Below are 548,081 nucleotides of genomic sequence, written 5' to 3'. Positions count from 1 at the left end.
TGTGAGCCAAAACCAAGAGTTGAGGGTTTAACCAATTTCCCCCCCGCAGACACCCCAACAATGGGAAAATTTTGAGGTGAGAGCTCAGGGGATTCAAGGAATTGCAAGGCAGCTGGTATGGCCACAAGGCTGTTGTGAGGGAAGGCTGGTAAAGCTGTAGGGGTTGAGGCTGGGTTTTTATTTTATGTTCAGTGGAGTGGTTTTGGAGTGATTTTTAAGTGTGCGTGTACGTGTGTGTGACATATTGTGTGGGGACCTGTGAAGAGATTCTTCACCAGAATTGGTAATGATGACCTCCTGATCCCTATCCCAATCTTTGAAGAAACTTGAACATGTCATTCGAGCACAAGTTTATCCATTGGCACAAGATTTATCCATTGGCACAAGATTGAAGATGAATTGCCAAAGTATTTCTCCTAGTTCCGGGACCCTGACATGACCAGAGGTGCCATATTGGGTGGCCTTTCCTGATTATCCACTTCTAGGTTCTCATCACAGTGCGTTTCCTCATAATGTCCCTTACTGATGCCTTTGTGTCACACACTGAGTCTTGCTGCTTTTACTCCCCTGCCTTCCTCCTTTCTTGCTCCCCTCTGCCTCTTCTTCTCTCCTTTCCTCCATGCTCTTCACCTCTGTTTTCCTTCTTTTTTTTTTTTTTTTTTCTCTTTTTTTTTTTTTTCTGTTTTCCTTCTATCTCTGTCTTTTCCATTAAGGGTCGGAGCTACTTGCCAAACCACAGCTCCTAGATTTCTATTTTCCCAAATTTTGTGACTCATCATTTCTGTTTTGTTTTTCTCCTCTCACACCATGCTAGGCCCTCCTCTGTTCTACTCACTTCTCCTAGAGGGGCTCGTCTCCATCCATACTCCCCTCCCTCAGTGGGCCTCACTCCCAGGTCATGAAGTTTAATCAATGTTATCAGGAAAAAACACTCTTGCTCTAGCCCTGTAAAAAGATGTGAAGGAACAGACCCCAGTGACATCAGTCTACAGCCATCAATACAGCTGAAGGCATTTCCTGAAAACCAGACAAAACAGAAGGTATCACTGTGCACCCTCCTTTCTGTGGCTCACTGTGCCCTCTGAGTCAGGATAATGAGAGAACATTCTTAAAACATGACTTAACCACTCTCAGTTCTCAAACAAATTCCTGGATGTGTGTAGAAGACGCTCTTCCAGCAAGCCTGAGCACAAATGTGCGGGCGGGCTTGTTAGCACTCTTCAGAGTTGCTACCTGTACAAAGCCACCTTCTGAGCCAGTTAGTTTGTATTAAAAAAATAAATAAATAAAACACCAGCCGGTTTGTCTGTACAGCAGACACACTCTAGGGCCACTCATGGTTGCATTTACATGGTCTCTGTGGTGTTGACTGGGTCTCTGCTTGGGGTATTTGTGGCCCCTTGACAACATCACTCTTTAGCAGGAAGAAGTTATATGGAAAATCCTGGTCAGATATGGAAAAAAGAAACAGGATGTCGGGGCAGCCTGGGTGGCTCAGCGGTTTAGCACCTGCCTTCAGCCCAGGGTGTGATCCTAGAGACCCAGGATCAAGTCCTGCGTTGAGCTCCTTGCATGGAGCCTGCTTCTCCCTCTGCCTGTATCTCTGCCTCTCTCTCTTTCTCTCATGAATAAATAAATAAAATATTAAAAAAAAAAAAAAAAGAAACAGGATATTGCCCATTTCCAGAGTAAAGTGGAGGTAAAAAGTCACAACACGAGTGTCATTTGTCTTTCATTTCACCTATACCTGGAGGGGTGTGTGTGTGTGTGTGTGTGTGTGTTTAACATAGGCGGCTTATCTGAGTGGATTTTAAGAAATTAATTTAACTGAAAAATGATTAAATTACAAAGAGGAAAAAGCATTCAGTTGGCATCATGCGGGGTCAGAGGCCATTGCTAATGCAATATTCCATCAATTGACTCATTGCTATTCTTTCATTGATGTGATTTAGTTTCTCAAATAGCTCTTACCGTGGCAGGCTCGCATTGGATACATGGTACAGATGCCTTATAATCATTGCAGCGTGTTTACTTAACATTTTTAAAAGCAATTAGGTGATTTAAAATGTATTCGTGTGTGTGTGTGTGTGTGTGTGTGTGTGTGTGTGTACACATCCGCGGAGAGATTTTATAAATGTTCGGACAAGGGTTCTCTGGGAACACTAGGGCAAGTGTTGAATTGATCCACTGTAGTGCCCTTCATGCATTTCAAAGAGCTCCATGCAGACTAATGTTAAGCTTTCTTCATACCCCTTGAATATACCACTATCTCTTTTGATACCCTGAAGAAACCAGAAGACAAAGAGTCTCCCTGTGTTCCTTATCCAAGGCCGCACAACTGTTGCTGGGACCTTGAGCTTCCTGAGTGCCGGCCACTTATTTGCAGCATATCCCAAGCGCTGGCAAAGGCGGTGGCTCAGTCTGTTGGAAAGTACAGTAATCTACTGTTGTGGGGGGAAGGTTTGGACATGCTCTGCTTTTTATGGATTTTGGTACAAAATAGAGCAAGACCAGTCCTCAGAATGGTTTTTCTCAGAGAAACCCCCCGAGGTGGGTGGGGGAACAGTAACACAGCCCATGGGAAAGGGCAGAGCAGCCCTGGCAGCCGTAAGCAGGTGCGTGCGCCCACGGCTGGCAGTCTCCTGACGCCGGGACCTGTCCTCCGCCCCTCCTCCTTCACCCTTGCTTCGGGACCTTGGGTCCAGGGTTTAGAGCGCAGGCGGAGCTCGATGCGGAGGCACGAGCCCGGCCGCAGGACTACAGGTGCTCCCGGTGGCGCCCTCCGCAGAAGCCCTTGAGCGCCAAGCGTCGTGCTGGGTGCTGGGGCCTCACGGAGGAGTAAGCAGGGCCTTTGTGCTTGTGGCGGAGGAAGGAAAACAAGACCATGAGTAAGTGCTACCGCAGCGGTGGGTGGGGGCCTGGGAGAGGGACACGAGCACACCTGTCGCCAGGTCCCCTCAGGCCGCGGTGGCCTTTCCCCTGCGCCAGACGCCGCCGCCCCGGGGGCTCCCAGCCTTCCGGGCGCTGCCCTCTTCCTGCCCCCCACGTCTTGCTGTCCCTCCCTGCCTGGAGGGGGCGCCCAGCCGTCCCCTGCGGATCTGCTCAGGGCGCCGCGCACAGGGAGCCCAGGTGACCTGAACGGCCCTCACACGCGCGCCGTCCGCGACCGGGGCGCGCCGGGCCTCAGAGGCCTGGGCTCAGAGCGGCGGCAGCTGAGGGGCTGAGGAGCGTGGGGGAGTGCTGCTGGCACCCGAACCCCCACACTCCGCACCGCTGCCTACTCTTCCCGCGCATCAAGCTGGCCGCGTTTCCCCACCCAGCCTTGCCGTTCCCCTCCCCGCCCTCTCTGTTGCGGCGGCCCAGAAGGCCCGGCCGGGGCTGCTAATCTGAGACCTTTTGGCTCAAAATCCCAGGAGACCGCGGACACCATCGGGCTGAAGCATTTGAGGCACCGCTGAGGGAGAAGAAAGGCGGGTGAGCGGATGCTCAGATGTTGTCCCCCTAAATGCTCTCGTTCACCGAGTTCACCCTTCACCGTGTGTCTGTTTCATGCACAGAGCGCGGGTGGGTCTGAGCGGGAAACCTCGAGAACAAGCAGCCGTGTTGAAGTCACATTTCTCACGTGAATTGGAAGGAAAGGGAAAAGACCAGGGACCACCCCATCGTTCTCCCCGCGGTGTTCCACTAGGGTTCTCCCAAGGGCCAGATTCGGGTGCACAAGAGTGTCCTGTTGGTGTAAAGTACTGCCTTTGATTTGTGTATTGCCATCCAGCTGAGGTTGGGTAGTTCCAGTCATTTCTATTAAGAATAGTCCCCTTGTAAAGAGCCTGTGTGGTAAAGACTAGTAATTAAATGTTTTTCAAACCCCAACTGAGCTCATTCCTAGGAGCTGTCTTTTTTTCTAAGATTTTATTTATGTATTTGAGAGAGAGACAGAGAGCATAAGCAAGGGGGAGGGGCAAAAGGCCAGAGAGAGAAGCAGATTCCCTGCTGAGCCAGGAGCCTCATGTGGGGCTCCTTCCCGGGACCCTGGGATCATGACCTGAGTTGAAGGCAGATGCTTAACCAACTGAGCCACCCAGGGCCCCTATTTTTTATTTTAGAGACACAGAGAGAAAGTGTGTGTGCAGCAGTATAGGGGGGAGGGAGAAAGAGTCCCAAGCAGACTCGCACAGAGCCCAAGGCAGGACTCCATCTCACCACCCTGAGATCATGACCTGAGCTGAAGACAAATGTCCTTTGCTTAATTGACTGTGCCACCAAGGTGACCTTGGGCCTGTCTTTTTTAAAACTCTATAAACTTCAGTTAAAGTTTCAGAAAATGGATGTCTCTTAGCACTGTCCAATAGAAATATAACGGGAGCCACCTAAGTAATGGAAAATTTCTAGTAATCATATTTGGAAAAGAAAAAAAAACAGGTGAAATTAATTTTAATATTATGTGAAACACATTCTATTAAAACATTATTATTTTGGGGATCCCTGGGTGGCTCAGCGGTTTAGTGCCTACCTTTGGCCCAGGGCACGATCCTGGAGTCCCGGGATCGAGTTCTGCATTGGGCTCCCGGCATGGAGCCTGCTTATCCCTCTCTCTATGTCTATCATAAATAAATAAATCTTAAAAAAATTATTTTAACATGTGATTGATATAAGAATTATTAATGAGATATTTTACTTCTTTTTGTACTGACTATGGAAAGCTGAGTGTATATTTTTCACTTCCAGTGTATCTCATTGGGGACTACTGACATTTCAGGTGTTCAGTGCAATGTGTGGTTAGTGGTTACCTTATTATATACTGGGAAGGTAATATGCCATCTTTCAAATGGCAACAGCATAGATACCTTGTCCAGATAAAGATATTTAAATCAGCGTGCCTTGGACAGTGATACCTGAATGTGGTTGTAGAGAGTGAATTTAAGGGAGTGGGTGTTTGAATTTGGATTTAATGGTTTAATGTAAATGAAAAGCTATGACCACATCTTCTTCATCTTTTTTTTTTTTTTTTTTTGTGTGAAATGAAGTTTTGACCGGCAATCTGACATAAATGAGAAATTAACAGAGCAAATAGCTATTTTCCTGACGCCACTATCAAGCCTTGAGACCATAAAATTGGGGGATCCCTGGGTGGCGCAGCGGTTTGGCGCCTGCCTTTGGCCCAGGGCGTGATCCTGGAGACCCGGGATCGAGTCCCACGTCAGGCTCCCGGTGCATGGAGCCTGCTTCTCCCTCTCCCTCTGCCTGTGTCTCTGCCTCTCTCTCTCTCTGTGTGTGTGTGTGACTGTCATAAATAAATAAAAAATTAAAAAAAAAAAAAGAGACCATGAAATTGGAGAATGGGAAGGAACCTTGGAGATCATGTCAAACAGATCATGTCTCTCCTTGGAAATCATGTGGTATTGTCTCCCTTTCTGTGCCTCAGAATCATAGAGAAGAACCTCAGGAAAATACTGATTCCTGGGCCCCCATATCAGAGAACCAGATTCAGTTGACCTTGGGTGGGGCCTAGGCATCAGTATTTTAAAAAGTTGCCCAGGTGATTCTAACGTATGGCCTGGGCTCTGAATGCAGAAACATTCCCTTCCTTTTATAGGTGAAAAACAGAGGCTGAGTTAAGTGAGTCAATTAAGGTCCCACAGCTGGGGGCATCCTTGGGTGGCTCAGTGGTTTAGCGCCTGCCTTTGACCCAGGGTGCAATCCTGGAGTCTCAGGATCGAGTCCCACGTCAAGCTCCCTGCATGGGGCCTGCTTCTCCCTCCTCCTGTGTCTCTGCCTCTCTCTCTATGGCTATTATAAATAAATAAATAAATAAATAAATAAATAAATAAATAAATAAATCTTAAAAAAAAAAGGTCCCACAGCTAGTTAGAGACAGTGTGGGTCCCAGAATCCAGGTATTCTTCTTTACCTCATCTCATATACAGAGAGACATTTTTTAAAAGTATACTCCTTGCTCAAACTCAAGTCCCAAGATCAAGAGTGTCATGCTCTACCCACTGAGTCAGCCAGGTGCCCCCCCTCCCAAGGAGACATTTCAGTAATACCTCCATCGTGGGTCTTTTTTTCTGTTTGATTTCAGAATTATTCTCATCTTGAATTGAGATACATTACCCAGCTCAACCTAGATTAGACATAACCTTCAATTAAAGACTCTGAATCCTTATTTCCCCAAAACTCTCCATTTCAGTGGTAAAACTCTAAGGTGATTCTAATCTGGGATGAGGGCCCTGAAAACCATCCTAAAATGGTCCATTTGGGTTCTGCAGCTGTACAGATAATATGGAGTTTTGTTGGAAGAGATAGGGAGGAACCCCAAAGGAGTAGACACCTGAACTTGATCTTGCCTTCATTACTCACAGCTGAAGCCAGAGCAACTGATTGACAACCACCTTCTACGTAAATATATCCATGCACCAAGCAGGAAATACACATGGGTCTAATGGACTAGGGAAGCTCTGGTAGGGTGGTCACCCTTGCCTAACCTCCCTCTGATGCCTTGACAGAACGACACAGGAACTCTGTTGCCAGACCTTCCATTTGTTCCAGGAGATAGAAATGCAGGTATGTCTTTGTTTCTGTGAGATATCCCAACCTGTGATGTTGACAATGAATTCAATTTTTAGAAAAGCACTCTAAGGGTCAAATGAAGCCCACACTTTCATAAGCTCTATTCCACCTGTAAGCCTTCTGAGTGAAACTTTTAGATAAGTCTAAGACTTCTTCATACTCAGAGTTGTATTGATTTACAAAATGTTGGTCTAATATCATCATGCTTACATTTGCCCTACACCCTGTGAAACTGATGAATGTGAGCATCAGTATCAGAAGGAAAAATAGTACCTCGGTTCCTTTTTAAATTTTATTCATTTTCTCCCTGACCACATTATTTCCTTTGGTTTTGGCACCTGTGACATGTCATAAATCTTTACAATGAAATTGAAAGTAAAGATCATGACAGTTCCGAAGATCTAGTATCATTTATTTTAAAATTCTTTTGGAACATAGAACGAGTCAGGCAATTACTAGCATTGCCATGGAGTAGACTTGTTCTGCTGCACACGTCTGTAGAAGGAAAATGTTTTCCTTCACTGTAAAACAAAATGGAAGGTTCCATTGTAGCACTAGGGCAACCTCTTAGCCAATGAGATGATAATCCAAATAAAAATCAAGATTACTCATAACCACATTTTTCATTTCAAGAAAAGAAAGAAAAAAAAAAAAAGAACACCCTGGATAAGTACCCAGCATTTACATGGAAAGCCTTTGATTTCAAATACTCTGAGGTGTTTATAACAGGTGAAGGCTTTTAACAATTTAGTTGATGCTAAATTACCCTTTGATCCAAAGTATTCATCCAGCAAAAATAAATATAAGTTATTCATGAAGTGTATTAGAGATTAACGTAAAGTATATGTCGTTTCTATCTTGGTTCTTCTCCCTACACCTAACCTTGAATTTTATCACAGTTCTTTTTTTAAACGTAACAACTTTAGAATATGGACTTGTAAGAATCTGTTTCAGGTATATTTCTGTGAACAGTTCCACTGTCCTCAGATAACCAGAGGTGGGTAACAGTTTCTGACAAAAGCTGAAGGGAACAGGATTAAACACGAATTAGGGCGATTATATTTTCTTTATCTAAAACCTTCACGTCTTTGGAAAGCTGCTTGGCTTCTATTTTGAGCCACGCTGCCCACATATCTTAACGACAGAAATGTTGCATAATTTTGCTTTTCCCCTTTTTATCTCTGTTTGGGTGTATTTATTATTTCATACGTGATGATGCAAAGCTCATTAAAAGGTCCATTTATATTCTTGTTATCTGGGTGAGGATCTAGCTATTTTTTCTCACTGTTTATAAAACCTCACTGTAATATTCAGATTTGCTGGCAATGGGCCCTTCCTAACACAGTATATAGTCCATTCCCCTGTGTGACTCTGTTGATGGGAGTCTGTGTGATTTACTCAAGGCTAACAAACACCGTGTAAAAGGATGGGTCATGGATTTATCCATCCGTGGAATTTTAGTACTTTCAGAGGGAGGTTTATCTTATGTTCTCTCTCTCTCTCTCTCTCTCTCTCTCTCTCTTTTCCAATTTAATTAAAACAACAACAAAAAAGCGTTAGTCCAAATGAGTGACAGTTGGCAGATCTGCATTATTCAACTGGAGGGACTCCAGAGCTTCAGATGCTTGGAAATGGACAAGTATTTACCTCCTGTCTGTGACTGTTTTCTACCAGGCTAAGCCCGATGTTTATTGTAAACTAGCTGCCATTAAAAGCTGTAATAGCAAGCCTTATGTTCCCACACCATAAATTTGACTTGCACTGTTTTTTTATTTACCTTCATGTTTTATTATATTCTTTGAAATGTTTCATTTTAAAGGAAGATAACAGAAGAATGAAAATTGAACATATTCCAAATTCACGCTTGAAAAAAGATACACTTAGCACACATACTTTCTGCATACGCCCGGACAGCCTGATGGCCATTTTCTGGATATTGGCAGCTTCTGTGTGTTAACTATTAGATGCAATTGCTATTAGTACATCACTTGCCAAATGAGCCAGAAAATAGCCTACAAATTAAAGTTTAACTAAACCACCTAGGCCCAGGGCAGTGGTTTTCAAACTTCTTTTGGTTTCAGAACCCCTTGATGCCCTCGAAAGAGCTTTTGTGCATGTGGATTTTATCTGTATTTCCTCTATACGAAATGAGAACTGAGACACTTTAAAAAATCATCATTTACTTAAAAATAATGTTAAAAATCCATTACATGTTGACATAAATAGCATTTCAAACGAAAAACAACTATTTAGTAAAAAAAAAAAAAAAAAGTTATATGAGAAAGGGATTTAGATTGGGTGACTTAACAGAGACAGGTGGGTTCTCATCTGCTTTTCCTGTCAATCTGTCATGATCTGTTGCTTTAGTGCAAGTATATGAAGCAAATCTGGCCCTACACAGATAATGTAGCTGGAAAAGGAAGCATTTTAACAGCTTTTTCAAATAATTATGGATGTTATTCTTGGATTGCAAACCTAAATTTGACAAGTGGTAGTTTCCTAAAGGTTAGTTACAATGAGGGATCTGAAAACCTATCAGTGGACCTTTTTTTCTTTTTTAGACAGAGTTTATTTATTAGATTTTTTTTAAGATTTTGTTTATTCATGAGAGACATACAGAGAGGTAGAGACACAGGCAGAGGGAGAAGCAGGCTCCCTCAAGGGAGCCTGAGGTGGGACTCGATCCCAGGACCCCAGGATCACGACCTGAGCTGAAGGCAGATGCTCAACCACTGAGCCACCCAGATGTCCCAGATTTTATTTATTTTTAAACTCTCTACCCACCGTGGGGTTTGAACCCATGACTCTGAGGCCAAGAGTCACATACCCCAACAGACTTTATTTTTTAGGGTGGTTTTAGGTTAACAGAAAATTGAGCAGATAGTACAGGTTTCCATATTATATCTATACCCCAACCCCCCACCAAAGTTTCCTCTGCGATTAATATATTGCATTAGTGTCGTCTAACCTGTGTTAGCCCATGAGCCAATATGGAGATCTTATTAACTAAAGCAGACATTTAAAGTAGGGTTCAGGGCAGTTGTGTGGCTCAGTGGTTGAGCCTCTGTCTTTGGCTCAGGTTGCGATCCCAGGGTTCTGGGATCAAGTCCCACATCAAGCTCCCCATGAGAGCCTCCTTCTCCCTCTGCCTGTGTGTCTGCCTCTTTCTCTCTGTGTCTCATGAATAAGTAAATCTTAAAAAAAAATAGGATTCACTCTTCATGATGTATATACAGTTCTGTGGATTTTGACAAATGCATGTCCTGCATCCACCATTACAGTATCATCCAGAAGAGTTTCACTGCCCTAAAAATCGTTGTGCTCAACCTATTCACCCCTTCTCCATTTCCTCTGAACCTCTGGTAACCATTGATCTTTTTACCATCTCTATAGTTTTGCCTTTTCCAGACTATCCTATAGTTAGAATCATCCAGTATATACCCTTTTCAGACTGGAGTCTTTAAGCAATATGCCTTTAATGTTCCTTTATGTCATTTCATGGCTTGATAGCTCTTTTCTCTTTATAGCTGGATAATATTCCACTGAGTATATAGCAATTTACTTCCCTTTTGAGGACATTTTGGTTGCTTTCAGCTTTTGGAAATTATGAATAAAGCCACTATAAACACTTGTGTGCAGGTTTGTGTGTGGACATACGTTTTCACCTCATTTGGATAAATACCAAAGAGTATGATTGCTGGATCCCCTAGTAAGACTATATTCAGCTTTGTAAGAGACTACCAGACTATCTTCCAAACGGGCTTTACCATTTTACAGTCCCACCAGTAATGAATAGTTACTACTGTTGTACATCTTCACCAGCATTTGACAGTAGGTTTTAAAAAAAATTAGCCATTTTAATATATAGTAGTACCCGATTCTTGTAATTTGCAGTTCCCTAATGACCGACCTATGATGTTGAGCATCTTTCCAATGCTGTGGTTCTTTTATTTTTTTTATTTTTTATTTTTTTTAGCTTTTATTTAAGTAATCTCTATACCTAACGTGGGGCTTGAACTCATGACCCTGAGATCAACAGTCCCATGCTCTTCTGACTGAGCCAGGCAGGGATCCTTCCAATGCTTATTTTCTTCTTTGTGTATCTTCTTTGGTGAGGTGTCTCTATTGAGATCTTTTGCCCATTTTTAAATTGTGTTGTTTATTATTGTTGAGTTTTTAAAGTTCTTTGTATATTTTAGATACTAGTCCTTTGTCAGATATGTGTTATGTAAATATTTTCTCCCAGTCTGTGGCCTGTCTTTCCATTCTCTTAAATCAATGGGCCTTTTATACTAGTATGGTTTCGTGCCACTGCCCTGATTTATGCTACAGCAGCAGCAGTTTTGCCCAGCATTGTTGTGTAATATCAGTGCAAATTTCAACACAGAGAAAAGGCAAATAATATTTTAGTAGTATTTTAAAGATAATATTGTGGACACCCCCAGAAAGGCCTCAGATCCCTGGGGCCCACAGACCACACTTTGAGAACCACTGCCCTAAAGCAAACCAGTACAACTCCTACAATTTAGTTCAAGCCTCAGAAAGACCAAATGGAATTGGAAATTAGGAGTTTTCCAAATGTGAAATGTTAACTTAGTTTTCTGCAAAAAGGATTTAGAAGGCACCAAAGAAATATTACGCACTGAAGTCACTGTTCTAATTCTTGGGCAGAGTCAAAACCAATTTTGTGTAGACGTTTTCCCCCCCAGTGATTCTTGGCACAATATTTTCTAAGAAATGCATCATACCTGTGTGTATAAAACAAACAAAAAACCGAAAACAACTAAAGTTTGTGAACCAATGTCTCCTAATAGCCAAAAATTGGTAGATGATGCCCAGTAATGGGCTTATAGTATATTTGTATATATAGACAATATGTGGAGCCCCCAACTTTTTTACTCCTCCAACAATGTCCAATCAGCATAGAAATTGGGAAAGAACTCTAGCTTTGCAAACCAGACAGATTTGAATTTTAATCTTGGCTGTGTAATCTGACATAATTTCTCCAAACCTTGTGTTCTCCATCTGTATAAGGGAACTGATATCATAGCCAAAGCTGTGATTATAGATGATATGTGAAGGGTCTGGAACCTCATGGATATCCCTCACATAACCAAAAGTCACCCATCATCACCAAATGTCATCCCCTCCATTTTTTAAAAAAAGTTTTATTATTAGAAAGTGTGTGTGTGGGGGGGGGGAGAGCGAGAGCGAGCGAGAGAGAGAGAGAGAGAGAGAGAAACTCAAAGCAGACCCTTCACTGAGCTTGGAGCCTGATGTGGGGCTTGATCTCATGACCGTCAGATCAGGACCTGAGCCAAAACCAAGAGTCAGATACCTAGCCAACTGTGCCACCCAGGTGCCTCATCACCTCCATTTTTTTTTTTAAGATTTTAATTATTTATTCATGAGAGCTACAGAGAGAGAGAGAGAGAGAGAGAGAGAGAGAGAGAGAGGCAGAAACACAGGCAGAGGGAGAAGCAGGCTCCATCCAGGGAGTCTGACGTGGGACTTGATCCCCAGTCTCCAAGATCACACCCTGGGCTGAAGGTGGCGCTAAACTGCTAAGCCACCAGGGCTGCCCTCATCACCTCCATTTTTAATAATTTCATAGTCTATTCTTACTTTCTGGCCCAGGAAAGTATGCCTTCATGTGCATTTACTGGAGAAAATACTAATCAGTCTTACTGTACCTCAATAGGAATACTAAGTTTAGACAGGGACTAAAGCAGATAAATCTCTAGTATTGTCAGTTCCTAGAACAGGGACTAAAAATATAAATGAAAATGAGAAGCAACTAGAACAGAACTGAAAGATAGGACCATAAAAGGTGTGACACACAACTGGTAAAGTGGCCAGGACCCATTCTAAAGGTAAAGGTCTAGTAATGGTCAAAAGCTCAAGATGAGGGGTACCTGGCTGGCTCAGTTAGTAGAGCATGTGATTCATGATCTTGGGCTTGGGAGCTCAAGCCCCATGTTGGGTATACAGAGTACTTAAAAAATAAAATCTTAAAAAAGTTCAAAATGAGAGCAAATCATGGGGTGTCCCAGAGGTAGGGGGAATGAAAAATCAGTGGCAAGGCACCAGGGAAATGTCACAGGGATGTACTTGCCCCCACAGAATTCCCATGGGCAAGATTAGTTGCATCTTCTCTCCATACGGAAACCCCTCAAGACTGCTTTGACAAGCATGACCTATCAAACAGCTGGAAGATTTTTAGAGTAGGAGGAGGCCTTTTTTGACGTCCTTAAAATTAAAAGTTTGGGTTCTGGGGACACCTGGGTGGCTCAGTGGTTGAGCATCTGCCTTTGGCTCAGGGTGTGATCCTGGAGTCCCAGGATCGAGTCCCACATCAGGCTCCCTGCATGGAGCCTGCTTCTCTCTCTGCCTGTGTCTCTGACTCTCTCTCTTTCTCTCTCTCTCTCTCTCTGTCTCACATGAATAAATAAAATCTTAAAAAAAAATAAATAAAAGTTTGGGTTCTGGAGCACACTTCCTGTGCTTTATGTTCTAGCTCCTTTGCTTGCTACTGTGTGACGGAGGGTAATCACATGAGGCAGTTCTGCCTCTATCTTCTCATCTGTAAAAGCATTAGGAGGACAATGCTCCATGGTAAGCATCCAGAACAGTACCTTATGTGAAGTATGGGCTCAGTAAATGTCAGCTTCTGTTATCATTAGCCTGCCACCCATGTAGCTTACTCGTCTGACCAGTGATGAGTACAGCTTTGTGCAACTTCTATGCAGTTTACCCGCAGGCCTGTCACAATGTTTTTATGAAGTGACACATCCCACTTATGCTTTCACTTATTTCCAAATTAATGCAGGGCGAGGATACCAGTTAATTGACAGACAGCATGATGTTTTTTTATGGAGACTCTAGACTCCCCCTCTCTGCCCCACCCCCATGACTACAGCTTTAGGTCACTGAGTATTAAAAACTCTTTGTCTACCCTTAGAATGATTTTTGTTTTGTTCTTTTCAGATAGAACATGGATATTTGTAAAAAACTTAGGACACTAAGAAATTTTAAACTACCCATAATCTGAGTTAACCCTGGGATTTTGATAAATTTCTTCTAATCCTATTTGCACCCTTACCTGGAAGGCTAAATTCTTTCCACCATAAAATGCAAATACTGATGGAGAAGGCATATCTCAGGTCTATATCAATTAATCTAATTTTTAGTCAATATCAGTTCTTACTGTTGAGGTTTTAAGTCTGCTCTTGATGTGGTGAGAGTCTTTGGAGCAATTAAGTGCACACTAGGTAAAGAAGGAAATAGCATGTTAGTCATGATGCATTTATTCATTCAGTAAACGTTTATTAGCTTGGCACTGCTGAGCCCTGGTGATACAGAAATGGAAAACAAGCAAATACCCAAACAATTGACTCTCTTGTTTATTGCAGCATTGTTTTTAGTAGGAAAAAAATTATATCTATTAACAATCTAAATGTTCATCAGTAATTTATGGCATAGCCCTCCAACAGTCTTTAAAAAAAATAAGTAGCAGGAGGGTAGATAAACTTTTTCCTATTCCTTACACTAAGTACAACTAAAAATTGTAGACATTATGTATGAAATAAGTTCTAGGTAGTTTCACTGCAAACATTTCACTGCTTAACTAATTTGCCATAAGGCAATTTTGCCATAAGAGATAAAATCATGAAAAATAAGAGGGCATCCATTAAAAAAAAGGACCTAATTAAACATGAGAAATGAAGAACAAGATTAGAAGACTTTATTGTGAAATACAGAATATTTGAATACATTTACAGTGTAGAGAGATCCATGGCAATACTATGCAAATAACTGATTTGGTGGATTGTACCAAAACTCCTGTCTTAGAAGTATTTCATTCAAAAAAAAAAAAAAAAAAAAAAAGAAAGAAAAAACCAAAACCACAAAACAGTATAATACTGTTTTTTTCCCTCTTGTTGATTTATCTCATTTGGCATTGCATGTTTTCTTTTTTTAGGAGAGGCATCCATTTCCAAATACTAGGATGCACATTTTTAACTGAGCTTTGTGTTGCATTTTTGAAAGCCTTCCACAGGGTTGTTTGTTCCTGGTGTATATTCACATGTCTGTTGATAGCTATTTCAAAGTTCTATGGCAAATGTTGATTCAAACCTCTGTGCCCACTGTAAGACTGTTATAAGGGCTAAGATTTATATAATAGAAAGATGAGAGTACTGCATCAATGGAGAAAGGAAAGCACACTCTCCAGCAGTTGCTGAAACTGAACTGCCAAATCAAACGATCAACTTTTTTTTCTTTTCCGACAAAATTGCCTTACAGTTAGTATCTTTGCCACAAGCATTTTTGCCATGTAACTTACAGTGAGAGTGCCAGACATGACAGAAAACATAAGAAGACTCTGAAAGGTAGAGAAAAGGCAGAATGGTTAAGGACGTTAGGACTTGAGGAACAATAAGGCAGCAAGTTCCTTGAGTTTTCTTTTTGCCTCTTACATCCCGTACTTGAAACTGAAGAAGCCAGCAACCTTGAAATGCCAACAGAAGTAGACAAAAAACACCCTAATAAAAGCCTACTGTCTCTAGCCAAAGGATTGGGAAAGGTGCACTCAGCAAGACCAAACTTCTAGATAATGCTATGGACTGAGTTGTGTGTCCCTCAAATTCATATACTGAACCTCTAACACCAATGTGATAATCTTTGAAGATAAGGCCTTTGGGAGGTAATTTGAGTTAGATATGGTCATGAAAGTGAGGCTCTCATAATGGGAGTTGTGGCTTATAAGAACAAAAAATGTGAGAGAGGCTCTCTCTGCCTTATGAGGACACAGCAAGAGGTGGCCATCAGCAACCAAAGAGAAAGCCCTCACTAGGCATGGACCCTGTTGCACATTGACCTTGAACTTTCAGTCTTGAGAACTGTGAGAAAAATGTTGCTTAAGTCACCCAATCTATGCTGTGCATTTTGTTAAAGCAGCCCAAGCAGACTAAGATTTTGGTACTGAGAAGTAGGAAGTTGTGACTTTGGGTAATGAGTAGAAGCTGGAAGAGTTTTGAGATGCATGCTAGAAATAAAAATGTAAGTGATTCTGGTGAGATCTCAGAAATGAGGAGCAGCTATCTTGACACTGAAGGAAAGATGATCCTTGCTGTAACATAGCAGAGAACTTGGCTGAACTATGTTCTAGTGTCATGCGTGGGGAAGGCAGAATGTGTAAATGATACAGATACTTAGCTGTGAGGACATTTTGTACAAAAAGTGTCAATGGAGAAACTTGGTTCCTCCTTAATTTTACTCAAAGTAAAATGTGAAAGAGGAAAGATGAACTGAAGGAGGAATTCTTTTTCTTTTTCTTTTTAAGATTTTATTTATTTATTCATGATAGACATAGAGAGAGGCAGAGACACAGGTGGAAGGAGAAGCAGGCTCCATGCCGGGAGCCCAACGCGGGACTCGATCCCGGGGTTCCAGGATCATGCCCTGGGCCAAAGGCAGGCGCCAAACCGCTGAGCCACCCAGGGATCCGGAAGGAGGAATTCTTAAGCAAAAAGGAACCACACCTTGAAGATTTGGAAAGTTCTTAGCCTATCCACATTGCAAAACATGAGAAATGTTGTTCCAAAGAGAACACTAAGAATGTGGCTGAACAACCATTTGATAAAGAGATTTGGGTGTGAATCCACCATTTCAACAGAAGGCAGGGAAAGAAATGGGATTATCAGCAATGACACTGCCAATGTGAATCAAAGGGAACATTTAAAAATGAGATGAAATGAAGGAAAGCTGTCAGATTTCTTAGTTCCTATAGGACTGGACCAGAGAGCTATTCAGCTGCAAACAGGTGCTTTTAAAAAAAAAAGGGGTGGGGGGGAGTGGAGGGAAAAAGAACCCTGAAGGCAATTTAGCCATCCAGGCAATTTAGCCATCCAGGCTACCATCTGGGTTTCAATAGGCCACATGGTCTGACTGAATTCAGCTAGGGGGATTGGACCCCTGAATCCTTGGGGGCATGATTCCTGCCTGGCTCCATCAGGTGGGACTGCTGTCCCAGTGGGTTCAGAAGGCAGAGCATCAAACCAAAGAGGATCATTCATTCTCAAGCCTTAGATCTAGTGGAATTTGCTTTGGTATTTTTGGGTTTTGCTTGAGATCTGTCACCCCATCCTTCTTTCCTCTTTCTCCCTTTTTTTTTTTAATTTTTATTTATTTATGATAGTCACAGAGAGAGAGAGAGAGAGAGAGAGAGGCAGAGACATAGGCAGAGGGAGAGGGAGAAGCAGGCTCCATGCACCAGGAGCCCGACGTGGGATTCGATCCCGGGTCTCCAGGATCACGCCCTGGGCCAAAGGCAGGCGCTAAACCGCTGCGCCACCCAGGGATCCCTCTTTCTCCCTTTTGGAATGGGAATGTCTATCCTGTGCCTTTCAGCACCCACAAAAAAATCCACAACACTAATACTCTAGTTAAATGGTAAAAGACTGAAATTTCCCTTTAAGATTAGGAAAAGGCAGGGCACCTGGCTGGCTCAGTTGGTGGAACATGTGACTCTTGATCTCAGGATCCTAAGTTCAAGCACCCTATTTGGCTTAGAGATTACTTAAAAAATAAAACTGAAAAAGGGAACAAGCCATGGGTGTCCACTGTTACCATTCTTAATGAACATAGGGGTGGAAGGTCTAGCCAGTGCAGGAAGGAAAGAAAAAGTATGGAAATTGGGAAGGAAAGAATAAAAATCTCTATTTGCAGATGACAGATTGTCCACATAGAAAATCTCAAGTTGCAAAAGGAAAAACCAAGAAACAAAAAGCCATGTGAAACTAATAAGTGAGTTCAACAGGATGTGTGATATAACAGATTTTTGCATGTAGATCTTATATAGTAGCAATGAACACATGGATACTAAAAACGATACTATTAAGAGCCTAGTATAAATCTAACAAGACAAATATAGGACTTGTATGTTGTAAACTATACAGCATGATGAAAGCTACCAAAGAAGATCTAAATAAATGGAGAGATAGTTGATGTTCATGGATTGAAGTCTCAGCATAGTAAAAATGTCTATTTTCCTCAAATGAATATAAAGGTTTAATGTAATTCTTACTAAAATCCCAGGAAGATTTTTTAATAGATATAGTCAAAGCTATTCTAAAATGCATGTGGAAAATAAAAAAGCTAAAACAATTTTGAAAAATGAGTAAACAGTCTACCTGATTTCAAGACTTACTATAAGGGTGTAGTAAGATTGCATAGTATTGGCAAAGATACACATTAGACACATCAAAGGAATAGAAAAAAAATCTAGAAAATGGACCCACACAAATGTGCCCAACTGATTTTTGACAAAGATGTAAAAGCAATCCAATGGAGGAAAGCCTTTTCAAGAGATGGTACTAGAGTAATTGGACATCTATTGGTGGGGGAAAAACAAAACCTTGACCTAAATCTCACACTATACAAAAATTAACTCAGTCACAAACTTCTATATGAAATGTAAAACTATAAGATTTTTAGAAAGAAAAGAACCTTTGAGATGTAGGGCTAGGCAGGGGGTTCATAAAAGGAAAAATTGATAAATTAGACCTCATCAGATTTTGCTCTGCAAAAGGTTTAAGAGGATTAAAAAAAAAACAAACTGGACACCTTTCTAGAGAGAAAGTATTTGTAAGCCTCCTATCTGACAAAGGACTAGTATCTATCATATATAAATCTCAGAACTCAACAGTAAAATAGGCAAAAATCCTATTAAGGGGTGGTCAAAAGACAGGAAGACCTTAAAGAGGGCAAATAAGCATGTGGGAGGATGTTTGGTATCATTAACCATTAGGGAAATCCAAATCAAAACCATGAGATGCTATTTCCCTGTCAAAATAGTGTCAATATCAGACAAGAATAGAAACTGAATCACTTATATATTGCTTGTGTGAACAAAATTGTGCACCCTCTCTGGAAATCAGTTTGGCAATTTCTTAAACATGTAACACCCCTACAACTCAGCCATTACACTCTTGGACATTTATTTCAGAAAAATGAAAATATGTGTTCAGCTCACACAAAACCCTGTACGCAAATGTTAATTGCAGTTTTATAGCTGAAAACTGGAAACAACCCAGATGTCTTTCAACACATGAATGGTTAAATAAAGTGTGGTGCATCCAAAATACTGTTGAACAATATAAAGAAATGAACTATTGATATACACAGCAACTCCTATATGACTCTCTAGAGGATTAGGCCTGACTGAATAAAGCCAATCCCCAAAGGTTATAAGCTACACGATTCCATTTATATGACATTCTTCCAATGATAAAATTCTAGGAATGGATTGGTGGTTGTCAGGGGTTAAGGAAGGGAGAAGGGTAAGAGAAGCAAATGTAGTAGTACAATGGCTAACCTGGGAGATCCTTGTGGTAAAGGAAATGTTCTGCATCTTGACTGTATCAATGTCAATATCTTGGTTATGATATTGGGCTATATATAGTTGTATAAGAAGTTACTGTTGGAGGGGCACCTAGGTGGTGCAGTTGGTTGAGTGTCTGACTCTTGGTTTCAACTCAGTTCATGGTCTCAGGGTCGTGAGATCAAGCCCACATTGAGCTCTGTGCTGAGCAGAGTCTGCTTAAGTTTTCCTCTCTCTCCCCGCCTTGCTTGCTTGTGCTTTCTCGCTCTCTCTCTTTTTTTTAAAGATTTTATTTAACACAGTGAATGAGCGAGGACAAGTACACAAGTAGCCAGAGCGGCAGGCAGAGGGAGAAGCAGGTTCCCTGCTGAGCAGAGAGCCTGATGGTGGGGCTTGATCCCAGGACCTGGGATCATGACCTGGGCTGAAGGCAGCTGTTTAACCAACTGAGCCACCCAGGTGCCCCACTAATGAATCTTAAAAAAAAAAAAAAAAAAAAGAAAAAAGTTACAATTGGATAAAGGGAATACAAGATGTCTCTGTATTACTTTTTATCACTGCATGTGCATCTACAATGATCCCAAAATAAAACATTTAATTAAAGAGAGTCAGATAATGTTTTTGGTGCTTGGGATATGACAGATGTCTTGAAGAGTCCTCCAACCCACCTCAGAACGACCAACTCCTCACCATCAGTGGTTTTCTGCTGACTCTATCTAGAATATTCCATTTAATGCTATTGCAACCCTATGAAGTGCCATTATTCCCAGTTCTCTGATGAGGAACCTGAAGTCAGTGAGGTCCATTGATTTGCCCCAGGCCACACAGGTGCAAAGCCAGTGTTCTCAGACTCTCAAGATCATGTTTTAAGTCACCCTCAAGATGCAGAAAATTGAAATTAAAGTAGGGTAAGAAGTGGAGAAGCAAAATAAAACACTTGAAGTGTTCAGAGAACTCAAATTAGGTAGTTACAAGCCCAGTTGTAGGTCTCCACTCATTCCATCCTGCTTTGATGGTCCTGCCCAAAGGCCACGCCCTCCAGAAGGCCTTTCTCGAATTTCCAACCCAGTAACATCTTGCCCTCTTCTCCCAGACTTGAGAGACTCTGGTTCAATGCAGTCCACACTGCTTGTTGGTCAACCTCAAGGAGATAGGTCTACTGAAGATGATAAACATGTATCCATGGAAAACATCCTGTGTGGCAATGCCAGAGCACTCCAGGAGCCCAGAGCAGCCAGGTGCCGGCCCAGGGGAGTGGGTAAAACAGGACAAAACCTCCAGGGGCAGTGATTCAAGGCTGTGGGTCTCCAGAACAACAGTTTGTCATCACACAGCTTAAGGGCAGAGGATGGGAGAATGAAGAGGTTGGCAGGGGCCAAGTGCACATTTTAATCACCTGGAGGGAGGTTTAAAAATAGCACCACTTGAGCACCACCTTCAGAGATCTAGAATACAGCTCCTCTGCAACCAGGGCACCCTGCTGGTTCTGACGTCCCAGATGGTGGGAGGCTGGCACACAGGCTGTTTGAGTTTCCTATGGCTTCCACATCCAGTTTTGTATGAAATTAACGGCTATGCTAACAAGAAAGTCATGGTTTAGAGATACAGAGGTATTTACAAATGAGACAGTTTCTGAGGAGTGAATTCTATGCTGAGGAGTTTGGTGTTTTTTGTTTTGTTTTTTTTAAGATTTTATTTATTTAGTGAGAGGGGGTGCCTGGGTGGCTTAGTCTGTTAAACATCTGCCTTGGGCTCAGGTCATGTTCCCAGGATTCTGGGATCGAGCCCCACATTAGGCTCCCTGCTCAGTGGGGAGTCTCTTCTCCCCCCTCCCCGCCCCCACCCAGCTCCCAGCTGTGCTCTCTTTCTTGCTCACTCTCACAAATAAGTAAATCTTTTTAAAAAAGAAATAGGGCACAAGGAGGGCAAGGGCAAAAGGAGAGGGAGACAGACTCTCAAGCAGACTCCCCACTGAGCCCAGAGCCCAACACGGGGCTCCACTCCACAACATGAGATCATGATCTGAACCAAAACCAGGAGTCAGATGCCTAACCAACTGAGCCACCCAGGCGCCCCTGGTTGTTTTGTTTTTTTTTTTAAAGATTTTATTTATTTATTCATGAGAGACACACACAGAGAGAGGCAGAGACACAGGCAGAGGGAGAAGCAGGCTCCATGCAGGGAGCCAGATGTGGGACTCAATCCCGGGACTCCCGAACAATGCCCCAGGCTGGAGGCAGGAGCTAAACTACTGAGCCACCTAGGGATCCCCACCTGGTTGGTATTTTGAAGGTAAAAGGTGTCTTTTGAAGTATTTTAAAGAGAAGTGGTTATAAGGTAGTGATTTTTGTAGTTTTTTAAGTTCTTTTAATTTATTCATTCATGAGAGACAGAGAGAGAGGCAGAGACATAGGCAGAAGGAGAAACAGGCTCCCCATAAGAAGCCTGACGCGGGACTCGATCCTGGACCACTGGATCACGCCCTGAGCTGAAGGCAGATGCTCAACTGCTGAGCCACCCAGGCATCCTGATTTTGTAATTTTCAAAGGTTATTGATATTTGTTCCAGTCATGTGTTTTATAGCAAAAGAAAGTCCCAGATCACAGGTTGCATCCTGTTGTTAGATCTCTATAGTTACCTTTAATTAGAAAAGCCTCATGGCTTTCATTGCCTTTTGTGAACTTGACATTTTTGAAGGGTCTGTCCAGTTATTTTGCAATATGTATCTTGAGATTTGGGCTTGTCTGATGTTTCCTCATGATTATATTCAGGTTATGCATTTTGACAGAAATATTCCAGAAGTAATGTGTGTGCTCCTAGTCCCTCACATCAGATGATGTCAATGGGTCCCATTCATTGTGATGCTAATTTAACTCACTTGGTTAAAGGGGTGCCTGTCAAGTATTTTTGATGGAAAGTTACTTTTCCCTTTGTAACTTATAAGATCATTCTCTCAGGGAAATAGATTTTGAGATGATTGTTAATATGCTCTTACTCCTCAAAAATTTCCCTTTAGTTCTAGTAAAAATGAATGATTCTTGCTTTGGTCTATTATTACCATGATGGTTGCTAAATGATAATTTTCTACTTCTATTATTCCTTCCATATTTATCAGTTGGCTTTATTCTGTAAGGCAGAAATTTCCCTCTTCCATTTGTTTATTTATACACACACAGAGACTGTATTCTTATTTTATTCAATGAATTTTTTGACTTTTAATCTTTCAGCATCATGTTTTAGGTGTTTCTAATCAGCATATAGCTGGGCCTTTTCTTCCCCTACCTCTGACTTTCTAACCTTTGAACTGTAGGTTTTATTTATTTATATAAATTGTGAAAATAGTATCATGGATTTATTTCTACAAAAAAAGAGAGCTATCTACATGAAGTGGTGTAGAAAGATGTCTAAGATGTAGTCTAAGGGAAAAAAAATTACAGGTAAGTGTGCATAATATGAGCCCATCTGTTGGAGGAAAGAGTATATGTACATATATTTCTATAGTCCTAAAAGTCTGGAAGGTTATACAAGAAGTAAGTTAACTTTGATTACTTCTAAGGAGCTGGAGTGGAGTCTACTCACAGTTTTATATTTAAATTCTAACATCTGTAAACAGTTTTGGGGTTTTGTTTTTTTTTAATAATTAAAAGGCCCAAAGTCTGCCTGCTAGAAGCTCACAGCACAGGACTGATGAGCACTTGCATCTCACATTACCTGAGGCCAGTGGAGAAAGGCCTGGGCAGGGTATGCAAGAGCAACCAACATGAGAATTCAGGGGAGGCCCCACCGGAGTAGACATCTGAATATAGCTTTAAAGAGAGACATCTTGACTTCATGGAAAGAATGTAGGCACTGGAAATCAGGCAGGCTTGGATCGAAGTCTCTTTTTACCTACTTATCCACTGTGTGATCTTCAGGAAAGTCTGCAAGTCCCATAGGGTTGTTGGGAGAATTAGAAATTAAAAAAAAAATTATTTATTTATTCCTGAGAGACAGAGAGAGAGGCAGAGACACAGGCGGAGGGAGAAGCAGGCTCCATGCAGGGAGCCCAACGTGGGACTCAATCCGGGGTCTCCAGAATTAGGCCCTGGGCTGAAGGCGGCGCTAAACCGCTGAGCCACCTGGGTTGCCCGAGGATTAGAAATTATAATATATGTATCTAATGCCAAAATAGTGCCAGCATAAACAGTCCACATATTTTTGAAGAATGAGGGGGCATTAAGGGAAGAAGGAAGAGGGTGGCCAAGAAGGTCTTGTTCAGAAGAATAGCAGGTGGTTTACTGGGCCTGAGCTCTGGGTGCCAGCTTGGGGGAGCAGAGGGCACACCAAAGACAGCTTATGAAGAGCACAGAATTCCAGGCTAAAGAGTTTGGTTTGCATTCTGAAGGCAAGTGGCATCTACTGAAGAATTTTAAGTAGAAATGGTTACAAAATCAGATTTGTAATTTGGAAAGGTCATTGGCAACTGATTGAAGGGAGAGTTGAAAGTGGAATTAGGAAGGCCAGTTCGATTTTTGTATTAACCCAGAAGGAAGATGAAGAAGGCCTGGACTAAAGTGCTTAACTGTGAGGGGGGCAGAATCATTAAGACCTTAACACCTATTGGCTCTGAGAGTCAAGAAGAAGGAAGAGGTCCTATTATCTTTGTCTTAAGCATTATGTTTGGTGGTGAGCACAGGTTGACAGAGGAGCAGATGTGAAGGAAAGAAGAGTCCAGTTTTGGCCTGCTGAGTTTAAGCTGCATCCTAGTGATTTAGGAAGCCCCCCGGAAATGTGAGGCTGGAATTTAGAAGGATGTCTGTGCACATGTTAAACTATTTCGTTTAGTGCAAGAGAGGATGAATGGCCAGAAAGACAATGGTCATTTTGGGTGATGATCAAGCATGATGGGGTATGGACTTGGTGGATTACTTGGTCTTAAAGTTCTAAAGAAAAGGCTGATGAGAAGTTTCTGTATCAATAACAAGACCTAAAAAAGTAGGAGAGGTTTAAGGATGATACCAAGAAGTCATTGCTGTTGAAATAATCAAATAATTTTGGATGTCTACAGCACAAACTCCAACTGTTTGTGCTTCCAAGGGGAGCCAGTACATATGACCACTGTTGAAACACATGTGGCAAGTGGTAAACTTCACCTGAAACTGACTGTTAAAAGTGTTTGTTCCAATTAGAGACTTAAACATCTAGTTTGGAGAGTCTCTGATAAAGGCTATTAAATCAGACAAGAATCCTGAGTGAAATACTTGAAAGTCCATGCTCAAAACTCTGGGTGTGCTTCATTGGCTCATCTGTGTGAGAGTACAAAAAATGATCAGAGCAGCATGAAAGAAGAATCCAGAGTTTTGCTTCCACACCCAACACTATATAACTGATTGGGAAACCTAGGGTCATTGCTGTGGGCTACTGCCTTCCCATGGAGGTTTTCAGCCTGGGTCCCTAGGAGAGGGACTCCACAGTTACAGAGAAGAAACGATTTGCAGAGTATTGGGCGAACATGGATATGTGCATTTGCCCGGGAGAAAACCACCTCCTGCCCCAACTCGCCAGCAAACTACTACTGTAGCCCATCCGTCTATCCTTCCTTTCTTCCTCCCTCCCTTGATTTTATTTATTTTAGAGAGAATGTGAGCAGGGGGCAAAGCAGAAGGAAGAGGGAGGAGTAAAGACTCTTGAGCAGACTCCTTCTGAGCACAGAGCCCAAGGTGGGGCTTGATCTCACCACCTGAACTGAAACCAAGAGTCAGATGCTCAACTGATTGAGCCACCCAAGTGCCCCTCAGGTGATTTTTTTTCTGTCTCTGACTTCACTCCTCTTTCTCCTTTTTACCTTGAGGAGGGAAAGGAGGCACAAACTGGGCTCTCCTGGTCGGTTGAGTTGTAGAGTATGATGTGAACAAAATGGATGCTTCAGGCCTAATTTCTTCATTTCGAGCAGCTCCAGGTTGCAGGTGGACTTCTCTCCAGAGTGAGCTATTTGTGTGAGAGCTGTAGAGTAGGAGAGCCACATGCAAATCCACCTGTGATGCTGGGGAAGAAGAACACAGACCCTGCAAAACACTGCATATGATTTCTCAATTATGGAAAAAAAAAAGTATCCTTTTGTATACATGTGTCTTCTGATGGCTACCAGATATTTAAGAAATCATTAGGAATTCATGTCAAAGTCCTGAGTCCCTGTCCCATCTTAACCCTTTATTGACTGCCTATAAATGAGTACACAGTTATCCTTACGCTCCTTCGTTGTCATTTTGGGACAAAGGAGGGGCCAACCAGATGATCTGGAAGGTTTTAAAGTAGTCATGGCTGATCCCTACCAATAGAAGTGCCGGACACACTTCCAGGGCATGGTGAAGCCATGTTGCCTGGCCACTTTCTTGTCTGGCCCTAGGTGAGGCCAGATCACCTGTCCAGCTCGTAGCAGTCAGGTTGTCTTGGGCAACCTGGATATTTTCTATTCCCCTGGGCTTGCTGCCCAGGTAAATGGCCTAGTTCCTATACTTCTACATTCAGTTTTGGATGAATTCTCTTACATATATTTTATTTATTTTTGGGAGAGAGGGAGCGAACATGAGGGAGGAAAAGGGCAGAGGGAGAAGCAGACTCCTCACTGAGCAGGGAGCCCAATGAAGGGCTCAATCCCAGGACCCTGGGATCATGACCTGAGCCAAAGGTAGACTCAACCCACTGAGCCACCCAGGCTTCCGAATTCTCTTATATACCTAACTAAGGTTCTCCAACCATCAGGGTTCAGCTCTGCAGCTGCCCTATGTAATGCTTCTCTCCCTCATGCTCCACTCCATCCTCTATCCAGGGATTTTTATCACCTGCCTGGACTTGCTCTGTCTACTTTCCTGCCACGTCCTCTCCCCTGCCTCTTTTCCTGCCCCCTTGCCGCCTCCCCAGGTAGATGTCCTCATCCCCTTGTAGGAGCATAAACTGCAGGGTCACTTGGAGAGGCCAACCCTTTATTCTAGCAATGATGGCATTGCCCAATAATTTATTTGTACATCTCTTCATGTATCACATTATTTTGAATATCTTTAGTGACTCTACTTCAGGGATTGACTTTTTTCAAATGGCCAGGCATTATTCAGGGTCATGCACAGTAACGAAGACTGTGATCAAACCCAACACATTATTTGTGTCGCTAAAGTAATAAAATTGATTTTCCTTTGCAATTTGTAATCTGGGCTCCAAAAGAAATTCTATTACACTGTAAGTGTGAGGGCAGGTGCTGTGTTTGTTCTGCTCATCACTTTATGCTCAGCTTGGAAAACTGTAGGTGCTTTCTTATTTATTTTTTTGAAGATTTTACTGATTTGGCAAAGAGAGAGAGCACAAGCTGGGGAAGAGGGAGAAGCAGGCTCCCCATGGAGCTTGGAGCCCAATACAGGGCTCGATCCCAGGACCCTGGGATCATGATCTGAGCTGAAGGCAGATGCTTAACCAACTGAGCCACCCAGGTGCCCCTTGTAGGTGCTTTATAAATAAGTTGAGTGAATGAGGAGGACTTCCAAGAATGTCTGGCATGGAAGCTGCATCACTTGAACAAGAAGATGACCTCTCAAGGTGACAGCCATGAGAGGACCCCACCAGCTTAGCACAGAAATCCTGATGTGCCTGGTTCCTCTCCTTTATGCTCATGTGGAAATACTTCTGACAAGTTGCAAGTCCAGAGAGTTAGGAACAATTACATCAGGAGTGTAAACCTTGGGATCATCTACATGTTGGAGCCATGTGTGCAGATGTTCTCAGGTGAACTGCTTGCTACAGGGGCTCACGGTCAGTACCATGTGTCTAAGTCTTTCCATTAGAAATCCTTATTACCAGAAATTTAAAATTTTCAAGTACAGCTCAGTGCTTTAGATAGATTTGTTTTTCTCTTCATGTGGTAGACTCACATCTGGACATTAGTTAGATATATTTCATCTAAAAATAGCATTTATCCAATTTACTGTCACTTGAGGAGGAAAATCTTTTTTTTTTCTTTGAGGCAGGGCTCCACTTACTCTCTGCAGTCTTTCCTGGCTCACTGCCATTTAATTTTTTTTTTTTTTCAAGTATCAGGTCGTGTGTATTGTGTGTGTGTGTGTGTATATGGAAGTACAATGAAATGTTTATTTTTATAGACTACAAAAATAGGACAACTGCATCTTCATTCTTTCTCGTCCTTTTTTTCTTTAAAGTTGTCACCAATCTTTCTGGTTATGTTGTTAAGCCCTCATCTCCGCATGGGTATGAACTTCATCAGACTTTCCTTAGTCATTATTTGGGGGCCATGGCAGATGAATTTGGGGATTCTTATCTGTTTTCTTTCAGACTGTCTTCTTTTTATTCTCTTTGATTGTGTCCTCTCATCAGTCTGTGGTTTGGAGTTTAGAAAGAAAGGGGAGAAATGAGCAAGGAGTCAAGAATGAGAGATGAAGCAGTGGGGTTAAGGTACCAGGCCCGTGGAGCCCTCTGGAGCAGTCTGCACACATTTAAGCCAGACACTGGAATTAAATCAGTATGTTGCTGCTTCATCCTAAGGCCCTGACATTAAGGAAGTCCGAGTTGGCTCTGGAAGGAGCTGGTTGTAAATAAGTGGGTCACTTACTAGTCAATCCCAATTTTACATGTTAAGGTCCTTGGTAGTTCTGGATAGTTTATCTTTGGGTACGGGAGTCAGACCTTTCTTGCTTTGTGACACTTGTCCGGTCTCCCTAAAGAGAACTCTGGCTTTTGCTCTTTTTCTCTGAAGGCACAGCCCTCTTCCCATGCCTTTCCACTTGCCAACTGGGATCATTATTTTTATTTATTGTATTTATTTAAAATATTTGAGAAAGTGAGTCAGGGGGAGGGGTATGGAGAGAGGGAGAGAACCCTAAGCAGACTCCCTGCTGAGCAAGGAGCCCAATGATGGTCTAATCCTGCAACCTTGAGATCATGGTCTGAGCTGAGATCAAGAGCTGGATGCTTAACCAACTGAGCCACCCAGGCACCCCAGCTGGGATCACTATTTTCATCATTGTGTTAGAGATGTTTGTTTTTTCCTTCATTCCTTCCAATCAGAGTTATAGGGTCTGGCCTGTTATTGTTAAAATCTGTTGTTCCTTGTGTGTTAAAGTGGCTTCCCTGGCCCTCAGTACAACCTGTACATGGCATTCCTTTCCATGCTGTGGGGAAGGGTTTACCTGACTTCATCCACATCCTCTGTCCTTCTCATTTGTCACCTCCCATGGAGGTGTATGAAATGTAAAATGGTGGAGAGGTGTTAGGGCTACAGCCTGACCTATTAAATTGAGCAACATTGGCTGAGCCATATGGCCATTCAATCCAGGCCCTGGGTCTCATCAGTACCATGTTTAAGCAAGTGTGCCAATAGCCGACATGTCCACCCAGATGAGTTTAAACACATCTGCTCAGAGAATTCTCTTCCAATCCATCAACACAGGGCCCTTCCAGTTCCTAAGCATATTCAGTCTGTAGAAACATTTGTAACATCAACCCTGAGACTAGACCTGTTGAACCATTTTCATTTTGTGAAGTATTTTTATAGATTTTTCTTTGGATATGTCTTGGCATAAATGAAACAACAGACTTAACATTTTAAGAGGAATTCTCATCTGACTGCAGTTATTTGCAACCTTCATTTCTCAACTATAAAAATTGAACAGATATGTGAGTATCATGGGTGGAATGAAATTAATTTTTACCACCCACAATAGTTCATTAGTGAAATAAAGAATGTATTTAATGGATCTGTGCTTGGTGTACCTAAAATTATTTCACCATAACAAAAGGTCTTGAAAGACTAAGAAAAAGTATGATGACAATTAAGTTGCTTCTCTGAACAGTATTCCTGTATGAAAGGAAAACAGTCTTAAAAATAGCTCACTGTAGAGTTGAAAGAGATGGAGAAATTCATAAAGGAAGCACAAAGGTGTTGCAAATGGAATGAAAATCATCTAAAAAAATACCAACAGGGTACTTGTTCCTTGCTTACAGGGTCCTCAATTTTCACAATCGTTCAGGCTTTCATTTCATTTTTCTGGGAGTGTGACTTGCTTCAGTTAGAAGCCTCAGCTAGCTCCCTCTCTCTGCTCTAAAAGACAAAACTTCATTCTTCCCAAATGTACAGGCAAGCTTTATATTCTTCATGTTTGAAACCTACTAATTAAGAATTTGACATTATAAAAAAAAAAAAAGCTAATAGGACAGGGAGACAGGAGGGAATAATTCCACAAACCTTGCCCAGTCCTTTCATAGCGCCCCCTATAGCAGGTCAGAGGTAGAGGGGATTTTAGCAGCCTCTAGTGGAGACCTTTTACAGACAAAGACCATGGAGCAGGGAGAGGGTAGGTTATTTGCTCCAGGGCACGCAACCAGTGAATGGCCAAATAAGAGAATGCAGCCTCGTGCCTTCCTCACTGCCGCTCCATGATCATTTGTTTAGTTGATAAAGGCTTTCGGGATTTCAGCACGAATACATTTTTATAGCTATGTGTCTATTAATACATCTAATGGAAAGAAATAAAATTCCTTCAAAATGTCCTTGAATGCAGACTTTGCAGAGATAACATTTCAAAGCTGTGTCCTCTGCTCTCCATCCTGAGCCCAGGTAAATGTGGTATGAAGATGTTTTCCTACAGATGCAGCTGCAAGCTAGTAGGGGTAGCAGCCTCTGGTGTCCTAGGTCAAAGAATGGTGATGCTGCTCAGATTGAGGTCTGGGTCTTCTTGGTCCCATGAGGCCTTTTGTCTAAATCTTCCTTCCCTCTGCTCCTCTTGACTCTGAAAGGAAAAAGCGAGGAATGAATCCCACATTTCTTTTTCATTATCTGGTAACACATGCTAGAAGAACTATTGTACTTTTCTGGTTTTCCAGCTGCTTGGGTTTTTATTGTCTAGACTTAGTAATTTTTTTAAGTGACAAATAGTTGTCTTGTGAAAGATCAAGAGAAAGGTGGGTATGAAATGTGGATTTGGTGTGTGTCCTGCCAAGTCATGCAGAGTTTATCTCTGTGCTTGGCATTTGGTGTGTGGAGGGAGGGCTAAAAAACAACAACAACAAAATGAGACCAGAGGGTCCCTACACTCAAAAAATTTTTAGGCTGAAAGAAACAAAAACAACAAACAACTAGAAATTATTGGTGGGTCACTGATAATAACCCTATGGCTGTCTCGGGGAAACTTTATAAAAGGGGCCGCATGTCGTCTCTTTTTTTCCTCATCGAGCAGCTCACCCAGATATAGAGAATGACAGGGCTGGAACCAGGGTGAGAGGCAAGTGAGTCATGTACCTTGGGTGTACAATTTAAGGGGACTCCCAAAATTCAGCCATCAAGATTAATATTTTAAAAATCCAAATTAATGCAAAAAAATCCATGATGACAAGATAGCAACATTTTAAATCAAGAGAAGACTAATATTAATGATTTTTCTTTCTTTTGCCTCAGGCTCTAATGTGGCTCAGCATGGCATTTGAGTTAATATCCAGAGATAAAGCAGAAGCGTGTGTGTATGCGTGCATGAGAGACAGACAGATGAATCATAAAGCTGGAGGAAATCTTAATCCCAAAAGTTTAGTCCAATCAATTCTATAGGTGAGGAAACTGAGAAATACTTTACCTCAAACTAATCACATAGATCTTGAAAAATACTAAAGCCCAAGTGTCTTGACCACCAGTCCTGTAGATACTTGCACAGTGGAGTGGCTTTCAAGGCAGGGGAAACTCACCTCCCCGAAAAGGAGGCACGCTTAATGAGTTGGTCAAATTAGGGCATTTTAATGGGCCGCAGATATTGAGAGCTTTTAAAATAGAGGTTCAGAGCACAGCATCATCTGTTTGGACTCTGTACCTATAAGGATTCCTCACAAATAAAGCATGGCCTGGAGACCCAGCCACTGCCTCTTTTTGGGTGCCAGGGCTTCCAGAGGGTAGAGGAATTATTGGGGGGGCGGGGTGAGGGAGTAGTGTCAGGCCCAAATGATACACCTAACACACTGGCTAGGAGACCTGCCTGGCTTGAGCCATTGGAGCAAATACTTTCTTGCTTTGTACCCCTACCTTGTTCTTTGGCTCTGTTCACCAGTGACTCTTCTGGCTTGGCTTTTCCTCACATTTCAATGGTTTGAGCTGAGATTTGGATTTTGTGCTTTGGTTCTGATTTAGCCAGAGGAATCCTTTTCACTGGAGTTTGACAAAGACCAGCTAGAATAAGTGTCTCTTTGCCCTCAGTGAGTCTGAATTCCCTTGTGACCTCGCAGGGAGGAATATAGGTGATGGAGGAAGAAAGGTTTGGGTGTTGCAGGTCCCTGGCCCCTTTCTTAACAGTCCCGTGTTTCTCAAACTACAAATAACTATCAACAGCCTGCATTGACAAGACTTAGAATGTAGTCCAGGTATGTGGTGATCGTGAAAATCTCTGTTCCTCCTTGCTCCTTCCCCATTGGAGTCTAGGGTGACGAAGCCTATCTTGTGTCCACACGAGGGTTCTGAATAAGGCAAATGACAGCTACAGCCTGCAGTTCCAGATCTAACTCTTTGTCGCCCATGGGTTTTGGCAAAGCTCTAGGGCCCATGGATGCTGGAGAGCTGGTCTGGGAGGATCAGTTCTAGGTAACTTGATCAACCTATTATCAGGTTGCTTGGGACTCTGCTGGTTTTAGCACTGAACCCAGGAAACTGGTACAACTGGCCAGCCTAACCCTAGTGACCAGAAGCCAGTAGAGGCGAGGCCACACAGCAATCTCTAATCATTATGGAGGTGGAGAATTTGACTTTTTCTTAAGAACAGAAAGGAAGCCCTAGTGTGTGGAGTAAAGGGGCAGGTGAACTCGCTTTTCAAGTTTAGGCATAGGAACTCTGGTAAAACCTGTCCTTCAGTCTCTGATAAGAATCAGTTGCGTTTGGCCAGGGTCTATGCTGAAAGCTGCCCTTTCACAGCAGTAAGAGTCAACCACTACCTCCATGGTGCTTAGGCTGCAGGCCAGAGACATCTGGTGAGGATCCTTGGGTAATAGGCAAGCACTGATGTGGCAACAAGCAGACTAGAAAGTCCTAGGCATCTGATCCTTCCACCATTAGAATCAAGGCAGAGGGAATGAAGGCAGGACCTCCTGTACTTAACCTCCAGGGACGAGGTTTCCAGGATACCACTTTGTGGTTGGCCTTGCAAGACACTGTGTCTTCACAGTCAGTAACCCACACTTTTCCTTGGTACTCAGGCTCTCTCCAAGAATGGGCTGATGAATATGTGTGAGTCAACACACGCATGATACGGAGCAGTCACTCACCTGGATTTTGAGAGGCTGCTGTGAACAGAAAGGTAAAAGAGAGAGAATGAGGGTTGGCAAACCCTTCAGAGTTCTCCTTTCCACTCGGATGTGCATACACGCATACTCCAGTCTGATCAAAGCATGAAGAACTCTTATGAGAGAAATCAGAAATGTGAAGTCCTGAATGAAGCCGGAAACAAGAGCCCAGCAAGTGAGTAGCAAAAGGGATCCAGTTACTGCACAGCTCACACAAATGTTCAGTGTTCAGGATCTCCCTGAGAGATCTGCACTATATCAGTTAATTTAAGCTATCTTAAAGGCCCCACTTAGCTTCCAGTCGTAACTCCCAACATAGTGGAATGAACAAACGCTGTAGAGGTTCCAGAGAGGCCACGTGCAATGGAAGATCTGCCAAGATGGGGCACAGAATGAGAGGATGAAGAGGGGGGTAGGTTTTAGACTAGAGATTGAGGGGAGGTATGGGGGATGGTTGTGGTCAAAGGCTCTAGTCACAGAGCTGGGGGAAAGGGGAGGCTTAAGAAGGCCTTCCAATGTAGCCAGTAACGATCTTTATTGCCTTATAGTTACTGGTATATACTTCTAATTGTGTCTAATTCTCCTTCCACATGGCCTCTCCACTTTCAAATTATAAGATCCCTAAAGACAGGGCTATGCTGTGCTCATCTCTGTACCCATATAAATGTTTAACATGGTGCCTTTAACATCATAGGTAGGTAGCCAGGAAACAATTCTGATAAAAACTGATTTGAAATTTAAGCACTGAAAATATACATGGTATGCTACCTTTTGTATAATAAAGGGAAGAAGTAGTAATATAAAAAAAATAAATTTATTGGAGTTTAGGGCATATATTTTGGGACAAAGAATGGCCACTATATATGTGGAAATAAACCTTGTGAAGCAAAGTGAAGTCCATGTCAGTTATAGTAAACATCAGAGTAGCCCAAACTACAAGTATGGATCCTATCACATATGTAAACCAAGTTATTAAAACTTTAACATTAAAGTATAAAAAGTACATGGGGGTGGATGCCTGGCTGGTTCAGTTGGAAGAGCATGTGACTCTTGATCTCAGGGGTCATGAGTTCAAAACTTATGTTGGGTATAGAGAGGACTTAAATAAAAACTTTTTAAAAAAGTACATGGACTTCATTAAGATCATGCATATCATTTCAATGAATGTAACTTTAACTCTTTAGATATAGCCCATAAAATCAGAATATAAATTTGACCCTATTCCATGTAAATCAGAATGACCAATTCGGTTACTTGGAAGGGCTTTGTGTTTGCAACCTCATGTGTTCTGCAAGCTGGTTCTCCATTGGGGATAGCCTATCTTCAGGGCCAGTGGGTGGCTGACTACTGGCTGAAACATTTGTTGAGGACATTCCTTCACTGCTCAGTTTATGCAGTCTTTTTCTCTTCAGTTCCTGTATTTGGCTGCTTGACCCCCCTTCTTTCCCTTGTTGCCTTCCTACCTTCGAGAGACTAATTGCCGGCATGCCTGCTCACTCGTAGGGGCATCTGCTTGCCCTTTGTCTACCACCTCACTCTCCTGCAACAACTGCTGCCTGTTCCCACTCTTCCTGAAGTTTCATCACTCAGCTTTCCTTGAGTCCAAGAGCACTTACAACCATCGCCCTCTTTCACGTGAGCTTGTCTAAGTAGATTTCTGTTCTTCAATCCAACAGGGCTTCAAACCCCTTCCTCTATTGTAGGTAGACCTGCCAGTCACACCCCGAGGTGTGTGACTGCTTAGCCTCTGTAGTGTCATCTGGGGCATAAAAGGGATACCACCCAACCTGGATGTTATGAAGGCTCAAAATATTTGGAGATGTGTAGACCGTTGAATTTTCTTTTCATTGAAATGTTTTAGTATCTCGTGGACAAGGCCCTTGAGCGACATTTAAGCACCTTGATAAGACCATCAAATGAATCTTGTTGGGCAAAACAAGGAGGGTTCCCGTTGATATTGCCACTAAGCCCTGTCTATATGGTTCATTTAGCTGCATGTAGGTGGTCAGGGATTTTGGCTATTTTTTTTTTTTTTTTTTTAAGAATGACAAACATTTAAAATTGGGAAATAAAGTGGACTTTATCTCTGTAAAAAGAGTGGCTGTAGAAGAGCAAAACCTTTTTCTATCTTCAGAAGGGAATTGTGGCAAGAGAATAGAAGCTTTATAAGGGAATTACTGGTATTATCAAAGGCTTTTCAAAATAGACTTGAAATGAATAGTTGTGTGCTGGTTTTATTACAGCTTTGCAAGTTTATATTTTGTTTTTGTGTGGTATTTTCCCCCCGCCCCCCATGAGATGGTTGCTAGGGCATGAGAGCATATAACCTTTATTGTGTTAAATTTGGGACTGAATACAATTATCTTATAATTTGGGTTCAGAGTGCCATTTTTGACAAGTTATATTATGAGCTTTTTGAGGGAAATTGAGCCCACATGCCGTAAGCTGCTTCCTATTCAGTTGCCCTCCAGAGTTATGGTGTATGCTCTCCCCTCCCCCATTGCTCTGACCAGATGCTGCTGGAGGCAAACCAGATGACCCAGTGCAGCCCCGCCAAGCTCCAGCACTGTGTCTTCTCAAAAGACCCTTGTCCCCCATCAGTGTTTTTCTGGATGACTCCACGGACATGCGTCTCAAGGGTGCTGCACTTGGTTATCCCTACAGGCATGCTGCATTTTTCTGGAGGAGAGGCGTAAGCAAACAAATTTTGCAAATCAAGTCAATGTTCCTAGTAACTCCAGGACCATTTCAGAGAGGCCTTGTCTCCATTTCTGACTGGTCTGTAGTTGGCAGCACTTCTTACCATAGCATTTCTGTAAAGGTAGGTGATGAGCTATAAAGAAACTCTTAAATGCACCATGGGAGCACATGATTACAGACATCCTCCTTTTGAAATACTATCATTTTTTTCTCCATTCCTTCCTATGGCCCTAGCAGAAGTTGCGGTTCCCCTAGTAGCAGGCCTTGAGATAGAAGGGTTTCTGTGCAAATGGCTTACTAGGGAGGTAATGCCAAGAAACACCAGCAGCGGGTTGGGAAGTAATCCATGGGAGGGGAGGAAGGCAATTTAGGATAGGACATGAAGGGCACGGGTGGGCAAGAGACGCTCAGTTGTGCTGGTAACCTCTGGGAGGCAGTGTAGAAGGCACACCTGAGGTGAGGGGGCCTAGGATGCTTCTACCTGGGCTCCCATTGTCATTAGGTGAGGGCTGCATTCAAAGAAGGAGGCATTAATTTCCCAGCCCTTCTACCTTCTACATGGGCAGGGGCTACCACATCCAAGAAAGCTTTTGGATCATAAGTGCTGGCAGCTGGAATCCAAGCCAAATGTAAATGGCTGAAATGTAACCAGCTCTGGGCAGGACACCAACACATCTGCTACGCTTAGCTCCTCAGAGCACGTGTGAGGAGATGGGGCTCTCCATAGCTCCTGAGAGCCACTAACTACCCACTCCTGGTGTCTTCTACGTGAGTTATCTGCCAATCAAAAAAGAATTTGGGGCTGTCGGCTGGTTTAGTTGGTAGAGCATGGGACTCTTGATTTTGGAGTTGTTGAGTTCAAGCCCCATGTTGGGTGTAGAGGTGTTTTCTTAAAAGGTTTTTAGAGATTCATTATTAGGAAAGTAAAGTATACCCCTTAAAATATCTGTGCAGAAATACCAGGAAATGTAACCAGCGGCCACCACCAACAGATTAATGTCAACTCTTTTCAAAATGTTCCCATCCATCACTTTCAGTGGGTGAAAGATATAGAAGCAAATATAGGCAGCCTTTATTCTCAAGATGATCTTTGATCTACCATTAGATTTCCAGGAGTAGCATATGCTTACTCCTTAGATGTTTTTCAGAAGGGCTCACCTATCCCTGGGTACCTTGTGGACCTGGTATGGGGGGCAGACTGTCTATAACTTGCCCAAGTGGGCAGAGGCTAAACAGAGCTATGTGACACTGTCCTTTATTCATGTTCCAGCTCCAAATATCAACGACTGAAAAGTATGATTAAACCCAGGCATCCTAACTCCGATGACGTTCTCTTGATGACCCTGGAATCTCAGGTCCTGCTGCTCTGTTTATCCCTAATGTCATTCTGGCAGGTGCCCCAGTTGGTATCTTGTTTTGAGAGTTGATAAGTCTAAGTTCTTCCCATAGCATCATAGAACTTGGTGAGAAACAGAATTACGCTCATGGAGTTTGTATTGCACACAGATGCCACAAATGAGTGGAGCTGGTCTTCCCTTGAGAAACATATTGATGGACTGGCATCTTGGCCAAATGAAATTCAGAACACTTCACTATCAAGTCTCCCAAAGTGGCAGCCAGTATCTGTATCAGATCCATTGACCATTTCGACTAATTCCAGTCCCTGATACGTAATTTGTGAGGTTTCAGAGCTAGAAAAGACTTTACAAATCATTTAGCCAACCTAACTGATAAGGGTGCTGCATTCCAGTGTGGTTAAGTAATTTGTCCAAAATCAAACAGCTAGTGAAGAGGTGTCCCTAAGGGGGAAGGGCCAGTCTTTTCCCTCTTCACTGTGAGGCTAATAAGACAGAATTTCTCATTGGATTCAGGAGAAAGAAATGTTTGGTTCCACAAATTTTCTTGAATTTTCCTCAAGACAGTGCAGGCATGGTGGGAGATTTGAAGAATGAGACATGGTGTCTTCGTGGCTCTTAGTAAAGCAGGTATAGAGAAATAACTATACAGTGTAGCAGAAGAGTTCTATTTTGATATGTGGATCCACATGATAAAATGAGGCAGTCACCTTGTACTTCATGTTTGATGAGGTTACTGTTACTGGCAAGGAATCCAACCTTCCCAATCTGTGCTTGACCCAGATGACTGGCAAGAAGATGCCCTGTCAACATTCACCTGCACTACTTCTTGACTGTACAACCTTGGGCAGGTACTTGATCCTAAAATTCAATTTCCCCATTTCTGAAATGCTGTAAATAACAGCATTTACAGTGTTGGCTGGCATGAAGACTAAGTGAGGTAATAGCACTCGATAAAGAGTATTGTCGGGATCCCTGGGTGGCGCAGCAGTTTGGCGCCTGCCTTTGGCCCAGGGCGCGATCCTGGAGACCCCGGATCGAATCCCACATCGGGCTCCCGGTGCATGGAGCCTGCTTCTCCCTCTGCCTGTGTCTCTGCCTCTCTCTCTCTCTCTCTCTCTATCATAAATAAATAAAAATTAAAAAAAAAAAAAAAAAAGAGTATTGTCAAAGTTATTTTGCCCAGTTGCTACCATTGCCCCAGCCCCATAATACCTCCCGCATTTTTCCACCTCTTCTGTACACCCTCCCACCCTCACCTTCTCTCCGGCACCATCTGCTTAAGCTCTTGGCTTCCTAGTTCTCTTTCCCTCCCTCTCTTTCTACATCCCTTTCCCTGGTCTTTATTCCTTCTTAACTCTTCCAGTTCATTCTCGATGCCACTTTCTTATAATTTGTGTCCATCATTTCAGCTTGCTTCTCCCACCCCTCTCTGTCCCCATTCTACCGGGTTCTCTTGCCCTTCTCTGCTACTATTTTATTTGCCTATCTACTCCCTTCAGCTTCCCCTAGCTGTCCCTTCCGGGACACCCCTCCTCTGCCTTCTCCCATGTTCCAGGCCTAATTAGGAGCCTGATCTCCAACCCCTGGTCTTTCCCATTCAGTTTGGATCCAGGAAGCATACTTGATTATTGTGGTAGGCAGCCTCAGAGAGGGCCACCAATGGTCCCTACTTTCTCGTATCCATGCTGTCATGGGATCCCCTCCTTTTCCATATGTGTTGGATCTAGTAACTTGATTCTAATGAATAAGATAAAAACGATGGGATAAGCTTAAGTTAAAAAAGACCCCTACTTCCATTTTTGGTGCTCTTTGGCTCAGAGGAAGCTGGCTGCCATGCTGTAAACTGCCCTGAGAGTCACACATACCAAGGAACTGGTCTCCAACCAGTGAGGACCAGTGAGGTCTACCAATAACTGTGTGAGTGATCCATGCCACTTAAGCCTCAAGATAACTGCAGCCTGTCTGACATCCTGATGTACTCTGTGAAGGTTCCCCGAAATCTGAGGCATCCACCCAAGATGTTCTGGATTCCAACCCACGGAAACTGGAAGACAATAAATATTTGCTGTTTCAAGCTGCTAAAGGGTAATTTATTATGCAGCAATATTAAAAATGCAGAGTTGTCCTTCGTAGATCACCCCTCAGCAATGTTTGTCTTCTATGACCTTGAGCAAATCACTGCTATTCTTTGGGTCCATCTCCTAAGAGACTTGGGGGTTAGTATTCAGTGTCTCAAGTCTCTTGTCATATGGCCCATGATGTTACAACAGGCCTATATGTTCTATGGTTGAGTGTAGGAAGCCCAGTTAAACCTGCCCTTCTTTGTATTTCAAGCTCCACATCTTTATATTTGCCTCGCATTTTTCACTCCTATTATCTGAAGTCTGTTTCTAATTTCTGACAGAATTGCAGTGGCCTATTGTGTGCCGTGCTCTGCATGACATGCCAATTTCATTTTGGAGTCACGGCTATTGTCTTTTTCCCTGCTAATCTCTCTTGTTTTGCAAAATTCCAATAGAACGTGTGAACATAGAGAGTTGCCCTTGTGCCTGATCTTGGCGCTGTGTGGCCCCCAACCAGGGGTGGATGATAGACAGACAGACAGCCTGTCTGCCACCCGAGGCATCTTTTCTTGCTTAAAAATTTGCTTTCCAGATTGCAGACTCCCTTCCAACTCGAGCAAAGACTGGAACATATTAAATAAAAGCAGAGCTGAAATTGGACAGAATGTCTCAGCCACTTAGAATCAGACCTCTCTTTCAGGGGAATGCGTGGGGAAGAGGCAGGGCCTCGGACGTGCCTGCATGGAGAATGCAGGGGAAGAAGGCTTCCATACCTTTCTCATACCATTCAAGCCTTAAGCAGGGGCGTTTTTTCTGAAGCAGGGCCTGTAACCCAGGATCCATCACTTATGTATGGTGTCCATGGCAACCAGGCAATGGTATGGGATCCCTTTCTCACTGGGGAATTCCTTTTATGGCTCATTTCCGAAACCAGCATGGCCAGTACAGGAGTCTGCAGTTTCCCAGTTGCTTAGCAACCAGCTTCAATGCTCTAGTCACTAGGAAAAGCAGACAGGTTTTTTTTGTTTGTTTGTTTGTCGTCAGAATCATATGTTACATTCTCTCTACTTTGTCTTTAGAATAAAATAATTAGTGTGTGATAAGGATGCGGGAAAGGGCAGCCGCTCCCCGTTGTTAATGCCTCCACTGCTCCTGGAGGGCTGTTGCAGGCAGGGAGAGGGATGGAAATGTTAGCATGCTTTCGGCTGGTAATTAAGCAGCGCGAGCCATCTGCACAGTGAAAGCTCTACATTTTTCACGTCTCGTGGGGGCATCAAATAAGTACAGGGCCAGCAATCTGCGGCGTTCCCTCCTCTGAACCAGAAAAGCCCAACCCCATCCACAGGTGTCATTGGACGACCTCACTTCAGCTTACACTGGGGTTGGGTTTTTGGTAGAAAGGTAAGGATATCTAGCTCCTTTGCCTTCTTCTGGTAGTGGTTTTCAACAAGGGGTGATCCCAGACACCATTTGGTTAAGGTCTGTGGACATTTTTGGTTGTCACAACTGGTGAGGGAGGGGGGTGTTACTGATATGTAGTGGATGATACTGCGTATGGTAGTCTAGAGACCGGGGATGTTGCTAAACATCCTACAATGCACAGGACAGCCCCCAACAACAAAAGAAGTATCCTGCTCACATATCCATATGCTGAGGTTGAAAAACCCTGAGCTAGAGCAATCAGAATATCCATCTGTCTTGTTAAAAACCAGCACTATAGCTGACTAGGAAAAATGTTGACAAGGTAAAGGGTGGGACTGATCACAATCTGTTCGAAACAATTCCAACCTGAATTTCTGTATAGCACAGAACTCCTCCACCCCCTACCAGCAGTGGACTTAGCAAAGGTGTAGAACAGACAGTCCTCCATGGTTTGTGATAATGGACGTAAGCTCTGAGGTTATAAGGAAAGAGGACAGAGATGGAATGATCTCTCCTTCCAGGGAGGCAACTTTGGGGCTAGACAGATTTAGTTCACTTACTGGATCTACTGCCTATGCACCATGGGCCCTTAGCCATGTTACATAGTCTGAGACCCAGTCTCCTTCATTCCAGAATGGAGATTCAAATGGGTGTTATGAGAATTACATGTCAGAATCCTATTATGCTCTCCTCTTCCCTTTGTCTCAGTGCTAGGACCCTAACTGGCCCCTCTTCCCCAGCAGGGTACTTGGATCTGTAGAGGTATGTGAACAAAAGTGCCAGCCCTATAATGAAAGGTCATTTTTTTTCTAGCAAAGAGCAAAAAACCATTGCTTTTGGGATTTGGGGTGGCAGTCTTAGACTAAATTCAAGCACAAGTACAGGAAAACATACATGTGTGAGAGGAGAGGCAGTACTGTCTTTAAGAGTATGCCTGGGCTTCCATGTCCCAGCTCCTAGGTACTAGGCATGTGACATTGAGTAGTTACTTAACCTGAGTAGGTACTAGGTATGTGACCCTGAGTAGTTACTTAATCTGAGTGGTTTCTCATCTATGAAATGGATAATTATTATCTCTTGCAGTATTATTCTAAGGATTAAAGATAAGGTATATACAAGTGCCTAGCATGATGCCTAATATTGGGTAGGCATCTGATAAGAGGACAATACTTTTAAAAAATAAGATTGGCAGGTATGGTCCAATCACTGAGGCTGAGGATAAGGACTGTATTTAGGAAGACACAGTGGCCTCCCTATTATTTATAACAATCAGATTTCCCTCAGTAACCTGGGATAGTTCCAGCGGCCACAGTGTGATGTAAGCAGCTTTGAAGCAGTTTCTATTTTCAACCTGTGCTACATCTTGGGGGGTAATGAGTTCCATACATTTAGTAACCTTTTCTTACTCCTTTGAGATGATCCGAGAATGCTTTCTAGTTCTAATAGGTGGGTTTTGGTTTATGTTCACCTTCATGCCTTTAAATTTTCTAGACTGGAGCATATCCCCTGTCAGGCTCCAGAAGCCCCTCCAGCCCCCTGATCACTTAAAATGCCTTGTGAACTCCATTATTTCTTTCTTTCTTGAAATGCATCAACCAGAACTGCACATTCTTTACAAAGGTAAGGGAATACCTTCTTTGTACTTTTGTTGATTATTCTTCCTAATAGTTTCCAAAAATTGGTAGGCTCTTTGGGGCCAGAGTCTTTGCTGCACACTCCTACAATGAATCCCAAGGCCTTTTCTGAGGTCACAACAGTTGGTTCATAGTGGTAGCCTTTCATCCTCTACAGTTTGTACTTGCCCTGCCTGTCATGCTCTTATTCCCAGCAAAGTTTTGGCCATTCACCGAGCTTCATTTAATCTCACCATCGTTGGCTTCTTGTTGAATGATACAGCCTGGCAATCTCTAAACACTTAAGAGATTTCACTCTCCCTTCTAGATTGTTTTGTGATCCCACCTGATTTTGTCCAATCAACAGAAGCTTCTTGGGAGTGTAGCTCTAAACCTGTCACTGCTGTGATTTTTTTCCCCCTCCACCTGGGATAATTAAATGATGTTAAATTTAGATGCTGCTTGTTCATCCCTTCAAAGCAGAATTAGGGAATCTCACCTGGAAGCCACCTTAACTGGGAAAAGTGGCAGAAGGGTATTTATTGGGCATGTATGAGCCTAGCCCCCTAGAATGTAGCACACAGGTGTCTTGTCTCCACAAGAGCTGGAGCCACAGTTACCCCAGAACTGTGAGCACCTGGAGACAGGCACCCCAGAACAGTGAGTGGCTGGAGCTGGGGCATCTCGAGGTTTACCAGAAGGACCAGAAGCACTCAAAGTATGTAGAGGTCAGGGCAGCAGTAAAGAAAGCATACAGGCAAGCTGAGGAGGGGTCAAGGGGCATCAGGCAGCCGAGGAAAGGGCAGGCAGCATGTTTGGGATCCAGGATGACAGATGGAAGATTCAGAACAGGGCACCATTAGAGCCCTGAAACAAGGCAAAATTTTATCAAGGCAGGAAAGAGAGCAACTGGGCCTGGCTAAAGTGGGCAGGGCAGCAGCTGAAGGCAGAACCTTCTAACTGTAAAGTAGCAGGGGAATCAGGGAGGGAGGGGGTTGATGCTGCTTTGGGGGCAAATTTTCTCCCTATTCCTGCAACAATATAGATTTCTAGAAGATCAGTCAGTTGGTCAATTGGCAGGGAACGTTGAATGTGTACTCTGCGTATCACACCACTCTATGGCCATTACCTTCATAGAGCTTCTGCAGAATGTTAATCTCATGAGGTGCTCCAAGAAAGACAAGTCTACTATCACTAAATTTGGGATTTTTGCAAAGTATAAGTTCCTTTTGGAAATTCATAGTGTACATTAGCATGTTAAAAGCTCTAAAACCTCTTGCATAGAAATTTGTTTTTAATTCAATGTTGCTCCAGCATCGTTCACAGCAGGATCCTTTAGTTACGTCAAAAGTATGAATGTCCTGTGGACACACCTTGAGAGACATTGTTCTTGAACATTCCTAATCTGGTGTTCCCAGGCCCTTTACAACCTAGGCCTGCCCTTATTTCTCAACTTGACCTTCCTTTTTTTCCTACAGTCCAGCCACATTGAACTTTTCCCTTGTATACACCACTGTTTCACATTTCCTTCTTCATTATGGCTGGTGATTCATCATCTGCCCAAAAGTAGGGGCGGGGGGAGGGGGGGAACCTGAGCCTTCCTCACTTCACCCCTGCCCCCCATTTCTATATATTCTTTAAGGCCTACCTCAGAAAGGACACTTGATCCATCTCTGCCCCAGCCTTCCTGTTACTATAAATAATCTGTTCTCTCTCCTGATCCCTTATGTCACGCTATCTATTACTTTTACAGCACTTAGCACTTTCGAGTTTATGTAGGGCCATTTATGCTTTTCTTTTTAGAAGACAGAATCCATATCTGATTCTTGTTCAAATCTCCACCCCAGAATACAGCACATTAATAGGATTTTTTTAGGGGGTGCAGAAAGTATGACCCCTAAGGTTGAAATAAATTTAACACTTAGGCCAGAGATGGCAAAAAATCTGGTTTATCTGCAGCCAGCCCACACTCACCTGTGGTGAAAAGACTCATCAATCACCATGTGACTTCCCCTGGGGCCCAGACAGTCCCCCGGAATACTTCTCAACACAGTGCTTTCAACAGTCATAATGACTGAGTTAGGGCTGGCATGACAGAGAAAATCTAATTGTCATCCCTGATTTGGATTTTTCCATGAAGTGAAAAGAGAATTTAGCAAGCCAAACATGAGAGCTGTTAATACTTCAGATCAGGAACTGTCCATAACAGAAAAGAGCAATTAGCAAAACTATTCATTATACTTTCATGTTCATGTCTAGTCTCACAGCTAATTATTTGTATAATTAACATGTTACCAAAAGCAAATAATTGATGAGCCTGATTTCTTGGAATGAAACACGAGTCTTGTGAAATGTAAATAGCTGTGAATTATCAACAGCTTTCCTTTACTTCAGCTTTCTAATAGGGCAATGCCTGTAAATTAAAGAAACAATGTAAGTATAATTCTCATTTATGTTTTAAAAAAACTGACTACATAAAAACAATATGATGTGTTTAAATGCATAGAGAAAACACAGGCTTTCACTCTCTAGCACTTTCCAGCTAGGTGACCTGAGCAAGTTACTTAGTTTCTGCAGTTAGAGAATGGGTCCTAGGGAGCCCCTAGTTCACAGGGTTGTTGTGAGAATTAAGTGAGTTAACTCATTTGTAAAGAGCACAGAGTAAAATATGAGCCCTTGTTTTCACTATTACACTTAGGCACTTACCTATGGTTTTTACCTATAGGTAAAAAAGAAAACTTATGCAGTCCAAGAAATACTGCAGGGAGAGGCATATAGATGTCTCTGCTGTCACATCATCTATTTGTTCCTGAAAAGCTCCCGTGGTCTACAGTGTGGGCTGATGGGGACAAACCTGGGTTGGGGCAGACCACTCAAAGCCCATGCAACTTTGTAACCAGAGCACTATCAAAAACTGTCAAAACTAACAAAATGGGGGCACCTGGGTGGCTCAGTGAAGTGTCTGCCTTCAACTCAGGTCATGATCTCTGGTCCTGGGGGCTTGCTCTTCCGGGAGCTTGCTTCTCTTGCTCTGCTGCTCCCCCAGTTTGTACTCTTTCTCAAATCTTTAAAAAACAAAAAACTAGCAAAATGTGAGCTCCACAAAACCTCAACTTGAACAAACATCTGTACATGGTATCCTGGCCTTGAACTGGGGGTTCCTGGTGGTACTTCTGAAATAAAAGTCCTGGAGGATGTTAGTTCCTCATGGGGACCAGTTGCATCACAATCCAACATTGGATTTAAGGAGTGGTGTTTATTTAAGGGAAATGTCTTCACAGTTTCATTTGTGTCCTCACTTCTTCAGAAAGTGTGCCAGGAGGATAACATGGGGATCTTAAAGTCACAACATCAGTCTTTTTCTGCAGGTAGAGAGGGCAGCTCTGTGTATTCTCAGCTTTTCTTAAAGGCCTTCTATAATGCTGAGTTTCTTATTAAAGAGGCCAGTTACTGTGAGAAGGCTGACTTTTGGTTGCCTCAAACGTTAAGATGTTAGGAAAAAGTTATATAGGAACCAACATGACTTCATGTTATACCAATTTCCTATTTACCTATGGTATGTGAGGTCATTCATGTTTAAGGGACATATGTTGTGGCAAAATAGCGTGTACTGAATATCTATCGCTTGCTGTGGTAGGAGCTAAATATAAACCATGTGATTTACTCTGCACATTAACCTAATGTGGTAGGTGTCCTTATCTCTGAGACTCAGGGACATTAACTTGCCTGAGATCACAAGTTTTTCAGTAGCAAAGCCAGGATTCCTAGCCAGCATCCAACTGACACCAGAACTCATGCTCTTTGAGACCACACTACTCCCTTAAGAGTGGAAGGAGGCAGGAATGAAGCAACCTCTCCACTCCCCACTGGTAATGACGGTAGGCCTGATTCCTAACCACAAGTCACTAACATTTAATCTCAGTTTTTAAAGACTTATTTGTTAGAGCAGGGAGAGGGCAGAGGGAGAGGGAGCAGACTCCCTGCTGAGCACAGAGCCAGACAAGGGGCTCCATCTCATGGCCCTGCGATCATGACCTGAGCCGAAATCAAGAGTTGGACACTCAACTGACTAAGCCACCCAGATGCCCCTTAATCTCATTAAAAAAAAAAAAAAAGGATTTTATTTTTTAGTAATCTTTATACCCACTGTGGGTCTTGAATTTATAACCCCGAGATCAAGAATCACATGCATCACGGGCTGAGCCAGCCAGGTGCCCACATTTCATCTCACTTAATCCTCACAACAACCTTGTTACTTTAGGGATTCATTCCACTACTTTATAAATGAGGAAAGTGAGGCTCAGAGGAGTCACACAGTTGGCTGGTCATGGAGCCAGAATTCAAACCTAGACCAGCTGTTTCCTAAACTGGGGTGTTGCTCCCTACTTCCTATTTCTTTTTATGTCTTCATGTTTAAAGACACCATTTCCTGAACATCTTGGTGAGTCTGCTAGTTTCCAAAAAGCTACGTGAGTTGGACATCCCCATTCCCCTATTTTCTCATGTGGCAAATTTCACCGTATAAGCACATGTATTCACACAACTGGCAATTCTCATGGGTAGAGCTTATCAAGCATGCTTCATAGCGAAGCCATAAATAGCCTCTTTTTTCAGTGTTTAGAATATTTTCTTTTTGCTATTTAAGTTTGCCTTTAAACATACCAGAAAAGAATTCATAACTAGAAAAATATTACCTACTTAGGATCCAAAATAAGTTTATCAGGTAGAATATTATTTATTGATTCTGTTAATATATTTTTCCTTTAATTTACTTTTAATTTTATTTATTTTTTTAATAAATTTCTTAGAACCTTTATTTTTATTTATTTTTAAAAGATTTTATTTATTTATTCATGAGAGAGAGAGAGGCAGAGACACAGGCAGAGGGAGAAGCAGGCTCCATGCAGGGAGCCTGATGTGGGACTCGATCCCGGGACTCCAGGATCATGCCCTGGGTGGAAGGCAGAAGCTAAACCGCTGAGCCACCCAGGGATCCCCATTTAGTTTACTTTTAAAGTGACAATGCATTTGATTTTTTTACCAAATTACAAAATTTCATTGCCATAATGCAGTTCTTCACGTGGAAAAATGTTATCTACTGAAATACAAGTAAATGAAATTAGAAAAACGATGCATGAGCAAAGAGTTTAAAGAAATAAAAAACGGGTTACCTGGGTGGTTCATTGGTTGAGAATCTGCCTTTGGTTCAGGTCCTGATCCCGGGGTCCAGGGATCAAGTCCCACATCAGGTTCCCCACGGGGAGCCTGCTTCTCCTTCTGCCTATGTCTTTGCCTCTCTTGCTCTATTTCTCATGATTAAATAAAATCTTTTCAAAAAATAAATAAAAACCATTGAAAAATCCCCATAGAAATTCTAAAACTGAAGATTTCAATAGAGTTTTATTTTTATTTTTTATAGATTTATTTATTTATTTATTTATTTATTTGAGAGAGAGAGAGAGAGAGAGAGAGAGGCAGAGATACAGGCAGAGGAAGAAGCAGGCTCCATGTGGGGAGCCCAATGTGGGACTCGATCCCAGACTCCAAGATCACACCCTGGGCTGAAGACAGGTGCTCAACCACTAAGCCACCCAGGGATCCCCAATAGAGAGCTTTAAAAACAGACAGAACAATGCAGACAAAGAATCTGTGATCTAGAACACAGAAAATGTGATATTATCCAGTCAGTGGAGCAAAGAGAAAGTGAAAAAGAATGAAAAAAAACCTACAGGAATTATGGGACACAACAGAAATAATACCTACATTATGGGAATGCCAGGAAGAGAAAAGAAAGAGAAAGGGGCAGAAAGTATATTTAAAGCAATAATGGCTGAAACTTCCCAACCCTGGAGAGAGAAATGGACATCAAGATTCATGAGGCCCAATGTCCCCAAGGAGGTTGAACTGAGTAGATTCACACCAAGATACATTAAATGGTCATGAGTCAAAGAAAGAATTTTGTTTTTGTTTTTGTTTTTTTTTTTAAAGAAAGAATTTTGAAAGCAGCAAGAGAAAAATGTTATATGCAAGTGTACCCTTATAAGTCTGTTGGAAGATTTCTCAACAGAAACATTTTAAGCCAGATGGGAATGGGATGATATATTCAAAATAGTGAAAGGAAAAAAAAAAACACTCTCAACCAAGAATTTTATATCTAGCAATAGTGTCCTTCAGAAATGAAGGGGAAAGAAAGACTTTCTGGAAAAATAAAAGTTGAGGGAGTTCATAATCACTAGAACAGCCTTACAAGAAATGCTAAAGCGGGTTCTTTGAGTGGAAGTAAACAGATGCTAATTAACATTATAAAAAAATAAGGTAGTTTAAACTCATTGGTAATGGTAAATATATATAGTCAAAGTTAGATTCTATAATATGATAATGGTGGTGTGTGATTAGCTTCCAACTGTAGTTTAAAAAAAGAACAAATGTACTAAAAATAACCATAACTACAATAATCTGCTATTGGCTATACAATATAAAAAATATGTAAACTGTTACATCAAAAACTAAAATGTGAGGGTGAGAGTATAAAAATTATACTATTATACTATTGAAATTATCACTTTAAAATAGGGTGTTATAATTTCAAGATATTTTATGTAAGCCTCATAATAACCAGAGAAAAACCTATAGTAATTCTACAAAAGAACATGATAAAAGAGGTCAAAACTTACTAATGACAAAATGCATCACAACATACAAAAAAGACAACTGAATGTGAAACAAGAAATAGAGCTAAAAAAGCCAGAAAACAACAAATTGCTAATAGTAAGTCCTGACCTATCATTAATTAAATGTAAATAGATTAAATTCTCCAATAAAAAAATATATAGAATTGCTGAATGGACTTAAAAAAACAAACAAACAAGATCTAATGAAAGCTACCTATAAGATTCACTTTGGCCTTAAAGATACACATAGACTGAGAGTGAAGGAATGGAAAAAAGATATTTCACATAAACTGTAATCCAGAAAAAGTCAGACTTTAAAAGTGGTAAAAAGAGGGATGCCTGGGTGGCTCAGTGGTTGAGCATCTGCCTTCAGCTCGGTGTGATCCTGGAGTCCCCGGATTGAGTCCCATATTGGGTTCCCTGTGAGGAGCCTGCTTCTCCCTCTGCCTGTGTCTTTGCTTCTCCATCTCTCATCAATAAATAAGTAAAATCTTTTTTAAAAATGGTAAAAAGAGACAAGGTCATTAAGTAATGATAAAAGGATGAATCAATCAAGAAGAAATAACAGTTGTACATCTTCATGCCATCAACACTAGAGGACCTACATATAAAAGCAAAATCTTAACAGAGCTAAAAAGAGAAATAAACAGCAACACAAGAATTGTTATTAGTATTTTACTCTCAACAATAGTTCGCTCTGCCACACAAAGAATAAGGGAACAGCAGATTTGAACAATACCATAGACCAAATGGACCTAACAAAAATATACAGAATGTTATATCTTTGTATTAGCAGAATACACATTCTTCTCAAGTACACATGAAGCATTTTCTACAACAAACCCTACATTAAGCCACAAAACCAGTCTTAGCATACTTAATAAGACTGAAATCATACCAAGTATCTTCTCTGACCACATGGTATGAAACTAGAAATGAGTAACTGGAAAAAAACTCGAAAACTTGCAAAAAAATATGGAAGTTGACACTCTCCTGAGCAACAATGATCAAAGAAAGGAAAAATGAAAAAGAATCTTGAGACGAATATGGAAAAACAACATACCAAAACTTATGGGATACAGCAAAAACAGTTCTCAGAGGGAATTTCATAGCAATACACACAAAGAAAAAAGAAAAATCTCAACCTAACAATGCCTTTAGAAACTAGAAAAAGAACAGGGGTGCCTGGGTGGCTCAGTTGATTAAGCATCTGACTCTTGATTTTGGCTCAAGTCATGATCTCAGGGTCATGTGATACACCCCTGAACCAGGCTCCACACTCAGCACAGAGTCTGCTTGTCCCTCTCCCTACCCCACTTGCACCTGTGCTCTTTTTCTCAAATATAAATCTTAAAAATTATTAGAATAAATGAATTCAGCAAAGTTGTAGGATACAAAATAAATATACAGAAACCTATTGCATTTCTATAGACTAATAATGAAGTATCAGAAAGAGAAATAAAGAAAACATTCCATTTACAATTATGCTAAAAAGAATAAAATACCTAGGAATAAACTAAACCAAGGTGGTGAGAGATGTGTACTCTGAATACTATAAAACATTGAAAGAAATTGATGACAACACAAACAAATGGAAAGACATACCATGCTCATGGATTGAAATAAATAATGTTAAAATATCCAGACTACCCAAAGCAATCTACAGATTAAATGTAACCCTTACCAAAATACCAGTAGTATTTTTCACAGAACTAGAATAAATAATCCTAAAATTTGTATGGAACCATAGAAAACTCTGGAATAGCCAAAACAATCTTAAGAACAACAAAGCTCGAGGTATCACAATCCCAGATTTGTTTTTTAAAATAATCTTAGATTTCAAAATATATTACACATGACTATAATTTTTAAAAAGTATGATACTGGGGGACCTGGGTGGCTCAGTAGGTTAAGTATCTTGGCTTTTTTAAAAGATTTTATTTATTTTGACGGAGATAAAGAGACAGAGACAGAATACACATGCACAAGCAGGGGGAGCAGCAGAGGGAGAGGGAGAAGTAGGCTCTCTGCTGAGCAGAGAGCTCCCAGGACTCTAGCATCATGACCTGAGTCAAAGGCAGTTGCTTAACCAACTGAGCCACCCAAGCACCCCAAGTGTCTGACTCTTGATTTCAGCTCAGGTCATGATCTTAGGGTTGTGTGAACTCTATCTGAGCCCATGATCAATCATGGACTCAATCTCATGGGGTTGTGGGATCAAGCCCTGTAGGTAGCTCTGTGCTCAGTCTGCTTCAGATTCTCTCTCCCTCTCCTCCTGTCCCTCCCCCACTATGTGCTCTCTAAATAAATAAAATCTTTTTTTTTTAATAAATAAAATCTTAAAAAAAAACAAACAAACCAAAATACCAGTATGGTAATGGCATAAAAACAGAAACATAGGTCAAAGGAACAGAACAGAGAGCCCAAAAATAAGCCCATCTGAATATGGTCAATCTATGACAAAAGAGATAACATCTATGGGGGAAAGACAGTCTCTTCAATAAATGGTGCTAGAAAAACAATATAGCTACATGCATAAGAGTGAAACTGGACACTTTCTTACACCATACACAAAAATAAACTCGAAATGGATTAAAGACCTAAATGTGAGACCTGAAGCCATAAAACTCCTAGAAGAAAACATTGGCAGTAATTTCTTTTTTTTTTTTTTAATTTTTATTTATTTATGATAGTCACCAAGAGAGAGGAGAGAGGCAGAGACACAGGCAGAGGGAGAAGCAGGCTCCATGCACCGGGAGCCCGACGTGGGACTCGATCCCGGGTCTCCAGGATCGCGCCCTGGGCCAAAGGCAGGCGCCAAACCGCTGCGCCACCCAGGGATCCCATGGCAGTAATTTCTTTGAAATCATCCTTAGCATATTCTCCTAGATAAATCTCTTCAGGCAAAGGAAACAAAAGCAAAAATAAACAATTGGGACTACAAAATAAAAAACTTGTACAGTGAAGGAACTTATCAACAAAACAAAAAGACAACCTTTGGAATGGTAGATGATATTTGCAAATGATATGTCCAATATGGGGTTAATGTCCAAAATATTTAAAGAACATCCTACAACACCAGGAAAACCCAAACAATCTGATTTAAAAATGGGCAGAGGACCTGAACAGATATTTTTCCAAACATGACATCCAGAGGGCCAACAGACATATGAAAAGATGCTCAGCATCACTAATCACCAGGGAAATGCAAATCAAAACCACAAAGAGATATCACCTTACACCTCTCAGAATGGCTAGTATCAAAGACAAGAAATAACAAGTGTTAGAATGTAAAGTAAAAGGAAACCTTGTGCACTGTTAATGGTAATGTAATTTGGTATAGCCACTGTGGAAAAACAGTATGGAGTTTTCTCAAAAAATTAAAAATAGAAATATCATATGATCCAATAATTCCAACACTGGGTATCTAACCCCCCAAACAAAAACACTAACTGGAAAAGATATACCCATCCTATGTTCATTGCAGCATTATTTACAATAGCCAAGATATGGAGGCAAGCCAAGCGTCATCAATAGATGAATGGAATATTATTCAGCCATATAAAAGAATGAGATCTCCCCATTTGCAACAACATGGAAGGACCTGGGGGGTATTATGCTAAGTGAAATAAGACAAAGACAAATACCATTACACTTATATGTGGAATCTGGAGAAAAAAACCAGTAACAGACCCATAATGAGAGAGAGAATAAAGTGGTGGTTGCCAAAGGGGAGGGAAGAGGGAGATGGGCAAAATGGGTGGAGGGAAATGGGAGATACAGGCTTCTAGTTACTGAATGAACACATCGCCAGGATGAAGGGTAGCAAAGGGAATATAGTCAATGGTATTGCAATAGCATTGTATGGTGACAGATGGTAGCTACACTTGTAGTAAGCATAGCATAATGTATAGAGTTGTTAAGTCATTATGTTGTCTACCTGAAACTATTTAACACTGTGTGTTAACTATACTTCAATTTTTAAAAGTCATTATTGATATGGGATTTGAATAGTCACTTTTTTTTAGATTTTATTTATTCATGAGAGACAGAGAGAGGCAAAGACATAGGCAGAGGGATAAGCAGACTCCCTGGGGGGAGTCTGATGCAGGACTCAATCCCAGGACCCCAGGATCATGACCTGAGCCAAAGGAAGAGACTCAACCACTGAGCCACCTAGGCACCCTGAATGGACACTTTCCAAAGGATATCCAGAAGGCCAATAAACATATAAAGTGTAAATCATCATAGTTAATCAGGGAAACACAAACCACAGTGAGATAGCTCTACATGTCTACTAGGATGGCTAAAATTGTGAACACTGATGACACAAAACTTTGGCAAGAATTTGGAGCAACTGGAACACTCATACATTGTTGATAGAAGCACAACATTCTAAAGCCACCCTGGAAAACAGTTTGTGGTTTCTCACAAATTTGAACTAATAGCTATCCTATGGTTTTGAGCATTCCACACCTAGGTATTTACCCAAGAGAAATGAAAGTATAGGTCCATAAAAAGTTTTGAATAAAAATATTTATAATAGAAAACTAACCAGTACAAACATCCATGAAAGATAGAACCTTTATAGTGGCGAAACTGAGCAAACACACCATCTAACCAAGTAATCACGTTTATGTATTGTTTTTTTTAATTTTTTAAAAATATTTTATTTATTCATGAGAGAGAGAGAGAGAGAGAGAGAGGCAGAGAGACAAGCAGAGGGAGAAGCAGGCTCCATGCAGGGAGCCCGACAGGGGACTCAACCCTAGTTCTCCAAGATCAGGCCCTGGGCTGAAGGCGGCGCTAAACCGCTGAGCCTATGTATTGTTTTTTAAAGATTTATTTGAGAGAAAGAGCATGAGTAGGAGGGGCAGAGGGTGCCCTATGTATTGTTTTTTAAAGATTTATTTGAGAGGCTGCCCTATGTATTGTTTTTTAAAGATTTATTTGAGAGAAAGAGCATGAGTAGGAGGGGCAGAGGGAGAGAGAGAATCTTAAGCAAACTGCTGACTGTGGAGTCCAATGCAGGGGTGGGGCTGATCCCACAACCCTGAGCCAAAACCAAAAGTTGGATGTGTAACTGACTGTGCCACCCAGGCACCCTCAAGTGATCATATGTAATATTGACATTGGGACAAACTTCTGTGACATTTCCAACTTATTCTCAAGTTGCTTTGGAAATTGGATACACACAGGAAAGAAAGTGAGGGAGGAAAGGAAAAAAAAGAGGAAAATCTAATTGGTAAACAGAGGTATAATGCAGTCCCTTGCACTATTCTTGGAACTTCTCTATGTTTTCACTTATATCAAAATCAGATGTTACCCCAAAACATTGGAAAAGATGCTGGGAGACAATTCTCCATATCTCCCATGTTTCTCCCTGTCTTGGGAGCAGATGTGCTGATATCCTTGAAAAACTAGTCTGGGACAAAAGCTATCTGTAGTTAAAGAGCCTTGGAAGATATAGATTGGGGTACCTTGGTGGCTCAGTCGGTTAAGTGTCTGCCTTCGGCTCAGGTCATGATTCCAGGGTTCTGGGATTGAGCTCCAGATCAGGCTCCCTGCTCAGTAGAGTCTGCTTCTCCCTTTCCCTCTACCTGCTGCTCCCCCTACTTGTAATCTCTCTGTCAGATAAATCTTAAAAAAAAAAAAAAAAAAAGAAGAAGAAGATAAAGACTATCCCCTTGTAGAGCAAAGGGCAGGTTTGTTTACTGTAAGGTATAATATAATGTTTCCCACCAGGGCAAAGATTGGGCAGGTTCACTTGTAGCCCATTTTTAAAGATTTGGATTCCCTAAACTCAGGGCCCTCAGCCTTGAAGCGAATCTATGTGCATAGCATCTACCTGAGCCTCTGTGTGTCACTAAGACTCTGGGAGCAAGAGTAACAGGTGGAATCATGAAGTTCATACAGCACAATCTGCCACGAGTAATAAAGTTTTTTGTCTCTGACCCAGTAGTCTTATGTCTTCTGTCAGCATTCATGATACCGTGATAGGCTAACTTAATTTGCACGTAGGGGGAAATCTCAGACCCTTCACCATTCTTGACAAAAGGAAATGTAAAAACAAGCCTGGTCAACTAATTTGATAAAAGTGGATATGTGTTGTTTTACATTACTGGGCATCCAATGGAAGTCATGGGGAGCTATATGTATTTGGGGAAAGTGTGGCTAGGAAGGAGTCTGGAGAGAACAGGGAAAGGAGGAGGGAACAAAGCAGAACAGTCATGGGGGAGCAATTATTAAGGTCAGAATTCTGAGATCTATAATATAGAAGCAAATGTCCAGCAGTAATAATGGTAAAAAAATTTCATTTTGGGGGGAGGCTTTGGTTGGGATTGTTTATTTAGTTCTCATCACTTATATATATATAAAATAGAGACTCAGGAGAAATTCATTTGAGCTTTAAGTTAATTGGGGTCAGAGACTGTGAATTATGTTCCTTTATTTTATCCCTAGTAGCGTAGTTTTTATTTATTTAAGTAATCTCTGTGCCTAACATGGGGCTCAAACTCATGACCTCAAGGACAAGAGTCACATGCTCCTCCAACTGAGCTAGTCACATACCGCTATACCACATCTTCTTTATGCATCCATCAGTTGGTGGACATTTGGACTCTTTCCATAATTTGAGTATTGTTAATAAATACTTTGTAATTGATCAATTCTATATGAAATAGCCCTATTGTGCTAGTAGTAGTGAAGAAAGAAAACAAATTTTCATGAATTCCCATCATACTATTTCACTAAAAAAAATGCTTTTTAAATCCTCATTATTAGAGTAGTAAATGTTTCTTATAATAAACACAGAAAGTTAAAAGAAAAAATTTAGATTGCCTTCATTCTACTATCTGGAGGAAAATTAGTTAATACTTTTGCTTATTTTTATTTGTACAAAATTAAAATTCTATTGTATATAATTATATATCGTGCTTTTTAACTTAATGTCATACTGAAATATGATTACATCATGAAAATTTTTTAAAGCATGACTTTCATGGCTACCTAATGTCTAATGAATCTGCCATCATATATTTATTATTTTTATATTGTTTCCAATTTTTTGCTTTTGCATGATAAACTGATTGTTTAGGATTAATTTTCATGGGTGGAATTACTGGATAAAGTCATTGTCAAATAGCTTTCTAGAAAAGTTCTGCAACTTTGCCATTCCATATAGAAACACACAAGTATGAATGTATTGCCTGATAAAACCTTAACCACTTGGAATAACCAAATTTAAGTTAAGGACATGTGTTTTAAATGTGATTATTAATTATTAGTGAGGATTATACTTTAAAATTTCATTAATAAAACATTATGTTCCTGGCATAAAAAAAGTTACATAGATTGGTGGAACAGAATAGAGCCAAAGAATAAACCCACTATATATAGTATGGCCAATTAATTAAAAAAAAAATTTTTTTAAAGATTTTATTTGAGAGAGAGAGAGTGTAAGTTGGGGGGCAGGGGGAAAGGGCAGGAGGGGAGCCAGAATCAGACTCCCCACTGAGCAAGGAGCTGGACATGGGGCTCAATCCCATGACTCCAGGATCATGGTCTGAGCTGAAGGCAGATACTCAACTAACTGACCCACCCAAGTGCCCCAGTAAATTAATTTATGACAAAGGAGCCAAGAATAGACAGTAGGGGAAAGAGTCTCTTCAATAAATGGTGCAGGGAAAACTGGACAGCCACATGTGAGAGAATGAAACTAGACCACTGATCTACAACACACACAAAAACCAACTCAAAATGGATTGAAGACTTGAACATAAGACCTGAAAACCTTAAAACTCCTAGAAGAGGAGCTCCTTGACATTGATCTTGGCAATAAAAAATTTTTGGATTTGATACCAGAAGTGAAGGCAACAAAAGCAAAAATCTAATGGGAACTACATCCAACTAAAAAGGTTCTGCACAGCAAGGAAACCATCAACAAGATGAAATCTTAAAGAAAAAAAGAAAAAACCTGAATAAGAGAAAATGTTTGCTAATCACATCTGTTAAGGAGTGAATATTCAAAATTTATAAAGAACTTGTAGTATGCAACAGCAAAAACACAATCTGGGGATGCCTGGATGGCTCAGCGATTGAGTATCTGCCTTTGCCTCAGGGCATGATCCTGGTGTCCCAGGATCGAGTCCCACATCGGGCTTCTTACATGGAGCCTGCTTCTCCCTCTGCCTATGTCTCTGCCTCTCTCGCTCTGTGTCTCTCATGAATAAATGAATAAACTCTTAAAAAAAAAAACCCTACAATCTTATTTTTATTTTTTTATTTTTATTTTTATTTTTTATTTATTTATGATAGTCACAGAGAGAGAGAGAGAGGCAGAGACACAGGCAGAGGGAGAAGCAGGCTCCATGCACTGGGAGCCCGACGTGGGATCCGATCCCGGGACTCCAGGATCGCGCCCTGGGCCAAAGGCAGGCGCTAAACCGCTGCGCCACCCAGGGATCCCCAATCTTATTTTTAAATGGGGGAAGATGTAATAGACATGTGTCCAAAAAAGACATACAGATGAATGTGAAGCACTGCTCAATATCACTTGTCATCAGGGAAATGCAAATCAAAACCACAATTAAATAGCAATTCACACTAACTTGTTAGAATGGCTTTTATCAAAAAGACAAGAAATAAGTGTGAGGAGAATGTGGAGAAAGAGAACCCTCTCAACAGGGTGGGAATGCAAACTGGCATAGCCCCTATGGAAAACAGTATGGAGCTTCCTCAAAAAATTAAAAATAGAACTACCATATGATCCAGCAATTCTACTTCCAAGTATTTATCCAAAGAAAATGAAAACACTAACTCAAGAAGGTATATGCACCATGTTCATAATAGCACTTTTTACCATAGCTAAGACATAGAGGCAACCTAAGTGTCCTTTGATGAATGAAGAAAATGTGTATATACACAATGGCATATTATTCAGCTATAAGAAAGGAAATCTTGCCACTTGTGACAATCTGGACAGATCTTGAGGGCATTATGCTAAGTGAAATAAGTCAGAGAAAGATAAATATGATCTTAGTTATATGTGAAATCTAAAAAAAATAAAAACCAAAAAAAAAAGCAAAACAAAACCTAAACTCATACATACATACAGAGAACAAGTTGGTGGTTGCCAGATGTCAGGGGTGGCAAGTGAGTGAAACAGGTGAAGGGTCAAAAGGCACAAAGTACCAGTTACAAAATAAGTAAGTCATGGGAGCATAATCATAGCATGGTGACTATAGTTAATACCGTACTTCACATTTAGAAGCTGCTAAGAGAATAGATCTTAAAAAGTTATCACAAGAAAAAAAAATTTTCTGGTAACTATGTATGGTGGCAGATATGCACTAGACTGTGTGCTATAATGGAATACAGAGGGAGGAGCTCAAGTTTAGGAGCCAGAAACCCTGAGGTTTAATAATTCTTCAGTGTTGTAAAAATTCAGTTAGATAACATTTATGAAATATATACTGTATGCAAAGTACCTAACATAATGTCTGCTACTCACTCAGAAAACTGTTGGTTTTCTTCTCCTATCTGGTTTTCTGGGACTGCAAAAAGGAAATTCTTTGATAGCAAACATGGATAGAACATTTTATTATTTTTTTAACTTTAGACAGGCAAAGGAATGAAAGAAATGTGCCTTTCTGTGGAAAGACTGACTGCCCAGATCCCAATTTAACTAAATTTCCAAAAGGTAAACTTGATCTTGTAACATTTTTAATCCAATTTTCTATGTACTTCACAAGAATTGTTTTGTTGCCTATACTTTATTGTCAAACTGTCAAAATAGTCACTTCTGACTTGTTATATTTATATAATCATATAAAATGCTTTTTATTACATTTACTTGTGGTTGAATTAGATGGAATCTTTTAGAGGAAATAAATCATTCTTATAGCAGTAAGGAAGTTGACCTTATGGGCACCTTCCTGAGAATGATGTTTCATTAGTGCTGGAGCAGCTTTTGGTAGTTGCAAGACAATCTGAGGTCTGGAGACATGTGCAGTACCTCTCACATCCAGACTTTATCAGGCTTTCTGCCTGGGTCCTACCTACCTTGAGAGTGGCTTACTTTGTTTTCATTCTTTGTGCTTGTTACATAGACTGAAGTATTTGAGACAAAACCAATAAGGAGGCAAGGAGCAGGAACTGTCTTCAATCTAAGCATCCCACATAAGGCAAGCCTTTCAAGATGGAAATGATAAAGAAGCTGTTTACTATGGTCCATTGTGAAAGAGGCCATTTGGCACACAGACGGAGAATAAAAAAATGGGAGTGGAGACGGGAGATCGAAGAGAGGGATGTTTATATGTAGAATTACCAGAATTGAGGTACCGTGGCTTCTCTGCCTGCAAATGCTGGCTGTGGTCAGATTTGGGTACACAGCTTTCCAGAGATTGCTGGGGAAGAAATCACCTGCCAGCTGTGTTCTGCTGGTTGGATTGGAAAGGAGTAGGTTTACCCAAGAACTCAATTTTTACTGCAGTTATATGTGCCAGCACCAGGGGAAATTGATGGTAACCAATTGTCTGTGTGTTTTCGTCAGTGCCTCTTTTCTGCTGGGCTGGGCTGCGTAATTACCCGAGCCCCTGAGAATGCTTATTGTCAATGCAAGTAATTTCACATCCTATCCATTTAGTGAAAAGATGTGAAAATTGATCTCAGTTCTGCGGTAAGATTGGAACCAGAGCGCAGGCTACAAATGCCTTGGAAATAAATATGTGCCCATCATTGTTTTCATTAGGTGTTGCTGTAGACCAGCCTCTAGGAAAATGAACTAGAGACGGGCTATCTTTCTGTAGAAGTTCAGATGTGTTCCCAATCTGGTGAAGTAGGCTGTCAGTTTCATTTATTGTTAAATTTTTGTATTGTCACGTAAGGGGTTGCCAGCCCTGGAGAACACAGTTCTTGGTTTTATCCACAGACAGGAGACAATGTAATTTGACACATACTGCCAAGGAGGAACCTGTCCTTCCAATTCAGCTTATTGTTGTTTTTTTTTTATTATTTTTTTATTTTTTTATTTTTATTTATTTATTTTTTTTACAGGCTCTGTATGATTTCAAAAGTCTCTTCAAAAGGGCAGCAAAATTAGCCTTTAATAGTATTTCTTGGATTGCTTTTAACAATGGCAGTAAGGCCAAAGTTTCTAGTATTGACAGAAATGGTTTCTTAACAACTTGTTTTTATCTTGTCAAAATAAGAAAAAACAAAAAAACCCTGTGAAAATATGTTTTCATTAAGGCTAAAGACCTTGTTTTAGCTGATATCTCTTGCAAGGAGAGAACAATCTGTGAATTTGTTTGTTACATCTCTCTCTAACTTTCTGCTTCTAAGGCAAAAAGTAGGGGGGTGTTGTTTGTGTTTTATAGAGGACTGGCCTTCACTTAGCACAATTAACATATCAACAAAAATTAACGTTGCCGAAAGTTCTGCATTTTGCTGCAAAGAATCTAACTTTTAAAGTGACATTCATTTACCAAGAGCTGTAATCAAGATAAAAATCTTGGGGCAGCCTGGGTGGCTCAGCGGTTTGGCACTGCTTTCAGTCCAGGGTGTGATCCTGGAGGCCCGGGATGGAGTCCCACATCAGGCTTCCTGCATGGAGCCTGCTTCTCTCTCTCTCTCTCTCTCTCTCTCTCTTTCTGTGTGTATGTGTGTCCTCATGAGTAAATAAATAAAATCTAAAAAAATAATAATTAAAATAAAATAAAAATCTTTAAAATTAAACTTGGAAATAAAAGGCGAATATAAACCATTTTGCAAGTCTTCTTCCCTCGCAGGTGACATTAGCCTAACTTTGATCTACAGACATGATATCATCTACCGGGTATACCCAGTGCCAAATGACTGCATTCTTTTGACCAAAACACTGGTTTTGTGCAGCCTTACAAGTCCGGCCTAAAGAGCTTCAGAGTTGGCCTGCATCTTCACAAACAGGTCAGAGCAGATTTGAATTACACAACTCCTTAAGACAGAGCCTATTCCCCATGGCCAGCTGGAGAGTTTACATTTGTCAATTACTTCCTTCAGGGCCTGGCTCAAGATTGATTTCCTCCAAGCCTCCCTCTTTTACGAACTGACTTCACTCAGCCATTCCCTTTACCACATCTGCTTATTACTCATCTAATACTCTTTGTTCTGCTCTGCCATGCACTGTTATGTTTTACCTCATGATCATTCTCTAAATTTTTACTTTATCCTTCAGCTAAATTAAAATTGCCTTGAAAGCAGGGCCTGTCTGCTACTTCTTTTGTGTACTCCTATGGCACTTAAGTATAGTGCTACACGTATAATCGTTTCTTCATCAAAGAGGAATGCTTTGTGTTTGTTGGGTTGGGGTTGGGATCCTGCCCTTGCCTTCTGTTCCTGAAAACCAAATTCACTGCTTCCACATCATGGGTTCTCCCATCATGGGTTCTCCCAAGTCTGTTCTAGCAATGGGATGTCACCTTCCTCTCTGCTCTGACCCCAGAAATTTCTCTAACATCTCATGGATTTGATATTTCAAAGGTTAGACTGTCCACAGTCAGGCAGGTAGGGGTGAGAAGGCAGAAGAACCATTAAGTGTACAGTATAGGATCCAAGAGGGCAGGGCAATAAACCTGTAAGTGGTAGAGGGAACTGGGGTAGAGGGTTGGGATCCATAGTTAGGATAGGACACAGCAAAGAGCTTGAGATCTTCCCAGGAGCCTCAGGTTGGGGAGGAACTGGGAAATTTTAGAGCAAAAGTGTTCAGAATCAATATTGATTTGAAGAATAGGCAGAGGTACAGTATGGCATCTCTGAAATAAAGATGTAGGGCCTCCCACATTCCTAGGGAACACGACAATGTGCTGGGGGAAATATGAAGCCACAGGATAAACAAGGCACTTGTTCTGCAATGTCTATTTTACTAAACAATTTAGGAACCTTCCAGTTGCAAATGGACTAGCCTAAGCAAACCCACTCTGTCCTTTTATGGAGGGGTTTCACTTGATTAGAAAGCCTATGAAGCTTTAGGTATGGTTGGATACAGTGCTCCAATTGTACTCCCAGAGCTCTAACGCTCTTGCTTTCTGCTTTGCTTGGCTTTATTCTGTGTGTATGCTTTCTCTAAATTGAATTTGTTAGCTGGCAACTCCAGATCCTTATTTACCTTGCTTAGCCACCCAGAAGAAGAAAAAAGACTTCTCTTGGGGCTTCTGGATGGCTCAATTAGTAGAGCATGTGACTTCTGATCTGGGGATTGTGAGTTCGAGCCCCACATTGGGTAGAGAGATTATTTAAAAATAAAATCTTTTAGGGCAGCCCGGGTGGCTCAGCGGTTTAGCGCCACCTTTGGCCCAGGGCATGATCCTGGAGACCTGGGATCAAGTCCCATGTCGGGCTCCCTGCATGGAGCCTGCTTCTCCCTCTGCCTTTGTCTCTGCCTCTCTCTCTCTCTCTGTGTGTGTGTCTCTCATGAATAAATAAAATCTTTAAAAAAAATAAAATCTTTTAAAAAGAAAAAAAGGAACTTCTCATATCCATACACCTATTAAAGAGATTGCTGTGGGGCCTTGTTGGAGATAGGTGCCAGTGGGGTACCATGGTCAGCCCTGCCTGTGTTAGCAGCTCAGCCCTGTGACAAGGATCAGTGGCATCATGAATGGGAGCTCAACAGCAATGATGCAGTGGGGGACTATGATTTCATCCAAGGAAAGGATGCTATCAGACAAAAACATGTTCATGACATGTCCACGTTCAGTAATCTAACACATTTTTATCCACTATGGGCTACCAGCAGGGGTGGGGTACATGGTTTACTTTTTTCTGCCGATAATAGAACTTTGATGAAAAGGTTTGAGGAACACTAATCAATATATGAGCCTTTTTAAACCCACAGCTACTGTGTGGAATTAGGTGTGACTGTACTTATCACACTGGATGGCTGTGCCTTTCAGAGGAAAGCCTGACACTGTTTGCAGATGTTATAAAATTAAAGGGTGTTAGAAATAAAACAGACGAACATAGTGGATGGAAAGGAAAAATAAAATAAGATGAAATCGGGGAGAGAGATAAACCACAAGAGGCTCTTTTTTTTTTTTTTTTTTTTTTTTTTGAGGCTCTTAATTCTAGGAAACAAACTGGGTTGCTGGAGGGGAGGGGGGAGTGGGTAACTGGGAGATGGGCATTAAGGAGGGCATGTGATGTGATGTAATGGGTAGTGAGGTGTTACATGCAAGTGATGAATCCCTAAACTCTACCTCTGAAGCTAATAATACAGTATATATTAATTAAATTTATTTTAAATTAATAAAATTAAAGGGTGTTTTTCAAATTTCATGGATAGCATCAATCTCCTTGCTCCTTGTATCAGACAGACCTGAATTGTGACTTGTGGGCAGTTGTGGTAAGAGCGAGTGACGGGTAGATTTTTGCCCTAGTGGAAAAGACACCCTAGAAAGTGACAGGAGGGTAGGAGTTAGGACTGGAGAAGCAACCAGAAAACAAAAACATGCAGAAGTATGAAGGACAATTGGTATGGAGGAACACATTGCTCTGGTCAGCATACAAGGTATCCCACTGCTCTGATCTGCTGAGCACCCAACCCACCATGGTTTTGTGCTCCCCAAATAAAGATAAAACCAGAAGAAAGGCATAGCAGGTGCTATCAGGCCCTACCTTTATCCCTTTGCCTCAGCAATTCTGACACAGGACTACCAGACTTCTAGTCTCCAGCACCTCCATTTCCTTGCCTGATGGTGCTCCCTGGCTACTGCTAGTGTGGTTGGCTAGAAGTGCCTGGGTATCATTTCTCCTGTGGCAGCCCTTAGCCAGTACCTGACTGGCAGGAGCTGAAGAAATACCCCATCTCCTCATCTTTTGGACGATATTCCTCTGAAGTGCATTCTATGTTGGCTCTCAGATTTGTCCAGTGGGATTAAGTTCCTGTTGCTCACAGTAGTAGCCAGCTTGATGACACATCTTTCATGGCCTGCTATCCCTTCTTCTTGCAACACCCCCTCCCAGCACTCCTATCAGTTAAATAAACCACTTGCACTTGAACCTTTATCTCAGCGTCAACTTGGGGAGGAACCCAAGCCAAGATAGAGCTTTCTGGTAAAGTCTTGGGATATTTCCTTAGACTAGGGAAGGCTTTCTATCATTTTGGATAGGAATGGTGGGCCTATCATGCAAATATTCACTAATATCTTTGTAGATTCATTTGGTTATTAACCCTTATGATATTAGGGCTATTCTGAGGTTATAGAACCACTGCAGAGCCGATGTGACCCCATAACACCTCTGTTGGTTAATTATTATTGAATAACAATAGTGATCCACCATAATAATAATCCCCTGTTATTACAGTTCATGCATCTAGGAATTGGTTGGGGTTGGCTGATCTAGACTGGGCTTGCTCATGCAGGCATAGTCCGTTGGGACGCTCTTATAGGCTGAGCTTAGCAGGGCAACTCTGCTCCACATATCTTTCCTCATACCCTAGGGCCAGTCAGCCAGCTTAGGCACATTCTTTTCTTGGCATTGACAGAGGAAGAACACTAACATGTCCATTTGAGTGAGTGCTTTTCTAAGCCTCTATTTGTATCATATACATGAGTGTTCCTTTGGCGAATGTAAATCAAATGGTCAGAGTCAAAAGGTAGGAAAATCTATCCTTTCCCTTTTGAGGGGGAATCGGCAAAGTCACATGGCAAAAGACATGAGAGAGAGAAGAATGAGGAATTGAGATCAAATCTACTCAGCGCCCAAACATTTGTCAGCATAAGTCCACTTTTCTCTTTGTCCCCAGGAAAGCTCTGCAGGAAACACTTGGCTCTCATCAACTTAAAAAAAAAAAAAAAAGACTTTATTTGAGAGAGAGAGAGCTCACGAGCAAGCACACAAGTGGGGGGGAGGGGAAGAGGGAGAAGCAGACTCCCCACTGAGCAGGAAGCCCAACCTAGGGCTCAATTCCAGGATCCCGGGATCATGACCTGTGCCGAAGGCAGACACTTAACCAATTGAGCCACCCAGGCGCCCCCTCATCAACTTTTATAACATGTAAATTATGTTCTGACTTGCCTCTTTTTCTTAAGAAAGGGCTGTTTTTTTTTTTTTTTTTTTTTTTTTTTTTTTTTTTTTTTTATGATAGTCATACAGAGAGAAAGAGAGGCAGAGAGGCAGAGACACAGGCAGAGGGAGAAGCAGGCTCCGTGCACCGGGAGCCCGATGTGGGATTCGATCCTGGGTCTCCAGGATCGCGCCCTGGGCCAAAGGCAGGCGCCAAACTGCTGCGCCACCCAGGGATCCCAAGAAAGGGCTTTTTATGTATTTTTCTCTTATGTAATAAACTGGTTTTTATAATTTAAAATGAATCCAATAAAGGTACCCATCTGAACTTGCCTTAGTACTGAACTAATGAATTTGAAATGATGTGTATAGGGATCCCTGGGTGGCGCAGCGGTTTGGCGCCTGCCTTTGGCCCAGGGCGCGATCCTGGAGACCCGGGATCGAATCCCACGTCGGGCTCCCGGTGCATGGAGCCTGCTTCTCCCTCTGCCTGTGTCTCTGCCTCTCTCTCTCTCACTGTGTGCCTATCATAAATAAATAAAAATTTAAAAAAAAAAAAAAAAATGAAATGATGTGTATATTTCAATAGCTGAAGCATGAAAGGAATAACCAATTAGCAACCAGGAGCACTGCTTCAAGACAACACACACATTTCCAGAAGTGTTTAATTGGAGGATTCCTTTTCATGATGAATCAGACAGCCTGACTTCTTAAACCTGACACAGACCACCTTCAGCCTTCCCCAGACATGCTGAAATGGCAGGAAAATGGAAACACCTATCATCAGTATTCATGCTAGTCCTTTTTTGTATGCTCTGTCCATCAGAAGAAGGGAAAAAAAAAAGTTTTATGACTCATTGTTTTTCAAGGATGCTTTCTCTGCAGTTTTTCAGGTTGTTTTTGGATAAGGTTTTCTCCTTGTTTATACACTGCCCACTGGAGTTCTTTTTATATCCCAGGTTTGTAGTTTAAGAGCCCATCAACAAACTTCGTAGTACTATTTTCTGCTCAATTGTCTTTGGTGCTTTGAAACTGACTTGATACGCAAAAGAGAAAGAAAACGTACCTAGATTCAGCCAATGCCATTAAAAACAAGCCTATTGTTTGACCCATCCCTTTGTTGATAACCTTTTAGGATAGTTCTGTTTCCTTAGATCTGCTTTTTTGGGGGATGGCCTTTGGCCATTTCTAAAATGGTAGGTTTCTGGCGTTCTCTAGGGAATTGTCCCATAATCTGTAGGAGCCCAGGAAGGAATTTTACAGTAATTCTGCTACAGTGAAACATTTGCCTCAAGGCCAGAATAAAAAATAGCAGCTGGAAGGACATTTGGAAAGAGGGGGGGTGCGGTGTGGGAGTGCAAGAGAGGTGGAGAAGGAGAGCTTTTCACATTTGGATTAAAAAAACACTAGCTTGAAGGCAAAACTGAGACAGGGCTGGCATCTTCGACCCTTTAAACTATCCCATCTCCTCAGGCTTGGCTCTCCAAGCCAGTGATTTCACCGCCGAGAGCGCTGACCGGGGTCAGTGCATTGCGCTTGGCAACGAACAATGAACACCACGATTCCTGGATGTTGACCAGCAGCACTGGCTTCTCTTCTACTGCACCAAGAAGCACAGAAAGACTGCTGCTCCTCCCACAGCAAGTTAGCGTCCAAAATGTAGACCAGTTTCCTGGAGTCACTAGAAATTGAAGGACTAATTTCAGCCCTCTGAAAACTTTGGGGGAAGAGATGCTCCAACTTTAACCAATAAGTGTCACTGCAATCAAGGACATAGATTATAGAAGGTTTGGGTTGGAGCCTAAGAGAAATAAAGAAAGGAATGCAAACCAGGGATAGACCCATCTATATAATCATGATAGAGGAGATGGTGGCAGCCAGTCTGCAGAGATGGCCTCCAGTGAACCATGTGTCTTTGTACTGGTAGTAATGCCCTTGTGAAATTTCCTCCCTTGAATCTAAGCTGCTTTGTGACTTGTGACTATGAGAATATGGCTGAAATGACATGTGGGACTTCTGAGTCTAGGTCATAAGCAGCCTTGCAGCTCTGCCTGGGTTTCTTAGGCAAAAGGTACTCCTTTGAGACACTGCCTCTCAAACCCAGTTACCAAGCTGTGAAAGTCCAAGCTACATGGAGAGTCCACAAGTAGGCATTCTAGTTGGCAGCCCAGCTGTACTCCCCCTTGACAGCCAGCATGAATGGTCATGTTAGAGGACTCCAGGTGCCACTTGATGGCAACCACATGAACTATCCCAAGGAAAACTGCTCAACTGAACCACTGAACACACTGAACATGAGATAATGTTGTTTTAAGCCATTCAACTCAATGGTTTGTAATCCAGCAATAGGTAACCAGAACAGAAGTTATACATTTACACACATGGACATATACACTTATGGATGGACATATCAATTGATGGATTAGTTGAATGGCTTTTTATTTACTCACTTATTCCTTTACTCAACAAATATCTATTGAACATACATATGCTAGGCTCTCAGAACTCAGTCTCTGAGAACTAAGTGATGAACAAAGTAATTGTGCTCCCTGCCTCCAAAGAGCTTATAGGGGGTTATGGGAATAGACAATAAATAGGTATATGCATAATTTTAAAATTATAAGTTATGTCAAGTTTTAGGATAAAAAAAGGCCTTGGTGATGTACCAGAACAAGAGAGGGAGACCCACCCTAGCCTGGGTGATCAGGTGATCATCTAAGGTGATGATTTTGAAGTGAATATCTGACATATATAAGGAGCTACCTCTCTTAGCGGTGGGGAGTGCAAAGAACTTTCTAGAATACGGGAATAATGAGGACCCTAAAGTAGGAAGGAACTTGAGGTATTGGAAGGACTGAGAAAAAGCCAGCATGGTTGGCCTGGAGGAATTCTCAGGGAGAGAGGCTGAGGAGGGAGACCTGGACCACAGTGTGTAGGCTTGTAGGCCGTGGGGAGTTTGGATTTTCTCTTAAACGCAATGGAAACAGTTAAAGGCTTTTAAACAGGAGTGACAAGATCCAATTTACATTTTAAAAAGGTCACACACAGGCAATCTTGTAGATAACGGATTAGAAGGGGGCAAGAGGGGAACAAGGGAGGATGTTGTGTGGGTGAGAGGATAGAGGCTTCCGACACTCCAGCTGGAGCCCTAAGAGGCACCACGTGTCATCTCCTTCCCACCCTGTCACTGGGGCCACTGCTGCTCAAATAGCCCCAGCAACATTTGTTCTAAGGCAGTTGCTCCATGGAGTGTACTACTGATTGATGACAAATGCCACAGGCCCATCAATTCTCATTCAGAGAATCTAAATTGTTTCAGCAATGCAAACAGTACCCTTGTTCTGGCTTGATAGATGAATAGCACTTATGGCCAATCCACCTCAGTGAGGCAGTGTCCCCAAGTCTGCCCTCCCTCACCCACCTCTCTGGAGCATGCCTTCATTTTACACAGGACACCGTGCCAGGGGTGGCTATGGGTGAGGGGCTCTAGGAACAGCACCACCACCACCCACAGCAAATCCTACATCTTGGGACTCTCATGGTCTGAAGTGCCAATCCATTTGGTAGATTTACTACCTGGATGAGGCCCTTTCCTGACCACCGTGGCCACTACTATCAGCAAATACTAGGTTCTGGTGCTGTTCCATTAGTTGTGAATAAAAGGGAACCCAAGTAACTAAAACCTACAATCCCCATAGGCTAGAGAAAACCTGTCAATAGTCATTATTCCCCAAAATTGTCATTGCAAAGATATTTAGCGCTGCATGTTCAGTTTCCCTCTGACTTTCTCAGGATTTGTAGACTGTTAGAAACTTCCTGTTATATTTCTGACCAAAAAAAAGCCCTTGTGTATGTCTAGCTACATGTGTATGGCACGCACTGAACTAAGCCTTCTGGGGAATAGATCCTGCTACTTCTTCCCAAGCCTCCCCTCGACTTTGCTTCCCCCAGGTCTCCCACCTCCCCCAGCACCATCTGCCCACTGTCTGCCAGAAGTCTGAGAGTCAACCTTGACCTTCTCCTTCCCTCTTCCTCCCTAGCACCACTCACAGACTACCCTTCCAAATCATTCACTTTGTTACCTCAGCCCAGGGAGTTAGTGATGCCTACAGTAGCAGCCTCTCCAGTCTCTGCATCCAGACTCCTCCCACCCAATTTCTGCAGCCTCTTAACTCCCCAGACCTCTCACCTCCTGCTCCCACTTCATCTTCTATGCAGGAGCCGTACTGATAAACTGTCAGTTTATCACAACAATGCTTTTTCCCAACCCTGGGCCTTCCCATATACCAAGGAGTCAGCAAACTAGGATCCATGGGCCTGCTGCCTCTTTTGTAAATAAAGTTCTTTTGGAACATATCCAGACCCGTTCGTTTATGGGTTGTCTACAATACAACATACAACACTCAGCACTCAACAGTAGAGTAGTGGCAACAGAGACTCCATGGCCTGCAAAGCCTCAAATATTTACTATCTGGCTCTTTATAGAAAAGCTTTGCTGTCCTTGCCATATACCATTCCCTCTGCCCAGAATTCTCTTATCTTTATGTTCTTTTGCCATATCCACTCCTTCCCTCCCTTCACCTGGTTAACACTCACTTATCCTTCAGTTCTTGGCCTAGTAATAACTTTCTCCAGGAAGTCCTCCCTGACCACACCCCATCCCCTCTACATGTTTTTCAGGCACCCTATTTTTGTGTTACAACAAAGACTACATCCACCCACCAGTATCTCCCACTAGACTGGAAGCCCCTTGAGGAGCTGGAGACAGTCTGTCTTTTAGGCCTGCTTCTCCATTTGTGTCCATGTTCTATTTGTTTAAATATTTAAGCATTATAGGGATGCCTGGGTGGCTCAGCAGTTGAGCATCTGCCTTTTGACTCCGGCATGATCCTGGGGTTCTGGAATCGAGTCCCACATTGGGCTTCCTACATGGAGCCTGCTTCTCCCTCTGCCTATGTCTCTGCCTCTCTCTGTCTTTCATGAATGAATAAATAAAAATCCTTAAAAATATTTAAGCATTATAAACTACATTATAAATTTCAAGCTAACACAAATATGTCTTTATGTTCTTACCCTGACAGGTATTCCTTTAAATGTGATGAAAAATACATGTAAAGCTATGATTCTGAGGGGATTAAAAGTTGGCAAAAATAGTAAAGACAATTATTATGACTGTCTGAGTGTTCTACTAATAGACCAGTCATGTTTAGATGAGTCATGAAAATGACACACAATTTAAGAACTAGCGTATATTTTATAAAATTTTTGTGTTCATTTCAGCGTAACCGCTAATTATGTTACTATAATCTGATTTTTACACAATGTGTGTGTTCAGTTGCTCATAATCTAGAGGATTAAAAATAAGAGTAATTGTATTGAAAGTACAAAATTTGGGTTATTTTCATAAAAAAAAAAAAGTAAATTGAAGTAGGGGCACCTGGCTGGCTCAGTCAGTAGAGTGCGTGACTCTTGATCTTGGCATTGGGAGTCTGACCCCCATGTTGGGTGTAGAGATTACTTAGACATAAAATCTTAAAAAAAAAAGTAAACTGAAGTAAAAATAAGCTAATTTTTAAAAAAGATTTTATTTATTCATGAGAGACACAGAGAGAAGCAGAGACATAGGCAGAGGGAGAAGCAGGCTCCCCATGGGGAACCCTATCTGGGACTCGATCCCAGGGCCCTGGGATCATGCCCTGAGCCAAAGGCAGATGCTCAACCACTGAGTCACCCAGACGTCCCCAAATAAGCTAATCTATATTATATGTGCTACTCTTGTCAATTATTGAAAACTAGATCTTGAAAGACAATAATTAATGAATCAAAATTATTTAGGACTATATTTCATAAAAATAATGAAATCTTAGTAAATACATAAAATAAACACATAAATAAAAGGATTTCAATTCTAGTGTGTAATAATGTCTACTATCTGACAATGTAAAGAATTGGTATCACTCTTCATAAACTATATCTAGACCTAGGCATGCACAATATGAATTAATATCATAAATATCATTACTATTTCATAATTACCTGTAGAACTATAAGTTAAAAGAATCTGAAGAGAAGCAAGGAAACAGATCTTCAGCCCCACTGGGGAATTATACTTTGTTTTGCAACAATTTACTGCATTCATGCTGAAAGGAAGTTCTGACAACTTATTTGCCTTTTCTCTTACCTAGGCTCTTGCACAGCTCAAATCCTCCCCACAAGCCAAGAAGTATCTTCCTCTGACATTAGTGGTGGCACAGCCCATATCTTTGTGGCACTGACACAGTCTTTAGTGTTTTCAGTCTTTTTTTTTTTTTTTTTTAAGATTTCATTTATTCATGAAAGACACAGAGAGATAGGCAGAGACATAGGCAGAGGGAGAAGCAGGCTCCCTGCGGGGAGTCTAACACGGGACTCTATCCCAGAACCCTGGGATTATGACCTGAGCCAAAGGCAGATGCTCAACCACTGAGCTGCCCAGGTGGCCTTTTTTTTTTTAGATTATTTATTTATTTGAGCTAGAGAGCAAGTGAGAGAGATAAGGAGCAGGGGGGAGGGAAGAAGGAGAAGCAGGCTCTCCACTGAACAGAGAAAGACCAATGCAGGACTCTGAGATCATAACCTGAGCCGGAGGCAGACGCTTAACCTACTGAGTCATCCGGGTGTCCCATAGTGTTTTCAGTCTTAAGAACATACTGTCAGGGATGTAGGAAAGAGTTTTCCCAGGGTCCAAATGGTACGAGCTGCAAGAATAGTTGTTCAGATATAAAAGTCATGCTGTGCCAGGCTGAGCGAGGGGTCCAAGTGATGGAAGCACCACATATTCTTTCATGTTTGTTTTTGTATGTATTTGTAACCTGCATAACCCTCTAAAGTGAAGGGGCCTCTGGGCTGAGTGTAAAGGTAATACAGCTTTTATCCACAGTCATATCCCTACTTCTTAACCAGAGTCTGGCACAAAGTAGGTACTCAGTAAGGGCTGACTTAGGTACACTGTGAAGAATTTTTATTCTTTTGGAGCAACGAGGCACTAATATATAAACGACGATCTCTGGCTCAACAACCATTAGTGGCAAAGGTAGTGGCAATCTATTAGAGCAGGGGCCGGCAAACCTTTTCCATAAGTGGCCAGTCAGTGAATAGTTTAGGTCCTGTGGGCTGTATCGCCTTTGTTGCAAATATTCAACTCTGCTGTTGTCATACAAAAGCAGCCACAGACAATATATATACAAGTAGGTGTGACCATACTCCAGTGTGACTTTGTAGAAACAGGTGGTGGGCCAGATTTGGCCGGTGGGTTGCAGTTTGCCAACCCTAATACTAGAGTATAGGAGGAAAGGGACAGTGCTGTTGGTGAGGAGGCAGAGTCGGAAACTATTTAGGAGGTGGGATTATTAGGAGCTGGTGACTGCTAAAGGCATGGCCAACCTACTCTGATGGCCTTAATTACCGTGGCATTGTAGTGAGAGTCTCCAGCTGGCTTTCCCTCATCTGGGCTGCTCTCTCTCTGCTTCCCTGGCTTGTCACCTTGACTGTTGGTCTTTCTGTAGGTATCTGTTTTCTGTCTAGCTCAGCACTTCTCCAGCCTGGCTGTGCATTAGAATTGCCCAGGGAGTTGATGAGAAAGACCTGTCTGGACTCTCCCAAGTGTGTTACTCTGCTTGGGCTGCTGTAACAAAATACTACAGACTGAGTGGCTTAAGCCACAGAAATTTGTTTTCTCACAGTCCAGGAGGCTAGGATTCCAAGATCAAGGTACTGTCAGGGTTGGTTTCTGATACAGCCTTTCTCTGGTTTGCAAATGGCCACCTTCTTGCTATGTCCTTACATGGCCTTTTTTCCCTGTGCAAACGCTGGCAGAGACAGAGCAGGCTCTAGTGTCCATTTCTTTTAAGGACACCAGTCCTATCAGATTGGGGCCTCACTCTTGTGACCTCATTTAACCTTAATTACCGCCTTTCAGGCCTTATCTCCAAATATAGCCACATTTGGAGTTAGAGCTTCAACATAGGAATGGGCGGGGGGCACAATTCAGTCTTGTGATATTGTGATTTATAAGAAATATATATTTGGCCCACTGTTCCTGGCACATAGCTCCTAAAACCCTAGCAAAGAGCCCCTTTGTAAGGGGGACCTTTTGTTATAATATTTAGTTTTTCCTGAAATAGCTTCAGAGCTGAAAGTGAGTGTCTTTTGTTATTCATAACAAGCCCCTTTCAACTACACTGAGTTTATGTTAATGAGGTGACTTTTGGAAAGCCCCTAAGGATGGGGGCTGGTTGCCAGGGGAACCAACCAAGATTAAAAGGTTGGAACTTTCAGCCTCCCATCTCTACCCCCCACACCGTTTCTGGGTAGGAAAGGGGGGCTAGAGATTGATTAGATCATTGGCCATTGGCAATTTAAAACAATCCTGCTGATGTAGTGAACCCTCCATAAAAATCCAAAAGGACGGGGTGGAGAGCTTCTGGGTTGGTGAATAAGCCTCCATCTGTGTGCTGGAAGGGTGACAAACTCTAGACTCCACTGGGACAGAGGCTCCTGTGCTCAGGAACTTTCTAGACCTTGCCCTATGTATCATTTCATTTGGCTGTTCTCATTTGTATCCTTTAATGTCCTTTGAAATAAACCAGTCATCTAGTAAGTAAACTGGTTTCCTGGGTTCTGTGAGCTGCCCTAGCAAATTAATCAAACCTGAAGAGATGAGTCTGAGAAGATCAGATTTATAATTGCTTGGTCAGAAGCACAGGTGACGATCTGGACTTGCAACTGGCATCTGAAATAGGGAGGAGGCAATCCTGTAGGCCTGAACCCTTAACCTGTGGTATATGACATTTTCTCCAGTGTCAGAATGAATTAGATTGTAGGACATGAAGCTAGTATTACAGAATTGCTTGATATGTGAAAACCTACGCATCTGGTGCCAAAAGTAGTGTTGTAGTATTCAAAGTAAGGACACATAGCCCAGCTCTGTCACCCTTCCAGGATAAATCCAGTTAAATAGCTCACCATTTCTGTGCTTGGGTGAGCTCTCTTGATTAGCCGTATATCAAGGGAAAGAGAATTGGACAGTATGTAGAAGGTGGCAGCAGGGTCATTTGCTTGGCCGAAACTCTAAGGAGGAATAGGTCTACAGAGAAAGGGGCAGTGTTTGGCTTCGTCATGCTGACTTTCAGATGCCCATGTGAGAGTCACATGCCATCTACAGGTCTGGAATTGAGAGGTCTCAGCTACAAATAAAGATTTTAAGTCCTCATTGGCAAAGAGGTAGGAATTAAGTATATGGGAGTGAAGGAGTGGGAAAAGAGGGTCAGAAATAGAAACCTAGAGAAATTTAGCACTTGAGAAAAGGAGAGAAAGTTTCCAGTGAACAAGATTAGCATGGAGCCATTTGAGTTAGTTGAAAAACTAGAGGAGGGGATATAAAGGAGAAGAAAATGATTAATTCCTGGATTTGATAGTTAGGCCTGGGTAAACTTCATGAGATATTTGGGGTTTGTGGATACCCTTGGTTTGTCCCTGCTTTGATCCCTTGGAGGCTGGCCTGTATGAGCAGCATCAGTGGATTTCCTGGCCCTCTGGCTTCAAGTAGGGGTTGGCCAATAGGAAATATTAATAAGAAATCAGAGGGAGAAAGGAGAGAAGGGTCAAGGTGTCCATCTTGTTCGTCTCCCTTGACATGGGTCAATGTGACCTGCCTGCATGCCTTCTGAAGGCCCCCACTCTTGTTGGGTGGTCCTCTCCATACAGTACTCTCTTAGCCTGTGCTCCTGTAAAGGTTCCTTCCCTTTTTCCTGCAGACCTAGGGTAATGACAGCTTCCCGCTGTTACCAGCCCCTGGGGTGTCACACTATTCTTCTGGCTTCAGTATCCTGTCAGCATCTTTGTAAATAGTCCCTATATTAAACTCTCCTCAAATTACCCCATTTGTGCCCTTTGTTTCCAGTTGGGATCCTGACTGATGTAGGACACAGTCCAGACTGCAGTGGATTGGGAAATGAGCAGGAGAGTATGGAATATACATTATTTAGAAAAGTACAGATGATAGAAAACTATGTGCTACCAGAACGAAAAAAATGTTATTTTGCTTCAGATGGAGGGGGTGGCGGGGAGGAGGAGGAGAAAGAGGAGGAAATAGGGGCACCTGGGTGGCTCAGTTGGTTAAGCATCTGACTCTCGGTTTGGGCTTAGCTTGTGATCTCAGGGTCATGAGATCGAGCCCCATTATGGGGCTCCACACTCGGCCTGGAGTCTGCTTGTCCATCTCCATCTGCCTCTCCCCTTACTCTCTTGCACACACTCTCTCAAATAAATAAAAAAAAATCTTTAAAAAAATAGAATTAAGATAAGTTCCTTTGGTTTTCCATCCCAATTCCTTTCTTCTCTCTTTTTTTTTTTTTTTTTTTTTTAATTTTTTTTTTTTTTTTTTTTTTTATTTATGATAGTTACAGAGAGAGAGAGAGGCAGAGACACAGGCAGAGGGAGAAGCAGGCTCCGTGCACCGGAAGCCTGATGTGGGATTCGATCCCAGGTCTCCAGGATCGCGCCCTGGGCCAAAGGCAGGCGCCAAACCGCTGGGCCACCCAGGGATCCCCCCTTTCTTCTCTCTTAACAGAGGTCACTGCTCTCATGAATTAGGTATGAAACCTTCTAACCCTTTAAAAAATATATACTTTATTATTAGTATGCCTGACTGAAATTTACCTAAATGCTGCCATACTATATATATCACTCAGCAGATCCTTTCTTTTCTCACTAGTACATCTTTGAAAATGAGCCATGTGGATATTTATAGAGCTAGGTCATTCGTTTTAACTTTTGCATAGTATTTCATTTTTTCTATTTATTCTTCTGTTAATGGACATTATTTAGGATTCCAGTTTTTCTACCTTTAAACAATAGTGTAATGAACATCTTGTACCTTTCCCCTGATAGGAAGGTTTCTCCAGGGTATATACATAGAAGGGAAATTGCTGATCATAGGGTTTATATATTTTTAACTTTAAGGGGCATTACCAAATTGACACCCTCCCCAAGCCCCCAAAAGTAGTTCCACAAACTCCTATAAGCAGTGGGTACAAGTTATTGTTTCTTCATTTCATGGTCAATATTTTAAGTCATCAAAGTTTGTGATTTTTAAAAATCTGATGACTATAAAATCAGTATACAAAAACCAGTATACAACCATTGCTATTAAATATAAATGTATTGGGGCACTTGGGTGGCTCAGTCAGTTAAGCATCCACCTTTAGCTCAGGTCATGATCCCAGGGGGATAAAGCTCCACTTGGGCTCCCTGCTCAGCAAGAAGTCTGCTTCTCCTTCTGCCCCTCCCTCTACACCTCCCCTGATCATGCTTTCTCTCAAATAAATAAAATCTTTTAGAGTGTGTGTGTGTGTGTGTGTGTGTGTGTATTCCGAGTGGGTAATACATGAACATGGTATGGAATTCATAAGGCACAAGAGCATATGGAGTGGAAAGTGACCTTTCCCCAATTCCTGTCTCTTAGCTAACAGAGGACCACCCAGTTATCAGCTTGTGTTCTTCAGATGCATTCTGTAGTTAAATGCATGTAACACTAAAATATTTGTATCTCACTCCTTTGGCTTTAGTAGATTCTACAGTTTTATAGACTCAATGTTAATTGTGTTTGTTTCACCTATTTCCTCAGATCCTGCAATTATAGGTTTGGGTGACAACTTCTGAAGAGCTCCCAATCCTGGACTCATCACCTCTAAAGATCCCATGACAACTGTTCTGAGGGGCTTCAAGAACCTCCATATTAAGTTCTAGTTGTCCTAGGGCTTCCAATAGAAGCTTGTGGACTAGGTTCTTTTATCTGTCATGGTTAAGTCACCACTGTATGTATTTCCAATAGGAAGGGGTTTAGCACAGGGAATTAGAGGCTTTCACAACTCTAAGAAAGCTGCAGGAAGGATAGAGTTTAGGAATCCTTTCAGAGAATCTGAAGTGCAGGGATCAAAAGGAAGTCACTATTTATTTTTTTACGATTTTATTTATTCATGAGAGACACAGAGAGAGAGGCAGAGACACAGGCAGAGAGAGAAGCGGGTTCCCCTCAAGGAAGCCCAATGTGGGACTCCATCCAGGGACTCCAAGATCACGCCCTGAGCCAAAGGCAGACACTCAACCTTTGAGGTACCAAGACATCTCAGGAAGCCACTATTATTGATCTCAGCTGCCTTTAAAACAGACTCTTAGATCACCTAGAAGCAAAAATCCCACACCGGCCATTCCTGCTGCTGCTGCCCACACTTCTGCCTATAATATCCCCTAGAAAACAAGCCCTTCTCCTTCTCTACCAAGTATCATACAAGTGCTTCTCATTAGTGGAGTCTAAGCAGACCATGCTCTCTTGTGGAAAAAGAGGAGCCAGTGCCCAGAAAGGCAGATAGAATACCAAGTATCCATAAATGGCACCCTGCAGGGTTCACAACAAACTCCCCTCTCTCCATTACCTTCTGTCCCTAGTGGGGACAGACACCATGAGAATTTGTGGGACAGCTGTAATTTAGGTCATAGGTTTTTATATAGGCCAACTAGGACTAAGCACCTATTTTACCTTCCAAATGGCCGAGTGTGTGAGAAGGATTTTGGGAAGAGTAACAGAAAAGGAAAGACAATACCCAGTTCCTGTCCTTAAGGAAACATCATTCATTCAATAAACTTTGAGAACCTAGGTGTTCATATCAGAAATCCTAGGAAAGGCAGCACTTGATAGGGACACATAAAAATGCAGTCAAATGATTAAAAAAACTGCATAGGAATAATAAACCCAAAATTCAAGATAGAGATTATTTATGGATGGGAGGGGACACGGCTACAGTTGTGCAAATACTATTTTAAACCAGATGGAGTATAGAAGTTTGTGTATTTATTTTTCCCTCCAGTTTTTTCTGTGTCTCTCATGAATAAATAAAATATTAAAAAAAAAAAAAAAAAAAAAAGCAGCGGCTTCCTTCTGATCCCTGCACTTCCAGATTCTCTGAAAGGATTCCTAAACTCCATCCTTCCTTCAGCTTTCTTAGAGTTGTGAAAGCCTCTAATTCCCTGTGCTAAACCCCTTCCTATTGGAAATACATAAGCGGTGACTTAATCATGACAGATAAAAGATAATGGATGTAGGGTGTAGCACTGGAAAAAGAAAGGGAAAGAAAAGAAGGTAGACATTAAAAATTCACTTGCAGTTAAGACTCCAGTTTAGAGGTCACAGAAAGTTAAAAGGATAAAACAGGTTCCCTGGCCTCAAAAAACTTAAGTATTTGCCCAAAGGCTAGGACTGCCTTGAATGGTATTAAATATGCTATGTGCTTTCCAAGGATGGGCTCAGTTAATTCACCCACTAACCCCATGAAGTGACCACTTCTAAGCTCATATTCAGATGAGGAAACTGAGTCACAGAGCAGTTCCATAACTTGCTCCCCTCCATCAAGAAGTGGAGCCAAGAGTTTGTTAGCCCCATTCTTAACTGGTGTCCCTTTCAGGCAAGAACAATTTTGGCAATGGAACTGATGAGGTCTTGAAAGATTTGTCTTTCAAATCTACCTCAGAAGGTAGATACATAACTTGTTCATTCTTCAGTCTCCTCCCAGGACCCATAGATTTATTGTCCGACTCTGTGCTATTTTAAGTTCCATTCCCTTATTCTCCTGCCCTAATCCCCGGTTCCTCCATGCTCATTTTCTCCGTGTCCCTCCCCTCTCCCAAAGCCTCTCCAAGGCAATACGTATATACCAGCCAGCCAGCAATGCTTTTAGGTTTTCCAAACTGGTCTTCATTCTTTGGGTCTTTGTTTGAAGGAGATGCAACAGGTAATTCTCTCGGGCTGTAATTTTTCCCTCTGTCCTGCATCATTCCCATCAGATTAGAATCATAGTTTAGTTCTCTTACCTAAAAAAAACAAAAAAGGAAAAGAAAGAGTGGTGCCTAAGTGGCTCAGCTGGTTAAGTGGCTGCCTTCTGCTCAGGTCATGATCCCTGGGTGCCGCTCAGCAGGGAGCTTGCTTCTCCCTCTCTCTTCTGTTCCTCCTGCTTGTGCTCTCTGGCTCTGTCAAATAAGTGAAAAAAAAATTTTTTTTTTTCAAAGGAACTCTTTTCTAAAAACCTGTCCTTTACTCCACATACTCTGGCAACCCTATTTTTCTATTCTCCACTTCCAGTGTCTTAGGAAAAGTTGTCTGTAGCCACTGTCTTCATTTCTTACCTCTCTTCAACCCACTTCATTGGCTCCTGTCCCACTCTCTATGCTGATAACTCCCAAATTTATATTTCCAGCCCCAACCTTCCTTCTTAACCAGCTGCCTACTTCACATCTAATTTGGATGTTTAATTTCCAAATTAACATGCCCCAAGGCAAACTCTTGTTTTCCCAGCCTAATCCACTCTTCACCCAGCTTTCCTTATCTGGCAAATAACTTTAACAGGAGCCCAATCTAGGAATATGGGGCTCATTCAACCCCCCCCTCATTAAATCCACCACCGAGTGCTATCTACTCTCTTCTACCTCCAGAATATCCCAAATGTGTCTGCTTCTATCCATCTTTATCCTCGTCCAAGCCACCATTATCTCTCACCGGAGTTACTGTTATAGCCACTTTATATAATCCATTCTTTACATGGTAGCCAGAGTAATATTTTAAAATGTAAGTCAGATAATATCATGCCTCTGCTTAAAACCCTTCGAGGTCTTTCCATTACATTTAGCATAAAATCTATCCTTCAAAACTATACATGATCAGGTTTCTGGTTCTCTGACTGGATCACCCCCTCCCCTGCTCTCTAAGCTCCCAGCTATACTTGCTGTCTTTCTGTTTGTTGAGCATATTAAGTTTTGGAACTTCTGTACTATTTTTTCCCTTTTCCTAGAATATGAATTCCCCTGATCTTCCATTGTTGGCTTCCTCCCACTATTTGGGTCTCAATTCAAATGTCACCTTCTCAGAATGGCCTTTCCTCATGACCCAGTTTAAAACACTCATTTGCTGTCATCCTGTCCTATTTTCACATTCACACTTGTTACTCCCTAATGTTCCATATTTGTGTGGGTCTAGTCACATTAGAGTGCAAGCTCTGTTAGAACTAGACCCGTGGGTTTCTTGCGTTTTGCCACATGCCCAGCACCTAGAATGGTGCCTAGCACATAGTAGGCACTCAAATATTAGTTTGATAGATTAGTGAAAGATAAGATCCTTGAAGGGTACCTAGATGGCTCAGTCGGTTAAGGATCTGCCTTCAGCTCAGGTCATTATCTCAGGGTCCTGGGATCGAGCCCCACATCAGTCTCCCTGCTCAGCAGAGTCTGCTTCTTCCTCTCCCTCTGCTCCTCCTCTTACTCGTGCGTGCACACATGCACTCTCTCTCAAATAGATAAATACAATTAAAAAAAAAAGATCCTTGAAACCTGGGACTCAAGGTTTTAATATTTATTATGATTCAAACTTTTTAAAAAAAGATTTATTTTTAGAGTGAGAACAAGAGAGTGAGCTCAAGAGCAAGTGGGGGCAGAGGGAGAGGGAGAGGGAGAATCTCAAGCAAACTCCCCACTGAGTGCAGAACCCAACCCAGGCTCCGTTCCAGGACCCTGAGATCATGACCTGAGATGTCATGGCTTAATGAAATCAAGAGTTGGATGCTTAACCGACTGAGCCAACCAGGTGCTCCATGACTGATAAACTTCTATATAATTTTTGCCAACTGCCAAATGACATTGCTGTATCTCTTAAGAGTTGTCAAAATAGGATGACAAAAATATACAACTCATCTACCTTAAAAATTCTAGTGGCTAAGGCAAACTGAAGACTTTAATGTTTTAACGAAGCTTTCCAATGAAAATTTGTTGTGATAAATGAAAATTATACTAGCTACTCTCCCCTGAACAAGAGAACTTTTTCTACATGTGGGGTTCAAGTCTTAGAACCAGAACAAGTCCCAAAGGCAAAGCACTCCCCAACTACCTTCATCTGTCACCCTTGGCCTCTTTTCTTCCTCTATACTGTGAACTATAGGAACAATGAGTATTTAAGAATTCTTCTCTTCCATCAAGAAACAGTGTCAGTAATTCCATGCCCTGGAGAATTTCAGGGTTTCAGAGTCCATATTATGAAACACTTTTTAAAAAGTGGGTTATGGGTACTTTTCTATCCACTCTGTATAACTCTCATAGATTGTGTAAGCCTTACGAAGGGCCTGGATGCTCACCACCCACATCTCCAGTCTAAAACTAGGTTATGAGTAAAATGAAAACTCTGCAAAAAAATAAAAACCTCCTGCTTCTCATAAAGTCCTCAGCTCAATTCATATCTTACAGCCATGGAAATCCAGAGCATGTAAAGAGGTCAAGAACCTAAATAATTATTCAGCTAATAGGGCAGCCCCGGTGGCTTAGTGGTTTAGCGCCACCTTCAGCCCCGGGGCATGATCCTGGAGACCTGGGATCGAGTCCGGCGTCGGGCTCCCTGCATGGAGCCTGCTTCTCTCTCTGCCCCCCCCCCCCCTCTCTAGTAAATAAATAAAATAAAAAAAAATATTCAGCTAATAATGAACAGTAGCAGACACTCCCTTTGAAATTGTGGAAATTCTCATTTCCACACTAAAGCCAAAGAGAACACAGCCATGATGACCAGCAGGCAAGAAGACTGAAGAAGTACTTTCCTTATTCACCTGGTAGCTCTTGCCCTACTTCATCCAGAACAAAGCCAGCCTGCCACACCTGAGGCTCAGGAAATTTTGGAGGGGAGGGGGTAGGATGGAACGGAGAGGTTTTATCTAGTTGAACTATGCATAGTCTGGGAAAGTGCCCACATGAAAACAATTGACTATCAAATCATTTTTTCCCACAAGGCTGGTAAGGGTCTCCAAAAACTCTTAAGCTTCAACTACTCTGTAAGCTCTAAGAAGAATTCTTTAAGGCCCTACTTTCTTCCCCCTTCTGGGGAGAGGTCTTCATTCCTCTTCTAGAGGTTAGCCTGGGAAGATATGGTTATCTTCAAACCACAACAAAGCCCCTTGTCCCCTCCTCCCATAGTTCCTGCGCTCCACCCTGAGTTTAGGAAACTGATAAGGCAGCTGTGAAAATAGAGTGTAAAATGTTCTCTTCCATTCAAGGCAGCTGGCACAGTATGCACTTTTTTAAAAAAGGGGCCAGGAGGTGGTTATTTTCCATTTTTTAAAAATGGTTATGGATCGAAGCACAACTCAGCAACCACACTTATATTGTAGAGTCAGTTTGTCTACTCATTAGTTCATATGGAGCTCATAGGTATATATATTCATTTAGAACTTTGTCTTATATTTTAAAATGTCCAATGTACTTGATAACCTAGCTTCAGCGATTTATCCACGTAAATCCATTCCATTTTAACGCTGTTACAACAAAACACAAAATTTTGTTATGAGAATGTGCCCATGTGTCTTATGGGCTATAACATTTAATTTGTTATGATACATAATAACTTCTTTAGAGTTTTGGGGCAAAAGAGTAAAACTTTAAAAATTCTGACTAATTGGCAATAATTCTGTCCAAACTATTGAGAAAACTGCATTATGCAATTTTTAAAGGCAGTTTTATCACTTCCAAGTTAAAGAGGATCATAAAAGCATTGGCAAAGAGAGGTCCTATCAGTTTTGCTTTAATGAACGCACACGCAAATGGTAACTGTAAAATTATTAATTATCTTTGCATGTAAATAGGTACTTCAAAGTAATGTAAGATGTATTAATCAGCTCACACTGTCACAGCAAAACAACACAGACTGAGTGGCTTAAACAACATAAATTAATTTTCTCACAGTTCTGCAGGCTGGAAGTCCGAAATCAGGTGCCATCGTGGTCAGGGTTCTGGTGAGAGTTCTCTTCTTGGCTTACAGCCACTTCTTGCTTGGTCCTCACAAGACCAGAGAGCAAGCCAAGCTCTCTGGTAAACCTTAACAGGGCACTAATCCCATCATGAGGGCTCCACCCTCAGGACCTCATCTAAACCTAATTGCCTCCAAAAGGCCCCACCTCCAAATACTAGCGCACTGCAGACTGGGGCTTCAACATATGAATTTGCAGCACAGGGAGGGGTGATGTATGCAATTCAGTCCACACCAAAAGACATGTTTTATTCCTTTATGTTTAACATCCTATTTCTTTGCAAATTATAATTATGTAGATATTACATATTTGCTGAGCACACTTTTTTTATTCATGGTGCAAATACAAACTTCAGACCACTTCATCACATCACAATTTCTGTATTAGGTAAATTTTATTGGATAGGTATACAATATATGAAATAACTATGCAGTCAGTACCTGCCAAGCTCTTATTCTTCTCTTTGCCCAGATATTTCCCCCTAAGTAAATTGATAGGGGACAAGAAGTAATAAGGAATGGGTAGGCTTTCTGAGTCTGGGCCTGAAGGTAGAGGGAGAGTAGGGAAGGCAGAGCAGTTTTCACAATGAATAGGCTGGTTTCAGGTTTATAGAGTCAATTATCAAAGCTTACCTAATACTCAAATGAATACTAAGAGTTTCTAAAAGTAACCTTGATTTAAATCTTGCTTGTGTTTTTCTAAAGTACAGTGTTTTTTTTTATTGACACAAGTTAGGATGCTTACCAGGAAACCCGATAAAAATCCAGGCTCTCAAAATTCCCCTTGAATTTTCAAGTAGGTAATTCATTCTGCTCCTGTCCTGTAGATGCCCAGCTACTGGTGGCTGAACTCTCCCACCCAGGTGACCCCACTGGAGGAGTGAGGGCATGGTTGCAGAGCACTGTTGAGAGCTCACCTTGGGATGAAAAGGCATCAATTCTCTTCATAATGCCTCTCTGACTGGAGATGAAAGTGCTTTGGGGATTTGGGGCCCAACCTTATGAATTAAGAGCAGGAAAAAAGGGTACTTTGTGACAGATATTTGAGTTGCCAACACCCTAAGCTAATTTAAGAATGATCTGTAACTGATCATAATAGAATTTTGTCTTGACATTTTCCCTGGAGCTGGAAATACTGAAAATCAGAATGCTTAGTTTGAGGTGTAGCAACAAATTAACGGGAATATTGCTCATTATGATATATATATCCTTATTATGATAAGTATGATAATGATAAACATATATCTCCTTATTATACCTAATAATATTATTGCTTGTGAGGCCTGGGAGTTTAGGAAGTTCTGAGTTCAAATGCTGACTCCAACATTGATTAGCCATGTGACCTCAGGCTAATTTCTAGGCCTCTTCATTTTTTTTGTTTGTTTTCATTTTTTAAATCTGTAAGACAGAGATAACAGTACATACTTTAATTAATTGGCTGTAAGGAATAAAAAATATACGTAAATAGCTTGGCATAGTATCTGGTATAGAGTAAGAGCCAAATACATGGTGGCTACTATTATTAGCTTAGCATAATTGAACTTTCAACAATTATAATTAACTAAAGTACAGTTGAAAGATTTGAGTAAAAGATTGCTTTACTTACTTATCTCAACAACCAGAAACACTTTCTCAGGGGAAGGGAGGGAGATTTTTTAAACTCTTCTTAGTGTTCACTTTGCATATCTTTGGAGTATTTTAAAAGATGGCAAGCAGTTTTTTTCTTTAGCACTTTATAGTATCCTTCTGGTTCATAGGATATTGGTAGCTTATTTGCCACTTACATAAGAAGCTGTGTCTTAAGTCTCACTTTGCAGGAAACAGTAGGAATATTCACCAAACACTTTTGTGAAATAAAAGGTAAGACATTCAGCCAGGGTTCTGGGGATACTTAAATAGTCAACAACATAAATAAAGGGTTTCAATGTAATATACAATCCAACTCAAAATAAGAGTTTATTCCCTGGTGGTATAGGAGTTGCCTGAGTGGGCTACTCTGTTGCAATCACAGTGAAAAGACCAGCTTGAGCTGATTGTAGCCCTGGGTGCACCCAATGAGATAGCCCAGCCTTGATATGCCTCTGTGTTTCATTTACGGTAAGGAAAGTAGTGTTTGCCTCCGAGAGTGTAAAATTCATCTACAGATTTCAAGGGGAAAGCTGGAGGCTGAAGACTACGTGAGAAGACACAAAGTCTTTCAGGAAAACATTGTGAAGTGGTAATATGAAAATGGTGCTCTTGGGATCCCTGGGTGGCACAGCGGTTTGGTGCCTGCCTTTGGCCCAGGGCACGATCCTGGAGACCCAGGATCGAATCCCACGTCGGGCTCCCGGTGCATGGAGCCTGCTTCTCTCTCTGCCTGTGTCTCAGCCTCTCTCCTCTCTCTGTGTGACCATCATAAATAAATAAAAATTAAAAAAAAAAAAATGAAAATGGTGCTCTTGAGTCCTATTTCCCTCAGTAAGGTACTTGAGAATAGTTGGTCTGATTAAAACAGAGAAAAAATATCCATGTGCCAGAAAACGAAAAGTGGATCTTGCCTTGTGGTCTCCTTGCTCACTACAAACACTCTTTTGTCTATTAAAAGCTAGGAAGGGGGGATCCCTGGGTGGCTCAGCGGTTTAGCGCCTGCCTTTGGCCCAGGGCGCGATCCTGGAGTCCCAGGATCGAGTCCTGCGTCGGGCTCTCAGCATGGAGCCTGCTTCTCCCTCCTCTTGTGTCTCTGCCTCTCTCTCTCTCTCTCTTTTCTCTCTATGTCTATCATAAATAAATAAATCTTAAAAAAAAAAAGAGCTAGGAAGGGGTAGTGCAAAATTCTGTATTTATGAATAGTGTAAATCAAGTTTTACTAATTGAATTCTAAAACAGGGGAGTGATTAGAAAATTGTGGAGTAAAATGTTTCATCAATGTGAAGCCTTGCCAGCTGCTGCAGTTAGTATTATAATATATCTCTGGGTACAGTTATGGCATACGAGTGCCAGGAGTGCTCTAGTTAATCTGGATATGATAGGATACTGATAATCACACATGATCAGTGGGCCTGGGACTGTGTGTTACAGGTGATGTGTTTAGGTTCCTTCATTCTGAAGGCTTTCACAGTGTTTCTCAATCTCAGGTAATGTAATGACCCCTTCTAAAGAGAAATGAAAATTCTCCATTGAGCCTTAACATTTGCTTAAATTACCCCTAGTATGTTATCTTAATGTACAAAAATAAAACCAGGTGCAAACTCCTAATAGATATACTTCTTATGAACCAAAGTCTTTTTTTTCAGATTAAATTTAAATCAAACTATCAAGCCAATGATATTTAAACTGACAATACTAATTTAATGAGATGGATGATATTTTGCTGAAACTGTAACTGATTACAAAGTAAACATGCTACTGATTGCCACAGGGCAGGTTCTTTTGATTTCAGTGCATTTATTAATGGCAATTTTTCTTTATTTGAACTATTAGATTACGTTCCTTAATGTAGTGGTAATGCATCATTCACATACTAAGGCCACCTCTGTTCTTTTCTCTTCTGCCTAGGACACCTGGAGAATGGTATATTGTACCAATCTGATCACACACAAAGCAAACGGGCAAAATTGAGGCAGTACTCAGTTATAAAGTGGTCATTTTATTTTTAATGAAAATGTTCTGTCTCTGCACTGTCCAATGCCATATGTGGCTATTGAGCACTTGAAGTGGATAAGAGTAACCCAGAGACAGGATTTTTAATTGATTTTCATTCAAATAGCCACATGTTGCTAGTGGCTACTGTTGGGCCAGTGCAGAATCCTAGTTCATGCATTTACTATATAGTTTTTTAGGTTATCAGTTAAAATGAAATCACTAGTTGTGTGAGCAGGGCACTGTATTTAACCTTTCTTTCTTTTCTCTTCTTTTAAGATTTTATTTATTTATTCATGAGAGGCACAGAGAGAGGGGCCGAGACACAGGCAGAGAAGGAGGCTCCCTGCGGGGAGCCCGTTATGGGACCTGATCCCAGGACCCTGGCCGGGATTATGCCCTGAGCCAAAGGCAGATAGAGGCTCAACCACTGAGTTACCCAGATGTCCCTGTATTTAAACTTTCTAAACCTCATTACCTTCATCTATAAATTGGGGATGAGATATAACACACTTAATCACGTAGTACAGTGCTAAGTGAAAAGAAACAACATTTAATCCCTAGGGATGCAAGTGGTGATAACCTGAGAGGACCTTTTTCATGGTCTCTGTCACTGCCCTCTCAAGCCACCCCTGGTTGTACTTCTTTGAAATATACATTAACATTTTCTCCATTTTATGTGAAGTGCCAATAAAGGCATCTTTAGACAACGTTGCTATTTTTATTACTCTGTAACAGGCAAAATAAAAACTGTGTTTATTATGCAAAGGTAGCTTTGATTAGTCACCTGCCTTCTATGTAGATCGTCCCCATGATGCCTGGGTGGTTTAGTGGTTAAGTGTCTGACCCTTAATTTTGGCTCATGTCATAATCTTAGGGTCCTGAGATTGAGAGCCTTGGGCTCTTTGCTCAGTAGGGAGTTGGCTTCAGATTCTCTCTCCCTTGCCCTTTGCCCCTCCCTCCCTAAAAAATAGTCTCCCTGAGCCCCTCCTATATTGAAGTTTTTGCAGCTGCCAGTGATCTTGAATAAATGTCACAGATGTACCAAATATAGCCAAGGTGTTTAGATCTCATTTTTATTTCTCTGGAAAACAGGAAGCCTAAACCCCCTTCAGGGTATAGTGGACCATTATGAAATTGGTTACATCACACTACTTACTGCCTCTGCTGCTGCTCCTGCAGGGGATGGCCCTACCATTCCCCAGGTCCCATATACCCCATTTGGACCTGGCAAACATCTGGCATCATTTTCCAGAATCTGCTCAAACTTCACCTCATCTATGGAACCTTCCCTGATCCTTCCAGGTAAAACTTACCTCTTTTATCACTGCCCTCACCTTGTACTTTTACAGAGACTTGCCTCATAGCAACCACAGTTCTCACATTGATTTTACATTTATTCTTACTTTATGTTACTGACTGAATTGTTTCTACTCCAAAAATATGTTGATGGGGATCCCTGGGTGGCGCAGCGGTTTGGCGCCTGCCTTTGGCCCAGGGCGCGGTCCTGGAGACCCGGGATCGAATCCCACGTCGGGCTCCCGGTGCATGGAGCCTGCTTCTCCCTCTGCCTGTGTCTCTGCCTCTCTCTCTCTCTCACTGTGTGCCTATCATAAATAAATAAAAATTAAAAAAAAAATATGTTGATGTCCTAACTTCTAGTACTTCAGATTATGACCTTATTTGAAAATAGGGTCATTGCCAGTAAAATCAGTCAGGTGAAGAGGAGATTATATTGGGGTAGGGTGGGCCCTGAATCTGTCATGACTGGTATCCTTATAAGAAGAGGACAAGAGAGACACACACAAAAGGAGAACATCATGTGACGACAGAGGCAGAAATTGAAGTGCTATAGCTATAAGCCAGGGAATGCTAAGGATGGCAAGCAACCCACCTAAAACTAAGAAAAGACAAGGAAGGATTCTCTACAGATTTCAGAGGCAGTACAGCCCTGTTGACACTTGATCTCAGACCTCTAGCCTCTAGAACTGTGAGACAGTAAATTTGTTTTTTTTTTAAGCCACTCAGTTTGTGGCTCTTCGTTAATATACCTTACTAAAATCATAAGCTCCTTGAGGACAGGGATCTTGCTTGATTTATTTATATGTCCTTTATAGTTGTCAGTATCTGAACCAATATGTTGGCTGGATAAATGAGAGAACACAATGCATATTCCTTTGCCTTAATCAGGTCTCAAATTGGAACTGGAGAAAAATCACTTTAAATAAATTCAGTGCTGCTGCATATGCCACACAGGCTAGGCACTGCGTGATTCCAGAGTTATGTGATGTGCTGACCTTCAATTATTTCTTATTGTATAACTTAATCTACATAAGGAAAGTCAATAGAACAGTGAGCCCCCATGCTATCTTGTTAGAAGAACTACTGCTATTGTGAGGTTCAGCGCCTACTTTGCCCAATAGCAGAAAACCATAAATAATCATCCTCAAGATCGGGGATTGGTAAAATACAGCCCTGAGCCACATCCAACCTGCTTTTGTAAATAAAGTTTTACTGGAACACAGCCACATTCATTGATTGACATTGTTTATGGCTGCTTAAATCCTATAATGTGAGTGATGAGTGACTGTGATACAGCCCACAAAGCCTAAAACAGTTACTGTCTGGCCCCTTACAGAAAAATTTGCAAAACCCTGCTCTAGATAATATAAATTGGTAGACATTGCCAGAATGTTTTATATTAAGTGGTAAAAATCCCACCTTGAAACTGAAGCAATTCATTTTATCACACTTTGGAAGATTCTATACTACTACTGTTAACGTCGGCATGCCAGAAAGAAAATTATGTGCAGAAAGTAATTTATTTCTTCCTCGAAATGGAAGGCAGGGATTAAGAAAAAAAGAATGTATGAGTTTATTTATGTGTATATGTGAATAGGGTGTGTGGGTAGAGTAAGTTCCAAGCAAATATAACATATGTAACATACACAATTAGGTGCTCTATACAGGAATTTTTTGGAACTGTGTCCAGCTCCTCAACTTGGAGAGAGGTGAGAAGTAGAGAAATGGATGGAGATCTATTACAAAGTCCAAGAGGAGAAATGCTATTCCAAAGTTTATGAGAACAGTTCTGCCTGCAGTTTTATTCTTTCTGGAAAGTATTGTGGAAAGTCTTAGGCCCCTTATGCATCAGGCCTGCCATGTGACCCCATCACCCTGGTTTCAGCTGATTGGGCCAATGCTGGATGCCTGATCCAAAGGTCAAAGGCTTAGGTAATGGCCTGGTACAAGGGCTCTGCCCACTTGGGGTGAATACTGGCCACACCAATCACGTGCTCTTTTGCAGAGGTGGGGGGCGGTTAAGAGACTTATGGAGACAATGAATCTATTTATCACGATTAGCAAAGCAGGAAGAGAGCATTCCTGTTACCACAATGACAGGGCGATTGTTACCTAAAGAGAAAATCTGCTTACAAAAGTAACACTGCATCCTGAGTGATGATGTCATTTCTAGAAGGCTGACTGTACCACTGGTATGGTCCTGCTCGTACAATTTTTGTGTTACTGTTAGAGGATAGGTTTAGTTCACAGTCAACTCAGATTCTTGATTTTGTCACTACACCCACTTTTTCCCCATCCTCTGCTCCCTTGCCTGGTTGTCCTTTATCTGCAACTGCCTTGCAAACTCTCTCTACCAACTCAACCACATACTTTTCTACTCTTCCATGTGGGCAGTTAGGGCTTACCCAGCCCTAAATATAGTACCTAGCCGCTGTGTTGGTGGGGTTATAAATGTATGGTTTCCAACTTCAGCTCGACTATCTCGAAGTTCCTTTATGTGTCCATATATGACTCACTCTCCTATTCCTTGCAGCTGATAACACAAACCTTCAACTCTTCCTGGGCTCCCATCTCCATTGCTCACCTGTATCCTATTGTCAGAGAAAACAGAGCTATCTGGCCTCAATTTCTAGACTCTTCCCAATGACTTTTATAAATTATCATCCTTCCTTTCTTGCTTTCCTGTTCCTAAGGAAGAGTTGAAACTCTCCTGTTAAAGCTGATCCTTTACCTAGGTTCCAAATTCCAGGATCTTCCATTCTTGATTCTATAGCCTTGTTCCTGTGTGATTGATCATTCCTTCTTATTTCCATATCTGCCATTTCTCCCTTGGCTTTTTTCTTCCTTGCCATTTCTCTATGGTTTCTTTCCTTGAGCATATATAAATGTTCATGTGTCCCCTTTTTATTTATTTATTTTTAAAAAAGATTTTATTTATTTATTCATAGAGACACACACACACACAGAGGCAGAGACACAGGCAGAGGGAGAAGCAGGCTCCATGCCGGGAGCCTGACATGGGACTCGATCCCAGGTCTCCAGGATCACAGCCCGGGCCGAAGGTGGCGCCAAACCGCTGCACCACTGGGGCTGCCCTGTATCCCCTTTTTAAAGCTGTTTCCTGACACTTCATAACTTGGTAGCTATCATCTTACTGAACTCGTTTTTTAAAAAAATGATTTTATTTATTTATTCACGAGAGACAGTGAGAGAGAGAGAGAGAGAGAGAGGCATAGACCTAGGCAGAGGGAGAAGCAAGCTCCTCACAGGGAGCCTAATGTAGGACTTGATCCTAGGACCCCAGGATTTCGCCCTGAGCTAAAGGCAGATGCTCAACCACTGAACCACCCAGGCATCCCTGAACTCATTTATTTTAAGGCTATTCACCTTAAAAGGGGCAGGAAATTCTGGTCAATATGGAGAACTGAGGTCACTTAAAAGAACTCCACCCCTAAGCCTAAGCACATTGAAATGCTTAAAATACAATAAGCTATGTTTCTCAAACTTTGTTCTGCAGCATCACATAACTCATCTTGAGTGATATAAAGAAAATGGCAAGCGGAGGCAAAAGACATCACTTTAAAGTACTAATGATGAGGATTTTCTAGAATTGAAAAAATAAAATTTTTCAGATTAAATGAGAATATTGAGTTCTGAGAAAGACAAAAACAAATCCACAATCACACACATACTAATAAAACTGAAGAACCTAAAAAGCATTCTTCATCTAGTTAAATCCTCATAGCAATCCCATTATATAATATCATTATTCCTATTTTATATGTGAAGAAGCCAAGCCTTAGTCAATGGCTACAAGGTAAGTAAGCTACAGAACTAGACTTGAAAAACAAATCCATCTTCTAAAACTCACTCTTTTTCAAATTTCATTTGAAATCTCACTTTCACTTTACAACACTCTTATTTTTACCACTTTAAGATGAGAAAACCGAGGCTCATAATGCTAGATGATATGTTCGAGCACAGAAAACTGGTGAATGGCAAGCTCAGGTTTGATCTCAAGTCTTGTTGGCTTTAAAGCCTAGACTCCTTTTCCTATATCATACTGCCTCTCATACTTTCTGTGAAATTTGGCTTACCTATTTTGACTATTAAATGTTTATAGATGCCTGGTGGCTCAGTTGGTTAAGCACCTGCCTTTGGCTCAGGTCATGATCTCAGGGTCCTAGAACTGAGTCCCTCATCTGGCTCCCTGCTCAGTGGGGGAGTCTGCTTCTCCTTCTACCCTTCCCCCTGCTCATGCTCTCTCTCTCTTATTAAAAAAACAAATTTTTACACATTCTCTCTCCAACCACAGTGGCCTTCCTCCTGCTCCATGAATACACCGTGTATGTTGCAGCCTTGAGGGTCTTTACATGGACAGTTCCCTCTGCCCGGAATGCTCTTTCCTTAGGCAGCATGATATACTCAGGTTTCAGTTCAAATTTTATAGTTAGAGGCCTTCCCGGGCCACACTCCTCCCTAATGTTCTATCCCCTTATTCTGTTTTATTTTCTTTGCAGTATGTATAGTTATCCAGCATTAGAAATCAACTAGTCAAAAAAAAAAAAAAAAAGAAAGAAAGAAAGAAAGAAAGAAAGAAAGAAAGAAGAAAGAAAGAAAGAAAGAAAGAAAGAAAGAAATCAACTAGTCTAGCGGTGCCTGGGTGGTTCAGTTGGTTAAGCATCTGACTCTTGATCTCAACTCAGGTCTTGATTTCAGGGTCATGAGTTCAAGCCTTGCATTGGGCTTCATGCTGGCTGTGGAGCCTACTTAAAAAAAAAAAAAGAAAAAAGAAATCAACTTGTTTATTGTCTGTCTCTCCATCTCTAATGAAAGCTCTTTAAGGGTGGGTTCTTTATATTTTTAAAAGATTTTTATTTATTTGAGAGAGAGAGAAAGATAGCAAGAGAGAGAGAGAGCATGAGTGGGGAGCGGGGGAGAGGGAGAAGCAGACTCCCTGCAGAGCCAAGGACCCCAGGACCACGGCCTGAGCTGAACGCAGACGCTTAACTGACTGAGCCACTCAGGCGCCCTGAGAGTGGGTTCTTTATTTTGTTCTACTTTCTCAGTGCCTAGAACAGTGCCTGGCACAATAAATATTTGTGGAATGAACAAATGAATCAGAGTGTCTATACTTAGCTGTACTGATCCTCATAAGAATAACATGAAATGTGATGGGAACATGGTAGGGAGCACAGTTTGTCATACATCAGGATGGGGTATCAGGCAGCCTAGAGGCAAGTGCAAGGTATTAACTACATCCCTGCCTTTGAATTTAAAGAATATCAAATGCTTTTTACTTTAAATTGACCTACACAGGATCATGTGAAGAGGTTTACTTACCTGCCCTTGACCACACAGCCTGACACCTTACCCCTTGTGCCTGAATATTCACTCATTGAGTCAGAAGTGCTTATTCCTACAAAAGAGCAAGTCTGCTGAGCATCTCACTCTCCACCATATGTGCTCCTTTCTTTTGTCCTTTTCTACTCTTCCATGTGGCAACAACCATGTGAGTTAGGATTATGACATCCCCTACCATTCCATTTCATAAATAAGGAATTCTCAGCTTAGAGGGGCTTATCCAAGACCCAAAGCTAGTAAGTGCCTGAGCTTGGATTTAAACTCAGACAAGATGGATGGTGTTATGGGTTGAAGTGTGTCTTTTCCAGAAAAGGTATGTTGAAATGCTGCCCCCTTAGTGCCTATATGATGGATGTCCTTATAAAAAGAATGCCATATGAAGAGACAGAGGGAGAACTCCATGTGATCATGCAGGATTAGAGTGATGTGTCTATAAGCCAAGGAAAACCAAAGATTGTAGGCGAGGGACCAGAAGCTAAGACCAGGCAAGGAAGGATTCACCAACAGGTTTCAGAGGAAGTGTGATTTCAGACTTCTGGCCTCCATAACTGTGAGACAATAACTTTCTCTTGTTCTAAGCCACCCAATTTGTGGTTCTTTGCTATAGCAACTAACCAACTAGGAAACTGATGCAGATAGCAAAGCCATCTTTCCTCTGTGCCATACCATCTTAGATATTTAGGGCAAGATTGACCTATAAGGAATGAGCAGAGAATGAATGTATGCTTAAAGAATGTATGCTTCATTTCAGCTGAAATCCCAAAAACAGAATCAGAAAGTACCTAAACCATTTTATTCACATTATGATATCCATGAATGTGAAGAAGCAGGTCCTCCAGTTGACCAAGTACAAGTTAGTTCACCAGGAGGGACGCCTGGGTGGCTCAGCGGTTGAGCATCTGCCTTCAGCTCAGTGCGTGATCCGGGGATCCAGGATAGAGTCCCACAACGGGCTCCCTGCAAGGAGTCTGCTTCTTCCTCTGCCTATGTCTCTGCCCCCCCCCCCCCCCCGTGTCTCTCATGAATAAATAAATAAATCTTAAAAAGAAAAGTTAGTTCACCAGGAAGAGGATGCCAGGAAATATTAGATGTCCCCCTGGGCATCCTTCCCAACATGTGTTTGTCATTACCCACCTCCTCAGCCCCAAATTCAGGATGACACCTGGGGACTTCCCTAATTACATCCAAGATAGTTTTCTGGGCAGCCCCGGTGGCTCAGCGGTTTAGCGCCGCCTTCAGTCCAGGGCCTGATCCTGGAGACCCGGGACCTAGTCCCACGTCGGGCTCCCTGCGTGGAGTGTGCTTCTCTCTCTGCCTCTTTCTCTCATGAATAAATGAATAAAATATATATATTTTTAAGATACTTTTCTCTTTTTCTCTTCTTTCTTGTCTTCACTCCCTAACTTCAACAACTACTGTTTTTTCCTTCAGCTTACTCGGGTTTTGCTTTAAATCTGGCAGTGACATCTAAAAGCATTTCTTTAATCCCATTGGAAGGAAACAGAGTACCAGAATATCTAATCCCTACTCTACCACTTCAATCAACATGTATTCTTTTGAATGATGTGATAAGTCTCTCTGGTGCTGCTGTCAAGACAGGGAATTGGGGGCAGAGAAGTCAGAGAGAGACAGAATCTGTGTAGCCAGGAGAGGAACAGAGAGGGTAAGAAGGGACATGAAAGTAGACATGGAGGTGGGTGATGCTTACATTAAGCATCACCCAACTTTCCTCCTAGAGTGGATGTTCTGACCCTTGGGAAATAAACATTTTCCAATGCTTCCTTGCCTTCTGCTCTAAATTTCTTATTCTGATTTTTAGAAGTGAAAAAAATATTTTGATTTAAGCCATATGGCTTTTTTTTCCTTACGCTGGAGCTGTAGAAAACTCAGAGGTGCAGATGTGGAAAGCAGTGGTGGGTGGGTACATAGGGTCTGTGTGTCTAGAGCTTGTGCAGTTCTGTAGCTATGGCAACCATGTGCAATGTCACTTGTGTAGCATCATAACATGGCCCTAGAGTTACCCCGGCTCCTCAACTATTCCTCTTCAATGTACTATCTGTGCTGTTGTTTCCTAGCTACCATAGCTCTGTTACATTTTTTTAAAGTATTGTTTCTGTCTGCTGTGCTGCTTGTCATTACACTTTAGTTTAGCTGGTAGCAAAACCAAAAACCCATCTCTTATAGATACTGTTAATTGTTAAAAATTGTCAGTACTTAAACACATTGAGTTATAAAGATTCTTGAGCCTGTGTCTGGACAAGATGACCACTTGAGACTGTTTCTAGTTCTAAAAGCCCATGCTGGACTCTATTAGAGCTAATGATAGTATCAATTGTCAGTATGCCTGCCTGCCTACTGACAATTTTCTTTTTTTGCCAGTTGTTACAATTTCCCAACTACAAAAGTAGTAAAATTAAAATTTACAACAGTAAAGGCAAATATATCTATGGAGCTTGTACACAAGAAATTTATGTATATGTACCCCATAAATGAAAACTTCATTGTGTTAATTCTGAGAATGTATACATGAATAATCTCTGTTATTTATTGTTAAGAACAATCCCCAAATCCTCAGAAATATTTCTGCTATAATTAAATTTAAATGCTTTTTAAAAAATTCATGTGGGTTGGCAATTTACTATGTTCGTATTTTTAGCTTCCTTATGTTTGGTCATTAATTGTGGTATCATAAACAGCTAAGATTTAAAGCCCTTAACCTTCCCAGGCCCAGCAGAAGCAAGATGTCAACACCCATAAGTTATGAGCAGGCTCCCAAAGGGACTGTAATACAAAATACACTTATAATTGAATTAACTCTGGAGAGAATTCTGGGAAGATGACAGCATCAGTAATTTTTCATTCTCTCTGAATCCTTATATAAAGACAGAGAGAAAACCTGAAGAGCAAAACCCCAAACCTGTGAAAAATATTTACAAAAGACCTAGGTAACAAGGTACCCCCACAAACTCCAGAATATAAGTGGAAACCACCATGAGCCATAAGACCTGCATGGTATCAGTGTCTGTGTGGGAGAAAGGATAAGGAAAATATATATGATGGATCTGAGAACACGAAAACCCCCAAATAGCCAATGGGCATTGGCTGGTAAGAGGGCAGGTCAATTTGAGAACAGCTGCTGAAACTGGGAGGGGTTTTGACCATATCAGTATTGAGCCCATGGGCAAAGGTTTGATGGGGCTCCTATGAACTCTCAAAATCAATCCCTTTGTAGGACAGAGACTCACACCAAAGAGAAAGTACTTAGGGTGAAATAAAAGTTTAGGAGATCCCTAGGTGGCTCAGCGGTTTAGTGCCTTTGGCCCAGGATGTGGTCCTGGAGTCCCGGGATGGAGTCCCACATCAGGCTCTCTGCATGGAGCCTGCTTCTCCCTCTGCCTGTGTCTCTGCCTCTCTCTCTGTATCTCTCATGAAAAAATAAATAAAATCTTAAAAAAAAATTTAACGGGATATGAACAGAGATGAGAGAAAAGCCCCAGACCAAAGTGCTGCAATATCATAGAGTAAGCTGCCTTATTTTTTAATACTTTCCAAAATCAACAGAGGAAGCTCTGTGAAGTGAGGAAAGCTTTCCTGAATGCTACCTTTTAACAAAAGTTCAGGAAAACTGAACTAGTGGTGAGGGGATGCCTGGGTGGCTCAGTGGTTGGGCACCTGCCTTTGGCTCAGGTCGTGATCCCAGGATTCAGTATCGAGTCCCACATCGGGCTCTCTTCAGGGAGCCTGCTTCTCACTCTGCCTATATCTCTGTCTCTCTCTCTCTCAGTCTGTGTCTCTCATGAATAAATAACTAAATCTTAAAAAAAAAAAAAAGAGCTGGTGGTAAGCATTAAGAATTACCAGTATAACTAAGACTACGTGGTGCCAAAAAGAGATTATCATATATAATGGCTGTATACTCTGATAATGTAGATATAGCCCAACTATAAAATATAGAAGCAGGGCACCCCTGGTGGCGCAGCGGTTTAGCACCGCCTGCAGCCCGGGGTCTGATCCTGGAGACCCAGGATCGAGTCCCACGTCGGGCTCCCTGCATGGAGCCCGCTTCTCCCTTTGCCTGTGTCTCTGCCTCTCAGTCTCTCTCTCTCTCTCTGAATAAATAAATTAAAAAAAATACTTATAAAAAATAATAAAATATAGAAGCAGAGCATATAAAAAAATTGGTGGTAGTATTATTACCCTAAGATTGCACTGGGGAGACAAAAGTCGGGCTTCAGGTCTCTATTAGGATTCTCCAGAGAAACAAAAACAACACCGGGATATATATAGAGATACGTATGAGAGGGGATTTATTATAGGAATTGGCTCAAGCAATTATAGAGGCCAAGAAATACCATGATCTGCCATCTGCAGGCTGGAGAGCCAGGAAAGCTGGCAAAATAATTTAGTTCAAGACTTAAGGCTGAGTACCAGAAGAACTGATGGTGTAACTCCCAGTCTGAGGCCAAAGGCCTAAGAAAGGAGGCCTGCTTGTGTAAGTCTCAGAGTCAGAAGGCCTGAGAACCTGAACTGCTGATGTCCAAGGGCAGGAGAGGATGAACATCCTAGCTCAAGGGGGGTGGGCAGAGAGAGAGAAAGAGAGAGAAGTCACCCTTCCTCCACCATTTTGTTCTATTCAGGCCCTCAACAGATTGAATGATGCCTGCTCACATTGGTGAGGGCACTCTTCCTTACTCAGGAAGGTGCAATCCTTAATGATTATTTTAGAGTTTTGAGTGAAAAATTGTTAAATTCATAAGTATTTATGAAATCATAAGCATTTCAAGTGTTTGGTGTGCACAAGTTTATATCACACATTCTACCTGGAATTAACAGATGATTTGGACATTCTTAAATGTCTGGCTAAGCCACATAACTCATTTGGGTGGTGAATTGGTCCATATTTCTCCAAATATGTAAGCATCATATAAAGAAAAATCTCTTCCACAAAAAAAACCTAAAACACAAATTCAAAAAGATACATACACACTTATGTTTACTGCAGCATTATTTATAATAACCAAGATACAGAAGCCATTCAAGTGTCCATTGATGGATGGATAAAGAATGTGGTACACACACACACACACACACAGACACACACACACAGGGGAATATTACTTAGCTATATAAAAGAATGAGATTTTGCCATTTGTTATAACATGGATGGACCTAGAGTTATTATGCTAAGTGAAATAAGTCAGACAAAGACAAATACCATATGATTTCACTAAATGTAGAATCCAAACAAACAAAAAGCAGAATCAGATCCATAGAAAATAAACAAATGGTTGTCATAGGTGAGAAGAGTCAGGGAGATGGGCCAAATGGGTAAATGGGAGTGGGAGATACAGGCCTCCAGTTAAGGAATAAATAAGTCATAAGGATAAAAGGTACAGCATAGGGAATATAGTCAATGGTATTGTAACAGTGTTGTATGGTGACAGATGGTAGCTACACTTGTAGAGAGAACAGTACAATGTATAGATTTGTCAAATCATTATGTTTTATACCTAAAACTAATATAACACTGTGTGTCAACTATACTTCAATTAAAAAAAAACCTGCAGGGGATCCCTGAGTGGCTCAATGGTTTAGCACCTGCCTTTGGCCCAGGGCGTGATCCTGGAGTCCTGAGATCGAGTCCCGCATCAGGCTCCCTTCATGGAGCCTGCTTCTCCCTCTGCCTGTGTCTCTGCCTCTCTTTCTCTCTCTGTGTGTCTCTCATGAATAAATAAATAAAATTATTTTTTTAAAAAAACCTGCAGATTAGTCAACTAGAAGATAGGTTGATAGAAAATATCCAGATTGAAGTATAGAGAAAACAACTATGGAATATAGAGAAAAGAATGTAAGAAACATATGGGACATTATGAAAGATTTTGTTATTATGATTGTCACTGGAGTCCCAGAAGGAGTAGAGACAAGAAATGTGTCAGGAGACATATTTGAAGAGACACTAGCCAAGAATTTCCCCAGTCAGAAAACATTAAGTCACAGAATCAAGAAGCTCTATAAATCTGAAGCAAGATAAATACAAGGAAAACTACACCTGGTCAAATCACTGAAAACTAAATGCTACTATTAAAATGTTCAAATCAGCCAGAGGGAAAAAAGGGTACATTATTTTCAAATGAACAACAATAAAACTGACAGCTAACCTTTCCAACATAACTGATGGATCAAAGTCAATGGAGTTACCTCCAGACAACAGAATGACCAGAAGACAATGGAATGGGGAAAAATTATGGCAAACATATAATTCTACATCTAGCAAAAATATTCTTCAAAAATTAAGGTAAAATAGACATTTTCATAAAAATAAGAATCAGTGTCAGCAGATGTGTACTAAGAGAAATAATAAAAGGAACTCTTCAATAAAAGTCAAAAGAATGAACAAGGAGTCCAGAAATTCAGGGAGGGACAAACAGCATCAGAAAGAGGACAACTAATTTAGTATTGGTCATTTGAAACAACAATAACGTTTTGTGGTGGTTAAAAACTTTTCACATACCTTTCATACAGATGAACCAAACACCCACTGTCACTCAAGCACAGCATGTATATTCTTGCCTCTGTGCCTCTGGTCTCTTCTTGCTCCTCCCTTGAAGCCAGATGTACATCATCACATCTTCAGGAAGAGTTCATTGGCTACTCCTTCATTTATGTCTCCTCCCCACCCCTCTAACTCAGTACCATGTTGTGTGTGTCCCTTATTCAGACTGAAAATGGAGACAACTTTTTGCTCTATTTTTTATTTCACTTTGTGTTTTTGGTTTCTCACATAGAATGTAAATTTAATGTCCTTTCAAAGTGCCTACTCTATGTTATCTATATAGTATGGCTGAATAGATGTCTGTTGAAGAAAAAAATGGTAATGAGTGGGTTAATCTTGTTGTTTTCTAAGATAGAATCTTCCATCTAGTAGTTATTATTCTGAGATTTGATAGAGGCATCTACTATAAACATCTCCAAGAAACGTTTTAGTAACTTCTTGGATGGAAGATCCATGAGGGATGGATTGGATATTCACACTATGTATGTAATTTTTTGAAATTGATTTTATGCCTGTTTTTCTTTTTCTTTTTTTCTTTTTCTCCTCTCCCCTCCAATTTTATGCCTGTTTAATAAAATCCTTCTTGGTATCATTGTCCAATGTATAAGGCTGGTTGCAGTCTTTCACAGGTATGGTATTTATTTCATTTCATTTGTTTATTTTAAAATTTTATTTATTTATTTGGGGGGGGCACATGCACATAGCTGGAAAGGATGGTGGGGAGAGGGAGAGAGAGAATCTCAAGCGGACTCCTTACTGACATGGAACCCGATACTGGGCTCAATCTTAAAACACTGAGATCATGACCCGAGCTGAAATCAAGAGTTGGAGGCTTAACTGACTGAACCACCCAGGCACCCCTTAATGTGAGTCATTCAAACTATTCCTGAATGCTAAAGATATAAAAGTCACAACTCTTGAGTTCCCCAGAGGATATAAATTCTAATTGGAGGCTAAAACATATATACATATATACAAAACAAGTTGAGATGAAATCTAAAGAAATATTTTAGTAACTGCAAGAAAATAAGGTATAGTGTAGACTAAAGCTACAAAAGATAAGAAAGCTAAAAATAGTAAGTGATCATACTCAAGATGTGATTACTAGGGAAGGTGGTGAAAAGAGGTAATGTTCTGGTTTTGAAGGTTAGATGGAAATACATAGAAGAGAAGAGGCACAGATTTTTTTCTAAGGAGAAGAACATGCAAAGCACAAAGGCAAAGTAGTAAGTCATGTTCAGGAAACTATATACAGACAAGCTTGAGGAATGGAGGGAATACGTGAAGCTAGAGAAAGGCAGAGGGGCAGAGGATAGAAGACATCAGATATGTTTATTTTTGAAATATTGTTGAATTTTAGTTTTCTTTTCAACAGGAATAATCTTCATGTCAACAGCCCAGTCAGAACCCTTAGCTGATATAATGATGATCCCAGCTTTCTAGGCTACTATTTGCAATAATTTTAGCCATATGAATGTAATGGGGAAAACACACTGCAAGTGAATTATTTTTGAAATGTATTGCATGTTGACATTTGGGAAATTAGATCCTGAACAAAATGCATCCTGATTATTTGAGGTGCCTTCCCATCATGAAAAGATAAACCCAGTCAAACAATTAAACAAATGAAAATCTGCATGTTAGATTAACTTAAATTTCTGTTCTTTGGCAAGGTTCTTCTGCAAGGTTCTTCTTTAAACTTTGGTTACTATTCAGATGAATAACCGTGGGCAGCGATTATTCCTTGCTTAAACAATCTGGTCTGAGGTGTCCAGATGCCCTCATTTAAACACATTTTAGGCCAGCGCCTGGCAGTAACTGCCAGCCTAGCCCCATCTTGTGAAGAATTCTGTTGTGCCCATTCTCTATGTACCCCATCAAATGTGACCCTGCTCAGCTACTTTCCTTTTCATTTTCTGGAAAAAGCATAGCCATACTCTCTTATGAAAAACAAGTCTTCAAAAAAAAAAAAAAAAAAAAAAAAAAGAAAAAAGAAAAACAAGTCTTCACTTCTCCATTCCCACTCAGAAAATTCCTCTGGCACCACTGGCCCATCTCATCATGAATATACATTTGCTTTAGCCCTTCCTCCTCCTCCAATAAGTTTTTGTGTTGATGGGTTTCTGGGCTGAGCCACAGTCAGTTCAGCAGCCCTAAATCCAGAAGCACAGATAAGGAGTGAGCTTGACAAAGGGCCTTCTGAGAGATACCATAAATGCTACTTCAAGGCAAAGCCTTCCTTGTTTACTGAATGAATCAAATTTGTGTGCTGAATAGAGCCATGTGACGAGAGGATAGGAAGATGGACAGGGAGAAAATTGGACTAACACGAAGAGTAGAGCATGAATCTGGAAATTAACTGGGAATGCTAAAGAGGAATAAGGATATAAATGGAATTGTGAAGGGTCCATAGTTTCCAAATTATTTTGATCATTGAACAAAGCATGCACCTAACCATGGTTTAACATATAAAATAATAGCTCCTGACCACGAGCCTATACTTTGGAGTCAGAGAGACCTGGGTTTGAATCCGGACTTTACTGCACACCAGATTAATGATTTTGATTCTGCTACTTAACCTAAGTCCTTGTTTCTTTATTTATAAAATGTGAATGCTAATAGTATCTCCCTCAATGGAATTATTGTGAAGATAAAAAGATAGTACTGGCAAAGAGCGTAGCACTTTGCCTAACATGAAGCAAGCACAAAATAAATGTTACTTTTTTTTGAAATTTATGTTAGTCTAATTTCTCTATGGCAAACTGGTTTATACTCACTAGGAGGAATGCCTAATTAAAAGAATCTTATGCTGAATCTTTGGGGGCAGCAAATTATTATGCTCTGACTGACCTTTTTTGGTGCTTCTGTATTTTCATTGAGTTGGCTTAAATCAAGTTGCACCTGTAAATATAGGTGTCCCTATGGTGCCATAGAGTAATCTTTCTTGTAGAACGCTAGGCATATGTTTAATAAATGGTTAATAGAGTTTGTAATTTCCACAAAGCAGATTTGATGAATACCTCTAATACTCAAATTCTCTTCTGATTTTACATATAAAAATATTTTATATTTTATTAGTATATTGCATATACTAATATACAATAAATAATAAAATATATTTATATTTTATTGTGTAAAATTGAAATATAAAATATAATATATAAAATATAAACATTATGAATTATTATAATATGTAAATACACATAAAATACATATATTTTATAGATCGGGAAACTGCATTAGAAAGAGATTAAAGTTACAGTGCTTGCTGGATATATCTGTTTGATCATTTTCCAGGTGATTTATACCTAAGTATTGTCCAAAACTGAACTCATTATTTTGGCCCACAAACTTCCTCTTCTTATATTCCATTTCTCAGTTAATGGTGCAGCCACCTACCCAGCAACCCAATCCAGAAATCTGTGAATCATCTCAGACTTCTCCCTCTCCCACACTCATCATCAATAACTATCAAGTTATTGAGTTTTAACTATTAAGTATTTTTTGAGTCTGATCTTCTCTCCTCCATACTTAGCACCACTGCTTTTATTCAAGCTTCCCACCACTTCTCAAGATGATATGCTAAAACACACTAATCATGTCAACTCCCATCTTAAAAACTCAGTGGTTCCCTACTTCCTCTAGAATGAAGTCCAGGTTTCTTATTATGGCCCTCATGATCCCAAAGCACACCTCTGTCTTAATCCCAACCAAGGGGATTTAAAATGGGTGTGTATATGATTGTCTCCCCTTTTGGACTCTGGGCTCTTTAAAGGTAGAGGCAAAGTCTTTTCAATCTCTGTATCTCAGCATCTGGCTGTGTCAATAAAAAATTGTTAAATTCAAATGAAATGGTGACATCAGGTTTGAAGTCAGGTGGATGAGGTCACACTTTTTTTTGAGGTCACACTTTTTAAACATGGTCTTTATTCTTTAAAAAATTGAGATTAAATCTAGCATTTTAGTATATTCAGTGGTTTTTTTTTTGTATATTCATAGTTGTATAAACATCATCACTGTTTGATTCCAAAATACTTTTTGTCACCTGAAAAAGAAACTGCTTACCTACTAACAGCTATTCTCTCTTATACCCTCTTCCTTCCTCTTCACCATCAAGAAAGTGGAAAGGTAATCCACAGAATGGGAGAAAATATTTGCAAACCATATATCTGATAGGGGACTATTGTCTAGAATATATAAAGAACTATTACAACTCAGTAATAAAAAGACAACCCAATTAAATAATGGGCAAATGATTTTGATACCTATTTTTCTAAAAGAAATATACAAATGGCCAATAAGCACAGGAAAATATGTTCAACATCATTAGTCATTAGGGAAATGCAAATCAAAACCACAATGAAATACTACTTTACACCCAGTAGGATAGGTATAATCAAAAGGACATACAACATGAAGTGTTGGCAAGGATGTGGAGAAATTGGAACCTGCATACATTGCTGGTGGGAATGTAAAATGGTACATACAGCTGCTCTGGAAAATAATTTGAGTTAAATATAGAGTTACCACACAACGCAGCAATTCTACACCCAGTATATATAACAAGAAAATTGAAAATGTATACCCACATAAAAATATGTACACCAATGTTCATAGCATCAATATTCATAATAGTCCCAAAGTGGAAACAACTCAAATACTCATAAACTGATGAATGGATAAATAAAATGTGATATAGCCATACAATGGAATATTATTCAGCTTTAGAAAAGAATAGGGCACTGACACATGCTACATTATGGATAAATCTCAAAAACATTATGCGAAGTGAAAGGAACCACATACAAAATACCACACACTGAATAATTTCATTTATAAAGTGTCCAGAATAAACAAATCTATAGAGACAGAAAGTAGATTAGTGGTTGCCTAGGGCTAGAAGGGTTGAGAAGAAATGGGAATGACTGCTAATGGGTAAAGGGTTTCTTTTTGGGGTGATGAAATGTTCTAAAATCTATTGTGGTGAAGGTTGCACTACTCTATGCATATACTAAAAACCACTGAATTATATACTTTATTTATTTTAAAGATTTTATTTATTTATTCATGAGAGACACAGAGAGATAGGCAGAGACACAGGCAGAGGAAGATGCAGGCTCCATGCAAGGAGCTGATGTGGGACTCGATCCCGGGACTCCAGGATCACACCCTGAGCCAAAGGCAGACATTCAACCACTGAGCCACCCAGGTGTCCCTGAATTATATAATTACAATGATGAATTTGATGGTATATGAATTACAACTCAAAATATTATAAAAGAAAACAGGCAAAAAAAGCGCAATGTATAAATATAAAACTGGCCATTTATACCTGAAAAGGAAAAAAGCAAAAAGAAAAAGATGGTTAGACTGCCTTTCCTGTCTTAAGTAGGGCTAAACTGAGGATCTGATCAGGTTGGCAGGAATTATCACTATAAGAGACCGTAGGGATTGAGGGTGGTAGAGAAGGAATTGTACATTTTCAGGTTCACCCCGAAACTCTGGTTTGAACAATTGTTTCCAATTTGGGCTGCTAAGCCACTCTTGGAAACAGATATCTAGTCCTGCTTATTCTGATCAAGATCTTGAAAGCATAACTGAAAAGTGCTGGCACAGTTTATCCCAGCCCAAGACCTGACTTCCATGCCAAATTTAGCCTTTGGCAACTTCTTTCTGTTGAGAGTCCCTGGGGACTTGTTTGACCTCCTTTTGGAGTGCTGCAAGGGAATTCACTTCTGGATGGTGGCCCGGCAAGCAGGGAGTGGCTCAGCAGGCTGCCTAATCCTCTATTAAATTAATGATAAAGTGTACCCGGTCACAATCCACTGAAAGGCCAATTCCCTATATGTGGGGTTTGGACCAGGAATTTTCCAGATAACCAAAGGTAATTCCCAGCATTTAATATTATAATCATCTTGAGAGGAAATCTTTCGGAATGCATTGTTTTTACTCCTGCCTTTTTGTACTTAGGCTTTTTCAATTGATAATGAAAGTATTATGTGGCTGCTATGGAAAACTTGGAAAATATAGTGCCATTTTCTTTGCATAAGATACACACACACATGCACACACACTTTTACCCGTAGCAGGCTTTTTTTTTTTAAAAAAAAGCTTTTTTTTTTAAACATAAATAGGATTATACTCTACCTCCTAATCTATCACTTGCTTTTCTACTTAACAACATATATGGGAGATCTTTCCATGACAGTACATATAAATCTACCTCATTCTTTTTTAGGCCTGTATATCCTTCTATGGTATGGATATACTATATTTAGTCACTCCCTAATGATGCATATTTCCTTTATTTCTAATTTTTCTTTATGATCAACAATGATGAAATTTATTTTTTTACTTTTTTAAATTTTTATTTATTTATGATAGTCACAGAGAGAGAGAGAGAGAGGCAGAGACACAGGCAGAGGGAGAAGCAGGCTCCATGCACCGGGAGCCCGACGTGGGATTCGATCCTGGGTCTCCAGGATCGCGCCTTGGGCCAAAGGCAGGTGCTAAACCGCTGCGCCACCCAGGGATCCCAACAATGATGAAATAAGAACTCTTACACAACATCTTTGTGTGTGTACATTGTGTACATACAAGGTATTTTGGGGGAATGTATTTGAAGAAGTATGATTATTTGCATTTTTGATACATCTGGAAATTATTTTTTAAAAGTTTATATTTTGAAATAATTTCAAATATACAGAAAAGTTGCAAGAGTAGCATAATAAACTGCCATATCCTCTTCAGCTCAATCCCCCAATTGTTATCATATACATACAATATTTGTTCTGATCCATCTGAGACATCTGGTCCATTGTGGGCAAAACCCTTACTTCTAAATACTTCAGTGTGTACTTCTTAAACACAAGGGCATCATGCTCTTATGTAACTTTAGCACAGGAATCTGAATCAGGACATAGAATTATAACTTTGAGTTCACACCAATTTCTCCAATCCAACATCACAGAGTTCTTTTTAGGCTTCTCATTTTCCACATTTATAACTCCCTTCTCCAACAGAGAACTGCTTTCACCATTCTTCATGTACTTCCTCATTTGTCCAATACCTCTGAATATGACAGATTTCCCTGCCATGCCAGTTGTCTCCTCTGCCCTACCCATACGGCCTGCTGCTTGCTTGGCTCCAGCTATGCCAATTCTAGCCATGCCAGCTTCTACCATGCTGGCTGCTGCCTTTCCAGGCCTTGGCCCTGACCATGCCAATTGCGAGGTAGGGGAAGTTAATTACTTTTGAATGAAGTGTTGTAAGATATACTTTTTTTTCTTTTTTTTTTTTTTTTTACTTTTTTTTCTTTAAATGAATTACCAGTATTCTCAATTATTTGAAATTCTTTCACATATGTTTGTGTCAGTAGCTGAGGATCTATCTTCTTTGATTAATTTATTCTATTTATGAGCCAATATGCTACTTTAGTTACTGCGATTGGATAATGTATTTTTTTTTTTTTTGGATAATGTATTTTGATATTGGGTAAGAAGACCCTCATGATACTTAAAGTCTAGCTATTCTTAAGTATTTACTCTTCCAGATAATTAAAATTCCTATCGTAATTTTGGTTGGAATTACATTGAATTCATAAATTATTTGGGTAAAAGAGCATGTTTACAATACTGAGTCTTCCCATCAGGGAACATGGTATGCTTCTTCATTTATGCATTTTTTCAGTTCCCTTCAGTGAATATTTATAGCTTTCTTTGTGTGAGTATTGAACATGTAGTTTGTTCCTAGGTTTGAAAAAATGGTGTGGGTGTGGAGGTGCAGAGTATTTTTTCATTTTCTTTCCAGATATTTTGTATGTTGTTGAGATGCTTCATATCCAATTCTATATCCTGTTTTTTAACTTAATATTTTGCCATACAAATTTCCTAATAAAAGTATAGTTTTTATGGTTGTATAATTATTCAACAAATATTTATGTGCCATAATTTATTTAACCATTCTTTAGGGTTGGTAAATTAAATTGCTTCTGATTTTTAAAATGCTAAATACTACTGTGATGAACATCTTTGTGCATAAATCTTTGTTCTGTTTTGGATTATTCCCTAAAATGTATTCCTATAAGTAACATCTATCTTATATATAACATAGATATTCCCTGAAAAGTCTTGTATAACACAAAAAAGGTTAGTTGAAATTATCTTCATACTTTTTAAAAGTTTTAATATTTTGCTCTTATTCAATTGCTTATTCTTACAAACTGGACCTGCATTTTTTCTAACTCTTAGTCACTTTTTGGACATGACTAGGAAGTAACAAATGTGGCATAAACAAATAGCAGTGCCATAACCCAAGCTGATGCATGAAAATCTATGTGGGAATAAAAGCATGCAAGACTGATCATGGAAGGTCATTATCTCCTTGTACCTGCAACTCTGCTCTTACATTCTTTCTTTGCAATGTTCATTTGCACACTTGACTTCTTTGCATTTCTCAATGTGATATAAAATCTCTTACATCTTCAAAATTTTATTATGTGCCTTATGGAGCTATTTACATAAAGCTGAGTGCTGCATAACTCAGGGAATGTCTTTATAGTGAATGTAATTTAATTTTCTTGATTCCTCAGGGTTAATATAGAATCAATTTTTAAAATTTCTTTCCCAAGGCCTGTGGAGGTATGGAGGACTGTTTTCTCTTATGCTAAAGGCACTAAATGGCTGTGTTTTTTGATCATGAAGTCAATTTTTATGTCTTTCTTCATCTCTGCCCTGTTTAAGATTTCCAGCTTTCTCTTCTCACTGCTATCTGCATGCCTGCATGCGATAGTTTCTCCTCTCTCTTCTACTTTACTGCTTTTAATTTTTTATGAGTTTGGAAACCAGATTGCCAGGTCTTTTAAAATCGAATCCAAGTAAAAATTAATAGCCTCTGAGAAAGGGCATCGATGAATCGAATCTCTAGCAGTAATGGGCATGGACTTTTGTGATTTCTGTTTTGTTTTTGGAGAGGTCTTTTTTCATCTCCTTTATTTCTCTGGGTCTTTGCTGTGCTCCAGATAGATGGGATTGTTAAATAACCAAGTTCCACATAAATGAAGTTCCATTCAATTATTATGTTGGTAACATTAAGATGCCTCTTCTTTTCCTCTACTGAGCTTTGATTCTTTCTTTTGTTCTTTCACATTATGTGTCAGGCTGGTTGACTAAATCTAGAGAAAATGTTAATTGGGCTTCAGATGTGTGAGATAAGGTCCAGTCGAAACCTTCACTTTCCCTATGTTTTCTTCCTTGCACTTTTTTATTAATTAAAACTTCTCTATATTTCACATCAACAAAACTACAATTCCCTTAGATTAAAAAAATTCATTTCTTATCTAAAGAGTCTTTTGATTAAAAAGAAGTGAAGTGTATTTCATTATATGATAGAAAGCAAAGACAACTTACACAACTCTATTATGTTCTTTTTTAAAAAAAATATTTTATTTATTTATTCATGAGAGATACAGAGAGAAGGCAGAGACATAGGCAGAGGGAGAAGGGAGCCTGATGTGGGATTTGATCCCAGAACTCCAGGATCACACCCTGAGCTGAAGGCAGAGGCTCAACCACTGAGCCACCTAGGCGTCCCACTCTACTACATTCTTATATTTACTTTTACTCATGGCTAATTGATAAGGGCTATGATACTAAACCAAGATTGTGTGGTCATTCTCTATAAAGGCCAATCATTCTTCCTTTGCTTCTAATTGCCCGCCTAATATTTATTAACTACCTTATCACTACTTAGGTGCTTTGAGTGAGGGAATATGGCAGGTTCAATAAAACTCATGCAATACCGGAGAATCAACTAAAACATCATGTCTTATTAATGGTGGGTCAGTGGCTTCATCTTTGTATTTGGGTACAATAAATACCCTTGATGATGATAATGTTTTTATGACTATTAGATTAAATTAAATCATGTAACATATGTGGGCGCCTGGGTAGCTCAGTGGGTTAAGTGTCTGACTCTTGGTTTTGGCTCAGGTCATGCATGATCTGAGCGTTGTGAGATTGAGCCCAGCATGGGGTTCCCCACTCAGCAGGGAATCTGCTTGGGATTATCTCTCTCCCTCTCCCCTACCCTCTAAAATAATAAATAAATAAATCTTAAAAAAAATAACATATGCAAAATGCCTATGCATAGGCCTATTATACTGAATGGTAATAGTCCATAGAGACTTGCTATGCATAGGCCAGGCATTTCTACATGTACCAACTTAAAATCTTCACATCAACCCTATAATATATAGTTTTTAATTTCCAATTCACAGATAAGTAACCTGAGATCTAGAAATGTAGAATAACTTTCTTGAGATCATACATTTAGTAAATAGTTAGGTTAGGATTTGAGTGCAGTCAGTCTGGGTCCAGGGTCCTTGCTCTTAAAGACCCGTGCTATCAATAGTCCCTCTGCATGAGTATTCATTTTCTTCCTTTTCTCACCTAACTTCAACCTGTTTACTGGTCTATTTCTACTTGGGTGACTTTCCATTATCTTAAATCAAGGATTCTTACCTGGATCCCATGGGTGGGTTTCAATTTATATTTTTAACCCTTGAATTAATCAGGACTCTCATATATAAATTGCAGAAATGCAGCTCAAACAAGCTTAACCATAGTGGAATTTCAATGAAGGACTAGGTTATCTCCTGGGATCCAAGGATAGAAATGTGGTGGATCTATGAACTCAACTGCCATTAAGGTATGTTCCCTCTCTTACTTCTGAGACTCTCTCTGCTCTCATTCTGCATTTAAGCACGTTCTCTTTCTCAGACTCATGTGTTAGGAAACAGATCAGCTAGCTAATAGTATCCATAGCTTCAGCTACTATGGAGAGACTGATTTGAACCTCTAGATATAATGTACAAAAATTCCAGAGAGAGCTCTGATGGGCCCAGCTTGGGTCAAGAGTTCCTAGCAGTTAACTCCAAGGGTATCCATTACAAATGCATAGCATGTATAAGCATGAATAATTTTTTTCCTAAAAGGGAGGATCCATTGGTTCCATCAGATTCTCAAGAAGTGATTTGTAATTCAAAAGCAATAAAAAACTACTATTAACACAAAATATGCTGACACCATCTCTTTCTGTCTTCCCTTTTTTTTTTTTTTTTTTTATTTACTTATGATAGTCACAGAGAGAGAGAGAGAGGCAGAGACACAGGCAGAGGGAGAAGCAGGCTCCATGCATCGGGAGCCTGATATGGGATTCGATCCCGGGTCTCCAGGATCGCGCCCTGGGCCAAAGGCAGGCGCCAAACCGCTGCGCCACCCAGGGATCCCTCTGTCTTCCCTTTCAAAGCAATCCTGCTGACTCTCCTGCTTCTGTCATAGGTAACATGGTCTTCTGGAGTCCTGTTACCTTGCTGTATTTTTATTTCTCACTCTTCTTTATCCTTTGCATTCAGTTATTCAGTAAGTTTTAATTCTTCCATTCAATAGCCATTGGAACTTTTCCTTTATATTCCCACTGCCACAATTCTTAACTATCAGCTGTCACTTTCTTTAGCTCATAAAATAGTAATATCTTCTTAACCAAGTCCTTATCCGTTGTCCTTCTATGCTGAAATCCATCCTATTAGATAGTTTTGAACACTGTCTTCTTATCATTCTGCTCAAAGACATCATGGTGTCCTCCTTTTCTGGACAGCACCCTCTTCAATTTGGTCCTGAACCACTTTTCCAACCTCTTATCAACCAGATATTGGTAAGATGTTACCAGATGCTTTATCTCTTGAGTAGTAAATTCTACTCATCTACACTTGTTGCTCACTGGTCTGTTTTTTAGATTTGTACCAAGTCTACTTGTAGTTCACACCAAAGCAACTCACTTCCAAAAGGGATTTATTCTTTGATGTGAGAATTGTTATGCTTGTTCCCTGCTTTAAATTTCTGTTGACTCTCTAGGGCCCTCCCTGGAATAGTCCTTCCTTTTTTCCATTTATATTTTTTCCTGTTCTACTTTCCTCAAGTAGTAGTCCCATACCATTCCAGGCAAACTTATCTCTCTCTCCCTTCTATGAATTATCACAAAGCCTACTGTTTTACTCATGTTTCAACACTTAATTCTATATTATATTAATATTTAAATGTTTGAAGAATTTTGTTTCCTAAATACATTATAAGGTTCTAGTAGGCAAGACATCTCTCAAATTAGTTAAATGTGCTCTGTGGTACTTACCACAGTTATAAGCATCAGTAGGCACAAATACTTGTTAAGCATTTATAAATGTCAATATAAATATATATGGAGTTTTGCTTCTTCATACTGGACATGAATTTTTCACTTTCCCAAAAAAGAGATTTACTGGAAACTTCTTTTAAGTAGTAGTTCCTCTATGTGGAAATGCTTTAAAGTGTTAGTCTTGAAATTATTAAATATTTATCAAAAGACCAAGGTGGGAGTTAGTGGGGAAATGTTGAAGCTATTGAGTTTTGAATTATCAATTGCAGATAAAAAGAAATGAGATTATAAAAAACAATCAATGAGAAACATCTTTTACATCAACCTTCCAGAGATACTTTCATTGTGTAATATGGTTCACATTTTTCAAATCATGTATTCTCTGTTCTCATTTATATTTTACAGGCCTTTATCTTGAGGGTAGCTGATAAGAGGATAAAGTTTGTTTGGGTTTAGATTGTGGCTCTGCCCACCATTCAGTGTGATCTTGACCTGATCATTTAACCACTCAAAGCCCCCCATCTAGAAAACTGAGATATTGGTGGGATGTTGCAAGAATTATGTAATATAGTATATATAAGGCATTTGGAAAGCATTTATAATCATTAGGCAATCAGTTAATGGTGATGTCATTATTCTTTATTCAATAGGGGGAGAATTGAGGAAAAAGGGTAGGCAATGTGAGCCTAATGGTTTGCTTAGGAAACTTGGAGGTGCCAAGGGAAGACATATGCAGAGGTGAGTATTAGTGGGCAGAATTGATACACCAAAACGGGCATTTTGAATAGTATAGATCAAATTGGGAGGTATAAGGAAAGGTTGGGCTAATTTATGTATATTTGCATGTTCCTCTTACATGGCATACATCATGTTTCCAAATTTAAGTCATAGACTAAATGATCATTTTGACTAGAATGGATTTTCAGTAGGTGTAAAAATGAGCATTCTCAAGATTTTAGGTATCATTGATGGAAAAGAAAACCAGGGAGAAGAGCTGAAAACAGGGGTGACTTCTCTCTACAATGTTGTTCACCACCCCAACTATACCCCTCTGTCAGGGACAGAGGGTTTCCTCCACAAAGTTTAAGTATAACAGCAAATTACAAGACTTAACAGGAGTATTATGTGGAAGAGAATGGGCTGAATAGAATTATGCCGGATGATCAAAACAGCAAGGCAGTGAGTTCATTCAGTGGGTACTAGCACTGCTCAGTGTGAACATGGGATCTGGGAAAGGTCAGCCAAAAGAAATGGAGACTGATCTTTGGGAGTGAGATGAGGACAGTGAGTCAGAGTTACTCACTTCATCCGAGCAAGAGACCCTGTGGGTCACAGCTATTAGAGCTTACTGTGGGAAAATCTAATAAAGCGAGCTCTGCTGCTATACTGAACAATTACAGTGTTTTTTTAATTTCCAGGAAACATGGACTTCAAGGTTTTCATTTTGTGAATTGTTATTAAACTTTTGGTGCTTTCTACTTTGTGAAAGTTGGAAACAAATTTTAAAGGAAAAACACGGGCCTATTCTCAAAAATACAGTTTTTGAAATATGTGAGAGATTTGCATAAACATTATATAGCCAGATTTAGTGCTGGTAAAATTGTCATGTCCATATGGCTGAATTAAATCTATCAATATATATATTTTAAAGATTTTATTTATTCATGGGAGACACAGAAAGAGAGAGGCAGAGACACAGGCAGAGGGAGAAGCAGGCTCCATGCAGGGAGCTTGACGTAGGACTAGATCCTGGGTCTCCAGGATCAGGCCCTGGGCTGAAGGCAGCCCTAAACTGCTGAGCCACCCCGGCTGCCCCAAATCTATCAATATTTCATGGTGTTCTACAATGCACACAATAATTTGTACTATTTGTACTAAGTACTGCCACCTAAACTAGTTTGAAAACTAACACATTACACCGCGGACTGCCTTTCCTTATTTCTTGTGGGAAGAAATGTTATTAGCTTCAGTGAAACTCACAAAGGTTGAGACACAAAGTAATCTTTGAAATAAGCAAACAAACAAAAAACCTCAAAGGAGAATTGAATAGGGTAAATCTGAGTGCCAGAAGAATAAGGTAACAATAGCTACTGCTTCCTCAGCACTTACTATATACCAGGCTCCATGCTATTTTTCAAAGATAATCTCATTTAATTTTTACAACCATCCTGTGAGGTATCATTAACCACATTAGAGAGATGAAGAAATAAAGGCTCAGAGACTTGCTTAAGGTCACATAGCTGGTAAGTGGTGGGTGACACTGAGATTTAAATCTGTTTCCAGACTCCAATCATGATGTTGTAGTGCTTCTTTGTGTGTATGAATAAATCTTTTTGCATATATATTAGCCCTTGTAATCATTAGGTAGGTCAAGATAGTGAACATCTCCACCAACCTGGAAGGCTCCCTCCTTCCCTGTCAAATCCCCCGTAAATAATCACTACCATGCCACTAGCCCTGTCAAGTCCCCCATAAGTGATCACTACCATGCTGCTATCACCATAGAGAGGTTACAGCAGGAGTAATCAAAGGTTTTGGAGTTATCTCCAAAAGATTCCATATATCAATCCTTTACCTTGCTGTTTTAGCTGTAGTGTTCAAAGCTGCTCTAGCTCTAACTTTTCAAGCATTCATTATAGACTAGCTGTTGAAATGCCTTCATAGTCAATTTCTTTTATTATTCTGAAGTTAATACTATTTTTTTTTTTTTAACCAAAGAAAGTCCTGGATGAAGTAGATTCAAAGAACTGTGAGCAAACAAACAAACCAAACTATCTTAGAAACACCATAGACACAGATTCCTTGACTGAGGTAATTTGGGGCATCTATTTCCAGTCATGGCATCTCATTAGGAAACAGATCACCACGAAAGGTGGTTGGTTTGACTTTAGGGAAGGGAAGAGTAGCCAGGCGGAGTATGTAATAGTGATTGCTCTGCATCATCTTACAGCACACGAAAACACTGACGTCCAGATATCTTCCACAGTTGACTTATGACACAAGAGAAAGAAAAACGGGAAGAAGATCTAGGTGGAGGGGTAATGGGGGGAAGTAAGACCTCCGAGGAGGCTTTAATGTGGTGGCTTTCCGTGCCTTGCCCACTAGCTCCGAAAACCACATTACTTCTCGTCCAACCTGGCAGGAACAGAAGCAGCGTCACAACTTCACCTCAGGCTCTCAAGCTGTGGTTGGTGAATTTTCAGCAAATATTCTGCGGAACTAGTCTCCCTTCTCTCTCGTCCCTCCCCGCCCACCTACCCACCCATAATGGTTGTGCGCCTCATTCTGATTCCCACCACAGCCAACTGTGGCTTTGGAAGCGGTTTATAGAATATAACTGAGCATCAGGCAAGGAACAACCGACATATGTAGGGTTTGATGACTCCGGGAGTGATGTGTTCGTAAGGTGACTGAAGTGGGGGAAACCTAGGGGAACGTTTTGCCCATGAGCAGCAGGAGGACAGGCCCAGAAGTGGGCGCACGTGACAGCAGCAGCACCTCGAGAGTGACATCACCCCTCCGGGGGGCGGAGCCGAACTATTTAGGGCCTTGTCTGCTATTGAGCTTCCACCCCTTTTTCCCACCAAATGCCCTCGACCCCACCAGGCAGAGCCCCCTGAGGAAACGAGAAATGCCCAGACCTCACAGAGCTGCAGAGTCAGGGCCCGACCTCTCGGCGCAGGGAAGGGTTCGGTCTTCACTCTCTCTTCCAGCCGCTCCCCACCCCCAGACTGTGGAGGGGGCGGGGGCGCGCGCGCTCCACCACGCACGCGCTCCCACGCACGCGCTCTCCCTCCGCGCTCGCGCTCCTCCCCACCCCGGCCCGGAGGGGGCGGGGCTGCGGGCGGCCTGGGAGGGTGAGACGCCCCCGGCGCGGCGGCGGCGCTAGCGAGCGGCCGGCCGGGCGCGGGTTGCTGGGTGCGCTGCTCCGGCGGGGCCCGCTGGCACAGCCGCCTCGCGCGAGCCGCCCGCCGGGCGGGGGAAGGTGCGAGCACTCTGAGCGCGGGGGCTCGGGGCTGCCGGCGCTGCCCTCCCGCCGCCGCCCTCCGCGCCTCCTCTGGGCGGCCCCGCCCCCGTTCCCATCCCCCTCGCGCTCACCTCCCGGCTGTGCCGCGCGCGAGGCGGAGCGAGGCGCCCGCCGCAGCTGCCGCCGCCGCCGCCGCCGCCGCCGCCACCGCCGCCGCCGCCGCCGCCGCCGCCGCCACCGCCGCCGCCGCCGCCGCCGCGCTGAGGGGCGAGAGCTTGCACCCGCGCCGCCGCTGACAGGAGGACCGCCGCGGGCTGCGCTTGCCCGCCGCGAGGCCCCGCCGCGCCTTTCCGGGGCGCAGACCCACCGCGGGCGTCGGAGCGCAGCGAGGTGCTCTGGGAATCGCGGGCGGCGCCGGCGGGCGGCGCGGTCCTCACTGGGGATCCCGGGGACCGGGGCTTGGCCCCGAGGTGCAGCGAGCCCCTCAGAGCCGCAGGTAAGAGACCGAGGGAGCGGCGGAAGGAGGGGTCGCCTTAGTGACAGGGGCGTTCGCCTCCACTGCCTCGGCTCCTGGGAGAGGGGCGGGGGCGAGCTGGGAATCAGCGAAACGGCAGCGAAGTGCCTCCGGTGTCCAAGGTGTGGGGAAGGTTGGCTCCAAATGTGGCACCCAGGGTGGCTTCCGATGGGGAGGGGGACGGTCACTTCGATGTCACCGAAGGTGTCATGGAATTCGGTACCGAGAGAGGCTCTAGATGCCGGGGACCCAGGGTGAGATGCGAGGCAGATTGCTAAACGTGGCAGGCAATGTGGTGCAGAGCGAGTTGCAAAATGTGCCCCCAGAATGCAGCATAAAAAGTAGTTGTGAAATGTGCCAGGTAAGGCGCAGGGTGGGTTGGCCTGTGTGGCATTGAAATTCATGGTAGAAGTGTTGTGAGCGATATTAACAGTCCCCCTGGGAAAGGAGATGTGGTGTAAGAAAAAGATTAATAAGGCTCATTGCTAGATATTTTATCTCAGGAAATCGAGAGGAGCTAGGATATGCTATTTTATGAGATATAGTACGTACCCACGTGAAAGAAAAAAAAAAAGCATATCGTGTCTGGTTGTGAGATGGGAAAGAAAAAATAGGGCTAAAATAATTCCAGGTTTTGCCGTCAGCTTGTAGAGCACCGATATAATCGTGTCCTGTCTTTTATTTCAGTTGTGGAATGTTTAAAATGGGTTTCACAAAATATAAACAGTGATAATTAACATTAGGAAGATTGGGTATTTTGGGTGTCTTTCTACTCTGTTCTCTGCTCCTCTCCAGGAAAAGAAAAACAATAAACAAAAAAACCCCACACCACATCCTGATTGTAATTCTGAGTTCAAGATCATTAGGCATAGGGATTTATTTTTTCCTATGTGCCCCTGTCTTCATTTTCACACAGGTGAAAATATCTGGAATGAGGAAAACAAAACAATATGGTGAACAAAAGGGATAAATTTTCAGGCATTTTGAGGGGTTGGAGCCAAAAGCTATTGCAGTGGTTAATTACAGTGAATGACAGTAGTGCTATATTCTTGCATGTTCTTGGTGTTGAGGTGGCAAAATAGGGAAAAAAATTGAATACAGTAAATGTAGCATAAAAAGCAGCAACATGGATACTGTCAGTGGAGCACTTCTTGCAGCGCTTCCCAGGTATATCATCCTAGGAATGTGAGCACAAGAATAAAATATTAAATATTCTTTCTCTGTTTCTTTCTCTACGTTAAATATTCTGTTTCTTTCTCTATGTATGAAATTATCCACATCTGTGAAACATTGTGACTTCCACTTAAGAAGAATATCTGTGTTTTGAGAGGATTGTCAGTAAATAGCTGGAATTTCAGAAGTAACAAAAGATAGTTCAATGAGCTATGTGATATAACTTACATATGTACATTCAATGAGTGTCTACATGCTATGAAACAAACAGGAATATCCTGTTCATTAGGATATAGTTAATGATTGAAATTTTGGTGTTTTATGTTGTGATTACTGTAGAGAAATTGAATTACTTGCCTGAAGAATGTTGTTCTTATAATAGCAGTAAGTAATTTGCTAGATAATCTGAAAATTCATACTGATTGGCTTCCTCTTGCATCCACATTCAGCCACTAAGGGATCATTTGCTTCAAAGACAAAACTGGATTTTCCTTCGTGGTTAATTTTGGGTTTTAGTGTTTTCTATAGATACGGCCCTCACCTTGAGGCTATGTTGGGGCTAAAGCAGAGAGGAGAGGGCCAGAGGAGAATAAAGAGCAGTTCTGTTGGGTCTTCCTGTTTTGTTCTGACTGTAAGCCATATGTACTGCCACCCCCTACTGTCTGTAGGAAGAGGTGTTGCAGAGCCCCATTCTTTTCTTGTTATCACTGCCCCCTTGTGTAAGGGAAGAAATTGATAGTTGCACTTGGGAAAACCACTTTCCCCAGATTGTTCTTGAGAGTGATTATGTGGCTCTATTAGTCATCTATTCTTTTCAAAGTTGCAGGGGTTTAAACTTACTGTTAATCAGGTTTCAGATTTAATGTCTGTTTTTAATAATATCTAGTTTTAGTCAGTAATTCAAATTGTTCAGAATGTTTTTAATATGTTTGGAAAGATGGAGTACTATTACTAGTAGAAGTAGGTGTAATAGCTCACCCGGATATAGCACTTACTCTGTACCAGTCCTGTTATTCATGTTTTAATCAATTTCAACACCCTATCAAGTATGTCCTGTTTATTTACGTTTTACTGATGAGAAACCGAAACACAGAGATGTTCAATAACTTGCATTGGCCAGTCAAGAATCAGATTTAGCTGGCAAGTAGAAGAGTTGTTGCAATTCAGTAGGTATGTAGTAAGACATATAAATGTTAAGCCTACGAATATACCAAAAATAGTTACTTATAGTATGAACATTTCTCTTACAGGATTTACTTTTGTAATTTATCTCTGGGATTGTGAGTAGAGGAATATTAGTACTTTTTATGTGATTAAGGAAATATTTGCAATGCAGGTTGGTTTGGGGGGAGCTTTAGAGATACAAAGTTACTTTCAAGTAGTTTGGTGTGTGTGTATGTGTGTACATAGTGTGCAATAAAGGTTTATTGGTGATTTTATTTTTTTTTTTTTTTTTTTTTTTTTTTTTTATAATTTTTATTTATTTATGATAGTCACAGAGAGAGAAAGAGAGAGGCAGAGACATAGGCAGAGGGAGAAGCAGGCTCCATGCACCGGAAGCCCGATGTGGGATTCGATCCCGGGTCTCCAGGATCACGCCCTGGGCCAAAGGCAGGCGCCAAACCGCTGCGCCACCCAGGGATCCCTATTGGTGATTTTAAAGAGATAATGCAGCACATACACAGGGATCTACATACTATCTCTTTAAAAGCACCAGTAAATCTTTACTTTCTCGAGGAAAATTAAGGAGAAATGATCTATTTCTCCTATATCTTCATACTTTTATCTCTATTTTATTTTGAAAAGTAGCAAAAATGGGTTGGATGCTGGTGTACATTTTACCACTTGCATCAAGAATCTTGGCTCAGATTTTCAGAAATACATATTGTTTCATATATATTACATATGAATTAATATTTATTAAAAATGTGTAAATCATAAAGAACAGTAGGGGCAATTGGGTGGCTCAGTTAGTTAAGCATCCAACACTTGATTTCAGCTCAGTTCATGATCTCAGGGTTGTGAGATCGATCCCTGAGTTGGGCTTATATGCTGGGTGTGGAGCCTGCTTAAGATTCTCTCTTTGTTTCTCTTCTCCTAAAAAAAGAAAAAAGAAAAAAGAATAACAATCAAGGTACCTGGGTGGCTCAGTGGTTGAGCGTCTGCCTTTGGCTCAGGTCGTGATCCCGGATCCTGGGATTGAGTCCTGCATCAGGCTCCCCATGGGAGCCTGCTTCTCCCTCTGCTTTCTTCTTTCTGTGTCTTTCTTGAATAAATAAATAAAGTCTTTACAAAACAAAAACAAAAACAAAAAAAAAACCAAACCAATCCTCTCTTATACTTGTAACAGCTATTTTCTTCTGTAAGCCAAACTTTCTGCCATTCTGTAAATCACATATCTCATGTAATCAAACACTTCTTTCATTTTTATATACATTTATTGGTAAGGGGATTCAAGATAATCTATTGATTATGGCTAAGATTTATTTAGGATTTATGTTTATATACTTTAGTGTACTTAATAAATTGTCATAGAGTTAGATCATTCTTTGTATTTTAGATTGGTTGATAGTTCCTTTTAGCATACTTCACTTATGAAACCTAATTTGATGTTTACATCTTTATCATAAAGTTTTACTAAAACATTGTTAAACATTCCATTATTTCCCTCTTCCATGTTTGATTCTTGGACTGTCCCATGCTGGTTCTCTAGTTTTCCCCCATACTTCCCCATAAATACTTTTGCTTTTTTCATATTTTTTGAATGACTTTGTGTGCATTATTTTGAATGGAGAAGAAAGTAAGCCTAGAAAGGAGAACAGTAATCCCCCCTTATCTGCAAGGGATACATTCTAAGACACCCCAGTGGATGCCTGAAACCGTAGATAGTACTGAACCCATATATACTGTTTTTTTTTTTCTATGAGTATGTTCCTACAATAAAGTTTGCTTATTTATTTATTTATTTATTTATTAAAATTTAATTTATAAATTAGGCATGGTAAGAGATTAACAACAATAACAAAATAGAACAATTAGGGATCCCTGGGTGGCACAGCGGTTTGGCGCCTGCCTTTTGGCCCGGGGTGCGGTCCTGGAGACCCGGGATCGAGTCCTACGTCGGGCTCTCTGCATGGAGCCTGCTTCTCCCTCTGTCTGTGTCTCTGCCTCTCTGTCTCTCTCTGTGTGACTATCATGAATAAATAAATAAAATCTTTAAAAAAAAACAACAAAAAAACCCAAAATAGAGCAATTAAAACAGTGCATTGTAATAGTTATGAGAATGTGGTCTCTACTCTCAAAATATCTTACTTTGTTGAATTTATTCTTCTTGTGATGACTGAGATGATAAAATACTTATGTGATGAGATGAAATGAGGTGAATGACCTAGGCGATGTGGTGTAGCCTTGGGTTATTTCTGACTATACATCGGAAGGAGGATCATCTGCTTCGGACTATGGGCAGTTTAGCAGGGGACCACCATATACTAAACCGGTACAGTTACAAAAGGGGAATATTAGCGTAGTTGATCTTGGAAAACAAGTATACATAAAAGAAATGCATCAAAGTTCTCTCCTTGTCATATTTCTTCCTTTTACAATAGAATTAAAACTGAATTTCTGAAATCTAGTGATTGGGCATAGTAGTTGAATATACTTACACAGAATCACCAATGTTAGCTGGAATATTTACTCATGGTTCCCAGATTTTATTTCAAGGGGCTAGAACAAGCTGTTGCAGATGGCTGTTTACTTTTCTAGTACTAGTCTGATCAAGGTAACAAATATAAAATAGTTTGGAAGTTAGTTTAATTATTTGGACTATTTTTTCCTTTGTGAATGAATTGAAACTCAGCATTGTCCTATCTGCTGAGTACTTGTAGTTAACAAATATCGTTATTATTTGGAGAGAAAGCACCATATAAATATACTGTATAAGTAAATAGTCTTTGTTATAATATGAAAAATATCACCTGGTTTGTTTAAATAACATCTTTTGTAGTAATTTGTATTACATGAAGATTGTTTACAATAAAAAAATGAGTTGAGCTCCATATGATGATGGAGGGTACATATTCCTGATGAGTCTCTTTAAAAAAATCCATGGAAAGAAATGGGTTAAAAGAAGAGTTTAAAGACTTAGAGCAACATTTTCTCAACCAATGGCCCTTTTCCTTTCTTTTAGATGTATTTTACCTTGAGTATTTAAGATTCAAGGTAATGTTAGATGGAGAACAATAAATTTGGGCCTGAGTTTTAGAAGGTTTAAAGCAGGGTGAGGATGAAATACATGAAAAAATTTTCTGGTAGGGATTATTCTTATTTTGGAAAGCTCTGTCTAATTACAATACCATGATTATTTCTGGAAACAAATTTATTAGGTCAGTTTATTTTGTTTAACAAAAATCTTTATAAGTCATTTGAAAAGTGTGTTTGTGGATGTTTTAAGTATCAGATAAGTTGCTTTTTTATGGGCCCATATGTTACAAAAATATCTTGTTATGTTCAGCTTCTATTTGTCTTTGAATAGTTGGAGGTATAAATGACTAGGTTTAAGAGGCGAAAGAATTAAGTTTGTATTAGTTTTAATCATGCTTTTGCTTTACCCTTTTCTTGCCCATAATATTAATTTCTGTCTTTATTCAGTGAATAGTAGGTATATCCTATCTCTCAAACTCCTTTTTATCAGAACGTGAGAGATTCTGATGCCATTTAAATGTAGTTGCATTATAGTGAGCAATCTTGTTACTGTGGTGTTTTTTTTTTTTTTTTTTTTTTTTTTTTAATCCAGTTGCCTAAATCCTAACTCTGGGAAACGAACTAGGGGTGGTGGAAGGGGAGGAGGGTGGGGGGTGGGGGTGAGTGGGTGACGGGCACTGAGGAGGATACTTGACGGGATGAGCACTGGGTGTTATTCTGTATGTTGGTAAATTGAACACCAATAAAAATTATTTTATTAAAAAAAATAAATCCAGTTGCCCTTTAGACATCTCTACTTTTTTATTTCACATTTATGTACCTTTCTTTCTTAGATACTTTGCTGCCAGAGGGATCTTTCTAACATGGTCATCTGATTATGTCATTCTTTTCTTCAGAATCTTATCACCTCATCACTTAATGGATAAAATGGAAACTCCTTAGCAAACCATGTAAGGTCCTTCATGATGGTCTGATCTTTGTCTTCTCTTTAGACTCATTGCCTGCCATATTCTTCTTCAAAGTTCTAGGCATCAGGAGATACATGTAGAGAAATACACATATGTACACCATCTAGAATATTATTCAGAGTAACTCCTGGACTATAGTTAAAACTAACTCTAAAGACTCTTAATCATAGGAAACAAACTGAGGATAGCTGGAGGGGAGGGAAGGGAGGGGTCGATGGGTGGATGGATGAGGTATCTGAGTGATGGACATTAAGGAGGGCATGGGATGTCATGAGCCCTGAGTATTGTAGAAGACTGATGAATCACTAACCTCTGCCTCTGAAACCAATAATACATTATATGTTAATGAAATTTAAATAAACAACAACCACAAAAAACTAACTCTAAAGATAAACCAATTTTTATTCCTTTTTTATTTCCTGGGTTGGGGGAGGAAGATTAGAAGGTTCTGTGTATGAACTTTAGCTGATTTTTCATTATATATTACAGGGGTTGGCACACTACGGTGCATGGGCCAAACGTAGCCCAACGTCTGTTTTGGTATGATCTGCAAGCTAAGATTGGTTTTTATATTTTTAAGTGATTGAAAAGATATCAGAGGAAGAATAATGCTTTGTGATATGTGAAAATTATAGGAAATTCAAATTCACTGGCCATGAAGGAAGTTTTATTGGCATATGGCCATGCTCATTCATTTACATTGGTTATGGCTGTTTCATGTGTACAGCCAGAGTTGGGTAGTTAGCACAACAAAACCTAGATATTGACTGGCTAGCCCTTTACAGATAGTTACCAGTCCTTAGGTATTTTATAAATGGTCATTGAATGTCATAAGTTGGAGATAGACCAACTATGTCTGTTGAAGTCTCTCGCAGGGCATAATTGCTTCTATCGACTGAGAAAACATTGGCTACTTTGCCTTAGTAAGGATTTATCTGACAGTCTCCTATTGGGTCTTCGTGTTACAACTGTATAATGTCTAACTCTGAAGAAGTTTCTAACAAAGCATATTAATTGATCCTATTCCTGAGAAGAGGAACCCAAGTAAAGAGTTTTGAAGCACAGCATAGAAGAATATTTTTCTTTGTTTGCCCCAGTCTCTCTTATATGCATATTTTGTATTAATAAAGGTTGTTCTATGAAAAACTTGATTTTTTATATTAATTTGTTATACATATACCTTGTGTTTAAGGCATATGAGCTGAGTTAGATTAGGTACATTGGAAAAATTGGGGGATTTTTGCACATTAAATTATTCACTTAAATATTTGTTGACTACTATGTATAAGGAGTTTGACTACTGTAGTCTTTCAATTGAAAGTGGACATTTCATATTCTTCCTTAAATAAAAGCTAATAGTATAATTCAGAATTCTGTGTCCTAATATTCATTCTAACCTGGGCAAAATATAGTTAAAAAAAAAAGACTCCAGTGTATTAAAGTTTAGTTTTACTGTTTTCATTGGGTGGCAAAGGTATTATGAAAAGACAGTGATTTAAACATTCCTTTTTATAAATATCAAAAGTATTGCAGACCTAAAATTCATAAAGCAATACATAGACACACACATACACACACGATAATAATGGAAAACTTATTTACTCCAAACAGATCTCTTTGGATTAGATAGCCATGCTTATTTCCTTGTCTGTAATACCATACTTGGACTATCATATCTGATTATATCAAATGACATCCGATTATAGAGATTGACAACATGAAGAAATATGGCACCACTTTTTTTATTGCATGGATACCCCACCTGTGGATTGTAAGTAGACTAGTTAGTTACTAAACTTGAAAATGGGTGGGCATCTGGGTGGCTCAGCAGTTGAGCATCTGCCTTTAGCTCAGGTCGTGATCCTAGGGTCCTGGGATCAAGTTCTGCATCAGGCTCCCTACAGGGAACCTGCTTCTCCCTATGCCTATGTCTCTGCCTCTCACTGTGTCTCTCATGAATAAATAAATAAAATCTTAAAACGAAAAAACAACCTTGGAAATGGTACTGGATATGTAGACATTGTGATTTAATCATTTTAGTCATGGAGGATGCCTCAGATCTTGGTAAATTCCTTCTGTCTCAATGAAGGAAGTCTTTTCTTAAGCCCTTTGCAAACTTGGGTTGTGGGGGTTCCACAATGTTTAGCTTTAATTCCTGAAATTTGATAGGGCAAAGCTAGTCAGGTTATGGAAGCTTGATGGGTATTATTACTCTACAAGTCTATTTTTGTTCCAATTCCAAGGAATTCTTTTGGGCTCCCTTGGATTGGGAATTAGGGTGAATGGAGGTAGCTGGTTTCATTAGACATGTGAGTAAAGATTTGCTACATAAAAAATCCTGTTTTAGCATCAGAGAATCTTAGCTCTTTCTTTTTAGAGCTCTGAAGAGGGAGAAAGACTTCTTTGGAAGTTATCAGATATTCCTTTATTTTATTTTTAGGGGGGAGGGGCAGAGGGAGAGAGAGAATCTTAAGCAGGTTCCATGCTCAATGCAGACGTTGAGGTGGGTCTTGGTCTCATGACTCTGAGATCATGACCTGAGCCAAAATCAGGAGTCACATGCTTAACCAACTGAGCCACCTAGGCACCTCACACATTTCTTTATGATAGAATGATAATACAGTTGTTTAGTTGTAAGAAGCTTTTGAAATTCTACAATCATGAGACCAATTTTATAGTAGAAAGAACATGAATTTGTGAGTTTTTGAATCATGAAAACAGATTCAAATTATCACTCTGTCACTCACTCATTAGGTATATGAAGGTCTGAAATCTATCTTGCAGGGTTTTGATGATGAGAGAGTAAAATAATGTCATTGAAAATCCTTAGGACAATGTCCAGTATTTAAGGAATGGTTATTATTTTTTTAAATTGATTCATGAGAGAGAGAGAGGGGGGGGGGGCAGAGACAGAGGCAGAGGGAGAAGCAGGCTCCATGCAGGGAGTCCAACGTGGGATCACACCCTGGGCCGAAGGCAGCGCTAAACCGCTGAGCCACCCACGCTGCCTGGAATGGTAATTTTTATTAAGCCATGGAAATCATCCTGGATTGCTCTTTTTTGATGCATGCTTCATCCAACTCCTCCCTTCAGTTCTTTACTAGCATTGTCAGTCCAGCTTTTCTTTGTTATCTTGTCTTACTCTCTTATTCAGCCTGGCAAGGCATTTAAAAGACCCATGGTAATTCAGCTACTGATTTATTTTATATCCTGAAATTTTCTCTTATGAAAGATTTGAGGAGAGTTGAGAGAAAGAGTTCTTAAATAACTGTAAACTTAAAAATAAAGACACCTAGAAGTGAGATACTGTTGGGCAGACTTCTGGTATGCATACCTTTTTGGGCTATTTCCCTTTAAGCACTACAAACTTGGCAAAAAATCAGTTTTTGATCTCCCCCCAAAATAGCAAACCACGGCATTTCTTGAGACTGTGAGCCCTTTGACAGTTCTTTTCTGTTTGATTGCAGAAACGTCAATTTTTATAAGCCTTTCTTACTTTTGTCTATAACTGGAATTTTCTCTTTTTTTAAAAGATTTTATTTATTTATTCATGAGGGACAGAGAGAGAGAGAGAGAGAGAGGCAGAGACACAGGCAGAGGGAGAAGCAGGCTCCATGCAGGGAGCCTGACATAGGACTTGATCCTGGGTCTTCAGGATCAGGCCCTGGGATGAAGGCAGTGCTAAACCGCTGAGCCATCTGGGCTGCCTTGTAACTGGAATTTTCTTTTTTCCTTTCCTTTTTTTTTTTTTTGGAATTTTCTATGATAACTTTATCTCCCCATCACCCATGCTACATGTTGATAGCTTTTTGTAATTTTTCTTTTTTAAAGATTTGTATGTGACAATCAGTTAAGGCAGTTTGCTTTCTTTAATAAAAAGGATTTGTCTATTTATAGTGTAAAATAATACATTAGAAAAAGTTTACTCCTTTTACTTTAGCATAGATAACTAGTTAACAATTCAAAATCTCATTTTTTCCCCTGAGTTTCAATTACTTCAGTACCATTTTGCCCATTTTTGCTAATTGGTGTATCATGCATACAGTTTTCATTGAATATTTTTCTTTGGCTTCCTTTCTCTTAGTTTTATCCTTAGCTGTCAAAATATCCATGACCTGATAAGTTTGCGCTAGCTATAAAATAAAAACTAGTTCAACCTGAAGACATCTTGCTTAACACACTTGAGAAAGACCACTTATATGCAACTTTAGTTCCAGATTGGATTATTTTCTATTTTTAAATAAATGAACTTCATAACAATTCCTCTCCTTGCTTTACATAATTTAATTCTAATTTTGTCTTTGGATGTATTAAAGGTAGTTATTTTTTAGTTATCAACTACTGTTTATTGTCATTACTTTTAATAAATAACTATTCTCCTCCCCTGTTCTACCTTTATAAAAAGTTATAAAAGTAATACTCTGTTTGCAACCATGAAACTGAACAAACTAGAGGTGAATAAAGGAAAAGTTAGTATTTTCCTTTCCTCTCAGGTCTTTCCCTTCTCCAGTTTTCTTCCTGGAGTAGCCAGTGTTAACCAACACTGAATGTTTTTCAGCATCTTTTTGTTGCTCAAAAACATGTAAGTATATATACACACACATATACAGGCTTTTTGTAATTTGCTTTATTCTTTTAAGAATGTATCATGGCATGTCTCCAGTTTAGTAAATGGAACTCTAATTTTAAAAAGCTGGATAACATTCCAAAGCATACTACACCATAATTTATTCTGTTGTTCCACAACGGATGGACATTAAGATTGTTTGCCTTTTTTCTTTCTTTTTTTGGAGCCACTATGAACAGTCCACTCTTACTTATGACCAGAGAAGCAAACGTTCTTTTTTTTTTTTTTTTTAAAGATTTATTTGTTTATTTTAGAGAGAGAGAGCATGTGCAGATGGGAGGAGGGATAGAGGAAGAGAGAGAATCTCCAGCAGACTCCCTGCTGAGCATGGAGCTCGATGCAGGACTCAATACCATGACCCTGAGATCTCAACATGAGTCGAAATCAAGAGTTGGATGCTTAACTGACTGAGCCACCGGGCACTCCAGAGAAGCAAACATTCTAAATAAAATATTAGCAAGATAAAACTAGTAGTGTATTTAAAAGATAATACATCAGGACTCATTTCAGGAAGGCAAGGACAGTTAAATATTAACATAATTACAATATTAAAGTTACCAGATCAAAACCATTATGATTACCTCTCTCTTTTGGGATGAGTTAGGAGACTCTGTATTGTATTTATACAAAATAGCATAGAGAGATGCCTTCCCATGTGGACAGTAGTCCACATTTTATACAGTTCTTTGACCCTCAAAGTTGATAGAAACCTTTTTTCCAGAGTCTTTGGGGGTACTTTGTGGGGTCTGGGCCTCAGCTTTGACTTAGGCCTGACTATAGGATTTTGGTTGCTAAAGCCTGGTACCTTTGACACTACGGAAATATGTAAACTTCCTGAGACTGGGTTGGATGATAAAAGGTAAGCCTGTCCAACTTTAGGGCTGGCATCTTTTAAGATCTTGTATTTGATTACTTTGAGCTTAATGAACACTTGTGGCCTCTGTATTGGCACTCATTGTTTGGAAATATTGCCCTAAATCTTTTTGAGGCCTTTTGTGCTTGTTGGCAAAGTATGCATTCCTTGGGATCTAAGTTTCTTGAAGCTTTCTAGGACTGGTTGTATATGATGTTCTTGGATTTGGCCATTTCTGTATTGCCAGCCACAACTTTGGGAGAGGTAGAGACTGGAAAAAAAGAAACACATGACTATCTTAATAGATGCCAGAAAAGCATTTGTGCCTCAGTGGATGTGGCACAATTACTAAATCCTTTCTTGAGTGAAAATGTCTGTCTTTTATCTAGGCTGAGTAGTGTTGTTGGATCATCATCCTCCCACCCTTTTTTTCCTACTATGTAACCTATACACCATCATTTTCAAGCTTGTGCAGTAGATAAGTCTGATGCCAGTCTGATTCTACTTTCTTTATAATAAACATGTTCTTCATCTCCTACACAAATAGTCTTGCCACCCTTATGTACACTGAGATTATCAGATCTAATCTTATTGTGCATTTTAACCCTTTTATATCCTGGGAAACCCAGTACTGCCGGTTCATATCACATCCCAGACTCCTGTCTATAGTTCTGTATTTCCCCCTTTCTGACCCCAGTTTCCCCTCCTCACTTTTTTCTTACTCTTTAATGTTTAATAATAGTATAGTAAAATAGGTCATTCTGAGTTGATTTTTCCAGGTACATACTGTGCTCTTTCAAAATGTAGTTTCAAATATTTATTTCAGGAAATTTTTTTTGAATTACTATTGTTATTATTCTGGTCTTTGCTTCGATTTTTCTTCATGGGTTCCTATGACTATGTTCAATCTTTGCCTATTTTCAATAGTTGTCAATTTTTCTCAAACCTTTTTGATCTCTTTGGGTTTTAAAACTTTCTCCTTTTTTTACTTTGTATTTTTGATAAGGGGCTATCTGTTTTTATTCACTCTTGTCTTTATTTCTGGAATGATTCTTTCCTTTTGTTTTTAATTATTTAGAATTTTTATAGTTCTTACATCTGTTGTTCTTTCATATCTTGTATCATTCTCTTAAGGTCTTTAGTTCATTTTGAAATAGCACGTTACAGTTCTGATCTGTTATGTGGGCATGTCTTTCTGGCATGCTTTCCTTGTCTGTAGGGATGTTATTCTGCCCGTTATTCTCTCTTGTAATTAGTATATGGAATTGACCTTAATACTTTCTGTGACTCATTTTTATTTGAAATTAATTTTAAAAAATCTTTTACAAAGTGGCTAGATTCAGGAAAGCCCTTTCTAACTTCATAGAGCTTTTCCTGTGGTTGTTTTTGTGTAGTGTTCAAAAATATGGTGCTTGTGTTCTGAGATTTCCTGGCCTTATTCTCCTCCAGTAGTTTTGTCTGGACCTTTTCTTTCCTTTGTTTCTCTTGTATGATCCCAGTTTTCACCCCTTATGATCATTGAACCCTTTTCTGTGCCTTCTGGAGTTCTTGGTTAGTCTGCAAAATTCTGATCTTGTCCTTCTGCAAAATTCCCTTTATCTTTAACCTGTTCTCTAAACAGGACTACCTTCTTACTATGAGTAAATTTACCTCTCCCCTGAGGGTGTTGCTTCCCTGTGGAGTTCTTAAGTGGTGGCTCCTCCTATTGACATGGGTTAAGTGTTCTCTTTGCTTTCTCTAGCTGCAGCTTTGGTACTCTCCAACTACTCCAGTTATGATTGTTGGTGATTATAGTATCCACACAGATGATCCTTCTGGTATTGTGGTTGTGGCCTCTTTACTTCCTCTCCTCTGCTGATCTTTGTTTGTTTTTTTTTTTTTTTTTTTTTTTAAAGATTTTATTTATTCATGAGAGAGAGAGACAGAGAGAGAGAGAGAGAGAGGCAGAGACACAGATAGAGGGAGAAGCAGGCTCCATGCAGGGAGCCTGACTTGGGACTCATCCTATCCTGGTCTCTAGGATCACACCCCTGGCTGAAGGCAGCGCTAAACCGCTGGGCCACTAGGGCTGCCCTCCTCTGCTGATCTTGTCCTTTACTTTACCTCAGCCATTCATTCCTTTCTTTCTTTTTTTCTAGATTTTATTTATTTATTCATGAGAGACACAGAGAGAGAGCCAGAGACATTAGAGAGAGAAGCAGGCTCCCTGTGAGGCTCCCAATGTGGGACATGATCCTAGGACCCTGGGATCACAATCTGAGCCAAAGGCAGACACTCAACCACTAAGCCACACAGGCATCCTGTCAGCCATTCATTTCTATGGCATATCCTATGCAGATGGTTTTATTTTTTAATTTTTAAAAAAGATTTTATTTATTCATGCATGAGAAACATATATAGAGAGAGGCAGAGACACAGGCAGAGGGAGAAGCAGGCTCCATGCAGGGAGCCCGATGTGGGACCCCAGGATCCCACTCCAGGCTGAAGGCGGTACTAAACCGCTGAGCCACGGGGGGCTGCCCTGTACAGATGTTTTTAAACCCTCAGTATATCTGCATTAACTGGGGGAGCTTTGAGAAACTACAGGGGCCTAGGATTCACTCTCAGAGATTCTGATTTGGTTAATCTGAGCTGTAGCTTGGTATGTTATTTTTAACAGTTTTCCAAGGTGACTTTCATGTGTGGCCAGGATTGAGTGTTACTGTTTCATAAATTGTTATTACCAATAGCTACAGCTTTCTATAATGTAATTTCTGGCATTTTACTCTCCAACTACCACTTCCAATTTTTCTGGTTCACTTTTAAGTACCCAACAACCTTAAATCTTTGACTTCACTGGAGCCTTTTAATTTACCATCTTTTCACTTTTCCTTGATACATATATGTCCTCAGTTCCTTTTCTGACTTGGTGAATTCCCTTTTCACTGTCCCTCAGCGCATACATGTTTTCAGTTTCTTTTCTGACTTGGTGAATTCTCATTGTAGTTGCTCTTCTGCATCTATACTCAACCCCCTTAACAACCCTCTCCCTTTGTTGTTCTTGCCTAGCAAAACCTAATCCTGGTTAAAACCAGCTCTACTTTTTTTATACCTGTGCACTTTTAGCTGTATATGGCTGGAGCAGAACAACTATGTTGACTTTAAATTCTTAGTTAGTACCCAGGGACTTTAAAATTCATTACTTAGTGCTGCTAAGCTATCCTACTTGATGATTCTAGTTTTTCCAACCTTCCATTTGCTTAGATGATTATATCTTTTCCTTGCATGCAAATCTTCAACATTTCCCTTTGCATCCTCTCTTTCAGCTGGTGACCTTCTTTTCTATTTCATTAAGAAAATAGAAAGTCTTCCTAACGCCTGCATCTTTACCAGTTATGGTAAAGTAACTGGTATTGTAAATTAACTTCTATTGAAGGTCATTCGCACCAATTGTTCCTTTGAGCCCACCCCTTCTTACCTTCTCAAGGACATTCTTCCTGTAATTCTAACCTGTTTTTCCTTTTCTGGATCACTGTCAATAGCATAAGAGCATATTGTAATTTTTTTCATTTCAAAGAAACACTCTCTTAACCTCACTAACTTTTGTCTACTACCCCATTTCTTTTATCATTTATACTAGACTCTGTAAAACAGTTATCTGTGTTTACCGTATCCAACTCACTTTTTTTTTTTATAGCTTTATTGAGGTATAATGTACAAATTTCAGAATTTACCTATGGTAACAGTACAATTGAATGATGGATGATAGGGAATTGTGCAGTCATCACCACAGTCCAGTTTCACAATATTTTCATCACTCCCCCAAATTCCTTTGAGCACATTTGCATTCACTCTCCATTCCTAATGCTAGCCTTAGGCAACCATTCATCTGCTTTTCTTTCTATAAATTGGCTTTGGACATTCATATAAAAGAAATCATAAGTATGTAGTATTGTTTTATAATATGCAGTCTTTTGCTTCTGTCTTCTTTCACTTAACATAATGTTTTTGAGGTTAATCCATGTTGAGTATGTCAGTATTTCATTCCTTTTTATTGGTGAATATTATTTCATTGTATGGGCATACAAATTCACACATTTGGATTATTTCTAGTTTTATTTTTAGTTTTAGGTTTTAATGAATAATACTGCTATAATCATTCATGTGCAAGCCTTGGTGTGGATATGTATTTTAATTTCTTCTTGATAGATCACTAGGAGTGGAATTTCTGGATTTGTGATCCATTTTGAGTTAATTTTTGGATATGGTATAAGGTAATGGTCTAAGTTTGTTTTTTTCTACATATGGATATCCAGTTGCCCCAATACCATTTCTTGAAAAGACTATCCTTTTTCCCCAATGAATTGTCTTGATACAATTAAAAAAATGATTAATTGGGGCATGAGAATAGATGATCATCTTCTTATGGCTGTTATCACTACTTGGAACTTCCTGTTAAATCCCTAGGTAGTCCATTAGTTTATTTCTTGCTCCAAACAGTGCTACAGCCTCAGGCTAGGAGATCTGACAACTGCCTCTGTTCACCTACCACTGAGATGGCTACTTTAATTCACAGTGCAAAAAATTGAGTCCTGTTTGGCACCAGCAGCAAAGCTCCTGGTTTTTCATGGCCTACTCTACCATGCTGCTATTTGTGGAGGGCAGGATTAGGAGAATGAGAGTAGCCCCAGGCAAAAATGCCACAGGTTTACATCGTTCTTACCCAATGTGGCCTAGTTTGCTTAAATAACCATTTCTTAGTTTATTGTATGCCTTTAGTTGATTTCCAGAGTGTTGGAAAGTCAGAGCTCTACTCTCTTTGAACCCATTCCAACCAGGCTTCCTCTCCCACTTTTTCACTGAAACTTCTTGTTATGGTCATCAGTGACTTTCATATTGCTTAATCTGTTGGTAGTTTCTTAGTTTCTCTTGCTTGATCTATCAGTATTGTTTGATACAATTGATTACACTCTCTTCCTTGAACTCTTTGACTTTCAGGATAATACTCTCACTTGGTTGTTCTCAGTCACTGGATACTCCCATTTTTGTGAATTTCTTTCACTTAGTCCTTCTTATTCTCATAGCCTCTAAAATTTGTAGTGTGTTGGGAATTTTATCTTTTCTGAGGACATTATTACTCTTTCTGCCATCTCAAGTGATGCTCTTTTTTTCTTCTCATAACCCTTTTTTTCTTCTCATAACCCTCATACCACTGGAGGTGGAGATAGATACTCTTTTCATTTTCCCCTTTCTGTATTGAAATCATTCTCCTCTCTTCCTAAAATTTTCTGGTTTTGAAATTCATGTCATCACATTCTTTTTACTACAACCTCTATTGCTGTTGACTTTATTTCCTGGTTCATCCCCTACAATGACTTTTGATGGTTACTACCTAAGATTAGACCAAACTTCACATATTAAGGGCACAGTCCTCCTCCACAGGACAATTTTCACTTTAGACACCAGTTGCAGGCTAGGGGGTTCCCAGAATCACTCTCACTTGTAACCAACTGGCTGCAGATGTGGGAGTTCGTGCTACCTCTGTCAGGTTCTATAATCTAGAATAGCTATACAACTTGGGAAAGTGCTACACTTACACAGTTTTACTGTGGCAAAAAAGATACAAAACAGAACCAGCCAAAAGAAGGGGCACATAGGGTAAGGTCTGTCAAATGTGCAGCTTTTGGTGTCTTCCCCCTTAGGAATCGGGATATGTCATCCTCCTCCTGGCACATCAGTGTATTTGCGGTACACAGAGTATTGCTAACCCTGAAGCTCACCCAGACTTTGGTGTCTAGGGTTTTTATTGGGGTTTTGGTATATAGGCATGATTGATTGATTCATTGGTCACTGATTAAACTCAGTCTCCAGCCCCCTTCTCCTCACTGGAAGGAAGGCTGTGATATTGTGGCTCAAAGCCCTAACCCTCTGATTACATGGTTGGTCTCTTTGGTGTAGGCAACCCCCATCCTGAGTCATTTTATTAGCATAAAGTGTTTAGGGGCCCGCCATGAGTCATCTCCAATGACACTCCTGTCATTCAGGAAATTCCTAGGATTTAGAGACTCCCTGGAACCAGGAACAAAAGCCAGCCAAATTCTTTATTTCACAGGATTCCTTCCTTCTTTTTACTTTTTTGTTTATACTTCCCTTTTCTCTCACCAATACTATGTCTGATCTCAGTTCTTGGTGATTTCAATCATGTAGATATTTTTTCAACATTCAGATCTTTCAGTTCTTTGAATTTCAGTTCTTTGAATCACCTTCATTGATCTTGTCTTCCACCTAACCTAAATCTTTCATTACCAAAGCTATACCCTAGATCTTGACATAATTACAACCTCCCCATAATTTTAATTTTCAGTCCCACTCTCTGATCACCACTTGCTCTTTCCAAATCTTTTTCCCCTTAGTACCCCGACTCCCAATAATTCATTAACCCCATTAGGAACTCTAATCTATTGATTCTATCACTATTTCATTGTCTCAAGGGCTTGATAACCTCTTTCCTTTCCTTATTCAAATCACTCATAATCTTAGTTTTCCCTTGTACATACCTTTGACATCATTTCTACTTTATTGATTAGTTGTCCTTGCTGTGCCAAAACCACATTCCTAGTTAAATCCATTTCTGCCTGTTCCATGCCTGCACCCATGAAGCTGAATGTGGTTAGTGAAAAACATACAATTTTGCTGATTGGTTTCATTTGAAATTCATGACCATAAACCTCAAATAGAACCCTCATGCTTCTAGGAAATCATGTTATATATCCTTAGTCTAGTAGGAGGGAGAATGCATGGATGATTATTTTATATTTTTTCCCTCTTTTTTTCCCTTTCGCATCTCATTTCTAATACTTCCATTCTTTTTCTCAGCTAATGACTTTTCTTCCTACTGTAATTGAAAAAGTTGAGGAGAACTTCTCAAGAATTCCAGTCATATTTACTCATTTATCAGCATAAGTATTCACATATTCTTAGTTACTGTAGAACTGTGCCTACTTCTGTCTGAAGGCAGTTTCTCTATTCGTGTACTAGATCATATCCAATTTTGCCTACTCAAGAACATTGCCTCGATTATTTTCTCCTCCTTCAGTTTTTCTTCTCTGACTGATTGATTCCCATCAGCATTCAAACATATTATTTCTCTCATGTTAAAAAAAAGTTTTGTTGGGACACCTTGGTGGCTCAGTGGTTGATCTGCCTTTGGCTCAGGTTGCCATCCTGGGGTCCTGGGATTGAGTCCTGCATCAGGCTCTCTGCAGGGAGCCTGCTTCTCCCTTTGCCTATGTCTCTGCCCCTCTCTTTGTGTCTCATGATTAAATAAATAAAATCTTTATTAAAAAAAAGTTTTCTTGACCTTAGTTTTTCCTCCAGCTACCACCTAATTTCTCTGTTCCATTTTGTAGCAAACCCTTCAAGAGTTGTCTATAATACTGTTCCATTTTTCACCTCCCGTTCTTTTTTTTTTTCAATTTTTTATTTTGAAATTAAAACATACAGTGAAAGTTGGGAGGAAAAAGAATTTCCATCGTGCAGATTCACCAATTGCTAACATGTGCATTACTATTCTATTATGTATTTTCTTTTTTTTAAAGATTTATTTATTTATTTATTTATTTGAGAGAGAGAAAGAGAGAGAGAGTGCATGCGCAAGGGATAGGGGTAGGAGGAGAGGGGCTCAATCCCAGGACCCTGGGATCATGACCTGAGCTGAAGACCGATATTGGCTTAACCACCTGAGCCACCCAGGTGCCCCTCTATGTATTTTCTGAATAATTTGAGAGTAGGTTGCAGTGTTCATGTGTTTGCATCTAAATTCTATCGTGTTAGGGAACCTGGGTAGTGCACTGGGTTAAGCATCTGACCCCGGGTTTTCGCTCAGGTAGTGATCTCAGGGTTGGGAGATTGAGCCCTGTGTTGGGCTTTGCCCCCTGCCTCAAAAATAAATAAATAAATAAATAAATAAATAAATAAATAAATAAATACTATGATGTTTGTTTTCTTTTTTAAAAAATAAGATTTTATTTATTTATTCATGAGAGACACACACACACAGAGGCAGAGACACAGACCGAGGGAGAAGCAGGCCCCACTGCAGGGAGCCTGACATGGGACTCGATCTCAGGACTCCAGGATCATGCCCTGGGCCAAAGGCAGGTGCTAAACCACTGAGCCGCTGAGGGATCCCCTGTGGTGTTTGTTTTCTAAGGACATTCTCCTACATCTCTTGGAATTATCAAAATCTGAAAATATTTATTTAATATACATATTTATAAATATTTATAAATGTTTAATATTGGCATATTATTTCACCCACAGTCTGTGTTTAAATTTTATCTCTTTTCTAATATGTCCACATAACATTTTGCACACTGTACTCCCCCAAGTCTAGGATTCATTCTAATATTCATTCCAGGATTGTTGTGAATTTAATCTTTAATCTAGAGCAATTGCTCAGCCTCTCTTGTTTCTTGGCATTGATATTGAAAGAGTACAGCTAGTTATTTTGTACACTAGTACACTATGTCTTGGCTTGGTTTGTCTGTTTCCTTGAGTTTTTTTTTTTTTAAGATTTATTTGTTTATTCATGAGAGACAGAAAGAGAGAGAGAGAGGCAGAGACACAGGCAGAGGGAGAAGCAGGCTCCTCGCAGGATCTGGGATCCTGGGCTCATAACCTGAGCTGAAGGCAGCCGCTCAACTGCTGAGCCACTCAGGCATCCCTATTTCCTTGAGTTTTTTATTTTTGGGGCAAGAATACTATATAAATGATGTGTGTTTTGGTGCATGCACATAATTCTGATTTGATCCATTATTGGTCGTGTTAATAACTCTGATCACTTGGTTAAAGTGGTGTCACCAGTTTTCTCCACTGCAAAGTTACTATTTTCTTTTTGTGGTATATAATAATTTGTTGGAAGATATTTTGAATTTGTAGATGACCCTTGGATGGTGCAGGGGTTGGAGGTGCTGAGCCCTTCATACAGTAGAAAATCCAGGTATAATTTGTTTTGGGGAAAATCTGAGTATAACTTTTTGACTCTCCAAAAACTTGACTAGTAACAGCCTGTGACTAGAAGGCTTACCAATAACATGAAGTCAATTAAAACATATTTTGTATGCTGTATTATTATGTACTGTATCCTTACAGTAAGGTAAGCTAGAGAAGAGAATATGATATTAAGAAAATCGTAAGGCAATGAATATGTCATGGGAATAAAGGGTATAGTATAGGGAATATAATCAGTGATATTATAATAGTGTTGTATGGTGACAGATGGTAGTTACATTGTGGTGAGCATTCCATAACATATAGAGAAGTTGAGTCACTGTGTTGTACACCTGAAAGGAATGTAACATTGTGTGTCAACCATACTCAAATAAAAATGTTATAAAAATTAAAAATAATTTTAAAAAAGGAAAATCATAAGAGAAACTATATACATAGTACTGGACTGCATAAAAAAAAATTCCATGTAAGTGGACCCATGCAATTCAGACCTATGTGGTTCAAGTGTGAACTATATGTAAATCACACTTTTACCTACTCATTTTAGTATTGTTAATAATTCTCAGTGGAATTAGAGTCTCCTGGGTGGCTTAGTTGTTGAGTGTCTGACTCTTGGTTTTGGCTGAGGTCGTGATCTCGACTCAGCAAGGAGTCTGCTTGGGATTCTCTCCTTTCTCTCTTCCCCTCCCCTTGTGTGAGAGAGTGCATGCATGACTCTCTCTGTCTCTCCTCTAAAAATAAATAAATAGAATCTTAAAAAATAATATTCATTGGAATTATTACTAGGATGACTGAAGAATGATGATTCTCTAGCTTAGCTTTTTTTTTTTTTTTTTAAATATTTTATTTATTTATTCATGAAAGACACAGAGAGAAAGGCAGAGAAATAGGCAGAGGCAGAAGCAGGCTCCAGGCAGGGAGCCCGATGTGGGACTCAATCCTGAGACTGCGGATCATGCCCTGAGCCAGGGGCAGGTGCTCAACCGCTGAGCTACCCAGGCATCCCTAGCTTAACTATTTTGTCTGTGTATTAGCTGATATTTAAATTGGAAAAACTCAGGTTTTTTTTTTTTTTTTCTTCTTGAGTAGGGAAAAAGCCATTTTACTTACATAGTAACTCTCTGACACCAGCTGAGTGTCCTACAATTTAATTCTGACATTATTTACCCAAACATAGTGTCAAATCTCACAGGTAAGTGCTCAGTTTTACCAGACTGCTCCACCTTACCCCAACTTCAGATGCCAGTCTCAAGTTCAGGTTATCACTTGTGCTTCTGATCAATGGGCTGTAAATTAGAGGTTCCAATACCCCCCCCCCCCCCACACACACACCTTTGATTCAGTTAATTTGAATCAGAGTAGAGTGGTTCTATGAACCACTAGAGTGGTTCATAGAACTCAGGGAGACACATTTACCAGCTTATTAAAGGTCATGATAAAGGGTACAGATGAAGAGCCAGATGAAGAAATACATAGGGTGAGGTCTAAAAGGGTCCCAAGTGCAGGAGCTTCTGGCCTGGTGTGGTGTGTTTGCTACCTTCCTGTATGGTGTATTTGCCAGCCAGGAAATTCCCTGAACCCCATGCTATTGGGATTTTATAGAGGCTTCTTCATGTAGGCATGATCAATTATTTACTTTTTTATACCTTGTGCTCTCTTTGGAGGATGTGGGATAAAGGTGAAAATTATAGGCTTCTCAGCCTGGTTTGGTCTTTCTGGTGACCAGCTCCCATCTTAGAGTCATCCGGGAGCCCATCCAGGAGCCCACCCAAAGTTGTCTCATTACAACAGAAGATGCATGCCTAGTACTGTTATTATTTAGGAATTTACAAGGGTTAGGAGCCCTGTGTCAGTGATAGGTCTAAGACATATATTAGAATAAGAGATGTTCCTAGTGTTGTATCACTTAGGAAATTATACTGGTTTTAGAAGCTCTGTGCTAGAAACTGGGAGCAGAGACTAATATATATATCTTCTATTATTTCACAATATTCTCATATGGAGGAGCCAGCCAAGCCTTTGTCTTCCATTCCTTAATTAATAATATGAACTCATGGGTTCCTTCTTTATTTAGTGGGTTATGATCTATTTCTATCATTTATTTGTTGCTCAAATTGTTCCTGGTTTGCCTAGTGGGAGCAACTTCAGAGTAGTTCCTTGCTACATGCACTGGTCATTATTTTGAGCACTTTCTTGGATTTTGGAACAACATGATATTCCCAGCAGTAGAATCATACATTTCCTGATCAGGCATGGAACCTTGGATTCCTTTTTATCTTCCTTTTAATTGAGGTATGATTTATAAAGAATCAAATGCAAAGATATTAATGTTTAGTTTAATAAGTTCTAGCAGTTATACATATCTGTGTAACCATTACCACAAACATGGTATAGAACATTTGTATCATCTAAGAAAGTTTTTTCATGCTTCTTTCTATTGAGTCCTCCTCTGTTCCCCCAAACAAGAGGCAGCTTTTTTTTTTTTTTTTTTTAACTTCTGCTACCATGGATTAGTTTTACTTTTCTACATTAAGGTTTTTTTTAAAAATTTATTTTTATTTTTTTTTTATTTGGCTTCTGTATCAGTCTGAGTCTAGTCATGAGAGAGAAGCTACATAGTAATTTGAATAGAGAACATTTAATATAAAGAATTTCTAACTGTAACAAGAAAATAGAGTAATGTGGCTAGTCAGAAGAGAAATTAGGAATAGCAGAAATATAGAGAAGACACTACTAGACTGAGTGAAATAGAGTATCCAAGGAAGACTGCTCTCCCCAACCCCCAAATGACATCTACACTTTGTTGGAAAGGGCATGGTCATGACTCACTTGAATGGCAGAGAAATTGCTGTGATGCCACACTGAAAGAACTTTCTGGAAATCTACCTTCCAAAATTGCTGGAAATCTGCCCTGCTGAGGAAAGGAATGTGTCTCACTAAAGGTACTCTACTATAAAACCACCAGAGGGAGAGTGTTTGGGGAAGGTGCTGGTTGCTGGGTACTCTTGTCTACCCTGTAGCCCAGGGGCAGGGCATTGGATAAGCTGCACATGCTGTAGTAACTTGATGTTGGAGAAGCTACTTTTGCTGCAGGAACCATGTGCTGGAGAAATCCTGTGTACTGTAGGAGTCTGCTGAGCAAGCCCAGTGAAACATAGGAACAAAACTTTGCTTCTGCAAAGTCTCTCCAGTGACTCCTGATAAAGCTTAATTAACATTGTGTCAGCTGGCAAACGAAGAAATACTTAAAGGTCTCAGATCCTTTTTCACAGAGCAGGCAAAAAGGATGAATTTGGAGCTGAGAGAAGTTTTTAGTGCAGGTCACATTTTCTTTGGAATCTCCTGATTTTTGGTTGTATGCTAGGCATTTTGTATAAAAGTAGAGACCTAGATAAATATTCACCTCCAGAGAGGGGCATGCTGCTATTTCTGTCCCATAACTAGAGCAGGACTCTCAGTCAATCTGATTTATCTTTGACCTATGACTGGACTTTGTTATTGTTTAGTTAATTTTATTTCACCATTGGCTTCAAATATATTGAGGATGATGTCAGGACATTTTTTTTTGGTAGGAGGGCTTAGTATCTGAATACTGACAGGTTTTCAGAGATCTCTGTGCTTTACAGCTTAGCCCCCAGCTTCTGAATGCAGATTTCTCACTGTTTTATGTTCTTTCTGGCTGCCAAATGTTTTTGGCTTATCCTTCCTGTATTCTTCTAAAAAATTAGCATATACATTCATATTTTTTATTTCTTCTTTCTTACAAGAAAGGTAGCATAATATAATACTCTTGCATTTTGCTATTTTTGCTTAACAATATACCTCAAAAATCATTTTATATTTTATAGAGCTGTTTATTTCTTTTGTTTTTACAGTTCTGTATAGTACTTCATAGTGTATATGGACCTTCAATGTATGGACATTTACAGAGTTTCCAGTATGTTGCAGTAAAAATTGTAATAATAATCTTTTGTGTATGTATTTTTATATTGTTGGAAAACATCCTGTTTCCAGCCCCCTTTAAACAGAATTTTGCCCTTGTTATTCCAGGGAAACTTCTTATCAAGGACTTCAGTGATCTCTATGTTGCTCAATACAATAGTCCTACCTAAGATGAAGATTTCATATGATCTCAGTTTGTACTCATTCCTTTGATAATCTCAATCTTATGTCTGTATTTACTGTCTATATGCTGGTAACTCCTAAGTATATGTATGTAACCCAGATTTCTTTCCCAAATTCCGAACTCCTATATCTAGCTGCTTACTTGATGTTTTTACTTGTATGTCAAATAGACATTTCAAGCACATTTGCCCCAAATTAAACTTCTCACTATTCCCCTCTTCCCTCCCAACTATTCTCCCTGTAGTCTTTTCCATCTTGTAGAAGCTCCTTCCTTCTGTATGTTCAGAATGTTGGAGTCACCCTTGATTTCTTATTTGCTTACCATATCCAGTCTATCTGGAGAACTATTGGCTACCTTCAAAACATACTTAGAATCTGACTGCTACCTACCACTTCCACCCAGGTCTGAGCTGCTGGTATCACTTACCTGAATTACTGTAGCCACCTTACTAACTAGTTTGCTTCTGTAATTTCTCTTCAAAAGAGCAGCCAGACTGATCTTTTGAAAATATGTCAGATCATGTCTTTACTCTTATTAATATCTGTCCTGTGAATGTTCGTCTTATTCAGAATAAAAGCTAAAGTTCTTACAAGAGCCAATAAGGCCCTACTACACATTTTGGCGTAAGTTCTCTGATCTTACCTACTGCTTCTAACTCCTCCCTCCTGCTCCTGAAGCCCTGGACTTTAGTTATGCAGGCCTTCTTGCTGCTCCTTGAGTAAACTAAGCATGGTTCTGGCTTATGACTTTTGCTTTTACTGTTTCTTCTGCCTGGTGTTTTATTTCCCTGGGTATCTGCACAGTTAATTTCATTGTCTTCAGATTTTGCTTGTCCAGTTTACAGTTGCAATGCTCCAATCTTCCCTTCTTTCAACCCCCAATATTCCTGTCCACCTTTTCTACCTTTTTTCCCCTTCTAGGGTTTATCATTTTCTGACATACCATGCTTTACTTATTTATTTGTATAAATATATATATATTTTAAAGATTTTATTTATTTATTCATGAGAGACACACAGAGAGAGGCAGAGACATAGGCAGAGGGAGAAGCAGGCTCCATGCAGGGAGCCTGATGCAGGACTTGATCCTGGAACTCTGGGATCATGTCCTGGGCCAAAGGTAGATGCTCAACCGTTGAGCCACCGAGGCATCCAAATTTATATTTGGGGTACCTGGGTGGCTCAGTTGGTCAGCTCAGGTCATGATCCCAGGGTCCTGGGATCGAGCCCCACATCAAGCTCCCTGCTCAGTGGGGAATCTGCTTCTTCCTCTCTGCTTCTTCCCTTAGCTTGTGCTGTCTTACTGACTTCCTTGCTCACTCTCTCTCTCAAATAAGTAAATAAAATCTTCAAAGTATACTCAGAAAAAAACCTATTCATTCTTTGATTCTCTGCTATTAGAATTTTTATCTTAGTGAATGCATTATACTAACCTGGTTTTTAATAACTGGGCTGTGTGTGCACGTGCATGTGTGTTAGTTGACATCCCACTGTTTCATTACTTTACTGATGAATAATTTAACACTATTTTACTGATGAATAATTTAATGCATTCTGTTAAATGAGAAGTTTTATGAAATAATTACCTTTACTGGTCTTCTGGGTGTTGGATTCTTTTCCTGGGCGCTTTTATATACTCTGTTAGGATTGTGTTCAGCTGCATGTAACAGAAACTCAAGTGCGGTGGCTTAATTACATTGGACTTTTTCTTTAGTAACAGAAATCTGGATATATGCAGTCCAGGGTTCGTGGCAGTTACACAATGCCATCAGGCTCCTTCTTTGTTTCTTTTTTATCTTTGAAGTGGCAAGATGGCTGTTTTCTCCCCATTTTAGTTTTTTTTATTAGGAAAACAGTGGATTTCCTTTAATCCTTGCTCATAAGCCTTATGCTTTCATCTCATTGGTTACAAATGAGTCACATGGCCACCATAGGATGTGTGGGAGACTGGGAAGCTGATACTTGAGGCACATTACATTGTTACTCCAAAATCAGTATTCTGATAACAGGGAAGAGACTGAGAATTTGGGGTAGGTAACTTTAGCAGTTGGTAGGTGGTATCAGATCATACATCTTTATTCTTTAGAACAGCCTTGCAAGTTAAATGGTGTTCTTTTCATTGTAGAGGAGAACTGGGGGTGGGGGGGTCACAGAAGCTAAATAATTTGTACAGATAAAGTAATTGATAAAGCCAGGATATGAATGTAAGTAATCTCTGTCCAAAGATCATACTCTTTCCATTATATTGCATGATCTCTTTATATTGTCTATTTAGCAGTCTGATTTAGGTAAAGATTTTGTCTAAATCATATTTAAGATTATTATTATTTTTTTTAGAATGGGATGCTCTTTTAGAACCGCTTATTGGTTTTTAAAAATATATAGTGCATATAAGAGGGTTCCTGCTGCTTGATCTTTTGGATATATAGAAATAATGAAATTATTGTATCAGAATCAAGATAAACTGTGAATGCTGTAACTTTATTGAGGTCTCCTCAGATAGAGGATTATCACAGCATCTTAAAAGGACTGTAGCTATCTTTTCAAATTAAACTAGATACAATAATAATAATGCAATAATTTGGGAATTGTCATAAAGTAGATCATTTCGGGTTTCTGAGTTCGTTAGTATTCTGTAATTTATAATCACCACCTGCCTAAATACTAATATTCCTTAGCATGTCTGACTAGAAAATCTAATGTAGCAAATCGTAAAGTGTCACCAATTTGATATTTTGATAAATGCCTTTATTAAGAATAAACTTATTCTCACATTGGCAAAATGGTCCCCATTTTGCTTTACATAGTTTTAATTTTTAATTGGCAAATTCTGGTACTTTATATACTTGTTTGAACCACATTTTTCTTCTTTGTCATTTTATTTATAACTACTCATTAAAGTGTATTTGTGTTGTTTACTTATAAACGTGCCAAAGAGCTTATAATATGTTTACTTATAAACGTGCCAAAGAGCTTATAATATGTATAGATAGAGATATCAAAACAAGTAGAAATTACTATTTACATTGGGAAAAAAACCTAAGCTCTCTTCTCTTCTTCCCCCTGAAAGTGGGGGAAGCCTTTTTCCCCCACTGCCAGGTTTTAAATTCTGTGGATCCCAGTGATCATAGTTTGGTTGGGAAAACTGGTGGTTTGCATTAAGAAAGAGTGGGAATTTCATTTCTCCCAGTGGCGACTTTGAATATCTGAATAATTAAACTAAACTTACTACTCTTTCAGAATATATTTATTGAATGTTACAAAGCAGACAATGAGTGACTTGCTAAAGATACAAAGTTGAATTTAGGGAAAAATATTATCTCCTAGTATATAAGTGATTACAAGCACAAGTTTCGGAGTCTTGACATGTCTGAGTTCACATTCTGATTTTATTTGCCAAGTATGTGATTTATGACAAGTTTTTTGACCCCTTGAAGCCTCAGGTTTCTCATCTGTAAAAGACTTATGTCATGGTGTTTCTGGGTTAAACAAATGAATGCACCTAAAGTGCTTATTAGCAGAGTTTTTGGCATATAGTAAGCACCTCAAAAACTATTAACTACTACTATGATGATATGAAGATACAGTAAGGAGTAAATATGCAATTCAGTGGAGAGAAGGTGGGCTTTTCTTAGGGGGCTGGAGGCAGGAGACTAAAATGTATTAATAAGAGAAGTCACATGTCACATAATTTAAAAAATATGTTAGATAGATATCTTCCATAGTTGTGATAGTGAGTATAGTAAGTCTCCACTAAACATAGTCTTTTTAATTCACCTGTAGTATTTTTGTTTGGTGAGAGTAATACTTTTCATACAAGATAAGAGACAGATCTATAGGAAATCAGGTTACTTCAATTTTAGGAGGTCTTAGACTGGACCTGCTTTCTTGTTTTAATTACTTTTTTGTAGATTTTCTTCAGCACTTAAGCTTTGCTCATACTATAATGAGATTTTCTCTTTTCATGTTGAGAATAGTAATGGTGTTTATGTGTAAGAATGATTTTTGAAGTTTAAATGCAGTTGATGTATAAGTGAGATCATGTATTAAGGTATATAATTGCTTTGGGTTATAGACCAAAATAAGCAAATCAGGAATTTAGAGGAAAGTAGATAAGGAAAAAAAATTTTCAGTGGTATACAATCAGGGCTACATAACTAGGGCAAAAATAATAAAAGCGATTCTCACTGAGTGTGATTTAGATATCCCAGATTTACTACAAATCCAGTACTCAGGCACAGCTGTGAAGTTTGTCAGAAGACCAAATCAGCACCAGCTCTAGTTCTTCAGCATGCCCTGGAACTTAGAACAGAAAGAAGCAAGATGGAGAAAAGGAGCCATGGTTTATATGTAAACTTTCCCTTGAACTTTATTTCAGGGAAGCTAGGAGAAGTTATTTTACTTGTGCAAACAAAAGTCTACTTCTAGGAAGGTGACTTTTTTTTTTAATTTTTAATTTTTAAAAAGATTTTATTTATTTATTCATGAGAGACACAGAGAGAGGCAGAGACACAGTCCGAGGGAGAAGCAGGCTCCATGCAGGGAGCCCAGTGGAGGACTCGATCCTGGGATTCTGGGATTCTGGGATCACACCCTGAGCCAAGGCAGATGCCAGAACCACTTAGCCTCCCAGGCATCCTGTAAGGTGACATTTTAAAAAACAAGTAGGCAGCCAGTGTAAGAGACATGTTATAAATGAGCAACTAAGGAATATAGAAAAGTGATGATATTTTGTATCCCCAGTGAATACAGATGTTCATGTTAATACTTTCATGTTTATCAATTGCTTAGCAGGTCCCAGACTGTGCTAAAGTCCTTTATTTGCTTTAATTCCCTTCGTTTTTAAAACATATGAATGGAAAGTCACTTTAATATTATTAGCTTCAATTTATGGATGAGGAAACTGAGCCTTTTAAAGGCTATTTATATTTAGTATGCTCACAATCAGGAAACTAGTAAGTGGCAATGGAGAATATCCCCCAGAACCCCATTTCTTGCCATTACACTAACACAATCAACTGTTTTGTTTGGTACAAAGAGAGAATCAAGTATGACAATGATAATTAAAGATAGATTTGGGAAACTTGATTTCTGATGTTGCTTCTGATTTGGTAAAAATTCTGGGGTAGTTAAATAATTTGCCCTGAGCCATCTTCTTATCAAGCCTGGCTTGTCTTCAGATATCTTTTGCTTCCTATGTCTGTCAACTTCAGAAATTGGAGGCTGGTCCTGGCATTATCTTTAAATGTCCAAAGTAGATAGCTGGGAGTAGCATAGAAGCTAAGTAAAGGTTGTAAGTAGCATTTTCAAAAATTAGAAGATGAGGTGCCTGGGTGGTTCAGTTGGTTAAATGTCTGCCTTCTGCTCAGGTCATGATCCCCAGTGTCCTGGGATCAAGTCCCTTGTTGGGCTCCCTGCTCAACTGGGAGTCTGCTTTTCTCTCTGCCCCTCCCTCCTGCTTATTCTCTCTTTCTCTCTGTCAAATAAATAAATAAAATCTTTAAAAAAAGAAAATTTGGAGATGGTTCATATTTGGAGGATTAATGGATTTACCTTTGTCCATATTTCATGATGAAATCATATAAAATTGCTTTTAGAGGACAGATATTCTGATAAGAGTAGTTGATTTCTTACTATAGCTAATCATTATAGTTATCCCTGATATTAACTCTTTTGGTCAACAAAAGTTAAAGTGTTCTTGTGGGTAACTTACTTTGGTCTCCTTAATGGCAATGTAGTTATACTGCTAACTGCTTATAAAATATGAGTTTATTGACCATCTTTGTTTGGTTTGCAATCTTTATTGCAATGTCTAAGAATATCCAGTCATTGCTTTCTAAGAATGTTCATGAGAAAACAGCAAATTATTTCCCATCCTCAACACTCTAAGAATTGAAATTTGAGTATTTTGGTGGACATAAGTACTAATATATTCAGTTCTGCTATATCACTTTATTTTGAGAATGTGAATTTATTTTAATATGATTGATATATCAGGGAATGATTTTAGCATAATGGGAAGTTCACATGCTTATGCACAGTTTCCTCTGTGAGAAATACTAGGTAAATGCAGAAAACTGTGCCCAACCCCAGTATCAGGAGCCACATGCTCCACTAGGCCAGCCAGGAGCCCCTGGACTATAAAATTCCCTTTCCCTTTCCCTTTCCTTTCCCTTTCCTCTTTTCTTTCCTCTTTTCTTTCCTCTTTTCTTTCCTCTTTTCTTTTCTTTTCTTTTCTTTTCTTTTCTTTTCTTTTCTTTTCTTTTCTTTTCTTTTCTTTCTTTTCTTTTTTCTTGATTTTGTTTATTCATGAGGGACACAGAGAGCAAGGCAGAGGGAGAAGCAGGCTCATGGCAGGGAGCCTGATGCGTGACTCAGTCCCAGGACCCTGGGATCACGACCTGAGCCAAAGATAGACACTCAACCACTGAGCCACCCAGGTGCCCCGAGGCTGTAAAATTAATTTCTTTTTCCTTTCCTTTCCTTTCCTTTCCTTTCCTTTCCTTTCCTTTCCTTTCCTTTCCTTTCCTTTCCTTTCCTTTCCTTTCCTTTCCTTTCCTTTCCTTTCCTTTCCTTTCCTTCTTTCCTTTCCTTCCTTTCCTCTTTTCAGATTTTGTTTATTTATTCATGAGAGACACAGAGAGAGGCAGAGACACAGGCAGAGGGAGAAGCAGGCTCCATGCAGGGAGCCCAGTGCAGAACTCGATCCTGGGACTCTGGGATCACGCCCTGAGCCAAGGCAGACACTGAAACCGTTGAGCAACCCAGGCATCCCAGGCTGTAAAATTTCTTGAAGGCAGTTCACTGTTGCTATCATTAGTACTCAGAATGACGCTGGGCCCCTTAGTAGACACTTAGGAACTATTTACTTAAACCCTCTTACAAATTCCCATCACACTGTATTTCTCCTGTAGTACCTAGCACCTTCTATTTTGAATTGTATTTCGCCTCAGTTTTTCTTAACTCTCATTAAGAGACTGGATGGTCCTTTAAGCAGGAACTTTTTTTTTTTTTTTTTTTTAAGGATGCCTGCTTTTTTTATTTTTTATTTATTTATGATAGTTACAGAGAGAGAGAGAGGGAGGCAGAGACACAAGCAGAGGGAGAAGCAGGCTCCATGCACCGGGAGCCCGATGTGGGACTCGATCCCGGGTCTCCGGGATCACGCCCTGGGCCAAAGGCAGGCGCCAAACCGCTGCGCCACCCAGGGATCCCGAATTATTATTAACTTAAAATTTTTTTTCTTTAGTACCTTCTAAAGGCCTTATACTTAGTTGGTTCATAATGAACATTGAATAACTAGAAGATTAGAAGACGTTTTATTTTAAAATTTATTTATAGGTTAATACTAGAAAAAGATTTGAGGCAGCCTTGCCATCTGTATTTCACATGTTTTAGAAGTAGAGAAGCATTCCTAAGCCCAAGAATATAATTTGTAAAGAATTTTAGGTTAACATATGTTACTAAAATAAAGTTTTTACTGTGTAGATGTGTTTTGGTTGTTTCTTGATGTTATTTATAAGAATGCTTAATGCCTGGACTTAGTCTTCTAAAATAGCAGGTTAATTTTAACTTCATGGTCCTGCTGGACTGGTTCATTATATGGTTTGGAGAAACCAAGGGAAAGCAAATGATGCAGGAAGTGGTAGTGGTAGTTCTGTAAATACTCTTTTGATTTGACCTTTTACTGAACCTTTTACTGAACTGGTGACAAAACAGTTGTATCGTGTAACTTTAAAATGTTTTATTAGAAAATGCGTATATTAAAAAAGATCTAAATTTTTAAACTTTGTTTTTGTGATTTTGGATTTTTTTGTTTTGTTTTCCTTTTTTGGGTGTATGTGTCACTGGTTATGCATTGAGACATTGTAGGTTGATGGGATAACTCTTTGAGAAGCTAGTCAACTTGAAAGGCAAAGATTTTCTAGAGTGCTCTCTCATCCTTCACCCTCTGAGATCTTAACTGCTTTTGCGGGGATTCACAGAAATTTTATGCTGACATTAATAATGAATAAATACTTTTGGAGTGATGAAAATGTTTTGGAACTAGACAAAGATGGTGAATGTAGTACATGCCACACTGAATTTCATTTATTACTTTTATTTTTTTTTAAGATTTTATTTGTTTATTCATGAGAGACACAGAGACAGAGGCAGAGGGAGAAGCGGGCTCCCTGCAGAGAGCCTAATACGGGGCTTGATCCCTGGACCCTGGGATCCTGCCCTTACCTGAAGGCAGATGCTCAACCACTGAGCCACCCAGGTGTCCCTCATTTATTATTTTTTAAATTAAGATGTATATTTATAAAAATTTCACCTTTATCTCCCTTTTCATACTGTACTTATTTTCTGTGGGAATGTTTATAAAGTTTATGTGTTTTTTCTCACAGTTCTAAATACACACACACACACACACACATATAGGTCCATAAACACATAGTTCTAAAAATTATAATAAGGCCATACTTTACATATTGCTCTGTGACTTGCTTATTCTCTTTCTTATTTTAAATTTTTTTATTATGCACTACATTAATGCACTGCATCACCTTCTAGAAGGGTAGATGAACATAACTGAGTTATTTTAAATCAATCAGGAAAACACTTCCTTAATGGATATTCTCCAAACCCTTTGACATATAGTAATGATTAACTCCAGAGATGCGCCTGTCTCTTTGCATCAAACTCCACGGATATGGTCAATAGGCAACTCTTTTTTTCCTTGCCCCCGTTCCTGAACCTGTGGATGTGTGCCATGGCTGTGCCAGGGATGGCCAAGCCACCTGGCCATGACACCAATCCCAGGCAGAATCTTGAACCACATCGTACTGCGGTTGCCTGGGCCAAACCCTTCCTTTTTGGCTGATAAAGGTGACCTGGCCTTAGCTACTTCCCAGTAGGCTCCCAACTTGCTTATTTTCACTTAAGTATAAAACTTGGAGAATTTTTCATCTTACAACAGATGCACTATATACTATTTAAACTGTACATCATGATATTCCATGGTTCATGTATTTCATATGCCAAAAATTTGATCATTTCCCTATTAATTGATCCTCCCTTTTTCCATCCTTCCCTCATTCTCTTCCTTCTTTCAGTTTTTAAAAAACAATTAGGTATTTTTTGGAGCGGTTTTGGATGCAGCAAAATTGAAGAGAAATCACAAAAGTTCTCATGTCTCCCCTGTCCTCAAACCTGTGCAACCCTCTCTACTGTCAGCATCCCACACCACAGTTGTATGGATTTGTTAAAATCGATGAACCTACATCGACCCATCATTATTACCCAAAACCTGTAGTTTGCATTAGGGTTCACTCTTTGTTCACTGAATTTTTCACTGAATTACAAAGTAGAAATGGCTGAAGGGAAAATTAGTGATTTGCGGATAAATTTGAAGAAGTTGCCAGAGTGCAGTGCAGATAAAGAAATGGAAAATATGAAAGAGTGGTTAAGAGAGAAAAGGCCTTTCCATTCTGTAGTAAACACTATACGTTCCTGCTCATGTTCCCTTAAGCCTACTTTAATACTTAAATGAAGTAGATGGCTTAAAAAATGCTTTTCACAAATTGACTACTCAAGAAACAGAAAACCTGAATATACCAATAACCATTAAATGACTTGTGTCAGTAGAGATGGATAGATAAGCATAGGTGAGAAGACTCTCTCAGTTGTTACTCTCTCAGTTGAATCCTGTGACTCCTTGTAAGGGAATACTTATCCCTCTTCCTTTAGTAGAGTGTATACTCCACTGACACTATGTGTCATTGTCAGGCCACATAGAATGCATACTTGCTGGGCATCCTCAATTCATAGATTAGAATTTTGGTTGGATTCTCTGATACAAAGAAAAGTGTTGCCACTTATTACTGAACTGCAATTTCTCCCCAGCCCTTTCCACTCTCCATCTTCCCTACCTTTTCCCTGTCCTTCTGTTGTACTGTTACCATTCTCCTATTCTTGATCTATCACAGGCACAATCTATGGTCTTGAGTCTTATGCATTAGCATCAGTGAAAGGGAACTCATTGCTACAATGTATGGTAATAAGAGGTGTCTTCCTTTTCTTTAAGAATTAACTAAGGACTCCTCCCTGAGGCATTAAGTATTCCCTCCCCCTCCTTATGGTTACTGTGTCCTACCTCATTTGTGGGTAGGTGATATGTGTTGTTAATGTGGTCATTGAATGAAGCTCTTGCTCCCCCTTCCAGCACTACTGGCTAATCTTTGTTTATTAGTGTCAGTTGGCAGGCAGGGATGCCTCACCTCTCCCTTCTTCTCCCTGCCAGTTCTGGCCCTAGTTTGGTTGTACTATTTTATGCTGGCAAGTATCTCTCTGAATTATTAGATACTACTTCTGAGATAGTATACAGCTGTTTCCAAAACCCATTTTCCTGGAGCACTATAGTCCCTTATACAATATCCCATGGGATCCCTGGGTGGCGCAGCAGTTTAGCGCCTGCCTTTGGCCCATTAGTGATAATTTCTGACATTACTGGAACAGAAAACATTATTACATTTAGTCTCCCCTATGAGAAGTATCCACTGTTTACTTTCTCCTCTTTACAGCTATAGGATGTACAGATCTTCCCACTTTATACCAATATTCCATTCTCATTTGGGAACAGTGGCTCAAGTTTTAAGGATATGTAAATAAAGTCTGCTCCAGATACATATACAGAACTCAGATGACCTCCACTCCTAGATATTGTCTCAGTGGTTTAGAGGTGGATGCAGTTTATTATGCACTGCTAATAGTTAATACTGTGATTGTAGTTTTTTTTTTCTGTGATTGTAGTTTAAGGGTCATTCTTGTTGCCCTGTGGTATTCAATTTAATGCTAGTAAGGACATGTATGAGGTTTTTATCAATCTGTGTTTATGAAGGTATTTCTATACATACTCCTTATGTTTTGGGTTAATTATTTACCTCAGTGATAAAACTTAAACTTCCTAATGGTATATTAGTCTTTCTCTTGCATGGTTTCTGAATAGAGAATGGCATATATTTATTTTTTCCTGAATCACCTTGATACAGTATTGCCCCCTTGGTCATCTGAGGTGGGTGTATAAAGGGTTATTATGCAGAGGCTTATGGGGGTTGTAAAAAAAGTCGTTACAGGGGCATTGATTTTTCCACCATTGTTAAAAATTGCTGCTTACAGGCCTTCCCCATCTCTCTCCAAAACTAGGCCATAGATTGAGTACCTGCCTTATAAGTATACATAGTTGCCCCTGCTGTTTTCTTGCTGATAAAAGATGCTGAGGCCCAGCAGATTGTCTCTAGTCAGCTTGGCAAGGGGGTTAGTGAGATACATGTAGTCTGTTTTATCTGCTTAGTCTCAAATATCATTTCTCGAAAGATGGTGCACTTATTAGGCCTTTGAGCAAAATGTTCTCTTTGTTCCTTTGTTGAGAAATTATTGCTCTGCCTCATAGTTTCTTAAACTGAGCTATGGTAGAAATGATACTCATCCAAGTGATGGGTTTTTTATTTTTAAAGATTTTATTTATGAAAGAGAGAGAGAAAGAGAGAGAGAGAGAGAAAGCATAAGTGAGGAAAGGGGCAGAGGGAGAGGAACAAGCAGACTCCCTGCTAAGCAGGGAGTTGGACACGGGGCTCGATCCCAGGATCCTGAGATCATGACCTGGGCTGAAGGCAGACACTTAACCAACTGAGCCACCCAGGTGCCCCCAAGTGATGATTTTAACTATCTCCTGTAGGCAGTATAGCACTGTGGGGGACACATTGTTGCTTGTCTCCTTAACTTACATTCTGTTTTCCCTTTGGTTTGGTAGCTTTAATTTTAGTGTGAGATGTGTTTCTCAATATTCTATTCACCTGGCCTGAGTGGGATGGGCTAGAGGTGGAGGACATGACATAGGCCTTAGCCAACCAGTGTATCACATTGCTTTGTTTCAGTAGTACACACCTTCAAATCAGAGAAAAATCTCAGAACCAAGACCTTACTCTTCTGCTGGCCTGGATGTGCTAATGAGTGAGTTTGAAGTTGTTGGGGACCACAAATGTGGAGACTGAGAATAGATCCAGTATAGGTGAAACAGAGTCAAGAGTTGCATCCTTGTCATCTTCAAGCCTTGGTTGCAACAGAGGTCAACCTTGCTTTTTCTTATTCTCTAAAATAAATGGCGGATTCTCTATTTTGGTTAAGCCAGTGAGGATTGAGTTTATTTCCTTGTTATAGAGTCTTAACTGCTGAGAGAGTGCCTTAAAGAATTGCTTCTCCTATTATTTGTAAGTCCTTCCAGAAAGTTATGTCTCAACTGGATGTTGGGATATTTGTATAGACTCAGACTTGGATGTCATGCCAATTTTTAAAACAAACTTAATATGGTCCCTTAAATAATTGACTTGTGACAGAGCAGTCTTTTGAAAATGTCCTCTAGAATTCCTGAGATTTTTCTAACTCTGTTGTTCTCTTTTTTACAAAAACTATATTTCCACTAATGGGAGTGGGAATACATTACTTCTGACTTACAGCTGTTTCTTTCATCCCATTTTTGTTTTGGTAAATTGCTGAGATCAAAACTGTTTATCATCACCCTTTGGAAGGTGCTGGCTAAGATATGTAGGTGGTGGTCCCCTGGGCCCTCAGAGCTTCTGATTGTATATAATTAGAATACAGTGCATATTATAGAGCTTGGTTAGATATTGCACCCCATTTAGTAACCAACAACATTGATGTTATTATCTGACACATCAGTTGGTCAATCTGATATGTTTTTTTTCAGCACCCCTGAGCAGTTATCTTAATTCTTTTTTTTGTAATAATAATTTATTTTTTATTGGTGTTCAATTTGCCAACGTACAGAATAACACCCAGTGCTCATCCCAAGTGCCCCCCTCAATGCCCGCCACCCAGTCACCCCTACCCCCCGCCCTCCTCCCCTTCCACCACCCCTAGTTCGTTTCCCAGAGTTAGGAGTCTTCCATGTTCTGTCTCCCTTTCTGATATTTCCTACCCATTTCTTCTCCCTTCCCCTCTATTCCCTTACACTATTATTTATATTCCCCAAATGAATGAGACCATATAATGTTTGTCCTTCTCCAATTATTTCACTCAGCATAATACCCTCCAGTTCCGTCCACGTCGAAGCAAATGGTGGGTATTTGTCATTTCTAATGGCTGAGTAATATTCCATTGTATACATAAACCACATCTTCTTTATCCATTCATCTTTTGATGGACACCGAGTCTCCTTCCACAGTTTGGCTATTGTGGACATTGCTGCTAGAAACATCGGGGTGCAGGTGTCCCGGCGTTTCATTGCATCTTATCTTTGGGGTAAATCCCCAGCAGTGCAATTGCTGGGTCGTAGGGCAGATCTATTTTTAACTCTTTGAGGAACCTCCACACAGTTTTCCAGAGTGACTGCACCATTTCACATTCCCACCAACAGTGCAAGAGGGTTCCCTTTTCTCCAGAACGACGATCTATCTTTTCCTTCAGCTCAGCAAACTTGCAAGCAATGAGAGCTGTGTGACAATCCAGCACAGGTGCATATCCAGCACTGATTTGGCCTGCATGGTTCAAGATAATCACCTGAGCTGTGAAGCCAGCTGCTTCCATTGCTGGGTCATTTTTGCTGTCACCAGCCACATTGCCACGACGAACATCTTTGACAGGTACCTTCTTGACATTGAAGCCCACATTGTCCCCAGAAAGAGCCTCACTCAAATGGTGCATTTCAACAGACTACTTCAGTTGTAACATTGACTGGAGCAAAGGTGACCACCATGCCAGGCTTAAGAACACCAGCCTCCACTCGACTCACCGGGACAGTACCAATACCACCAATTTTGTAGACGTCTTGGAGAGGCAGACGCAAGGGCTTATCATTTGGATGAGTTGGTGGCAGAATGCAATCCAGGGCTTCAAGCAGTGTGGTTCCGCTGGCATTCCCATCTTTACGGGTGACTTTCCATCCCTTGAACCAAGGCATGTTAGCACTTGGCTCCAGCATGTTGGTCACCATTCCAACCAGAAATTGGCACAAATGCTACTGTGTCGGGGTTGTAGCCAATTTTCTTAATGTAGGTGCTGACTTCCTTAACGATTTCCTCATATCTCTTCTGGCTGTAGGGTGGTTCAGTGGAATCCATTTTGTTAACACCAACAATTAGTTGTTTTACACCCAGTGTGTAAGCCAGAAGGGCATGCTCACGGGTCTGCCCATTGGAGATACCTGCTTCAAATTCACCAACACCAGCAGCAACAATCAGGACAGCACAGTCAGCCTGAGATGTGCCTGTAATCATGTTTTTGATAAAGTCTCTGTGTCCTGGGGCATCAATGATGGTCACATAATACTTGCTGGTCTTGGATTTCAACAGGGAGATATCAATGGTGATACCACGTTCACGTTCAGCTTTCAGTTTATCCAAGACCCAGGCATACTTGAAGGAGCCTTTTCCCATCTCAGCAGTCTCCTTCTCAAATTTTTCGATAGTTCTTTTGTCGATCCCACCACATTTGTAGATCAGATGGCCAGTAGTGGTAGACTTGCCCGAATCTACGTGTCCAATGACGACAATGTTGATGTGAGTCTTTTCCTTTCCCATTTTGGTTTAGGTTTAGCAGTGGTTTTCATGACACCTGTGTTCTGGCGGCAAACCCGTTGCAAAAAAGCAGTTATCTTAATTCTGACCCTACCTATAGATAGGGTCAGATCTCACAGGTTAACGGCTCAGTACTACAAGTTTGCCCTATCCCTCCTAGAGCCCACTTCAGATGCCAATTGCAAGTCTAGGTTGTCACCTATGCTTGTGACCCTATTGGCTATAGATCGGAGGTTCCCAAGACCCCTTCCTTGTGTTCAGTTAATGTGCGAGAGTGGCTCACAGAATTCAGAGAAACTTTTTACTTACGAGATTACTAGTTTATTATAAAAGATTCTAACTCAGGAGCAGCCAGATAGAAGAGATGCATAGGGCAAGGTATGTGGGAAGGGGCATGGATCTTCCCTGTTCTTTAGGTGCACCACTCTCCCTTAATCTCCATGTGGAAGCTCTCTGAACCCCATCCTTCTGGGTTTTTATGGAGACTTCATTATGTAGGCACAGTTGATTAAATCTTTGGGTATTGGTGATTGATTCAACCTCTAGCCTTTCCCTTCTTCCCCAGAAGTCTGTGGGTGAGACTAAAAGTTTCAACCTTATAATCACAGGTTTGGTTCTCTTGGCAAACAGCCCCTATCCTGAGGTTACCTAGAGGCTTTCCAAAAGTCATCTTACTAACGTAACAAAGGAACATTTCCACTCTTTTAGCAAATTACTAGGGTTTTAGGAGCCGTGTGTCTAGAATAATGGTCAAAGACTAAGTGTATATATTTCTTTTTATAAAATCAGAGTGTCGCAATTGGTACAATTCATTGGTATGGTCAGACTTGGAGGGTCTGCATGCTGCTGAAGTGTAGTAACTTCTACTTTCTTAACTCCAGAAATCTTTTAGAAATTCCAGGTATTCCATAGTATACCTCACCAACACCACCCCATTCAGATCTTGTGGGTATGTGTATGTGAGCCAGGTACAGCAGATAGACCAACTGAAAAGTGGTTGTGGCTTGTTCATCATAATGAGTTTGATATAGCTTTTCTTATTGCAATCTTCACTTGTCCCATCAGCCTTAGGGAGGATAGGAGATATTGGAAGCAATGCTATGGGGTTGAATCTTAGGCGGTGTGGAGTCAGAGTAGTTTTAGTTTGGAGTTCAGAGATTACTTCCTGATCTCTTTTACCAACAAATGGGAGGAGTTCTTGTGGTGGACTTAATTTATTAGAACACATTGTATTAGACAGAAGGTTAACAGAAACTAGGTTACCCTTACCAAGGAGGCCTCTGAGTAACCACCTTCCTGAAGATAAGGCCTAGAGTAATTTTTCACTGTGTTTATTATGGCTGTTAGCACAGTAATGTGTTTCTCTGAAATCATGTCTTTCTTTTTCACTAAAAAGAGTGTTTTTGTCAAGATAGGCGTAGAGGTGGTTAAAATCCTGCAAATAGCTAGTTCAGTCTCAGAATGATATATTGACAAGGTAAATCTTTATCTTACTAATATTGTCTCTTAGAGCAAAACTCTGGTGAATTATTATTATATTGATAATCTCTATATGCTGGTTCTGTATGGGTCAGGGTCCTGGTGTGATGAAGTGTGTGTGTGTGTGTGTGTGTGTGTTTTGCTCATTGTCCTGGGAAGGAATGGACTAGGGAGAGATGTCATTGCAACTTATTCTTTCTGTAGTCTAGTTATTACTGTTCATTCTGCACATATTTATTGAACACTCCCTTTTTAAAAAAAGATTTATTTATTTATTTTAGAGAGAGCAGGAGTGGGGGGTAGAGAGTTAGAGAGAGACTCCTAAGCAGACTCCCCACAGAGTGTGGAGCCTGACGCAGGGCTCAGTCCCATGACCCTGAAATCATGACCTGAGCCGAAACCAAGAGTTAGATGTCATGATGGTAATCCTCATAATCTCTTAACTTGAGCTACTCCAGAAGCTTCCTGATTGATCTTGCCTGTAATCTTTTCTTTTTTTTTTTTTAAATTTTATTTATTTATTTATTTATTTATTTATGATAGTCACAGAGAGAGAGAGAGAGAGGCAGAGACACAGGCAGAGGGAGAAGCAGGCTCCATGCACCGGGAGCCCGACGTGGGATTCGATCCCGGGTCTCCAGGATCGCGCCCTGGGCCAAAGGCAGGCGCCAAACCGCTGCGCCACCCAGGGATCCCGCCTGTAATCTTTTCATTATGGAGTAGCTTTTCATGAAAATTCTCTAGTGATTTCCCATCATATTGAGAATAAAATTCAGTCTTTACCAAAATCTACAGTATACTTTATAATCTGAACCCTGGCTACCTCTGTGACCTCATCTACCATTCCTTCTTACTCTTCTCCAGCCACACTGGCCTTCATTGTTGTTCCTTGAACATTGCAAGCTCGTTCCTGCCTCAATATTTTTGTAATTGCTTTTTCTCTGGCCTAGATCTTCATATACATTCTGAAGGATTACATCCTCATTTCATTCAGATCTCTGCAAATGTCATCCTCTCAGACAAACTTTCCCTAATCTTATTTGTGTAAAATAGTACCCTATTTTACTCTCTAAACATTGCCATTCTTTATTTGTCTTCATAGCATTTTTCACTACTTGGAATTAGATCATGTATTCATTTGTTTACTTACTGTCTCTTTTCACTTCTAGGTTGGAGAGCAGAAATCTTGTCTGGCTATTTTTTTTCTCAAGCTTTATATTTCCAATACCTAGAAGATTGCCTGATAAATAGCAGAAAATGAGAATTCTTAGTTGAAGGTAGGAGTGAAAAAGAGATATAACAGAGATTAAGAATAAGAGAATATTGCATGTAAGTTTTGGTTAACAAATTGAAAAAATTATAAGATGATTTTTCCAAGAAAAAGATAAATTATATTTAAAAATAAGTGGAAATCTGTATGAAGTATCTGGAATAGGTGAATCCATAGAAACAGAAAGCAGTTTAGTGTTTACCAGTGGCTGGCTTCTGAATTCTGGTATGTTAAGTATATAAGTATCAAGTATATCAAACTGTGCCCCTGCACTGCTAAATTGATTGATTTCTCATAGTATTAGCTCTTCCTCATATATATCAACTGTGTGTTGTGTACATATGTGTTTGTGTTCCCTTTTAGGTAAACCTTCCTTATGTCAGTTATCTCCCTTTTTGTCTTTTAATTTCATTCTTTTTTTTCCCCAAAGATTTTATTTATCTGAGAGAAAGAGAGCAAGAGAGCACAAGTGGGAGAGAGGGGCAGAGGGAGAGGAAAAAAGCACGTTCTTCGTTAAGTAGGGAGCCTGACTTGGGGCTCAATCCCAGGACCCTGGGATCATGACTTGATCTGAAGGCAGATGTTTAACTAGCTGAGCTACCTAGGTGTCCCTCATTCTTTTTTTTAATGATTGTTTTCAGTCCCTGTTTTACGAAAACTATATCTTACTGTACTATCTTGGATTTGAATTCTTTTAAAGAACATCCCTTTCCTTTGGTTAGCTAGAACATAAACTCCATGAGGAAACAGACTACTGTTTTGTTCATTGTTGTATCATTAGCACCTAGGACAGTGCTGGAGCTTGGTAGCATGAAAATGAATGTTTGCTAAGTAAATGAATGGATACACGCCCCCTTTATTCTGCAGTGTTTTAGAAAATACACCTCATATTGATTTATGATATTTAAATATGTATATCATCAGATGTAGGGTATGGCTTAGCCTTGATTTTGCCATTCATTTATTCATTATTTATTGAGCCTCTAGTATATACCAGTCAGTGTGTAAGTACAGAGGTGGCAGTGAACATGACAAGCATGGTCTGTTGCTTCATGGGACATACATATGTTTAGTGTGGAAGTCAAACACTAAGTTATTAGTGTTATAAAAGATCAAGAACAAGGTGTTTAAGTTTTGGGAGTTATGATTGCCAGAGGTAATCTAGTCTGGGATATGAGTGAAGATGTATGCTGACTGGTTAGAAAAATTAGATGAGTGAGAAAGAATAAAGGATGATTGAACAAATTAATGATGATGCTAATGAACTGGGCTAGAAAGTACTAACTAAAATCAGAGGAGCGTGAGATTTGGTTATTGAGATAATAGATGACAGAGTCATGGCAATGAATGAACTAGAGAGGGAGGGCATTGAGAAAGGATGTTTTTATTTTTTTAAGATGGGAGGATCTTGAGTGTAGGGAAATGCTGATGGAAGGAGCCATTAAAGGAAGAAGTTCAAAATCTAGAAGTCAAATATAAAAGATCCTAGGAAGAATGGAAGGGAGTGGGATGCAGGGCAAAGGTAGAGAATTTGACAGTAATTCATTTATCTGTCTGTCTGTTTTTAGTGTTAGTGAGAGTGATACATTTATTTTTATCCTATTTAGATTGATAACACATTTCCTTCTGGAATGAATTTATATGCTTTTCTTTTTTAAAAATTTTAATTCCAGTATAGTTAACATACAGTGTTGTATTAGTTTCAGGTGTATGGTATAGTGAGTCAGAAATTCTATACATTATTCAGTGCTTATCAAGACAAGTGTACTTTTAATCCTCTTCATCTAAGTAATACACTTATTTTAATAGGAGGAGAAGCTATGTGTTGATGGGCTTAAATTTGTATGTTTATTGGTAGGTAGTTGAAGTTCTTTCTGATAATTTTGAAGACATGTAATTTTCTTATTGTTATAGGAGCCAAACATTGGCTGAGTGTGATAGAAATGGAGAGTCAACCAATGTTCAGAAGGAATTGACTAGAGAAAAATAGTAGATTACTGAACAAGTGAAAAGGGTCCGTGAAATTTGCAACCATGGATTTCTAGTGTATCAGTCCAGTCTGGCTAATTATGCAACTTTCTGCAGTAGTGGTTAGTGGCCTTGGTAGAACGAATCAACTTGAATTTTGATTTTTGTCTGGTGTGTGGAACCAGAGAACAAAGGTGCTAGGGAGTTTTAGGATTTTGGTAGAAGAGTGATTGAAATGGTAGATCCAGTATTCTCATTTGGAGATTGAGAACTAAAGACCAGAGGAGACTGATTCCTAGGACTCAAAAGCCTTCATTTATATCTCCATATTTGTTGAAACCACTTCCCAAAATCTGGAGGGCGGGGGGAGTTCTACGTATATTTTCTTGTATTTTCTTGTGTTATTGCATGCCACATTTTCATTCATGTGCTCCTCTTTTTCTTTGGTAGTCTAACTAGAAAACTTTAACATTTTATAAGTTGATAGCAGGATTTGAGGCTAAGATTTAGGTTTCTGTACACCTTACATGTCCATGTCATACACCAGTGCTCTTGTTATGTGGTATGAGACTCTGGTGTCTGTGAACTCTTTAAGTACAGTGTAAATTTTTTTTTTTAAGATTTTATTTATTTATTAGAGGCGGGGAGGAGCAGGGGAAGGGGCAGAGGGACAAGCAGACTCCCTGCTGACCAGGGAGCTTATCCTGGGGCTTGATCCCAGGGCCCTGAGATCATGACTTGAGCTGAAGTCAGACTGAGCTACCCAGTGCCCCAGATATGGTGTAAATTTTTAATCAGTTTGTGAGGTTTATTTTTGTCACAATTGTGTATTACTAGTTCATTGTCTTTCAGTTTGACTGTTAATCTGAGTTATAAATGATGTGGAATAACTCGCTATAAGAAGTATAAAATCATTTTAAACTGGTGACACCTCCCCTCCAAAAAAATCCAGTGTGTTTACTGAGAACTGAAAACTTTGCTCTTGCATATAAAAAGATAGACCTGTAGAGTAGTACAGTAAACAGTTTTTAAATAACACAGCATTTGGACAGCCACATTAATAGTGTAGTGACCCTGCATGCTTTCATAGGTGTTTGAGAGGTTGTTGTAACAGTAACTATGTTATACATGTTGGTTGCCATTATGATTGTATTTGTTTCCTATTGCTCTTGTAACAAATAACATAAATTTAGTGGCTTATTTCTTACAGTTCTGGAGATCAGAAGGTTGAAATGGTTCAGATACGGGCTAAAACCAAGGTTTTAGCATAGTTGTGCTCCTTCTGGAGGTACTACCAGAGAATCTCTTCCTGGTCTTTTCAAGTGCCTGGTAGCCACCTACATTTTTTGGCTTATGGCCACACCACTTTGACCTGTCTTCTGTCATTACACCTTCTGAGATTCTCCTGCAGTCTTTTCCTGTTTTAAGGACTCTTGTGATTGATTATATTGGGCTCATCTAGATAAAATCTAGGATAATCTCCCTTTATTAAATTCCTTAACTTTTTTTTTTATTATTTTTTTTTAATTTATTTATGATAGTCACACACAGAGACAGAGAGAGAGGCAGAGACACAGGCAGAGGGAGAAGCAGGCTCCATGCACCGGGAACCTGATGTGGGATTCGATCCCGGGTCTCCGGGATCGCGCCCTGGGCCAAAGGCAGGCGCCAAACCGCTGCGCCACCCAGGGATCCCTAAATTCCTTAACTTAATCACATCTACAGAGAGTCCCTTTTGCTGTATAAGGTAATAAATCCTAGAGATTAGAATTTGGATACCTTTGGGGGAGGGGGGTGCGCTTTACTGACTTTGTTCTTTTTAAAGAGTGTTTTGGCTCTTTTGGGTTCCTTGTATTTCCATATGAATTCTAGGATTGACTTATCAATTTCTGCAAAGAAGGTACCTTGAATTTGTTAGGTTATTGCATTGAATCTGTAGATCAATTTGAGGATTATTGCTGTCTTAACAATATTAGGCTTTCTAATCCATGAACATGGGGTGTCTTCTGTTTAAGTCTTTTTTAAAGTTTTTTTTTCAATGTACAAGTCTTATGCTTTTTTGTTTTATAAATTCCCAATTTTTTAAATAATGTTTTTGATGTGATTGCAAATGGAATTATTTTCTTGATTTCATTTTTGTATTGTTCATTGCTAGTGTATAGAATACAAATGATTTTTGTTGCAAGTTTGTTGAATTCTTTTATTAGCTCTACTAATGTTTTGGTGGATTCTTAAATTTTTTTTAAATTTATTTTTATTATTATTATTATTTTTTAATTTTTATTTATGATAGTCACACACACACACACACACACAGAGGCAGAGACATAGGCAGAGGGAGAAGCAGGCCCCATGCACCAGGAGCCCGACGTGGGATTCGATCCCGGGTCTCCAGGATCGTGCCCTGGGCCAAAGGCAGGCGCCAAACCGCTGTGCCACCCAGGGATCTCTGGTGGATTCTTTAGACTTATATAAGGTCATGTTATCTGTGAATTTAGACAAATTACCTCTTCCTTTCCTCTTTGGATACTTTTCTTTCTTTCTTTTTTTTTTTTTTCTCGTCTAATTGTCCTGGCTAGAACTTTTATAATGATGTTGAATGGGAGTGATAAGAGCAGTTACCCTTGTCTTAATCTTGGGAAAATAGTGTCTGTCTTTTAGCGTTAAGGATGATGTTAGCTGTAGGTTTTTCATAGGTGCTCTTTATCAGATTGAGGAAGTTTCCATCTATTCCAAGTGTGTTGGGTGTTTTTGTCATGGAAGAATATAGTCTTTTGTCAAATGATTTTTCTTCTTCCGTTGAGGTGATTATTAGGGTTTTGTCCTTCATTAGTATGGTGTATTACATTGATTGATTTTTCAGTATATTGATGATTTATTTCTATCAATGACCTTACATTTCTAGAATTTACTCATTGATTATTGAATGTGAGAAAATTCATCTGTTATATGGTGATCTCAAGACTCACAGTCTAAAATTTCCATTACATGATCAGTTTCATCTTCATTAGAGTTTGGGCACTGTCATCTGTTGGTTTTTTTTTTTTTTTTTTTTTTTGCATTCATCCTCTCACTTAATAATTTTTTCTTTTTAAATTTATGATAATCACACACAGAGAGAGAGAGAGAGAGAGAGAGGCAGAGACACAGGCAGAGGGAGAAGCAGGCTCCATGCACTGGGAGCCCGACGTGGGATTTGATCCCGGGTCTCCAGGATTGCACCCTGGGCCAAAGGCAGGCACCAAACCGCTGCGCCACCCAGGGATCCCTCTCTCATTTAATAATTGTAAAACATCTTGCTTTAACAGTATTCTTTTTTCTTTGATATTTTTGGCAGAAAATGAAAATTCCTGTATTCTCAAATCTATTCTGTGAAAACTTAAAAAAAAAGTCTTTGTAGACTTTGTAGCTGGTGTCTCCAAGCTTTTATTGAAAGTTGATGCAGCACTTTTCAGCAAAGTGATGAGACCAAAGGAGGATTAATAGTGATAATTTATTTCATTGTTGAATCATTCTTTTTGAAAAGAATGGTTCAACATTCTTTTCTAGCATACTTTTTTTAAAAGAAATTTTATGATTTTTTAAAGATTTTATTTAGCTATTTGAGAGAGTGTGAGAGAAAGGAAGGAGCAGAAGGAAGGGACGAGCCGACTCCCCATTGAGCTTAGAGCCTGACATGGAGCTTGATCCCACCATCCTGAGATCAAGACCTGAGCTGAAATCAAGATTCGAATGCTCAACCAACTGAGCTACCCAAGCACTCCAGCATGTTTCTGTTTTCTTTTTTTATCCCCCGTCTTTTATTTTTTTAAAGATTTAATTAATTAATATATTTATTTAGAGCACAAGCAGCAGAAGGAGCAGAGGGAGAGAGAATCTCAAGCAGACTGTGCTGAGTGTGGAGCCTGTTGTGGGGCTTAGTCTCATGACCCTGAGATCATGACCTGAGCTGAAATCAAGAGTCTGATGCTTAACTGACTGAGCCACCAAGTACTCCATTGTTTTTCCTATCTTTAACAGTGAACAGACATTATATAATAATAAAACAATTTTTTTCCCTCAACACCACTCTAAATACTACTATCTTATCTGCCTATGTCACATTGTTTTTTAGGCAGTGCAGCCTGCAGGGGCTCAGATGATGCTGGTAGCTGTGTTTGGGTAGGAGTGGCAAACTGGGGACTTACTGATCTTTGGCCCATGATATAAAGATCCAGAATCTGGGATGAATTGAGAGCTCACTCATTTGTAAATCTTCTGGACAGACTACTTGATAAAATATTTGATTGAGTTGAAATTTAGAAGTTAGGCAGCTTAGTCTAATGGGGAGAAATCTGGGGAGGGTGTTGATACACATACATACATATGTGTGTGTGTGTGTGTGTGTACGGAATTATACTATCTTTTAGATATTTAAAAAATACGTGTTTTTAAATTCAAGGATATGTATTGTTTGGCATCTCTTTCATTAAAACTGTGTATTATAAAATATTACCCATTTGTTCCATTTCCATCATGTCTTCATCATTAACTACAGCATCCTTTCACATAATGTTTAAAAGTTTTCTTGAAATTTTGTAAATGTGTGTGTTTTTTTTTTTTTTTAATTTTTATTTATTTATGATAGTCACAGAGAGAGAGAGAGAGAGGCAGAGACACAGGCAGAGGGAGAAGCAGGCTCCATGCACCGGGAGCCTGACGTGGGATTCGATCCCGGGTCTCCAGGATCGCGCCCTGGGCCAAAGGCAGGCGCTAAACCACTGCGCCACCCAGGGATCCCAATGTGTGTGTTTTGTTGCGTTACAAAAATTTCTCTGAAGGAAGCTCTAAATTGAAATATGCTTGAAAATGGGTAGCATTTACTTTAAAGATACTTAGTTTATTTTTTGTAGGTTTTTTTTTTTAAGATTTTAAAAATTTATTCATTCATGAGAGACAGAGAGGCAGAGACACAGGCAGAGGGAGAAGCAGGCTCCATGCAGGAAGCCTGACATGGGACTCCATCCTGGGTCTCAGGATCACACCGTGGACCGAAGGTGGCGCTAAACCACTGAGCCACCCTAGCTGCCCTATTTTTTTTAGTTTTAACAGGTTGTTTCCAAGGGGATTCTAAAGGCAATATCCAAATTAATATTGTAGAGAAAACCATAAAAGGAGATTTTTGTTGGTTGCCTGAGTAAGGAAAGACAATACTTAATCCGTCATTTGAATCAGTATGCATTCTTGTTTTTGTAATTAGTGTTCTACAGACAATATCTTCCTTCTTACTTTTCCTTATTTTTTATTTTCTTACTATATGCAATATTTTCTTCAGATCTTATAGAACTTTAAAAGCACTTCAGTGGTATAGTTTTATCCATTAGGCATAGTTCTAATGTCGAGAAACTTGTTTCTAGAATTGGAAAACAAAAAATAAGAATAAACTCATCCATCACAAAGCCAAAAATGAGAAAAAAAATATCATCCATTCAGAATAGAGAAGGATATAGAAAAAAATATATATTTGTGAAAAGCTTATAGAGTAAAAAAAGGCCCTGCGTGGAAAAGCTAAGGGGAATACCATGATTATTTAGCCTGAATAGTACAGAAGTGCTTTATACTTTTATTTCATTATTATTACATAAGCATTTTTATGAAGGGGGATATTGTTCTCCTTTTTTTGAATAAAAGGGTAAGAAAAGGTCTTTATGAAGGAGGGATGAACACTGAAAATGAAAATTGATCATCCACTAATAAACATAGTGCAAGAATATATTGAGTAATGTTTTGAATATCCAGCCTTGGTGGACCAATTAGAGGAGAATGGTCAATACTTTCCTTCAATGGTTTAGATCAGGTGTTGTAATCATAAAAGCTTAGGGGCCATGTAGATAACATAAGGTTTGAATCAGTTAAGTATAAGACAATTAGAAATGATTGGGGGCCTGTGAATGGCTTCTTTGTTACCTTCTGCCAGAAATTTTTCACTTGCCAGGAGTTTATTTGTTGATTTCTCTTGCGAGAGTTAGCCATTTTAAAATTTGGTTATATGGGATCCCTGGGTGGTGCAGCGGTTTAGCGCCTGCCTTTGGCCCGGGGCATGATCCTGGAGACCCGGGGTCGAATCCCACATCAGGCTCCTGGTGCATGGAGTCTGCTTCTCCCTCTGCCTGTGTCTCTGCCTCTCTCTCTCTCTCTCTCTCTCTCTCTCTGTGTGACTATCATAAATAAAAAAAAAAAAATTAAAAAAAAATAAAATTTGGTTATATAATTTGGAAAAGTCAGATGAAATTTAGCCATATATTACTGTCATAAATCCAATTAGATGAAACTGCATTTCCCACTTAGCTTCAATTTTGTGGAGTTTCTATATTAATATTTTATTACAATAAATTTTCTGGTGATGTGTTAACTTGAATAAGAAAGTCATTTTATCAAAGTGTAACTGAGATGGATAATTAGTTTTAAATAAGTATTTTATGTTTCATTTCATTCTTTATACACTTCAGTCAATTTTTAGAAAATATTTTAGGACTAGCAAAGAAAAAAACCTATATACTTCAAAAAGTGATTATTGTAATTATTTTATTGCACCCATCATCCGTTTTTTACTTAGGTTAACTTTATTGTCTTGGTTTATTTTTAGACATGAGATTTTAAATTTATTTTTGGCTCCTAGTCTTAGTAAGTTTTAAATAATGGTTCTAATAATCTGTGCTGTTACTTTTTTTCTTTTGAAACTTTGAAGAACTGAACATATATAGGTAGGTTTGAGGCAGAAGTTTGAAATATGACTAGAATTTCTTGTGGTTTTTTTTCTCATGTAAAAATTTAAACTTGCCTAGAATTTCTCTGTGTTTCCCTGACAGTTCCTGGTATAATATGACCCTAGGTAGTGCCCATTGTTACAGTTAATTCATAACCTTTTCTTGTCTTTTGAAATTTACATTGTGCCTGCTTACCTCTTTAACAGGTTAGTACTCTGATGAATCAAGTCTTTGCTCAATTTTTCATTCATTTATTTATTCATGCAAGAAGTGTTGAGAGCCTCCCATGAATTAGGCATTGAGGATAAAAAGAGTAAGACCAGGTTTCCCTCAGGGAATTTGATTTAGCAATACAATCGATTAATTTAATCAATGTTTATATGACACCTCTGTTTACCAGGCGTTATTCTTCAGTTTGCAGCAATTAATTAAGCAGTTTCCATGTCTTCATGGCAATAAACAGGTATATATCATTTACAGATTAGAATTTGAAGAAAAGTAAAGCATAGGAAGAGATGAGTGAGGGCTTTGGGGAATAATTCATGCCACAAAAAATTGTTCCCCCTTGAGTTAAAGGAGCTGTTCTTTTGTACCCCTGTATTAGTATGTCATTGGTGGCTATATTGAGCTTAGATCAGTTGTCTGAGGCTGGGAGCAGCTCTGAGCCATTAACACCTGAGGAATGAGTGCTCTGATCCTATAGTGGGGATCTGGATAGGACATCATAGAGTCCACTAATGCAGGATATCTTTTCTTTTCCTCCTCAGTGTGTTTTGTCATAATTTTTCTTGGATTTGTGAAGACTAATGCCAGCCTATAACACTGCTACTACTACTATTTTTTTTTTAATTCATTAGATTAAGGTAAAATAAGTTAAAGTATGTGCTGGTGCTACACAAAATAAAAAGCAGTATTTCAAAAATGGGACTCAAATGGGGTAATACTTCTGAGACTTAATTTGGATCACTAGATTTAGATATTTATAGTTTCAGTTAATGTTTTAAATAGATTTATTGTATTCCTTTTCTAAGCAAGGCATTGAGGAAGAAGACAAAAAGCATGGGTTCAAATATTAGCTGCATAACTGTGAGCATGCTATTTCACTTTTCTTTACCTCAAATTTTTCTTTAAAATAAAGCAAATACCACCCATCTTAAGGGGGTTTTGATGAGGGTTAAATGAGATCATATGTACAGTATTTTACATATTTTGTTTATACTTGGATACACAGAAAATCTTGTATATAAAAAATAATTGTTCATTCTCTTTCAAGAAAATACAAATTGAAGAGTTAAAAGACTTGCTGTTTAAATTTTATAATATATTTTAAAACATGAAGTCTATATAAAATTATAAAATATATTTTTTTCAGGTTTTTCAGTTTTTAGTGAAATATAAATATCAAACTTAGAATTTCTACATCCCAGTCTCTTATTTATTTTTTAAAAATATTTTATTTATTTATTCATGATAGACACTGAGAGAGAGACAGAGACACAGGCAGGGGGAGAAGCAGGCTCCTCAACAGGGAGCCTGATGGGGCTCTGTCCCTGACCCCAGGATGATTCCCTGAGCCAAATGTGCAACTGCTGAGCCACCCAGGTGTCCATCATGTAGTCTCTTAAATAGGGGGCGAAAGTAACTAAGCATAGCTCTTAAGATGAATATATTTCTTAAATGCTTGAAACATTTTTTTTCACCTTATTTATCTTCAGTGATTAAAAGGATAAGTCATTTATTGGTGTTCACCTGTTTATGTTTTTTTTTTTTCTTTTTCACCTGTTTATGTTTTACACTGTATTGGCGACCTTACTAAGCTCACTTATTCTAATAGTTTATAAGTTCTCTTAGATTTTCTAAGTATATGATCATATTGTCTGTGAAAGTAGCATTTTTTAAAAAGACTTTATTTATTTATTCATGAGAGACACACAGAGAGAGGCAGAGATACAGGCAGAGGGAGAAGAAGCAGACTCCATGCAGGGAGCGCAATGTGGGACTCAATCCTGGGACTCCAGGATCACGCCCTGGGCAGAAGGGAGGCACTAAACCACTGAGCCACCCAGGGATCCCTGAAAGTAGCATTTTTAGGGCACCTGGGTGGTCATTTGGTTAAGACGTCTGCCTTCTCTTCTACTCAGGTCATGATCCCAGAGTCCTGGAATTGAGCCCTACATCAGGCTCCCTGCTCAGTAGGGAGTCTGCTTTTCCCTTTCTCTCTACCCACACCCTTGCTTATGCTCTCTCTCTCTCCCCGCTCTCTCTCTCTCCATTCTTGCTCTCAAATAAATAAATACACTCTTAAAAAGATAGTAGCATTTTTATTTCTACTTTTCCATTCTTTGTATTTCATATTCAGAATGATATTGAGTGTAACTGGTGATAAGAAGTGGTCATATCATTTATCTCAGGCAGAATATTTTTATTCATTCGCCATTAAATAGTGTTTACTACAGGTTTTTAAAAAGGCATACTTTTAAAATATAAAGAATTTCTCTTATTTCTAGTTTTGTACAAGTTTTTTTAGATCATGAATGAGTATTTCATCAATTACTTTTGCTTTATCTATTGATAGTATGATTTATTTCTCTTGTTAATGTGGTAAATTATATTGATTTTCATATGTTCAATCACTTTTGTATTTCTGGATTAAACTCACACTTGGTCCTGATCAGTGTATTGATAGATTTCATTTTGCCAATATTTTGTTAGAGTTTTCGCATTTATGTCAAAAGAGAGGTCTGTAATTTCTTTCTTTTTTTTAAAAAAAGATTTTATTTATTCATAGAGACAGAGAGAGAGAGAGAGAGAGAGAGAGAGGCAGAGACACAGGCAGAAGGAGAAGCAGGCAACATGCGGAGAGCCTGATGTGAGACTCCAGGGTCTCCAGGATCATGCCCTGGGCTGCAGGCGGCGCTAAACCGCTGCGCCACCGGGGCTGCCCTGTAATTTCTTTTTTGTAACTTATTTCTTGTAATAACCATATTGACGTATGTTATTAAGCTTATGCTGTCTTTGGAAAACAAGTTTGGAAGTGTTCTTTGTTTTTACTCTCTGGAACAGTTTGTGTAAGATTGGTATTCTCTCTTAAATGCTGATAGGATTCATTGTTGAAATGATCTGGACTTAGAGTTTTTTTGTGGGTGTGTGTTTTTACTGTACATAACAAATTTCAGATATATAGAAAATGTAACATAATTTTACAGTTAACATGTGTATACCTACTACTTAGAATCTACTGTTAACATTTTGCTGTAATTGCTTTATTACATATCTGCCTTACCATCATCTCTCTATCCATCATTTCATCTTATTTTTTTTTAAGATTTTATTTATTCACGAGAGAGAGAGAGAAAGAAAGAGAGATAGGCAGAGGAAGAAGCAGGCTCCATGCAGGGAGCCCAACATGGGACTCGATCCTGGGTCTCCAGGATCATACCCAGGGCTGAAGGCGGTGCTAAACTGCGGGTCCACCAGGGCTGCCCTCATCTTATTTTTTGATGCATTTCAAGGAATTGGAGATGTCAGTATGCTTCTTCTAAATATTTAAGCATGAAAGTCATAACTAGAGTTCAGTTTTTACTCTTTTTTTTTGAGGTAAAGTACATATGCAGTTTCATTCACAAATCTTATGTGAACATTTGCTGAATTTTGACAAATGCATACATCTGTGTATTCCAAACTTCTTTTTTTTTTAAGATTTTATTTATTCTTGAGAGACAGAGAGAGAGAGAGAGAGGGGGGCAAAGACACAGGTAGCGGGAGAAGCAGGCTCCATGCAGAGAGCCCGACACGGAACTCGATCCCGGGTCTCCAGGATCATACCCTGGGCCAAAGGTGGCGCTAAACTGCTGTGCCACCCAGGCTGCCTTATATAGGGTTCTATTTCAGCATATTTTTAGATTTGTTTGTTAAATATGCAAATAGTTCATATCTTATTGCTGAGTAGTATCATACTATATGAAAATCCCACAGTTTATCCATTTTCCTATGGACACCTAGGCTATTTTTGGGTTGTTAAAGCTGCTATGAAAATTGTTATACTAGTTTTTTTATGCACATATGTTTTAATTCCTCCTGGGTAAATATGTAATGTGTGGAGTCATATGTTAGGAATATGCTTAGTTTTAATAAACTTAATAAACTTCTAGACTTCTGTCTAAAGCAATTGTACTATTTACCTCTGAAACAATGTATTAAGAGTTTCATTTGCTCTTTATCCTGGTCACTATTTGATATTATCAGTCTTTCAAAAGTTTGCTCTTCTGGCAGAGCATAGTGGTAGCTATGTGTTTTCCCAATGACAAATTGTGTTAATCTCTTTCAGTATATGTATTGGCCATTCATATATCTTCTTTTTAAAAGTGTTCAAATCTTTCACCCATTGGAAACTTTGATTGTCTCTTTATTGGATTGTAGGTGTTCTTTATATATCTTGGATATCAGTCTGTGTTAGAAACATGTTTTGTGAATAATTTCTCCCAGTTTGTAACTTGCCTCTTCATTTGGTGATATTTTTTATGTGCAGATGTTTTTAAAATTTTTAATGAATTCCAAATGTATCTTTTTCTCTTTTATGGTTATTACTTTCTGTGCTCTAAGAATCTTTTGCCTATTTCTAAATAATAAGGATGTTCTCCTGAGTTTTCTTCTGAAAGCTTTATGATTTTAGTGTTTGTGTGATGTTTGATGCTTGATATGTTTTGACTTAATTTTCATGTATAGTGTGAAGCACAGATCAATGTTAATTTTTTAAAGAATGGATATCTGTTTGTTCCACTACCATTTGTTGAAAAGACTTTTCTTTACTCAATAATGACTTGGTCAAAAAAAAAAAAAAAGAACATATCAGTGTAGGTCTTTTTCTGGACTACATATTCAGTATTGTTTATCTTCTGATGATATTTAGGAGAGTACTATACTGTCATGATTTCTGGAGCTATAGAGTAAGTATTGAATTCAGATCCTATAAATACTCCAGCTTTTTTGTTAGTTTCCATGATTGCTTTGGGTGTTCTAGGCTCCTTGTATTACCGTATATGTTTTAGAATGAGCTTCTCAGTTTTCTATGAAAAAAAAAATGCCTACTGGAACTTGAATTTTTGTTACCTCTTTAGGACATTATGTAGAGAATCAACATTTTGACAATATTGAACTTTCCAATCTATGAACATGGTATATCTCTTGTTTTATTCTTTATTTATTTATTTATTTTTAATTTTTAATTTTTAAAATTTATTTATGATAGTCACAGAGAGAGAGAGGGAGAGGCAGAGACACAGGCAGAGGGAGAAGCCGGCTCCATGCACCGGGAGCCCGAAGTGGGATTCGATCCCGGGTCTCCAGGATCGCGCCCTGGGCCAAAGGCAGGCGCCAAACCGCTGCGCCACCCAGGGATTCCTATTCTTTATTTTTTTAAAGCAACCTTTTATAGTTTTCAGTGTCTTTTATTTTTTTATTTTTATTTTTGTTTTTATTTTTATTATTTTTTAAAAAGATTTATTTATTTATTTATTTATGATAGAGAGAGAGAGAGGCAGAGACACAGGCAGAGGGAGAAGCAGGCTCCATGCAGGGAGCCTGATGCGGGACTTGATCCCAGGACTCCAGGATCGCGCCCTGGGCCAAAGGCAGGCACTAAACCACTGAGCCACCCAGGGATCCCCTTCAGTGTCTTTTATTAAGGATATTTTAGTCTATGTTCATGTGGTATATGGTCTATAATTTTTCGTAATTTCTGTTAGGTTTTGGGATTATGATTATACTACCTCATAAAATATATTTGGAAGTATTCCTTCTATTTCCTTAAGGAAACTGTATAAAAATTGATACTGTTATACCTTAAATGTTCAGGAGACTTCACTAATGAAATAATCTGGCCCTGTAGTTTTCTTTCTGGGAGGAGTTTTGATAAGTTCAATTTCTTTAATAGAGATACGGCTGCTTCAGATTTTTTGCTCAGTTTTGTGTCAGCTTTGGTAATTTGTATTTTTCAAAAAACCTGTTTTGTATAAAACATTAAGTTTGGTGTAAAGTTGGTATAGTATCTTATTTTAAAAAGCCTTTAGTGTCTGAAATGAAGTCCCCTATTTCCTTTCTCATATTGGCAATCTCTCTCTTTCTCTCTCTCTCTTTTTGATTAGCTTTGCTAGGGATTTATTAATTTTACTACTTTTCAGAAATCCAATGTTTTGCTTCATTGATTTTATCTGTTTTGGATTTGTTTTCTATATCATTGATTTCTACTCTTTACTCTTCTGTTTTCTTTGATTTGCTGTTTGTTTTTGAACTTTTTAAAATAGAAGCTTAGATATTGATTTCATCCTTTTCTAATTATGTGCATTCTTCTCTACAATTATTTACAAGCATTGTTTTAGTTTCATTCTTTATGTTTCTATAATTTATATTTTCATTATAATTTATTGCAAATATTTTAAAATTTCCATTGTATTTATATACTTTATTTTGACTCATGTTATTTAGAAGTATGTCACTTAATATTCAAGTAGTAGGGGAGTTTCTCAATTAAAAGTTACTTTTAGCTTAATTGCCTTGTAGCTAGAAAATATATTCTTGAAGACTTAAGATCTTTGAAATTTGTTGAAACTTGTTTTATGATTCAGTCTGTGATCCATTTTGTTATGTATTTTGTGTATAATTTGTATACTCTGTTTTTATTTGGAAGGATATACTATGTATATGAAGTCTAGTTGGTTAATCATGTATCAAACCTGTATCTTAGTAATTTTTTTCTTCTTCCTCTTGTAGCTATTGACAAAGATGCGTTAGTTTCTCATCTGATTATGGATTTGTCCATAACCTCTGTTAGTCTTGTATATTTTTGCTTTATATTTTTTTAAGCTTTGTTATTGGGTTCATTCATACTTAGAAATATGATATCTTTTTGTTGGTTTGACTTTTTAATTATTAAGAAATGTCTCTCTTTATTTTTATAAGCTGACTTTGCCTGATATTAGCATAGCTATAACAGCTTCCTTTTAATTGTTTTTTGGATGAAATGCTTTTCCCCATTATCTTATATTTAATCTTTCTATGACACTAAGTAGTCTTATAGTGGAGTGAATATTTAACATAATAACTATAATTTGAATTTAAAGCTACCATCTATATTTTTATATTTCATTGGTGTGCACTATGCTTTTTCTCTCACTTTATACCTTCTTTGGTTCAATGAAATATTTTAATTATTCTTTTTCTCACTTCAGTTAACCTTAATGGTTATCCTAGAAATTACTACATTAATTTTGAGTTATTGCAGTCTGATGCAGATTATTAGTTTTATCACTTCCTGCATAATGCAGATATCTTAGAAACTTTAACTCTATTTATCCCAGTTCTAACCTTTTTTTGTTATTGTTATGCATTTTAAATCTACATAAAATGTAAACTTAACAAGCTGGTAATATAATTATTTTTATGGTTTTTTTTTTTGTGTGTGTGTATTTTTTATTGGAGTTCAATTTGCCAGCATATAGCATAACACCCAGTGCTTTTTTTTTTTTTTTTAAGGTTTTATTTATTTATTCATGAGAGAGACAGAGAGAGAGGCAGAGACAGATGGGGAGGAGCAGGCTCCCTCTGGGGAACCTGATACGGAACTCGATCCTGGAACCCCGGGATCACTCTCTGAGCCAAAGGCAGACTCAACCACTGAACCACCCAGGCGTCCCTATAGTCATTGTTCATCCATGTTTCCCAACATTTACCTTTTTTATGACTCTTCCTTTTTGCATTTCTATGCTTTTTTTTCTAGTATCATTTTCTGTCTGTTGCTAGAACCCTCTTTTAGTATTTCTTTTACTAATAAATTCTTGTTTGTTTTTCTGAAATCACCTTTATTTCATTTTCAGTTTTCAAACATATTTTAAGTTGTGAATAGATTTCTTGATTGGCACCTATTTTCTTCTAGAATTTTTAGGAAGTCATTCCATTGTCTTCTGCCATTCTTAATTTCTGTTGAAAGTTATTTCGTGTGTTGACTGTTGCTTATTTAAATTATTTTTTTCCTCCAGCTCTTTAAAGATTTGACTTTATGTCTATCATTAATGTTAAGAAATTCTTTGTTGTTATTACTTCAGATATTACTTGTTATTTTCTCTCTCCTTTCTTCTGAGATTTCATTGATATGTGTGGTAGAACCTTTCATTGGGTTCCAAAGGCCTCTTATTCTCTCTTACATTTTTCAACCTTTATTTTTCAGTGTTTTGGTTTGGATATTTTTTGTTAACCTCCGTTTTAGTTCATGTGTATTTTGTTCAGTCTGCTGGAGGCACCAAATACAACACTTTCTGGAAATTTTGCCATGAAGTCTAGGGATAGGAGCAATAATTGGACCATGTGGGAATAAAGAGAAGGGCTTACTTACTTGTTTTTGGTTAGGACATATGGGCATGTTTATGTTATAATGGGAATGATTCAGTAGAGAGAAAAAATTAAAGCTGTGTGGGAAAGAAAAGGCAGATGTTTTTTGGCTAAAAATCCTTGAGGTGAGAGAGGACATAATCTGAAGCACAACTAGAAGAATTTTCCTTTGATAGAACTGGGATATAAGGAGGTTAGGCACTCATTCATGTATATAGTGGTCTTTGAGGTGGGATTCTGGCTTGACCAATGGAAAATATGCACCTGCCGTAAGTTTCTAGACTCTTAAACTTTGGGATGTGTGTATTGGGCATATGGGAAAATTGTCCAAGAAAAGAAGAGTCAAGTGGAAGCGGAAGGGGCTACTTAATTCTTTCATCTATTTCTGTGTAACCTTAGTGATATCTACTTTTATCTCTTAGGATACTCAAAGTATTAGAGTATATTTTTAAGGAAATACTAAATTGTTTAAGTTAGATTAATTAAATGTTTTTGTCATATTGTTAATATTTCTGTAGTATATACTTAAACATAGTTAATTCCTTATAGTGCATTTAAAATTAATTATTAATAGTGTTTTGAATAGAAAATCAAGTTTTCTAATGTATATTCCCATATTTTCTTTTACAGTTTTGTGAGTACTAGAATAGCACAACCATGTTTCGGAATAGTCTCAAGATGCTTCTTACTGGAGGGAAATCAAGTCGTAAAAACAGATCAAGTGGTAAGTGACTATGTTACATTTATTCTGTGTGATACTTCAGAAAGAGAAGTTCTTTTAGGGGTCTGAATTGATGCTACAACTTCATATATTTATTTATTGAATGGTTTATTTAATTTAGAAAAAAAAGTTTACATTCCATTAGGCTGCCATACTTTTTTTTTTTTTTTTTTAAGATTTTATTTATTTATTCATGAGAGACACGGAGAGGGAGGCAGAGACATAGACAGAGGGAGAGGCAGGCTGCCTGTTGGGGACCTGATGTAGGACTCAATCCCAGGACCCTGGGCTCATGACCTGACCCAAAGGCAGATGCTCAACCACTGAGCCACCCAGGTGTCCCTTCCCTCCCCACCCCACCCCCTTTTTGTTTTTTTTTTTTAAATATTTTTTAAAAATTTTTATTTATTTATGATAGTCACAGAGAGAGAGAGAGAGAGAGAGAGAGAGGCAGAGACATAGGCAGAGGGAGAAGCAGGCTCCATGCACCAGGAGCCTGATGTGGGATTCGATCCCGGGTCTCCAGGATTGCCCCCTGGGCCAAAGGCAGGCGCCAAACCGCTGCGCCACCCAGGGATCCCCCCACCCCCTTTTTGAAAAATACTTTTATTTATTTGAGAGAGGGAGAGCACATGAGCAAGATAGAGCAGAAGCAGGGGCAGAGGGAGAGAGAAAGCAGACTCCCTGCTGAGTAGGGATCCCAATAAGGGGCTCAGTGCCAGGAACCTGAGATCATGACCTGAGCTGAAGGCAGACATTTAACCATCTGAGGCAGCCAGGCACCCCAAGGCTGCCATACTCTTAATTAAGAGGTAGGAACACTTGAATACTTATCAGGAAGAGTTAGATAAAGGGAAGTTGGTAGAAGAAACATTAATTTAAAATATAGGAGAGAGTAATGCTTCTGTGCATTACTTAATACGAACTTTCTAGACCTAAATTTAGTTTTTTTATTTTTTAAAGATTTTATTTATTTTAGAGAGAGGATGAGAGAGAGCATGAGCCAGGGGCAGGGGAGAAGCAGGCTCCTCACTGAGTGCGGAGCCTGACATGGGGCTCCATCCCAGGACCCTGAGATCATTACCCGAGCCAAAGGCAGACCCTCAACCAACCGAGCCACACAGGTGCCCCTAGACCTAAATTTACTTTTTGAATTAACATGTGAAATTATTTCAGTCCTAGGCACTCTTTGGAGAATGAGACTGTAAAAATAGAAACTGTCCTCAGAGAGTTTTATGGAAAGTGAAATATAAATTTTAGATTTTTATAGTCATTAAAATAAAGTTTATAAAGGTTGGTTTAAGAATAGGAGATAATTCCAGGCTTTTAAGGTAAAAACAAGCTGAAACTCTATATATACTTTTTTTTGGAGAAATGTTGAGAAATGTGCTAAATATTTGTTTTCTGCTAATGAGTTGTAGATATTATATCCTTTTAATCATTTCAATTTCCTAATTTTTCTTATTTTACAAGTTAACTTTATTTTTTTTTATAGTTTTTGAGGTTTGCCTTATAGCTCAGCATATGATCAATTTTGGTGAATGTTTTGGATGCACCTGAAAATAATGTGGATTCTGCAGTTATTGGGTGCAGTGTAGTTAATGGTGGTACTCAAATATTTTAGATTCTTACTCATTTTAAAGAAATTATTTGCTGAGAAAGCTATGATTAAATCTCACATTATGGTTGTTGAATTGTCTGTTTTTCTACTTCTTGTTCCTGACAGCTTTTGCTTTATATATTTGGAAGCTATTTTATTAGATACATTGAAATTTAGAATTCTGCTATCTTCCTGGTGAATTTGGTGGTTTCACCATAATGAAATATCCTCTTTATTTCTAATAATGTCTTTTGTTTGAAAGCTGACTTTGTCTAATATTACTATAGTTATCCTAGCCTTTTCTTGATTTGTGTTTGCATAGTATGATTTGTTCTATTCTTTTTACTTTCAGCATTTCTTTTTTTTTTTAACTCTTTTTTTTTTTAATTTTTATTTATTTATGATAGTTACAGAGAGAGAGAGGCAGAGACACAGGCAGAGGGAGAAGCAGGCTCCATGCACCGGGAGCCCGATGTGGGATTCGATCCCGGGTCCCCAGAATCGCGCCCTGGGCCAAAGGCAGGCGCCAAACCACTGCGCCACCCAGGGATCCCTACTTTCAGCATTTCTATATGGTTATACTGTTAATAGAATACAGTTGGATTTTCTTCTTTTATTCATTCAGACAGGTTTTTTTCCTTAAAAAAGATGTTGGTTAAGCCACATTAATTCAACCAATGATACATTTGAGTGTAAATATAACTTATTACAATGTGCTTTCTCCTTGTCCTACCTGTTCTTTGTTCTTTCTCCTTTCTTGCTTTATTTTAGATGGATCAAAAACATTTTTTATTATTCCATATCTCTTCCTTTTGACTTGGAAGGTATATATTCTTGTAATTCTTTCTGTGGTTATCTTAAAGACTAAAATATCAAAGTTTGATGTTGATTCAAACAACTTTTACTTTCTTCTTGGACAATGCAAGAGCCTTAGATTCTTTTCACCTGTATGTATCTTAAACTCCAAGACATTATTGTTGTCTTATGTAGTCACCATTATTTAGGTTTACCTACATACTTGATTGTTACATTGATTTTCTTTTCTTTTTTCTTTTTTTTTTTTAAGATTTATTTATTTATTTATGATAGACATAGAGAGAGAGAGAGAGAGGCAGAGACACAGGAGGGAGAAGCAGGCTCCATGCCGAGAGCCGGACGCGGGACTCGATCCCCGGACTCCAGGATCGCGCCCCAGGCCAAAGGCAGGTGCCAAACCGCCGAGCCACCCAGGGATCCCCTTACATTGATTTTCATTCCTTCCTTCATCCCTCACTTTTTTCTAGATGAGATCATTTTTCTTTTTGTCTGGAGAAGACTATCATTTCCTTCCTTTGGCAAATTTACTTTGCTTTTCTTTATGTGAAAATGTCCTTATTTTGCCTTTATTTTTTGTGGGATATTTTTGCTAGGAGTAGAATTCTAGGTTAGCAGTTATCTTCTTTCATGACTTTCAAATATAGTTCATTGTCTTCTGGCTCCTTGAATTATTTCTGGTGAGAAATCCATTGTTAGTCTAATTGCTGCCTCTTTAAAGGTGATCTTTTTTCTCCTTGTTTTTAGTTTTCTAGATTTACACTGATGTGTCTAGGAGTGATTTTCTCTTTTCTTCTTTTTTTATTATTATAGTTGACATACAATTTCATATTAGTTTCAGATATGCAACATACTCATTGCTCACTATGGTAAGTGTAGTCACCATCTGTTGTCATACATTATTACAGTATTATTGACTATATTCCCTATACTGTACCTTTTATTTCTGTGACTTATTTATTTTATAACTGATAGTATGTACTTCTTAGTCTCCTTTACCTATTTTGCCTATCTCCAACCCCCCCCCCCATTGGCAGCCACCAATTGATTTTCTGTATGAATTTGTTTCTGTTTGTTGGTTGGTTGGTTTTGTTTTGTTTTTTAGACTCCACATATAATTGAAAACAAATGGTACGTGTTTTTCTCTCTTTCTCTGACTCATTAAGCTTAGCATAATAACCTCTTCCATCTTTTTTTTTTTTTTTTAAGATTTTGTTTATTTATTTGACAGAGAGCATAAGCAGGTGGTAGTTGCAGTGGAGGGAGAAACAGGTGCTCTGGGGAGCACAGAGCCAGATTCGAGACTTGATCCAGGACACTGGGATAATGATCTGAGCGGAAGGCAGATGCTTAACTGAGCTACCCAGGCGCTCATTTCAGTATCTCTTAAAGACAAGGAGATTCTTTTATATAACCACAGTATACTTATCAGTCTCAAACAGTTTAACATTGATACAGTACTTTAATCTACCATTTATTTTCCAAATTTTGTCAATTTACCCAGTAATTTCCTTTGTAGAATTTTACCCCTTGTTTTTAAAATCTAATTAGGATAAGGCATTGCATTACTTGTCATGTCTTTTTACTCCTACTCAATTTGAAATAGTTTTTCTGCCTTTCTGGACATTTTTAAAGAATAAAGACTCTCTCTCCCTTTAAAAATAAGCAGAATGCCCCTAATTTTGTGTTTGTTTTTGTTTTTTTAAATAATCAAGAGTCAGGATTTGGTCTGAATGTTACTTAAATGTATGTGTTTTCTTTTTGGAGCATCACAGCTGGAAGCACACAATGTCTGTCATTCATTAGTGATTTTGATGACCAAATCAAGATATTCTCCAGGTTTTTCTGCTATATCGATACTGATTTTCCTCTTTCAATTTAAAAACAATCGAGAGATGGACACCATTTTATTCTTCTTATGGTTTCCAATTCTTGGTCAGTATTCTCAATTTTGTCTCTTATCTCCCCAAGTGTAGTAAATGTATATTTATATTTATATCTATATTTATCTGTCTTAAAATCTATGTCTTGGGACGCCTGGGTGGTCAGCGGTTGGGCACCTGCCTTCGGCTCAGGTCGTGATCCCAGGATCCGGGATCAAGTACTGCATCGGGCTCCCTGTGAGGAGCCTCTGCCTCTCTCTCTCTGTGTTTCTTATGAATAAATAAATAAATCTTAAAAAAAAAAAAAAAGAAATCTGTGTCTGATAACGAAATGTGTCTGTTTTTGTTGTCTCTTTCTTTTGTTTTTTACTACTGTTATTTCCTCATGTGTCTAGTTAATTTTTTGGAGTAAGCATTTTATTTTGGATTAAATTTAGACTTATAGAAAAGTTATAAAGATAGTACAGACAATTCTCATGTACCCCTTTCCCACTTTTACCCGTTGTTACATCTTACATTATTATGGTCCATTGTCTAAAGTAAGATACCAGCATTGGTACACTACTCTACCAGATTTTTACTTGGATCTCATTAGTTTTTCCATTCATGTCCTTATTCTGCTTCAGAATCCAATCCAGAGAACTACATTGCGTTTAGTTGTTTTGTTTCCCCAGACAGTTTGATTGAATTTGGCAGAAACAATAATTGGCATCATTCCACTGGTCACTTTTTGATTACACACACACACACACACACACACACACACACACCCTCCTCATATATGTTGGAGATTTAAGCTGCCTCCAAATTTGACATTTAAAGAAATGATTTGTCCAAAATTTGTTTTCTGGCCTAGAGCCATGATTTTCTTAGACACCTTTAGTTGTTCACTTTTGACAACAGCACTAGCATTTTCTCTCACTTCATAACTATCATTTCATATACTACTAGATGACTAGTAGTAATCAATAAAGCCATAATAGGATGCAGTTGTGGATAGCCTTTTTGACCTGGGTACCAGATAAGTAATATGTGTCATACTAACCTTACTAACGGTAGGCTTCCTATTTGTGCTTTAGCAAAATTACAAATTATTACATGCTAGGCTTCTAAGTACTGCTCTAGTAGAAATATTATTAAATTCATACTTGTGAAGTTTCTACTGTAGTATTAAAGCTAATTCCTTTGATTTACTAGGTATTTAATTATGTCAGTAATGATTTTGGGGGGTCTTATTTTAGTATTTATTCTCCATGGTTTTTCATGTAAAATGTTTATAATTTAGAGTAGTTATAAAAATAGTGGTTTGTATTCTGTATGAAAAGAACCCTATTTGTAGAAAAGCAGTACTTTTTTTCAAACGTTTTCCAAGGCAGGAAATTCTAGAGCAAGGATGCATCTTACATATTTTTTTTTAAAGTGTACTTATGGAATGATATCATTAGTGTTTTCATCATTATTTTTCTTTCTTTTATTGTTAAAGAATAAATGGGTGGACTTGATTCTTTATATTAACTTTTGTTCATAGCTTATTTTTAAGATTAAAAAGGTGTGTTTTCATAGGCATAATTATTTGTTTTGTATTAGGAAACCAACTTAGTATTAGTTTAAAAAGAATTTGTAATAAAGGGACATTGTTATAATTTGTCTTTTAAATAGCTGATCCGAACTTTTATGCGGCCACTAGATAAATATTTCACAGATAGCGATTTTATATCATATAATAACAAATGAATTTTCTCAGACAATGTTTTTTTCCCTAAGGACATGTGAATATCAGGTTTCAATTTTATAACTTAACTCTATTTTCTGTATAAAAATTGTTCTTGATGAGTGTAGGACTAGGTACTCCTAAGTTTTACAAAAAAACAATTGTGTGACTGTTTTGAATTATGAGTTACAAAGGAAATATATGTTTCTATGCTATTTAAAAATGATACGTTTATATATAATATTTATATATTTTCTGTTTATATCTTTTGTTAACCTTATTACTTAAAATCATGCAAGTATGCTTCATTAGTATATGTTAATGCTATTACTTGATATCATTGTAATGGTAAACTATCATTCAAGTATGCGCAGGGAAAATAACTGCTAATTTCAGATATTCAAGGACTCAGTAATATAACACTCTAAGTGTAACAAAGCTGTTGGGAGAAAAAAACTTGAGGCTGTCTCCTAGCAAAGTAAAAAGTAAAGGTGAAGAAGGTAGGAGGTATAGAAAGAAAAGTCAGCCAAAGTAAGTGAGTAAAACTTATAGTTAAATGTAAATAATCAGGCAGCCCCGGTGGCGCAGCGGTTTGGCACCGCCTGCGGCCCAGGGCGTGATCCTGGACACCCTGGATCGAGTACCACGTCGGGCTCTCTTCGTGGAGCCTGCTTCTCCCTCTGCCTGTGTCTCTGCCTCTCTCTCTCTCTCTCTGTGTGTCTCTATGAATAAATAAATAAAAAATCTTTAAAAAAAAATAAATGTAAATAATCACCAGGGGCACGTGTGTGGCTCAGTCAGGTAAGCATCTGCCTTCAGCTTAGGTCATGATCTCTGGGTTCCTGGGCTCCAGCCCTGCGTCAGGCTCCCTGCTCAGCAGAGAATCTGCTTTGCTTCACCACCTCCATCTGCCCCTCTTCTCCCCACCTCGCCCCTGTTCGTGCACTCTCTCTCTCAAATAAATAAATAATCACTGATAATGTACTACAATAAGTAGAATTTATGCCAGGAATGCAAAGATGTTTGTATATCAGAAAGTCAACAGAAGTTTTTAACTTAGAAAACATTTAAGAAACCACATTGTTTTATCATTATATTCTAAAATAGCATTTTATAAAACTGAGCAGCTATTAAAAACATCATCAAATAGGAAAAAAAGTTACTTTAATAGACTAGTCTCCAAATCCAGCATCTGAACAAAGAAATACAGCATTTTTAATTAGAACAGAAACATGATAGTGATTTAACCTGTTACCACTCTTTTTGACAGTTATCTGGAAAGTTCTTGTATATATAAAGACATGAAACTAAAATTATTAGTACGAATATTGGAAAAGACAGTGTCATCACTATTAAAAGCATTTACTACCGTTTTTTTCCTTTCCTTTTTCTTTCTTTTTTTTTTTGTCCACAAGCCATTGAAGTTAATTAAAATCTTCATTGCTCTTTGAATAGTGAATACTCATAATAAACTATAAATAAATACATACAATAGTATTTAATGCATATATATTTATACTGTAAAAATATCTTTTCCCTTCCTCGGACATTATGCTTTATTTCACTGATAAGCCATGAAATTACAACATAAGTTTTTCAAGGATTCTTACCTCTTCTGTTATCGTTCTAACAAAATTTGGTTAAAACCCATACTGCCATTTAATATAAGGAAAGGAATTTATTTTTTTAATTTAGAGCTGTAAAATCTTTTGTAATACAACCTAAACCTGTCATTTTTTTTGTTCTCTGCTTTCTGCTTCTCTGCTCATCAATTTGTCCAATTTATGGTTGGCTGTTGAGATACTTCTTATGAAATTCATTTGTCCTTGCCAATTAAGATAGATTGGCATGGAACTTGAGGTGAAAAGTCATTAGAGGAAGTGACAGAATGTGGTCATACAAAGGAGAATGAGGATTCTTATTTGGTGATTAGAGGACAGTGAGCTATAAAAATAAATTTAGCTGGAGAATGAAAAAAGTGGTGAGAACCGTGAAATTGCATCTTGAAACAAGTCTGATTTGAGTGGTTTTGTTTATATTTCTGCTTCTGGTAGCAGTTCAGTAGTTAATGACACTTCTCACCAGATAAACACATATACTCACACTCATGTTTTCACATTTATTCCTAGTTTAGTTTTCATCCTCTTTTTTTCAGAGTTGTTTTAGAGTTATGCTAACTTCACAAGATGAATTGTCTTGGTTTCAGTCTTTCACTGTGCTTTATGTATCCAGGATCATGCATGCCCTGGGCTGCCGAAGGCAGACTCTCAACCGCTGAGCCACCCAGTAGTCCCTTGACAATATTTTGTATTTTATTGTCATTCATAGAATTAGTTTTTCTTTAAGCAGTTTGGATAGTTTATTATTTTTCTAAAAAATCTTCATTTCAGGGGATCCCTGGGTGGCTCAGCGGTTTCGCACCTGCTTTTGGCCCAGGGTGCGATCCTGGGGTCCCGGGATTGAGTCCAGCGTCGGGCTCCTGGCATGGAGCCTGCTTCTCCCTCTGCCTGTGTCTCTGCCTCTCTCTATCTCTGTGTCTATCATAAATAAATAAATCTTTTAAAAAAAAATGTCTTCATTTCAGGGACGCCTGGGTGGCTCGGCAGTTGTGCATCTGCTTTCAGCTCAGGGTATGATCCTAGAATGCTGGAATTGAGTCCTACATTGGGCTCCCTGCATGGAGCCTGCTTCTCCCTCTGCCTGTGTCTCTGCCTCTCTCTCTGTGTCTCTCATGAATAGATAAATAAAATCTTAAAAAAAATTTTTTCCATTTCATTGAGGTTTTAAAATTTATCTGAGTAAAGTTATGTATATTATGGCCATTTGAAATTAATTCAGTTTCTCCTTATATTGAATATTTTCATATTTCTTATCTCTTTGCTTCGAGGCATATCTTTATTTGGTTTTTCAAAAGATGCAGCTCTTTGATTTACTAATTTTATTTTTTTCTTGTGTACATTATGAATTTTCCTGATATCCCATTAACTTTGATATGTAATATTCTCATTACTAACTTTTTACATAGTCTGTAATTGTTGATTTTCTTTTTGACCCCATAATTTAATCAGGTTAGTATTTCCCAAGTGATTGATTTTTGGTTTGTTAACCCTCTGTTACAATTTTCTCACTTAATACACAGTAGTTAGAAAATGTGGCCTAAAAAACAAAACAAAACAAAACAAAACAAAAAACAAAAAAGAAAATGTGGCCTGATCATTTGCTTCTCTTTAAAGTAGTGATTGGTGAACTGCCTCCTGCAAACAACCATCCGTATTTATAAATAAAGTTTTGTTGGAACATAGCAACACATTTGTGATAGATACTGTACAGTCCACAGTCTGGAAATATTTGTAGCCTGACCCAATAAGAACAAGCTTGCTTTGCTTTGAAATATTGGAATTTATTTTTCTTGTCTGAGTCTTGATCAGATTTTATAACTTGTGGGTTCTGGAAAACAAAATGTGTTTTCTGTTAACAGGACAAAGTTAATTATATTTATTATAAACTAATTTCTTAACTGCTAATTCTTAAACTAGTAATTTCATAACTCCTATGTGGTTTTCTTTTTCTTAGTTGAGTGTCCAGTACTTCTTTGCCTTAAGTCTATCTGGATCTTGTATTTAAGGTGTATCTCTTGTAAATATCATGTATTTTTTTTTTGTCTTAAATCCAATTTGCTTTTCCATTTCTAAACAGTATAATTAGTCCATTTACATTGATTGTATAACTTGATATGATTTGGTTTTAGTATCTCACCTTGCTGTTTGTTTTGCATTCCATATGTTCCTTATTTTTCCCCTACTTCCTGTCTTTAAGATTTATCAAAAAATTTTTTATATTTTATCCATTTTCTTGGCCTTTTATGTATAGCTTCTTGGGACTTTTTAAAAGAGATTATATAAGGGATTACAACATGCATCTTTTTTTTTTTTTAATTTTTATTTATTTATGATAGTCACACAGAGAGAGAGAGAGGCAGAGACACAGGCAGAGGGAGGAGCAGGCTCCATGCACCGGGAGCCCGACGTGGGACTCGATCCCGGGTCCCCAGGATTGCGCCCTGGGCCAAAGACAGGCGCCAAACCACTGCGCCACCCAGGGATCCCCTACAACATGCATCTTTAACTTATTATGATTTAACTTGAATTTTTATTTTACTACTTTGTTAGTGTAATGACCTTAACGGTATTTTATTCTATTTATAGCCAACTCTTCTTGTTTTTTTTTTTTTTATGATTTTAAAAAATTTATTTATTCATGAGAGATACAGAAAGAGAGGCAGAGACATAGGCAGAGGGAGAAGCAGGCCTCCTGCAGAGAGCCTGATGTGGGACTAGATCCCAGGACCCCAGGATCTGAGCCAAAGGCAGACAATTACTGAGCCACCCAGGTGTCCCCACTTTTCGTTGTCTTATATTTTATTTATATATGATATATGTTACAATACGTTGTATTACTTTTGCTTTAAGTAGTCTGTAGTCTTTAAGATGTCTTTTAAAATGTGTTGTATATTTACTCATATTTACCTCTTTTAGTATACTTCATTCCTTCTTACAAAATGATGTTTTATCTGGGATTCTTCACCCTGCAGAATTCCCTGTGCATTTCTTAAAGTGTAGATCTGCCAGCAGTGAATTATCTCAGTTCTTGTATTCCCATGATGTTTTTATTTTGCCTTCATGTTTGAAGGATATTTTCCCTGGGAATGAAATTTCAGATTGGTAATTTTTTCTTTCAACAGTTTAAAGATGTTATTCTATTATCTTTTGATTCTTACTGTTTCTGATGGAAAGTCAGCCATCATTTGCATTGTTTTCCCCCACTCCAGACTTGGAATTTAATGACCTATTATTTAATTTGGTTGGCTTGCTTTAAATGTTTTTCTTCATTTTGGCTTTTAGCATTGAGCTATGATATTGCCTAGGTATATAATTTTCTTCCTGTTACCTTTTTTGGATTTTGGAGAGGTTTAGTTTATGTGTTGATGTTTCATCAATTGTGGAAAACCTTAGCCATTATTTCTCTGAGTATTTCTTCTTTTTTTTTTTCCATCTGTGTTTTGGAGCTTTAGTTTGTATACATTAGATTCTTTGATACTATCCCTAATGTACATCACACTGTGTTTTGTTTGTTTGTTGTTGTTGTTGTTGCTTTTTTTTGTTTGTTTGTTTTGACTTTTTTCCCTTTTTGGTTAACTTATGTTGGCCTGTCTTCACGTTTATTGGTACTTTTCTTCTGCTGCGTTCAGTCAGCCTGTAAGCCCAGTTAATCAATTGTGATTTACATAGCAGTTTTCAGTTATAGAATGTTCACTTAGTTCTTCTAAAGATAATTACAGGACACCCAGGTGGCTCAGCCATTGAGCATCTGCCTTTGGCTCACGTCGTGATCCTGGCATCCTGGGATCGAGTCCCACATTGGGCTCCTTGTATGGAGCCTGCTTCTGCCTCTGCCAGTATCTCTTCCTCTCTCTCTTTGTGTCTCTCATGAATAAATAAATAAAATCTTAAAAAAAAGATAATTATTTCTTTATTAAAATTTTTAATCAATTTTTTCTGTTTTTAACCTCTTTTTTCTTAACTTATACATAATAGCTAAAAGTAATAGTTTAATAGCTGAAGTCTCTGCTAAGACATGTAGGTCATATATGTATCTGCTTCTATTAATTATTTTGCCACTTGCTTATGGATAATGCTTTCCCACTTCTTTATACATCTCAGCATTTTTCTTTTGTTTGCCAGATATTATGTTTAAAAAGAACTGTAGTGTCTGGAGTAAATCATATTTTTCCCTAGAGAAGGAAAGACTTTTCCTATGTAAGGCATCTGTGATGAGAGACTGATCCTTTGGATTTGATGGACTAGTGAAGTGGATAAGGGTTAAGTTATAGATTAGTTTGTTTCAGTTTACATGTATTTCATATGTCTAGGGTGAGATCTCCTCTGTGTGTATGTCAGTTCTTACCTTACCTTTTAGCAGGACTCTGGCTATTTCCATCTGATTATGAAATTGTGATCAACTCTATTGTCAGGGTTCTAGTCCTCCATGTTGTTGCTACCATGAACATGGTAGAAATCCTGTGTGGAGAATCAGTGGGTATGGAGACCTAGCTTTGAATAAAGGATTCCTTCATCTTCTATATCAGGAGTTGGTGAACTGTGGCCTGCAGGCTAAATCTGGCCTACCACCTATTTTTGTAAATAAAATTTTATCGGGACATAGCCATACTCACTTGCTTATGTATTGTCTATGTCTGCTTTCATGTTACAAGAACAGAAACTAAAATGTTTAATATCTAGCTCATTACAGAAAATTTTGCTAACCCCTGTTCTATACCATTAAGCCAGTTCATACCGTAGATAAAGATTTTGCTAATTGCTCTTTATCTCACTGGAGTCTCTGCCTGTAGCAGACCAGCCTTCATTCTACTATTCATGCTTTGATTTTATAAATGACCATAGTGATCTTAAATAAAATACATCATATCATATCACCCCTAATCTTACAATCCTATAATAGGTATCAGTAGATTTTAGAATAAAGTTAAAAGTCTTTCACTTAAGCTTATAGAGCCATTTGTAATATAAACAGTGCCTAATCCCCAACATTCTTCTTTTTTTTAAAATAGACTGAAGGGGCACCTGGGTAGTTCAGTCAGTTGATTTTGGCTCAGGTCATGATCTCCGAGTTGTGAAATTGAGCCTGGTGTGGGGTTCTGTGCTCAATTCAGCATGGAAACTGCTTGGGATTCTTTTCCTCCCTCATCTCCTTCCCCTGCTTGCACATGTGTGCTAAATAAATTAAAAAAAAAAAACTTTTAAAAACTAGACTTTAGGGGTACTTGGGAGGTATAGTTCATTAAACCTTCACCTCTTGGTTTCAGCTCAGGTAGTGATCTCAGGGTTGTGAGATTGAGCCCTACATATCAGGCCCCATGCTCAGTGCAGAATCTGCTTGAGAGTCTCTCTCCTGCTGCCCCTTCTATTCATACTCTCTCTCTCTGTTTCTCTAAAATGAAGAAATAAATCTTTTTAAAAATTGACTCTATTTTTTAGTTTAGAGCACTTTTAGGTTCATGTCACAATGAAGGGAAAATACAGAGATTTGCCATAAACCTCTGCCACCACACATGTATATAATACTCACCAGCCTTTCCTCTCAGTATCTCACAGGTCTTCCTTTTTAGGCCCTACCATGTTCAGACTTCATCCTGAACCTGAGATTTCTGTCCTGAGAGTAGATACCGTTTTTTGAGATATTTTACTTTGTTTGGTTTATTTTATTTTTTATTTTTTATTTTTTAAAGATTTTATTTATTTATTCATGAAAGACAGAGAGAGAGGGAGAGAGAGAGAGAGAGAGAGAGGCAGAGGGAGAAGAAGCAGGCTCCATGCACGGAGCCCGATGTGGGACTCGATCCAGGGACTCCAGGATCACACCCTGGGTTGAAGGCGGCACTAAACCACTGAGCCACCCAGGGATCCCACTTTGTTTGGTTTAGATTATTGTCTGTCTTCTTTGATAAATGTAAGCCCTACAGATTCACTGTCTTATTTCTAGCATGTAGAATATGCCTAGAAATTAGTAGATCTACAAATATTTGTTGAATGAATGAACAAATATACTATTTTCTCTGACTCACCATCATCTGCCCTCACTCTCATCCTGCTACCATATTAATTTTCTTAGGGTGCTAATTTTACCTAAAAAAATTCTTAGCTTGGCCGGACCTGACCTTACCTAATTTCTCAAGCCTCATTCCCTGTAATTCTTATTGAGAAACTTTCTACTTTATCTAAATTAGACTTCTTAATGCTATATATTATTAATGCTGGACCCCTTTGATCATGACATTCACCCTGTCTGGAATAAACCTGCCACTTATCTTCCAGTTACCTCTTTAATCCTGTCTAATTAATCATTAAAGTCCAGCTCATGTCTCATTTTGGTTCACAGTTGTCAGTCTTCTGCCTCATGTACTATATATGCTTATTGCCTGTATTCCTAATATGAAACTTTTATTGTTTATGAACTTTCTAGAAGTATTTTCCTAATATAGTTTAACTATCTTAAGTGTAAGATAGTTTCTGTCCTCCCATCAGTTCAGACTGTCACTGTATTTACATTTACATATCCGTATTTCATTGAAAGTGAATTTAAGGGGTCATGTAAAGTTATTGTCCTTGATGAAGCATGTATTGACTGATGGTTTCCTTCTATTTGCATATGTTCTGTTTCACAAAGGCAGGTGACTTTAACATATTTAACTTTAACATATTTAACTTTAACATATTCTGTATAGCAAATGCCATGTCATTTTACAGGTGAGAGAAAAAAGACTTACCCAAGATAAAAAGACTTTCTCATGTGTCTACAGCTAGTAGATAGCTGCAGTAGAAATTGTTGAATTTTAACTCTTCATATATTGCCGTCACTGAATAAATGAGACTGTTAGTAATGGAATTAAGTATAACTGAGATCTGAAAACTATGTTTTTTCTTTGAAGTAGCAAATTGGATGTTATGAGATCTTAAACTACTAAGGATTATATCAAAGTAACAAGTAGGCAAGAATTTAGTGGTTTCTTGTGGTAGCTGAGAGATTTTTTAAATTGTGTGCATTTTTGCTCTTTGATGTTTTCCCCTTGTTTTTTGTGGAAACGTTACAAATGCATACCAGTTATGCTGTGAGTTGACTTGTCAGTTTCATGTATGTTTATTGTTTGAAAAATTGCCTTATATGTAAACTAATATTAACATCGCTCCATGTCTTTCCTGATTGTTTTATTTGTTAGAAAGAAAGAGTGTGAGCAGAAGAGAGGGGCATCGGGAAAGGAAGTGAGGGAATCTTAAGCTGACTCCATGCCCAATGTAGAGCCCAATGTGGGACTCCTCACAACTCTGAAACCATGACTTGAGCTGAAATCAAGAGTCAGATGCTTAACTGACTGAGCCACTCGGGTACTCTGGCTTTCCTGATTATTAATGTACAGTAATACAGTTGATGTTAATTAAAAATTTTTTTTTCATGCAGCAGAATATTGGTCTCATTTTTCTGCCCATACATTCCTGTAATATTTACTGAAAGTATTAGGAATTTTCAACTAGAGTGGCAAATATGAAGATTAGAATTGGATGAGTTAGGTTAGATTATGCTTTCCTTCCAATTGTGGATGTTTTCTTCTCCATTCTTACTGGCTTAAGGTAGAGTATTTGGGAATGGGCAAATGAGGGAGAGAGTTGGAAGGCAGAATGAAATGATAAATAGTGAAGGCTGTAGTGAGGAATTATAGCATGGAGGCACCCTGTACCCCTTTTTTAGTCCCTTTGCTTATTTTGTACCTGTTTTATATTTAATCTGTGTTGTAACTATCACTTTTTACTTTATTGTATATCTTGTTTCTCTGTTTTATTATCTGTCTTTCCTAATGGAAAACAAGTTTCATTACAAGTTCATTCTCTTTTCCACTGCTGTATCCTTAGTATAGCCCTGGTACCTAGTAAGCACTCAGTGTACTGTTTTATGCATGAATAACATTTTCAGGAAGATAACTCTGGGGTTAGTGCATAAAATGGACTACAGTGAGGAGATATTAGTTGGGAGATGATAACAAGAGTAAAGAAGTGACAGTAGGACTAATGAGGTTACACAAGGAAGACATTTTTGAGGTAAAATAAAAAGGACTTGGTTATTAGAGTATCTGGGAAAGGAAAAGAATGAGCAGAAATAATTTGTTCTGAAATTCCTGGCTAGGGAGACCAGCTAACTAGTGACATTGCATCATTTCAGGCTCATATTATGCACACAGTGATCATATATTAAATGAATAACTGTCAAGAGAAAAGCTTTTACCTTTTGCACGGAATTTTGCTTTTAAATGTAATTTATTTAACTCCATGACTTATTTCTATTCTTCTGGGTCTCTTTGTAGTTTACCCTCATTTGAGCTTTGGGATTATGCTTCCCCTGGACTTTAGGAAAAATTAATGTTATAAGCCCTTTTAGCACTGCACTGCAATACATCAGCCCCAAAATTTGTTTCCAAGCTTGTCTACTTTCACAGTTTACTGTTTCTATCCTTGTTGCTGAGGAAGGAAACTAGAGAAAGCTATGTAGGGTTTTTGCTGTCAGCAGAAGTCATTTTGTGACTAATTCTTTAAAGGAAGTAAGTTTTCATTCTTCTAATTAGTTTGTGCCTATCCTCCAGGTATTCATTCTCTGCCTGTTGCACAAGGTGCTTGAAATTTAAAATACTGATTGAAGTTCCTCTGATGACACTATCTTCAGTTATTAACCCAATCATATATTTTAAGCAACAATTTTTTGAAAGATAAAATCATTTAAACTGGTTTTAATTTGGATGTTTTTCCTGTAGATCAGTTACTTTAAAAAGCCAGGTATATTTCAAATATGCCACTTATAATCCTACATTCATTAATCAGAATGTGCAATGAAGAAAAATATTTAAGAAATAGATTGTAATTTCTTTTTTTTTAGATTGTAATTTCTGATTTAAAAAAGGATTTAAATAGTGTTAAAATAATTTTCTTTTGAATGCTTTTTTTATATAGCATATTTTGATATACAGTAATGCTTTCAAGCAAGTTAAATAATAAATTATTTTAACACTCAAATTTTTCATCTAAATATATCTAATTTTTTGTTTTCTTAGAAAACTTTAAATATTTCATATAAAAACCTTTAGGTTATAGATTTGTGCTTTTACAAATTTGTGATATTCAATATTACCTCATGGTTTCCTCATATATATAATATAATCATTCTTATTTGTGGTATATGGTAGGGTTTTTGTGGGCGGGGGGGGCAGGTGGAGCGAGAGAGAGAGGGCATCTTAAGCAGTCTCCAAACCCAGCATGGAGCCAGCCACAAGGCTTGATCCCAGTGGCCCTCAGATCATGACCTGAGCTGAAACCAAGAGTCCAGTGCTTAACTGACTGAGCCACCCAGGTGCCCCTATATGGCAAGTTTAATAAAAATACATACCATCTACTCATGATAGTAGAAGGTTAATGATAGAGCCATGAGATTAGTGAGATGCTGAAAGGAGAAAATATCTTAAATCGCCCTGAGAATACTTTCATAGACTCTTGTCCTGACTCTTGTCTTGTCTCTGAAATACACTTCTGAAAGGATCATTTTTAATGTAAATTGTATGTCTTTAAAGAAACTCAGTAATTGGGGTGCCTGAGTGACTCAGTTAAATGTCCGACTCTTGCTTTTGGCTCAGGTCATTATTTTGGGGTTGTGGTATCAAGCCCAGTGTCAGGCTCCATGCTCAGCACAGTCTGCTTGAGATTCTCTCCCTCTCTCTCTCCCTCTGCCCCTCCACTTGTGCATGGGTGCATGGGTGCTCTCAAATAAATAAATAAGAAACCTCAAAAACCAAAAATTTAACATTACATTATATCATTATATTCAAGTTTTATTTGACTTCCTGGAGAAAATAGGTTAACTTAATTTTCTCCAGAATCAGAGTATTCTAAGAGTCATGAGTTTTAAAAAAAATTTTTACTTATTTATTAAAGAGCATGAGTAGGGGGAGGGGCTGAGAGGGAAGTATAAGCAGACTTCCCACGAAGCAGAGAGCCGGACTTGGACTCAGGGCTGGATCCATGACCTTGAGATCACAACCTGAGCCTAAAGCAGGTGCACTTAACCGACTGAGCTACCCAGATGCCCCAAAAGTCATAATTCTCTTTCATTCATCCCTACGTATCTTCCATTAAATATCCTGGTGCTTTAAAGAAACTTCATAAGGATCTTTCATGTCTTACCAAGATATAAAGTAAACTGGTCATGTTTTTAAGCTAAAGATGAACAGGCTGGGTTTTGTTTTGTTTTGTTTCTTCCTAAATCACCATAAGTTTTTTAATAATTTGAAGGAACAAGTAACATTGAAAATGTCACCTTTACTATTAGAATGATGGAAATTCTTGTGTGGTAGCTCCATGGTTCAACAGTTTTCAAATGAAATGTCTTTTGTAGAATTACTTCATATAATTAAGAGGATTTATCGGTAATTAATAGGTTACTTCAGATATATTAGACTATACCTGATAGGATATATAGGATATATATATAAAACTATATATGATAAAGATATAGCTATAACACTAATTCTATTTCTATAACAAAATGGTTTTACTATCCTCAGATAAGTCTGTGGTATTGACATGTGGTGGTATTGTCAGGGAGCAAAACTTCCTGTCCCCATCAAGATCCTTTTTTCCAGATTAAGAGTCAAATTGACAGGAGACAAATTAACAGGAGAAGATCAAATTTAATAAACTAAGTGGGCTCCCTGCATGGAGCCTGCTTCTCCCTTCTGCCTGTGTCTCTGCCCCTCCTGCCCTCTCTCTCTCTCTCTCTCTCTCTGTCTCTCATGAATAAATAAACAATCTTCTAAAAAATTTAATAAACTAAGTATGGAAAATCCATATAGATATGGATATTCCAAAGACAGGCATCATAAGGTATATATGACATTCTGAACTAAAGAGTAGAGAAAGGGGTTTGGGGCTTCAAAGGGAAGGAATGCACTTCACAGGAAGATGAAAAAGAGTAAATGTTTAGTAAACAAATGTTTGCTGGGCCACTCAGGCACAGTGGGACATAGAGAACTTTCATCAAACAGGTCTTGCTAGGTTCCTCCCTGTATATCGTACTTAGCTTAAATAATGTAGTTATCTATGGGGATAGCTTTCTTCCTGTAGTAGATTCTCTGTCTAAATTCTTTTTAGGGGCATCTGGGTGGCTCAGTCAGTTAAGCATTTGCCTTCAGCTCAGGTCATGATCCTGGTCCCTGGGCGATTGAGTCTCAGGTAGGGCTCCCTACTTAGTGGGAAATCTGCTTCTCCCTTGCCCTCTGTTCCTCTCCTTGCTTGTGCATACTCAGTTTCTCTCTCTCTCTCTCTCTCTCTCATTCTCTCTTTCTTAAATAAATAAAGTAAATAAATAAAATTTTTTTTTTTTTTTTAGGTAGTGTATGTGTCGGTGGGGGGGCGGGGGGAGAAAAGGAATTTTCCTGAATTTACTGGGTTTTGATTGCTTTTTAACTCAAAATGATCTTTATGCTAAAGTGGTCCGTCTTGGGTCAGCCTGCCCTTGGCTCTTACAATATATGAAGATATAAAACTTGGAATAATACTTTGTTCATCTGCATACAATAGATTCAGATTCAGCATACATTTATTGAATATTATGTGCCTTGCACTATATTAAGTACTTAAACTAAAATTATACTCATGTATTAGTCTACATTAACTTGAAATATGTGTAAAAATTTGAAAATTGTGGGATGATTTCCTTATCCTTTTGCTTTTCCTTTTGCTTATTTTAGGAAGCTTATCATTTTAATTAGGAAAGAACTTGGTGTAAATATTACTGTGGGTTGTTGTAAAGCATTTAGGTAGTAGTCTGTGCTCACACCAAGAATGTTATGGGGACAGAGCTTTGTATCCTTGGTCCAGGTTGTTTAGTAAACATTTGTCATGTAGCATGAATTTTTCTGAAAAAGCCATAATATCATTTTGTCTTACATTGAAACTTAGCGACCCTTTAGAGTAATGCTATGCTGTTCAATAGAACTTTCTGTGATGATGGATATGTTTTTATAAGTTTGTATCCAATATTGTAATGGCAAGAACTTAGGACTGCCCCCCCCCCCCCCAGTGTGGTTAATTAAATCATAAAGATTCTTTTTTTTTTTTAAGTGCTTACTTTGTATCAAGCATTGTGATACATGCTGGGGATCTTCCTATTCTCAGGGAGCTCAGTTTAATACAGGATAAAAATTCCTAACCTAGCAGTGATAATACAGTTGGAGGATAGGCAGGAAGGAGAGGAGAATTCAAGTTGGACGCTGAAGGATAAGTGTGTGTTAGGGGTCCACATGGAGAAAGTAGCGTTTGTCAGTAGATGAAGATAGGAGACTATATGATGCATTCTAGCAACTGTAAGAATTCTTTATTCTTAGAACCTATGGTGATTTAGAAAGTTGCTTAAAAAAAAAAGGGACAGTTAATCACTCATCAGCTAATGAAGTATTTGTGCCCTGCTAATGACTTTGGGTGATATCTTTAAAGCCACAGAGGGGGGCACCTGGGTGCTCTGTTGGTTGTATCTGCCTTAGGCTCAGATCATGATCTCACGGTCCTGGGATTGAGTCCCACGTTGGGCTCCTTGCTCAGCAGGAAGTCTCCTTCTCCTTCTACACCTCTCCCCTGCCTCGTGCTCTCTCTCCCCGTCTCTCATGCTTGTTTGCTCTCTCCCTCTACCCCCCCCTCAAATAAATAAAATGTAAAAATCTAAATAAATAAATAAATAAATAAAGCCACAAGGGGAATCCTGTGCTAAAAAAGGATTTTATTTTATTTATTTATTTTTTAATTTTTATTTATTTATGATAGTCACACACACAGAGAGAGAGAGAGAGAGAGAGAGGCAGAGACATAGGCAGAGGGAGAAGCAGGCTCCATGCACCGGGAGCCCGACGTGGGATTCGATCCCGGGTCTCCAGGATCGCGCCCTGGGCCAAAGTCAGGCGCTAAACCGCTGCGCCACCCAGGGATCCCTAAAAAAGGATTTTAGCATCTAAATTCAGTATCCCTGTCCCAGAGTTATTAAATTTAAAATTTCTGGAGAAAATGAGAATTTTCTGTTAAAATTTGTATTTGATTAGATCTCATGTAATCTTTTCCCTGGTCAGTTTTATTTGCTGTTGTAGTAGTTAGAATGGTTAGAATTACCAAAGATCCAATTTAGAATGACTGAGATATGAAGGGAATTTATAATTTCACATAATAAAGAATTCTGGAGGTATGATGATTATAGATAAGTTAATTCTGAGGCTCAACAGCATCACTAAGGACTCAGTTTCTTTCCATTTTTCTGTTTTGCCATTTTCAGCATATTGGTGGTGGTTTTCCAACTTGTCCATACATAACTGCAAGAGAACTACCATACCTTCCACTTGTATATCTGCATACATCGTTGTTCAGAGACAGGTGGAATAACTGACTTTCTTGGGTCCATTTTTAAGATTGAGGAAAACTTTACTAAAACCCCTCTCTCTCACACTCCTATTCACATCCTATTGGCCAAAGAACATAACCTTTCTTTAACCAATTAATGGAATTGCAACTGTTAAGATTCATTTAGTAGTTAAGGTTCACATCCTAAGGCTAGGGAGAGAACCAGTCTAAAATACCTAAAGTAAAATTAGGGTTCTATTACTGTGAAAGAAGGGATTGAATGGGCATCACTAGAGCTTCCCACTTTGGTTTACTAATCTAGCTATGGGTTTTTCTGTTCGTTTTTAAAATTAGTAATCTTTTCCATACCAGGAGTTAGAAGGACAGCCCATATTTGCCCCTAAATAGGAAAGACAAGACCTCCTTATGTTTGTCAATAATGTATATACTTTGCTATGAATTTTGCAGGTGACATAGAGCTATAGTGGCAAAAGTCAATCTCTTTGCGTCTTAATTCACTTTGAAGATGTATCTTCTTTAAAGACTTGATTTCTGACCTGCAGAGCTGAAGATTGGGCCCTGAGTCATAGGATTTTTCTGTATGAGAGGTCTTGGGGGGAAACAAAACAGCTGATCATCCTAGAAGATAGATTTCTTTATTGTTATTGACTAGGGTAATTCTTTTCTAGTGTAGAGTAGGAGTACATGGGTGATTCTTACTTTTTTCTCCTGCATATGTATTTTTTAATTAAATTTTTTAAGAAAAAGATTTTATTTATTTATTTATTCATGAGAGACACAGAGAGAAGGCAGAGACATAGGCACAGGGAGAAGCAGGCTCCCTGCAGGGAGTCTGATGTGGGACTTGATCCTGGAACTCCAGGATCACGCCCTGAGCCAAAGGCAGACACTCAACCACTGAGCCACCCAGGTGTCCCTGAATATGTATTTTTTTTTTTTAAAGACTTTACTTATTTATTCATGAGAGACACAGAGAGAAAGAGGCAGAGACACAGGCAGAGGGAGAAGCAGGCTCCACACAGGGAGCCCGATGTGGGACTTGATCCCAGAACTCCAGGATCATGCCTGAGCCAAAGGCACACAGACACCCGACCGCTGAGCCACCCAGGCATCCCTGAACATGTGTTTTTAATGGTATGAATGCTTTGTGTGTCTTTGTTAAGGGTCCAGATTTTCCGAACTCAAATATTTGAAACATATTTTCTTTTTTCTGTCACTTCCCATCCTAACCACAAGATTTTGCTTGAATGTTGACAGGAGAAAGATAATATTGAAGAAAAAATTAATTTTTTCAAAATAATGCCTAGTTGTACTTTTTTGCTCTAAAAATTTACTTCGTGCCTCTTTCTGTTACCTCTGATATTCATGTATAAGTTAGTGCAATCGTTACTCAGAATATTGTGTTGACTTGTGATTATTCTTTGTTACCATATTAAAGACTGAACTGATGGCCAGACTAGTAATAAGTCTCCTGTTAACCTTCTAATCACTTTATACTCTGAGGCTGAAGTACTGTTAGATACTGTTTAGATATTTCTTTCTTTACCTCCTATCTGTGTTCTCTTTTCATCCTTGATTATATTGTGAGCACCTATGGGTCAGGTAAAATACTGAGGGATATAGTTTACTTAGAGATATAAGACATAATCCCTACCAGATTATACTCGATGGTATAAGTAAACCATTAATATTAAAATATTGTGTGAGCAGTATTATGCTGAAGTTCCCCGAGGATACTATTGGAGTATAGAGGGAGAATATCTCAAACTTGAGGAAGATGGAACAGTTCTTGGAGGAGGTAGTGACTATCATTGTTCCAGGCAAGGGATACAGAAATTATAAAGCTTAAAGTTGTGAGGGATTTTGATACATTTAGGGAATTACATAGAGGTAGTTTGGTACTTTGGTTGGCTTCCATTTTATATCTGCTGCTTTCTGCATGTCTCTTTTATTCTTTTCAGACCTAAAACATTAGTTTCCTCTATTATTCAGTACAAATAATGGAATATACCTAATAACAACATTGGAGTTATATATCTTGTAGTTCAGGCTGTCCTAATTTAGGTCTGGTATCCACACCTGAACAAATCATTTATACTCTGGAGCAGGGTTTGGGTAATGTTTGTCATCATGTCAGCTTGGGTTAGATAATTTACCCTAGTGGAAAACAACCATGGCAGAAGGAGTGAGTAAATCAGTAAATGTAATGAAAGTTAGTAAAGGGCAGTTCCCAAAAATGGTTATGTATGAAGGTGGGTAGGGCAAAACAACACATGTCCTTGTTAGGAGCAGTGGCAGCAGTGTTCAGGTGAGACATTATGAGGGCCTGAAATAAGAGGATGGCAGTGGAGATGGAGAGATACCAAGAAAGAATCAACTAGACTTGATAGATTGAGTTTCGGCTTAAATGAAGGAGGTGCTGTAGTTTAGTTTATTCATTCAACAAAAATATTTGCTGAGTGCTTCCTCTATATTAGCTATAGTTAGAGGTACTGGAAATATAGCAGTGTTATATATCAAGTTATGGTCCTAGTTATGTAGTAACTTACAAAATTTATTCAAAGATGATACTTATGTTTCTGGCTTAGATGATTGGGTGAATGGCAGGTTCCATTCACTTTAAGTTTGAAGGGAAATGTAATGAATTCATTTTTGGAGATATTAAGTTCGAGATGATAATGCTATATTGAGGAGAAGTTAGATATATGGGCGAGGGGCTTAGGAGAGGGTGGAACAAGAGGTCTAGAATTGGAAGTCACAACCACATGGTGGTGGCAGAAGTTTTAAAAACTTACGTAAGATAAAATTTGCTTTGTATGTGTGTATGTGTAAGTTAGTGAATTTTTTAAAAAAATTATTTATTTGATAAAGAGAAAGCATGGGTAGGGGGAGGAGCTGAAGAAGGGAGGGGGGAGAGAGAGAGAGAAAGAGAGAGAGAGAGAGAGAGAGAGAGAGAGAGAGAGAAAATCTCAGGTAGTTTTGGTGCTGAGCACAAGCCTGACAGAAGACTTGATCCCATGACCCTGAGATTATGACCCAAGCTGAAACTAAGAGCTGAATGCCCAACCAATTGAGCCACCCAGGCGTCCCTATATAATTCAGTGAATTTTAACATGCATATGGTTGTATGTTGCTGCCACCACAATTAGTATACATGATGGTACAAGTTATATTATGATACCCTTTTCTAGTTACACCCTAATCCCACCCCTCATCCTGAAAAGCAGGGAACTATTTTTCTCTATCTCTATAGTTTTTGTTTTAAGAATGTGATATAAATGGAAAATGGAATAATACAGCTCTTAAGACTGGCTTCTTTTTACTTAGCATAATATCTTTGAGATTCATTCAAGTTGTATCCAGCAATAGTTTGTTGCTTTTTATTGCTGAGTGGTATACCATTGTATGGATGTGCCATAGTTTCTTTATTCATTCACCCACTGAAAAACGTTTGAGTTGTTTCCAATGTGGGGCAGTTAGGAATAAAGCCACTTAAAAACACTCTTGTATAGATTTTTGTGTGATTGTGAGCTTTCATTTTTCCGGGGTCAGTGGCTAGGAGAGAGATTATTGGATTATATGGGAGGTATATATTTAGCTATAAGAAACCGCCAAACTACTTTTCAGAGTGGCTGTACCATTTTCATTCCAACCAGCAAAATTGAGAGTTTTGATTGTTCCATATCTCTGCTAGCACTTGGTATTATCAATAAACTATATCTTTTAATTTTAGCTATACTTTTAAATGAGTTGTGGTATCTTATAGAGTAATATGCATTTCTCTAATGGCTAATGATACTGGACATATTCATATATCTTATATGGTCAAGTGTCTGTTTAGATTTTTTGTACAGTTAAAAAAATGAAAAAAAATTTTTTTGTACAGAGCTTAATTTTGTGGTTTTCTTACCATTGAGTTTTGAGGTTTGTTATATATTCTAGATACAAATCCTTTGTTGGATATGTGATTTGCTTATTTTGTTGTTCTCATAAATGATTTTTTTCAGAGCAGAAGTTTTAAATTTTGATGAAGTTCAATTTATCTTTTTTTAAAAAAAATGGATCATACTTTTGGTATCATATCTTAAAACTGTGTCTAATCTAGGTCATAAAGATTATTTTCCTAAAAGTTTTATAGTTTAGATTTATGGTCTATTTTGAGATACTTTTCATATAACATATGAGGTTAGGATTGATGTGTCTGGTTTTTGTACATGGATATGCATTTGTTCCAGCACTGTTGTTGAAAAGACCATCCTTTCTCCTTTGAATTGCTTTTGCATCATTGTCAAAAAATCAATTGACTATATTTATTTGGGTCTCTTTCTCTAATGTGGGGCTCTGTCCCAAGACCCTGAGTTCATTACACGAGTTGAAGGCAGATGCTTAACTGACTGAACCACTCTGGTGCCCGTTTGGGTCCTTTTTCTGCACCACATATTCTTTTCCACTGATCTCTTTATATTTATGTATAATACAACACTGTCTTGATTACTGTAGCTTTATAGGAAGTCTTAAAACCAGGGTAGTGTGGTTCCTGTAACTTTGTTTTTGTTTTGCAGACTTGTTTTAGATAGTTTAGATCCTTTGCCTTTCCAGATGCCTATTAGAATCTGTAGGTAAAAAAAAAAAAAAAAAAAAAAAAAAAAAGCTTCTGGGATATTGGTTGGAATTTCATTACATCTACAGATAATTTGGAGTAGAATTAAAATCTTTACCATGTGGGGTCTTCCAGTCCAAAAACATGATTCTTTTTCCATTTATTTAGGCCTTAACTGATGTCTTTCATTAGCATTTTGTAGTTTCTAGCATACAGATCCTACATTTGTTTTGTCAGATTAATACTTAGGTTTGTTCTTTTTCTTTCTTTCTTTCTTTCTTTCTTTCTTTCTTTCTTTCTTTCTTTCTTTCTTTCTTTCACTGTTGTTAGTAGTATTCCTTTAAAACCTTGAGTTGTAAAATGCTGATTTTTTTAAAAAATATTTTTATTTATTTATTTTTGAGAGACACGGAGAGAGACACATAGGCAGAGGGAGAAGCAGGCTTCCTGAGGGGAGCCCAATAAGGGACTCGATCCCAGGACCCCGGGATCACACCCTGAGCCAAAGACAGATGATGCTCAACCACTGAACCACTCAGGCGTCCCTTGATTTTTGTTTTTAGAGATTGTACTGTGACCTTGCTAAACCCAGCTCTTAGTTCTAAGAGGTGTGTGTGGGGTTTTGTTTGTTTTTGGTAGAGTACTTTGAATTTTTAAGTGGACAGTAATGTCTTCTGAGAATATAGTTTTATTTCTTCTTTTCCAGTCTGTATTGCAATGACTAATACCTCCAGTATGATGGTAGCTAAGAGTGGTGAGAGTGTGTGTTCTTGCCTTGTTCCTGATCTTAAGTGCGAAGCATTTAGTCTCTGCCACTAAGTATGATTGATGTTGGCTATAGGTTTTTTTTTTTTGTAGGTGTTCTTTATCAAGTTGAGGAAATTCCCCTGTATTCCTAATTCTCTAATTTTTTCATGAATGAATATTGGATTTTGTTACTTTCTTGCATCAAATGATATGATCCATGTGGTTTTTCTTCTTTGAATCATTAATGTGATAGATTACATTGAGTTCCAAATATTAAACTGTTGAGCATGCCCAATATAAGCCCCTCTTGGTTATTGTGTATGTTTGTTTCTACACTACTGGAGTTGATCTGCCAATATTTGTTGAGGATTTTTGTTTCTGTGTTCAAGAGGGATACTGAGCTATAGTTTTGATCTGCTTTGGTATCAGAGTAATTTTGTTCTCATAAAATGAGTTGTGTTTCCTTTTTTTTTTTTCCTTTGGGAAGAGATAGCATAGAACTGGTGTGTTCTTTATTTAACTGCTTGGTAAAATTCACCTGTGAAACTATCTGGGCCTAGAGATTTCTTTTTTGTAGAAGTTTTTTAACCACAAGATTTATTTAATAGTTACAGAAATATTCAGGTTACTATTTAATTTTGGGTGAGGTTTAGTAGTTACTAACTATTTATTAAAAGATGTATTTTGAAGACAAAGTTTTGCTGCTAACTGGCTATGTGACCTTGGGAGAGGTATCTTAGTGTTAACCTCTCTGGTCTTAATTCGTTCATCTGAAAAATTAAAAAGATTTTTTCGATTTCTTTAAGGTTTCACAAAGTTTTTAAATTCTGTAATTAGGGTAGGATAAGAGTGTATATGTTTGAAGTTTATGTGAAAGGATTGTGAGCCTCTGTTTCGTGTTTCATCTGTTAGTGTTTGAACATTGGTTTAACCTTGATTCACTTCGCCTCTTAACAGATAAGTTCTGTATTTTCTTCTTATCAGTGGATTATTTGGTGATGAAAAGGTATGGTCAGAGGCAGGCCTTTTTTTGTATTTATACATGATATACTTAAGGTGTATGAAAAATTACTTTTATAAGCTAATTATATAGGAAGATGTAAGGTATGTCGTATGCTAGTTTTTAATGTTATATTTTTTGAATAATTAAATTACCAGTTTAGAATTTATACAGTGTTAGAAATGCATTTCTCTTTTGGCGATTATCCTTCTGATTCTTCATAATTTGGTGATTATCCTTCTGATTTAAAGTCATTCATTTTTAGCTACTTGATGGAGACAGTGTCTATTTAAATATTTTATGTAAAATTCGTTTTTAAAAGGTGCACACTGTTGTGCATCCTGTCCATTTATTGGGTTAAAGCAAAGTGAAAATAGCATACAGATCTGCTGCCGAAGGAAACATTAAGTTGCAGGCTGCAGCTGGAGGATTTTACGTAGGCACCTGTGGGTTTGAGTGCGTTCAATATACAGACTGCAGTAGGAGGCTGGCACTGCCTCTGCTGACTCCAGTACACTCCTTCACTGCTGTCTGCCGATTTCTCCACTGTCCAGAAGACAAACAAAATGGTGCAGCACGTAGAGGGCATGGGAAAAAAATAACCGTCAATATGATTCAAAGGTGGGTTTGCTGCATTGAATAGTAGAGAAAATTGTTTAACAAGATTAAAAGCTTGGATATAGTTCAGTATGTCAGAAATCCTTAGCTGTTTTAATGTTTGTGACCATTTAAGAATGAAAATGTATAGTTCTGAAATCTGCATGCCACCTATATATAGAGGTTTCAGATATATTGCATGTGTGACATTAATAAATATATGCATGGTAGATTATAAACAGATTTATATTTGTACCAAATATGTGGAATGTGTGTGTGTGTCTATATATATAGACATGAATGCATGAAGGGTTTTTTTTACTATTAATACTAGGTTGTTAAAAAAGTAAGAACTTAAAGGTTTAATATTTTCTCTGTTGCTTATTTGTCGCAGCTCCTACCAATGTCTTTTTCCTTATATTGTTCATTTTATAATAGTAGAGAGCATTAGTAGGGCATTCTCTGGTGAGATGGAAAATAAGTAGAATGAACACTGGAGTTGGCACTTCATATTTTATTGATGACTGTAATGCAGTGTGAGTTCGCATTGCACATAGTCATGATTTAAATGATTACCTCTTTTATGAAAGCAAAATGTTTGTAAGAATGGCCATGTTGAGGACAGTGAGTATAAAATAAGGAGAGGAAGTAGGACAAGTAAAATTTCTGTCCTTGGTTTCTTGAGCAATGTTTAGCATGGACTCAAGACACTGTCTTTTTAGAAGTACAGTATAGAAACAATTGAACATCAAGCATAAAAAAAAAAATGGAGGTTTAGTTTCCCACCTCCTCCCGGAAGCGCTTTACTTATGTACTCATATATTTTGGGTTTCAGTGGCTGCATGTTACTGGGGAGCTGTCCAGTTGAGACAAGATATATTTACTTAAGCCACACCCAACAGATTGAGCTTTTTTATGCTTGGGCACTATTTTAATCCTGTGCTGATTTGTAACCGTCATATGTGGGATGCCTTTGAGTTGTGAAAAAAAAAAAAAAAAAAGAAGAAAATACTAGATTCACAGGTTCCAGCTTAATGTGTTCTTGAATATCTGAGTTGTTATATTAATAGCACAGAAGAGCAGTATTTAAGTTATGTAGCATTATCTCTATCTGAGAGAGAGAGAGATATTGAGAGAGGAAATATTTGTATGGTGCCAGTACAAGTACACTGCAAGTATTCTGATCATATAGGGAACAGTGCTGCTGGCATACTATTTTTTAGTTAATATTGTAGGTGTTAAATTGAGGGTAGACATTTAGAGTTCAGATTTTCTTCTTTGAGAAAATATTTGGCCAAGTGTTTTAAATATTTCACTTAATTTTTCTGTGCCTTAAAAAATTACAAAAGATTAAGCCTGAGTTTATAAAATCTACTTATAATATTTTATTCTATACCAATGACATGTTGTATGTGATAAGAATTAACAACTGTATGGCTGTTTGCCACTGTTGGATTACCTCACCCACTTTACTATAAACAGAAATAAAAAGGATCAACATTCATTTTAGTAGTCTGTGGAGTGCCCATATTCTGTATTTTCACAAACTCTTTTAGACAAAGCAAATTCACTCTTTTTCCCAAAAAGAAAAATAACCCTCTTGTCTGTACTATATTCCTTTGATTTTATTGAGTAACATAGAAGAACAATACAGGATTTTTATATGCTAGATTTACAATAAATAGCTAAATGTAAATTGAAATATACTATATTATTAGAGTGTTTCATGTATCTAAAATGTTATATAACCCTGATGGAATGTTGCAGATGAAACAAAGAAATCTGATTGGTTCCTTACAAGACACAGCAGCCTTGAAATCTGTTCTAACCAGAGGCTTTTACAGCAGACTGGATGGCTAGTTAGTATCACAGTGAAAATATAAAAAAATGCTGTGGTGACAAGGAAGGGTTTGGAGGAGAACTGAAGTTATTAAAGCACTTCAGTAATTCCTGTCTTCTGAGCATTTTATTTCCTTGCAGGGCACCACCCACCTTTTTTTTTTTTTTTCTCGCTTTGCTTATTGTTACTTCAAGGGTGTTATATTCTATTAGGTTAACAAACTTTCTAAATAGTATTATTTAATCAACTAGAAGAGCCTGTCTAAAAAGTTTCACATTAAATGATAGGGTTGGTTAATGAGTAATATAATTTCAGAACATTTATTAAATATAGATGAGTGGGACTTGTTGGGAAGGAGGGAAGATATAATAGAAAAGAGTTCTGAAGAACATGAACTCTTTCTCCCTACCCTTCCCCATTCTATTAGATTTGTATTAGATGATTTGTCATCTAAGACTTCAGTGATGCTTGGTGAGGGCATATTGTTATTGACATTCAAACACAGCAGCCTATTGCAAGTCAAAACAGGTGGAGAATTGTTTGCTGTCTGCTGGCTATTAGAAACACCCTTGAGATGTGAGAACAATATATGTTAGCTTTTATGTACTTATTATTCTTGGCTAGATGGTCTGCTGGAATATAGTTGTAAATTATAGTACCAAATATCCAATCCTTTTATCCTATTACAGAAAATATTCAAAATATATGTGTGGTTTATTTTATTAAAATTTGAAATTCTTATATTTAAATAGTAGTAGGTCAACCTCATAGGATCTGGGGAGGGAAAAATTAGTGTGAACAGGAAGTAAGCATTTAAATTAAGAAAATTAATTATATTGAAAGGAATTAGAGAAGCATCATAAAGCATAAAGACTAGTATCTAATATATAGATATATTCTGATAAAAACCGACTATATCTTTTAGGTTCCATTTCTGTGCTCATTTTCTAAATTATCCGATATGCTAATAAAGTCAGGCTAAAGGCAGCTGGCTGCTCGTGTTACAAGCTGAAAACAAAATGGCTGGCAAGGATTAGTACTGTAAATTTGTAATAGAGAGCTGGATGCAATTAAGCTATCTTTTGTTGAAGGAGATTGTTACAAAGTAAGTTGATGAGGGAATGACTTGCAGTAGATATTTCGGATAATAAAGAAACATCTTTTTATTAAAAAAATGTAAAAATTGTCTATTACAGCATAAAAACAAAAGATTTTATGCTGTAAATAGAGAGTAATTCGTTTTAAACTAAGCAATAAAAAACTCTTATTAATATTCATTTAACCATCATTGTCTTTGTAATTCTAAGATCCAGGTAGTTTCTGGGTGTATTATTTATGAATCTTTCAGATTCACAGTATGTTTATGGGTAAAAGAAATAAGTGAATACATTCTTAAAGTGGGGGGGAATTTAGAGTTAAGTTTCTGGGAGTTTTATAAATTAATGAGTCTTTTAGATTAACATTAGATTTATTTATTTATGAATCTTTTAGAAGGATAAAAGAAAATAACAGGAAACTTTAGAGACAATGAAAATAGGAATTAGAAAATGACTTCATCCATAGGTTTGTGTATTAATAAGGGTTTTTCTCTGTGTAACTCTAAGCCTTTTCTCTTTATATTTAGCAATTGTCGAAAGATTAAATGACACTGAAATGGTTAATAGGCTTCAAAAGATTGAGAAATAGCTTCAGGAATTCCTAATTACTTAGGTCAAAGACCATACATTAGCTCTCACACGTCTGTCTCTCACAGTGTCATGGCTATGTACTGTGAGAGGGCAGACAATATAAATATGTCATCTCTGTTTCTTCAGGACGTAATGCAATGCCCCAGCACTTACTGGGTGCCTAGTAACTGATGAAGAAGCGTAAGAGCACTTTGTGTGTGCATATAGAGACACAGATACGTGTAAATACATATGTAATTATACTCAAGTTTTAGAACCTTATGAAATAAATTCTATTACAGTTGGCCTTTGAACAATTTAGGGGATAGGGTACTGACTCCTGCACAGTTGAAAATCTACAAATAACATTTGACTGCCCCAAAACTTAATTATCAATAGCCAACTGTTGACCAGAAGCCTTACAGATAACACAGTTGATTAACACATGGTTTATATGTTATATATTGTATTCTTATATATGAAGTAAGCTAGTGGAAAGAAAATGATACCAAAGTCATAAGAGAAAAAAAAGAAAGTCATAAGAGAATATATATAGTACTATATTAATTTTAAAAACTCATCTATACATGGGCCTACACAATACAAATCCATGTTGTTAAGGATCAGCTGTACTTTATTTTACTCATTTAGCAAATAAAGAAACAGGCAGAGAAAAAAAAGAAGAGACCTGGCCAAAGTTTTACAGTAAGTGTGGGAGCCAGGATTTGTCCTTGTATGGACCCAAAGCCTTTTATTGTCTCTTCCTCCGGTAACTGAAGATTGAGATGTTAGTATTCAACGGGATCCTTTACCCTCAGGAGGATGCATTGTGCATATAATCTGGCAGAAACTGCAAGCAGAGAAAACCTTCCCTACATCTCTTTCAAAATTGCTTTAGCTGATACTTTGTTTTCTAAAGTCCTTTTCTATAGCTATAGTTGATGGCCCATTATCATCACTGCTAATGGAGATGTCATTTCTAAAAGCTGCTTAAAAGCACAAAGCCGGTGTATTCAGGAAGCAGTTGGAAAATACACGAAGCTTTCTGCACTCCCAAAATGGCCACCAACATCTAACCTGTTTTCATGTCCAGTTGATTAGAACTTCTGAATTATCTTCAACTTTGTTTTCTCTTGTCCTCTTCCATTCTCACTTCCTAATTTAGAATTTCCTTTTTTTCTACTTAAATTATGATGTCTCCAGGCTCAGTACCCTTAGGTCCATTCTCTATTTTGCTATAATAATGAATTTTCATAAATGTAAATTCCTATAACTTTCAAAACAAAATATAGTATGTCTTCTCACTAGTTCTCATTGTTATAACCATATCCTAACAGATACACACAGATGTAGATAATATACAGACTCCTACATACAAATATAGAATTTGGTAAAAAAAAAAAAAAAAAAGAAGTTGATGTTTGAATCTCCTTTATCAGAGATGAAAAATTCCTAATATAAATATATCCATGAACAATTTTCAGTGTTGTATGTGTTCTAAAATTTACTAAGTGTGGGCAGCCCGGGTGGCTCAGCGGTTTAGTGCCGCATTCGGCCCAGGGTGTGATCGTGGAGATCCAGGACTGAGTCCCCTGTCAGGCTCCCTGCATGGAGTCTGCTTCTCCCTCTGCCTGTGTCTCTGCCTCTCTCTCTCTCTCTCTCTCTTTCTTTCTCTCTGTCTCTCATGAATAAATAAATAACATCTTTAAAAAAATAAATAAAATAAAATTTACTAAGTGGTATTATTGTCTCTGTAGAATTCTGTATCTTGCTTATTTTGCTTTTGTTTGGTATGTATGGATTTGGTTTATTTCTTGTATGTGTTGTGTAGTATTCAATTTTATGAGCACATTTCTTTTACTCATTTCTTTCCTAATAGAAATCTGAATTTATTTCAGTGTTTGTTTTGTTCTGTGTTATTACAAAAAATGCTGCAGTGAATATCCTTATACACATTATCTGAATTTTTCTAGGGGCTATACCTGAAAGCGGATGTAGATTATTTGCATTTCACTTTTGCTAGATAATTCTTGTGCTTAGTCACTGTGTCAGTTTATAATCTTCTCAAAAATGTTTGAGAGTTCCTGTTTCGCAGTATCCTTGCCAACATTCATATGGTCAGACTTCTTCATTTTCCTAAACTGGTATATAAAAGGTAATATCCTACTGATTGAATTTTTATTTCCTTAATTTCTAGTAAAGCCAGATATGCTTTGATGTGTTTTGGCCTTTCAGATGACCTCTTTTCTTAATAGCTTCCTTATATTCTTTATACATTTTTTTCTTGGATTATTTATCTTTGTCTTATTGGTTTATGGATATTTATATATTCTAGACAGGGTTCAGCAAACTATAGCCCATGGATCAAATCTAGTCCACCACCTGTTCCTGTGCAACCCGTGAGCTGAGGATAGTTTTTACATTTATTTTATGATTCAGAAAAAAACAGAATAGAATGTTACAACATGTAAAAATTATATGAATTCCAAATTTCAGTTCTATAAAGAAGAAAGTTTTATTGGAATACAGCCATACTTGTTTATTTACATATTGTCTGTGGCTGTTTTTGTGCTACAATGGTGGAGTTAAGTAGTTGTAACAGAGAACATATGGTCTGCAAGCCTAAAATATTTATTCTCTTTACAGAAGTTCATAGATCCCTGTTGTAGATCGATCCTTAGTCTGTGACATTTATTGCAAATATCTTTTCTCGTCTCTATTCTTTTTTAAGACTTTGCTTTTGGTTATAAGACTAAAACTCTAAACCTCAATTGAATGTAAGTTTAAAATTTTAATGTATTCATATTAATCATTCTTTATTCCTCCTATATTGTTTCAGAAAATTTTCTTTAATGGTTAGAGTTTTGATTTTTACTTCCAGATTTTTTACTACATTTTTATTTTTTTCCCTCTTAATTTTTTGGTAGTGAGATTATAGAATGACAAGGGGATCTAGTTATTTTTTTCTCATATGGAAAAAGTTAATTTCTGTACCCTTTTTGTTGTTGAATTTAGCCTTTCCTTTCTCCAGTGCTGTATATTGTTATTTTCTCATATATGAAATTCCTTTATTTACATGTGAGTCTATTTTCTTGATTCTTTATTCAGTTACTTCCTTATTTTTTGATTAAATATTTCTGTTTTTTTTTTTTAAATATATTTATTTTAGAGAGAGAGCATGCATGGGTAAGGGGTAGGGATGGGGAGAGGGAGAAAGAGAATCCCAAGCAGACTCCCTGCTGAGATCGAGACCTGAGCCAAAGTCAAGAGTCCAATGCTCAAGAGACCAAGCCACCCAGGTGCCCTGATTAAATATTTCTATATTCTACTAGATCCTAATGACTCCTGTTATTCAACCAGTTAATCATTATTGTATTTATGTTTCCTAGTAACTTAGGAGAAAAATATAAAACAGTAATACTCTAGTAAGGACCTTACTAATGACAAGTTTAGAGAAGGCAGTATTTTTCTTGAATTTTTTTTTTTTAATATATTATATATACCAAGGTTTTTCAATTGAAAAACTATTTTCCTTAAAACATTTTGATCTTAAATTTTTATTTTCATTGCTATCATTGTAATCAAATAATATAGGTGTATGGGATAAAGTAAAATTTGTGAAAAAAATTGAAGCATAGTTAGATTCTATATATATAGGCTTTTTATTATTTTATTTTTTCAGTGAGTGTCAATACATTTAAATATACTTCTCAAAACAGAAAGATGTGCCTTTTTTGTGGGGTGAGGTGAGGGGGGGAAGATTTTTAATCTGTCAGTAGCTATCATTCTATCTTTTTAAGACATAAGAGGAATAAATATAAGGGTTTATTTTATTATGAACATATGACATAAAATACAAATTTTCTCTTACTTGTGCTTTTGAACTTATCCTCATATATGAAGGTAGGAATTTGGGGTCAAGATCATACTTTATCCTGACTCCTTAGGTATATAGTGGTTGTTTCGCAGGTTTCCACTCTAGATATCCTGAGGGTAGAGATTAAAAAGTGAACAAAAGCCAATATTAGGAAAACAAAGGGAGATCTAACAAGAAATGAAGCTGGAAAAGTAGAATCTTATAGACCATGTTAAGAATTTTTATCTCTTCTTGGGCACCTAGGTGGCTCAGTCAGTTAAGTGTCTGCCTTCAGCTCAGGTCATGATCCTGTAGTCCCAGGGATCTAGTTCTCACTTGCTGACTCTCAAATAAATAAATAAAATCTTGAAAAAAAAAATTTTTTGATACGTTCTGATGGGGATTGCTTTAACATTTTAAACGTTAAATGAGAAAACTAATACATCTGCATTTCTAAATGATTACTCATTTTGTGGATAAACATTTAGAAGAGAATGGGTATAGGAATTGGAGACAGGTTAGGTATGGATTCAGGGACATTTAAGAAGAAGAATCAACAGTATTTGGTGATGAATTCATTGAGATGAGAAGCTCTGATAGAGTATCAGGTTTGAAAGAGTCAGGGGAAAGTAAAATTTCCTGTTCAGATATTTTGAGTTTGAGCTATATAGGAGACATTCAAGTAGAAATTTCAAAAAGACAAATAATAATTAATAGATGGACCTCTCCAGTTTTTACACAAAGATGAATAAAAGGAGCTCCTTTTACATTAGAATACATTAGAATCATGTATTTAAAAGTAAAACACAAGCATTTGTGTTGAGAATTGAGAATCATTACAGAGTTCCTGATTGAGAATTACCTGTTTGGTTTAGAAAAAAATCAAGGGATTAAATAATTTCATTTCTGGCTGTCTGTGTTTCCCTCCTTCTAGTCCTAGATCTGGAATTGATGAGGCACTAAATAGAGGTTAAGATTAAATCAGATTGTAAATTAAATCCTTGATTTAAAATAACTTCCTATTTCTCCATCCCAGTCTCACAGCTTCTGTTTCTTTATCTTGGTTAATGGAATTATAAGAAGTCCAATGAAATTCTATTCTTTATCTTGGTTAATGGAATTATAATAAATCCAATGAAATTCCCAAGTTAAGAATTCTAAGGCATCCAGAATTCCCTTCTTTCACTCATGCAAATTAATTAATTCAACAGCTATCTTTTGAGCAACTACTACCTATCAGCTGTTGCCCTAGACATGGGGAATGGAACAGTGAATACAAAATTATTTGCCCTTATGGAACTTACATTCTAATAGAGAAGATGGCCAAAGTTAAAATAAATAAGTAAAATATAGACTATGTTAGTGATAACTACTAAGGGGAAACAAGCAGGGAAGGGAGAAGAAAGTATGTCTATTGTAAATCTGGTATCTAGGGGGAGTATGATTTTAGATAGGGTGCTGAGGGAAGATGTCCTTGAGGGGACACTTAGATACCTATCTGAAGGAAATGAAAGAATAGGCCTTACTGATAATCTGTGAGAGAAATATTCCAGGCAGATGCCTTGATACAAGTATATTTTTGGTGTGTTTATTTACTTATTTATTTTATTTTAAAAGATTTTATTTATTTGAGAGAAAGCGAGAGAGAAAGAGCACAGGCAGGGGGAAGGGCAAAGGAAGAGGGAGAAGCAGACTCCTCTGCCGAATAAAGGAACCCAAAACGTAACCACAACATGGGGCTGGATCTCAGGACTCTAGAATGATGACCTTAGCCAAAGGCAGACACTTAAGCAGCTGAGCCACTCAAGCACCCCTCTTAAATATATATATATGTATGTGTGTGTGTGTGTATTTATTTATCTATTTAAGATTTTATTTATTCATGAGAGACACATACACACAGAGAGACAGAGACATAAGCAGAGGGAGAAGCAGGCTTCCTGCGGAGAGCCTGAGGCAGAACTCGATCCCAGGACCCCAGGATCACGACTTGAGCCAGAGGCAGACGCTCAACCACTGAGCCACCCGGGTGCCCCTCTTTGGCATGTTTAGAACATGACAGGAACCAGTATGCTTCAGTGAAGTCAGAGGCGCAAGAATAGTAGGAGATGATGTCAGAGAGGTAATGGGGACCACATCAAGTTGCGCTTTGATCTAAGTACTTTGACTTTTACTAAGATGGGGAATCTTTGAGGAGAGAAGTGTCATGATGTGATTTGTGTTTTAACAGAACCATTCTGATTGATGGGTTGAGATTAAACTCAAGTCCGGCCAAGACAGAGCAGAGAAACCAGGTGATAGATAAAGGTGGTTGGGACCAGGGTGGCAGGAGCAAAGAGTGAGAAGTAGTTTGGATAGGTACAGCTGACAGTTTACTGTTGGAATGAATGTGCAGTGTGAGCGAAAGAGAGGAGTTAAGGGTAACTCCCAGGTTTTTGACTCGAGTAACTAAAAGAATGGAGATGCTGTTCACAGATATGAGGAAGACTGTGAGAGGGGAAATGTTAGGCTGTGTCAAATTTTGAGATGCCTGCTTGATGTTCAAAGTTGAGATGTAGGGTGGTCAATTCTGGAAGTACTGAGCTTTTGTTCACAAGGTTCAGGCTGGACATACAAATTTGGGAATCGTCAGCATTTAGATGAAACATAAAACCAAGAGTCTGTTTGAGATAAACAACGGAATGTACATAGCAAAGAGTACAGATTAGAGAAATGAGCCCTGGGGCCCTGGGCCATAGGGACTGCGAAGAGACAGAACAAGCCAGGGGGAGCCACAGAGGTAAGAAGGGGTAGGGTTTTGGAAGTTAAGTGAAAAGAAAGTTTCAAGGAAAAGAGAATGATGAATTGCATCAAATGTTGTTATAATAAGGCAAAAAATAAGAGAACAGAACTGACCACTGAAGTTAGTGGACTTTATAGGAGATCTTGGTAAATGTGAATTTGCTGGAGTGGTGTGGTTGAAAGCCTGATGGGAATGGATTCAAGGAAGAAAGGAGAAATGATCATCATTAGAGCACCTCTTTCAAAAGGATACAGAGTCTTTGGAGTTCTCAGTCCCAAATATGCCACGAACCTGTGCTTCCTTCTGTGTTCTCAGCGTTAGTGCATTTAGTCAGGCTTTCCTTTCATCTGGGCTTATTGCAGTGATCTCTTTATCTCTGTGACCCCATGGTGCCAACTGTAGATGCTTGCCAGATTTGTCTTTGCAAATACTGTTCAGATCATGCTACTCTCCTGCTCATTGTCCCTCATTTTCTTCCCCACACTTAGAAGATGAAGTCTAATCATGAATAATGATTATGCCTTTTGTTGTGATTATGCTTCTGCCAACTTATCTACTTTTGTAATCTGTGTCTTCCCCATACTTTCTGTGCTCTAGTATATCAAACTCTTTGGATTTTCCTAAGTACACCATGGTCTTTTTTTTTTTTTAATTTTTATTTATTTATGATAGTCACAGAGAGAGAGAGAGAGAGGCAGACACACAGGCAGAGGGAGAAGCAGGCTCCATGCACCGGGAGCCTGATGTGGGATTCGATCCCGGGTCTCCAGGATCGCGCCCTGGGCCAAAGGCAGGCGCCAAACCGCTGTGCCACCCAGGGATCCCCCACCATGGTCTTTTATTCCTGTCTGTTTTTATAAATAAAATCTGCTACTGTTCCTGAACATCCCTTCTTATACTTTAGGGAAGTGGCTTTCCTTAGACCAGGTTAATGTGAAGAGGCAGAGGCTATTCTAGTTTTAAGAATCTTAGGAAGCGGGCAGCCCCGGTGGCTCAGCCTTCAGCCCAGGGCATGATCATGGAGACTGGGATTGAGTCCCACATCAGGCTCCCTGCATGGAGCCTATTTCTCCCTCTGCCTGTGTCTCTGCCTCTCTCTCTCTGTGTCTCTCATGAATAAATAAATAAAATCTTAAAAAAAAAAAAAAAAAGGATCTTAGGAAGCTTTACATCTAGGTGACATCATCATCTTAGTAGCATAACTTCTCAAGCCCAGCTCAAAAGAGTAATATTTAGTCTAGTTAACGATAGGTTAAAACCTTCTTTGCTTTATACAATATTATCCCAATTTGGTCCATAAATCCCCCAAGTCACCAAAATCAGCAGTAAACAAGGAGTGAGTGTAACCTTCATCTTCAGTTTAGAGATCATAGCTTTCTGTACAATTAGTACTTCTTACCTATAGTATCTGTCTCTGTTAGCACTGGGAATTTACAGATGGATCCAGTTCATTTCTGTATCAAAGCAACGCATAATCTCTGTGAATGTTTCTCAACTTTGGCTACAGGCTGAATCATCCAGGGAGTTTCAAAGAACTAGTCATGCTTGGGTCTCACTCTCAGTATTCTCATTTCATTGATCTGGGGAAGAGGCGTAGCTTGAGCATAAGCCGTTTTTAAAAAAATAGCTGGATTTCTAGATCAATCTGGTATGTGGCCAAGATTGAGACTCCTATGTATCCTCCTCAGCATCCAGTTTCAACAGATAAGAACATCAAAAATAGATAAAGTGTGTATATGTGCATATATAATATACCTATTGTTGACATTGTTTTATATATATATATATATTTTTTTTAAAGATTTTATTTATTTATTCATGAGAGACAGAGAGAAAGAGAGAAACAGAGACACAGGCAGAGGGAGAAGCAGGCTCCTTGTAGGGAGCTCGATGTGGGACTCGATACTGAAACTCCAGGATTATGCCCTGAGCTAAAGGCAGACACTCAACTGCCGAGCCACCCAGGCATTCACATTGTCATATTTTTAACTGTTGTTAAGTTCCTTTGTTGGGCTTTTTTTTTTTTTTTTCAAAGCTTCAACCTCACAAAATGTTTAAAAAGTATAAATTGACAAAAATAAACTCAAAATTCTTTCTTAGCTCTATCATTCTGTGAATCTAAGAAGTGCTTATTTGTAGAGATATCTGTGCTTACTAACAACTCCAAGCAAACTATTAAACTCAAGAATTCGAGTGAGCTATACTGAATACCCGATTTGAGGGGAAGAAGTTTGAAATCAGAGATTATTTCAAATTTACCTTGGAATTTTTTCTTTTCTTTTTTTTTTTTTGGTCTCCTACCAGCTGTACTGTTGAGTTTTCTAACATGTCATGATAGGTTTTTGTATAGATAGAAAATGGTGGAGAAGAGAAGGGCTTTAGAATTAGGCCTAATTTTAGATCCTGGATCCTGCAGTTATGACCTACAACTGTGGCCATGTTTGCTTGAATCTCAATTCCTGTTTCCTGATGTATCAAAAATAAAAATGATATTTATATTATAAGGTTTTATTGAGGATTGAATGACATAAATTTGTAAGACATTTAGCACAGTGACTGTGCCTGACACATAGTAAGAACCAAATAGGTAATGTATGTTTTCATTAATGTTGGCACAGCTGAAGAAGAACTTCAGTTTTCTTTTTCAGTTATATAGAATATGTAAACATATATACCTATTTATTTAGTTTCAATATATTGATACTATGCATTCTTGAAATTAAATAATGAAGATGGCAATTTGCCTCTTGGTCTTCCTCCTCTAAACCTATAACCCAAGTCTAATCTGAGAAAAATATTAGACAAACCCCACTGAGTGCATTCTACAAAATTCCTGACCAGTACTCCTCAAAACTGTCAAAGTTAAAACAAAAATTCCTGAGGAACTAGTCTAAGGAGTCTAAGAATACATCATGACTAAATGTAATGTGGTATCATGGGATGGAAAATAGACATTAAATAAAAATAAGGAAATCTAAAGTGTGGACTTTAGTTAATAATGTATCAATATTGATTCATTAGTTTTGGCAAATGACTAATCTAAGGGGGAAACTAGGTGTAGAGTTTATGGAATCTCCCTGTACTATCTCAGCAACTTTTTTGTAAATCTAAAACTATTCTAAAATAAAAGTTTATTAATAAAAAAAAAAGAAGGGATGCCTGCGTGGCTCAGTGGTTGGGCGTCTGCCTTTGGCTCAGGGCATGATCCTGTGGTCCTGGGATTGACTCCCACATCGGGCTCCTGCATTGAGCCTGCATCTTCCTTTGCCTCTCTCTCTGTGTCTCGTGAATAAATAAAATCTTAAAAAAATAAATAAAAAATAAAAAATAAATATGTAATTGAAAATACCTTGATTTTTAACAGTTGCTCTATTTAATTCTGTGTTTGGGTTGACATTTTATATATTCATTGTGCACCTTGAAAGCACAGTCATCAGGCTTAAAAATACTGACATTAAAAAAAAAATACTGACATTATTACTGGTGATTGCTTCATTTACAATTAGCAAGTCTATTTGTTTTCCTTTTATTACTCATCATCGTTGATGCATAGCTCCATCATGAGAATCAAAGCGTTCTGTGTTTAGAACTTTTCTCAAGCTACAGATCAGACTTTCTGGGATACTTTAGGCAATTTTGGATACCTTAGGCAAATATAAATTTTTTTTTTTTAATTTTTTTTTTTTAATTTTTATTTATTTATGATAGTCACACAGAGAGAGAGAGAGAGAGGCAGAGACACAGGCAGAGGGAGAAGCAGGCTCCATGCACCGAGAGCCCGATGTGGGATTCGATCCCGGGTCTCCAGGATCGCGCCCTGGGCCAAAGGCAGGCGCCAAACCGCTGCGCCACCCAGGGATCCCTTTTTTTTTTTTTTTTAATTTTTTTTTTTTTAATTTTTATTTATTTATGATAGTCACACAGGGCAAATATAAATTGATAACTCATCATAGGGAAGTTGATTTTTGTACTTAGAGTATATGAGCTAGATCTATGAGAATCTGAAAAGTATTAGCTACAGTATTGGTGGCATTGTTAAATCCTTTTTATTTGGGATAGCATGCTTCCTTTTTTCTTTAGAGGAAGAGACACTATAGATGTTTTCTTAAGAACGAAATAACTTTCAGGTGGGTCTGGACTTACCTATGAAAATTCTTATTGATAATTAAGATCATTGAGATTGTTGTGGAGGTTAAGGTCTTTGTGCTTTAGAATAATGCCACTTTTCTTATTGTAGTAATAGTTTAGATAAGAAAAGTAAAAACATTGAACTTCTTAAACTGTGTCTCAAGCCACATCAGTACCACTTATTATTCCCTTGAACTTGGTTTGGTTTTATGAATGCATTAATTTTAGAGCTGGCTCTTGGCAAAATTAATTCAACAGTGTGTTTTGTTTTGTTTTTGAGAATAGCCATGCCACTTTGAACCTTAGCCCAAAGATAGTCATGTAAATAATTAATCTTTATGTAGTATGTTAGTAGTATAAAAACAAATATGCATAATGTGTTGTGCCCAAGATTGCGAATCCGAGAAACCACCAAGGAGCCGACACCGATGCAAGCGCACGAGGGTTTATTAGCAAGCTCCAGCTTGGGTCCAAGTATACCCGACACAGCGGAGCAGGGACTTGGACCCCGAAGTGGGTTACAGCTGGGTTTTTTATAGGCTGGTCTAGGGGATTTCCAGAAGGGATGGAAGAATTCTAAGATGGGACTTTCTACCACGGGCGTGGGCTCTGTTGTCTTTCTGATATGGGATTCTCTGCCGAGGGCAATTCTGAGCTCTGTTGTCTTTCTGATATGGGATTACCTGCCGAGGACATTCTGCAGTTTTTCCCCTTAAAGTTCAGCTCTTATTCACAGGGACCTAAGATGGCTGTCCTTGTGCTAATGCTGAACTTTAGGTGGGATGGCCTTAATTTTTCTCGGCCTCCACAAATGTACTATAGAAGCTCAGAAGTGGGAACAATTAATTCTTAGTGGGAGTCATCCCAAAAATCTTATAGACAAGATAAGAAAATGATATATATTTTTTAAAGATTTTATTTATTTATTCATGAGAGACACAGAGCAAGAGAGGCACAGACATAGGCAGAGGGAGAAACAGGCTTCATGCAGGGAGCCTGACATGGGACTCGATCCCGAGACTCTGGGATCATACCCTGAGCCAAAGGCAGACGCTCAACTGCTGAGCCATCCAAGGTCCCAAGAAAATGATATTTAAGCCATCTTTTGGTGAACGGATGTTGTTACTGATCATGATGATGACAGATGAAGATTCCAATTATCATTTAATAAGTGTTTACTTAGTGCCAGATGGCATGCTGTGTTTTATATACATTACCACATTTGTTTTTCACTGCAACTCCAAAGAGATTACTAATATCAGCTTTACAGATAAAGAAATTGAGGTTCAGGGAAGTTAATTAAATTTCCTAAGGTCTTAAATTGAGTCCAGCTTAGTTGTGCTAGACACCAAGCCCCGTAAATATGTATTGGATACGATTTCCTTATATTGTTAAGTAGAGGCAACTGCATTTTAGGTAGAGGAGTTAGTGTGAATAAATTGATAGTGTTAATAAATTAATGAGGAGGCCTCATTAATCCATTTCCCCTTTGAATATCATCAAGTAGTTTGGTGCTGCCAGAGTATAGGAGAATGGTTGCAGGTAATAGAATATTTGTCTTAGAATTGCTTATATCAGGGGTTAGCAGACTTTTTCTCTAAAGGGTTAGATAACAAATATGTTGGGTGTTGCAGGCCATAATAGTTGCAACTACTGAACCCTGTCATTATAGTGTAAAAGACACCATCAACTGCATATAAATGAGTGATCATGACTCTGTGCTAATAAAACTTTATGGACATTCAAATTTAAATTTCATATACTTTTTATGTCACAAAATATTAATCTTTTAACTTTCTAGTCATTTAAAAACGTAAAATCTATTCTTACTTAGCTCATTGGCTATCCAAAAGTAAGTGGCAGGCCAGATTTGACCTCTGGTTTATATGATAATAAGGATTTATTGATTTATATAACTGTAAACCAGAAATAGGATAGTTTTCTTCAGTAATCCAGTGTTAATAAGGACCTTAGTGTCTCCCTCTATCTTAATTTTCATAGTGTTAACTTTATCCTAGTGTTTATTCAGATGCCACCCAGAATATCCAAGGTCTCCATGGGTTGTCTTCCATGTCTAGAGAGAGATAAGACTTTTTCAGGAAATTCTTTCTAATCTCTCTTGAGCTTAATCCCATCAAATTTCATATCTTCCACTCCACAGGAACCATGTTAAATCATCTACATCGACTACATTTACTGGTCACTTCTCAATCTTCATGTTACTTGACCTATCAACATTTGATCTTTTCCTTCGATGAAATGCTGGTGCTGCTTCTTTTTTTTTTTTTTTTTAAGTAGGCTCCATGCTTAGCATGAAGTTCCACATGGGGCTTGAACTTGCAACCCTGAGATCAAGACTTGAACTGAGATCAAGAGTTGGGTACTTAACTGACTGAACCACCCAGGCACCCTCATGAATCTCTTTCTTTACTTGACTTCTGTATTCTTCTAGTCTTGTCTCTGTTCTCTGGTTGCTACTTCTTATTGTCTGCAGTTTTTTTCTCATACCACCAGCTTCTGCATGTTGGATTCAGGCCCAAGGTTTAGTCTTTTGACTTCTCTCTTTCTCTCTCCCCTTATCTATACTCCCTTCCGTGGAGATGTCATACAGTTTAAAAGTGGTTTATTAAAAAAAAATAAAATAAAGGAGTTTATGTACTGGTGGCATATGTATGTTCATGTCTGCTTTTATACGAAATGGGCATTGCAAGCTTAGTATGTCCAGACCTGACTTCCAGATACTCTCCTCATCACTGGACCTATTCTTTCACAATTTTTCCTATCTCAATATAATTGCACATCCATTGTTTGGACCCAAAATATTGGAATCACCCTTGATTATTTCTTTATTTTTCTCTTCTGACAGCAGATTCTTTCTGCTGTACCTTCAAAATATATCCAGAATCTGACCTCTTCTCTCAACCTCCACTGCTCCCTTGCTCCAAGTGTTCATTCTTCTGGATTTTTGTAGTGGCCTCTGAATTGAATTCTGTCCACTTTTGCTCCCTTTCCCCCTCAGGATGCCCTACCACCATCTTAATGACTTCTTTGTTACAGTAGAGAGCAGCAGAGATTTTTGAAACTAGACAATTTGAATTATAGGACTGCAGTGTGATTTGGAGGGAGTCACTTTACTTCCCTGAGTCTCAGTCTTACATTTAAAATGGGCATCATACTTGTTTCATAGAATTGTTATTAGTATTGAATGAGATAATGTTGTAAATATCTTTCTGATACTGTAGATATCAGAGAATAGATATTGGGACAAATAAATTGTGGTTCCTTTTCCCTTTTCTACCCCAGACAGATGAGCTGCTTTTCATCTTTTGTCTTATGTAGCCAGGAAGCATCTTATCTATGTACCTATTCATAAGTGACTTTTGGCTAATAAATAAATCTAGCTTATGTTCCTGGTCCTTCTTCTGCATTTTATTTATTTTTTTAATTTTTATTTATTTATGATAGTCACAGAGAGAGAGAGAGAGAGAGAGAGAGGCAGAGACATAGGCAGAGGGAGAAGCAGGCTCCATGCACCAGGAGCCCGATGTGGGATTCGATCCCGGGTCTCCAGGATCGCGCCCTCTGCCAAAGGCAGGCGCTAAACCGCTGCGCCACCCAGGGATCCCCTTCTTTTGCATCTTAAAAAGATCCCACTCATACCTTCCAGTTACATCTGCCTTTGTTGGCACTAAGTGTATACAGTTCTTACAGATTCATGCCTGACTAGTAAAAGGCACCAGAGTTTACACCTGAATAGTAAAACTTTAATCTATTTGAATTGTATTCCTTACAGCTTTAATACCCCTCCCATGCCTTCTATTAGGGTTGTATATTTAAGTTACCAAATGAGGATTGAAGGCAACCAACTTCAAAATCTTCATTCATAAAATCTAATCTGTTATTTATTCTAGCACAGTATTTAGCCGAGAACACTCAAGATGGGCTTGGCTTACCAGATTCAGAGTTACTTAAATTGCTAATTTTTCAACTCTAATATTTTGATCCTGGGTTGAGAAGAAGAATCATTTAAAGTATCACCTTCTTACGGGAAAGAAAAAGTTTTTCTTGGAATTATTTAGGCGCATTGCTACTAGACTTTCTCTAACTTTAAAGTTCCTTCATAGGAATCACTACATATTGAATATCCCTATATGGTTAGTATTTCTTTAGGAGGACTATTTTGCTGCTTTAATACACCTCATTTGAAAGACATCTACCCTATGAGGTAAATTCTCCAGTGGCATTTTCCTCTTTGAAATAATGGGCATAGCAAATCCATTATGTTTCTTAGTATTAAAGTATATTGTTGCATATTATTTGCAGATAAAAAAACACAAATGTTCTTTGCTGACTATCTCAGAAGCAGGAAAATTAAGCTCTGATTTTAAAGGCTAGCACTTGAGTTGGAGTCAGGTCTTTTTATTTCTGTACCTGTTACATCAGGGTGTTTTCCTCTGCAAAATTCATAGTATATCTGAAGTAAGTCTTTAACTCAAGTTTGATGAGTAAATTCTTACTTCATAGACACAGACTAGTCCTACCTTATACACTCAGGTGTGAGGTAATCAGTCTTATGCAAATAACTTGATTTGCTTGACAACTGAAGGTTCTGTTTTGTCCATAAATGTAGATATAAGTGTCTTGTGTGGGAGGTCTTCTCTGTACTGAAGGAATTGTGTGTTAAGCAAAGCAAAAACATTTAAAGTACTATGTGTCATTGTAGTCTTGCTATATTGTATAATGGATTCTTGGTTCCATAAGCATACCACAGGTACTTTTTTTAAAAGAGGTTGAAATTATTTTCCTACATCATGTTGGGGAAGAGATGAGTTTCTTCTTAAACAATCTTTAACTGTTTATTTTCACCTGAGAGTTAATCTCAACTCTTATGCTTAGTTTCCATTGGAGTAAGACACTGTTGGTTATAGGGTTTCAGTCTTAGGGGAGTGAATTGCTCAAATTTATTGCAATGTATTTCTCACTTAATTTTGAAAATTTAGGCAGTTAAAACATTTTAGATTATGATGGCATCAAATTGGTGATTTTTTTTGGTCTTGTTTTCCACTGGCGTGCGCACTCAAAACTATATCTTAAACCATTTCTTGCCTATATTTCTCCTGTGAATTGTTTTATTGATACCTTGACATTCCACAGATCATGCAGATTTAATACTATTTGAAGCCTAAGTTTTATTTATTTTTTGCCTCTTATTGTTTAGGAAGACAGTGCTGGGGCACCTGGGTGGCTCAATGGTTGAGCATCTGCCTTTGGCTCAGGTCTTGATCCTGGAGTCCAGTGATTGGGATCAGAGTCCTGCATCAGGCTCCCTAAAGAGAGCCTTCTTCTCCCTCTGCATATGTCTCTACCTCTCTCTCTCTCTCTGTGTCTCTCATGAATAGACAAATACAACCCCCCCCCCAAAAAAAAAGGAAGACAGTGCTGATAAGAGGAAATGTCTGTGTTTTATTCATATTACTTTCTCTCATTTTAAGAGCATGTTTTGATGTTAAAACAAATTATATGTATAAAATTTTACCCACATAGAAAAAATCAAAATAATGAAAATTTAAGACCTGCCTAAATATGAATGTTGCTCATTGTAATTGATTTCCAAGTAAAGAAAGATACTTGCATTTAAAAATTAAATAATTACTGGGAAGGAAAAGTGACTAGTACTGTATTCATACATCCTGATTTAAGATGCCACAGATTTCTGGTACAGTTTTGTATTTTGATAAAATGAATGTTTATTCCACAATAATTTAGGACTGCATAATAACTTTTTTTTAATCTGTTCAAAGACCTAGGTTATTTGACCTGTAAAAATTTCCCCAGTCTAATTTTTATTGATTGTGCGCTCAGAAACAATTCAACATTTTCCTCTGTCCTTCATTTTTCTTGAAATGTAGTGACAGCTACATTCAGAGGTTTGACCAGACTTAAGTTTGATTGAAAACTGTAGTTGTTATGCTCCTATCATCAAGAGGTATGTAATGTCTGGGCTTTATTTACTCTTTTTTTTTTTTTTTTTGGTTATTAGTCATTGGTACCCTGTGCCTCTGGAGCTATCAATTCATTGTGAAATGGTGATATTCTGATTTTTTTTCTTTTATTTCCCATTTATTGTCTGGAATGATTTTATAGAAGATCTCTGTTATATACTCTTTGGCTACCAGTATAGTTTATGGTGGAAATGTAGGACAAATTGCTTAATTCTTTCCTTTTTCCCAGATTTCAAAATAATAAACTGGGTTCCTGTTATCCTTAGAAAGTGACCGGTTAGTGTGGTGTTGTTTTTTAAACATCATTGTGATCTCATGACCAGTGAGTGCTTCTTCACTGAGTCTTTTTGGTATGACCCTATTTGTCTATTGTCTTTCATAGCTTCCTTGCAACTAAATTTGTCAGGATAGTCCAGGTTCACCTAATACATTTCCTTTGCTAAACCAGCTTTTTTTTTTTTTTTAACATTTAAAAAACCCAAACATTAGACTATCCCATAATTAATCATTTGCTTTATCCCTCTTTATAAAGAGAATGGCTTCAGAACATCATTGCCACCAATTTTGTTTACTGAAATTTTTTGTTGTTTTTTTTTAATGCTTCTTCAGTCTCCTCCCATTTTTTTTTAAATGATTGTCCTGCGTCTACATTGTCAGACTTTTTTTTTTTTAATTTTTATTTATTTATGATAGTCACAGAGAGAGAGAGAGGCAGAGACACAGGCAGAGGGAGAAGCAGGCTCCATGCACCGGGAGCCAGATGCGGGATTCGATCCCGGGTCTCCAGGATCGCGCCCTGGGCCAAAGGCAGGCGCGAAACCGCTGCACCACCCAGGGATCCCCTACATTGTCAGACTTTATAGCCTTTATATTCTGTAATCTCTCTCCTTAAAAACTGTTTATTCTTTTAGTCTTAATTCTATGATCAACTGTATGTTTAGTGCTCACTATCTGCCCTTATTTTGATGTCTCTCCTGTCACTTTGATTGCCTATAGCTAGTTGTCTAGTAGAGCTAGGAGGAGCTCACAGGAACAGTATCTTCTGAGTTTTTGCATGTTGATAGCAGTTTGTCTTTGCTCTTTATACTGAAAGGTAAGTTTTACTGGATATAAAATCTTTGGCTCAAGTTTTCTTTGTGTATTTTAAATATACTATTTCATTTTTTTTCTGTTATTTTCTCTTATAAATCATGTGATGCTTTTACCTAAATGGCCAAAGGATTTGTTTTTTCTTTAAAGTCTAATAATTTTAGTAAAAAATGTCTTGGTGCATTGCTCTAAGTTGATTATCTCAAGTACACAAGATACTCTTGCAATATGTAGTTTCAAATATACTGTAGATACATATATGTGTGAGAATGTATATATGTATTTACACACATATATAACTATATCATACATACATATACACATTTTTTTTCTGGAAAGCTTTCTTGTATTATAGATTTTTTAAGTTATTTATTTATTTGACAGGGAGAAAGAGAGAGAGAGAGCAAGAGCGAGCACACAAGCAGGGGGAATAGCAGGCAGAGGGAGAGGTTGAAGCTGACTTTCCACCGTGCAGAGAGCCTGATGTTAGGCTTGAACCCAGGACCGTGGGATCATGAGCTGAGCTGAAAGCAGGTTCTTAACCAACTGAGCCACCCAGGCACTCCCTGTATTACAGTTTTTAATATTTGTTTTGTTCTGTCATTTTGGTTTTCTCCTTCAGGAACTTCTTTTTTTCCCCTTATTTTCTTTCATATGCCAAATCTTCTTCACCTGTCTTTGATATTTGTCACTTTCTTGAAAATCCTTTTTAATTTCTCTCTTTAAAATTTGTTAAAGATTTTTTCCTTTCTTTTTTTTTTTTTTTTAAAGATTTTATCTATTCATTTATTTAGAGATCATGAGTGGCGCAGTGGGGTGGGCAGAAGGAAAGGGAGAGAGAGCATCTTAAGCAGACTGTGCGAAGGGCAGAGCCCGACCTGGGGCTCAGTCTCAAAATCATGAGATCATGACCTGAGCTGAAATCAAGAGTCAGCACTCAACCAACTGGGCCAGTTGGATGCCCCAATTTTCTGTTTCTTTTAAGATCTCTTGTTAGGTTTATTTACACTTGTTTTCTAAGCTGTCTTCAGAACTGAAATGACTGTTTTATTTCTAGTTTTTTCTTGGTTTCTGTCTCCTCATTTCTGAGTTTTTCTGATTCTGATTTATATTGCTCTTTCATGTATTATGTAATTTTCTTATTATCTCTCATGAGACATATAAATGTAGTTTTTATTAGTAAAACATACAGCCTGGGGGATTACTTGACCTACTTTAAATAAATAAGCAGCTGTAATTAATTTAGACATTGCTGTAAATCTTTAAATCAAGGCTTCTATACTGGAATCCATGAGTGAACTTCAGAGTTGATAACATTATTCATTACATGCGAAGTAGAGTGTATATGTTTGGGGGTAGGGAAAAAGAACACCTTGACTTTCTCTACGCTTCCAGAGAAGAGTGTAAACTGTCCTCACAATAATATGGATAAGAACTTCTGATTTATATAGGAAAAAATCCTCAAATATTTTAATGATTAAGATCATAAGAAATGAAAACAAATGATAAATATAGTTTTTTTTAAAAAAAATTTATTTATTTTAGGGATGCCTGGGTGGCTCAGTGGTTAAGCATCTGCCTTCAGCCCAAGGTGTGATCTTGGAGTTCCAGAATCAAGTCCCACATCAGGCTCCCTGCATGGAGCCTGCTTTTCTCTCTGCCTGTGTCTCTGCCTTTCTCTTTCTGTGTGTCTCTCATAAATAAATAAATAAAAATCTTAAAATTTTTAAAATTTATTTTAGAGAGGAGGGCAGAGCTTGTGCCAGGTGGGGGAGGGCAGAAAAGGGAGAAAAATCCAAGCAGACTCCTCACTGAGTGCAGAACCTGGTGCAAGGTTTGATCTCAGAACCCTGAGATCATGACCTCAGCCAAAATCAAGAGTTGGACGCATAACCGACAGAGCCACCCAGGCACCCCTAGGTATTGCAGTTTTAAGATACGGATGGTACCATAGGAGATACTACATCAATTCCGTGATCTATTTGCTTATGCCCTTTCTACTTTTATACAGATGGAGGGAGCGAGGAACCACCGGATCGAAGACAGTCAAGTGTAGACTCTCGCCAAAGCCGCTCTGGGCAAGGTAAGTTTTTGTTAAATTTATTATTAGATTAAAAAGAAAAGATATCAGCTATTCCTTTCTAGTACTTAGTCTGAAGTTTGAGATTTTCCCTGGGTCTAGTTTAGATATTCTAGTTTCTCCTTTAGGGCTTTAAGTGTAGCATTCTAAAAGTTATAGGATATCATTTATTTAAGATAAAATGAAAATTTTTCTCATGTCATTTTTTAAATGGTAATACCTTAATAAGGTTTAAAGTAATTTTGGAGCATTGTGATATATATTTGGATATCACTTTTGGAATATAACCAAAAGTAAATTTTTAACAGTAACATTCATATCAACACACTGGCTTTTAAAAATTTCATCAATACAATATTTGTTATCTTAGCTCTCTCAGAAGAAATTATTTTTGTTTATATTGCTATCTTCAATTAGGATCTTATTTTTTCCTTCTGTTTGAAATTTAATATGTGCTTTCAACTGTTTTTTTGAAATAACTTTCAAACTAGGTAAAAACATCCTGTATTAGTGAAATAGGCCTTCCCTAATTATCTTATTTAAAATTGTATGACTAGTTCCCCCACATTCCTTTTTCTTCGTAGTACTTATCATCTTTGTATTTATTTTATTTACAATCATGTTTCATAATTGTAGAGATTTTTGTCTGTTTTGTTCATTACTGTATTTCCACTGCCAAGAATAAGTACCAGGCATATAGGAGTTACTAAATAAATATTGCTGAATGAATGAAATGATCTCTGAGAGAAAGTGAATTGAGAACCCAAATTGATGAATATATTACAAAATTTCAGGCAGTCATTTTGACTGATTTATGATTTTTAGAGAATCTTTACTTATAAATAAAAGAAAGCTTTGATTTACAAATGTTATGGTGTTTTAATCCTGTAAAAGTTCCTGGTTCATTTATCCCATAATCCTATTACCTTTTTTCTCCAAGTTTGCTCTTCCCAAGTTTTAGAGTTGTGCTATATTTATAAAGTTGTTGGAGAATGAAAAGAGTAATAATATATGCAGGTTGGAAATTTTAACTTTTACTAGTACTTACTTATTTTTAAATAATGTGCATGGTATTATATCAGGAATTTGTCTGATTTTTCTCCTTAAACATATTTTTATATGAAAAAAGAACTTAAAATGAATTATAGTATATATCAAGTCAAGCTTAAACTTTCATAATGTTGTGTCAGTTATATCTCAATAAACCTGGGGGGGAAAAGAAAGAAAATAAGCTCACGTATGAGAGACCTTAAAAATAATATTAGTAGAAATTAATAGAAAAATTATACTAATTTTTATTAAATATCATCATTTATATTAAATGTCATAGAGATGTAAGCAATTATTCATTTATCATATGGCCCCTGGGCTGTGTCAGTTAAAATATTTTTCAAATCAAGTGTAGTTAAGTTTTAATAATAAAAGCTGAACTTAATAACATCAAAATCAGTGATCTCCATGACCTTGAACACAGCTACCTGATCTCCATTAGAAATTACTGGGAATTGAATCATCATCAGAGTTAACTAATAGTTAAAACGTGTTTCTTACCTTCTCGGAGATTTTGTTTGTAGTATCTCTTTACTCAAAAGACAGAAATAAATAGAAAGCCATCTATATTGAGCTGAATGAGCATCTGTACTAAAGGAGTAAAGAGATGAGATAAACACAGACTTGTGCTTTTGCTCCTTCCAGAAACCTGCTAAAAGATCAGTAAAGGGGGATTGGTGAAAAGCCAACATCAACACAATTTTAGAAACTGGAGAGTATATAAATAATTAAAAACTGAACCCTAAGCTCAATAGCAGAGGAAATCAAGAAAACAACCTGAGGGTAACTCCAGAAGCTACAAAAAAAACCTCAAGAATGGTAGTATATGGAAATGGAGATGAAAGGAAGATTGGCTGAAAATCAGTTGAAGAAGCACTTGATTCCTGAGACCTCTTCCTCAAAATTAGGTAACTAGTCAGCTGGGCAAGTGCCCAACTCCCCACTCTAAACCTTGGCAAAACCCAGCAATTTATTCTTTGGAATAAAATAGAGATTCTAGACTGGGAGACATCTACCAGGCATAGTTGAGGGCAGTCCTATACTGAAAATAAGACAATTGGATTCCAGTTGTCTTTATCCTACTGACACTAGAATATTGGCAGTTAGGCAGGAGGTTGGCAGGAGGTTGGCAGTCTTTTCTGAAAAATCTGACTGAAAAGAAAGACACAAAATGTAACCATCAGAGATTCCTTAAAAAAACAGCCCAGCTAGATAACTCTATGTATCAAAGCTCTCAGTCTCTTAGTTCTCTTCTTTTAAATATTAGCAACTAACCAAGGGTTACTTTAGATATTTGAGGAAACCCTCTATTGTATGAAGATAGAGATTAAAATAAATAGAATAAAGCAACTTGGAGAGAATAGAAATTTTGCAGAGAAAAATAATGGAACCATTATTAACATCCTTAAAGAAATAAAAGAAACTAATACAGTCTTTTAAGACATATAAGGTTTTGCTTGTTTGTTTTGTTTTGACTGCCTTGTACTCTTTCTTAGGAATATGTAGGCTATGATCCATCAAAAATGAGAAATGAGTTGTAGGAAATAGGAAATTCAACAAAGGAGAAAAGTAAAGAAATATTTAGGATAACAATGAGAGGTGGAGGCGGGGGAGGCAATCAAACCAGATTGGATTTAGGTTAGAAACCTCGGGAAGAGTTGTCTCCATGAAAATGAGATTGATAGAAACCTGACGCGTTTAATTACTTTTCAGAAAAATTTAAACAATTGGCAAAAAGTTTAGGGTTAGTGACATACACATGAAATAATAAGTAAAAAACAGTTCTAAATTCAGGGGAATAATGTGTAGGAAAGGAGATATTCTTTAAAATAAGTGCTCAGTCCTTGGGGCAGGGTCTGGGGTAGCTGATGTCCATGCCTGTTTTATCACTTTATTCCAGTGTGGTACAAATATTTCCAGTATTTGATTTGGGCCATTATAGTTGGGAAACAATACTCTAGAGCCCAGTGAGCAAATCAGGTGTATGTGGCCTCTTTTTGTGCAGTTGATGGATTTGATTTGCTTAAGCAATTTTTATTATTTTTGTATCTATGGTCAAGTGGGATATTGACCTTTAGTTTTCTTGCCGCACAATGCCTTTATTTGATTTTGGTATTTGAGTAATGCTGGCCTCCTAGAACCAGCTGAAAGTTGAGAATTATTTCTTTTTTTTAAGATTTTATTTATTCATGAGAGACACACAGAGAGAGAGAGAGAGAGAGAGAGAGAGAGAGAGAGAGGCAGAGACACAGGCAGAGGGAGAAGCAGAGGGGGAAGCAGGCTCCCTCCATACAGGGAGCCCGACACGCGACTCAATCCCAGGTCTCCAGGATCAGGCCCTGGGCTGAAGGCGGCGCCAAACTGCTGAGCCACCGGGCCGCCCTGAGAAGTATTTCTTCAATTTTCCTAGAATATTTTGTGTAGAACTGGTGTTATCTCATCCTTAAATGTTTGATAGAATTTCTCAGAGAAGCCATCTGGGCCTGGAATTTTCTTTATGGGAAAGTTTTAGGATACAAATTAAATGTCTTGAATAGAATATGACTATTTCAATTATCCTTTTTTTTTTTTCAATTATCCTTGAGTAACTTTTAAAAATGGGTAGAATCTTCAGTGATGTCTCCTCTTTCATTCCATTTCTCTTTTTTAAAGATTTTATTTATTCGTGAGAGACAGAGAGAGAGGGAGAGGCAGAGATACAGGCAGAGAGAGAAGCAGGCTCCATGCAGGGAGCCCGGTGTGGAACTCGATCCTGGGACTCCAGAATCACGCCCTGGGCTGAAGGCAGACTCCCAACCACTGAGCCACCCACGCTGCCCACTTATATTGATTTCTAATTTAATTTCGTTGTTGTCAAAGAACACACTCTTTGAATTGAATTACTTTTTATTGAAACTTGTTTTATGCTCCTGGAAATGATCTATCTTATGTTCAGTATGCACTTAAAAAAGGTGTATTAAAAAAAAAAAAAAAAGGTGTATTATATTCTTTTGGGGTGGAAGGTTCTATAAATATCAGTCTGGTCAGGTTGATTAATAGTGTTGTTCCAGTCTTCTCTACTTTTGATGATTTTCTGTCTGCTCATTCTTTCACATATTAGGAAAGGAATATTGAAATCTCAAACTCTAAGTGTAGATTTATCTATTTTATCTATTTCTCCTTTCAGTTCTGTCATACTCCTTATAGCACTGTTCTGGTCCCATCCCTCAGAGAGAAAGCAGCCAATAGTGAAATAGGTTTTGGGGATTGGGTGTGGTGCGGAAGAGCTGGAAGCAAAAGGTAAAAAAAAAAAAAAAAAGCTAAGGAATTTTCCGTCAGTCCCATATGGAGCCACCCTCACTCCCTTCATTCATCCTGCCTAACCAGGTAGAGACTTGTCTTGCATCTCTCTTTCTATCCCTGCTCTGCTGTTCCAGGATTTGGATTTTCTTTGAATTTGAGCTGGGAGTTTGGGGACATAAAAAAACATTAGGAAATGTGCCACTGAATTGGTTGTCCTACAGATTAGTTACCCTTCAGATTCTGGTTTTTTCCACACTTTGCCTGCTACTATTTATTTTTCACAGTCTTCAGATTGCTGTTCTACTTTCCAAGGTTTTTATTTACATTCAGGGGTTTTAGTTACATTCAATTAAGGTGGAGTGTGCTTATTCCATCCTAACCCAGAACTAGCACTCTTCCATTTTATTACATTTTGTGTTTGCCTGTCAGGAGGGATGGTACTCAAATTATTTAACAGTTGATAATACCATAGATATCAATGGGCCAGAAGAGATGGCAGTCTGTTCAGAACAAACACTAACTTTAAACAACTGTTTTGCCTCTATAGGTACATAATACTTGATAATCTGCCCTGCCTAATTGTGGATTCAGTTTCTATTTAGTATCTTCTTCAATAATAATAGCAGACATGTAAGGAAAGGTGTCTGGTGAGATGTCTTTTCTTTGTGTGATAGCTCTCTCCTGTGTGTTAACTTTAGGCATGGAGGGCTCTCTCCTGTGTGTTAACTAGCTAGCTTGGCCTCTGATCTGTCTCTCAGGTACAGTGGATTCCGACTCAAACATAACCACACTTCCTGCTCTAGCTTGGGTCAGAGACTTATGATGTTTTTTGCTTATAAAATGGAGATGGGAGATGCCTGTTTGCAGTGAGTCTGGTCCTACTGTACTCATTCAGATTGCCACCCCTGGGCACTTCCTGCTCCTTGCATCTCTTGCTTCTGTGCCTAAAACAGACCTGGAAACACGCTCATCTTTCACAGTTATCCTCCTACACATGCTCTGGGCTATAATTTCCTCACTCCAATTGCATCTAGTTTCTGTCTTCCATGGATTTCTTAACATTTCTCCTCTATTATTGGCTTTTTGTTTTATTTTATAATGCTTTAAGAATTTACTCTTTTTAAAATACTTTTGTGTCATTCTGCACCACCTGTGTTGCCATTTTAGTCTGAACTATCGTTATTTCTTTCCTTTACTACTGTAATAGTGTCTTAGTTGCCTTGCCAACTTATAGTCTATTATCCATGTGATAGAGTGCGCTATTAAAATAAATTAAATCACATATTTCCCCAGACTTGAAATAAAATTCCTCAGTAGCCTCCTATCACATTGCCTTTATCATTCCCTATAGGATGCTACCTGAATTGCCCTTTTCCTAGTACTCTGACTCTGTGCCCTCCCACTCCCTCCATTGTCTACTTTGTTTCCTCTATGCTGGCCTTTTTGTTTAAACATGTTAAGAGTGTTTTCTTTTTAAGGCCTGTAAACTTGCTCTTTCTTGAATAAAGGGCTTCTGCTTAGTCAAGGAGGCCTTCTGTGACCAAATACCCAACCCTAACCTTCATAGTATTTATCACTACTTGAAAATAATTATTTATGCATTTACTTATATATGTGTTTTTTCTTTTTTAGTCTCAGTTACTAGAAAATAGGTTTCATTTGAGCAGACTTTGTCTTGTTTACCACTCTTGCCCTAGAACACTTAACATATATGAATTTGTCAGTATTTGTTGAATGAAAGAATGAGCAAGAGGCACCTAGGGTGTTTGGGAAGGAATGTGGATATGCCCAGGCCGCATATTGATTCAGTATTCACTTCTGTTACTTAATGTAACTTTAAAAAGTAAAGCAGTGTAAGGAATTTTGTTGAATGTAGAAAGCTTACCAGAATATCAACTATCTATTGTTTTGTGAAATGAGGCTCTTGGCATATGATTTTTTTTTTCTTGGCATATGATTGTAAGACTGATTGTGCTAGTTAAGCTTCTTCTAAGTTAAGGTCTTCTGAGGTTGAGTGATTATTTTCTGCTTTCCAGTATAGCATATTGTATATAACTGAGATGTATTATTTATTGCATTTAGTCTTGTCTGTTGAATCTCTATTTTTCCTGGTAATTTAGGAGTTTGTTAACAGTAGGATTTTTGCATCTAGCACAGTGCTACTGTCTTACAATTAGGCTATCAAATTGACCAAGGAAGCTTATCAATTCTAGGAATGCTGGTTCTGTATTTAATGTGTTGCTTCATCAGAATTGGTTTTGATGTACTAGCTCCATATTATGCAGCAAATGATTTTTCATTAGAGTTCTTCCATATATAAACAGAACTTACTTGGTTCTAGATATTAAATAAATGCATGAGCCAATGTGATATGATTGGAACCCAATTTTTATTTACTTTTGCAAGGATAGCATTATGCAGACATTAGGCTTTGATATACAAAATGTGTATTGATTTAGTAATGTTCCAGTAGTAATGACCAGTTCCAGGGTAATGACCAGCTTGTGCTGGAGGACTGAGAAACTGTATAGTGTTTGACTTTGCATGATTCCCATTATCTGTAGCCAGTTTTATTTGATTAGTACATGCTGGTGCATTTATAGTAAATAATACACTAAATTGTCAAATGTGATGTCTTCTGATTATTTTTCTTTCCTTCCTAATAAGTAAAATATTTAGTAGAAATGAGATGTTCATGCTCTTAAAACATATACAAATTATTTTTCCGTTTGATAAGTTACAAAGGTACCTTTATTAAACCAACAGTGTTTTTATTATATAAAATAGTAAGGAAAATTATTTCAGTATTTAGTGTGTCATTTGTGTATCATTGTAAGAGTATATCTGGTTAGGTGGCATCACTAATGAACAAAATTTTGTATTGTGTTAGTAGTTTATCATTGTGATAAAAAATTTACTTAGTTTTCAACATATATTGCTTTGAAAATTAAAAAAAAAAATACATATGTGCCAGGCTCTGGGTGAGGTGCTTTCACATAATCCTCATTTAATTCTCAGAATAATGCTATGAAGTAGGTATTATTTTCAGTAGGAAAATATTTCAGGCTTTATACTAATCTATACCAAAAGTTTCAAATCAGCTTTGTTGGTATCATGTACTTAGAACCTTTCTGTTCTGATGTTTAAAATACAAATTTATTAATGGTTGGATAAGGCCTGGAAGAAAAGATCTGACCTTAAATGATAAATCCCTCTGAAGTGCCTTTATTCTAGTCCTATATTTCTTCTGAGATTTAACTTCATGTTGATTATTCTTTGTATAACACTCATTTTTCATAGAATTAAACTTGAAATTGAACCTTTAGCCAACAATTTTTTATTACCTTGAACTTCTAGGGATGTATCAGAATGTGTTTACATATACTTCAGTCATTTTTTTAAAATGTGAGTTATAATAATTTTACTAATTAAAAGATTACTTTTCACCAACAACGTACACATTTAAAAAGAACATGTTAAGTAAGGCTTCTCTCCCTTCCACTATCCTAATGTAACCAAGTCTATATCCTTTCATGTTTTTCCCCTGAGCTCATATTGGCATATGCAGGAGTGTGTGTGAAGGTGTATGTGTGTGTGTGTACCGAAAGACTTAAAAATAAAATGCGGGCAGCCCCGGTAGCCCAGTGATTTAGTGCCGCCTTCAGTCTGGGACCTGATCCTGGAGACCTGGGATCCAGTCCCACGTCAGGCTCCCTGCATGTAACCTACTTCTCCCTCTGCCTGTGTCTTTGCCTCTCTCTCTCTCTCTCTCTCTGTGTCTCTCATGAATAAATAAATAAAATCTTAAAAAATAATTAAATAAAAAAAACTAAAATGAAATTTTTAGTTCTGTTACCCCCTCTTAACAGTATAGCATGGCCATCCCTCCAGGAGCATACTTAAATTCTAATTTTAAAAAATCTGTACAATGTTTCACAGCATAAGCAACCCATAATTTATTTCACCATTTCCTCATATATGAGTGTTCAGATTTTCAAAATGATTCATAATCATTTATCTAGTAACATCTTAAAAATCTTGGAATTTGCAACCCCAAGCACATTTTGTGTCAGACCATACTAAGTATCCTACTTAGCATTATGATAATTGGCCTAGTTAACACTAGAAACATTGTAGAAGCTTCTCCTTGCTTATCCATATTTATGAAAGAAAAGGAATAAAAGCAGGACAGTGAAAAAGGTTGGAAAAGGTTATCTTCCCAAACATCTAGAAAGATTTTGATTAAAATATTCTTAACTAAGTTTTTCTGGCAAGAGATTAAAAATCATAAAACCTCTTTCTTTGAAAAACTTAGTGATCTTTCATGAAAGGCCATAAAAGTTAAATAACAAAGAGTGAAGAAGAAACGTGTTAGTAAAGTCTCAGATAAAGTTATTATTGAGTAAATACGTTTTTTTTGTTTAGTCATGTTGGATGTAGTAAGTCTTATTCCTAGTGAGATTAAAGACCTGGTTTCCACAAGGGGGCAGAGTAAGACTACCTGAAAACCTTGATATTATAAAGAATATTTATTTTAAATCTGTAGTTGATTTATTAAAGAAGGAAGAGGAAATTACTAGGGCTAGAAATGACCATCCTGTGAACAGAACCATATATTGAGGGCATCCACCCACCTCATCCCCAGTGCAAGCATGGACTCTTGACATGTTGGACACTCAACTGTGGCTCTGGTCATACTGGCCTTGGTGAGTGGAAGTCCATATTGCTGAGCCCATGTATAAATTCCATCCCTGCTACCATGGCAGCTTTGTTAATGAGCCCTTTGAGCAAGGTTAGAGTGGCTGGGTAGAAAGATGGACTGTGTCCCCCAAATAGATCATCTAACCTGCTGTGTTGTTAAGCACCTTCTCTGCAGTTTGTTCTTTGGTAAGCATTCACATGGGACATAAATTGCTCCATATTCTGTGCCCTTTCAAGTGGTCTATTCACATACCTCATCCCCAGATTTCCTTGTCACAAGTTTCCTAATTATTCCTTTCAAATCTCTGAATATCCATTAAATACTCTCCATGAGTGAGTTCCTCTGTCATCTCTTTTCCTAGGCAAAGTGAACAACAAGGTACCCTGTTCAAATTTCTGCCACTAGAAAGGTTTCCCTTCCCTAATGCCTTCAAGACTACCACAAAGTGGGGCTGTAGTGTTGTCATCTGTAGTGTGTTGTTATCTTACAGAGCTATCAGTAAAGAAGCCTGACTTCTTTCTTGTCTTGTCTTTCTTTCTTTTCAGTGAGAGGGTACTAGAGAATTTACCAGATTAAGATCTTTTAAGTGAAAAGAAACTATAGCAGGAGTAGAAACTTTGGGCATCTTAGGTCACTTGCTCATGTGAATTATTTGTGCCTTTAGGACCTGTTCAAGCCTAATCTCATGTACACTTTTTGCTTTTGCTGATGAAGTGCTGCACTATACACCCAAGCATATTGATTTGTTGGTTCAACAATACTTAGTTCATGATGGCCTGCCAAGGGTCACATGCATTTATTCTAAGGTCCTATGGTAAGCCAAAAGCTAATTTTCAAGAAAGATAGTAGTTCTTACATAAGATAGCATATATTTTGTTTTGTTTCTTTTATAAAATAGTAGAGGTCTTCCCTGAGATTTAACTAAAGTTCTACAATAATGATGCAAGAGCCCTGTCTACCACAGAAACCTCAAGTAACATTGGTTCTGGTGGGTTATATAACCCAAGAGGCAGGGCGCCGCCTGCAGCCCAGGGTGACATCCTGGAGACCTGGGATCGAGTCCCATGTCTGGCTGTCTGAATGGAGCCTGCTTCTCCCTCTGCCTGTTCTCTGCCTCTCGCTCTCTGTGTGTGTCTCTCATGAATAAATAAATAAATAAATAAAATCTTTAAAAAAAATAAATAACCCAAGAGGCAAAGTAGCCCATATTTGTTGCAAAGCCCCTGTTCTGGGCCTCTCTCACATCCAGCAGTGTTGGCAAATGGTTCACACAGTAGCATGACCAAATGAGGTACAGGTTGCTTAGAAAAAATCAAGGAGGTCTACTAGGCATTGTACCTCTTTCTCAGTAGTAAGGGAGAGTAGATGCAGCATTCCTTGGAAGGGATATTTTGAATCACTCAAGACCATAGGGCTTAAAGAAATTTCACAGTGTGGAAGATCTCTGATTTTTTGTGGGGTTTATTTCCCACTCTCTGTCATGCATGTTTCACCACAATATCTAGATCAGTTGCTGCTTCCTGTTCAAGTTTAATCATCATGAATTTATCCATATAATAGAACAGTAAAGGTGTCCTATGAAATTGAGGGACAGTTAAGGTAGGACAGTGAAAATATATAGCTGATCTTGACAACTGAATGCATACTGCATATGATTATCTCATTCTTTGGTCAATAACTGCAAACTGGGTGTCAGGGATATGCTAATTTGCTTTAGCAAGAAAACCACATCTAAAATTGTAGTAGCAGTGGGAGTCACAACCTGAATAAGTTACAAAAACACACTGTCATTCTTCAAGATTTGTCTATCTTTTGTATAGGCCATATAGATAAGTTGAATGGGGATGTGGTAAGAGTTATTACCTTTGGATCTTTCCAATGTTTACTGATTGGATCACACTTTTACCTTATCTCTAGAGACTGAACTTAGTTCTGATATAGTTCTAGAACTTCACTGTATAGTACAGTAGTCACTGGCCACATGTGGCTATTGAATACCTGAAGTGTGGCTGCCCAGAAGGGAGATGGCTGGTCAGAAGGGAGATGTGTTGTATATGTAAAATATACACCAGATTTGAGACTTTCTTTTTTCTGTACATTTCAAGAATATTTGCCTTTACTTACTGACGCATTGTTATAATAGTTGCTTTAAGGTCTTTGATTTTGATTCTGACATCTGTGTAATCTCAGGAATGCTGTTTAAGGACTTTTTTTCCTCAGTTGAACTTTTCATGTTTCTTCATATGCCATATGATTTTGGATTATATTCTGAACATTTTGAACATGAGTGTGGGTTTTATTTAAGGCTTAAGGAGAATGTTGATTTTTTTGGTGTGGTCAGTGGCAGTCAACCAGAATTTGTTCAGGACACAGGTTCCTGCCTGCCCTCTGGGGGCTGTAGTTCCATTGTCAATTCTGTTTTCTAAGCATCTGCAGTACTATTTAGATGGGTCTCATAAATGTGATCCAGTGTCCCTTCTGGGATCAAAGTAGTGGTACATCTTGTTCAGAGCTCAGATGAGCCCAGAAGTTCTTGTACAACCTGATGGGATTTTTTTCTTGATATCCCTTCTCACCTCAATCTCATGAACAATTTCCAGCTCCCTTTCTCCTCAGCACTCTTGCTAAAACACAGACTCTAGTTTTCCCATTCTGATGTTCAATTCCTATTTAACTGTTTGTATCTAGATCAAGAGATAAAAGGACATAGAAAGGGAAGAAAAGGGATCCCTGGATGGCGCAGCGGTTTGGCCCCTGCCTTTGGCCCGGGGCACGATGCTGGAGACCCGGGATCAAATCCCATGTCAGGCTCCCTGCATGGAGCCTATTTCTCCCTCTGCCTATGTCTCTGCCTCTCTCTGTGTGTGTGTGACTATCATGAATAAATAAATAAAATCTTTAAAAAAAAAAAAAAAGGGAAGAAAGCAGTAAGGATTCACCTCAGACTTGTGGGATCACAATTTTTGGGGTCAGAGAACAGGGTTCTTTCTCCCAGGTTGTTAGGTATCTGCCCAGTCACCATCTCTGTGTTGCTGCTGAATAGAATTGCCTGGACACTTTGATAGAAGATGAGGGGGGGGGAGAGGAATTTCCCTAGTCTCTCAAACCAATAAGGGCCCCCTTTCCTACTCCTTACCAACTAGGTAGAGATTTTCTTGGAGCTTTTTCTTACCTGGAATACACTTCTGAGTTTTAGGTGTCCAGGTCAGGAGGTATCTGAGGAAATAACACGGTAAACTCATCACCACTTAATATTTTGCACTCTTTTCCCAATCCTCTGCTACTATTTATTTCAGTCCTCAGATAGCTACTCGAGGCATTCTTTTTATTTTTTTTTTGTTTGTGCATTTAAATTTTTTTAAAAATAGATTTTATATTTTAGAGTAGTTTTAGGTTCACAGCAAAACTGAATGGAAAGTACAGAGTTTTCAGATGCCTCTTGGACCCACATGTACATAGCCTCCCTCATTATCATCATCCCTCACCAGACTGGTACCTTTGTTTATAGTAGATGACCCTACCTTGGCATATCATTATCATCCGAAGTCCATAGTTTACAATAGGGTTTATTCTTGATGTTATATATATTATGGGTTTTGACAAATGTATAATGACATGTGTCTACCATTATAATATCATAGTTTCACTACCCTAAGAATCTTTTGTACTCTATTTATCCCTCCCTCCCCCTAATCCCTGCAAACCTCTAATCTTTTCACTGTTTCCATAGTTTGGCCTTTTCCAGAATGTCAGACTATTGGAATCATATAGTATATACCCTTTTCCAGTTAGCTACTTTCACTTAGTAGTGTGCATGTAAGGTTCCTCACTGTCTTTTCATGACTTGATAGCTCATTTCTTTTTATTATTATTTTTTAATTTTTTAAAAAAGATTTTATTGATTTTTTCATGAGAGACACAGAGAGAGACAGAGAGACAGGCAGAGGGAGAAGCAGGCTCCATGCAGGGAGCCCGACATGGGACTCGATCCCAGGTCTCCAGGATCAGGTCCTGGGCCGAAGGCGGCACTAAACCACTGAGCCACCCCGGCTGCCCGTTCATTTCTTTTTAGTGCTGAATAATATTCTCTTTCCTGGATCTACCACAGTTTATTTAACATTCACCTACTGAAGGACAATTATGAATAAAGCTGCTATAAACATCCATGTGCAGTTTTTTGTGTGAATATATTTTTAACTCATTTGGGTATATATGAAGGAGGACTTAAGAGTATGTTTAGGTTTTTTTTTTTTTTTTTTTTTTTTTTTTTGTGTGTGTGTGTGTGTTTAGTTTTATAAGAAACTGCCACACTGTCTTCCAAAGTGGCTGCATCATTTTGTATTCCCATCAGCTCTGAATAAGAGTTCCTATTTCTCCATATCCATGTCAGCATTTGGTGGTGTCAGTGTTTTGGATTTTGACTATTTTAGTAGATGTGTAGAGATACCTGTTTTAATTTGTAGTAACATATAATGTTGAACATCTTTTCATGTGCTTATTTTCCATCTAGATATCTTCTTTAGTGAGGTGTCTATTCAGATCCTTTGTCCTTGTTTTAACTATGTTTTTCATCTTCTTGTTGGATCTATTTATTTTGGATAATGGCCTTTTATTACACATGTCTTTTGTACAGCTGCAGTTTAAAATGTTAATGAAGTCTAGCTTATTAAGTCTTTCATGGATCATGTTTTTGGGGTTATATCTTAAAAAGTCAGTGCCATACCCAAGGTCATCTAGTTTTTCTTCTGTGTTATCCTCCAGGAGTTTTATATTTTTACATACTACATTTAGGTGTATAATCCATTTTGGGTTAATTTTTTGTGATGAGTGTATGGTCTTTGTCTAGAGTTTTTTTTTTTTTTTTTTTTTTTTAAATTGTGGATGTCTAGATCTCCTAGTATCATTTGTTGAAAAGACTATCTTTTCTCCAGTGTATTGGCTTTGTTCCTTTGTCAAAGATCAGCGTAGTTTTGTGGGTCTCTTTCTGGGCTTTCCATTTTCCTACAAGGACTTGTTCTTTTACCACCATGACACTGCCTTGATTACTGTAGCTCTCCCTCTTTTTTCTTAAGATTTTATTTATTCATGAGAGACACACAGGCAGAGACATAGGCAGAGGAAGAAACAGGTTCTCTGTGGGGAGTCTGATGCGGACTTGATCCCAGACCCCAGGATCATGACCTGAGCCAAAGGCACTCAACCACTGAGCCACTCAGGCATTCTGATTACTGTAGCTTTATAGTAAGTTTTGAAGTTCAATAATGTCTGTTCCCTAGCTTTATTCTTCTTCAAATATTGAGTTGGCTTTTTGGGTCTTTTGCCTTCTCGTTTAAACTTCAGAATCAGTTTGCTAATATCAACAAAAATAACTTCCTGGGATTTGATTGGGATTGCTTTGACTCAGCTCAATTTGGGAAAAACTGACATTTTGACAGTATTGACAGTATTGATTCTATCCATGAATGTGGAATATTTTTCCATCTATTTAGATCTTTTAAAATTCCTTTCATCAGATTTCTTGTAGTTTTCCTCATATAGTTCTTGTATATTTTTGTAGAATTACATATAAGTATTTCATTTTTTAAATTCACAGTTTGAAAATTCTAGCACCCTGCCATATCTGGGTCTAGTTTGATGCATTTTCTGTCTCTTCAAATTGTATATTTTTGCCTTTTAGCATGCCTTTTAAGTTTATGCTGAAAGGTAGATACGACACTCTTGGTAAAATGAGCTGTAGTAAATAGTAGGGTAATGGTAAGGTACAGGGGAGGAGAAGTGCTCTGTAGTTCTATTAAGGAAGCTGGAAGTGAGCTCTCTGCATTCTTTCAAGGATTTAAAGTTACATTCAGTAGAAGAGTAAAGGTGGAATGTGCTTATTCCATCTTTCCTGGAACTGGAACCTTACTGATACTTGTAAAACACTCATATGATTTGTTTCCTTGTATTAATTCTCTTACATAGAACAGAGGAAAATTGGGATTGAAGGCTTTCCCACAGGGTATATATTCATGGATTTCTCTCCAGGGTGAATTCTTATGTCTGTAAAGGCAAAAGGGATCTTTGAGTATATAAGGCTTCTCTAATATATGTGTGCTCACATTTTTCCCATGGCATAAGTGACTTCTAAAAACTTTTTACAATCCATTGCATTCATAGACTTTCCTAGGATGTACTTACATGTGTTCAGTAAGTTTAAAGTTTCTATAGAATGCTTTTCTGAATTCATCATAGTCATGATGTTTCTCTTCTGTGTCTATTTGCATAGGCCTTCTGAGCTTACCGTTCCTACTGAAGGCTTTTTCTCTGTCATTTGTGTTTGTAGAGTTTCTCCCCAGTGTGAATGCTCTGGTAAGAAGTAAAATGAGTGATCCTGCTGAAAACTCTCTCCTAGTCTTTCTGTTTATAGAGTTTCCGCCCAGTATGTATTCTCTTGTGCACCACTAGACTAGAGATGTTTCTGAAGAATTTTCCACACTGTTTACATTAATAAAGTTTGTCTCCAACGTGAAGTCTTATGTATATTTTGGAGATGACTATAGACCAGATGCTTTTCTACTCTGAAATTATTTGAAGAGTTTCTCTTCATTTTAATTCTCCCATGTCTCTGAAGAAAATAATGATTACTGGAGGCTTTCTTAGAATTCTTACATTCATGATTTGTTTTTCCTTTATGATTTCTCCTGCACAATAAGATTAGTGCTCCTTCTGAAGGCTTTTCCACATAGACTACATTCAGAGAGTTTATCTCATTAAGATTCCCTTCTATTTGCATCTCATTTATGCAGTGTAGTGAAAAGCTGAAAGCTTTCCTTCTGATGTCTGCTATCACTGCTTTTCTTCAACTGTGTCTGTGGATTCTAGTCAGTGCAGTAAAGCCTCTGTATGGAGAGATGTTCTTTCTGTACTAAGATCAGAACAGTAAGAAGAAGAAATTGACAAGAAACCTTAGGGCAGAGTACCCCAGGCAGATGGAAGGGCCAGACTGGGACCCACCGAAAACTGGGAGCCTGAGTCAGGTATGCCACCCAAGGGTGATCCTAGTACACAGGTCTCAACCAGGCCAAAGGGCAGGAACAATAAATAAGGCAAAGAACATTTCTACTGTTATGATGCTTTCATTCTAGAGGAGTGAGACAAATAGCCAGATAATTTCAGGTCATGCTAAGTGCTATCAAGAAAATAAAATAGGATTGTGTGATATAGAATGAGAAGTGGGAGAAAAAGTGAATGGTAACTTTAGGGTTAGTCCTGATAGACCTCTCTGAGGAGGGAATATTTAAGCTAGGATCTTTCAGACAAAGGAAAGCCAGCTTTGCAGAAGTACTGGGACTCAGCAATTTGGGCAAAAGAAACAGGCAGAGGCCTGAAGTTGAGAATAAATTTGGCCAGAGCAAGGAATTGGAAGGCCAGTTGACTGAAGCATTGTCAACTGGGGGGAGGAGTGGAAAATGATGGCATCAGAAAATTAAGTAGGTGGGGCCAGATTTGGGGGTGGGGCTTATAACTCTGGTCAGGATTTTGAGTTCTAATTGTTTGCTAATTGACTACATGATTCTGTATTAGTTATTAAATTTCCTGTATCTCCTTTCTGATTAATACACGAACATGTGAAAATATTGAGACTCACAGTGATATAAATCTTGCCTTGAAAGGTCCTTAGGAGTAGTTTAGGCCAAATCCCTTTGTTGTAGAAAGTATATGAAAGCCCTTTGACAAATTATGCATTGTTATTATGTATATAATCTTTTATATGTCTATAAGTGTTGTAGGGGCTAGTTTATCACCTATGTTATTTTTTCTGTATACTTTTGAAAAATAGTCTTTAGTGAAATAAAGCATGCAATCAGAAAAGTTTATAACTTATAACTATATACAGTCAGTATATTATCACAAAGTACTATAGGGTTTTTTTAAGTCAGCTTATTGAAGTTTAATTTATATGTAATAAAATTTGCCCCTCTTAAATTTACAATACCATGAATTTTTGCAAACATATGGTCATGTAACTATCACTAAAATCAAATATAGCTCATTTCCACCATCATGTAAAAGTTCTATCATACCCTTTTGTAGCCAATCCCTTTCCTCTACCCCAATCCCTGTCAGCTATTGATCTGCTTCCTGTTACTGTAGAATTTTCAAAATATTCTATAAATGAAACCATACAGTGTGTATCCTTTTGACTCCTGACTTCTTATATTTTAATGCTTTGGATTTTTTTAAATTTATTTTTTATTGGTGTTCAATTTACCAACATACAGAATAACCCCCAGTGCCCGTCACCCATTCACTCCCACCTCCGCCCTCCTCCCCTTCCACCACCCCTAGTTCGTTTCCCAGAGTTAGCAGTCTTTACGTTCTGTCTCCCTTTCTGATATTTCCCACACATTTCTTCTCCCTTCCCTTATATTCCCTTTCACTATTATTTATATTCCCCAAATGAATGAGAACATATAATGTTTGTCCTTCTCCGACTGACTTCACTCAGCATAATACTCTCCAGTTCCATCCACGTTGAAGCAAATAGTGGGTATTTGTCATTTCTAATAGCTGAGTAATATTCCATTGTATACATAAACCACATCTTCTTTATCCATTCATCTTTCGATTCATCTATTTTTTGGGTTTCTTTTTTCATTTTACATATGTATTTTATTGCTGAATAATGTTCATTTGTAGAATATCCTATAATTTGTTTATCCATTCACTAGTTGATGGACATATGGGTAGTTTCCAGTTTTTGGAGATTATGAATAAGTCTGCTATTTGTGTGCTTGTGTGGTGATGGTGTGTGGGTAGGGTCAATGTGTCTTCTTTTCTTTTGGGTAGATTTCTAGGTATTGGATTCCTGGGTTGTATGGTAAGTTTATATTTAAGCTACCAGAATGTTTCCCAGCATTATATACCATTTTATCTTTTCACCACCAGTATATAAGTGTTATAGTTCATTCTTCCCAGCACTTGATTTGTCAGCATTTTGTTTTTAATTTTAGCCATTCCGCTAGGTGACATCTCTAATTTGCATTTCCCTAATGATTAGTGATGTTGAGTATCTTTTCATGTGTTTATTAGATATCCATATCTCTTACTTGATGAAATGTCTGTTCAAATCTTTTCCAACTTTTTAAATTGGAGTAGTTTCTGGTTGTGAGTTAAAAGAGTTCTACTTAGGGATGCCTGGGTGGCTCAGCAGTTGAGCGTCTGATTTTGGCTCAGGCTGTGATCCTGGAGTGCAGGATCAAGTCCTACATCAGGCTCCCTGCAAGGAGCCTGCTTCCTCCTCTGCCTATGTCTCTGCCTCTCTCTGTGTATTTCTCATGAATAAATAAAATCTTAAAAAAAAAAGTTTTACGTACATTCTAAATACCAGTCCTTTATCATATATGTGTTTTGCAAATGTATTCTCTCAGTTGGTACTATTTTTATTCATTTTGTAACAGTGTCTTTTTGAAGAGTAGAAATTTTAAATATGTATAAATTCCAATTTACCAGTTCTTTTTATATAAATCTTTCCTTGACACAAGTTCACCCAGATTTTCTCTTATCATTTCTTCTAGAAGTTTTATAGTTTTCGGTTTTACAATAAGGTCTATGATCCATTTCAACCTGATTTTTGTACATAGTAAAGGTTTAGGTCTAAGTTTGTTTTTTGCATATGGATAGCCAGTTGTTCCAAAGCTTTCTGTTGAAAGGAGTATCCTTTAAACATTGGATTGCCCATACACTTTTGTCAAAATTTAGTTGACTGGGGTGCCTGGGTGGCTCAGTCAGTTAATTGTCTGACTCTTGATTTTAGCTCAGGTCGTGATCTCAGGATATTAGATTGAGCTCTGTTTTGGGCTCTACACTGGGCATAGAGAGCCTGCTTGGGACTCTGTCTTTACCTCTCCCTCTCTTAAAAAAAAAAAAATGTTGACTATATTTGCATGAGTCTTTTTCTGGACTTTGTAGTCTGTTCCATTGATTTTGTGTCCATTCTTTTGTCAGTACTACATCCTCTGGATTACTATAGTTTTACAGTTAATCTTGAAATTAGGTACTATGAGACTTCAAAGTTTGCTTTTCCTTGTTCAAAATTGTTTTGTCTTAGTTTTTAAAAAATTTTACACACAAAGTTTAAAATCAAGTGCATAGCTGGCTCAGTTGGTAGAGCATGTGACTCTTAATCTTGGGGTTGTGAGTTCAAGCCCCATGTTGGGTGTAGAGATTACTTAAAATCTTTAAAATAAATAAATAAATAATTTAAAAAAGTAAAATCGGCTTGTTGATTTTCACCAAAATACTGCCTGCTGGATTTTCATTGGAGTTGCTTCAAACCTATAGATCACTTTGAGGAGAATTGCCATCATAATGATAGGAATCTTGAGATCCATGAACACATTATATCTCTCCATTTTAGTCTTTGATTTTTCATCAGTGTTTTACAGCTTTTATCATATAAATACTGTCTGTGTATTTATTTTGTCAGATTCATTCCTGATTAATTTCATTGTTTCTAATGATGCTATTTTGATGCTATGGTTTTTAAATTTTTTATTTTCCAAGTGCTTACTGCTAGAATGTACAAATACACTTGCTTTTTTGTACTTTGACTCTTTAGCCTTTGAATTTGCCTAACCCACTTATTTTATTCTAGCAGGTTTGTGTGTGTGTGTGTGTGTGTTTGTAGATTCTTTAGAATTCTCTAGAGGCAATCATGGTGTCTGACTACATGATCCTGTTCTAGTTATTGTATTTCTTTATGCTGGTTTTCTGCCTAATGTATGGATCTGTTGTGAGAATATTGCCAAGTTGCAGAGTGATTATAAGCTTTGAGTTAAAAGAAGGATGTTTGAAGTAACTTAGGCAAACACCCTTTGTTTCTAAAACATGTAAATAGGGGCTATTTTTTCACTGTGCTTTTTAAAGATAAACATTTATAAAAGTATAATATGTAAACTGAAAAATTCACAAATCATATGTATAGTTCAATGAAATATCATGCTAGAGGTTTTGATTTGTAAGTTTTATTTGTGGTTATTCATGTAACTTGAAAAATTAAAAGGCTGTTCTGTAGTATAAATACTGCATTTGGCTAAAGAATTTATTATTAACTTGAACTTTAATATCTATTAATCATCCATATTAAATATAAGACTTAATAGCGACTGAAATTTTTATTGAATTATAATTACTCCTCACACTTCTTTAGTGTCCACCTACTTGATATCCTTGTGCTTTCTTAGTTCAGCTTTTGAACATTTAATCACCAGGTATCCAACATAACTGAATTTTTTTAGCAGTTTATTTTATTCTGCCGTATTTTCATCACATTATTTCAGTAACTTTTATTTGGTTGAATGAAGCAGGAAAAGTGGTAGGAAAAAAAAAAGTAGAGGATGAAGGTGAATAATTTGGAATACCAGTAAATATCCTACATGCTTGGTAAATTGGACTCCCAATTCCACTTTATTCCTGTTACAAAATTAGATATCCATTCCTTTTGCTGTGCACTTTTCAGTAGTTCCCACTGAAGTGGGCCAATTAGAATATCAGTGAACAGAGGTCTTAAATCTGTTCCTCTGGTTTGACTTGGCCACTTACACTCTTGTGATCTACCATAAGAGCAGCCCCACATACTCACTGCCTTTTTAGTGACTAGGCCCAATATTGAAGACTCATCAGAGTAGTTCTGAACCTTATAGCCCAGCTTAGATCAGCTGACCTATGGTGAATCTGCAGACTCATGAGAAAAGTAAATGTAAACTGCTGAGAGTTTTGGGGTTGCTAGTTACTCAAGAAAAACTGGCTCATATAGCCAAATTCTGTAAATGCTTACCAATACTTTTCTTTACTTGAAATATATATTTTTAGTTTTTTTCTCTATAGCTACAATGAGTTCAAACACAATTTATAGGACAGAGAAGATGGAAGAAAATATTTTTAAGCAGAAAAGTAAACTAGGACATCCAGACTGGGCTAATTGCAGTATTATTCCTTAAGGAGTATTATTAGATTCTAAAATTATCAGCCAAGTTTTAATATTGGAACAAGTGAAGAAGGAAGCTTCACTAAATCAAATGCATTCTTCTAGATATATTGCTTTTAAAAAATCTAATGCTGATTTTTCTCAACAAAAGGATTCCTCAGGTAGGAAATTATATTAATGGCTCTTTGTTTGTAAACCTATAAAATACCGTAGTTCCATATAAATCAGTTTTGAGTCTATTCAAGAATGACCAAAGATTAGAAATTATGAAAGAGACTTGAAAAATATGTCTAAGAGATGCAATATCCATCTGATCATAGTTCCAGAGAAAGAAAAAAAGGACAGTTGACAGAGAAGAATTAGTCAACATAGTAAACGAAAGGACCCAGAGACTAATGAGAAGAAGAAAGGAAAATCTTGGTAAAATTTCTAAGCTCCAAGGATAAGGAATAAATTCTGTATTTCTACCAAGAGAAGTTTAGGGGAAAATAATAGTGATTTAGACTCTGGTAATGGTAGGAGAAATGGAAAAAGCATAGCTGATTTGAAATCTATTTATATTGATAATCTGCAGAACTTCTAATGCATCTGTTGGGAAAGGGATGTGTCAGGAAGAAATTAACAATGATTTACTAGGCTTCCGGTTTTTTGTTTTTTTTTTTTTTTTGGCTTCTGGTTTTAATAAATATGTGAGTAGATGGTAAATATCTGCATAAATTTTATTGAGTAAGATTCATCATTAAAAAATGTATAATTCAGTGGCTTTTAATACATTTATAATGTTGTACAACCATTACTGCATTCATCACACCAAAAGTAAATCCTGTAACTTGTAAGCAGTCACTTTTCGTTCCTTCTTCTTGTAGTCCCTGGCAATTGTTAGTCTACCTTTTCTCTATATTTGCCTGTTCTGAACATTTCATATAAATGGAATCTTACATGTGACCTTTCGTGGCTATTTTTTTTTTCTTTTCACTTAAACGTAGTGTTTTCAAGGTTTATCAATATGGTAGCATGAATCAGGCCTTGCTTTTTATTGCTAAACAATATTCGATCATATAAATATGCTACATTTTGTTTATCCATTCACCTGTTCATGACATTTTAGATATTGTGAATAATGCTGCTATGAGTATTCATGTTCAGGTTTTTGCTTGAAAACTTGTTTTCATTTCTCTGGGTACACACAATAGTGGGATGGCTGGTTATTCTGTGTTTAACTTTTTGAGGAACAGCACACTGTTTTACACAGCAATTGTACCATTTTATATTCCCACCAGCAATGTATTAGGATTCTAACTTCTTTACATCCTCACAAACACTTTTTTGTTGTCTGTTTTCTTTTTTAAAACAACTAACCTACTGGGTGTAAAGTGATAGCTCATAGTGACTTTGATTTACATTTCCATAATGATTAATGGTGCTGAATACCTTTTCATGTGCTTGTTGTTCATTTTTATATCTTTGGAGAAATGTCTATTCATATCTTTTGCCTATTTTTAAATTGCATTGTCATTTTGTTCTTGAGTTGTAGGAGTTCTTTATATAGTCTGGATTCTAGACTCTTTTCAGATATGTGATTTGCACATATTTTCTGCCATTCTAGGCATTGTCTTTTCACACTTTTTTTTTTTTTTTTTTGAGAGAGAGAGAGCAAGAGAGCAAGAGCACGTGTGCATGCATGCATACACAAGCTGGGGGAAGGGGCAGAGGGAGAAGCAGACTCCCCTGCTGAGCAGGGGGAGCCTGTTGGTGTGGGGCTTGATTTCAGAACCCTGAGATCATGACCTGAGCTAAAGGCAGACCCTTAACTGAATGAGCCACCCAGGCCCCCATTCACACTCTTGATACAATGTCTTTTGATGCACAAACTTTACCTTCCAGTTTACTAATTATCTCTTCATATCTGTCTAATCTGTTTTTCTTTTTCTTTTTTTTTAAAGATTTTATTTATTTATGAGAGACACACAGAGAAAGGCAGAGACATAGGCAGAGAGAGAAGCAGGCTTCCCTCAAGGAACCTGATGTGGGCGTCAATCTCAGGACCCCGGGAAAACACACTGAGCCAAAGGCAGACACTCAATCACTGAGTCACACAGGTGCCCCAATTTCTGTCTAATCTGCTTTTCAATTAATCTGTTGAGTTTTTATTTCCATAGTTTTAATTCTTTGCTAGAATTCTAAACTTTTATTTTCTCCAAGTACTAAGCATACTATTCCCCTGCTTTTTTTAATATGCAACATGAACAGACTTTTTTTTTTTTAAGATTTATTTATTTATTTGAAAGGGAGAGTGAGAGAGATCAAATGAGTGGTGGGAGGGCAGAGTCTTCATGTAGACTGCCCATTGAGCACGGAGTCCCGCATTGGGCTCTATCTCATGAGCCGTGAGATCATGAAATGAGCTGAAACTAAGAGTTGGCCACTCAACCAACAGAGCCACCCAGGTGCCTCTACACAGACTTAATACAGCATTTAGTCAGTATTTCTCAGTAGAAACTCTCAGCACTTTGGCCCAATAATTCTATATGTATCATCTATAGAAATACTATAGAAAGAGCTGCATAAGTTGCCATTAATCAGATACTAGTTATGTTATAATGAATGATATACCACAGTAGTTTTTAAAATGAGCTGAAATTGCATATGATGAAATTACAACTGTAACACAATTGGGAACCTGAAGTGAGACACTGCTTTAATTTTACTTCTCAGTGTAGACCACATTATCATCATTTCAGGGAAGACCATATGCTTGCTTTTTAAAATTTTCTGCTCTTTTCCCCCAGGTTTATTGAAGTATGATTAACAAATACGAATTGTATGTATTTAAGGTATATAACATGTCATTTTGATAAATGTATATATTGTGAACTGATTACCACCATCACACTAATTATCCATCACTTCACACAATTACCCATTTTGTACGTGTGTGAGAGAACACTTGAGATCTACTCACTTAGGAAATTTCAAGTATATAGTGTATTATTATTGTTAGCTGTAGTCATCATGCTGTACATTAGATCTCCAGAACTTATTTATCTAATTACTGAAGAGCATCTCTTTTTTTCCCTCTCCCCCTAGCCCAGGTAACCATCACTCACCTCTCTTTACAATGAATTTGACTTTGTTTTTTAGATTCTACATATAACTGAGATTATACAGTATTTGTTTTTCTGTGTCTGACTTAGTTGACTTAGCATAATGTTTTCCAAATTCATCCATGTTGTTATAAGTAGCAGGATTTCCTTCTCTTTTATGGCCAAATAACATTTATTTGTGTGTATGTGTGTTTGTGTGTAAAATCACATATTCTTTTCTACCTGTTGACAGACACTGAGGTTGTTTCCAAATCATGGCTACTGTGAATAATGCATCAGTGAGCATGGGAGTGCAAATATCTTTTTGGGATGATAGTTTTATTTCCTTTTGATATGTACTCTGAAGTAGGATTGCTTATCATATAGTAGTTCTGTTTTTAATTTTTTGAGGATCCTCCATGCTCTTTCACATAATGGCGTGTACAGTTTACGTTGTTACTAACAGTGTACAAGGGATCCCTTTTCTCCACATCATTGCCCACACTTGTTATCTTTTGATTTTTGATAATAGCTGTCCTCTCAAAGGTGTGAGGTGATATTTCATAGTGGTTTTGATTTGCAGTTCCCTGATGGTTAGTGATGTTGAACACCTTTTTATGTACCTGTTGGCTATTTATATCTCTTCCTTAGAAAATACTCATTCAGGGTTTTTGCCTTTTTTATAATTAGATTATTATTGGGGGGGGGGTTCTACTGAGGATGAGTTCCTTATGTATTTTTGGATATTAATCCCTAAGGATGTATGGTTTGCAAATATTTTCTCCAATTCCATAGGTTGCTTTTTCATTTTGCTGGTAGTTTACTTTGCTGTACAGAACCTTTTGGTTTGATGTAGTCTCACCTGCTTATTTTTTTTTAAGATTTTATTTATTTATTCATGAGAGACACACACAGAGAGAGAAAGAGAGAGAGAGAGAGAGAGAGAGAGAGGCAGAGACACAGGCAGAGGGAGAAGCAGGCTCCATGCAGGGAGCCCGACATGGGACTCAATCCCTGGTCTCCAGGATCACACCCTGGGCTGAAGGTGGCGCTAAACCGCTGAGCCACCCAGGCTGCCCCTCACCTGCTTATTTTTGCTTTTGTTATCTCTGCTTTTGGTATCAAATTCAAAAAAATCATTGCCAAGTCTGGTTTCAGGGAGTTTTTCTCCTATGTTTTCATCTAGGAGTTTTATGGTAACAGGTCTTATGTTTTAAGTGTTTAACCCATTTTTCAGTTGATTTTTGTGGATAGTGTAAGGTAGAGATCCAATTTCATTCTTTTGCATGTGACTATTCAGTTTTCCTGGCACTATTTATTGAAGAGACTATCATTTCCCTATTATGTATCCTTGGTGCCCTTGTCAAAGACTAGTTGACTATATATATGTGGGTTTATTTCTAAGCTTTCTATTCTGTTCTCTTGTTCTGTGTGTCTGTTTTTATGCTACCATCAAACTCTTTTGATTACTATAGCTTTGTAATATACTTTGAAATTAGGAAGTTTGATGCCTTCTTTTTTTTTTCTCAGAATTGCTATGGTGTTTTAGGGTCTTTCGTGATTTCATATACATTTTAGAATTGCTTTTTTCTACTTTTATAAAAAATGCCCTTGGAATCTTGATGGGGTTCCATTGAACGTATAGATGACTTTGGGTTGTATGGACATTTTAACAATATTAATTCTTCTAGTCCATGAACTTGGGATATCTTTCCACTTATTCTTCAGTTTCTTTTTCTTAGTTTTCAGTCTTACAGTTTTCACTGTGCCGATCTTTCACCTGCTTGGTTAAATTTATTTCAAATTATTTTAATCTTTCTGATGTTAAGTATACTATTCTAAATTCTATGCCATGAGGCATAGATTGCTCTGTAATCTCTATTCCTTGTGAGACTATTTCTTTTAAGTGGTCTTTCTGGTTTACTTTATTCATATCATTTTACCTCTTTGTTTTTGTTAATTAAGGGCTAGATATTGTGTATGAAAAATTGTGAAAGTAATTTGAGACTATGATATTGTGTCCCTCTAAGAAGATTTGTGTTAGTTTTTGGCAGGCATTAGCAATCCAGGATTGCCTTAATTTAATTTTGTGGTAGACATTTGGAACTGAGCTTTATTCCTGTAAAAGACCAGACTAGCTTTGGTTCATACTCCTAGAGTGTAGCCCTTTGGGCTTCTAAACAAAAGTGTTGGAGTTTTACCAGCTTCCCTTCTGCATCTTGTTTATTTCTACATTTCATTATTTATCCTTTCAGTTCTTTAAAACTGTCAATACCTTCTTAGCCTCTCATGCCACTAAGTAAAAAGTAACCCCAAATGCCAGGCTTCAGCCTTTTCTTTTAACTATTTTTTTTAATTCTTTTTTTTTAAAGTATTTTTTTAAGTTTTTGTTTGTTTGTTTTTTATGATAGTCACAGAGAGAGAGAGAGAGAGAGAGAGGCAGAGACACAGGCAGAGGGAGAAGCAGGCTCCATGCACCGGGAGCCCGACGTGGGATTCGATCCCTAGTCTCCAGGATCGTGCCCTGGGCCAAAGGCAGGCGCTAAACCGCTGCGTCACCCAGGGATCCCTAATTCTTTTTTTTTTTAAGATTTTATTTATTTATTCATGAGAGACAGAGACAGAGAGAGAGAGAGAGAGAGAGGCAGAGACACAGGCAGAGGGAGAAGCGGGCTCTTTGCAGGGAGCCCAACATGGGACTCGATCCTGGGTCTCCAGGATCACGTTCTGGGCTGCAGACGGCGCCAAACCGCTGAGCCACCCAGGCTGCCCTTTTTTAACTTTATAATCCTTCATCATGCTATTAACTTTTTAGTGCCTTCAGAAAGATTTTAAAACATATATGTTGTTCTAGTTTTTCTTAGGGAAAAGTTGGTTTGAAGTGTGTAACCTGCCATTATTGGAAGTAGAAGTCAGCAGTGTATAAGTAGAAATGAACAGCATATAACTTAATTTTTTTAAGGTCTTAAAGCAGATTTAAAAATCACCATATAATAATGTCAGTGTTACCTACTTGTATTTTCACATACTTTCTTGAGAAGGGGTAAGAAATAGAGTTACATTGATCCTACTAGCAATTGCACATATTGGATTATCAAGCAAGTGAATATCTTCTTTCATGTTTCTTATCAAGGAAAAAACTGAAAACCAGTGCTCTAATTGTAACACTTACTGCATTGTACCATAATTTTTTAAAAAATATTTTATTTATTTATTTGACAGAGCCCAGGCGCACACGTGCACATGAGCGGGGAGGAGGGGTAGAGGGAGAAGCAGGCTCCCTGCTGAGTAGGGTACCTGATGATGTGGGGCTCTATCCCAGGACCCCTGATAACATGAGTCGAGCTGAGGACAGACACTTAACTGAGTGAGCTACCCAGGCACCCCCATAATTTTTTCTTTATTGGACTGTCGTTCATGAGGCAGTCGGCCCCTGACCAGGAAGAACCTTTTTTTACCCAGATTTAATTTCCTAGTGCTAAACCTGGTGTTGAGTGTCCAATAAGTACAGAAATGAATGTAGGTGTTGAAAAATACCTTATTTGACTTTTTACAGTGAAATTTAACATGGATATATGCTGTTCTGAACCATGTTAAAAGGTAAATTTTAACAGAGTAGGAAGAATCTTTTCTGACCAGCTCTTTTGTTCTGTCCCTTTCTATTTTAACAGGTGGCATCTCCACAGAAAGCGACTGTGCTTTTGAGCCAGACTACGCCGTTCCACCACTTCCCGTGAGTGAAGGTATGCAGCACATTCGGATTATGGAGGGCATGTCTCGCTCTCTTCCATCCTCCCCCTTACTCACACATCAGTCTATCAGTGTTCGGCTCCAACCTGTGAAGAAGTTAACTGGTAAGGACTTTACCTAAATTTAGTATGTTTAACAGGAAACCTAACATGCCACTTTAGGTCATATCAGATATGTTTATATGCATCTTTAGGTTTTTCTGCTTTGGCCTTCCTAGTGTCACAGACTCTTGGAAAGTGGAACTCCTACTGATTTTAATTCAGGGAATTAAAATAGTACTCCGTTTGACAGATTGATGTATTTATTTCCTAAGTGATCCATCTGTTGTGGACATATTTTTCTAGGCTTTCAGGAAACTTCTAGTTTTGCCAGAATACACTGTTGTTCTGATTTCATTTATCAGCTTGTTCATGTCAGATTAACAGATGAAGATATTGTAATTTTAAGAGAATAAGAGCTTCAGAGTTCATCAGTCATGTATTCTCTTTTTAATCCTAATCTATTTCATATCTATTTCTAAAAGTTGATTTAGATACTTTCCTCTCCCATTGTACATTCCTCCAACTTCTTAGGATACCTAATATAATTCATAAGTTGTGGATTGCATTGACTTTAGTATGATCTCATGATATATGTTACCCATTCAGATCAAGTGATTAGGTGTGAAACTGTGTCTTAATTATTAAATGAACTTTTGTCCTTTAAAGCTTTTTCAGAGAAGAAATTTTAATGTGTTGAATGATACTTACATGTGAAAATATATAAGCCTGGGTCGCTTTCTTAAGTTTCTTTTAACATTACCAGTATATATCTGGTGTCATTAAGTTGACTGAATATTGGTGGATTATGAGTGATTAGAGGTGAGAAACTAAGTCATTCTCAAAGGATACATTAACTGTTTCCTATATGTCTAGCACTGAGCTGAACAGGGGGGAGGATTGATTATTATATGACAATTCAAAAGAAAACAGGAGAGAAGGGAAAATGGAATTTTTAGACTTTTGTATCAATTTTGAATGAAAATTTTACAATGTTCATAATTCTCATGAAAATAATAGTATTTCTTTATTCTTTAGTTTTACAAGACATAAGTCATTCCTCTTATATTTATTGTTTTTAGGCTTCTTCAAATAATGAGTCAAAGTCTATTTTGATTCTTGGGTCATTTGATAAAAATCAGTAAAATAGCCTAGTAACATTTTACTGAAATATTTATTCCCTCTGATATCTAAAAATAGGATAAATTTTATGTGGTTGGACTTTAATAAAATTTCTTTGCATAGAAATGTCTCCCTTTTACAGCTTAAGATATTATTGATTAGTGAAAATACAAATAACCAAATATGAGATGGCTATCAAGTGATGTGTTTCATTTAGCACACTTCGGAAGAGGTAGGAAGAAAAGTTCAATTTCCTTGCAGAAATAAACTGGATCACCGAAGTTTTGAAGATAACACTTTTTTTTTTATCCCATTGGCCTATCCCAGTTTAAGCTTCAACTTAAAAAGGGAACTTTATTAAAAGATAAGTACATTTAATAACAAAGTCAAGTACATGCCTGATATCACAGAGGTGAGACAGAGAAGTGGTAATAAGAGGCATACTTGGTTAATTACATGTGTGAACTATTCAGTTTTAATTTTTTAATATTTGAAGTATTTGCATGCTGTCAAATAGTTTTGTCAAAGGCCTAAGAATTTGAAGATTGAGGATACACTGTAAAATTTCTGAATGAGAGAAATCTGTCTCCTGAAAAAGGATGCCATGAACATTTTCCTGTGGACATTTTTCTGCCGAGTGAAGCAGATGATAGGAATTTTTTGGTTTAACCTAGAATGAAATTACTTTGAAATTTAAATTTAAAACCTTACTTAGTAGATTTATGAGTTATCTTTCCATTTTCAATTATATTTTGTTATGAACTAAAAAGAAAGTTGAATAGAGAAAGATTTGCTGACCATAAGTAAATGTCCTCCAGAGAATGTTTTTTTAGCAAAATGCATTAATTTAATCCAGCCATTAGGACTGCACTTACTGATTTACCCATTTCCATGCATTTAAACTTCCAATTACCTTATATTCCTTGTATTCATATTACCAACCAAACTGAGTAAATAGGGCCAGATTAGTCATCTTATTCTATTTTCTTTCTGGCTTTCTAACATTTATACCCTGTCTTTTCTATAGTCAAAGTAGTTTACTTATTATTTTTCTGTGCTTTTCACTTAATTGTTCAGCAGATAATTTGTTTAGGACCTGTAATATGCCAAACACTGCTCTAGACATACTTAACAGGGTGTTGAAAATTTTAGATAGTGACAAGTAATATGAGGGTAATAAAATAGTAAATGGGAAGGAGAGAGAGTGGAGTGGAGGTAGGATTTCTTTCTGTGGAGTCATCAGGGAGAGTAAGAACAGGAGGTATTTGAACAGAGGTGTGAATAACAAAAAAGAAGCCAGTCGTGGGAAGATCTGGGATCAGAGCCTTCTGAGCAGAGGGAACAGCCAGAACAAAAGTTCTAAAGCAGAAAGTGGCATTGGCATGTTCAAGGAATGGAAAGAAGGCAGGTTGGTGTCAGCAGAACAAGTCATAGGGAAGAGCAGTAGAAAATAGTTGAGGAGGCAGACAGAAACCAGAGTTTTTAGGTCATGGTAATGAACCTAACTCTGTAGGATTTTAAGCAGAGCCGGAATGGGAAGTAATATGATTTGATTTACCTTTTAATTAGATCTTATTGGCAAACATGTAAAGAATGGCATATGAGGGACTAGAGTATGTTATGTTTGTTGACCTTGTATCTGTGTTCTTCATCTTTAAATCTTTTTAACTTCTAATAAGTTAATAGAGTGGTAAGAAAAAATCTTTTTTGTTAAATCTTTTGAGATATAGTGAAGGGATAACTAACTTTTTCCTATCATTATTATAGAACTTTCGTATTCCTAACATATTTTTCTTAGTCCTTCACACAGGTATAGATAATGACTCATTTGGTGTATCAATTAAGACTTTTTTTTTTCAATTAAGACTTTTTTCTTCCAAGTTACAGAAGATAGATTACAAATGATTTAAGCAATAAAGGGAAACTGGAAAACCTAAGGTTGGGCAAGCCTCATTGTTCCTTTGACTTATTTGGATGTTGCTGTGCACTGGGGAGGTATGGAGGAGAGTACGCAGAGACACTATTGGCTCCTGTTACACTGGTGATCGTATCGCCCCAGTTCTCTAGATTCTTGTTTAGTGCTTTCCAAGATGTTCTTGTTCGTAATATCCTAAAACCCCTTAAGCATCCTTCTTAAAGTATAGATAATTGAGAGTGCCAATAGTTCATTCAACCTTATTGAGCTAATACTGTTTTGCCTATTATATACACTATAAAGTTAGTAAAAGATCATGAGTATTTGCAATTTTGGTAGGGTTATTAAATCATTGCAGCCTTTTTGTAGGGCAGTTTGATAGTATGTATCAAAATTGTAATACACAGGGGTGTGTAGGTGGCTCAGTTGGTTAAGCCTCTCTTAATTTTAGCTCAGGTTGGGTGCACACACACTCTATCTCTCAAATAAAATCTTTTTTAAAAATTGTAACACACATACTCCTTGACAGAAATTTTATTGCACAGTTTATTTTAAAAATTAATTTGAACAAGTTTGAAACATGTATGTATGTGTATATGTATATATATGTATACTAAAAAACTAAAATCTAAATATTTATCACTAATAGTAATCCATTTGTATGACACACAAACATACACAGATGCATATATATGATGGTGATGTGAAGATAGAATAACTCTAACTCACTAACTTGGGAGAGGGATGACATAAATTTTGTTGTGTACTTTTTTATGATGTTTATATTTTTTTACCACACATAAAATCTAAAATCTCACGAGGCAGTAGAACAAAATGGGCCTGGACTGCCATTTCTTAACTGTGTAAACTTAGGCAAATTTGCTGGAAGTCTTCTAAAATAAGGTTAATAGGACTATTACAAGCATTGGATGATTTGGCACATATAAAGCTCATAAGACAGTGTCTGACAAAGAATAAGTAGTCAATAAATGTTAGCCACATTTATTATAATACTAAAAGAAATTTGAATGACTTTCTATCAGCTATGTTAAGTATGAGTTCTGAGCTTTTGGAAGGTGATCTTCAAGAAATTTGTTTAATTACTGTAGGTAAGCCCTTTTTCTTTTCAGAAGAGTAACCCTCAAGTACTGATATTCAAAGGATTATTATCTAGTTTGGGAAATTTTTTTGACCTGATTTAAAAAGTATTTGCTACATAGATTGGAAAGACTATGTGGTAGTACAATTTAGATGGTAAATAAGTCATAATATCTCATCTGATCATACTGCAGCCTAGTTACTTTAGATGCTAACTATGGCCAAAATATTATTTTCATCATGGATAAAAAGGGAGATTTTCCCTTTCTTCCCTGCTAAAAGGGAATCATTGACTTGTTTATGAGACATCCTGGGGAAAAGATTTAAAGCTATTTTGAGGGATCCCTGGGTGGCGCAGCGGTTTGGTGCCTGCCTTTGGCCCAGGGCACGATCCTGGAGACCCTGCTTCTCCCTCTGCCTATGTCTCTGCCTCTCTCTCTCTCTCTGTGTGACTATCATAAATAATAAATAAAATTTAAAAAAAAATAAAAAATAAAAATAAAGCTATTTTGACATTAAAAACAGCCTTATGGGGCAGCCCGGGTGGCTCGGCGGATTGGCGCTGCCTTCGGCCCAGAGCCTGATCCTGGAGACCCGGGAATTAGTCCCGCGTCGGGCTCCCTGCATGGAGCCTGCTTCTCCTTCTGCCTGTGTCTCTGCCTCTCTTTCTCTCTCGGTCTCTCATGAATAAATAAAAAAAAATCTTTAAAAAAAAACAGCCTTATGTAATATTAGCCTACATATTCTGATATATTTTAGTGTACTTATGATACATTTTTCACATGATAATTTACTTGCGGTTTTTGGAAGCACTCGAATTCAAGATATACTTTAGTGAATTTTATTGTTAGAAAAAAATTCAGGACGGGATCCCTGGGTGGCGCAGCGGTTTGGCGCCTCCCTTTGGCCCAGGGCGCGATCCTGGAGACCCAGGATCGAATCCCACGTCGGGCTCCCGGTGCATGGAGCCTGCTTCTCCCTCTGCCTGTGTCTCTGCCTCTCTCTCTCTGTGACTATCATGAATAAATAAATAAAATCTTAAAAAAAAAAAAAAAAGAAAAAAATTCAGGGTTCCTGTGAAGATTGAATAAGATTTCTTAAACTTACAATATAATACATTGAATAAATGTTACTTTTCTTCTCATTTATTATCTTGGATAAAATAGAAACACAGTGTTGATAAAATTATTGAAAAGCCAATTTAAAAATATAAGACCACAGAGATTATGTTAGTCTTTGTAGCTGATTTATTGCAGTGTACTCATGATTCTGTAGCATGAGTAAATACTGCAATTTTAGGAAAAATATTAGAATTCAAGATCTATTAGTGAATTTTATTAGATTAAAAAATATAGTAGATATGTATGATAGTCTAAGCTCCATCATTGCTAATGTTAAATATTTCTATTTTAATTTCCATATGGATAAAGTATCTTACCAAATATATTACTGTGTGGTCCCTAGACCACTCACATTAGAAATACTAGAAGTTCTTTCAAAAATGCATATCCCTAAGTATCCAGGTTTACCTAATCAACTTCACGTCGGAGATTCTGTCTCATTAAGTCTGGAGCTCCAGAATCTGTTTTTTTTTAAGGTTAAATGAGAAAATGTATATGAAGACTTTTAAGCTCTTTGGAATGATAGTACTAATTAAACTAGGTCTGGACCTCATTACTGTTTCTAATTCAAATTCTCTAGTTTTATGGGTTAAAGATTATGCTGTTTAAAATTCCAAGGTTTACTCAGTGGCAGGAGTAGAGAAAAGAGGGCCCTTACTTCCGTTACTGTCCCTGTAGTCTTCCAGACCAAAAGTAGAGAATGTTAAGGGGTTGTTACTTAATTCAATTTAGATAATTTCAGTTGTCCTTAGTCAGTATTGTAAAAATCAGAGCTGCCCAGTAGTTAATATTCAGAAACTATTGCAATGGAGAAAAGAGACCTTAGTGCAGACCTGGGCTCAATGCTAAATATAGTAAAGAAAGCTAAGGACTTATAAGCCAAGGATCAAGGTAAGGTGGGCAGCAAGGTGGATGGAAAATTCCTAGGAGGAAGACATCAAGGATAGGGGGATTTTTGCTAAAACCAGTTTAACAGGACTCTTGCTAGATAGGCCAGGGTGATCAGAGGTGGATGGAAGGATTCTTACTAAATGGACTTACCGGGATCCTTGCTGATGCTGATCTAGTCAGTAGAAAGGAGCTCAGAAGAGCCTTGATAAAGTAAAGTTTAGTCTAGGAGAGAGTCCTTGTCAGTATGCATATTTTGAACAACTAAAAGTCAACATGTATTATCAAATAAAGAATCCTTTGTGATATTTACACATGCTGGATTTGCAATATAATTAAGTCTCTTTTTAGATTTTGTAAGAACATAACCTAAGAATTTGTATGTAAGAAAATAATTTTATTCTACTAAGTATTTTCATAATTGAATGGAAGTCACTCATATAGAGTGGAACTATTATTTATAGTATTGTATTTATAGTAAGATTATTTATAGCAGCTGTAGTATTGTTGTATATATTTTATTGAAATATAGTAGTCCTGTCTTCCTACCCTTTTTTCAACCACTAGTATGGAAAGTTTGCAAATACCACAGTGTTCCTTAATGGAGAAGGGGCCAAAATAACAAATTATTTACATTTTTCTTATGAAATGGTGTTGTTTCTATCAGGTTAGATGATTTATTTATGGAGACTTTCTCACACACAAAACTTAAACCTTATTATAGAAAAAGCAAATGAGGAGTGCCTAGAGGGCTTAGTGGGTTAAGCATTTGACTCTTGGTTTCAGCATGGGTTGTGATCTCAGGGTCATGGAGTAGAGCCCTGCATCGGACTCTGTGCTGAGCACAGAACCTGCTTGTCCCTCTTCTTCTGCTCCTCCCCCTGCTCCTGTTCTCTCTCTCTATCCATCTCTAGAGTGAATAAATGAAATCTTAAAAAAAAAAAAAAAGAAAAAGAAAAGAAAATGAATTTGACACTTGGAAGAGTGGTATGTTGGAATGCACACGCAGTGGTGGTTTTGTAGAATTGAAACAAGTGCGAAGAGCCCAGAGGTCTACCTTTAGAAACTCTTCATCCATTCCTCACATATAAGAACCACAAGTATAATGGAAATAAATCGGCTTTGCTCCTAAACTAAGCTGAATCCCAGCATTGCCTCTTTCTGGTTGTGTTGTACAAAGTATGTTAGTTAATTTATGCTTTCTTTGCTTTCTTCTGATACGAAAACATGGTAACTTTCCTTCACACAGTTGCTGTTAAAATTAAGTAAGATACCTATACACACAGCCTGGCATATAGATAGACATTGAATAATTGATACTTCTCTTCTAATTTTATATACCTTCTCCAATACCCACACATACACACACACATACACACACACAGAAAAAAAGAGAAAGATCAAATTTGTGACTATAATACTATATATAGTAAAACCTTTACATATGTAAAATGCTTACGGACAGTGTTTCTCACTGTGTGGTTCCCTAGACCCCTTGCATTAGAAATACCAGGAGGACTTTTTTGAAAAATACAAATTCCTGAGTATCCAAATTTACCTAATCAGCCACACTTTCACAGATTCTGTGTTGTTAAATCTGGAGCTCAAGGATCTCTATTTTTCACAGTCTGTTTTGTTCACTAAAGTTTGAGAAACACTGCCCTGAGGAGTTACTTCAGATGTTTTATTCTTATATTAAGAGTTGTCTCTTCAGGCTTTTTCACTAAAAAATCCCAAAAAAACAGAACAAAACAAAACATTTTCGAAGAGTTTCTTTTAAAAATGTGTTTAGTTAAATGCTGAATTTAACCTTTTCTTGATGATTAAGAGTTGTTACTATGAACATGAAAAGCTGAACTAGACTCTAATATATCTTAGGTGACCTACTGGAGATGTAGCATTTTGCTCCTACACCGTGTACCCAAACCATTATAGTTTTTCTGTTCTCTCCTTTAATCACAGACTCGTTTGTCAGCTTTCACAACTCTGTTTTTTTACCATTACAGTTCTTCATCTCCTTCTAGTTTGAACTTAATGACATGGACTTAGAAATCACATCCGTTAAAAAAAAAAAAAAAAAAAGAAATCACATCTGTTGACCTGGTTGTGGAATTTACCAGGATGTTCTTTTTATATGCTACTTTGGTATCTCTCAGCAGAGTAAGGGAATACCTGGACCCAGATACTCACATTTCAGAGGCCAAATTGACTTAGCCATGTCTGTGTAAGATTATAAGAAATAGTGATGGTACTTTTCAATAGAGCTTTTTCTTCTCCTTTGTTTCCCATTTCCTTGTAGCTCTTGAAATGATTGTTACCTCCTACAATGTATTTCTTTTTCATTTGAGGACTAATATTTTCTAGAGGAAAATAGAATCTTCCTAGGAAAATTATAGCATATGCTACAAATGAGGATAATTCTCAGGAAGGTTTTTCTATAATTTTCCTGTGAAATGGTTATTAGTAGGCCTCATCTGTATAAAAAATTCCTATTATGTGTTCTTTGATGTACAATTTAACTGGTAAGCTAATGAGCTGACCCTCTAGTTTCTTTTTCTTAGTAGTTGTTTTTTGTTAGGATCTCAATCATAGAAAACAGTTATCTAAACAGAAACACATGTAGTGAAGGGTTATGATAGCTTTCAGAATCTCCAAGAGGGCCTGAACAATGCAACCAGAAACTCCTACCACCCTGCATACCTGAAGGAACACCACTGCCTTCTTTATCTCTGTTGCCTCCAAGGACTCAGGTGCCTTGACCTTAGGGATTTCCAGAGAGGTAATCTCTCCACATACAGCATTCTCTTTCTTTGTCATTGAAGGCATGGGAGGTGGGATGCCTGGGTGGCTCAGCAGCAGTTGAACATCTGCCTTTGGCTCAGGTCATGATCCCGGCATCCTGGGATCAAGTCCTACATCAGGCTTCCTGCATGGAGCCTGCTTCTCCCTCTCTGCCTGTGTCTCTGCCTCTCTCTCTGTGTCTCTCATGAATAAATAAATAAAATCTTTAAAAAAGAAAAGAAAAGAAAAAGAAGGCATGAGAGGGTAGGTCTATCCTAATGGTAAAATCCTAGGCTATATATCTGTACCTTAACTCAAGGGAATCTGAGAAATCTAGATTTTTGGCTTTCTAGCCATGGTAGTATAGGAACACAAATTGGAAGAGGCTGAGTAAACCAGCTTATAGTGTCTGCTTCACTTTGCTCTTGAACTTAATAGTTTCATTCTTTCTACTCTGTTAATGAATGAATGACACCATCACTCCCCCTCCCCTGGCCCAAAGAATAACACATCTAATCAGAATGGTATTCAGGAAAAAAAACCAATCAGTGAGTCTTTATGAGCTGTTATGAATATATCAGTGGTGACTTAGTCTATTTAAATTTAAAGTCTTTTCATATTTCTTGTAGATCTTCTCAGTGATGTGAGTGGTGTTAACTAATAAGTGATAATCTTTTATATTCTTAATGTACTTACAGCTGCTCTGGTACTTAGGGATTAATAATTGGTTTCTATTGGTGATTGGAAGTATTTCATAGTTTAAAAGTTGATGTAATTGTTACCAATCTAATTAGCACAAATATAGTTTTGTAGATGATTTTACTTTATAATTCAAGTAACTTTTAAACTATCACAGTACAGATTATTTTTAGCAATTATTTTATAATGATTTATTATTAGGGTAGTGGTAATGTAATGCTGAAATGAATTTCTTTAAGAGTAGCCCTTTTGAGGGGGATCCCTGGGTGGCTCAGCAGTTTGGCGCCTGCCTTTGGCCCAGGGCGCGATCCTGGAGTCCCAAGATCGAGTCCTACGTCGGGCTCCCGGCATGGAGCCTGCTTCTCCCTCTGCCTATGTCTCTATGTCTGTCTCTCTCTCTCTATGTCTATCATGAATAAATAAAATCTTAAAAAAAAGAAAAAAAAAGGAGTAGCCCTTTTGAAATCATCCATCCAAAGGTAATAGTAACATATTTCTACTTCTATATTTGCCTTCATTTGTAAATTGCAGATACAGAATGTTATTTTTTCTAATAAATATTTAATAATATTTTTCTATTATAAAATTTTGGCAATTCATATTATTTTTGATGTGTTTAATTATCAGAATGTTCTAATTATAGTCGATTTTTTAAATTAAAATATAGTTGACTAATATTATATTAGTTTCAGGTATATAACATAGCGGTTTGACAAGTCTACATTATACTGTGCTCATCACAACTGTAGCTACCACCTGTCACCATAATTTTTACTGTAGTACCGTTTATTGTGTTCCCTATGCATAATAGGAGTAAGTTTAGTTTTCAGAGCAATGTAAGTGGATAGTCAACAGCTTCTGGGTGAAAACTTTCAATGAGGATAAACTTTCGACTTTGTAGCATAGCCTATTCCTTTGTTGAATAGTTTTAACTATCAGTATTCTAATTTACATGGATGGAAATCTCCTCTGTTGCTCCCATCCGTTAGTCCTAGTACTGCCTGTTAAGCTGTGTGACATAAATGAACCTCCTCTTTCCCATGGCAGTCCTTTATGTCCTGGAAAGCTACTATCAGATTGGCTTTTCTTTAGCTTACAGAACTTCATTTAAGACCTGTCCAATATCAAGATGGCACTACATCTGTGTTTTTCCCTCATGTTCTGTATCAAAATGGACATGAGGTTATTTTGAAATTACTTTTCCTTTTGATCCCTTACTGTCTCTTAGTGTTTCTCCCTTTGTAAAGATTTTATAGAAACTGTCTCATATCCATATTTTGCCACTGTCTAGTCCTATAGCCCTCCTAGTTTTCTGTATGGTTTTGCAAAGACTGCTATTAGTATTTTTATGTTCCTATTCTCATGTTCTTTTAGAATATTCCTATTCTCATGGTCTTTTAGAACTCATATGTCAATTGTGTGGGCCTGGATTTTGAGTATATGTTTTTTTATAACTTATCTTCATAAGTCATAACTTACAACTTCAGTAATTCTTAACAATATTTATTCTACCCTTTCTGGTTTAGATATATTTTCCTTGATGGGGAAGATTAAAGGAAATTGAGGGTTGAGTAATTAATTGTTCTATGGGTGGAGGTAGGATGTTGTTAAACATGGCAAACTTTGGAGTCAGTTATACTTGAATTCAAGCCCTGACTCTGCCACCTATTAGCTGTATGACTTGGTCAAGTCACTTATTTACTCTTAGTAAGTTTGCTTATCTGTATTATTACTATTTTTTTAAATTCTGCCTCACAGGGTATTGTATGGGTTGAATAATATGTATGTCAAGAACATATAGTTTAGCTAATAGCAGCTGATTCATAAGTGGAACAGAATCATTTCTTTTGTTCTCTTTCTCATGCACTGGATCTGGCCTTTCCTTGTCCATCTTTTTATTCTAACAATATCCAAACAATCCTTTATGCTGTTTTAGCAACATAGCTCTTCTTAGCTTGGGCTCTGTTCTTCCTTGACAATATAATTAGAGGGTTTTCCACTCTTCATCTTTGATTATGTCCTTGTCTCTTTGTATGTTTCTTTTTTGGACACAAATCTGTCTTTATCAGAAAATTTCTGGTATGTCCATATTTATTTATTTATATTTTTCCATGCATTTGTGATTGTATAAATTACTTATTAATTTTTAATCTGTACCCTTAAACTATATTTCCTCTTAGAACGAAATTACCAATCATTGGCTCATAGCTTCTTTTCTCTGCATTTTTTTTTAAAGAAATCTGTTGCCTAAAATATGAAGTGAAAATTTGACTTTATCCAGCATTCCTGTTAGAGTGGTGGCCCACAGGAGGGTCACACCAGGGATGCCTAAGATCTGGGGTGGAGGAAGCAATTCAGTAAGATGCAGTCTGGTAGCAATCACTAAGTGAAGACCTATCAGACCCTAAATACTAGGGTGATCAGCAATAAATAATTGTGTGTCACAGGAAGGGGATGGAGCCTGTTAATCCAAGGGAAGGGAATCTAGGAGCAGATGACAGGCAGAGTTCTAGGAGGGCAGGTGGCCAACATCAGGAAAGATGTTTAACAAGGACAGCACACTGTAAGGTAATGTTTTCGACAGATTTTTATGGAATAGAGGTATAGATGTATCTATAAAATGGCAGAATTAACACTCAGAACTCTAGGCCCTAAAGAACTGATAGTGCCATACTGGTCAAGAGCCAGGTTCTCTTGGACAAAGAGTCAGGTAAAATTCCATGCTCATTCATTTGTAAATTGTATACCTGAATAGATGAACACTTTTTGAACTTTTATTTCCTCATATGTACAGTAATTATAATAATGCCGTAGGGCTGAGAAGAATACAGAAATGTTTGTAGTTTCTCTGTGTGCCTAGCCCTTACTGTTATAAGATGTCAGTATGCATTGACAGTTACTTTTTATTTATTTTGAAAGATTTTATTTTTTTATTTAGCACAGTATGGGGAGGGGCAGAAGAAGAGGGGGAGGGAGAGAGAGAGAGAATCCCAAGCAGAGTCCCCACTCAGTGTGGAGCCTAAGGTGGGGCCTCATCCCAGGACCCTGAGATCATGACCTGAGCTGAAATCAAGAGTTGGATATGTGACTGACTGAACCACCAAGGCACCCCAATTACTTACTTTTTAAATATCATTATCCTTACCACCATTGAGCTCTGTAACATTCAGTATCATATTCTGCATATAATCCTCAATATTTAAAAAAGCCTCAAAGAAAATACATGTTTACTTATCATAAAATTACATGGGCTAGCTTACTTTGCTTTGGATGAAATGATAGCACGTTATTGTGATCAGTTCGTATTTATTTGAAACTTCAGTTAATGGTTATTGTCTCTTTGTTTAATAAATAAAATTTTTGATACATAAAATCTTTCAAAATGTTAAGTCTGTATAAATGGAGAAAATAATAAAAGGAATCCTAATAGGGTGGAAAGGTTGGCAATCACTTGGTTTAATAATCTCTGGTATCCTTTTTAGCTGGTATGTGGTGGTTCTAAAAGTTGTGTATCACTTTCATTTTTTTTTTTAAATTTTATTTTTAAGTAATCTCTATACTCTACACCCAACGTGGGGCTCAAACTCACAACCCTGAGATCAAGAGTTGCACACTCTAGCTGAGCCAGCCAGGTGTCCCAGATATCACTTTTAAATGTGGCAAATACCATAGACGTTACAGGAAAAAAAAATTATTGTCCATACCTTCTGTTATCTTCCCCAGAAAACTCACCACAGTTTTATTTATTTATTTTTTTTAAAATTTTTTTATTTATTTATGATAGTCACAGAGAGAGAGAGAGAGGCAGAGACATAGGCAGAGGGAGAAGCAGGCTCCATGCACCGGGAGCCCGATGTGGGATTCGATCCCGGGTCTCCAGGATCGCACCCTGGGCCAAAGGCAGGCGCCAAACCGCTGCGCCACCCAGGGATCCCTCACCACAGTTTTATGCCACAGTTCCTAGAAAGTCTTAAGTTTATGCTTAATTGACCCTTTCTTCTTACTTGCTTATCTGCCTACCTGCTGTGGAATGTAAGCAGTTCAAAAACTGTCAAATGCTGAATGTAAATACTGAATAGTATTGGTCATCAGTCATACTTCTCAGTCACAAAGCACTGTAAAAGGCAAAAGGTAAATATCCATGCTCTTAGTGACTCAATGCTCTTAGTGACTCTCCAAACAGGAAGTAAATTATAGTATGGGATAATAGAAGGCTCAGCCCAGAATATATGTTGCCATTATAATAACAGAACTTATAATACTCAACCATGTTTTTTTCTCATTATAGAAAATTATGTGCCCAAATTGATGGATTTAGCCCACAAAAGCAATAAACATATGGCTTGACAAAGTACTCCCTCTCTGATGAACATTTTAAACAGCAGAGGGCAGAATGTTCCAAAGGACATTTTTTTTTATTATAAATATATCATCTTATTGTCATTTTTTCTTTCATGTCACTGGCTACATTAAAAATAAGAAATATGACCATTTTGGAATTGTCTATGTGTATGAATGGTTTTGTTTTGTTTAGATGACATAATGAACAGTGTTCTGATATATATCAGAGTTGATTCAACATCTGTGTTTTCCTTCCTTTCTGCTTAATGTCAATATTTCTGGCTTCTAAAATGATTAAATTTAAAAATTACATATAAATATATCTATATCATTTAGTGAATTTCACAAGTTCACTCACTGAATTAAGTAAAGTGAGAGGACAGAGGTTTGATATGTATGTCTATAGCTCAGTATGCTCTTTTATGTTCTATTAATCAATAAAAAAATTCTGAAAGAGCTACCTGCCATGAAATGATATTTTTCAAATGTTGAGATTATAATTTAGAAGTAGCATCACACATTTGGGAAATTTTACTCAGGGGTTAGGTAATAGAGTCAACATATCAAGTAAAAGCTGTATATAATGAAAGTAATTCTCAGATATCTTTTAAATACCATTCATGGCATCCATTAAACAAATGCTGCTTCTTGATATGTCCAACCTGCCAGTTTATCTTACTCTTTTATTACCCACCAGATGAATAGTTATCTTATGTGTAGAGACCACATTATATGGTGTTTAGGAATATATTTCTTACTCTTTGCTTAGTCACCACTCTGCTGTTGCAAATTGTAGTTCTAATCTGAAGCAGTAGTCGTTCCTAGGAAAGGAAATTAGAAATCTGGCCAGTGATTGGAAAGGGTGCCTAAGTGACGCAGTTGGTTAAGCAATCCAACTCTTGATCTCAACTCAGGTCTTGACTTCAGGGTCATGAGTTCAAGCCCTGTGTTAAGCTCCATGCAGGGCGTGGAACCTACCTGAAAAAAAAGAAAGAAATCTCTCCAAAACCTGAATTGCTATAACAAGTAGGATGGCTATTTCTTACTTCTGTGAGAAAGAGGATTTCATATACTCACCTCTTCATAAGTATTACCCTGTCTTTAAATGCTGCAGAATTTAGCGCTGATATTTACTCCTTAGAGGAAGCTTATAAAGAGGGAAGATTTAAAAAAGAATACAAATAATATAAAACTCTTTATAAGTTTTAGAATGGTTTACCTAAATTAAGTAAAAGGGAAATTAAAGATTAATAGCCAAGTAGCACCTTAAATCTCTCTCTCCCTTTAAATGAAACCCACTTTTATAAAAGCAAAATGAAACCTACGTATTTTGTTTCTTAAAGTATCTCAACCATGTCCACTTCCCAATCAGCTCCTTTAGAGGCATAAACAATGATAAAATGAATGTCGGTGGAAAAATGATTATTTCTCAAATTTCACTTTTTTTTTTTACAAAATTATTTTGGAATCCTTTTAATGTGTATCAGCTCAGCTTGATTTGGGACAGACATGGACTTGCCCTCTTTTTTCTAAAGGTATTGAGTTCTTGGTAGTCTAAAAGTAACAACTAAAGAGAATTTGCCTCAAAAATAACCATTGGGCAAGACAATATTTGATTTTAAAACTACTAGAGAGGTTATCAAGGAAACAGAATTTGAGATATACTGTCTGTGGAATTTTAAAATCTAAGATAAATGCTTATTTTTAAGTTTGTCCTACAGTTTTCTGTTATGTGAGATAAAAACTAGTTGAAAGTAATTTGAAAGAATTTCTTACTTTGCACGTTGTTTAGTGTTACCATTCTATCAAAATTGCTTATTCTTCTTTATTTCCAAGTTATAATTTTCTAAAGACATGAATAAATCGTATTGGGGTAGTGGAATATTAATTACTTTAACATAATTATCTTAAGTAATCTGTTAACATTAGTCCATAGCATCTCTGTTTACAGTAATCTTAAAATGAAATGGCTCCTTGCAACAAATACGTGCATTGCAATGAGACCATACATTCAATCAAACATAAAAAACTAGCCTGAAATATATTTTTTCTTAGGGGCCATTTTCTGTCTGTTGACTTCTGTGGAAATCTATTTTCCCTTTTTGTCTTCACTGTTTTGCTTAATTAGATATTTTTAAATAAGATAACAGATTTTTAGAATTTCAAGACTTTACATTATTTTATTTCTACAGTTGCTTTAGGAAGAAGTAGAAGATATGTTATTACTCAGACTTTACTGCTGATGAGTTTGAGGATTGGAATTATTTTTTTTTAAATTTATTTATTTATGATAGACAGAGAGACAGGCAGAGACACAGGAGGAGGGAGAAGCAGGCTCCAGGCACCAAACTGCTGAGCCACCCAGGGATCCCCGAGGATTGGAATTAAGTGACTTACTAGGGTTATGTCTCATAATCAACTAAGCCATTATTACAACTACAATCCGAAGACAAGTCAAGGGTGTGTCCTTTCTATTAAATTGCAGTCCTTTTCATTCACATTGTACTGAGGTTGTCATTTATGAAGATTAAAGTATCATAAATCCATACCTAACAAATATATAATTATACCAGAATTTTTTTTTTAAGATTTTATTTATTTATTCATGAGAGACACACACAGAGAGAGAGGCAGAGACACAGGCAGAGGGAGAAGCAGGCTCCATGCAAGGAGCCCGATGCGGGACTCGATCCTGGGTCTCCAGGATCACACCCTGGGCTGCAGGCGGCGCTAAACCGCTGCACCACCGGGGCTGCCCTATACCAGAATTATTATAATAGTCCCAGTGCTACCCACATAAGAGAATATTGCAATAAATGATTTACCTAATTGTTTTTGCTTTATTTGTATCTTAACATTTCATTAAATACGCTGTGCTAGGAAGGAAGCATACATCGATATGACACAGATGATTTCATGTAGAATTGCCTTATCTAAATAGATAGCACCAGTGGATCATGCTTCCAGCAAGCCTAATGAAACTTGGCTCAGAGCTACATCTAGAGTACCGCAAGGAGAGTACCATAACCACTGCTCAATTCATGCATTGACACTTTTCCTAGTTTTCTCTTCTCCCATGATTCTTTTTTGACACTGTCTTGCTGTCTACAAGAAGGGTAGGGCTTCTTCTGGATTCCTGGATTCTCACAGGACAAACTGACATGAGAAAGGTTCTCTACGGCCAGTAGGGAAAGAAAGGCCTTCAGAAGCATGAGGTGGGAGAGTAACCCTGTCTCACCAGTGATTGACACAAGGAATTTCCTTGATCCTAAGTAAAGGCTATGGGCATTTTCAGGGAAGTTAATGTATTTTGAATCTTTCTGCTTCTAGAAGGAATACAGCAGGTAGTTTGCCTATCTTTGAAATTAATATCATTTTTACTATATTAGTCAATTGATGGTTTTCTAGGTTTGGTGTATCTGAAGCTACCATCTGAATAAAAGGCATTTAGTCTGGTTTTTAATATCTCTAAGCGTTTAAAAATAAATTTTCTGCTATCACATTCTAGACAGTTCTTTACTTGTCACTGTCTAATTTTACCATTTAACCCAATAAATTATGAAGCTACCACAAGTATGTCTTAGCTTGCTAAAGTGTTATTAATCTTTTTAGTTACCTCAGTATTTGTGTGTGTGGTTTTTTTTTGTTGTTGTTAATTTACTTAGTTACTGTATTTTGCAATATTTATTTACACACGTCTGGTTTAGGAATTCAGAACAGAAAAATCTGAGGAGGAATTAGTAAGAGAGGAATTTATAGCTTTAAGGCATGAAGAGCTTACAGCTTTTTAATATAAATTGTTCCCAGAATCCATGTCACTGTTCCTTATATGGCGCTGCTTTTTTTCCTCTCGGTTGCTATGACAACAGCAGCACTGCACCATTCATCAGCTCTGGACCTGGGCTGCATTGCTAGCCTTCCGTGATACTCCTGAATGTTAAGAACATCCGTGAATCATTCACTATGTTAATGCTGCGCCATTAGAAACCTAAGAACCAGTTTTTCCAGCAGTTTGCTCTAACAGAAGGGTAAACTAAACTGCGCCATAGAGAAAAATTATATAAAAATATTTCTTTTTTTTTTCCTAAGGGAATCATAAAATTTATATTTGCTGCAGTATTCTGAAAGGATAAGCTTCTGTCAGGCAATCTCATGAAAAGAGCTTGTCTGTGTAATCTTTCTTGAAATCATTAGCTGTTCAAAACAAATATCATGTTGCATCTCTGGATATAAAAAGAAGCAGGTGATGTTGTTAGGGGTTCTAAGCTCCTTTGGGAGCATCACTTGTGCTTTGGGACTTTAATCAACATCTGCTGTAAGAAGTATCACCTGTAACGCACAGTAAGTTCTGGGCAGTGTGAAGAGCTGGCTGGAGAAGATTAAAGTGTGGATCATTACTGACGTCAGATCTGATAACATCATGACCATTGAGTAAGAAGAAGCCTTTCAGGTTTCCAGAAGAAAAGCCTATATAGTATTGACTAATGAGGAAGAAAAACTAAAGCCTGTGAGTATGATGAGTAGAGTATTTGTGTGTTACATGGATTTCTGAACTCTAAGGCCTACTTTGAGATTTGTAAAAAAAAGAAATGCAACCTAAGAGAATTTGACACTTAGTTTTTAGGGAAGCCATTAAGAAATATCATTAGGCACATTTATTTAATTTTTAATTGTGTGTTCTTTTACTCTGTGTATATATGAATCTTTTATCTTCATATTTTAAAAAATATTTCGTTGTGAAGAAAGATACTAATTTTTTAGTGTAAATGTGACAGGTTGCTTTTTTTGTTAGATTGTGATTCCAGAATAGATTTCTACTTCTTACTGCAATATCCTTATAAGTGAAATACATTAAAAAAAAAAAAAAAAAAGTAACAGTATGACAACCTAGAATTGTTTAAGCCTGCTTCCTTAATACATCAAATCTTCCTTATTTCATTAATGGGGTGCTTACAAATGGATGTTCTTGCACAGTTTAAGGAATTTTTTTTTAAACTTGACATAATTTGCTAGTTATGTTGATTTATATTGTCTATTTTCCCAATTGAGAAAAGTAAATTATTTAACATTCCTGTGTTTTTAGACCATTTAGTAATTATCAATTTAAGGTAAATTGGATTTATAGATTGAATCTTCTCATAAGACTCGGATCTCTTTTCTGGCTCTTAATTATTTTCTCTTTTTAGTTCTTCAGCTAACCATGGTAACTTAGAAATGTACTAAAAGTAGGAACTTTGGTTTTTCAAAATTAGAATATTTAAACTAATGTTCAGCTGCCTCACAAAAGAAAAAGGCATTTCATCTGGGCTTATACTTTCAGTTAGTTATCTTCCTGAATTACTCTTCTTAAATGCACGTTGTTCAGACAAGATATACTATAGGGAAATAACTGTGTTCCTTTAATTTGCACAATTAAGGGAGAAAAAAGATTTTTGGTTCTTGTTACTTCATTTTGATTTATATTCCTTCTTCCATTTTTGAAATTTTTGCCTATTGGCCTATACATATGACTTTGCCCAATGTTTAAGAAACCTTTAAATAGGGAGAATTGATATATTAAAGAATAATAAAAGTACTAATCACTTATACTTACTGTTATATCTGTCTTTAATGAAAGGATTTTACATTTATTTGAAAGCCTGTAATTAATAAAGTAAATTGAATATTCACACCTTAACCATTGCCTTGTAAGAAAATAGGAATTTTAAATTGTATGTATATTTAGTAACTTGTACATTGTAAGTTGATACTCTTTTGACTCCTCACAAACGTATAAATACAAAAGATTTTGTATTGTATTATCTCTGAAACCATAATTCCTATTAACAATAACAAAGATTAACTTGAACACTTTTTTTTTAAAACAAAGATAGTATTTTTAATAACATATTTATTTATTTTAAAGTAATCTTTCTTGGCATATCCTGTGCTGTTTTTGTATTTGGGGCCTTGCCCAATGGGTACATTCCAGAGAGGTTGTATATAAGCATATTTGTTCGTTTGTATATTGTCTAAATTAAAATACACCCTTGAAGCTCCCTACTTTGAGGGATTCTGCAATAAGTTAATTTGGTGAATCTATATATCATCTCTAAGAGCCATCTGTTTTTTTCAGTATATAAAGATTAAAATTACAGATTTAACTGGCAGCATGCTATGAAAAAAAATTAAACCTCATGCTTTGGATTTATAGTTTAACCCCTCAGTTTCAAAATCTTCAGGTTTAGTTTCTGAAATCCTTTGATATCTTTTCAGTATTTTTTAAAAAGATTTTATGTATTTATTCATGAGAGACACAGAGAGAGGTAGAGACATAGGCAGAAGGAGAAGCAGGCTCCTCACAGGGAGCCCAATATGGGACTCAATCCCTGGACCCAGGATCATGCCCTGAGCCAAAGGACTCAACTACTGAGCCACCCAGGCTTCCCAACATCTTTTCAGTATTATTCATATAACAGCTGCCTAAAATCCTAATTGATAGTAGGCATTGCTTTTATTTGGGAAGAAATGTGCTAGTAAATAACTAATATATAAAATTTATAAATATAAAAGGCTTAAGTTTCTTCCCTAATTTCTACTGACTGAAACTTAAACATGTCATTCAAAGAACACTTGTGAATATTCGTGAGTACCACTAATAAGGTTTTACAAGGAAATAGGTGCTTCATTTATGTCCAGATCTACATTAAAACTTAAAATCTCACATTGGCAGTTATTTTAAAAGAATGATTCCTAGTTATTTTATTCTTATGGGAATCAACAGTCATAGTATTTCTGTGATAAACATGTCTTCATTATCACTTCACATTATCTAGTAAAACCTTTTAACCACTTGTCAGTGTTGCACCTTAGGACATATTAACGTCTCTGAAGTCTCCCTTCTATACAATGAATGAAATAATGCCTTTTTGCAGTGTCATTGCAGACATTGAGAAAGATAATATATGTAAAGGATTCAGTATAGGACTTAGCACAAAGAAAACATTTTCTAAGTAATTCTCTTCTCTACTTTCCTCTCCATTGACCTACTTCAGTGGTTCTTGGGCTTTTCCTTGGGAGTGGCTTTAAGACAGAGGAATTTGAATGTGTATCAGGGGGGTGCGGGATGTAGCTTGAAGGGCATCCAAAAGCAAATGTGGAGGGGTGCCTGGGTGGCATAGTTGTTTGAGCATCTTGGTTTCAGCTCAGGTTGTAGTCTCAGGGTGCTGAGATTGGATTTGAGATTGGACCATTCGGCCACATGCTCAGGGGATTTTCTCTCCCTCTCCCTCTACCTGTCCTGCTTGTTCTGTATCTCTAAAAATAAATAGATAAATCTTTAAAAACAAGCAAAAGCAAATGTGGAAATTTCCTGAAACTCCTTTTTTTTTTCTTTTAAAATAGTGTACATTCTACATTTTTTATCATAGAAAATATTTTCCAAAAATGTCTTAAACTCACTTTTCAGGAAAACATGCTACATTTCTTCCTATTAATGTGCATGTCCCAACATACTACTTCCTATCTCTATGGATTTCTAAATGTAAAACATACTACTTAGATCTCTTGGTCTGGGTATCATTTTTAGGAAATAAAGATCGTGAAATAAAATAAGCATGTATTTCTGAAGAAATAGATTGAGAATCAACAGACAGGGATGAAAAATAAATCTGGTTAAAGCTGAAAACTTAGTTCAAAAGAATGAGTGCTGGTATGGAGCTGGGTCAAGCGGTAGTGAGATGAGAAAGGAACCTTCAAGCCAGAAATAAAGAAAAATGATAATGGAGAAACTAATAGTTTAGCATTTTTAAAGCTGTGAGAAGTCCTGCAATAAAGGGACCTATTTACCTGTTTAATCTAGCACCTCTCAAGCTTATTTTGACAACAGATCCTTTTTTTTCTTACACAAGTCCAGCAAAATCATGACAAGTAAGTGTTCCAAGGAGCTTACTTAGGGAAATAAATGACTGAAGGAAGTTATGTTATTTAGAAGGAAAGAAGAATTGGTAACTGTACAGAACAAAGTTTGGCAGGAATCATTTTGGCACTGCAGAAGATTATGGAAGAGTGACATTTTACTCCTATTCCTCCCCAAAATTGTACTTTAATATGTTAGAGATTAGTTGTTGTTGTTGTTTTTTAACGGGAGGAAAGATGATCATGTGGATTAGCAAATGGAATGAGAAAGTGACTTGAATAAATACTTGAAACAAGAGTGTATAGGACACATTCAGCTGTTAGACAAGTAAGTTTGTCTGGAACGAGGATTTCATGAAGGATGCTATGGAAGAGGATATTAGGACCACATTGAAGAGGCCTTTGGGGTGATGGTAAGCTAAGATGGTAGCAGTGGGAAAGGAACAAGGAGAGAAAGGCTTTAAGAAATAAAGATATTGGTGACTGACCAGTTCTAAGATCCAGGAATGTGGGAGATTTGTTAAAGGTGATGCCAAGTCAAGAATGGGACTTGATGACCTCATCAATAGGAATAGAGAGACTAAGACAACTGATTCTGGAAGAATGAGGCACTTTGAGTGAGTTCAAGGTGACTGCAGGGTATGAGTAGAAATTGTGATTCCAACACTTAAAAAAGGTTTTAAGATATAAATTTGTAAGTTATAGAGAGTAGCTAAAACTGTTAGAGTAGGTAAAAAAAAAAAATCTCTTGAAAATGAAAGTAGAACATATAAACAGAAAACGTGGGAAATTAGTATTTCATGAGCATTTACTAGACATTTCACCTTAATTTATTTGATTTTTTTTCTGTAGCAGTTTAAATTATTATGGCCCTGATTTTATAGATAAAGGGGGGGAAAAAAAACCTAAGCAGGTTAACCATTAAGTAATTTAAGCATAAGAGATCAGGATTCCAACTGAGGTCTTTCTCTAACTTCAGTACCTACTCTCACTTATCCCATAAGTGGATATTGGGAAAATCCATCTTAAAAGACAGATAAGGGGATCCCTGGGTGGCTTAGCGGTTTGGCTCCTGCCTTTGGTCCAGGGCGCAATCCTGGAGTCCCCGGATTGAGTCCCGCGTCAGGCTCCCGGTATGGAGCCTGCTTCTCCCTCTGCCTATGTCTCTGCCTCTCTCTCTCTCTCTCTCACAAACAAACAAACAAACAAACAAATAAATAAATAAATAAATAAATAAAATCTAAAAAAAAAAAAAAAAAAAAGATGAGATGAGATGAGTAAGGAGCAGTCTGAAAGATCCTGGGAGAACCATGGAGGTATTATGGAAGCTGAAGTTTGAGGGGGTTTCTAGAGAACATTTAATCACCATTTTCAGATTCACTTAGAGGTCAAGAATCCAAATTCATATGGGACCATCAATCTATTGTAGTTAAGTGATTCAGCTTTTTGTTTTCCGAAACTGTGGTCCAGACTCTTACCTGTAGTGATCTGCATTAGACAAATAATTGTATTATCTTTCTTTGAAGAGGAGAAAGGGATAGAAGCTACCCTAAAACAGATGGGAGTGGAGATGGGAAAAGAAAGCATCTAATGAAAAATGCACAGCCAAATATGCTTCTTGGAGTTCTAGTTGTTATTCTGGTGTCTATAATATATAGTCGCAAAAAGGACTCTTCAAGACTCTTGAAGATAAAATAAGTTTCTCTTCATTTAACATCACCCCAGTGAATTTCCCATTTTTATTTTAACATAGTTAAAGCAAGATGACTATTTTACGTTAATTCTGCAGTATGGTGTAGTAGTTCACATTCTGCCACTTACTAGCTTTGTGATACTGGCTATGTTCTATAACCTCTCTGTTTCATTTCCCTCATCTGTGAAGTAAGTACAACAGTCCCCATAGGGTTTGTAAGGATTAGATGTGTTTTTACAGTCAAATGCTTTAAACAGCCTTTAGTACATAGTAAGTTACTTAGTAGAAATAATTGATGATGATATTACTTTATTGGCGATTCCAACACCCCATTTATTTCTCCCTGTACCTTTCTTTACTTTTCCAGTTTTTCCTTTGGTAATAAGGGAAACTTTTTACTCTTTCTAATTAGGTCATTAAAGTGATTGGAGAGTAGTTAAAGCTCTGATCAGAAGGTTTAAAGCATGCTTGGATTTAGAAAACATCTTGCTGTCCGTAGTGGTGGGTACTAGTATGGACTTTTTCCCTGGAACACTGTTAGAGTAATCACTAATGTTCAGAATATTTCAGTGTGAATTTATGTTACTTCCAGTAGAAATTAATTTCATGTTCAAACTAAAACAATTGATAAATGTTTTCCTTCTCTTTGAAAGAACCTCCTATCCCAAAAGTCTGAACAAACAAATATATTGTCATTTTAATATATAATGAGAAGCTTAGAATCATGGTAAAATTGTACATTCAGTACAGAGTTGGCTTTTGATGTTAGCATTTATGAGAGATAGAAGTTTTAATTATTTAGTATAGATTAGAATAAAAGGCTATAAAACATAGTTTGTGGACTCTGTTACCAGACTGCTTGGGTTTGAATCCTGACTGACATTCATTAGTTTTGTGTCCTTGGGCAAGTAATTGAACCTCCCTGTGCCTCAGTTTCCTCATCTATAAAAAAAATAGGTAATAATAATATCTACTTCATACAGTTGTTGTGAGGACTAAATGAGTAAAATACTTTGTACAATTTCAGATCAAAATTGCCCAATCATTGTTAACTTTTATTATGATTTAGTATGTGTGTAATTTAGGGCTTGTTTCCTTACAAGGCAGAAATGGTATCTTCTTTATTATTATATTCCCAGCCTTTAGCACAATGCCTAGAATACAGCAGATATTCATAGTAGATGTTCAATACACATTTGTTGAATAAATCACAAAACATTCTGACCTTACATAGCGCTTCAATAACATTCTTAGCTTGAATACTTTCAGCAAAGCAGACCAAAGCAGATAACCCTTGTATAATGTAATATGCTTTGCTCACTAAGGTTTTAAGTGAAACCTTGAAAGTGCCTGACCTACCATTTTGTTTATTCAGCAGATGGATGATGGTAAACACTTATAAACTGAGGTTAGAATAAGTATGACAACTCAGGTTCTTCCTCCTCACCCTGATTCTCAGGATTCTCTGAAGTTCTTATAGTGCCTAGAAAAGAAGAAATAGCATTCTTTATGCCAATTTTGACCTGGTTTAAGAACTTCCTATTGAAAAGTTGCTCTGATGTATGAGGTCAGCTTACTTAAGTTCAACGCAGGGGGCATACTACAGTTCTAAATCTCTCATTTTTAAGTACCAGAAAAGGTCACGTTTAGTTTGGCAAAGCTGAGGTTAAAAATTACTGTTTTTTTTTTTCCCCCTCACCACTAGGTCTTCTCTTTTGTTGTGTAATTCTCCTTATTATACCAAATGTCTGATATTTTCTGCTCTTCCTCTTTCTGGGGATAAATCCTTGCCTTAATGAACACTCTTTAGAGCTATGTTAGTATCTAATCTGTTTAGCTTAGATTTTAAACTATGAGCTACCTCTTCTAACTTAATTTTATTTTGATTTTAATTATATAATTTTTCCTAAATTATGCCTTGGATTTTAAAAAGACTTTTTTTCTTTTTTGGTTAATGTTAACTATCTGAAGTAGTTTTGTTTTATATTTATATTTCTAGTATTGCTTTTGACACTTTGCTTCTCAAATAGTTTATTGTTATGAATATAGTTAGTAGAGCACTAGGTATTGTTTGGAAGTGTTGAATCACTAAATAGTACATGTGAAACTAATATTGTACTGTATGTTAACTAATTGGAATTTAAGCAAAAATGTAAAAAAAAAAAAAAAGAATATAGTCTGTAGAATGTCAGTAACTCCCTTTTATGGAAATCTTTTCATGTATTCATTTCCTCTTCCATCACTGTTGAGGTCATCTCTGTCCTTTTAAATATGGACACTGGCTCTCATCAGTCACCATAGTAGATTGACAGGATTTTATACTCTGTGTTTTATTTCCAAATCTAAATCTTGATAAATTGTTGCCTTGCAGGCATTTTGATATCTGAGGATGTTCAGTTAGGATTCTGAGTCCAGTCTTACATTCTCATCTGCATTCTACATTTAACTGTGCTCCAAGCAAGATGTGTTAGCTCTGCTAGTAACAGGAGAAGCTTTCTTAATAACCTTCACTTAACCACTTGCATGATTAATTAATATTCTCCATTCCTTTTTCGACACCCCTTGACTGTTGGGATAAGGTGGATATTACAGGCCAGTTGGCTACCTTCTGATTTACCCACATACTTCTGTTATCCTGTGGTGACATGTACTTACTGAGAGGCAGTTAAATTAATGCCATTGTATTTCTTATTATGATCATATAACTAAATCATATATATATTAACTAATGAGATATAAATGCAACAAAGAGGGGCAGCCCGGGTAGCTCAGCGGTTTAGCGCCACCTTCAGTCCAGGGCGTGATCCTGGAGACCTGGGATCGAGTTCCATGTCCGGCTGCCTGCATGGAGCTTGCTTCTCCCTCTGCCTGTGTCCTTGCCTCTCTCTCTCTCTCTCTCTCTGTGTGTGTGTGTCTCTCATGAATAAATAAAATTAAAAACAATAAATGCAACAAAGAGGACATTTATAAGGGTACTATTTCTGGAAAACTATATTAAAAGACTTGGAAAAAATCAATTAAAATGTCAGCAAAGGTAATTTGCTTAAAAAAGTGCCTTAATGAATTTGGGTAAAAGTGCTGAGTGGGATAAGATTGATGGTGTTTAAGGGTACAAACGTGTAAAGAGTGGTAAATACGCCATAGATATCTAATGCATAGTATAACGAATATCAACAATAATAGATAATTATGTGACAAATATTGCTACATCAACATTCAGAATATATAAATATATCAGTAACACACTACAAACTTTAAATTTATACAGTGTTACATGTCAAATTAAAGATTTTATTTAATTGCTCATGAGAGACACAGAGTGATGGAGACATAGACACAGGGAGAGAAGTAGGCTCCCTGCAGGGAGCCTGATGTGGGACTCGGTCCCAGGACTCTGGGATCACAACCTGAGCCAAAGGCACACGCTCAACCACTAAACCACCCAGGTGCCCCTAAATTTGTTTTATTTTAAAGAAAATGAATACATTAAACATTTTATCATAGTTTATGCCAGAAAGAAAAACTATAATTCATGTTCAAACAGAAAGGCCTTGGCTTTACATCAGAAGTTTGGTGAATAAATGTACATTTATATTTTAAGTTAAAGTTTCATATATATATATTGTTTACAAATATTTTGTTCAAAAAAAATTTTTAAACTGATCAGCTACTAGTTCCTATCACTGTAGGATCAGAGGACTTCTAGTATATATTACCATTATATATTTCAATAGCTCTGACCACATTTGGGAGAATCATGAGAAGAGCCAAAAATTAGTGTGGAACAGACCTGTGAATTCTGGTCTTATCTGTATAGGACTTAGGCCCACATTTAACTGTGAGTGGGGATTTGTGCTTAGTAAAACGTCACCCCTATCCTTGAAGCCTAAATGCCATAAGTCAAAATAGAGAGCTATGTAAAAAGAATATTCTGTTCCTTTCGGTAGAAGTGCATACTTTAAGGTAGTTTACAGAAGTAGTTAAGTTCCTGGACTTTGTAGTCAAACATACAAAATTCCGTTTCCAGCATTACCACTCATCAGCTGTGGACTTTTTACAAGTTATTCATACTCTTCTAGTTTCAATTTCATTGTTTATGAAATGTACGTAATAAGAGTAACTGCCTCATAAGAATGTTATGAAGATAAGCAAACAATGTATGTCAAATGCCTGACATCGTATATAGTGAGCACCATGTAATACCTATGCTTAGACCATTAGTATATGCTCACATACACACTTTTCAATGATCTTTATTATTAATAGTGCAATTTATTTTGAAAGCTCATAGGAAAATAAGTGATAAAACTACTAAATCTGAAGTAGACCTATGTACAGAAACACATAGCAGCAGCTAGCAACAAGAGAGTTAGTGTTGTATCTACTTGTTTTAAGTCTAATTAAATTGAAAAAATAAATTATAGTTACCATCTTCTATTTCCCTTATAGTAATTGATGTCTACACAATTACAAAATAGGAAATAAAATCTAGAAAGCTATTTATATTTCTCCTTCAGTATTAAAGAGAATTATTTTTTCATCTTAGCCAAATATTTTTCTCATTAATTAGTGCTGTAAAAGATTTATTATCTTTTGTTAGCTGTTTTGTTAATTCTTTTTTTTTTTTTAAGGTTTTATTTATTCATGAGAGACACAGAGAGAAAGAGAGGCAGAGACACAGGCAGAGGGAGAAGCAGGCTCCTCACGGGGAGCCCAACGTGGGACTCGATCCCAGGTCCCCAGGGTCACACCCTGGGCCAAAGGCGGCACTAAACTGCTGAGCCACTCAGGCTGCCCTGTTAATTCTTTTCTTAAAAGAAGTCCATACTTGACAAGTACTTTATAAATCTGTTAATTTACTGCTTATAATTCAGGGGGCATGGCCTAATCTAACTTATAATTGAATCTATATAATAATAAAATGTTTTCTTATGGGTATTATTACCAAGCAATTCTACATATCTTTATTAAGAGCAAAATTCGTTTTTCTGCCATGAGGCTTCCTTGAGAATTTAAAGTGCTGATGTAGTACACTTGAAATTATATTAAAACACTAAATTTAGAACCACTTGTTATATATATATATATATATACACACACACACACACACACACACACATACACACCTCAGTGCAGCTTACATTGATATGCACAAACACCACTAAAATCTATAAATAATTAATAATCAGTTTATTTTTCAGAAATCTGAAAACTAAACATTAACTTTATTCCTTCACATTAGTGGGAAAATGAATATAGCAAAGTTTATAAGATTCAGACAACATCAATGAAGAATAAGCTTTAGGTGATTAAAACTGAGAAACATAGAGCAGATCAGAAGACACAAAAAACTGACTAGAAATTAAAAATCCAGGAAAGGTTTTTCAAGAATTGTGATGAAAAAGAATTTACTTAAAAGAAAATAGCTCTAACCAAAATGCTTTGGAATATGTTGTGTTATAGCAGTAGGACTAGAAGACTGATTCTCCACAGTGCTTTTTTTTTTAGCTCACAGCATGGTTTGATAAAGTAAAATGTTTAAAAACAAGAAGAATGTAATTAGTGCTATATAATATGCAGATTAAAAATTGTTCATAATAGAGATCTAGATTAAGAAGAAAGTCTGTGGCTATAATGGTCGAGGGTACATAAAATAAAAGCTGAGGGTATGAGGTAACTGGGTGATAGACATTAAGGAGGGCACATGATGTAATGAGCAATAGATATTATATAAGACTGATGAATCATTGAACTCTACCTCTGAAACTAATAATACACTATATGTTAATTAATTGAATTTAAATAAAACATATATTTAGGAAAAGCTGTCAGGGAAAAAGAAAGGGGAAAAGGAAAATTTCAGGTTCCATTGTAGACTGGTTGTATGTTTTTGTTGTTGTTGTTTTTTTTAAGATTTTATTTATTTATTCATGAGAGACACAGAGAGAGAGGCAGAGAGAGACACAGGCAGAGGAAGAAGCAGGCTCCATGCAGGGAGCCTGATGTGGGACTTGATCCCAGGTCTCCAGGACCATGCCCTGGGCTGAAGGCGCCGCTAAACCGCTGAGCCACCAGAGCTGCCCTGGTTTTTCTTTTTGAACAGTTGCTTCACCTCATGATAAAAAGGAAGGGGGGATAAAACTTATATCTCTTACTAAATATCACATCATCATTACTTTTTCAAAACAAATTTCTTTGTTTTTTCTCTTTGCATCAGTTGTGTGGATTTGTGTGTGGATTTGTGTGTGAATTGGCTTTGTCACAGGACTGATAAAATATCCAGGATTAATGGATGTTCAAATCAAGTGTAAACAACTTACCTTTAAGACTTTTTATATGATGTTATTTCATAACTCTTACATTCTGAAGGAATTGGAGATCATCTGGATTAGTGAGCTTAGAGTATGGTCTATAGACTGGCACCACGAGCATTACCTGGAAACTTTTTAGAAGTGCAGATTCTAAGGCCCCACACCAAACTACTATATCACAAACTCTGAGGTTGGAGTCCACCAATCCGTGTTTTAACAAGCCCTCTAAGTGATTCTGATGCATGCTGAAGTTGACATTTACTTAGCTAGACACCCTAGCTTCTTTCACCAGACTGTTTCAAATAGAATTACACACCACTTGCTTTTGAGATCAATTGGAAGAGGAACTCTTTTTTGCAGGAAGTAGGTACCTTTGTATTATATCTAGAACAAAATGCTATCCTATGTGTGTTAGGCTGCTTGGCTATTCTCTCTGTAGTTGAACAGCCTGGATATATTTTTGGGGACAACAAAACTACTCTTTGCCAGGGTTACACATCAAGTTGGCGGTACGATTGACTTTCCTTGTAGGGAAGAACTTCAAAGCTCTTAATTACTTGAGCCTGCTTTACATTAGGATTGGTAAGGAGTAAGTGGATTGGCCAGATTTTCCATAAAAAAGAAACATATATCAGTATTTCCATAGGAGTAATAGAGACTGAGGTGACATTACCATTGCCATTTGTTAGACTCCAGTAAGCCTCTTAAAGCTTAAGTTTTGGCAGTTCTTTCTTAATGAGTTCCTCAGGATGGCCTATTTTCACGTAGCTGATTTTATTCTTTCTTGTGTCAAAGAAAGGAAAAGAACCAAACATTAGAAGCTTAAAAAAGACAGGACTGTTGGGAAAAGTGATACATTTATTTTTCTGTCTTTTTCATTCTCTCTACCCTGTGTTTTTTTTTTTTCAATTATCTAGAGATTAATATAATTTTTAAGTGGATACTTATTCCACTTTAGTACATCTCGTAATACAGATTGTGCTATGAAAATGTTACTATAACTTGGTCTTTGAAAGTTCTGTTATGGGGTGCCTGGGTTTGCTCGATGGGTAAGTGTCTGCCTTGGGCTCAGGTTGTGATCTTGGGGTTCTGGGTTCAAGTCCCACATGAGGCTTCCCATGGGGAGCCTGCTTCTCCCTCTGCCTGTGTCTCGAGAGCCTCTCTGTGTCTCTCATGAATAAATAAATAAAATCTTAAAAAATATATATGTGTATATATATACATATATATAAGTTCTGTTATTTATTTGAGAATAAGATAAAAGTGACTTACTGGTAATGTTTACTATTCACAGTTACATTGCACTGACCATTTATGACAGAGATCAGCAAACTTTTTCTTAAAGAAACATAATTTAGGCTTTGTCGGATAAAAGATTAAGTCAAGAATATTATGTAGCTGTTTATATAACCATTAACATGTAACTGCTTAAAAATTTAAGATCATGGGTCATTAAAAGGTAGATGGCCACATTTGGCCCACAAGCCATATAACTTATGATATAGAGAGGGTCCTTAGCTATTTACCCTTCAAACTTTGAAGTGGCAGACTTCGGTGATTATGTCATATATTAATTATGTAATTTCACAGTATGGTTACACAATAAATTCGATCAATAAATACTACTTCTCCAGAATATTTTAAGAATATAAATGTCCCTCTTCAAACAAATTACCAAGCATTCCAGATTATAGATTTAATTTCATGATGTTTTACATTACTAGAAATCAGGGAAGTGGGTTCTTGGAGACCCTTCAAGAAGATAACTTTTGAATACTGTGAAAGTATTATAGAAATATATGTAAGTTTACGTCAACTCTTAAGAAATTTGATAGAGAAAAAAATACATGATAATTTGAAGAGAAACTAGTTGTGTTTTACGAATATGCAAAAAAAAAATCAGATGTTTGGAATCACGGAGTATTCAGATATTCAGAATTTCACAGCCAGGTTACAATATCTAAATGCATAGGAAGAGAGAGATTTGAGAGACTGTTTTTTGTAGTATTTTGGAAAAATAACCCATTTTCCTCAGCCAAATACAATAGGGACAAAACATGCATCAGTAGGACATTGGGGCTAGATCTGACCATAAGTCATGAAAGAAATTGTAGTTACTTGAGAAGAATGTGCTATTAGAAGACCTGCCTATCATTCCTCTTTCTGGGTGATCTACTACATTCCCATGACTTGAAAATATCTATATGCTGATATCAAGAGCTCAGAACTCTCTTATGAGCTCCCAATTATTACCAGTAAATTTAGCTGTCTTTTTTTGACAGTTCTGTACAGATCCTGTAAAAGACAAGGTATTGAGGAAGAGAAAAAGCAAATTTTGATGCCTATCATAATGTCTTGCATGTTAAAGTTACCCAATAAATACTTAATGTTTTAAATGTTCTGTTTAAATGGAAGAAGCATTTATTCCCTAATAATTTTGTGTGTGGTTTAAAAAAATTATTTATTTGAGAGATTGTGTGCATGTGCAAGAGAAAGAGAACAAGCAGGGGTAGGATCAGAGGAAGAAGCAGACTCACAACTGGGCTTCGGAAGCCTGACTTGGTTCTGATCCCAGTACTCTGGGATCATGACCTGATCCAAAGGCAGATAGTTAATCAACTGAGCCACTCAGGCACCTCTGGCTATTTCTTTTGGTAGTTACGCCCACATCTTTAGTTAACATGCTTCTGCTGATGTTTCTTGATTGATCAGTTTTAAAACATCTAACGAAACAGTAAGCTTATTTACACTGCTCCCACATTTCCTCCCAACATAATTATGTAACTTTTTTGTTTTATTGGTTATAGCCATAAATGATTTGTTTTTTATTTCTATATTTCTTGTTCCATAGGTATAAGACACTATTTCTTGATTTCTACTTTGTAAGAAGATGTTAGTACCCTTGCCTTACCCCTCCCTCTTTCCACTTTAAAATTCTGTTATCTGTAATTTATGGTTCAAAGACTGACCCTGTTTACATTCTGCTCCATAATCATAATTAAGTCATTTGTGTTTTATCTCTAGATTAATTTTAGAACTTGAAAATCAATATAAGTGTTATTCTGATTATGTAAATGTTGTTACCTGCGGGGACAAGTAATGTAGAATGACTACATCTTCTTTGCTATATTATTATTTGTTTTTCCTGTGGTTTCTAATCATGTTTCTTTTTTGTACTGCCAATGTTTTTCAAACTCTTCATCATATAAAGTATCAGATCCTTTTTTTCTTTTCACCAGAAACCTTCCGAATGACTTCCAAACTCTTATACCCAACTGGACTGGTTACTGTCTAGACTTAAAGTTCTCCTATCCTCCTCTGTCTTAGCTTTTTTGTTTTCTTGGTTGAGTATCCCATTTTCTGGATCCCAGATATTTCTCTTTCTTGGTTTATTCACTCTTTTCCTGTACCACTCCTTCAAGCAACTTCTCAAGAAATGACATGTAGGAATTCAATTTTTTGAGTTCTTATACATCTGAAAATGTTTTGTTTTTTAAAGATTTTATTTATCTATTTGACAGAGAGCGCACAAGCAAGGGGAGCAGCAGGCAGAGGGAGAGGGAGAAGCAGGTTTCCCGCAGAGTGGAGAACCTGATTCAGGGCTCAATCCCAGGACCCTGGGAATCACCACCTGAGCAGAAGGCAAACGCTTAACTGACCACCCAGGCGCCCTTGAAAATGTTTTAATTTTGCTATCACACTTGATGTAAAATGTAGAACCTTTGGAACTATATGGATCTATTTGCACCTTCTGTCACCCTTCATGCTATGGCTGTCATGTCTCACATCTGTGTACATTTTAAATTTCACAGGGGTGTGTAAAACAGTCACATATATTGGAATGAAATTACGAGTAAAAGAACAAGTCTTTTACATTTACTCAGATTTTTATCATTTTTAATGCTCCTAATTGTTTTCTAAACACTTATGATTCCATGTGGTATCACTTTTCTTCACCTAATACCCTTAACGTTTTGTAGTATGCATCTGCTATTGTCACATTCTCTAAGTTTTCTGTTATCTAAAAATATCTTATTTCGCTTTCATTCTCTTTTTTTAAGATTTTATTTATTTATTCATGAGAGACACAGAGAGAGAGAGGCAGAGACACAGACAGAGGGAGAAGCAGGCTCCATGCAGGGAGCCTGATGTGGGACTCTATCCCGGGATCTCAGGACCACACCCCGAGCTGAAGGCAAATGTTCAACCACTGAGCCACCCAGATGTCCCTAGCCTCCATTCTTGATATATATTTTCACTGGATATAGACTTCTGTGTTGAGTTTTTTTCCCCCCTTCTCTCTCTCAGCCCCTTAGGGTAGGGATGTTACTTTATCGTCTTTTGGCCTCCATAGTTTCTGATGAGAGGTTAGATATCATTCAGATTGTTGGCCCTTTAATATAATATCTTGTTTTTCTTTGGCTGCTTTTAAAATTTTCTCTTTCTTTATTTTTTTTTAGCAGTTTGACTACAATGAGCCTAGTGTGTTTCTGTTAATATTTATCCTGGATTCCTTGATAATGAAAATTTATGTCTTCTACAAATTTGAGACATTTAACTAGTATTTCTTGAAATATTTTAACTGCCTCATATTCTCTTCTTCTGAGACTCTAATTACATCTATGTTAGACCTTTGGATATCATCTCACAGATCCTGAGCTGTTTTTTGTTTTTGTTTGTTTTGTTTTTTGTTTTTAGTCCTTGTTCTCCGTGGTCTTCAGATCAGGTAAATTTCATTCTTTTGTCTTCAAGTTCATTGATTCACCTGTCATTTTATATTTTTCAATTTATTATATACTATATACTATTTATGTGTGTATGTGTGTATATACATATATATACACACTATATACTGTCATTTAAATTATCATATTTAAATATTTAAGTATGCTGTTAAACTCATCCAGTAACTTTTTATCTTAGGTATTATGGTTTTCAGTTCTAGAATTTGCATTTGATTCTTTTTTACAGTTTCTGTTTCTCTGCTGAGATTTCTTTGCTTTTTTTTTAAGAGAATATATATTCCTTTACCTCTCTGAAGATACTTAAAATGGCTGCTTTAAATGGCTATAGTGTTACAGAGTTATCTCCAACTTTTCTCTTGATGGTGGATCCTATTTTCCTGGTTCTTCATGTAATGAGTAATTTTGTATCCTAAATATTTCATTTTGTAGATATTCTGGATTTTTTCATATTTCCTCAAAGAGGAAGAGTTTTTTCTTTTAGCAAGCAATTAACTTGGTTTGATTTAATGGAAAACTGTCTTTTGGGCATCAGTTCAGTTCAGTTGTTTTAGACTTAGCCTGTCTGCCCTATGCAATGCATGGTTCAGCAATTAGCCGAGGTTTAAGCAGAGTTTATACACAATTTTTGCTACCTCCTATAGCGCTCTCTTTCATTCGCTCTCTCTTGAAAACCTCTTCCCCATAACTTTTCAGTGACTTACTGCTGCAAGCTTCAGAGGAAAAGAATTGTAGGTTTTGTCTTGGAGTTTTAATGACCCCATGCATGCTGTGGTCTGTTTTTAGCCCAGAAGCCAAAAAAATTAAAATTAAAAAATAAAAAATAGATTAACTCATATCAGCCTGTTCATTTTTTTGTTATTATTGGCTCTCTTTCAGAATCTATTATGTTTAATCTCCACGGCCTTGAGGTAGTTGCTTTTTATATTTTGTTCAGAGTTTATTTATTTTATTTTATTTTATTTTATTTTATTTTATTTTATTTTTATTTTTTTATTTTGTTCAGAGTTTAAAGTTAATTTGTGAAAGGGTCCATCTAGTAGAAGCTTATTTGGCTGTAGAGTAACAGAACCACCCTGATAGGATTTTGAGATTTTCATCTTTCATAATATTGAAAATTTCTCAAAAAAAATTTTTTAAAGATTTTATTTATTTATTCATGAGAGACACAGAGAGGCAGAGATCTAGGCAGAGGGAGAAGCAGGCTCCCTGCAGCAAGCCCAATGTGGGACTCGATCCCAGACTCCAGGATCAAGCCCTGAGCTGAAGGCAGACGTTTAGCCACTGAGCTACTCAGGTGTCCCTCTCAAGTTTTTTCTAATTGTAGAAATATTTATGCACTGGGGAACTGACATGTAGGTTTAGGACTCAAATTTATAAAAAATGACCTTAGAGTTCTTTTCCTTACCACTTGTTGTTTCATACTTAAATGTAATTGTTTTCCATACATCCAGTGAGGTACCTTATTAAAATGACAGAAATTATATGGAAAATTTATAAACTCTTAAATTTGAGATTTATTTTTTGGCTTCTATTCCTTTTTACTGTATTATTAAGTATCACTGCTTCTGTCTCCATCCAGCTGCCAGAATTTTTTTTTCTTCAATTCTTAAAGTAATGTGGTGAATAGAACAACATGTTTTATTAGTTTAAAAACCACGAGTGGGAGGAGACCTATAAAAACTCTAAGAAAAGAAAGACCTCTAAGCTAAGTCAGTGTCTACTTTTGCATATTCATAGACCACCCTTTTATTAATGTACAACCAAGAAGAGTAAAACAAGCAGTTTTTTTCTTTTGTATACTTAAGGAAAGTCCAAATAAAAATTCCTGCTATTATCTCTAACTCAGATCGTTGCCTGGTAGAACAGTAGTTCTGTTCCTCCAGTTAACCCTCTCTTGCCATGATTAACTTTCCATCCGAGTAGGCAACTCATCTTTCCAGAATATGTTCTTGTCAGGAGTTAGTCATCTTCTTATATCCTTCTCTATTCCTTCTCAGTCAGATATCCCAAGGTTTCTGAGAGATGAAAAGCAACTTATCCTGTTACAAAAACTGGGAATTGCTTGGAGATATTCTAAGGTTAGAGGAATGCTGATTCTTTCCCCGTGGTTAGTGGGTAGTGAAGTGTTCTCTGTTGTGAGTTCTTTATTATAAGAGTAGCAACTGCACATTCCAAAAACAAGCCAAAAAGTTATTGGTCCCTCACAGTTAATCTCTGAAAATGTCTCAATAGTCATTTTTGTTCATGGGACAAAGACTTAATTTGTTTTTAATCTACCCTTGTAGAATTTCATTACAGTCTGGCACAGTGTTTTTGTTTATGCAGATCTTAGCAGTTTTCCTGCCGCCTATATTGACTGCCTAGGATCTTTTCCAGTTTACTGTCCTGAAGTTTTGAAAAAGAAGAAGGTTTTAATTTCCTTCCCTAATTTTAACTTTTCTCTTTCTTTGTTAGCCCTAGACCTTTTGGATCTGCCTTAGAGAAATCCATTTGGAGTTGTCAGTAAATGATGGTGAACCATTATTTACATGCTTACTATCCAAGTTTATTTTTCCTCTCAATTATTAAGTATATGTAAAATTATTTTTTTCTAAGGAATGTTATTGTTACTGTACTTAGCGTATTTTCAGCCATTATTAAGAGCTGGTGCAAAATGGAAAATAGCATTATATATCATTCTCAAACACTGTTCTGAGATGATTATTCTAGTCCTTGCCTCCAAAGAGCTTATAATCTGGTAGGCTTTGATAATTCACATAAAATAGTAGGGGATAATGGAGTTTATACTTCAAATTTACAATGCCAGAATCCTATATCCAATGTCCTAAAACATATATACATACATTGATTGATTGATTGATTGATTGATTTAATATAAGCTCCACACATAGCATGGAACCCAATGCAGGGCTTGAACTCATGACCCTAAGATCAAGACCTAAGCTGAAATCAAGACTTGAGCTGAAATCAGAGTCAGATACTTAACTGCTTGAACTACCCTGGTTCCCCCCTATAACATACATTTAAATAATGGTTTTAAAGCATTCAGAAAGAAACTAACCACTGGCTTATTCATATGATAAACACCTCTTCTCCAACTTACTGTACCTTTCCCTGTCATACATACAAGAGGAACTGTACTAGTACTCTTGGCATAATACATGTTCCACTAAAGAGAATAACTTCATCTATTAAATAACAGCTATCAATAAATAAATAAATAAATAAATAAATAAATAAATAAATAACAGCTATCCTTTTTGGTACAGGGAGATAGGAGACAGAATTCAGGCAAGAAGTGTGAGTAGATTGCTTCTTGCAGTCTGATGTCATAAATCATCCCCTCTAGATGCCAAACACTCTGATCAGCACCTTGAAATTTACTTTGTACATCTCCATGTCCCTCCATTACCTATCACATCATCATCACCATCATCATCATATACTAATAACCACAACATCTAGTAGTGAGCACATTCAGTGTGCAAGGCACTATGCAATTGCTTTACAAAATCTTTGCAATATCCTTGAGAGGTAAGTGGCATATTATTATGATAACATAGGCCGCTTAGTTTAGAAATATACAAAGCATCTGTTGTGTGCACTATGGTTGATCCATGAGTCTAAGATCCACATTTTAGTTCCTGTTCTGGGATAGCTCAGCCTGTGGCCTTGAGGAGCACATTATACTTCAGCTTCCTATTTCTAAAGGATAACAAATTTTAATATCTTTTTTAGTCTTATCTACATTACTTTTTAATTGTGGCCCTCATTACAATTCTGAGAGATTGTGGCCCACATTTTAAAGATGCAGAATCCAAGCTTGGAAAACTTGTATAATTTGTTGAAGACCACGTAACACAGGCAATGTGATGCAAGTCTCACTTGAAAGCCCTTTCTTTTAATCAGTGTGTTCTTTATCCTACAGTTTCTTTCCCCCTGCTTTCTCATAGGTGTAGATGAGAAGATAGGAATTATAGATGTAATATTTCTGTCTTAAAGGTGCTAAAGATACATATTTTTTTCCTCTAATTTGGGAAGAAATGGTAGCACATTCATGAATTTTTAGAACATTTACAAGTACATCTAACCTCATACCCACATGTCTGCTCTATGTTATGACATAAATTGCATCTATAAATATGTTACATTTTTAGTTGCATTTTACATTTTGAGGAGATGAGAGTCATTTAATAAGGAAAAAACTGGCTAATACTCAGGTTCATATTAATAGTGCACTGTTTTCAGGCATCGCGTGATCTCCCTTTATGTCAAATGTTGCTCAGTGATTTCACTTGCCACTTTTAGGGTCTGAGTATTAAATAAAGAAGTCTGGGCACTGAAGTGGGGTTTAGTTGGTTGAGCATCCAGCTCTTGATTTTGGCTCAGGTCATGATCTCAGGATCCTAAGATGGAGCCCTGTATCAGGCTCCCTGCTCAGTGGGGAATCTGCTTGAGATGCTCTTTCCCCTCCCAATACCCCTCCACCCACTCACATGCTTTCTCATGCTCTCTCTCTCTAAAGTAAATAAATTTTTTTTAAAAAAGCAAAAGGAAAAGTCATTAGTTATTTTTATCTGCTTTGGGTTGGCATTAATATTTTATATAAAATAAAATATCCAAAAATTTGAAATTTGGAACTCTCTTTTATATTCTCAAAAACCTGGTGCTACTTCAGATGTATGGAAATGAAATCCAGTTGGCTTTTGAGTATTGTGTTGGCATATTTAAAAGGCCTTTGTATCTGCAAAGATATTAAAATAGGTAACTGAAATTTACACTGCCTTATTTTATCTACTATACCCTAACTTTTGCCATACACTAATAAAGAGGTAACATTTACAACAATGAGTTATAAGCTATAATAATTTGCCTTTTTCTTTGTAATAACGTTTATGGGTAAACAAAGATTTAAATCCCAATTTCTTCTTGTATTGAGAATTTCTATTTAGTTTATTCAAAATTATATTAAGTAATGTTTTGTAGGAATGTCCTAAAAGTTGTTGCAGTCATTTTTGGAGTAACTGTTTCTTTAGAGCACCATGTTGTTTCCATATGCTGTGTGATCTATCTATATATCAATGTGTCTAGTATATCCTTTTGTAACAGCACATCATATTTGCATGAAAACAGAGATTAGGTAGGAGGGTCAGATTTACTCTTGACTTACATTGAATACAGCTTAGAATCACCTATTTTCCTAGGCCTTAAGCACTAAATGGATGAAGGACAAATAGGTCACTTATGCCTCCAAAAATACATGGATAAACAGAAATAGATCATTGAACAAATAATAGTATTTGCTCTATACCCCACACTATTACAAATATTGCTACAACATTATATAAGACAAAGGTTCTGCCTTTTGTTAGCCACATTGTGAATGGTAAACATCTGGAAAATGCAGATTTTAAAATAGCAGTGAGATACTTCTTCCCAATATGATGGAGTAACCAGTACTGGACTTGCCCTCCCACTAGAAAAAAAACTGTTTTCAGACATTAGACAGTTAACAGCATGGTAATGTGATCCCTGAGAGAGAGGATAGGGGAGAAAACTAGGTGAACCCTGGCTTTTTGCCCAAAGGTTTTCCCTGATGATGGAGAACTCAAAGAAGGAATAGTTTTACTAAACTGAGGAAACAGATCAGAAGTTGGGGCAGTCAAAGCAGCTGAAATTTACAGAGTACTGAAGAATAGGAAGCTAGCAGGAACAGAACTACAGAATTCTGCAGAGGGGTTCTTTTGAATCTTTAATTTAATATAAATTGCATATAGATGAGGTAAGTTCTCCCATGGCACTGGAGAACAAATAAATACCAGGGAGCTGTAAACGAATCAGTTCCTAGAGTTCCCATAGGAATGGGAGATTTTTTTCATTCTGAGCAGCTAGAATGTAGAGATCTTGTTAAAAACCTGGAGCATTCAGTAGAGAGCCAAGAAAGGACGCACTTTGGTTACAAGGCTAACCTAGCCTTAGAGCAAAAAGTTACTCCAGACCTGCCCAAACAAAGCTGTAAGAAAAAGGCTCTAAAGGATCAGACTGATCCACCAGTGATTTATATGCCTTGGGTCAGAAAGCAGCTGCTTAGCCTTCCTGTTGAAAGTTAAGACTAAAAAGGCTATTGACTTCCTTTGTTAGCGCATCCTTCAGATATCCCTGAGTGGGCACAGCCAAAGTGTCTTCTAATCTTTTCCTAATTCAACTATATTCTCAGCATATTTTGTTGGATTTTTAAAATTATTATTCATAAAAGACACAGAGAGGCAGAGACTTAGGCAGAGGGAGAAGCAGCAGCAGCAGGCCCCCACCGTACTCCAGGATCACACCCTGGGCTGAAGGCAATTGCTCATCCACTGAGCCAGCCGGGCATCCCTGTTGGATATTTTTTATGGAAAATAATCCAGTCATTAAAGTTAGAAATGAAATGATTATAGTCTGATTATAATGATGATTTATACAGCATTTGTTTTATGAAAGTCTGAGTCTCTCAGTCAGATAATTTATATTATGATTAACATTTATAATATCCAATGAATGCTTTTTTAAAACTCACTTTTAAAATAATTTGCTTATTGGAACTCTTATATGTAATGCTTGTCTTTGCTTTGCTTTTTCTACTTCATACTGTTCATTTAGCAAATAATTATTACCTAGCTACCATATGCCATACAGTATTCTAGGCACTATAATCTAAAGCATTATATTTGAATGAAAAAAATGTATAGATTTAGGCTAATTTTTGATGATGTAAGTTAACTTCAGTCCATTTAAAAGAGGGCTAAATTTATATAGAATTTGCTGCTTTGTTTTTTAGTTCTGTGTCTTTCTTTTGTGAACTATCAATTCTACTATATGTAGAATATAACAAAGAATGCTATGTGTTCACCAAGTTTTATTCCCTTTCCTCCTTGGGACATAAGTAAACCATATATCCCAGCCTTTCATGCAGATAAGTGTGTCATGTGACTGAATTTTTAACAATATGAATAGAAATAATATATACAAATTTCAACTAAGCTATAAAAACTTCATATATGCAGTTTTTCCCCTTCTCCCCCCGATCTTTAACTTGATGTGGGGAACCTGCAAGAGAACTCTAAGGCTTAAAGATAAGGAGCTAATTACTGAACCCCCATATTGATTTGAGAACTCTATTCTGTTGTGTTAAGCCACTGAGATTTTAGGGCTGTTTCATTTCTCAGCCTACCCTAGTACAGGGAGGAAACATGATTGTAATGTAACTGTGGTGGTGTGTCTATGGGAGGGGACATACGTAAGTGAGTTGAGAGACTGGCCTTTCTCACCCAGTCTGTTGTGTACACCAGTTTGCTAAGATGAAAACACTGCTTACTTCTTTTTGGTTCTGGTACTGGCTCTTGTTCTCCTTGAGCCTTTGGAAGGGCTGCTTTACTCTACTCCCATATCATCTCTTGATCTCCCTGTCAATCTGTGTCCTTTCTTCCATTTCCCTAAAATCAAATACTTCCTTTTCTTCTCTTTATCTACCTTTCCTTTTCTCTTTCTTAGAAATCAGGGGCAAATTTGTTTAAAGGTTTTTCTTTCAGTGCCAAGTTTAGTGAGTGACCATGATGAGACACCCTTTACATATTTTTAAGTATGGTAGCACAATTTAGAAACTATGAGTGTTAGAACACACTAATCACCCATCACATCTAAGAACGACCTCATGATTTACTTGCGATTTAATGGAGTAACTAAAGCTTTTCTGTATCACACTTGTTTAAGGATGCCACGGTACCCTACATGTGGTTTCTTCAAGGTTATGTATTATATATATAACTGGTTTACTCTGTGCTTCCTCTTTCTCCATTTTTTTTTTTTTTTGAGTTCAGGTTTTTATTGAATATGTTACAGAAAAGGTTTAGTCAAAAAGACCAAAGCTCATGTCATCATCATACTCCTCAGATTCTTCTTTCTTTGCTTATACTTTTCATCTCCTCAGCTGGGGCAACAGTGGTGGAGGGGACAGGACCTCCTGTTGGTGCAGGTGGCGCTCCCAGTGTTGATATTGGTGAGGGACTTTGTAAATTAACCTGGCCAGAAAGGTTTGACATTTACACTGGCTGCTTTAATGAAGGCATTGAACTTAATTGTCATCTCTGACTGACAACTTTTGTCTTGCAAGATGAGGGCCACATAGATGCAGGTGAGCTCCACGGTGGAGGCCATGGTGTGGGCAGATGATGGGTGGGTGCTGCTGGGCACAGTGCAAGTTGCCCAGTGAAGTGAGGGCCTCAACCCAGCTCATCCCAGCTTCTTCAGAAGGAGGGAGTACCTTAGTGGCAGCTAAGGAGAGCCTCTTTCCCCTCTTTTGACCTCTGACTGTGCCATCAGTGACTCTTATAAATATATAAAAAATGGATTGGCTCTCTTGAAGAGATGGCCAAAAAAATGTTAAGAGGAGACTGCCCTGTTTAATCAAAAGACTAGATTGCCCAAATGTCCTTAAGTCTATTTATATGAGAAGTCGTTTCTTAGCTTAATTTATTTTCACTACTTAACCTGTTATTTCCTGAGTCTTTTACTATCTTTATTGCCTCACCATTATCTCAGTTATGACTAGACTAGATGGTTATTATCTCAGTATTTCATCAGCTCTATCCCTTCACAGCGATACCAGTTTAAATGCAATTGCCTAAAGGCTCAGTAGTGGCTTAGGGATTGGGCATCTGCCTTTGGCTCAGGGCATGATCTCGGGGTCCTGTGATCGAGTCCTGCATCAGGCTCCCTGAGGGAGCCTGCTTCTCCTTCTCCCTCTGCCTATGTCTCTGCCTCTCTCTCTGCGTCTCTCATGAATAAATAAATAAAATCTTTAGGAAAAAAATAAAATAAATGCTGTTGCCTAAATATTTTGCTACCATCTGAACACAGAATGGACAGAAAATAGAAAATTAAATTAAGTTACCCAAATTGAGAAACAGTTTAGTACAGTGCATGTTTCTCAGATTTCCTTGATTGGCATAGTTCCTTCATGATTTTTGCCATACCTACTTATAACCATACTTTTAAAACCTAATATTGTCTTTGAACTTCATGTTTTTATTTAAATAAATTTACTTTAAAAATAAATAAATAAATAAATAAATTTACTTTAAAACGTTGTATAGGGACACCTGGGTGGCTCAGTGGTTGAGCGTCTGCCTTTGGCTCAGAGCATTGATCCCTGGTCCAGGATCGAGTCCCACATTGGGCTCCTTGCAGGGAGCTTGCTTCTCCCCCTGTCTCTCTCTGTCTCTCCTTCTTTCTCTGTGTGTCTCTCATGAATAAATAAAATATTTTTTAAAAAAGAAATTGTATATTCTAGTTAAACTGGAGAGTCACTATCAGACACTGTAACTGTATGGTTATCCAGAACTTTGGTTCTTGCTAAATACTTTCAAATGGCACTGATATTAAAATTTTTCCCTTCTTTGTTAAAAAGGAGGATTAACTAATATTAGCACATTAAAATTTTCTTCTGGACCTATCCAAAAGTATGGAAACATAATTGAAAAAGGAGTAACATTGTAGCCATTTCATTAGAATAATCTAGACGATGCTGTCATAACAATGGCCTTATAAATCTCAGTGGTTTAGCATAACCAAGGTCTATTTCTAGTTTACCCAACAAGCCTGGGCAATTCTTCAGGACAGCTGTTCTTGATAGAGTAACACAGCAATTCAGGTTGCTTCAATCTTATATCTGTATCATCTCAACATGAGACTTTACTGACTTGTGTCATAGGATGAGACAGACTATAAAACCATGCAGGGCTGAGGTCACCGGTGTTCTCATTTCATAAGTCAGAACCAGTCACATAGTCCTTCCTAAACTTCACAGGAGCTGGCAATTGTAGTCATCCTTGTGCACAGAAAGGAATGGAGACTAGGATGTTGGTAGGCACTAGTACAGCCCACTATGCTGTATAATTCAGTGCTATTTACTGCCAATTTTATAGATCATTTAAAATCATTTCTTGCTATAATGAGTTCCATACCTTGAAGAACAATATTGTTGATGATATTCTAAATCAAAAGACCTGGGTATGGTTTTTTGCTTTTTTGTTTTTGTTTTTTTCCCCTGGGTATGGTTTTATAATGTACCACTTAAATGCTGTGATCTTGGGTAAGAGATCTTGTGATTCTGTTTTCCCATCTGCAACAAAGTTAATGTGTTGTATTTCTCATAGAAAAATTATGAAATATAAATAAAAGCATAAAATAAACTTACACAAACGTTAACGGGGCACCTGGGTGTGGCCCAGTTGGTTAAGCGTTTCTTGAATTTGGCTCAGGTCATGATCTCATGGTGGTGAGATCAAGCCGTGTTGGCTCTACACTCAGAGTCAGTTTGAGATTCTCCCTCTCGGTTTGCCCCCCACCCCCGGCCGTTCATGTGCATTCTCTTTCTCTCTCTCTCAAAAAAAAAAAAAAAAAAAAAAAAAAGCTGTTATTTTATTGGTTGTAGCATAGCTTTTTTGAAAGTAAGATATCTGTTTTTAGAGCTATGTACCTAGTATTAGAATTTGGCTCTAGCAAGAAGTTAGTTTCACTAACAAAAGAGACTATGCAAGTCCCAAACAGAATTACCTGTTCCCATTGATTTTTCTAAAACAAAGCTTAAGTGTATTTTTCTACAATTGAAATCCTCTTTCATAAAAAATTCTCTTATACTTCGTTTTGTTTTGAATTACCAAATAAGAGCAGAGCAAACTTACAGTTTCTTATAAAGCTCTTTAAGAAAACAATCATAGGGATCCCTGGGTGGCTCAGCGGTTTAGGGCCTGCTTTCGGCCCAGGGTGTGATCCTGGAGTTCCCTGGTCGAGTTCCGCATTGGGCTCCCTGCATGGAGCCTGCTTCTCCCTCTGCCTATGTCTTTGACTCTCTTTCTCTCTCTCCCTCTCTCTCTCTCTGTGTCTCTCATCAATAAATAAATAAAATCTTTAAAAAAAGAAAACAATCGTCAATAAATGTAATGTTAGAAAACTCAGTTTTTAAATTTTTTGCTTTGATAAAATTTAAAACAATGTATTTACTAATTTTTAAAACAGTAATACTTAAATGATAAAACTAAGAATAAATTCATAAATCAAATGAATATTGCATATTTCTTATATACTGTGATATAAAATCTAGTCATGTACCCAAAGTAATGTTTTTCTAGGTCACTTGCTCCTGTCCTACCTTCTTCCCTAATTTTCTGATAGAGTTTATAAAGGAATTCTATTTCTTCTTTAAATAATTGGTATAAAAAAAAATAATTGGTATAGTTCACTAGTGATGCCACTTGGGACATGGCTTTTCTTTATTGGAAGATAATTAACATCTTACGTGTTATATATCTATTCCTTACGTGTTATATATCTATTCAGATTTTCTATTTTTTAATGTTTTTTAATGAGTCAGTTTTGATCATTTGTGTCTTTCCAGGAATTTATTATTTTCAGTTTTATTGCTTTCTGCTCTAATCTTTATTATTTCCTTTTTCTCCTTGATTTTAATTTTAGTTTGCTCTTTTTCAACTTTTTAAAAACACGAGCTATTTCTCTAGTAGCTTTTTTTTTTTAAGATTTTATTTATTCTTGAGAGACACAGAGAGAGAGAGGCAGAGGGAGAAGCAGGCTGTATGCAGGGAGCCTGATGTGGGACTCGATATCGGGTCTCCAGGATCATGCCCTGGGTCGAAGAAAGGCGCCAAACAGCTGACCCACCCAGGGATCCCTCTCTAGAAGCTTTTTAACTGTTATAAACATAAAACTCTTCTTTGAAACTTTTTTTTAAAAAAGGTAAATTTAAAAAGACCTACTAATTCTCTCCGAACTAGCTTTTTAAAAAAATATTTATTTATTTATTCATGCGAGACACAGAGAGAGAGAGAGAGTCAGCGACACAGGCAGAGGGAGAAGCAGGCTCCCCTGAGGGAGCCTGATATGGGACTCGATCCCGGATCCCGGGATCACAACCTGAGCCGAAGGCAGGTGCCCAACCACTGAGCCACCCAGGCATCCCTTTCCAAACTAGCTTTTTGAAATAAGTTTGTAATTTTGATTATAATATAAAATTAATGAACATTTATTAAACTTTGTGCTGAGTTGGGAGGCATTCTGAAATATATTTTTCTCTTCTTTAAACCCAGTAGCCCCTGTTTTATACCTCTTTTGGCACTTAGCTTTCTCTACTTTATATCATAGCTATTCTTTTGTTTGTTTTTTTAGATTTTATTTATTCATGATAGTCACACACAGAGAGAGAGAGAGAGAGAGAGAGAGAGGCAGAGACATAGGCAGAGGGAGAAGCAGGCTCCATATAGGGAGCCCGATGTGGGATTCAATCCCGGGTCTCCAGGATCGCGCCCTGGGCCAAAGGCAGGCGCTAAACCGCTGCGCCACCCAGAGATCCCTATCATAGCTATTCTTACTCTGCCTTTTCTCCATCATTGAGTTCCTTCTGGCCAGAGACTGTTCTAATGATGTTTGAATCCCCTGAAGCATCTAGCTCTGCACATGGTAGGTAGAACACAGTAACATTTTACTGGATTGAATGGAAGAGCTCTCTGGTACATTTTATGGTTGGTTTACAAATAGTTGTATTCAGTTTTCTAACAAAACAATTCTCATTTTATTTTTTTGTTGAAGATTTTTATTTATTTGAGAAAGCACAAGAAAGAGTGAGCATGAGCTGGAGGGGTGTGGGGCAGAGGAAGAGGGAGAAGCAGGCTCCCCACTCAGTAGAAAGCCCAATGCAGGGCTTGATCCCAGGACCCTGGCATGACCTGAGCTGAAAGCAGATGCTTAATCTACTGAGCCACCCAGTTGCCCAACAATTCTCATTTTAAAAGTATCACTCTTAATATGTGAAAATTTCATTAAGCATTGAATTTGCATTTTGAGTAAATGATGTATCTTAATACTGCCAAATGGTTATGATAATCCTTAAAATGTATCCTGATGGCTGTTTTTGTTTATTACATAGTTGTTTTTTTTTTTAATATATACTCTAGTGGTGAGGTGGGGGACTTTGCCGTGTTTTGCTTTTTAAACAAGATTATTTGAATAAAGGGATAATTAAACGTGAAAAAATACATAGAAAGTAATTAGATTCATAATTAGAGTTTTTAGCAATATGTTGTCTATATATAAACTTTCACCTGACAACTAGAACTCCTGGAGTAGAAAGTACAAGTAAAGCATTTAGCCTCAATATCTAACCTTTCTGTTTTGATCAGTAGACAGCTTTATGAATATTTTTGTGATAAGCCATTAGTCTTGAAGTTGTTAGTTGTGAATAAATAAATACACTAATGTACCTTCTCAAATTCCATTTCCTTTTATTTCTGTGTAGCAGTTTGCTTTGTCACTGATAGTGAATAGTTCTATCCTTTATTGAATTGTGTACAGATTTAAAATTATTAATGGCATTTCAGTTATTTGGATGTTGTTACTTTTGAGATTTTTTTGTTTTCATCATTAGGAAGTTAATATTAAATCGTTACATGGTAGTTTCTTTAAAAAAACTTATTTTGATTTCCAAATTGCTAAATTTTTTAACATATTGAAAATCGGAAAGAATATTTTCCCCACACTTGGATAGCTTCTAAATTCTTTTTGTGATATTCAAGCCCCTTCTTTTCACTGGGACCATAATGCCATAAATTGATGCAGATTAACTAGCTTTCTATTTCTTCTTTTTTTTAATGGACATAATTACTGTTATCCTTTGAAATGTTAAAACTATGTAAGGTTGCTTTTTTTACTCAAATAAAATGAATTCTGTTTTTCCTCCTTCCTAAGGCTGTTCACTATAATCAGTAGAGATAAGAAAGGTTCATATGTGAGCCTGTCATGGATAACTAGGGGCCATACACTAACTCATGTTTGTTTGGTAAGCAAAGTTAACTTTACTTTGCCAAACTGCTCACATTTTGTATTTCACTTACATTTATAAGCTTTCAGAGAAATCAGATATCTTTTATAGTTTGTTGTCAAGAAGATATATATGCATTGTATCTCCAGCTACACTAGTATATCTTTATTCAGATTTTTAAAAATGTCTGAATCTTTATTCAGATTTAAAATAAATGTGTCCCAATTATTTGATACATCATAGCATAATATGGATATAAAACACTATGCAACAATTTTTATTTGCAAAGTAGAGTCAGAGAGTGAGGAGACTAAAGAGGATACTGCATGGCATTTGAGGAAGATGCAGGAAAAAGAAAAGTGTATAAAACATCTATTTCCAACAAAGGGTTTTAATGTAGATTTTTTTTTTGCACCCATGCTGTTGATTGCTAAATGTAATAGTCTGATCATGACACTGAATGTGTCTTTTAAAAAGAAAATTAAAAATAAGAAATAAAACATCTATTTCATACATTATCCTTCCATAGATAATCAGAAGAAAAAACTGAAAAAATACTCTGCAGCTACTTATTAATTTTGTAGTTGGTTTTAGAGCAAAAAGTTTTATTTTTCATTATAAAGAGTCCCCCTGTTTCTACAGTAGACTAGCCTTTATTTGATGAAGGTTGTCATGTCAAGTTCTGATCTCTTCCTCCTGCATTGTATCTGGGGGGTGTTTTGTTCTTTCTTTTCTTTAGATAGGTACTTTCTCCTTGCAAAAAAAAAAAAAAAAAAAAAAAAAAAAGAACTATGTGATTTATAGTTTTTCTTCTTCATCTACTTTTCACTTACATGTAGTCTATGCCAAGTTGTCAAATTCTATTGGTTTTTCTTTCTCTCTCACTTTTTTTTTTTTTTTAATTTTGTTGTTTTTGATTCCTCTGTTTTGGAGGAGGTACATAACCAAAAAGGAAAATCTCCTTAGCATTCCCCTTCCTTTAATGTGTTACTTATGTCATTTTTTAAAAATTTTTATTTATTTATGATAGTCCGAGAGAAAGAGAGAGAGGCAGAGACATAGGCAGAGGGAGAAGCAGGCTCCTTGCACCGGGAGCCCGATGTGGGATTCGATCCCGGGTCTCCAGGATCACGCCCTGGGCCAAAGGCAGGCACCAAACCGCTGCGCCACCCAGGGATCCCTTACTTATGTCATTTAAGCACCATCATGAACAGTAATTATTAGGACTTTGGATAGGTTAGAAGGATGCTATTCCCACCTATTTCCAGATTTTAAACCCACCATAGATGGAGGGGGTAAGAAGGAGAAAATAAAGAATGTTAGAAATATCTCTTCTTCTTTCTTTCTCTCCTACTGTCCTACTCCAGGATATCCATTGTACCCAAAGGTTATTTTCTAATAAATGTTTAGGAGCTTAAATATTATGAATATTCATAAAAGATTCTCCCTATGAAAGCTCTGTCAAAAACTTTTTAAAATATAGTTTTCTCTTTCCACATAAAATTTCCATTTTTCTCCAACTTATTTATTTTTAATATTTTTTTTACATTTTTTTAAATTGGAGTTCAATTTGCCAACATATAGCATAACACCCAGTGCTCATCCCATCAAGTGCCCCCCTCAGTGCCCGTCACCCAGTCACCTCCACCTCCCATCCACCTCCCTTTCCACCACCCCTTGTTCGTTTCCCAGAGTTAGGAGTCTCTCATGTTCTGTCTCCCTTTCTGATATTTCCCACTCATTTTTTTCTCCTTTCCCCTTTATTCCCTTTCACTATTTTTTATATTCCCCAAATGAATGAGAACATATAATGTTTGTCCTTCTCCAATTGACTTATTTCACTCAGCATAATACCCTCCAGTTCCATCCACGTCAAAGCAAATGATGGGTATTTGTTGTTTCTAATGGCTGAGTAATACTCCACATAGACCACATCTTCTTTATCCATTCATCTTTCGATGGACACTTGTTTAATAGTTCTCCAGTTCATATCTTTTTCTCCTATATTTTCCTCTAAGAGTTTTAGAATTTTAGTTCTTACATTTAGGTCTTTGATCTTGTGTTAATTTCTATATGTGGTGTAAGATATGGATCCAGCTTCATCCATTTGCCTGTGAATATCCAGTTTCCCCAAGACCATTTATTGAAAAGATTGTCCTTTGCCCATAAAATGGTCTTGGTATCTTTGTAAAATCATTCGTGTATTGGATTTATTTCTGGAATCTCTGTTCAGTTGGTCTATATGTCTGTCTTTATGACAGTGTACTATATATACTGTTTTGATCACATTATAAGAAGCTTTATAGTAAGTTTTGAAATCATGAAGTATAAGACCTCTGACTTTGTTCTTTTTAAGATTGGTTTGGTTATTCAGGGTTTCTTGAGATTCTTTATGAATTTTAGGGTCGATTTTTCTATTTCTGCATAAAATGTCATTGGGATTTTTATTAGGATTGCATTGAATCTATAGATCGCTCTGGCAAGTATTGCCGTTTTGGCAATATTAAATAGTCCTCAAATCCATGAACAAGGGATGTCTTTCCATTTATTTGTGTCTTTAATTTCAGCAACAGTTTATAATTTTTCAGTGTTTAAGTCTTTAACCTCCTTGATTAAGTTTATTCCTAAGTACTCTTTTTTATTGCTACTTTAAATTGAATTGTTTTCTTAATTTCATCCTGGGATTGCTCATCATTAGTGTATTTTGTGTATTGATTTTATATCTTGCAATTTTGCTCAGTTTGTTCTAACAGTTTTATTGCAGAATCTTTACTTCATTTAAGGTTTTCTACATTTAAGGAATGTCATCCGTGAACAGAGATGATTTTATTTACTCCATTCTGACTTGGATGCCTTATATATTCCTCATTCTCACCTATAGCTAAAATCTGTTTGCTCTGCTTTCACATTTGGCAATTAATTTGTCTTAGATTAATCTTGCTGAATATGTTTTTTATTATAAAACTGACTTTATGAAAAGAATTTCTTAGTACTTTATGATGTTCTCATCCTAAATATATCCTTCAATTCCCATTTTCCTTATCTTTGCTTTGGTTTGGTCTGCCTCTCTACCTATCTCCCATAATTATCTGAGTCCTGTGCCACCTCCATCCTAAAAATTCCCATTTGCTGGATAAGTTTATCAAAGATAAATACCTTAGTAATTATTTAAAATCCTTATTTTAGGGATCCCTGGGTAGCTCAGCGGTTTAGCAGCTGCCTTCGGCCCGGGGCGTGGTCCTGAAGTCCTGGAATTGAGGCCTGCATTGGGCTCCCTGCATGGAGCCTGCTTCACCCTCTGCCTGTGTCTCTGCATGTTCTCTGTCTCTCTCATGAATAAATAAATAAAATCATAAAAAAATTAAGTCCAAATAACTGATAGAAAACATAAGAGAAATGTTCTCAGCTAAGAAGAAGTGGAAGAGATGGAATCTCACTTAAGCTTTCTCTTAATTCTTGTGTTATCCAGCCCCTTGCTACCCTACTACCATATTATATCACAGTAAAATATCTAGTTTGGTTTTATGATCCTCCTACCCATCTCGTTTCAACCACTTTTTAAAAAACTGATAAACCCTTTTGACACAGAATTCTTTTACCCAGCTGAATCATCTTATGTAACATTTTTTTTTACAATGAAGCAAATTAAAATTCTAGTCTTGCGAGCAAAATATTGTGTCCTATATTCCAAAGTGACCTTTTATGTTCTTCACCAAGCAGTATTAAGACTATAGGACAACCTGTCATACCTGTGATTGCACCCTCTGTGTTTGGACTTATAGACAGCACTAGTTTTCTATGATTTGGGTAAGAGCAACATTATAATCTACCTTTAAAAATAATTTAAAGTAATTATTAGACATTTACAGTATCTCATGAATGAGGGTAGAGATGAGGTAGGAAAAAAGAATCAAATGTCCACTATGGGCTGTAAAGATAACCTCAGTTGGAATTCCTGAGAAGGGAAACACAAGAAGTCTGCGTGGCATCGAGTTTACAGAATCCCTGGGATCCTGATTTATCCCCTTGACTCCCATCTCATAATTCTTATACTTTCCTCATACCACCCCCTCAGTTTCTCCTGCCATCCTTCAATTTCTTCCTTATATCTCTACCCTGAGTTGCTGATTTCTGTCTACTAGCCTACTATTTTCATTATAAAAATTGTTATTAAGATTTTTAGATATATGGAATCCCTTTAACAGGGACCAGTGCTGTCTTTGTCAGAACTCAGCAGGTGAATAGTTACTCTGCTGCCATGATAAAATAAAATAATAAAATTCTAGTAAAGGACTTAATAGCTTTAAGAATTAAATTATAATCATTTCTTCTATACAAAGCAATACTGGATAAATAAAATGCTTCATTATTTTTGAATTGGTTGGTGAGATTATAATGAAAGAGACGCTAATATTGGTTATTAGTAACCTGCAGATCTGCATATAAATCACTTGAGATCTTTGTGACAGTGACTTTTAAAAATAGGCTCAATTATTACAGTTTTAGCAGAGGTGAGAGTTCTGCTATTCTAAAGCTTACTTTTGGCAGAGAACCATACTGTTAACACCCTTAGCTCTTGTTGCTATGGAGAAAGTAACAGGATTTATTTTGTTTTTTAACATACCACTTAAAATATATATGCATATCTTAAGATTTGAAATGTGATTTAGTTGCTTGTAGGTTTTGAGTATCGGCACATTTCAAAAGTACTTCTATATTTTTTAACACTTGATTATTTTTATCCTCCAGAGAAAATAGAGAATAATTCTGGCCATTATAATGGCAAAATTTTATATTACTTTTTACAGGGTCTTTTAGGAATAACTTAGAATCCCTTGTGGATCATTAATGGATGAGGATTTTGAAGAACATGCAGAAACTTTTGAAAAAAGTAATATAATCTTAAGCCCTCACATGTTTTGGACACCTGTAGTTATGATGGAAATATATAATGCATACAACTCAATTTCAGATTCAAATGATACTTTTGAAACAGTGTTATGCTAAGCACTTTCACCCTGTTGTAGTTTATTTAATGGAACTCAGTTTGAGAGTACCAAAGTAATCTTCATAATTTCAAATTTTAATGTATTAAACTGATTACTTAAATGTTTATCAGTAGTGTTCCATAACTCTTCCTCCTAAAAAATCAGTAAATAGAATTTATACAAGCCTTTAATAAATAGAACTTTTTTTAAAAAAGATTTTATTTATTAATGAGAGACATAGAGAGAGAGAGAGGCAGAGATATAGGCAGAGGGAGAAGCAGGCTCCAGGCAGGAAGCCTGATGTGGGACTCGATCCCAGGACTCCAGGATCATGCCCTGAGCCAAAGGCAGACACTGAAACCACTGAGCCACCCAGGCGTCCTATAAATAGAACTTTAAATTGTGAATTATACTTTTTATTTCATTCCTTACAAGAATGAATGGATTTCATGACATGGAATATTACTAATCCATAGACCTCCTGATTGTATATGTAATTAAATCACCTCTCTCTACCTTTAGCATCCAATGTCACACTGACATGGCCTAGATAACATCTAGTCCAAAAGCAGTTTGACTTTTTACTTTATAAGCTGAACAGTCAGGTGATTGATTTACTTTTAAGCTAGGTAGATTAATCCTAGTTATGGTATTTATCACAATTGAGTGTCAAAACAGTTATTTCTGGATTTAAAAAAAAGCTTTGATTACAATTGTTATAAACAGAATTTTAAAACCTAGCTCTATACTTTCCTCAGCACCTTTATTTAATGGCAAAGAAAAAATAGCTCTTTGCTTTCTAAAGAGAGAAAGTAGCTAAAGGTAATAAACAATTGCAAGTTAGGCTCATAGTTTTGAATATTAGATTTTAGCTGTTCCAGTTTGCAGTGACTTTTTAACAAGACCCATCTTCTCTATGAAGAATGCAGTTAATTTTTTTTCTGGCACAAAAAAATAGGGTAACCTGATCTGAGTCTGACAGAGTGTGTCGTTCATTTAAGTGCTTCCATCTGTTGCCTGCTGTTCCCCTTACTCATGACCCCTCTGTGTTTCTCTCTTTCCCTTTTCTTTCCCTGTTTCTTCCCTTTTTCTTTCTTCCTTCCTTTTTGTTTTCTTCTTTCTCTCTCTCTCTCTTTCTCTCTCTCCTTTTTCCCTCTCCCTCTCTCTGTCTCTTCTTTTGTTCTTAGCCCCTCTGAGGAAGGCAAAGTTTGTTGAGAGCCCACGAATTCCAGAATCCGAGCTTGGCTCACCAACCCTCGCTTCAGCTCAGAAACTGGATGTGGATGCATACTGCCCTGGTAAGCATGCATGCAAAGTGTCTGCTTTGACAGAGGGAGGTTTGGATCAGGCCCATCCGGCAGAGCAGTGTTTTGCATGTATACTATTCATAAAAACATACTGTAACTCCTTTTGCAACTGATTGCATATATTCCTTATTAGAAGATAGTTTTTATTAAACATCCTTTTTACTACTGATACAATCAAGAGTAAGTATTGAAAACCATTTCAAGGATAATTCTCAAAAGAACTAAAATAATTTTGGTAGATAAATAGTTTCCAGAATGATTTTTGTGATTTGAGATCCTTGAAGAAATATTGCTTTGGCCGTGTACAAACAAAAATATTAAAAATATGAATAAAAATGTTCATTCAACACTCGTCCCTTATACACGACCTACTTTTTTGAATGCCTATTGGATTTCTGGACAGTTACAGAAAATAGTTGTGATGTTGGAAACATTAAACTTAAATTAGAAAAGAAACCTTATAGGTTACCAATTTGGACTCCTGGATATTCACTTTTAGAAATACCTCTTCTCATGAATGGCCTATGAGCACATGTGGGAGTTCACTAAAACCCTTCTCTTGTGGGAGCCAAACTGAGACAGAGTCATTATCAATGCTTAGATTCTTGCAAACTGAGATGAGTTGCCTGGCAACATCCTTTACACTCACTCTACAGTGAGTCTATAGAGCTGTGTCAGAAATGTTCAAAGATCTAGTTGAGTATACAGATCAGAGCTTTAGTAGAGGGCCTTAGAAGACTTGGTTTTAGGTCTTTTGTTTATTCCTGCTCATTAAAATTGATGGTAAACCACAGAGTGAAACCACTACATATTTACCACATTAGGGATCAGCAGAATAAAATGATTTTTAGTTCTAGGGAAAGTATCAATAACTCCAATCTGAAATGTCAGGGTAATATAGTTCTGAAGGCAAATAAGACATGTTTAAAAAAAAAAGATAATAGGTGAAAATCTGAACCAAACCTAATCAGAGGCATTGTATGGATCAGTTTTAAATATTGAAATATCTTGGGGATTTTACTTTCAGGATGCAGAATCCTAGTTTTCATCCACTGTTGGAGATGACTTTTTAAAAATCAATCACAGTTATGTATTAGGAGCCAGCTTTTCTGTTTCTGAAAGGAAGAAAATAGCTCTTTAAATGTCATGATAGCACATGGTTAGAAGAATCCTTTTCATGTTTTGAGGTACTGTCACACTTCTTGGTAAAGGGAATAATGTGCTTTGCATTTCTTCATGCAAATTTTAATACAATAAAGTAAAACAAATAAATGCACTAATTCCCTATTCCTGTGTGGAGTTTTGGAAGAGAAGCTCTGTCAGAGGCCTTTTCTTTTTCAGATTTGCAAGTCAGAGTGATTGTCAGGGAGACTAATCTTTCACTTCCTGATTGTCCATCTGACATCTTTAATGTAATCTAGCTGTTATTGTCAAAGAAGCAAGGTAGCTGCTGTTTGTTGGAATGCCAGTGCTGAATCCCTGTCCTTTTAAAAATTATCCATGTATTTTCCACCAATATGAATCTTTGCTGAATTGGAATTGAACCAAACTAAACCTCAGTTGAAATTTTCAGAAAGCCAGGAAGAAACTAAAACATGTTGCCAGAATGTTAATTGCCATACTCCTCAGTCTCTCCTTTTCTTATCTGAACAGTTTTAATGCACGGAAACTTCTTAGTGTTTTACTCTTTTATAATAAAGTTATTAAACTCTCCGAAAATAAGTTTCTATTGAAATAAGATTAGTGACCTGAAGGTTGAAGCTGTTATCTTCTACATAGTACCAAAACTTAACGACAGATAAATTCAGTGTACTCACAAAGCAAACAAATAATCCATTTCTTTTGAATTTCTCTTACGTAGGATATGCTAACAGAATAGTGATTATATTTTATTGTATACTTATATATAGTAATTCAGTTAAAGCTGTTTTCTCTTCTTGTCCACTGCTGTATTCATTATCAGATACTAATTTAGGAAAATAGTATATTTCACAGAGACAACAGTCATAAACCATAGGTTCAAACAGTGACTTTCAGATTTTCACATGCTTCAGAATTACTAGGAAGACCTATTTAAATGCAGATTGCTGGGCCCACCCTCAGAATTTCTGGTTCAGTAAACCTGGGTTGGGTTGAGAATTTGCTTTTCAGGTGATTCTGAAGTTGCTGGTTGATGTTCCACACTTTGAGGGACAGCTGGGTTACAGGACTGCTGCAGGCTGCTTACGGGCAGTCCAATGAACAATGCTGAATTCTGTAGGGTTCATTCTGCTATTGATTTCTGAGAGTGTTGTTTCTGTATTATCTAAACTTTAACCTTTTGATATCTATATTTTAGGTTGGAAGAGTAAAACTTTTGTTCTAAGAAATGGCCATGTCTTTTTTTTGGTTTGTCCGTTTGTACCTGGTATCTGTTACCTGTCTAGTTTTCAAGATTATCCTACATATAAAAGGAAATTGTGGATCAAACCAGAGCAGATCATTGATATTTGGTCTGCAAAGTCTAGTGAAAGGTACACTGAGGTATAGCTGTGGATCAGAATTTGTCTAATAAATTAAGGGATTCAGTCTTCATAGCTTTGGATTCTTTTTTTTTCTTTTAAGATTTTATGAATTTATTTGAGATAGAGAACAAGAGCAGAGGGGAAGGGCAGAAGGTAAAGGAGAAGTAGCCTCTTCACTGAGCAGGGAACCCAGTGAGCAGAAGGCAGATGCTTAACCCACTGAGCCATCTAGGCACCCCTAGCCTTAGATTCAAAATACCTAACTTACATTTTACTATTCCTCGAATCAAATTTGTTGTATGCAGAAAATGTGAGAAAAACACAAGTAAACAGTATGTTTTGGTTCTGTACTTAAAATCATGGGACATGATTGATCATGTTACATAACTGACCTACCAGAGCAATTGTTAAGTGAATTGTGTTTGATAATTGTCTTATGGTGGAGAAATTAAGACTTAGAAAATTTAAGTGATATGTATAGGATCACAAACAATTTATTATTGAACTCTTGGAGTGGACACAATGTAGTCCAGAGATAGATTGCCTATAATTCTGGTACTGTTTAAATTCTATAAACACCCCCTTAAACTATCTTTAAGTTAAAAAGCAGAAAATTCAGTTTTTAAGTATGAGACTGGACTATAATCCATTTTTAGGGTAACCAACTGATAACCCGTGATTTCAATAAAAGCAGTTCCCAAGGTAAGAGAATAGATTCATCCTATACTCTTAACTTTCCTGCTTATGGCATTATTTATTAGCTGTGTGGTTTTAGGCAAGTCATTTAACCTTTCAGTTTTCTCATCTATAAAAATGGTAATAATAATCTTAAATCCGACTAATAAATGTAAAGCTCTTACAAGCAGCTTGATTCATAGTAAATACTTATAAATAAATGTTAGCTTATTTTGTTATTATTATAGTGATAATCCTGAAGTATACTGCAGGGTTTTAAAGTGTTTTCTAAATAATGGGGCAGGAGGAGAGATGTAAAGGTTTAGGGTCATTTTTAATTATTTTTAATTATTATTTATTTATTTTAGACAGGAAGGGGATAGGGGAAGGGTGGATGGAAAGAGAGAGGGAGAATCTTAAGCAGGCTCCACGCCCAGCCATGAGCCCAACTCTTGGCTCAATCTCACAACACTGAGATCATGAGCTGAGTCAAAATCAAGATTCGGGTGTTTAACCGACTGAGCCACACAAGTGCCCTAGGATCATTTTTAGTTAAATGTATCTTAATTACGTTTCAGTTCTGATTTCCCCCCTACTAGTCATATGATCCTAAACATGTGATATAATATCTCTGTGCCTCAGTTTTCTGTCACAGCAACATGACATATACTATGATGTTATTTCTATAATTTAACATACTAAATATGTATTTATATATATTTATTTATTTATTTATTTATTTATTCATAGGGAAAACATTGGTTTCCTAAAGAGAGAGATAATTGGGATTGGTTGGGAAGTCAGGAGAGAATGGGATTGGTGAGAGAATGGTCATGTTAGCAGTGGTTGTAGCTGGTTGGTGGGATTACAGGTGGTTTTAATTTTCTTTCTTGGGCCGCATATATCAGTAAATGAGAGCTCAAATTCTGGAGTTAGATCTGAATTTAATTTCTGACATCCACTAGCTATATCTATGTGTTAACTTTCATAACCTTAAATTCCTTGCAAACTGATAAAAACAGGTCTTTAATGATAGGTTTATTTCTTAGGGTTGTTAAGATCAAGTAGAATAACACATATGCCAAATGCTTATTACTTTAGGCAAAATAATAAGAATACCTTTCCTGTTGTTAATTCATCATCATCATTACACTTTGTTCATTTTCTAAAGTTTCTGCATTGAATTTGTATCCAAAATTTTTAGCAATCATATGCCACTAAAGGATGGTGATACTCTATTTATGCCTTTGTTTCTTAACTTTTTGTATTGGATATTATAGTAATACATCATTTCAACTGTAGAAATGAATCTTAACCCAGATGGCAGGCCAACTCAACAGTTTTATAGGACTTTTGACTACATGTGCGAGGTTAAGGGCCAAAGTCCAGACCAGTGTTCTGAAAATAGATAGGCTTTTATCCACACTGAATGTTTTCAGAGAAATTTGAGATTAATCTTTTTATAATAGATCTTTTAAATCTCTTTAAAAATGGCACTGTCCTTCAAAGGACAGTGTTATTTAAGGTGACAACAAGATTAGGATGTATTTGAAACTCAAGAATGGGGGAGAGTTTTATAATAGTTATTTGGGACATACTCATTTATATATTTCTTGAATTCGTAATGATTTTTCCTCTGGATTTCCTATCAGCATTGTACATTCTGTTGCACAAGTACAAGCCACTGTAGATAAATGTTTTATAAAAAGTGACTAATTCCTTGAACCTCTTTCCCCAACTTCTATATAGTTGTGGTCATTCTGTTTAAAAGAAAAGGATGATTTGTTTTCTCATCTTTTTCTTCCCATTTATTTTTCCCTGAAAACATTATCAAATGTTATCTTTGTTAGTTAGGCATGTTTCATTTGTTTTGCTCAAATTTTATACTTAAAATTATAGTTTAAAACCCTCTGTATGATTTTGATTGACATGTAGATACCAGGAGCCTTTTCTTGTCCTTCACATCTTCTATTATGTTATGTTCATATTCCCTATGTCTGTGTTGTAAACACAATAAGTATAAAGCAGGGTTTTTAACCTGACTTAAATTGATGAACTTTAGGGGTAATCCTTATTATACACAATTATGATGGTTATTATACACAAATATGATTCTATAAGGTACCTGTGTGCTTCTTTCTGTAACAGGTTCCCAAAGCAGTCTGTGACACATATTTTACCCACCCCAAGTAAAGGAGAAAAGAAATACTGTTGTGGTCTTGAAGCTATGTGGTATAGCTCTAGTAGCTATGTGGTGTAGCTACTAGAGCAACATCAAAGAATATATGTGTACACGCACACACACACATATGTATATATGGACAGTGGACAGACTTGTAAATGGAATGAAGGGGATAATTGACAGTGCTGCTCTAATCATACAGTGTGAAAGTTGGTATAGAAAGTAGAGCTCAGAAGCAGAGAGATAAACTGAACATATTTCAGTGTATTTTAAGTATGAGAGACACTGCCTGATTACTGGTTACAAAAATAAGCATGCTAAAGAACTAGAATATGAATATGGATAGCTTTTCTTGCCCAGACTTCCTTATCCACTAGTAAGTTCTTAACATGTTAGGAAGTTATTTCAGTGTACAAATTCTTTATCAAATAAAATGTTTCATTTTGATCATTTTTAGTTGTTTTCCTGATTTACATTTTATCATTGTTTAAAAGATGAATAGTGTCATCCCATAAACTTTTAGATTAACTTTTCTCAAGGTGTTTTGCTTCATAAATTCAAAAGACTTGGCCTATGAATGTGGTACTTAGATCCACAAATTTAGATACGCAAAAGAACAATTTTCCCATTAACTGAAAAACATTTTAATGTAGTTTTTGAGGAAGTAAAATGCACTGGTTTAGAGTAAAATGCACTAGTGTAGACTGCAGACCTTGGAGCCAGAGTACCTGTGTTCAAATATTAGTTTTGTCACTACTTGTGTGAACTTGAGCAAATAATTACCAAAAGAAATTAATTTCCTTATCTGTAAAATGGATATTATAATATTACCTACACCATAAGAATACTGTAAAGATGTATTAAAATATGTAAAATAATCAAAACAACCATATTTGTGGTCCATAGTGCTATATAAATCTTAGCTACAATTATCATAATGTTGTAGAACCTTTAATGCCTTTTATCTAAGAATGCTGTGGATAAGGCTATCATCCTTTTTAGAGTACTTTGCAGAGGATAAAAGTACACCTGTAACCTGTAGTTATTGGTTGTTTTTACAAGCAATCTATGTATATTCATAGATGCTAAGGTGTGTGGGATTTGGTTTTCGTTTTTTTGTTTGTTTGTTTGTTTTTAAATAGAGGCAGTTTTTCACAGTGGTAAATAGCTTGGGCCCAGGATGAGACAGCTTGGATTCAACTCTAGCTGTGTCACATATTAGCTGCATAACTTTTATTACTTAATCTTTCTAATCCTCTGTTTCCTCATTTGTAAAATGAAGATAGTAACATCACCTACTCCATAGAGTGTGATGATTAAAAAAGATAATATGCATAGTTTACTTAGCTCAGCATTTGGAACATCAGTTATTATGACTAATAACTTATCTCTCACATGTATATATTATTGTATTATTATAAATTTATTTCTGAAAATAAATGTTGTTTTATGTTTCTCTTTTCCTAAGCTGTATATTCCTGTAGCCCAATGTCCATGAAAAGTTCTATGGGAGGAAGGAAGGGATGGAAAGGTATTCCTGACTTGTGTTTTGACACCCAGCAAACTCAAGATTTATGAATTCTTTATATCACCAGTGCCATCCTTTATTTCTAAGTCACTTAAAATCTTCCTTGTCTTTTTGTTTATGTTTTGCTTATCTAGAAGTTATACATTATTAAACTTATGCTTATAAGACTTGCAGGAAGTGTTGGTTAAATTCTGTTTATTTTCACTGAGTACCCTTGAGAATAGATTCTGTATTAGTGATCTGTTCCTGTATAACAAATTACTATAAAATTTAGTAGCTTAAAACAATATCACTTACTATCTCATAGTTTCTGTGGGTCAGGAATCTAGATGCAGCTTAGCTCCTTTCTGTGGATCAATGTTGCTCACAAGCTGCAGCCAAGTTGATAGCATGGGCTATAATAATCTCAAGGCTTAACTGGGAAGGATCCTCTTTCAAGGATCATACATATATGATCATATATGATCAACAATCATACTTATATGATTGTTGGAAGGATTTGGTTCCCTATGGGCTGTTGTGACGGTCTTAGTTCCTTACTGGCTTTTTACCAAAGGCTGCCTTCAGTTCCTTTCCATGTGGATTTTTCCATAGGGCACCTTACAACATGGCAGCTTGCTTCACGAGAGCAAGCAAGCAAGAGGCAGATTGAGTGCAAGCAAAATGAAAGTGACAGTCTTATAGTATAATCTCAAAAGTGACAGGGCACTGGATGGTTCAGTCTGAAGAGGGTGTGACTCTTGATCTTTAGGTCGTTAGTACAAGTCCCATGTGGGGTATAGAGATTACTTAAATAAATAAAACATTTTAAAAAGGTGACACACTATCAGTTTTTGCCATATTCTCTTTGTTAGAAGCAAGTCACTGTGTCCAATCCACACTCAAGGGAGTAAATTGGAATTTTGAGGAAAGTTATTTAAATGAAGCAACAACTTTTTCTTGTTTTTTCCTACATATTTGATATGCACCATTCCATGGCCTGGAAGCATAAATCTTTCTCATCCTTGCATTCCAACAGAAAAATTCCATGTATCCCTAGTATCCACCCTTTTTATATTCAGAAATTTCCTGTTTCTTTCTTATAACTATACATGTCTTTCCCCTTACTTTACCAGTATAGATTATTTACAGATTACAAATTATTAGAGTAATCTGTACTATTAAGCAATTTATAATCAGTGCTATTATACCTTAAAGTTTACTGTAATGTGTTTTGACTTTTATAGAAAAATATATTCAACGAAAATAGCTAATATAATTTATGCCACTTTCATGCGATTTGGCCTTGGAAAAATCTGTCTTATGGTGTCATATTAAGATTCTGATGCTGCAGCTAACGTTTGCTTTTTTGTTTTTCTTGATCAACATAGAAAAGAAGAATAGGGAACAAAGACAACTTACCACCCTTTTGTAGTATACCTTTCTCTCCTATTCTCACTATTCAGAAATTTTTTTCAAAGTATAACATTATTCCTTACCAAGATGTGGCCAGTATTTAAACCTATCTGTGCTTTAAAAAAATGCATAAACCATATACATTATGGAAGATTAATGTATCTGGTTATGATCTTAGATTGTATTTACTATATTAGAACAGATACCTTACTTAGAACAGGATTTCCTAAATTGTGACCCAGGGAATGGAGAGGTTAGTCTATTGCTATATGAACTATGCTAAACTATAAGATCTGTGAATGTAGGACTTGTCCAGTTTTTTCATTACTGTATCCCTACTGCTCAGACTAGTGACTGCTGTATAATACTCAACAAATATGAGATGAATAAGTAGTCAACTATAAAACAATAACAAGTACTAAAAATGGGAACATCTTGCAAACAAGGAAAAATACCAGAATAAATGGTAGAGGTAAATACTAGAGATAAGTAATAGTAGATGCTAACGATAGGCAATCAGGAGTGTATGAAACATACTGAAAATCTAATAAGAGCTGCTTTGTCAGGTACCATGTACACACCAAAACATTCAGATTATTTGGAAAATAGTAGAATTATTTGAGGAACAGCTTATGCTACAAGCATATCTTTTGGCATTAGATAAGCCAATCCTTGAAAAGGGGCAGCTACTGCAAATACATACCTTCAGCTGGATTCTCCACTCCTCATCCTTCAACTTACTCAGGGAGAGTAAAAGAAAATACCACATTTAAACATCTGACGGACACCTAGGTGGCACAGTTGGTTAAGCATCCAACTCTTAGTTTTGGCTCAGGTGGTAATCCTCAGGGTCATGAGATCGAGCCCCATGTTGGGCTCTGTGCTCAGCGTGGAGTCTGCTTAGGACTCTTTATCCCTCTCCCTTTGTCCCCCTCCCATGCTCATGTTCTCTCTCTCTCAAAAAAAATAAATCTTAAAAAATAAATAAACAACTGAAGGAAGAATTAAATTCTTATGTACACCAACAAGTTTTTAAATAAGAGCTGACCCAGGAGAGTCCATTCTAGACCATTCCCCTACTTTCTTCCCTAACACTTCACCTTTCCATTTCACATTGTCAAACTGTACCAATCACTTCCTTTGTTGAAGTTTCTCTAGACTCTGAGGTCATACCACTTGTTCTTTAAGGGTTTTAGCTACTGGTTCACCAGAATTCCTGTTGTCCTACCAATTTTATTTTCAAAGCTCTCCTTCCACTTAAAAAAAAAAAAAAGTAAATTCTACCCCTAATGTGGAGCTTGAACTCACAATATCAAGAATTGCTCACTGAATGAGCCAGCCAGGTGCCCCTCACCTGCTACTTTTCATATAACTATCTGTAGGTCTTTCCCAGTCTGTACTATTGACAGTACAGTATAAGTGAAAGAATTCTTTCTAGAATGATACTTTTCTCTTTAAGCCTGCATCATTACATCGTGTTATTTTAGTGTGCAATTTCTAGAATAAATCCCAGATTTGAAAGCCAACAGAGAGTAAATTTGTTATTTAGACAAACATGAGTTTTGAGGATAATCCTTTTTCTTACTGTGACCAGTATATACATACCTAGCTTTCTACATTAGAATAAGTTGTGCTATGGATGAGGAAGTCCAGGCCAATAAGGGAATAATAGGGAGAATACTGCATTACAGCAGTAATGCTTCCTTACCATAACTTGTATCTCAAATATATGTCTATTCCAAGCAGACATTAGAAACCTCAGTTTAAAACCCAAAGGAACACTCAGTGAGAAACATCAGTCTTGGAGATTTCAGTGAAGTATTTAAGGCTTTTGAGCTTGTCAAATAGTGCTTTTTATCCCAGCCAAATAGTCATCATCTTACATCAGTGTGCACATACTACTTCTTGTACATTGGAAGCAATTATTAAGCAATGAAACACTGTAAGTGTTGCCAGCAGTGAGTGCTTTCTATCTCTATATATCCTGTCTCTGTAATGATTCCTACTTCAGTGGGAGAGAATCAGTAGTAGGGCATTGTGATAGGAGATTATTAGCTTTTAAAAGCCCATTTTCTTAGCTAAGTGCCAAACTAGTGAGTTAAAAAATATGCAGAGTCCTGGGATACCTGGGTGGCTCAGTCAGTTGGGTGTCTGACTCCTGATCTCAGCTCAGGTCTTGATCTTAGGGTTGTGAGTTCAGGCCCCAGGTTGGGTTCTACTAATTAAAAACAAACAAACAAACAAACAAACAAAAAAAAATATATATATATATAATCCCTAATCTTTTAGAAATTTAATTTCTGAAAAGCAAAAGGCAGAGCAACTAAGTGTGTATATGTGTGGGTGACTTTTTTGCCCACTTATGTCTAAGTTATCAGTAATAAGACTGCAGAATTAAAGATGGGATTTAAGTTTACTTACTGTTTTTTAGGGAACCTATTTGTAAAAAAAAATTTTTCCAGCTTTTTTGAGATATAATTGATATATAACATTGTGTAAGCTTAAGGTCTCCAATAAGCATGATTTCATATACGTATATATTGCAAAATGATTCCTGATGAAATTTATGGACAATGCCTCCAGAAAATTACACCTACATAAAAAATTTTTCATATTGTCTGGGTTTCAAGAAAATTAATAAAACAGGTTTGTTGCTTTATGTAAATAGTTTTATCTGTAAACTAGTTGAATAAACCAAAGTTAATAAGAAAGACTATTCTAATGGATTTGCATTATTTCTAACTCCCATTCCATACCCTAAAGCAAGGCATCTAAATACTCCTCTCTGTAATTGGAGAGATTCCCTAAAAGTTGATTCTTGATTCTTTAACTTGGGCCCTAGGTGAGTTAATTTAAAGAAGGCAGTAATTTGGAAGAGAAGGAGGGATAAGTAGGAGAGATTTAGACCCTTCCATTTTCAAGAAGTGGGGTCCTATAATTAAAATTCCTTAGATTTTTATGTACCTGCCCCAACTTAGGCAATTTTTGCTCTCAGTTGAGGATTGACAGTGATCTGTGTCATTGATAGACTAACATGAATCTAGTGTTCCCATCAATCTCCCATTTTTCTATTTTACTGTCTTCTGAGCCATATTGAAAGGTAGTTCTTAGAACTATGGAAAGCATCTTAGACCACCATCTTAACCTCCAAACTTATGTTTAACCCTAAAGCAGTAGACCAGTTTTTCTAGTTAATCAAAAACCTGTTTGGCAAGCACTTTTTAAAAAATTAGTATTAGAATACTCTCTTGGTGGCAGTTCAATATATATTTTATCACTTCCTGCTACCATTAACCCAGTCATGACAGGCATATTAAAACTGCTTGTATCCTGAGGGTATTTGAGTTTGCAGTCTCTGCTATGGGTTACTGGGAGTTGTTATTTTTTTTTAGGAGGTGCAGAGAAGCACTGGAGGATAAAAGAATGAAATTTTCTTTTACTCTCTCCCTTTAAAACATATGATTTCAGGCAGCCCGGGTGGCTCAGTGGTTTAGTGCCACCTTCGGCCCAGGGCCTGATCCTGGAGACCCAGGATCGAGTCCCATATCAGGCTCCCTGCATGGAGCCTGCTTCTCCCTCTGCCTGTGTCTCAATTTCGCCCCCGCCCCCCAGTCTCTCATGAATAAATAAATAAAATCTTTTAAAAAAATTTAAAAAATTCAACGTACGATTTCAGGGGATTCACAGACTTTCAATAGAGCAGATAGCAGAGGATCTCGGATCAAGAGTTCCTGATTTAGGTCCTTTATTAGCTTCCATATACTACCATTTAGAATATCATTTGTTATTAGCTGCTATAGTTAGCTATACCAGGAGAAAACATGCATGATTAAACAGTTGAAATGTGAAGTTACTTTGTAAAGAAAAGAACTGAGGAGACTTTCCTCAACCAGTAGCTTCTAGGGGATCCCTGGTTGGCTCAGTGGTTTAGCATAGCACCTGCCTTTGGCCCAGGGCACGATCCTCGAGTCCCAGGATTGAGTCCCATGTCGGGCTCCTGGCATGGAGCCTGCTTCTCCCTCCTCCTGTGTCTCTGCCTCTCTCTCTGTCTATCATCAATCAATCAATTGATCTTAAAAACAAAAAACAAAAAACAAAAAACAGTAGCTTCTAGTGGTGTTAGGGAAATATTTGCCATCTCCAGTGCTGTGATCATCACTCTTGCAGCTCTTCCATTACTCTCTCCTTCCTCCATCTCTACCAATCATCATCCCACAGACGCTAGCTCTTTTCTACCACAACTTTATGAGATATATTAAGAATTATCTTGGGCAGCCCCAATGGCCCAATGGTTTATGGCTGCCTTCAGCCCAGGGTGTGATCCTGGAGACCCGGGATCAAGTCCCACGTCAGGCTTCCTGCACGGAATCTGCTTCTCCCTCTGCCTGCCTCTCTCTCTCTCTCTCTCTGTCATAAATAAATAATAAATAAATAAATAAATAAATCTTAAAAAAAAAAGAAGAGATCAACTATAGTACTGTACCCCATCACCTGCACCACTATTACTTTTGTCCATTATTTCTTCAGATTCTTTTGTGTTCTCATACTCCTAATTATTTTTATGTAACTGGATTTAATATTTGAAAATATGTGTAGAAATAACGTGAAGATAGGATGATGATTTTTTTTTTTTCCTCTAGAGAAGATTTGTATTGGCTTCTGCCACGTGGGACCAGTTTGATCCAAGTTCAGAGTTTGTGGTTTCAGATGACATAAGGCAAAATTTCAAGGCCTAGTTTACTTCCGGTTTATCTTTACCCCCAGGGTACAGTTAAGATTTCAGCCCAAAGTGTAGGTTGCTTTACTAGATTTCCCACTCTTGGCAGATCCTAGACTGCAGTTTTGGTTCCCTGACCTCATGAGACAGACAGAAGCACAGCTCAGCTGCGAAATTACTGCTTCCCCTGGTTAAAGTGACCGTTGGTGCTGGACGAGATCTCCATTCTGGATTTTCATCTTCTTTCTGTTCTTGTCTTTTGATTTGTCACCACCTTGTTTGGTCTTTAATGTTTTTAAAAACATTTTTAAGGTATATTTTGTTCAGTTTTTATTAGTTATCATAAGCTAGAGGGTTTCCAGTTACTGAAAGGTCTTTGACAACACCATTTCCTTTGGGGTGGGAGGATGGAATTTGAGCATTTATATTTTTAGATTGCATACATATTCTAAAGTGTATAAATAAAAAAATCTTCATTTTTCATTCTGTGCTCTCCATGAAGCTAAATGGAAGCAGACTGTATACTAAAACAGTCTTAGAACTTAACCTCTTTGAATAAACCAGTCTCCTTAAGTTCTGGGAGCAATATAATAAATTGAAATAGTAGTATTAGCCAGGTGATTACTTGAAATATAAAGAAGTTCCCTTTTCAAACAGACTTTTAGAGTTGATTCATGGTCCATCTCTTTGAGCAAGTTGTCTCCTCTTTGGACTTGGGAACTAAAGATTTGTAATTTGCATCAAAATTTTGTAAGTTTTGCCTATTGTGGTTATATGACCCTTGATACTAAATTGTTGAAAAACTTGCCTTTCTGTTCCTGATCTCCAGCAGGCCTCATTTGACCTCTTATCGTTAGTTTGGAAAGGAAAATGTCTACTTTATTGAGCCACAAATCTCAAATATATTTCATAGATCATTGAGATAAGTTCAGCATTACTATGTTTTCTGCTTTTATCTTAACTTCTATAGTAGCCATAAAAGTTCAATTATAAATGTGAGTAGATGAAACTGATGTTTCTGTTGTTGCCAGAAAAAAAAAATTGAATAGGAAATAGGAGTCATCATGCAAAATGATGAGAGATTTTCTTTTCATGTTTAAAGAGGATCATGAGACATAAGCTTACTACAGTCTGGCTTTCTATTTCTTGGCTCTGTTGCAAATCAATTTAGAAGGAATGTTCTTACCTGATGGTTAATGTTTGATTAAAACATTGAATTTCAAAAGCCACACAAGACATTTTTGTGTTTTACCACAAAATGACTAGTGTATTTATTAAAGAGTTAATCTTCTGTTAATCCATGTATATCATCTTTGGCTACTATAGAAATGAAGGTTATCCTTAAAATCTAAAGGTATTATTTTTTTTATACAAGTAATTTTTCTATTTATAAGTCTTAAAGAACATTGGTTAGAATTCATTTGTGTACAAGTAAAACTTCCATTATAGTCAAGGGCACAAAATACAGATTTTTTTTTTCTGGTAACTTAACAGAACAATGATATTATTTTTCTTAGTTAAAATTCTATGCAATGAGTTCTCTCATACATCAGATGCCTTATCTTTCCCTAACCAAGTGACATTTTTTATTATGACAGAGAAGATATGCTGTTTGCCCTAGAGAAAAGGGTTAAGCTGTAGGTGAATCATCATGGCATTTTTCCAGTGAAAGCTTTTAATTATTTACTTATTAATATTTTGTTTATTTATTCATGAGAGACACAGAGAGAGATAGGGGCAGAGACACAGGCAGAGGGAGAAGCAGGCTTCATGCAGGAAGCCTGATGTGGGACTCGATCCCAGGTCCCCAGGATCACACCCCAGGCCAGAGGTGGCACTAAACTACCAGGCCACCAGGGCTGCCCAAATGAAAGCTTTTAAATGATTAATCCTCCATCATTTCTTCTCAGGTATCCAACCGAGAAAAAATAAGCACTAAAATTATCAAAAACACCCATCTGGGGGGGATCCCTGGGTGGCTCAGCAGTTTAGCGCCTGCCTTCAGCCTGGGGCGTGATCCTGGAGACCCGGAATCAAATCCCAAGTCAGGTTCCTTGCATGAGCCTGCTTCTCCCTCTGCCTGTGTCTCTGCCCCCACCCCCCGCCATGAATAAATAAATAAAATCTTAAAAAAAAATCCATCTGAACGATTTAATATATTTTCTTCCTTATGCTTACAACTAAATCCACAGTGCTTAGTGTAGTGACTAGTAAGTACATAGTAGATGTTTATTTGGTGTGTGTTGAATGAATGAGATGAACCCAAAACATCAGGTAAAATGAAGCAATTGAGTACATTATAAATATATGTAAATGACATTGATTTCTGTCTACTAAGAATCTATCTTTTCACTTTCTAATTTACTACAGAGGGGTTCACAAGCTTGAAGAACTGGAGCTATATAATAAAACTGGAGCTCCGTTTTGGGAGAATGTGGCAGAGCCTCCATGCCGACTTCAGCACTTACTGTGACAAATAACAGCCCTGATTTTAACAGCCACGCATTTTCCAATATTCATTAGAAAAGGAAAAAGTTTAGGTAATCATTTAAGAACTAAGAATTGAAAATATAACCAGGTTTGCTTTGGCACTTGGGCCAAGCTAATCATAGGTTTTAGAACGCTGTTGGAAAGAAAGAATGGGTTTCTTTATTTGATTAAATGTGGTACAAATTTCTGAGTTTTGAAATAGATGAGAGCAAGCAGTTTATAATTAGCAGATCATAAAGGAAAATGTAAACAGCTTGATGTGAAAATGCTAAGAGAATGCAGGGAATTAAGAGAGTCTATACACTGAGACTGTGTAGCCTGCCATGTTAGGGATGTAGATTAGGGGTTTAGATTCATTGGCTATTAGACACTCATTTTTTGACACAGCTTTAGTCATTGTCTAACCCCTCTGTGGTTTGCCTACTTTAAATAAAAGACACTTTTTTTGCAAATTTAAAGTGTAAACCATCTCTGAAAGGAAAATTGGTGTCATCAAGGAAAATACACCAAAATGTTCAGCACTTGCTTTTTTTTACAGCATCCTATTTCTTGCCTTCATTGTATTTCTCACATAGTTTAATTTACTATGATTTAATTGATTGATTAATTTTCTGTTTTCCTCTATGAGATTATAACCTCCTTAAGAATAGGGGCTGTGCCCCTTGTTCATAAATGTACGTGTAACACCTGACACAGTGCCGGACACACAGAAAATACTTAGTAAATATTTATTGAGTTAATGAATGTTTTCCTATATTGTCTATCATCAGGACACTATTAAAGATAAAAGTAAATAAAATAACCATATAAACAGTTTGTATTCAGCAATCATGTATTTCCTGACAAAATAATGAGGTGATTGAGAATACAAACTCGGGAGCCAGACAGCCTGGATTTCACTATTAACTCTGTCACTGACCTAACTGTAACCATGGGCAAGCAAGAACTTAATCTCCATGGGCCTCTCTTTTACTAACTGTAGGGTAGGGAACATGTGAAGATTAAGTGATTTAATACATGTAAAGCACTTAGAAAAAAGTACTAGACACTAACATCCCAATAAGTGTTAGTTATTGTTGTTATTACTACTAGTACTACTATCAGTATTATTATTCTAGAAATAAATTTAAAACACCCTTTTAGAATAACATTAAATATACTGCATTTAATCTGTTTTGAACTTAGAGCTCTGTATTTGAACTGGTAAGTTATATAGAATTTGAATTTGAAAATTGCTCCCTCTGCTCTTTTTCCTTAACTCTTCTGTTACAAAAAAAAAAAAAAAAAACCAGCCTCATCTATTATAAGAATTTTGAGTATAGCCTCCTCCAAGAGGTATCTTCTCTCCTTTTCCTGCCTCCACCCTTCTAAGACAAGTTTAATTGTTTTCTTTCTCTGTGGCCTCCAGCACTTCCTTTATTTATAAAATATTTCTTGTTTTCATTGGCTTCTCTCTACCTACCTGTATGTCATTGATCTGCTTTAAGTTGATGAGTGGTATAAGAGGAGTGGCCAAGTAATTTTTAATTTTATACTAAATTTTAAAATACAGCATTGTTTCTTTTTTCATAATTTTAGACTTCTTTCTTGGAGGGAAAAACCAGATTATTGTGAATATTGTTTCATTCTCAAACCCAGTGTCCTTAATACATTTTATGTAATTTTTAAAAATTAAACTATAAGTACAGAAAGGTGCACAAGTCATAATTGCATAGTCTTGATGAAATTCTGTGACACGGACACACCCATATAGCACCCCATATAGAACACACCCATAACACACCTATTACCCAAATCAAGATATAGAACATTACCAGCACTTTAGAAGTTTTCCTCATGCTTCCCCTGCATCATTATCCACTCTATATAACTACTATTATGAGTACCATTCTGTTATTTCCTTTCTCAATTTTCACACTTAGTACAAATGAAATCACTTAGTATGTATTCTTTTGAATCTCTCTTCTTTTATTCAATAGCATATTTATGAGATTGTCTTTTATTGCCGTCATATTTTATTGTATATCTACTATTGATGGACATTTTCAATTTTGCCTATTATGAACAATTCTACTAGGAGTATTTGCTACACCTTTGTATATTTTCCTTTTGTTATATACCTAGCAGTGGATATGCTAGAGTTTCAGTATGTTCGGCTTAAAATTTTTCCCAAATTCAGTGCTACCAATTTACATTTCTACCAGTATAGCAGTATCTAAGTATTTTTTTTACCCTGTATTATTCAGGGTTTGTTTATTTTGTGTGCTATTCTGTGCTATACATATGTAGTAGTATCTCACTGTGATTTTGGTCTTCATCTTCCAGTAATGTTGAACCAGCTTTTCATATGCTTATTGGACATTTGGACATCCTCTTGTAAATTCTTATATAGATTTTTTTTTGTTCATCTTTTGATGAAATTGTCTTTATTTTTCTTGTTGTTTGTATGGGTTCTCTATATATTCTATAAAGAAATCCTTTGTTGAGTATATGAATTAAAGATATCTTTTCCTGGGACACCTGGATAGCTCAGCAGTTGAGCCTCTGCCTTTAGCCCAGGGTGATCCTGGAGTCTGGGGATCGAGTCCCACATTGGGCTTCCTGCTTGGAGCCTGCTTCTCCCTCTGCCTCATGAATAAAGAGACACAGAGAGACAGAGAGGCAGAGACACAGGCAGAGGGAGAAGCAGGCTCCATGCAGGGAGCCCAACGCGGGACCCGATCCCGGATCTCCGGGCTCAGGCCCCAGGTCGAAGGCAGCGCCAAACCGCTGAGCCACCCAGACTGCCCTAAATAAAATCTTAAAAAAAAAAAAAAATATATATATATATATGTATATAATCTTTTCCCACCTTATGGCTTACCTTTTTACCATCTTAATGCTGTCTTTAGTGAACAGAAGTTTTTCTTATTAATAAACCACTAAAAACCAATCTTCTTTTGTGGCTAAGTGCCTTTTGTGTCCTGTTTAAGAAATCTTTGCCTAGTCCTAAGTCATGCAGATATTCTATTAGTTTATCTTCCAGGAAATTTATTGTTTTACCTTTCATATTTGGTTCTGTAATCCATATGGAATTGATTTTTGTATATGGTATGAGGTAGGAGCAGGTTTTATTTTTATTCATACATTGATCCATCATCAATTTTTGAAAATACCATCCTATGACTCAAATATGGCAGTGGCTCACCCATGGCCAAAATCAGATGAATTATATGTGTATAGATATGCTTCTCAGTTCTTTATTCTGTTCCATTGGTCTTTTTATTTATGCTTGTGTCAGTCATACTGTCTTAAGTGCTTTAGCATTATATTAAATTAAATTAATTATATTAAGTAAGAGAAGTCATTCTTCTATAAGTTTTCTTTACTATTCCTGGACCTTTCCATTACCATGTAAATTTTAGTTCTTATGGTGCTGTACTCTTCTTTCAGTGTTCTGGGAGCAAAGCCTAATACATAAATACACTTCTCTCAAATAGCCAAGATAAAATAAGAGCTGTAAATTTAAATAGTTTTAATCTCCAGAGAATATATGAAGGTTGTATGATTTATTTTGTGTAAAATAGTCTTAGAGTGATCATCTCGTTTTGTTTATCATACTCCAAATTCATCATTATTAAAGAAGTCACAGTAGAATTCCACTCAAGGAAAGTACTATCTTTGTTTAGGGATATACCTTAATGGTGTGTTTGGTTATAAAAATGACATCCTTTTCATGTTGCCTGAATGATCATGGATGAGACAAAAAATGGGTAAAACATTTGGTACAAAGATTGAAGAGGAATTTTTTTAAAAGATTTTATTTATCTATTTGAGAGTGAGAGAGCATGACCACAGGGGAGGGACAGAGGGAAAGGGAGAGGGAGAAGTAGACATCCCACTGAGCGTGTAGCCCACCCCAGGGTTTGATCCCAGGACCCCAAGAGCATGACCTGAGCCGAAGTTAGACTTAACCCAACTGAGCTATCCAGGTGCCCCAAGAGGCATTTTGACAGCAAATATTTGATATGAGGATTTAAGAGGAATTTTGAGAATTACAAGAGCAGGTACCCTAGGTGGGGGAGGGGGAGCAGAATTGAGTAGTGCAGAAAACAAACCCCACACTCAGGAAGGAAACAATCTAAAGACTAAAAATTCAATATGAGCCAGAAATTAAAGTAATTCTAGGAATCCTCAGAAATAACAGATTGAGGGTACCTGGGTGGCTCCATCAGTTGAGCGCCTGCCTTAGCCTCAGCCTTAACCTTAGCCTTAGCCTTAGTAGGTCGTGATCTGAGGTCCTTGGATTGAGCCCCATGTTGGGCTCCCTGCTCATCGGGGAATCTAGTTCTCCCTCTGCCTCTGCCCCTCCCCCTGCTCTTTCTCTTTCTATTTCTCTCTCTCTCCAAAAAAAAAAAAAAAAAAAACGAAGAAGAAGAAGAACAAATAAGAATATATACAGTTTGACAGATTTTAAGGGTAAAGTGATTTTAGCTATTTCAGGGTTTCTCAGCTTCAGTACTGTTGACTCTTGAGGCTAACTAATCATTCGTTAGGGCGAGCTCTTTTGTATAATGTAGTATGTTTAGCAGAATTCCTGGTCTGTATCTACTAGAGCTTATGTTCACATAAAACATTGTACGTCAATGTTTGTAGTAGTTTTATTCAAAATACCCAGAAACTGGAAACAACCCAAATGTCCTTCAGCAGGTGAATGGTTAAACAAAATGTGGTACATCTATGCAACATATTACTACTTCCCAGAAATAAAAAGGAACAAATTTTGAAACAGGCAACAATTTGAATGGATCTTAAAAGCATTATGCTGAATTTTTTAAAAGCCAATCTCAAAAGATTGCATACTATATAATTTTTTATGTATGATATTCTCAAAAATCACAAAATGGCTTACAGGACTCAGGAAGGCACTTCAGTATTACCAGTTTATCAAAGAGATTTCTTTTCTTTTCTTTTCTTTTCTTTTCTTTTCTTTTCTTTTCTTTTCTTTTCTTTTCTTTTCTTTTCTTTTCTTAAGTAAGCTCCATGCTTAGCATGGAGCCCAACATGGGGCTTGAACTCATGACCTTGAGATTAAGACTTGAGCTGAGGTCAAGAGTCAGACGCTAAATCAACTGAGTCACCCAGGCAACCCTTATAAGGGATATCTTTAATGATACAAATGAACATTTAGATAAAGAGGTATGTAAGGGGAGGTCCAGAAAAGTCTTGAGCACAGAGATTTGGGTTCTTGTGGAATTTAGATGCACCATCCTCCCAGTATGTGGATATGTTCATCAACCTAGAAGCTCTCCAAATCTCAATCCATGAAAATATTAAACATGTCCATTATGTAGACATGATTGATTAATCATTGACCATGATCGATTTATTCAGTCTTAAGCCCCTTTCCCCTCCCTGTAGGTTGGGAGGGTAGGCGTTGAAAGTTCTAACCCTATAACTACATGGTTGGTTCCTCTGGCAACGAGCCGCCATCCTGCAGCTGTTTAATGACCCACTACGAGTCACCACAGAAGGGCATATGGAAAAGAAAAGATGCTTCTCAAAAAAAAAAAAAAAAGAAAAGATGCTTCTCTGACTACTGTCACTCAGCCAATTCCAATAGTTTAGGAGCTTAGTTCCAACAACTGGGAACAAGGACCAAATATGTATTTGTTATATCACAATATCATATATAAACAATGGCTTATAAGAAGTTGTCTTTTATTTAGACCTATTTATAATATTACTTTCCAGTGAGGGAGCCATATAACATACTAATTGGGAGCATTGATTCTGGAGTCAGGGAGCCTGGGTTGTAAACATGGCTCTACCATTTATTGCTTGTGACTTAATTTCTCTGTGCCTAAATTTTCTCATCTGTAAAATGAGGATAGCAATACCTATTTCATAAAGTTGTTATAGAGACTGAATAAGTTAATATTTGTAAAAGTGTTCAGTGATTTGTATACAATAAACACCATGTTAAATGAATCATATAATCTGTCTTATTTTCCATATAGATTATAAACTTTTTAAAGTCAATGACTATACATCCTTCATATTATATAAATCCTCATGGTACCTAGTGTTAATGTGTACATAGAAAAATTTGATAATTATCAGAATACCTTCTTAGAAAAAAACAAAATGGAGCCCCAGAATATATAGAGGTCAGGAATCTACGTTAAGAAGAATTTGGAAAAGCTTAGCTAGTTTAATCTTTAGAAAGGGAAAGGGTAATTCATCAGTTTGAATGTAGCAGTTACCTTTTTATTTTATCAAGGAATAAGAAGCTTTCATTCTTAGGGAGGGCAGGAGGGCAGCACGGACTATATAAACTTAAATATTTGTAAATAAAAATAACATCGATTCTATTATATCTGTTCTATGGCAAGAAATCTATTTTTGTTGACTTAGAAAGGAAGTAGGGAAGAGAAAATAGAACCTATTTTTCAACTCTTGACATAAATTCAGTGAAAGTTCTATATAGATTTTCCACAGATAGAACACTTGAGTTCAATAATAGTATATAAAAATACACATATAATCCATTCCTCTGACCCCAGCTTATAACTTTAGTAGAGAAGCTAAGATAAATGTAAACTGGATAATAACCATGTAAATCATACTTTCTTGCCATATGGAGTGGTTTAATGTATAAGACTGAATATCCTAAAAAATTAAGAAACTGTTATATTTTGGCATTGAACCAGATGACATTATAGCTAATGCTTGCTGCATTGAAAGGATATGTCTCACTGAGAAAAAAAAAATTTTTTTTTTGTAATGTCCTATGGGATCTGTGCTACCTAGATTGTTATAAAGTCGGACTAACAAAATCTGAAAAAATGTTGACCATGAATCAAATTAGTTTAAGCAGATAGTTTAAATAAATTATTTATACATCACATTTAGAGTAGATCATCTTGCATTCCCTGGCTCCTTTTTGTATGATTTCTGTAAATTCTCTATTTGTATTTATCTTAGCCAAAAGGCCAAAAAATGATTATAAATTCTCTACTTGGAAATAAGTTTCTCTTGAGGGTGAGTCCAAGTAAAAACCTCATACTGACTTTGTTTAGCATCCCTCAGTCAAAAGGTTTTAAAAGAGTAATTCCTATAATTGGTAACCATTGAAAAATAGCCTAAATAGAGAACCTGAAAAGCAAATTATATGGAAAGAATGTAGCAGTCTGGAAGCAGAGTATTAAAATGAATACCAGTGATCAGGCATTTGGGGGAGAGGGATCTAAATTTCAGGGCAAAAATGAACCTTAATGGAGTTTCTTTTTGGGGTTTTTTAAATATTCTAGTATTAGAAAGTGATGGTAGAGTACACCTAGGGGGCTCGGTCGGTTTAGTGTTTGCCTTTGGCTCAGGTCCTGATCCTGGAGTCCTGGGATCAAGCCCTGCTTCCGGCTCCCTGCTTGGCGAAGAGCCTGCTTCTCTCTTTCCCTCTGCCATTCCGCCTGCTTGTATTCTCTGGCACTCTCTCTCTGTCAAATAAATAAATAAAATCTTAAAAAAAAAAGTGAGGGTGGTTGTATAACCTTATGAATATACGAAAAGCCATGGAATTATACATTTTTAAGAGGATAGAGTTTATGGTATATGAATTATATAGCAATTTAAAAAAATGACCATGGGGGGCCTGGATGGCTCAGGTTTAAGTGTCTGACTCATCATTTCAGCTCAGGTCATGATCTCATGGGTCCTGGGATCTAGCCCTGCATCAGGCTCCCAGCTCAGCAGGAAGACTGCTTGAGATTCTCTCCTTCTGCCTCACCCCAACTCACACCCGTGCACTCTCTCTCCCTCTCTTAAAAATAAAATAAAATAACCCTGACTGTGGGAAAAGTGCTAGTCCAGCTCCTGTGGCATGAGATAGGATTCCAATGAGGGAGAGTAGAGCAGGGCAGCAATGAACAGCGGTGACATTTGTATGTGAAGGGGGAACAGATTAAGCAAGGACATTGAGAGCCAGATTTCTCACTATTGGAGTGCAAATTTACAACTTTGGAAAAAAAAAACCCTAGAATTTACCTTATGGAATTGAATTGGAATTGAATTGAATTGGACTTCCAATTGGAATTGAATTGGAAGTCCCCAGGAACTTTTGGGGAGTGTATTTATATACAGATTTATAAGTGAAAATGAATATAAAGATGTGTGAATGTACGTATATATACATGTATGTATGTATGTGCATGATTATACTGCCTATATCTGTCCAAGTGGATCTGGAGGATGGTGGCATCCTAATTGCCATGAGTATACCTGATATTCTATATGCCTTTCTCCACCAAAAAGAACCAGGGCTTCTTGGAAAAGCATCTGATTCTAGAGCTAGGACAGGGAAAGTAAAAAATGAGCTTGGAACATCTTGTACCAGAAAGAAAAATAATGCTCAGAAAATGACACGGATTTGTTAAAGGTTACAAGAGCCAAATTCAAAGGGCTTCCCCTGTCCAAATCTGGGACAATTGGAGCAACAAAACAAATAATGAGAGTAACAGATTATAGCTTATTAGTAGATAGGAATTGTTTGGTTCAGATAAATAGGTAAGGAAAAGAAACTAAACTGTAGAAAGAGTGATGGGTTTAGAAAAATCACTACATGACAAGCATGGTAGTAATTAATTTAACCAAGAAACATTAGTGAATGCTAAAAAATAGTGGGCAAAAAGTCATTGAAAGATTCAGACTGATACTTTTACACCAGTTCATACTATCATTATTAATAATACCTAACAGAAACAACCCCAGATGTCCAACATCAGTTGAATAACCTATGGTAGTATACATACAGTGGAATATTATTTATTAATAAAAAGGAGTGAAGTTCTGATACATGCTACAACATGGATGATCCTTGAAAACATGCAAATTCAGATAAGCAAGACGTAAAAGGACAAATATTGTGTGGTTCCACTTATGTGGTACTGAGAATAGGCAAATTCATAGAGACAGGAAGTGGGATAGAGGTTAGCTGGGGGGCTAGTAAGAGGATGGAATGGGGAGTTTTTATTTAATGGTGCTGTTTCTTTGAGGGAGGATGAAAAATTCTAGAAATGGACAGTGGCAGTGGCTGTACAACACTGTGAATGAACTTAATGCCACTGAACTGTACATGTAAGATTAGTTAAAATGGAAAATCTTGGTAAGTATATTTTATTGCAAAAAATATTTTTTAATTTAAAAATATATTGAGAAGTGAGATGTATTTGCATGGATGCAAAATGTCCCCCCACAAAATACTTATTCATTACAAAGAGAAAAATATAATTTTGGAGTGGCAACATCTAGCAAACACTACTTTAACCAAGTGAGGAAAGTTAACACAGTATTATAAATATAATATATAAATATGTCACTTGTAGGACATACATACTAACTAGGGATAACAGGACATGTCTATACCTTCAAATGGTTAAGAAAAAATATTTTTTGTATTATTGAAACTTTCTTATAAGCTTGAACTGATTTCAAAATCTATTGAAAAAAAAGATTACATAAATTGTAAGAGGAAAGAAAAAGAAAATAAAAGAACCTGAATGAAGGTGGGGATTGTGGCAGGAACTAGATCCCAAGACTAGGACTGAATTGGAAGCCTAACTGCCAAAGAATTGGAAACTTCTATTCAGTAAGTTACAAACACTCTATCAAACTCAGGTTTTAAGTAGATACATTAAGGATAATCCGAGAAAATATATCAGTTATAATACACCAAAGTGGGAAAAATCAGTGTCTAGGCAGGGACCTTGTAATTTTGGATTTAAAATGAAAACAAAGGGAATGACCAAATTGAATGTAAGAATAGTTGCAGAATGAAGCCATTTTGTTTTGAAAGATTCATGTGTTTCAATGTCTGCCTGTTATAGGTGATGCTGAACAGGAACTTGGTCCCCCTCCATCTGTAGATGAGGCAGCAAACACACTCATGACTCGTCTGGGTTTCCTCCTTGGAGAGAAAGTCACGGAAGTTCAGCCAGGTGACCAATACAACATGGAAGTACAGGATGAAAATCAGGTAAACTGCATGCTGGCACCTGTGAAACATGGAATAAATCAGCCTATTATACCAGGAAAAATGTTGCAGGTTGTGTGTAGGTGTTTTTCCCAATTGTTGAATGACTTTGAGCCCTAAAGATATAGCTTAATTTTCCATAATCTCTGTATTTCTTTAGTTTATGAAACACCTTTTAGTTTCAGTCTTAGATTTAAAAAGCCACTTTAAAGGTTTGATTCATTTATGGAGTGAATGAGGAAATAAATAAGTGTAAAGCCAAGAAACAATTGACATTTTAATATGAACACTACATCCAGAAATTATGTAGAATACACTTCATTTTCAGGTACATATGGATTATTTACCAAACTGACAATATGCTGAGCAGGTCTCAGCAAATTTTGGATTACAGTTGCTGTGATAATAGTAGAATTAATCAATTACAAAATAATAACCTTGAAGACGGTAGCTAAAAGACAATTTAGAAAATCCCCTAAATGTTTGACTATTAATATACTTTCAAATAGCATTTCAGTCAAAGAAGAAACCACAAGAAATTAGAAAATATTTTAAACTGAAATAATAACAAAATATAACAAAATATAACTACATATTTATAGTATATAAAACTTGTTAAAGATGTGCTCAAAAATTTTAGTTTTGAATTATATATATTAGAAAGTGAAAATCTGAAAAATTAAGAATCCAAATATTCATGTCAGAAAGTTAAAAAGTATCAGCAATTTGAAAAAAAATTTATTTCATAGATTTTTTTTTCTTTTGACTATTATTTAGTTTAAATGTACCAAAGGAAGTAGACTCAGATTCATTTGTGTGGTCTTAATTTTTAAAATGTATGTCCTGTAGTGAATCGTTTTATTCTACAAGATGACAAATTGATTTCATCTTATATATTCTTAACAAATATTTGTGAAGAGTCTATGTCATATGTTTTGTCATAAAATCATAGTCATCAAGGATTATTCAGATATATTTATAGATCATATGTTCAGGTGTTCCGGAGCTCTCTCCTCACTTCTCTGTTTATGTCCTCATTCCCTCAGTCATTGGTTTTGCTGGCTGCACATTATAATCACCTGGACAGTTTTTATAAAATTCAGATGCCTGGAGAGTCTAATCATACTGAAATTCCTCCATTTTTTTTTTCTCTCTTAACTCCTGAATTACTCTAACCCTGCCTTTCCCCTTAACTCCTGTGTATTTCTGGCTACCTGTATTCCCTTTTCTACCTGTGTGTCCAAGATACAGCTCACACTTAAAATGTCAAAAACTGAACTCTTAGAGTTTTTCCCAGAACCTGCTCCTTCTGCAGTGTTTTCTGAGTAGGTTCTATTACCTGTACGCTTAGGACAAAAGCATTGGAACCATTCTTGAGTGTTTATGTCATATTACACACTCACTTCTTTCAGCAAATCATGTAGGCTTTGTCTGCTCAGTAAATATTTACTGAATGAATAAACAGCCTCCTAATATGTCTCTGCTCCCCTATAGTCTGTTCACACAAGAGCCACAGTGATCCTTGTAAAATGTGAATCTGATCCTTTTCCTTCTGGGCTCTCAATCTTCCACTGTTTTCCCATCACATTTAGAATTAAATCTAAAATCTTCAGCATGGTCAGAAGGGCACAACCTGATCTGACCCCTTGCTTTTACCTTTCCTACACTGCCCATCCCTTCTCCCTTTCAGGCAGAGAGTCATTCCTCTGACACAGAGCATTCCCTTAATACTGGAAAGTGCTTCCCCCATAACTCACTTGCTCATTTCATTCAGTGCTCTGCTCAGATGTTACCTCTTCAGGCAAGCCTTCCTTAACTATTTTTGGTAGCACCTGCCCATCACAATACCCCCTTATCCTACTACTTTATTTTCTTTTGAGTTCTTAATCATGACTATATTATCTTCCATATTTAGTTGTGGGTTTTTGTTTTGTTTTATTTTGTTTTATTGTCTGTATCATACAAGAGTGTAAGGTTCATGATGGTAGGGATTGATGGTTTTGTTAATCAGTTTATATTATAACTCTTTTTTAAGACTTTATTTATTTATTTGAGACAGAGAGCAAGAGTCTGAGAGAGCACAAGTAGGGGCTAGGAGCACAGGGAGAGGTAGAGAGAAAAGCAGACTCCTTGCTGAGCAGGGAGCCTGATGCTGGGCTCGATCCCAGGATCCTAGGATCATGACCTGAGCTGAAGGCAGACACTTAGCCAACTGAGACACCCAGGCCCTCTATACAGTTTATATTGTAATAGTGTTGGCATGCTATGCCCTGTGAATAAAAAATGGGAATGATATCTATTAAGGGCTTTTTTGATATTGTTATAAGTAAAATATCCATTTTTATTTTATTTATTACTTCTTTCTTGGTATATATGTCAAGTTAAAATGTGACTGTTCTAATAATGACCAAGGAATGTGATGCTACAGTATGAGTATTTACCAAGGATCCTCTTGTTTCTAATAATAGAAAACTCACATTTGTGGTGAGCATAGCATAACATAAACTTGTTGGAATCACTGTTATACATCTGAAGCTATGTGACATTGTGTGTCAACTATACTTCAATTAAAAAAAGAAAGAAAGAAAAAAGAAAAGCCCCTGAACCCGGAAATAGGAAATCTGTGTCCTGGTTCCAACTCTACCATCTATGATTTTTTAAGTTCAGACATGTCACTTAACCTTTTTGAACTTTAGGTTTTTCATAGGCAATAACAGCTGACATTTAAATGCATTTACTAACATGCTAATCATTGTACTAGTTGCTTTATTTGCACTATTTTGTGTAAGCTTCCTTACAACTCAATGTGGTAAGGTCCACTGATATTCCACATTTCAGATAAAAATGTGGAAACACACTACTACAAAATGATGGAATAGTATTCAAATACAGGCAGTCTGCTTTTTACAACCTCTATTCTTTACAACTACACCATACTGTTTCAGGGTAATATGAAATAATAATACCTGACAGGATTGTTGTGTGGATCAAATTAAAGGATGAATATGAAATTACTTTGTAAGCTATAAAATGCTATATAAACAAAAGATATAAAATACTATGCAGTATAATTAGTGTATAAATATAGGCAGGAACTATGATTTGAGGAAATTATTTTATAAGTTTCATTCTTTAGGGCAATTTTCATATTCACATTTCTTAACGAGGGAAATAATATTCATTTTGCCTTATACTTGGTTGATAAGGAATAAATGAAATAGTATATTAAATCTTTTAAACTGTAAAGCATTGAACAGATGTAAAATATTAACATGATAGCCTTCTTGGAATATAGTATACCACGAAACTATCTTGGAGTCACAGGAGGAAGTGACTAAATTGATCATTGGAATTTCTGGTCATAGGAAGGTTATTAAAAATTAGGAGGTCATGTTCATTTGGTGACTTTCCTCCGAGCTAAACAGCATGCTAACAAAGATAGATTGCTTTGTTTAGGAAGACCTGAATAGTAATGGCATCCTCAGAATTATACTAGAAAGGACAGAATCCAGCACAGACAAGTCAGTGTGTATCATTTTTTGCAAAAGACAAAGTCCTGAAGGTGATAGTCAACCACTGTATTTCCTTCACTTAGTTTCTGGAGTAGGAGGATGTAGTTTAGGAATTTCTTGCATCAAGTTTTTACCTTGTACATATGTAGAACCTTTAAGAAACCAGACTGGGAGTTTGTGATCCTTCCAGAGAACACAATGAAAAAACCACTGAAAGGTTTTATGAGTGGAGTAGTTTACTTAGATGTCCATTTTAGCTTAAAGCATGGAGAACAGTTAAGGTTGTCTTTCTGTGCCTAGAAAAGATTTCTATATCTCATTAGCTAGCCTCTTTAAATAAATATGAAACCTACTTTTTAATTCATAACTCATGAACAAATATCTACTTTCTAAATGGTTTAATCTTTAAGCTTTGCTTTCACAGTTAAAGCTTTTTTTTTTTTTAACAGTTAAAGCTTTTAAAGCATACATTCTGTGATACAAGCTTTATTTTATAGAAAACAACTTGTAGTAAAAGTAGTTAAGTGTTGTTTAGGCTTAACCTCAACAGTGGCTGTATTATGTATATAATACAGTTTCCTTTCTCAAAGAACAGACTGAGAATCTTGTCTAAAAATGGAAATAAGTTGCTGTGGAAGTAATAGATTCATACCAAAATGGAACTTTTTCAATATAGAATGACTATAGATATATTCAATGTAAAAAAACCCAACAAACCCTAGTATAGTTCGTTTCATCTACCCACATATTTTTTAAACTGAGAGTGAGGAGGTTAAAAATTGCCATGTTAGATTCTAACTAGGGAGAATTCTAATTCAGTAAGTTTGGGGTGTGGGGCTCTGTAACTGTCAATTTCATTGGGGAGCTTACTTTTTACATTCTACAGGTGATTCTGCTGCATGCCCAATTAAAACTCATTGCTCTGGTAGGCCAACATCATTTTATAAAAATAGAGGACATTACAAAGAAATTGAAACTCTTTCCCCCTCTGGAGAAAAATTACATAGTAGAAGAGAAATGACATAGATCTGAGGGCTTATGGTATGACTAACAAAAATCAGTTCCTGATATTATTAATATTGTTGAAAAGATTTGCTTGGTTGCAAGGTTCTGAAAGTGTCACTTGTACTTTAAATTGAATGGATCTTTTATGACCTAGTTATAGCATTTAAATTAAAATCAGAACCTGAATTCAACACATGTGATTAAATACAAAGGATTGTATTTGAAACTCATTTTAGGATAAGTAAAAGAGCCTTAATAGTATCATATCTAGTGATTAACACATTTTCCAGTCAAGTTGTTAATTTTAAATCTTCAATTTTAGTGGAAGGAATGTAAATAGTGACTCCATAAGTGAAGAAGTTGAAAAATTTCATTTAAATTTAGCATTTAAAGATGTCAAATTTATCATCAGTGTCCCTTCAAGTAGTTTTGCCACTGATCACTTAACATTTTGAAAAGGATAAAATTTTTTAGTATTTGAAAAAATATATGCTTTTGTTCATTACTTCAGCAGTTTATTTAGGTAGACAAGAGCTAAAGAAAAGTGGATTGTCAATAAATTAGGTAAGCCAGAATATATTGTCACCAGTCTTTTTGGTGATTATTCATTCCTTCCCATCAAAAACATTGAAATGGCCTCAGATATAAGAATCATTTAAGATACAAAGCACTCTCAGTCTATAATCAGTTTCTACGGAGAAATTTAGTTCTATTTGAAATGAACGTTGTTTGATAGACTTTTAGCATAAGGCACTTTCTCTGCATTCCCTTACTAACTCAGGGCAGCCACCTATATATCAAAAAAAAAAAAAAAAGCTTTTTTTTTTTCGCATTAAGAACCTTACTTTTATTTTTTCTTGACTGCACTTATATTTTTTTTCATCCGAAGAAAAGTATTAACAAGACTAAGTTCTGTGCCTTCAGAATAGCTTTATTGATAGGAAAAAGCAAGGACAACTTGTGCTTAATTAAAAAATCCCTCTATGAATTCATGGCAGTGATAAAGAATACCTGTCACTAGAAATTTCTTAGGCAGAAAAACTGGCCATGGTCTCTGCTTGTGTTAAATGTATCTAGTTGCACTTTAATTATACAATGCAGAATATCTTATCCTAGAAGGCAAAAAATAACTAGTACCTCATAGATGTAAAAGCTATGTATATAAGATTTTTCTTCTTTTTCTCATCAAAGCGTATGTTTTGCCATAAGATACATTTTACTTTAACAGCTGATCAGTTTATCTTGTTTGTTTTTCATTCCAATTTTTCAGACCTCAGCAATCACCCAGCGGATAAGTCCCTGTTCCACCCTGACAAGTAGCACTGCGTCTCCACCAGCCAGCAGCCCCTGTTCCACCCTCCCGCCAGTCAGTACAAATGCAACTGCCAAGGATTGCAGCTATGGGGCTGTTACTAGTCCAACCTCTACCCTTGAAAGCAGAGATAGTGGCATTATTGGTGAGTTCATTTTTATGTTAGTCATTTTGGATTTTTTTTTCTTTTTAAAATAATTATACAAGCTTAAGGTTTTCAAAAATTCTGCTTTTGAGTTGTTGATATATATATATAATGTATCCTTTTCTTTTTAATGATGTTGGAAAGAGAAATAAAGGTAAACAAAATGAAAGGCATCCCTCCCTGCTTAACCACTTCTTTAAAGATATTACTTGATAAAAGAAGGGGTGGATAGAAGAAGTTTTGTCTACCTCTTCCTGTAAATTCATCTATCTGCTAACAGAAGTGGTTTGGAAAATGTTCATTCCTCACTGAACTAGTAGAGCTTCATGGAGGCTCTCAGTTCTTTATATATGTATTGCTTATTGTATACTTACTAAGGGGAGTCAGTCAAGTGGAAATGAGTTAAGTTTTGAGAAATGAGGAATCTGAAGAAAGGAGATGCACAGAGAAGAAAACAGGAGTGAGCACAGAATCTTAGGGCACATTCAAATTGAGCAGGAAATGAGAGGTGGGAGAATGAGCCAGTGGACAGGAGTACTTAGACAAAAGAATTTGGTCAGTGTAATGTTGGCAAGTCAAAAAAGATAAAAGGTTCAGGGGAAGGGATGAAGGAGAGGTTGGTCAACAAATGATAAAAGCTGAAAAGGCTAGACATAAAGAAAATATTTCATCCTCATTTGGCTTCCTTCTAAAAGTTATCAAAGCAAAATATTTATTTAGATGGTATGGCAGATATTAATACCATGGCAAATAAATATATCTCTACTACTTAAATGCATATATATCAACATGTGAATTTTTTATTTAAAATAAGTAGATGAAAAGAATATTTTTTAAAGATTTTATTTATCTGAGAGAGAGAGCAAGAGAGTGCTCACTAGCATAAGTAGTGTAGTGGGGGCAGAGGAAAGGGGATAAGCAGACTCCCCACTGAGGAGGAGGGAGCCTGATGTGGAGCTCAGTCCCAAGATCTTGAGATGATGACCTGAGCCACCCACGTGCCCCAATGAAAAGAATATATTTTACAGCAAAGTTGCAGGATATAAAATGAACAGCCAAGAACCAGTTGCATTTCTACATGCTAATCATGAACAATTCAAAAAGAAAATTAAGAAAATAATCCTATTGTAATATCATCAAAATGAATAAAATACTTAGAAATAAATTTAACCAGGGAGATAAAAGACTTGTACACTAAACAGTACACTAAACTTAGACCAGTACATTAAACATAAAATATTGCTTGAGAAATTTTAGAAAATTTAAATAAATGAAGATATATTCTGTGTTTATGGATTGGAAAACTTAATATTGGTAAAGTGATAATATTTCCAAAGCAATCTATAGATTCAGTGAAATTACTATCATAATCCAAAATTATTTGCAGAAATAGAAACACTCATCCTAAAATTCATGTGGAATCTCAGAGGACACTGAGTAGCCAAAACAATCTTGAAAAAAGAGAACAAAGTTGGAGGACTCACATATCTTGATTTCAAAACTTATTGCAAAGCTTCTTAAAGGCAGGATTCATGTCTTACAGTTTTTATATATCCTCAGGACTTAGCATGATAATTTCTAATTTGTGATTTATTTATAGGAGAAGTCTTTACAAAGATACAGTCATTAAGTGACTAAATATTTTAGCAAAATAGAGAAAATGTGGAAGAGTAGCCTCTTTTTCTAACTTCTGAAATAGTTTATGGAGGATTAGAATTATCTGTTCCTTGAATATGTAGTAGGACTTGCCATTAAAATAATCCAGACCTGATACTCATGTAGATTTTTGTAACTACTATTTCATTATGTGTGTTTTTTTTTTTAAGATTTTCATATTTTATTTTTGAGAAAGAGAGAGAGAACAATGGGAAGGGGCAGAGAGAAAGAGAGAGAGAATCCCAAGTTGACTCCTCACTGAGCATGGAGCCCAATGCAGGGCTTGATACCGCAAACCTGAGCTGAAACCAACGATTGGTCACTCAACTCACTGTGTGATGTAGGCACCCCTAATTACTACTTCATTGTATTTAATACTATAGGACTTTTTAAGCTTTCTCTTTCTTCTTTAATCTGTTTTCCTTAGTTATGGCTTTTATCTTTTTCAAATTTATTGGTGTAAAGTTGTCCAGAATATTCACTACATGCACAGGAACCTAAGCTAGAAAGCTGAGAGGAGTCCTTCCCACTTCCCTTCCCCCACCCTAAATTTCTCATCCCTGGATTTGATTTTCATCTTTCTTAGTATTGCCTTGGCAGTCCTCATTATCTTTGACTTAGATTAGTGCAAATGTAAGTCTTGTTTCTGCTTTTTATCTTGTCCTTTCCAAGTCTGTTTTTCACACAACCACCAAAGTAAATTAACTGAAAATCACTTACTTTGATTCTGTTACCTATAAGGTGGACATGAACTACCTGAAAAATCAAATCTGATCATATCACTCCTTTGACTCCATTTACCTATAAAACAAAGTCCAGACCCTCCTGATCTGACCATGGCCAATTTCTCCAGCCTTCTTTCCCACTACTTGTAGCCTTGTATATATTGTTCTAGCAACATTAGACTTTATCATTACCTGATGCATTCCAGTTGTTTCACCTCTCTGCTTTTGCTCATATTGACTATTCTGCCTGTAATCTCCTCTCTCTTACATATGAAAGACTCCGATGGATTTTTTAAGATTCAGTTACGTATTCTGTCACTACTACTACCACCATCTTTCTTCAGTTTTCCACTCCCAACTCCTATCCAATATATATTATTACTCCATGTTCCCAATAACACCTGAGCATATAGATGTCATGGCATTTAATGTGTGGTGTAATAATTACGTTTTGGACCTGCTTCCCGCCATTAATCTGTTAATTTTTTGTTAGCAGAAACTTTGCCTTACTCATTTGTATCTGTAGCACCTGATCCAGTAACCGGCATGTGGTAGCATAATAGGTGCTTAAGTAAATGTTTACAAATGAAAGAAGAGCTGAAGGGAGAAGGGGAGGGCACCAAGGACTGACCTGGCAATTTGCATTATGTTTTGGCAGTACTTAGAGTGACCATTAAGTACAAGATCAGTATTAGATTTTTTAGATTTTGAATAAATAGTAGAGATTAGAATTCTCCATTGACTAATTTTGTTCTCTTAAATTTTCTTATGATTAATTTTAGCAAAATGACTTTTATAATCCCAGCCACACTTCTTCTTGGGTTCTTCTGTTGATTTTGTTAGAGTATATATCATTGCCTATCCTCTGTGTTGGCATATATAAAACAAAGCTTTAGAAATGTTTTTATCCAAGCAAAAGAGATGGTGCTGACATATCAGACAAAATCTGTTTACAAATAGTTACCTTTCAAAGGGAAACGTAACACATGTAATGTTCAGAATAAATGTTCGTATGTTCTGAAAATTAAAAAGGGGATACTGCTTTGACTTATAGCTGGCAGTGTTTCTCTATTTATTTTTTCTGGTAAATTTCCAAAATTGTGTTCCTTGTACCATAAGTGCCTTTGTGGATAGCAGATCTAATTTAAAAGAATGATGAACTTCCATTTTTTAATGTGTATAAATACTGAAACATTTGCTTGCAAAATTAGAAGAATGAGAATAATATCTGGTCATAAAATTACTTCAACTGTAGAATAGTTAACAAATTATATATGAACAGTTTATCTTGAGAAATGATTTGTTTCTCTTTGTTGTTTTTTTTTTAATGCAATTTGAGTTGGAAGAAAATTGAATGTGACATAAGTAATAATAGTTGAAGATACTGTTATTGGAAATCTCACAACTGACCTGCATTAATTATTAAATGTGCTTTCTTTAAGTATTTTCCCCTCTTATTATACAAACATCTGCTTTTCCAAATTACGTATTGCTTTCATTATTTCAAAGAAAAACTTCCAAGATGGTCTGTTATCAGTGCTCTGTTTTTAAATCCTGCCCTGTTAACAAAATGCACAAAAGTTATTAAATGTTTTAATTTATACATTTTAAAGTCCTTTATAGGTCAGTTCAGTGTGATCCTTTATGATGCACTGCATTTTCCACTTATAGTTATCAGAATTTTAGCAATTCATGTGCCTGACTATATCACTCATACAGCATACCAAAATATGTAGAATCCTAGTTATAAGAATCAGAATACTAGAAATGCACACTTCCTGAATTTTTAAGTTTATAAATGTAAAAAGTTCCTCTCTAGGGTTCTAAGATTTTAAATAACCGTGACTTATGTTATTCTGTGTAGTCTGGATTCACTCCAGACATGAGTTAATTTCTACCACAGAAAGCATTCTCTGTTCCAATCATAGCTTCCCTCTCCAAATTTACAACCCTTCTTAAATATGTGGTGAAATGTCACCAACACAGTTGTCAGGTATTTGTATGGTAATTCTATATCTGTGACTCTCCCTTTTTATTTTATTGGTATAACTCTAGTAGTATAATGGTCTTATATATGTGCCTAGTTGATAATACCACATATATATAGATATAGCTTCAAGCAAAAATCTTAATAATTTAACCTCCGTGAGATATATTTATTTTTCTATACTATTCCTTTTTCATGTTAAATTTTAACAATTCCTTTTTGGTATGGTTTATATAGCAAAATGAACTTAAGCATGGGTCCATTTTGTTTCTCCTTTTGTTTATCTGGAGGTCACAGTTCTTTCTAGAATGGTATAATTCTTTCTTTTAATTTCTTTTAATCAAATTATTATTTCTTTTAATCATATCTCAGAATGTTTTTAAGTCCTGATTTTATTGCCAAATTTGGTCTTATATCCTATAGTCTTATATCACTTAACACCTATAAAGATGGAGTATCTGTGACTATGCATGTTGTTTGTGATGATGTTTTCCTAATGTTTCACATTAGTAAGTAAAAAGAATCAGTACTAGACTGGCAACCCCAGAGATAAGCATAGGGCTGGACCAGTCCAGTTGTAAAGTAACTCTGTCTTATATAATAATGTAATAATCTTTCCTTGAATTAAAAAAACTGAGATTCAAAAATAATTAGTCTCAAGTCATATAGACAGTAGGAGGCAAAGCTGAGATTAAAGTTCAGGTCTGTATGACTTCAAAACCCCTGGCCCTAATTATTACAGACAATGCATAGTTCTAAAATAATTCTGTCTCAGGACAGATGACCTAGAACTATTATATGGTATTAAAAATTTAGTCTCTATCAACAAAAGTACAGTAATAAGTCAAGATAAAAATTAGTCCTATTAATTTTAAAATATAGAAGACAGACCAATTTTATTTTTTTATATTTGAAAAGAAATTTTAGTATAGCTGACACACAACGTTACATTAGTTTTAAGTAAACGGTGTGGTGATTCAATACCTGTATACCTTATACTGTGCTCCCTGCAAGTGTAGCAGTCATCTGTTAACATACACTGTCACTGTACACTGCTACACCATACACATACACAATTATCATTGACAGTTATTCCCTGTGCAGTACGTTTCATCCCCATGACTTATTCAGTCCATAACTGGAAACCTGTATCGCTTTCTCCCCTTTTGTCATCCCCCTTCCCTTCCCTCTGGCAACCATCAGTTTGTTCTCTGTATTTATAGGTCTGATTCCACTTTCTGTTTGCAAATAATCCTATTTTAGAATGTACAAAAGACATTTGATAGACATTTCACCAAACAGGATACATTGTATAACTAATAAGCAGAGAAAAAGATCCTCAATATCATCAGTCATTAGTAAAGTGCAAATTAAAACCATAATGAGACACTACCACTCACCTACTAGAATGGCTGTTTTTAAAAAAAGTACCAAGTATTGGCAAAGGTGTGGAAAAACTAGAACTTTCATGTATTACCCTCATGTGTTACTTTTATGTTTATGAAGTAAACAGAAAATTACAATATGACCTAGCAGATCCCAGTCTTTGGAATAGATCCAAGAGAAATGAAAACATGTCTCAGAAAGAAGCATTATTTGTAGTAGCCCAAAACTGGGAACAGTCCAAACGTCTGTCAGTTGACAAATGGAAGTACAAAATGTGGACTGTCTGTACAGTGGAATACTATTTAGGCAATAAAGAGGAAGAAATTATTAATAAATGCTACAGAATGCATTGGACTCCAACATAAGGACTACATACTGTGTGATTCTGTTTCTATGAAATTCCAGCCTGGTACTGGGATGAGAACAGAAATTAACTACAAACAGCATGAAGAATCTTCTAGGGGTTATGGAAACATTCTAAAACTGAATTGCAGTAATGATTGCACTGATCTATAAATTTACTAAAAATCATTGAATTGTGCATTTACAGTGGGTCCATTTTATAGTATGTAAATTACACCTTGCTAAAATTGGTTTAGAAAGATATAAAGTTAATTTTATTCACAATAAGCCTGTGTATACACCTGTGATTCCTTCTTCCTCACATTATTTCCTCCTGGCCTGTGTGGCAGTATGAACAGACATGTCACATAAACAGTTCTTTATACTAAGGCAGCAATTTTTTTTTTCTATATCAAAGAAGCAAAATGGAGAAGGTCTCAGAAAAATCTCTTCAGTTACTTGAGACTCAATATTTTCTCCCTGTTCCACCTGGTAATTATTAGAAATAATGATAGATTAGGGAAACAAATATGTATATTTCAGTGAGGAACTGTGTCCAACTTCATTTATAGAAACTTCACACATATGAGTGCTTAATTCATCTAGGCCAGCTTATCTGGCACATAGACTGCATGCATGGGCTTTGGGCTTTTGAAACTTGTAGTAACCACATACATGAAAATATTACTGCTTTCTCTGATGCTTCAGTTACCTTGATGACCTTAAATTATATAGGGTCTCACTATAGAGGAATGGTTGAATAAAATGGGATGCATATATAAAGTTGAAAAATATACAGACAATAGCCTGTTGTTATTAAAAATAACATATCATTTTCGATACATTTTTCTGTGTATGATCTCTTTTGCCACAAAATTGTCCTTCTTCTAGGATTAAGGACCTATCTTGTTCCTATAGCCTGATACATATTAGTTGCTCAGTAAAAATTTATTGAATGGAATTAGCCAAAAGCCACCAAGTTCAGTGAAAAGCATCAATGAAGCAAAAGTGTACAAAATTTGTAAGTGGGAATAGTTACCTAGAGAATTTTATTTCTGGTATTTTGTGTGAGTTGTCTATTTTTGCTTTTTGTGCCCCCATGATTGTAGACCATTGTGCACCAGAAAAAACTAAAGTAAGATCCTTAGGCCACTGAATCATTCCATCTTTATGTACCACAAATTAACTCATAGTTTCTCTAATCTTTCTACCACTGATTAGGACTTTCATAATTTTTGTTGATAGATCCTATAGTTTTGAAAAATTTTTCAGCATCACTCTTTTAATTATCAGTTTCTCATGTTTAATTTATCAAACATGCATCTCTGCCAAAGCTTCTATTTAAATGAGATAACTATTATTGTCATCCTTGTTATAATTTAGCTATGTTTACAGGAGTTTGATGTTTTAACTAGCTACCAGTTTTAACTAGCTACATATTATTTATAAATTACTTGAGATACTTAAAATAGTGAATCCCATTGCTACTTTCTCAGACCTGTAAAGGTGTACTGAATATGCTCACGGTTTATCTCGAGGAAAGGGGTATATTTCTGGGATATATATCAGGCTAAGACCACATAGATACAGGTACATCTTAGCCAAATCTGATTAGGGACTTAATAATGAAAACTTCTGTTGAACACAACACACAAAAAATATAAAAGGTAAGGGGTTAAATAACAGACATTTTACATGTAGACAAGTCCTCTGGGAAACAGTTTTCATTCTCTGGATTGATTCAGCATACTGACCATAGCAGTTGTGTGAACTCTAAGCTTCTTGCAAGAATTATAAAGCCAGCTGAATCACCACATCTTTATTACACCAAATGAAATATTATTTCAGTCAAATTTTACTGAAAAAAAAGTTTATATTTTATAAATTAATAAGACAATTTTCAGAAATTAGGATACATACATAGCATACATCTGTTTTTAAAGAACACACACAGATACATGCATACATAATACAAATACATTATCACTGAACACATTTAGAAATTATAAAATATTGCTGTAGAATCCGTAATAATCTCATTGGAGAAGGTACAACATTATGTTTGGTGGCAAAAAAAGTAACTATTGGGCTACTCATGACTGAAAGTCTGTATATATAAAATGAATTTTTAAAGTGAGTAGTTTTGACTGTATATTGAAATAACGTAGTATCTTAACAGACTTGAACACTTGGATGGGCTTTAAGAATATCCTATAGTTCCAACATTTTAATCAATAAGACTTCCCTAGTGTAGATTTCTTAGAAAATAGAGCCTGAGACTAAAAGTTATGTGCTAACACTATATGAATGAAGAGGAGTAAGGCAGAAAAGGAGGAGAAGCAAATATAAGGAAAGGAATTACAGAGCTGGCAAAGGTGATTGCCTGATTCTACTGAAAGTCTTCAGAGAGATCATACATTTCTGAATTGTGGAAGGGGGAATTAGAAGGTGATATTACTGCTAGTTCCCTTCTCACATTGGTATGTTAGCCCTAATACGATACTATTTCCCCCACTCTTACAAGTGCTTGAATCCAGTAGCTCTGCTGTATCTCATATGTCTCAGTGGCAACCAGGAAGTCTAGGGTCAGAGGAGAGAGGCTATAGGGCAGTATACAATACAGACAGATGTTGGCTTGTGCCCATCATTATCCCAAAGGGCCAGGAATAGCCATTATAGGCAACCCTTCAGTCTGGAGCAGGATGTTAATAACAGGGGCCCAGCTCCAACCCATGGGAATAGTCCTCACCTTGCTAGAGTCCATGTAGCCAGACAACAGGCAGGTGAGTAATTTAGAGTGGCAAATCCAGTTTAACCCTTGCACTACATAGATTGATCATTAGTATTCTCTTTTGGCATCTAGTCTCACTTGGGAACATAATATTGTGATACTCTCAATTCTTTTATGAGAGGAGAGATCCAAATCCAGTTCTTCAAGAGGATGACTAGTTGCAGTCTCCCAAAAAGACTTAGAAAGGGCTAGTAAATGAAAATTAAGTCCCTGCTGCTCCTGCTGGTTCTAAGGCCATCATGTATGTTCGTCATCTCCTTCCTTCACCCATTTCAGAACAAAGAATATCAAAATAGATTTCAGAGCAAACAGTGATGACCTATCAAGGAAAATCATTTCATAGTGCTAAATGGAACATTTCATCAAGAGGAAATAATGATCCTAAATGTTTATGCGCTGAATAATGAAGCTTCAAAGTGGCAGAAATCTAGCTTCAAAATGGCAGAAACAGGGATCCCTGGGTGGCGCAGCGGTTTGGCGCCTGCCTTTGGCCCAGGGCGCGATCCTGGAGATCCGGGATCGAATCCCACGTCAGGCTCCCGGTGCATGGAGCCTGCTTCTCCCTCTGCCTGTGTCTCTGCCTCTCTCTCTCTCACTGTGTGCCTATCATGAATAAATAAAAAAAATAAAATAAAATAAAATGGCAGAAACAGAGATTTTTAACTCTTATCTCTCAGTGGTTGAAAGAACAAGTAGGAAATCAATTTGCATGTATAAGACCTAAACAGTTCTATCAACCAATTTGACATAATTATTTTTTATAGGACAGTCCACCTAACAATAGCATTGTTCAGATTCTTTTTAGCTATACACAGAAGATTCACCAAGAGACCATATTTTAGTTCATTAAACAAGTCTCAATAAAGATAAATGGACCTAAACCATTACAAACTGTGTTCTCTGACTACACTGTGTTTAAACTAGAAACCAATAATAGAAAAATATTGGGAATTTTCAATAATGCTTAGAAATTAAACACATTTTTAAATAACACAGGTCAAAAAAATCACAATATTTTGTGAAATTTTAAAATATTTTTAATTGAATGATAATGAAAACAAAACATCAGAAATTTTAGAATGTAATAAAGAAGTGCTCAGGAGAAAATTTATAGCATTAGATGCTTATTTTAGAAAAGAAGGAAGTTATTTAATTAGCAAACTAGTTCTACTTAAAGAAGAAAAAGAACTTCAAATCAAAGTAAACAGAATAGGAAATAATGAACAGATATCAATGAAACTGAAAGCTGGTTCTTTGAAAAAAACATTGATAAACCTCTAGTCATATTAACCAGGAAAAAAAGGAGATATAAATTATCAATATCAGGAATGAAAGAGGGGACGTCACTACAGACCCCACAAAGGGTAATGCAATGTCATGAACAACTTTATGCCAATAAATTTGACTGTTTAGATGAAGTGGACAAATCCTGGAAATAACAAATGACCAAGGATCATTTGAGAAGAAAAAGATAACCTAAAGAGCTTTCTAGCTGTTAAAAATGAATTGAATTTGTTGTTTAAAACTTTCCCACAAGGTAAACTTAGTCCAGATGCCTTCACAGGTAAATTCTATCACAGTTTAAGGAAGAAATAATACCATTTTCCCACAAACTGCTCCAGGAGGCTGAAGTTAAAAGAACAATTAATGAGGGAGGCCAATATTACCTTAAGACCAAATCAGACAAAGAAATTATATTAAAAAGTAAGCCACAGACCAGTGTCTCTTATGAACATAGACATAAAAGGCCTAACAAAATTCTAACATTGAATCCAGCAACGTATAAAAAAGATAACAGGGACAATATATAAAAAAGGATGTGTTGAGGCTCCGGGGTGGCTTGTTGATTGAGTGTCAACTCTTGATTTCAGCTCAGGTCATGATCTCAGGGTCCTGGGGTCAAGCCCTGCATTGGGCCCCATGCTTAGCAGGAGTCTGCTTAAGGATTCTCCCTCTCCCTTTGTTCCTTCCCTCCCCTCTGCCCCCTCTCCTCCTTCCCCTCCCCTCTCTCAAATAAATTAATAAATCTTAAAAAAAAAAAAAAAAGGATGTGTCACAAGTTGGTATGAGTGGGGGGGGGGGAGCACTGTCATCTTTGAGAAGTGTAACGGTGACTGCCCCCTCTGACAGAATTGACAGGGAGGTGTTGCCATAAAACCAGACTCCCTTACTAGCAGTGAGGATACAGAGACTAGTTTGTAGCAGTTAATTCTCAGATGCAAGGAAAACTTATTCTGTAAAGAACAACAAAGCTTGAAGGCAACCAGGGTTTCTTCCTTTATAACTCATATTTTCCCCTTGTTACTACCAAGTCCAGAACTCCATTTAAATTTCCAAAGAGAAAACCTCACTAAAAGGAATCATGGAAAGTACCCAATAAACTTAGGTTTCTTCTTTTCACAACAGGTACATTGAAAATGTAAGAAGAGAATATGCACTAACATATTAAAAGCTTTCCTGAGATGACCTCTTTTATTCTTAGAATTATTGCTAAGATTTTTATAATCTTTATTTTAATGTTTTTAATCCTTGCATTTCTATGGCTGATGAAAATTTTTGTTTAGAAGTCCTGTTTATAATTAGTGGTAAGACTAGATAAAATTCTAGAAGCCCTTTCAATTTTTGTTTGATTTCATTAAAGAACATAGAGCTAGAACTGCAGAGGCTACCTGTTCAAGAAGGCCCTGTACTGTCTCCTTATTTGGACAGATTATTTCTCCTATATTAACATCTACTTAGGGACCATTTGTTTTTTCTAATTCTTAATTACATATAAGGGGCCAGGAAATAAATTTAAATGAGGGAAAATATGGGTTAAAAGAGTATAAAGATCTTTTTGAGACTTTGGGAGCTATCCAGCAATCCCTTTTTGATGAAATTCTGAAATTTTTAGCATTGATAGGCCCTAGCTGTAGATCTTTTAGCACTGATGTATGAATGTATTTAGTTTCATTTAAATAGAGTTATTAAAGTAAAAATAGGAGAGATATGAGAGAAAATATATAAGAGATAGTTAAATTTTGCTTTCAGTTATTTAAACTTCATGATAGAGATAAAATGATCATGAATAATTTTTAAAAAAATAATATTGCTACTACTCTTACTAGCTATTTATGATTTTGGATAGTAGTAAACAGCTTAATCTGTAGGTTTTTAGGGTTTTTTTAAACTTGTTTTACTCTGTCTTTCAGCTACCTTGACAAGCTATTCTGAAAACGTAGAACGCACAAAATATGTTGGGGAAAGCAGTAAAGAATTAGGATCTGGAGGAAACCTAAAACCTTGGCAATCTCAAAAATCCAGCATGGATTCCTGTTTGTATCGAGTAGATGAAAACATGACGGCTTCCACCTATAGTCTGAATAAGATCCCAGAGAGGAATTTGGAATCAGTTTTATCACAATCAGTACAGTCTATTCCTCTGTATCTTATGCCACGACCAAATTCAGTAGCAGGTAAGATTTTTTTAAAAATTGACCATTTTACTGGGGTATATACTTAAATGAAAGTAAGTTCTGCTTTAATAGAATTTTCCATTTGTGTTCTTTGACTAAGCTATTCTTTTGTGTTTCGATAATATGTATGTGTATATCTTTCTGAACCTGGGGGATGGCTCATGTTCAAGTGGTTGTTTAGTTCTGTTCCCAAAATGTGTAACAGCATGCATGAAATCAGAAGTAAAATCTATAAAGTATATTGTTGAATTTCTAAAAGTATTTTTTACATCTGAAACCTTTGAAAAGATTTCAGTTTGAGGTTTTTAAAAACACCAGTTTAAAAAAAAATTATTAAATTGAAGTATATTTCAGTAGAAGTTGTATTATCAGAAATCATCATCCATAGTTTGAGGGAGTGACAGGCAGGCAAGAATTCAACTTTCCAGTCCAAGAGCTCAATATTTTCACAATACCCTGGCCGTCTTATCATTGAAGAATCACCAGGTACCAGTTATTACTAAAGAATAACTCAGACACTCCTAGCAGTTTCAGTCATAAAGGAGTATGGAGTCATTATTCTTTAGCAGCTATTCAGAACTGATGTCAAAGGATATTTTTTATACAGCTAAGTTGCTACTTAATAATTCAGACCAGGAGCTTTTGCAGAATAGTTTGGCATTCTGGCATTTTCAGAATGCCATACCATCTAGACTTTGTCTCTACTACAAAATCATAGTTATGTTTGTCTTTCTTACTTGTCTGATGAATGCCTATAAAGTTTGTCCTACACCAGGTAATAAAATACTTTTTGTAGTTAGAAGCTCTTATTTCCCAAGTGTAATGATTTATGTTATGCAGATGATAGTGTGATGCTTCTTGCCTTTTTGTACCTTTTCTAAAACATTACTCTTTGTTCCATCCTCTGGGAGGCCATCAGCATCAGTCATCACATGGAGTAATATAATTATGGCTCATCTGGAAGATGGATAACTATAGGCAATTTTAATACTAAGTTTTCAAGATTATTCACTTTTATATAGTGCCGGGAACTTTTCTTTCTTAGATTCTTTGGAATATATTGATCCCCACTGATGTCATATTAGAATCCTAGAATGCTATAACTTAGAAAGTACTAAACAAATACAGTCTTTCCAGAAGAGAAGCATTTAAATCCTTGCCTGCATAAAATTTGGGAAATACAGCCACCAGCCACCAGCCTTAATGGTACATCCCAGTGTACTTCTTAACTAAGCTGCAGTGATTTCTAAGAGAATTTTTTACTCTGTTATTTGAGAATGGCACTGAGCACCTAGTAGGAGTCAGAAGAATAAGCTTCTCTTGTCCTCTTTTTTTAGTTTACTGGAGAGATTATAAAATAGAGAGATTATAAAATACTTTGCTCTCCTTGAGCATAAATATCTGTAGATTCATTATTCTACCCTCTGCAGATACTAAACTTATTGTGTACAAAGGCTTGTCCAGGGATCCCTGGGTGGCGCAGCGGTTTAGCGCCTGCCTTTGGCCCAGGGCGCGATCCTGGAGACCCGGGATTGAATCCCACGTCAGGCTCCCGGTGCATGGAGCCTGCTTCTCCCTCTGCCTGTGTCTCTGCCTCTCTCTCTCTCTCTGTGACTATCATAAATAAATTTAAAAAAAAAAATTTAAAAAAAAGGCTTGTCCAGGACTAATTAGCCAAATATTATCCTTCCCTTACTTTCTCTGAAGTTTTCTAACACTATTGCCTTCTAGAAATTAGCACAAGGCACCTGTCAGAAGTATCACTGAGTTACATTTAAAAGAAATTGACTTCATAGCTCTATTGCAGAGACTAGAACCCAGCTTTCTATACCAGATATTTTAATCACCAGGTAAAAAATACCATTTGAAATGTTTTTTTTAAAAAAACTTTACAAAGGACGTAACATTTTAGCAGGTAAAGAGTACCTCCTTTCTTTTGTGTGGATTGTAAGATTTTTGTTTATTTAGAATCTTATTTTGTAAGAGCTGATATTCTAGTTACTTAATAAAATCTTTTAAATCATGGTCAGTTTTCAGGGAATTGTAATCCAATCTGTGAATTTGGGGGTCTTCTATCTTTGTGGTGTATTTTTGCTAACTGCCATTTAACAACTCTACCACTCATAGGCATCAGTATATTTGTGGCTACACTTAGACTTCAGTAACTTTTTGGGTATTCTTTGGGACACTAACTCCAGCAAGTAGTAAGATAGGAATTATATGGAGAATTACAGGATGGAATTCTAATTGACATCCATTGTTGTTTTTGTAGAATAGTCAGCTACAATGTGATAACTGCTATAACACAGTAATTTACAAAGTACCATAGGAACACAGAGGATGGAAGCATCTGAGTGCAAAGGGGAGAGGACAGGGCACCTGGGTAGCTCAGTTAAGTGTCTGCATTCCCCACAGGTCATGATCAAACTCCACATCAGGCTCCCTGCTCAGTGGGGAGTCTACTTCTCCCTCTCCCTTTGCCTCTCCCCACAGCTCACACTCTCTTTCTTTCTTAAATAAATAAGTAAATAAATAATCTCATAAAAAGGTGGGGGAGAGGGTAGAGAGGAATAGAAGATATCACAGAAAAGGATGAGTGAGAAGTCACAAGAAAGACAGAAAAAAGAGGAAGGCACAAAGAAGTTAAAGAACTTGGCACATTATTGGCATTTCACCATGACCAGAACCTGGGTATAGTGAAGGAATAGTGAAAAGTGATGCCAAAGGTGATACCAAGGAGCTTAAGTGCTCTGATGTTAAGTATTGAGGGTTTTTTGTTGCTAGTCAGTATAAGCAGGTGCTGTATTATCAAATTTGCAGTTTAGAAAAATGGCTATTATATACCCATCCATTTAGGAGAAGGAGGAGGGCCTGGAGTTAGAGATAATAGTTTGTCAACAGCTTGTGGTAATGTGCAGAATTATAGGGGGTGAATTGCCAGGTATTTTGTAGAGTTGAGAAAATGGCTTGGGAGATTTTCTTCTTTTTTGCCTTAAAAAATAACATATATTAGTGTTTTTTGTAAGTTAGAAATACAAGAAGAAAACAAAACAAAAATGAGCCACAGGGATGCCCAGGTGGCTCAGTGGTTGAGCACCTGCCTTAGGCCCAGGGCATGATCCCAGAGTACCCGGATTGAGTCCCGTATCAGGCTCCCTGCATGAAGCCTGCTTCTTCCTCTGCCTGTGTCTATGCCCCCCGCCCCTCTCTGTGTATCTCTCATGAATAAATAAATAAAATCTTAAAAAAAAGAAAGAGCCATAGTTTCCTTGCCTAGAGGTTACTGCTGACATATTCTAGGAATTAAAGATTCATATATGTTACATAGTATGTATATATGTAAAATATCCAAATTCAAACAAAAGTACAGAAGAAAAAGGAAAAAACACTCCCTTCTCTGCCTAGTTTCCCTCTCCAAAGGTTATTACTTAAGAATCTTTAAAATATGTATCATACATATAATATCCATATTACATATGTAATACATAATATATACCTATATAGTTATAATATATGTAAGAGACATGTGAGGTCAAAAAATCAGGATTTATAGAAAGGAAATGAAAGTATATATTCTTACAAAGATGTATAGCTTTATTTGTTAATAGCTCAAAACTGTGAACATCCCAAATGACAATTAGCTGCTGAGAGGATAAACAAATTAGAGCATATCCTTACAATGGGTACTACCTAGCAGTAAAAAGAAATAACTATTGATACTGCAGCAACACATACAAATCTCGGAACGGTTCCATTGAGTGAAAGAAGTCAGATTAAAAGTATATACTATATGATTCCATGTATATAAATTCCTAGAAACACAAACTAGTTTATAGGCACAGTGCATATGCCACTATCACCCCCTTTTGTATTGCCCTGTGGTAACTGGGCCTCAGAAGAGTGCCACCAGTGTTGATACTCTGGCTTTTGCTATTCTTCTGAGTAATGAAATCTCATTCATCTTAGATGTCTCATGTCTTCTTCCACCATCCAGGCGTGTTAGAAGTAGAATAAAATATTGGACCTTCCCACTCTGTGGCAGTGAGATACCACTATACCCATACCCACAAAATTAAACGGAATGGCAAGTGTTAGTGAGGATGTGATGCAATTAAAGTTGTTAGACATTGTTAATGGGAGTATAATAATAAACTGGTACTAGCACTTTGTAAAGTGCTTGGCAAGATCTATTAAAGGTGTATAAAACTATATATGCATGTTACCTAAAACCTGTCAATTCCACTCCTGCATAGAATGGCCATCAAAAATACATCATTCTGGGGTGCCTGCCTGGCTCAGTTGGTAGAGCACATGACTCTTGGCCTCAGGTCATGAGTTCAGGCCCTGTGTTGAGCATGGAGTCTACTGAAAAATAGAAGTCCTTATATTCACCAAAAACTAATAAAAATAAATATAAATAAATATAGGAGTGTTCATATCCATTTTATTCATAATAACCCAAAAGCTGAAAATCATCCAAATTGTCCATCAACAGTAGACTGGCTTAATAAATTGTATACAACAGTGAAAAAGAATGTACTACTGCTATAGACAACATCATGGGGAGGGCATACTATATGGAATATGTATATTTCTATAAAGTATAAAAAATCATACAAAAACTATGTAATTTCTAAGGTGATAGTACTAAAAGTAATGTTACCTTTGGTGGAAATATCAAGGAAGCCTTCTGTATCTTGATTGAACAGTGGTTGCATGGGTGTGTATATTTATAAACATTTATTGAGCTATACACTTAAGATTTATATACATAAGGTATATAAATCATACCTCAATTTAAAAAAATGTATGAAGTATTTAGGCTTCTGTCTTTCTAGAAGAATTTCCCCTTTAGTTTAGAAATAGTGGTTCTTGGTGATAACTAGATCTTTGAGAAATACCTATTTTTAGTGTTGATTAAAAATAACCTAGGAGGCACCTGGGTGGCTTAGTCTATTAAGTGTCAGTCAGACTCTTGATTTCGGCTCAGGTAATGATCTCAGGGTTGTGAAATCAAACCCTACATTGGGCTCTGCACTGGATGTGGAGCCTACTTAGGATTCTTTCTCCTCCCCTCCTCCCTCAAGAGAGAGAAAAGAGAAAGGAGAGGAGAGGAGAGGAGAGGAGAGGAGAGGAGAGGAGAGGAGAGGAGAGGAGAGGAGAGGAGAGGAGAGGAGAAAGCCAGTAATGTCAGCAAACGGACAATTAAAATGTTCCATTTATTGAGAACATAAACCTAGGATCAATACCCAAACTGGCCAGAAATGATTCTAATTAGTTCATTGTTAGCCTAGGTAAAGTCCTGAAGCAGCAGTCTCTGTGTGACTTTATCCTTTTTTAAAAAAACAATTATTTTGAATTATATTTTACATATCATAAAATTCACCCCTTTTTATATAATCCACCCAATTTAGTAATTTATAACATATTTACTAAGTTATACAGTCTTTGCCATAAATCACTTTTGGAACATTTCATCATCCCAATAAGATCATGTCATGATGACATGGTCCTCATGTCTATTTAATACTAATTTCATTCCCACTCCCAGCCCCAGGCAACCACTGATCTATTTTCTATCTCTGTAGACTTTTTCTGGACATTTCATATAAATGGAGTCATACAATCCGTGGTGTCTTGTGTCTGGCTTCTTTCACTTAGCATAATGTTTCTGAGATTCATTTATGACATAGTATGTATCAGAAATTTGTTCTTTTCTTTTTTTTTTAAGGATTTTATTTATTTATTCATGAGAGACACACAGAGGCAGAGGGAGCAGGAGAAGCAGGCTCCCTTGGGGAGCCCAATGTAAGACTCAATCTCAGGACCCTGGGATCATGCCCTGAGCCATTGGCTGACACTCAACCACTGAGCCACCCAGGTGTCCCCGTTTGTTCTTTTTTATTGCAAATAGTATTCCTTTGTATGACTGTACCACATTTTATCCATTCACCAGTTGATGGACATTTAGATTTTTCCCAATTTTTGGCTGTTTTGAATAGTGCTACTATATTCATGTGCAAGTCTTTGAGTAGTTATATGGTTTCATTTCTCTTGAATAGATACCTAAGAGTAGAAATGCTGCATCATAGGGTAAATTTATGTTTAATTTTTTAAGAAATTGCCAACCTGTTTTCTAAAGTAGCTGCACGATTTTACATTCCCACCCATAACGTATGTGTGGATTCCTGTTTATCCACATTCTTCCAACCATTTGTTATGGTCTTTTCTCTTATTATACTTCCTCAGGCGGGTGTGAAATACTATTTTGTTATAGTTTTAATTTGCATTTTCTTAATGACTGATGGTGTTGAGTTTATTTTGTGTGTGTATTACCTATTCATGTATCTTCTTTGGTAAAATATCTTTTCAAACCTTTTGCACATTTTTTTTGTTGGATTGTTTGTCTTAGTGAGTTGTAAGCATTTGTTGTGTATTCTGGATACAATGCTTTATCAAACGATGGGTTTGCAAAATATTTTCTTCCAGTCTAATGCTTATCTTTTCATTTTCTTATTGATGTATTTTGATCACATCAATTTATCAAATTTTTCTTTTCTTGGATCATGCTTTGGTGTCATTTTTTTCTCTATCTTTTTAATAGAAAGTACACTTTATATAAAATATTACAAAACAATGATTTTTCTTTGTTATTGGAGTTTATTTGTTTTAAATTCAAGTATTAGAAAATATTTTTCTGTCCTCACTTACATGCTTTCTACAGTCTTCTTTTCCCTCTTCAGTCCCTCCCTCATGTTAAAAAAAGTAAAAGGGATAACAGCCTATGTTGTTATGCTGTTGATTATTTTTCCACTTATCACAGTGGTCATACCACAATAGGCCTTTTCTGGCTAGCATAGATTTTCAGAATCTTAAGTAGTACTGATCATGCTTGTTCCAAAAAAGGTAAAAAGTAAATGTACCATAAGAAGCCAGATAGATCACAGGATTCTGGGGTGGCTCAGTCAGTTAAATGTCTGGCTCCAGTTATGATCCCAGGGTCTTGGGATGGACCCTAGTGTCTGACTCCCTGCTCAGCAGGGAGTTTGCTTCTCCTTCTCTCTCCGCACCTTCCCCTGCTCGTGTTCTCTCTCTCTCTTTTTGCTCAAATAAATAAAATCTTAAAAAAAAAAAAAGAAGCCTGATCTGTCCTAGAGTGTAGGATTTTAGACTGTCAGAGTAGTACAAATTGTATTAAAGTATGAACATAGAGGATCCCTGGGTGGCTCAGTGGTTTAGCACCTGCCTTTGGCCCAGGACGTGATCCTGGAGTCCTGGGATCGAGTCCTCCATCGGGCTCCCTGCATGGAGCCTGCTTCTCCCTCTGCTTGTGTCTCTGCCTCTCTGTCTCTCTGTGTCTCTCATCAATAAATAAATAAAATATATTTTTTTTAAAGTATGAATATACTCATCAGAGAATTATTTCTTCTCCTTGTTGAATGTAATATAAACAGATCTAGTGTTGCCTACAGGGTAAGTCATAGGTCAGGGAATAGTTTGTACTGGATTGTTTTCTGTATCTGGAAACCATGGTTTCAGTATCCTCACAAAGAAGCAGGAAAGTGAACTATAAACCAGAGGACTCAGTTATCTTCAAAATTTAATAGATTATAGATTGAAAATGTTTCCAGAATGTAGAGAAATAAAATTACTTTTGCAGGGTATTATCCTGCTAACTATATAATGTGTAAATATTTGGTAAGACCACAACCTCTCGTAGTTTAAATGATTAAGTATCTACATCGTTTTTTAAAACAAATTTTCTTAGCTCTGGAGGATCCTTTCTAGTAGATTCTAGATAGACCTCTCTAGATAGACCACTCTAGATAGAGCTCTAGATGTACTTATATTTTCCTTTGCTTTCTAATGGGCACATATAAGTGGTATGGGGAAGTGTGGGAAGATCAAATACTCGAATCTCCTTGGTGAACAGGAGTAACTGAGGATTTCAAACACAAGATAGCTTAAAATAGAGGGGGGAGAAAAACCAGTGTATTTATTTATTCTTATTAAATTATTCTAAGCATATAAATAGCTGAGGGAAGAAATAATGTGAATGCCAGTTATAAAAGACCTTGTTCAAATCCGGCTCTTAAATTTCTCTTTTTAAAATTTTATCTCAGTAAGAATAATATAGTTATTTTAGAGATGAAATAATGTTGAATAATGAGGTGAAAATACCATTTGCATCACTTCAAAAATTCTGGGGGAATAATTGTTTAAATGGTCTTGCCATGTTACAGACTTTTCCCACTTGTGGAAGAGAATCACCCATTTTGGCTTGATTTCGGTATCTTTACGGGGCTACAGGACCAGGAAATTGTCAAGAAATTATTTATTTATTTATTTATTTATTTATTTATTTATTTATTTATATTTATTTATGATAGTCACAGAGAGAGAGAGAGAGAGGCAGAGACACAGGCAGAGGGAGAAGCAGGCTCCATGCACCGGGAGCCTGATGTGGGATTCGATCCCGGGTCTCCAGTATCGCGCCCTGGGCCAAAGGCAGGCGCCAAACCACTGCGCCACCCAGGGATCCCAAGAAATTATTTAAATTAATTTGCTGCATTGAACTCTAAAGAATAAAACTGCTTATGTTATTCCATAAGACCCATGATTTAAAAAAATCACTTTTATAACACTTTACTTAGAAGAAGTGGGGTCAGTACATATGCATATGTTTATGATGATTTTATTAAAACTTTTTTCTGAGTTGTGAATTCACCTGCAACATAAATGGAAAAAATATATCTAATGAAAATTTTAAAACAACCATATACTCTTTATTACCTATTAAAATAGAAGATTATTATAAGTATAAATATGTTGATCCATTAGATTGATCCAAAAGCTGTATACTTTTAGAAACAAAGATTCAAACAAGTGAAGTCTTTATACTTAGATGTACCATTTAAAAGCTCCTCCTAGGGCAGCCTGGGTGGCTCAGCGGTTTGGCGCCTGCTTTCAGCCCAGGGTGTGATCCTGGAGACCTGGGATTGAGTCCCACATCAGGCTTCCTGTGTGGAGCCTGCTTCTCCCTCTGCCTGTGTCTCTGCCTCTCTCTCTCTCTCTCTCTCTCTCTCTCTATGTCTTTCATGAATAAATAAATAAAATCTTTAAAAAAAATAAAATAAAAGCTCCACCTATATCACATATGAAGGTAGTGCTATTTACTGAAAGTAAACACTTTTAACTCAAATGATAAAGTGATTAAAGCTGATTTTGGGCAGTCTCTACCATCAGGGCTTGAGTTTTTCCTAGAGTAGCTCAGTTTTCTGAGTCTAAAGTTAGATGTATATATACTTTTAAATTAAAATTCTAAGATATGAAAAAATACTACTGTGTTTTATTGTTTTCAAAATGTAAATCACTACTGTGTGGGTTTTGGGGTTTTTTGCGTGTTTTTTTTTTTTAAGCCTGTTGTGTTGGAAGAAATGAGAGAACATTGTGGACTTGCAGTTGCATGGCAGAAATTATTGTAGAGTAGGATGTCTATGGTCATCCTTGATGTCTTAAAATGAGATTGGCTGGGCAGCCCTGGTGGCTCAGCGGTTTAGTGCCGCCTTCAGCCCAGGGCGTGATCCTGGAGACCCGGGATCGAGTCCCACGTCAAGCTCCCTGCATGGAGCCGGTGTCTCTGCCTGTGTCTCTGTCTCTCTGTCTCTCTCTCTCTCATGAATGAATAAATAAATTTAAAAAAAAATTAAATGAGATTGGCTGGGTATTGAAAGGATGTGGAAGCAGGAAATACTCACTTGCAACAGCTGTCCTCAATGCTTTGTGTGAAAATGAGGAGTCTATCAAGAAAACATAAAAGCAGTGGTAGTCAGTTAAAATATAAACTCTTACCATCTATTTGTTAAAGTTTGGAGCTGCTCATTTTCCTAAGAAAAGGATCTTAAGAATCAGGTAAATGGAAAATTGGAATCATGAGGGATTTAGATGAATCCAATCAGAAGCTATAATCAGGATTTTATAAAGAATAAAATACGGGCTTTTCAGCAGTCAGAATGTTGGCTTTATGAATCAAGGGTGTAAGGACAGCAGAGTGGCTTCTTGCCCAGGCTATAGCAACATAACATCATTCCAAACTCCCTTCTCAGCTCAGCTAGAATGACAACTGTGCTACCAAAATTTCTTTGCACTAGTGACAAATGATATAAGAAGAAACGATTCAAACTGGTTTCATACTCAATATAGAGTTGCCTCTGGAATGTTTTGTCCCAAAGGTTGTCTGCTGGATTTTTTTCTGCCTGCTTATTTGTTATTTTAACTTCAAAAAAGTATGTCAGTTAAATGTTATATATAAATGAATCAACTGTTTCAATCTTTTGATTGGATCTCAAAATATATATATATATATATGCTCTCTTTTTCCACTTCCCTCATTCTTCTCTGAAATCAAGAATTTTTAATGAAATAAATTTTACTTAGAGATAGATTTTACATAGACATTTACTTTTTAAAGCATTTTCTTTTCACATAAAATTTTTTATTGTAGATTTGTTTTTCCTCTTTCTTCAGTTCACTTTGACTAACCTAATTATCTTCTATGCTTGTATCTGGAAAGTGTTCACTAAATATTTTATTTTTTTATTATTTTATTTTTTATTTATGATAGTCACACAGAGAGAGAGAGAGAGAGAGACAGAGACACAGGCAGAGGGAGAAGCAGGCTCCATGCACTGGGAGCCCGACGTGGGATCCGATCCCGGGTCTCCAGGATCGCGCCCTGGGCCAAAGGCAGGCGCTAAACCGCTGCACCACCCAGGGATCCTCACTAAATATTTTAGTATTAATTTAACTTGATGGAACTATCTCAAAAAAATTTACCAGGACAGTTTCCCAGTAAGAGTACCACTGTGAAGTAGTAATATGTGTGTCCCTGTAGATCTGCCATGTACACACACACACACACACACACACACACAACTACATTTCTTGGTTTTGTGAAATAAAGCAATAGAACAGTTGATGTCTGTTTTCCTAGGAATTACTATGGTGAAGATTCATTTAGCAAAGCTTGTTAACTTTACACTAAACATTTATATTAACAAATGCTGCCAGAAGCTCTTTGAATTGGAAAATGAACCTATCTGAGGCTGCGGCTAGTAGTACCTGCCAGCGGGTCTTTTCAGTAAAGAGAAATTAAATGAATTATCTGTTACTCAGGTCTGTACTCAGAGTATAGATCTCCCTGAGTTTAATCTTTAAAAGATTCATAGATGAATATAATATAGATAAAAAGGGCTTTTTCCCCTTAACCACAGCTTTTTTCCTCCACTGTATCATTCCACCCTCTATTAATGAAATATACATTCTCTTTTTATTACAACATATCAAACTATTTTAGTGCATTGGCATATAGAACAGTTTTAATAAGAGAACCTTGCTTTAAAATTATATAATGTACTGTTAATATTGCCGTAGCAGTAACCCAAAACTTACCACACTTTCAACTATTAAAGGTTTCATTTGAATTTTGTTTTAATGTGAGTAGAAGATTCTACTTGTCATTGATAATTCTTTGCATATTACTCTTCAGTTTATCAGCTTTAGAAAGTACCTTATATGTATTTTTCTTATTAAAAAATAACAAATTTGGGGGGAATCCCTGGGTGGCACAGCGGTTTGGCACCTGCCTTTGGCCCAGGGCGCAATCCTGGAGACCCGGGATCGAATCCCACATCAGGCTCCCAGTGCATGGAGCCTGCTTCTCCCTCTGCCTGTGTCTCTGCCTCTCTCTCTCTCTCTGTGACTATCATAAATAAATAATAAAAATTTAAAAAAATAACAAATTTTGGAGCTTTAATTTGTTTCTTACTGTGGGAAATATTTGAAGTGTAGAGATTTATTAGTCTGTGCTACACAAGCACCTTCACTTTGCATTACAAAGTCTTTATTGCCCAGCTTTGATTACTGCTCTTTGAAGCCATAAAAAAAAACAGGGAAAGTGACAAAGATGTGGAAGGGCTGAAAAATAAGGCTTTTATTGGTGTTCAATTTACTAACATACAGAATAACCCCCAGTGCCCGTCACCCATTCACTCCCACCCCCCGCCCTCCTCCCCTTCTACCACCCCTAGTTTGTTTCCCAGAGTTAGCAGTCTTTACGTTCTGTCTCCCTTTCTGATATTTCCCACACATTTCTTCTCCCTTCCCTTATATTCCCCTTCACTATTATTTATATTCCCCAAATGAATGAGAACATATAATGTTTGTCCTTCTCCGACTGACTTACTTCACTCAGCATAATACCCTCCAGTTCCATCCACATTGAAGCAAATGGTGGGTATTTGTCATTTCTAATAGCTGAGTAATATTCCATTGTATACATAAACCACATCTTCTTTATCCATTCATCTTTCGTTGGACACCGAGGCTCCTTCCACAGTTTGGCTATTGTGGCCATTGCTGCTATAAACATCGGGGTGCAGGTGTCCCGGCGTTTCACTGCATCTGTATCTTTGGGGTAAATCCCCAACCGTGCAATTGCTGGGTCGTAGGGCAGGTCTATTTTTAACTCTTTGAGGAACCTCCACACAGTTTTCCAGAGTGGCTGCACCAGTTCACATTCCCACCAACAGTGTAAGAGGGTTCCCTTTTCTCCGCATCCCCTCCAACATTTGTTGTTTCCTGCCTTGTTAATTTGCCCCATTCTCACCGGTGTGAAGTGGTATCTCATTGTGGTTTTGATTTGTATTTCCCTGATGGCAAGTGATGCAGAGCATTTTCTCATGTGCATGTTGGCCATGTCTATGTCTTCCTCTGTGAGATTTCTGTTCATGTCTTTTGCCCATTTCATGATTGGATTGTTTGTTTCTTTGGTGTTGAGTTTAATAAGTTCTTTATAGATCTTGGAAACTAGCCCTTTATCTGATAGGTCATTTGCAAATATCTTCTCCCATTCTGTGGGTTGTCTTTTAGTTTTGTTGACTGTATCCTTTGCTGTGCAAAAGCTTCTTATCTTGATGAAGTCCCAATAGTTCATTTTTGCTTTTGTTTCTTTTGCCTTCGTGGATGTATCTTGCAAGAAGTTACTGTGGCCGAGTTCAAAAAGGGTGTTGCCTGTGTTCTTCTCTAGGATTTTGATGGAATCTTTTAAGGAAGAATTAAATCCAGTTAGCTTTAAAGAATGGTAAGAGGTGTAGTACAAATACATAGCACTCACTGGATTAACAGACCAGATAGCTGGTTTCGAGGCCTGGATCTACCATAAATGAGTGTTTCACTGTAGACGAGTCACTCTACAGTACTTATCTATAAAATGAAGGGATTTGACTAGTTTGGGATCAACAAACTTTTTATTAAAAGGCCAGTTGGTAAGTATTTTAGGCTTTGCAGGCCAATATGGCCTCTCTCCCAACTACTCAACTCTGTTGTAAATGAATACTTAACAAACAGGCAAGAAGGCTGTGTTCCAGTAAAACTTCATTTACAAAAATAGGCATCAGGCCAGATTTCATCTACAGGCCTTAGAGTGCTGACCTCTGAACCTCTGAACTAGATGAGCATTAAGATAACTTTCACATCTTCATGCTGTGTTACTACTTTATTTATTATCAACATCACATATATGTAAGGATTGCTCCTAGTTATTTTCTGTGGTGTATCAGTCAGGGGCTAGCCAGGAGACAAAAACCACAGTTATTTTACCAGAAAATCTGATATGGAAAGAATGGTTGACTATGTTTAAATGAACTGAAAAAGTAAAAAGAAAACACCGAGGTATCATGGACTGCAAGAAGCAGCTACCACCTCTGAGCCCATAGAACAAGAAGAGGTTGGAATTATTAAACCATAGAAAGTTGGAGGAAAGACCCTACAAAGCTGAAACTCGTATCTCTGTGCAAGGGGCCCTGCTCAGCTGATGCTGATATTTCCCAGCTCCAAGGAGGGCTCTATGGGGATAGTAATTCTGAGGGTCCTTCCTTCCTTCCTTCCTTCCTTCCTTCCTTCCTTCCTTCCTTCCTTCCTTCCTTCCTTCCACCCACCCACAAGTTATGATTAAAGCAGGAGGGACTAATAAACATAAGAACCAATTCACAGAACCACATTAGAGTACCAGTGGGAATGGTGTAAGAGTCATTGTCTTCAGTGGTTTTAAATGAAAGATTATGTAATCTTTTCTGGATAGTTTTTTAGTTTCTGAATGCAGAGATCAAGAATATCTCTTATTCCTCTGTTACATTCCCAGTGGGAATACTGTAAGAGTCATTGTCTCCAGTGTTTTTAAATAAAAGATTAAATAGTAATCTATACTGGATAGTTTTAATTTCAGAATGGGGAAGTCACGATTATCTCTTATTCCTCTGAGACTTTCTCCCGCTGATGTGTAATGTGGCATTTGACTTCCTTCTCTTGGTTAATTCCCTAGACTAGCTTTCAGAGACTTTTATTTCCTAATAGAAACTATATCTATAAATTTGGATAAATTCCTTTTGTCTAGATTTCCAGTAGACCCAAGTAACTGAAGTAATTGCAGTAAAGAATGAAGAGAATACATCTCTTGCACATATTCTCTTATTCCTTTCTTTCTCTACCTCTGTTCTGTTGTTTTCTGTCTTTTCTCCTCCTTTTTCAGCTCGGAGAGCACTTTGTGACTTTCTTTGTGCCACTTAGTCATACTCCACGTTAGATTGTGGTTTGTGTCTTATCTCAACTGGGGATATGGACAGTAAGTACTTCATTAGAGCTCTGTGGCCAAGAGTGATCTCATTTTGCTTCCTCTCACCCACTCAAAACAGTCACCAAAGGTAAACTGGCAGCTAAGCCAAGAAGGGCATCAGGAACAGGGACTGGCACACTGTAAGCTCTGGGTAAATAATTGCCATTGAAGAACTGAATAACCCCTGGCACGATATTGTACATAACTGGCAACAAATTGAACCATTTAATTAATAATTTATAAGCTCTAAATTATTATATTCTGACAGAAGTTTGAGGGTTTTGTTGTTGTTATAGTTCTTGCTATTAAAAACTGTTTTGTCTTCAGCGCTTCCTTCTTAATTTCTTCACTTTTTGGTTCATTGTGAATGGACCTAACAGCTCTTGATATATAGCAGTGCAAATACCCATGCCATTTTTCCTCTTTCTGTTGTCACAAGATTGAAGGGTTTATACATGTAATGGGGGCCATTATTACCTATGTTCAGAGGGCAACTAAATGTTTTTTGAAATTCGTGGACATTGGCAGTTCCCTAAACATTCTTTAGCAATTCTCTATCTGTTGTCCCGGTGCCCGTCTCTCCAACAGATATACACATGTGAAATTTGTTTTTAGAATGTTTTCATATTTCATTCTTTAGCATGAAGGGAAGATGTTGAAGACAGAGCCTCCCGTTTTTCTTATAGCTAAATATAATTTGGAACATGTTTCTCCACTGATGATGTTTATGCCTTGTCATGTAAAGGTATTTGTGACCCCAAAGAAGGTAAAACTAATAATTGTTGCTGTCAGGTACTAATGTGTTTGCCAACTTCTTGTTAGTACTCTTCATAAGTTCAGGCAGTTGATAGTGATGAAGGAGCTGAAGACAACTCTTAACACTTTCCCCCAGCACATGTTCTGGATGCTGATTGAGGACTGTGAGTTCAGCAAACTCTTAGTAAATGTATATGTCAGAGTAAGCTCCGATTCCCAAGTTTGGGAGATATAGACTAATGATAGGTTTCTAAACTTACATATTCTGACTAACCTTTTCTGTCTTGTCAGCCACAAGCTCTGCCCACTTGGAAGACCTTGCTTACCTGGATGAGCAGAGACATACTCCTTTGAGAACTTCTCTTCGAATGCCGAGACAGAGCATGGGTGGTGCTCGCACGCAACAGGATTTAAGAGGTTAGAACCCTAGAGGGGCTTTGCCTAGTGATGCCCAGGCACAAGTGGAAATGGGCAGTAGGCAAAAAGTTTGTTTTCTGTTTCCACTCTTATTGAGGCGTCCCTTAAGAAATGAACGTGTCACCATAGAAGAGAAAGATAAACACAAATACATTATACTCATCATAGACTTTGTAATTTTGAACAGTTAAAAGCATTGATTCCATGAAATTCTCAAAGACATAGGGTAAAGTTGGTGATGGAGGAAACAACCTTTTTAAGGTCCTGGATTTCAGAAGTGTTGATTCACTTCAGCCCTAGTCCTCCAGGTGAGCTTGGTGCTAGTAGTCACATGTTTTCATAGAGAATTTATTTCATCTTCATCTTAGTTGCCATTTCTGGAGACATACACTTTTATTTACTTGGAGTTTGAGACAGTGCTTCTACTCCTCTCTGACAACATCTAAACAACTTATCCTTTTCCCACTCAGGCACCAGTTTCTTTATACTTTTTATGCATACTACTTATTTCTACAATCAGGAACCTAATCTTTTTCAAAGACTTTTAATTTTGTTGATCATTTCAAAGGCAGTCTAGTTGAGGACCTGTTAGTGGCTATCACTGCTTGTGCTTCTGGTTTGTTCAGAATGAACCAAACTATCTCTGATAACCTTAAGAGCTAAGTGGTCTACTTTCTCTAGTTTCTTGTAATCCATAGCTCTACTATCCCAAGTACATTTTTAAATTTTGTCTCCTAAATTTTATTCATCTTCCCTTTGCTCTCCTCCTCACCCTTGCCCAGTGCTAATCTGTGTTATATCACATGCATGATTCACACAGGAAGGGCTGTTTTCAATGATGACTAGGCAATGAGGAGCGTAAAATAATTGATTGTATTGCTGCAGTTACCATACCTCCCATGGACTATAGTGAGTTGACCACCACAATCATAGTTTTAGTTCCCAGTCCTATTCATCCTGTTCACCATTTCTTTAGGTAAGCCACGTGCTAGTTGCTTAGTATATACAGTTGTGTATTTCCAGCTTAGGAAGTAGAATTATATTAAGCATTACTTTAGTATAGCAGTACTTTAGTATATATACTTTAGTATATTTAGCACTACTGAGTGCTGCTAGATTGATTATATCCAAAGCCTGAATAAATCTAGTCAAAAGACTAAATAAATGATTTGTGCCAAAACCAAAATGCATAGCCATAGTAAAGAAGATTGAACACATGACTCACTCATATGTGGAATTTAAGAAACTAAACAAATGATCATGGGGGAAAAAAGAGAGAGGCAAACCAAGAAACAGACTCTTAGCTATAGAGAACAAACTGATGGTTACCAGAAGGGTGGTAGGGGAGATGGGTTAAATAGGTGATGGGGATTAAGGAGTGCACTTGCCTTGATGAGCACTGGGTGTTATGTAGAAGTGTTGAATCACTAAATTGTACACCTGAAACTAATATTACACTGTACCTTAACTAGCTGGAATTTAAATTTTAAAAAAAGATTGGATACAGCTATTGATCTATATAGACCTTCAGATTTGGCTGAAAATCTGCATTGACATCACCTTGCATTTCATTTCTGGAAAACATACTGACACAATTTATTTTATTTTCTGATTTGCTCGCCATTGAATAATGGATTTTATAGTACTGGCATATTTTAGAGATCTTGTGGGTTCAGTTTCAGACCACTGTAATAAAGCAAGTACCACAATAAAGCAAGTCAAATGGATTTTTTGTTTTCCCAGCACCTATAAAAGTTATGTTTACACTCTACTGTAATTTAGTGAGTGTCTAACAGTTATCTAAAAAAAAAAATGTATATACCTTAATTTTAAAATACTTTATTGCTTAGGGGTGCCTGGATGGCTCGGTTGCTTAAGCGTATGCCTTCAGCTTAGGTCATCATCCCAAAGTCCTGGGATCAAGCCCCATGTCGGACTCCATGTTCAGCGGGGAGTCTCCTTCTCCCTCTCCCTCTGCCCCTCCTACTGATCCTATTCTCTCTCTCTCCCTCTCTCCTTCTCAAATAATAAATAAATAAATAAAAATCTTTAAATACCCTATTGGTTAAAAAATGGTAACCATCATCTGAGCTTTCAGTGAGTCATAATCACTGATCACAGATCACCATAACAAATATAATAATAATGAAAAGTTTGAAATATTGCACAGATTTCCAAAATGTGACAGAGAGACACAAAGTGAGCAAATGCTGTTGGAAAATGGCATCAATAGACTTGCTTAATCCAGGGTTGCGAAAGACCTTATTTGTTAAAAAAAAAAAAAAAAAAAAAAGAAAGAAAGAAAGAAATTATCTGCATGTGAAGCGAAACAAAACAAGGTATGCCTGAAAGTAGAAAACAAAATCCATTGACAAATTGCAGCTATATCTTTTTGAGAACTCTTTTTGTGTTCGGTTCTATTGACACTTGATGGTGTACCTCTGCCCTGGTATCTAAAGATTTATTAGTAAGATCTTTGACAGATGCATTCTAATGGGCTTGATATTTAGATACAGATATCACTTGTATCTAGAAAACAGCAAATACTTTTCTATTGAATTGAGCTTTCAACCTAAACATTCAGTAAAACCAAAGTACATCCAAAGATTTTTCATAGCATGCCTAAATCTTTAGAGAACTCTTTGCCTGAATAATGGATTCCTAACAAAACTAATTTTATAGCTCTTGCAGATAATGTCTCAACTTACTGTCTACACTACTACTTAAGATGCAGTTTTTCCATTGATAAAGGTGCTATGATATGAATGTTTTAGTTTCTTAAAGTTGTCTTTTCTTTCAAGAGCTTTTCTTGTAGTAGTCTAAATGGTTAGAACATGCCATTCATTTGAGTACTTTAATCCATAAGGGACTGGGTGTTTACTAAGCAGTATTTTGCCTTCTAAAATTAGCATACTAATCTTCCCTCAAAAAATGGCATGTTACTTTAATTACTCTTTATAAATTAACTCTGTGTCTTCCGATATGACTTAAAACATGTTAATAAGAAAGGAACACAAACTTGGATTGGCTTTCCTTGTATTTCTATAGACCTGCTTGGCGAGCCTTTATCATTTGTGCTTGTTATATCCAAAACATTGCACTTTATTGTGGAAACAGAATCATATTGTTTTCCTGGCATAATTTTTTTTCCTGGCATAATTTTAGAAAACATGTCACATTGTGCTTTCTATTTAATTTAAAGAAACTTACAAATTTCAATCATATTTGGATTTTATATATTTTTCTTCTGGCTGTGGTAGAAGTAAGACTTACCCTAAAAAGTAATAAAATGATTGAAACCTTTTGTAGTATACATTAAGACAAATCTTTCTACATGAGAGAGAGATCTTTCAACATTTTAAAATACCAAACAAGTCCTATGAAATAGTTTTTCAATCACAAATAAATGGGTTTTAAATCACAAGTGATGAGTTTTAAATGACCCTGAATCTTCAGAGAAGGTAGTTAATGGCATGTACACTGTAATGTGTCCTCTGGCTACTAAATATACTGACTTTTTCCAAGTTAGAGATTATCTGAAATGTTGTCTTTTGAGGATATGTCTAAAGAGGTAGCAAGCATTTATTGGGCACTTCATATAGGCATTCTTGCATTATTCTATTTAGAGTAGTAGCTCTGAAACTTTTTGGTATCAGCACCCTTTTATTTTTATTTTTTTTAAAGATAAATCTTTTTCATTTTTTTATTTTTATTTTTTAATTTATTTATTTATTCATGAGAGACAGAGAAGGGCAGAGGGAGAAGCAGGCTCCATGCAGGAAGCCTGATGTGGGACTCGATCCTGGGACTCCAGGATCACGCCCTGGGCCGAAGGCAGGCACTAAGCCGCTGAGCCACCCAGGCGTCCCTCAGCACCCTTTTATACTTAAAAAAAAAAAAAAAAAAAAAAAAATTGAGGACCTTAGAAGCTTGTGTTTGAGTTATACTTATTGATATTTATCATATTAGAGTTAAAGCTGAGAAAGTATTAAAATATCTGTTCATTTTCAAAAACAACAATAGACCCATTATTTATTAACATCATATAGGCGCTTGAAAATTCTGTTGTATATTTGTGAGAGAATGAGCATGGAAAAAGACAAGTAACCTCTTTGTATTAAACAATGTTGATTTTTTGGATTCCCTGAAAGTGTCTTGAAAGTAGCCCCCATGAGTCCCCAGATCACACTTTAAGAATCACTGGTTTCCATTGCAATTGAAGATAAGTGCCTTTACACCTTTAAGGACCATATAGTCTATTTAGAGAAATGCAAAAAAAGTTTAGTTTTAGAATTGATTAAAAGTCATCTACAAACATTGTTTAAGAGTATAGGCATAGAGCTATACTTTTCATCTCTGATTTATTTATTTTATGACTGGAAGTTTATACCTCTTAAATCCCCTCTACCTATTTCTCTCTTCTCCCTACCCACTCCCCTCTGGAAGCCAGTAATTTGTTTTCTGTATTTATTTTTGTTTTGTTTTTTTGTTTTCTGTATTTAAGAGTATATTCATTGTTTTTTGATTCTATATATAAGTGAAATCATATATTTGTCTTTCTCTGTCTACCTAAATTTTTCACATCTTTTTATATTTCCAAGCCGGCAGGAGCTCTTGTAGCTGACAGGCTCTACTCTTTCAACTTTGCATGGAAGCAGTTTTTGAATATTTGTCCGGAATTCACTTAAGTTTCAAGAGATACCTTCATTCTGGAATTCTAAGCTATCCATGTATAATTCTTTCATCATCTTATCACTAGCATTTAATTATGCTAACTTTGTGTTAGAAGGGCCAGCCAGTTTTCACTGATATTCTTTCGTTGTGTTACTTACATGCAATGACTAAAACCTTAGAGGTTATTCCCAGAGTTGATGCAGAACAGCTCTGTCATTGAGTAATGACCATTCTGCATGAAATCCGACACTTAAAACAAATGTCAAACAGAGTTACCTGTGTAATAAATGTTTATTTGAATTTTTAAAAAAAGACTACAGGCATAGTTCATTTAATAGTTACCTCAGTAATAACTACGGTTGTTTGATCATAATGGTAGTGTTTTTACTACTGAAGCAGAAGTTACCGGATAACATCTGAGCTAGAATTTGGATCTTAAGTGGGGCATTAACTCTAATATTTGGAGGAGAAAAAAAAGAACAAAAAACAGACCAAACAGACCAGAGCAAAGATAAAATACAGAATAAAAAAGCAATAGAAAGAATTTTGTAAAAAAACATTCACATTTGCTTCATTAGTAGTCTTTTTATTTATTTTTATTTATTTATTTATTTTTATTTTTTTTTACTTCTCAAGGCAGCTGTTTTGAACAACTGTTCTACCAAAATTGATGTTTCCAGAGACCTAGCCCAACAATGGGGAGAAGGTCACATAAGTGCACTGTCCAGGATCTCATTGCAGCAAGTTGGTAGATTTCTAGCTGTCAACCATCCAAGAGCCTGAGCTCTAATGGTAAAACAGTTAAAGAAGATTGTGTACCAGTAGTGCAGAGTATATAGCTGATAACCAACCAGAAGTGCCTTTTCTAGTCTCAAAGCCTAATGTCCTTGATAGATATTAATTTGAAACCTTATTAAAGTTAAGTCAAGGTTTAAAAACTATTTTGAGGTCCTTTTTTTAAAAAAAAAAAAAGATTTTTAGTCATTTATTCATGAAATACACAGAGGGGCAGAGACACAGGCAGAGGGAGAAGCAGACTCCTGGCAGGGAGCCTGATGCAGGACTCAGTCCCCAGATCACTCCCTGAGCTGAAGGCAGACGCTCAACCACTGAGCCACCCAGGTGTCCCTCAGGGTTCATTTTTAAAAGTTTAATCAACATTGTGTTAATGTAGAGTTATACTAGAAGTAACCAACCTGAAAACTCTCTTTCTGACTATCTTAATGGATGGTCTCTTTCTGATCATCTTAATGGACTCTCTTCTTCCACAGAGAAAGAAACTAACTTTGCTGCCTAGTGAAAGGAAAGAAGAGGTTGTGAGTTTTATGGATAAATGTAATAAATCTTATGATGGAATATGTAAAGGGAACAAGGGGGAATTAGAATACACAAAACAAATCTGACTTCTAATAGTAGCTACCGGGGCAAATTAACTATGAATTATTAATGATAATATTCTAACACTGTTCTGCCTGAAGAGATTACACATTCCCAATTAAAACTTATTTCCCGATACACGTTAGTTTCCCTAGGATTTTTATACTAAATCCCAATACTAAATGGCCATTCACAGGCATTGGCTTTAGTTAATAGCTCCTTTAGTAGATAGTAGGTGGGAGGGCATATGTGCAAATGATAATCTGACTCATTGGCAGAATTTATATGAAAGTGACCCTGCCACGTGGCTTCATCAAAGCAAAATACTGAGTTTTCAAAAAAAAAAAAAAATCAGTGCATAACAATATTTGTGAGTCCCTTACTTTTCCAAAACAATGAATCCTTTATGAAGATGACTAAGATGCATGTCATGAAGCTAATACTCTTACATTAGCCCACTGAGTCACACACCCCCGAGGTTCTTAGTCATCTTGATCATGACCTGGCTGGCTCTTACATTTACAAGAGAATATTTCCCTTATTGTCTTCTGTCTCACTGATCACTGTTTTATTTTTACAAAATTAGATTTCTTTTAAAATCCTGAAGTAAGGTTACATGCACATTCTGCCTATAGATAAATATTAGATGGGTAGATAGCAATCTTTAATTGTATGAAATTGACCCTCAAAACCCCAGCCACTGTTTTGGAAAGTACTTTAAAATTTGAAAATGTGGTATTCAAGCTGTATGTCTTTGAATGTCTGCTAGAAACTAGTTTATGCTTTTTGTAGTAGTCTGGCTGTGATTTTTTTTTTTTTTAAAAGCAGATCACTACTTGTTAAAGTAGCTCCAGATAGCTACACAGACCTGGTTTTCATTTAAGCCAACCTTATTTAGTAAATTTCACCTTAAAGTTTGGGAATCCAAACAGTAGCTAGTATACAACAAAGTTCTCCTGCACAACCCACAAAGGAGAAATAACCTTTGAGAAAGAGAAAAGACTATATAAAACATACGGTCTTCTAACAGGCACATATTGACTCCTTTGCATTAAATAACACAACTACTAAAGTCTGTGGAGTAACATGAAAGAGATTCTAAATACGATTTCTAATTCTGCAGGAACAAATCACTGAAAATATTTTTAAGTGCCTTAGGTACAATAAAGGAAAAATAAGTAACATTATGACATTTTGATGTTTTGATCTAAATGAGATTTAAAGAATCAGTTTCCCAGTTAACCTATCATTATTTTCTCCAAAAGTAACTAAATATTATTAAGTAACCATATTCCAAATAAATTTACTTAGGTAACCCTTTGCAAAACCTTTCTGACTATGTAAAATGATTTAAACTTTCCAATCTTGTATATGAAAGTTTTTTTAATGAAATAACCTCCCAAGATATAATAAAATAGAGAACTAGAGAATTTCCTTTGTAGGACCATAGCTATTTCATCACTGAGAGTTCACTTAAAAATGTTTACTTTTAGGGGCATCTGGATTGAGCGTCTAATCTTAGGGGCTGAGTTGGCGGAGTGTCTAACTCTTCATCTTGCCTCAGGTTTTTTTGTTTTTTTTTTTTTTGCCTCAGGTCTTGATCTCAGGGTCATGAGTTCAAGCCCAATGTTGGGGCTCATGGAGCCTACTTTAAAAAAAAAAAAGTTTAATCTTAAATTTCAAGTCATTAACCAGTTTTGATGCTCCAATCAAAATAGATCTCATATCTCACATTCAAGGCCAACAATTTAATAGCGTAAAAATGTGTTGGCATAGTTATATAATTATTTTATCAAATGTTTCACATTTTAGAAACTTTGCTGTTTTTATATTTTCCCTAAATTTTGGAGTATTCAACATGAGGAAATGTAAAAACAGACATTTGAGTTATGCTTTCCCTGTTTCTTTTACTGTTTTCCAAAGGGAAAATCCCTTCCTGAAAATTCCACTCAGCAGTGACTCCAGGTTTTTCTCAACAAGTGTTTTCCTAGAAGACCAATGTCAGAAAGCTGAAATTTAATATACAGTTATTCAAAGACTCAAAGTATAATTTTCCAGAGTAAAATAAGTGTGTTCCCTTAATAGAATAAAATGGAAAACACTAAGACAGATGTTGAGAGTGGTACACTTTTAGACTTATAAAAAGTGATAGCATGCATTTATTGGAGTTCTTATTCTTTGTAGACACAGTGCTAAGAGCTATAAACATGTTCTTATTTAATCCTCACAACCCTTTGATCTAAGTAGTGGTAATAAGGAAACTGGGATTTAGAGAGGTTAAAAACTTGCTTAAGGTTACATGTCTAGTCATTGGCAGTGCCAGGATTCATTTCATATCTGGCCGACTCCAGAGCCTGTGCTCTTAACCACCATAATATACAATGTCTATAGACAGTATAATATAAAAAGCAGTAAGTAATGTAATTATGTACCAATACAATGGCTAATTGTAGATACTCCAGGCTCTGGGGTGTTAGGTATGGTAAAGAGAGCTGCTGCACGCGTATCAACACTGCCAGTGACTGTCCTTTTGGCGGTGGCTCCAATCAGCTAGGGCACCACTGTGATTCATTAGCCCAAACTAGCTCTTATTTCCCTTTTTCTATTAATAGTGCCCCAATTTTGCTCTCACCTAGGCTTTATTTAACTCTTGAAGTCAGCTTTAAATCACTGTCTTCATTATTTCCTACACCCAGTCAACTTAGGAAGTCCTGAGGATTCTGCTCTCCCAGTTTCTCACATTCTTCCCATGTTCTCCATTCTCCATACAGCTAATTAGCTTGTCTCCCTCCTCTGGCCTTTCCAAGTTCAAATCAAGCTAACCCCTGGCTTGCCAGATTAGTCCTTATAAAATGCAGCTCACATAATGTCATTTCTCTGCCTTATAGTTACCATTGCTATCATCCTTCTCTAGTACAGATATTAGAAAAATAAAAAAAAATAACTTTGGAGAAGACAAGTTATGCTTTGCTAGTAGCTTTAAAAATTAGCTTTGTTGAGGTGCCTGGGTAGCTTGGTCAGTTTAAGCATCTGCCTTTGGCTCAGGTCATGATCTCAGGGTCCCTGCTTGAGCATCAGGCTCCCTGCTCAGTGGAACGCCTGCTTCTTCCTCTTCCTCTGCTGCTCCCTCTACTTGTGTGCGCGCGCTCTCTCTCTCTCTCTCTCTCTCTCTCTGTCAAATAAATAAATAAAATCTTAAAAAGTAAATATTAGGGCAGCCTGGGTGGCTCAGCGGTTTAGCGCCGCCTACAGCCCAGGGCGTGATCCTGGAGTCCCGGGATCGAGTCCCACATGGGGCTCCCTGCGTGGAGTGGAGACTGCTTGCTTCTCCCTCTGCCTGTGTCTCTGCCTCCCTCTCTCTCTCTCTCTCCTCTCTGTGTATTCTCATGAATAAATAAATAAAATCTTTTTAAAAAAGTAAATAAATAAAAATTAACTTTGTTTTTGCTTATGCAAAGCTAAATAATATTCTTTAAAATGGACACTGCCAGATGGACCATGAAGCAGAACATGTGGTGGACAAGAACTAAAGGAGCAAATATACTAGATAATGTATGAGAAGTTGCCTAGACAATGCTTAATGAATTTTATTCATTCATTCAAAAACAAAGTCTAAAATCTCAGCTCACGTCTTGATCTCAGGATCATGAATTCAAGCCCCACATTGGTGTTTTGTCTTGTTTTTAACATTTCTTGTATTGTGGATCTGCTGGTGATTAATTTTTTCAATTTTTATATGTCTGAAAAAGCATTTCACCATTACTTTCGAAAGATAAATTTTCACTGGGTTTATAATTTTAGAATCACAGATTTTATTCTCTACATAATTTAGAGCTGTAGGTCCACTGTCTTCTCATTTGCATCGTTTCTGACAAAAAATCTGCTGTTGTCTTTATCTTTGTTCTTCTGTACTTTGTAAAGTCTTTTTATTCTGTGGCTGCTTTTAAGATTTTCTGTTTATCTCTGGTTTTGAGCAATTTGATTATGATGTACTTTGGCATCATTTTCTTTATATTTTTTGTACTTGGGGCTCATTGAGGTTCTTAGATCTGTGAGTTTATAGTTTTCATGAAATTTAGAAATTTTATAGCTATTATTTCTTTAAATATGCTTTCTGTCACCCATCTTCAAGAACTCTACATACCTCTATTTGGCCACTTGGAATGTATCACAATTCACTGATGCTTTTCTTATTTTAGAGGATTCTTTTTTTCTCTGTATGTTTAACTTTGAATAGTTCTTATTCCTGTGTCTTCAAGAGCACTCATCCTTTCATTTTTGTTGTTGTAGGTTTTTTTTCCCTAATAGTTCACTTGGATCTTTTATATCTTCCATTTCCCTACCTTTCGAACACATAGAATATTGTTATAATTACTGTTTTAATATCTCTCTCTCTGATAATTCTAACATATGTGTCAGTTCTGGGTCAATTTCAGTTAGTTGATTTTTCTCCTAATTATGGTTCTTTTTTTCATGCTTCTTTGCATGCCTAATAATCTATGTTTGGATGCCAGACATAGTGGATTTTACCTCACTGGATGTTGGATATTTTTGTATTCTTACAAATATTTTTCAACTTTTTTCAGGAATATTGAAGTTATTTGGAAACAGTATAATTTTGGGTGTTGCCTTTAAGATTTGTTGAGTAGGAACAGAACAATATTTATTATAGGTCTTTCTATTCTATACTACTGAGAAAAGACCTTTCTGAATATCCTACCCAATGTCCGGGAAATTGTGAGGTTTTCTATTCTGGATGCTAGTAATAGGCACTATTCCCTCTAATCCTCTTGGATAGATCATCTCCTGGCCTTGACAGTTTTCTCACATACATGTGCCAGTCAGTACTCTCCTTTCCACAGATCTTCAGAATTATCTCTGTTCAGTACTCACCTTCTTATAACTCTGTCCTTTGAGAGTTGCTGCGTTAGTCTCCCTGGATTCTTGGTTTCATCTCCTCAACTCAGGGAATCTGCCAGAATCTGACTGGGTTTTCCCCACCCTATATTAATGATCTGGAAATTCTCTTAAGGCAGTAAGTGGGCATGGGATAGGATATGCTTATTTGTTTTCCATCTCTCAGGGATCATTATTTTTCATTGCTTATGTCTAATGTCTTGAAAATCATTGTAAATACTTTATCTAGAAGTTTGTTTGGGAATTATTTTAGGTAGGAGGATAAATATAGTCCGTTTTACTCCCATCTTGGACAGAAGTAGAAATTCATGTCATGTATTTTTAAAAAATTATAGATGAAGTGGGCCTGAGCATAAACCCATCTCATTAGAAAATGACTGGTTTAGAGGCACCTAGTAGCTCAGTCAGTTAAGTATATACCTTTGGCTCATGTCATGATCTTGGGTCTTGGAATCAAGCCCCACATCGGGCTCCCTGCTCTGTGGGGGGCCTGCTCCTCCCTTTCCGTCTCCCTCTGCCAGCTGCTCCCCTTCCTTGTGTGTTTCTCTCTTTCTTTTTCTCTCTCTCCCTCAAATGAATGAATTTAAAAAAAAAAAAGTCTTTAAAAGAAAAAAGATTCTCCCTCTGCCCTTCCCTTCCTATTCTCTCTCTCTCTCTCTTAAATAAATAAATAAATAAATAAATAAATAAATAAATAAATAAATAAATAAAAATTTAAATATAGCTTGGTGGTTATAATTGGGTCCTCTGTGAACTAAACTATGTATTATACCTATAATGATGAAAAATTAAATATGGTCATTTGTTGTACAAGAATAAATCTTATGTGTAGTGTTAGCAAGACCTCAGTCACTAAATGGATTTGTGTAGATCCAGCCTTTTCAGTAACTTTTGTAAAAGAAAACAAGAATTGTCTTTAGAAATATCTGTCCTGTCCTCTCTGGACACTAGCTCTAAGACACCATTTTCTCCCTTCCCCCAGCTTCCTGTAGGAAGAATATTCTTTGATTGTTGGTCAACACCCAAGCCTTGCCTGTGATATGTGCAGAGCTTGGAAAATAACATTTTTCTTCTCTATCTTGTTATTTAATGGCCTACTTGTTTGTGACATTTGCCTTTTAACAGGAAGGTATCCCTGAAAGGTGCCAAACAAATGACTCATTTCTTTTTATTATTATCATACAGAGCAGTGATTTTTCAAAGACCTGAATTTGCATCTTATAACTGTCTTCCTTGAGCCCTCCTGCTCTATCAAAGTGAAGTATATATACTATATCTCCATGTAGTTGGAGAGGAAAAATCCATATTGACTTTTCATTTATGAATTCATTTATTAAGTGTTATTGAATATACCTACCTTATGACAAAAACTATACTAGTCAATAAGTTAATAACTTAATGAGTTAGGTGACTATGGTAGGGCAAGTTGATAACATATGAGGGTAGAGTGTAGAGGTTGACATGATCATGGTAGATAGATTGATTTGGTAGCTGTATACAGAAGGAATAATAGGCTATTTAAGTACATAGTAAAAGCAAGAGATATTGAGAACCTAAACTACATGGCTGCCACTCACTGAGGATTAAGGTTCTGAGCTAAGAACTTAACATATATGTTCTCATTTAGCCTAATGGGATACTCTTACTATCCTCATTTACACATGATAATATTGAGACTTAGAATGATCAACACCTCCCCCAAGGTTATACCTCTCTAATAGCAGTAGAATAGGAAAGAAAAAGGGAATTATATCTGAGAGATCTTCCTCAATAATTTTTTTTAAAGATTTACTAATTTATTTGAGAGAGAGGGAGAGAGAGAGAGCATGAGCAGGGAGAGGGACAGATGGAGAGGAAGATAATCTCAAGCAGATTGCCTGCTGAATATGGAGCCCAACATGAGACTAGATCTCAAGACCCTAAGATCATGACCTGAGCTGAAACCAAGAGTCAGACACTCAGCTGACTAAGGCACTCAGGCACCCCATTCCTCAAGAATTATTGATAAGATTTGTGACAAAGTAGATATAAAGATTAAGGAAGAAGAAATCTTGATGAGTGTCAAGTTTCTATCTGGAAAGCCCAGGTAGATTGGTGATACTTCATTAACTGAGATAGTAAATGGAAGAGAAAGAATAGATTAAAGTGAGTGAGACAGCAAACATTTGACGTTTGAGGTTTCTATTGGAAATCCAAATATATAACTCTTGTAAGTTGTTGGAGATACTGTATAGGAATTTGGTAATGAGGTAATGAGGAACAGAAATACAAACCATCACCACTTAGATAGTTGTGAAAGCTAGTAGTGTATTTCTTTGAGATTATGCAGGGAGATCATGAAGAAGAAAAAAATAAACAATTGAACCTAGAATTGGCAGTATCTTAGGGATGGACAGAAGAGAAAGAATCATTAAAGACACACCAGGAGGAGAAGACAAAAAGAAAACTAGAAGGTTAACAAATCAGGAAATGACAGACGTTGGCAAGGATGTGGAGAAAGGGGAGCCCTCTTATATGGTTGGTGGGAATGCAAGCTAGTGCAGCCACTCCAGAAAACAGTATGGAGGTTCCTCAAAAAGTTGAAAATAGAGCTACCCTATAACCTGGCAATTGTATTACTGGGTATTTACCCCAAAGATACAAATTGTTGATAGCAGCGATGTCCACAATAGCCAAACTATGGAAAGAGCCCAGATGTCTATCAACAGATGAATGGATAAAGATGTGGTGTGTATACACAATGGAATACTACTCAGTCATCAAAAAAGGGAAATTTTGCCATTTGCAATGATGTGGATGGAACTAGAGGGTATTATGCTAAGTGGTAGAAGTCAATCAGAGAGACAATTATATGATCTCACTTGTGGAATTTAAGAAACAAAACAGGATCATAGGGGAAGAGAGGAAAAAAATAAAGCAAGATGAAATCAGAGAGGGAGACAAACCATAAGAAACTCTTAATCATAGGAAACAGGATTGCTGGAGGGGATGGGGTGACTAGGTGATGGACATTAAGGAGGGTACATGATGTAATGAGCACTGGGTATTATATAAGACTGATGAATCACTGACCTCTACCTCTGAAACTAATCATATATGCTAGTTAATTGAATTTAAACTAAAAAAAATAAACACACATTTTAATTTAAAAAAAAAAAGGAACTAGAAGGAAATGCTGCCATGTGAAGCCCAAGAAAAGAATGTATTTCAAAAAGTGGATGTTAGTTAAAAGTTTTGAATACTGAAGCATAAAGACCAGAAAAAGAAATCATCATAATTAACAATTAGAAAGTCTTTAGTGACTTTAACCAAAACAATTTCAGCAGATATGTGGCTGAATAATACAGGAAGAGGCCAGGGTAGAGTGCTTGATTGCTGTGGAAGTGAAGAGAAGAAGCAGGGCTCTTTCAAATGTTGGGTAGTGAAAGGAAAAAGGGAGATAAGTCAGAAGCCTTAAAGGGAAAAGGGCTTCAAGAAAGTTTTAGTATGTTCTCAATGTCCTTTTTTGCTAAGTTTTGTTTTAAAGAAGTATGTATGGGAGATGGGTGATTTTGGTTATTCTGGATGTCTTTTTGGCTTAATGATGTTGGAAGTGCTAGCAGCTAACACAGTTAACCAGCAGACACTATCCTAGGCATATCACATCTATTAACTCATTTAATCCTCAAAGTGCCATTGTTATCCCTATTTTTAAAATGAGGGAGACTGAGATATCCAGAGCCAAGTAATTATCTTAAGGTCACACAACCAGTAAGTAACAGGATACCAGCTAAGGGATCCTGGCTCTGAGTCCACAGTTTTTCCTACTCTATTTTTCCTTATGGACTCCAAAAGTGATTCTGCTTTATTTAACCTTTTTTTTTTTTTTTTAAACAGAAGTTATCTGGCATGAACATTTCTCAGACTGTTATCTTTAGATTGTCTTTAAGACCTGCTTCAAATTGCTTTACATTCTTTAGAAACTCATTTCCTGGTGTAGAAATAGCTGCCTACTCTAGTCCTATCCAGAGCAGTAAGAATAAACAACAGACCCTAAAGAGATTTGACTCTTGTAAATGGGAGAGTAAACCTTCTAGAAACTCAGTAGACAAATCACCCCCTGCCCTGGCTCAAACATTTCTTAAGGAAAAAATAAGGGTGTTTTTTTTTTTTTTTTAACTTAAATTTGGTGTGGGGATCTCTGGGTGGCGCAGCGGTTTGGCGCCTGCCTTTGGCCCAGGGCGTGATCCTGGAGACCCAGGATCAAACCCCACGTCGAGCTCCCGGTGCATGGAGCCTGCTTCTCCTTCTGCCTGTGTCTCTGCCTCTCTATCTCTCTCTCTGTGTGACTATCATAAATAAATAAAAATTTAAAAAAATTAAAAATAAATAAATAAATTTGGTGTGGATGTGACATCACGTTTTGTCTGAAGCACATGTGGTTTTCTTCTCTGCTTTGGGTTGAGAATGGCATTCATGTCGTGAACCCTAAGAATGAGCCTCAAAGAGCCTGAAATTATCTTTTGTTCTGAGGAACAGAGGTGCTTCCAGGCTAGACTTTACAGTCATTGTAGAAGAATGTGAGGAAACACATCTCTGCTCCAGTTTGCACCAGACCTTGGCTGTATTACACACAGCCTTTCTTCTGCCAGTCCTGTGACTGACTTCTTTTAAGATGATTCATGATTGTTTTCCATGAGTAAATATGCTTTAGTCTAAATCCAGTTAGAGCTCCTTTGCCTCCACTTCCGTTTCCCCCCTTACTGCAGCTGTTTATATTTGCTTTTGGGCAAGCTGATCTCTTACCCTTAATGCACTTTTGTGTTGTTGTTTTTTAATGTTTACACTTTGCCTTGGTTAAAGAAAGGTCTATTTTCTCCATAAGCCTAGGTATATAATTATACTTATTGATGGTCTCACAGAGACTGTTTCCTAGAGAGAACTCATTCATCTGCCACAAGTCTAATTTGCATTGAAAAGACACACACTGAAGAAATGCCCACACTGATCTGAGTCTGAAGTGGTTATTAAATCCTTTTTTAAATTACTTTCCAAAGCTTGTCTTATTTGTGTACCCTATTGAAATGTGATTCCTTTCTATGGATTTTTCTCCCTTTTAACATTTTATTAGGAAAATTTTCAGATATATCAGAAAGGAAAGAATATTACAATTAATACTTACATACCCGCCACCTTGATTATATCATCAACATTTTGCTATCTTATTTTATCAGCCTTCTATCCACCTGCCCATCTCTTTACCCACCCATCATTTTTTATGAACTTTTAAGTAAATTACAGATATCAGTATGTTTTTTTTTTTTAAATAAGATTTATTATTTTAAAGAGTGAGGGCATGCCCATGAGTTGGGGTGGGGCAGAGGGAGAGAATCTTCAAGCAGACTCCATGCTGAGTGCAGAGCCTGACTCAAGGCTCAGTCTTACAACCCGTGAGATTATGACCTGAGCTAAAACCAAAGAGTCAGATGCTCAACTGACTGAGCCACCCAGGTGCCCCAGGATACTTTGTTAGAATGCTTTGAAAGGAGTGGGATGGTCTTGCTTTACTGGGATTACCAACTCTTGAGTGCCAGAGGTAAGAAAGCTACATCTGTTACTAAATGGTATGGATTAGCTCATCTTTTTTTCCTTAGCTCAGCAGTAGTTGCAGTGGTAATTTCTCATGGATTATTTCGGTGTTTCTGCCTGAGAAAATCTCTTGGAAGCCAGCTGATATCCCCAACAAACATTTACTTAGGAATATGAACCCCACAGAGAACATCGATTACCTCCATGTCCCACAATGCAGGCCAAAATGCGTTCTTGTTCGTATGTCCTAAATTTATTATTGGTACATAGGAAGTAGGGCTCTCTTTCATCATATTGAGCTGACAAAAGCCTTAGGTTCTGAGGTACAGAAATTGTTTCTAGCTGTTCTTGGCGTCTACAGTTGTTTTACCATATGGTACTGGGCTAATTTTGTCTGTTCTTCCCTTGAGGCTTTTGTGAATTGATTACATTTTTAGAAAATTTTTTAAATAACTTTTTAAAATGTCAAAGCTTTCTCAGTAGAATAAAACATGATGGGAGATGACGTCAACATGAGAACAAGTTATCTTAAGAGAATTTTTCTCAAAAACTTAAGCATTTAAATGGAGTCTATACTTAATTCCATATTACAAATTAGCATCGGTCATATTCCTAAAAGCCTCTTTGATAGAAAATATAAAGTAATCTTGGACCTGAAGAGATAAGTCTGTTAGTTTAGAAATCAAATAAGAGTTTTTATAGCTCTTCTTCTCTGGAAAGGTTATTTCTGGCCAAGCACACGGTTCCTAAAGGGAAGCACAGGAGAAGTGAAGGAGAAAGAAGACCGCTTAGCCTGTCAGCTAAAGCCTAATCAGTCCTGGTCATCAGTAGGATCATTCATGTCACATTCAGATTTGAAAGTGACATCCTGTAGAGCAGCTGCAACATAATATAAAGAAAAAATCTGGATTTTTTTTTTCATCAGAATTAGGGTTTTTTTCTATTTCTGACACCAACTGTATGACTTCAGGTCTTGCTAGGCCTAATTAGACTCATCTTAAGCCAACTGATCCATTTTCTCCTTCTTCCCGGGGAGTCCTATCACTGCTCATCCTGATCTCATAGGGTGTTTCTGGGTGCCTACCGAGTGCACTCAGGTACCCAGGAAGCACTAAGTGGGTAGCAGCCACCTCCCATCAAGTGACAAGAAAAAATGGAGTAAGGAGCTCCAAGAGTCAGTCCCACCACTGACACAGCCATTAAGCTGGCAAGTCTCCCAGAATTAACTTTATCAGAATTCTGGAATTGCTAAGTGAAAAATGAAAAAAGGAGAACAGGATTTTAGAGTTAAAAATAGAGCTACCCTATGACCCAGCAACTGCACTACTGGGGATTTACCCCAAAGATACAGATGCAGTGAAAAACCGAGACACCTCCACCCCAATGTTTATAGCAGCAATGTCCACAATAGCCAAACTGTGGAAGGAGCCTCAGTGTCCATCGAAAAATGAATGGATAAAGATGATGTGATCTATATATACAATGGAATATTACTCAGCCATTAGAAAGGGCAGCCTGGGTGGCTCAGCGGTTTAGCGCCGCCTTCAGCCCAGGGCCTAATCCTGGAGACCCAGGATCGAGTTCTGCGTCAGGCTCCCTGCATGGAGCCTGCTTCTCCCTCTACCTGTGTCTCTGCCTCTCTCTCTTTCTGTATCTCTCGTGAATAAATGAATAAAATCTTTTTAAAAATTATAGAAATGACAAAAACCCACCATTTGCTTCAACATGGATAGAACTGGAGGGTATTATGGTGAATGAAGTAAGTCAACCGGAGAAAGACAAATGGTCCTATGGTTTCATTCATTTGGGGAATATAAAAAATAGTAAAAGGGATTAAAGGGGAAAGGAGAGAAAATGAGTGGGAAATATCAGAGAGGGTGACAGAACATGAGAGACTCCTAACTCTGGGAAACGAACAAGGGGTAGTGGAAAGGGGAGGTTGGCAGGAGGATGAGGTAACTGAGTGACGGGCACTGAGGGGGGCACTTGACGGGATGAGTACTGAGTGTTATACTATATGTTGGCAAATCAAACTCCAATAAAAAAAACATACAAAAAATATATATATTAAAAAAAAAACAGGATCTACAGTATGATCCTATTTGGAGTTTTTAAAATAAGTATTTATGGTACAGAAAAAAATTCTGAATATATGTGAATAGTGTTTCTCTTTGGGTACTGGAAATACAATTATTATCTTGTTTATCTGCTATTCCTAAATTTTCTATAGTGGATATGTATTACTTCTGTAAAAAAAATAGCAAAAAGCAAAATAGGACAGTTTAGCACTTTCTCAAAAAGTTAAACATAGGGATCCCTGGGTGGCGCAGCGGTTTGGCGCCTGCCTTTGGCCCAGGGCGCAATCCTGGAGACCCGGGATCGAATCCCACATCAGGCTCCCGGTGCATGGAGCCTGCTTCTCCCTCTGCCTGTGTCTCTGCCTCTCTCTCTCTCTCTCTCTCTCTCTGTGACTATCATAAATAAATTTTTTTAAAAAATTAAAAAAAAAAAAAGTTAAACATAGTTTCCATATGACTCAGCAATACCACTCCTAGATATATACCCAAGATAACTGAAAACATATATACACAAAAACTTGTACATGAATGTTTATACCAGCATAAAGCATAATAGTCAAAAAGTGCAAATAAATTAGATGTTAGATAAATTGATAAACAAAATGTGATATATCCATATAATGGAATATTACTCAATAATTAAAAAAATGAAGTACTGATACATGTTTTGATATGAATGAACCCCAAAAACATTATGCTGAATGAACCAGACACAAAAGAACATATATAACAAAATAACATTTACTGTGTATGTCCAGAATAGGCAAATCTGTAAAGGCAGGACGCCTCTGGTTGCCAGGGTCTGGGAGGAAGTAGGTCTAAGGAATAACAGCTAATGGGTGTACAGTTTTCTCTGGAGGATAATAACATTTCAGGAATTAGATAGTGATGGTTGCACAACTTTGTGAGTATATAGTTGACACTTGAACACCAGATTTGAACTGTGCTGGTTGACTTCTATGTGGATTTTTTACAGACAGTACTATACATGCATTTTCTCTTTATTATATTTTTCTTACTAACATTTTCTTTTCTCTAGCTTACTTTATTGTAAGAATATAGGGCATAGTGTGTAAAACATACAAAATATGTGTTAGTTGACTGTTTATGCTACCAGTAAGGCTTTCAGTCAGATAGGCTATTAGTAAAGTTTTGGGAGAGTCAAAAGTTACACATGGATGTTTAGCTCCATGGGGCATCATGTCCCATAACCCCCAGGTTGTTCAAGGGTCAACTGTACTAAAAACCACTGAACCATATACTTTAAAAGGGTGAATTTTATGATCTGTAAAGTATAGGCCAATAAAGTAATTATTAAGAAAGTTAAAATAGACTATGAGCTAGCTATAAGACATTAGAATTATAAAGAATATACTTAGCAAGTTAAAGTCAAAATTTTCACTGAATTCTGTAATTATAGTTATGAATTTTTAAAAATTTTTTATCTTAAGTCCAGTTGTTAACATACAGTGTTACATTAGCTTATATTCATGGATTTAATTTATTTATTTTTTTAGTTATGGATTTTAAATGTAAGTTTTGCTAAAGAGATGAGAATCAGGAAATTTTTTTTTTTTTTTTTTTTTTTATTTATGATAGTCACACAGAGAGAGAGAGGGAGGCAGAGACACAGGCAGAGGGAGAAGCAGGCTCCATGCACCGGGAGCCTGATGTGGGATTCGATCCCGGGTCTCCAGGATCGCGCCCTGGGCCAAAGGCAGGCGCCAAACCGCTGCGCCACCCAGGGATCCCGAGAATCAGGAAATTATAAGGGATTATGTAGCTAAATCTCCAGGATTTTTTAGGTTGTTTTGCTTTGTTTTGTTTTTTTAGTGAAAATTTGGGACATTTTAAAACTAATAGAGGAAACTATTTTCTCCTCTTTTTAGAGTTTGGCTTTATATTTTTAATTATTTGCACTATTTTTTAGAATTGTTATCCTTTTTTTAATGAGAGCGTGTACATGTATGCTTTTTGTGAGTAGATTTTCTCAAGTAAGCTGCCATCTCTAGGTCCCATTTAATGATGTATAAGTGGTTTTTTAAAGTATGTTCTAGAATAATATGAGCAGCATAAATAGATCTCATCTCCCCCTTTTATAATTTCCCTTTCTCCTATCTTCATTCCCTTCCCCTGGGCTTTATTCTTCAAAATATAAAATGTGGTTAGTGGAATACCTTATTTTTAATTAATTCTTTCAGTAAGCATTTATTGAGTACCTGCTATATGTCAAAGCACTGTCTAAGGTTAAAGATAATAAAAATAAGATACCTGGTTCCTGGGGCACCTGGCTGGCTCAGTCAGTCAGAGCATGTGACTCTTAACCTCTGGGTCATGAGTTCAAGTCCCCAAATGGGCATAGAGCTTACTTTAAAAAAAAAAAAAAAAAAAAAAAGATACCTGGTTCCAGACAGATGAAGTGACACATCTTAGAGCTACTCTCTGAACAGTTAGAAAGGCATTAACCCATATAAGGGAGGTCATAGACAGGACTTCTTTTTACCATCAATAAAATTAGAAGGCTGATCTTTGAAACTAAGTTACATCTATTATACATTTTTAGAAAACTATTGAAAGTAGAGCTCATACTTGGCTCTTAGCACATCCCACAACTACAGAAGCACAGGAAAAAATCTTGAGAAAAGCAGTAGGATCTGTCTCCAAGACATGTGTATATAAGCCAAAAATCTTTGTTGGTTTTTTTTTTTTTCTTTTTTAATTGGCATGAATACAAACAGTAGAGAAGCAAGACCTGAGGTCAAAGTTTGGTTTCTGCTTCCTTGACTGCTTAACATGTTGAAGACTTTTTAAACTATCAGAGCTTTGAAAGGCTTTGCTTATCTTAATATACCTACTAAATTAAAAAGAAAAATACCATTATGAACTTAAAAGGAATTACTATTCACTGATATTTTTAAAGAAACAGACATGTCCTCTTTGCATTGTCTTTTGCAAGACTGATATGCACTGATTAGTAAAGTTTTTGGGTTTTAGCCACATTAGTTGTTAAATATTGAAATATGTCCTCGCTGGTTGGTAAAGAGCTGATGCTGTAAGCCATCTGGATGCTCTGCCACAGCTTGGACTCTCTCCCAGGAACTCCAACCCTGTATCTTCCCACAATCCTGCAGCTAGAAGGTTATCTCCAGTCATAGAAGGAAGCCATAAGGACCCTGCTTCTGTACTACTTTCACATCCATTCTGATTGCTCGTGTCAGGCATTCCCCACTATTTAATAATTTTGAATATCACTGTGTCTTTCTGACTATTCCATAAATCATTGACATTTTAACCATGTTTGTTTTGTGCCAACTAGGGTATCAAATGACCCTACCTCACCTGCTATCTGTGTAGAACCCATTTTGAGTTGTATTATTTGCTGAGTAACAATTAGAGCTACTCAGCAATTATTTGCTGAGTAACTGTAACAACAGTTACAGAATACTATTGTACTGTAACTAATAGTCTCCTAAACCATGCTGCTTTTCTTCTGTATTTCTTTCAGTGATGACAGTTTGGCCTAAATTCTGTGTTCTCTTATTGTTCCTTCCAGTTCACTTTGCACCTTATAGGCCTCCAGATATCTCCCTGAAGCCTCTGCTTTTTGAAGTGCCCAGCATCACTACAGAGTCCGTGTTTGTTGGTCGGGATTGGGTTTTCCACGAAATAGATGCTCAACTTCAGAGTTCGAATGCCAGTGTGAACCAAGGAGTAGTGATTGTGGGAAATATTGGGTTCGGCAAAACTGCCATCATCTCCAGACTGGTGGCCCTCAGCTGCCATGGAACACGGATGAGGCAGATTGCCTCAGACAGCCCACATGCCTCCCCCAAACGTACGTATTCCTTTTTTGTACTACTTCGTTGTTCGGGATGTTTTTCTGACATATTAAGTCTAATATCCTTTTTATTTTATGATCTGCAAAACCTGACTTGCATGTGAGGACCATTAATTCAGAGTTGAGACAAAGAATGTAATACCCTGTTTACATTTAACCCACATATCTAGCAGTCACCTAAGTGTGACTGAGAAAACCTTTCTCTAGAAATAAATTTATGACTTCCCTTCTGGCAGTCTGGCTAATCTATCCTTTGGACAATGACTATAGCAATCGCCTGTAAGAGCCATTGCATCTATCGCTGTCAGCTCTTGCTCTGCCGGGGCCCATGTCTTCTTGCTACTAGCCAGCACAGTCTGTTCACAGCCTTCATTTCCTCACTCTTGATGTCAGTACTGCACTGTTTGGGCTTGAACTTCATTGTGTCCTTGAAGGGTTCCTTCTAATTCCTTGTAAAAAGATGCTGAGATATCATATGTATTCATACTTCTTTCATCACAGGCAAAGCACAGCTTACTGATCACCATCAGGATCTTATTTGTTTATTTTTAAAATACTCACATGGTCCTTAGTACCAGGCACTCTCTAAGACCTTAACAAATCTTAATTCACCCAGTCCTCTTATCAACTCAGTAAGGTAGTTCCTGTTATCTTCATGTCACAGATAAATGGTCTGAGGCTCAAAGAGGTTAAGTAGACCTCCCAGGTTTCAAAGCCAGTAAATGGTGAAACAAGAATTTGAGCCTAAGCAGTCAGTTTCAGAGGTCAGTCTCTTACTCATTTTGCTGTCTGGCCTCTCCGTGTTGGAGAAACTGACCTGAAGAAAGGAAATGTATAGTTCTTCTTCCTTATATGCCCTATATGTATAGAACAGTCTATCTGGCTTCTGTTAGTTATAAGGGAACAAAACCAAAAAGTATTACTCTGTTAGTCCAAATCAATAATGTAGCTCATGGCACATTTTCAGACAGCAACCACTAGAGATGGCTTGAGATCATAGTAGATACAGAGTCTACCATATGCTAGACACTCAACAGGAACTCTACTGAGCATCCTGCAGACATCCTGCTTCCTGATGAAATTAGCAGCCTCCTGTCACTGTGCAGGCAGATTACCTTTGGTCACCTTCTGGACACCTCACATGGAGATCTAGTGTCTATGGAGAAGGCTGGTGGAATCGAGAGTCCCTGTTTACCAGGGTGTGGTGAAAATGGGTATGGAAGAGCTCCTTCCTCACAAGCAGTAGCATTGTTAGTTTCTACATGAAGCTCTTCAGAGGTAGATTGGCGTTGGGTCATGGAGTTGGAGCCCCAGCACTCCATTGACTACGTACTTTGTAACTTAAGGCTTCTAATTGGAATTTTTAGACCTGTTTTCTCATCTGTAAAATGAGGAAGTGATCTTTAAGATTTGTTCCTGTGTTAGGATTCTGTGGTTCTAAAAACATTTCGTCTTGAAGTTGAAAAGTCATTGAAATTAGCTTTCCAGTCTATTCCAGTGTTTTTCTGTGAGTACTTAAATGTCACACCAAACTATATCTTATCGGAGTAATCCAAGAGGTTGACTCTTTGAGTGTGTCAAAAAGGAAACCAGACGGCTAATAGCCTCTCTGAGTCCTCTGTGTATCACTGTTGCAGATAACAGAATGGTAGAGTCCTGCAGGACAGACTAAATCCCAAGTGCAAGAAGAGCTGCTTTCTCAGAAAGCAAAGGTAGCTGGGAGAGCAAGAGTTAATAGAACACAGCCCATGTGCTCCCCAAAGCAGGGGTTCCTTAGAGGTAGTTCATTAAGTTATTCTCTGACATCCATCCACTGCCTTTTATCTCCAAAGATACTCTAAAAATATCAGGACGCTCCCATTCTTGAGATAAATGTCCATATGTTGTTACTGTAGATTTGGCCTGATAGTTAACTGTGAAAACTTGAAGCCAGTGTGAAAGGAGATAGAATATGTGGTTATGTATTTATCAAAATTACACCGAACCAGTAGTTGCTTTGTACAAAATAATTTTTGTTGTAATCTGCCGAAGTCCAAACTACATTCTACCTCTGCCACCTTCCCAGAGCCACTAGCCCTTAAGAAGGGTCAAGAATAAGTGACTGATAAAGCATGTGAGCTGTTTTTTGGCATTAATCTGTTATTATGTAAGCCAGCACTGGGAGTTTTGCTGGCAATAGCAGAATTTCTTTCATTAATGAATAAGAATGATGTCTGTATAGAGAGATGGCTTAATTTTTCAGAGTTTAATTTACATCAAGCTTGGATAGGTTTATTTGAATTCCCAATGGTTTTCCTAACCCTGAGTCAGTGATACCAAGGATACAGTTGTAGAAATAATGAAAACAAGGTGGAAAATCATTGGAGCTCCCATCTTCCATCTCTGTATCATATGCCTTCTTTCTTCGCCCCTGCCTCCTCCACATTGTGCAGTGCTGCTGTGAAAGATGTGAGCAGCTCCGCCTGCAGGACTTCATTGCCTGGCTCTGTCCTTCCCCCACAGATGCTCAGCCCCCGGCTCACCCCCACCTTGTCATGTCCCTGGGAAGCTGTCAAGACCGGCACAGGCCTGTCATCCTGCCTTCCACCTACACCCCTTCCCAAACCTGACTCCCCCGTCAGTCTCCACCACCACCGTCATCACCCACCCCCCAGTGCAGACACCCAGAGAACAAAAACATTTTGTAAAAATAGACCTGTTGTGTAATTTAGGCATTATTACGTTAACTACAGGTATACTCAGTACAGTAGTTAGGGAAGCTCTGCTTAATATGAGACTCTTTTTTTCCTGTCTCTAAAAGTCTCAGTGTAGGTATTATTTGGACTTGACATTTGCCAACAGCTGCCAAGCCTCCAGACAGCTGTTAAGTAAGCCACCTCTCCACTCCCTAGTCTGCTCGTTTCAGGAGTCTGTTTGGCTAGTTTGCTGCGCATATTGACTGCTGCCTACCTATAAACTTATTTAAATTCCTGTTCTCTGAGTACTGAGCGGAGAGTGAGGATACTCTGACAAAAAGGAGTGCTTCTCCAAATGGCAGTAGCTAGAAGACAGTATTCAGTCAATAACGGCCCACAAAATCAGATAGAAATAAAGGGGAATAGGGCAGGGAGAAAGTGCATAACAGAAATGATACAGTGACAGTCACTGAGCTTTACCTCAGGTCACACATTTTCAGTCTTTTTCCATTGCTGTCTCCCAACCTCTGTCTTCCAAGTTATTCTAAACTGGCTCCAATGACCGGAGAATTGACTCTCCCAGCTGGATGGAAGAAGTCTTAATTCAGTCCTACTGGTGCAGAGTTGAATGAGGACTTCCCCTATTCCTCCTGCTTTTCAATGGCTAGTAACCATCAGCAATCTCCTTATTTTAGTTCCCATTTTTATGCTATGATCTGCATCCATATATATATATAGTCTATAATTTCTAGTAGGAGATAAGACACTTTCTAAATAACATGAACAAATGCAATTTTAAAAAAAGATTTTATGTATTTATTTGACAGAGAGAAAGAGCACAAGCAGGAGCAGCAGAGCAGGGAGGAGAAGCAGGCTCCCCACTGAGCAGGGAGCCTGATACCGATACAGGGCTCCATCCCAGGACTCCTGGATCATGACCTGAGCTGAGGCAGATGCTTAACTGACTGAGCCACCCTGGCATCCCAAATGGAATTTTTTAAAAACAGCTTTATTAAGCTACAATTCACATACCATTCAATGCACCCGCTTAAATTGTTCAGCTCTGTGCTTTTTAGTATATTCACAGAGTTGTACAGCAATCACCATAATCTATATTAGAACATTTTTGTTCTCTCCCAAAAGAAATGCCTACTAATGGTCAATCTCCATTCTCCTCCTAACTCCCTACTTCCACCCCTATATAACTACCAATTTACTTTTTGTTTCTATGAATTTCTCTACTCTGGAAATTTCATTTAAAGAGAATCCTACAGTAGATGGTCTTTTGTAACTGGCTTCTTTGAGTGAGTGTAATATTCCATTGTATGGATATTCCATATTTTAAAAAAAAATTTTTTAAATTTATTCATGAGAGAAACAAAGAGAGGGGCAGAGACACACACAGGCAGAGGGAGAAGCAGGCTTCCGATGGGGAGACCAATGCGAGACCAGATCCCTGGACCCCAGGATCATGACCTAAACCAAAGACACTCAACCATTGAGTCACCCAGGCGCCCCTGGATATTCCATATTTTAAATCTTCATTAGGCAGATATTTGAGTTGTTTTCACTTTTGTGCTGATATGAATCTTGATTTTTGAACATTTGTGTACAGGTTTTTCTGCAGATCTAAGTTTTTACTTCTCTTGGAATAGAATTGTTGGATCATAGAACAAGTGGAATTTAACCAGTACTCCTTTAATTCAGGGTTTTATGATTATCTTATGCAAACATCTCATCTTTTTAATCCAGATGTGGATGCCAACAGAGAACTGCCACTCACCCAGCCACCTTCAGCCCACTCATCCATCCCCAGTGGAAGCTGCCCAGGAACCCCAGAAATGCGCAGGCGGCAGGAGGAGGCTATGCGGAGACTAGCCTCACAGGTACGATAGGGTTTCCAGGGCGTGGTCATGCCAGTTCCATTTTAACATCAAGGGGCAAAGGTAGAGGGCCCCTTGGCAAAGTGGACAGAAATGTGTACAGCTATAATACCATGAGACCATGGAGAAAAGTTTTTCTTTCTTTGCTTCTCCTAGAAAAATACTTTGTCATTACAGAATCAAAGCCTTATCATTTGAAAGGTCCTCAGAAATAACCAGAGTCCCATAATGAATAGATAAGGAAGTCGAGACTCAAAGAAGTTATATGATTTACCCAAGTCACAGTATAAGCACTCAGTAGTTTTTTATTTTCATTCCTAGTTTAAAACTCTTCCTGCTATACTGTCCATATTATTTTTTACATGTCTGAGTTTTAAGTTTCTATTTAAACATATGCATGATTTAGATATGCATGATATCTATTTATATCATATGCATGATTTTCAAATGAAATTATGTTCAAAGACTTATAATAAAAACCAGCAATTCTTTTCCCCATCTCACCCCATCCTCTCCCCAAAGGCAGCCACTTTCAACCTCTGAAGTTGTTCTGATCTTTACCTCCACTGTTTCTAAATAATATTCATATACTGTATAACTTTTTCATCAGTTTTATACGTTATCTCTTGCTGCTTCTTAAGGATGATGAGAATTTTTGGTACTTTCCTTCCTCCCTCCATCATCTCAGTACAATTATATCATGATTTTTGTGAATCTGCATTATAGTATTTTCAGTATTAGTACTGTGCACATATGGTTTATTGTAGAACCAAGGATAACATTTCCTCCTTGAGCAATTTTGTTTTTCCTAGGGTTATGAAATGCCTCGTTTTTAATTTTTCTTATTCTTGGCAGAGGGCACCTGGCTGGCTCAGTTGGAAGAGCATGTGACTCTTGATCTCAGAGTTGTGAGTTCAAGCCCCACATTGGATGTGTAGCCTACTTAAAAATTTTTTTAAATAAAGTAAAATTTGCTTATTATTTTTCAAATCTACAGCTATAATCCATAATCCTTAATAGCTTTATAAAAGGCCTCTCAGTACAATTTTCCACGTCTGTTGCATTTCCCCTGAGACATCCATCTAGAGCCTTCCATCAAGCTCAGTCTGGACATAGGATACTCTTGAGGCTTACCACCTAGTTGTTATCCTGGAAATTCCCATTACTTTTCTTCTGTGTTTGATTCCATGTCATCATCTTCTTTCTTGATTTTATTTCTAATTTTGGTGGAGCACATCTGCCGGTGGCTTCCTAAAGCATAGGAAGTAAGTTTTTAAACTTCCTAAAGCATAGGAAGTAAGTTTTTAAACTTCCTAAAGCCTAGGAAGTAAGTTTTTAAAACTTAATGTTTCTAAAAGCATCTTTATTCTATTTTCATACATTACTATTGATTTGAAAAAATGTAATACTATGTTAAAAATTATTTCCCCTCAATTTCTAAGGGATTGCTCCACTGTCTAGAGCTAATAATTGTGTTACTAAATGATATACCTAGTTCTTTATACTATTTTTTTCTCTGCAGAAACATTTAGGATTTTCTTTTTTATCACCATTTTTCTTGGTCCTTTTTTCCATTTATTCTCTTGGTACCTAGCAAGCCCTAGAGATATTCTCTGATTCTAGGAAATGCTTTTGTACTACTTATTGATAATTTTCTCACCACCATCTCCTCTGTTCTCTCCTTCTACAATTCTTTTTATTTTTTTATTTTTAAGATTTTATTTATTTATTCATTCATTCATTCATTCATTCATTCATTCATGAGAGACAGAGAGAGAGAGAGAGGCAGAGACACAGGCAGAGGGAGAAGCAGGCTCCATGCAGGGAGCCCAACGTGGGACTCAGTCCCGGGTCTCCAGGATCACGCCCCGGGCCAAAGGCAGTGTTAAACTGCTAAGCCATTGGGGCTGCCCCTACAACTCTTTTTAATAAAAAATTAGATTTCTTATTCTACTTTTCTGAAGCTTTCTTTCTTGTATTCTACTTTTATTATTCTATTTTTTATTTACTTTAAAGAGATTTTTCTCAACATTACCTTCCAGTCTTTTCACAAGGATTGGCTATCATTCATTATAGCAATATCATTAATTTCTAATAGCTCTTTCTTTTGCCCTAGTTGTTCCCTTCTTTTTTTTTTTTTAAAGCACAACTTAGCTTCTTTCTTTCTTTTATTTATTTATTTTATTATTTATTCATGAGAGACACAGAGAGAGAGAGGCAGAGACACAGGCAGAGGGAGAAGCAAGCTCCATGCAAGGAGCCCCATGTGGGACTCGATCCCAGGTCCCCAGGATCACGCCCTGGGCTGCAGGCAGCGCTAAACTGCTGCGCCACCGGGGCTGCCCTGTTCCCTTCTTTTTTTTGTAGCATTCTGTTCTGGTCTTATAGGTGCAGTATTTTCTCTTATCTCTTCCTTAGTAGTTAGGCACTGGAAAACCGATTGGAAGCTTATATGTATAGTAGAAAGCTTAACTATTCAGCAGTAAGATGACCTGCCAGTCTTTATTGGAAATACTCAAAAGTCAGTGTTCATAAATTTTTTCCTTGTGCTGTTCTTTTGTAGCAAACATCCTCCAATCTTTTTCCTGGAGGATATATATCCTGGAAATATATTTAGAGCTAGGCAAGAGAAGAGCTAGAATTTCACCATTCAGTATGTAGACTTTCACTTAAGTCTCTTGTTTTCAGTCCTGCACTTGTCTCTTACCTATTCTGTGCCTGATATCCCTAGGCCTACTCTCCTTGGTTTTGTTTCTCTAATGAATATAATTCTCTTTCCTATGGGTACTGGGGAAGGTAGTCACCTGGCTGGGCAGGGTAGGTGTGGCTATCTGGAGATCTAACTGCTCCTTTTTTATAAACTTCAAATAATTTCTGTATTTTCTTTTTTTTTTTTTTAAATTTTTTTTTTTTTATTTATTTATGATAGGCACACAGTGAGAGAGAGAGAGGCAGAGACACAGGCAGAGGGAGAAGCAGGCTCCATACACCGGGAGCCTGATGTGGGATTTGATCCTGGGTCTCCAGGATCGCGCCCTGGGCCAAAGGCAGGCGCTAAACCGCTGCGCCACACAGGGATCCCTAATTTCTGTATTTTCAATTCTGTTCCTCACTCTCCTCTTCCATAGTAGCTGGTGCTTCTAACTCCTGTGCTTTTCTGAGGTTTTACAAATGATTTGGCTTAGTCCTGTTGTCATTACTCCCAGCAGGCATCTGTTTCACCTTCTTCTATCTGTTAAGTCATTTATAAATCCTACATCCACTTCCCATCCTTGTATATTATAATCTGAGATTATAGATAGATAACCATACATGGAGTTTGCACTTCTCTTTCTTGTTTTCCTTATTTTTGAGGATTTCCAAGAGAAGAACAAGAGTTTTAAAATGTCTTTTTCCAGTATTCAGAGAAATCTCTTGTCATGGTTAATTAGTAATGAGGAATGGGGAGTCATCTGTAATATCATAGCGTTCTAATTTCTTCATAGACATACAGTTCCAGCCTAGAGCTCAAAGCAGCATATTTCCCCGAACTACATTTTTAACTGTTCCCCACTTATCAGCGGGCTTCCGAAAACAGTCTCAGATTTCCTTCATATTCATTGCTAACTCAGTGCAACTTTAAAAGACATCTGTTTTTTTCTAAATATTTTGTATAAACTATCTCTAGCCTCTTCTTTGGAAGAATCAGAATAAATACCACCTTGGAAATACATTGAATGCTGAAGAGCTTCCATCATCATCATCATCCATTTACTCATTTAGAATGGATGTTTAGAATGCCTCTAAAGAAGACTGAAGTTAAGGCAATGAACAAAACAGACACAGTCTCTGCTGTTACGTAGCCCATGTTCTCATGGTGGGAGAAAGCCAATAAACAAACATGTAATATGTCAGATCGTGATGAGTGCTGAAAAGAGCTCCAGGAATTACATCTCTCCATATTGTCACTTCTTAGTCTCTCTCTCATCAAGAGAAAGTCTCAAGATGTTTATGTTCAATATTTGGAAAATGTTACATATTGTTAGTAGGAAATTAGTGATTACACTTAAGAAGTGATCTCATTTTAAATTCCACAGTCATGTCTATCTTAAGCAAAGTGTAAATAAATCCCCCAAAGATATTTTATTAACTACAGAGGGAAAGAGAGTAACTTTATAGTAGAGAAATCTGGCAGAAACCTTTACTTTTAACCAAAGTGATCAAGGTCAGCATCGCCAGTACCAAGACATGTCAACATCGTGGGCCCCATGATATGATACACTAAGAAGGACACAACATTGTTTTTGTGGTATTTTTGCCCAGAAATCTCAGTTGGATTATGAGGAAAATATCAGACAAGCTCAAATTGACAGTCACCAGAGTAACTGGTCAGTATTCTTTAAAAGTGTCAAGGTCATGAAAGACAGAGATGGAGGAGCTCTTACAGACTATAGGAGCCTGAGGAGAAATAACAACTAAATACATTATGGGGTCCTGGATAGAATCTTTGAACAGAAAAAGGACATTAGTGGAAAACTGGTAAAATTTGAATAATGCCTTTAGTTAATAATATTGTGCCAGTGTTATTTCCTAGTTTTGATAATTAGGCTATGGTTATGTAAGATATTAATAAAAAGAGAAGCTGGGTGAGGAATATACAGAAACTCTGTGTACTACTTTTGCAACATTTCTGTAAGTCTAAAATTAGTTCAAAATAAAAAGTTAAAAAGTAAATAAAAGTTCTACTGCCAAAAAAAAAAAGTAGACCTCCACGCTGGAAAATTACTGAGGCAAAACCCAAGTCTGGAGCTATTCTTAGCTTCCAGCCTAAGGGTAAGGATTAGAGTCAGAGTTGAGGGACAGAAAGGCAAGAGAAGGTCATTATTCAAACTAAGTAAGCCTCCAGGTCCCTGGAAATATTAGAAGTCACATTAAGTGTTGGAAGGGGATGTATTGAGCAAGAAATCACTCAGTGGAGATGAGGAAACTCAAGGAGTGATGAAAGGAGACATGGAGCAAGATTATGAGAGCAGACCTGAAGGGAGGGCATTTGCAACATTAGAATTTAAATGGTACAAATGCTAGCCATTATGTAAGCCAAATTTTTATTTCCAAATGAATTCCAAATCAGAGCTGCCTTTTCTTTTTTTTTTTTTTTTTTTTTTTTTTTGCCTTTTCTTTATGTGAGATTAGCTTAATCCTGTCACAGATTATTCATTTGAAGTAGAAAATGGTCTTGGATAGTGAGGGTCTGGGATTTTGAAGAGGAGCCTGACAGATTTGCTGCCACTCAATCATTTGATTAGGCTCTTTGATAAGGATTATACTTCATTTTATGATTTCTTATACACAGCATTAAATCAAAGCTTTTTATTTTTTTAAGATTTTATTTTTTTAGGTCATATCTGCACCCAACATGGGGCTTTAAACCCACAACCTCAAGCTAAAGAGTTGCATGCTTCAGACTGAGCCAGCCCCAGATCAGTTTTTTTATACCCAGAGCTATACTGACCTCCAGTCTTGTCTTTTGCCTATATAACCTACAAACCTGCCTTTTGCTTTCTTCCCTCATAGGAGTAATCTAAAATTTAACTTTCTATTGAGGCATCTGAGTGACTCAATCAGTTAAGGGTCTGACTCTTGATTTCAGGTTAGGTCATGATCTCAGCACACTCTGCACTAAGTGTGGAACCTCTTTAAGATTCTTCCTCGCCCTCTCTAAAAATAAGTAAATAAAAAAATAAAATCTACTCACTGTCTTCCCCAAAGAATTAATATAATTCTGGTCATATCAAACATATTTTGGGTAGAATTATTTTAATAAAAAGTAGAGGGATTTAACTTAAGAAAACTTTGAAATGGAGATAAATTTATAATATGAGAGGCATAGCTCAAAATGAAATTCCAACAAATCATCATCAGAGACAAGAATTCAAGGAGAAAGTTTCTACCTGCTGATTTATTGGACGTAGACTACTTCCAAATCATTTCCAAGAAATTGGAATGATAGTGACTGAATATAGGTGGCCTTGATAACTTTCTCAAAGCTGTAGGGAAAAATCGAATACCACTGAACACTGTGAGACACTGAAGAAGAAGACTACATTACCAGACGTGTTTCTATTTGTATATGTAGGAAAAGTTGTAGATGGTGTCAATAGACAATTTGGAGGAAGTATCAGATAGGTTTGACGAATGAACGTGTGTTTGTCAGTTAACTGTGTGTGCATATTCTATGTACATATGCTGCATAACTACTTTGAAATGTGTAGTAAATAACCTATTTTGAGCCACAGTGCAAATTTTGTGAAGATGTTGAATGGTCTTTCTGCTTGAAGTCTGCAAAGCAATTGAGACTTTATATTTGGAATGCTGAGGAAATATTTTAAATTAAAAGAAAGAAGGGTAGCCACAGAAGGGGTAACTTTAGCAATGACCTTTGTTAGATAAAACCTCAGTCAGCCAAGAGCACAGATGATTTTTAAAAATATCAGTAAGAGAAATCTCTTCCTAAATTTCAGAATTTTTAATCTTCAAACTTATATCCCATTACTTTAGATAAAGTATAAATTATAGCTGATTTCTCAGCCATGCTTCACCTTGACATGTGGAATCAATCAAGGTAAAATATGATGAAAGTTCATATTGATTCAGAGATTGGCTGTTTGCTTTTTATGAAGTGGATATTTGTATCCATGTGGACATAAACACTGACATTCACTGTTCATTAAGAGGACAGATCAGTTGCTGCCAGGTTTTCTCTTTGGGTCCTTATGTTGTGCTTAAGTAGGTAGAATAAAGCAATGAGCAATCTATCTAAAGAAAAGAGTGGAGATTTTTTTATATATAACTTCTCATTTCCAACTCCATATTGTGTTCAGATATCATTGCTTCACTCACAAGCAATTCCTATCCTCAGCTTTCTATGGTTAGTAACATTTCCTGTATTAAATTTTTCTGTGTGTGCTTAATGAGAAGGATTTCAGGTGTTTAAAAAAAAGTTTCAGGTGTTTAAAAAAAGTTATATTTATAGTGTTTGTTAAAGAGCAACGATGACCATACCTATAGATCAGGAGTCTTTTCAAAACAGAACACTTTAGTGGATGACTGTTCTCTGAGAGATGATAGAAAAGCTGGACTAGTATATCTATGAATGCTCTTAGGGCAGTTTTCACCTGCCTAAAGGCACAAAACCAGTAGCCAAAAAAGAGAGTATACAGAACCTTGATGTTGATGTTGATGATGACGATGATGATGATGATTGATGATGATGATGGAGAGGAAGAGGAGGGGAAGGGGGAAGGCAACAGCTGGCATCACTGTGCACTTTCCTTGTGCGGAGCACCATGCCAGGTGTCTTCAATACATTCAAGCTGAATCTCCCCTGCCAATTTCATGTTACCTCATCAGTCCCATGACTTCTGTGAGTACTGAGCCAACAGAGAGCTATAGATTAAAATCACCCTTGCCCTTGAGGCAAAGAGAACAACAGAAGGTATGGAATGAGTTCTGTAAAAATTCAAACCAACCAAAGGTTAAAATCAGGTTCTTGCCAGATAGCCCAGATGCTAAGACTCACGTATTTTCTAACTTCTTTGAATTTAAGATCTGAGGCTAACAAAAATCTCAGTCCTTTCCTGTCATCTAATTCTGATTGTCTCTGGTGCTAGAAAATATTTAATGCTAATTCTTAAATCCAAATGATTTTTTATAAAGCTATTGTAACAACATTAATATTAAAAAGTAAGGATTTAATAAGTGAATGTGTTTATTGAGATTAACATGGCTTTTCTGTGATCATTTTATTCCTAATGCTTTATTACAAGATTGGACTTTTTCTTGTCCTGTTCCATGCTGAATAAATATTAAAGAGATAAATGTAAATCTTTATTCTCAGGTTTGTTTTTATTTCTTATAATCCAAAACCTGAATTCTACAAAGGAATCTTACAATTCGAAACTCAGTTTGCATTAAAAATTTTAATTATGAATTATGATATTGTATACAATAGAAATATTTTTTTAAAGATTTTATTTAGTTATTCATAAACACAGAGAGAGAGAGAGGCAGAGACACAGGCAGAAGGAGAAGCAGGCTCCATGCAGGGAGCCCGATGTGGGACTAGATCCCAGGTCTCCAGGATCACACCCCAGGCTGCAGGCGGCGCCAAACCGCTGCACCACCAGGGCTGCCCCAATAGAAATATTATATCAAATTTCTGATCTCAGATAAAGCAGGCAGTTTCTGAATAGCAGCTTTTGTTTTTACTTGAAAAAGTTGAGGAATGGAGAGACAGAAGACAGTGTTAGAGAATGATCATATAGTAACCATGGCTGTTGCTCTTGCTCCTGATAAATCTGTTTGCATTCTCATCTTTGCGTTGTAGGTGGTTGCCTATCACTATTGCCAAGCAGATAATGCCTACACCTGCCTAGTACCAGAATTTGTCCACAATGTTGCCGCCCTGCTCTGCCGCTCGCCTCAGTTAGCGGCCTATCGGGAGCAGCTTCTTCGGGAGCCTCATTTACAGAGCATGCTGAGCCTTCGATCCTGTGTTCAAGACCCCATGGCCTCCTTCCGGAGAGGAGTCCTCGAGCCCCTGGAAAATCTCCACAAAGGTACAGCTGAGGTGCACAGAAGGCGAAAGGTGGAAGCTTTAGAGCCCCAAGTTCACCTAGAACATGCCATGGAAATGATTCTTTTTATCACATGGCCAAAACCAAATGTGCCATAGCTGATGTCCCATGGGATACAGTTAACATAGAAAAGACTTTACTTGAAAACATGAGAATTCCTGCAGGAACTTCCACTTCACCCTAGCTTTATAAAACCTCTCATTCTCGCTTCCAAAGAGAATACACTTTTCTTGTACTAAAGATAGTAGAGCCTCTAGTCCTTTCTGTAGAGTTCAAAAAATCAGTAAAGCCATGATTCTAACTCAGTGTTGTAGAGTTTGTGCAGTTAGAAACTTCCTCATCATTATGTCTGTTCGTTTTACTCCACAGTCAGATAAAATGAAATGGCATCCATGGTTGTACAAATCTGTGTATATCCTAAAAATCAGCTTTCCACTAAAAACTGTTTAAAAGGTATTTAAGATATATTTAAGAATGTATGGGGGGAATGAAATGGAATCCATCTTCCTCTCATGCTCATGCCTTTCCTCCCTCTTTCCTCTGCAACTCTAGCATCAGCTGTGGCCTACGTGCAAGCATCTCCTCCTTCACCCGTGTCTGCCCCATCCCCTTAACAGTGTTTTATCAGTGCTGGAAGCCCAAGAAAAGGACTCAAGTGAGCATGAGGTTCCTGAGCAATCGTGTTTATTCCCGACAGACTTTTATATCTTTCTTGAAGGTTTTGGAGGTACTCAATAAGAAAAACTGATTATAATTTTCTTTTTTCCGGCCACCATCTTCAGTTTCTTTCAACCTCCATACTAATTACTTGGATATCAGAGTTTCTCTTCTCAACTCTGATGACCTCTCTATCCCTCTATTACCTATTAGTTTCTCCGTACTATACTTTTTTCAACCTTGGAATTTCTCTATAGATATTTTAAAACATAGTTTTTGTACAGTCTACATCCTGCTAATTCTGCCTTCATGATGTTTCTTACATCTATCAATCTCAAATTCATTCCTGCCACTGTCACCTCACAAGCCATTCAGCTGCTCATGACATCGTATCTGTATTACTACCCTTCCTGGTCTTCTCTGGCTTATTGGTTTAGTGCTTCTTTCACATCATAACACACTTAGAAAATTATAAAAATTTGTATAGCATACTGGAATAGAAAATCAGAAATCCTTATAGCTAGACATGACTGACCTTGAGGTTACAGCTGTGCCAAGCCCCCAGTGCCTGAGGGCTAACAAGATTCATTTTTAAGCACACCTCAACCATTCTTGATACAGCTGGTAGGGAAGCTGTGCCCCAGCCTCTGCAGTCTTGCAGACTTTATGTACTACTTCCAAATAAAGCTTCATGAAGTATCACTTTCATCATTCAATTTTATCTGTACGAATCCTGTGTCTACATGCAAAATACTCAAGCAGTTCTTAAACACTCACCTACATTTTCCTGCCTCCATATATTTGCTCATTGTTTCTGTTTCTTGTTATGCCTTTCGTTTACATCTCTGTCAGAACTCTACCCATCTTTCAACAACCAACTTAAATGCCACCTCATTTGTAAAAGGTCTGCTGATCTACCTGCCACCCTCTAGTAAGATACAGTATCCTTCCAAATTGATATTAGGGTTTTAAAAATTTCTAATTTATGTTACTTAACACATTGTTATATGCATAATAAGAATTTAAAATTTTATTACTAATATTTACTGAACTATGTGTCAGATACTATACTTTGTGCTTAAGAATTAGCTATTTCTATACCTATCCTATCCCTTTGACTAGATTATATGCTACTGAAGTTAGAAGCCTTTTCTCATTCATCTTTTATCCTTTGTAATGGTTACCTCACCTTAAACATAGTAGACGTTTCAGGAAATATAGTTCGAACAAATGAGTGAACATAGAAATTGCTCATATACTGAGTGCCTTGAAGGAAGGACAGTGATACGAGGATCTACATCTTATAGCCAATTCACAGAAAGTATACAAATTCTTGTAGATTCAGCTCTAGATTCTCAACTTGTGTTTCAGTTTTGCCTCTTATATATATCTGCTGCTCATGTAGATCTCCATAAGCAGCTTTAGGTATCCTTATTGATAAATATTGTTCTAAGTGAATTTAATTATTCCACCTGATTCCCAGGTTCTTACTTTTAAAACAAATCCCCATCATAAGCAATAGCTGGAAATATAATTTATAAAAATAAGTAAAATACTAAAAATTATTTTATTAACCAAAATGAAGGCAGGAAAGAAAGAACAGAATAAAAGTGTTTTAAAAGATGGAACAAGTGAGAATAAAAGGCACAGCTAAGAGAATGTAGTCAGTGATATCATAAGTGTTGTATGGCGACAGATGGTAGCTGCATTGGTGGTAAACATCGCATAACTTAGAGAAGTTGCACTATGTCATAAACCTGAAACTAATGTAACATTATGTGTCATCTATACTCAAAAATTTTTTAAGTTTTTTAAATTAAAAAAATGAAATATAAGAAAACAAAAATGAGTATAGGGTTAGGCTACAGTAAGTGTTAGAAGCAGAAAGTCAAGCAAAGAAAGGAAAATACTATATGATCTCACTTATATGTGGAATCTTAAAAAACCAAAACCAAGAAATCAATCTGCTAGACACAGAGAACAAATTGGTGGTTGCTGGAGGTAGGGAGGGTGGGGTATGGGAGAAATGGAAGAAAGGGGTCAAAAGAAAAAAACTTCCAATTATAAAATTTGTAAGTCATAGAGATAAACAGCATGGTGACTATAGTTAATAATACTGTATTGCATATTTGAAACTTGCTAAGAGAGTAAATCTTAAAAGTTCTCATCACAAGAAAAGAAAGTTTATAATTGTGTAAGGTGATAGAAGTTAATTATACTTGTGGTTATCATTTCACAGTGTACACAGATATCAAATCATTATGCTGTAGAACTGAACCAAAAACACAAAATCAAATTAATTTTTTTAAAAAAGCAAAATGCTATACATAAAATCAATCATATCAATAATTATATTAAGTTTAAATGGACTGAGCATTTCTACTAAAAGCAGAAACTACCAGACTAAATAAAAAGCAAGATCCAGCAATATGCTATATCTACAAGAGAGGTTATCTGAATATGGAGACACAGATTGAATGTGAAAGGATAGAAAAATATATACCCTGTAACCAGGAAGCATAAGAAAGCTGGAGTGGGTATATTAATGTGAGGCAGAGCAGGCTTCAAGATTTAACACAAATGTTAACCAGAGGGCAATTTGAGATAAAAATAAAAGGATCAATTTCTGGGAAGATAAAATAATCCTAAATGTGTAAATGCCTAATAATGGAAGCTCAGATTACATGAATCATTGTCAAATCGCTATGTTGTACGCTTGAAATGAATATAACACTGTATATCAAATGTACTTCACTAATAAATGTTTTCTAAAAAGAATTTAAAAATTATTTCAAAATAAAAAGTTTTTTAAGTGAAAAAGAACACGAGTCAAAAACTGATAGAACTAGAGATAAATAGGCAAATAATCATAACTGGATTTTTTTTAAAGATTTTATTTATTTATTCATGAGAGACACACAGAGAGAGAGAGAGAGAGAGGTTGGGGCGTGTGGGGAAAGGCAGAGACACAGGCAGAGGGAGAAGCAGGCTCCATGCAGGGAGCCTGACGTGGGACTCGATCCCAGGTCCCCAGGATCAGGCCCTGGGCTGAAGGCGGCGCTAAACAGCTGAGCCACCCAGACTGCCCCTGGATTTTTTTTTTAAGATTTTATCTATTTTTTCATGGGAGATACAGAGAAAGAGAGAGAGAGGCAGAGACATAGAGGGAGAAGCAGGCTCCCTGCAGGGAGCTTGATGTGGGACTTGATCCCAGAACTCCAGGATCAGGCCCTGAGCTGAAGCCACCCAGGCATCCCCCCCGCTTTTTTTTTTTTAAGATTTTATTTATTTATTCATGAGAGAACACAGAGAGAGGCAGAGACATAGGCAGAGGGAGAAGCAGGCTTCATGCAGAGAGCCCTTTGTGAGACTCCATCCTGTCATAACTGGAGATTTTAACACCTCTCAGTTAAGTATTAGAACAAGCAGATAAAAAAAAATGTGTAGATTTCAACAACACTGTCAACCAATTTGATCTACTCGCCATTTGTAGAATACCACCCAATAACTGCAGAATATCTATTTTTCTCAAGTGCACAAGGACCATATTCTGGGCCATAAAACCAAGTCTGAAGGTTTCAAAAAACTCAAATCTTTTTTTTTTTTTTCTTCAACCTTCATCGAGCCCCTTTTTGCTCTGATCAATAAGAATGTATGTATCTGGCTTCATATTCTAAAGTCACCTGTCTCCCAGATCCCTGGATTCAGACCCCAAGGCCACAAATCCTAGGCATGAAGCACTTTCTTAAGACTCTGACCTAATGTTGGATTGTTCCCCATTGAATGCCTGCATGCTGCTTGAATTGTACCACCCACACCTCCATGACCAAGGGCGTCAGAGAGTTCTGCAGTTCAGGCCTAGGCCACTCTCTGCTTTTCCTGTCTGACTCTTGTAAGTCCTCCCTCACTGAATGTAGAATTGTTGCCGAGTTTTTGAGAAGTGTTGATTCCCTGTTAACATGGGGTATCAGTTCTGCCTCACATTTCCCACTTACAGTCGAGGCTCATTGCAAACAACACCTTGGGCCATCTCAACACCATCCGTGGATGAAAATGGGGCTATTAATATACACTCTAAAAACCATAATCAAAATGCTCAGAGGGAACTGGATAAGGACAGTGGGCCTGGCTGTTGTCTACTGCGCATGGTTTTGTCTGGTACTGTTTGGAAATCTGCCACCTTCTCCCCGCCCTTGTTATTTTGAATGAAATGCTTTTGAGGTTATTTATGAAAGGAGTGATCCTGGGGCAGGCAGGAGGCAGTGGGCTTTATGGCTCTTTGGAGTTACTATTGAACTTGACCTTCTCTTTGGCTACTTTTAGACAAAGAATATGCCAATACTTGGGGCTCTAAGTTTTACAATTGATATTTATTTGTATCATCTCTTTGTCTAGGAATGTAAAAGTGATTCTAAACTAAGATGTGTAATAAAAATCAATCAGATTTATTGTACCTACAAAAAAAAATCAAATCTTAATAGAAATTATCTAAGATAATGGAACTAAATGAGAAATCAATACAAATAAAATCCCCAAATATTTAGAAATTTAACAATATACTTCTAAATAACCCATTAAACAAAGAAGAAATCACAAAGGAAGTTTATAAAGTATCTCAAAAAAGAGTAGGGTAAAATCAATGTCTAAGTTTCTGGCTTAATAAACCAGAAAAAAGTGAGGAAAATAAACTCAGAGTAAGCGAAAGAAGGAAATAGTAAAAACAAGAGCAGACATTAATAAATAGAAATTAATATTTAAAATGAATAAATCCCTAGCAAGACTGATCAAGAAAATGAGGGGAAAAAACTCAAATTAACATCAGGTATATGGGCAGCCTGGGTGGCTCGTTTAGCACCACCTTCAGCCCAGGGCGTGATCTTGGGAACGGGGGGGGGGGGGGGGGGGGGGGGGGGGGGGGGGGGTCGAGTCCCACGTCTGGCTTCCTGCATGGAGCCTGCTTCTCTCTCTGCCTATGTCGCTGGCTCTGTCTCTCATGAATAAATAAATAAAATCTTAAAAGGTATAAAAGGGAGATAGTGGGACGCCTGAGTGGCTCAGCACCTAAGCATCTGCCTTCAGCCCAGGGTGTGATCCTGGAGTCCCAGGATGGAGTCCCACATCCTCCCCTGCAGGGAGCCTGCTTCTCCCTCTGCCTATGTCTCTGCCTCTCTCTCTGTGTGTCTCTCATGAATAAATAAATAAAATATTTTTAAAAATTTTAAATAAAAGGGAGATAACACTACAATTCCTATAGACATTAAAAGAAAAATAAGAGATTATTATAAACATCCTTATAACATAAATTCAACAACATAAACTGGACAAATCCTCTAAAAAATACAGCTTACCAAAAGTGACTCAGGAGAAACGGAAAATCTGAATAGCCCTTATCTATTTAATTTTAATTTATAACTTGAAAGGAAAAAAAATCTTCAACAAAAGAACTCCAGGCTCAAATAGTTTCACCGATGAATTGTTTTCAATATTTAATGAAGAAATAATATTTCTGTAAAAACAGTAAAATTGGAAAGATAAAAAATGTCTATCACACATTTTCAGAAAATTGAAGGAAATGGGAACATTTCTCAACTTGTTTTGTTAGACAAATGTTACACTGAAACCAAAATACAGTAAGGAATTTGTAAGAAAAGAACATTACAGATCAGTATTCCTCATGACCATAATAGCAAAATCCTAAAAAAAAACAAAACTAATAGCAAATCAATTAGTCCTACTCAATGAGAAATGCAATGTTAGTTTAACATTTGAGAGTTTATCAGTGTAATTCATCATATTAATGAGATAAATGAGAAAATCTATGTCTTTATATAAATACATATTTATGTAAAATATGCATACATGATGTTCTCAAATATAGAAAAGCATTTGACTAAATATTACAATTAATGATAAAAACTATCTGCAAACTAGGAATACAAGAAAACTTAGTCTAATAAAGGAAAACTCCAGAAAACATACAGCTAACAATGAAATGTTAAATATTTTCCCCTAGTATCAGGAACAAGACAAGAATGTTCTCACTCACATCACTTAAGTTAAGCATTCAACATTTCACTAGTAGCCCAAGTTTAGCACAATAGGAGAGCAAACAACCAAATAGTTAAGATTGGAAAGGAAGAAATAAAACTGTCTTTATTTGTAGGTTATTTACCTAAAACACTCTCAGGAATCTACAGAAGAAAAAATAAACCTACTAGGAACTAATAATAAATACAGCAGAACTCCAGGCTATGAGGCCAATATGCATGTATCTATTGTATTTTTATACTGGAAGAAAACAAAAACTGAAACTAAATAAGGAATGTAGCAGGGTGGGTTTTTTTTAAGCTTTTTTATTTATATAAGTAATCTCCACACCCAGTTTGGGACCCGAATTCATGATCCCAAAATCCAAAGTCACTTGCTTCTCCAGTCTAACCAGGCAGGCACCTCAGCAGTGTGGCAGTTTTAAAAGATGGCTGCAAATTCTTTGACATTCCTCCCATCCAGAGTTGGGGGTCTGTAACTCCTCTTGAATATTAGCAGGCTTATGACTGCTTCTACCAATAGAATACTGCAAAGTGATGCTATATGATATCTTGAGGCTAGGTCATAAGTGTCCATGCAGTTTCCATCTTGCTCACTGAAACACTTGCTTTTGGAGGATTGCATTGTCACGTAAGAAGTAAAGAAGTACAAACTACGTAAGTGTTCTAATTGACTGTTCATTCTAGCCCTGCAATGTGAGTTTTTGTTCCAGATGATTTCAGCCCAGAGCTATTTGAGTAACCCCGCTCTGTTTGATGTAGCAGTAGATAACTGGAACAAATCATATTCTATGTAGAATCAAAATACTTAAGAATAAATTTAACAAAAGATTTACAAGACTTCCACAGTGAAAGTCACAAAACATTGCAGAGTGAAATTAAAGAACTTAGTAAATGGAAACAATTTACCATGTTTGTAGATAAGAATTTTTCTCCAAACTGGTCTGTAGATTCAATATAATCCTAATGAACAAAAAATTTAGCCACTTCACAAAAGAAGGTAACACAGGTGTACCTACAAGCACATGAAAAGGAGTTTAACATCATTAGTCATCAGGAAAATGAAAATGAAAATCACAGTGAGACATCACTTTACTCCCACTAGAATAATTAAAAATTTTTAAGTCAAACATCAAATGTTGGTGACAATGATAAGCAACTGGGACTCTCACACATTGCTGGTGGGAGTATAAAATGGTACAACTACTTTGGAAACTATTTGGCCATTTCCTTATAAAGTTAAATATAAAGCTACTTTATGACCAAGAAATTCTATGCCTATGTGTTTACCCAAAAGAAATGAAAACATTTATCTACATTGTTAAAAAAAAAAAATTGTACAAGAATGTTTATAGCAGCTTTTTTCATAGTAGTTAAAAACTGGTTTCAACCCAAATGTCCATCAACAGAAGAATGGATTGTAGTATATTCACTCAATAGAATACTTCATAGTATTAAAAAGAAACAATCTAATAATATACTCAACAAAATAGACCAATCTCAAAATCATGTTAAGCAAAAGAAACAAGTGTGATAGAAGAGTGATTACCTATTGAGGATTGATTAGGAGAGAATCTAAAAGAACTTCTTGGAATGATGAAAGTGTTTTATATTTTGATTGGGATGTTAGTTACATGAGTATATATATTTGTCAAAACTGATCAAAGTGTATAGTTAAGATCTTCACAATTAAATATATTAAATTTTATCACAAGTTTTAAGATAAAAAAATCTTAAAGGTAGGGAAGCTTTCTTTCCAGGAAAGCTCAGTAGAAAACACTTTCAGTTTAGATTCAGAAGCTAAATTTCAAATTGTACATTTTTTCTTTTAAAAATGAAAGTAGGGCAGCCCCGGTGGCTCAGCAGTTTAGCGCCACCTTCAGCCCAGGGTGTGATCCTGGAGACCTGGAATCAAGTCCCGCATCGGGCTCCCGGCATGGAGCCTGCTTCTCCCTCTGCCTGTGTCTCTGCCTCTCTTTCTCTCTGTGTCTCTCATGAATAAATAAATAAAATCTTTAAAAAAATAAAAATGAAAGTATTTTCACAACACTTTAAGGTTCTACAAGTGTGATGACTAAAACACAAATGAGGGCACCTGGGTAGCTTAGTTGGTGAAGCTCAGGTCACAATCTCAGGGTCATGAGATTGAGCTCCACATCAGCCTCAGCACTGGGTGTGGCTACCTTAAGATTCTCTCTCTCTACCCACTGCATACATGTTCATGCTCTCTCTCTCAAAAAAAATTTTTAAGAGTGAAACATACATATATATAAAGCAAATGGAAAAGTTTTGAAGTTTTATGGTGAGCTTTTGCTTCAGCCACCAGTATGCAATGACAGGAGATACTAATTGGTTGTCACAACTAAAAGGAAAATCACATGTAATGGGCAGCTTTTCTGAACAGAAATGTTCTCTGATATGAGCCTTTTTTTTTAACTTTTGATAATTCCTATACAGTATACCAGTAGTAAAATCCCATGCAGTAGGATTTAGTTCTGACTTTAGTACTAGCTACCATCTCTTCTCTTGTAGCCTCAGATACCTAGGTACAGAATCTCAGAATGGGACTGCTAAGCAAGTCAGTTCCAGCATACATTAAATGTATATATAAGCAAGGGCAGTAGGGAATCCCTGGTGAATATATTTTTACAAGAGAATAAAAACAAAGGTTAAAGAGCTTAAAAACTTCCAGGGACTTGTCTGCTAGGACAGTGGCTTCCGAGTACCAGTCCATTTGAAGTTTTCATTTGTTCATTACAAAATAAGAAAACAGAAACAGCCTAGAATGTGTGTGAATATAGTTTGGTATATACATGTATGTAAAGGTTAGATAGATTAGGTCTTTCCTGTTTTTTAAATACTAAAATATTCTTATTCTATGACTAATGGTGATAGTAGATGGTAGTTGCACTTAAAAAAAAAAGATTTTTATTGAGAGAGAGCACACAAGCAGAGGAGAGGGAAGAGTGAGAGGGAGAAGCAGACTCCCCACTGAGCAGGGAGCCCAATGCAGGATTCAATCCCAGGACCTTGGAATCATGACCTGAACCAAAGGACTTGCTTGACTGAGCCACCCAGGTGCCAGTAATTGCACTTTAAATTTTCCTACATGACAGGGCACCTGGCTGGCTCAGTTAGTAGAGCATGCAACTCTTAATCCTTGGGGTCGTGAGTTCAAACCCCATGTGGGTGTAGGGCTTACTTTAAGAAATAATAATAATAAGTAAGAAGTAGCAATCCTTTGTTAGTCCCCAATTTTTAAAAAATTTTCATTTGTCTGTATAGTCTTTTAAAGCTGATGATCGAGTATGTATTTAAATAACCTGCATAAGTTTGGAGATGAATATGCAGAAGCATTCTTGTAAAGCTAGTTGCATTTGAGAGATGATATCTAAATATCATTAAGGCCTCATCTCTTAAATTTATAACTGAGGTACCTTATCATTTAGCAAAGGAAAAGGAAATTTTTTATGAATACTTTTCGTTGTTTTACAGTATTAGCAACATTTGGAAATCCTTTGCATTTATTCTTCTGAATTCTAAAAAGGTAATTTTAGACAAACATGATGTCCTTATTAAAAGATGAAAAATTCTTGATACCTCAAATCACCTGTATTAATAGATGACTTCTAAGTAACTTCTTCAAGGAAGCAAATATCAAAAAGGGAAAAAATAGGCAAGATTTGGAACAACATAATTATCTTAAATAGGGCACATATTTCCTTTTTTTAAAGAAGAAATGATGTATTGTCTACTTTACTCATGGCATGAATAACATCTACTGGGAATTTATGCAAATGAGAATTTGATTTTATTAGCAATTGAATTATTTCATTCATTAAAATGTCCAGATCATAACTTAGAGCATGTTCTTGATCTTTAATGCTTAAGAATGTGTTTGAAATGTTTTTCCCAATGAAAATCCCAGCACAGATACATTATCACCAGACTTTCTCCACTGGAAGATCATGGCTTTCTTATGAAGGAGTCTGGGTGAAGTTAAGTGAGTTATAATTGAAGTTGTGGAGGCATTGGCATCGCTGATAAAATTTTAATAGCCAGCTGGGGAAGGAGGGCTTGTAATATTTGCAGGTTTCCACTGTGTAAATAAATATTCCCACCTTGGCCAATTTCAGGCTACCAGCTGCTTAACAACTTGTCTCTTAAAAATACTGCAGTGAGCTCTCCTGGACCCAGGAGATGGCTTCAGCACACCACTTGATGGGGCAAGGTGATGGTGCTCAGGAACAATGGATAGATTTATTACAGCTGCCAAGAAAATGTAATTAGAAAATTCCTCTGTGGACATTAAAGACACAATTATGCTTATGGATGCCATGGTCCTCAAAATAAAGAACATAAGAGCCCCCAGATTTATAGGTCAGTCTGTTAGTTCCAAACAACTTTTTTCTCTCAATTCTTTGGACTCCCTATAGGTATGTTTTTTCTTAGTACTATGTCACCAAGGATGTTATTTCATTAATAATCATTGTTAAGAGAGCTGGAATCCATAGTTTATTTCAAAGTCACCAGATGAAAGTAATGGTTAAAACTCTTCATAATTTGAGAACTGACTTATAGTCCTTAGGATATTGAAGTTAAATTCCTATAAATATAAAGCTTGTAGTTTTTGGGAGAAAATAAAAGTTTTATTAATCTTAAAAATCTGCATATTTTCAAATAGAAAACCAAAATATGTATTTTCAATTGGTCTTGACTCTTTTAAAAGAGCCAATCTTGTACAGAAGTCCACAGACCTCTTCTTCTGTCACCAATTTCCTCTTTTCCTCCTCAGATATAACCTATTTTCTACTTCAATTATCCAATAACTACTTTCTTTCCCCTACTACTTCCCTTCAGAACCTGTCAAGTCCTACTAACCACAGTTAATCCTTAAACAACCCAAAGGCTAGGGGCATGGACCTCTACAGAGTTGAACATCTGAGTAAAACTCGTGACTCCCCAAAAACTTAACTATTAATAACTTCCTATTGACCTGAAGCCTTACCAATAACATAAATAGTCAATTAATGCATATTGTGTCTGGTATATGTATTTATGTAATATATTCTTACAAGAAAGTAAGCTAGAGAAGTTATTCAGAAAGTCATAAGAGATATTTACATTTACAGAACTTGTACTATACAGTACAAGATAGAGTACTATAGTACTATATCTAAAAAAAAAAACTACATGTAAGTGTACCCATGCAATTCAAAGCCAAGTTGTTCAAGGGTCAAATGTAGTAATTTTTGCTTTACTACTTGCAATTCATTTGTACTAAAGTGTGCATTCCAGCCTTGGGATTTTTTAAATCTCTAATTTGTTCACTATGGTTCAAGAATCACTAAGCATTTAATGAAAGCTGAAGCCTGAAAATTTACCAAGCCTTTTTCTACAGCCTAGCCCTAAAGATAAACTGATTTTGTCAAGTTAGGAGAGTACAGAGTTTAGGAGGGAGTGCAACATAAAAGTGGTGGGTATCTTTCCCACGTGACTCCTTCATCCTAGGAAGATCACACAAGGGCCTGGTCTCGTTGAAGCTGCAATAGATATAGTCTGGGAAGCTGCTAGTTCTGTAAGATCTTGGGATCCAATCTGCGTAATTCGAGATCTCTTTATTGGCTGGGATTCCTTTTCTCCATTCCACCATCCTTCCTTCCCACTACACATTCATGTGAAGTCATATATACTGCTTTGGACTTCACATTAAACCTTTCTCAGGGGGAGTGGAATTCCCAAAAGAACATGTGATTCTGTTCTCATTAATGCTATCAGATAGAAAAAAACCAACGCATTATATTCAGCTTTTTTAAGTATAGGAGAAAAAATGAATTTCGATGTGCATATTTTCATAAATGTGTTCAGGCTGTCTCACAATTGATAACATGGGGGAGGTATACACTTCATACATTACATATGTAATAAAACTTACACCCCTGGTAAAAACAAAATAAATTCACTAAATGAATTATGCTTTGTCTTTATAATAAATTATGTACCTGAGCATTTAGTAAAAAAACAGAAGAGATCTTCTCTAATTTTTTTCCCCAAACAGATACATGATCAAAGACCCAAAAAGAACTCAGTTATCCACTTGGTAATTATTAAGTAATCTGTTTCTTTCTGTCTTAGAGAGAAAAATCCCAGATGAAGATTTCATCATCTTAATTGATGGATTAAATGAAGCAGAATTTCACAAACCGGATTATGGGGATACAATTGTATCATTTCTGAGTAAAATGATTGGAAAATTTCCTTCTTGGCTCAAATTAATTGTAACAGTTAGAACCAGTTTACAGGTATGTGTTTGTTTGCTTTGGGACCATAAATTATTTCCCTGGGGGAGTGCTTAAACAGAAAAAATTCTAGATCCTTGTTCCCTTGGTGATGAGTTTTTCTAAACCTCTACTGTGTCCTGGAGCACACAACTAGGAGAGAAGTTTTTTTTTGTTGTTTTGTTTTTTTTTTTCTTTTTTTAAAATCTTTTTTATCTTCCATCCTCACTCACTGGTCACTTAATGGCCTGAAAGAAGGACTAGAAATGTGGAACAGAGCCTGCAAAGATAAATGGGCTTAAGGATAAATGACTTTATCCTCTCTGCCATTCTCATTGTAGCTGAGTCAGTATCCCCCATTCATACTTGGTTTGGAATAGTTTCCCAACGTTTTTTTGCCTAACCATAGCCTTGTTTGATGAGCATCAAAGGCTTATACATTATATATCTATCCCACTATTTTAATACAACCACCTGTAATAATTACAGTCTATAGTTTCTCCCTCCTTTTCCCCTCTCCCAGGGACTTAGTAGTATTCCTACATGTTGACCAATTAGCTGTGCTGCCTTCTTTGATCAGAAACTATACTTATAATCCTGGCTATACCACCTTGCAAATGTTTGTTATTAATATCAAAGTAACTTAAAGAATGTGGATGAATCAACATAAATGCATCTTTATGACTGAAAATTACGTAATATACTATTACTGGTCAGTAGCTTGATTGTTAAAGATGAAGGATGAATTAAAAAAACTTCCAGGAACACATTCTCTGACTAGTTTTACTAAATGTTTGCTTAGGAGATGTTATCTTCATTTGTATTTTTAAGTAATGCCATCTACAATTTCAAAAGACATTTTAAGTATGACTTGATGAGCAGATGACTTTAACTTTTCAGCTATGCCAAAGAACAGGAAAAGTGCTATACATATTAATGTACAAAGTTGAAATTTCAGTATTCTCATAAATCAAGACCTGTAATAACTTCCCAGATACTTTATTCACTTCAACTAAGAATTTTCTTATTTTCATTCAGTTCTGACAGTGAAATAATTCATAGGTCTAAAAAAAAAAAAAAACACCCTCCTATTTGGTCATTCATTATTTCCACAAACATTTCTTAAGTACTTCAAGTGTGTCAAGCACTTTCTAGGAGCTGAAGATACAACAGTGAACAAGGCAGACTATATCCCTGCCCTCATAAAGCTTATATTCCAGTGAGGAACATAAATAAAAACTAAGTGAAAAATTAAACATATATTAAAATTTTAGGTAGTATCAGTGTTATGAAGACAAATAAAATAGATATAAAAGGATAAATGGAGATGATAGTTATTTTTGATAAGGCAATGGGAAAGCCCTCTCCAAGGAGCCTGGCAAAGTAATGCTATCTGCTTTACATTTTAAGAGATTCCTTTGGCTGCTGGCCATAAAGATCATAAAATGTAAGGGATCAAGAAGAGGAGCAGAAGTACAGGAGAAAGGTGATGGTGACTTACACTAGAGTGGTAATGGTAGAGACCCTGTGATGTGGTCATACTTGAACTATACTTTGAAGGAGAATCAAAAGGACTTAATGATGGGCTGAATGTGGGGTAAGATAGAAGATTCAAAAGTGAAACATGGTGAGCAACTGGGTAAATGCCAGAATGAGGAAAAGAAAAATATCACAAAGACCTGTAATTTGGTAGTAAGTTGGTGGTAATATGGTTTATTGACACAGAAAGGTTTTGTGGCACTGGGCAAAATTCATTAGTTCTGATTTGGTCATGTTAAGTTTGTCTATGCTACATCACAATGTCAATGTCAAGTAGACAGAAGTATGCAATGAGAGCTCAGGGGAGAGGACTAAGCCAGAAACACAGGTTAGGCCTCATCCCCAGATAGATTATATTTAGAACCATGGACCAAAGAAGCTGTTGTAGGGAGTAAGAATGGCTAAAGAAGAGAAAGGAGTAGAGACCCCAGCCCTGAATGCCCTGAGAAATGAAAGAAGAGCCAGCTAAAAAGACTGGTAGGAGTGGCCAGTGTGCTAAGAGTAAAATGAAAGTATTACTGTGGAACTAAGCTACAGAAAATGACTCAGAAGGCATGATCACCTTGTGAAACACTGCTGAGAGGCTGAGGAAGATGAGCCCTGAAACACGATTATTGGTTTTGTCAAGGTAAAGTTTACATAAAACCTTGACAAGAACCATTTCAATGAAGTGATGTGTTTGAAGTCTGATTGCAACAAATAGAGGACGATGGGAAGGAGGAATAAGAGATAAGAAGTAGGGAGGGAGAACTCTTCTGTGAAGTTTCCTAAAAATGGGGACAGAGATTTAGGATAGTAGCTGAGGGGAGGAATTGTGGTGTCATTCATCTATGTGATCCAAAAGAGAAGAAGAAATTGATGCAGAAGAAGGTGGATACTTACAGGACCAAAGTCTGCATGCCGATAAGATAGAATCCAGAGTATAAGTAACCATAAAGCCCTAACACCTTTCCCCAGTATAATTTCCGAGCAGATCACCAAGGTACCAAGCATATTAGAAGTATTCCTCTGGGATAAGGCATCTCCAAAAAGTCTGCATTAAAATGTAGTCATCTTATTAGGAAGGTTAGAAAGGTACGTTTTTATATGACATTGTTTTGAGTCCTTATGCATTTCTCTTACTGAATTGTGCTTTGACTTTATGCCATTGTTAACACTGAGAAAAATGACAACAACTACAAAATTACATGGCATTCCATTTTCTATTTATGTAAGGAGTGTTATTTAGAATATTGACAATTAAATCACTCCTAAAGTACCCTTTATGAAGACCTCTAAAAAATGATCCCAAGTCTCAATATTAAGGAAAAAAATTGTGTCCCATCTGTGCAACATATTTGTTTTAACCTATGGATACTAGTACTTGATCATATTTCCCTCTTTGGCCACTTGGAAGTTTAGAATAAATGTGTGGACCTCATAGTGTATCACAAGAGTTAGGGGAAACTGAAGGTCTTTCTGTCTCTCTCTCTCTCTCCATCTGTTTTAGGAAATTACCAAGCTGCTGCCTTTCCATAGGATTTTTTTGGATCGACTAGAAGAGAATGAAGCCATAGACCAGGACCTGCAGGCTTACATCCTGCACCGGATACACAGCAGCTCAGAGATCCAGAATAACATTTCACTTAATGGCAAAATGGACAATACTACATTTGGCAAACTCAGTTCTCACCTCAAGACCCTCAGTCAGGGGTCCTATCTATACCTGAAACTCACATTTGACCTCATAGAGAAAGGCTATCTAGTGTTAAAGAGCTCTAGCTACAAAGTAGTTCCTGTTTCGCTCTCTGAGGTTTATTTACTCCAGTGCAATATGAAGTTCCCAACCCAGTCTTCCTTTGACCGGGTGATGCCTCTCCTGAATGTGGCAGTAGCCTCTCTACACCCACTGACTGATGAACATATCTTCCAGGCCATCAATGCTGGTAGCATTGAAGGCACCCTAGAATGGGAGGATTTTCAGCAGAGAATGGAGAACCTCTCCATGTTCCTAATCAAGCGCAGAGACATGACTCGTATGTTTGTACATCCTTCTTTTCGAGAATGGCTTATCTGGAGAGAAGAAGGAGAGAAAACCAAATTTCTCTGTGATCCCAGGTAAGCCACAGACCTGTATAATAAGCAATTCTGAGCCTATTTTGTATTAATTGCATGGAGCATGGGTATTGAAAGCCATGAGAAGTGTTCTTCATTGAACATTTCACACGAAGGAAACATCATCTCTGTTTCTTTCAAGACAGGGCTTTAATGAAGTTAATTTATTTTTTCACATTGTTATTTCCGTAAGACTTAAAATCTGTATGGATATTTAGAATACTCTCCTACATTCCTGTACATTCCTAAATAATTTTCTCTGTGCTAGTGAACCCAGGCTATAATTAATTTAGCCCTTTCACAGATTTCCTCAGTGTTCTTCAGATATGAAGAAAGAATTGATAACATTGTTAATCTCTGACTTAGAGTAGAATCATTTTAAAATTGTAATTGCCCCTTTAAAAGCCATACCAATTTTAAAGCCACCAGTGACTAACCCCATTAAAGTCCAGCCAGTGTGATAAGGTTTATGCTGGAAAACAGAATCTTAAACCTCACAGCTACAACGGACTTGAAGAGATCAGGTGGCCTAGCTGCCCTCCCTATAGTTGAATAAGGTGCCATGGTTCCCATTTTACAAATATCCCCTTTTACAAAGGCCTTAAGATGCTAAATCAGTGCTGGAAGTCATCAAGTTAAAAGGTGGGGGAAAGAAGGAAGGACTAGAAAAAGAATGGCAGGGCAGCCTGCATGGCTCAGTGGTTTAGTTCCACCTTCAGCCCAAGGCGTGATCCTGGAGACCCGGGGTGGAATCCCACATGGGGCTCCCTGCATGGAGCCTACTTTTCCCTCTGCCACGTCTCTGCCTTTCTCTCTCTCTCTCTCTCTCTCTCATAAATAAACAAAATCTTAAAAAAAAAAAAAAAAGAATGGCAAACATGTAGTATGTACCATCACTCCCCTGCCCTGCAACCGTGCATGCCCAGCATTCCTGCCTGATGAGCTTGACTCTGATTTGGTGATCTTTCTCAGCTCAACAAACCAGAGTAGTGTGAAACTGTTTCCTGTTCTCTTGGGTAGAACCTAGATCTCTAGAATCCTAGAGGGGTGTGCTTTCTACTCCATACTATCTTTTTAAAAGAATTATTCCTTTAACAAAGTTGGTGTTTTCAAAAGCAGATATACCTCTGACTTACTGGAAGAAGACACCAACAGCATAGCTGGCCTGAGCAGAGCTTATTCTGGCTCATAAAGAAGAGAGACCAGATGTGACTGTGCCTCTGTCCATGACTTATCAGAGAGACTAAACCTCTCTGATCATGCTGGGGTTTTATTTCTCTCCTGACGTGTTCTTCACCCAGCCTTATTAGACACAACTGTGCTTATGGGCATGCTGCTTAGCCTACTCCATGCCAGTTCGTCAGAAAATTAGTTCCAGATTCTGATAAAGATATTAAGCCAGGCAGTAGATTTTGTGGTATTTTCCCTGAGGTAGAAACTTTTAAAGAAACAAGCTGTAGTGGAAAGAACATGGATTTTTGAGTCATTACTTGCATATAAATCCTGTTTCTTCTAGGAACTGTGACCTTTGGAGAGTTTAGGTTTCTGAGACAATTTTCTTATCTATGTAAAAGAGATAATAATAATTCCTAAAGTTCAGAACTAAATGAGGTCATGTAGTATAATACCTAAAATAGTACAGAATACAAAGAAAGTGTTCAAGGAATGTCCCTCCTTCTCCCCACCTTTGGAGTAATAGACCCTTTAGATACACCTTAACTACATCCTGTAGCTAATTGGATAAGCAGTAGTAGTCTTCTGCTATTAGCATTCAGGGGCACAGATTTTTTTATTGGAGTTCAATTTGCCAACATATAGTATAACATCCAGAGCTCATCTCGTCAAGTAGGGGTGCAAGATTTAAAAAACAAAACAACAACAAACTTGAGTCTGAGTTCTTTGTGAATTATATGGCATTCCCAAGAGTGTTTTACTATAAATCTCACTAGTACTGCTACAATAGTTAATTCATGGAGTTGGCAACCAAATGTTAAATAAAAAGAGACCAATCTAGAATTGCCTCATGAACACTTTGAAATCAGTTTCCAGAGAAACTTTGCTGGTTGATCTGCTCTCTTTCTTCCTGCAACATCTCAGAGAATTGAATGCTGAGATCCAAGGCAGCAGGCTACCACTGAATTAACAGTATCTTTACAACAGATGAAACCTTAGGGACTCTAAAAGGAGAAAATACGGTGTTTTGCAGTCATATCATGACTTTACAGGCTTACCTTCTCAACATGATTTATTAACTAGAAGCATTTTGGCAACAAACTGATACACTGGGACAAGCAAACACTTCTAACTTCAGATGCTATGTAGTCTGTTCCCTGGTGATTGAATAACACATGGAGCTGCTGAGGGATCATCATATATCACTTAATGACACAGAGAGTAAAATAGTAGGACCAGGAGTTATCACAAAAGCTTCCTTACATTTCATTTCAGTTGGAATTCAGCCTTCTACCCAGCACTGTCTGGCACCAGCTTTGTTACTAAAGTATTGATCTCAGAGTTCGAGGCCCCCTGGGTCAATGAGATGGAAATTCACTAAGAATTTAATGCTGTTGGCAAAGCCCAAGCTGGCCTTTCAAAGAAACTGGCTGTAATTGCTTTCCATTTCAGGCAAGTCTGATTAGCAGAACGCTTTCAAAGCAGGGTTTGTCTTTGTGGCCTTCAGCCCCTGCTTCCTGTACATTCCCCATCTGCTCTCCTGTTTCTCCCCATTTTCTTTCTAGAGCATCACATGTATTTCACTAGACCAGAGAGACCAACTCAGTGCCTCTGAAATCACACTGTGTGACCCAGTGCTGACAGGCCTGTCTCAGTATAAGGAGAACTCTTAGAGACAACAGAACATCTCTGCCTCTTCTAGTCCATTTTCCTGGGCTTTCAACACTTTCTTGTTCACCCTGAACTTGCTGACCTTATTAGGGAATTAGACACAGATGAGAATATTCTATCCTGAAGCCAAAAAGTAGTTGATCTTCATCAGAAATAGGCCACCCACAGAGGTACTTCTGTTAAACTGAAGAGAGTCAATAATCTGAAGATGGTGCTGGAAAGAGGAAATAGCTGAGCCAGAGGTCAGTGCTACAACTGAGATAAAGTTTTCCTTATTTTAAATATCAGATGGCCTGTTTCCCAGGATGTCAGAGAACTGACATCCCATAGAGAATGACCTAATGTTGCATAAACATATAACTGTCACAGAAAGAGATGAGTTATAGATGTCTTTTCTCAGTTTGGTAACAGGACTGTGAGGGTGTGTGTGTGGGGGGGTGGGTATCAAGCTATAAGCAAAGCATCACTGAAAAAATTTTTATGACATCAGAATTTCTAAATTTTTGGATTTGCATTCTGGATGAAAAAATGCCTTTTGAAGCCCTGAGAAACCTTAGATCTTACCACCTTATTCTTTCCATTTCCCACTATTCATCACTGTCATATCCTGTCCTACTCTGAAATAAATCTAGTTTATATTTTATTCCCTTGGGCATTGAGATATCAGATTAACTCCCTAATCTTATAAACTAATCTCTGCTATTATACTAATAAGAGGTAGATTGCAAACCCATTTGAAGCAACTTGTGCATTTCAGTAGGCATTTGAGAAAAGAAGTCATCAGTCTTTATTATCTAACCTATTGATGACTTTGATAGTTGAAATTTGAGGCTGGGAGAGTAAACAGTTGGGGGCTGCTGGCCCTGTACTGTTTAATATTTCTTCAGTTGTTAGGCTAGCCCTGCATGAACCCCCACTCTTTTTTGTTTTCTTTCTTCACTATCTTTGTCTTCACAGTATCTAGCCTCTCCTTCCATAGGAACAGCTCACAGATCAACATTTTTATATAGGAATATATATGTAAGATTTTTATCTAAAGATCAGAAGACTCAGCTACCATATTTTTAACTTTGAATAAAACACATGAGGCTTGTGAACTTTTGAGTACTGAGCTGATGTGACCTAATGAAGTTATGATTTGGGACCCTAATTTGGATTGATGTGATTTCCTCAAACTAAGAGAAGCAAACTTTATGGCGGATGAAAAGGGGGAAGAGCTACACAGATCCTGTGGGGGTAGTTGAATACTTACTTGACTCTGTGACTAGAGTTGATATCTTACAATACATGGTCTGTTGAGATCTTTCCTAATTATTTTGGTCATGTTTGTCTATGAATTACACATTGGAGACCTGATGCTCCAAAATGCATGCCACAGAGCAGACTGTCAGAGAAGAAGCAATTTGCCTAAGGCAAAAAGAAGGCATTCCCCTAACACCAATAAAAAAATAAATAAATAAATAAAATAAAATAAAATAAAAAAAGAAAAAAAAAAAGAAAAGAAAAAAAAAAAAAAAGAAAAAAAAAGAAGGCATTCCCCTTAAAAAGGAAATCTAACTCTATGCAGAGGACCCGCACAGCCTGGCTTCTTCTAGAACACATGGGTCTGAAATAACCACAGAATGGTAAATTGCAGGGTTAAGGTGATTCTTTTTGTTTGTTTTAATCTAAACATGAGCCTCCAGGAAGGATGATGTTTAACTTTGACCTCTGAAGCACAAATTCTAGGTTACTGCTGATAGCCATTGCAGGCTTCCACAACAGTTAAATTGGGAATAAGTTCTGCTTTCTAAAAGCATTAGGAAAGAAGTCAGCAAAGTGATGGATCATGGGAAGGAAAAAAGGGTCTGGAACTACATCAGCCCTTAGGAGGTTAGAATCACAGCAAGGAAAAAGATGGTATACCAAACATCCTTTACTAGCACTTGACTATTAGTAGAGGATCTTACCTGCCTTGAAATACTAACTTTCTAATCTCTGTGCTGGATCTGCATCTGCTATACTTTTAATTCCTTTCTATCACTGAGGAGAAATTGGTCTTCTGATGTCAAATTTGGATGTGTAATTTTGAAGAAGAGATTTCATTGATGCATAATATTATTAGAGATTTGTCTAATTCGCCAATAATTTTTTTCTTATTATCTAATTCAGTTTCTAACTCCCTATTGGTATCAAGAAAAATGTAGGACTCATATCTGAGGTATTACTCTAGTGACCTAAGGTCATAGTTTTGTGATTTAATGCAAGAGAGAAATTAGATAATATCTAATGTGTATCTTGGACTGTGTCCAGTTTGCCAATTGCATGAATGTCCTTCAACTTTACAAATTTGTTTGTAAATCAGATGGCAGTATAAATCGGGGGACCCACATCTATTAGTCAAATAGGCAAACTGTTCCCATCTTTAAAACTCTTATACCTTTGAAGATGGGCAACATAACACTTTATTTCCTTTTCCAAATCCAAAATTAAGTTTAGAAAAAGCTAGTATTCTTACTGTCATAAAAACTCTTATGAAATTTGCTAAGTTAATAAATATACAGAGAAGTATTATGGGTTAGAGAGAGAGCATTGTTTTATGATTTGGAAGGCATACAGAAGAGTCAACTAAAGAAAACACAGAAAGGATTTGTACTCTCTTCTTTTGGTTTTGCTACAAGAAAGTGATAATTGCTTTATATGTTTAAAATTTGTGTGTGTGTGTGTGTGTATGTGTTTGTGTGTGTATATATATAGAGAGAGAAACAGACAGACAGACAGATAGGTACAGATTTCTTTTAAGTGGGTGTGCCCTGAATAGCAAATTCTGAAAATCTGAAATGGAGGGGCAGCCCTGGTGGCTCAGCAGTTTAGTGCCACCTTCAGCCCAAGGCCTGATCCTAGAGACCAAGGATCTAGTCCCATGTCAGGCTCCCTGCTTGGGAGCCTGCTTCTCCCTCTGCCTGTGTCTCTACCTCTCAGTCTCTCTCTCTCTCTCTCTTTCTCTCTCTCTGTCTCTCATGAATAAATAAATAAAATCTTTTTTTAAAAAATCTGAAATGGAGAGAACTAGAGAAAGTGATTAAGGAAAAGTTTTGGTCCTGAAAGTAGCATAGGAAATAGAGGCCAATTTGTCCTATTAATGAGTCTCTCTGAAGCAATACTAGCTGAATGAAAAGATGAGAATCCCAGAGGCTTTCCAAGGTTGTCAAACCAAGATTAATGGCATAGCATTCAGAAGTAGTTATTGCCAACTTAGGGGGACATGACAGGACAAGTTCTTTTTTGTGAGTACAGCAACTTACTCAGCTGTCTCTAGAGACTCAAAAGCAGCTAGATCTCCACATTTGGTAAAGTCAGCATTAATAGCCTTTTATCTTCTCAACCATAAGACCCACAGCTATGAGACATGTATTCACTTCAGCATCAGCATATCCAGTTGGTTCGACCCATTCAAATTTTACTTGTAAGTATTCACTTACTTACTTCCACCCCTACGGACCACACCCTAGGTTCTCACATGAACTGTGTTAGCCTCCTAAGCAGGGAGAGCCTCCCCTCTGTCCATTTTCCAACAGCATCCAAAGTAATTTTTTTTTAAAGCGTAAATCCACACAAATAACCTCCTTCTGAAAAATCATTTAATGGCTACTTCAAAGGCCTGTTATAACAAAGATATCTTCTGCCTACCTTTTTAAATTGAGCTCATTCATTCTCTCTCTTATTCATGATATTCTGGTCATAACTGATCGTCTGCTAATTCCCAGAACTTGATAAGCTCTCTCCCACCTCTGGGCCCTCACACTTAACAATTCCCGCCATCTGGAGCTCACTTTCCCTGGCTCATCACATGGCAAGATCTCTCTCACTCCTCCTTCAGATCTCAGCTTAAAATGCCATCTCCTCAGAGAGACTTCCACTTGGCACCTTATATAAGTAAGTCCGTCCTTGTTTTCTTTATCATAACAACCTATATACTTCCTTTCTAACAGTTGTCACACTATTATTAATTTGTTATGTGTGAACACTTGTTTACATTGTCCATTTTCCCCCCTAGAATGTGAGTGAGTTCATGAGGACAGGAACCTTTTCTATCATGCTCACATTGATCTTCATAGAGATTAATACAGTCAGTACCTGGTACACAGTAAGCACTCAGTAAATATTTTTTTAATGAATTAAATAAACAAAGAAATGATAAGTGGTACTAATTTTAAGATTGCAACTAAAAATATTTGAGAAACTCTTCTGACAATTCAAGAGACAGTGTCTTTTATTCACTCTGTCACTATGTGTCAGGAATAAGTGAAGTCATGCATTTCAGCAAGGATTCAAGGAACAGTTATTAAATTATTTTCAAGACTGTGTTAAAGACTGCAGAGGATACAAATGTAAGTTAGATTTGTCTACCAGGACTTAACAGGTTAGTTGTTTTAACAGATACATTTATAACTAGCTATAAATCAAGGGAGAGTGCTATGTTAGAAGTATAAACAATAAGCTGAGCAATAGGGGGGAGGAAGAGAGAAGTGATAAATCTTCAGTGCCTGCTGTTATTGTTTTAAATTGTGACAATTCAATGGAGTCATAGCTCTTTTGCTTCATGAATCCCTGCCAACTGCCTAAAGACTTTATTGTCAGAGGACAGGTGTCCATATTCTTCAGGCCAATGATGCATTAACAGTACAGAAGGGCTATAGGAAACTGTGGAGCTAAGTGGAAGAAAGCAGGAAATTTCTATCCAGCTTCCATGTTTAAAAAGAAATAATGCTGCTCCACTCATTTCTACAAAGGTATATCTTTGGCACACTTTACCTTTACAGTCTACTATTTAGGGTTGACTTTGAACAGGCTCTTTCATTTCACTTCCACATTGAATATGAAACATTAGGACAAGCTTTCTAGAAGTGTGTTTTGTATTCAGGTTCCATGAGAAAACCATGACAAGAACATGCCAAAGCAGTTACTGTCTAATAAGCTAAAATTAGAAGAAATTTTTGCAAAGATGTGTGGGTGCCATTTGCTGAAATTTGATAACAAGAAGCAGACTGTAAGGCAGCAACCACCAAAGTGTGGCTGCAGGCAGAATTTTTAAGATGAAAAGTGAAAAAGATCAGGATTGTCAATCTCTTCTCAATATTTGAGTTAATAGTTAAATTCATTTCACAAACAGTAGCAATAGAGATGCCTGCAAATTCTAGACAAAAGTGAGTTAATGAATTAGAAAGCGAATCTGCAAGTGCTTGTATTGCTTTTCCTTGAGCCCATCTGCTTAGCATGTATTCATTGATGAAATGTTTATTGAACTTCTACTTTACACCAATGACCATGCTATCCACTAGAGAAACTTAGATGAAAGAGACACCTCCTGACACTAAAGCCATCATCTTCTAAAGGGAAGTTAGACCCAAGCAACCAACAGTAGTGCCATAATACAGAGTACCCTGGGAACCTAGACAAGGGGAGATACTTTGCAGAACAGATGACACTCAAGTTGAGCCTTAAAGGATGAGTTGATCCCATGAAACAGAGCTGGAGTGGGAGACCACTGTAGGCAGGCAAGAAAAGGTCATAGCAGGAGCAAAAGCAAGTGTGAAGATAGGGATTGCCTTTGGGAAATGGTGAGAAGATGTGATTAGAGGATAAGACACATGATCAGAAAGAATAAATGGAAGTATCACTAGACAAAAAGGCCTTGACTGCTATGTTTAAGACTTCACAGTGTATTCTGTAGGTAATAGGGAGTCTCTGTAACTTTTTATGGAGGAGGAGACAATGATCAAGTGACTCTGATGATGTGAAAAGTAGCTCTGACAAGTGATGTATGGAAGGTGGGTTGAAGAAGAGGAGAGAGTGCAGGTAGGGATACTAGTTATGAGACTTAGCGGTACTGTAAGTGAGAAATGCCAAGACCTGCAATGTCAGGATAGACACTTGGTCTTTTTTTGTGTTTAGTCAGTGAGGGTGGAGGACTCCAAAATGACTCTAAAACTTATCTTGAATGATGGAGGAGTGACCAATATAGAGCATTCTGATGGAGGAGGGCTTCTAGCATGAGCAAAGGCAGGAGGAAGAATAATAGGATTATTGAGGGAGAAGGTGAGTTCTGTTTTGGAGATGTTGTTAATGAATTACCTCCACGGAAAGTGCAGAAGTATGTTGAGAAATGTGGCTTTGAAAAATAGGGAAAGAAAAAAAATCAAAGCACAGGGTTATGGATTTGGAAGTCATTAGCAAATAAGTTGTAGGACCAAACACGGTCAAAGAATATAAAGCAGGAAACTTAGAAGCATTGAAACAGAATAGTTAAATTTAAACACTAGGGGAAAATGATGAACTAAATAATTTACAAGGGCAATATTAGAAGAAGAAACAAGAGAAAGTAAGATCATGAAAGGCAAAGGCGAAAATTTTTCTTGGCCAGGTCTGAGGTGATTAATATAATTTCTGCCTATATCCCATTAGCCAGATATCCATCTATGACCCCCACTTGAATAAGTGAATGCAGGGTTCCTGGCAAAGTAGCCACCTCCCAGCAACAACTATTGGCTGTGAATGGGAGCACAGGTCTTTTGTAGGTAGCTATCCCTCCCTGCCCCATAATTCTAATTTCACTAGGTCTCCCTGAATAATCCCCACATCTACTTATATACTGTAAAGACATCCCACAGCAGCAGCAAATGTTTTTTTCTGCCCAAATTATAAGATAGATTAGCTGGCTTTAGATTGTAAGCAATGCCTTGCCAGTGGTCTGTAACTGTACTACTTTATCACATCTGAGCACTGCACAGAATACCAAAACACCTAGGTGGTGTTTCTCTGAATACTAAAGTGTTGTATGTCAACTTTCAATATAAGAGCTAATGAAATCTTTGTGACTACACATCAGTGACAGTGATTAGAACAACGGAAAAAACATCCATGCCAGAAATAATTTGAGTGAAACGTTTGTTAGCATGTTTCCCTACTACAATTAGAAACTTTAAGTCTAGCTGTCTCCCTGGGGTACTAAGTGAAAATCTATTAGAAAAACACAGTGCCATTATATATTTTGTGTAAAACAACTGTTCTTCAGTTTTCAAACTGTTAAATGGGTGGAGGGAAGGGAAGGTGATTCCTGCTTGATAAAGGTTTTTTTTTTTTTTTTCCTCCAAAAGACTCCATAGCTCTGAAGTCTTGAGGTATAGGGAAACAGGGTTATCATGTAAGAGTAGCTTCTCACTGCCTTATAATCTATCATTGTCCAAGGGTAAGCATCACTTGTCTCCAGTAATACATATCAAGGGGCCTACTGATGCCTGCAAAGGAGAATGGAGGTAGGATCTACCCTCTGCTCTCTTTTGTCAGAATATATACATCCAGGATAGGGGAGAGGGGACAGTACTGGGAGAAAAGTCTTCAACTCTGACCTGTGGTTGGTCCTCTCCTAAAATATCTAAAAGCAAATCTGTCTTGAATATAAGGTTTATTAATATCCTCTTGAAAACCCTCTGGTCTACATGAGAAATTAAACCGTTTCCTTAACTTTTATGGTATTACTAAGGGACCAGTTAGCTCTGTCTTTATCTCCCCTCTCTGCCTGAAATTACACTACCAAGTTTTCCTGCATTGACTAACATTGAATGGCACCCATATCCAATAATTGTTCCCTGATCTGTGGATTTCTCTTTGGTTGTGTAGGTATTGGGGTCAAGGCATGGAGGGGTAAGGATTGGGGTTAAAGAGAAAGGTATCGCATTTCAGGATTAAAGTTCTGTTTGAGCATGCAGTCATCTTCCAATATGTATAGTTGTGTGGTTAATATTCATTCCTTAAGTATAGCACTCTGCTAGTTCTTATGGAGAATATAAAAGAAATATAAAATACAGCTCACTTAATATAGCTCACTTAATTCTTACCACAGTCCTGAGAGGTCATTATTACTATTCCTGTCTTATAGAGAAGTTAAGTAGCTTTTCCAAGATTACAAAGCTTCTAAGTGACAGAACTAGGATTTGAAACATGGGCCTATTTTTATTTGTTTCAGAGATGAAGAAGCAGCATTGTGAATGCAGTCAGGGAACTTGGCTATGTAACTTTGAATCACAAGATGATCTCATTATATATAAGCTATGTGGAAATAATTCTGCCTGCACCCCTGCCCCCCCCCCCCATTTGGACTTTATCACCACATATAAACCCACACTAAAGTTGACTTTGATTGCCATCATATTTAATTATAGAGGGAAGACATAGTTGTGTTCAGTCATACCTAAAATCATGTGACACTGATGAAGGTTCCCTCTGTTTCTTAACTAGTCTCTCCCAAAATGCCTATCAAAAAATGTCAAAATTAATTGCTGATTTTAATTATGTTAAGAATTCAGGGTTTATACCATTACAAATGAATACATTGCTCTTTATATTGGCTGATTTTTTCACACAGATATGTCCATTTTTCAGAGAAATAAAAATCAAGTTGCTAATCTCATCAGTGTGTTAGTGGAACTGGGTCTCAGAAAACCCTGGGTTCTCATCCCAGCTCTTAGATCCCAGCCACATGAGCTGGGAGCTGTCCTTCAGTCTTGCCAAATTTCCGTCTTCCACCATAATATTAGGAGTAATATTTAGACCTATGCCTATAGTATTGGTGTTTGTGAGAATCTAAAAAACTGTTAAAGATTTTTAAAACCATAAGGTAGTTTACAGCTTTACAGTATTACTAACTCAGTCATTCTACAAATATGTATTCCTATTGCCTAGGAGTACATATGTGAAAAGGCTTCCAGCCTCCATACAATCTCGTGGGAAGACTGATGTACAGACAGATAGTGTAATGAAAGTGTGTACCAAGTACAAGAATCTGAAGGAAGGAGCCCCTGAGTCTATCTGGTGGGACCGGGGAGAGCTTCACAGAAGAGATGGTGTGAACTGAGACTTAAAGAATAAGAAATAGTTTGCCTGATGAACTAAATGGGAAAGAGAATTATAGGCAGAGGGAGAGCGTGTTTAAAACCCTAGAATAGGGGATCCCTGGGTGGCTCAGCGGTTTAGCGCCTGCCTTCGGCCCAGGGCATGATCCTGAAGTCCTGGGATCGAATCCCACATTGGGCTCCCTGCATGGAGCCTGCTTCTCCCTCTGCCTGTGTCTCTGCCTCTCTCTCTCTCTCTCTCTCTCTGTCTCTCATGAATAAATAAATTTTAAAAATCTTTTTAAAAAATAATAAAATAAAACCCTAGAATAATTTACTCCATCTGAAATTAGAAGCAGAAGGTAAGTAGGTAAAGACAGACAAATAGTCAAGGGACACATATGGAGAGCCTTTGAATACCATGCTAAGGAGTTTAGATTATGTATGGGAGGAGGTATAAAGCCAGTGAAGAATTTTGAGCAGACTTTTTATCAGGTTTCTGCACTGTAGATTATTGGCATGGGCCAGGGAGCAGGCAGTGGAGAGAATAAGGCTCTTGCAGTTATCCAAGAGAAAGTATAAAGAGAAGAGGAAAACAACTGATAGATTTTAAACCTGAGTGACTGGCAATATATTAAAAAATAAAGAAATCCTAAATGGATTTGGTTCTCAGAAAGCTTCAACTTCAAATAGTGTCATATGACAGGTTATTTGAATGATCATTTGAAGGAAGATAGATCCAGTAGGCAATTAGAGAAGCAAAACAATATGTCTGTGCTAGAGATGTCAGTGCAGTAAGAGCTGAAGCCAGGAGACCTGTGAAATAAGAAGAAATGGGAAATAAAGCAAAGAAATTACATCACTGAAGAAAATGGGAGAAAAAGTACCAGGGTGGTGTCACAGATGTCAAGAGAAAAGAGTTCCAGGGGAGGTAGTCAATCGGGCCTACTGCTGGAGGAAAAAAAGAAAAAGAGTTCAAAGGCTAAAATACAACCAATTACAAGGCTGCCGGTAATGGCGAGGCTAGGAGTCAAAAGGAGTAAGGCTTGGGGGTGAGCAAATAATCAGAAAAATAGAAATAGGGGCACCTGGGTAGCTCAGTGGTTGAGCATCTGCCTTTGGCTCAGGTCATGATCCCGGGGTCCTGGGATTGAGTCTCGCATCAGACTCCCCACAGGGACCCTGCTTCACCCTCTGCCAATGGCTCTGCCTCTCTGTCTGCCTCTCTCATGAATAAATAAATAAAATCTTTTAAAAAAATAGAAATAAACACAGACAAATGTAGTGTAACACGTTCAGAGGGTAGGTTAGCCACTGGCACCATATCTTAATCAAAACAGTAAGGGACAAATGGAAATGTTAGTATATGACATAAATTGCTGTTTTCCTTCATGTCCTGAACACTCTAAACTCAGAGTCCAATCAGAACCATTCTTTCATGAATAATGAGATATGCTATGTCCAAAAAGAAATGAACCACAGTTCTCACTTCATCTTTTCCTTGATCTGTTTTGCTTGCTGTTTCTCCTCAGTGCCAGATCAACAAAAGCAAAAGCAAACACTATCCTCTCTAGCTAGCTAAAATGCATACTAAAGAAATGCAAACATCTTACCAGAGATTCTTATTTATGGTAGTAAAATGAAAGCAGTTCAACATCAGTTCTGTGTCTAATTCATTTCCTTGTCAGATGTGAGTTTTTTATCTTAACTCTGCTGGGCATGGCCTGAAGCTTAGGTAGTGGGTCAGAGGCCTGTATTCAAGGGTTGTAGTACTATGTAGATGAATCTGTGGATGAGTCACTTGAAGTAATAATTCTTATACCAGGGAGGCTACAGTAATTTCAGTGTTAATAACTGGATAGGATTTTGAGAACTTGAGATAGGGCACTTTATAAATATTGCATGTCATTTTCTAATATACTCTTAAAATAGCCTACCAGCTAAATTGGGCTTTCAAATGATAAATAAAAGTTCAATAGCAATTCCCAGACTTTGTGAATGTGAAACAATCTGGGCTCATACCTTCAGATGATACCGATGACTCCATGCAGGCTACACTTCTCTGAGACTTTTTTTCAATTTAATAACTTCCTTTCCATTATGGTTGATCTTATCCAGTGAAATAAGTTGGAATGGCATCCACTAGAACTCAGAAACTCTTGAAGCTCAAGGTTAAAACATGGTAGAATTTCTTTTTGAAGTCTCTTTGGAATGAAATCTCTTTGTAAATATTCTTGAGTAAGCTGTCCCATTCCCTAGACTTCAGATACTATACTGAAGCTTGAAAAAAAAAAAAAAAAAAAAAAAGAAGAAGAAGAAGAAATTTAAAATGTATATGTTTTTCAGACTTTGGTGTGAGGTATCTCCAAATGTTAAACCTGGCAGAGTAGCCAGTGTTCAATAGGAGAGAAAATCATCCAGAAGATATTTGGGCCTCTTTTCAGGGAAACATCATCAACAAAAATGTACTTGCAGTTTTTCCCCTTCTTTTTGATTAATTCATTAGACTTGAAACTGATATAATGGTTTCATTTCCCTCTTCTATGGCACTCCAAGTGAAAGGAATAGAAGAGTTTTGTTACCAGTAACATAAAGAACCTGGTGGTTTCTAATGACCACTAACCTGGTGGGCAGGAGAGACAGTTCTAAGTGTCTGCAGTTCTTATAGGCTAGAGCAAAAGTGGTAAGAAGCCATATCCCAAAGGTGATCTGGCATCCTTTCTTTAATACCCAATTTTCTCTTGCTTCCAAAAAATGTTATTGAGAACGTTTATATGCAATATACTGTGTTAGGCATTCCAGGGAATATAAATAACTCAGAATTTCTGTCATAAATGTAAATAGAAATAAATACAAAAAAAAAAAAAAAAAAAAAAAAAAAAAAAAAAAAAAAAAAAAAAAAAAAAAAGAAATAAATACACATCTTATATACATACACATATATACATACATTCATTCACATTTAAAGGATTAAATCAGAGATGCCTGGGTGTTGCAGTCAGTTGGGCCATCAGACTTGTTTTTGGCTCAGGTCTGATCTTGGGGTCTTGAGACTGAGCCCTGTGTTAGGCTCCACACTCAGCATGGAGTCTGCTTGGTTCTCACTCCCCTCTCCCTTTACACCTCCTCCCACTCCACCCCAACCCTCAGATAAATAAATAAAATCCTTTTTTAAAGGAAGAATTTATCATTAAGATGCTTTGAGCTAGAAGAACTAGAATACTCCCAATTCAGATTTAAACAAATAAATGTGTTACTTCATATAACAAGTCCAACCTTCGGGCAGCTTCTGATACCATAAAGTCAGGGCTTATACTTCGTATTTCCACAGTTCTCTTAGTTTAACCCTTCTGTTAACTTTATCTTCAGACAAGATGACCACATGATTGCAAGAGAGCCATTGCAGTTCTGAGTATCAGGAGCTGATAAGACAACGTGCAGAGGCAGAAAAGAGAGTTTTCTCTTTCTTCAGAGATTGGAGATCCATTATCAAGAAATGGGGGAGTGGATGCCGTCAGGAAACCTTCAGTCGAGTAGAGGAGAGAGCATGAAATAGTGTGCTACTTACTTTACTACACAGATACACAATCTATAATGCTTGTACCAAAAAGAAAATACTCCCTGTTTCTTGGCTATGGGAAAGGTAGAAGGGATCAAAGAAGACTTCACTTGGGAAAGAGGTTGTTAATTCATCTGGGGACATGTTGAGCTTGAGGTACTGCAGGACCTCCAGGTAGAGAAATACAACAAACAGTTGAGTGTATATTGTTGTAAATCTTAGAAGTCTAGATTAAGAAAAAGATACAAGTGGTGGTGAAGGCTCTCAGGATGGATGAGCTGATGTAGAAGGGACAGACTAGAACCAAAAAGGAGATCCTAAGGAGCACTGACATTTAAAGCACGGGTAAAATAAGAGGAGTTCACAGAGACAGAAAATAAAAATGCATCTTTTAATGCCATCTGTGTGTGGGATGGGTGTAAGCCAACTAGAAATGACATTTTGTGATATTCACACATGTAATCTGGGTAAAGGACTGGTAAAAGCTAGGGACCTTTCAATACCCATTATTTGCCCAGCAGCAGGTCCCCTCTCTTAGAAACTGGTTGAATGAAACAATGTTTCACTGGAGGTATGAACAATACCCCACCCAGTGCAGAATTGGAGCATTAAAATTCTAAAATGAGTCTCTTTTTCTTTGCAGGAGTGGTCACACATTACTTGCTTTCTGGTTTTCCCGCCAAGAGGGAAAACTAAACCGACAGCAGACTATTGAACTGGGACATCACATCCTCAAAGCACACATTTTTAAGGTAATTAGAGAAGTTAAGTTTTCCTTTCTAGCTCTAGCAGGTTTTCTTTAACACTATGTATGAAGTTACTCTCATTTCAGTGTAGTCCCTGCTTTTTGTTGTAGAATTGATCCATCCCCTAAAATTTGTGGCCTGTTCCTCTTCAGGCCTTTGGAAAGAGAACCACATTTGTCATCTCCCAGTTTAGCAGATTGCTAGGCCTTTTCAGGAGATGTACAAGTATAATCATTTAGGTAAGAAGTAGACACACATATATATGTGTACTCCATATATGACTTACCGTCTCCTGAAGACAGCCGTGCTATAGCAATTAGTAGCAGATTTTCACAATGTCTGAAAAAAAGGCACTGAGAGCAATTACTCTCTCAATTTTCTTAGAGTTTTATAAAGATTTTAATATTCCTGATGTTATGGTTTTCCAATTGTTTATGTGGAACCAGCAATAACCTTTCTTTGAGCTACTTCTCCCATTTCTTCATTCAAATTATAATCCTAATTTTTCTCCCAGTAGTTTCAAAACTTTTAAGAACTCTATAGGATCAGCATCCCTCTCTCTTGGCATTCACAAGCCTGGAGTAGAGCCTTGTAATCCAGACAATGGCACATAATTCACCTATTTTTTGTGAATGCATTCATTTGTTTATTTAGCACTTACGTGGGCACTGTACTAGGTCCTAGGGATACAAAAACAAAAAAGATAAAGTCCCTAATTTCAAGGAATTTACAGTCTAAATAATAGTTGTGGGATAAAGCACAAAAGTCAGGAAAGAAATTTGTTCTCCTGGTTTTTCTAGCCCACAGTTTGCTGTTGCGTCTGCTACCTCCAACCCTGCAATCTCTTCAGAGTGCTTTTCCTGCCTCAGGATTGAGAAATACAAGTATCTCAAATAGTTCTCTGTGTCGGATTTCCCCCGAGGGATACTGTTAAAGATAAAACAGTTCTCTTCAGAGAAAAGGATGGCATTAAGGGCAACTCCAAGAGCCTAGCAAATTCTTCCCAGCATATAAGCTCACAGCCAGAGAAACCTGTTCAGCAGAGGTACAGAAGTGAAACCCACAGTGACAAGTCCTTTATTTGAATCATAATTGTCTTATCTAACAAATCACTGTACCAAAAATGACTTTACCCGGTGACCTTACTTAGCGGGAGCAGAGTGAGACTAAAATAACAGGCCAGGTGTCTCATTCCAACTTCAAGTGGACCAAAAAGTGTCTGCTACTTCTATAAACTCTGAGATCATTATCCTTCAGTTAGATAGGAAAGTAACTTAAGTATTAAGCATTACCACTTTAAACACTTAAGCTTTTAGCTTCACCATCTGCCTTGGATCAGATGCAAAGAAGTTGATTCCTGTCTTTCCTACACTGTAAAATAAACAAATAACACATTACCAGATAAATGATATGAAGTTTCTTTGACCTAGTGTGATTATATCCAATAACGAAAACCTACATTTAAACAACACACTCCTATCGTTGACACAGTTTTATCTTATGTTGCTGCAGACAACATGGTTGCTGAGATAAGACTGGCTCCATGTGTGATTCAGGCCATAAATACTCGGGTGCACAGCATATGGTGATGACATGACCATGGGCTGAAGAATGTAGACGTGGACTATGACTTTCCTGATGGTATACTTTTCAGGGTCTTTTAAATGCACAGTGCTCCCTGTCAATACACTTTAGCTTCTCCCTGAGTACTAGAATTTTCAGTCCCTACAGTTGAAGGTCATGAAAAGGCAAAGACAGACTCTATGATTAAACCAGTACATTTAGAACTCCCAATCAGCAATGACATATAGTCCAATTTATATTTATTTCCAATTAATTTTAAATTCTCTGCTTTATCTTTGTTCATGAAAAGTTGCATAGTATCATTAACAACCTTAAAAGCACAAGATTATAGACCTGAAATTCTGGATATTCAGCTGGCTAAGGAGCCCTTTTCATTCTTTCTGTTTTTAACAGCTTCATTGAAGTATAATTTTTTTTTTGAAGTATAATTTTTATACCATAAAAGTAACCCATTTTAAGTATACAAATCAGTGACTTTTAGTATATTTACGGAGTTGTGTAACTATCACTACTAATAGTACATTTCCATCACCCTAAAAATAAACCTCATGCCTCCTTGAAGGTACTCCTCATACTTCCCTGGCAACCACCAACCTGCTTTCCATCTCTATAGATTTGACTTTTCTGTGTGGCCTTCTGTGTCTGGCTTCTTTGAGGATTTTTTCAGGGTTTATCTGTGTTATAACAAGTATCAGCACTTGATACCTTGTTTTTTTTTAAGATTCTTAAAAATTTATTTATTTTAGAGATAGAGCGCACACATGCAGAAGGTAAGTACAAAAGGAGAAGGACAAGACTCCACGTTAAGCACAGATCCCAATGCAGGGCTGGATCTTATGACCCTGAGATCATGACCTGAGCCAAAATCAAGAGTTGGATGCTTAACCAACTAACCCAGGCACCCCACTCGATTCCTTTTTATTACCAAGTAATATTTTGTTTTGTAGATATGCCATATTTTATTTATCCATTTACTAGTTGGACATTTGGGTTATTTCTACTTTTTGGCTATTATGAATAATGTTGCTGTGAACATTAGCTTATAGATTTTTCCCTTTTTTGATTTTTTTTTAAGATTTTATTTATTTATTCGACAGACACAGAGAGAGGCAGAGACCTAGGCAGAGGGAGAAACAGGCTCCATGCAGGGAGCCCGGTGTGGGACTCGATCCTGGGACTCCAGGATCACACCGTGGGCCAAAGGCAGGCACTAAACCTCTGAGCCACCCAGGCGTCCCCTTTTTTATTTTATTTTTTAAATAAAACTATCCATTTTAAAGTGAACAGCTCAGTGACATTTAATACATTTACAATAGTGTTTAGGTTTTTATACGAACATGTCTTCACTTCTTTTGGAAATATACCAAGATGGAATTACTAAGTCATATAGTAACTCTTTAACATTTTGAGGAATTACCAATATATTTTCCAAGCTGCATACCAACAGTGTATGAGGGTTCCAGTTTTTTCAAGCCCTTGCCAACACTTGTTAGATATTGTCTGTCTTATTGTAGCCATTTTAGTGCAAACTGGTATCTCACTGTAGTTTCAATCTGCACTTCCCTAAGGACCACTGGTGTTGCACACTTATGGTTATTTTGTAATCCTCTAATTGCTATTTAGATTTTTTTTTTAATCTATGAAAAGAAAGCAAGCTATTTGTAAATTGTGGCCAGAAATATTTCAATCTGGTTTGTAATGCAGGGTGTTTCATTGGTTTGAGTCTGGCCACCAGAAGGGTTTTGGAATGCTCTTGTGATTAGCTCCCTAAATGCTGCCCTCTAAAATGTTTCTTTGATTGTTCAGTTCTATAACATTTCTTACTAGAACAGAACTGATGACCGGGAGGAAAGATGCTATAAGTAGGCATCTGGTGGGTAGAAGAAAGATCCTTCGACATCAGTCAGAAGGCATGAATTCCAGTACGGACTCTACCATTTCAGTTAAGCAGTCTGTTTTCTCATCTGTAAAATGGTAACAATATCTAACTCTCAGGATTGTTAAAAGAATCATAGATATATATAAAAGAAAAGTACTTAGACATATATCTAATATAAGGTTTTATGATCAAAATTATTAACAGAAAAAAATTATTAACAGGCCTTAGATGCCTGGTGGCTCAGCGGTTGAGCATCTGCCTTTGGCTTAGGGCATGATCCCGGAGTCCTGGGATCTAGTCCTGCATGGGACTCCTCCCAGGGAGCCTGCTTCTCCCTCTGCCTATATCTCTGCACCTCTCTCTCTCTCTCTCTCTCTCTCTCTCTCTCTGTCTCTCATGAATCAATAAATAAAATCTTTTTAAAAAATTATTAACAATAATGTCTTGCCTGCTAATAAGAATTAATAATGAGCATATGGGATCCCTGGGTGGCACAGCGGTTTAGCGCCTGCCTTTGGCCCAGGGCGCAATCCTGGAGACCCGGGATCGAATCCCACGTCGGGCTCCCGGTGCATGGAGCCTGCTTCTCCCTCTGCCTATGTCTCTGCCCCTCTCTCTCTCTCTCTCTCTCTCTCTCTGTGACTATCATAAATAAATAAAAATTTAAAAAAATAATAATAATGAGCATAAATTCCAGATGGTAATATAACCTTTTCAGAGGTTACCTAACACCCTCTACGGCAGTAATCAGCAAATATGGCTTTGCAGTCCATATAATCTGAATTGAAACTGCTTAACTCTGCCATTGTAATTCAAAAACAACCAGAGGTGGTGCAGATATAAATTTATATGGTCATATTCCAGTAAAATATTATTTATAAAAACTAGTGAAAGGCTGGATTTAGCCCCAGGCCATAGTTTGCCAACCCCTTTGTTTACTAGGATCCTTTTATTATAACTCAACATAGCCACATGGATGGTCAGATAAGAATAGTAATGATTTATTTAAGATGCTTGAATAACTACAGGTGGATCACTAATGATATACTTTTAAATAATTTGCCTTAAAAAACCTCTTTGGATGAGCCACCTAGGTTAGTTTTTGCCATGATCTTAAGATACCTGAGCCATGGCTAAGATCCCTAAGATGAGATTGCTGTCATTTCTTTATGCTTTTCCTGTTTGTATTCACAACTACTGAGCAGGCTTTCTACCAGCTAATAAACAGTGTTGTAAATTTAGACTCTAACAAATATTTAAGGAAGGGACTCCATTACCATCTATCTCTGACAAAAAGAGATCCCTTGTTACTTGGGCAGTAGTTACAGATATTAAAAAAAACACTTTTTCTGGTTATTTGAACCAAAAGTTCTCTTTAAGAATCCATCAGCTCAGAATTAATTACAAGTTATTTTTGGCTATATCCTTCCTAATAATGGAATCCTTCCTATCACATTTGTTGGGTACAATTTAACTAAACTGAAACTCTTTCCTCTTATATCTCATAGAAACAAAGAGTCAGCCCCACCAAGCAGAAGAAATCAGTAGAGCAAGTCCATGGCACATGTAAAGCTCATATTCCAAATCCTAGAGTCTAGCTCTATTATTTCAGGCTTCTTTCCTATGTATCTACTTCAGCCTCATGGGGACCCTCAGTGCTGCTTTGCCACTTATTTACTGGACCATTTCACTGAAGTTCATTGACCAAGGTCTATTTTTACTCAGTTCCTTTTCCCATTTCTTTTTTATCTGGCTCTCAACTAATTCCACAAACAACCTGATTTATGAGTCACTGAAGAAATCAAAGCCATTGAGTGTGACTTCCCTTAACTACTCCCTTCCTCTCACCAAAAAATTAGTCTACAGTATCATCAATTCTTACCTCCCTTTCTCTTGCCTCAGAGGAAGAAATATCCCTATTCCCCTCCTTTTAAAATGTTATTATATTTTAAACATACCAGAAAGCACAGAAAACTGAATAATTGAATACTATCTACCAGATTTAATGGATGTTAAGATTTTTCCATATTTGCTTCAAATAATTTTCTTTATTTTGAAGAAATGAAAATTTAACACATATAGTAGAAGCTCTCTCTTAATCCTGTTTCTCTCCCTTTTCAGAGATAATCTCTACCCTGAAGTTCACATGTGTTCTTACCCATATTTTATACTTTTCCAACATAGAAATGTCTTTATAAACAATATACAGAATTATTTCATTATGTTTTAAACTTGACATATACAGAATCATACTCTTCATATAATTCTATAACTTTTTCACTCAACTTTGTATATTTGAGATTTATCTGTAGGTTATCATTGGCTTTCAACTTTGGCTATACATTAGATTCTCCTGGAGAACTTTAAACATATGTACACACACATACACACACACACACACACACACACACACACCCCTGAGCTTTACTCCCAGAGATTATCATTCATTGTTCTAGAATAGAATCCAGGGTTTTTTGTTTGTTTTTGATTTGTTTTTTTTGTTGTTGTTGTTGTTTGTTTTTTATTAATAGACTATTTCTTAGAGCAGTTTTAGGTTTAAAGAAAATACAGAGAATTTCCATATACTCACTCTCCCACCACAGTTTGCCCTAGTATTATCTTCTTACATTGGTATAATGTATTGCTATAATTGATGAACCTATATTGATGCATCATTATTAACTGAAGTCCATAGTTTATGTTAGGGTTTAAATGGGTTGTATGCTTCTGTCGATTTTGCCAAATGGCTAATATGTATCGACCATTACAGTATCATATAGAAGTGTTTCACTGCCCTAAAAATCCCAAAGCTATCAAAAATACTCCTTGCTAACTCTGCAGAAATGGCAAACACATCAACAAGAAAAGTAGATCTAAACTGCTCTCCTGGGCTCCATCCTAACCTTCCTTGGTCTAGTAATTCTCCCACTTATTATTCCTCCCATGTCATTAATGAAGATAATTTTTAAATTTTGTACAGTTCTTTTCTAGTTGTCCTTAGCAGGATCAAGTTTAGATCCACCATGACCAGAATTAGACATACATCCAAGTCCCCTTAAGCAGAAATTATGACTTGGTATTCTGAGAACATCCAGCTTTTCTCTAAACATCTTAGGGTTTTTCATTTAAAATTCCTTTGGTATCCCTAAATGACCAAACTGTCCTGGGTATCACACAGAAAAAAGAAGCAATTTACAGTCAAGAAAATTAAGCCCAAATTTATAGGCCCTGAGCAGAGGAGTGAGTTGCTCTATCTTCACAAGAAGCTACATACAGCATTTTCTGAACTCCCTGTGTTGCCAGAGATCTTGAACAAAAATAGAATTGCCATGTAACTTTAATAAACACTGGTCCAGCGTTATTCTTCTGTAGGATAATCTTCATAATATTCTATGGATTAAGTGACATATCTAAGGAATTTCACATAAGTCAGTGTTAAAGAGAAAGTTGACCATTACAGGTCATAGTCATAGTTTTGCTTTAAATATCATAGTTAGAAAAGAAAGAATGCTTAGTTGAAATCGTAAGAGTTGGATCCCTGGGTGACTCAGCAGTTTAGCGCCACCTTCGGCCCAGGGCATGATCCTGGAATCCTGGGATGGAGTCCCGCATCAGGCTCCCTGCATGGAGCCTGCTTCTCCCTCTGCCTGTGTCTCTGCCTCTCTCTCTGTGTCTCTCATAAATAAATACATAAAATCTTGAAAGAAAAGAAAAGAAAAGAAAGAAAAGAAAAAACAGAAAAGAAAAAACAGAAAAGAAAAAAAAAAAGAAAAGAAAAGAAAAGAAAAGAAAAGAGGGGATCCCTGGGTGGCTCAGCGGTTTAGCGCCTGCCTTTGGCCCAGGGCACGATCCTGGAGTCCCGGGATTGAGTCCCACGTCAGGCTCCCGGCATGGAGCCTGCTTCTCCCTCTGCCTGTGTCTCTGCCTCTCTCTCTCTCTCTCTGTCTGTCTATCATAAATAAATAAATAAATAAATCTTTAAAAAGAAAAGAAAGAGAAAGAAGGGAGGGAGGGAGGGAGGGAGGAAGGGAGGAAGGAAGGAAGGAAGGAAGGAAGGAAGGAAGGAAGGAAGGAAGGAAAGGAAGGAAATCGTAAGAGTAAAGGTCATAGCCAAGAGTAAAGCCTATAGGATAAAAAAAGGACAGTTTTGGAAAAGACACTCAGAGGTGGAGAATGGATAAGAAAGGCAAAAGGAGAAGCCAACAATCAGCTGCTTCGTTTATTTTAGTTGCTACTTTCCAGCTAAGAATTCAGAATTGAAGTCCTTACTTAGGTTTAACTTGGTCTAATGGAAGGAGCATGAATTAAAGGTCGTGTTAAAAGAACTTGGCTTCAAATTCCAGCTCTACTTTTTAATGGTTCTGTGACTTTGGACAAATTACTTAGCCCTCTCTGCATTGTTTCCTCCTATATAAAAATAGTAATAAATTCAACTTCATAGGCTGTCATGGAGATTAGATTAAAGGAGCTAATGTATCAGAGGCCCTAGTACAAAACCTGATACTGAATAAATGCTGAATTCCCTTCCTTTTTTTTTCCTTCAACCATAATATACAGAGCTTGTCTTCTATTACTAAAAGCTTCCTCTATTGGACTATAAATATTTATTTCTAATGATTTTTCTGTATAATTGGTTAATATAGTTTACTTTTCTCTCAGAAGATCTGATGAGGCTCACATATAGTCTAGATTAGGAGACTGAGGCCCAAAGAGGGAGTCAGAGCTAAGTTCCTGGTTTTCCAGGATCTACAGTGGAGGTAAGCTCTAGAACCTAACTCATCTATAAGTAAATTTTGATTATGATATATCAATATAACAGACTACTATGTCTCTCTTGAAATAAAATGAGGCAAAACCATGTGTACATGTATGAAATATGTGCACAATATTTTATTTAAGAAATTAATAGAAGAATATCTCATTTTTCTTTACATTTTTAAAGTTTTAAAACCAGTTACAGTATGTGGACCTTCTATGGATCACAACTTAGAAAAAAAATTATTTCTCTTTTAGATACAGTCAAGGAAATTTGAACACTAGATATTTCATATCATAGAATCCTTGTTAATTTTAGGTATGATAATGATGTTGGGCTTTGTTTTAAAAATACCCCTTATTTTTTTAGAGGCATTTACTGAAATAGCTTCAAAATAATTCAGTTATGGGAAAAGGGGAGAATAGGGTTAGGAGTATAAATAAAACAATGTTGGCCATGAATTGCTATTTTGGACATAAGTAGGTATTCTAGGCAAGAACAACCTGCATTTCAAGGAACAAAGCAGACAGAAGTAGCTTACGTTTTTTAAGAGAATACCTCCCCAGAGCCACTTTATTAGGTACCATTCATTGTTAGTACCTTCCTTCCCTCGGGATTTCCTGCTTTACTCACTTCATCCAGATATAGACAGAATAGTAAAATGATAGAATATCTGACTATCCAGAAATTTTTTAAAAATTTTCTGACCTTTGCAATTGGAGAAGGACGAACATTATATGGTTACATTCATATGGGGAATATTAAAAAATGGTGAAAGGGATTATAAGGGAGAGGAGAGAAAATGAGTGGGAAATATCAGAGAGGGTGACAGAACATGAGAGACTCCTAACTCTGGGAAACAAACAAGGGATTAGTGGAGGGGGAGGTGGGCAGGGAGATGGGGTAACTGGGTGATGGGCACTGAGGGGGGCACTTGATGGGATGAGCACTGGGTGTTAGGCTGTATGTTGACAAATCGAAATCCAATTAAAAAAAAAATACAAAAAAATTTTTTTTCTGACCTTGGAAGAAGCTGCAATGAAAGGAGCAAACATTAGTACATGCAATGGAACCTATGCCAGTCATACTAAAGAAAATTTATTGCTGATGGTGATCAAACCTATGTTGTTGTTTTCCTAACATAAACAGATGTGATCACTTTAGAGTGTATTAGGCAGGGTGAGGAGTGCTAGCTTCTGTAACAAACCTGTAAGATCTCAGTGGCTTTGTTCATTTCTCTTTCATATTGCAGTCCAGGGCAGATCATTAGGCAGACTCCCTCCTTGCAGTGATTCTGAAATAGTCTAGAACCTCCAAATCCTCCACTGGATCATTCATCCTGCAGTCAAGAGGAGCAATAGAAAATGTGGGGCTTTAGGGCCATCCCTGGACACAACATACCATTTCTGCCCATACTTCACTAGCCAGAAGTCAGACACATGGCCCACTCCACTAACTGTAGAGACTGGGAAACATCATTTTCCCAAATGCCAAGGAATAAAATAAAATGGAGATCAGTGACCACATTGCATTATCTTTGTCACAGTGTGTACTTTAGTAGCTTGAATTTAAGAGAGTGATTCAAGAAGGCTAATAGAAAAGGTATGGGGAAAGAATTACATCCAGACACAACAGAAAAAGAAGGGTATTAAGTAGATTTGTTGCCAGAGACTACTAAGGTAGGGACAGTTTAAATCAGCCTGTTCCTACAGGACTAGTCTTTGTCCCCATAGGTGGATTGGTTTTGCTGGGCATGGACGTAGTTAGGGCAAGACTTTACTCTCATTTCTTAGTACCACAAATCTAGAAGCCACTAACTACTCATGGTACTCTTCAGCTGGGCTAATAATTTAATTGTCTGTTTCTTTTTCAGGGTTTGAGTAAAAAAGTTGGTGTGTCATCTTCCATCCTCCAAGGTCTCTGGATCTCTTATAGCACAGAAGGTCTTTCCATGGCATTGGCATCTTTACGGAATCTCTACACTCCAAATATAAAGGTAAATGCTTGTAAATTATAGACAGATTAAAGAATTAGCTGTGCAAAAATAAAATTAGGACATTTAAGTAGCTTTTTTTTTTTAAGATTTTATTTATTTATTTATTAGACAGAGAGAGAGGCAGAGACACAGGCAGAGGGAGAAGCAGGCTCTGTGTGGGGAGCCCAATGTGGGACTCGATCCCACGTCCCCAGGATCATGCCCTGTGTTGAAGGCAGCACTAAACCACTAAGCCATCGGGGCTGCCCTTAAGTAGCTATTTAACTGATCTTTGACTTAACCTTAGACTCTTTACTGTCAATCAACGTTTTATTGATAATCTAATATATTTTAATTATTGTATTTTATTCTGTGAATTGAAGACCACACCTGTTGAGCTACTGCCTTATATGAACTAACTCTGATTTATAGGATTAGGTAGGCAGTAAATCTATCTTGGTAGGCTTTGTTTTGGTAGGAGCTTTTCTGACCAGCAGTTCACTTAGTAGAGACTGTGTTCATTCAGCACTATAGTGTGGTGGCGTTTGCTCTTATGACTGAGCAGTTCGTGTAAAGGAGACTTTTTACATCCCTTTCTGAAGGCAAGGTATCAAAAAAGGTATAAAATAAAGCAGTTACTGAATGCTACTAGGTGCTGTTGTATGGGGTCCCGGGTGGCTTCATTAAAGGACTGAAAGGATGCAACTGATACATGCCTGAGTGTAATTTCTATTTACTTATTTCTAGGTCAGCCGGCTGCTGATTTTGGGAGGTGCCAACATTAATTACCGGACAGAGGTTTTAAATAACGCTCCAATTCTGTGTGTCCAGTCTCATCTTGGCTACACAGAAATGGTGGCCCTGCTGTTGGAGTTTGGGGCCAACGTGGATGCCTCTTCTGAAAGTGGCCTGACTCCCTTGGGCTACGCAGCAGCAGCGGGCTACCTGAGCATCGTTGTGCTGCTATGCAAGAAACGTGCTAAGGTAATGTTTCCCCACCCCGCTACTTGTCCTTCCCCCACTTTTTCTCCCTGCCATAGAGTCTTCCTTTTCCCCTGTGTTACCTCATGAGTCTGGGCTGAGCACATCAGACCTAGTAGGATCAGGCCATGGGGAATACTGCTTCTGCAGACATCTCAGTGTTTGCCCACTTGCCGCTGCCCATTCCATACCACCTCTGGTAAAACCCTTGGGAAGCATTTAGGAAACTGCACTTTAGCAGCAGCCACAGAAAGTCCCCACCTAAAAACCAAGGAATTCTCTGCTGAGCACAGAGCGAGGAAGAAGTGAAGATGCAAAGAGGCTGTGGGAAGTCTGAACTGAACCGTGCCCATAGGCGCTAAGCCTTTCATGTGTAGAGAAGAGAAGTTAGCCGTGGAGGTAAGAACATAGGCCAGACTCCCTCACCTTAGCCTTGAAGACCCACATCGCAGAGGTATGAAGAGAACATGATTCCCTGTTTATACTCAGACCAGCCAGGGGCACTCAGCAGTGTTTCTGCTACTATACTTTAATTCTCTGAAGACCATTCTGGGAAAGTGTTTGCTTTATAGTATCTCAAGAGCTGCTGATATAAAAGAACTCAATTTCAAAATTTCGGTGAAGAGAAAAATACTGGTCTCAAAATTGTAAGCCTCTGGGGAAAATTGTAGCCTTGTGGCATTTTGTTTCAGTCTTGAAAACAGACAGAGGATTTTGGTGGTTTTGCAGTGAAATATAAATAATATGTGCAACCTCGTGCTGAGGTGTCGTCCATTGTTCCTACCAGAGAAGAATGGGGGACTGCTGAGACCTTTGGAAAGTGGGACATGAGACTCTCAGTGAGATCCTAGAGCCTTGGGTGTCCACTGTGACACGGACCTGTAATGTCCTATTCATTTGAATGAACATCTGTAAAACCAGAACAACTGGGCCTTATTACTGCTGTCAGTTCATATTCCAGCTGCAGTTGGGTCTTTCCTCCTGCCCAGTTATCATTCTAGCCATCTCCCGTTTCCCCCAGAGCAGATAGGGAAATCATTTGCAGTCTTCTCAAGACCCTGTCACACCTCGTGCCCTCCTGGGTTACGAAGATTGAGGTCATCTCCACGTGCCTCTGTCTCAAAACTCTTAATCCTACCGACACTCACTTCACTTCTACCTCAGAGAAGGAAATGTTTACCCTTCTTTCCCAAGGCCTTGCCTCCATATATATCTTTTTATCTCTGTATATTGCCCTTTTCTTACAATTTGTTTCACTCTTTTTCTAATTTCTCAACAAACCTATGAATGTCTCCTGTAACCCAAAAAGGCAACTTCCCTGTCTCCTGCTAACCAGAAGCCACCATCCCATCCCTTCCCTTCCATGTCCACCCATCCTGCCCTAAGAGTCATCTCTACTTGCCACTTCTGCTTCCTTACTATCCCTTAGCCACTTTTAGTCCTGCTTCCATGAGAGAAAGAAGAGTACAATCGTTAAAATGATAAACTTTAGGATCAGACACAACTTGATCAAAACCTCCATTTACACTTCCTTTCTCTGAGGCTTGGACAAGTCATTTAACCTCTCAGTCTCACTGTTTTCATCCATAAAAGGGATTAATGGGGTCACCATGAGAATTAAAAGTGAGGAAACCTTTTTAAAAAGAGGTAAAGTCTTGGGACACCTGGGTGGCTCAGTCATTTAAGCTCCGACTCTTGATTTTGGCTCAGGTTGTGATCTCAGGGTCATGAGATTGAGCCCTGTGTTGTGCTCACTCTGCTTCCTTCTCCCTCTCCCTTTACTCCTCCCCCTGCTCACACGTGCGAACATGCATGCACGTATGTGCTCTCTCTCAAATAAATAAACTTTTCAAAAAGAGAGATAAAGTCTCTTTTCATCTCTTGCAGAGCCTAATAAATAGTATTCTTTAAGAAAAATAAGGGCAGGGGGCACCTGGCTGGCTTAGTCGGTAGAGCATGTGACTCTTGATCTTAGGGTGATAAGTTCAAGCCCCATGCTCAGTGTAGAGATTACTTAAAAATAAAATCTTTAAAAAAAAAAAAAAGAAAGAAAACACCTAGCCTCTTGGCGTTTAACTGACACTCTGATCTCAAAAGTAGTCACAAACAACTGCTGATCACCAAATAAAGTAACTTTTTCTCATTTCTCACCCCTCTAATAATGTTGGCGGTATTGACACAACACTTCCCAGAATTTTTTTCCTGCCTGTCTGGTTGCTCTTCTCTTTTCCTTCTCCTAATGTCAGTGTTCACTGAGATTTTGTCCTCTGGTCTCCATCCTCAGACTCTCTCCCATGGTGTCAGCACCAAAATACTGAAGAATGCTAGCCAGTTAGGTGTAGAATGTTCTTCAGTTTTAGTTTGATATTTTCTCATTGTTAGGTTGAGTTTATATCTTGTCAGCAAGAATATCATAGAAGTGTTGCTGTGCCCTTACAATTGCAGCACTTAGGAAGGTATGTAATGTTGCTGTGTGCTAACAGGGGGTGCTGACCTCTATTGCTTGGGTAAGATTGTGTCCTCTAGGTTTCTCAGACCTGAAGTTCCTCTTTTTCCCTTTGTAACTAAGAAGTATCTTTGAGGGAAATGCTTTGAGACTGGACAAAAATCTTGTCTCTCATGCTTTTGTCCACTGATTTTAGTATCCATCAGAGATTCTTTCTGCAATAATGATTGCTGTGGTGTTTTTTGCGATTTTCTATTTCCTTCAGTCCTTCAACATTTATTAGTCAGAATTTTAATGCAGGGATGAGCTATCCCTTCTCCCCAATAGATGTATTTGTTTAATTATCTGTTTATAGCACTATGGATCTCTATATTTATTTTATACTATGACCTGTAACTCATTGCCATTATTATTTATTTTGTTGCTCAAATTGCCTAAGATTTGGCCTTTGGGAGCTCCTTCAAGTTGGCTCTTGTGTCCTTTCAACTTCCACTAAATTATTTTATCAGCATTTCTATACTTTCTGGCACCACAAGATGTTCCACATTCATCGTTTACTATTAATGCCTCAGCCCAGGAATTAATCATTTCTCTAAGAAGCCAAAGCACCTTTTTATTTATCCCCTTAGTTTTTGAAAATTTAGTATGAGCATGAAAATTCTCAATGACTCTCCATTACCTCTGACTAAAATTCAGACCATTTAGCCTAGCATTCAGAAATATCCATGCTCTGGTCCCAAAAGACCCTCTCAACTTTGTAGTTTAAGCTCCCCCTCCATGTACCTCACACTTTCAAAAACTAGAGTTAATAATTTCCTATCTCAGCCAGTTGAGTTGGGCCTTTTCTTAGTCTGTTTGGGCTGCTGTAACAAAGTACCATAGACTGAATAAATAATCGGCAGCATTTATATCTCACAGTTCTGAGACTAAGTCTCAAGATCACAGTGCCAGATGGAGCATCTGTTGAGAGCTTCCTGGCTTATAGGCCATACCTTCTTGTTATGTCCTCCCATGGTGGAAGGGAGAAAGCAAGCTCTCCGGGGCCTCTCTAGTAGGACACTTATCACTTCCTCAAAGGTCCCCTTTCCATTTAATATCATTACATTAGGAGTGGAAATTCCAACATATGCTTTCAAGGGGACAAAAATGTTTAGACTACAGCACCTTTCCTTCAGAATCGGTTACTGATTCCAGGTAGGAATTCTCTCCAGTTTTATTGCACCTGTACTTTCCTTACATCATTCGTTATCCTTTGTTGGACAGGTTTTTGTCCTGTTGGTCGCATCTCCCCTACCTTGTTTGAAAGTCCTTGAGTACAGAATAATCTACGTTTTACTGCCTTACTCGCTTTTCATCCTATGTGGTACCTTGCACAAAGTAGGCATTCAGTAAACATTTGTTAAGTAGATTGCTGGGTGGAACTAAAGCTGAGGAGAACCAGATGCAGAACTTAGGTGTCAAGTGTTCAGCCCACCTGCCAGAAAAAGCTACTCTTCTGTTGAAGCTTTTGGCTGCCTTCTGGTAGATCGATCTTAACCAGGCTCCTTTCAACCTAAATTTGCAACCAGCACTGCAACCATAAAAGCTGCTATTGGAACATAGTCCAGCATTAAGCTCCAAGTACCTCTAGCCATTTTGACCAGAACTTGGAGATTCTGCTCTCCCATTGGAAGAAAAAAAGCAGCCTCTACCAAAGTTTGGTGGTCAAAAGTATGATTCATGATGTGAAGTATTTTGCTGCTTTGGAGACCAAAAAATTTGAGCTTCAAAATGTTTTTCTTTCCTTTTATGATTTCAAAGACAGTTTTTTGTGCCAGCAGAGCTACAAGTCTTTGAAAGCTTGGTCTGAAAAGAACTATTTGAGGACAAAAGAGAATGTACCTCAGGAAAACAAAGCTGGAGCCGGGAATTTTGTTTTTTTAGTTCCTTTCTCTATGGAAACAAAGGCTGACCTTATGAAAAGAGGTTCTCCCCTGAGGGACATCTGCCAGAGTTCTAGCTCAGCAATGATCTAGCCTGAGTAGGAGAGAACTTTCTAGATTTGCCCAGATATTGGTTCACGGTATGGGAAGGGATGACTCTTGGTAGTCTAGTCATGTACAGTGGACCAATGTGACTGGATTAGGAGTGTGGCTACAAATCTTTGTTCACATACATTTCTCTGTCCTTCCCCTTAGGTGGATCATTTGGACAAGAATGGTCAGTGTGCTTTGGTCCATGCTGCTCTCCGAGGTCATCTGGAGGTTGTCAAATTTTTGATTCAATGTGACTGGACAATGGCTGGCCAGCAGCAAGGAGTATTTAAGAAGAGCCATGCTATCCAGCAAGCCCTCATTGCTGCAGCCAGCATGGGTTATACGGAGGTAAGAAAGCAGGTGATAAGGTTTAGGGTTTTTAGGTTTTTTTCAGGCTATGTATTGAAAGACCTAGGAAACAGGAGGAAAATGGTTGCATTATTATAAAATTATCTTACTAATTAATGTGAATTAGCTTTTTGGTCACTGTTTTGGGGAATAAGAGACTGAACTCCATGAAGCACTTGAATTCTCAAATACCAGCATATCTAGAATTATGAACATAGCATGTCAGAGTGGGAAAGAAGTTTGGAAATCATCTAATCCAATTCCTCCCCATCTTGCTTAACAGACAGTGACACTGGACTCCTAGGGATTATTTATTGACCTGTACTCACATGGGTAGGCAGTGTAGAATGGGAAGAACACAACATTTGAAATTTCAGAAGGACCAGGTTTGAGTCCCAGTTTGCTACATCATTTGCTCTGGACCTTGGACAGTTTACCTAATATCTTAGAATCTTCATTTCCCATCAGTAAAATAAATGACTCTAATAAATTCTTTTTTACACAGCTGGTGTGAAAGGGTCTTAGTGAACTGTTAAACACTATACAAATGATATTTTTACTAATGATAGTAATAATATAGTGGCAAATGTATGGAATTAATAAATGCTAAGAAATATTGAACATCCAGTTCCAAGACAATTGTGTAATAGAGCAGAAGTGTGTGTGTGTGTGCATTCATACTTAAAATTAGTACAAATTTTAATGATATGAAGAATATGTAGCACACAGTTTATAAATGATGAAATATGCAGTACTCTTAATGGAATGCTTGATTTTTGTGACATTTATATTGGCAGCCAACCTATGGTTGCAACTCATAGATCATTTATAGATGATCTTTTTTGCTTTTTTCACAATAACTTTATTGTCATTATATTTGATATGTGATCTGTGTTAAACTACTTCTCACCCTCATACAAATCATACTCATTAAACTGGAACCTCTTTGAGACTTTAGCACTAAATCAAATCTTGATTTGTAATGTTTGCCAATTTCCCAGCTACCCCCAGAACTGATATAGAGCTGCCATTGTGGCATTGCTAAACACAGAGTTGAGAAGAGACGCATAGTAGCACACACCATGATGTGATATTTCCACCATACAGACACAATACATATAAATAACCTCAAGGGCATGGATAATGTAAAGTGTAGTTAAATAATTAAGAAATCACAAGAGTTTATATTTTTTAACCTTTTTTAAAATATAATTTATTTGTTATTTAATTTTTAATAAACAGCTTCGTTTAATAACTGACTTACAAAATTCCTGAAAACGTAGTGCTCAACTTTCATGGGTCAGTACACGTTGGCTCACCACTACATGGGATACTTCTATGACACAGCTACCCTGCCAACTGACCTGATATGTCACCAAGGGAATATTAAGTAAAACTGGGATTTCTAATATCTCTAGGTTTTAAATTCTCTCTACAGGCACTTTAATGCTAGTAGTCGTTCTGCCTTTTTTTTTTTTTTTTTAATTTATTCATGAGAGACACACAGAGAGAGAGGCAGAGACACAGGCAGAGGGAGAAGCAGGTTCCCCACAGGGAACCTAATGCAGGACTCGATCCCAGAAGCCTGGGATCATGCCCTGAGCCAAAGGCAGACACTCAACCACTGAACCACCCAGGTGCCCCTCGTTCTGCCTTTATTATCCCCAAAGCAGTCCTTGTACTTGCAAGCAGAAAAAAGATCATTGCCTGACTCTGATGAAATACAGGCCCTCTGTTTTCTCCATATTTGTTTTCTGGTTTTTATTTATTGATTGGGTTTTTTCCTCTTTATTTATTGGTATTCTTATTGGGAGAATGAGGGTTGCTTCTTTAACTTAAATGTGAGGAATAAATAATTTTTTAAAAATAACAGGCTATATAAGTGAGTCATGTTCAAGAGAAACGTATAAACTGTAGCTAATAAAACAAATGCTTATCATGGCAGCTTTCATTTCTTTGTTGGGATAGTCAGTTCTGGTTTCTGTGCAAGAGTTTTCATCATACTTGGGTCATCCAGGTATCTTTCAAACCGCACAGGCTAGAGTTGGTAGCATAGTTTTCCACCTGAAGTTTGAACTGACACAATTTCTTGTTTCAGATTGTCTCCTACCTACTTGATCTTCCAGAAAAAGATGAAGAAGAAGTAGAGCGAGCACAGATCAACAGTTTTGACAGTCTCTGGGGAGAGACAGGTACTTCAGTAAACATTACTCTCTTTTCTCATTAATGTTGTGTGTTCATATGGAGATACTTTGCATCACACACCCTGATTTTTCCTCTGACATACCTTTAGCAGTCTCCATCTAATGGCTTTTTACTGGAGATTGATTCAGCCAAAGTAAAAAGTCAAGCGCTATCCTTCTTCCAATCCTCTCTCCCTTTGGATTCTCCAAATCATTAGCACCAGAGTCTTCTTTCAACCAAAATCTTACCCTGCTCTTGTTTCCAAATATTTTTAAAAGACTGAAAGTTTCCTTACAGCATGCCAAACCAGAGCAAAAAATGGTTGTGGCCTCTCTCTTCTTTTATATGATCCTTGTAGCTGTTAAGTATAAATATTTCTCCCATCAAAATAACTCCACCTGCAGTGTAAACCAGGAGGTTAAGTTTTTATCCACACCTCTGACTTAACCAAGTTAGTTATCATGGCAGAGTGGTATCTGACGTGGTTAAACTGATATAAGTAAAGTTACTATCTGGATGCAAAATGAAGGTACCACCCTAAAGGCACAGCCCCATGCATCCGTTTTCATCTGTAGCCAAGAGATTTCTATATTGCTTGGTACTTACTACAGAAACAGAAGCTTCTTGCTTTGTGGCCTTTGCAGGAAATGATTGCTGTCTTTCCTCCAAGTCTAAACTAGAACATCTGGAGAAACATTAATAACCTTTTCTATGTTTTTATGAAATCAGGGCAATGAAAGCTTTAGAGTCACCACAGATATGTGTCATATTAGCCAGGAAAAGTAGACCAATATTGAGATGGCCAAGTTAGGGGGAATATTTTTTTAAACAAGGAGGGTATGTGTTTTGGTTAGTCAGAGTGTTATTAAAAATAACGGAGGCACTTGAATTCATTTAAAATTTATAATGATCTATCAAATTGTGATGTTTCCATTCATGGCAAATATCATAGGTAGGTTTCATGGCTTCTTTAACATCATGTAGAATGGTCCAAAGCTCAGGAATTTACTTCTCAAACAATCCCTCCCTCTGTAAGACTAAAGGGAACAGATGCCAGGCAGCTGCAGCTTACGAGCCCAAGACAGATTAAAGGAAAATGTGCAGCTGGAAACAGCTGCTGTCTCTGGGACTCTACCCTGTGGGAAGCCAGAGGACAGACTGAGGGGAAGGAACTAACCAGGATGCCGGCAGCTCTGGAGTTCATGTCTTCTGAATAAGAACTGTGGGAGGGACATGTTGCTTTACTGCTCCCATCAGCACAGCCTGTCCCAGCACACTATTGCTGGGCCATGCACATGGAACCCAGGAGGATGAAAAGCACTATGGCCTGATGACAATGTAGAGGAATTATAAGGCTAGCAATCATAGTGATGAATATCATACACATTCTAGTACTGTACTTGAAAGAATTTCTTAAAAACATTTAAGAAGGGAGTGACCTAAATGGAAGACTTATTTTTATTGATATGAATTTCTTATCAGAATAAAATTTTATGGGGGCACTTGGGTGGCTTAGTCGGTTAGGCATCTGACTCTTGATTTTGGCTCAGGTCATGATCTCAGGGTTGTGAGATCAAGCCCTGTGTTAGGCTCTGCACTGTGTATGGAGCCTACTTGGGATTCTCTCTCTCCCTCTCTTCTTATACCTCTCTCTCTTTCCCTCCCACCCTCCCTCTAAAAAAAAAGAAAACTGTGGCCTCGGGACTTTCACATGCGCAATGAAGTTTGTTACATTAATTTATATAAATATGTACCATATCTTAAGATTGTAAAAGAAAATCAGAGCTTCATGTCAGTTGGCTTGTAATCAGAATTGTATTGTGTTTAACTTGATATTTATATGAAATAATTACAGCATTATAAACATAAAATGCTATTTGAATAGCACTAGAATGAAATGCGTCTGTAATACAGTTTATACATCTATAAACAGTTATTTGGCTTCAGGAAAATTTCTAGGAAATAATGTCTGTGCTATGTAAGAATGTCCCTAAACCTCCCTACTGATATAGAACAGACTATGAGTTGCTTTTCTATCTATAGTGATGGATTTACTAGATATACATGTTCCTTTCTACCTTATAGCACATATGATTTAAAACGTATAATAACCCATTGAATTGTGATGTTTTCTCCAATGGTAGAATCTTACACATGTCCCCCTTATTAGAGAATGAAGGTGTGTGACCTCTAGCCATTGGTTGGGTCTTATACCTACAGCCCTGGTCTAAACAATAAAATCCAATGGTTGTGATGTCCCCAACAATCTGTATCATTTACTGTATCAAATCTAAAACACCATTAACTATAGGAAACTATATAGCCATTATTTTTTATGTGCCACTACAAAAAAAGAAAGCCTCGGCCTATTAAACTGACACAGTTCTTTATTATCACAGCAATCACAAGATGCATCCCAGTTTTAGAGATGTTAAAATGTGAAGGGAAAAAAGTACATCTTAGAATCAATGAAATTTATTTAGCATATAGTGAAATAATAATTGAGTTTTTACAGAGCAGATTTTCTAAAAGCAGGTCACTAGAATATACTGGTTGCCTTCTTTTTCAGCCTCTTTATCCTTCCTGATAGCATCTGCCTACATCCAGCCTCCACCATCTGGCTGGCCCCCTCCCATCCCACAGGGTTTTTACAGACTTCTCATGGAACAGTACAGAAGAAAAACAATTAAGGTGATAAGATTGTTCACCATGCCCTCTTTCCCTTGTCTAACAAGCTTAAACCAGGACCAGCATTAAAAGCTTCTAGCAACTCTAGAGGGCCTGAACCATCCTATGACCCAAAAGAAGCAAGAGTTCACAAAATAAACAAGATACCCATAACTCATGCCCTTATCATTTTTTGCCTACGTTATTGCAACTGCCTCCTCGCTGATCTTGTCACCCTTTCATGATTCATCTCCCTTGTGACTTCCACCAGAGTGAACTTAGTGAGCCACAATCTGTTGGTATCACTTTCCTGCTTACCACCCTTTAATGACCTGTATCATTAATGAAGTTATTTAGTATAATCTAAGAAGACCAGTTGTGATCTCTAGGCTTATCTTTTGCCCCACTTCTCTAGTAACTCCAGTAACAACAAACATACTGTCTCCCACCTCAGTGCCTTGTAAGTGTTCTCCCTGTGCCCGGCCTGCCTCCCCTTGTCCTTGCATGCCTTTGAGACTTCTATTTCTCAGATGAACATGTATCTAGCTCAGATGAACATCTCTTTCTGAAGACCTTCTCAGACGCTTCTTCCTATTATCTCCATCCCACTTATACACTGGATAGTAATGTATTTTTTATTTGTCTATCATCCTGACTCAACCTTGTGTTCCTTGAGAGCAGAGACAGTGTCTGATAAATAGTTCAATAAATGTTTAGTTAGTGTTTTGGATAGCAGTGATCAGTTTATGTCTCCCCAACCACCTCTCTCTCATTGTCTTGCATGACCTAGTCTGTGCTATACTCTTTCACAATTGAAAATAGATACACACAAGAACCACTAGCTTTGCCACATTCTGTTGAGTGTTACCATCCCATCCAAGCAGACTGGCTGTTTCCCCATCTCTGAGCTACATCCTGTCTGCCTATTCAGACTCCTTAGATGTTCCACTTTGAAGAAGGACCATTTATGTCAGATAATCTCATCAGCTGCTGACAAGCTAGGGAACAAATTCTGTAACTGGTCTCTTAGGAAGAGATTTGGCTCCAAACTGCTGTGTTTGCTCTAAGAATCAGTTTGTTGCTTTATGGAACTGACTTTACCTTAATCTTCTTTCTTTCAAAAAGTTGTAACAGTTTTTGATAAGACTTACATAAAATCCAGCCAAAGCAGTTTTTTGCTCTTGGATTTTGAAAAGTACAGATCCCATTTTATGTAGTTGTGTTGTTCTGAGATGAAATTGGCCAGCTGTTTTAATGACCATGTCCAGCCATCAGCTGGAGATTCCTACCAAATTACATCATAACCTAAGCAACAAAAATGATACAACAAAGAAAAAAGCCAAATGGAACATTCCCTCTTAGATTAATGTGTTATCCAATGAGCTGAAATGGGCCAGCCAGAGCAGTATAACTCCAGATTAGAGTGAACAATATAAGTTTTAGCTTTCAAGATGGGCACTGGTTGTAAATTTTCAGCAGTGTTGTGTGAACTGGCATCATTGGTGTGAAAGGCTTGATTCTGAAATACTGTTTGTATTTTCTCCAACAAGCTGCAAATTATTTTGTGAAAAGAATGTATTTGCCCTCCCTCCACCATACACAGGGCATTAAAAGGGAGGTTTGCTGCAACCCTATCACCTCGTAGCTACTTTAAATGGAATCAGAGAGTAAGAGTTAGAATTTTTTCTAATTATTTGTTTTATATACCAACAATATGATTCTTGTGGTTTCTAATGAGTGTCTACCCCAGTCAAGTTCTTTTTTTCCCTAGCTTTCCTAGGATCTAATTTACATATAATGCATAAATGTAAGGTGTACAACATGATGAGTTCTAACCAATGTCTGAAGCTACTCTCGTGTTCTGACCCAAGAATTAAAGTGGTTTTTTTCCTAAACTGTTAGAAGTATGAAGTTGGCAAAGAGAGAAGATCACTTTGATGTAAGGAACAAGACACAAAACTTCTTTGTCAACTTAATAATCATAACCATCAATACCTATACTTACTCATTGAAGGCTTGGAAATGACCCTCACCTCGGATAAACCTCTGCCCTCCTGTTAGGAATAGGACAGAAATGCCAGTGTTAAGAGCTCCAAAATTGAAAATACACATAAGGCAAGACACATACATCTAGTTTGAGTAAATATATCTTCTAAAACTGTCACATTTTTTTCATAAGCCCTTCTTATCCTTGAGGAAAGAAAAGGTTACTTAAAAGTTTATCTTAGTTGAAATTACAGGTAGTTTGATTTTGCATATGAATCAGTTGTGGATGAATTTGACTAAGCCCAAGGACAAAATGCCACTGGTTGTACTTAAATGAAAAAAATTTTCAAGTGACCATTTGATTTGAATTTCAGTTGCTTTCTTGATTAGATACCAACATTTGCAAACTGAAATATTATCTGCACTTACCAAATACTATCTTTTTCTGATTTGCCATTGGAGTAGGTGGCCATGATCAAGGAAGGACTTGCTGGCTACCACATCAGCTGTCCAAGTCAGCATGGTAAAAAAAAGTTCTCTATCCTCTTTTTTTATTTTTTTAAATTTTTAAAAAAGATTTTATTTATCTATTTGAGAGAGAGCAAGAGAGGGAGAGAGAGAGAGCACAGAGGTAGAAGGAGAGGCAACTTCCTGCTGAGCCCAACATGGGGCTCCATCCCAGGACCCTGGGATCATGACCTAAGCCAAAGGCAGACACTTAACCAACTGAGCTACCCAGGCCCCATCCTCTTTCTTTAAAAGCATAATTCCTGCTGCCTTGTAACCGTGTTTACCATCCTCCCCACCCTCCTCCATTCTTTAAAACACAGAACCTATGCATTTGAGATGCGACGATCAAATGAAATATATATATTTGTTCAAATATGAGCTTAATAGAAAATCTATCTCCAAATCCCTCTTGCTACTATTGAACCAGGCTCAGAGAATGAAATAGGCACTCAGAGAATCTACTCTCTGAGTGGACAGTAGCACAAAAAGAATGTTTAAGTTTCTTCCTGCTGTGTCCCTTATAGTCACTATTGCTATTTTTATTATTTGTGACTCCATTATTTTATAATCAGAACCTTTGTCACACCTCTTTTCTCATCTTTAAGACTATTAACTTGAACATCTCCGACTTCCATATGAAAGTGGCTGCAAATGTACTAGAAACTTCTGTCTCAACTAATGAAGAAAAAAAGAAAAATGGCCCAACTGAGACTGCTATTCTTGACTTTGGTTCTTTAGGTTTAAGGGCCCAGGAGTAGAGGTTGGCCAGAAGTGGTTCCTAGCTAATTTTAAAAATTACTTACTTGGGGCACGTGGGTGTCCCATTCGGTTAAACATAAGCTCAGGTCAGGATCCCAGAGTCCTGGGATGGAACCCCATGTCGGGCTCCCTGCTCAGCGGAGAGCCTGCTTTCTCTCTCTTCCTCTGCAGCTCCTCCTGCTTGTACCCTCTCACTCTCTCTCTCTGCCAAATAAATAAATAAAATAATAAAATAATAATAAAATAAAAAGACCTTACTCTGCAAAGGCCCTTCTCTCTACATTTCACCCATGCATACACACCCATGTGAAGTTTGTTGCCAAGAAGAGGTGCCAAAAAAAGAGGTAAGTCAAAAGCAGAGAAGACAGTCTAGGTAGGAAAAATGAAACCAAGTAAGTTTAATCAAAGGTGATTTTCAATAAATTTATTATCTACAATTGTCTCCATATATTGTAAGCCCATTTAAATGTGGTTCTATTCATGATTTTTCTTTAAAAATTTCATTTGTGACAAAAGTAGCTTATAACCATTCTTGGAGGTAAAGTAGCAGTTCCATTAATCTAACACAGATATACTGCCATGCTCACACAGAGGGCTGGAGAGGGAAAGACCCACCTGTTCTCAGTCTGTGTTCTCTGCCCTCAGCACTGACAGCTGCAGCTGGAAGGGGCAAACTGGAGGTATGCCGTCTGCTCTTGGAACAGGGGGCAGCAGTGGCCCAGCCAAACCGCCGTGGGGCAGTGCCCCTGTTCAGCACTGTTCGCCAGGGCCACTGGCAGGTAAGCAGGGTAGCTACTTCCAGTTCTTCAGATAGGGCTGAGTTCTAGGAAGGGACTTCAGAAGCAGAGAGGAAAAAAAAATCACAAAGTTCGGGTTACTCAGCAGTCACCGGGCTTGAGGACTTGGGCCTTTGTTAATAATACTCTGGTTCATTAAAAAAATAAAATAAAAAAAAATACTCTGGTTCATTGAGAATATGTCAGAAACCTAACATTCAAAATCATCATCATTTAAAAAAAGATCATCATCCTGATCTATATTGTATAGAAGGACCAGCTAACTTTTGCCTGGTCATGGAGTGACCTGCTTCTCACATTTCACAGTATCCACATGTTCTCTAAAAGATTCATATCCCAATAGACCCCTGCTAACAGGTGTCTTGCAGGTGTCTCAGACTTGCCAAAAGAAAATGTGGTGTATGTAAATTCTAGCTATGCAGTCTTTCCAGATGTTTGAATTCCAGATAAATTCCACTAATTTATACACTTAGGATGGAAAAGAAAACATATTGGTGATAATCTTTGGAAGTATTTGTGTAGAAGAAAGGCTCCAGAAGCCAAACAGTATAGAAGAGTTACAGAGGCACTTTATTGTATTCACTTCAGTCAGAGGTATTCACAACAGGCAGCCTTGCAACCTCTAGAAGTCAATAAAATGGCACTGGCATAGGTAGTGACTTGTGTTAGAGCTTCCATCATGGGATTGCTTAGTCTACATCTTGGCCTTTTGTATCTTAAATTCTTTTTCATTTAGGGGTTGAGTCAAACATTCAGAGTTGAATTCTTATTTTGGCTATCCTTAGGAGAGTCAGAGATCAAATAACATGGTACTAGGACTGTGCAGGAACTAAGGGACTCTTGCAGTAGACACTTACATGTAGAGATGACTCGCCTGTACAGCAGGAAGAAATCCTTCAGTGGAGGGAACAACATGCACGTGGCTACTCAACAGCTCTTCCTGGCTCATTTGTCCCTGTTTCTCTACACTTGCAGATTGTTGATCTTTTACTCACCCATGGAGCTGATGTCAATATGGCAGACAAGCAGGGTCGTACTCCCCTGATGATGGCTGCCTCTGAAGGCCATCTAGGAACTGTGGACTTTCTACTTGCACAAGGTCAGTCCTGGGATGCTGGAGCTGCATGGTCAGTGCCTATAATAACCTAAGGAATTCATGATTTCCAGTGATGGATTCTAAGAGATGTTAATAGATATTATTGGGGCACCTGGGTGGCTCAGACAGTTGAGCATCCTGACTCTTGGTTTTGGCTCAGGGCTTGATCTCAGGATCCTAGGATCCAGCCCTGCTCCATGCTCACCAAGTTGCCTATGTGAGTCTCTCTCCCTCTGCCCTCCACCCTGCTCGCGCATGCGCTCACACGTGTTCTCTCTCTCAAAATAAGTAAATCTTTAGAAAAAAGAATATGTACTATTAATCTAGTTGGCTAAAATGTGAAAGTCCATCTCCCCTCTTATATACAGTGGGACCCTTCACTCTGATACTTTTTGTTTCCTTATGGTTTGAGGGATTTTTGGTATTCTAGTCAAATTAACATCTTCTGAATTTTCTAATTCAAATTTGTAATCTCTAAACTTTGATTTTTAATATATACTCAATAGACATTCATCTTCCAAGGACTATGCTTTTTCTTTATCAATCCTTTTGTAAGCCTGAACAACTAATATTTTTCTTGTATCTAAAGGAGACAGAGGTTAAGACAGTTGCCAACAGTGGGACCCTGTTTGAGAATTCAGAATATTATCCTCTTGTTGTAATAAATTGCTTTTGACATTAACCAACATTCACATACTCCTAGTGAATGGGAAGTGAATTAAAGGAGATTGTGGTCACACCACCTTCAAAAGCATTTCAGGCTCCTTTTGATTGCTCTGACTTCATTCACTGATGCAAAACAGGGGTGAGTGATGGAGGACTTCTAGAGAAGGAAAACTCACGTCACTGATGGCTCTACAGTACCATCTAGTGGACTTTGAGCATTTATAGGAAGCAGGAGATAGTATAATTGTGACCAGCCTAATGACTCCACTCCAGCCAACAAACAAATCTGGTTTTATGATATCTATCCTTACTTCTGCCAAGAGGGGGTTGGAGGAGGATAGAGAGTGTACCTTGATTCTCAGGTTAAAATGTGGCAGGAATAAATGTCCCAGAACAACCTAAGTCTACTGGAAAAGGCAGGACCTCTTCAGCTACTGATAACCTTGAGATCACTGCACGGAGTCTGCCACATGCCAGTGGAAGCTTATCAGACATAGATATCAGAGATTTGTTCTCCCTTACCATTGCTTATGATGGGCTTATGTCCTGATAAACCCAAGTTTAAAATATCATAAGTTGAAAATATCTTAAGTTGAAATACATTTAATACACCTAGCCTGGGGATGCCTGAGTAGCTCAGCGGTTAAGCTCTACTTTCGGCTCAGGGCGTGATCCTGGGGTCCTGGGATCGAATCCCACATTGGGCTCCCTGCATGGAGCCTGCTTCTCCATCTGCCTGTGTCTCTGCCTCTCTCTCTCTCTGTCTCTCATGAATAAATAAATAAAATCTTAAAAAAAAAAATACATCTAGCCTGTGGAACGTGGTATTTCCATAGCTTAGCTTTGCTTACCCTAAATGTGTTTAAATGTGTTTACAACACTTACATCAGCTTACAGTTGGACAAAATCATCTAACACAAAGCTTACTCTATACTAGTGTTGAATATCTCAGGTAGTTTATTGAACACTGTACTGAAAGTGAAAAACAGAATGGTTGTACAGCACATAATGGCTTTATCTGTTGTTTACCTTTGTTGTTTTGTGGCTAATGGGGAGCTGTAGCTCGCTATTGCTGGCCGGCATCACAAGAGAGCATCGTACCACACATCACTAGCCTGGGAAAGGGTCCAAACTCAAAATTTGCTGTACATTTGCTACCAAATACCTATCACCTTTGCACCATCATAAAGCTGAAAAATTGTAAGTCAGACCATTACAAGTCAGGGATGTTCAGTATTTCCTTTATTCACACTTAAATCAGAGACTTCCACTAAATCAACAAATTCTGCAAACATTTATTTAGCTTACATTATTTGCAGAACACAATACTAGTGCTATGTCAGTGAGTGATTTCCTTTTAACTAATACACTATAATCCGTGCCCTCTGAGATGCTGTATCTGGCAAGGAAGAGATGAAACAAAGATAAATACCTGAAAAGCAGAGAATCCTAAGTGCTCTGATAAAGGTATTGGAGTTAGGAAAGGACAGACTTTGAAAGGTGAATAGGAAAAAAGTTTCAAAAAGAAAAAAAAAGAAAAAAGTTTCATATTTAGGGAAACGAACATAAATGAAAAGTCAGGGAGGAGAACCAGCACACAACAGGTTTGGGGAAATAAGCAAGTTGTCCAGTAAAGTACATGAGGGCTTTTGGGAAGTAAAACTGGACATGTAGGTAGGAAGAAAGTGAAAAGGAACAGATTAAATGAGGTTTTGAATTTAATTCTGAAGGCAGTAGGGAGCCTTTCAATATTTTTTAAAAGTGAATAAAAAATGTGCTTTAAAAAAAATATCTCTGGCAGTAGTGCAAATAGTAGATTTGATGGAGGAATTATAGTGGACCAGGGGATCAATTAGGAAGCATTGTAATAGAATAGATGAGAAATAATGATGCTCTAATCCAGGTGCACTAGCTGTTAGAATAGAACAGAAGGGCCAAGAACAAAAACTATTTTGATTATAAAGAGTAATTACACGTAGGAAATAGTAATCGTTGAGTTATAGATCACTCCAGAGTTTTAGTTTTTTAAAAGATTTTATTGATCTATTTGAGAGAGAGAGAGAGAACACATGTTGAGGAAGGGCAGAAGGAAAGGGAGCAGCAGACTCCCCGGCAAGTGGAGAGCCTGATGTGGGCTCTATTTGGGGCTCGATCCCAGGACCCTTAGATTATGACCTGAGCCAAAGGCAGACACCTAACCAGCTGAGCCACCCAGGGGCCCCAGATCACTTCAAAGTTTTAAAATGGATGTTTGGAAGAAGTGTGATTCCATTAACTGCAAGGGGAAGAAAAGAGAGAAGGGGAAGATTACTTACTGAATTTTGGACGCATATTGAATATATGAGTTTATTTCATATGTATCTCCTATTTCTTAGATTCCAGCTTTCCTTATCTTTGGAAAATCAGCTTATAATATACATCTGTATATTGCAGCTGTACATTACAGCTTGTAATATACATCCAGAACCTTCTTACCCTGCTTCTTCTACCTTTGGAGTCTCTGTCCAGGAAATTTATAGATGTTCCATCTAAGAAAACTCCTTAGATTCTGTACCACATTCAAATTCATTCTGTGTTAGAGTCAGTGTTTTAATTGCAAACTATACCATTATGAAAAGAGAACCCAGTACATAAACAGCTGTCATCAGAGTTAGAGGTATGGTACCTTCCAGCCCTTCATCTTGCTATGGGAAGCCACAAAGTCTGGTTGTCTGACCTCTGGGAGTAAAAAGATAATAGAAAAAAAAAAAAAAAAAAGATAATAGGCCAGATAACTGCTGAGTGGATCCTGAGCCTAGCTATGGCACATCCTAAGCTTGATCTGACATCTGAATCTTGTCTAGCTGGGGAGGCAGCCTGGAAAGTGTTCTGTACACAGTAAGTTGATCCTACTTTAGTTAGTATGACATGTCAACTGTGTGAAAAGAATTGTCTTAGGTACTCTTCAAACTAGCAAGGAAGTGATAGGCTCTTTGCCATCCAAGAGCTTACAGTCTAGGCTAAGAACCAAATGTATGCTGAATTTTAGACTAATTATACAACAGTGTATCAAGTATGCTTGATCCTTACAGATAAAAATAGAAATGTTGAAGAAAAACAGTTATAGAATACCAAAAAGGCTAAGAGAGTAGGGATGGGATCATTGAAGCCTGGTGAGTTTAATTAAACTCTGAATTTCCTTGTGACTGGGGCTCAGTTTCTTCCTGTGAGTTCATCTCCCCCATGTTGTAGGGAGAAAGAAAGTGGCCAGTGATAACCATGATAACCATGTACTGAGCTCCTCCTGTTTTATGAGAATCTCTACAGGAGTTTACAGTGTTGTCACTCTGCTGAGTTCTGAAAACATTCACTGAGAATTCTGTGCAAGGAGGATACATTTAAAAAGATTAATAACCGAATAAGGTCATATGTTAAGCACATTCAAGATGAAGTGAACAGTGAACCAGGAGAAGCTTCCTGGAAATAGGGGATTTGGAAATGGTTCCTAGAGAATGAGTAGAAATGAGGCAGTTTGTGGGGAATGAAAAGATTGCCCACATGGAAGCCAACATGACCAAAAGTGAAGATACAGGAATATTGTGGAAGAGTCCAGAGGCAGTGAGCATATCTGCTGGCCAAAGTAGAGGATTCTCTGAGGGGCATAATGAAACTTAAGCTGGAGAGTAAGCTTGGGGTAGATTGTGGAGGGCCCAGAATATCCAGTGAAAACAATGAGGCTCTCTTCTACCAAGTGCTTATAGGATCATTTTTTTAAAAAACAGTTTTATTGGGATCCCTGGGTGGCTCAGCGTTTAGGTGTCTGCCTTCGGCCCAGGGCGTGATCCCGGGGTCCTGGGATTGAGTCCCACCCACATTGGGCTCCCTGCATGGTGCCTGCTTCTCCCTCTGCCACTGTCTCTGCCTCTGTGTGTGTGTATGTTTCTCATGAATAAATAAATAAAATATTTTTAAAAAAATAAAAATAAAAACAGTTTTATTGAAAGATAACTCACATACCAGAAACAAAAGCTGTGCTTTGGCCAGAGTGTGCAGCTTAAGCACCAGCTTTGCCTCCTGCTCTGAGTGGTTCTGGGTTCTATGTTTCCTCAGCCCTCTGTTACACTTGCTCTTATAGGTGCCTCCATTGCTCTAATGGACAAAGAAGGATTGACAGCCCTCAGCTGGGCTTGCTTGAAGGGTCATCTGTCAGTAGTCCGTTCTCTGGTGGATAATGGAGCTGCTACAGACCATGCTGACAAGAACGGCCGCACCCCCCTGGATCTGGCAGCTTTCTATGGTGATGCCGAGGTGGTGAGTGCCTTTACAGAAGCCTTTGCATAGCATAGGTAGGGAAGGTTCTCCATCCATAATGTCATCTGGGATTAAGGGTAGAGTAGCATGTTGATGATTTCTGATAGAAAGTTCGTGGACCTGTACTTGCTAGAGGACAGGAATATTCAAAACACCACTGAAGACCAAGAATACATGTATGGCCTGAAATACCATGGCTACTCAGCCTGGTTCAGAGCAGCAGTTGAATAAAAAGCCCAGGCAGCAGCCAAAGCCCTCAGTGGAGCTCTGCTGAGCCACTGCACTTGTGTTAACTGTTCTGCTTGATCCATGTTCTAGGTCCAGTTCTTGGTGGATCACGGGGCCATGATTGAACATGTTGACTATAGCGGAATGCGCCCTTTGGATAGGGCAGTGGGGTGCCGGAACACTTCTGTTGTTGTCACTCTTCTGAAGAAAGGAGCCAAGATAGGTAGGAGAAAGGAAGAAGGTGCTGGCCATCTGTGCCCGGGGGCCAGAGTGGCCCAGTGGTCTGGCTGCCCTGGGTGTTTGGTGTGAGTGTGTATAGTTTCCCCTCTGCCCTGGCCCAGTTGTTGTTAAGTGAACAGAAAGGCTCTTGGCCAGAGAAAGCACCATCTGAGCCACGGTCTACACCACTCTGTGTCCAGACTCACATGGTTCTCTGCCATGCCCTTAGGGGCCTCAGCCAGGAGGCTGCTCTGACCTCAAGCACATCTTAGTGCTAATGCCTGTGTGCCAGCCCCGCCCTGTGAGCATCCTCGATCCCTGCACTGCCGTGAGCCTCTGCTTTCCCTTGCTCTGTATGTGCTTCAGACTCTCCAGTCCCTGCTGCTGCCGCCCCACCTGCACCCCCATCCCTCAGACCCATAGACAAGGGTTGGCTGATATGCTGGCTTTTTTGCTGCCTGCCTCTCACTGCTGCTTTTTCCTTCTTTTTTTTTTTTTTTTTTTTTTCACCTTCATCCATTTTTTTTTCCTCTCCTACAACTTTTTGTTTTCTCCTTTCTTTGAAGGTTGTCAGACGTTACCGAGTCGCCCACGAGGTATATTTCACCGCTGTCAGCATCAGGCGTGGTCTGATGGCTTGGTCAGCTTTGCCTTCTCCTCTTTGATTTAGCCTGCATGAGTTCCCTACACCTCTAATCTTTTAATTTACTTCACCTTAAAAGAAGATTTTTTTTAATGACTGTTGTAGAGAATAACTTGAACTTTTGATAACTAACCCTGGAAAGCTTAGTTGGTAAATAATTCAGGTGTCTATAAACTAATCAGTTTAACCTCTTCTTTCTCTTTGTGGGTAAAGTAGTCCTCAGTAATGTCGGCTTGTTGGCTTGTTTCACATCTTTTGACTTTTGAACTGTGCTCCTGGTTCAAAGTAAATCCCAGGGAGGCCTATTCAATACTTACTCCCAATTAAGGGAGCCTTTAGAATCTTTAATGATTCCCCTTCTACAAAGTACATATTTTTAAGTTAAGAGACTAAACAACTAGGGATCATGAGTCCCAAGGTTGCCTTTTTTGGATTTTTTAGATCTTGTGGTAACATTTAATGTAAACCTTCTCCTAATGACCTCATTTAAAATAACTCCAGAGTAAGCCATGGCCTGCCCAAATACAACACGTTGGCAGGCTTTGCTGCCCTCTTGTGGTGCAAGCTCAGACAGTTCAGACGTTCTTATTTTAAGGTGAATAGAAATCCAGCGCAGCTTCTTGGCAGTGGGAGTCCCTAAGATACTCCCAGGTCTAAACGATGAGGAAATTGTTGTGGAGCAAGTTGTTCTCTCAGCAGAAATCCCCCAGGATGTTTTTTTCACCTAGCTTCCTGCCACCCTTACATTGTCTGAGTTTTTTACCCATCATGCATCCTGTACACTACAGGTCCAGCCACATGGGCGATGGCCACCTCCAAACCAGACATCATGATCATCCTGTTGAGCAAGCTGATGGAAGAGGGGGACATGTTTTATAAGGTGAGGGGAGGAAGAAACAGTTTCCTTAAAGCAGCCACTGACTCTTTTCTACATGTAGAATTTACTAAAGTCTTGACAGTCTCATCTTCGGCTCTAAGGCAAAGGGAGACTGCTATCCCTCAGTGATGGGCTCATAAGTCGAAGACACTGAGTTTTTAATTTCCCAAGAGGAGAGCAGAAGGGCCTATATATAAGCCTGTAGCTGATCAACTTGAAGACCTAATTTTAACTGGTCACTAGTAGGCAGTTATATAAATCATGCATGGAATCTGCTAAGTGGGACCTGGAAACTCATGGGACAAGTGAAGTAAAACTATGTAGTAGAGATATTTCTAGTCCATGGGAAAGAGGCATTGATCTTTGCTTTCATATTTAATTTATACATAGATTTAAAAGTCTGTAGTAATAATAGCTTGTTAACATCCCTGAGTAAGATAAGGAAAGCAAGACAAATAGCAGTTATAAGATTTGCTTAAGTCACTCACTGAATCACAACAAAAAAGCATGGAGTCTTTTTGTGCTCACAATTTTAGCTGAAGGCCTATAACCCTAACACAGACTCTCTCCCATGGCCTATAGGAAGTCCCAAAAGAACATTACATGTCAGGGCACCTGGCTGCCTCAGTCAGAAGAACATGTGATTCTTGTTGTGAGTTTGAGCCCCACGGTAGGTGTAGAGATTACTTAAAAAAAAAAAAAAAAGAAAAAAGAACATGTCACGGTTGTCTGGTTAAGATATCAGCATCTTCTCCTGAAGGTAAATATAAATCCAACCTCACTGAGATATTTCCCAGGCCCAAAGATGGGAAATGATCAAGAAGCGCATTATTATGTAAGAAACATACAGTTCCTGGGAGCAGAGTTGTGTTTTCTGAGGATGAAAGTCATGGTAATCTAGGACTCCTGGACTCCAAGGAAACTGGAGTCCTGACCCAACCAGTATTTCACATGACTTCCAAGAAGTCATTACTCTGGGTGTTACATTTATGGACTTGGGGATAGCATTGCTCTCAGGAATCTAAGCCCTGGTCATAATATAACCTCTGATATTCCAAGAAAAGGAGTCCTACCTCCTAAGGAGAAGAGGCCCAACTACTGCTGTTCCCACCCAGAATTCTACCTTGGCGTACTCCAGATCCCTCCTTAATGAAAGGTGCTGAAGACATAATCAAAAGATCAGGATCCTTGGTGGAGTTACAGCTATACAGAAGAAATGGAGCAGATTAAGATCAGTGGAATGAATGGGAGATGCCTCCTGCATTATTCTGAGTTCAGCTTCTAGATTTTCCTTTGTTTTATTTTTTTTGTGTGTGTGTATGTATGTATTAGCTGATAGATTTTTCAGATACAAAATGTGAGGAAAATTCAAGGCCCCTATTACCAGGTCCCTAAGTTGATCATAGATTTACTGCATCTTGGAAAATCCTTCCTACATAGATCACAAATTCTAAACTCCTCTACTACCACCCTATCCCCAGCCTTTTCTAAAAGCAAGGGAATACTGACATACAATTTTATGCATTGAGATTCAGGAAGCAACGGCTAGACTGTTTTAGCTCCCACCTCCTTTGTGAGAAAGAGAATGACCTGTTGTACAGGACTGGCAAGGAGGAGCATCAGACAGGAAGTATTCCAGGCAAGCCAAAAGTAAAGAAGTAGTAATAACTCTGTAGTGGTTGGGACTAGGAAATGATATGTGTCCCAGGGATGTAGGGTCAAGAAAAAGCTCCTTTGAAATGAGCAAGATCGGTCTCTTGGGAATCCAGTCAGGAAGCCTGAGGTTCCAGGTGTTGGTTCTCTGGCTTGTGTCTTGGGGTATCCCCTTCAACCTTGCCCTTCCTGCCAGGTGAGTTTCCTGTTGAAAAGACTGGACCCTCTGCTCTCACTGCCGGGGCCAGACCTCATCCCCAGGCTAGTAGTGTTTGGGAGGGTGAACTTAATCATCACTGCAGAGAGGAGGAAGGGAGTGGGGGCCGGACCTCCTCAGTTGCTCAGCAGACCAACTGTGTGTTTTGCCATCTTGTACTCCCATTAGAAAGGTAAAGTAAAGGAGGCTGCCCAGCGCTACCAGTATGCTCTGAAGAAATTCCCCCGAGAAGGGTTTGGTGAGGACTTGAAAACCTTCCGGGAACTAAAGGTGTCTCTCCTCCTCAACCTCTCTCGATGTCGCAGGAAAATGAACGTAAGTCCCTCTCCTCCCAGCTGCTTTCTACAGCCCTGGAAGCTGACAGTCCACATCACTCACTGGCTCTTACCAGGCCCTGAAATCGTTCTCTGCCCCATTTGGAACTTGGTTGTCCTTCACAGAGCACTGACATTTGCAATTTGAAAGAAATCAAGTCTGAGTATGCTCCGTATCTTAAACTATAAAAAAGTTAATGCTATGGGCACTTTTGGAGCTTTCTGAATTTTTAGTTCCCACCAAAAGTGATTGAAATACCATCATCATCGTCTCCTATCCCCAAGTCAGTTTTCCAGTCTTTGGGAAAATGTGGGAGCAGTGGCCACTCGAATTCCAGCTGCAATTGGATATGAATTGTAGTCACTCCCTTCCTTTCTGGTAGGCCCATCATCACTTAAGGAAGGGCTGGAAAGACGGCTCAGGACCATGGACTTCAAGGTTTATTTCAAAGGCTAATCTAATTGAACTTTTCACTCCTTTCTTCATCTTTGTACTCCAGCATGCCCTGGCTCTTCTGTCACGGAGGGAACCATAGGACTCTTCCTGCTCCTCTGTTACCTCCCAAGTAGTCCTTGGTCCTTTTCACCTGCCATGCAGAAACAGTCTCTGATGCCCTCAGCCACTGCTTCCGTGACACACAGATACTCCCAGGCCGAGAACCCTCTCTCAGAGATTGGCAAGAGCTGAGATTGTGTCAGAAACCTCTGATAACCCCCTGCCTGAGGTCTCACAGTTCCTCAGGAGCTAAAAACAATCCACCCTGAAAAAGAATGCCAATGAATAGGGAGCTCAGCTGTGCAGAAGTGAGATTTCAGCTGCAGGGGCAAGAGGCCTGCTGTCAGTTCCAGAGAGAGGTTGTTTGTGTGTACAACCTTCATCTCCTCCAGCTAAACCCTGGCAATCAGAAGAGCCCTCATGTCGACATGCGTGTCTCAGAGAACAGAGTTATGGCCCAAAGAGGCAGAGTTGCCCAGGGTGCTAAGGAGAGTGGGGACAGGGTAGCAGTTCCTGTTGGGAAGGGGATGCCCCAAGGAAGGCACTGAGGCTCTTCTGTGAAACAGAACCAGACCAGCGGTACCCATGCTCCCCGCAAGGCACTAGCCAGTGAGAATGAGACAGTGCTCAGGAGCCGCTACCAGCCTGCCACCTTCTCTTTTGCCTAAACAAATAATCTACTTCTTAAAAGCATTCTAATCTTGCCAAAAATGATGATTGTCCAAAGAAAAAAGATAAGAATGGAGACAGTAGCAATAGGAGAGGACTTCCGTAAGTTGGAATACTTCCTCGCTAGCTTCACGCTTGCTCAGAAACAGTTACCAGTCACCTCCCATGACCAATACTGTACAAAGCACCTGAGGTCCATCTTCTTCTGTCCGAGATAGCTTGTCACTTTTCCTTGTTAACTTCTACCTATACCCCAGGCCTTCATTCTGCCTCAGGAGCCATGCATGTCACCAGAAGTTACTGTGCTGTCCTAAGGCTTTGACATTGAAAGAAGAGAAAGAACTCTCCTTTTAGCTTAGTATGGAAGAGTACCTTTACAACTCTGGCTTTGTTCCCCAGAACCCCCATTCCCAGGGTTCTCAGATGAGGACAGATGAGACCATGCTCCTTGAGGGAGCCTCAGTGATCAAGGAATGAAGTGACAGCACAAACCCTAGTCACAGCCAGGGCCCTCTCTTACTTTATTTTTGTTGTTTTAAATGCTTCCTAAGTAAGGAACCAGTTATGAGGAAAACCAGAGAAACCCCTGTGAAATAGAAGGGAAACTACCATTTACTAAGCATCTACTATGTGCCAGCAATGGTGTTGGGTCTTTCAAAAGTGTTCTCACATTTCATCCTGTCTGTGAAGTAGCTATGGATGCAAAAACACGCCACCCCCTCTGAGGGGTTGTGGGGTCGACCAGAGGACTGAACCCAAGTCTGTGTGGCACCCCTACCCCATCTAGTTAGTCTCCATGGTCAGTGCAGTTCTCCCTTCCACAAACCTCATCCTGCTGGATCTCACTCACCCCCTAGAGGGCGTGACAGGAAGCTGGGGCATAGGATGAGGCCCCCATGTTTGCCTCACACACATATGTGTAACAAGAGTTCAGGTTTCTAACTTCAGGAGCCTCATTGGGTTAACATTTGGCTTCTGGGCTAGAAGGAATTTCATTAGAAAAGCAGAGGAAGGCAAATGAAAAGTATTTTAATGCTTCTGGGCAGGTAAATTCCCGGGAGTTGTTGCAGGCCACACAGGGCAAAGGCAAAAGGAGCTTCTAGCCTAGGCCACATGGCTAGAGCCATGCCAGGCATGTCAGGAACCCCACGTGTTCCATCCATAAATGTCAAAGAAATGTACATATAATCTGTTTTATTCCCAAACTGTCTATTTTTCATATCTCTTCAATGACTCATTTGCACACCTATTGTAATGACAGGATTTTGGAATGGCGGAGGAATTTGCTACTAAGGCCCTGGAGCTGAAACCGAAATCTTATGAAGCTTACTATGCAAGAGCAAGGGCAAAACGCAGCAGCAGGTGAGGAGAGAGAGAGAGGGTGACGAGCAAGATGTCTCTTTTCCAAAAATCTGGCCAAAGCAATGTAGGCCATCCTGGGGCATATGTACCCAAATGTGTCTCTCCCTGAGGACTTTGAGGGCCATGCTTTGGGGATGGCTCCCATAGCATAGAACTCCGCTTGATACTGGCAAATCTTCAGGGCTATGGAGATCTAGAACATTTTACTTTGGGAGAAAAATGCCTTTGTGTTGCTAGAGAATGGTACCTTCTTCCATGAAGCCTCTGCTATCTCTCAATCGCTTTTTAACCCCTAGAGCAGACAGCATGAAGAGACACTGGTGCCTTAAGAAGAGGTCACTTAAGCAAAATATCCTTCTGGCCCTTTTAGAAGGAAAAGTAGAATGGGTCACTTATATGGCAGGCTCCTCTTTTCCTGTAGGCATTTGAGGAGTCCCTAGGTCATTTAATCTTCCTTCTGAGTCTCTCCTCAAGTCTGGTAGCATCAGACCTCCTCCTCACCTAAGTCACCACCACCACACCACACCCTCGCGGAGACAGGAGGTCCCTGCTGCCAGGATTGAGGGGGCCCAAGAGAAACTGCATCCCTCATGTCCATCTGCTGTGGCTTGGCCAGTGGACATGAAAGGCTCCAGAAAGACCTAGAACCTGCCATCACTGATCTTTGGATAACTTGTCACTGTCCTTGATGCCTCCTGCCCAGTGCCCTTCCCTTCTTCCCAACTCTGCCCAGGAAAGAATTGCTTCAGGTGCACTGTTGTGGCCAGGGGAGGATATGGTCCTAACAGCCAAACCCAGGTTAAGTCTAGTGACAACAGTGGCAGTAATATTAGTCTTAACTAGCTGGGGTAACAAAGTCCTTATAGAAGCTTAACTATCAAATTCTCTTTTTCCCCAGATAATTCCTTACCCACAAAGGCAGTTGCCGCTTTCCTGGGCGATACTAATAGGATGGGAATATGTCTGAGAGTTTGTGTCCTCATCTGTAAATTAGAATCTGAGTTGCCTAGTCAGCAAGCCTAATACCTGCCCAGCTCTGATGTAGCAGAACGGAGGAATAGCAGTGCTGTGGGGCGAGAGGGAGAAAGGGGCAGAAGACAGGCTTCTTGCCAAGGACTGAACAGGCCTGAAATTTGGAGCCAAAATATTGAGAATACAAAGAAAAAATTATGCTGGATCAGCAAGATTTTTAAATATTGTAGTTACTGTTTTGTTCCTAAGCTAATTGACAGTGACCCTGTAAATGACAACCCCACCCAACCCTTATACTGCCTGGTGTGCATTTGCGCACTTACAGAATCTTCCGGAAGGGCCTGGCGGGACTAACAAACGGGGCCATTTCTCTGCTAATCCCAGAGAGGCCAGAAGGAAGATGGAGGCTAAACAGGCTAAGGAAGCATTCTGGACTCTTCCAGAATGACAGCCTCCCTGTTTCCTTCCTTATAAATCAAACGAAAGCAACCCCAATGCCCGCCCAGACTCCCACAGATACTATCCCCAGTTCTCTGAATAGTGGCTGCCTCCTCAGCTCTTGGTAATTCCTGTTGATTCAGAATAACTCCAGTTCCTGTGTTTACATTTTGTCAAGCAGACAGTTTGCAGCAGCCTTAGAGGATCTGAACGAGGCCATCAAGCTCTGTCCAAACAACCGTGAGATCCAGAGACTCCTGCTGCGAGTGGAGGAGGAATGCCGCCAGATGCAGCCGCCGCCACCACCTCAGCAGCCGCCTCAGCCGCCGCTCCCAGAAGAAGCGGAACCCGAACCACAGCACGAAGACATATACTCTGTACAGGATATATTCGAGGAGGAGTACCTGGAGCAGGATGTTGAAAATGTTTCCATTGGCCTCCAGACCGAGGCTCGGCCCAGTCAGGGGCTCCCAATAATCCAGAGCCCTCCCTCCTCTCCGGCCCATCGGGACTCAGCCTACATCTCTAGCTCACCACTTGGCTCGCATCAGGTTTTTGACTTCCGTTCCAGTAGCTCTGTAGGTTCTCCCACCAGACAGGGCTATCAGTCCACCTCACCCGCTCTTTCTCCGACTCACCAGAACTCTCATTACAGGCCTAGTCCTCCGCATACTTCCCCGGCCCACCAGAGCGGCTCTTACCGCTTTAGCCCCCCACCCGTGGGAGGACAGGGCAAGGAATACCCAAGCCCCCCTCCTTCCCCTCTCCGGAGAGGCCCTCAGTATCGGGCCAGCCCTCCTGCTGAAAGCATGAGTATCTATAGATCTCAGTCTGGCTCACCCGTGCGCTATCAACAAGAAACAAGTGTTAGTCAGCTTCCTGGCAGACCGAAATCCCCATTATCCAAAATGGCCCAGCGGCCCTACCAGATGCCTCAGCTTCCTGTGGCAGTTCCCCAGCAAGGGCTTAGGCTACAGCCTGCCAAGGCCCAGATTGTGAGAAGCAACCAGCCCAGCTCAGCGGTTCATTCAAGCACTGTCATCTCCACAGGGGCCTATGGCCAAGTAGCCCACTCGATGGCTAGTAAATACCAGTCTTCACAAGGAGACATGGGAGTAAGTCAGAGCCGATTGGTTTATCAAGGGTCAATTGGGGGGATCGTAGGAGATGGGAGACCTGTGCAACATGTCCAGGCTAGCCTAAGTGCAGGTGCCATCTGTCAACATGGAGGGTTGACCAAAGAAGACCTTCCACAGCGACCTTCCTCAGCATATCGGGGTGGTATGAGATACAGCCAGACGCCACAGATTGGGCGTAGTCAGTCTGCATCCTATTACCCAGTCTGTCACTCAAAACTAGATCTGGAGCGTTCCTCCAGCCAGCTAGGTTCCCCTGATGTGTCACATTTAATCAGAAGACCTATTAGTGTCAACCCTAATGAAATCAAGCCCCATCCACCCACTCCCAGGCCGCTGCTGCACTCCCAGAGTGTAGGCCTCCGCTTCTCTCCATCCAGCAATAGTATCTCATCAGCCTCCAACCTCACTCCTACCTTCCGGCCATCTTCTTCGATTCAACAAATGGAGATCCCACTAAAACCGGCGTATGATAGGTCATGTGATGAGCTGTCACCAGTGTCTCCCACTCAGGGAGGTTATCCCAGTGAGCCCACCCGATCCAGGACCACACCATTCATGGGGATCATAGATAAAACAGCCCGGACTCAACAGTACCCCCACCTTCACCAGCAGAATCGGACCTGGGCCGTGTCATCAGTGGATACCGTTCTCAGCCCCACGTCTCCAGGCAACCTGCCTCAGCCCGAGTCCTTCAGTCCACCATCATCCATCAGCAACATTGCCTTTTATAACAAAACCAACAATGCACAGAATGGCCATTTGCTGGAGGACGATTATTACAGCCCCCATGGGATGCTGGCTAATGGGTCCCGTGGAGACCTCTTGGAGAGAGTCGGCCAGGCCTCCTCATATCCTGATGTGAAGGTGGCTCGGACCCTCCCTGTGGCTCAGGCATACCAGGACAACCTGTACAGGCAGTTGTCCCGGGACTCTCGACAAGGGCAGACATCCCCTATCAAACCAAAGAGACCATTTGTGGAGTCTAATGTTTAAAAGACGTTTGTTGGAGTGAGACCCATATGTTTTCACTGCACATTTTCAGGCTTGGTTTCCACATTTGAGGTAGTTCTCTGGCTTAATTTCTCATGTAGTTTCTGTGTGGTGTTCAGAGGTGGCAGCCCACATGCCGGAGTTCTTTGCATGCAGCCGACCGGGAAGCTGGCCTCCAGGGAGCCAGGACTTCGGTTTCTCTCGTCTGTGCCCCAGCCACATGCTCTCTCCCTCTCTTCCGATGCCAACGAGGAGATTGTTGTGCCGTGTGCTTTAACCCAGGGAGATCAGACACACTGGTCAGCTTTTTCCAGGAGACAATCGCTTTCACTGATGTTCTTGTTGTGTGAATGTCTTTCTCCTTTTTTACAAAAATAAGGTGTTCTTGTTTGTTTTCTTCTAGGAACTTTAGAAAGAGTATGATGCCCCTTTGCCTTTGCATTCTTATCCAGTGTTATCCAAATAGCCAACCCCAGTGCATTCTTGTGCCATGGTCTCCTCCCCAGGACTGCCAGCTCCCTGCAGTCATCAGGTCTAGAATGTTCATTTAGGTTATTGCTGGTCTTCCTACAGGGGCAGAAGGATCAAGGAGAAAGAGAAGAAACGGGTCTATTAAATTGTAAGAAAAAAAACAATATAATTATTTAAAAATATCACTACATTGATTTTCCAAGAAGTGTTCTATGAGTATTTAGAAAACAACCAGCCCTTTAAATATTTCACTCAGCCAAGGAAATCGGATGAGGATCATGGATATTTTAAAATAATTCACCAAGAGGTATTCTTTAGGCTTTTAGCCAACAATTAACTATTAAAATCTACTGATTTTTCAGGGGTGGTGGGGGCAGTATTGGGGAGGGCAGGAATACATAAATAGAGCAAGAGGAAGACTGTTCTGGATTCTCAGTGAAAGGCTAGAGAAAAATCTTTGTCTTGGAGAAGTCTGCTCTTTAGGTCCTGATGTATCATCGAGCATCATATTCCACAAAAGCAAGCCCTTCCTGGAGTGTGACTGGTACAGTAATCCTGTCAGTGGGTCTTCACCCAGAGCCTAATTGTGTTCTTACCAGCCCTCCTCTTTAAAACCCACGTGGTGTAGTGAAAAGATTGGTTCTCTGAGAAGCAAATAATTCTCTTGGAACTCTATTCCTGAAGTTTGCACCCAGGGCCACTGCACCCTGTGCCAGATGTCATCTGATTCCATTTCCAGATCTAGTTTCATTATCTATTACTCTAGGAATTGTTTCTTCTTTTCTTTTTCGAGGTAGGAGTGTTTGGGGAGCGATCTTTGAAAACCAGACACAGCAAAGTGTTTCAGGGAGAAGACAGACCCCTTTCAGCCTTGGGTGGGGGCACAGGAGACGGACAGCAGGTCTTCTGATCCAGCTACCCTCCACCCTTCTGTGTCTTGTGGTCATTTGCTGACCTGTCCTGTGCGTGACTGAGGCCAGCATGAGATGGACAGCAAGAACACTGAAACCAAAGCCTTAGCACAGGCCTGGTACTGACTGCACATCAGCTCTGAAAACTTCAGAAACTGGACAAAAGAGAATTTGTTCTCTGTCCTTAGGAATCATTCTGCTCTTGTTCGTAAAGGGCTATTGAAAGGGCAGTTTCCTGAATAAAAATCCAGACGTGACCAGACCTGTTTGTAATAGTAAGTGTCCTCTGAAAGTATCACTAAGACACAGGGAGCATGAAGCTGAGATCAGAAACGTTTCGCTACTATTTTAGATTCTGCCAAATAGATGGACCCTCCGCCCCCAAGCCTGAAACAGGCCAGGACTTGTCTGTGCTAGAAGCAGACAGCTGGGCCAGCTCAAGACCCAGACTCTTTCCACTCTCTCTGATGCCTAGGGACTGTCTCCTACTCAGCTAGCCCAGGGCGAGTGCCAGTGTCTTATCCCTTCTCTTCTCCTTCCACCTCCCTCCCTCCCTCCCTCCCTCCCTCCCTCCCTCTCTTTTTCCCTCTCTCTTTCTCTCTCTCTCTGAGAAGATGAAGTGTTCAGCTGTAGCACCAGCCTGCAGCCAGGAGCCCAGCTCCCGCTTTGTCCAGGTCTCAGCCCTACGGGGCCCTTTGCATCTCCTCCCTTCCTCGTCACCTCTCACTGAGGAGCTGCTGCTACATTCTGAGAAATTTCTGTATCTGTCAGGAAAGTGCCCCTGCTTATTTGAAACACCACCACACATACCACCCGTACTCAGCTGTCTAGGCAAGTGAGCAGGTTCTGCATTTTACAAACATGCCACTGATGCCACTTGTCCCCAGGGTCTTTCGATTTTCCTGGACAAACTGGAGATTGCGGGTCTATGCCTTACTGGGCAAAACACTTAAAACAGTCAAAATGCAATTCTTTGTTAGCCATTGTAGGAGGAAGTGAATAGCACTACTGGGCTCCAGTTGAGTTTGACTAGAATATGCCAACTAGACCATACTGGGGACAGGCGACCGTTTTTCCCTGTAAGCAGACTGCCTGTGCTCTGTTGCACTACTTCACTGCCATGGGCTGATCTTAGTACCGAATCTCCGAGATGCCCTCTGCCCCAGCAGCACTTGCTGAGTCAATGTCTGGCCTCCAGTGGGGGAAGTTTTTCAGATGAGCCTGGTAAGTTCCACTCACCCAGTTCACATCACCCTGAAATGGAGACAGTAGTAACAGACTTCAGCCTCTAGATTTCTCACCAAATTGTACGTTTCGTTCACCCAGAATTCTTGCACTAATGGGTTCCCATCACATGTCTATAAATGGGTGCACTTTACTGTTTGAATTTGTAACTCTGATAAATACTGGATATTTAAGTGTGCGTGATGTCTTCATTAGAAAATAGCAAAACCGCTCTTGTCTTTTAGTGTATCTTTCAAGGAAGAAAAAAAAAAGGAAAGAAATCAAGCAGTGGATCACAACATTTATAGCACAAGAAATAACTGTTGTATATAAGCATCAAAAAGATTAAGGATTTTTAAATACAAAAAAAATATTTGCAGTGATTTTAAAGTGCTTTTCCAGCAATTTTCTTAGGGACTCCTGAGACATGGTTACTTTATTTACTGGATCAGTAAGGCACACAATTAACAATTAAAAATTAATGTTTATTTACAAAGTAAAGGGAAAACCTGTGTAACATGAGAATTTGGCACGGACAAAATGGAGACCATTTTGTATCTGCTGTTGTATCTTGTCCGGGTTGCAGACGTGCACTATTAAAGCCCCAAGTTAATAGAGCACAAACCCTTCTGTTCCTCTCCCATGTGCCCCTCTTTCTAGATGTGTTTAACTGAAACTCGAAGGCTCAGGAAAATCCTACTAATTAGAATCATGTACAGTACCCCAGGTCGTTGTCCAGAGATACAAGTTTGCTAATTTAGTCAAGCCTGGATTATTAAACACTTTTCCTAAATTATTGTAAACAGATCAGCCTAGAGAAAGGTATTCTCGGTCCTCATATTGTATAGTAGTTTATGAACCCCTCTCGAAATATTGGTATTTTTATATTCCAGAGATGTACCCAATAGAAAAATTAACCAGTATCTAATTTAATATCCATAAGTATTTTCCTTAGATATTTAGTCCTGTACAGTGGGTTATGTGGACATCACCTTGCTTCAACCACATTCTACCACTAGGTGTCACTGTGGCTCTGCACCAGGCTTGTCTGGTGGCAAAGGAGGGCAGCATGTCCCCCCTGGAGGAGCCGCCTCCAGGGTAGCCCGCAGGCCCAGAGGGTTCAGGAAGGAGGGACAGAGGCCTGCAGAGGTGTCTTCACGGATCTGTGCCAGTTGTGGCAAGACAAGCTCTTTGAACACTACCTGCTTTGGACCTTGAGCCAGGCAGAGGCTGGGAGAATGCTGACTAGAACTCACTTGCTCTGGTGGATGGGTGGGTGCGAGTTAAGACTCCTTTACTCCCCACAAGCACCCCTCTCAGTTCCTCTTGGCCTCCAACTTTTATAACTCCAGAGATGTCACAGTTGGGTGGTTTGATTCAAAAATAGTTATTTTTCTACTGCAGAAATGCCTTGGACAAAACCAGTTGCTCACTGAATCTTTGCCACAAAACGGAACAGGCTCCCCCTCCCTGTCCCAGCCTCTCCCACCCTGTCTGTCTGTCCTTGGGCTGCCCACTTCTCAAGAAACCAACTTGCAAAGGCAGCCTGCTGCTGCTTCCACACCGAGGCCTGTGCTGCCCCATTGAGTGCACATTGAGAGGTGTGGCTTTTTCTCCTTTTCCTCTAGGAATTCCAGACTGACCATCTACCATGACTAACAACAATGAACAAAGGGCTTAGGGGTAAGAGCTACCTACAAAGATGTGTCATGGAAACCTTCACCATGCAATGCCTTGAACTCAGCTCTGGCTGCTCCCAAGAAAAGGTGGCGGCGGGGGGGCGGGGGGCCTGGACACAAGCACAATGGGAATGGTGGAGCCACTGTGCAGAGCTACTTGAATAATCACTGGGTCTTCATCAACTCTTATAACACAGACCACTCAAGGGCTGAAGTGTTGGTAACCTGCATTTCGGTGTCCAATGCCTCACAGCTGCTGAACCACCCTGAGATGCTTGTGGCCACATGATGGCCACAGTCAGAGCTTTGCAAGTCTGTACCAAATGAATGCGTAATTGGACACCAAAAATCAAGTGTTACTTTCATGTTTCCTCACCCATATCATCTCACTTCTTCCTGCTGACTCTGATAATCTCCACTAAGCTGACCTGTCAGGTTTTAGCTGAACGCATATAGATGCAGGCCAGCATCACTCTCGTTTTTCAGACAGACTTACTCTCTGGAAAGGAAGGAGCCTAGCTGCTTTGTTTTTGTAGCACTTACTGGCTGGAGTTTTCTTTTGCCTAATCGCTAACCAGAACACATGGTTAGGGGGACTCAACTCAGTCCCTTCGGTCCCCAGGACCAGACAGACAGTTAATTCTGGAAATTCAGTACTTGAATGTACCTGCCTTATTGTGTACCAGCTTACTGGAAAAAAAAAAAAAAAAAAAAAGAGAAATGCTGGCTCTAGATCTCGCCTTCATTGACAGGTTATTTTGGGAATCCTGTAAGTTACACTTCCTGTTCCGGTTTGGTTTTGTTTTTGTTTTTGTTGTTTTTTTCCTTTGGCTGATTCCTGCTGAGTGGGGCCAGTTCCTCATCAGGCTCAGGGCAGGTGCCATCCTCAGGCATGGCCTCCTTTCCATTTAGCGCAGCATCTCCGTCTCTGTTCTGTCTCCTCCAAATCCAAGATGATTTTAATTAGTACAGACATGTACAGTCTACAATTACAGAGTGATTTGTACTAATATGATTTTGATTCCTCCTCCTCTTTGCTGTCCTTTCAAGACACTTGCTGGAAAAAGCTTTAATGCACTTAGTTTTCCTTTAGGTTTTCTATGATTCAGATGTAAAGGACTTTCTCTGTACAGTATATTATCCAATGCATGTTTGTTCTCTCTCCCGATATATTGAACACCACGCAGTTGTGAACTCGTGCAGTGGGGATGTCCCACACCCAACAGAGGCATTTAGCCCCCTGTGTATAAGGAAAGACATTTTCCTTTGCTGTACTTGCTTGAGCAGTTGTATTGTCTGTACATGTGAGCTGTGTGAGATAGATGTGAAAAGTTCAATGAATGCATTTTCCTGCCCATGTGTACAGATCGCCATCCGTACAATGAACTGTATGTATGAAAGCAAATGTACTTATTTATAAAGGGTAACACTTGGAAAAACCTGGTATGGTGGTGCTTTCTCCTTCCGTTACAGTGCCTCCCCGGGGAGCTGACTGGAGCCCTCACTGAGGTTCTGGGTGATTTGGTTGGTCTCTCTTGGGACCTGCAAAGTCACCCCTTCGAGCTTGTATTCATTCATTCAGTGAAGTGACAGCACCTGCTCAGAGTTGGGGCAGCACGGTGGGCACTCAAGAGAGCTGTGGCTGAGAAGACAGTTCTGTGCAAAGGCTTGCAGTATCCACTGAGAGAGGGAGGCTTTTTCTTCAGTGAGTTTCTCTCCAGCCAAATCAAGGGAGCACTGAACTCTTCTTGTTTCATTTTAGTAGCTGAGGCTGCACCCTTGTCCTGCTGCCAGTGAAAGCTGTCACGTCCAGAGGCTGCGTGCCTGGGGCAAGGGGATGCCCCCTAGCTCGAGTTCTGAAGGAAAGTGGTCAAAGCTGGAAGCCATTACTTCCAGAGCTTTGCTTTTTCTTCATAAATCTGGATAGACTTTCCCATCCTTACCATCTAGAGAGCTAGGCCACTGCATTGTAGAAGCTGCAGGGTTCCTGAAACCCGCTGGGGATTTGATACCTTTTTCTAAAAAGTGGCTAGCATGGAGTCCTGCAGCCCTTCCTGCCTAGCAGGTACCTGTCTACTGTAGGGACGAGCTGTAGGGACACAGCTTCCCCTTGACCCCAGTGTGTGCTGAACAAACATCCCTATTGTGTCAATACATCCATTTCCCCCAAACAGCCAAAGCTGGAAAAGCAGGAAAACCAGGCACACAGTCATCCCAGCCTGGATGCCAGAGTTACCTTCAGAAAAGAAAGGAGAAGACTCTTGAATGAACCACCTACTGGTTCATAGAAAACCTCCTGGTTTGAAAACTTTGAGACCTCAAGGGGTTCCAAACCCAGTTAAGGTGAGGGGCATCCTGAGCAGGTAAAGGAGGCAAGAGGTCCATCTGCAGGGAGAAGAGGCACCACTTTCATGGCTGGGATCTTTTGAATATTTACAAACTTAGGAGACCCTTGATGCAGAGGCAAGCACAAGAGTCGGAAGTGAGATGGGACGCTAACAGGGTCAAGGTGATTCTGTCCTCATTCTGAGAGCCAGCTGTGACCTTGACTGAGCCAGCGGCTTGTGACACATATGAAGTCGTGTGCTTTGCAAGCTTTTAAGCCAATGAAGGTTCAGGCAGAAGCTTCATTCAGGAGAAAGAACATGGATGCAGAAAGCAAAGACCTCTCAAAAATATGGAGAATAGGAGGCACTTGGGTGGCTCAATGGTTGAGCCGCTGCCTTGGCTCAGGTCATGATCCCAGGGTCCTGGGATCAAGTCCTGCATTGGGCTCCCCGCAGGGAGGCTGCTTCTCTCTCTGCCTATGTCTCTGCCTCTCTCTCTCTGTCTCTCATGAATAAATAAAATCTTTTTTAAAGGACAGAGAATAAAATAAATGTCAGGAAGGATTCATGTTACCCAAGGATTACTTACCAGAGGACTTGCTATAGGATTCCTTTAAATAGTATTTTAAGTGATGATGCTTTTCTGGAGCACACAGAGCATCCTGTCGTGAGATCACCATAAACACACCTCCTGCCTGAGCCTTAGGGATTGTTCTCAAGTGGAATCTCAGCTTGTTCTCAAAGCTTTGCTCCTCTTCTTAAGGAATTAAGAGACAGATTTTCAAAAAGTAAAAAGTGAACAGAATACTGGGGAGAACTTCTTGCCAAGGCCCTTATCGGGGTGCACCCTCCAGGCCACTCTCTCTGGGCTGAGGAAAGGGTTTCTCTAACCCTAAGGGAGTGCCTCCCACACTGGGGTCAGACACTGAACAGCCCCTGGGCCATTTCAGAGCCTGTGCCATGACAGATATCTTTAATCACTTTACCTTCTGTGCCCAGCGGGGGGACGTTCAATTTCTGTTGAGCCTAGTAAGACTAACTTCATGTATCTGACTCCACTAGAAGCACAGGCCTCTCTTTTTTTGTCACAGCAAATGAAGACAAGTCAGAGATCTGCTGTAGACATTTATTGAATCATCTGTTACACCAATGCTACATTGTACTTCACAGAAGACTGGCCACAGGCAAAGTAAAATAAACCACCATGCATCAGCTTGCAGGGGGCTTCCTGAATCATCCAACATACGCTTCGGCAAGCCGGCCAGTTTACAGATTTTGACTACAAATCTAAGGTTCCGTTTCTCTATGTGGCATCTGGCAAGGGAGACACACAATTGTACTTTGGTAGTTCGTCCAAGGGGGCGTTTCTCCACGTGTAACTATCTGGCTATACAGCGTGAGCCAGGCCCTGGCAGAGAGCACGGTGTAACCAGGCGAACACCCAGTCTGTCCAGGCAAGCTGCAGCGGAGGTGGGGGAGGTGGGGAGAGGCTCAGAGGGGACTGGGCAGCCCTGCGGGGGAGGGGGGGAGCTCCGGACCCCAGCCACCTGCTCAGAGAAGTGGCAGCAGCCGGAGGCAGGGCCCAAGGCCAAAGTCGAGAGTTAGAAATCTGAGAATTGGAGGATTGGAGGAGGCCAGCCCCATTCTCTAAGGCAGCACTGAGTGAGAAAAAGGCAACTGTCAAAGGAACAGTAGTCAGGTTTGGAAATCTCATTCATTTCTTCATGTCAGTAAACTGTGTCTGTCTCAAACTGGGTCATGTTCCTCAAAGCCCGGAAAACAAGAAGAGAGCATTCACCAAGTCCAAGAAGCACAAGGTCAATGCTCTAATCACGTTACTGTTACTTCGAGACTGAAGCCAAAGAGTGACTCAGGAGGCAGCACAGCCTGCTTATGCAGCTGGGGGATTAACCCGATTCCAACTCAGTCCCCAACTTCCTGCAAAATGGGCCCAGGTAAAGGGATGAGGCTTTCCTCCAGAACACGAGCAGGCAGCCTTGCCTTCCCCGCTGAGCGGGAATAAGACTACAGCAGCAGCCTTCTGTTTAAAAAAAAAAAAAAAAAGATCCGTGCCCTTGGCCTCAGGGCAGAGCCAGAGCAGCGCCTAAGCCAGCTGGTGAGGGTGGGGACCCTGCGGGAGTAGCTGCAGGACAGCCCACCCACCACCCAGGGGGCCATCTCCGCCCTCCCCTGTCGCCCTCAGCGCCAAGTACAGTTTGTCTCAGACCTGTGGCCCATCCCCCTCCCAGTAGAGTCGTCCCGGGGCTGAGGACTGAAGAAAGGGAAGGCAAAGCGCAGACGGGGCCAAAGCCACATCTCCACAGCTTCCCAGGGGCCCGTCCCTCCCCTCTCCGGGGGAACCCTGCCCTGAACACCAACATATTTTATACATAATATCACTTGCTCGGCTGCCAAAGCTTAGACCCATTCTCACCACGTGTTATTCAGACTAGCGAGACTCCTGCTTTGCATTCAGTGTTACACAAAGCAAGTCTTGGCCTCGCCAGGCCTGTCACTAAGGTCCAGTTTCTCCCACAGCTTTGTGCTCTTTGCAGCCCCTGGACGCGGCCCAGCATCCGCTGCTTCAAGAGGAGAGCCACTCTACGCCTTTAGGGATCTGTGCTTTTGTAATCAGGACTGACCACCCAAAACCCTACCCAGAGCTTCTCGATTTGGGGGGGGGGGCGGGTGATGGTGACACAGGGGCAGGGGTTGGTGGATGACTGACAGGACTCTAAAGCAGCAGCAAGGAGGGAAAGCAGAGGAAGCCAAGTCCTTCACCCCAGAAGTCAGACCTCAAAGTTCCCAGGAAAGCAGCCCCCACACTCCCTACCCACCCTGCCGAGCCCTCCCCAGGAACCGCTGGTCCTATGGGCAGCCTCGACGGGGCGTGGGAAAGAAGCCTATCCAAACCCCCAGAACTGAGGAGGCCAGCCCCAGCCAGGCCCTCCCTGTGGTGGGGCAAGGGCAGGCCATCACTGGGAGCTGGGGCTGTCGCCTTCCGTCAGTGTCTTGAAGTCCATGGAGAGAGCCTGTTCTTCCGCCTGGGGTGGCCGCTTCCAGTCAGCGCGAGTCAAAATGTAGAGCACAGTCACACCAAAGCTGGCCAGCAGCAAGCCCAGCACGTTGGCCAGGACACCCTCAGCCTCAAACGTGCTGTACTTGGCCCTGCAGGGTTAGGGCAGAAGGGAGAAGCCACCCAAAGGGTCACTGTCAGGCCCAATGCCATTTGCACCCAGGACAGAAAGATGGAGGGTGTTCCCACCCGGCCTCCCCGGGCCCCCCAGAGAGGAGAACCACCACTCCACTAAGTCCACCAAGAGCTGGCCCAGAAGGCAGAGGTCTGGGGAAGCAGAGGGCAGGGCTCCATCTCTGCTGGCCCTGGAGACACAGGACACTCACCCAAGTTTAAAAAGCAGCGCCTCCTTCAGGCCCAGCAGGGCTGTGCCCAAAGACAGGACGAAGATGGTGGCGCCAAAGAAGACGTGCTGGGGGCGGTAGCGGCTCCGCAGCGAGAACGAAGCTCCAGGGAACAGGAAGAAGCTGAAGCCCACGAGCCACTGCAAGGAAAGGCGGTGGTGCTGGGGACTGAGCTGGCCCCCCGCCCAGCCACCCCGAGGCCACCCCGGGTAAGTCGTGTCCACACGCTGTCTGGGAAGTCCTCCATCCACCCACTTGGCTTCCTCAGTCCCGGGAGCAAGGGTGAGGAAGCAGTAAGCACCCACAGGAAAGGTCCTGGCCCCGGCAGGGCGCTCCAGGCCTGCTCTCAGTTCACCGGGCCTGTACGCTTGCTCGGCAGCCTGGGCCAGAGGCCAAACACGTGCGCGGGGTCAGCTGGAAGGCACCTGGGTCTGAGGCCCCCTCACCTGTGATCCTGGCTTTGGCACCCATCTCAGAATCTGAAAGCAGCATCCAACTGTGCTAAAGCACCTTTTTCACTTTCAGGCACATGCCTTGGAAAATGGGCCCCCTGGTGGCACTCATGTCCCCGCACCGGCCTCCCCGCATCGCATCGTTGTGGGGCTGAAGGACTCACCTGCATGAAGTAGAGGACAAACACGAGGATGCCACACCAGCTGTGCAGGCTGTACAGGTCAGCGTAGCCCTTCTGCCGGTGGTAGTCGAACACCGCCACCAAGCCTGGAGCACAGTAAGGGGCCATGTGAGGACAGGGCTGTGGGGCGGGGAGCGGGTGAGGTGACCCAAGGGAAACCCCACTAGCTGGGACTTCTGGGATCTGGTCCCAGCTTGATGGCTGCCAGCACCCAGTGTCCCGGCAGGGGACGCCAGCAGGGGGAAGGGGATGGGGAGGGGGCTACAGCAGACCTGGAAGAGAGACCAGACCTGTCCCGCAGCCTCTTCCCCCAGGTCAGAACCAGAGGGAGAGGAAAGGAAAAGCCGTGCCCCGGAACTCACCCACGAGGGCGATGATGAGCGCGAGGACATGCAGCAGCCCGTGCAAGACTTTGGTTGTGCGTTTGGCCTCATTCCTGAAGACACGGTAAACCAGCAGGGCTTATGGGGAGAAAAGGAACGTCAGGCCTGCGTGCTGCTGGCACCAAGGAGACATGCCTTGGCTAGGAAGGGCGATCTAAATTAAGGGCTTGTCACATTAAACAAGGCTCCCGGGAGCCCAGCAGGGGCCCAGCAGGGGCCCAGCAGGGGCCCTCGGGTCTGGTCCGTGTGCCTTAGCACTCCCCCAGCCGCCACCTCCACTTCCTGGTCAAGTGTCCTGTGTACTCCAGGCTGTGTTGTAAGTTCATCATGCGGTCACAATGAGGGCCCACCAAGCTTCTGAGGTCACCTCTTAGCTATGATGATTCTCAAATAGTCCAGTATGGAAGCCTGAGCAGACATTAACTACCTGTAGCAAGCAGGCTCCCTAGTTGGGGGGCCCCTGGTTCCCAAGCTAACCCCCTCATTCGGCTGAGCGGGACAGGGCCAGGCGGCATGGGGAATGCCTCTGAGGATTCTGCTGCTGAAGGAGGGGCTGTCACCAGGACCTCCTCTAGGAAGAATGGGTCAAATAGATCCAGCTTTGGATTTCTTGTTACCAGAGAAGGCCACAGAAGGCAGGGTGGGAGCTAAACATGGCCTCACTCCCACCCCAGAGAGCTTTAGTTTGGCCACAGCCAGTATCCCCCCAACATGCACACACACACAGTCACCCTCTTTCTCCCAATTTCAGCTCAAGGCCCAGCCCCTGGGCTGCCTGCTCTAAGCAGCGCGCACACCCTTGGACGCTCCTTGTCGAAAGAGCCAGGGTAAGTAGGAAAGGAGTTGCTACCCACCAACCCCAAGCCCCTGGATTTGGATGCCTGGGATCCCCAGGCTCCAAGCTAGCTTCCTTCATGTCTTTTCTGGAATCTGAAATGTGCCCAATTACAGGAGACCTCAGGGCTGAGCGATGTCTGCAAACGGCCTCCCCCAGGAGCGGCTCCAGAAGTGCAGGCAGCGGGACTCACCATCTCCCTGCAGGAAGATCAGGCCTATAACCATGCAGAGCGGATGTACGTTAAACTGCAGGGCGCCCTCCCAGGCGATGCCGCCCCTGTACAGGCCGAGCCACGCACCGGTCATGGCCACCACCGTCAGGCCCAGCAGCTGGGAGAGCGCCACGTAGTAAGGCAGCGCTCCGGGGGTGGCCGCCACGCCGGCCCGGCTCTCCATGCTGAACAGCTGCTGCAGGAGAGACAGGAGAGCTCAGAGCAGCTGGCACCCCACAGGCACACCCCTGGCCTCTGAGGCCAATGGGCAGCCCCCTCCTCCCACCTGCCCCCAGGGCCGCCCCACGCTAAAGCTCGGTATCTCCAGTCTCAAGGGTGGCTGGGCAGGGGTGCCCCACTTCCCCCAGAGACAGGCCAGATGCCTGGCTGTGAGATGCAATGAGGGTGCAAGTGAAGGCCCTCCAAATTCGGGGGGGGGGCAGGGGGCCCTGCACCTGGGCTTTATATTGTTTGACGAGGCCCTGGGTCTTCTCAGGGGGGCTTCACAAATGAGGTACAGAGAAGTGAGAAAACCCCTTGAAGGACCAGGGTCTGTCAGGGCGGCGGGGGGGGGGGGGGGGTGTCATGAGTACATCCAGGGAGGAGAAAGCCGACCCCCCACCCCAGCCCCCCACAGCCAGCATGCCTGCTGCAGCCTGAGATAATCCCTGCCCTCCCTGTGGGCCTGGGCTCGGCCCCCACAGCAGGTGCTTGCAGGAGAGATGTGCTGTGACCCGCTTGCCTGCAGGCCTGCAGGAGTGGGGAACAGGAGCAGCCAAGCAGCCTGCTCCCCCTGCTGCCCCCCCTTAGGGCTGCACGGCTCAGGTGAGCTCTCCAAACCTAAAGGCACCAGAAACCTACAAGGGCCAACAACCGGCCACTCAGGGCTCCTGGCATGTTTCCTGCGTTTCACTTCACTCCCCGCAATGCTGTCGGGGCAGGAAGCAGGGGGTCTGGTCCCCTGCGAAGGACAAAGGCAGTTCAGGGAGGTGGGAAAGCCCTGCTCAGGGCGCTGTGTGTGTGTGCGGTGAGCCTGTTTCCTGGCTCCTCTGTGCAGTCCCCCCCATGTTCGCCTCCCCCAGGGTCAGGATGGCCCTCGTGCCAGCTCTTCACCCAGAGCCAGTGGGTTCTCCTGACCCAGAGCCCAGCCCTGGCCCCTACGCCCAGGAGGCAGAGGCACTGGGGCACGAACGAACGAAGATGACTTCCACCCCCCTCACCCTGGTGCTGGGCATCCTGTGCCCACAGAAAGGTGCTCTCCCCTCCCCAGCGTCCCGGCCTCTCCTAGAAGCACTGGGAACATCCCAGAGGAGGACAGCTGAGCAGAGCCGTGGCCCAACAGGCTTCTGGGCCCCGCTAACAGCCAGCGGGAGCTCGCTCTCTACCCCTTGCCGCACAAGAACTCGTGTCTGGTTGGTGGGCGGCGGGGAGGGACTCCTTTTACCTCCCGGTTCTCTCTGCCATACCCGACAAGTGTTGGCAACTTCACCATGAAAAAAAGGCAGGGGCAGTGGGGAGTGTTACTAATACACACTACCTACAGTAAAATGCAGATTAGCAAAAAAAGGTAAAAATTCCAAGTAATTAGTATTTTCACATGTGTCCTTACATCCCTTTTTTCTAGAAACACATACAGTATTTTATAGAAACAGAATCGGTATGACCTGTTTAACTTCCCAGTAGGTCATGCGTATCTTTTCATGTCCAATATCCACCTACGCCATCGTTTGCATGACATCACAGGATTCTTCTGTACTGCTGTTCCATGCTGTAACCAAGGCCCGATCCCTGTTGTTCAACATTTAGCTAGCTTCCAGTTTTTCGCTAAATGAACCATACTATGTGGCCATCTCTGCACGTGTGTCTAATTCCTAACCGGAGAAACGGAACCCTGCAGCAAGCCTACATTCTCTTTTACTTTTTTGACATTTTATCAAATCATCTTCCGAACACACTCCCATGGCAGGGAGGCACATCTGTCTCCAGAAGGCCTGGCAGACTATGAACCCTCATTTCTGAAACTCTTGTCTCTGTATCTGTCACCTTTCACAGGTAAATCTAGGCCCGGTTCCAATCTCTTCCCCAAATACAAACCCTGTTTCTAACTACCCACTGTGTTCTCTACCTACATCCCACAAACACTTCAAACTCAGCACATTCAAAGTCAACTCACCTACCCATTGCTACCAAGTCCCCTCCTGACCAGGCAGGTGACCAGTGTGGCTCCTTCCTGGGCCTGGCCCTGACAACTGTGCAAATGTCAGTGGAGACAGGTCAAGGAGTCCGAGGGGATTCCCCCCCTCCTCCCCCCCCCCACCCCGCCATCACTTCCCTCCTGACCCTCTTCATCACCACCACCCCAGCCAGGGCATGGAGCTTCTACCCCAATCTCTGTACCCCCTTCAACATGCCAGACCTGCCAGGGACAAGCCAGATCCCCAATCCTGAGGCCCTACCCTGCATGAAAGGGCCGCTACCTGCTGGTGAAAAGCCAATCCTGTAACATGATGCTGACTCCCTTTCCATCTGTGGCCACGGGTTTTCTCACCAAACACACTCAGAGGATACCCTCGCTTCCCACTTCCCAGCCCTCACAACACCCTCTGCCTCACACTCCCCGCGCCTCCCTGCTCCCCACCACTCGCCCCTCCTCCACCTCCTCCACTCACCCTCCCCTCCATCCATCTGCCCACAACCTGAAATGGGCATTTCGCTCACCTCTGCCCCTCCGAGACTGGCCTGCAGCTGACTTACCCGGTGGCGTCCTGCCCCCCGTTAGGCTCGCCTGTGCCTCTCTGCTCACGGGCCCTGTGAGCTGGTGCCAGGCCGGGATGCGTCCTGCTCCTCTAGGGCCTCCTCAGGATCTATTCCCTTGCACAGACTCTAACAGGAACAGATGCTGTCCTCGGGTCACTTGTTCTCCGCCCTCCTCCCCTTTATTAGATTCATATAGCCCTGGGGCGCGGTCGGAACCTGATTAGCTCCGAATTAGAAAGAGCAGAAGGAACGTGCTCTGCCGCGGGTCCACCTGCCACACAGAATAACCAAGGACAGCAGTGGGAGCTCTTGGATCTCAGAGCCACTCTGCGGCTAGGCCAGCCAGCCTCCTACTGAGACAGGCAGAGATCAGAGCAAGGTTCTCCTCAGAGCTGTGGGTTGTGACTTACAAGAAGTATATAAGATGGAGCTCCTAAAACCCTTGGAATTTCCTAAGAAGGCCATAAAGCAGTCTTTTGTTAAGTTACTGAGCCTTTAGATAACCTGGGGATGGGGGCTGGTTGCCAGGGGAACCAACCACGTGACTGAAGCCTAGAATCCTTAGTTCCACCCATCAACTACCCCCCCCCCAGGAGAGAGGTGCTGGAGATTTGAGTTCAATCACCAATGGCCAATGATCTAATCAACCACCTCTAAGCAACCAAGCCTCCATTAAAATCCAAAAGGAGCTTCTAGGGAAAGACAGCTCCCCCAGTCCCCGGGGATAGAAGCTCCTGCACTCAGGACCCTTCCAGACCTCACCCTCCCCTCCGCTCCTCTTCATCTGGCGGGTCCTAAGTCATATCTTTTTATAATAAATCTAATAAGTAAAATGCTTCACTGAGTTCTGTGAGCTGCTCTAGCAAATTAGCTGAACCTGAGGAGAGGGCCATGGGAACTTCCTATCTACAGCAGGTGGGTCAGAAGCACTGGTGCCAACCTGGATGTGCAACTGGCATCTTTAGTGGGGGGCAGTCTTGTGGGACTGAGCCCATAACCTGTGAGATCTGACGCTGTCTCCAGATAAACAGCGTCAGGACTGAGTTCACTTGCAGAACACCTGGTCGGTGTCCTCTGAGAACTGGAGGAGTGGTTGGTGGTCCTGAAAAGAAAACACACATTGGAGTAGTGAAAGGACTAAATGGGGGGCTTGAACGTTCTGCACTGTAAATTCACACCCTGAGTGCCCCCAGGAAGTCAGGCCCCTCGTGCTCTTTGCACCCCACCTGCTGAAGTGGAGAGGCCTGCCTGCGTGTGTTGGGAGGACAGGGGCCTCACGGCGGGCTGCCTGCAAGCCCCGACTCCATACTCGGCATTCTCTCCTGTAACCTTCGCGATACCACTGTGGTAACAGGAGTACTGGCTCAGTTTAATGGGTGAGGAAATGGGGGCTTAAAGAGGATAGATGACATGCCCCAAATTATCAGCCGCAAATAGCTGCTCAATGATTTGTTCATGAAGCACCCTTTGTATGCTGGCAATACGCCAGATACTGGATAAGCCATGATCCCTGCCTTCAAGGAGCTTGCAGACAAGTTACAGAGCAGACACAAGATTTTTTTTTTAAAGAGTAGCAGGAATTCAAGCCACGAGTTCAACTCAGGCTCCAATGGCCCTTTCCACCATACACACTGAAGACTGTGTCCCCCTACTTTTATACATTGAAGTGGCGCAACCCCAGCAGTAGTTGTCTGGCAGGGGTGTGGCTTTGCCCCGCATCCAGGGTGGGCTGTCTTGCTTTCCAAATACTGAAGTCAATCAAGGATGTATCTGAATAGGCATTTGCCAAAGATGATCACTCTGAAGCAGAGCTCCAATGGGTCCCTCCCTGTCCCATGCCAGTCCTCCCATGTCCCTCACCCCTCAGGAAACCAGGCTCCTAAGGCAGTTTAAGCCCATCAAGTACTGGTGTCCCCTGTGGGCTCTCCTGGGGGAAAAAGAGGCAGGACGGAAACCGGTAGTTAAGAGAGAAGGGGATGGGACACCTGGATGGCTCAGTGGTTGAGTGTCTGTCTTCGGCTCAGGGCGTGATCCCGAACTCCCAGGATCAAGTCCCACATCAGGCTCCCTGCATGGAGCCTGCTTCTCCCTCTGCCTGTGTCTCTGCCTCTTTCTGTGTCTCTCATGAAAAATTAAATAAAATATTTTTAAAAAGAGAGAGAGAGAAGGGGACGCAGGAGGCTGAACCAACTGATCAGTGAGCTTTTCACAGAGGCTCCAAAGGCAGCGCTCCTGCCCCATCTGTCTGGGGAACTAGGCATCCAGGAGAAAGCCATAAAGATTAACCTGTGGAACTTCAGAGGCCCAAGCTGTCTCCCCCACTCCCCCTCCCAATGTGAAGGTGATTTAAGTCCAAGTAAGAGGGATGCTCAAAGCTCACACCAAGCAAGACCATCCTGCCTCAGGCAGGCCTGTGCCTTGCCTACAGGTGACCTCATAGTCAATAAGCTCCAAGGGGGAAAAATCCAGATTCACAAAAAAGATGAAGTAGTGAGTGTTCAGTGGTTTACAGAACATGAGCAGAAAGATTCCTTCAACAATGGCATTCCCCCATTCCTTATTCCATTCAACATCATTGGCAACCTCTCTTTGTGCAAAGGAAGGCCTGCTTCCAATGCTGGAGAGAGAGCACATTACAGGGACTCTGGCTGGAATCTGACCTGCCCACAAAACAGATCGAACATGTGCAAACCTTGAAGTCAGTTGAGAGTCACTCCCTACTAAGCAGATGCCTTGGAATCATGCTCTTGGGTTCATCCAGACAGTGACAAGACTCTCTCTTCCTTCCCAATTGGGCTGTCCCTCCAGAATGCTGGCAGTCCTTACACCTCCTTTGTTCCCAAAGCAGAAGCATGGGCAGCAGCATCAGGCCTGGAAGCAGCCACTCTCCACCCCAAAGGCCTCCTCTGCCTCACAGACCCGAGTCTTGGAAGCAGAGGAGGCCCTAATAGTCCCCTACCCAGCCACCCTCCTTGCTGTCAGAGCACAGGATGGGGGTGACAGTTCTGGCAGCTTCTGGAACTTTGGGCTGAGACAGTCACCCCCTCCCCTCCCACACACTTGCAGTCAGGTTCCACTTAATGCAATCAAACAGGGACAGGAGCTACCCGCAGGGCCTGAACGTGCTGAGAATCACTGTTTCTCCCCCAGCCCACAGTTCCATTAAAAGGCCACGAGGCCTAATCTCATTATGGGGACCAGACATTGACTGTGTCCTAGAGCCTGGAGGCTGGCAGCCTGGCCTGGCCACAGCCCTCCTTGTCCACAGCAGGGTTCTAATTGGGTTAGAGAAGATTATATTGGGGACGGAGGTTAGAGCTTTTCTTGATGAGTGAGTGGGGGAGGAGGGAACAACTCAATTGCCCTAGAATGTCCTAGAATGTGATGGAAGAGAAGGCAAAATGAAGGTTGAGCTGTCAGGCAGAGCTCCAATTAGCCTGCAGGAAGAAAGCAAAGCTTGAAGTTAGACACTGGGCCTGGTTCTCCATTAAGTACAGCGGGCTTGGTGCCAGGGCTCCCAAAACTTGTAGGGACCCACAAAAAAATGTTATGATTTCTACCAAAGTCAGGAGGAAAAACAAATTTAGCATTGAAGAAAACGTTCTAATTTTTAATCCAGCTTGGATTACATTTGTCTTTATACCAACACAGTTGTAAAATATAGGGTGTTTGTTTTACTGTTACTATTTTTTTTTTTTTTAATTTATGATAGTCACACAGAGAGAGAGAGAGAGAGAGGCAGAGACACAGGCAGAGGGAGAAGCAGGCTCCATGCACCGGGAGCCCGACGTGGGACTCGATCCCGGGTCTCCAGGATCGCGCCCTGGGCCAAAGGCAGGCGCCAAACCACTGCGCCACCCAGGGATCCCTGTTACTATTTTTAATGGAAGAAGGGTCCCAGCAAGGCAAAAGTGCCTAGGACCCATGAATGCAGCTCTGGTCAAGCAGATGTGATGTTAAAGCCAGTCCCACTGTTTATGACTCTGTGCTCCTGGACAAGCCAAGTCCCCTCCCTGAGCCTGCTTCCTCATCCACAACATAGGGGATATTGAGTCTCACCTGATTTACTCACTGGCCCAGCAAAAATTAAGTGGGATAAATATGTACTGGTGCCTAGCAAAGTGCCCGTCACATGGTTGGCATTCAGATAACAATCTAATAAAAACAAAACTTTGGGAAGAGTTGCACAACCAAAGTTGTTAACATAAGAGGTTTGGGGCCACAGAGAGCCAGATGGCAGCAGACAGCCCTACCACCTCTCATAAATCCACACTCCTCTTCTATCTGCTCCCGTCCCCCACCCTGGATCTGGGGCGGATTCCTTCACCCATGCCTTCTGGTGTTGCTGTGCCACTCCATATTAGAGAAGCCAAGCTCTGCCAGCCAAGAAAAGGTGGCCAGGGCCAGGGCCAGGGCAAGGTGGGGCAGGCAGGGGTGGCTCCACCTCCCGGCTTCCGGCTGCCTCCTCCCGCACGGAGGTGGGGGGAGGTTGCCGCACCCTTTCTCTCTGTGGGTCTCACCTTGGCATTTACAAGTTTTCGTTCTGTATTTTTCTGCCTCAAATCCAATTTCACAAGAGAAATCAAGGTACCTGTGAGAAGGTGGGATTTCTTCATTTGGTATAAAAACAGAGTTAAAGAATCCAGATGTCCTGAGATGGAGCTTCATTTAATGAGACTTAGAAATCCCTGAAAGACTGGCAAGTTAGGGATAATGAGAGGAGAGGGACAATCTCAAAGAGAAAGGCTGGGGGTAGGGTCCAGAGGGATCCCTCTCCCTGTGACGCCCTGGGGGAAAGAGCAGGCGTGGGGGGGGGGTGGCCCTGCCATCACCTGGGTGTCAAGGGCAGCAGCGGGCCCCTCCCTCCGCTCAGTTCTGCACCCCTGTACTCACAGCTCAGGGCCCCGCAGGGCCGAGCCGGCGAGCCAGGGTTTCCCAAACGAGACACTCCTCCCCTCACACAGGAAGCTGCGGAGGTTCCAGAACTAGGTGCTCCCAGCTAGATACTTTTCAACCCCAAAGGAAGAGAGGCGAGGCTCAGGAGAGAACCAGCAAAGCAGTCCGGCGGGTCTCGGTTTCAGGTGTCAACATAACAGTCGTAGCAAACGCTGGCGGGTCCACGTCTGCCCTCCCGAGTTTCTAGAACAGGTGAGGTCACCTGGCGCTCCGACCTAACTTCCGCAGTGGCGCGGAGGCCGACAGCTCCCGCGGGGCGCACGGCCCGCTCTCGCCGGTCCCGACCGGCTCCGGGGGGCTGGGAGCAGGTGAGGTGCGGGGGGCGCGGAGGCCGGAGCCTGCGGGGGGTGGGGGGGCGTCCCGCTGCCGCACACCTGGGCGCCGCCCCGGCTTCGCGCGGGGGCTCGGCTCGCACCCACCCGCCGGGCGCCTACCTGGCCGGGCGCCGGGCCCGGAGCTGGTCCCCGCCGCGCAGCACCACACGGCGCCCCGGCCGGCGAGCTCCCCGCGCCGCGCCCCGGCCGCTCGGCCGGTTCCGCCCGCCGCCCGCACCCCGCCCCCCGCCCCCGGCGCGGAAGCTACGGCGTCGCCATGACGACGGGCGGCGGCCGCGGGGGCGGCGTGGGGCGGGGCGGCGCGGGTCACGCCCAGGGCGCCGGAAGTGCCCCCGCTAGTGCGCGGCGCTCGGGACGCGGCCCTGCGCTGCCCGGGCCCAAACCTTGACGCCGCGCCCCGGGGGCCGCAGCGCGCCCACCGCGACCCCGGCCTTCTGGACCCGAGCTCGGGTAACCTTCGAGATCCGGGGCTCGCGACCCGGGCCGCGTGCAGGGGTGCAGGGGGCTGCGGCCCACGTGTGGGGACCTCTTGCCCAGGCCTGACGCGGAGGCCGCGGGCGCTGCGGGGGAGGGGGGCGGGAACCGGGAACCGGACCCGGGACGGGGACGGAGCCCGGCGCCGAGGGGAGGGGCTGCCGCCGGGAGAGCCGCCGCCGGGCCTCGGCCTGGGCTCCGCGCTTCCTGATTCCTTCCACGCCCTCCTCCTCCCCGCTTCCTCCCCTTCCCCGCGCCCCGCCCCGCGCTCAGGTGGCCACTAGGTGTCACACACGGCCCGGGCCTGGGCGCACGCCGCGGCTCCTGCAGCCCTTGGGGGACGCGCCGCCTCCCTCCCGGCCGAGCGAGAGGTGACTGGACCGGGTGGCTGGGCTCACTCCTTCCCCAGTACCAGCACCCCCAACACACACACACACACACACACACAGACACACACACACACACAAAGGTGACATTTTTGCTCCCTTTTGTCAGGGAGCTTTGTCTGGGACTGACTGCCCACCCCCCAAGCAAAGAATAGATACCCGTTGTCGCCAGCCCCGCCGCTGATGAAGGCCTAGACCTTGCCAGCGGCAGCCTCCCCTGTCCCCAGAGCGGGAGAGGAGGATGCCAAGGCCAAAGCTGGGGGCCAGCCTCTACTACAGCCCCCTGTCCAGGAAATGCTGTGGGTAGATAACAAGTCCAGCTCAGACTTCTTACAAGCTCAGAACAAAAGGTCCTTTCCTGTCAGATGCCTGGCAAGGCTCCCCAAGAGCCTGAGGGTAGGAGGGAAATGGGGTTTCCTCCCCTGGAAATGTAAAAAGACACCCCTCCCCCACGGGGTCGCTCTCCCTCCCCCTACCTCCCCGACTGTGGGCTTCCCATGGGCAGTGGCCAAAGGCTCCTGAAGGACTCTGGCCAAGGGGGGGCCTTGGGAATCTAATTCCCCCGTACAGAGGGAACACACTCTCAAGCAAGACACCCGAGGGTGCCCACTGCCCTAGGCACACCTTCTAAGGGGACAAACAGAGCAGGGCCAAGCGTAAACCTGCCACGGCATAAATTCGTTGGAGTAACTGTCCAGTTGGAGGAAGCTAATGGACATTTTAAATTAAGCAACAGCTTCCTTGGCGTGCCAACAGGCAAACAGCAGGCAACAAATGCTCTGTGTGTTAAATGTGGAACTGAGCCATTTCCCATTGTTTGGCCTGTATATCTGGGCTTAGAGGAGGACTGGAGTGGGCAGGGTGGCACGGAGGAGCAGAGCCTGCTGGGAACTCTGTGATTTGAGTGCTGAGCTTCCCGGTATAGGGCTTTCAGCCCCTTCCAAAGCTGTAAGAGATGCCTGCTGAGGCAGAATGGGGCCCCTCGGGTCCTTCTTCCCCCTGCCCCCATGATCCCATGGCCCTGGGCAGCCACATTTTCCTCTTAGAAGGGAGAGACTACCATGCCAGCTTAAAGTGGGGAAGGGATGGAGGTGGGCCTCTGAGTGAGGTAAGGTACCTCCATGGGGACCAGCCATGCGGGGACTTAGCTCTAAGGGCTCATGGCTCCACTCAACCATTTTAAAGAGCAGGTGATCCACTAAACTGCCACTGAGCACCAGAATCCCCAAACCAGGATGACAGACACTCCTACTCTCTCCCCACTACCAGCTGCTGAGGCTCCTGCCACAGAAGCTAGAGAAGCTTCCCCTCTACAGCTGGGGTCAGAGGTGGGTAAGAGCAGGCTAGGAGAGCAGCACCAAGGAGCCTTCTTGAGGACTGAGGATGTGGTCCAGGACATTTTCCATGCAATCCCCTCCCTTCCTGCACTCACGGACCTACACTAGACTTACCAAGTTCACTCCTGCCTCTCTCTTGGAATGCCCTGATCATCACTTGGCTCATTCCTTCATATCTCAACTCCTGAGACTGGCTTTCCCTAACCCCAGTCTAGTACCTGGAGTTGAAGTTGAGATGTTGGGGGAGACTTTGCATTAAGGGTGCTCATGACAGCTCTGGGAAACCACACCTGGAGCTCACCCTGTTCTTTGGCCAAAAGTGTTTAAACAACAGGAAGAACCCAGAGAGTGAACAGAATGTACCGCATGAAAAGGACCTCAGATCCCCCTGGGGAGCCAGGCTGATCAGGGCTGCCCTTACTAGGGTTCCGAGGTTGAGAAAGATGGATTCCCAGTTAAATTTAAATTCAGTATTTTTTTTTTTTTGGCATAAGTGTGTTCCACTTATTACATGTAATATACTAAAATGTGTTTGTCATTTATTTGAAATTTAAATGTAGCTGGATATCCTGTATTTACCTGGCAAGCCTACCTTGCTCCTGTGTGGGAAGGACAAGAGGGGCCTCCTAGCCATTCTGGCCCCTTCCAGAGAAGTTTCTTCCAAAGAACCCTACCCCCCAGCCAGGCTGAAACAGCCAGTTAACTCCTGTTCAGAGTCAGGCCAAGGTGCATCCAAAGCACGTTCCTGTTCAGCCTGGGCTGCAGGCAGGGGCCTTAATCTTGGGCAACAGAGAATACAAAAGGCATAGGAGACGGGGTTCCACAGGCCAAAGGCTCTGTAAGATGCATGCACACAGAATTCATTCACGCTTTACAACAGTTGATTTATCAAGTCCCTTCTGTGTACCAGGTGCTGGGCGACCCTGGGAATGTATCAGTGAACACGACAGGCACGGCCCTGTTTTCTCAGCTCATAAAAAGGCAACTCAGATCATAAAAAGGCAACTCAGATGGGAGGGTCAGGGGAGGCTTCTGGGGCATGTGACATAGACTCAGAGAGCTACAGGGGTTCACCTGGCAAAGGAGCAGCAGGGAGATGGCAGGAGTGTTCTGGCCAGAGAAACAGCTTGAGTGGCTAGCGCATCGTGCAGGATGCCTAACCCGTACACCCTCGGGGCTCCTGGGCCATTGCCAGGATCCGCATGCCTGAACCAAAGCCTGTGCCCGCCCTGGGAGCTGGGCCTTGCCTTAGGAGGCAGATCACTGAAAGACACATACCCTGACAGTCTACAGAGGTGGGAGCAGCCTGCTGCTCCAGGTGGCACCGTCAGGCCCACTCCCTGACGAACTTGTTCCAACTTCCTGGAAAAGATAGTCTGATTCTGAGAGTATGTGGCTACTTTGGTGAGCTTAAGATGGAAATAGAATCACTCGGGGAGAAAAATCTATCTTTCTACTTCAGGGGCAGCAGCCCCAGCACAAACAGTCCAGTGGAGCAGCAGCAATGGTGAAGGGGTGGCTGGGGGGCAGGGACCTGACCACTGATGAAGACAGTCAGTCACCTAGAGCCTCCGGAATTCAAGGGGATTGGGCTGAGCAATGTCACAGGCTGTGGGTCCCAGGCTGAGGAAAACAAGTGGGTCTCTGGGTCCCAGAGCTGGTCTAGGCCAGGAAAACAAGACTCGGACAAAAGAGTAACCTGCTCACAAACCAACTGAACACCGCGGGGCAGGTGGAGAAGCCGTGAGAATCAGCATAGTCAGGCCAACTCTTCCCTCTGCCAGGTTCCAAGGGAACCAGATGTGGGTTGGATAAACAGTGAGGACCGCCTGGAGCAAGAGGTGGCCCTGGGTACCCAAGGTGAGAGGCAATGAAAGCGGTGGGTTTTCCAACCTCCCAGTGTGTTTCTGTGCAGCCCTCTGGGGGAGGGAGGGACCAGGAGGAAGTCTGTTTTCCCTCCTCCAGCTCACCCTCCCTCCTTCCCTTCCTCTAGCTCGCCTTCCCTCCCTCCTTCCCTCCTTCCCTTCTTTTTTCCTTCCTTCCTCACTTTTTTCCTTTCTTCCAGCAAAGGTTTATTGGGCACCAATTTGTGTCAGCCACTGTCTGGGCCCTGGAGAGATAGTAATCAATGAACAGAAGGTCCTGCTTTTATGTAACCTATATGAAGTGGGGGTGACATAATTAAAAAGTAAACGAGTAAATGACACATATACACACATATGTGTGTATGTACACCCACACACAGACCCTAATTGCCTGTAGCAATAAGCATTATGAAGAAAATAAAGCAGGAGAAGGGCTGGACTGTCACAGGAGGAAGGCTCCCCGAGGAGAGAGGGGTGCAGGCCCTGTGAAGATCTAGGGGAAGGGAAGTCGACCAGAGGGAAGACGGAGCAAGGGCAGAGACCCTGAGGCAGGCATGTGCATGGTCACCTCCATCCTGCCCCACCTCTAACGCTCCTCTTCTCCCAGCAGAGGAGACGATGTATACAGAAGGGGAAACAGGATTGCAGACAGGTCCTCAGGGAGGGCAGAGGTTGAAGATGTGAGGTGGTGTGCAGGGACCAGCAGTGGTCCCTGAGGCGTCTAAGAAGTGTCTGTAGGCCCATAGTTGTAGCTGTGTGATTCCTGAACGTGTTCTTCACACAATGGGGAAACTGGATGTAGGGCCACCTACATTGGTAGGGCACACCGAGCTCCCCTTGTCCAGCCTGGCCTGAGCAGGAGGCTTTGGAGCCCAACTCCAGGACCGAGCTCCCCTGGACCAGCTCTCCCCGCCGCCACCCCTCTCCCCCCCGGGAAGAAAACATGAAGAGGTTTGTATCCCAGTGGTGTCCTCAGTCCCCACCTTCCTGCTTTTCTCCTTGGGTAGATCAGTTGGTCAGTCAATCAAGAAACACTGCTGACGATGTAAGCACTAGGGGCATTTACTGTGGAGAGCGAGGGCATGAGGCTTGGGGTAAAGGGTGGCCAGAGCCTTGGTGTTGTCAGCAGGGGCATGGAGAGAGGGGAAATACTGCTGATAATGATAGCCACCTAATCAGCTCCACAAACCAGCCATAAACTGCAGGTCTACGACTCTTGCACTTTGTTCAAAGCACTTTGTTCAAAACTCTTAGTTCTCGACTTGACTCTGAAAGCTATGTCACTTCTGGCTTCATACCCTCTGGTTCTTGGCCAACCATCTCATGACAGAAGTGCAGCAAGGGTGTGATGGCCATGCTGAGCCAAATGTGAGGGAGGACCAAGCCATGGCCCAGAGGGTGCCCCCAGTGGGAGCTGGGTAGAGACTTAGGCAGCATTCCCCAGTGGTGGCTTTAGGGCATCCCTCTCTAGGTCAGACCTCAACTGAACCCAGAAGAGCAGAAAAAAGGGGACGCTCATATAAGGCACTGTCTCTGATGAGTCCAGTAAGTAAGGCTGATGACTCTTCCAAGGTCGTAACAAGTTAGCAGCATACCTGTCCTGAGTCAGAGGTGTCCCTTAACCTGGCTTCACCCCTCCCACCTCCATCCTTTACATTTCTCTTGACCTTGGCCATCGCCTCCTACCTTGAGTTTCCTATCAGGCCATCTGGTCCTTTTGGAGAGCAGATTAGATTTGAAGGCATCTTGACCTTAGAACCTCCCTTACCTAGGAAGCCATGCCCCTTGATCCCTCCTGCCAGTCAGTGGGAGACGCTAATAAGCGAGCTGCAACCAGGGAGAATCACCCCCTCTTAGCTGGTCCCCCAGTTTGGATTGATCCTTATCTCTTGCCTCATTGCCTGATGTGAGCCAGTCATGCCTCCTGCTCTAGAAGGTATCCGAGGGGCTTCTTCTGGAGTAGGGCTAGAACTGGGGCCTTCTGCTCTGACAGCAGCAGGTAGCTTATGTCTCTGGGGTAAGCTTGCTTCAAAGTCTCACCCTAAAGCTCCAGGGTTCAAGAATTACCCAAGGGGGACGCCCGGGTGGCTCAGTGGTTGAGCACCTGCCTTCAGCCCAAGTCGTGATCCCAGAGACCTGGGATCGAGTCCCATGTCGGGCTCCCTGCATGGAGCCTGCTTCTCCCTCTGCCTGTGTCTCTGCCTCTCTCTCTCTTGCTCTGTGTCTCTCATGAATAAATAAAATATTAGAAAGAAAAAAAAAAAAGAATGTTGCCCAAGGGCTGGCTCTTAGGTTCCAGGACCTAAGACTGTATTTTTGAAAGGCAAAGTTACTACTTGGAGACTTTACTAAGTCATCCATCCCAACATCCTGTTGTCCACTGTGCCCTTTACAGCTTGAACGGCAATGTCACATCCTGACATTGACAGGACTTTGAGCACTCTCAGCTATCGTGAGCTTTTCTCCCCTCCCAAAGGCCTCTCCTCATTTGATAAAGTACCCTCAGGGCTTATTTTGGCCAAGGGCTCAGTCTTGGCTTCACTTCATTGAGAATTCGAGACCCAGCTGCACCTGCTTGCCTGGGCAGCTGGACACAAGCAAATGTGATGGCCCCATGTTAGTGAGCCCAGCTCCTGAGCTCTAGAGTGGCCCAGTGCTGTTTACTGCCCCTGTGGCATCCCCAGTATCCAAGTGGCCAGGCCACCGCCATTCCTTCCAGAACCAGGCCACTGCAGGGACCTCCACTGGCCTTATGCAGGTTTCTCCATGGAGAGGCTTCTCCCAGAAGCCCTAGCGCCTGTCTTGCCAGCTGACATCAGAGGAGGTTTGCTAAGATAGAAGGGTCTCAGCTCACATTCTTTCTTCCTAGGCATGTTGGCCAACTATGTCACCCTCAAGGGGGGTGACATGAGGTGGCCCCTGTCTAGCCACAACAGGGCACTGCCATCTTGTCAACATATGCCTTTCTGACATCTGCTTAAAAGACCCTCTCAAGAGGTACTTCCTGAAACAAGCGACTACAGAGTAATGGAAAACAAAATGTCATATTCTCCTCCAGGAGTCCCTCTGACCATCTCTGATTCCTTCAGGGAGTTTATCGTAAGGGTCCTCAGCGGTGGGGAGGCCAGGCAGGGTCAGGGTGCTGCCCAGCCTGACAGCAGTCCTGGAGGCTCTTCAGGGGTCTGGGTGTTCAGAGGACTTTGCCAGGGCCCTGGACATGGACAGGTGAGGGCTGAACCCGGAAAGGAGTTTGCCTCCTATGCTCTGGGTCCCACCGTGGAAACTGTGTTAGAGCCAACTGGCAGGTCCTTTCCACAGCCCCGGGAGAGGCTGGCCAGACCCCCAGCTCCAGCCCCCCACCCCCCGCCACCCTGATGGCAGCTGCCCCCACCTTCTCTGCGGGGCCCTGTGTTTCTGTCTCTGCTGCCACCCTAGGCCTTGTTGTGCTCCTGTCCCCCTCTCTGTCTCAGCTTCTCTCTCTGGTCCCTCTCCCTGCCCTCCCTCCCTTTCCCTGCCTGGCCTGAGCTTCCCTGGAGGCCCGGGAGACAGATGATCATCTCCGGCACCCCAGAGAGCAGGCAGTTCCTGGCCTCTCGCAAACAAGGGGGGCCTGACCCTCAGCCCGTGCGCTCCCCAGGGGCCCGCCGGGACTGGTGGTGGGTGCTGGGTGCGTGCGGAGGTCCGGGCAGGTGCAGAGCCCCTCGCCCCCACCGCAGCCGCGCCTGTTGCGGGGGAGGCTGGAACACATTGGTTCTGGTCCGGACGTCAGGAAAGCTGCCGGGTACCTGGGTGGCCGCCGCAGTACCGGGCTCGCTGGGCAAACGTAGACGTGAGCACAGGAGCACAGGAGCGTGCCTGGCTCCCAGGCCCGGCGCCCCGGGGTTGGGGGGAAGAGAGCGTGCAGATGACCCGTGTCCCCGCCGAAGGCCGAGGCCCCGCTTTGGAAAAGAGGGCAGGCCAGGCCAGGGGGGACGATGGCGCAGGACCAGGCCACGGTGGGGGGCTGGGCAGGACAGACCCTGGGACAGCTTCCTTAGACCACTGAGTCACCAGGAAAAAGATGGAGTCTGAGTGGAGTTGCAGACAATTTTCATTTTGCCATATAAAGATATTTTTAAAAAAATAACAGCACTTTAATAACCACCATTTTATGAAAGAAATAATATTTTAACTGCAAAAAAATATATATATATAGAAAGGATCCTTGGGATAAAAGATATTGTGACCAAGGAAGGACAGCTGGCAACTTGGCTGATATATGCTGATGGACTTTTTATATCTGACTCTTCTTATTTTGCTCCCTTTATTGCTGACTACCAAACACTTTATCAAGGCTGGAGTTGTCAGCGATGGACCTCAGGGGCACTGATACAGGGACCCGGAGAGGTAGGGGCCACACAAGGAAGGACTTTGGCCTTCATGCTGAGGAGTGCAGATTTTATCCCTTAGGTGATGAGGCGTGGAGAAGGGTTTTGCCAACAGATGCTGTTTTCAGGTTTGTGCTTGAGGACAGACATCCATTTCCAGGCTGCATGTGAGAATGGCCCCCAGGGGGAGACCCCTGTCTGGCCTGAGCCCCATGTTAGTGAGCCCAGCCCCAGAAGAGGGGCCCGTGAGAGGTAATGAGGGTCTGTAAGTAGAGACAGTGGCGGTGGTGGGACTGGAAGGAGGACAGGTGGAGCAAGAAGAGCCGTGAGAAGCCAGGAAGGGGAAGGTGTCCTGTCTGTCCACATTCATGTGGGGACTGCAACAGAGATCCCTCATCAGGAGCAATACCAGGAGAAGTGAGGTTGAGATACGGCATCCAGAATAAGAACATCCTGACTCTAAAGAGTATGGCACTTGACCTATCCTGTGAAAGTAGACAGAGACAGCATTCTGGAGGGGAGAGCAGGAGGGAACAGTGCAGTGGCTTACAGTGCGGGCATTTATCTGACTTTGCATTTGGGCTCCACCACTTGTGTGACCTTAGTCAACTTACCAACCTTTTGGTGCCTTAGTTTCCTCATCTGTAAAGTGGGAATTGAATAGTAGCTAACCCATAAGGCTGCTAGGAGATTTAAATTAATTAAGATATATAAAGCACTTAGATGCCTGGCTCAATGCACATGGCCTGATATCATGGTACATTGTTGTATCTCCAGCACCCACACAGCATCCACAGCATAGGAGGATCCGTTCATGTTGGTGAAATGGAGTAAGGAGGTATGATCAGGGAAAATGCCTGGCCTGGTTTTGTGAAAGGACAAGGGTCTGGGACAGGACTCTGAATGCTCCTCAGTCCTCTGCAGGGAACCTTTACCTGCCTTTCCACGTTCACTGAACAGGGATTGAGAGAGAAAAGATGGTGGGCTTGGGAAGGGGAAGCACTCAACACCTCCTGAAGGTTCTCTGGGATGGATGTTCTCTGGCATCAGCAGCCTCTCAATAGGCAGAAGGCAGGCAGAGAAAAGGCACAAAGGATCCCATGGAGGACCCATAGAAGTGGACCAGAGGATCCATAGCTGCTGTGGGAGTGAGGAGCTGGCTCCCCAGTCACCCACCTCCTCACACCAAAGGACCAGCACCCTCCAAAACTGAGTCATTTCCTTTCCTTCCCACCACCCAAACCTGCTTCTAGAATGTTCCCCTCCGAGGAACATGTCTTTCAAAGCATTGTCACCTCCCTCGTCTCCTCCTGCCCCTTCCACTCCAACCGGTCAGTTCCTGTCCCATGTCCCTTGGCACACTCCTGAATCTACCACTGCCCTAGGTGTCTGGGGGGCCCTAGCCCATTGTCTTCTCCCACCACCTCCAGCCCTCTAAGTTTGCTAATCATATCTTCACTGCTGGCTCTAAAATACAAATGTGGCCAGGCACTGCCCAACCTAAAGCCTTCCTTAGGAGGGAGGCTGACCACTCACCTTGGCTCTAACAGCCTCAGCCTGCTTTTCTAACCTCTGCTCACATCCGAATGCTGACTAGCATAACTTTCTGTTTCCTCTGCTGGAAATGTGCCTTCTAACAACTGGCCTGATCGACTCCTATCCCTTCTGTCAGGGTTCAGCTGGAGCAATACTCCTAGCTGGGGCTCAGGGCCCATCAGGTCTTTGGAATTGCTTGTTAAACATCCAGGTAGTCTGTGTTAGTGAGACCATCTCTGGCAGAAGCACGGTGGTCTCAGGAGAAATGTGCAGAGGAACAAATGAGAAAGAAAAGCAGGGAATGTTTTTAATGAAGACCAGGCAAAATTAGGCAATAGGAGACAGGACCGCTATGAGTCAAAGATTACTCAGAGGTTCCTGGCCTGGGAGGCGGAGATGGGTTGTCACTGTCCGTGGCTATGGCAAAGCTGGGCTTCACCGTGGGCCCAGAGTGAAGAAACACCCCTTCCCCTTGGCCCTGCTTCCAGGGAGCCGGGGGGCCTGATGCAGAATGTAATACAGAGAGTCCAAGGATGCGTTCTTTGGAATATCAACATTTAAAAAACAAAACAAAACACTGTCTTGCTTATTAAAGATGTGCTTGACATGAAGCTGTGGAGAGAGCTAAAAGGAGACACAAACGTTAAGAAAACTTCCTTAAAAGAGAGGAGTGCTGAGCCCAAGCAGAAGGGTGGATTCTGTAGATGCTCTGCATGTAGATGGTAACGAGGCGCATAAACAAAGTGGTTTCCGTCAGCTCCTGGGTTCTGTGGGAACGCCAGGGCTGACGAGCCCGCCAGCACAGCCACGGCGCTCTGCAGCTGCCCCAGGAGACTCCCGTTAACTGGCTCAGGGCCCCCTCTACACTGTTAGACCGGCCCCGAGGCTTTCCTCAAACAAGGATATACAATGTACACAGGATGCAGAAAATCTGCAGTCTGTTCACAAGAGGGTGATCATGTGCAGAGGAATCTGAAAACTGTCTCTTCCCAGGAATCACTGAAGGTGATAGATTTCTCCTGAAGAAAAGGAGACACAGATAGACATGGAAGCTACCTCTCATGTTGGAGGGTAGTCATGTCAAAGAGCGAAAAGACTCACTAGGTGTTTCTCTAGAGAGCAGAGTGAAGAACAGCAAGTATAAATGACGAGGCAGGAGACACAGCATAAGACACAGTTTCTAACAACTAGAGCAGTCCAGCCCCCAACGGTAGTGAGCTTCCTGTCCCCGGAAATGTTTAGGTGGAGGCAGGTGGATGTCAGGACTACCATAGGCATCTCTGGTAAGAGTTTCCAACCATATTTCCCCTCCCAAACATCCCACCGTTAAGGCATCCCATGTTTTGAAATACTGTGTTTAATAAACCATGCTTACTCAAAGTGAAAGATCTTCCATTTTAATAGTCAAAAACCTGTCTCCTGTCAATCACCTGATGCTTAGGCAGACTAACCCCCTAAATAGAGGAAGAAGTGACTCAGCCTTGGGGGGCTGGAACACTTCTAGGAGGAGGTGTGCCTTTCAGCCAGAACCCCCTCTTCCACCAAGGTGCCAGAACAACCAGCCCAAAGGGAAAGAAGAGAGGCACCACTGTATGCTCTCTAGGCCTTTTAGAAAACACAAGAGTTGCTCCTTTGGCTGCATACATGCAAATCTTCAAGAAAGGTGAAATTGTAGACATCAAGGGAATGGGCAGTGTTCAAAAAGGAATGCCCAACAAATGTTACCATGGCAAAATTGGAAGAGCCTGCAGTGTTACCCAGCATGCTGTTGGCATTGTTGTAAACAAGTTAAGGGCGAGTTTCTTGCCAAGAGAATTAACCTACGTACTGAGCATATTAAACGCTCTAAGAGCCAAGATAGCTTCCTGAAACGTGGGAAGGAAGATGATGAGAAAAAGAAAGAAGCCAAAGAGAAAGTTACCTGGGTTCACCAGAAACACCAACTTGCTCCGCCCAGAGGCGCACATGGGGAGAACTGGTGGAATGGAGCCTGAGCTCCTGGAACCAGTTCCTAAGAATTCATGGCTTAACAGGTGTAAAAATAAGTAAGTAAATAAATAAACAGAAGACCTCTGGACTGTTTTTTTTTAAAAAGGAGCTTGTACCAGAGTTTGGATTTAACTTGGGGTTCTGTAAACCAACAGGGGGGTCCAAGGAGCAGAGAAAGACAGGTGAAAAAATAAAAAAGCTTTAAAATAAACCAGAGTATAAAGTGGGGCTGACATGAGGCTGGGGGCAGGAGGGTCCATATTAAAAGGGGTTGTCCATGCTCTGCTCTGGAACTTGTCAGTTCAGTGGGGGTCAGGCTGGGGCTTTGACCGTGATCTCCCCAAGGCATGATCTACGAGGAGTGAAGAGGAGCTAACCAAACAGATAAAACCCAACTACTTTAAACGTAAGACCTTCAGGGTGCCTGGGTGGCTCAGTCAGTTAAGCATCTGTTTTCGGCTCAGGTCACGATTCCCAGGGCCTGGTATCGAGCCCCACGTTGGGCTCCTTGCTCAGTGGGGAGCCTGCTTCTCCCTGTCCCTGTCTCTCGCTTGTGCTCACTCTCTCTCTATCTCTGTCTCTCTCAAATAAATCTTAAAAAAAAAAAAAAAAAAAAGTAAGACCTTCTGTGATTGAGACACACCAAGAAAATGCAAACAAGGGCAGCCTGGGTGGCTCAGCGGTTTGGTGCCGCCTTCAGCCCAGGGCCTGATCCTGGAGACCCGGGATCGAGTCCCACGTCGGGCTCCCTGCATGGAGCCTGCTTCTCCCTCTGCCTGTGTCTCTGCCTCTGTGTGTGTGTGTGTGTGTCTCATGAATAAATAAATAAAATCTTTAAAAAGATGCAAACAAGTCACAAACTGGGAATTATATCTGCGGCACATTTAAATGACAAAGGACTACTAGCTAGGATATTTGAAGAACTGTATGAATCAAGAAGAAAAAGAAAAGAAATGAGCAAAGGAAACAAACAGGAACAGCTTGGAAGAGGAAACACAAATGCCCCCAGTTACATGAAAAAGGTGTTTGACCTCATCAGCAGCAGGGGAAGGAAGGCCTGTCCTACCCACAGAATTGGCACAAATTTAAAAATTGGACAATAGTAAGTGTTGGTGAAGATGGACCAGTGTAGGAGCTCTCATCCACTGCTGGTGGGAGTGCACATTAGTACAAGTATTTTGTTTTGTCTTTTATTTACTTATTTTAATTTTAAGTAAGCTCCACACCCAAGGTGGGAACACACAACTCTAAGATCAGGAGTCACATGTTCCACTGACTGAGCCAGCCAGGCGCCCCCAATATAAGTATTTTAGAAAGCAGTTTGACATTTGAACACCCTTGAACTTTTACATATCTTTGAACATCTGCATACCCTTGACTCAGCAATTTTACTCCTAGTGTATTCCTGACAGCAGTGTTTCTCAATGAGGACTAGTTTTGTTTTTGTTTTACTTTTCAATGCTGGGAAAACAATAGTTTTATAAATTATAATACTAATGAATTTCTGAAAAATGACATGAAAGAAAAGACATACAGTATATACAAGCCCTGATATTTTATTATTCAACATACATATACTGCATACCATGGAGACGTGTACAAACGTGTTACTGGCATATTGTTTTGTAATAGCAAAAAACAAGAGGTAACTCACATATCCAATGACAGGATTAGAAGCTGGGGAAATAAATTGTAATGTCATCACGATGGGTGAAAATAAATGAACTACTACTACTCTTTGCAACAACACCAGTAGAGTCTCAGAAACATAATTGTGAGAAAAAAACAAGCCTCAGAAGACTAATATGTCTTTTTTAAAAAAGCTGTATCAAAATATTTTTTTTAAAGATTTACTTATTTGTTTTAGAGAGGGAGAGAGCACAAGAGGTAGGGTAGAGGGGCAGAGAGAGAGGGAGAGAGAGAATCTCCAGTAGACTCCCTCCTGAGTATGGAGCCCAGCTCGGGGCTTGATCTCATAACTCTGAGATCATGACCTGGGCCAAAATCAAGAGTCAGACGTTCAACCGACTGACTCAGGTACCCCTAAAAATATAATTTAATTTACACTTCCGTGTTGTAGCATAAGTCAGCCATTTTAAGTGTGCAATTACTAGATTAATATAGAGAATTGTGCAACTACCACACTATCTAATTTCAGTACATTTCCATCACCTCAAAAATAACCCTCATGCCCACTTTTGGTCACCCCTCCCTATTCCCATCTCCAGCCCCAGGCAACCCCTGATCTATGTTCCATCTCTATAGATTTGACCTCTCTGGACATTATATATGTATATTTTTAAATTTTTTATTTATTTATGATAGTCACACAGAGAGAGAGAGAGGCAGAGACATAAGCAGAGGGAGAAGCAGGCTCCATGCACCGGGAGCCCGATGTGGGATTCGATCCCGGGTCTCCAGGGTTGCGCCCTGGGCCAAAGGCAGGCGCTAAACCACTGCGCCACCTAGGGATCCCCCTGGACATTATATATAAATAGAATTGTGCAATATGTAGTCATTTGTGTCTAGTTTCTTTCACTTGGCATCATGTTTGGGACTACGTCCATGCTGTAGCATGTATCAGAACTTCATTCCTTTTAAGGTCCAATAATATTCCATTATGTGGACATAACCACATGTTGCTCACCCACTCACAAGTTGATGGACATCTGGATTGTTCTCACTTTTCGGCTACTTTGAATAATACTGCTTTGTATGCAAGTCTTTGCACAGCATGCATTTTCTTTTTTTTTTTTTTTTTTTTTTTTTTTTTTTTTTTTTTAAATTTTTATTTATTCATGATAGGCACACAGTGAGAGAGAGAGAGGCAGAGACACAGGCAGAGGGAGAAGCAGGCTCCATGCACCGGGAGCCTGACGTGGGATTCGATCCCGGATCTCCAGGATCGCGCCCTGGGCCAAAGGCAGGCGCTAAACCGCTGCGCCACCCAGGGATCCCCAGCATGCATTTTCATTTCTCTTAGGTATGTTCCCAGGTGACACGTTTTTATAAAATTCTAAAACAAGCAAAGCTAAACAGTGTGATGTTTAGAAATACACAAAGTACTGAAACTATTCTTTAAGAGTGAAGAGAGGGGCAGCCTGGGTGGCTCAGCAGTTTAAGTGCCCAGGGCATGATCCTGGAGTCCCGGGATCGAGTCCCATGTTGGGCTCCCTGCATGGAGCCTGCTTCTCCCTCTGCCTGTGTCTCTGCCTCCCTCCCTCTCTCTCTGTGCGTCTATCATGAATAAATAAACAAAATCTTAAAAAAAAATAAAAGTGAAGAGAGTAGGGGCACCTGGGTGGTGCAGTCAGTTGAGTGATAGACTTTTGGTTTCTCGGCTCAAGCCGTGATCTCAGGGTCCTGGGATGGAGCCCTGAGTCAGGCTTCCGAGCTCAGTGCAGAGTCTGCTTCGGACTCTCCCTCTCTCTCTGCCCCTCCCGCTTGTGCACTCTTGCTCTCTCTCTCGAATAAACAAATCTCCAAAAGTGAAGAGTAATAAACAACATTCAGAGAAGCCAAATGGGGGTGCATGCGGGAGCAGAAGACAGAAAAGAGAAGGACGGGTCTCAGCTAGACAATAATATTGGCAAAGGGAGTTTATGGTGTTCATTTAATTATATTTCTTAACACCCATTACATTAGATATCATGTATACATATTTATATTATTTATAATGTATATATTATATAAAAATACATTTTTAAAAAACGAAAGTCTATCTCCAATACTGTAATTCCATTGGGTTCTCATCTCAGGATAACCAGGTCCCCACTCCAACAGGCAAGATTAAACACACTCTGATCTCCCGTCTGCACTTAGCCTGTCTATGGCTCCTTGTGCTCCAGCCACACTGGCCCAATATCTGGCTCTTCCTCAAAGATGGGGAGCAGGTCCACAACAGCCCCTCCCCAGATGTCCACTGGGCTGCTGGTTGTCCCCCTTCAAGGCCTTTCTTCCCTGAAGCCCTTGGTGGGGAAGCACGTCTGTGGGTCCTCCTCTCTACTCCAGCCCCTGCCTCAACAGAGCATCATCCTTCCCGGGCCACAGACACATGCACAGCTGGCCTCTGTTTGGCTCTGTGCCGAGACCTCCGCATGCAGAGGTGCCTGGCTGTAACAGGGTCTCAGTAATACTTACAGAGTGAAATAAAGCAGCCAGGCTTGTGATTAGATGGAGACTACTAGTGTTCCCAACCTAGCTGCTGTGTGTCCACTGAAAGTGCAAAATGGCATGCTGTAAGTAACCTGTGCAGCACCTGCACCTTGGGGAAATGTATGATTTCAGTTGGAAGTGGGTATCTGACCTTCATGAGCACCTTCAAGGACCCCAAAGCGTCCAGGATCCCATTTGGAGGCAACTCGGCTAGGTGAGCCCTAAAGTACTCTGCAAAGCTAGGATTCCACATTTCCTTGTGGGGTGGCCTCTGGGGGAAAGGAGTTGATAGTACAGTCACCACGATCATAATCCAGACCCCAGACAGAAACTCTGGAAGGCAAATGAGCACTTGCCTAGAGCCCAAGGAGGTCTGGGCTGGAGGTGTGGATTTAGAAGCTATCTCCAGCTTCAATCCCACAATCTACCCTCATAATTTTAACTCTAGGGCTGCACTGACCAACATGAAAACTAATAGCCCTAAATGAAATGTGGCCAGTGTAACTGGATTTTAATTTTCTTTAATTATAATTTAAAAACAGAAGCAGGGACACCTGCGTGGCTCAGCGGTTGAATGTCTGCCTTTGGCTCAGGCCATGATCCTGGGGTCTGAGATCGAGTCCTGCATTGGGTCCCTTGCAGGAAGCCTGCTTCTCCCTCTGCCTGTGCCTCTGCCTCTGTGTGTGTGTGTGTGTGTGTGTGTGTGTCTCATGAATAAATAAATAAAATCTTTTAATTAATTAATTAATTAATTAATTAATACAGAAACAGTACAAAATATTTTTCCATTGAATACAACTCTTTTGTTTTGGTAGGATTACATTTCACTCTCTGTTGAAAATTTAGCATCCAAAACGTGATGTGTAAAATGCACACAGGAAGGACCCCTGAGTGGCTCAGCGGTTGGGCACCTGCCCCTGGCTCAGGGCATGATCCACAGTCTCAGGATAGAGTCCCACATCAGGCTCCCTGCCTGGAGCCTGCTTCTCCCTCTGCCTATGTCTCTGCCTTTCTCTCTCTGTGTCTTTCATGAATAAATAAAATCTTTAAAAAAAAATGCACACAGGATTGTTAAGACTTAGCATACACACAAAAAGGTAAAATATCTCATGACTTATTTTTATAACTATTGCATGTTGAAATGACTATTTTGGATATATTGGTTTACATAAAATATTAAATTATTACATGACTGTTATTAAAATGAATGTTACCTATCTCTTTTTGTTTTGTTTTGTTTATTTGAGAGAGCACAAGTTGGAGAGGGAAAAGCAGGCTCCCCGCTGAGCAGGGAGCCAGATGCAGCTGGACAATGAGGGGCTCCATCTCAGGACCCTGGGATCATGACATGCGCCGAAGTCAGATGCTTAACCAACTGAGCCCCCCATGCCCCACTTTTTATTTTTTAAATGTGGTTACCAGGGCAGCCTGGGTAGCTCAGCGGTTTAGCACCTGCCTTCAGCCCGGGGCATGATCCTGGAGACCCGGGATTGAGTCCACGTCGGGCTCCCTGCATGGAGCCTGCGTCTCTGCCCGCCTCTCTCTCTCTCTGTCTCTCATGAATAATAATAATTTATATATATATATATATATATATATATATATATATATATGGAATAGATCCCAAGCAGGGATCAAAAAAATTTTTTTAATAAAATAAAATAAGTGTGGTTACCAGACATATAAAATTCTATATGCAGCTCTCATTATATTTCTGTTGGACAGACATTTCTGCCATCATAAGAAAGTTCCACTGGACACTGCTGGCTGGCTTTAAACAAACCGTGCTGATCTTGGCCTCTCAGCATCCTTGTTCTCACCCTCTGCCTGAGGAGCCTACCTCTCTCAGATTCCGCCCTCCTTCCCCTCCTGCCTGCTGAAGCCTTCTTCCTCCCAACTCCTTAGCACCGACTACTGATGTGAGCCTTTAGCAAGTGGCCTCAGGGACCTAATCTTCTCTTCACCCCATTTTTTACATTAAAGGCAATAAATTTGTATTTCTCTTTCAGCCTAGTGCCTTGCATATAGCGAATGGGAGCTGATGATTTTTATATTAATAACATCTTGTTTTTGTGTGACAACAGACAAGAGATCTGTCTTCATTTTCTCATGACCCTTGGAAGGAGGATGGATAAAAGTGCTTACAGCCATTTACACACGCTCGGAGAGGTTATTTTGCACAGGTCATAAGACTTGTGTGGCCCAGATTTTTCTGGCTCCTAATCCAGTGCTATTTACCCTACACTTTGCTTTTGGTGCCTGTGTGAGCTAATGCTGAATAAATATGGAAAAGAGATTAGCGTGGATTAAAGAAACTAGAACTGTTTATGGGCTGGGCTTTGAGAGATGGGTAGGTTTTGGCTAAGCAAATGGAGTAGGTGGGTATTTTCAGTAAGAGAAGCACAGCTTCTCTGAAAGCCAGTCAACATCAGAAAATTTAAAAAAAAATTAAAAAAAAAAAAAAAAAAAAAAAAAAAAAAAAACATCAGAAAATTTCTTGATGACTGTAGAATGACAGAAGTAAACATTTGGGCATATTTTTTAATAAACAATTTTATTGAGATATAACTCGTGTACTATAAAATTCCCCCGTTTGAAGTGTACGATTCTGTGGTTTTCAGTATACTTGTAGTTATGCCACCATCACTGCCAATTTCAGAACATTTTCATCATCCCATAAAGAAACTCCTTTCCATTGGCAGCCACTCCCAATTCCCCTCCCCCCAGTCCCTGGCACCCACTCGTCTACTTTCTGTCTCTACAGATTTGCTTATTCTAAAAATTTCATATAAATGGTTTATTAAAATATGTGGCCTTCTGTGACCAGCTGCTTTCACTCAGCATAATGTTTTCAAGGTTCATCCATGCTGTAGTATGTAATAGCATCAATACTTGTAGCATATAATCAATATTTCATTTCTTTTTGTGGAAGAATAACATTCCATTGTATGAATATACTACATTTTGTCTATCCATCAGTTGATGGACATTTGGGTTGTTTCCCATTTTTGGACTGTTGTGAATAACAATATGCTGCTTTGAGCATTTGTGTAAAAGTTTTTGTGTGGACACATCTTCAGTTCTCTTGGGTATATACCTCAGGATGGAGTTGCAGGGTCACCTGGTAACTCTACAACCAACAATTTGAGGAACTGCCAATCTGCTTCCCAAAGTGGCCGCATCATTATACAATCCCACTAGCAATGTGTATAAGGGTTCCGATTTCCCCACATCCTCAACAACATTTATTGTCTTTTTAAATTAAAAAAAAATTTTTTTAAGATTTTATTTATTCATGATAGACACAGAGAGAGGGGGGGAGGGAGGCAGAGACACAGGCAGAGGGAGAAGCAGGCCCCACGCAGGGAGCCCGACGTGGGACTCAATCCCGGGTCTCCAGGATCACGCACTGGGCTTAAGGTAGCACTGAACCGCTGAGCCACCCAGGCTACCCTAAATTTATTTTTTAAAAGCAACCTCTCTACCCAATGTGAGGCATGAACTCACAACCCAGAAATCAAGAGTCACAGACTTCTGAATGAGCCAGCCAGGTGCCCTATCTTTTTTATTTTAGGCATCTTGGTTAGTGTGAAGTGGTAGCTCATTTTGTGGCTGGATTTGCATTTTCCTGATGATTAATGAAGTTGAGAATCTTTTTATGTGCCTATTGGTCATTGTGTATCTCTTTGGAGAATGTCTATTCAAATCCTCTGTCCATTTTTAAATTGAGTTATTTGTCTTTTTGTTGAGTTGTAAGAGTTCTTTAATATTCTGGACACAAGTCCCTTATCATATGCATGCTTTGCAAATATTTTCTCCCATTTTGTGAGTTGTCTTTTTCATTGTCTTGATGGTGTCCTTTGAAGCACAAAAGGTTTTAATTTTGACAAAGTCCAATTTACGTAATTTTTCTTTTGTCACTGGTGCTTTTGGTATCGTATCTAAGAAACTACAGCCTAATCTAAGGTCACAAAAATTTATATCTATGTTCTAAGATTTTTATGATTTTAGCTCTTACATTGTCTATGATCTATTTTGGGTTAATTTTTGTAAATGGTATGAGGTGGGGGTCCAACTCTATTCTCTGGTAGGTAGAAATCCAGTTGTCCCAGAGCCATTTGTTAAGAATTTCTTCCCTTTCCCTCCACCCCATTTAATTGTCCAGACACCCTTATCAAAAAATCAATTGAATAAATATAAGAGTTTATTTATAGACTCTCAAATTGTATTCCATTTGGGGCATATTTTCTAAGGTGTTTTTTTTTTTTTTTCCTCCAACTGTGATAGCTGGTGATTTCTCCTTCCCTGGAAGAGAGGTGGAGATAGTGAATGTCCTCCCAAGCAGACTGCATTTCCTTTATTGGGTCAGGCATCCACAATTCTTTGCACTGGCCTAATCATAATGTCTTCTCCTATAGGAACCAGAACCCCCTCCATTGTTTTGATGGCAGACAAAAAGTAAATGACCAAAGGACAGTCTCTCCTTCCTAACTCTCAGGGATAGTATCAATATCAAATTAGTTAATTCCCACAAAAGAATTGAGGAGGTCTAAAGTGCTATCTAAATGTAACATGTATTCTTATTATACCTCCCCCTTGTGAATAAGACCCTAAAGAGAGAGAAAGAAGTTATTTTTAACTTGTACTCATTGGGATCAAGGTTGTGGCGTCAATATTATTGCAAATTCCAAATTAGTGAGCTTCAGCTCTTCCTGTTATTCTTGCAGGAGGCTGGGAGCCTGCCACCTGGAAAGTGAATATGAATGATGTTTATTCCTTTTATCCCTTCCTTAAATGAGGGTCTGCTTTGTGCCAGGCACTGTGCTAAGCTCTGGGAAAACCAGGGAATCAGACCCCGTCCCTATCTCCTGAAACCGATGGTGTGGGAGGAAGCAGACTATTATAGTAAATGTGACCGTTAGGGAGGCACGGAGTGACGCCTCCAACCAGCCCTGGCATCAGTTTGCTCCATGTAAACCATGGGGAGGAGATTATCTTCCAACCCATTTACGTTTGCTTCAATTATTTTTCAATGAGGCAGAAGCCGTCCCATGCTGAACTCAGTCTCTAACCCATATGTTCTATAGACATCATGATGCCACACAGACCTGAGAACGGACTGGCCTGCTTGCCTGTCCTCCTAGGTAGGTTCTCATTGGGCAGCTCTTCAGACGGAAGTCGGGACTGAAATCTCCCTTCAGCCTGCTTTCCTTGGGTTCCTTTTCTGATGACAGAGAAAGGCTCCCAGGTTGCAAGATAAGCCTTAGGCTCTTCCTCCACTCCAACCATCCTGCACCCCCACCCCCCACCCTGATCCTTCCTTCAGGCCTGAGGGGTGTTATTCTCAACACAGCTCCCCCCACACACACTGCAAACCAGCAGTGGAGACTCCTCCCTCCCAGAAGACAGCAGCTCACTTGTGTGCAACGGGGCTCGAAGTGTGGAACACCAGGCTGTTAGGACCACCTGAGAGCCACATGGTTCTGAGAAGGAGAGCCCCAGCCCACTGCTTCACCCTCCTCCTGGCCCGTCACCCCTGCTAGGGCTGCTCTGGTCACAGGGGGCCACTTAACCAGCCCTAAGGTGCCCCAGTGTCCCTTGGCATGAGGGAAAGCCACAGGGCCCCCAGCTCTCTGTCCCCTGCCTCTGCTCAGTCTAAGGACAGCACCAATCAGCCTCCCCCTCTGGAGCAACCATCTTCCTGGCCACCTCTACCCCGTCCCCCTTCACACACCTGTTCCTGGCCCCCTGTCATCTCATAAGCCATCTCAGGGGTTCTCGGGTCACAGCCTCCTGCACATACTCCATATGACAAGGGGAGCCCATGTGTCCCTCGGAGCCTCAGGCATCGTCCACACGCAGATACTGGATTCCTTCCCAACTGCCTCAAGCTGCTGAATGGGTTGGGGAGCCACCCAAGCTGTTCCTTTCCTGCTTCCTCTGCCCCGCCTCCTGCTTCTTCCACCATCCCCTCCCACACCCTTGTCCAGGTCTGCCAGGGTATAGAGTTCTCCCACCTCTGAGGAGGGCTGCCCTGGTGCTGAGGAGTTAGGAGAGGAGCCTCAGCTTCCACAGCCACCTCAGAAAGATGCCACTCTCTTCCCTCCCTGTGCTCCTCACTTGGAGGGACACGTGGATGACACAGGAAAAGATTGACGGGGAGTGTGGAGGCCTGAGGTGACTGGGAGCAAGCCACTCAAACCTGAGTCTTAATTTCTTCATCTGTCACAATGAGGGGGTAGCTCTCTGGTGACAGAGAGGCTGGAAAGGGGGACCTCCCCCGCGACAGTTCATCTTGCAATTCCCAAAGGCTGCAAGTCTGTGGGGTGGTTTCTGCGGAAGCCACTGACGGCTTGTGTCCCCAGTGGGAAGGGGGCATGTGTGCCAGCGCTCCCGTGCCTCTTTACAAACCCTCCCGGAACAGCCTCTCCGTTCCCCGCTCCTTTTCTGGTAAGTCCCCCCCTCCCCCCTCCCCTTCACCCCCTCCCCGGGCCACAGGTGAGCCCGGGGCTCCGAGCCCCTCTCGAAAGCCAAAGCCGAAAGCCGAAACTTCCCGTCGCGGGTGCAGGCCACACCCCCTCCCCCAGGCCTGGTGGAGAAGCAGGACCGGGCGACAGATCAGCACCCCCATCTCTGCTGCACCAGCGGCGCCGCGGACAGCTCCCCCACGTTGTCGCTCCGGAGCCCAGAGAGGCCTGGGGCCGTTCGGCCGCGAGACTGAGCCCCGGGCACCGCCGGGCTCCCGGGTCCCCGCGCCGAGGCTGGGTGATGGCAAGGAGAGGGCACCGTGTGCAGACTTGGGGTGTTCCAGCAAACTGCCGGCTCCCTCTGCCTCGGAGGGGGGTGTGCGCGTGTGTCGCGGGGGAGCTCCCCCTCTCCTGCCTCCTCTGAGAGGGCCTGACCTGAGCCCCCCCGCCTCTCCCGGGCTGCAGCTCGCGGGGTCCGCCTTGGCCCCTCCCCGGGCGGGCGCCCCTGCCCAGGCGGGCCAGGAAGCGTCGGTCCCCGCCCCGCGCGGCTAGGCCCGCAGCCGGGGGACTTTGGAGTCGAGGAGGAAGCGCGGCGGGGCGGGGAGGTGGGGGTGTGTCGGAAGGCGGCGGCGGGGTTTTATAACCCGCAGGGCGGCCGCGGCGCGGGAGAAGGGGCAGCGCCGCACCGTGCACCGCGCACCGCGCACCCGCACCGCGCACCGCGCACCGCGCCATGGGGGCCGCGCCGGGCCGTCCCGGGCGGGGGCCGCTGCCGCTGCCGCTGCCGCTGCTGCTGCTGCTGCCGCTGCTCCTGCCGCCGCCGCCGCCGCCCGCCGCCCTGGCGCTCGACCCCGAGCTGCAGCCCGGAAACTTTGCCGCCGACGAGGCCGGGGCGCAGCTCTTCGTGCAGAGCTTCAACTCGAGCGCCGAGCTGGTGATGTACCAGAGCACGGTGGCCAGCTGGGCGTACGACACCAACATCACCGAGGAGAACGCGCGGCGCCAGGTGGGCGCGCGGGCCCGGGGCGGGGGCGGGGCGGGGCCCGGGCGCCCAATCACAGGCCCGCGGCCCGGCGCTGGGGGGCGGGGAGCCCCCGACCCCGCCGAGCCCCGCAGACCCGCGGTGGTGTCCCCGCGCGGTGCCGGGCGCATGGTCCGTGCCCGGTGCGAGCACCGAGGGGACGGAGCCGGCTCCCCTGGCCTCGAGCCCCCCCCGGTGGCGGCGCCCCGGGACGACCTCGGGCTGGGTCAGGGTGCCCGCTCGCTCCGGCCGCGGCCCCGGTGGCTTCAGCCTGCCCCTCACGGCTCCTGCCCCTGCTCATCGCCGCCTCCTTACCCTCCTCTCCAGCCGCCTCTCTTCTGGCCCCCGTTTCTGCTCCACCGTCCACCTGAGGCCGATTCCCCCAGTTCCTGACCCCGCAGGCCCGAGAGGAGGCCCCAGTGTCCGGGAGCCCCCCGCCTTCCTCCCGTTTAAGGAGCCATGGCCTCCCTGTATCCCCCCGGTGCCCGCAGGAGGAAGCGGCCCTGCTCAACCAGGAGTTTGCTGAGGTCTGGGGCCAGAAGGCCAAGGAGCTGTATGACCCGATCTGGCAGAACTTCAGCGACCCAGTCCTGCGAAGAGTCATCAGTGGTGTGCGCACCCTGGGCCCTGCCAACCTGCCTGTGGAGAAGCGTCAGCAGGTGGGCCCTCGGGACCTGGGCGGCGAGGCAGAAGTGGCCAGCTTGCCTCCAGGGCGTCCGGGCGCTGGCGGGGGAGCCTGGCAGGAAGGGACCCTGGGTAGGAGGCACCCTGGCTGCAGGAGAAGCCTCTGAGCCCAGAATGGCTTCCTGAAACATTGATTTCTCTTAGAGATGGGGTGTAGAAAGTGAAGTTCAAGTAAACGGATGAAAAGGGGGTTTTCAGTGTCTCCATCGAGGGATTTGGTGTATGGGTTTCTGAAAGACAGAGGACTGAGAAGGCATTGAGACCAGAGAGTCGAGAGGGGTTTGCCCTCATTGCAAGGCAGTGACTGAACTTGGACTTGAACCCCATCCCAAATTCTAAGGACACTTGTTTCCGCATCCACAGGCTGCCCCACTGGGAGGGGGATCAGTAGATTAGTGATCAGAAGTGTCCTGAGTGTCCTAGCCACGTCCCCTCTCCAGGCCTCCTTTTCATCCTAGCAAAGAGAGGAGAGGGGCGCCACCAGATTGTCTCTGGGGGTGTTCACTGCTAACATTTTCTCAACTCTAACTCTCCAGTACAACGCTCTGCTGAGCAACATGAACAGGATCTATTCCACAGCCAGGGTCTGCTTCTACCCCAACAAGACTGCCATCTGCTGGTCCCTGGACCCAGGTATGGCTCTGTCTCTATTGTCTCTGTTGGGGCTTCCCAGCCCTACCCCAAGGCCCAGCTGCACCCAGGAAGAGGGTGTGTTTAATGGGAGGGCCCTGAGGCACCTCGGTGGCTCAGTGGTTGAGCATCTACCTTTGGCTCAGGTCATGGTCCCAGGGTCCTAGGATGGAGTCCTCCATCAGGCTCCCCGCCATAGAAGCCTGTTTCTCCCTCTGCCTATGTCTCTGCCTCTCTCTGTGTGTCTCTCATGAATAAATAAAATCTTAAAAAAAAAAAAAAAAAAGGGAGGGCCCATGGAGGGAGTGGGTAAACCCAAAGGTATTGACCTCCAACCAGGGCTGAACAGTCAGATGCTCCCACATCCCTGCTTCTCCCAGCAGACTGATTTCTGAAACTCCAGCCTCCAGCTCCCACACCATCCCTGCCTCCATGGGTGCTTTGGCCTCTCCTATTCCCACTAGCCTTATTCCTGGCCGCCTGTGTTTTTTCCCTTTCATGGGTCCTTTCAGTCTCCCCAGAGCCCTCCACAGGCCTTAGACCTCTTGTGACCCTCCTTCTCTCCTCCCACACCCACACCCCCCTCATCTACTAGGTGGCCTAAGGTTAGCACTCCAACCAACGAGAGCTGTGAAGGATCTGTCTGGGTTTTGGCCTCTGGACACATCCTCTTTGTATCCCCTCCCTTAGAGCCTCACTTCCGTGGGGACAAGGGTCTCTCTTGAGTGCTTGCTTTGCATAGCTCCCAGCCCCATCCCGCCCAGCCTGTGGGCAGCCCTTGCCTTTGGGGACACTGTGATGAAAAGGGGGTTTTCAAAGTGTCTCCATCGAGGGATTTGGTGTATGGGTTTCTGAAAGACAGAGGACTGAGAAGGCATTGAGGCCAGAGAGTCGAGAGGGGTTTGCCCTCATTGCAAGGCGGTGACTGAACTTGGACTTGAACCCCATCCCCATGTGATGTTGAGGAAGCAGATAGAGATGGTGAGGACTGGCATGTGAGCTCTACTGTAGACCGTTGCTGCCTTGGTGGAAACAACTGACCCTGCTCCCCTGTGTCTCAGAGCTCACCCACATCATGGCCATCTCAAGAAACTACGCCCTGCTGCTCTATGCCTGGGAGGGCTGGCACAATGCTGTGGGCACCCCGCTGAAGCCCCTGTACCAGAACTTCACTGTCCTCAGCAATGAGGCCTACCAGAAGGATGGTGAGTTCGCCCACCCCATCCATGGTGGGAGTGAGTGCTGCCCTTCCCACCTTGCTGGGTGCTCCCCCATCCCCTGGCCCCACGGAGCCCAACCCCCGAGTCACACAGAGCAGCCATTACAATGACTCCATATACTGACTCAAGAAGGCACAGGTAGGTAGTGGACGGTGGAACCAGCTCAAGCCCCACCTGCCTTCATCCAGGCGGCTGTGCGGCCCTCACACTGCGCCTCCTGGCACACTTTGAAGCCCTAGCGCTCATCTTCACCTCTCCAGGATCTATCTAGCTGGAGTTAGAACAACCCCTAGTTGGAAAGTCTTAGAGCAGCAGCCCCCAAGCCGTCTTTCCTAACTAGCTGGCAGATACACGGGCCCGCAGCCAGGAGAATGGTGAAGCAGTAGCTGGGTGCCCCAGCCTGGGGCCTGAGCTGCACCCCCAACACTCCCCACCCTCCCCCCAGGCTTCTCAGACACAGGGGCCTACTGGCGCTCCTGGTATGAGTCGCCTACCTTCGTGGAGGATCTGGAGCACCTCTACCATCAAGTAGAGCCCCTCTACCTGAACCTCCATGCCTACGTCCGCCGCGCACTGCACCGCCGATATGGAGACAGATACATCAACCTCAGGGGACCCATCCCGGCTCACCTGCTGGGTAAGAATGTCACCTTGTCTCCCTCCACGCGTGTCCCACAGATTGTCCTCCACCTGTGTCACATTCTAGAGCACTCCTGCACATGAGCCCATGTGACTCCCTCAACAACCCCTTAAGGCAGGTGGCCCTTCTCAATCGTCAGTACTGTTCCTACTTTTCAGACAGGGTGCCCAGGGCTGGAGGCACATCGACTTAGCAGAGGGCAGAGAACTAGTAAAAGGTGGAGCTAGGAGTCACAGTGAAGACTTTGACTCCAGGTCCAATGCGGGAGGAATGATGATCTTAGACTATGTTCCAGGAAGCAAGCCCTTTGGAGGGCCTGCCTCAGCATCAGGAGTCGGGGACCCTGGTAGCATAGGGAAGGAACTTAGGCTCCCCCTGTCAACCCTGGGGAACCCAGAGCATTTGGGAGTGCGAGTGGGCCTGAGATGCTGAGCAGGCTGCTACACTTGAGTGCCCAGGCTCCAGGTGCCAGGGACCCAGAGTCCTGCTCAGTGACACACCTGGGGAAGCGGGCAGGGAGGACACTGGCCAGGCAGGGAGCTAAACTGTCTGGCCTCCCTCCTCTGTCTAGGGGACATGTGGGCCCAGAGCTGGGACAACCTCTATGACATGATGGTGCCTTTCCCCGACAAGCCCAGTCTCGATGTTACCAGCACTATGGTGCGCAAGGTAAGCTCGGAGTCAGGCTGGGGTGGGGGTAGCACACAGGAGTCAGACATGGGGAGAAGGGGAGAAAGAAGTCACATGAGGGAGATGGGGAGGGGAGGGACCTCGCTCCGTCCCTTTCTACGGCCTGGAGTGTATGTACAAACCGTGAGTTGAGGCCTGTGTCCTGGCTGAAGTGCCAACCCCCCCTCCAGGACCCCTCAGGTAAGTGGAGTGTGGGTAACCATCTACTTTTGTTTTCCCACTGTGGTTAATAGGGGCTCTGCTTCTGGGAAGGGAGGCCGCAGAGCAGAGACTCCCGTCATGGGAAAGGAGCCAACCCTAGGCCTGCCCCCCACCCACCCCAGGACAACCACAGTGAGCTCCCATAGCTGGTCCCTGACTTGTACCTGCACACCCCCCACCAGGGTTGGAACACTACGCACATGTTCCGGGTGGCAGAGGAGTTCTTCACCTCCCTAGGGCTCTCGCCCATGCCTCCTGAGTTTTGGGCAGGGTCCATGCTGGAGAAACCAACCGACGGGCGTGAGGTGGTGTGCCATGCCTCTGCCTGGGACTTCTACAACAGGAGAGACTTCAGGTCTAGACATGGGAGGGAAGGGGGGGCGGTCTGGAGCTCCAGGAAGGGTGGGCTCGCTGGGCACGGAAAAGCCGGTTTCCAGGTCCACCTCCACCCCAGCCCCAATACTGTTTGGGGGCCGCTGGGTCTCTTCCAAGGTCATTGGGTATATGAGACCCTTTGGGCTGCCCTCCCTTGGCAGCTTTGGCAGGTGGCGGCTCTGTACACTGGAGTGGAGGAGAAAGACCTGAGTGTGGGCTGGACAAGGCAAAGCATTTATATGTTTCCACCAGCTCCTTGGAGGCGCAGGGCCGTGTCCGCTTGGCTCCTTTCCCTTAGGTGCCAGCCTCCCTGTGCTCTGGCCCTTGCCCTGCCCTGTCCCTCACCTTCACGCTCACCATCTCTCTGCCCCAGGATCAAGCAGTGCACGCGGGTTACGATGGACCAGCTGTCCACGGTGCACCACGAGATGGGCCATGTGCAATACTATCTGCAGTACAAAGAGCAGCCTGTCTCCCTGCGCCAAGGGGCCAACCCCGGCTTCCATGAGGCCATCGGGGATGTGTTGGCGCTCTCCGTCTCCACTCCTGCACATCTTTACAAAATTGGCCTGCTGGACAATGTCAGCAATGACATAGGTATGGGAGGTGGAGAGGACCGAGCCCAGCCCCACCTGGACCCTATTCCAGCCCACAGCAGGACAGCTTGCCCACGCTCCCACCTGCGCTTCCTGGTTCTTCCTCTCTGCCCCAGGTCAGGAGGCTCTGGGGATCCACCTGGAGCCTCACAGCTCACCCCAAGTCCCAACTGGACACTGCCCAAGGACCCTCTCCCAAGCAGGGCTCTATGGTCGTGAAGGCTGGCCTTCCCTTCTCTATGTCTGCCGACTCCGCCTCCTGCTGGCTCCTGCCCAGTCCCACCCTATCCAGCTGGACTCGCATCTCCTTCTGACCTCACTCTTCTCATCTTGTCTTCCAACAGAAAGTGACATCAATTTCTTGTTAAAGATGGCACTGGAAAAAATTGCCTTCCTGCCCTTCGGCTACTTGGTAGACCAGTGGCGTTGGGGGGTCTTTAGTGGGCGTACCCCCCCTTCCCGCTACAACTTTGACTGGTGGTATCTTCGGTGAGTAAAGAGGGAGCAGGAAAGGGCCTAACCCCAACGTGGCTGATGTTGTCTCCACCCTTTTCCCTACCTATTCTTTCCTACCTAAAACTCCCTCCTCCAGGAAGTCTTCCACCATTCACCAAAAGGGGGAAGGGACAGCCTGGTGGGAACACCTGCAAAGGCCAAAGCAGCAGAAGTGCACAACACTTCTGTCCTAAGACAATTGAACCACTCTCTTCTAGAACCAAGTATCAGGGGATCTGTCCTCCAGTTGCCCGAAATGAAACCCACTTTGACGCCGGAGCTAAGTTTCACGTCCCAAATGTGACACCATACATCAGGTACTAGCGGCCCCCTCCTGCCCAGTTCTGTCCCACCATTTGTCCCCATGATCCTCTGCTCCCTCGCCCCCAGAGCCTGAATTTAAGTAGGCCTCTCTCTTGCGCCCACTGGCTTCTCTCTTCTCCCCTAAGGCAGCCCCTTTCTACCCCGGGAGGAGCTGCATGGGGCCTGGGCAAGGCCCCCCCCGCCCCCCTAATGCCCCTCCTGTACTGGCAGGTACTTCGTCAGTTTTGTCCTGCAGTTCCAGTTCCATCAAGCCCTGTGCAAGGAGGCAGGCCACCAGGGCCCGCTGCACACGTGTGACATCTACCAGTCCACCCAGGCGGGGGCCAAGCTCCGGTGTGTAGGGGCATGGGGAGGGCCAGTGGGAGGCGAGGGGAGAGGCAGGAGGGAGATGTGTCTGGAAAGCGACAGGCTGCTCATAGGAGAGCCACGGGGCTCCTGGTGGAGGGTGCCTTTCTTCCTTTCCACGCCCGTCTGCCTCTCATCAAGTATTTACGGAGTCCCTGCTCCCCTGCCAAGCTCCTAGTCTCCAGAGTCCTGCTGTTGCTGTTCTGGGAGGTGGGCCAGAGGCCCGGCTGGGATGCAGGCCTGAGCCTCGTACCCACCGTGCCCACTCTGCCCGACAGGGAGGCACTGCGGGCAGGCTCCTCAAGGCCCTGGCAGGACGTGCTCAGGGAGGCGATTGGCTCAGACACCCTGGACGCTCAACCACTGCTCGACTACTTCCAGCCCGTCAGCCGATGGCTGCAGGAGCAGAACAAGCGCAACGGCGAGGTGCTGGGATGGCCAGAATACCAGTGGCGGCCACCGATGCCCAACAATTACCCACAGGACATTGGTAAAGCCCTGAGTGAGGGTGGGGCGGGTGCTAAAGTGAGTTCTCAATTCCGGGCTCCGGACCCAGTCCCCTTGGTTCCTGGTTCCTGGTTCCTGGTAGCAGCAAACAGCTGGGCCCCGGCACCCTACCCCAAAAGACTGTGCAGCACCCTTAGCTCATCACAGGGACCCGGGCGGAGAATGGGCATGTCTTTTTCCCCAGCATTCTAGGGAGGGTGTGTCTAGATCTAAGTGCCCCCCCGGGGGGGGGCAGGCTGGTGGGCACACTGCTCTATGAGATCACATTACAGGCTCCACTCTTATTGGCCAGAGGGCTGTGGCTACAGGGCTCTGGTGTCCTGCGGCCATGGGCCAAGGTTGGGCTGCTCCAGGACTGCCTAGCCTCTTTCTCCTCCTGCTCTGCTGTGGGCACCCTATGCTGGTCCCCAGCCAGGAGGCCACCTACCAGGTGACAACCACCCAGGGAACAACCAGCCAGGCAAAAACCAGAAGCCAGACAACAACTCGCCAGACAACTCACCAGGCAACAAGCAGCAGCCAGACAACCCAGAGCCCAAGTGGTAGCAGCTGGGGGGCAGGACGGGGCCTGGAAGGAAAGGAGCAGGAGGTGGGGGCAGTTCTGGGGGCAGAAGCAGGCCAACCTGCAACAGAGGGCAAGGGGAGGCCTGTCTGTTTCCCTCTCTGTTCCACAGGCCTGGTGACCGATGAAGTTGAGGCCAGAAGGTTTGTGGAGGAATATGACCGGAGATCGCTCGTGATATGGAATGAATATGCTGAGGCTAACTGGAACTATAACACCAATATCACCACAGAGACCAGCAAGATCCTGGTAGGGGGCCCCCTCCATGCCCTGGACTCGCATGGGCACCCACACTCACGCACACGTACAGCACATATGTGCTCCTCCCCTCAGGGACTGATCCTCCAAACCCAAGGCAGAGCCAAATGCCCCCTCCCTCCCTCAGTGTGGCTGCAGAGGGGTGGGGCGAGGGGAGCAGAGCTGTCAGAATTTGTGAAAAATCTAGATGGAATATCTCAAATAATACTCGGCTTCAGGTTTGGGTGGGCATCTACTCAATGCCTAACAAAGTTGTCTTTCATTAGCAAGTAATCTGCTGTTAGTACTAGAATGGTTTGCACAGACAGGTGATGCTAAGGGTGGATTTTTAGATTGACAACCCCTTTTTGCCACCACAGTGAGGGCTAGCTTCCCCTCACCCCCTTCCCTGCCTATGTGGTAAGCGCAGGTTACACCGAGGTGAGCCACAGAGAGCTAATGTTTTTTGAAGACTATTGTTTGTTGGCCACCATTCCTTGGTGCTTTACATCTCCTGCCTCCTTTGTTCTTCAACAGCCTTGCAAAAGTAGTGATCTTATTCACATTTTACAGAAGGGACTCCGAAGCTCAGAGAGGCCACAGAGCTAATACCAACCTTCTCCATCCTAACAAGTTACAGGCTGGGCTTCCCCTTCTCTACCCCAGCCAGGATATGTCTTGTGTGACTATGGGTATCCGTTGAGGGACATGTACCGCATGCAAGACATTACAGACATTACAGACAGTCCAGGTTGAAGAGCAAAGGCAACAATCTGATAAAACAGCCCCCCGCCATGGCAGCCCCCAGTCCCCTCCAGTAGTCCTCCTTTGACACAGCTCCTGGGCCTCACGACATGCCTCCCCCTATACCTTCAGCTGCAGAAGAACATACAGATGGCAAACCACACCTTCAAGTTTGGCACCTGGGCCAGGCAGTTTGACGTGACTAACTTCCAAAATGCGAGCATCAAGCGGATGATAAAGAAAATTCAGGACCTAGAACGGGCAGCACTCCCTGCCAAGGAGCTGGAAGAGGTATGTGGCTTGTGGCTTGTGGGGAGCAGGGAATGGAAGATCCAGGACCAGGACCAGGTCCTGGCTCAGGGGAGTGAGCCTAGTACAAGGTCTGGCCTTCGTGCTGCTTCCTCTTCCTCTATCTGTTGTGACATCTGCCGTGGTGACATCACCCACAGAATTACTGAGAAGGGAGCACCTTTGGGAACACACTCCCCCAGCTCCACAGTAACCCCCCACCCCCCGGGTGGTGCCAGGGGCAGAACGGGTAGCAAAGGTTGCAGCTTGCCGCCTGTCTTCTTCCTCCTGCAGTACAACAAGATCCTGCTGGACATGGAAACCACTTACAGCGTGGCCTCTGTGTGCCACACCAATGGCACTTGTCTGCAGCTGGAGCCTGGTGAGTGCACGTGGGGAACGAGAGGGAGATGGGGGAGGCTGGCGTTGGCAGTGTTAGGGGTGCTGGCCCTTGGAGAGGGTCAGGTGCTCCTACCTCGTGGGGGACTCACTCGCTGTTTTCTACCAGTGGGGCTTCTCTGCCACCACTTAGATTGGGCACGTACTTCATCTCCAAGCTGATCGTAGCCTTATATCCACCCTTCTGCCCCCTCTGGGCCCTCCCTGGATTCCTCTCTATTCCTCTCTGCCCTCTGCCCTTCAAAGTAGGAGGTACCTCAAATTTGTCTGTTGAGTGCTTAGATCCCCAACTAGGGATAGTAACTCTAGGTACCTTCCTTCCTTCACCCTATCTGTGTCTTTCCCACCTTCTCTGGCCTCCTCCTTGCTCCCCCATCCCCCAAATTGAAGCCACAGCTCATAGAACCCAATCCCATCTTAAAGGAATGGACCAGCTCTTGCTTGTCCCCTTTCTCTCTCCACATTGGCTGGTCCTTTTTACCTTCTTCCCTTTGAAAGAGCTCACCCTGGACACCCAAGTACCTGCACACAGATATGTTCCCTTCTCCCTCCTGACCCATTCTCCCAAGGGTTGGGGAGCCAGAGGCATAAACATTCTTCCTGAGGAATCGCTACCCAGAAACCATCTCTTCCTGGCCCTCTGCCCAACTCCCACATTAGAACAATGACAAATAGAGGGGAAATGGAAAATAAACAGGAGAGAGAGACAGTTTTCCTGAGACAGGGTTTGGCCTACGGTTTGTATACATGGGGATGCACGCACAGTGTTGTGGGGGCGTATGTGTGCTGTGTGCATGTGTGTGCGCACGGTTATGGAGAAGAGCGTTAAAGGGAGTGTAGTCTTCACCCTCTCCCCCACCCCCCACCAATTAGCCTCTTAATCCAGACCTGGGCCATCAGATCACTGCCGTTAGTAAGATGAAGAAGCACCCACAAAACAGAATACATCAGCAGAGGGCAGAGGTGAAATTCTCCAAATATGTTTTTTTTTTTTCAAACAATTCATTGGAATGTACTTTCTCTGTGAGAAGGAGGTATCACGAAGCATATTCCAAAACAGGGAGAGAGAGAGCACAAGTCAGATAATGAGGTGTGTATGGCCCTGAATGGTTGTAGCCTTCCGGCGCAGGCTGGTGGCCAGGAAGGGGAGCCACCACTGGTCTGCGTGGGGCTTCAGAAATGACATGTGAGTTCAGGCCATTCTCGTTCCGGCTCCGCCCCGTGCATGTCAGCTCCATGCAATCCATATGGAGGAGGCTACACACGCGGCATGGCTTTGACAGGACACAGAGCCAGGACTTCTGGCTCCTTGAAGGTGCTGGGATGGCTCTCTGTACTTTGTCTCCATGGCTGTCCTTGTATTCCGTCCAGTTCACGAGCAGTTTGTGAAAGATGTCCTGGGTCCCGTGAAGACGCAGAGACCAATGAGGCACACACCCTGCTCAGGGGCCTCATGCTCCCATTAGATTTTTTCACCCCCATGAATGTTGGTTTACCCCCATTTTACAGATAGGGCAAGGGGGGTCTTGTGACCCGTGAGGTTATTCTGGGACACTAGATAGGAACTTGGGTCTTGTGACCTCCAAACCATTTGTCCTTCCCACGGAGGGATGAGCAGGGAATCAGTGGGCACCAGCAGCAGCTCCAGGGTCTGGACCTTTGCTTTGTGCCTGGTTGGGCCACTTCCTGGCTGGGGGGACCTGCCATGTCACCAAAACACTCATGTGAAAACCAGCACACCCCTCACAGGAGTGTTGTGCCCCCTAAGCCTGAGGCGGTTGCCCTGTGGAGACCTTTCTAGAAAGTGCACCACCCTTTCTCCCATTTCACTAGACTTGTTGCCTGTACAGGCCTTTTCACGAGTCTCACCATGCTTACCCCAGCTCCAAACCCCTGTGACTGACTTCACCTTATAGGAGGTGGGAGGGGAGTCAAGGGCTAGAGGCTCGAGCCATTCAACCCGTCCCTGCAGATCTGACGAATCTGATGGCCACATCCCGGAAATATGAAGATCTGCTGTGGGCCTGGAAGAGCTGGCGAGAAAAAGTGGGGAGAGCAATCCTCCCTTTTTTCCCCAAGTACGTGGAACTTGCCAACAAGGCTGCCCGGCTCAACGGTAAGTCCCTCCTGCCAGTATCACTAGCTCTCTGGTTCCAGCCCTACTAGGGGCCTCTGAAGCATCCTCTGAGCCCCAAAACTTGATGAGAGGGAGGTCCCTAGAGGAGGTGGGGCTGAGGGCACTCCAGGACTGGTCGGGTGTCCAGAGAGCCTGGCCACATCCCCTCTGCAGGCTACGAAGATGCAGGTGACTCCTGGAGAGCCATGTATGAGATGCCGTCCCTGGAGCAAGACCTGGAGCAGCTTTACCAGGAGCTGCAGCCACTCTACCTGAACCTCCACGCCTACGTGCGCCGGGCCCTGCACCGCCACTACGGGCCCCAGCACATCAACCTGGAGGGCCCCATTCCAGCTCACCTGCTGGGTGAGGACAAGTCCTGGGGGGGAGGGCCAGTGCTATCCAGAGGGCAGAGGGCAGGCTGGGGGGGATCTTTGGACAGCATGTCAGGTGGCTGGAATGAAGATGTGAGGCCGGAGCTGGGGTGGGGTGGCAGCTGGGTGCAAGGAGATGAGCCCCCTGCTTGCTTTGAGCACCACAATTGCTACAGAGCCACATGGGGCGGGTCACCCAGATGGATCAGTGGAGGAATTTATAATAATGATGCAGGAGACCATACCACCCAAGATGGCAGCTCAAGACGGCATAACAGCGGGGAGGCAGGGGGTGAGGAAAGGCTGTGAGTTAGACCTGGGGCCTCCCCATAGGTGGCATGTGACCAGAGCCTTGAAAGATGACAGGCTCGGACAGACGGAATGGGAGATGTAGTGGGAGGAAGGAGAAGAGCAGACACAAAAGGTTCAGGCTAAGGGGAGTTAGGAGAACAGAGGAGAGTATGGAGAGTGTAGATCCATCCCAGCTTTTGGACCCTCGTTTTTTTTTTAGGGGTTGTAAACTGAGATGCCCTGAACACAGGAAGTAGGTAGTGGAAGACAGAGAGGGGTGGTGGAGAGAGCAGCAAAGCCAGAGGCTATCGGGTTCTTGTCCCCGTCGGGCCACTGAGAACACATCCTTGGAGGGCTTGTTACTGTGAGCAGAGGCCAGACAGGGCCACAGACCATTCGCCAATCATGAGGGAGACCCCAGAAATTCATCCAGGTTTGGGGACCTTGTAGCCTAAGAGACCAGCCATCCTGGATCCCACTCAGGTGAGACCAAGAATATCAGAATGGACATCAGCTTGATGACTGAGGAACACAGAGCCCGAAGAGGAGGCCCTGTGCCCAATGGCCCTGGGAATGGGGGCAGAGCTGGGGCATAGAGCTCAGACCTTGGCACTCAGAGCCAGTAATGACCTGGTGGGCTGGATGTGGAGGCTGGAGACAATGCATATCAAATGCCTAACACAGTTTGCAAACAGTAGGTGCTCAAGAGATGCTGTTAAGATCCTAAGACTGGGATCTGGTTCCTTCTCCATGGGTGATGGTGCTGAGTGTAGGAAATAACACCTGTTTCTCCCCTTTCTCTTCTCTTCCCCCATCTGCCTCCAGGGAACATGTGGGGTCAGACGTGGTCCAACATCTATGACTTGGTGGTACCCTTCCCTTCAGCCCCCAAGATAGATGCCACAGAGGCCATGATAAAGCAGGTGCACACTGGGCCCCTGGTCACATTTCTGCTCCTCCAGGGCAGCCCCAGGGCACAGGGGAGGGGAGACCTCTGCCTCAGTGGGACAGGAATTCCCTCTGGCTTGGCCCTCTTCCAACCCCCACCCTGACTGCAGCACACAGTCTGCTCCCTTCGTCCCGCCCCCAGTTTTGGCAGAGCTCCCTCTGCTTGCAGGGCTGGACTCCCAAAAGGATGTTTGAAGAAGCGAACAATTTCTTCACCTCCCTGGGGCTGTTGCCTGTGCCCTTTGAGTTCTGGAATAAGTCAATGCTGGAGAAGCCGACTGATGGGCGGGAAGTAGTGTGCCATGCCTCCGCCTGGGACTTCTACAATGGCAAGGACTTCAGGTGTGTCCAGGTGGCAGCCAGGGGACCATATCCTGAGCCCAGTAGCAAGGAGATGAGCCAAGTAAAGGTTCTACTATTGTCCCCTCAGCCATAGCAAGCAAAGCAAGTATAGGGACCAGAGCTTAGGATGAGGGGTCAAGAGCATTGGGCCTGACCCTGGGCTTAGCCATTCGCTTCTGGCAGGGGCATCTTGTCTACCAGATGAGGGTCTTCTCGGGCCCTGACCAGTCCTGGGTGAGAGCAGTGTGAGCTGCCTAGCTTTCCCTCATTCTGGGGCAGCCCCTGCGTATTGCAGGCCATCTATGTGGGTGTGTGTGCCTTGATACAGAGAAGAACCTGAGGGCACTGAGGACTTCACACAGATCCACCATCGGCAGAGGCTCAGAAGTTGTCTTCATCAGAGGATAGTTATTTATTGCTGCAGAACAAACCACCCCAAACTTAGTGATATAAAAAAAAATTGTTCATGTTCATGATTTTATGAGTCAGGAGAGCAGGCAACATGAAGTGGACATGGCTTGCTCCTGCTGTACAATGATGGAGACCTCAGCTGGGGTGGCTCTGATGGCTGGAGACGGCAGGGTAGCTCAGTGGGGCCATCTGTCTGGGGACTCGGTTCTGGCCCTTGATTGGGTTCCTCATCTTTTCTCCATGTGGCATGCACTGGGACAGAAGGGATCAAGTTGGCTTCTTTATTCAGATGTTGAGTCCTTGGACTGGGATGATTGGAGCAGCTGGGGGTTGGTGGGACATCTCTGTCTCCAGGCTAGCCTGGGCTTCCTCCCAGTATGAGAGTCAGGTAGATTTCCTACTTGGCACTTGGCATCCCCCAGAAAGAAGGCAAAAATAGCCAGTCCTGCTAAGGCTAAATCCAAAACTGGCAGTCATTTCTGCCACACTTTATTGGCTAATGCAAGTCACAAGGCCAACCCAGATTCAAAGGAGGGAAAGAAGACCCCATGTCTTGGGAGAAGTGGCAAAGATGATCTGCCACTATTGACGAAGTGTCTTCTTATAAGAGTGGACATAGAGAGACTAGAACAAACCAGCCAGGGTTCACTGGATTGCCTGCCCTTGGGCCCTTCCTCCAAAGGTATGAGGACTTCAACTGTAGGGCTAGATGTAGACAGAATCTGGGGGTCTTCCCTTATATGAGGAGTCATAGGAGAAGATGGACAGACCCCAACCTTGGTGTAATGGGGATGCTGGGAAGCTCTTCCCCTCCCAATACAATGACAGAAAAACAGGGTCAACCGAACTGAAGGGCTCTGAAATCCTCATAGGGGATTTCACTGGCTCACAAAAGAGAATGTGGAAAGGGACACCTGGGTGGCTCAGCGGTTGAACGTCTGTCTTCGGCTCAGGGTGTGATCCCGGAGTCCTGAGATCGAGTCCCACATCGGGCTCCTTGCATGGAGCCTGCTTCTCCTTCTGCCTATGTCTCTGCCTCTCTCTGTGTGTCTCTTATGAATAAATAAATAAAATCTTAAAAAAAGAGAAAAAATGAGGAAAGAGAGGAAGGTGGGACCTCCAGTGTGGACAGCTCTGCAGATGACATTTCAGCCCTAGCCGTAGACGTCCGGGGGTGAATATGTTTGCTGGTGTTGGGCACATGGGAGGCAGAATAGCTCAGAATAACTGTTGTTTGCTCCAGGAAGCCTAAGTCTTAGAAGAGACAAAATGTGTGCATGAAAAACAACGGAACCCACATTCTAGAAACTCCTACACTAATAACTGAGTGTCCCAATGCCTCTAGAGCATGTACTTTGTACAGTTAGAAAACATGGCAGCAGTGAGGGCTGGAGTTATTGAGGGAAGCTGGAGGCAGAGAGTGGCCTGAATGACCATGCTTTAGGGGCTTCCAACCCTCAGATTCCCTCTTTCTCAGGCTTACTCCATGCCTCCTTTGGTTTTCCTTCCCATAATGCTGTGTTTCCTGCACAGAGCATTGATGGGCATCTGCTCTGTGTGCAGTAAGGACAGCAGATGCCTTTGCCCCGCCCCCGTGTTCCAGGATCAAGCAGTGCACCACTGTGAACATGGAGGACCTGGTGGTGGCCCATCACGAGATGGGCCACATACAGTATTTCATGCAGTACAAGGACTTGCCTGTGACCTTCCGGGAGGGCGCCAACCCTGGCTTTCATGAGGCCATTGGAGATGTGCTGGCACTCTCCGTGTCTACCCCCAAGCACCTCCACAGCATCAACCTGCTGAGTAGCGAGAGCGGTGGCTACGGTGAGACAGGAACGGGAGGTCCTGGTGGGCAGAGGGGCTGAGAGGGGGCAGTGCGCTTGGGAAGCAGGGAGAGGACACTCGATGGCTCATAGACAGAGGCTGAGACAGAACAATGGAAAACAAGGATGCCACCAGCAGGGTGAGCCGGGAGGATGGAACCCACATACCAGCCCAAGAGGCAGGTTGCTAGACCCAGGGGGATATAGCCCTCTCCTGCCCTCTCCACCCGCTGCACACCTGTCCTGGCTGAGCCGCTGTGAGATGGCTGGAGATCTGATGACCAGCGTCCCTTCCCTCTGCAGAGCAAGACATCAATTTTCTAATGAAGATGGCGCTTGACAAGATCGCCTTTGTGCCCTTCAGCTACCTGGTTGACCAGTGGCGCTGGAGGGTATTTGATGGAAGCATCACCAAGGAGAACTACAACCAGGAGTGGTGGAACCTCAGGTGCTAGAATGCTCCTGTGGGGGCCTGGGGTGGAGGGTGTCTCCATGGATGTCTGCATGTGTGAGTGTTCAGGTCACTGTCTGTACACGTAGTGCATGTTTGTGTGTGTGTGTGTGTTTGTGTGTGTGTATGTAAGTGATGAGGTGCACAGGGGGTGATTGTGCAGAGAGGCACAACACACCAGAGTCTGGGGTGTTCTGTGTAGCTCCAGGGGCAAGGACTACCCTTTACTTAAAAAACACCAACTCCTCCTGACTTGATTCTCCCCAAACCCTCCCTTCAATTTTCCTTTCCCCTTGGCAGGCTGAAGTACCAGGGCCTCTGCCCCCCAGTGGCCCGTTCTCAAGGGGACTTTGACCCAGGGGCCAAGTTCCATGTTCCTTCAAGTGTGCCTTATATCAGGTAAAGGGGAAGGGAAGAGGTCATTCCGTATTCAAAGTGCCATCACTGCCCTGTCGGGGGCTCTCTGTCCAGTGACCTGGGGGGCCTGGCTGAGTGGCATGCTGTGCTGAGGCCACTCACCTGCAACTAAGGTTCACTCTTGTTTCACACTTTTGATGTGATGAGAGCCTCCCCCTCCAGGAGTTGAACACAGAAACTATTATAATTGGCTAATGGTTACAAGACCTTGGTTGGATAGTTAACATTATTAACTGTGACCCATAACTTTGGCTAGATCATGACCTAAGCACTGCTTTGTTTTTAAACAAGATTGTTATTCCTTTACTATATATTCAACATATTGCCCATGATATCATTTGAGTTGTACCTGGAAGAATGTCTATATAGTAAAGCAAGGGTTAGAGACCCAGTTGGATCTGGGGGCCCTCCCTGGGAGGGAAGGGTCTGGAGAGACCTCAAGGGGAGGGGTCCGGGTGTCTCTGAGCTGCAGGTAGGCTGAGGCCACCTGTGAGGCAAAGCAGAGGGTGGTGAGGGCTGCCCCAGGAGGGCTGTAGCCACCTCTAGCCCTTGCCACCTCTATTCCATGGAAGCCCAGTGAGGGAGGGCTTGTGATCACTGTGCCCACCTTTCCACCTTAGCATCTGACATGATGTCAGCATATAGTCAAGAAACAACTGTAGGGTGGGTGAATTGTGCTCCCAGAGTCCAGGAAGGGAGAGAAAGCCTGCTCAGATGTTCCAGAGAACATTAGGACCAAGGGGGCCCAAGGACATCTCAGAACAGGCCCAACCTGGGCAGTGGACGAGTATGACCTGTAAGGAGCACCTGCCTTTTCTGCTGGTTTCCCAGCTCCCAAGCCAGCATTAGCTTTCACATGGAAGCCAGTTGAAGATAATTCTCTAGGCAGGGTGGGCAAAGGAGACACATTCCAAATTCTGACCAGCAACCTTGGCAAAGCACTTTTAAGAAATGCCAGGAAAGTCAGTGGCACATGGCTTGTGCCCAGCATTCAAAGTGGGAGGCCTGCCCTGGTGGTTTGGGACATTCTGAACCCAGGGTGGAGAGGTTGCTCTGGACTTGACTGGCAGATTTCTACCAGGGAATCCCTGCTGTTTGGGATAAATGCAGGTGACCCTTGAGGCAACACCTGGCCTCTACTTACATTGACCCCAGGAATCAAGACCTCACTGCCTCGGAAGCAACCTGCCAAATCTTTGAAGGGCTCTGCCCTGACCCTCCTCACCTATGAGTGATCCCAGAGGCCCTCAGAACAGGTCCTCCTGAGATGTAAAGGGAGCCTCTCGGGTGGGAGGCATGGAGATGGGGAGCCTTGATGATCCTGAAGACCCGAGGGTGAGCTCACCCTGACATGCTGGCTGCAGTGGAAGATGAGGGGCGGCCAGGGCTCAGGGGCTCAGGTCCTCAACCACCCCCACCTCACCCCACGCTTCCCTCCACTCCAGGTACTTTGTTGGCTTTGTCATTCAGTTCCAATTCCATGAGGCTCTGTGTCAGGCAGCTGGCCATAAGGGCCCCTTGCACACGTGTGACATCTACCAATCTAAGGAGGCCGGGAAGCGCCTGGAGTGAGTCTTCTCTGCCTTTCTTCTGACCATTCCCCACCCTCTAACTCCTCAGCTTTGAGGAACCCGGTGGGGCTCTTCTGGAAACACCCACCAGTTTGGTGCCTGGACTGGGGATCCCAGGTGGAGCCTGTGCCAGGCCTGCATGTGGCATCCCAGTAGGAAACTAGAGCCTCTGGGCCCCAGTCATCCCTCCCCTACCCCCGCTCCCACCCCCAGACCCACCCCTGCCCTCCCAATCCCAAAGGAGGTTTAGGCTATGAAGGGGGGGATGGAGGGTGGGAATTAGGCCGGGCCAGGAGCAGTGAGCTTCTCCACCTGTCCTTCTGACTCGGTTTCCCTTCTTTGGCGCTGCCCCCAGGGATGCCATGAAACTGGGCTTCAGTAAGCCGTGGCCGGAAGCCATGAAGCTGATCACGGGCCAGTCCAACATGTCTGCATCAGCCATGATGAACTACTTCAAGCCGCTGCTGGACTGGCTGCTCACGGAGAACGGGCGGCACGGGGAGAAGCTGGGCTGGCCTCAGTACAACTGGACGCCAAACTCTGGTACTCCCCCCCCCCCCCCCGGGCCGGGCCCTCCCCCGTCGAGGCGGGCTGCAGTCCCAGAGCGAGGACAGGGAAGCCGGCCTGGGGAGCCCCGGCCGCCCGCCCACCGTCTGCCCCCTTGCTTCTCCCGCCCAGCTCGCTCCGAAGGCCCCTTACCGGGCACCGGCCGCGTCAACTTCCTGGGCCTGGATCTGGAGGAGCAGCAGGCCCGCGTGGGCCAGTGGGTGCTGCTCTTCCTGGGCGTCGCCCTGCTGGTGGCCACCTTGGGCCTCACCCAGCGGCTCTTCAGCATCCGCCACCACAGCCTCCGCCGGCCCCACCGAGGGCCCCAGTTTGGCTCCGAGGTGGAGCTGAGACACTCCTGAGGTGACCGCTGACCGGGCCGGGCCTGCCGGGGAGCGTCCGCCACCGAGAGACCCGACCGGGGGCTCGGGCCGTGGGCTGAGGACCCACCACTCCTCTCACGGCTCACCCCAGCGCGCCCGCCTCCTGTCACCCCGCCTGTCACCTCCCTCCTCACCACGCCTCGAATCCTGTGCTGACGATCCGCCCTCCGGACCACAAACCCCCGTGGCCCCTGCCCCCGAGTCCCCGGGCAGCAGGCCACCTAACACGGAGCCCCCTCCCAGTCTCTCTGTGAATACAATTAAAGGACCTGCCTCCCCCGTCTGAGTCTGTGTCCCTCGTGGGGAAGCCAGGGACAGGGACAGGGATGCTCTCCGCCTCCGGGCAGTCAAGTGGGTCACTTCGCTGGGCGTCTTCATCATCCTCCAAGAAGAGCCTGGGAAAATGCCCCGGAGCGCTGGCCCCAGCGCCCACCTCTAGCCCAGGCAGCCGGCCAATGTCCTGCCATGCGGGCGGCCCCTGCCAGCCTCGGCACCCGCCCAGGAGGACTCTGGGAAGCAAAGGGGGAGCAGACATTCTGGGTTTCCGGCCTTCTTCCATTTCCACGAGCTTCAGGAGCCCTGCCCCAGCTGTTCCCATAAAATGGCAGGTCCTGAATATGGAAGGCTCCCGGCTGTCCTCTGGCTGCCTGGGGGAGCAGCCTTGCATGTGTCTGACTCACGGAGGGCGTGGAACGGTTCCCTTACACACCTCAGGCTCCTGCCTGCACCAGCTCCGTGTCTCCTTGTGTCACTAGACAGCGTTCCCTGAGTATTGCCCGTGGGCTCCAGGGCCAGATCGCTTCACCTCAGCTGGAGAGGGGCCCCAAAGCTGGCAGGGCTAGTGCTCACGCAGGGAGTCACTGCCAGAGGCTGCCCCTGCCCTTCCCCCGAACTCACACTCTCGCCCTGAGCCTTCCCTCGAGAAACCAACGTGGGCTGGAGGAAGTAGAATTTCGAGGGACACTTTCATAACTTCAATCTACATCTTTATTATAGAAAAATGAGAAAACAAACTATGAAGAAAAGAAAAGCCCTTTATATAAACCCCAAGAGATATTCACCGTTGACAGTTTTGGTGTCTATCTTCCCACTGTTTTTTCTCAGCACATGTTTTAAATGAGATTATAGTATATTCACAGTTATTTATCCTTTTTCTAGTTAACATACAATCTATTTTCCGATATTTAAATGCCGAGTCTTGGGACACCTTGGGTAGCTCAGGGGGTTAGGCATCTGCCTTTGGCTCAGGTCATGATCCCAGGGGTCCTGGGATCGAGCCCCACATTGGGCTCCCTGCTCAGCGGGGAGTCTGCTTCTCCCTCTGTCCCTCCCCCTGCTCATGCTCTCACTCTCTCTCAAAGTCTTTTTAAAAATAAATAAATGCCAAGTCTAGAACCTGACCAAATGGAGTTGGCAGTTTGCCAGGGCCAGGGGCTTCCACTGTAAGCCGGGCCCCTTCTGTTAGGACCCTAGGCTGAGAGCCTGTGCCTAGCTTTGCTGATGCCTTGACCCCAGGCAGACCAAGCCTCAATAACTGTCCCCTAATATCCTTTAGTCCTCAGGGTTTTTTTAAGCCCGCAATCATCTCCAGCTGCCCTGTGTGTTCATCTCTGGGTGTATTTATGTGTCTTTGTGTACATGTGCACGCGCGCCTGTGTGTGTGTTGCACATAGACTAGGTTGTACAGGCCTAGTCCATGGAGCAGGATGTGGAGCTGTGGTATTTTGGATATGCAATCGGGGAGAAGTTTATGAATACTTAGGACAATGGAATTTATAAACATCTCCTCTAAATAGTTCCAAGCCTTCTACTACCAATGACTTTTTAATTACTCTCCTTCCCAGCCTGATGTTTCAAAAGCTCCTTGTCTGCTAGACAAAGGTCATTGTCACAACACCCGGTTTCCTATCCTTGTGAACATAGGGGTTTATACTGCCTGTCACAGCTGTTAGAATAGCACGAGGGCACCAGCATTCAACACCCAAAGGTCTGAGCCACAGACCAAGGGCAAAGAAATTTAACATTGGGACATCCTGATCAGCCTTATCCCCTCAGTCTTTTGAAATATTAAAATTGCTTAGACTCCTGTTGCTGCCTCCTCAAGTGAGGAGGATAAGACTGCGTCTACCTGGAAGAAGGCAGAGGAAGGGGAGGGAGTGGCAGTAGAAAGAGAGACCATTCTGGCATCTTCTTCCAGTGACCCTAAAATCTGAGGCCTTCCCTGTGGTGCCTCTACTGATGTCTGACAGTCGATCTCTCCTTAGTGACCAGCTCTTACCTAAGAGGACGAAAGGTAGATCTGGTGGCTGGACGGTGTCTCTGATCTCTCAAACCCCCTTTTGTTCCACCCTGGCTCTAACATTAGTATATCTGGTGGCTTTGGATTAGGCCTGAGTCAAATCTTATCTCAGTACTTACTGCTTATGTGACCCAGAGAACTCCATTTTCTGAGCCTATAAAACAGTTCTTACAAACCCTCTCATGATTTTTTAAAAAGACTTTATTTATTTATTTATTTATTTATTTATTTATTTGACAGAGGGAGAGAAAGAGAGAGAGCACAAGCAGGGGAGGGGCAGAGGAAGAGGGAGAAGCAGACTTACTGGCTGAGCAGGGAGCATGATGGGACTCAATCCCAGGACTCTGAGATCATGACCCCCAGGACTCTGAGATCATGAGCCCCAGGCAGACACTTAACTGACTGAGCTGTCCAGGTGCCCCCTTGCTCATGGTTCTCATCTCCTTCTCTGTCCTGAGTTCCAGGAGATTCCCCAGTCATGTCTTCACAGGCCCCAGTTCTGCATTTTAGTCTGCTGTTCTACCTGTCCATAGGGATTTTCACTGTTCCAATTTAATAACTCTATTTTTCATTTTCACATTTCTCTTTCAAATCTCCTGTGTGTTCATAAAAGCCTATTCTTGCTTCATGGGTTCTATTCCTTTTTATCACTTTAAGATCTGTATTTTTTTAAGGTGTGGTAAAATGTACATACCATACAATATACCATTTTAACCATTTTTTAAAAAGATTTTATTTATTCATGAGAGACACACAAAGAGAGGCAGAGACACAGGCAGAGGGAGAAGCGGGTTCTCTGCAGGGAGCCTGATGTGGGAATCCATCCTGGAGTCATGCCCTGGGATGATGCCCTGAGCCAAAGGCAGATGCTCAACCTCTGAGCCACCTAGGTGTCCCCATTTTAACCATTTTTAAGCGTGCAGTTCAGTGACGTTGAGTACATTCATATTGTCCTGCAACCATCTCTACCTATCTGTTCAGGTCCTTGCTTTCAATTCTTTTGAATATGTGCCCCAAATTGGAGTTGCTAGATCATATGGTAATTCTTTTTTTTTTTTTTAAGATTTTATTTATTTATTCATGATAGTCACAGAGAGAGAGAGAGAGGCAGAGACACAGGCAGAGGGAGAAGCAGGCTCCATGCACCGGGAGCCCGACTTGGGATTCGATCCCTGGTCTCCAGGATCGCGCCCTGGGCCAAAGGCAGGCACCAAACCGCTGCGTCACCCAGGGACCCCTCATATGGTAATTCTATAATTTTGTGAGGAACCACTATACTACTTTTCATGGTGGCTGCACTATTATACATTCCCAGCAGCAATGTGCAAGGGCTCCCAGTTTTTCCACATATTCACCAACAGGTGGGGTTTTCTGGGTGGTTTGGTAATAATCATCCTAGTGGTATCTCATGGTTTTGATTTGCATCTCCCTAATAATTAATGATACTGAGCATCTTTCCAAGTGCTTATTATCCATTTATGTCTCATCTTTAGAGAGAAGTCTATTCAAGTCCTTCTCCCACCATTGAATTGAACTGTTCATTTTTTTTCATTGTTGCATTTGGGAGTTCTTTATATTTTCCAGATAGTAATCACTTACCAGATATGTGATTTACGAATATCTTCTCCCATTCTGTGAGTTGCCTTTGTGCTCCGTTGTTAGCATCCTTTGATGTGCAAAGGTTTTTAAAATTGATGAAGTCCAGTCAGATTTTGGTTGTCATTTTTGTCTGTGCTTCTGGTGTCCTATCCAAGATGGCACTGCCAAATCTAATGCTAGGAATATTTTCCCATATAATTTCTTCAAAGAGTTTCATGATCTTAGCTCTTCTGTTTAGGTCTTTAATCCAGTTTCATTTCATCTTTCCATATGGTATAAAGATCTATATTTCAAGTCTCTTTCAGATTGCTCTAAGACTCGTCCTTCCTGAGATGTGTCTGTCATCTAGCACAGGCTCTGGAGACAGAGCATGTGGACTTGAGTCCCACCTCCACTATTTGCTAGCTGTGTGATGGTGAGAAAGTTTCTCAAACTCTCTGTGCCTCGGTTTCCTCAACTGTAAAGTGGGAGTGTTGATCACGGTACTTACCTCATCTATTTTTCATGAGGATCCATATACTAAAAGCTTTCAAAGGGTCCCTAGCACCTGGGTAAGTGATCAGAGGGGACTGGTGGTCAGTCACTATTGAGCCTCACTTGCACTTTGTAGTTCTGACCTATGAGCCATCTCCCGTGGCAATATTCTTCTGCAAGGTCTCATGCACACAGCATGTGGCATGTGTTGTGAACATGTCCCCAGGGTCAGTTTTTTTTCCTAAAGATTTTATTTACTTATTCATGAGAGACACACAGAGAGAGCGAGAGAGGCAGAGACACAGGCAGAGGGAGAAGCAGGCTCCATGCAGGGAGCCCAACGTGGGACTCGATCCTGGGCCTCCAGGATCAGGCCCCGGGCGGAAGGCAGGCACTACACCACTGAACCACCCAGGGTTCCCCTCCAGGGTCAGTTTTATGATTGCTTCTTGCAGGCCCCCACTCACTGCTACCTGAACCCTCTCTATCTCCTCAGCATCTGAAGAGTTCTCTTTCTTGCTTTTCATCTCAACCCTGTATTTTGCATTTTAAAAAGCACATTTTGGGGCACCTGAGTGGCTCAGTCAGTTAGGTGTCTGCCTTCAGCTTGGGTTGCGATCTCGGGGTCCTAGGATCAAGCCTTGTGTGGGGCTCTCTGCTCAGCAGGGAGTCTGTTTCTCGCTCTCATTCTCCCTCTGTGTTTTCTCTCTCTTCCTCTCTCTCAAATAAGTGATTTAAATAAGATATAATTTTTTTTAAAAAGCACTACTTTTTAACCTCAAATAGCCAAAGCAATCTTGAGAAAGAAGAATAAAGTTGGAGGTGTCACCCTTCCTATCTTCAAAGTACCCTCCAAAGTCATAGTAATCACAACAGTGTGATATCAGCATAAAAACAGACACATAGATCAATGAAACCAGAATAGAGAGCCCAGAAATAAACCCACCCATATATGGTCGATCTATTTAGGACATCAAGAACATATGATGGGGAAAGGATAGTTTTTTCAATAAATGGTGTTGGGGAAGCTGTATAGCCACATGCAAAAGAATGAAACTGGATCCCTATTTTATACCATACCAAAAAATCAACTGAAAATGGATTTAAGACATGAACATAAGGCCAGAAAGCATAGAACTCCAAGGAGATAACATAGATTGTAAGCTCCTAGACATTGGTCTTGGCAACGATTTTTTGGATTTGCCACTAGAAACAGAGACAACAAAAGTAAAAATCAACAGGTGGAATGACATCAAACTAAAAGGCTTTAACACAACAAAGTCAACCATCAACAAAATGAAAAGGCAACCTACAAGGTGGGAGTAAAATTTGCAAATCATGTATCTAATAAGGGATTAATGTCTAAAATATATAAAGAACTCATACAACTCAAAACAAGCAAACAATCCAATTAAAAAATGAGCAGAGGAACTGGGTAGACATTTTTCCAAAGAACACACAGATGGCCAACAAGTACACGAAATGGTGCCCGATATCACTAATCATCAGGGAAATGCAAATCAAAGCCACAATTAGATAGCACCTCATGCCTGGTAGAATGGCCATTATCAAAAAGATAAGAAATAACAAGTTCTGGCAAGGACATGGAGAAAGGGTACTCTAGTGCACTGTTAGTGGGAATGTAAATTGGCAGCCATTGTAGGAAATGGCATGGAGGTTCCTCAAAGAGTCAAAAATAGAACCACTATAGGATCACAGCAATTTCAAATTCTGGGTATTTATACAAAGAAAATGAAATCACTGTCTTGAAAAGATTTCTGCACCCCATATTCATTCATTCAACATAATTTACAATAACCAAGACATGGAAACAACCTAAGTGTAATGACAGGTAAATGATAATGAAAAGGTGGTATATGTATACACAAAAAACTGAGGCATAAACTTCTGGTTATGATCTAAATAAGTCCTGGGGAATGTAACGTACAGCATGATGACTATAGTTAACAACAACAAAATACTATATTTTATCAAGCATTTCTATATGCTTGAAGCAGACCTCAGTTGCCCACCTTAACTGGAAGTGTCACTGATTTTTTTCTTTCTTTGTATCTTAAATAATTTTGATCATAGCATCATATTTGGAGACTTATTTGATCAGTTTCTCTGGTAATGATGTCAGCTCATGTGCAGAGGTGAAGCATCTGGGGGGTTGTGGGTGCACCTGGGTCAAGGGGGAGTAATAAGACTAGAGAGTGGAGGGCATGTGAGTGTGGAAGAAAGTGAATATGAGGAAGAAATCCCAAAGTGAGATAGATGGGCTCATCTCCCCCAAACTAAGCGTGTCAGGCTAGTGATGAGTCACCAAAGGCTAGCAGAGAGCCAGGGTCCTGCCACCTGGTGCTCAAACCAGGCTCAGGTACTTTGGCACATGCATCCCGAATGGAAAGTACCAGCCACACATTCCCCCACAGCCCTCACAGCCCTCTGCCTTCTGTGCTTCCGCTGGACTACAAACTCATAGCATCACGCTATCCCTGGGGAAACAGATATAAGGACCAGGGGAAGGGAGGAAGGGCCCTGCATTGCCCCAGGAGAGATTACACATGCCGTAAGAGAGAAGGAGGCCAAAAATGAGAACATAGGAGGTCAAGTCAGAAGAACAGGGAGAGACAGCTGTGCTGCTGGATTCCAGAGA

General features: G+C 39.6%; 3 protein-coding genes, 2 long non-coding RNA genes and 1 pseudogene across 20 annotated transcripts; 3 read left to right on the top strand and 3 right to left on the bottom strand.

Moving 5' to 3' along the window:
- The first annotated feature begins 2,410 nt into the window (after positions 1-2,410).
- LOC125755809 (uncharacterized) lies at positions 2,411-8,317 on the top strand. Of its 2 annotated transcripts, none has more exons than XR_007413158.1 (4): positions 2,411-2,888; positions 3,414-3,474; positions 6,504-6,561; positions 8,122-8,317. It is a non-coding gene; the product is annotated as an uncharacterized LOC125755809 (long non-coding RNA). The 2 variants fall into 2 exon arrangements; XR_007413159.1 differs by having other exon boundaries at positions 5,025-6,561.
- Positions 8,318-82,420: 74,103 nt separating this feature from the next.
- LOC125755810 (uncharacterized) lies at positions 82,421-92,613 on the bottom strand. The gene is made up of 2 exons (XR_007413160.1): positions 92,246-92,613; positions 82,421-83,377 (listed from the first exon to the last, which is right to left on the bottom strand). It is a non-coding gene; the product is annotated as an uncharacterized LOC125755810 (long non-coding RNA).
- Positions 92,614-115,109: 22,496 nt separating this feature from the next.
- TANC2 (tetratricopeptide repeat, ankyrin repeat and coiled-coil containing 2) lies at positions 115,110-484,418 on the top strand. 10 transcript variants are annotated; one of them, XM_049114606.1, is made up of 29 exons: positions 115,110-115,471; positions 157,651-157,758; positions 175,478-175,571; positions 226,909-226,980; positions 254,734-254,916; positions 309,503-309,613; positions 334,974-335,122; positions 340,907-341,093; positions 353,172-353,435; positions 369,154-369,279; positions 391,447-391,728; positions 396,159-396,292; positions 404,655-404,886; positions 417,744-417,910; positions 420,915-421,522; positions 437,436-437,544; positions 447,631-447,753; positions 448,480-448,716; positions 453,337-453,522; positions 455,621-455,714; positions 462,274-462,407; positions 463,401-463,524; positions 468,302-468,477; positions 468,796-468,928; positions 469,491-469,520; positions 470,356-470,447; positions 472,483-472,629; positions 475,055-475,155; positions 476,747-484,418. In XM_049114606.1, the coding sequence occupies exons 3-29, from the start codon at positions 175,505-175,507 to the stop codon at positions 478,695-478,697; spliced, it is 6,219 nt and encodes a 2,072-aa protein (XP_048970563.1). In that variant the 5' UTR covers positions 115,110-115,471; positions 157,651-157,758; positions 175,478-175,504; the 3' UTR covers positions 478,698-484,418. The 10 variants fall into 10 exon arrangements, with proteins under 10 accessions (XP_048970563.1, XP_025292515.1, XP_025292523.1 ...); XM_025436730.3 differs by lacking the exon at positions 157,651-157,758; XM_049114608.1 differs by lacking the exons at positions 115,110-115,471; positions 157,651-157,758 and adding an exon at positions 228,673-228,935 and having other exon boundaries at positions 175,507-175,571.
- Positions 149,036-149,250, bottom strand: LOC118355674 (NADH dehydrogenase [ubiquinone] 1 alpha subcomplex subunit 1-like; annotated as a pseudogene).
- Positions 484,419-486,418: 2,000 nt separating the features above from the next.
- LOC112652944 (transmembrane ascorbate-dependent reductase CYB561) lies at positions 486,419-499,068 on the bottom strand. Of its 5 annotated transcripts, XM_035720708.2 has the most exons (7): positions 494,490-494,625; positions 493,547-493,675; positions 490,772-490,988; positions 489,723-489,821; positions 489,343-489,446; positions 488,709-488,866; positions 486,419-488,474 (listed from the first exon to the last, which is right to left on the bottom strand). In XM_035720708.2, exons 3-7 carry the CDS (start codon positions 490,974-490,976, stop codon positions 488,282-488,284), a joined length of 759 nt encoding a protein of 252 aa, XP_035576601.1. In that variant the 5' UTR covers positions 490,977-490,988; positions 493,547-493,675; positions 494,490-494,625; the 3' UTR covers positions 486,419-488,281. The 5 variants fall into 5 exon arrangements, with proteins under 5 accessions (XP_035576601.1, XP_025292434.1, XP_025292435.1 ...); XM_025436649.3 differs by lacking the exons at positions 493,547-493,675; positions 494,490-494,625 and adding an exon at positions 498,940-499,068; XM_025436650.3 differs by lacking the exons at positions 493,547-493,675; positions 494,490-494,625 and adding an exon at positions 498,940-499,058 and having other exon boundaries at positions 490,772-490,985.
- Positions 499,069-522,134: 23,066 nt separating this feature from the next.
- On the top strand, positions 522,135-541,329 carry LOC112652939 (angiotensin-converting enzyme). Of its 2 annotated transcripts, XM_025436646.2 has the most exons (25): positions 522,135-522,422; positions 522,929-523,096; positions 523,658-523,754; positions 524,813-524,956; positions 525,417-525,608; positions 526,183-526,280; positions 526,685-526,857; positions 527,251-527,474; positions 527,818-527,962; positions 528,187-528,285; positions 528,503-528,625; positions 528,916-529,127; positions 529,819-529,955; positions 530,820-530,978; positions 531,270-531,357; positions 533,347-533,490; positions 533,665-533,856; positions 534,981-535,078; positions 535,273-535,445; positions 537,460-537,683; positions 537,986-538,130; positions 538,434-538,532; positions 539,996-540,118; positions 540,477-540,664; positions 540,800-541,329. In XM_025436646.2, exons 1-25 carry the CDS (start codon positions 522,150-522,152, stop codon positions 541,027-541,029), a joined length of 3,948 nt encoding a protein of 1,315 aa, XP_025292431.1. In that variant the 5' UTR covers positions 522,135-522,149; the 3' UTR covers positions 541,030-541,329. The 2 variants fall into 2 exon arrangements, with proteins under 2 accessions (XP_025292431.1, XP_025292432.1); XM_025436647.3 differs by lacking the exons at positions 522,135-522,422; positions 522,929-523,096; positions 523,658-523,754; ... (7 more) ...; positions 528,503-528,625; positions 528,916-529,127 and adding an exon at positions 529,419-529,686.
- Positions 541,330-548,081: the final 6,752 nt, after the last annotated feature.

The sequence above is a fragment of the Canis lupus genome, chromosome 9, assembly GCF_003254725.2.
Source record: "Canis lupus dingo isolate Sandy chromosome 9, ASM325472v2, whole genome shotgun sequence".
Classification (NCBI taxonomy): Eukaryota; Metazoa; Chordata; class Mammalia; order Carnivora; family Canidae; genus Canis; species Canis lupus.
The sequence above is the reverse complement of the archived record's forward strand: the minus strand, read 5'-3'. Positions and strand labels throughout refer to the sequence as shown.

Coding starts and splice junctions, on each gene's coding strand:
- LOC112652944 (XM_035720707.2), bottom strand. CDS start 491,689: ATGCCAGGAGCCCTGAGTGGCCGGTTGTTGGCCCTT. Junction 489,447..489,722: donor GCTCATCATCGCCCTCGTGG/GTGAGTTCCGGG, acceptor ACTGTGCTCCAG/GCTTGGTGGCGGTGTTCGAC. Junction 488,867..489,342: donor TTGTCCTCTACTTCATGCAG/GTGAGTCCTTCA, acceptor CTTTCCTTGCAG/TGGCTCGTGGGCTTCAGCTT.
- TANC2 (XM_049114605.1), top strand. CDS start 209,111: ATGTTTGAGAGTTCCTGTTTCGCAGTATCCTTGCCAACATTCATATGG. Junction 391,729..396,158: donor CCCACATGCCTCCCCCAAAC/GTACGTATTCCT, acceptor TTTTTAATCCAG/ATGTGGATGCCAACAGAGAA. Junction 463,525..468,301: donor GGACTTTCTACTTGCACAAG/GTCAGTCCTGGG, acceptor TTGCTCTTATAG/GTGCCTCCATTGCTCTAATG.
- LOC112652939 (XM_025436646.2), top strand. CDS start 522,150: ATGGGGGCCGCGCCGGGCCGTCCCGGGCGGGGGCCGCTGCCGCTGCCG. Junction 528,286..528,502: donor AATGTGACACCATACATCAG/GTACTAGCGGCC, acceptor CTGTACTGGCAG/GTACTTCGTCAGTTTTGTCC. Junction 535,079..535,272: donor CAGAGGCCATGATAAAGCAG/GTGCACACTGGG, acceptor CTCTGCTTGCAG/GGCTGGACTCCCAAAAGGAT.